This window comes from Tympanuchus pallidicinctus, unplaced genomic scaffold (genome assembly GCF_026119805.1).
Source record: "Tympanuchus pallidicinctus isolate F22 unplaced genomic scaffold, pur_lepc_1.0 scaffold20, whole genome shotgun sequence".
Classification (NCBI taxonomy): domain Eukaryota; kingdom Metazoa; phylum Chordata; class Aves; order Galliformes; family Phasianidae; genus Tympanuchus; species Tympanuchus pallidicinctus.
The window spans coordinates 7,770,054-8,340,373 of NW_026294722.1; the positions used below are offsets into that span (position 1 = coordinate 7,770,054).

Consider the following 570,320-nt stretch of genomic DNA (forward strand, 5'->3'; position numbering starts at 1 on the left):
GCTGGAATTTTACTTTTATCGATTGTTCTTCAAGATGCATTTTAAATGCAAATTAATTTTATTTCATTGTAAAACTTACTGTGGAAAACATCTTAAGAAAACATATTTGGAATTTCTAAAATACGTGCATAAAAGAATGATTCTTTATGGTTTCATGGTTATTGTCATACATATATTTTTTTCAATTTAGTCATTGTAAGTAAATATCTACCAGAATACAAAATGTAGCCATTATACAGAGACCTTTCTGCTCAATTTTCATAGTAGTGAGCAAAAGTTAGGAGGAAACAACATTAGGAGTTAGTTAGTTAGGTTAGTTAGAGGTTAGTTAGGAGTCTAGATGAAAATAAGTAATATTGAGTTATAATCAGAGTACTAAAACATTGCAGAAATCCAGAATACTGCTGATATTAAATTTCATAAATAATAACAGAACTGGTGTGAATGGTTTTACATTTCAGGATGCCAAGAGTCCAAATGGACCATAGGATTTATCTTGTACACACTACAGAAGAAGAACCTCCATGCTGAGATAATTAACTAAAAATCTCATGAAGCTGAACAGCAAACTGCTTCAAACGGGAAGATTTTGACTGTCACAATGCAAGCAAAGAATTCCAGGGACAAATGCTTATATTTATCAGCTGCTAATTACAACAACAGATTAAATGTTAACACAATCTCATTTATTGCCAATCCCTGTAAAAGTGGAGCTAGTGTAAATGAGAATCATTAAATCAAAGGAACAACTCACCAAGCAAAATTACTTGGTCACATCTCAGTGAAATGTATCTGAGACCCTTAATTGGAGACATCATTTTGCATGTTAATACTCAGAGAAAAGTCAGGGTTGTAGAAAAGTACTGCCAGAGTCATGAAGCCATTTTCCCCCAAAAAGTCAGTTTTACAATGATGTGGGAAATAATGAAATGAAGCAAAGCAGAAAAAGCAGAAAATGAAGGAAAGTTAATGAGTGCACTGGGCTTCTATTTCACAATCAACAACAAATACAGAAAGGGTCAACATTTATGAATTACAATTTGCAAAGATTACTTGAGGTAATCAAAGATCTGGGGAAGAATAAAATATCCAAGCATTAGACAACAAAATGAAGATGAAGACACATCCATGATAGGAAAGGCTAGGGTAGAAAAAAGATAAATGCACACTGCTTAAAAATCAGTAAAATAATTTCCTGGCATATAAAGAATGAGATATCAGTAAAAGAGAAAACTGAGAAAACTCTTTAGAGACAGTTTGAGTAATTTATTGAGACTACATGATTGTGCTAAAATAATTGCTTAGTCTTTTTTATCTACATTTGTAAAAATGATTTGTTGAAAAATGCCAAATAGATATCTCTACCAGAGAAACAAAATTGAATTATAAAAGAGATTGTCAAGAAAGATAGATCCCTATACTTACATTTGGCTGTAATGCACTGATTTAGAAACTGATGAGAGCTCCTTCAGTCTAAGATAGCATGGTGTCCAGGCAACAACATTTGCAATCCCCTACAGGAGAAGTTAAGAAGTCATTCTGACAATTGGTGTCAGAGTGCAGGATGTTCCATTTGCGTCTCTTCCTCTTTCTGCTTTGCTGACAGATAAAATTAGTGCAATTGACTCTTACCATTCCTCCATCTCTCATTTGCTATTTCTTCAAGCTGGTGGAACTCCCACAGGCCAGGGCAAGAAACTTGAGGCAGCTTCATCAGATTTTAACTGCTGCCTGATTGTGAAATTATGAGAAGTAATTGTCCAAGTCCAAATTCTAAAGGAAGTTACAAGGAGAGGGTGTACTAATTTTTATGCATTTACATATTAGACTTCTTTTCTTGAAGAAGACAAAGCATCAGTGTGGAGAATGAAAAAACATCTTTGCTGAAGGTGCAGCATCAGGGAGAAGTTCTCCACAGAGAGAGTGGTGAGGAGCTGGAACAGGCTGCCCAAAGAGGTTGTGGATGCCTTGTCCCTGGAGGTGTTCAGATTGGATGGGGCTCTGGGCAGCCTGGTCTAATTTCAGACTGGTAGTTGGTGGCCCTGCCTGTGGCAGGGGAGTTGGAGCTTGATGATCCTTGAGGTCCCTTCCAACCCAAGCCATTCTATGACTCTATGATTTTAAGAGACAGTCAGCCAGGATAAGACTGCTATCCAGGGTAAATGGCATTCCAGCACCAATGAAATAACAGAATCATTGTAGTTGGAAAAGACCTCTGAGATCACCTAGCTCAATACATGCATCACAAAATATCTTCCAGTTTTGTTGCAAGTTGGTAGTATAGCTAAGTAAATTATTACAAGCAGATATTATGACACCATTTTCTACATTTTTCTGCTCAAAAAGTGTATTTGGTTATCCATTTTAATAACTTATTTAGTTAGAAGTCATCTCATGGATTTAACTGCTATTTTCCTATCTTCCTTCCCTAACCCTTCAACCTTGGGGTTTGCTTCTCTGTGTGAAAAACCCAAACATTAAGAATTAGCCTTTACTTGTTATTTTTCATTTGTACTACCTTTCTGGGTTTCACAATTGCAAGTGGACATCACTGATTCACAATTATACCAACGGAGAACATCTTTTGTACTAAAATCCTGGGGAGCATTAATTTGGAGCAGAAGATGAAATGAAAATATGGTGCTTTTTGATTTCCAAGTTACAGAACCCAGCTACTAGACTGTATATTTTTAGTTTTAGTGACATTTTTATTTACTGTGGGCCAGAAGGCTTTCTCCTAACTTAACTCATGGCAGCACTTGCATACTTAACAGGCATTAGGAAGATTAGTTTGTCTGCATTTGTAAGGCACTTTGTGAAAAAAGAATGCAATGGTCAGTATGAGTGCCAAATGCTGCTGTTATTACTGTATTTGAATCTTATGACATAAACACGGAAATATCACAGGTTACCTTCTTTTGATTGCCTAAAAGATGCAAATTCAGGAAGGCATCAAGACTGTGCATCTGTTCTACTACAGTTCTAACACCTAACCTAGCATTTTATTTTTGCCTCTGGTATACATGAAATGCACCCTAAATATTTAATTAAAATAGTCATTCAATCATAACGATCTCCTTCATTCTAGTTAAAATGACTCCAGTCCTGGATAAGATATAACCCTGGAATAACACATGACCATAGCTTTAGATTGAGTGTTATGCAATTCTCATGCTGTTTTTTAACGAGGAGCACATTAATGGCATTGACTTCAAAGGAATTACATTGCTGTTAATAAAGTGTACATCAGCTCAAACAGGTCAGACCACCAGGTGGCAGATCACTAATAGTTTTAAGCCTATTTTGGGTGTCTCATTATTTGACTTTACAACGTCTTGTGAATGTTGAGAGCTAGGGTTTATTTGAAAAAACAACACTGGCTTTAAAAAGTAACAGTCTTGGAAAGAGAATGTTGAATTTCTGAAATAAATCTAAATGAAAAGGTGTCTCCTGACAGCAGTGTTTTCTATGCAATTCCTATGAGGTACATACAGTTTCACATCTGTCTGTAACTGCTCCTCATTAGCTGATTCTAGGGCATGCTACAACTACGATAAATTTGAAATGAGACTGAATTTGAAATGAGAAACAGGACCTAATAAAAAACTCTTTTTAATACTTTAGAGTGAAGAATTAAGCTGAGAGATACACAGTGACGAAACACATCCACTTGAATGAACTCTTTGGTACACGCAGGGTACATACAGGGAGGTGCATTCTCCCTGCTGTTTGTCATTAACAGACGCACAACTAGTTACACTTAACGTGTTGAGGTTCTTTCATTTCTGTACTACCTTGCTACTTTATTATTATTGGGCAAGATAGTTAACATATGTATACTGAAGTACCTTCATTCAACTTAACAGGGCTACCCTAACAAATGCAAGCCATATTTCCAGCTATTATCTGTCAAACAGATTAGGTCATTGCTTTTCTATAGCATACTGTGAAAAAAGCCTCAAGTAAAAAATTCTTCAACGTGGCAGCTAAAGTACCAGGCATAGTTGATCATGATCACACAGAACTTACAGCTTCTAATCAAACCTCATCTCCTAATAGCAACAGAGCTCCTAGGACTTTTGATGATCCTCAATTTTTAATTTAAGTAAGCAGAAAAATTTCCACAGTCCATAAATAAATGTTTTATTATTCCTGTTTCTCAAATTCCAATAATCATATCTCATTTTTGGATGTTTTAAACAGCTCAAAGAGGGCTTTAGCATGGCATTAAAAAAAAAGAAAACAACATGGTAGCACTCATATCTTACCTTTATTTCCATTCATAGGGGCAAGTTATGACAGACCTTGGTATCTACAACCTCCTTTTCAGCATTTTTTTCCAAAAAAACAGAGCTTCTATTCCATAAACTCATAACTACAGCCACTAGTTTAAGTGAGCCACTGCTCTTCTTGATCTGAGGCAGCAGCAGCAAGACTTACACAGCATGCATACCCATAAGCAGCACACTCACAGCCCAGGTAGAATCACTACAATCCTGTGAAGGCTCCCACCTGCAGCCTTCACCAATACACTCTTATTTTGAAATCATTAGTTAGTGCTTCTGAGTTTTGCACTTACCTCTGTCAGTGGCATGCCATATAAACACAGTGTTTCTTCCCTCTATGCTTCAGTTTCTCCACCTGTAACATAAGGATAATGCTTATCTACTTCACCCAGTACTACTGAAATGTCATCAGTCAGTATTTCACAGTATGCTAAAATTTCAAAGTGAAAGATATTAAAGCAATTCAAAGACTGCAATGCAGTATAATGGTATATTAATCTGAGTCACCCTGTAATGGCTGCAGACCTAATTTTCTCCGAAATCAAGAACAACTGGTGAGAAAACTGGTTATTTTATATCATTACTGTTTCTCTTTTCCTGCATTTCCCTTTCATCAATTGTCCAAAGAAGGAATGGATCATCTGAATCTACTCTAATTGATTGGGCTTGTAGGCGAGCTGGGTTTGTAACCACAATAGATTGTGCTCACACATACAGCAACTCCTCTGATCTTACTTATTAGAGATCAAAGTAAGTGAAATTTTAACAGCCTTCTCCAGAACTGATATTTCAAGCTTCACTTTCAGACTTCAAGCAAAATGCTTACAATGGTGCATCAGAAAAATAGTGAAGGTTTTTGCTCAACAGCTCAAAATAAAAAGACCATTAAGCAACCTTTCACTAATGCAGAACTTATTTTTTGTCTGGAAAACTTTTAAAACTTCTCCTTTGTAACTGAATCATACCTAATATTAGTTTTGTTTTGTGAGCTGTTGGGTTCATATAGGTATACATGAAATGGTATATGCAGCACACATAAACTTGCCATTGTAATGACATATTTCAAACCTAGAGATTAGAATGCAGGAAAAGCATGCATTCAATTAATGAGATATAATGAAAACTTTATTCCACTAGATTTTTCTTTACACTGAAAAAAAAAATTACTAGGCCTGGCTGAATGTTAGAATGTGTTTTTTATGCATTGACACATACATGCCGTGCAGCTCTGCTGCACAGCTTTCAAGACTTGCTCTCCCACTCCATTTGAACACCAGAACAGAAATAGCAGCAGAAGTGGATTACAAAACCCTGGCATGCCAGGCAATGAAGTAATCCTTTTTCTTGCTCCTTGGGGAAATCCAGTGGGATTAAAAGAAAAATAATTGTCCATGTTCTTTATTAGGTTGGCAGGCATAAATCTCTGGAACAGGATCAGACATTGGCTGTCAAGGCTTTTGTGACATTGTATGATACTCCAAAACTATACAGCCGTCTCCAGGAAAGAGAATGCAACATGAAACTGTTTTTCAAAGAAAAAAAAGCCATAATTTAAAATTAGGATTTGACATAAATCCAACAGGCTGCTGTTGGATATTATGTGATGGATAAAGCTGGCCCTGTTGCATTAACAGTAAATGGATTGCTCATTTTTAAAGCAGCCATCAGAATTTGGAGTGAAGAACACATGGGCCATAATTTTTAAATTCCAAAATAGTTAATATTGTGCCATTTGTGATAAAATTAAAAGCTTGATTTGGCTAATGTTTTGAGCTACGTGATTAATTATCACCCACTTAAAAATGGAAAACTGCTTTCAAAAACTAGTCTAGCTTCATTCAAATCTAAGTGGAGCTAATTATCACACAGGTTTTCAGTCATATCCAGTTTTATACACATTCCTTGTTAGAAATAAAGGAACAAGCAGCTTCCATGTCCTCAATAGCATTTTGCAAACCACAAAAACGCAGAGGAAGGTTGTTAGCATAGCGATATAACATATTCATTATATGCCAGCTGAAGTATTGCAAAGTTTGCATCTGTTGTCATGAAGATAGATTGATATTAGATACATAGGATTCATTACAATCTAGCCTTCATTGTGCCTGCTTTCATGCTAAGTAAAGAGCTATTTCCACAACAACTACGGAACAATTCATTTGTATCCTTTCAGAATACACAAGATCATTACCTCTGTGGCAAAACAGCCTTGTGATGGAAAGCCCTTCTAAATGATAAATTGCACATTTAAGAGATATAGTTTAGAAGGCTACAATTCCAAAATTATTCTCTCTTGTGTCCCTAGGTTGTATGTCTTGACAAACTGACGAGAGTTTTAGTAAGTATGTTTTACTGCTGTATGTATATGTTTGTTATGTAAACAGTTTCAATAGTGCACAGACACCATGTACGTTTAACTACAATGCACTAACCAGGCACATTTGAGTTCATATGCTTAGTTGTACCATAGTCAGGAACAATACAGATACAACTTAAATACATGCTTTTAAATTTTTTTGAAAATGCAGCCCAAATCTTGGCACATTCATGATTATTTGTAGGATATTTTAAAATATATTAATAAAAAAGAATAGCAAAGTTGTAGTCAATCTATGAGTGAAGCTCTACTAACATAGAAGTTAAGTCAGGTGTAGTACAAGGTCTAGACAGGTAAGACTCTTGGTTTCCCCAGGCAGCCATGCCAACAGTATACTTCAATAACAACCCCAAGCCATTATCCCCTTCGTGGTTTTCTGTAAAGGTTTATAATACAAAAGGAGTTCTACTATAAATAGACAATTTCCTTAGCAAAAAGAAAAAAATACAGGCTTCAGAAGAATTCTGGATCAATGTTAGCACTATGAACATCCAGTCTTGGAGGATAAAATATGTTCTCGAATTGCTATTGTAAATGAGCTACACCCGCACTCATGCTTTGGCAAGAAGTCACGTAACACTGACAGAAACACACAGTAGGATTAATGCACTGCCTGGTAACATTGTACTAGCAGTTTTAATGCACTTCTAATTCTTGATGCTCATGGAGATAGTCGTCTGTATCATGGAACCTGAGCAGATTCTCCATTAAAGCTTATACAACATACTAATAATATCAGTATTATCCAACATACTGCATTCTTCTTCACAGGGACAAGATCAGAAGAGCTTTTACGCAATGCAGTTTTCTTTTCTGTGCCAACACAGGACAAAGTTGTACTACCTGGCACAAGTATCCTAAGAATTTAAAAACAAAGAGCTATACAACCTGATGTACAGATGTCTTCCTTCAGCTAAAATGTCACCTGGTTTTGATGTGACTGTAGCCACTAAATGTGTCTTCACCAATGAAATATTCTGGCCTTGACCTTAAATGCAAATATAACCTCTGCAGATTTATTGCAACTTTAATCCCATTTCTTAGGATTTATGGTCAAATTCAGCCCTGACATCAGCTATCCAAACATATCAATAACAATCTTTAATATATAAGTACCTCAAACAGAAAATGAACTCTACAAGTGCCCTACACAAAATAATATTGTGTTAAAAACTGGTGTCTATAAGTCTTGGTATTGCTTGTGAACACATTTCTTCTGTGCTTACTTTTTCAGATTTTAATGATGCAGTATTTATAGATACTACACTAAAGTAAATACCCAGTGAAGCTTGACTTATTTGATTACCGTTAGATCTTAAATTTCTAAACAGACATAAAAAATTACTATTAGTTCCATGCTAATCATGTCACAAGTTAAATATTTAATAATACATAATATGCTGTAATTGCTGTAGAGCTCAATGGCATCCAGTAAGGCTGCTTCTTTAACATTTTTTTTTAAATTCAAATTCTTGCTAAATCATATGCAGATTACTGATGAATATCAGACAGAACTTAGTTTTTTTTTTAAACAACGTCTGCACAGAGAAAACTACAAAGTTTCTTGCTTTCTGGTGAGAACCGAATCTCTGTCGTTGCATTCACTTACGCTGTACTTGAACCATGTACTTGTACCATGAAAACTACATCTCAGTCCTGGGCTGTAGGCTGGGGATATCCTCTGGTGTACAAAGTGAGCCCTGGTCTCCAATGAGTGTCTACTCTAAAGTTTTCTTTGTTCTCCCTATATTTAGGAGCCAGACTCCAGTGCTTACTACAAAACGGCGCAATTAGTTTATAAATAATTATAATACATTGTACTTTGATAGATAACAGTTCCTTTAGGCGACAGAAAAAAAGCAACAGAAATTCCCAAGAGCAGCATCCTTCTGGTGATGCAGAAGCAGCCCTGCTAACAATACCATGTGGGAGGAAAGTGGCTCCAGCTGTAAATCAGCCCCTTGCTCCTCAGCAGTTCCTGCTGGAAATCTCTGAATATCTGCAGGGCAGAATTCCATAGCCTGCAGACTCCCAACTAACAGAAAGCTCTACAAGTAGCCAGTCTTCTCCTCTCCTTAATTCTCTTGGCAAGTTCATGATTTAAGCCACTCCAACTGAAATCATCCTCCAGGCAAGAAATTTCCAGGGAATTCCCACTTCCTAATGCAAACTTGGACTAAGCTAAAGGCTGCCAGACACAGACAAAAAGGAAACTTGGTGCTGCACCCCTGTCCCACAGGTGGTAGGGCTCAGCTTAGTATGGTTCCAGTGCTTTCAGCTTAAAGCAGTTCTGCTTTTAAAATGCAGCACTACTTACACTTGTTTCAGTACCTCAAATCATCCAACACTGGATAACCTAAAAACTCAGGCAAGCAAACACAGCCATCAAGATAGTTAAAAACTGCACAATTGGTTTTGAATACTAATTACAGCAATTAGACATTTGTGGAACTGCACGTTGCACATGTAGCTGAAGCTAGAGCATCTGATTAGCCATGCCCTTTCAAGTTTCAGATTTCCTGAACAGATACGCATTCCAAGATGAATTATCTAAATCTAATTAAAAATTCAAAAACCATACCTCAATTATTTAAGCCTCTCTATAGAGCAACAAATGGTGCTAAAATAGAAGTTCATCAACATTTCCATCAGGAATTATGTTGTTCAAATGTGTAAAGGTAATTAAACCCATTGAAAGTGCTTTAGTTATTTATTTGCATTTTTACTAGTCTCTAATAGAAGATACACCATTCAACAGCATAGGTGCCCTTTGCAGTCTTTTGAAGAAAGCAGTAAAAGATAATAATACCTAGCTCTTATACACTGTGCTTTCACCAGCAGACCTTGAAGTGTTTTGCAGAGGAACCAAGTCTCCTTATAGTCTTTAGCTGCAGCAAGTGAAAATCACATCTGTATACAGGTACATCCTTGTTTGGGCACAGTAATGATGTAGTAATCACATGTTTTAAGATTATTTTAGAGACAGTTTAAAAACAGATCTTACACCTATCTAATTTATTACACTCCTGAGAGTTTGTTTTCCTGAAGGCTGCAAGAAACAGTGAGAACTGTCTGAATGTTTCAGGTCTGTTAAGAGCAACGTGTGGTGCATTCACATTCCTGGGGGTGTATGAGAGTCAGCTAATATTCCCATGTTCAATCCCAGATTGCCATTTCTCTGTGCAAGGAAGGAAAACACAATGAGTTTCTTTTGCTTACAGTATAAAAATAATAAACCTCTCTAATGGATGCACTGTTGCAAAATTACAACACTTACGTAGTTCATCATTCTGATTTGTCAACTTACAGACCCTGTGGGTGAGATTTATGCACTAAATAAGAACTGTGATTACAACATAGTAACATCTTTTAAAACCTAAGCTAGCTTTGCAGAAGAGAAAAAAATTGCTTCAAACAGGACAAGATGTTCAGCAGTTTTCAGTCCAGCTGAATTTCAGTTTGAAAGAGAAAAAGCAAATACAATTTGGGTTCTAGCTTGCTTTTATTAATCTGTATTTTTGGCTCACCTCATTCAAATGTATACATAGTTTCACATAAATTTCCGTCTGTTCAAAAGTGTGGAATATTGAAAACAGTTTTTATGATGACCGAATAATTTAACTCAGATCTCAGCTAAAGACCATCATAATTATTCAGGAAACTCCAAGTTTCTCCAGGCACCTGTTAGGCTTTGATTCACCACACCTCCTTTAGGAGAGAATAGTTAATCATGAAATTCCCCTAGTCTTAGATCAGCCTGAGGGTCACAGGTATCCAACATATCTGTTAATCTCATAACCATCTGGAATTTTCTTCACAACAGTTTCATAATTAAATATCTTTTCTTCCAAGAAACAAATTATTACTTAGAAGAAAGCAAACAAATCTTACAGATAGTGTAACACCAGGCAGATTTTGCTTTCCTCTTATTCTCACCAGTCCACACACGCTGGGATAACCAGTTTCTTCGGGAGCTTCCACAGCCTGCCTTCCAGGAGGAGCACCCAGCAGGGCATTCCTGTGACACTTCCTTACATTTGACAGCCGTATCTCTTCTTAAGAAGAACTTAATTATTTATCATCCTTAGAACCTCTTGACTCCTGGAGAACCAGTTCTCAAAAAGCACAGGCACAGGTGACTGGCATATCTGGCAAGTCCTTTTTACCTCCCACGTGTTTTTCTTCATGAATCCAATGTAAGTTTTAAACAAGGAATATTCTATTCATGATTTTCTAGCACGGGCCCTGACTCCACAACCTTCCTGTGGCTAGTGTCAAGCATCTCACACACCCTGCTTCCCCCACGTTTAAGAGAACTTCCTACCTCTGCCATTTCTCAATTATCTGCCACCTTCCCTTCTCTCTAGAGACTTTTGAAATGTGCACAAATACTTCTCCTATCACTCTTCTAAAATAGCAAACTGAGCTTTTTTGTTTTCTCTCTCTGCTGCAGGATCCCCTTTACCACTCATTACCTCTTTTCAATTACCTTTGCTGTTCAGTGTCCCAGAATGCAGCAAAAGACCTAGCATGTACGAGATGACTGATCATACACCGACAAGCACAGCAGAGTCCGTGCTGTTTGGCTCGTTTCGAGCCTGTCATTTACATGAGGCAGCTGTGCTGGTGCAGCAGATGTATGTCTGCCACCTGGTCATTCAGCAGGAATTTCCATCCTGCTTTGTCAGACACTTGGTTGTGGCACTGTGTGTCAGTCCTCTGGTGAGTGACAAACGCAGGCTGCCTCTTGACAGTTGATATGCCAAAGAAATCAACCTACAAAGCACACACTGTGCAAGTCTGTCAGAGTCTCTCTCAATAACTAGGTGACATACCAATATTGCTTGATTTCTATACAGCATCATCTGTGGTGTTCATAACATTATTATATTTAGCTCGCCTTCTGTCATAATCATATAAGACATATTACATTCTACTGAAAAATACATACATGTACTTTGCTGAAAATGACAAATAGCTATTTCCATGAAGTTATGGAGCATATGTTTGTTTTTACTAATTTGTATAAATTGTTTTCCATTTTAGAAAACTCTGCTCAAAATAATTCTGCATTAACTGGATTTAAACCAGAATATAAAGTGTTTCAAGGTGGACTGCCTGGCAATGACATGCTGCCTGATCACAAATGATGGATTCAGATAGACCTGTGTTTCATCAATGGAGTAACTGCCTTCACATGTGAATATAAAAGCATGATATTTAGTTTCCCTGCCTGCACAAATGATGTGTTCACCTGTATTCATGTCTCACATGTATTCTGAAGTGATGTCATCAGTTTCTAGCCCTTTTCTATAGGTGTTAAAAATTATGAACCCACATTCAGATGATTAAAAAAATTGTTTGTACTGGAATATTATTGTGTTATGAAGAAATGTCACCACTTACAAAAATACGAGTGAAATGTGATTTCTACAAATAGATCTGCTAATATAAATAAAATATGCCTTACAGAAGGCTTAATAAAACTGCCTGGCACAATTAGCCACCAACACAGCAATAATGAAGGAATAAATATCTAGAAGAACTGAAGAGAACATAGCTAAATTATTTGACAAATATATTAAAATATGCATTTGAAACTGACTACAAGTTCTTTCACATGATGAGTCCATGTAAATTTATGAGCTAGATCCTCCATCCCTTTCGCTCCCGTGTTCTAAGGTGAGAGCTGCACTGGGAGGCACAGCAGGACAGGACACAGAGGGAAGGACAACCACCTCTATCTTCAGGGCTGACTTGTTTTCTCCATATCCCCCCGATGTCTCTCTCCCTTATTACATAACAGGACTTCATACAGATTTTTGCAACCAAAATATGCAACTCCAAAACCAAGGATTCCAGGCAGGTCTACAAAACTGCCTGTATAGAGTCCTTCGATCTCACCCTGTATTCCCCTAAACAGGAAGGAAAACTAGACCAAAAGTCAATTATTTGCAGGTGCTCTATTTCCACTGTTTTCTTCCATAGCTGGTATTACGTAGATGTTTACTGAGATCAACATTATTTCTACAGGTAATGAGTGTTTAAATTAACTGCCATGATTCACTTTAGCAATGTAATGGAAATCAACTTTCTCATCTACAAATCCCATCTTACCAAAAGAAAAGGATTACTGACATAAGAAGAATTGCCTACAAAGAAGAAATAGAAGAGAAATACTTGTGAAAGCAGTAAAGGGAACCATCCAATCGAGAGATCTTAGAGCATGTGGAGCACTGGAGCTGAGATTCTCACATGTATGGAAATACAACAGAAAAAGATACTCCTGGGGATATTGCTTTCAATCAATACATGGAAATGAACACGTAAAACACACTTTCCTGTAAAGGAGTTTGCTTTGGAATATGAACATACGTGCATTTGACGGAACAGAGTACACAACTTATTACAGGTAACAGAACAACATACAAATAGGAAACATGTCTTGCTTTATCAAATACCCACATGCAAAAAAAAAAAAAACCAACACCACCACCACAAAAAAACTACAGAAGCGTATTTACAGTAGCTCAGAACTGTTAATTCAGACTGCAAAAATAAAAATGTGTTTTAACAGCAACAGTAGACCTCCATCAAAAGCCAAAAAAAAAGAGCAACAGATATTGATTTTCTCTTTGAAGTTCTTAGAAGCCAAATGTTTCCAGGATTAATTAGCGATCATGCTAAATAAGGAGTCAAGTCACAGTATCATCAAGCTTGTAATGGTGGAAGACTTTTCAACCCTTCAACCTGTTTTAAATTTATGAGCTTGCTGACTTCTGTCCATACTCTTTGAGGAGCTTTGATCTCAGTACTGACCTCATGTTTAATTTGTTTTCCTTGCTCTGAAACAGTGAATTTGATCTTGCCATTCTACCTAAATGTTATGGCTGAGCAATCAATTAAAAATTCTTACACGTAAACATTTATCCCGCATTGAGACTCTCAGAAGAATGCATAAAAGGAAGCAAGATGAAAGTGAAACAGCATTTCAGTGAGTCAACTCTACTTTGAAAATAGCTTTAAATTCTTCCTGTTTACAACTCTGTGTTCCTTAAGACAAACTGAGGCACACAGAGTTCCACCCTAGGTCAGAGGAAATGGCAACTTTCTCTCTTCACCTATCAATAACAGTAAAAATTATCCTCAGAATCTACTTTGACACCAGGTCAGAAGCAAAAGTCGAAATGTAGACAAAACTCATCTTCAACATGCTTTTAACTTACCAATGCAAATGCACTTGGTGAAAAATTGTTTGAATCTGCTATGAAATGGGGTTTTTGGGCATGAGATATGAGACCATGTTTTTTGTTGTTGTTGTTGTTGTTTTTTGTTTTTGTAAATCTAACAGATTTGCCATCACATGGGATTTTAGCCTGGTTCAATCCAGTTTTCACTAATCTGAGTCACTGACATTCAGACAGATGCCTCAAAACCACGTATGTCCCTATAACCTTCATGAAACTGGAGAGCGTGGTTAGAAAACTCCTCTCTGCTCCCCTTGTTTTGGTTTGTAATTTCTCCAGCACCATGTGAGCACCGGCACACATCATTCAGTATCAGCACACGTTGCCTCCTGTGCAACAGAACCCTGACTGTGGGATGAGGGGCAGAGAAACAAGCGATGGACATGCAAGTGCTGTGGGGAAAAGTGCAATGTCACAGCAGAGAAAGCTGCAACACAATGTCATTAGGAACCACGCTTTATTAACTCCAGAGCCAATGTAAAAATGTTTTGCTGTTGTTTTTTAAGCAACACAATACAGATGCTATTGCAGAACACATGAATATGGAAGAGTATATTAATAGAGCATTCAAAATGTACCACTAGCAATGCAAAAATCTCATGTTGTTAATCTTGCCCATAGCAACCAGCTATCCTGTCTGAAGAAAGCTTGGAGGAATTTTTTGAAGAGGTAGGCTTTTGTCCTATAATCCTACCTCATAGCAGAAAAGATTGAAAGAACTTGGTTAATCTGAAAGAAGCAGCCTAATTGTAGTAAGCTCTACACTGAGAAACAATCCAAACACACACACTCTATATGCCTATTCAAGTAGCAGTAACAACACAAGAGATTCAAATCACAATCAACATAACCCAGTTACGGGTTGTTTGATCTCAGTTACGTAGAGAGAAAAAATATAAGGGAGAACAACTACGTGATGGACAACTTGTCATTTTCAGTATCCCAGATGTGTTGCTTTATTACAAGTTTATGTTGTGATGCCAATTTCTGATGTTCTGCTAGTCAATGCTCTTACAGAGAGTACACACCCATTCTGAAGTCAAATCCAGAACAAAAACCTTCAGAGACTTCATTTCTCTACAATTTAGTTTCAGAGCTGAAATTCTATTTCTTCATAAGGTTCTTTGCAGGACATTTCTCAATATATGCACATCTTTGCCGGGACTTTGTTTCACCACAGTGAGCCCATTTGTTCCAAGGAAAATACAATAAAACTTCCTACACATGAGATGAACATACTGAAATGCTCAAGTTTTCCTTTATAAGTCTCAGTCTTACACAGAAAATCAAGGAGAATTCTCCAAAATCAACAGAAGCTGCTCGATGAGAGTCAAGCACATTGCAGAAGGCTTCAGCTGAATCCCTGTTCATGTAAATGTCTGACATGACACATATGGATAGCACCTGTGCAACTTTACAAAGAATTTCAAGGTGATAAAGTTTCTATGGCATTTTTATAAGGACTCATGATCTATAGGTTATAAATGAGATACACAGAAGGAACACATATTGCCATAAAAACAATGTAAATACCGTCAACATACATGGAATATGTTGAATCTAGCTTGCCCCTTATCGTCTCCCTAATGAATACTTATTGAGATGAGAAAAGGAGGGACCTATAAGGCATAAACATCATACTACACTTCTTTAACCACTTCAAGGTAAAACAGAATGAGAAAAAATCAAGCAGGCGTGCTCAGGACAATGCTCAGTGAAATAGCTGCCATTGTGTAAAGAAAACTATACTGGGAAAATAAATCTGCTTTCTATTACATAGGGAAAACTATAAAATCTCATCTTAATCATGAAGTAAAGATAACACGAACATTTATGCTTTTTGAAAAGTAAGGTTTTCAGTGTTTTATTGCCAAAATCTTTGACCCAACCACCAAACCTTGCATTGCAAGTAACTCAGGGTTTGCACCCTCCAAGTCTGTACTATGCCTTGCTGGAATAATTACATGACAATCTTCCTGGAAAGCGAGCTCTAAAAGAACAACACGAGGCTGGCTTGCTGCCATAAGACTTTCAATACGTAATTGAAAATATTACTCTATCCTGATGCTGCCACCAATATAATTTCTGCACAACATATTACCTTTGTGTTCAATTGATAGTGAATGGAGAAGAATTATCATCTTATAAGGTTTTTACTTACCTGTTGTGATTTCATCGCAGTTCCTGTAAATAGAAAGAGGAAGTCATGCTTTTTAAAAAAACCTGACACATGATTGACAAGATTATAATTAAATGGCACTCTCCTGTAGACAGCAATCCTGACCAACAGCAGAAAAAAACCTCATTTCTTTTTGTTGAGAAAGATGTGAAAATCTATTCTACAAATGCTTTTACTTCTACAAATTATTTCCTGTAATATTTATTTATAGGATATAAGAAAAGATTCTAAACCCAAAGATAAATTAATCCTGTGTAACCTACGCATCTCCTTCTACCATATAATTTTTAAGATTAATATTTTCATGACTTAAATTTTTTTTTTTTAAACAACGTCAGAACAATTCTTCTTTACTTGAATTAAAATAGTTAAAGTTCACATCCAGATTCACCACTATAGTGATGAAAAGTGTCACTCTTCAAGGATGGAATGAAAGCATCCTAAGTACAGTGTGATTAGCAAATTCCTTGCTAAAGACTTAAATCTTGCAAAAGCACTTAAAAACACTGCTTTTATAGCATTTCCTTATCATTTTTAAAATATTTATACTGATGTCACAGACACTGTCAACAGATTTTTATTAAAAAAATAACATCAGGAACCATATCAGAAATAATAAAAAATGATTAAAAACAACTCCAAGAACCAGGTTTTCAAAAGGAGAAACACAAGATGGTTATGTACTTCCACAGTTCATAGCATAAATCGAGGAAGTATCTTACATGATCTTTTTCCAGCTCAGCCTATGAAAATTCAGGGATGAGCTTGGCAAACCAACACTTTAAAACACAGTGCCCTATAGTTGTGCATATGAAAACGTACAGTTTTTTTTTTTTTTACCCTGGTAAGCACAAAACAGTTGTTACACAGTCACAGAGACCTACTTGCAATGTTGTCCTTTAAGTTTTTTACTTTATGCTAAAAATAGGCCTAAGTCGCATTCCTAATTAGGAATTTGGAAGCTTTAATCCGATCAATCATCTTCCTCAGACCAAGCGGAGAGGACATATCATCGAAAAATAGGTAGAAAAGGTAAACATAACCTTAATCTTCTGTAGAGCTTGTACATAAAGAGAGCATGAGTTGACACACAATCTCTGCAAACACAGTTGTTTTTCAAGACAGAACAGACTGACCTGGGTAAGTAGAATGGCTTCACTGGAGATGTAGAAATAGGGATTATTATCCTACTTTTCTAAGCATCTCAAGTGGGTGGAAAGGAACGAATTATCTTGTGGGCATAAAGTAGTAATTCAAAGTCCCAAGGACTGATGGTCAGATCAATAATCCTGTCTACAACTGAAGCATACTAAATATTTCCTAGAACATTTTATCAGAGAGACAGTGGAATAACTTTAATCTTGGTTTGTAGCTATTCTCTATTGATTGTATTTAAACACCTTAATTGAGAGTATAAAAGTATTCTGATAAATAAGTATCCAAAGGAACTCAAATTATTCAAAACATTCACTCCTAACTTGTAAAGCAAATTGCTTTATGAAGCTTTCTTAGACGGTCCTTTCAGTGTCATTCACTGACAAGCAAATAAATCTAAATGCAGACAACCAAGCAACATATTTCACATCTGGAGCCCCAAATAATTCATGATAGTCATGATTTGATGTCTTATTTTATAGCTGTGAGTGGATTACTATAAGTGAAAATTTAATTGTATCCCACTTTTCCAGAGATGTTTGATATCAGTACATGAAGATTAGGTTGGTTCCTCGGTTTCTGTTGGCTCTCTTTTTTCCTTTCTCTAGGTATGCTTTACTATACAACCACTTAAGTCTCCTCTTGAGTAATGTTTGAGAATTGTCACTGGGATAGACAAGGCATCTAACATTTATGCTACTTGTACTGTTACCTGTGGCTCACACTACTCCCATCCCTGGTTGTTTACTGCCTTCCCCTTTCTCAGAATCTGTCTATGCTCCCAATCTGCTTAACATTCATCATTCCAGATCCTCTGCTGCTTTATATTTCATATATTTTAACTCCCTGACATCCACATCAATATCAGTGTTACACATTTCATACTTTTTTGGTGTTTATAATAGAGATCCCTTAAAAGATACCTTTTTCTTGGCAAATTTTCCTCTGTCTTTGAGTCATTCAGATGGAATTTGCTGTGAGCTTCTCTCATTTTGAAGTATTTTTAATTAGTAGAAAAACAACTTATTTTTTCCTCATCTTCTTATTCTGAATTCTTTAATTAGCAGTTAATTCTTCAGAAGATGAAATTCATTACGCTAAAATTAAGACGTATTAACCAACAGCATTAACATTCTCATGGTCTGTGGAGAAGAAGGGTGGAAAGAACCTTCTGATATGGAAACTTTAAATCTGGCACCAGGGGACACATGCATGCTCATTAGCATTTAATTAAAAATGTCATTGGAAAGCTGCTGAATAACTTCCATCTGAAACAACTAAGTTAAACTCCTAGTGACTCAGTCCCATCCAGATCATTCATTAGAAGGAGCTCTCACTGTCTATTATAATACACTCCTAGCATTAATGTCAGCTGGAAAATAATGTTCCAGGCACTCAGAGATACACAAGTTAAGCTATGCATCAGAAGACTACTAAAAAGCTCATTTTGTGGAAAGCACTTTATCTAGAACTGAAATGTAGTTATGTGGCTGGGCTGCCAAGGGGAAAGTGTACCTAATGAAAAGGTATTGACAAAAAAAAATTGAGGAGAAGGGTATATTAATAAAACAGCAATACAGGTGCTTAAAAAGATACAGGCTTCACTGTGCCTACATTATAAATCTGATCTATTTTGAATTCAGTTTCAGTACTTAGTGCTTCTGACACACATAATTTTTGGAAGCCACTAAGTCCATTTAGAACAGGAATACATTTAGCATTTAATAAGGAAACTTGAATCACTCATTGGTAGAGATGGGTAGATTGGTAGAGATAGGGTATAAAAGGAACAGGATAGGCATAACGTGAGCTCTGCCACAGAAGTGTTGCCTGATGCAGTCACTGCTCATAAGCAGGGACAAGACATGATATCAAGGATGGAACTGACTGACTGCCTTAAATGTGCAATGTGCAACTTGCTACAGTAATTAGAAATTGGGAATTAGCTTAGTCTTCTGTTTGAAACATTTTTATATTCATATTATCATATCACTACCATATATATATCATTATCATATCTGCATTGAGAAACATTTCTCTGAGATGAAATCTCATCCAGAGACTTGCAATTGTAACATGAATTACATGATTAACCCTCTTTTTCTCCATATTGTTCCTGAGATTGAATCACTGCTAAAAACCTATTTTATGAAACATTTTAAGACAATTTTTTAGTACACTGCACATTGTTGGAAAGTGACCTTGTATTACAAGGTGAAGTTTATGGCAATTATTTAAATTATTGAAACACATTTTTTGGTAGTTCATAGACTAAAGAGTTCAAAAAACCTTTTCTTTCTGCAATCCAAACCAATTTCTTCTCAGAAAGCAATTACATTTGAAAGCAACTGATGCACATGAAGGAACAGTAAATTAATTTTTACCATTCAGGAGCAAGGCCCACATGTCACTGTGGACAGTTAAGTAAAAAACTTCTGTTTAACACAGATGATTCATCAGAAAGATCAGAAGCTTTTAGAAATGCGTTAGGAATGCATTGAACAATAATCCTGGACCTTATAACATCCCTGTATCAGTAAACAGTATATTCTCATCTGGAGGCTTGCACTTGGGTATGTTTTCGCAATCTTAGAACAGATACACTAAGAAAAAATGGTTCTGAGAATGTTGAAGTGCTGTATGGAGGCATAATGAGATTCACATGGGAGACCAGATGAGATTAGGATTGCTTTGCTTCGAGGATTTCACAAAAGAGGGGGACGAGGAATTGCAAGAGCAGTGTGAGAGCACAGAGCCAAGCACCTCTGGAAAAGTCAAGTGTCGCTGGCTTCGCATGGTGCCAGAGAGCTGGGAGCCCACAAACGCTCCCAGTCTCTGGTGTCATTTGTCCATTATTTCTGGGCTCTTGAGCTGAGCACAGGGATATTCTCCCCACTGTTTACTTCAGATCTTGTTCTAGCTCACATTCCTCTTTCAGCTTGTTCATTACTGCTTTCATTTGATTGACTTAAGTGAGGCTTTTTTGTTCTTGACTTGGCTCCACAGGGCTATCCCATCTGCTAAGCTTTAACTTTAATGCCTACGCTAGGCCAAAAAAACCCAGCTCTAATAAAATACTTACAGTCTTAGCGTACGTGAATACAATAAATACATAATACTCTTCAAATGCAGTACATTTGTGAAAGAAAAAGCCCTCAAGAAACAGATTCTTGAATGGAAAATCCCCCAAAGGTGGTTTTATTTTCAGTCTCTTCACTGGGCCACTTTGTCAGCTGGTCAAGTACGTCCAAATCCATTTACTTAAATCTGTATTTTTACCCAGCACCAAAACATATAATCTTGTTCACAGCAAAATCCCATCAAATGCAGCTAGACCTAGCTATGTATGTCTCACAATAGACTTACGTTCAACAAAGGCAACACCTTGCCTGCACGCACCAACTTCTGTTACGCTGAAAGCTAGCACATAATTTAGAAACCACAAGCTAGAAAGGAATTCCAAGGGACTTTCTTTGCTTTCACAGTACAAATGAAGAAACAGTTCTATGTGCATAATTTCCTATCTTGCAATAATTCCATACAGAGACATACTATCACACCTAATTCTAGGGATGCTTAGAGTGCATACTAATGGCATATTACTGTGAGAAAATACTGTTGTTTTCACAAAACAATTTCCTCCTGATACTGCCATGATGAAAACCTGACTTTCAAAATTGCATCTACAACATTTCTGCAATTAACTACAACAGTTTCATTATTGTTTAGGAGATATCTTTTCCTATTTCTTTGCTTCTCAGATCATGAACATACACAATAATTCCTCTACTTCTTGGTCTGATGTTCAACCTTCCTCTCTACTCAGCCCTGGTGAGGCTGTATCTGGAGTGACAAGCCCAGTTCTGTCTCCCCCTGTACAAGATCCACTGAATATAGTGGATCTGCTTGGAAATGTACAGAAGCCTTTAGTGCTGGTCCTTGGCACCATGCACTAAATGCCCCTGCTCAGACCTCCAGAGGACTCTGCCAGCTCTCAACATTCTGTGGATCTGTAAAAATAGCAGACAATCAGACCACTCTATGGCATAGAAAGAGCATGGCCAACAGGTTCATTTAAAGTGTACAGAGTACACAATGCTTCAAATATGGTACTGTCTGAAACAGATTTTCCAAAATGAAATTCTGAAGATAATAAAATTCTGAAGATGAATAAATAGTAGACCACAGCTTTCATGTCAATTCCTGCTTTCTGACAAACCAATGAAGAATATGAAATCTGTTGCAAAAAGACTTAGATTTACACCCACTGCAACACTTATTTCAATAATAATTAAAACATAACAAGAAATATAAAATTTCTGTGCCTATCTGTGTAAGAGCAAGACAGAAGATTCATGAAGTTCTGGAAACAATTTTTGGGATTCTGATGCTTCATACACTGCCATACAATTGACACAACTCATCTTCATTGCTGAAAAGCTATGAAGATTGAACATAAGAACTTTCACCTACAGATGAAGACTGAGGATCCCTTGACCTAAGGATCCTAGGACTTAGATCCTATGACCTACCTTCACTTTCTGCATCTAATTAGCCCATCCTCAATGACACAAAACTTTAGGAATTAATTCTGCAGCACTTATCCTCCCAGAGAGCCTGTAAAAACTAGAATTTTGGATAGAAGAGTTCTTTACATTTTTTTTTTTTTAAAAAAAAAACAACACAATATAAACTTTACAAGAATAGAATAAAAAATTTAAAGTTTCACTGAAGGTGATTAGTGCTGGTTTTGTACAGTCCCTGTCACGCACTGGGAAGTTCTGGGTTGCCATGAGAACCAGTTAGTCCTGTCTTTAGCACTGGGAAAAGAATTGAGTGGAGGAAAGGTGCAGTGCAGAAGATGAATGAGATGCAAATAGGTGAGAAGAGAGAATGTCAAAAGTGAGCTAAAATCCCAAAGCATTCCTGGCGCTTTTTCAAGCAAGTTTATGGATTGACAGCAAGGTTAAATTTTAGATTTGAAATCAATGTACAGATGGTTGAGTTCCACTTAACCAACACCTGGCATGCCTGAACTACACCACTAAATTATGCAACAGGTTATTGTACTAATGAAAGCTGCCTTCTGTTGGCTTCCAGTTTTAATTTGACCCCTCAGAACCTGTCACAGTAAGAGTAAAACATAATTCTAAGCACAAAGCTTTGGGTATATGAGGTCACTTTATTCTGAATGTTAGTTCACCAGGTCATATGCAGCAGGCTTTTAAAAGATTTAATGGAGATGACCATAAGGATGTAGAACTAAGTGGTTTCAAACAGGCACAAAACAAACAAGGAACATGTCTTAATTGGGCAGGTTTGAAGAACTAAAAACAAAATTTTGATTTGTTCTTAACAGTCTGGTTCAATTGTCAGAACTACGAAATTGCCTCTGGCAGTTCAATATATGTACCACTAGCAATATAACATTCTCAGCTTATAGAAATGTCAATTTATTCTTATTCACTCTGGCATTCTTCAGATGATGATACTACATTGTGTATTGATACACTCTGCAAATACCCAAGATAAAGACTCCTTCATTTTTCAGCTCTCTGATTTGAGCTTTGGACAAAACAAAACAAATTTAAAGAAAAATGGCTACCTGATCATAATGTCCACCAACTAAAGCAGACAGGAAGTCAGCTTAGTGACTGTATCACATACTACCAGATCAGATCAGCCTAAGTGTTGCCATGCTAATGCAGAGTTCCTCAGCAAGTACATTTCTGAAGTGGTGTAGAGCCACATAACATTGAGGCCACTCTCTGTGAGATCTTTCAGGAGAGAAATCTGTCATATATCACAGCACATACACACACATGCAAGCACACGTTTCCCTTAAGAGTCCTAACAAAAGAGCATGTGGATAACGTCTACCTTCATGCAGATCACTAGACAGAACAAGGTCTGTATTTCAGATAGAACAGCACCTGTTTAATGATTACAAAGTATCTCCCTCACAAGTATTGATCATAGGTAGCACAGAGCAGAGAACAAAGTTATAGTTCAGATTAACCTTGGAAAATGGGAGAAATTAAGAAACAATGAAAACAGACCATAGTTGTACATGGTGTGCAGGACAAATCAGCTATACAAGAAAAGGCAAAGATAGGTCTACTTATGAATGATATAGCAGTCAACACATGTGAATGATGTCACCCCAATGCAAAAAAATATGATCTCAGTATCATTAGGTTGCTTATAGGCTAATACTAATTGCAAGACAAGCAAAATAATTATATAACATTTGATTTAAGGTGCTGCACTCTTTCTTTCTACTTTTTTAAGTAAAATGTGATACTTGTACAATCCCTTTCACAGACACCAGTAAAAATACAGATACTTTATACCAGTATGAAAACCCCTGTATCCCATAGGAAAACAGCTATAGAAGTGCCAAGCAACATAATACTAATAATGTAGCAGCAGGATTCTGCTGTTTTAATCTACATTAAATGCATAATATGTGTGTGTAAACAACTCTGGGTCTTTGGCAAGCTTGAAAGTTCCAACAAGATACATCTGATCATTGAATAGGAAGATGGTTTACAGTTCCAGTCCAGAACTGCATGGCATTGTCCAGAATTTTCCAAACCATCATCTCATGACTCAACAAATCCATCAGCTGCCTCTACTTCACAGCTACCTCATTTACATATAACACACTTAGCATTTTGAGATAACACCTGCACAGAGTAATAAGGTACGTGGAAAAATGTGAGAATTACAGTGAGAAAAATAGTCAACAGCCACAGTCTCTAGACCTATGGATGTAAACTGTATGATTATTTGACCATGGAGGCTTACAGGTGTTGCCTCAGCTGAAAATATGATCTACAGCACTTTGAGTTAAAATGTAATGGAATTTTTCATGAATCAGGGAGATTTCAAGATTGCCAGATTCTTTCAAGTCTTCTCAGGAAGACAGCTGAAGTTCTTCATAAGCATATAAATGAGGTTTATTTGTTACAACTGAAATAGGTCACTTACAGAAAATCAATACCCTTAGATTGGGAAAAATCTCTTGAGGCTGAAATTCTAAAATTAGATAGTTCTTTGAAATGCCCTTCTATTAACTGCTTTCCTCAGAGAAGTCTAAGAAGGCATTTTCATTAGCCTCAAATTGACCATGGTATGATTTCCATCATATAGCAGAATGTGGCAGTAGTGAAACTGCGATATGACAAAAAAAACATGCACAAAAAATTCAATTTTAAGAATTTTCAAGAAGGTAGCCTGCAAACCCGAAAACCTCATAAGCAAAGAGAAAAAGGATTACAGCTGCCAGTGCTTTCAATGACTTAATTTACGTGTGAAAGAGTTCAACTTTTACTTAATTACACTGCAGACACAACCAAGACAATCCAGGGTATGGATATTCATTCCTCATTAGAAAAGTCTTGCTTTTGTGTCTGCATATTTTTTCTTCAAAAGTTCTTCACCTCTTTGTTGTGCATAGATCTGCAAAAAAATACTGTAATAAAATATACCAATAAAAGTATGACAAACACTGGTATCAAAACTGCTTTGTATGTGTTCTATTAATTCTAAGACTATGTAAATAAATATTCTCTTATCTCTTCTGCTAGATTCTCCCATGAATCCCCAAAGCATACTAGCTGCTAATGAAAAACCCTTTAAATTCATAATTTACATAGAAATACGTTTAAAGAAAGGAGTGCATGACTTCTTGAATTCATATTCATTTCTATCTATTTCTCCCGTATCTATAATCATTCAAGTTATGTACATTGGAATTAAGTTCATATGCTCATACTCTACACCAGCAAGATGTCATGGCCTCCAAATGGCTGTGCTTTTCATTGATATTACCCTGGAACCATTCACTAAAGCAAGCAGTTTAAAATAGTCTTCTTTCTGCTTGTCTTTCTCCTCCTCTCCATCACATCACACCAGACATGCATACGGTGGTTTTATAGGCTTTTAAAGAGCATATTGGGAAATCAAACTTTACAAATCCAGATTTGTGGGAGTGTGTGTATTGTGTATAGATCTGGAAAAAAGGAAAGATGTTGTTCCTCTTGACTGACTACTAACTCCCTCCACAGCAAAAGCCTCATAAACACATTTCAGTTCTACTGCTGTGCTGGGCTAGCTGCAATTCTTTAGCAGCACAGCAGAAGTGTGAAGATGGTCACTGGCTGCTCCTTCAGGCTTTTTATATGAGCTGCCTGACTGTAGTCAACAAAGTCTGCAAGAACCTGCAGAAACTTCTGTTCTTTTTCCTTCCCCTAACAACTCTGAAAGACATATCACCAGTCAAAAAATATATGCCATTGGAAAAATCCAGACAGACAGGGGAATTGGCAATCTATTAGACTGTTTAATTTTATAGATTCTCCTCAGTATGATTGCATTTCAAGAAGTGATCACTAGTACAGAGCTACTAGAAGCCAACAGCGTGAAGCTTCAAAGTCCTTTTACCTTTCTGAAGCGCTGTGTAGATACCCACCACAAATAGGACAATTTGAGGAACCTACACTGCCAGTTGTGTCATGGGCTGCAGGATGAAAACCGCAGCAGAAAACCTGCTTGTACATTCCTATGGGAGCCCAATCTGTCTACATCATACCTCTCTCTGAAGGCAGCACCATAACCACTGAATGCAGACTCCAAGAATACAAATTTCTTTCGGATCACAATATGCAACTTCTCTCCCTGTCTTTTTTTTTCCCCTCATACAATAGAGCCAGAAGATGGGCTTGGTATATTCTCATACATCTCCACTGGCCAGTTTTCCCAGTGCTTAAAACTTCCTGGCTATTGCTCAAGAAGAGCTGTGCACATGTTGCTTTTTTTTTTTTTCTTCCAGTTTCCTTCCATACTTTATTTCTTTCCTGGATTTTTCTTTTATGGGATTCAATAGCAAAGCTATTAAACAGTCTATATTCAACTAGATGCATCAACTCGAGGCAAATCCATAACAAACCCCAGCTGAATTTAATAGCTCTGTAAAATAACAGAACTAAAATATTGTTCACTACTACACATCTCTGAAAATTACATATGCTTTTTCTGTTTATTCTCCTATGCATCCATATCTGCCTGTTCTCCATGCCAACTTAATAGCTTTTCCTACTACAAAATCAACTGAGCCACTGATCCAAGTTTATTGATACAAAGCATGGAGTCTAACACATTCTTTCTAGTTCTGTTCTATTCTTACCTGCTGCAGGAAGCTAGGACACGTAGATACATGTTTACCCTCAACCTTACATTTAAAGAGGAAGAACTTTGGCAGCTGCAAATTACTTAAAGTGCTATTTAACCTTTTCTGGTATTGACATCATTTCCTTTGGGAGTGAAACAGAGCTTGTCACAGGTTATAGCTTTTATTCAGCACAGCAGATCTCATCTAGTCTGGCAAAGGTTCTTCTTTGGCAATTAATTCCATGTTTTATTCATCCCAGAACTCTTCAAAGCTGCAAATCAAAATGCCACTCTGTGCATTGCTAACCACATTATGAAACATCAGTGTTGCTAATAAAGGTGCTTTCCGCATAGCAATCAGATTGCTTCTTTTCAGAGAAAATGAATTTAGCTCTGTATTTATCTCACTAATTGCATTCATAGCATTACAGACAAAATATCACCCACCTCAGCCTTGCATTATGCAAAACCTGATTTCAGTGAGTTACTAAACCCAAGTAAGACATACGTTTCCTCCTGAGATGCTGAAAACACATTGTTTGAACTGTCAATCCATGTGAATTAGATTTATAAGGAAAAAAGCTTAGATACCACAAATGATAAGAGAATAATCACCTCAGAACATGTGTATGCTGTAAATTCGCTGCTTAGGAGAAAAGCAGAGCAGCTGAGCAAGCACATGTTGCTGAATTTATGTCCCCCAATAATTATAAAAGCAAAGAGGTAGCGTCGTACTGGAGCTCAGTTAAATTCAAGAAATAATGTAACATTCAAATGGAAAGCAGCAGAGCTCTTATAGCTAACCCTCCCAGATGCCCCCAGGGCTCCATTAAGTTTATGGGTAAAGTCAGTCAGCTTTCATTGTCCCAGTGCAAGCCTGAAAAATGAAAATCTTCCATAAAGAGGTATATAAATGTCTGTCCTAACTAGCAGGAAAACTATGATATACCAAGAGTTACAATCCAGGGGCCAGAAACTGTTGTTCTTATTTAGGCACAACACTCATTGACATCAATGTGTTCTGTGCCTGAAGCTGGTCTGGGTGAAGACTATGAGGCTGAAGCTCAGATATGAATGCTGAATCTTAGAAAATTCTACCGAGTGCTTTATTTACAGGGGAGCTAAGGATTGCCAAGGGTTTTTAAGCACTGTTTTGTACTGTAATTAGTGTTCCATCTAGCACTCTATTAGCTCTATCGTGTAAAGCACTCTTCACAAATTTCTACAACAGAACAGATTTAGAGTGTACATTAGAGACAATGTTTTCATACACTGAATTCTCTTCCATTTTTAATTCTTCGTAAAGGTCCCTGCCCACTGGAATGACTCACAAAATTGGTGCATTATTATTCCATAGACTTCACCTCAAAGTGCCAGAGATTGAGACTTCTGAGATGAGGTCTTGTCACACTAGAAGCACTGCACATCACTTTTAATGCCTAGTTAGATCTTCCGGGATTGACACACTGGAATTGACCTGCATCTTTCTCATCATATTATGATACAAAAAAAGTGAGATTAGGATGAATAAGCAGATACCCACCTACACTTAAGACAAGGCAGCAAAACTGATCTGTGTTCACTCACAAAAAGAACATTAAAGCTAAGATCACAAAGCTAAAAAGAACATCAGAATGGCAACAGAGGTCAGACCGAAGGCTCAGCTTTCCCAGCTCCATGTCTCTCACTGTGGGCAGCAGTAAAGGTCAAGCAAATGTTCCTGGTACACCTTCTCAAAATATCACTTACCTTATTTGGACTTCCTGAGTGAGAACTGGTATCTTGATATTTAATGGCTTCCAGTAGATTATTCTCTCAATAATTTCTCCACTTATTTTTAAATCTAGAATAACTTTGCCTCAAAGCATCTTCAGCCAAGGAAGAATGATTACTCTATGTAGCTCACACAAATCAGAATTTTTCTGTGTAAACGCATAAACTTCTTACACAAAGGTTTAAAAATTTAACAACATCCATTATTTATTGCCATTGCAACCTTGGTTATTTTCCGTGGCATCCACAAAATGGAGAGCATCACAAGAATTTACTTCGAAACATCTTGAGTAGGTAGAAAACACCTTGCTTCTGTTTTTCAGAATAAGGAGATTATTTGCCTCAATATACCAAACGACCGCGTTCAGCAAATCCAGGAACAGAATTCTAGGTCATCACCTCCCCATTCTGTTCTCTGAAGTACAAGATAGGGAAGAACACACAAGAAACTACAGAATAAGAACAGATCAATACTGATGAGCTTTTAAAAGCTAAAGAATAAATTCAGGTCTGAACTGACCTAATGAAGCTGAAAGGAGCTCTGCCCATTCTCCTCACAGTTTCAGTATTTGTGCTCATTCTCACAGCTTTACAGGTGAAATATCTAAAATGGGAGGCACTCAGTGCCCCAGATTTATCTTTCTTGTCCTCTTCAATGCCTAACACTTCAGTGTTTAGCGAGTAATATATAATACTTAATAATAATTAAAAATGTATCTCTCCAACAGTGTCACAGTGTATCTCTTATAATTGTTTCCCATGAGACAACCAATAATAATAATCTCTCCCATGAGAGAGATTAATACTGAATTCAAGATCAGACATGAAGATGAAGAGGTGAGTTTTAGTGGGGAAGCCTTAACCAGAGAGGTACTCTTGATGTAATAGAATATAGTTTTACTACAGAAAGTAGCATTTACATTATAGTGGATCCAGGAGAAGTAAACAATTGGTATTATGCCTCTATTAAAATAATAAAAAACTTTGAACATTTTTTCAGTACTCAGAAATTAAATTAATTTTAAAATTAATTTCATTTTAAATATGAATCCTGCAGGGATAACTACAGTGATTAAAGAATCAATATAGCATAAGCTAGCCTGGGGGAACAAAGGCCTGCAAGGATACTTGAGGTTCAGAGCACACTCTGTAATGTGGCATGCAGCAGCGTAACAAATCTCAGGACAATGAGCAGAGGAAAACCAGATGTGGGAAGCAAAACAGGCTACAGCTATCCCAGAGACCACATTGCCACATAATATCAGCTACATGATATGCAACAGATATAAGAAAATCCTCAGTCAAAAATTGCAGTATGCACGTTTCTGTGCTAGAGCACCACAAACAATCACTGGGGAAAACCACTATTTCACTGCAAAATAATTCTGCCATCTCAATTGTGCTTTTGAGTCCTGAAAACAGACAAGGAAAAGAGGTATTCTGCAGCACTTGAGGAGTGAGGCTGTGAGGCTTTAAAGCCCCACACTCATCAACAGCCACTTGGGGAAGCTGGATATCCTGGTTGTAAAGCAATATATCTTGCTGAGAAATTTATGGTGGGGGAGGCACAAAGAATCAGAATGGTCTCTCACAGTTCTCCCCTCTTCTACTTTACAGTTTGAAAAAAATATTATTTTATCTAGCAAAACAGTAAGAGTGATACTTGCATCACCTGGCAAAGGTTTAGGTTGTTTTGAGTCCCTCATTTGGAGATACATAGCTAGTGTCAAAGGAATCTCAGAATTTACCTGTGTTCCAATATGCCTCAACAAACACAAAGAATAAAGAACTGAACAAATTCAGTCTCTTTTTTAAATCTCCTTTTTAAGCAAGATACACAATTGGAAAATTACTTACACCTCTATATCCTATCACATCAGAGAGAGGATTGACGTGCATCAGAAACTGCAGATCAACAAAGGATTTGTTTATCACTGATGAGGTAAAGCTTTTCTCTTCCTAACATCTAATGACAGAGATAACTTTCTCATCAGATGAGCACTTTCCCTGTAACTATGTTTCACTAAAGACAATCATTTGGATGACATGCATAACAAATTAGTCATTTCTGTCATGCATTTCCAGAGTTAATGGAGTGGCTCTAAATCCAGTGAGTGCCTTCCACAGATATCTATCCGGTTTCATGCAAGTTTTGCATTCTTGCAGTTAAAATGCAGACGCAGATGGTTTAATCAATAAGCACCTGCCAGGTGGATCCCACTCAGAAGACTGGGGAGGATGCCAGCATTCTTGACAGCATGAATTTTCTACCATTCCTATCTCTTGGCTTAAAGTTCATCAGAGGAGAGTGTGATCAGAATTACACTTGAAGTCTGCATGCAATCAGTTTTGGCAATGCACAACAGCTACAGGAAGAAGAGCCAGGCTGAAAGCTTGAATCATGATCTTGCTCTTTCCCCTTCTGCCTCACACTGCCAGCTCTTTCTTCATATCCTTTCAAAAACCTGGCATCGTAACAGAATCTTAAAAAAAAAAAGTGGAAAGAGTGATGTTCAGATTCCTTTGAATGTACTTCTCTGATTGACCCAGTCCATGGAGAACAAGAAGCTAGAAAACCTGCCTTTGGAGTTTGCAAGCAGGGAAACAGCCTCACATCATCTTATCTTTTATTTCTTTCTCTATTCTTATTGTTATTAATAACAAATAAAGGTGCAATTTTTCTTTAATTTTGGTACTTGAAGGGATTTGGATTATGAGAAATCAGAATCAGAGGAGTTTTATTTGCTGATTCAATTTAGCCCAACTTTCACAGCATCAGAGAGCATCATGAATTGAATGTAGTCATTGGAAGTAACCCTAATGGAGAGAAGGAGGACCAGTGAGAGAACGACTTAGCTTGCTTCAGAACAGATGAGAAACATCTCAGTTTCAAAGTCTCAGTTTTGGTGTAGTTTTGCCACTGCAATATATTCTTGCACTGCTCCAGGAGTATAGATGGAGCTTGGAAACACAGGATAAAGCTGAAATCCATATTGTTCAAATTGATTGTTCTCAGCAAAATTTTTATAAGACACTTGACACCTCATGGTCACGTCTATGAAGAGATGCTCTTTTTTTTTTTTTTTTTTTTGGTCACAGCACTACAGATAATATTAAAGCTAATTGTTAGCTTCTATTGTAAGCTCAGTAGAACCATCCAAACCCATACCTTGACAGATTAGGCAAAGTGCTTAGGACTCCCAAACAGATGAATAAAACTTAAAAATGTTTGTATAGAAGCTGCACTGTAATGAGTATTACCAGGGCATCATGACATATTTATCATTTTGCCAGAAATAATTTTTTTTTTCTTTGTCTTCTTCCTTCAGCTTTCCTCATGTGTAGCTACAGAATCTAAATGCTGCTTCTATTAAAGCTTAAGTTAGATGTAATTCATTAGCCATTCTGGTAGAGTAGGAACAACACAATTCATTGCAAGAACCTCAAATCCTCTAGAAGACAAAAGGCAAATAACAGATACTGCACTGATGATAAATTTGGTATTTTCAAATTGAGTCAGTAAAATAGACAAGACCAGGGGCCTGTATTTCTTCACTTTTTCCATTGTACAAAAGCATCCACAACTGGTAAGAATTACATACCCAGTTTAGACACTCAAGCCAAGAAGCTGGTCTCTCTGGAATTACAGAACAGTCAGTGAAGAAATAAATGGCTTATTGGAATTCAGAGGACAGAATACTGCATCCTCTGGAGATCTTCTGAAATAAGCTGAGTACAATCCAAAATTTCAGTATCGTTTCTATCACTTACTTATTTCTTTAAAAAGAAGAAACTACTCCCTCAAATAAGAGATCCATGAAACAACTCCACAGAAACAGTTCTACAGTTAGGAAAGGCTTTCAAACAATTATCCCACTTTCCTTCAGAGGATTTCTCTCTTGCTGGCAAATGTGGTCCACTGTAATTAATCTCATCACTCTCAAGCACACAAGAGAACAACAAAGAACAAATCTTGCAATTAGATTATTTTCTTGATCTGTAATAAACTATGTATGGTATGACTAAAACATTTGTTCATAATTTGCTGTGAGCAGATTAGAAATGTATGAAGTTGTTCATAATACAGAACTTGATTCATACATATATTACAGTCTAGTCTAGTCAAAAATTATTGCTTTTTAAATGATTTTTTCTATTTGGCACTTTGTGAAACTGCTATTGAGTTATGTGGCCAGTTATTTTTTTCTTCATGCTGTAAATAATTCACTAACCTCTTTTTCTTAACTACTAATACACCTACATGCAGCCTCACCAAGAAATGGGGATAAAGAAATACATATACATGAAAGCACAATTAAAAATGAAAATTGAAATCTAACTGCAGTTGAATTGATCATGTTTGAATACAGTTTTACACGATTTACTTGGCTTCACCTCTTGGCATTTTTTCCAAGGACTAACGAGAAGTCTGTGTTCTGAGCAAGGGACACCAGTTCTGCACTCATTTAGAAACTGTATCTTCCTCCTCCCACTTAGACTTCACAATAACTGCAAAAACTATGACTCCAAATTTCTCACTATAGCTCTAAAAGCAAAATTAAAGTAAGAAACATTCACTCTTCTTTATGGAGTGAATCTGAGCAGAGCCTGTGCTTGAACGCTGCTCGTGCCAGGCCTCCCAGAACAGACTCTCCAGCCAACACTGGCCATTTTGTTTCCACCAATAGGTACATATGCACTAGCATATCAGGATGTTCCATCCAGAAATTATGCTTTTGGCTTGAGTTGGCCCTTCATAAACATATTAGCTCCCTAATGTTTATGTATTTGCTTGACAACTCTCTAGGTATGAGGATGGCATTCTGCCAAACAAAATTTTATGTTTCACTCTTAATGTAAAGAGTCGCTCTGAAGTGCTCCAGGTTTATTAAATGAACAAATAACTTATTTATGTAAAATATTCAGGGAAAAATTCCACAACCCTTCACCATATAATTGCATCTTTCCTTCAGATTCATGCAGTACATCAACAGGTCTGTTTTTACAAAGGCTCTTCTGTGTAGTACAACCTCAGTACAATGTTTATTCTGAAAGATAAAACTGACTGAGTAGGAAAAACAGAGGAAAATAAAGCAAGCTGGCTTAAGCCAAAATGTTAATATCTAGATAGCTAAGTTTAAGCACCTAAAATCACACTGCATACCAGATGCATTATTTCTAGAAGTGACTAGTCTTATGGAGGCAGCAATCTCAGTTAACCCATCAGTGGGGTTTGGATGTGAAGAAAAAAAAGCTATTAAAAACTGAGAAGTTAACTTTCTAAATCTGAGGATGTCAGTAGCATAAAAAAGAGAACAAACTTCTCAGAATTTTGTGGGAATTTACTCTTTTGTTCAACTAAGATCCATCATCTTTCCAGGGCAGGTATTTTGCTGAAGCACTTAAATGTCCCCCTCCAACTTTCAATGAGAACATTAGCCAAATTCCTACTTAAGTGCAGTAAAGATGCTGGGTCCTCAGAGGGGGAGTCGGTGAAACACAAGCTTTCAGTTTGTCTTGGTCTTGAAGTGGCTTTCCTTACAAAAATTGTACTGCTAAATCAGTTTATCTTGCAGAACATAATATTGATTCTTAATAAGCAAGCAATAAAAATGGAGCAAATATCACAATGGAATATTCATACATGTCTTTCAAGTTTTTAGTCACACACAGCCAACATACTCAGGATATCAGATAGATTCTATCAGCGGACTGTTTCTTCTCATAAATATGCACATCTTCCAAAAACATTTTAAAACTCAAATATCACTAGACTGAACAAAATACTTGGTAAGCTAAGTCAGCTGCCTTTGAAGTCTTAAATGCAGAGGGATTCCTGTACAATTCTCACCTCCTAAGAGGATCACAAGTTCACCAAGTTTGTTTGCACACACTGCACAAAGGGAGAACTGGAAAATACATTTCCCTTCTGTCTGGCAGGTCAGGTTCCTGCCAAAACTGGAGCCTCTCCAAAATCTGGGAAAGAAGCCAATTGAGAGTCCAAAAACAGGCTCCTCTCAAGCAAAAGAAAAAGACGTTGGCAAGTGCACATACCTGCCAAAAGATCAACGTTTGTAAATTCTTCTACGGAAGAACATCCCACCAGCTCTCCCCTTCACCCTGCCTCATGCTGGGAGTGGTGTCACTGAGGTGCACAAGTTTATGGAATTAGGGCTGTTCAGCCTGGTGAAGAGGAGGGGAGACCTTATAGCTCTCTACAATCACCTGAAAGGAAGGTGTGGCAAGGTGGAGAGCTGGTCTTTGCTCCCATGTTACAGCAATGCGACAAGAGGGAATGGCCTCAAGTTGCAGCAGGGGAGGTTCAGGGTGAATTCCAGGAAAAATTTCTCAGAAGGAGCAATGATTCCATGGCACAAACTGCCCAGGGAGGTGGTGGGCTCACTGCCCCCAGAGGTGTTCAAGAACCATGAAGATGTGGCATTGAGGGATGTAGTTAGTGGGCATGGTGAGGATGGTTTAACAGCTGAACAAGGTCATCTTAAAAGTCTTTTCTAACCCTAATGATGTGAGATGATCATCAAGAACACAAGCATTCTGGTTCAAGGTGTGCTTACAAACTCCTTCAGCTCAAACTGAGGAGAGAACAGTAACTGCTGCTTTGTTGTTTGTTATTTTTTTAAACTTACTCTTCTACCAAAATATCAGTAACTGAACAGAACTGGAGACAGAATGTTCTTTCAGATACTAAATTTAGAAATCTCAGAATCATGTTTGTTACAACATTACTACATAATGATAAGTGGTTTGAATACATACATGTCAACAGCTAATTTTTTATTTCATCACTAATCTGGAAAACAATAAGTAAAGAAATCAGATGCACGCCAAGCCCTCAAAGCCTCTTTATTCTTTTCATTGTGAAGCGAGTTAATGTTTTTAGGAGACTTTAGAAATTACAATTTTTAATTCACTGAAATAAAAAGTGGTTTAGGATTTTCTGTGTTTTTGTCATTTAAAAAAAAAAAAAAAAGCTTTGTTTTTAGAAGAATCATAAACAATTTGGCAAGTGTCCACAAAGTTATCTGGTCCATCTGAATCTATATTTTGACAATCTGACTCACACAGTTCCAGTTTGGATAGATTCTCCATCTTAGGAAGAGATCTTTCTCCTTTCCACTATCATTAAGGGAAACACCAACTTATGTTTTTCTGATCTGCTAACCCTATAGATGAGCAGTTGTGAGTTGTTTTTTTTCCTCATGCATTCTTAACTCCTTTTGGTCATCTTTGTTTTCTCTTCCTTTTCTTCTAGTGAACCTGCTGTTTATTTTCCAACTTTGATACAATCTTTAAAGCCTTAAGAAACAAGTTACTCTGTGGTCAGTTTAAAAGATGTGATAGCAGGTCAATGAAACTACGTGGGTCCCAGTCTGCTCATTTCCATAATCACTAGTAAGAGACAATAGTCAGGAGATGCCCTCAGAACCACTACTCCCATTTACTGCTTCTTTCACTCCTTCAGTCACTGGCACCCTATCTTTCAGAGTTGGAAAAACTGAGTTTTCTTCACGGTGGAAACGCTTTCCAACATGTACCCAGAGTCCCCCTATCCACAGAACAAGAAGGACAACTCTGCAAACACGTTATTGTAACTTCCAGCTTAGTTCATTCCTCTTCTTACTTCTCATAATTGAATCACAGCCTACCTGGAGCACTTTAAGCTCCCAAGGACCTTCTCTGCTTTTGAAAAATGTCCAGACAAAAATCTGAGTCTCTAGCATATATCAATGACAAAAAATCTGGGGAAACGCTGGCACCTTTTATTAACTGAGGATGTGCCAAAGTGAAGATTAAATATGTACACAGTTCTGTAAGTGGCTGCCCAGCCAGTGTCAAAGCCAATGAGCTCCACTTCGGCTTGCAAAGATGAAGTCCAGCCTACAAAGGTCTTTCAGCCTTTTGTTAAGCCTATAAAATAAAGCACTCCATAACATAAATCAGAAGTAATTCAGAACTTCCCTCTCTCTCAAGCTGGTAATAAAATGTCCATTTCAGTTTAGCATTCTGTGCCAAAGCTAAACATGGCAAACCACCAAGAAAGGAGACGAAATCTTCTCTCCCTCTAAAGCTTTTATATTTTATATTATTAAAAATAATTCTTATTCCATATTCTCCTCACTCAGTTCCTTCAACTGGCCATATTCTGCCTTCATATCTGAAAGTCAGGCAGTAAGTTCCCATTCCCTCCTCTAAAGATTTAACTTCACCTCTACTAAGGCTTACGTTAAGTTCATCCGCACCCCTCAAAGCTGCAGTGCTGACTTCAGTTTATTCAGCTACTTATTTTTTTGATTCAAACTTCCCCCTCTCACTCCACCACAGCACTTTTTCACTGACTTTAACCTTCTCTGGTTGGGCTATAAACAAATTATTTAAATAACATGAAAAGTCAGTAAAGTAAAATCTTTTACATTCATTACTTGATACTGATCTGTTTGTACATAACTGAACCATTCTGTTCTGAGGGAAATGTTGTTTAGCTTTTCCTATGTGCAATTTCTTCCTCAACATTTATCCTTAAATGGATTAACCGTTTTTCTGTGCCCACAGTGAGTCTGTAAGGAAGGTGAATGCACAGCTCACCTTAACACATTTTCCCAGAAAAGTGAGTAATTCATCATTGCAAGAACTATAGCAGATCTAGGAGACGTTAATAGTTTGCCATCCAAGTGACCTACATATGGCAGGGTAAAGCTACAGTCAGTACAAGAAATGTATACAGAAAAGAAGCATGACTCCATCTGGTTTGAGTTGCCATCTTGCTTTTATCTCCTCTCGCAGAGAAATTTGACTGTTTCCTTGAGAATCTCTATGTTAGGTCCTAACAAGAGAGGAATTGTATACAGTACAACAGCAATCTCACACTGTTATGATTATATACTGGGGGGAGAAGCTCTAGAAAACCCCCAAGTGCATACAAACAGCAGTAAATTAGTTCCACCTACATTTCTTACATGGTAATTGTAAAAGGAATTGCACAAATGTACACCACTAAGCCAATCTACTCTTGAAAAAAACAGACTTCTGGATCTTTTAACATATCTATTACGACAGTAACCAATATCCTTGTCGTGTATCAATCACGACACATAACTACATATCGTGCAAATGCATTGCAACACCTCCGTGCGCACCTTCAGTCTCCTGCTCCAGACCTCTCTTGCCTCCGAGGAGCTCTCCCCATGGCTGCCATCACCAGGTGGCACCATCACACAGTCTTCCAAGTATTTTTCCCGGCGTGTGAGCAAGTGTGCATTCTTTGACAGACATATTGATTACACAGCTGCCGATTATACTTCTGCTTCGCGTTTAGTTGTGTCAAAAGTAGAAATAGTTTGTTCTCTGAAGGACACCAGTCCTTTCATCAGAAATTACTCCCTGCCAGTGAGGTTCTATAGAAGAAGGGTTTACCAGCCAGTAATTTGAGCCTGCTTCTGTTCCAGGATTGATGCTCATTTTATTTAAAAATATTTTTTAAATATTTAGATATATATAATATATATAAATTTAAAATACATTCACATTGTGAGTCTGATTTCCCCTCCACAGGGAATTCAACCTATCAAATCCCATATATGTCTACTACATTCAATGAAGGAAAACCACTGTTCTAAGTCAGAATCTATTTTGCGATGCCTTGCTGCTTCTAAGAGAATATATGGGAAACCAGCCATAATGATATGATAATATTATGACTAACAAAACCTGCACATACTTTTGTATAATAAGTCATCTTGTGCATTTTTTAGTGATTGTATCTGCATTACTGATGCATGCAGAAGAACTTGATTAACGGTCTGGAATGCTCAGAGGAAATCAGAAAACTCCCTTGTCTGCTAAGGGTTCAGCTCCAGCCTAGACTATTTCTACACCAAAATTGTTAACAGTGAATAGCTTTTGTCTGGCCTCTTGCCTTGGCAACTGGCAACACTGCTGACTGGCCTGTAGCCCATGTGTCTTCAAATCGTGTCAGGCTCAGCAAAGCAAACGCAGATTGAGAGCTGCAGTCTTCCAAGGCAGTAATGAGGCTATTGGGTCTTAACTGAGTAAGGATTTGCTCTGTAGGTATGAGCAATAAGCACTTTTACAGAAAGTTTGGCCTAGCAATTGTTCAAAATAGGAGATTCGTGACTAAAACGCACAGGAATTATTAATAGTATTACAGTACACTGCATACCTTACAGTTAAGATCAACTTTATACACAATGCTACATTCCTGCATTTCAACAAATAACACTAGTATCTTGCAAGCTATCATCTACACAACTGTGACAGCTTGTCTACCAGTGTAACAGTTTAATAATGGCTATAATGGTATTGTGATAGTTTCCTTGCATTATAATTTCACGAATTGGATTTCCTTTCTGGCTAGAAAGTTATAACCTTTAAAAGAAAGTAAGTTTAGGGAACAGTTAGCTATAGAGTGCTAAACTGATTGCAAAATTTTTCTTATTTCTAACCCCTTCAAAACATTGCCACAGCCACCCACTGATAGAAGGACTCCCTGGAGCAATCTGAAGCAACAATGTTCCACAAGGGTGGAACACAAGGGTGCCAAGTGGGACAAGGATTCCTGTGAGTGCTTGTAGTCACAGTACACAAAAGTCTTGTAATGACTGGTGAGCTGCAAGTCTGCTTTTATTTATAAAAGTCAAAGGAGTTCACTTGCCCTGCAAGGACAGTGCTTTCCATGCAAGTTGCTGAATTGACAGCTAAAACTATTAAGTTCTTCACCAGGAGAACTATTTAATTAGGAAGAGGGCTTTTTATGATTCCAGGTGTTCTGACACTACAGAACTCTCTTGTATCCCTTAACTGTGTGCTTTCACCCACAAGAAAGGTTAGATTTAGAGTTCAGCACCCAGGCAGCCACCGGGAGGTTTTGCCTATACACATCTAACGTCCTTCCTCCTCCACTACTTGGTTTGGATTACTTATCTCCTACAGCTTAGAGAGAGAAGACCAGGTGAGTGGGCTGCGTGACAGTGAGAAACGCCAGAGTGCTGCAGAAGGATCTAAAAAATAGCACGGATTTAATAAAGAACTGATATGTTACTATGAGTTGTAAATCAGATTGTGGCTGTTATCCAGCTGAATAGCTAGTCACAGCTAGCACAAACTGCAGGTCATACTGAATGGCAGACAGTCTGAGTCTAAAGCCCTGGGCAACTGGAGCAAGAAACATTTTTATGCTAGTGAAAGTCAGAACGGGATAAACACCTGGGTTCAGTATTGCTGCACTAAGGCTCAGTTCAATTTGATCAATGCTATTATGTTGTATGTTACAACTGAAGAAAAACACCAACAGATTCATTTATTTAGTAACTTTCCCATTTCTGTCTGAAAACTTACTAGAGATAGAAATTTCGGAAGTGACATTGAAGTGGAAGTGACACTGCTTCATATATTTCAAAAGGACTGATTTCAGTTACTGAATCCACAAGAATTTTCTTTTTCTGAATTGTTAATGCTTTCTATGAAAAAAATCAACATTTCATGGTCAGACACCATTTCACAAATATTCAAAAGTACACAAAGAACCTACAAAGATTTTGCAGTATAGGAATAATTTGATTTAGAGCCAGAACATCCTCCCAAATAATTCCCTGGAAGTAGAAAGGAAAAGAACTATTTCTATGAATGGTACTCAGACTAAAATGTCTTTCTCACTCTACGAACCTGCCACGTACAGATGAGTGCCAATGTGAGGCTCCATTATGCTAAATTCTGCCTTATGGACTGTATCCAGGTTTGTGACATCCTGAATATGAGACTATCAGGCCAAGCTTTCCATTTCTTATAATGATGCCAAGTGGAAATTATCCCATCAGAACGAGCCCAAAGAATGCCGTATGCATCATTAAGCCCTGAAACAGGGATTTAAAGTAGATTTAGGCCCACGTGTGTGTTCTCTGCAGTACTGAATTACATTTCCATACATAGACTCTCTTCTGTTTGCTTCATTATCAGCAAATGTGTTAGTGAATGGAATACTGTGTAAAGTTGTTAAAAAAAAAAAAAAAACACAACCTGATGTCTATTTTAATAATGAAATTTACTATAAATCTAAAGATTCCAGGATTGCCAGATTCAATTTTGAATTGGGGAAATGGAGATTTCTTAGAAGCATTTTGAAAAGCAATTTCAGATTGCCTTTGTGTATTGATTTGGCACTGGATTCCAAACTGCTCAGTGACTGTGCAGAGCAGACCTATATTTTATGAATGTGTGTGTGTGTGTGTGTATATATATATTTGTGTGTGTGTGTGTGTGTGTGTGTACACATGCACGCGATGTGTGTGCTGATCAGCAGTGCTCATACATCTCTGGCAAGTAGCCGGTAAAAACATTCTGATATTCCGTTATAGCAACCTGCTGACAACAGAATCCTTACGACAGGCTGTCTGTCCATGCTTACCACTGAACACTGGATTTCATTTCATTGCATCTATGCTGGGAAAGCAAAAACAGCAGGGAAAAAAAAAAACAAAACTTATGTTACAGTCTAAACTTGAATTACTTCATAAAAATAGAGCAGAGCTACTTGTTTGGTGTTTCAGTTCTCTGCAGGAATCTTAACAACTGGAAAAACAAAAGCTTCCCCAAATGATAAGAATGAAGTATTAAGTATACTTAAATCTACAGATTGAATTCTTTGTACAGTGTTTGCCAAAATATCAACAAAATCTTTTCCTAATCAAAGGAAATCTCCAGCACATTTACTAAAAGACAGTGAACGAAAGGAAAATAACGAAGGTCAGGATACAAAGGAAGCTAATGGCATCTGGGATCCTAAACTACCTAAACTCTTTTTATTTTTATTTTCATTTTAATGTGATGAGAGCATTTCTTAACATACGTAAATATGAATCAGAATCACTTCTCCTCTAATCTTATTGATTACAATGAAAATCTGTTTTCATACTTAACAGTATTATTTGCAGAGATAAAGACTCACACTGTGAACTAGCAAGAGTAGATTTGAGATCAATCTTCTCAGCATAGTTCTGGCTCTTCCTTATACCACAAGAAAACAACCTTTGGACAACTATTACTAGAGAAAGTGGAATAACTACTGCATAGAAGATACTCCCACTCAGGTATCCTTACACTGTTTGTCACTGTGTTGAACACACTGATATATAGTCAGAAATTTGGTTAACTAACTAAACATAAACAGAGAGGTTAAACATAGTTAAGATCAATGTGAAATTCTGGCCATCTTTTTCACAGAATCACAGAATTGTAGGGGTTGGAAGGGACCTCCAGAGATCATAGTGTCCAACCCCCCTGCCAAAGCAGGTTCCCTACAGCAGGTCACACAGGTAGGCATCCAGGCAGGTCTTGAACATCTCCAGAGAAGAAGACTGCACCAACTCCCTTTTTCAACTCAAGCAGGTTTTATCCAGAACATATCTGTGCTCTACAGACTCAAAAACAGCATGTCCACACCATAAAGATCTCATTGTGCATACTGTACGTAACATTAAGTATTGCAAGGAACTCATCTGCTACATGTATTGCTGTGCAGTCAGCCTAAGTCAGCTGAGCTGCTGGGTAAATTCTTAACAGTCATTGTGTATAAGCAATACTGCTACCTACCACTTTAGAACGGGACTGAGAGAGCCATTCAGAGCTGCAGACAAATTTTGGTTACTGCACAGGCATAGCTTTACTTATACCAACAATATCTCACTCAGTAAGTAGTCTTCAGTAAAATAATGAAACCATTTGTGCAGTAAAACATGGCCTGGTGGCTCTTATTATAGGAGAGCAGTAAGAACTAAAGTCACAGTAGTAGAAAAAGTACACAAAAAGTACACATCTCTAGGTGACCTGGAGATTCAGTAAATAGTACTCAAAAGCCTACAAGTGTCACACAAAGGTCCTCATGTAAAATGCATGAAAGGACAGAATGGAAAATACGGGTGATAGGAGATGTATAACAACAGACGTTTCTACAAAATAATACGAAGCAAATATGTTGAGAACAGACAAGCAGTTCTCCTCCTCCCCTTTCTTCCTTGAATACTAATTGTTAAATAGTAAATTTAAACTTCACATGTTGAAAGGCAAACTTTAATAGGAGATTAAGCGATCCCTAGAATACAAGAGAATATGGATAACTTCTTAGTTTTCAATTCTCCGGCTAGCTGTATCTGCTTATCTTCATACACAGAGTGCAAACTCACAGCCTGCATGAGGTCTGTTCCAAACACCACAGATAATAGCCTTGGTTAAAAGTTTCTTCATAGCTGTTGTTAGGTTACACTGAAATTCTCAAGTTTTTCATACTTCAATCTTTAGAAGTACATCTAATGTTTTTTCTGTGCAAACATCAGAAAAAAAGATATTGACATAGCATATTTAATAAACTGTGTCTCTGAGAACATACTGTTAATTAGAGTACCAGCTGCATCCAGATCCATCCTTTGAGTGTAATGAGAAAATCAGTTAGGCATTTAAAAATCTATTTCAACTTGATTTAAATGTTTTGATGGAGACAAGTGTGAATTTCAAAATGTTAATTTCATTAAACAATTGGCTAAAACTGGAAAAAGAATTACAGGCCATTATGTAACAACAAACAGATGCCATCACACTGTTGTGTTAGAGGGAGAAATAGCCAAGTTCAAGGAAACAGTAGATGGTAAGAGAAGTTAATAGCCTAGTTATGACAAGGCAAGTTTCACCATAAGTCAGTTTGGATTTTTGTGTTCATTTTTAAAAGAACTACTTTCCTGAAATCAGCAGAAATAAATATATATAGCTTCAATTTAATCTTGGTTAACCTTGAGACCTGCTCCCACGGTTGTCTTGGAACTGAGATGCCATAGATCGCTAGAGCCAATAAAGTGTAATCTGTTTTCTTTGGGTCTTTGTAGCCATGAGAATAAGACAAGCTGAAACTGTCTGTAGAAGTAATGGCCTCTCTGTAGGTCAGTTGTTCAAAATATATGTGTATCATTTACTTCCTGGGAAGAGTGAAAGTAAACCCCAACAGTTGCCGGTGAATTTCAAAGGCCATTGTTTAGGTGACTAAACCAGATAGAAGAATTACTTTCTTTTTGTTGTCAAATTTAAACTGATTTCATCTTTTCTCCACTATTTCCTGATAATGCTTTCTGTGTTAAATAACAAAATCCTTAGTAACTTGCTAAGTACCATATCTCAGCAATGCCCTAGCCCACACAAATGTCATTAGCGAGCAGCCAGAAGGAAAACAAAAAGAAGCAGTTAGTGTACTGAGACTGTCACTAAGTGCAGTTATGTCCATTGCTGTTAATGCAGAAGCAATCAACCATAGCCCATGGAATCATGGTAATCTGCTAAACAGCTAATTGCTATAAGGTAGGTGGCATATGGAACTGTACAGTTTCATTTGATGTCATACAGTTAATGACCAATTTTCCTCTCTTAAGGTAAGACCTTTTCTTCCTAACTTTATTAGAATTAGAACACTGTGCTCTCACATAACTATAGCTGAGATTCCCAATTTGACAAATAAAACTCATTAAAAAACCCAACAATCTCTTGTTTGAAAGTGAGGAGTATATAAACTGCAACAGTTGCAGTCAACCTGAAGTCTATTGTCAAAAATTCTTTCAGTTTGGCAGCACTAGCAGGGTTTATGCTTCTCCTTAATTTAAAAAAAGATTATTCCACAGAGTGCAGCCTTTTCCCCCTCCACCAATCTACCACCACCAGAACTGCATGCTTATACAGCTTCCTTGGTTGGTACGGATCACAGAACACTTAATTGACATGAGCTAGCTAAGGGGAGGTGCTCAATACTTTAATGAGATGCCTACAAGAACAAGAAAAAAGCAGCAGATTTTAGAAGCACTCCCAAGTAAGTACACGACCACATGTCATTGGAATAGTAAGCTGGTGTCCTATCACAACAGAAGTAAAACTCTTCTGGGGAGAGGAAGAATGCGTAAACCTCAGTATGTCATATTACTAAAGTTTCACAAAAGCTTTACAGCATTTTAGTAGATACCTTAACCTAAAACCTTTGTTGGCAAGTTGCAAAACTTAAGTCTGTTAGAGAGATTTTATAAATTCCAAATACTGATTTGTTCTGGATGGAAATGAGAATGAAGTTAGATGCCTAGAATCACATTTGCAGTAACATATTAACAGTTAAAGAACAAATGGTTCCCACTTAAGTAAAAATATCACACAGGAGGAAATCCTCTTCTTAGGAGTTAGCATACAAAGAAAAGCAAGTAAATCCTCTCTGAAAAGTTTTCTACTTATCAGGCTTACTCTGTGAGCTATGTATTAATGTAAACCAGTATATTCTTACCTTCCAGTCTTATCAATAAAAAAAAAATATAACCATGAGCATCTTTTCTCGCTTCTATCAGTTTAACACATTTTCATGCAAACAACAGTAGTAAACAGAGCAGCCTAACTTAGCTATGAATATATAACAAAATAAATCATCCACATCAATTTAAGATAAATTACTATGTTTGGGGGAAAAAAGATGACATCTATGAGGCAACTACTAGATTGGACTGGAGCAACTGATTTTTAATAGAAGAAAGAAACCTATGTCAGTCCCTGCAGTTCAAGACCTATCAGTGTGACATCCTTCAAGATCTTCTTGGGAACAATAACAGATTGTACAGTGCTGCATCCTCAGCTGTGCACTGGGTGCAGGCACTTTGAAGATCACTTCTCTAGTAACATCCAATTTTAGCTTTAAGTATTTCATCTAAAAATCAAAGCTAAGCTAGAAAGAACCGATTATAGCCTTTTTGTCTGAGCACAGGCCAAGTGTGGCACACAACAGAGTTCCCTAAGGCTTCTAGTATCTTACACTGTCTAGCACAAGAGTAATCACATTAGCTCACAGTTACTTGGTGAGAAGGTAGAACTCCCAGCTGCACCAAATCCTTTGGAAAGGCTTAGAAAAACTGAGCTATTCTCATTTTCAGATCACTCCCAACAGCTTTCAAAATTGAGGATCTCTTTCAAATGGGAGGCTTCCCTCATGTTCAGAAAGAACATACAAATCCTGATTCAGGAGCATCTAATAATAGAGGCCAGAAGGAAGGTTAACTGGAATTTTTTATTAAATAAGATGCTAGGCAGATGCTTAGGCAACCTAGCTAAACACGTCTGTAAAACCCTCTGCAGACACTGGAGTGTAAATCCTACTTGGCTAAGACACCAACTAAACATGAACAGACTCTGAAAAAGAAGCCACACAGGCATAACTAACAGAGGCCAAGCTTATTAATTAAAGCACTGTGTTGCAAGACAGCAAGTTCACGGTTAGAACTGGATTTCCACCTGGATATCTTACATCACAGACTGAGCTAGACAAATGGACATCCATGATCTTGCAGCTTCATCCATGAAGCCGCAGAGCTTGGAGTTTTAGCACCAACCATCCCTTTGTGATTTAACCTTGGTTTCCTCATCTATCCAAATATGATGATAATATTTACCTCCTATAGATATGGCTTGTAGGCTCATTGTGTATAAATTTGCAATGCTTTGCAAAAGTTTCCATTGTATTTCTCTCAATTTCTCCTTCCTCTATTCAATTAACAGTGTGTCTTTTTTTGTCAGACTTCCCACTATGTGTGCTCCCCTTTTTTCTCTAACCAGTCTTTTCCAAAAGCACTGTAGGCAAGAGTAGAACTTTCCAATGCACAGTGCTTGGAACAGTTCATAATTAGGCAAAATGTGTTCACTAACGCCCCTAGCTATTGCTCATTATGAAGAAGCCAAGAAAATAAATGAAGGAAAAAGAATCAGGGAGGTCACTAACTACTTGGCCATTTGAGACTTATAGACATAATGAACAGCCTTCTGAAACAAGAGAACTCTGCCACACAGACTGCCTTCTTTGGTGAACTGTTTAGACAGTTTATTTCTGTCATTTCTCCTGACCAATGCCAGGTAAAGTAATGGCTTTCAAAAGCTGGAAATACATCACATGTTTCACTTAAAATGATTACTTAAACATGAGATGGGTGGCCTGGGCACACTGTCAAGATGGGCACAGAAAGGATTTACCACTTGTAAACTTTCCTCCAACATGTTTCTACTTAAGCATGTATGCTTTCATGTGGGTTATGTGGTTTGTTTTCTAAGGACAAAGCCAAAATCTGGAGTGCAGAAAAGTTTCATATTGTGAAGTTAGGGAACCTTTTTAAGTGACCAACACATGACTTTCATTGCCTTCACTTTTTTCAGGAAGAAAGTGCAGGGAGTCTGAGCGAAGGGGAAAAGAATGGAAAAACCAAATGCAGCACCAGACTACAAACCTCACAGAAGTTTACATACTGGAAATAAAAATCTTGCATCAAAGCCAAGTTACTATAAAGCAATGCAAAATGAATTTATTTTAAGAAACATTTTGACATGCAGCTATTATTATCAGTATTTTACAGGGCAAGGGGGAAGGAAGGGTGGAACAAGGAGAGAAGATGCATCTTCGTATTGTATCTTCTCTTCTTAAATAAGTAAAAACTTTGCATCTTGTATTCTGTCAGGGCTCAGCCCTCCAGAACACTGTGCAACCTCACCACTCAGAAGGGGCCCTTCAGGGCTTTCAGCACCTTGAAGAACACAACACTATTGTATGGTATTTACCAACATAAACACTAGCTTTTTAAAATTGACGAATAACACAGTGGATGTGGGGGAGAGATGTAAAACATGCAGCCTGTGGAAACTGAACCTGATCTAAAAATAAACTGAATGATTCCTGTCTGTTTCCTGGGACTTAGATCAGACCTATGTGTGTTTTAAAAGATGCTGGACTAACAGCCCTGGAGCTCTTAAGAGCTGTTTATCCACATAACACAAGTTCCTGCCTGTGCTGTGCTTGTTATAACCCACGTGGAATCCCCTGCTAGAGGGCCTCAGTCGCTCCCCAAAAGTGCAGCTATTTCAGATGAGAAGGGAACTCACCCTGGGTAGCCCATTTAGCCCATTGCCTTTCTGCTGAAGCTGCCAATTATAGTCAAATGCTGGTGGCTTTCTCTTCCCCAAGACTACTGACACCCCTGATGGTGCAGATTTAATTAAAACACTTCTGTGGCAGGTTGAAAAGAGGATTTATAATTTACTCAGACACAGTTGCAGCTAACTGATTGGCTTGGCAGAATTACTCAATGTTATTTTATGAAATCAAACAGAAGCATCAACGAAGTTAAGAAAGTCCTGACTTTGAAGAGCCCACTTCTTAAGTTCCACTCAGCTGTATGTACAGTATGACAGTGAGAACAGCCACCACTGACATCCAACAAGCGACTGACTTTCGTACACAAGCAGTCATAAATTCCTCAGGAAAGGAACAGCTTACATCTGTATCCTGGCTGCTGTTAATTTCACACATCAAATATATTTCTTAAAGGAAATGCACGAAATAGGGTATTTCAAACATCAACGTAAAGTTCTGCTAATTTGATGTATTTATCCATTTAGGAATAATTTCACTTTCTTTTGCATGTATATTTTCACTCTGTGAGTTTCAGGCAAGACTCCTGTCATGGAACAAGTCCAAACAAACTAAGATTTACTTAAAGGTTACAGTTACATAGATGCAACTCTGAGAACTTGCAGGAATTTGATGTGAAATAGGAGCATATTGAATTATTTTATTTATTAAAAAAAAAAAAAAACAACTCCATTGTACAAAACACTCAAAAATAGGAGCATTGTTGAAAACAATTCTACAGCATTTCCCAAAAGGGCACAAAAAAACCATACAACTTTCTTCCAATTCTTTGCTTATCTGAACAAGCATTTGAAATAATAGCACTCCTGCTGAAGAACAAGTCTCTCCCACCTCCTCATCCATCCACCTCCAGGCAAGCTTCCACCTGCCCCATCCCTCAGGGCTGCAAAGTACCAGCTCAGAGGTGAGGAATGTGGCCTTGTCTGTGTAACCCACAAAAGAGCTGACAGAGCTCACATGAGCTGCAGGAGAGTCATGTTCACAGGCACTGCAAATGACTTTTAGGTAACTAGCATGATTATCAGCCCTGCACAAGGGTGCAAGTGGTTTCAAGAGAGGGTCTCTGGTAATTTTCAGGATGTCAACTAGCTCTCCAAACACTTACCTCATGCTATCCAACCTTTTACCACCTAGCCTTGACACAACACACACGCACAGAGCAAGCTTTGCAGCTCAAAAAATTCTTCAGCACATGCAGATGAAGTCAGTCTGAAGTTTCCCCCTTTCTCAACTCCATACAGGGCCAAGTTGTTCTCTCCTTAAAGAAAGTTACAGAAGAGAGAGAAATGCCCATTTGGAAAGCAAGGGAGGTGCAACAATGATTTAGTCCATTCACCCCTCATTTTATAGTCCTGTCAAGAATGAGAGCAAAGTCCAGAATTTCACAAGGTGCAAAGATCTGGTTCAGGACAGGATTCCTCCAGAAGCTTTCCCTGATCTCACTGATCCATTGGTAGCAGCGCTGCCACATCCTCTTCCTTCTTTCCACACTGGCTCAAGTAGTAGAGAAGAAGAGAACTTAACTCTGGCTAAAGCAGACTTGACACTTGAGCACAATACTGTTGACAAAAGCATTCACAATGCTAAAAAGGTCATAGTCATCTCTTCAGGTTTACAACAGATGAACACATCCACTTTCACAGCACTGAACAAAATATTAACAGCCTTCATTGTGTTTATCCCCAGTGCCTCCACACAGCAGGGCTTTCACTCTCATTTTACAGAAAGGAGGAAGAACACAGATTTGTGCCCAGCCCAGACAAAACTGTTTATGTGTCTGACCCCAGCTGAAATCAGAGGCATGTAACATCTACATCAAAAGTTATTCGTATTAATTCTCATGAGAGATCTGCTACAGACTCATAACTTTTGTTCTCTCCCATTCCTTGCCTCAGCCCCTACTTGCATGCCCCTTGATTTAAGAACTCTTTTATGCCCTGGGCCAGAATAATTTGTGTGGTTCTGAAAACAAATGGCATCATAATAGAAAAGATATTTCCTAAATCTTTCACATCTTTCCATTCCCCACATCTGCTTTTATTGCCCTCCGCTGGGAGATAAAGCTCTGTCGCAATCATCTCCATGGAAAATTCATTATACAAATATAGGGTTTTTTTTATTAATTTACTTTTAAAATGTTGAATGAATTTCCAAGCTAGCAAAAAAATAGGTCTGCAATGCTTGCTGAAATCCAAACTTAGTTTTCTTCGCTTGTGTGCACCACTGTGAAATTGTAATTACCATGCTGCAGGAGCACCCAACTGAAATCCAAATAGATCCCCCACTCTCCTCTCAGGGTACTCAAATTTTCCAGTATCCCCGACTAATTTAAGGATTAACAGATCTTTGGGATTGTAGCCCAGTAAATGGAGGGGACACAGCATCTAAACCAGGTGCAGCAGGCAGCTGTGAGTCACAGCCTAGAGCAGGGGGAACTCTAGCTGGCATTCCTCAGAGCTGATAGCTACTGGCCTGATGTTGCAGAACTGTAATTAGGACTCAGGGGAGGAGACTTTTTAACCCCATCCTGGAGACTGCATTGCTTTGACCTGAGGGAAAGGCAGAGCTTGAAAATCATCCTACTTGAGGGAGGCTAGCTGGCTAGCTATACAGGAAAAAAGCCAAAGAATCTGAGCCAAAAGCAGCACCTTTGTGCTCCCAGTGCCAAGTCATATGCAGTTTGTAAACAGCTGAAAGCAATAAGCTGCGACATCTAGGTAAGTATCACACATCTGTCATCAGGCTGGGAACCTCAGCAATCTCATGTACAAGTGTGCTGATCAAGCATAACTTCATCAAAATTAACGACATTACATTCTCTTTAAAAAAAAAAAAAAAAAAAAAAAAAACGGATATTGGAATAAGGCTCAGCACTCCTCAGGAAGAATGGGTTCCCTTTAAGATGACTGCCTTCAGCACAAGCACATTATTAGTACCAGGCAGTGCAGTAGGAATTATTTCTACTCATAGCTCACCCTCAGTTTGATAACTGCAGGTAGAGGAAACAAAGGTGTCCTTCTGATTTAGAATGAATATACTGATCAAGTCCCTCTTGATGTAGCAAATGTACACTTCTCTGGGCAACATGATGCAGTACCTCACCACCTTGCTTCTCTATGAAGACTGAACACAACCACTGCAAACCCTCATGCAGATCTGCAGTCCCTGTAACTTTGATTTTCATTCTTCAACTAGATGTCATTCATTAACTTACTTTCCAACAGGAAGCACTCTGCTACGGCATAGACACATGCAACATGCCTAGCAGTAAACTACAACATGAGACAGCAAGTGTGATACAGAAGTGATCTTTTGGTTCAATGAGATCCCATTAAGCTCAGTCATTAGAGAGGATTTAAATGAACAAGTAGAAGCCCAATATCTTCCATCCAATACAGACCTTTAAATGCAAGGACAAGTCAAAACATAGCAATGACATGGCTGCATTGGCACAAAACAGAATTCCAAGTGTTTCTGCATTGCCTCAGGATACAGCTCAATTAATACCCAGTCACTATCTTTTGCAACTGATCATCTCACTGCTTCACGTGATCCTTAAGCTACAGAAAGTCCCACTGCATACACCTGGACATTCACTCAAAACAACAAATGAAATCACAAAAATTGAGAAGTGTCTTTCGTGTCAAAAAGAATATTTGGATTGCACTTCAGCCTCTGATTTCTGGACTAAACAATAAGTCTACATATGTTAGTCATCATGAGCAAAAAAGAATTTCTTTTTTAAAAAACTTTTTCAGAGAATAAATTATGCAAGGTTCTGGACTCTCTGACCCTTCGTTTTGAATCCTTGTTTTCATCTCTCTCCCCAGATTCCACCTCATGGGAATCATTGTCAAATACAGCAGAGCAGCTCTCCACATGCCAGTGCTATTTTAATTATCTGAGAGCTCTATCATTTATTTAATGCAAGGACAGAATGTGCAAGCCTAGCACAGCAAAAAAAACATAGTTAAGGATACCTGTTTTAAAGTGACCCATCAGCGTGGGCTGTATTGTTTCTCCTTCCTGGAACAGTTGTTGGCCTTCAGTTCAACATAGGACAAGAAGTTCTAAGTGCTTAGTCTGCAGATGATTAAAATGGTGCTAGCGTTCTCTCCTGTTGTCCTTGTATTCTTGCTACGTACAAGTCTGAAATACTTTTGTAATAGCAGTTTCCAAGTTGTAGTCTACAGACAACTGTGTTGCTACCTTCCTCATTTCTTCAGAAGACACTGGAAGGAAACAAGACACCAGCTCATTTCTTGCAACGTAACAAGATGAGGAGATGAACCAGCTAGAAGCTTTCCCTAGAGATTAAACAAGAAATGAAAGTAAATTCAGCAAGCACCAGCTTGAGGTCTGAAGCTGCCAAGCAGAAACATGAAGTAAGAATGAAGAAAAAAACAACAGCCAACTGGCCGCTCACCAGGGCAAAGATAAATAAAGAACAAATCATCTCACACAATTTGTTTCCTCACTTCAGAGATCTGACTGTACAGAAACAAGACTATGACCGCCCAAAATGGCTGGAGGCATGCTCACAATTAATTGTAACGCAGTGTCCACATGGCTTTTAAGAATGGCTCACCCAGGAATCTCTGGATTGAGCTATAGAACAGAGATTTCAGAAAGGAGATGAACAAAATTAGAACTACAATGAGAATGAGAAAATACAACGTGGATTTAGCATGACTAGATCACTCAGACTAAAGCACTTTCTTCCCACTAAGGCAACAGATGTTCTAAGGAAAAGCAGCAGAAAATACAGGAGACTTAATTTAGCAAAACTTTGACAACATAATAAAAAGCCATTTCAGATACAACTATTACTGAATGCAGCTAAAATAGATTAATTAGCTTTCTAAAACGCCTGATTTGTGTTCACAATAGCTCTGGTTTTGGACTGGCCATTTAATATTTTCATTAACATTCACATCACAAGAGTGAGGAGTGAAACAATGGAACCTGCTGATGGCACAAAGCTGAAGTGCCTCATTAATAAGATGACTGGGCTACTGCACAGGAAGAAGTGGGTGAGCTGTGACTGGAATGACAGAAACAGGATGCAAGCTATTGTAAATTCATTACTTATTAGATCTGCCAGGAGTTTTTAGATAAACAAGTTTCTACTGGTGGATCTAAAAGAATGAACAATTACATAGGCAATTTTATTTATTTATTTATTTATTGCAGTTTCTCTGCCAGTTCAGTGCAGACCCAGTGAACAAAACATCTACAATTTTGCTTTATATTTTGTGATGCAGCACAAGATTTAATCTCACAGAGATACAACTTACATGATAATCGTATTTTCCTCTGCATGGCATAAACACAGCCATCCTAAAGCTTTACATTGATTCTAATTGGTATCAAATTCTAATAGGTAACTATTGCCCCTGTGTTTGTTAGATTCGCATTAGGGCTGAAGTACAGACTTGCCTTGAAAATGAAGCAAACATGAGTAGAACCAGCTTGTGAGACATCTAAGTTTAGGCTACAGCTCTGCTCTTTCACCCTTCAGGCACAACTGTAAGCTCTGAAATACAGTGAAGTAAGCATGCAACTCACACCTGCTTCTGGATTCTTTCCCCACCATCTGCTCTGTTTTCTGCTGTTCGCTTCCACTATGAGATTGCTCATCCAAGTCAGTGTTTTTGCTGTTATGCTGAATGACTTACTTTAAAACAAGAAAGCTAGTTATTTCAAGGTGGCTGAGTAAGGCTTCTGAACCAAACACATTGGCATGCATATGTGGAATATAAACCTAATCTAAAAACTTATTCCCATGTTTTATTTAATGATTTTCCCCCAGAAAGTCAACTTGCCATCACAGGATGGTTCCTCTATTTATGTCTTAATTTCATTTTAAAATATAATTCTGCTAAAATACAAAAAAAAAAAAAAAAAAAAAATCAAAAAATATTTGCCTACTAGGCAACAGTTTTTGGAACTATCATTAGTTTAGAGAATATATTCTTAAGTGATAGCTTGAAGGACACCCTATGAGTTGTAAAAATATATTTGGCAACTGAATAACATTAACCAGAGTATCTGTGCATGCTCAAACTTTGCTCTGTTACACATAAGAACTGCATCCCTTTATAAGGATGTATATATTCAGTTCTGAGTCACTTGTAAACAAATCACAGCCTTCGAGAAAGAACAGAAAAGGGAAGAAGCTTCTTCCTTTCTAGTTGCTATCAGTCTCAGAACATTCACACAACACCCTGTTGTATGCATGCTATAGCCAAACTGCAGCTGCTCTGAGAATCACTGTAGTGGATTGTAACAATTCACGAAAGCAGAGAAGCACAGGAGGACAAAATTTATGCTGGAGAAATATTTCCCAATTAATGCATAGGATAACCTAGTCAGTGAAACTCCAAAGAAGGAACTGAAGCAATGTCCTGTGGTTCTACTGCATCTCCTGAATGTTCCCAACTAACCACACGTGCTCACTGAATAAACTGAAATGACAAGTGTTTATGAGACAAAGAACAAAGTATTTTAGTGACTTGCCTGTTTGTCATTGCTTAAAAAAATTAATAAAAATAAGACCATTTTAATCTCACTGGATTTCTAGTAAAACTACAAACAGAGCATTCAGAAATCTTTGCTGATGGAGCGCAAAATTTTTCACTGAAAAGGCAATGGGGAAAAACAGCCTCTAGAGAATTCTGTCTAGTTTGCTTCAAATACTCTCCCTCTAATTTCCCATCTCTGGAAGACAAAGGAAGGGAAATCTCCCTGATGCCAGTGTGAATTTAGCCTGTGTCTTTGTGTCTCCATGGAGACAATGTAAACACATCTGTTTTCTTTTTGCACTCGGGATGGAAACATTCTACACAGAATTCATCATTGTAGGGAACAAAAAGGCCAGAAACAGGGAGAATTCTTTACCACAGTGACCCAAGCAGAGCTGGTCCTCTTCATTTCCATCAATGACCACTGTCACCAGAAGAGACCAGCGAGTGTAAAGTCACAGCCAAAAGCTCAGAACTTGTGCCTCTTGATATTTAATATTCAACTAAAGAAAGAATAATAAACCCCTGCAAGGAGAGAAATTCAAGGCTACTGTGTGAAATGCATCTTTCCTACAGTTCTAAAATGTTATGACATTATAATACGCCTGTGGCTCTTCCCTAAATTCTTCCCCTTTTGTGCAGCCACTGCAAATTAATACCTCCCAAGACCTCACAAGACTCTACGTATTTTATAAATACATTATTTGTAACTATCTTGCATTCCCCACAATATCTATTCATTATCAGTTAATGAAAGAGGAAAATGCATTGCAATGCAACTGTGTCCAGAATTGGCAAAGAGAATCCAAAGTTTAAAATAGTGTTGTTTCAATAGCTGCATATTCATTTAGTACCTGAAGTGTATTAAGCTGGGTTTTACCAGTTGTAAGGACATCTCATGTAATACGAGATCTTTTGATCTAGTGAACTTACATTCATAAGAGAATATCACTTTAGAGCTTTACTGAAAAAGGAAATACAAAAATCAATATACCCTACCAGAATTTGTGTGCTTTTAACAAAATTAAAACAATTTCTGAAAAGTGCACCATATGTACTACAACTACACTATATTTAATAGGCATTCTTAGCATCCCAGCATTTTTATTTAGAATTGTTACTTAGAAATCTTCAGCTTTCAATAGGAAGCAGTCCCACAGTACACTAATGAAGTTTTGGCTGTGATTCCAAGCCTAGAAATAAGTGCCTTTTCTTAAGCAGAACTGATTTCTCTGCCACACAAAGTTCTCACAATCATAAAGTAACAGAAATATTGTTTTAAAGATATATGGGAAACAGCAAATACCACACACTGACTAGTAAATAAAGCACTGGGCATTTGCTTTAGAAAAGTACTCACTGCATGCTTTGTGCTACTATCTTTTCCCAGAACTTTAGGGTTGAAAGAAATGTATTTATGCAGTACAGCATACTCACCCATTTATGGAAGTTTTATGCCCTTGCATTAAAAGCAGAAGTATATTTAAATAAATCATTCATTTGTCTATAACCAAATACTTGCTTCTCAAATAAACACAGCAGTATAAAAACAGAGCAGGCATCTGTCTATTCTGCATGAGCCTCTTTGTGAATGAAGAATTGTGTTTTACCACTTTTAACATTTGTTTCTAACAAACAGCACTTTCTATTTCAGCTTTATGCAAAATCTGTTGCAATTAGCAGCAAAAGATATTTGGCACCAGTGGACTCAGAATCAGTTTCCAAACTCTAAGCTAAGCATGGAAGTGATGTGGGAGCAGAATAAATACCTTAAAGCCAGGTGCAGGCAACCAGAATATCAAATGCATATAATTAGGCAGCACCAAGGCCAATGAGGATTACCCTTCTGTTCAAGTAAGAAAGAAGCATCAGACTCATTCTGATATTCTCACGTTTCTGAAATGAAACTTTTGCTTCAATTTGCTCTCAGTTTCCTTCAGAGAAGAATTTTAAAGCATTGTACAAAGTTTGGAAAAGAGCTTTTATGAGCAGAAGCCTGAACAGCATCTGACTTCTTTCTAATTAGTTCGGGGAAAAGTTAGGTGAGATTTTGCTTGTCCAACCTGAACAGACGCTGCCTTTCTTGGATGATAAAAGGCATGTGGTGAAGAGCTCCTGCTTCTATTTCTGTGTTGGGCTTATCCATTCAAATGTTTCACATTTAATAGCTTTGCTCCTGCCATTTATATTCTAGTTGAATATCTGAAGTCTCAATATTTATTTTAAAAAGGAGTAAGAACATCCAGGTTCCACAATAAGAATCTCCAAGACAGGATGAGATATTAGTATTCAAATGTAATAAAATGTTTAACTGCTAACTGGATATGCATGATGCCCCATAAACTCCAGAGACGTGTCACAGAAAAGACAGCGAGTCATGTTCTCCTAAAGGACAGGGCAGATGATGGAAGCTGAAGCCAGTAGTCATTTCACAGCTTGTTTGGCTATGCCTTGGTTTTTTATGCCTTTCAGGATACTTAGCTAAAGAATCTCATGACATGGCAATACTTAAGTGAAAAGGGCACAATAATTAGTTCAAGGCATGAAAGGAATCTGATTTTATAATATCAACTTTTTGAATACATAGTGCACAATAAAAGGAGCTTGAAAATTTTTGTTTAATAAAACCAGAAAACTATCTTTGGAGACGGTATGAAAAATTTCCCCAAAGTTTTTGCTGAGTAAGATAAAAGTCAAAGTGCCTGAGTCACTTTCCAATAAAATAAGTGCTTTATGGTCTCAAATACAAAGGCCTTTGCTTCTCCTCCCGCAGTAGCAGTCATTAGTCAGTACGTACTAATGATTTTTTATCTTCAGCCATGGCTGACCAGCCTGGGTGTGACAAAGCCCAGCTCTGGGCACACACCCAGCTGGCATTCTTGGATCACAGTAGCTCTTGTCCCTTTTTCAACTTAGCTGGCAAAGCATCAGCACAGATTCTAAGGATGAATTAATCTACTGTACAAATATATGCTGTGGAATCTTCCCTTGGGAACAGGATCTGTGTTCACAGAAGTGTCATTCCAATTTTAAGTCCCATTCACATGGGAAGCCATATTTAGTTACATTTTAAGACATTTATGTACTGTTACTCCACACATTTTTCAGAAGGCTGTGCACCAGGGTTGAATTCCAAATATCACCACAAAAAGAATACAGCATGCACTTGCCTTCAAATATTTAAAATGTACTTGAAGATTCCAATGTTTTTGCATTACATTCTTTGAAAAGATCAAGATGACATTAAATCAGAGGAAATCTTGGAATTAAAAATAAACATAAAAGAATCAAGAAAACTTGTGGGCTGTTAAATTTCTCCACTCCCTTGTTTTCAAGTGGAAGTGGAAGTAACAAGAAGTTCAATATTTAAAGACATTCAAAACACCAACAATCAAAGCAAACACAGAAAGACATTCCATTTCCCTACCCAGACAACTCTAACTTTCACAGTATCAGTACCTTTTTATATAAGTAGAAATAAAGAGAACTAGAGACAGAAAGTGAAAATACAGGAGGTTTAGAAAATAAACTCCTAGTTCTTAACCACTGTAGCTCAAAACTATTAGACTAAGTGGCACTGCTGCTGCTTGTTTTCAGGAATAAAGAATGGGGAGAAAAAAAAATCAGATTGGTCAAAGATATTTCGTTTTTGCTGTAGGATGAGTAGTTTTCTGGGCAGCACTGTGTATTCTATTCTGTCTAGAATGCTCTGTAATGCAGACAGTCAAGAGCTGCAAAATAGACTGTTTCATACTATAAGTTAATCTTATTTAAGGACATATAGTGAGGAGATCTTCATCCAGACTGGGAGAGGAAAGTATAAAAGATTGACAACTTCAACACAAAAATTGAACTTTATGTCAAGGCAGCCATTGTTTTCCCTGGTCAAGAGTATGAAATTAAAATTGTCCTTCAAGATGGATCAGTCTCTACATTTTTTAAAGCCTTCGGTACCTATTGCAATATTTCCAGGGGACAGGTAACTTAATAGAAGACGATAAGGTAACCCTCCAGTGCCAGTGCTCAAAAAGAACAGGACTGGTTATATCTGTGGTGATTCTAAAGTTACCAATACCCAGCATTGTCAAACATACTCTTCTGTTTTTGAGATTTAGAGAGAGGCTTTGTCCTTGTTGCTGTGCTTAACTTTTCTTCAGTCTCAGTGAAATCAGCCACTTATTATGCTCACTTAGGCTTTCAAGAAGCAAATGAAGGCACTGTGGGTATTGGACAGAGTGCTGTAATTCACATTACACGGAGAGTGTGCCTGTTCCATTCGAGGATGCTGACCAAAGTGCTGTATAGTCCCTATAAGCCCTGGTTAAGTCTGTTCTTAATTATGAAGGAATTGCATAGACACTGTGGAATTCAACGAATCCCTTTTATTAAATGCAAATTGCCAGGCTTAGATTCATGTACTTACTATCATGGCAGCAGGCATTTCAAATGCAAAAACACAGAAAATGTTGCAAGCCATAATCAAGTATTCTGGTAAGTTTTGTTACCATCAATTGGTCAGCTTAACCATCTATTGAAATCCCAGATAACAGAGTGCCCACAAGAAAAACAGTTACATTAACCGGTATTAAGCATTAACATTTCTTTACACTGCATTTCTGCTTCACCATTTTAGGTGAAAAGCACCATTGAACTGCTCTAGAGAAATAGAGCACAGTATTTCACTAAAACCTTTCTTTAATTCATAATGGTGACCAGCACTGAAATTAAAGCTCTTTCTGGTTAGCAGGGGATCAGGAGAAAAAGGAAATTGTATATGCTGATAAGAGTTTTTGATCACAGAGAAAAAGATTGTTGTTCCACTGGAAGTGGATTACTAATCTGCCTGTGATTTTATGATACTCAGTGACAAAAGAAATACTAGAGATATTTATGAGAATATAACTCCAGGGGAAGATGAGCTTTATTTCACTGTTTCGAGTCAGAATACACTCCTTTGCAATGATTCAGTATTAGAAGTTCTTGTATCTTCCTTTTACTCTGTGAAACACACCCACTTACATTATGGATATTTTATCATTTGGGCTTTCATTTTCCAATATCTTCTAGTGCATTTCTGACACTGAACAATGGCGTAGCAGAAATACGATATTTACAGCATCATAAGAGGTAAACATCTCACACCACCAATGATAGACTGCGCTGCTATTCTGTGTGACACAATGGGAAAACAAAAGAATCACAAAAGAAGCAAGAATCAGTCAAAACCTCTTTGTAAGGATATTTTGTTACCCAACCCTGCTCCCCTTCCAGCAACCCACATCTCACTATATTCACTGGAGATAATAAAAGAAATACATCTATTGAAAGCTGAAGGGATCCTCTCTGACTTTCTCTCCAACATAAGAAGATTAAAAATAACTTTGGTATATATAAATAATATTGCTGTGGCTCTCGTGGGAGGAGCGCACACAACAACTTTGAGAACTGCGCTGAAGAAATTGAGAATTTAATTCACAGCACAATGCCTACTTCAGGACAAGATGCCAGCCTCCTAAAAGCTTAAGCACTCTGCTCTGCTGCTGAAGGATTGCTACTCCTAGAAGAATTCAGCTCTGTAAGATAAAGTGTTAAGACATTATTTCTGTAGTCTCTAGGGCTTGAAGTTTGAATTTAATGTGAACTGAACAAAATCATTTGCTTTTTATCAGTAAGGTCCACGAACCATGGTTTGAGGCCAATATGTGACTCTAAGGAAAATGAGCTTTGCTGCCACTCTCTAATCCCTGGATAAGATCATAAAATTACTGCATATAACTCAGTACTGCATAGCAGAAAAGGACTGCCTCCATAGCACTACTAATAAAAAACTGAATTACAGTCATTTGCTCCTCAAAGACAATGGCTTGTGCAGGTTAAGGTACTTGATTGCATATAGAGAAGGACAGTGTAGTCAAAACTGAATAATAACATTAATTTCACATTAATGCTAGATTTCTGGAAAATGAGTTAGAAATCTGCTTTCAAAAAAAAGAGGAAACATCCTTCTGCACACAGTTTGTCTTGTTTAAATATAGGCACACAGATTTTGATGTCTAGCAATTCTATGTCAAACTCATGCTCTGCTGTAGCTGTAATTCCTGAAGAAACATGGATTAACTCCCAATTTGGATTGTTGTAATAACAAGTTTAATTACAATTTATTCATTTTATTCACATGGAAATACAAAAATTCAAATGTAGAAAGTCACTGAAAAAATAGGTGCTTTCCATAACAATTTTTTTTTTTTTTATGCTGGAGAAGAAAAAGATAGAAATACAACATCCAAAGTATTCTAGTTCATATAACTTGATTCTTATTTTGTGTTGGTCCAGTTATATTGATTAGATGAATTCTACTATAATAGAAAAGTATAAAAGTACAGCTAAGTTTCAACTCTGTACCACTTACATGGTGGACATTCCATGGAAGAGCCATGGTGGTATTTGTCCTTGCAGGGAGCAGAAACAAACCAATACAACCAGTCACCGCTAACTCTCCCATTGAATAGTAAAACCTAACCAAATGAAACACTTCTGACGATTTGATGGAATAACCCTGCATGATAGAAACCCCTAAGTGAAAACACAGAGGAAAAGTAGTCCAGGCACATTATTTCTTAACATTTCTTCTCCGAAGCCTATGAGGTCCCATAAGATTCCCTCCACAGTAAGAATGAACTCAGTAAAACATTCTCAACCTTTCTTTGAAGCAATCAAATATTTTTCATTCCGTCATATAAGCTTTTAAAATGGCTTTTTTTTCCTGGCTGTCAGTAGACTGTGCGCCAAACAGTTAATAGGGAGTTAAGACTTTAAAAACTGTGCATAAATAGACATAAGCAAAAAACTGATGGACCTCAGCATTGCTCAGATTTCTGGGGGCATAGAATTCAAGCAGCTACAGCAAGCAAATTCTACTCTGTACAACTCTCCCATACAATACCCAAAACCAGCAGACACATTCCAGTATTTAGACACTAACAAAGTAACTGTTTTAGCACAAGCAGAATTTATTTTGTTTGTTTATAGGAGAGTATAGGAGCCTAATTTAAAATTCACTGATGTTCAAACACAGGGACAGGATTCACTAGTTTGACCAGAGTCTAAGAACAATAATCCACACAATAGCAAACTAGGCTAGAGTGTGAACAGAGCTGTTGCACAACTATCAACATTACTGTGCATAGTGAAGTTAATTTGAATCATATTTAAATTAAACATGTTAATCAATGAAACAAAATTAAAGACTGTTTAAGCTAATCTACAGGTATGTGTAGGTTACAGTTTCTCCAATTATCTGACTTCTCCTCATTAAAAATACATTCAGCACAGAAATTTCAGCTAGAAGTGCAAGATTCTGACAAGGACATATTTAGGTCACCTCTGTGCCCACATCTGTTCTACACAGAACTGAGATATCAATCATTCTAAAAAAAAAAAAAAAGTAACAAAAAAAAAAAAACAAGTTAAATACAGTGAAAGCAAGAAATCTCAGTTATACAGTGACATTTTACTTTGCACCCTGGATTATACTCATCTGAAAGACTCATACTCAACATCTCATATAGAATCATAGAATAACATGGTTGGAAACGACCTACAAGATCATCTAGTCCAACCATCTCCTCATCAGCATTGCCTCCACTAGCACTAAGCCATACCACACAGCACGTCATCCAGACGCCTCTTGAACACTGCCAGAGACGGCGACTCCACCACCTCTCTGGGCAGCCATTGCAGTGCCTGACCCACCCTCTGAGAGAAACAGTTCTTCTATGATATCACTGAATTAAGTTTTCTTTCTGAACTGTTTACATGGGGTCCAGCTCAGATATTTTCAATGTCCTTTTTTTGCCACTCCTTTCTGACAAACAGAACTTGATCATCATTGCAAGAAACAATGCTAAATAAAGTAAGCAGCCAGAGTCTGCAGAACACATAGATAACAGCATCAGAGATCTTTTAGATGATGGGAGAAAGATAGCTTTAAAAATCAATTTTTCTTAGAGCAAAAATCCTTGTTTACACAAAACATATTGACTGACTTCAGTGTATCCATCAGTAAACAAGTACAGATAAGAAACACTGATGCATATGATCCTACACCTGAGCAAAGCCTCAAAGATTTGTGAATACATTGAACATTCATTTGAAAACTGTAGGTAAGCCCCTAAAGGGGTATTCCAGGTCAGAAAAAAAAAAAAACAAAAACATTTGTTGTACCCAGCAACATTTATAGAAGTTAAGTTCACCTCCTAAAATAGTTTTTTCTACAACTGTTTTGGAATAAGGAAGAGCGAGTGGAATTCTTTATTTGCTTGAGTGTTTACATAGCAAGAACTAACTTGGTCCTAGCTAAAAATTCTGCACTATCAAAATTTGGTCAGGAATATGATGTCTTTGGGATCCAAATATCTCAAGCAACAAAAAACAACTCCAAAGCATTACCTTCAAGCATGGCAGCAGGACACAAACTCCAGGGATTAAGGACTATTTCCTTTCAAATGCAGATTTACTGGCAGCACCTAGTCATGTCATCTGGTGTGATATCTCTCCTTCTACTTCCAGTAGTAAACAGGTAATTATCCTGCATTGCTTTTTGAACATTTTGAGTTTATATTCATAAGGACAAGCAAAGAATGCATCTTTGCTGACAAATAAGATTGGAAATATCAGCAAAACTATTATTAATCCTAGTCATTTTAATTGAGACACAAACAAAAAATGACAAAGTGTAACTTCAGTATTTTCCACAGACAAAAAGGTTGTGATCTGTGGAACACAGCCATTCTCCTGCCACAGTAAAACTGCACTGGTAGACAGGCAAAGTCTGGGAAAAGGACTCAAACCAACACAAATGAGAATTACTGACCAAAATTATCACATGGTAATATGGGACTGTTGTTATAATACCTAAAGAAGTCTTTATAGTGAAGTTAAAACAACAAAATATTTTATTGCAGAAATGTTTCTCCGCTCTGAAATGATTCCTTATAGGTACATGCCCAAAGTGGATTTAAGCTATAATACAACAGAAATTCAAGGAGACAGTTATGTACTGAAGATATGTAGAATCCTATAGGCTTTTACTGTAAGTGATAACATGAGTTTCAAGACAAATAACTGGGTTTGATGTGCACAGAGGCAAATCCATTGAAAACTCAAACATAACACCCTTGACATGAAGATATGTTTTGGTGACAGCCTAGGGCAAATATAAAGACAATCTTTTATCTTATTTTAATTCTGTGGCAAAACAGAGGATACTGAGTAACTGTAAAACACTGCAGGAAAAGAATTTAACATATTATCACTGTAGATTTACAAGAAGAGGTTAATTTACTATTAGGAATGACAATGCAGAGAATTTATCAGAGTTTGAAAGGAAGCAAAATGATTCATCTGATATTTTCTCCTTCTATTTTTAACAATCTGAAGCAACAAGAAGAAACTGGAAGTTGTCTCTCTTGATTAGGGTTAGGAGCTTGCATAACTATGAGTGATTGTGCAGACATCACAACCGTGATCAAAGCTATTTGATATAAATGGCCTCTGTAGATCCCTATGGCCCCTCACTGCAAGAAAGATATTGAGGCCCTGGAACATGTTCAAAGGAGGGCAACAAAGCTGGTGAGGGGTCTGGAACACAGGCAGTATGAGGAGAGGCTGAAGGAGCTGGGAATGTTCAGCCTGGAGAAGAGGAGGCTCAGGGGAGACCTCATTGCTCTCTATAACTTCCTGAAGGGAGGCTGTAGTGAGCTGGGGGTCGGCCTCTTCTCTCGGACCAGGGGGAATGGCTTCAAGCTACGGCAGGGGAGATTCAGGCTGGACATTAGGAAGTATTACTTTTCAGAAAGGGTGGTCAGGCACTGGAATGGATGCCCAGGGAGGTGGTGGAGTCACTGACCCTGGGGGTGTTCAAGGAAAGGCTGGATGTTGTGTTGAGGGACATGGTTTAGTAGGAGCTATTGGGAATAGGTGAACGGTTGGACTGGGTGATCTTTTAGGTCTTTTCCAACCTTGGTGATTCTATGATTCTATTTGATTTGCATATTTAAAAAATAAATATTCTCAACTCTGCTGGCATTTATTCATAAGCATCCAAGTTTAACAAGATTGCCCCCTAAAGCCACAGAAATACTCCTGTCTACAAAAAACAAACTTGACTGCATCATCATAGAAGCAAACAACAAATGTTTCTGAGCCTCTTCGGAATCAGGAACTGTAGAATGAATCCCATCAGTAAGAGGATACATATCAAACTCCTCTTTAACCAAATTGAAATGGAATCCTCATGAACCTTGACAACCTCTCTGTACATAGCTCTTACAAAATACACATCATGCTATGAACTTCAAGACATGACTGAATAGAATGTAATTTTTTTCAGTGCCCAGAGCCAGCTCTTACATTTTTGCCCTCTGCATCACTGATCCTGTTGCTGACTGATAAGCAAATTAATTTTGTCACAACTGCAATGTAAAATGTGTAATTAGCTTTCCAGTACACCAAATCGCCTCCAGCCCACTGCACTGGTTTCAGAGCTGGGAACACTCAGCGTATAAATCATGTTTTTTTTATACTGACTACTAACCATCCCTATGATGAAGATGCTACTTTGCTATTTCCTAGTAATGGTATAAAAGCCAGGTCATAGTTCAGAAGAATCCTAGTAAGCCACAGCTATGATGGGAAAACGAGGGAAAGGTGACTTACCCTTCACACAGCCAGCAGCTCTCCTGTAAATGAAGAGCAGTAAAAGAAATCCTGGTAAGTCAAAGATGTGAAATGACCTTGATTCTTTCCTCCCAATGATGGGTCATCCTGTTCAAACTGAACTATATTTTGCCTAGACAGAAGTTTCATTTTCATATAGAGAATATCAGCATGAGATTAAATAAATTACTAAGTTTGATATTATAGAGTGGTACATGTTAATGAAGCTCTGGTAAGCAACAAAACCACCATGTGTTTATTCATTAATTCCACTGATACATATTTAATGAACAGGTGATCAAGAATGACTTTTCAGAGCTGTTTTTCAATATCACCTTGCAATGCCTGCTGCTTATCGTTTCAGAAAAGATGAGGTAAAAGCAGCACAACTGGAGTGCTGCTGTAACTGAATCATTGAATAAATGTTTTGCAAATGTTCAGAGGGACCAGCTTGCATCAGAAAAGATTACAAAAAAATGTTAGACATTCACTAAAAAAAAAATAAATAAATAAACCCTGCAGGCCATCACCCTGTCTAAACTGCAGAAAAGAGATAGCCACAGTGGGAATGGCAGAAAAAAGGATGTACTAGCCAGAAAACTTTTTCTTTAAAGGAGAAAAACATAAATGCTTTCCCTCAGGGCCAAATAATAGTAGTAAGATCATATGCAGTAATAGTACACAGCTGTAGTTCATATGTAATATGTTAGCCACACCATTACTCACAGCCACAGGAAACTCAGAAGTCAGTTAAGCCCAGCTAGCATAGTGAACTATGGCAATGTTTGCTGATTACATTCGCAGTGCTGTTTGCTAGAAGGTAGTTAATGTCCCACATGAGAGTTCTGAAAGCTTATTAACTCAGCAACAGCATGCTGTGAACATACAAAAAAATTAGGCTTTATGCTGTGCCTCAGCTGGAATACCTTGGCAGGATCCAGAACCTGTGGAAGCATGATCCGAGATGCTCAATGACTCCACATGTCAGCACAGGCTTAAGACAAAAGACTCAAAGTGGTTCCGTGCCATAAGGTATGTAGGTTACTCCAAGAGTAAGCTTCCTATTTATTTGCACAGGGAATGGAACATGTGCAAAGAGCTCAACAACACTATTTGAAAGAGTAAATTCTCAGCTACAAAACACTGTTTTTTACTGTAGTCACCATCATTAGTCAGTTTGCATGGATGAGCTGATCAAGACATTCTTCATTGTGGTGTGACAGCTGTGCAGGCTGTCTTGAACATGGCTTCTCTTTTACACTGCTGTCACACTGCTGGAACATCACCCACCACCTCGTTGTACTAAAAAGCATCAATGAGTCTCAGTGGATACAATTTTTCCAGAAAGAGGAACTCAATTACACATTCCTCCCTCATACATACTTCCATGTCAGACTGCCATTTGTCACATGGCAACAACACGTAACAGAATACTGGTGAGAAGGTTCAACCTCTACTACCATAGCACCATCACCTCACCACATGCCTCTGATATCATGGGCCAATGTAAAAAAAAAAAAAGGAGGCATTGCTTTCAGTGCAGTCCCATACATTTACATTGCATTCCACGTCCCACCCTAAAAAGAGGCAGTAGCATCTGCAGCATCTCAGCTTGTCCATCAGTAGGGAGGTACTGTCCTCTTGTTATTTTACAGGTAAGAAGTTGAGTGTTTGCCGAAAAGAACACTTAATTGCCAAATCCAAATGTATTCAGTTATAGACTAATCCAAAAGCTCCTGAGGCTGAGTGGATCTTTTCTGATTTCACTTCAGAAGCATCCAAGGTTCCTTCAACTCCCACGGAACGCATTTATGGATAAAAATCTAAGCAGCACTTTCAGAATGAACTCCAGCTTAGATGGGGCAAAAAATCAACTCAGTAACTGCAGTATATTCTGCCCATGAGTTTGATGGCTTAGGCCCCTGCTGCTCCATAACAATATGTTAAAAGCAAATTACTAGACACACCACAGTGACAGTCGTCTGCTCATTAGCAAAGGTTGTGATTTTGCCAGGGAAGACAACCACTCACTTAAGCAGCATTCCTCATTCTGGATGACTGAGAACCACAGCAGCACAGTGCTTTCTTAGATCTTCAAATTAGTACAAATTTTTGTCATGCGAGGGTTCTACATCTGTTTAAATGTTGTAAACATTTATGAATATTAATTACCATTTGTTCCAGAAGAGCTGTAAATCGGTTAATTAGGAACCTGTCATCATATTTATATCATTTAAAGGAAAGCCCAATCCAGAGAAGAATATGAAATTAAGCTGAGGTTTAGTCTTCAATTGCCATTTTATAAATACACAGCTTGGTATTCTTATACCAGAACCTTCAAAAAGCATGGTGATAATATTTTTTTTTTGCTGATCACATTTTGGTCTAACAAATAAATCCAAGAATTGAAAAATATATGATTACATTCCATTAGCAAATTCCATTAGGTAAAGCACAGATCACATGGCCAGTGCCAGACTCTCAGCTCAATGGGTGTGCTAAATACAAAAGTTTGAGAATGAATGCTTGAAGTCAGCAATAAAGATAAATTACCCATAAATAAATGATATATTGACAAATAATAAAGGCTTAATTGGAAAATATTTAACATCAGAACTTTCCTATATTTCTTCTTTCAATATTTATTAAGCTAAATCATTTCAGTGTTTTATGAATACAAATTGCTTTTTCTCCCTACTTGGTTAATTTTGTTTCTAAGCAATGAAGCCGCTTCACTGATTCGCATCATTTCTATACTCTAACCAACAATACTTATTTACATTCTTTCCTCTTAATTTTGGAGAGAGAAAAACCAACATCTACAAGTTGCTGGCATAACTGTAACAAGAATGTCTCTGAGCCTTCTGTATACATCTGTGTTATGAAGACCTGCAGAAGAGTTCAGCTGTAGCCAAATGCTATTAATGTTAATGTTCTAAGATACAGAACTTTCAGGCATGTACCAGATTATTCCTACATTTTAACATTTCTCACTGAGGAAAGTGCACATAATCAGTGCGTGCAAAGAAATTAACAGTGCCTTTCCTGAATAACAGAGGACTCAGTTATGTTATTTCAGGGTACAGAAGAAAACAACTTACATGATACATACCTGTAACTGCATAACATTCAAAGAAAAGCTAATACGCAGCACACTGAAGGAGACAGAGTAAACAACCAAGAAATACACTTCACCTTCACTGGGAAGATTGAGGACTAACCTGATTGACTATCACTCAATCAATTTCTATTGATTTTCAGTTAAAACTTAAATGCTTTCTATTTCAACATTATCACAAAAGCTTTCCAAAGCATCCACACAGCTGACAGCTGTCAACTGCCTAAAATCTTAGGCACTACTTGCTGAAAAGTAGCTGCTTGCAAATTTTACATCACTTTTTCACTTCCATGCACATGAAATAAAACACGGCAAAAAGCTTTACTCATTCTCTAATATTAAACCATCTGCTATGACTATTATGACTTACATACAACAGCAAACAATTTTTGGGGTGTTTCCTTGTGGGCTAAAGATCAGTTGAAGCTAATGACTGCTACGCCTTCTTTGGCCCTCAAGTCTGCTCACTGGCCATCAGTTCCCAGGAAATGCCTGGTTTTTGAAATCACTGCCCAAATGAAAGGATAGCAACTAACAGTGGTAAACATACAGATTTCTAGTGGGAATGTATGAAGTACAGGCTCACACTGAGGAACTCTTTTCTTCCATTCTCCCAGATGAAGGGCTGAGAACGACCTGGGAGGGGAAATAAATCTGACGATACAAAGAGCTTCAGCAACAAATGAGCAGTTTAAAAACGAAATCCCCCCACAAATACCAAAAGCTTTTGTTTTTCTTCCTTTTTCTCACTTTTTTTTTTTTTAATCATTACTCACTCTGACAAGAATCCTAATTAAAATTTTACACAGTGTGTCTTTTAATTAGCCATGGCTGGAGTGGTGAAAGCTATCAATATTTAGCAGGATAATTGTATGAAATGACTTTTCAAAAATGAACAGCGGGCATGAATCCACTCAACAGCAGGGGGTTATTCAGACACACACTGTGCAAGATGGGGTGCCTCAGATAATGTGTGAGAGATAATAATGCACATAGGGAGTGACACATGCTGCCATATTTTGTGCTTCAGCGGTTTTCTGCAAGCAGCATTTGGCTCTTGTAGCTGGTATGAACCCTGATGTCCTGAGTGCAACAAGCTGGTGATTTTTATCTTTATGTTGATTTATTTTACCTTACAAGGGTGTGTGTTTAATAACAACTTACGCAAACAAAAGATAGAGACACAGCTCCACATATTACCTAGTTCGATTATATTTGCAGAGTCTAGTGGGGGAAACAGATCAAGAACAGGATTTATCTTTGCTTCTTGACTAAAAACAAGAATAAAGCTCTGCCCATCATAACAAAACCCAAAGCAGTAAATTAATTTATTTACTGCATGCATGGAGTAAACATACTCACTTATATTTTTCAATAGCTTTCTAACAATTCACTTCTTATCCCCCCACACAGGAGATAGGTCAGGCAAGTTACAGTTGTAAGATTCTTGCTATGGCACAGTAAAAAAGTGAGCAAAATCTGCAAGTGTTTTGCACACACACCAAAGAAATGTTCAGCAAAACCATGGCCCAAAAGCTTTTATTCACAATGCAAGTAGCTGGTATGACAAAATCCTTGAGGAACAGTGTGTTCCAGAGTAAGAACACAAATCCCAATGCACAAATTTCTAACACAGAGCCAGATGTAAAACCCAAATGAAAATAACAGTCTGCACATTCAGGTTAAATGTAAGCAAGAACAACTAAGCTCAATGGGACTTGAGGCCATTACAACTCAAGATATTCTATGGTTCTATGTTTACTCTTGTTGTAAATGAGCATGTTTCTATCAGTAGTCTGCAGAAGAGCTCTTACTTTCCCATCATACGAAGAGGATTCCCTTCACCCCAGGAGATTCTGCACAACCAGGTAGGTAGAGAATATCAGTGCACATCCAAAATTCTTAATGATACTAGAAATAAATGTGAAGGGATGAACTTGTACTGGAATACCTGCTCATCAGTACGATAGATTGACCCCAAACTGCATTGATTCTAAGCAAAATGATAGTACCTGTATTATTGCAGCACAACAAAACAATTATATAGATCCTTAAAACACACAGAAGTGGAGCATACCTTTGTCTTTTTTCTTTCATAATACACAATGAGTAGAATCAGTCTGTGCTCAAAATGCACTATTTCAGCAGAAATGTTAAGTATGGCACATGCAGCATCAACTGCATCCTAATTTTTTCAATAAATCTTTATAACCAAATCAGCTATAAAACCCAGAGACCAAGACATAGCTGCATTTTATATAATCTCAATGCACTGCATACCAGCAACATAACAACTATAAAGCTGCTAATTGAATCAGATTGTCAGAAACATAAGAGGTTTACAAAGTGAGACCAATAGGAAAGACTTGCCTTTTTTTTTTTTTCCAGTTAACACAGGTGCAAAGCACCAAAGTTAACAGCACAACAGCCATTTGCACTGCTATTCCAATGACATATCAGCCCTTCAGAAGCTCTGTTCTAAAACCCAGCAAAGCTACAGGAGTCCCTTTACTGAGTTCAATGACTACTAGAATAAGCTCCCAAATTAATATTGTATGCAAGTCTGGGAATCCAATATCTTGTTCTTAATGCTTGAAGGAATTTGAGTGACTTTAGCCAGCTGATTTCACCATTCTGCGGCTCAGTTTCAATTTACACTTGAGAACCCCAGTAGTTTTTACAATCACAATTTACTTACAGCTATAAATCTCTCTCAGAATCCTAGGAAGTGGTATGCTGGTGTTAAGTATCTCGAACCTGAAACTTGTTACCATGTACAAAATTGGCACTTAACAGTTAAACTGGAAAGAAGGAAGGCACAAAACACCCATGGAAGTGCAGACAACCCAAAGCACCCCAAAGTTAAAAAAAAATCACCAAGTAAAGCTAGAATCTAAGACAGCAAATTTACTCTACTTCAAAACAGTTTTATATAAATAACAGAATTTACCTTTACTGAAGAAAAGTTGAAATTTATTTTGTCAAAGACAGAAAGACTTAAGAACTTTGGTTATTTCAGTTAATTGTCCAAGTTATGTTATATAGCATAGTATTTCAATGAAAGCTGTTCCTGTTATCTTTATAAGAGATTGATCAGTACTTATTTTTAAACAAAGAGCAAAATTTGAGTGCTTATTTTATGCTGATGATACCACTTGCATAAAAACAGAACCCCTCAAAGCTAGACTGAATTACTACATTCCAGTTTAGAGACCATCTAACTTAAGCTGACAAAATCTGAAAATACGAAGGAAAACAATCCACCTGGAATCACAGAATGACTTGGGATGGAAGGGATCTTAAAGATTATCTCATTCCAATCCCCTGCAATGGGTCATCCAAAACTCCATCATCCCTAACTGTCCTTGAACACTTCTAGGGATGGGCTTTCCACAGTTCCCTGGGCAGCTGGTTCCAGTGCCTCACCACAAAAAAAAAAAAAAAAAATTCTTTCCAACACTTAATCTAAGTTCACAGTCTTTAGTTTAAATCCACTATCCCTTGTCATATCACTACACTCCCAGAAACAAGTTCCTCTCTAGCTTTCCTGCAGGCCCCCTTGAGGTACTGGAACGATGCTGTGAAGTCTCCCTGGAGCCTTCTTTTCACCAGATAAAAAACATCAGCTCTCTCAGCTTGTTTTCACAGGAGAGGTGCTCCAGGACTCTGAGAGTACAACAGCTGTAAGAACTACTTGAGTGGTTATTTACAGCATCAACACTGAGGAATGATCGAGTTTGTTATCATCAGTAGCCATATAATCTAAAGAGCTGAAGCGCCAGCTTAGCTACTGTGGTTGGAGCACTGGTGTCATAGACTTTCTCCTTCAGTTAACATAAGATAGCAAAAGAGCGAAGCTTTGTCTGTATGTTATATATATATATATATCTAGGGGCACAGCCTAAACTTCAGCAGTGAATGCAAACTTTAATCTCCCCGGAGTTCATATAACTTCATACATCACCCTGACTCTTCCATCACCCACAAAAATAAATTAGAAAAATAATTACATGCAATAGTCTATCGAGAGCCAGCAGCTGGATTGGGTGAGTAACCCCAGAGATATTGTTACAGATTTGCATCATTCACAATACATTAATCTTGCTGCCAGTAAAAATGCTTAAGAACTAACTTAGGTATTTAAAAAGACACCTTAACCTTCATGTAAATAAAAGCTGCCAGTAGCTGCTCATGCTCAGTCTTACAAAAGATACAGTAACTGAAGGGACATCTGAATTAAAGATGGAAATAGTGTTGAACCCTAAGGGAATGACTGCTATTAGTATAAGACACAAAGTATAACAGCACTTTCTAAACAGAGTATTTGTCTGCCTATGATGTTAAAAGGCAATGAACACCCAAATCTCTTAGATATTTTCCAAGAATTTCACTACATAAGGCCTTCATTCCAGACATTAAATATGCATCTCTAGTAATCCATGTCTATAACAGAGGGTTTATTAGAGATACCTCAATAGCAGAATCGCTAAAGTCTATTTTTCTTCTAAAGAAATTACTGGGCTACAATATGGCAATACACAAATCATTTAGGTGGGTATAGCAGCAGTTGAAACACTGGCAAGCTTTCTGCACCTTGCACAGTGCAGGACTTCCTATTCAGCTTCGCTTCCATCCAAAACTGGTTAATGGTATTGGTGTTATCAGTGAATTGTTTTCAGATTTATTTCACCTTTATCCCTCCCATTAAATATCAATATGCATAACCACCTCTGTCAGTCACCAGCATTTTGTCATATATGTATCCTCTGTGTTTTAATAAGTAAATTTGTTACAAATATTCCAAGAATATACAAACAATTAGTCTACAAAGCAAACAAACAAATGTGTATGTCAGTTCTGCTGATGGAACCAGGCTTGTTCAGCTTGGAGAAGAGAAGGCTGCAGGGAGACCTCATTGCGGCCTTCCAATACATGAAGGGAGTGTATAAACAGGAGGGGGAACGGCTGTCTACAAAGGTGGATAGTGACAGGACAAGGGGGAATGATTTTAAACTGAGATAGGGGAGTTTAATTTGGATATTAGGAGGAAGTTTTTTCCCCCAGAGGGTGGTGATGCACTGGAACAGGTTGCCTGAGGAGGCTGTGGATGCCCCATCCCTGCAGGCATTCAAGGCCAGGCTGGATGTGGCTCTGGGCAGCCTGGTCTGGTGGTTGGTGGCCTGCACACAGCAGGGGGTTGGAACTGGATGAGCATTGTGGTCCTTTTCAATCAAAGCCGTTCTGTGATTCTGCGATTCCCACCTGTTTGCCTAAGTGCTCAAAATGGCACTGCAGACCTGCTTCCAAGGGGAAAGGTGGTTGGACAGGCAGGCAGTAGTCTGTAAAGATAAACAAGAGATGGGAAAACCATCTGCAGGGTATTGCAAGGAGATGGAATCAGTGGTGTGTAAATAACTCTGAGGCATCCAATGGGGAACCAGGACCCACTATAGAAAAGCTGAGAACAAGAAAGCACTGAAGAAAACAGGATAATCTGAACAGGGCAAAAAATTAATATTTTGGAAATATTGAAAAAGAAAGCCTGCCTGCCATGAAGCTTTTGTTCTTTCTAGAAGTGCATAAGCCTCTTCTCTTGCCTTGATGCAGCCAATTCAGATCCTTCAGAGGTAAAGGCAAGGTAAATATGATAGCAACTGGCCCTCTCCAGTCTAGTGAACAAAAGGATCTGCAGTTCATTACACACAGTGCAGCTACCATTTAGGGAGAACATGTGGGACTTGCATACTTGAAGGACACACCATTGGAGGAAAATATCTGGATATACAGATACAGAAAACCTTTTTACCACTAGGAGAGTACATCCATAACCAATGCATTAGATCTCTTGCATCTCTGAAATCTAGCACCAGATTTTACTGCATGCCCTGTGACTCAACCCCATTTTATTACAGACTTCACCACTGCTAGGAAAGAACTAAATCACAGTGTTATTACCAGTTGGATATGTCAAACTCTGTTTTGATAACATGAATTTCTCAGTTTGACTAATATTCTGACATCAGATGTGTTCTGCATATCTGATGCAGATGTCTTGAATTGATGGTTTGTTGTAAAACTGAAAGTCAAATTTATCAGAAGTCTGTTTCTAGCTTGTAAGTCTGACTAATAAGCCTGGTCCTAGACTAAATAAATCCAGTCTGATTTACATCTTTATGTCAAAAAGAACTCAATTCCAAGTTTCATTTCACTGAAGACTTAGTTAAAGCCTGGTGGCTTTCCTAGAATTTTAACCTTCCAAATGGATATTCAAAGCAGAAAGAAAAATTCAATTGTAGAACTAAAAAAAAGTGGAAATGTTCCCAATTTCAGAGCTCTAACAACCAATCAAGGAGATGAAATTTACTGTGGCAATACTCCACCCAGAAACAAATCCACCCTCTCTTATGATTAAGAAAAATGATAAGAAAAACATGGGAAGAAGAGGTGAGATTCTTTTAGTTCATTTTATCTTGTTTTTTTTTTTTTTATGAATATACATTCAACACTGTCACCTCAGAAAAGATTCAGATCCATCATAAATTAGACAAAGAAATGTCAAGCTCTATTTTAAAAAGCAGACAAAGAAAATTGGTTAGCTAACATAAGACAGAAAACAATACAGTGCTTTGACAGAAGTTTATCTAAAAAACAAATAAACAGATACAAAGCAATCAGGAAATAAATGTGAAATGAAGTGAGGCATTTGGTCTAAACATGTAACATACAGCAAAGGAAAATTAGGAGCTAAGAAAACATTAACAGGTACACCGCATAGAAAGTTAGAAGTATTGATAGCAAATGAACAGAATTGAAGTGTTTGGTGTTTCTATCAATAGGAATAAGCAATGCTATCACTAAAACTGTACAGACTCAAATTCAGTGGAAAAAGAACACTATCCAATGCCTTCAGCATATTTATCTGGAGAACAAATATAACCTCTGCTAGCTGGGCATGAATACTGCAGATGCTTCAGTAACATTTGATGCTATTTCTTTAGGATTTACCTACAGAAATCCAAAATGACAGTCAAGGTCACAATGCAGTGAATCATCTTTTGGTTACTTCTGCCAGTTAATACTCTATATTCTTTATCAGGCATGCTTTATTCACTTCCCAAGTGATGCTACCTATTCTGGCTCTATAGCTCATTTTTGTAGGGGTGCATCCATTGAAACGCTTGCAGTGATGTGGTCAGAGCCATTACCACATTTCACACACATTCCACTTCCATCAATTGCACTATGCCAAGCTTTTTGTGTTTGTAATTTCAACACTACAGAGCCATCGTCTAAGTCAATAGCCTCCTCCTGTACAGCGACTCAGACATGAAATAATATTATGGGTTGTCATGCATTTGCAGAGCTGTAGTACTGACCCTGTATGTATTTTTAACCCAGAACAAACATGGGGCAATTTAGACTTGGTTTAGCATGAAATGAAAGAATTAAGGTAACCTGTGTGACTTTGAGATTGCTGTAGGCTAAGAGAATGCAAATGGACAATAACAGCTACTCAGCTGATGGTAGATAGCTCTTGTTTTAGATCTCAGCCAAACCACTTCCATTGTCTAGAGTCATAGCACTGTTTGATATTTTTAGCCCAGCTAAATCATGTTTGCCATTATCTCAAATTGCTGCCAAATAATCTTCCATGGGCCCAGGAAAGCCTGCACAATAAACAGTGCCTAGGGAGACAATAAGAATGAAAACCTGAAGAAGGTCATTGCACTTTCACAGATAAATATCTTTCAAACTCATCTCCATCAGTTCCTGCATTGATTGCAGACAAAAAGAGCACGTATATATTCATTAAAGCAGAAGAGCACACAAGGTGCTTCCTGCACCAAGCTTGGCAAAACCAAGACAATCTAAGGCCAGGCCTCCTGATAGGTGTGAAAAGTCCATCCTACAGACAGCAGGCATGACCACTTCCCTGCCACAGCCATGTAGCAGGCATGCTGCCAGCTCTGCTTAGGTGCAAGAGGACAGAGACTCTTTGACCTTCCGTCGGATGAGGCAGGTGTCATTTCCATTCTACCAGCCATACAGTGACTGGTCTGCACAGCCCATTCACTGCCAGATGCTGTTTAAACTGCATATTGTCAAGGGCTGCCCAAATTTTTATTTTATTTTACTTTTTTTTTTTTTTAAGTCAAAGAAGCTTGTGATAACTTTCCCAGAAGATTCTTAAACATAGAAAGTGGGTTTGGTATGCTTATGATTTGTTGTTCTGAAAATATTAAGAGCATAAAACAAAAACCTGGAAACAAAACCCTTGGATCTCTTCAATTGACCTGAAATATTACACATGTAGGTCATTCAGTTTGCATTATAGCAATCAATAGCTACACTCCTTTTTTCTTAAAGCATGCTCAAACCACCTGCGCTTTCACATTCTCTCCTCATTCTTTGCCTTCAATTGTGTTTTATTTATTTGAATAGAAACTGGGTGATCCCAGCTCTCACTCTGCTCAGGGGAGAGTTTAGAACATTGACCAAGAGCCAATGAACTTCAGTGAGATTAAATAATGCAGTTCAGTTACTCCTCTTTTTCTTTCCCTTGCACTGTCAGGTCACCAAAACTTGAGTGAACATCTCTAGAACTTCTTTCCTGAATCCCTATTCATCAGGCCCTGCCTTCTAGATCAGGTCAATTAAGCTCAGATGCCACACGGGGCAATAAAGGACATTTCAGTCAGACATTAAAAATTCACAGTGAACACTGGAAAGAGAAACCCCAAATTTCTACTCCTAGAGTTGCATGGAGCCAGATAATAATCTGTATCTGAACATCACAACAGTGACTGGACTTTATAATAGAAGTAAGCATAGATAAGGACAAATAGTATCACGCCAAGCCAAGGCACATGGACACCACATACTACAAGCACACTTGCAGATGCTCATATCTGGCTACTCCCAGCACAATCACTTCAGGAGCTTGGCATACAAATTGCTAAAAATGCCGCTTGCAAGCTATAACCAAATCTATATTCTAAATATATAGACTCTAAATATGATTTCTCTAATTTAAACTTTATGGAAAAATGTTTCATAACAAAAGCATCCCTCTCAAAATCCTCAAAGGATTCATTATTACAGTCCTTATTTATAGCTTGACATATGAAAAATTTTAAGAACATCTATTTTACTCTTGGATTAACTAAGGCACAGAGAACCAGTTAATATTAAATCAAAGTAAGTTAATGGAAGTCTCCTAAGTGACTTCTTGATGACCTAAGGGCTGTAACAAGCCATTAGTCCTCACTCCCCTCCCAGCAATAAATGATTCCTGAAAGGGTAAAAAGTTAACTTTAGGCTGCCACATCCCTGAGAAGGATAAAATCCTTTATGTAACCTCTTCAATTTGCCTCACGGTAACAAGAGTGCAATGTGCATCACTGAAGCCTTTAGAGAGCAGGAATTCACAGAAGGTCAAGACCTAAATGGCATATTTCTCTTCAGCCTGCAGATAAGTGAGAGCAAGTTTTCTCCATGTAAGCTTAGCAGTGAGCCCTTTAACATTTATCCTTCATGTCAAAGTCAATAACAATTTATAGATGGGACACAAAGATGAAAGCAAATTAAAAAATCTCTTGCATCTCCAGAAAAAAATATTCATCTTCAAAAGGGCTTTCTTTTTTCAGACAATTGCCATGAAAATTTAAGGCCATGGAGGAAAAAACATGAAATTATAAGAAATTAGATAAAACAAGATAATGAAAATGCAATATTTGACCAGGCACTTAATGCCAAGGCTTCAAAGACTTCCTAAAGATCAAATAGAATAAACTTTATGGAAAATGTTGCAAGAACTGAGCAAGTAGGTGACAACTGAAGTTCATAAAATAATTTTAATGCCTCCAGAGTTTTTTTATTTATAAATTGGTCCAGAATTTCCATCCTAAGAGTCCTGAGCAAACAAATTCAGTTTCTTCACTTACACATTTTCACTTAAAAAGAAAAAATCCTCTGGAGTGATAAGAACATGCAGAATGTTTCTCTTAGTTTTCACCATAACATTCATTATTTTGTTGGAGAGAAGCCCCAAGCCTTAATAATAAGCATTTTGTTTCTTAAAGTTAATAGCTTCTCAGCTTCCAAATTAACGTTAGAGCTTTAGAAACATGCTGCATTTTTAATTTGAAAGCTATGTTACGATTTAACCAAAAGCAGGATCAAAATTCCAGACTCCACTTAAGTGGCTTTACACAGATTAACACTAGGCTGCCTGCATAGCTCAGTTAGTAACCAGAACTACATAAAAATTATATTTCAGCCATATCAGCTGAAGCTCACTCAAGCAGACTTGAGTGACATCAGCCCTCTAGGCAGAGGCATCTTTAACCCGCTTACAAAGTCCCAGATAATTTGAAGCATGGTAGGTTTCATTTTTTCACTTCACAGTGATTGTAGCATTCAGAGAGCTTCTGGGCATTTGCTTAAAGCCACCTGCATCATGGAGCAGAAGCACTGTGGAGAAGCAACTAAGGATCTTCTGGAGATTCAACTCCAAAATTATAAAAGGCATAGATTTGAACAGCTCCCCTAGAGTTAAGCATGTGTTTGTGCTTATCTGAAACAGGTATGAAAAGAGGGCAAAAGATGTATTCTTCATAAGCAGTCTAAAACTTGTCCTTACGTAATAATTAAGCTTAACTATTTTTAACTGGATAGAAATAAAAAGAAATACATGAACAAGCAGCATAGAATTTGTTGTTCTTCTTGTACCCTCCAGTGACACTTGTTTGCCCACTTTTTCCCTGAAAGTTCTTCTACTAGTTTATCAGCATTGTTTTTCTTCCTAAATGAAACCTGCTGCTCATCTTCCTGGGAGCAATTAGTTGTTTTTTGTTTTTTTCTTTTGCTTTCTTTGTTCTTAAGCAATCAATTTTATTTTTAAGGTAATTTAAGGTGGGAATATCGTCCTTATTTGATAACTACCAGCCTCACATGCTTTGAGTAAAAAAATTTTATAGTTTCAATTTGTTGTTTTTGTCACCAAAATAACCAAGCAGCAGATACAACTCATGTAGTTGGATTTGTGGACCAAAAGTCATGTGAAGAGAGAAGTAACATTAATAATTCAGTAAAGCGTTACCCACGACACTACACTAGTAGAAGCTTGTCATTAAAATACACCCTAAAGGAGTGACAGTGGGGTAGCTGCATAAACTGAAGTACCTTAAATTTTCACAGGCCATATTTTCATTATGTGACACTGAGTTGTGCTACAGGTGCTGTCTCAAGGAGTCCACCTGAAAGACATGGTAACACTGCCATCAGCTGCTACATTGCTCAGAAATAAAAATAGCTTGTTTAGGCTGACCTTTTCAACTCCTGAAGTAAGTCATACCCAAAAACCAGACTGATACAGATTAGCTATCACTATGCAACTTTTAAATTCCATCTTTTCTACCAATTTACAAGTTTAAATGATCATATTTTCCCAGCAAGTGCTTCTACTGTCTGTGCCTGTCGATAAAGCACATTAAAATTACATTACCAATTCTGGGATATGTGTCTCAAACTGCCTGAAGCTTTCATATGTTGTGTAACGAAAATTAACCACTACCCCTATTCCAGATTTTCTTTTTTAAAGAGAAAAGTACCAGCTCTTTAGTCTATCTTAACACGACTCAAAGAGAAGGTTTCAAAGGGAGCAAAGTATAATCTCGTTGTTCTTGACACTGTAGCTTTGACTGAAACATTCCACTAGCATTTTTAAATGCCATACTCCTATTTTAAATATGAGCTACTGCTCTCATTTCAAGTCAGTCCTCAAACCATACAACTGACTCAGAGACTGAATGATGTTGCTTAGCTAAAAGTTATTGCATTGAAAGCTCCAAAGGAGAAGTATGAATGGCTCCCTTTTCCTTGTCCTCATGCCCTTAAACATTACCAACACAAGCTAGATTCCCCTGTCAATTGCTGTTTTCCATGTTGCCTGCATGTTACACTTCAGCAGGTTAACATCATACTTGATATTCTCAGTTCTTAGAATCATGCAATTATCAAAAGTCTCAGGCTTTTAACTACTGCGCTTATTATAGCATTGAAGCTAAAAGCATAATGAAGGAGATGCAAACAATTTCTAAAGAAATTAAAAATTCTATCCTTGTTTGCTTTTGAACTATCTTTCACAGAAAATACCCAAACTTCTGAAATTAAAGAGCATTATTTTGTAAGCTGCTGGCATCTGACATTGCAATCTAACCAGTTAGAAGCCCAAGAAAACGACAGCAATTAAATGCCTAAAGATGTTAGCTGAGAAACACAGCTGGCTACAAATAAAAATGAAATGAAAGATGATCCAACTTAATACAGAGGTATTTTGAGATTAGGGCAAAAAGCTACAGCTGCATTAAAATTCATTCCACCAACAAGCTCAGAAGGAAGTGACCTCCAAGGATTATGACATTTCTCCAGGTATTCATCAGAAGGTGAGCAAGTTACAAAACAAAATGAAGCAGACTTTATGGCATCTTCCTAAAAGAAAAAAAAAGGAAGAACTTGGTCTTTTCACAAAGAAGGGAAATGAAAGTAAGATTCAAAGCATATGAACAGCACAAATTCTAGGTGAAGGACAGAGTTTCAACAAAAGGAAATGCTCATAAGTGCTGTTATTTATCATGCCATTGGATCTCTAAATTGAGAAACAAGCTAGCTCTGCTGAATGTATCTGAATTGGAAGCAACAGATTCCACAGGGCAGTTTGTACAACCCTGGGCTTTGTAAAACACCATTCTTTGTCCGGATAGAAGCCTGCCTTTTTGTTCAAATGTTACCTCTAAGTACAGGTCCAGATAAGTCAAAGTGGGCATCTGGGACTGATTGAGACACCAACCACGGCATTTAGGGAGATGCAGTGTTTCAATCTACTAAAAACAAGTTGCATCTCAGGCATTATGAAGTAGTTGCTCATTTTATTGTCCTCTGATAAAAAACAACTGTGATAAAGTCTTGGCTATCACAAAGACTGATCTTCTCAACTTCACGTCATTATTCAACACCTTTCAGAAGAGTAAAATATTTGAAATGTTAGTAGATCTGTCCAAGCATGCCTTCTTTCAGTAGGAAATTCTCTCTCTTATCTTTTCTTCCTTGTATTTGATAACAGAAAAGCAGTAGGAATTTATAATCTTACATTAAAATTTTAAAACCATTTCAATAGCCAGCTTTGCATTAAAAAAAAATAATAAAAGGAACCTTCAGTAGGGTCACTGACATTTAATGAATTATGAAGTGGTTCTTTCAGAGCATCCCAATCTGGTTATCTAGCCTCATTAAGATTTTCCTATCTGGAATATAAACCCTTTGATAATATCTACTTTGTCTTGTTTTCCATCTGACAGCTGCCACAGAGGAATGAAAGGAATATTTAAAATTTTGACTGCAGAGGATTTTCTTCACATCACTTTGTTAACATTACAAGATAAGTTGGATAAATCCTCTGTTCACTAGATTCTTTAAGAGATACCCTCACAAACATAGTCACAGTGAGCATGCCATGAGTCAGTGTAATTACTCCAGAAGAGTCTAACATCATGGGCTGTATACTGTCCATCATAAGCAGAAAGCCAGATAAGCTCTGTCTACTAAGGTGCCAGAAAACAGTAGGGAACCACTCAGAGCATCTTACTGATGGAGTTTGACTTTGTCATTATCCTTATATGTAAATAAAACAAACTTCAGAATATAAATAGTAGCTGAATTCACACTGCACAGGAAGGATATTAAAACATCCTCCCTACAAAGACACCTACAGCAAATCAGACTTTGCTGTAAAGTACTGTTCAATCACCATCAAGAAGACCTAGAGATCTATATAACAATTTCAAGAAAATTACTGCAGTATTAATTTTCTAGAGGCAAGGCCATTAAGAATCAGTTACATCTTCGCAAGTCTTGACACCAGATGTATTTCATAAATTCAATCAATATCAAAGGATCTGTCTTTGTACGCGTACATACATAAAGGCGTTGCATATTTTCACAAATCCCAGACTCTCACTTTCTTGATAAAGTGCAACTGTCCTACCTGAAAACTCGAAGTCCAAATTAGATCAAAGGAGAACTGCAAGAATACACATCTACAAAGTTATTGTGGAGCTGGTGTGACAAATAGTTGAATGATATTGTTATTCCTTGGAAAAATGGGGAGAAACACTGTGTCAACCCAGAAAGCAGTGGAGAAGAATATAAAGACAACTGTGGATGGTGTCTTGCTTCCAGCACACAAGTTTCAACAGCAGAAAGAATTTGGCTTTAGAATGCATCTTCCTGTAAATTCTCCATAAATAAGAAATAATGACACAATGTAATGCTGATCTATCATGGAAACGGTACACAATGCTGGAATGAGAAACTGAGTTCCTTCAAATAATTTCAAGAAAGAATTATTAATGAGCAGAATGCCAGAAGAGCAATTCTTTTGAAAAGCTATACTTTGACAGCAAGACTTACAAAGTTGTTCAGCGCTGGCCTATCTTTGATTTTTAAAGTTACAGCTCAGATGAAATAAATTTAACAGGCCACTTCTTAACTTTTCAGAGTGTTGCTTACAATAGAGACAAATAGAAATTTGAAGAAAAATGAAAACATCAGTTCTGCCTTTCTCTGTTTTATTCACCTAACTTCCTTCAGCAGAGAGGAGAGAAGCAACATTACAGAAGAAAACTTACCCCATAAAGTCTAGCTAGGCATATTTCTTCATTTATACAAAACTATAAGCTCCCTCTACTGGTACAGTGGAATTACTAGACAGTGATGATGGTCCTCAATTGTTCTGCTTCAGCCCTAGCGTACACAACTATTCCTTCTGCATTGTCACAGACACCATTGACTTTCCTCTTGCATAGTATTCTTTTAATCCTAGAAATAAAAAAAAGCAGGAGGTACAAGGTCTTACATGTTAAGTCTACTTTCTAAAAAGATCCATCCACCTTCAACATTTGCACAAATTACAAGGATTTGTTTTGTTGGTGATGGTGGCAGTGGGTTCCTTCAGTTGTTCTGTTGCTGTTGTTTGCTGGTAGTGGTTTCAGTTTTTTTGCGAAATATTTATTCATGATTCTCCACAATGGTTTCTCAAATGCTAGTTTCAGATTTTATAAATAAAAACACTTGCCAAAGTAAGACAGGTATTGGTTATTAACAGTACTATTGAAAAAACAGAATCTCTGTACAATGTCTTTACAAGCCAGTGCTGGGTGAATTCTGAGTAGATTTCATTTCTATAAACCTTCAGGCAATGTCATTTTGACTTCACTGAGATCTCTGCACAGCTCCTGTCTGAGAGCCAATTAAATGGAGAGAAGTTCAAAACTCCATTCTCAAACTAGCAAAAGCACAATTAAATGTTTAACCTCAGGATGTGAAAGGCAAGGCTCCTACTTAGTAGCATGTGCTCTGTGATGAAATGCAAGTCTGGAAACACCACCAGAGGATATTTGAGATCTAAACAGGATCATTCTAACAGGTTTCATTCAAGCAAAATCTGTCAGTGAGAACTTTCCAAAGCAATGCAATTTCATCTGTGCAAAATGCCCTTAAGGTATCCCCTGTAGAGCACCAACCTAAGACGTTTATCAGGAGCACTGCAGCACAGGAAGCAGTAAGAACATTGACACTTTACATATCAATGAAAACAAATTGCACAAGATCTGAACATGATACCTGAAAAGCACTATTCATAGATGAAGCAAGAAGAAAGGAACTACACTGCTTGCACAAACAGTGACAAGTGAAAACTCATAAGCAATTAAGCAGAGTTGTTGGCACCAAATGAAGTGTTAGAGCTCTCCTCTGTAAACCTCTCCTAAGCAGCTCGCCTGGCATCTGAAGGCTCTACTCAGTACCTCAATAGAAAAAAAAAAAGAAGAATCTAAAAAAAAAATAAATCAGGAGACAGCAACAGATTTGGGTGGAAGACCTAATAATCACTTCAGATGCAGGACAGAACTCACTGTCAGTGCTCAAAACACTCAGCAGACCAGAAGCAAGGAGGAAATAAAGCAAAGCATTCTCGAGGAAAGCACAAGGAAGCATCCAGACCCTTCAACGTGAGCACATACGTATTTTGCTTCCTATGGCTTTATCACCCAGCCTGATTTTAGCAATGTTCCTTGCAACAGTGATCTCTACAGAGGCAGCAGAGAGAATAGTGTGATTGCCTGAAGGAAAAGATCAAATCAAAGTACACAAGCCAAGAAAGAAAAGGAGAAATCAAAATCTCAAAGTCTGCACGTGCAAGTTTTCCTGAGTCAGCTGTACATCCTGCTCTTCTTATTGATAATGACAGACAACACAAAATCTTATATCAAATTATCAACCTGAGTCTGTCACACTTGCACATTCTATCTTTGGGACATTTTTGCTTCATCTAGGCCTGCATGCTTCAAAGCAACTTCACATCAACTTCCAGTAAGAAACAGTTGCTGGTATTCATCAGTATCTCTACTCCTGTAACTTTCAGTCCCTTTGACACAACAGAATAAAGCTGCAGTATGAAGTATGGTTTTCTAGTATTACCCCCTGTTGTTTGATTTACCTATTGATTTAGAGATTGATCTTGCCCAACATTCTATACAAAGAACTGTCTATAAGCTTTACAATAAATGCAAATGTTAAAGACATTAAACTCAGCTGCAGATGGAAGAGATGTACATTTTTCATGATTTTTTTTGGTATAAGTTGCAATGCTATTCAACAGTATAACAGTAAAAAAAATTATCATGGATGGCACTCTATTTTGCCATAGCCAACAGGGAAACTCTGAAATAAGCAGCAAGGTGAAAGTTTGACTTCTTTTGCATAACAATCTGAAAGGTCAACACAGCAGAAGGGCAAAGCAGAGTGTAGTAGCAAGGAGACAACCACAAACAGGATGGTATTACAAAGGAAAAGTGCTCACCTATCTTCAAAGATTTAGGTTCATAAGGAAAACTCCAGAAGGGAGGGATCTCCAACTAGAGAACCTTCCCCACTGGCAGTCAGCCCTTAAATGAGGTCTAAGAGGCACAGCCAGGCTCCTCCCCTTCTGGCCACACAGCTAATTGCCTTCACCTGTGCTCCCAGGGCTGACCCAGTCCTTTCCCCAGGTGCTCTATCAATGGTTCAGGCCGTGACTCAACAGTTCCCATACACTTTGAAATTAAAAATTGAAGTATTAAGTGGGGAGCTGAACTGGAAGAGCCCTTGGATCCTACTGGCAAAGTATCCTACAAACAGAACGCAGAAGCATTCATGTGATATTGCTGGTGGGAGGATGTGGTAGAGAGAGGTTGCCCAGTGATTCAAGTTCAAAAAACAATATTTCTTCCATTTTAAGCAAAGCTACATCTTGCCACATCAGGTCTTTTGTTTTACAGTCTTCAGCCAAGATCCTGTAATTTTCTTGCCTTAAACTAGACTATCAATCTTGACTTCTACGCTTTGGACCAGTTACTGCTTCAAACAATATACCTCTGTTGAGGGTTTTGGATTTCGTTGCTGGAAGGTTACAATCCATGTTTTCTCTTCTCACAGAGAAAGAGATGTACAGATAAAACAAATAAAATTCATTATATTATTAAAACATTATCTAAGCAGAATGGTATGTAGTTGGTATTATGGTGGTTATTATACACAGCATATAGCAAGACCATTATTCACCCAAGAAGATAATTAAGTAGAAAAATTAACAGGATGGTTTGAGTATGTAACATACTCAGACATAGGGGCCAAAGTGGAAGATCCAATCATGCATTTCTTAAGTTTTTGTTTTCAAAAATACAAAGAATTGCCCTCCTGAGGTCTGACAGTTTATGTTACAACCTAGATTCCGAATAATGCCTACATTTGGGATAACTGTTGGAACATATCATCATAATTCTGGGGTGGATAGAAAATAAAGGTGTCAGTTGAGAGGGATTTGGTTTTAAGCTAACTGAAAGGAATAAGGAGTGAACAGCAGAAGTTTTTGTTCTTAAAAAAATGAGCTCAGAATAGTAACATTTCTCAGCAACATTGCTAAAGCTTTTTATTTTACTGTAGTCATAGTAATTTGTTCATGCTAGTAAAGTGTTAAATTTTAATTTAACGATATAAACTTAATTAGATCAGCCAGCACCAAAAACCCTCCTAAAGTATTCTTACAGAAAATTGATCCTTTGAAATAAATTCCAGAAGGTTTTCAAGCAGCATGACATCCTATCTGGCAATTTCTTTCTGGACATTTAACAATCTAGCCAATATGATTCAGATACTAACACTCCTTTTATGTTCAGAAACATGCTTACAGGCTCATCTTCCCTCAGTTAAACTGTCCTTTTTTAGATTTTGAAGTTAATTTCCAATCATAGCTTAATAAATGCTTTTACACTAACTCAGTAGAACAGCAACAACAAAGCCTACAATTAAACCTGTTCTTTATTCTGGAACTGCTAGCAAAACTCAGCACATTTTTAAGGGAACATGAAAAATCACAAATATAATTAAATAAACCTGAAATCTGTTCAACCTTTGTCATCTTCTCTATCCTTTGATGTTTCAAATACAGGTATGGAAGACTCATTTCTGATCTTTCCTAGCACAATATGTTGCCTATTCCTCTTGTAGCTCTTACTTTCACTTTATTAGCTGTGCAATATATTATTACGTTATGCAAAGTTTGGGACAGAATGTAGACATGCAAGACATAAAATCCAACGTTTTCTGTCATTATTATGAAGTTGGTGGATGATTTACATCAGATGGAGAAGCTGTGTATCTACCTTGGACCTGTCAGATAAACACTTATATCAAAGGAATTACAAATGCTTATAGATTTTTTCCTCAATCACAATTGACATTTTATCTGGAAATAAATATTCTTTGGTACCCTTCCTTACCAATCATACCAAATATGGTTTAATTGTGGATTTTGAAAATAAGTATTCATGTGCAGGAGCATTCCCTTCCCCTGCTTTATGGTTCTGCTACAAAATTATTCAAAATTATTCTAGACTGATATCTCTAAATGACTTTTATCCACTGCAGCTTCACAATCTGTTCCTTGGCTGTTTGAGTTTTGCTTAACATGTAATTTAGTGTAAGATGCCTCAGGTATTGGTAAGAGGTAAGGCAATTTTCCACCTCTGTTACCAGAATATATCGAAGCCCAAAACATAAGGAATAACATTACCAGCATCTGAAGTCTGGAGAGCTTACTGAGTCATAGCAGAGATGGAGCAACATCAACAAAAACAGCCAGTTAGAGGCAATCAAAAACTCTCGAAGGATTTCTCCAAGAAGATGAGAAGGATCCAGAAGACTGCAAGACTGAAGTTCAGGAGCACATATCTTTATGCATTACAATGTAACTGTTTCATACTTGGACAAGAAACCTCTAAGCTTCAAACTGCTGCACTGCAGTGAATCAGAATTTTAATAATGTTGAAAACTCTCACAAACTGATGGTGTGGGCAAATTGTGATTATTTAACTTTTTATCTTTTGCTGGAAAACTCAATTAAAAAAAAAAGTTGAGCCAAAACCTTTTACACAAAAATGATTACAGATTTTTAAACTTCAAAAAATAATCCAACATATTTATTGACAACAACAAAACTTCATTCAGTGATCTATGCTTACTCTACTTAACAACCTTGCTGAGACTGCTTCTTTCAAAGAGAATTTTAAAAGCTCTGTAGTAGAACCACCTGTCAAAGCATTTGTGCAACAGGACTCCTGAGAAAATTATTAATCCCTCAAAGGTTGAGATGGAATAGAAAAAAATAAAGTGGGTCTGGAAGTTATGTTGTGTAACTGAAATTACATCATCATTCAGGAGCCAAGGATCAGTCTCAAACTTCTCATGATGTAATATGCAACAACCTTTTTCCCCTTCACAGTAAACACAAAACAGCAAGCTTATCCATGTTATAATGCAGCAACATCATAAGATATTTATAGAACGTAACACACTAATATGTGAGTCCATTCTCAAGCAGTCTGGACAGACTGGCCTTCAGGGAGCATGAAGAAGTGTAATCAAACAGCTCAGCTGGGGATACTGAAAGATTAGTGGTAAACCTCTAACCTACAAACTAGGATGGAGTGTAGCAGTGCCACAGGCTCAACTCCAAAGGAAAAAGCTGATTATCTCCAGTTAAATTATTTGAACTGATTTTTAATTCTAACATTACTACAGCAATCAAATTCAGTTTTTGTGCCACCACCAACACTGCACCATTAGGAAAAGTCTCAGTACAGTACTCACACACTGGTACAGTCACTGCTGAACAGGCCCAAGGGGCAAAGCAACTACTGATAGGGCACCAGGATGGTGAGAAAAACCAGGAGGTAATAAAAAAACGTTCATCTGTTTTGAGGAGTGTATTGGCCTAGTAACAAATTGGGGTTTAGAAAAATCTCTTAATGAGCTTCTTTTAGTCACCACTTAAAACTGTTGAATTATCTTTCCTGCCTACACTGTAGGGACACAGGATAACACTGATGAAGGTGACATCTTTCCCAAGATCTACTGTTTGAAAACATCAACTTCTTGATGCCCTCAGAATCACAAGAACAAATACACACAAACATTTGAATTTCTCTCACTTGTTACTAGCACTCTCAGAACAGTTTGCCTGCACATTCCTCAGGTCCACTGAATGTAAGGTCTTTAGGAGAGTGCTCCACGTTTGTCAAGTTCAAAATATTTAAGAAGTCTTTAAACAAAATCATGTGTGTTGCACAAGAGCAAAGTGACTAAGACTTATGGTAGGAGAGAAAACTATTATAAGAGAGAAAAGACACTGTTACACAAGTGGTTTTTACCATGTTTAACACATCTATTGCAGGAATGAGTCTCTTTACACACAGAATAAACTCAAAGCCTTAATATGAGTTTAGCTTCATATGTTAATAATATAGGTGAAGCTTTAGTATTCATATTCCTCAAAGCACATTGTTGCACTTTTGGATTTTTTTTTTTTTTTAAGTCCTTCTGGATCATATATGTCACTCAAGAGCATTAAGATTTGTATTTTGCATCTGTCAGAGCTAAATACAATATAATGAGTTGAAAATAAATACATTTAAGTTTATCATTAAATCTTACTTTGAATACCAAAATAATCTACTTACCCTTAGTTGTGTCTGAATTAACAGTTTCTATCTACTGTTACCATGATAAAGCATTAAGACAGATAGAAAAGAAACTGTAAATAAGAGTCTACATACAATTAGAATGAGCTTCCTCACGTGGGGGTAGAAACAACTCTTCTTAAAAAAAAAAAAAAAAAAAAGTAGCTAAAGAAATTTAGCCCCTCAAACATCATAAATTCAGAACTCAGAAGAGTCCTTTCCTACACATAGCCCATCAACACATGCTTGCAACACACACAGGAAGAGGATGAGCCATGAAAATTCAGCTCTAGGTTTTAAAACAAAAGCAGTCTAAATCTTCACACTCAACTTTAAAAGCCAGTATGTTAGGCCTTCTATTCCTTTATACCAACTAGCACAAATAGAAACCAAGGTAACCATAAGCCAGCTCTACCTCAGCCCCTTGCAGGAGGGATCTCCACTACCAACTCAGGAAAGCTTTATAGATCTTCCCAGCACAAGGAAGGCACACACACAATCCAGAATTTAGCTTAATGTTTCTTTCTATACTAAGAAAAAAAATTACAGTAGTTATGCATCCATAAGATTGCTGGTCCTTAGTAGCAGTGAAACTGTTTCTGATAAGTTCTTTCTAACAATGAGCAAATATCATCAGGAATAGCAATAAAACAATAGCAATAAAGAAATAAAGACATGTAGGAAAAAGTTACCTTACCCTACTGGTGACAGAGTTTGTAACTATAAAATGTTCCCAGGGGTCTTCAACAAGTGAAGGCTCCTCTTAGAGAAGTGAGCCCTTAAATGATCCCAGGGAAGTCCAGTCTCATGGGAAGCGTAGGTGGATTGCTTACACCTGTGCTTCCTGGGCCAGCCACATCCTTCACAATGTGCTCAGTCACCAGTTCATACTGCGATGTAACAGTCCCCTTACAAAGACCCCTCTTTTAAAAATAAAAAAAAGGCTAGAAAAAGATGGATGGCTATATTCAACAATATATCTGGAGTTAAATATTCCACCACCAAGTCAAAGTAAAAGTACTATCATTTTAATTAGCTCTTTGTTCTCAGTTTGCAGTGATTTTGCATAAAAGCAGAGAAAAATGTTACACAGTGGGTGTAGCAGAAATGCTCAGTCAGCTTGAAACAGTGATTGAGCACCTGGTAGGTGACATAATGCACCTGAGTGACCAGAAGGGGTGGAGCCAGGATCCACCCTTCCCAGACCTCATTTAAGGGTGGTAGGGGGAGGTAAGAGGGGTTTGCTGGAGCTCTGTATGTATGGCCTTCTAGTGGTAAGTAGGTTTTTTTTTTTCTTCCTTATCTCTTTTGTTTTTTTTGTCTATGGCTGCTGCATTTGGGCTTATTATCACTCATGTAGCTTAGGACTTTACTGCCCTGTTATTATTGCTGTGCTTTTTATCACATTATAGTGTTAGAGAGTGAAGAATAAAGATTTGGTTTAAAAGCTTTATTTCTTTTTGTTAATTTTTTTTTTTTTTTAGTTTGGATTTGTTGGCTTTTTTTAGTTTAGCTATTTTTTCTTTCTATGTTTTTTTCCTAGCAGGCTTTCTATTGTATGCTTCTTTCTCCTTGTCTCAGCAATCAACAGCTACCTGTGAAGATTAGAATGAATGAATGAAATGGATTATACAGCATCCAAACAAGGCCTCTGTGAAACAGATTATGCCTACTCCAGGAAAAAAGTGCCTAAGCTGTTTTAAAGGTATCAGAAATCAATAAATTCAGGGAAGTCCTAAAGCAGACTGACAGCGGCCTTTAGCGATAAAAAAGAGAAAATTAACTTATATTAATGTCTCTGATTATAATCTTAGCCTATGTGTTTGCTGCTTATAGAGTTGCTTATACTGAGACTTCTACTGCTGTCAAAAGACTATATTCAGGAAAATATGTAAATCATAAAGCAGCATATAACAGTAAGTGGGAGATAAGACATGAACTTTAGAATGCAGAGAGCTTAAAGCCAGCAAGCAGTCAGCATATCTATCTCTGCTGCTCTTTTCTGAAATCTGAAATGTCATCTATCAAAACTTTAAGGTGATACTTCAAATGCATTACTCTATACAAACCAACATTAAAAGGGCATACTATATGTTGCACAGAAAGCAGGACTGACTTTTGTGTTGTATCAAACACAACCAGATGTAATGTATGTTTTCAGACGATAGCTCTTAGGGACTGCCTACAGTAACCTCACTTAATAAAGTGAGTAGTTGTTAAAAGTGGGAGTTGATTTCTGAGTTTTACGATCATAAGGAAATACTGATGATTTATTTATATGTAACTATTCTTTGTTGTCCACAGTAATTTTTGTAGGTTGCAAAAGCAGAGTGAGAAACACAACAAAGGATGTAATATGCTTTAACAATTCTCCTTCATATTCAGCTCTCTGATGCCTTGTGCTAAGATGTAGGTTAAGTAAACATACAACCACTTTGCTCAGGCAGTGGGGATGAAAGTTCAAATGATAACTACTTCTCAGCAGGAACAAAATACAAAATGGGTACGAAATTTCATTTTAATAATGTTTTCCTATATGCAATTTTCCTACAAAATTATCTGTCAAAAATGAAAATGTTTCATTTAGGGAGTATTTATTTATTTACGAAAAAAAAAAATAAATTCAAGAAAGCATCACAACTCAGAAAACTCAAAACCAGAAATAAATCCACCTGATCAATGGCAGAATACATCTGAATTTCTTTTCTAAATCCTTAGTGCAGTAGATAGTGTTACTGTGCCTTTGCACACCATATCCTTACTGTTTTCTATGTTTCAGAATACTGTGATTTATCTATTTTATGGCTGAACTTGAATCTGTGGACTCCTTGATGCATTTAGCTTACAAGAGTTCAGTTCCCATGCACATTTTACTCAGTTGCAAGCACCATGTGACAGTTGTCCTTTCAGTTCGGTTTGTTCTTAGTTGCACTATCAGAGAACATCAATAAATATTAGGAATAATTGTAACTATTTAAGCATACATTTCTCCTGAAAATGGAAGAAGACAAATTTTAGAAAATTGTGATCCTTGCAGCTGCTGTGCTAGGCATACCAAAGCAACTTTTGTAATGTAACTTCTGGGGACATAAGAACAGCATTTGGTATATTATATGATGTCATATACTGGAAAAGAACCCTATTTGGTAAAAGCTGATTAATACAAATGCCTCCAGCACCAGTGAATTTTCCATATGAAACTTTGATACTTAGCAAAAACCAAAGAAAATGCAAACCATGTTTTTCACTCTGGGAAACTTCAACTTTGGTAGGATTTCATTTCAGTGAGGAATGTGTTAAAAGCTAAACAATGGCCTGGGCATTTATCCCACAGTGTAGTTTCTTTCATAACAACCATATAATAGAAGCTTCTGGATGGTTTCTCATTTGCTGTTCCTGTTTCACAGAAGCTGCATAGCTCAGTTCCTACCCCCTCCATATGCTAATTTGGATTTCTCTACTCAGACAATACAAAATTAAAAGGCAAAACCTTAAGAGTCACGCAAGTAAGGGCTGTAGCATGTGATGGCCCAGTAGAGGGAGCAGAAATGTCTGTCACTGTGATTTCTTTACATAAGAAAACTAATAGTTTCTAAATTATTTCTATGTGCTTCATAGTAATTTGGCAAGTAGCATGAAGCACAGTGCTGGACTGTGGTTTTTTTCTACCTAAAGGAAGGGTATGTGTAAAAACGATGTGTTATTATAATGTCTTACACTTATTATAATGTTTTACACCTAGAAATCCAACTTACAGCTAAAGGTGTTTGACTTCAGCCCAACACTTGATCATCCTTTTAAAAAGGCATAATTTATACAGACAGTCTCAGGAAAATTGTTACCTATATACAAATTTACATATCTGCATACATAGACACATCAGTGTATATATCTGAGACCATTCAAATGCAAAAGAAGTTCTGCTTTTGCACATAATCTCCGGTCTCTAACACAAGCCTCTTCCAGTCAAAATGCCCTTGTGACTCTAAAGATTCAAATTTGTCTTCATACATATTGAAATGTATCTCACCCTTGCAGGTCCAGTTTGAGTCCAGATACAAAGTTGTGAAATGAAAACAACAGTTCTGCTAGAGTTGTACGTGGTAAAAGACCAGTAGCTAAATTCAGATCTGACTGTGGTTCAAATAGTGTGCTCCAAAGCCTGGGGAGTGTTGTAAGCTCAGTATACAAAAATTACATAGCATGAGAGTCTGCAAAATAATACGTGAGCTATTAGAACGGTTCCTTCTTTGCTTAATGTCTACAAACTTATGCTTGTGTGGCCTGGCCTGTAACTGCACTGTTTACTTCTTTGTGCCTGAGATATCTAATAAGAATCATTAGAAAAATATTTAAATCCAACCTGTGAGTCAACCTGTGTGACTGAAGACAGCAGCAGATTAATGCTTGCTTCAGGTGGGGACTTAAACTCAGAGCTGAGTGTTCTATTCTCCATTTACAAACTACAGATCCAATGATTAACACAAGTATGGACCTGCAGTAGCACTGCACATAAGAAATGCAACTTCCAGGTACTGTAAGAAAAAGTTCCCAGTGGTAACTGTTCAATTTTTAATTTTTTTCTAAGTAGAGAATTCCCATGAAGTTCTGCAGAAATTGCACTTTGTGTGACTTTAGAAACATTAAAGTACTGGGAAAGGTCTATGCACTTGTAACCAGAAAAGATACCATGTGCACATGCAACCCACAAAACAAAATATTAGATCAATGCATAAATGTGTATATGCAACACTGAGTAATTTCACAGTTAATGCAGCAGACTGTGCTCTTAGACTCATTTTAAATTTGCCTTGTTCAAAGTGAAATCATCAATCACAAGACCAGTAGCATACCTCATGGAATTACTAGATTTTTCCCATTAAAAATACAATTAAAACATGTCACTTCTCTGCACACATTGCATATGTATGCACAGGCGTGATCTATTGATACAAACACCACATTCTGACTTTGGTGAAATTGCAAAGGTTCATTAGAAAGGACTAGAGAGAGAGCGCTGGAAGATTTTAGATCTTAGAGGGTCATTTATTGTTGCAATAAATTTCATTTTTCCATCTGAAGTGTAGAGTCTAAGCACTGCAATAGAGCAATATTGAGGTATTTATTTTTTCTTTAGCTGAAATGCTAGCAAGGGAATGTTTTCCAGCTTGGCAGGCAGCCAGTCATCTCTCAGTAAATAATGTGAGCCCTGTCCTGCAGTGTATAGCTGTACATCTCTTCACAAAATGTTCAGTCCCCTGCTAGAGTCCGAGCAATCTTTGCTTACAAAGTGTATCTACAGAAACTTCTATAGCAAGCAACTTGGCAGAAACTTCTGAGCTACATGAAGTTCTTTCTTTCTCTGTCTCTTTTTCCCCACTGAAATGACTTCTTTTACTGCGTCTCCATAAGATGCTTTCCCTCAGCATAATGGAGATAGAGGAAAAAAAAACCCCAAACTTCTGAAGCTTAGCTAAGGTGCCCTAGACAGTCTTTCACTCAAATCCTGAAAAGTTCTGCTCTGTTAGCAGTGCTAGATGTACTACTGTATCAAAACAGATACACAATACTTGTAGTTGCTCAGATAGCATCACTGGCAGGTCTCCACTGTAACTTACACATGCTTGTAGAACGTGACTATTCTACGCATTTTAAATGAAGAAATTTGGTTTAGTTACCATTTGTAACTAATGTTGTAATTAGGCTTTAAAAGAGTAACTTCTGGATAAGTATAATCCAGATCACTCAAGGTATTTGCTAACAAAGGAAGGATCAGTGTCTTTAGGCAGAAGCTGTAGGAAGTAACAAAGCCAAAAAGTAAGAGTGGTCATTTTTAACTGAGATGAGGAATGGGTCCAGACTGTGTACCTTGAAAAGATATCACTACAGTACTTTCCTCAGCACGTGCTCACTCATCCAACCCCCAAAGCACAGTTCAGGCTTTAAAAGTCACAATAAAGCTCAACTGTCTAGTAGGATTGCATGTTTTCCCAGAACTGAACACTGAACAGCATAATTAATGTTTTCAGAGCCTTTAGAGATGGAAAAGCACTCTAGAAGCTACAGATTATTATTACTGAGCATTTCCCTATTAATACTGGAGTTATAATCCATTTCTCTTAATGTTTTATAAGTAAGAGAATGGAAAACATGAGATTGCAGATACCAGTTGCTGCAATTAACAAGGGATATGTGAAAAATCAAAATTTTGATAGCTGTCTTTTCAAGACTCATCTTGAAGTTAAATAGACAACTGTCTCACGTTCTGAAATCTAGACAGCTACATATTTCTAGTACTTTTGTTGTTATTGTTTCCTTTTTTTTTTCCTTTTTTTCCTTTCTTATAACAGATGGTGTTGTTGATTGCTAGCAGAAGATATGGTCCTATAGGGTGGGAACATCACATTTCACTTACTATCCACTGGCATTTGCAGTGGTTAGCCATGTCCACCAATGTTTTTGTTTTCTCAGTAGTATCAGTGCCTAAATGACAATCTGATTTCAGTTTTTGAGATGAATTTGTTTAGTAAATTTGCAATAGTATCTAAATCTAGGCTAGGTTTTGCAACATTTACAACAGCACGTTCCTTCTCCTACCAGTTCCTGAGTCATTACTAAGATACAACAGAAATATTGAATAAAACCTAGCTTTCAACAGTTTACAAAAAGTGGCAACATTGCCACAAATCTGTTTCGTCTTTATAACAAAGCAGCTTTTTCCTGACTATGGCTGCGTGGTATATTTCTAGTTTACTCAGTCTTGAGGGTTTTTTTTTCCAACTGTTAACATACATCACTTGGAAAAAATTGAAACCTCAGCTTTGCAGTCACATGCTGAGCACCACTCTTGTATTTTCAACTGTGTCACTTCAGAGAATGGCCTGCTGCAAGATCTCGAACTCCATCAGTGGCCCAAGTTTACGTTATTTGGGTCTTAGGGTTTGTTTTTGAGTTCCTGCAAGTATTTAATTACTGATGCTATTAAAGTAACTTGATATATCTTTATTTGGAAAAAAGGCAGATGGCAAGACCATTCAAAAGTGTTGGAATGATTAAGGCTAATGGATCTTCTAAGACATTAGGGATTTTAAAAATGTGATTATTGTACCTAATGGATATCAATATTTTTAACTCTACAGAAGCATCCTAATAGGTCATAGTTCTCCCCCTCTGCATAAACAATGTGGGGAGAAAGCTGAAGAGTAATTATATGTAAGCACACAGCCTCTTGTTGGAAGAGTCCTGAAAGCACTCTCTAAAGTCAGAATTTTTAGTAAAAGCATGTAGTGTGTGGATGGTGAGATGTTTTCTGAGCTTCATGTACTGATGAATATGAAAACCATGCCCAACAGTTTTCTGAAAAGGTTTTTTGTGGATATCAGACCTTAGTTTCTTTGAACTCCCATAATTGGGTACTGAGATCTCTTTTTCCATGAAGAATACACAGAACTCAAAGATACACAGTTCCTTACCGTGAAATCCTTTCAGCGTATAGAAGAGAAGGCTCAAGGGAAACCTGATAGTGGCCTTCCAATACCTAAAGGGAGCTTATGAACGGTAGATGGTGATAGGACAAGAGGAGAATGGCTTTAAATTGAAAGAGAGGAGATGTAGGTTGGATGTCAGGGGGCATTTTTACTGAGAAGATGGCGAGGTGCTGTAACAGGATGCCTAGAGAAGTTGTAGATGCCACATGCTTGGAGGTGTTCAAGGCCTGATTGGATGGGACTCTTTGCAACACAGTCTTTGTACCTGATTTAGTGATTGCCAACCCTGCCTATGGCAGGGAGTGTGGAAGCAGACAGTATAAGGTTCCTTCCAACCCAAGCTCTTCTGTGAAAACTGTCCATTCTTTTTGCATGTTCCTTGATCTCCTGAACTGTATTTCCAGCCTTACCTCTCCACATATTGTTAATATAACACAGACCAATTAGCAAAATTGGTGTGCTGTTTCCCTTAAACTTTCACACAGGATCTTTAGTGATTCTAAGATGTATATGATGATATTTGACAAACATACTGCCAAGTTTTTAAGCTCTGTGTTAAGCAATATAGACTGCTATATTTATACTGCTTAGAATGAAGCAGGAAAAAATATTATGATGAGTGGTTTGGATTCCTATATTTAAATATCTTATTTACTTACAGCAAATTAGCTAACAAATGCATTCACGAATTCTTACTACTATGAAAGTGTACTTCAAGTATCCCAGATTTCGCAGATGAGTGAATGATGCACAGGCAAATTCAACAAATTGCTTAAGGTTATACCAGCATAGCAGCAAGGGAAAATCAGAAGAAAATGCCTGAGTTGATGGCATGTTGCTGGTCTATTTGAATCTTGTCTTAATCACATCCATGATATACATGATACTGTATGCACACAGGAATTTTTCATGTTTATAATTGATCAAAATATGTAATAAAAACTGTGATGAACTGGGAGAAATAAGTTTTTGTTTGCATAAAAAATAAAAAATTGAGCAACTGCCTTTGCAACTGGCCACTAACATGACATTTTTCCTTTAAGATAAAAGAAGCATTATTTGGAGACATAAGGCGTAATTTCTATACTTACAGTGTTTTGTTTATTATATCAATGGACTGCACTTACCTCTACATGCTTTTGGGTTCTGTCAAGACTTGTACAACTGAACAAATGATTTGTATTTTAACTGTTTCAGGGGGCAGTTGCTTGTCTCCGGATCATTCCAGTCCTAGCCGTTCTTTCTCTGATGTCTATGTATGACAGCATGCAAAGTACTTGTGTGAAGAGCATCTCTTTTTACGTGCCTTTGGTACCTAGAACAATTGGTTTAAGATGTTAAATTGTTATGCAGTAATTAAATAACAGAAAAATTCTTAGAATAGTAGGACAAAATCTCATAGTAATGCTAAAAAACAGTATCTTAATGATGATGAGGCTTAGTAATAATACATATGGGGATAACTTAGCATTGAGAATAGTCTTAAGATTAATGGAAGATTCACTAGCTAATTCATCACCCTGATAATTCTAACTATATATAAACTGTTCTTTAAAAATATCTTGTAATGACGAATTCTCCCTTCAGACTTGCAGGCATCCCACATGCACACAAGGGTAAAATTTCATCCATCTGGAGGTTCATGAGAAAAAATCCAAAACATTTAAAGTAATTTTCAGAATTTCAAATAATTTCTGACATTTTTGAGACTTCTTTTTGTCATAAGAAATCTCAACTGTATTGAGATAATCTAATGCAAAAAGAAAGCCTTCTGTGTGGGTAAGAAACATCCTATTTTTGAAAACTGTCTATATGTAATAACGTGCCACTTACTGTGAGCCATTTTATAACAGCATGGAGTAGAATAAGAAATCATGTATCTTTTATAATAAAAGGAAAGGATTTATGATTAAGGCTATCCAGATCTGGATAACACACACGTTAATGAGAATTGATTACCTTAAGATTTGCATAATAGTGTCTCAAAATAGCAAAGAAAATGCAAGAAAGTAACATAAGAATACACAGAGCTACAGAACACATTTCATCCATGCTCTGGTTTCAAACTCCTAACTCTGCTTGGAAACTGCTCTAGTGGGAAACATCAATGAGACAGGTTGAAAAAAAAAGTCTAAATTTCATTTAGAACTTGATTTAACACATGCATTACATTTTTTTCATCCCACAGCAGGCGTCTTAAGACTGTTTTCTTAGTTTTAAGTTGGTGAAAGTTAAAAAGAATTTGCATTATTTTCTTGACACGTCGTCATAAAAATATTAGCCTGGGATCTGTATGGAATAAAATTAGCTTCTTACTCCTGAATTTTCAGTGGGAAATCTGCTGCAAATGTACAGAATGTGTTAGAAAGCACGATCAGAGAGCTTTATAGCAAGGAAATGATTAAATCTCTTCCTACGCATTTGTTTTCCTCCAAACTGTCAGTGTGTATCAAATCCATAAGGAGGTATGCAAAAGTGAGAAGTGAAACAGGAACTATGGGTCTGCTTTGGGTGGAGATTACGCGTCTGCTGCAAACATCCGAGCTACCATCGTGCGGAGAGATCTGCGTGAGCATGGATTGTCCACGTTTATGGAAAAACCTTCAACTTAGGGGCGTGAAAGGCTAAAACTCAAAACTATTTTAACAGCGAATGCGACTCTTGACCCTCCTGACGCAGCTTCACCACAGGAGACGCCTAAGAAGTCTCATCACGCACGGCTAAAGCGGAGCTTGCGCCGCGCCCTTCCAGCAGGACGGGACGCGCAGCTCCTGCCACCCCTGTGGAGAGCCGCGGTTATCGTGAAGCGGGACGTAAAGTTGTGTAGGCTCCGGGTTTTATTGCCCAGGAGCGCGGGACCCCACACAAAACTCCTTTTGGCCGCTCAGCCCGCTCCCCCTGAAACCTCCCCATCGCACCTCGCACCCGTTAAGCGGTGCCCCCGTAGAGATCTTCCCTCACCTCACAGCGAAAGCACGCAGGAGGGACCGCCCTGAAGCGAGCGGACGGCGGGAAGGGCGCCGAGGGGACGGGGGGATGGGAGCGCCGGGCGCGAGAAGCGCAAGGGAAGGGAGACGTGCAACAGCCGCGGCCCTCGAAGGCTCCGGGGGGGCAGAGAGCACCTTAGCGCGGCGTAAATCTCTCCCACGCTCCTCGCCTCCTCGGAGGGGTGCCTGGGCGGGAGCCCCCCGCAAGGGAGGCGGCAGCGCTAGGAGGAGGCGCTTCGCAACAGATGGTTAAAGCCGGCTCCTCGCTGCGGCCCGCATTGGCCGGCGGCGGCTCGAGCCGGGCGGGAGGAAGGGCGGGCGGGAGCCGGGCTCGCGCGAGGCGAGGCGAAGCGAAGCGAGCAGCGGCGGGGAGCGGCGTGCAGCGCCCCCAGCTCGCTACGCCGTCTCCTCGCGCGGCCGCTGAGCGGAGTGACTTCCCGCGGCCCGGGGCGGAGCGCGCGCCTCGCTCCTTGGCGGCTCCGGGCCACCTGTGAGTTTTCCGCCTGGCGGGTGCTGTAAGTAACGCCGCCTCCGTGCGCGGCCGGGCCGGGGCCGCCGGGAGGGCTGTGCCTGCGGGGCGCGGGGGTGGAGAGGCCCTGAGGGTTCGGCTCCGCGGGCTGCCGTGCGCGCTCGGGGCGGGAGATCCGGAGGTGCCGGCTCCTCTGGCTCGCCCTCCGGTTTAACCGGAACGGTATGGAAAAGGAAAGGGTGCGGGAATCGATCCTCTCCCAGACTCTAGCGACGTCGGGGAGATTTTTATCACCTGCGAGGAAAACAGAGAACACACGCCCGCTCCCCCCCTCCCCCCTCTCGTTCCGTCTCCCCTCCCTTTCCGTTCGGTTCCGGCGGTGCGGAGGCTCCGGGGCGAATAATTGCGGCTGTCAGGTGGCAGTGGAGCTGTGGGGGAGCGGCCCAAGGTCACGCCGTGAAGCGGTGGCCGAGCGGGAGCAGTACGCGCTGCGCCTCAACTTCTGCCTCCCGGCCCCGCGTTGCGGGAGGTTGTGGTGCTGCAGGTGGGGATCTCGGATCTCATCGCTCCTCTGTGTGTTCTCCTTTAGAGCATCGCGTCCGGATGTGAAGCTGCGCAGAGGTGCGGTGCCTGTGCCATCTCCCTCGCCTTCTCCACCGTGTAAGTGTGTAAATGAGTACGTGCGTGCTCTTGCTTTTCTGTTTCTTGCATTAAGTTCGATAGATGAAAGCAGAACTTTTTGGTGGAAGCATGATTGATTTCTTTTTTCCGAGTTTATGGTGACAGCAAGTAGTGTCTTTGCTATCAGTAGCCAGCTGTCTGTTTATGCTATCAGACAGGAGTTGCCAAAGCCCTTTGAGTGGTTCGGTCACCTGCATCCCAAAAGCAATCTGCAGTGCACAGGCATTTGTACTCAGTGAGCGCTGGGTGTCTTGTGGCCTGCTTTAAGAATTAGAGTGGATCTGAGGGTTCTCCAACGGATGCAGCTGGAGTAATTGTTCTGATGTTTGCTATAAGCAAAGCACTTCTCTCTTTCTTTCTCCTTATCTCCAAATATAGTTTTAATGAGTTTAGATAAGATACTGTGTTTTGCCCCTACTCATGTTTGGTGTTTCTCTAGGGTTTCTCATTATATAGAAATAAAACTGATGCTTGAAGAATGATTCTCCGATAAAATGTAGTAGTGCCTTCCTTGTGTAATTTGTCTCTGTGTTTCACACCAGGTGCAGCAGTAATGAAACTTAAAATGTTCAAATGTGCTATTCAAAAACTGAACCAATCTGCCTACTGTTTTTTCTCAATTTTACCTTAACTGTTCTACTTGTTTTGTTGTGGGTGAGGAGATGAAATATGAGATGTGTAGGAAAACACTCAAAATGTTAGTGTAAATGTGACAGGTTTGTTTGTAATCTGTATCAGACAATTCAGACAATACACTTCTGTGGTATAATAACAGACGTATTTTTTTAGAAGCTAGGAATAAAAATCACTGTAAACAGCTTTTTTTTCTTTTTTTTTTTTTTTTTTCCCCTCCAAATGAACTATTGCAAAAGTAATTCACAGGCTGGTAATCAGTACTTACTCTCTTCTTCATTGTGTTATTAAAAAGAAAATGGAAAAAGACGCATTTAGTATCTCAAAGATTTCTACAACTTGGAAAGAGTATGAACTTGTATTTCATTTTCCCTTCAAAATTGTTATTAAAATAACTAGTGTAAATTCCTGACTTCTTGCTTAGTAGATGGCCTGATTAGATAATTGAACCTCCTAAGAAACGCTTTTTTTTTTTTCTTTTCCTTTTGACATTCTTCCCTTAGACACCTATGAAACTCAGAATAGAGAAAAGTGAGCTCAAGAGCCACTTCCAACCCATCAGAGCATTTCGATTCAAGATGTTGGTGAGATGGTGCTTCTAGGAAGAATGCTCTGTGACCTTGCCAGTTCCCATCAAGTGTAGGACAGACCCGCCTTTCATTTTTTTTCCCTTGAATATTCGTGTAGAACAGCTTCTCATTTTTTTAATCAATACACTGAGCTAATTTTTCATGGTGGAGTGGGCATGTTGTAGAATGAGCTACAGGCTCACATTTCCTGCATAAAAATGGATGTTCCATTGGCTCATCATTTTTGAGAATATCTTAGGTTCACTCCAGTGCAAGCTGTGATCCAGTTTGTAATCTGAAAAGCTATCGTGAATGTTTTATATTGGGTTTTGTTTTTTTATTTGTGGAGGCGGTGTTGTTTTCTCCTCTCTGTTGATGGTCTTGAGTAGACTTGGATTTTATGTTCTACTCTCAGAAACTGTGTTTCTACTATTGTTTGTGACCGGTTACCTGCCTCTACGTTGTCCCTCTCAGCACTGCCCAAGTGTCATAAGTCAAAGTGAGAATGCAGCTTTGATGAGGGAGGATTTCAATTAGTGGTTGACTTCTGTGGAAGGGGAAAAGATTTGTAATATTTCCAGATATTAAAGATATTGAGAAATCATTCAAACAAGTAATTTCCAATCTGCTTGTAGTGTTCTAAAGTAAAGATAACATCTTTGTGGTGATGGAGGGCTCTGCTTGATTCAAAGAATATGACTACCAGGCTTAATAGATGAGGTCAGTGTACTTAGGAACTTAGAAGTTTTCTAGAAATACTTGAAAACGAAGACTGCAAATGACATCAGCTCCTTATCTATTTCAGCATCTTGATAGTGCTCAATCGAGAAACTGAACTGGGAGACCTTCTTGTAGGTTTTTGGTATTTCCAAGTCTTAATCAATTGACTTTTGCATAAATTTTCTTAAATGTGTTAAAAGAATCCAGAAGGAAAAGATGAAGTCTATCTTCAGTTGGAGTGCTAGAAATCTCATACTCTGAAGAAGGATGCAAAAAGAGCTTTATCTGCATGTTATTCCACAGCTGCTGCCCTTCAGTGGAGTGGAAGAATGTGGGTCAAAAAGATATTTACTTTCTTGAAGCAGAGGAGAAGGAGGGAGTTATAATAATAGTTGTTATAGTATAGTTTGCTTAGTGCACTAGGTTTCCATGTATTAATTTGTACTGTTTGGCTCACTAGTTTTGAACTGTGTCATTGTTGCTGTATTCACTCCAGTGCAGTTGAACAGTTATTGTCTATTGTCTTCTGAACAAATGTTTGTGTATGTTGCATAGTTGTATGGATTCCGCTCCCTTCCCACAGCAATGAATAACTTGAATTGCTTCAATTTCTTGCATATTTAAAAGAAAAAAAAAAAAAAAAAAAGCAACAACAAAACAAAAAAGTCTACTTGACTTACTGCTGTGGTTTCTGTTAGTAAATAGCATGTAATAGCATGTAATAGCACTAGCATGCTAGTAATAGCATGTAAATGATTGATGTACTGAGATAAATATGCCTAGTGTTGTTCTGGGTCATATTCTATTGTGTGTAAGATCTCCTCCATGCTGTCTATGAAATGTCCATATCGGACTTGTCCAATGATTATAGGACAAACTTTTGTGCTCTTCTACTGCCTTACACCTCCAATCCCCAGTGACTTTGTTGAGAACAGCTATAAAAAGCAGAAAATTTATAATTCAAGTAGTTTTAAAATTGGTATTTCAGTACATGACTGTGTAGCAGCCTGTCCCTTTCTAAACCATTTGGGTAAAAGCCCTTTTAAATAATCCTAAAATAATGTATATTTACTCTAGAAATGTCTAGTTCACATATCTGAACCTTAGCTAGGAAACAATATTATTGTATTTTGGAAAAAAGCTGCATGTTGGTTGGGGGAAATGGACTGCAGACTTCCAAATCTCTCTGTGCACAGTATGTGCTTTGAGGGTTGGTGTTGGGATGTATATGTTAAGGGATTCATTACTCTGGGAGAGATAAAGGTCTGTCTCAAAGGTGCATGATAAGGCACGTACAGAACTAGATAGGTTGCCTAATAGACTGTATGGTTTCTCTGGCTCAGACCTCAGTGTAGTGCATCTTCAAAATGCTGTCCAAGTCACCACTTTTGATGTTAGTGCTGTTTTCTTGGATTAAGAGCTCTCGCTGTGGTAACGGCGTTTTACAGAGATGTGAGCTGTATGGGTGTGCCTAGCTGAGCAAAACACTGCAATCTAATACAGTTTCTCTGTGCTGTAGAGAGACCTGGTTAGCTTGATCAAATTCATAAAAGCACTGTAAAGCAAACTCAATATTGTCATTGCTTAGTAATGCCTTCTTTCCAGAGCTGTTTTCTGTTATTTTTGCTTCTTCAGAGTTTCTTGGTTTCTTTTCCCTGATTTTGCTGTGCTGTCAAATTATTCACTGTTTTTTTCTGCAGTTTTTCAGCTGATGTACAGCTTATGCCTTTGGAAAGAGCAAAAAGCCAGCTGTGTCACTGACTGCAATATTTAGAATTATCAACTTCTTAATAAGTTTTGTGCATTTATTGTTAATCGGGATAAGGGAAATGATCTGTTATTGGTAACCACAGGATGAACATCAGGTGTACAATATTTATTGTTGTTGCAAGGGAACAGTATTGTGCTGCCTTTCTCCCACCTTTATTTTTGGTTACACTGCATACACACAGAGTTATTAACTTTAAAATAATTTAACTTTTAGTCCCTGTGTATGGGAACTGTTGAGTCACGGCCTGAACCATTGATAGAGCGCCTGGGGAAAGGACTGGGTCAGCCCTGGGAGCACAGGTGAAGGCAATTAGCTGTGTGGCCAGAAGGGGAGGAGCCTGGCTGTGCCTCTTAGACCCTGTTTGAAGTCTGAGTGCCAGTGGGGAAGGTGCTCTGCTTGGAGATCTCTCTCTTGTGGAATTTTTTCCGGTGAGCCCGGATCTTTGGAGACAGGTGAGCATTCTTTTCCTGTTTGTTCCTTTTGCCATTTCATCCTCGTACCGCCTTTCCACTGTGCTAATTTTTCCAACTGTAACACTCTGTCAATCTTCTTTGCCCCCTATGTTACAGTACCAGCAGTATGTGAAAGACTTCCAAAAGGATCTGTTCTGTGTCATTACACTGTTGGGGAAGTGTGTTACTTACAGCAACTTATGGGGGGAAAAAAAATATTGTTCTGCAGTTAGATAACTTCTTTTTGGTAGTTCTTACTTAACAAATACCTAACAAAGTGTAGCCCATTTGTGCATAGAGGAGGGTGAGCAGGCATAGTTGCATGTGAAGACAATGCTGCAATGTGGCTTCTGCTGCTTCGTTTGACACGTTTTTGGATCTTCCTCTATATCCAGTAATACTGTGTTGCAATGGTTTCTGTGACCCACCTGGATGATTTTCTGTTTTATCAGTGTTTTACCAGGATTTGAAGCAAAGTGGAGGCAGCTGTAAGAGTGCAGATAACTGAGTGCCAATTAGTGCATCTAAATCACTACTAAATGATCTGCACTTAGTCACACTTCTTGCTAATCTAGCTACAGGATCAAAGCAAGCTTTGTTGTTTTTTTCAATTTCCTTGAGTGTAATATTTGCATGGGTTCTCTTCTCCTCCATGCTGTCTGCTGAAGAACGGACTCACAACCAACAGAGCTTAACTATGATACAAGACACTGTAGGTTCTGTGGCTGTTCACAGTGTGACATTAATGGTGTTAAATTAGCAACATCAGCGATATTAACTAATTTCCTCATTCAGACTGTGACATTTGTTTGGTAAAAGGATCATTAAACATATGCAAACATCCTATGTGCAGTAAAAGGTCTTTGGGCCCTGACAAATGATAAATGAGAAAATTACTAGTTGTAGGAAAATGTAAATATCATTCTTTGGAAATCTGTCCTCTGGCAAGAGAAAAATGTTCGCCTCTAAGCAATGAAGGATTGATTATATTCTTTTCACATCTGTAAAGAAAGCTAAAGAATATTTTACATGCTTAGTGCATATCTTGATGCCTCTTATTTCAGCTTCTGCTGTTGAATTGGGATTTGTCCTGGTTTTGTTAAGTGAGTTTTTCAGCAGAGCATTGCAGAACGAAATGCTATAGCTTCAATTAAATCCTCCTGTAATATTAATTTTGTGTCCATTTTGTGTTTTTGTTATTAGCAACGTTTTTTTAATCAGTTGTTATGCAAGAGGTTTAATAGGGGCTCACGTGCTGCTTGTCTTTCTGTGAGATGACTTCCTAATTTCTATATATGCAATACAAACTGCTTATTAACTGGTGAATGCATTTATCATGCCTTCAGGGAAGGCTTAGTCTAGTTCCAGACTTGAGCAACTTTTTACATCTAATGTTTCCAGATAAAACAAAAAGCCTTCAAAAGTATGATGCATTTACAGTAATTCGTTACCTAGTCTGCTCTTGTTCTAAGTCATGACTGAGTACTGCGTTTCAGCTGCTGCTGTTTATCTCATTAAAGCTGTAACTTAAGTTGCTGTACTGTCCAAAATAAAACTAATCCAAATTCATCCTGCTTTTAGTTTGTAATGTTACTACAATTCAACAAGTTATTTCAAAATGAAAGGAATAGTTTTGGGAGACCTCAGAGATTTCTCCAATCTTTCCAAGAGTGGAATGAACTTCAAAATATCTGATAAAACCAACTTTTGATTAACAACAATTTTTTTTCCCTTCCCCAGAAGGAGGATTTGCCAATAGCAACCCTAGAAAATTGTTATAGGCTTATTTAAGATAATAAGAAGTAATTTTATTCATAATAATTAGTGGCCTTAAGTTGCACTGGGGGGATTCAGGTTGGATCTTAGGAAAAATTTTTCTCAGAAAGAATGGTCAGGTATTGTCACAGGCAATGTAGCTGTGACACTGAGGGACAGGGTTTGATGGCAAGGTGGGGTGCTAGATTGTTGAACTGGATGAGCTCTGTGGTCTTTTCCAACCTCAGCGATTCTGTGACTTCAAAAAAATATATTTAATTTCCCCAAAAGTGACCCACTCAATTCCATTGCTTAGGCTGTCTCCCTGTTTTTGAATCTGGGGTCTTGCTAGCATTTTGTTTGCTTGTTTTATGTTTTGTTTTTGTTCTTAGCATAGTATTTCCAGCTAGGGAGGTACGGAACTTTTTTGTATGCCAAGATTAACTAATAGCTGTGCACATTCTGATGTATTCGTGCCATTTCAGATGTCAGACATACCACTGTATACCAAACTCCAAGACTGATTCAGAAACATGTTTTTAGCACAGCAGAATCTTCCAAAGAGTAAATATTTTGACTTCTAAATAAACACTTGCAGAACTGTGGGAAGGAAGATGAGGAAGTGGGAATAGAGCCCGAATTTGGCAAGTTTTGTGCAGAATGGTGTCGCGTATGCCCTATGATGTTTTAGTGACAGGAGATGAACAGAGCACCTTAGCAAGAATAATGCTTAAAAGCTGAACCTAACATGAAAGCCTTTTCTCATTCAAGCCTTTAGCTATGTTTCTAGAGACCGAGGATCTGATTTTCATCCTATGTCAGATGTCAGCATTTTTACGTCTTCAGGAACTGTCATGACAATTCAGTGCAGGAACTGCTTAAGAGAAATAAGAATGAAATGAACAAAATTACTTGTTATCTAAAATATATATTAACCTATTTAGGGAGGGCTAGCTTAGTTTACTAAATTTATTATTCCCTAGATGATACAAGATTCTGACACAAACAGGTCAGCTTTGTGTCTGCTGTGATTAAAGCAAGATAGAGCAAAATTGCAGCAGGTGAGATTTTGGGTAGGCACTACATTTAACTAAAGAAAAACAAATAGGGTAAAAACTCAGGTCTGATTATGAAGTTATAAACTTGAGACTTTGTGAGAGGAACCTTGGGCATTTGACTGGATGAGAGAAGTTAGAAGAAAACTTGATTGCAGTTGGCAGACTGTTTTCATGAACTTTCTGTGATTTCATGCTGTTGGACTTGTTGTTTGCTGGGACTGGTTGTTGTTATTTGCTTTGTGTAATTCTGCTTCTGTTTGACTCTTCACCAGCCTATAACAGAGGTGAAATCTTGAGCCCTAGCATACAGGCAGAGCATTTGGATACGTGTTTAAAGGAAGAAGCTCTCATGCTCTCGCATAAATTGAGTGCCAGGTCTGAGATGGAGAACAGTATTTCCATGTCAGTCTGGGGATAAAAGGACACTATTACATGGAAATATCCATGTATGTAGGATTAGATGATGACCCAGAAAGAATCCCTGATTTCTTCAGGTGCTAAGACTTGAAGGAAGCCTGTGATTTCTCTTTTGCCCTGCTGTGAGATGGTGTATAGGGTGACTAGCTTTAGTGATCTGGAGTAAGGGCTCCTTATAATAAGCTTACAGTGTTTCATCATAGCTTGTGGTGTGAACAAGCTGTGTGTTTGCCTGTGTTTGTAAGGTGAACTTCATTTCCTACCACACTGCATTTCTAAGACCAGGAGTTGAATACCCAGGAAGTTGTGAAACCTCCTTACTAGAGGTTTAACAGGTTAGACAGACCTTAGAGAAGAGAGAGGAGCTCTGTATCTCCTATGGAGTAAAGGCATAGAGTTGATGAACTCCACTGATTTCTTATTTTCAATCCGCTGTCTCGGATCCAGTAGTACTTGATTGGATTGCTGAGATCTAAATATAATACCTCCCACGCTGTTATTTAGAAAGTATGGTTATTTAGTAGTATCACATATGTTGGAACATTAGTGTTAAGCACAGTTGTAGCAATGAGTTTTAAGCTGGGAAGAAATTATTTCTGTACTTGCTCTGTTAATCAAAGTTATCTGCTTAATGGAATTTCTGTACAGAATTCTCTGAAAACGTGTCTTTGTGACTGTTCTAAGCATTTCTGCTGGAGGTGCTAACAAAACTCCTTCACTTACGGGAGTCTTACAATAGCTGGTTTTTTACCAAATTACTTATTCCTGATTGTTCAGGTTTGGAGTTTCACTCTAAGGATGAGTTTACGCTATGGCAGCTGTTGTCTGTATGTCTTACAGAATGGAGATAAAGCAACTGTGGTAGCAAAGAGATTGATACAGCTGGTTGTAGTAAGAGCCTGACAATGAAATTTCTGGGTAGTTTGGTGAGCAGAAGCATTGTGGTGTCTTATGTCTTAGTTGTAAAGATGTCTTGAAAACGAGGCACTCAAAACATTCCTATTTCTCAACATGTATAAATACTTCTATGCCGAATTTTAGGTTTTTCCTTTGAAATTTTCCTTGTGTGACATTAGGGAAAGAAACTGTGTACAGAGGAACTCTGCTAAAATTTGCAGAGAGAATAATTGAAAGATAGATTTGCTACCCTAGATAAGTTTCTTTTGCAGATCATACTTTGCTTCCGTTAGACATTTTCTTCAGATGTATGTAAAAAGAAAAATGAACTGCTAAGGAGGAACAGTGGTTTGTTTTTCCATGAATTCCAAATTGTTCTTTAAACAATTCTTGTACATGAATTACTCATTTTCAAGTCATTCTTAAATCTGTAAGTGGAAGACTTCCTACTATCAATTGCACTAAGGGTAGAAATATAGTTTTTATTCTTGTTTTAATTACCAATAGATCAGCTTGTGAGGAAATAAAGTTTTCATGCTTGATAACTTTTCATCATGGCAGAATTGTTTAATGCATTTCCTGTGTGCTGAATTTTGCTGTTCTCCTACTCTCTGGGCGAAGGCCAACATTACCTCACTGGTATTTTTACTTTCATTAACCCTCCAGACGTGCACCCATATCATCTGCAGTGGCATACCTACTGAGTAAGGATGGGGTGCTAGAATATGGGGCTGATTTCATTAAAAGCTGTGATAATCAAAGTGTAAAACCCACTATCTGCTGCTTTTCTGTCACTCAGGTGTGACATCTCTGTATGAGGGGTAATTTTCAATTATTTTGAAGAGAAATTATCTGATGCTTTTTCAGTTATTGGGTAATTATTATTAGATGTTAAAGGAAGTACTGTGATTCCATATATCTGATATGCTGCTGCTGACAACAGTCTCATGGTTTGTCTCATGGTTTACCTGTAGGAAGAATTTCTGGTTCTTCTAGAGAGAAGATTTACAAATATTAACCATATCAGAAATGCGTTTTCTCTTGTTTTTCCAGGGGTTGATTTTAAAAAGGTTTCTATATAATAACATGCTTTTTCATTGCTTCTTAGCTTCATGTATTGTGATGGGAGATGGTGCATTCTGAAATGCAATATTCGTGGGCTGAAGCTGGTATAGTCCAATATGCAGATCACTGGTAAGATGCTGGAGTTTGGGAGTCTGACTTTATCTCTGTGGTGGCTATAATTTCTCTATTTATGAAGTGAGGGTTTTGTGCTGTCTTCCAGGTTATACATGCTGAATATCAAACTTTTGTGAGATACCTGTGTGTCTTCTGCAAGTACTTGGATCTCTGTTGATTGAAATAGTTATGTCTTTATACTTAAAGTATTTCAATAAGTTATTTTGTAGGCGTATTTGTTCTTAAATTAGCTTCATTAGTAACACGAGGAAGAATTCCAAATGGGTATTGTGGAGGCTTGATTTATGTTAGGAGTTCATCTGAGCTTTTTGTTTCAATTTTTTGCCCTTTAGTGAGAAGTAACCATTTTTACATTTTAAAATATTGAAGGGTTATTATGCACTGCAGCCTATAGATATCACTCTGTAGTTTACCTTCCATGCCTTTTTTAAGAGATGGTTAAGATTACAATACCTGCTGTTCTAAGCTCTGTTGAGCAGTCACTGCTGCTGGAGAGGCTTGCATTCATCCTGTCTCACGGTACCAATTGAGAATGCCCTCCCCAGATTTCTGTGAATTACTGAGTGAAAAGTCTGGGTTGTTTCTTGTTGTAATTCTGAGGGGGGATGGTGGGACGGGGATGGGTTGTGGCCGGTGTCTAATGTCAGTCGGAGCAGTGCTTGACTCTATACTAACAGTTCCCAACAATGCCAATTTCAAGTTGTCATCGAGGTCATGCTAAAATGTTTCTGCAAGAGCAGAAATGAGAACAGATGGGACTGAGTTCCAGTAACTCCTGAAATTCTCAGACACTCAGCATTGATTTTAAAAATACGTGCATTGATAATGAGGAGATGTGTGCATCGTGCATCCCAGGAAAAGCGCAGCTGTGGAGGCTGCCATGAAATTAGTGATCTTTGATCTTTGGCTTAGTCCTTTAGGGACTGAAATATCATGTTCATAAAGCAGACAAAACAAATGCTTCAGTATAGAAAATCCTAGAAACCTGCACTTAATAGGAAAACTTAATGTGTGCTTAAAGGCTCTGGTGAGTTTGTTCTCTGCTTTTATGAATACAGAATAGTTGCCAGGAAGATTACAGCTGGGCCAGGTACAAATCTTACAGAAGAGATGATGACTCTAATGTACATATGATGAAAAGCAGTTTAAATAATAAGCACCTGAAGGAGTACCGTGTTTGCATGGAGCTCTTTAATTCCTTCAGTCAAGTGTCAGATGGTTTTAGTATTGTTCATTTTCCAGCCCCTTCCTTATTCTAGTGGAAATCAATACTACCAAAAGCAAAGAAATGCCTCCAGATAACCTTTGGTCAAGTTTATTCCTTTGCGAGAATTCAGCACACTGCCAGTTTTCTGAGTTTCACCCGTGAGCTGTGATGGTAATATTTACACCTGGACAGTCAGCTATGTGATTTGCTGACAAGATGACTTCTGCCCATCAAATATCAATATGAATTCAGTTAGGAATGAGGACATCAGAGTTGTGGAGTTCTGGAGTAGGCCCTTGTAGATCTTTTCCTAAAATCTTCATTTCTACTCCCCTATAAGGCACATCAATTCTGAGCAGAGTGTCTTAAACCTCAAGCTGAGCAGTGGGGCTTTTTCTTCCTCTTCCTGTCACTGATGCTTTTATTTGGATTTGTTAGAGTTGGTTCAGAGCCAGCAGCAGAACTTGACTGAATTAAGAATGACAGCTGTCTGATTCTTAGATTTGCTATTATTCAAATGTTTCTAAAATAGTTACCTCTAGGGAAAATACTAAACTATTTCTAGTCCCCTGCCGTTCCTATTTTGCTCTAAGGCTAGAAACTAGGCATTCCCTTGCATAGAACAATCTTGAACATATATCTAATTCAACAATTGAAATCTTACTGAAGTTGTATTGATTTCACTTAAGGTGGAGTGCACTAGATTTGGACCAATTAGATGTGCAAATAGAATTTTAGGCTTAAGTCACTATCAGATTGTCTTCATTTTTTTTCTTTTCCCATTTACTAGTTTAACAAAATAACTCTGTAACAATACAGAAAGCATTTTGTAGTGTCTGTATACTGGACATTGCCTATACACTGTAGTCATTTTTTGAACTATGAATGAGTAGTCAAGCAGAAGCAAAGCTGAAACAACTCTAAATGACATCTCAAAGCAGAGAGGTTTTAATTGCCTGTGGAAGGTGAAAATGAAAATTTTTGTAGTCTATTCATAATATTAATTTCTGAAAGAGGTGTGTGAATGTGCATGTTAAATGCTTAAAGCTATTCAGAGGATCCAGGGAGAAAAGATGGAAAAGCTGAACATTCAAAGACTTGAGGTGTTTTCAACAACTGTTATGGTAGGTAAGTTAGGTTGCTTGCTTGCTTTAGTTATATATGGAAGAAATTTAATGAGCAATGCAGAAGAGCTCTGAATCAAATTATTAACACTGATTTTGAGGTCTTTCTATACATATTAGCATATGCTAAGTTTCTTTATCCTTCATCAGTTTGCATGTAATTAGAGGCTAACAAATAGCTCAGTATAGACTCTGTAGAGCAAGCTTGTTGGCGTGAAGCACTGCCACCTGTGCTATGTGTTTGTCTTCAGTTGAATTGGAGTTACCTTTTGAGGAAGGCTTTAAATGAGATCATAAGCTGCATCTTCCAGTTTACATCCATCAGAAAAGTATTTTTGTCAAGAATGAACTGAAAGTCAGGAAATGCGTGCAGTTGAAATGTTTATTTTGCATGGCACATATGTGACTGAGTTATTTAACATTTTCTGCTGAAATAAATAACTTAATTCAAGTAAGTTATTTTTTAAGTGAAAGCATTTCAAATTAGGGTATATTTCCTAAAGGAACAGTGAAATCCAACCAGAAATACTGCTAGAAGAATGTGACTTCTAAATGAGTGCAGTCTAGAAATGCCATCAGTGATGTGAGCAAAACCATTTCAGAAATGCTGTATTGAAATTAGTTATGTTGCCAATATGAAGGTCATCTGTTTTCATTTCTTTAGTGGCTTTGGGATGACAATAGCTACTCAAATGAATAGAAAGGACAGCAAAACTTTAATTCTGGTCACGAGTGGCCCTCTCTGCATTCATGCTGATGTGGTTTAAATAGCAAGAAGGCTCAAATGCTTTGGGAAATGTGAACCATGAGGAAAGACTAAAATCTGTGTTCTAATCTAGGAAAATCAAGACTAAGTAGACGTGAGTTTTCAAATATGTCATATTTTAATGTAAAGAAAGAATAATCTGTTTTCCTCAGTCATTGGAAGCAGGACAATAAAGGCTTCAAATTTCAGTAGTGATTAAGTTGATTAAAAACCTGTTGTAATATGGAGTCTGGACTTTGCTTAATGACTCTGTTTGCATTTGGTTTTTGATCACTTTATTCGTGTTTATTTTTCTGATGACTGTCATAGTTAGAATTAGCTAAACCAGTTTGCAGATCAGAATTTTAAAGTACTTAATGAACCACAATGTGCCACTTTCTGTGTTTTTTCTCTTCCCCATTTCTTCCTTAGGATAGAATTGTCTTGCTAGTTCTGATTTATTTTTCACAACACAAGCTAAGCTTGTTAAGTCTTAGGCAATTACAATGAAATGTTTGAGCATATGTCAGCCTCCCAGAAAATTGTATTGTGTAATCCAGCACTTTGCTATTCTGACAAGCTGAAGAAATGTTTCCAGTAGAGGAATCAATCAGAGGAAAGAAGTCATCATCTATGTAGAGAGGAAGGGGGGAGGAAAAAAACGTTCTAAAATATTGTCCTCTATGAGTTAGACTTAATTCTATTTACTACAGAGTGAACTTTGCCTGCCTCTAGAAAGCCATAACCTGGAATAGCCAATGACCTTGCAAAACAGCGTTCCAGGTTGTTTGTTGTGGCTGCCTTCTGACGCAGGGAAAGATCAGCTGAGGAAGTGACTTCCTTTGAACTTTTGATACCAGATTCTGTTGCTACTGCTGAATCTTGGCAGGGTTATTTCATGTTCTCCTCCAAGAGTTCCTCTTCCAAGAAACTTCCAAGTTTTCCTCTTAGAAAAACTGTCAGACTTCTCTTGTTGCGAAGGAAATAGTTTAAGCTTACTTGTAACAACAAATTATCCCTCCTTAAAGAGAAAAATAGGATGTTATCCTCTTCTCTTTATAAGCATTTCTTTGGATTGTGACTTTTTCACAGTGATTCCCGAAGTTTTCTTCTGAGTAATAGTTCCTACTTCTGAGCCCTTCGCTAAGTATGAGTAAATATGGAAAAAAGGGGATTATTTTAAAGACAGTAGGATAACTATGGCTAGATTAAGATTTTTTTATTATTTGAAAACAACATCAACATCAACTCCTGTGCAGAACAGATTGTTTGCCATCAGTGAAAATTGAAAGATCTTTCCAGTGAGGAAAATCTTTAGATTTCTCCTACTTCTGGGTTTTTTGTCATTTTTTGTTCTGATGTTTTTAATTTAAAGCTATATTCTGAATCCTGTGTAAACTTAGTATTTCAGAAGAATCAGCAATTAAAATTGCTCATCTTCTAATGGTCTGCAGACGTGTTTGGTATGTTACAAAGATGGTCTTGTTGAAATTGGTGCATGGAAAGGGTTCTCTGACTCTTAGTAGGCAGGGCTGTTCTTTCTCTCTTAGCAAATGGCATTTTGCTTTTTTGCCTTCCAGCATGCACATCTTGGTTATATTCATGGCCATACAAGACTTGAAATAGAGCCTGCCATTTGTGTGTCTCATGAATCATGCATTCATCTGCATGTGTGATACATTATTAATGTTTAATCTGAGGATTTAAGTGTTGTTGCTGAAAACCATTCTTCTGAGCCTATTTTAATATTACCGTGGCAGGAAAAAAAGACAATCTTTACTTATGCTTGTGTTTCCTATGCATGATTTAGATGAAGAAACATTTTGTTTATACATATGAAAGCATAAATACTAGGGTGCAGATAGAGAAAGAAAATTTAAAGAGGAAAATGTAGAATAGGTTGTACATTTGGTTGTACAATAGGTTGATTTTAGCTTTATTCCACCAGTACGAGCCACTTCCCTTTGGTTAAATCTCACGCACTCAGACCACAAAGTACACTTTTTTTCCTGTGTTTATCATAAGGAAAGCCAGTCTTAGAAGGAGAAAAAAAGCTGAGATTTTAGGAAGCTTCAATAGAGAACATTGTTACGGTGTACTGAACTATAATAGTGTCCAGTGAATTTAGCTAGACAATTGATAAGAGCAGAAGTATAGGAAAAGAAATGCCAGAATCTACAGAATGCTTATGGGTTTCCTAAGAAATGTTGTGTAACTCTGATCTTAAGGTCTGATAATGAGCCTAAAACAAGCAGGAACTACTTTGTTTCATTAAGTCATGCATGGGCAATTACAGTTTTTGTAAGCTGGTTCTAGGTTCAGTTAAATTATCATTCAGTGCATCTTTGTTTCTGCCTTTGTCTCAATGATTATAAGATGGAAAGAAAAAAAGGATTGCTGTTGTGATCTAAGAATCATATTATATGTGATTGGGAATATTTAGAAAGGAAATATGTCTGAATTAAAATCAGTAGTATGGTCAAATTTGGTATGATGCTAAGCTGCTTCTGTAATTGGTTGTAAATAATTGCAGCAAGAATTTGTTGAGATAGTTTGTTAAATTTTCAGGCAGAGGTTTGTGTTTTGTGAACTGATAAAGCAAGAAATTCTACTGAACAACACAATCAAGTTGAGACTTGATCACTGGCTAATAGCACTAAAAGTGGGATGGTGGTGTAGGGAAGATATTGTAGACCCTGGTGGTGTAGTCACTAATCAGACTGTTGGAGCCACTGATGCAAAACAATTACTGTGGGAGGTAAAGAACTAGAAAGTTTTGGTTTTGGCTTTATAAATGCTTCTGAAGTGTTGAAGGGGCAGCTCTTCTGAACAGAAGTGAAGTTTGAAGCTTCTGGTCTTTGCTGCCTGAATTATTCTCAGTGCACCTCAGTCTTGTCTGCTTGTCCTGTTTCTGATTCTGACCAGTATTTGAAGGATTTCTAACACATCAGTGTGTTTGAATAAGTGTTTGACGTGTCTGCGTATGTTGGATTCTTATATAGGGGAACTGGTGGTGAATTTCTAGGGGGAAAAAGTTCTAGTTGGCATAGAAAAAGCTGCTACCTGGGTTATTAAGCTGAAAAGATGCTGGCAGACTGTTTCCAGCTACATCAGCATAACTGAGGTTCTCTCCCCAGCTCCATTTAAATGTTTTTATTCTACAACTGCTTCCTGAGCAAGAGAGCATCTTATGTTTATGTATAGAAATACCCTCTGAACAAATGAACTGTTGCTTTCTCATACTGTAATTAAAATCTCAATCATATGCAGAAATAAAATTCAATTTAGATGAAGCTACTGTATTTAAGCGGGGTTGTTTAATTCTCAAATTCATTCATGAGAAAGAAATGCTTGCCTTGTGTTTCTTGATATACTTTCAGTTATTTGCTGGATGCTGTAGTTGCTGACCTGCATCAAAATACTGAACTGATTCTCAAGTCTTATTCCCTTTACTTATTATTTACGCTAACTGTGGATTTTAGCTTGAGTAGGAATTGAATCTTTATATCTGCTTGTTACTTTTAATAAAAGGTTGAATTTCAGATTAGAATGATCTGTTTGAAGTGCTGTAATGATTTCATCTCTACCCCAGAGTTCACTAGTGCTACATGTTAGCCTTGAAATTTTGATCCATACATCCCATCATTCAGCTGGTTTTGTTTGCTTTGTGTGTATTTAATAGCATGTCTTGTTTGCAGCTACTTCTGTTGTGCTCGTTTTTCTTACATAGTGACAAAGGAAGAACAAGTGTTATTAGCAACAGGAGACTAGCTGCAAATGTGAGTGGTCATGGAAATTAAGTCAGTTCTAGTGCTTGTAACAGATGAAGTTGGTAATCTCTGAAATCTAATGTAGCTCCAGCTTTCTTGAAAATTCAAGCTTTCTGAACCCTCTGATTCAGTGCAGGCTTTTCTGAAATGATGCAAACCCAATCTAATGGATAAAAAGCAGTTGTAAATGTTTAAGCTACTCAATATTGTCAATTCCTGTGAAGCTGAGACTTGCTTATCTATTGGTTTCCCTGTTAGAGCTATTAAGATGCTAGTGAGACAGACTTATTTGATAAGTGTTGTTTAGGTCAAACTCTCTTTAAAACGTAATATTTTGTTCTTTGGGTTGTTTTTTCCTTAACTCCATAGAAGTTGTTCTCTGGTTACAGATTTGTATCAGTTTCTTCCTTGTCAGCCATCATTTGGGAGGGAAAGTTTGCTTAAATACTTGATGGTATAAAAACCATAAAAGCAGACTGTATACAATGTTAACTATTTTGTATTTGCGTGTGTTTCATACTTGCCCTCAGAACCATTTAAACTGTGTCTGTGCTGTACTTAATTTCATCAAAATAATGTGAAGTTAGCTAAAGATGGTATGAATCATAAAGACAGACTTTTAGTGCCTTGGTATCCAAGATACGTCAGCATGCTGATAAGTTACTTGTTTTCCTGCTGTGAGAACTGGTTGCTGTGTTTGATTCTTTAGCTGAATACAAACTAAATTAAATCTGCAGTGACCTGTATTGTACTCTAGCTAATGACCCAGTTAACCTCTGGTTAATTTTTTGTCTCTTGGTGTCCTGGGAACAGCGACATGTTTACTTCAGTTGCCACAAACCTTTAGAAATGTGCCACTGGCGTTTATTATTCTAGTGCTGTGTGTTTTAATAGAAATTAGCTAATGGGCCATGGGGGTCTGTAGAAGTTGTAGAATGCCAATGAGGAGTTTCCTTTCGTTTTTCCTCCTCCCTGATTTACATGACTAAGCTTTTAGCTTTTCTTGGTTTTGTTTTTGTTTCTTGAGTATTGATCTGTCTCCTGTGGAGGAAACAAACTGCCTAATGTGCAGGATGTCATTGTGCTTGGCAGCTTCCCAGAGACTCCCCTCTTTTGCTTGCTTAAAATTGAACTAGAACAGATATTGACAGGAAATTTTATAACTAAGGACACTTCTAATTGCATAGCAACATTATGCAAATAAATATGAACATAGGCTTAAAATAATAAGATATTGTTCAAGAGTGAATTTGAATAACTCTAGTGGAAGTGCAGTTCTACAACTGGATGGACTGTTCCATGATGTGTACCTTGTTTTTCAGGAAGCTAAATTATATGGGTACAAAATCTGTCAGAGCAAGGCAGAATGACTGTCTGCACCCATTCACAGTAACAGGCCTTATGGTCACCTCTGGAGCATTTGTCATTGTCTGGGAACTGCTGAATCATGGCCTGAACCTCTGATCGATCACCTGAGGTGAGCAATGACTCGGCCATGGGAGCACAGGTGAAGGTAATTCATCTGTGCTGCCGAGAGGGCTGGAGCCTGGCTGCACCTCCTGGACTCATTTAAGAGCTGACTGCTGTGGGGAAGGATCTCTTCTGGAGATCCACTCTGCTGGAGTTTCATAAGCAAGCGCAGGATACAGGTAAGCATGCTATCTTTTCTGCTTTGGTGTAATAACTGCGTAGCCAAGCTCTCTGGTACATCTCATAACTATAACATCTGTACATTCATTGATTGTACAGTCATAACCTGTTTTTAAGCATAGTGACGTTCTTATTTTCCCTCTCCAAGGGAAGATAGCTATGTTGGTTTAGAAGACCTACAGTGAGAGTGGAACAGGCCAGAATGCAAACTGTGAAATCTGAAGCAGTCTTAGTTATTTAGTGGGGTCATATGTCTTCAGGGGCTGTAAGCAGCCAAGAGTAGGTGAAGAGCCAAGCGGGCAGCTATGTCTGCTGCTTCACAGCAGTGTGACCCTTCTCTGATCTGGAAGTGATCGTGTGAGATTCATTTCAGCATAGTAAGATAACTTAGTTTTATGTCATGGATTGGAGGAGGGGGACAGGACTCACAGGTGTGTGGTTACAGCCTCATTAGGTTGATTTTAATTGAGAGTGTGATACCACTGCTGTACCATCGCTGTGTATTTACAATACAGATTAATGAAGAGGGTATTTATCCCAAGTTTTTTCCTTCGACCAGTTCATCTGTTCCTGTTGAGAATTCTTGGCTTTTTCTGAGTAAATTCCTACTGTTGTACTTTTCCCTGTTTGCCAGCCATTTTTCCACTGTTACCTGGGCACCATAGGTTTGCATTTCTGGGTGGTCCTTGGAGAACAAAGTTACTTGCAGTGGTGGTTGGTCTATTAATCTCTGAAGTGTGTTCAGCATTACCTAAATATGCAATGAATGGTTCACTGCCATGTTGGAGTTTGCGTAGGGGTGCTTCATAGGGGTGAATGGAGTTGGAAGAGTCTTTGTGTCACCGATACCTGTTGCCCAGTTAATGACTGTTCAGCCTGACTATGGCCAGTTTTCTCCAGATGTGGAAGAATTGGGGACTTGCTCTTAAAATTGGTTTCTAGAGACTGGGTGGATTCAAACATTGTTAGCAGAACAAAGACTTGAAAGTTTGAATGTTTGCTTGTGGTTTTGTTGGCTTTGTTCTATTTCACTTTTTTAATAGCAAACCTGATATTGGTTTAGCCCAGACCTGAACAGACTTGTGAGGCACCAGGAGATTGTAATTAAAGATTTTTCAGTGCATCATTATTCTAATAGTTCTAACTGGAAGACTTTTTTTTTCCAGGACTGAACTTTTTCAGTCAGAAATCAGGGATGTTCTCAAACAGCAGTCAGTTTGTGCATGTTTAGTTCTGATTAAGCTACAGCTGAAAAATGATAACATTAGTATTAGTGCTCTTTAGGAAGCAAGAATACAAGTAAGTTCAGATCATTTTGTGGACAGAAGAGCAGTTAGTAACTGTGAATCATGATATGATGTAATTCTGGATAAGGAGATTTCCAATTACAGGCTGCAAGAGGATGGGAGGATATGCTAGGGGAAAACTCGCATAACCATCTCTATTCTCTTTTTTTGCTGTATGCAAAAAATAAAATAAAGATGGTACTCTGAGAATAATGGGATAGGTGAATCCTTTATCTTCTGTAGAAATCTCCCCATGTAGCCGTTATCTAAATAGACTGTTTTGTCCTTTTTCTCCAGGTAACTTACCATATAGTCTATGTCGGAGATTTGTTAAGTAATGCATAGTCCAGAATGACTTGAACTCTTTTTTGATGTGTAAATATCCACTGCTTACAGAGCGAGGCCTTGAGAAACAGCCACTCTAGTGCCGATTTCTTTTGCTCTGCTTATTCTCAGAAGTTTTTACCACAGATTTCCCTTGGGAATGGATTATTTCTTCATGCTAGTTTTGCTGATAGTGGCAACAACAGGTAGAAACAGCTTGCAGTTGTAGTATAGCTGCTTTGCAGTGCCTTATGTTGTAGTATAGCTGCTTTGCAGAGAACAGATGGGTTCTACAGCAATCATGAGTCCTCTGTCAGCCTCGTAAACAGATGGGTTTGGTAGGGGATGGAAGCTTAAGCTGTTTTGCCTAGATATAGACACTTTTTCAGAGACATGCTTGTTTTCTTTTGGGACTTTTTATGACCTAAGAATTACTGCTTGATGCTTATATGTTAAAAATACACAGTGCTGAGAGGGGGAAAAGATTATTTTGCAAACAGATTCTTGGGAAATTGCTCTGTTCACCCAGGTGGTTTAGAACACCACACAAAACAAACTGGCTGTGCTGCATACGTACTTGGGGTATGGTCTGCTGTGTTGTAGACAAGCTGCCTCCACCAGCTTAGTAAAACTAGCTTTCAGCCCTTAACTGTCCTCATTTCCTTGTTACCTGTTTGGTTGTGGTTTTTTTTGTTTTCTTTTTAGAAGCAGTTAAAAGACATTCCTGAGACAGGACTCAGATTTTTCACTTGCTCTGAAACCACTGAATCCAAACAGGACTTCACTTCTGTTCTACCTGTGGTTAAACCACTTTCTTCCTCTCTTCTGAGAGCCTGAAGAAAATGCCCTTTGTTTTCTCCTGGGTTTCTGTGTGTGGCAGAAGAAAAAGCAAAATATCAGCCTCTGTCTTGCTTTGCATTTCTTGAAAATTCTTCATAAACAAAAGGAATTTTACGAGATGTTAAATCCCTCTGCTTTACCAGCTGAAGCATCATGAAAATGAATCCTTTTCCTATCAGTCATTGGAAAGTACAGGGCATTCTGTGTGTGCAGAGGGAGCTACAGTGCTCCTCAGCTTAGTCCCTAGTCTTTTCTGTTTATGAGCTTATTCTGTCAGGGTCTGTTAGTTTTGGTATTGTTAGAGTTTTAACAGGATTTCAGACTTGCTGGTGGTCTCCATGGGTCCTTTTCCCATTTCACCTCTGAGTATTCCTACTGCTAGAGGAAAAAAGCAACTGTGACTGAGAAGATTGGAATTACACACAGTGTAATTCCCTTATTCATAAATTTATAAGGGAATTGCTTCTCCTGGTTGGTGGTTGAGGAGCCAAATCGCAAGCTTTTGTTAACGCGGGGAATATACTTTTCAGATACTTTAAATCCTTATCTCAGTGATACTTCTTGGTCTTTTTTTCAGTGTTCAAAAAGAAATCAATGAGAGAATAAATCCTTGTGTAGATGTACGTTATGTTTCAATTAATTTGTCTAAATCTGTAGTTAGTGTTATTTATTCACTATAAGGAGGAGAATTTATTCAGATTGAAGGCCTAGCCTGAGTTCCTTCCAAAGCAAGTAAGAAAACAGAGTATGTTGTATTGTGCTCTAAACAGGGCTGTCATGTGGTATGTGCCTGGATTTAGTCTGGAGTAAAACATTGTTTTGCCCTCTTGTTGAAGGGGCAATCTAACATGATGTATTCATCTATCACAAGTAGTTGTTGAATGCTTTACAGTGCAGCGCATCTTAGCACCATCAGCTTCCTAAGCAGATGAGGAAGGTGAAGGGAAAAGTCTTTCAGAAGTGCAGTTCACTGAATATGACTTTTTTATTGCACACCATTTGCGAAAGGGGGCAAGAAGATTTTTAAAAGAAATCAAATAACACAAGATGCTTCACGTAATAATGATCGTTGTAATAATTCCTTTTAAAGTGCTTGTCTCTATAGAAAAGAAGTTATCTTTTGTATGGTTCCTTATTTCAAGACTTTTTAGAGCTTATTCTTTTGGGTCTGATTACCTTTGACACCAACAATAAACTTAATTGAGACCATCTACAGTATGACCACTTATCAAGAATTTAGGTAATACTTCTGTCACAAAGGACTGAAAGCACTTTGCATGAGTGTTCTGTAGTTAAGTGTGATATAAGGAAGCTTATCTTAAATATTGTGCCTGGAAAATCATTCTTTTGAAGTATAAACACTGCAGTAGGAAAAAGAGGGGAAAAAAGAACAATACATTACTTTGAGACAAATGTGTAAAAACAGAATTGGGTTTTGATCTTGCAGGCATGACGTGTTTTGTTCAGGGCACTCATGAATTTGCTTGTTTAGCCCAATGGAAATAATTTCAAAAATGTTATTCCCAAAAGTTAAAATGTAAATTCGCTATTATATATTATATATTATATATATTATATATATATTATAATATATTATAATATTATATAATAAATAAAATATATTAAATATATACAATATATATATATTTAATATATATTATAATTTATATATTTATATATTTATAATATATATAATTATATATATAACATTATAATATAATTATATATATATATATATATATTATATTCCTTTCTTGGAGAAAGGAATTGCAGATTGTGACTGTGAGTTGTTCATGGATGTTTAATCCTTTACTTCCTACAAGAGTTAAATACATACTCTGGATATTGGAATCTATCCTATTACACTTTTCTTTTTTAAAAACATATCTAAAAACTCCAACAAAATACTGGAGCTTTTAACCTTTACATATTTTTTCGGTTGTCTCTTGCTGCTCTGTAAGTATTATGAGCCTAACAGCAGCTGATTTGCCAAGCAGTTCTCAACACAAGAGTGCTGGATGCAAGCTGTTTCCACAGAGCCGTGCTGCTTCCGGGCAGAACGTAACAACACACTGTGCCCTCTCCAGGTGGATCTGGTGCCCAAGGTAACAGTGATTAAGAAAATTTACCTCAAACTACATTGTGTGTTTTTGGTTTTTATTCACAGTAGTGTTAAAGTATGCCTTATTCACAATGTTTATAGAAGGAGCAAAGCATGACTTTATCAAATTGTCTTGAATTTTTTTTTGTCATTTCAGTCCTCAGATGTGAATAGAATAATTGATTTTTTTTTTTTCCTGTTCCAGTAACTCAGCCTGTAAGTGTCACTTCCCTATAACACCCAACTGTCAGAATAAAGCTCAGTGAATGGAGGTGATGATATATGAGAACACATTCTTGGTGTGGAAGGTGTGGGGAAGAGATAACAGTTAAATCCATGAATTCAATTCCAAATTTAATTTCTTATTTATGCTATATGCTATTCTTGTCTCAACATTAAGTTGGGTACAATTGACTTCAATACAATTTCACTAGTATCCCTCAGTATGAAGAGCAAATGCACATACTTCTTTGGACCATTTCTTTTCAAAGACTTATTTACCAATCAGAAAGATGCTTACAGAAAGAAAGAAAGATGCTTACATTTAGGCAATTATACTCTATTGCTTTTTTGTTGGTGCTTGTACCACAAGTAAGCTGTGTGAGTGTGTTTGAGGTGGGTTCTTTTGAAGTTTTCTTTGTCTATTTCACATCTATGAAAACTCAGAATATTGTAATAGAACAAAAAATGATTCCTTTTTAATTGCATCTGAGTAATGAATCATGATGATGGTGACTGTGCTGTGCATATCCAGCTATAGAGAGCTGCAGTGGCAGCCCCTTAAGTGACACATCCAAGTGTCCTGCTCCCTAGCTCTCGTACAGTGCTATCGTTTACCTTGTTCTTGGCTGCTGTGCAAATACATCCAATGAATTCTCTGAACAGCATAGGAAAGGAATGGCTAAGATCAAATCTAAATGGGAGGGCTGGAAGCCTTTGCTTTTAGTTCTGTAGCCACTAGATCAGGATACTTGACAGTTGTGAGTGTGTGTGTGTATATTCCTGACATTTGACAGAGGCATGCTCAGCAGTGGAGGCAGACTTGTCAGTCACTCAGTGTTGCTGTACCTGTGGTCAGTTGTGCAAAAGCTTCTTGAATTACTTTGTGATGACACACGTGTTACAGAAACTGGGGATCTGTGTTTTGAATTCATTGTGAGCTGTTATTAAGTGAATGTAAAAATGCTCTGAACAATTACAAAGTGTGTGCTGATCGTTCACTTTGCTCATGTTTCAAATTCAGCTTTTAATGCTACTCTTTTCATTCTGAAACTTTTTCTAATGTTGACTGTAAAACAGAGGTTAAAGAGAGTCACAGAATATTATTAAATTGTGAAATCCAAAATCATTTTTAGACTTGTGGCAGAAGGAACCTTTCTTCAGGTATGACCTGGCTGTGCCTAAGGTATTTAGATACACACCAACAGAGAGAGAAAAGATCTCCTTGTTCAATATAAATGTAATAATGCTTTATACTCTGCTGATTATCTGCCTTTGCTTGAGTAATTGCAGGAGCTTGCAAATATCAAGGATTTGGCAGAGACCAAAACTGCAAATCCTTTGCAGCAGCACTGCACTCAGATTAAGATCCTGTGAAATCTTTCCTCAGCCACTAATTTCGCACTCTAGAGGTGGAACTGTGAACAGTTTATAGCATATAAATCTTGTTTTAATAACAGCTTTCTTGGGCTTTACTGTATTTTGAGAGGAATTGTTTTTTTGTGTGTGTGAGAAAACAGTACATATTTGTAGTAAATATTGTAACTTGTTAAATATTTCATTTCTTAACTGTAATGTCTGTGACATTTTAGAGAGTGCTGGGTGAGTGAGTCCCAGTATGCAGTGCCATTGCAAACTCTTTTTACTCTGGCTTTTATGAGCAGAAAGAACAAAGTAGCTTATTAACATCTGCTTTATATTATTTGGAAAATAAAACTTGATTTTTGCGATGACATTCATCAGGAGAAGAATTAAAAGTGAGTCAGTCATTTTGTGAAAGCTAAAAGGTAAAGATGTTGAAAATGGAAAATTGGTATTTGTCATGCAAGTTTCTTTGTTGTTTTGTTTGCGAGGAGTGTTCTCAGCATAATGAATCCCAGAAAACAGGTAAGCACTGTTCTAGTCAGCCTGCAGTTGTAACAGGAAATGAAGGGAATAGAAGCAGGCTGTTTAATTCTGCAAGAGTGTGGTTGAACTCAGTCTTGATATTTTTCTTCCTTGACAGTGTGGTATAGTTTGGGATAGGAAAAAATCTTCCGGGGATATTGGGGGGAAAAAAAAAAGATTTGAGAAACCCAATGAGCTCAGTTTGGGTTGCTACATAAAGATCAACTGATACATCTTTGCAGTTTTGTTTGAAAGTGCTCCAGTATTTGTCAGGCACAGATAAAATCCAAGTTTTGCACAGTCTGTGTTTCTGTAAGTTTAAATCTTCAAGACTGTGGGCAGAGAATCACAGTATTGTTGGTTTTCTAATGAATGTACATATTTTATAAATCTACAAATATGTTTTTGGGAGAACTTTAAGAACAGCTCATGGGGAAACTAGATTTGTGTTTGTATTTGGTAAACAAAGGTAACAGATTTCATGCTTCCATCCTAAAAACATAGCAGCATGTTCTTTGTAATGTCAGAAAAATGTTCTGTCAGATGTCCAGTGTTGACCTTGACCTCAGTGGAAAATCCTGTTGTAAAAATCTGGTTTCTTCCTGCACTTGTAATATAAAGCAAGCAAATGCAGAACTGAGCATTTGTGTTGTGTGCTGGTTGCTGTATGGTCTGGTGGAGTAGTTCTATTGGTGTCTCTGTCTTGTACCTCCTGCTACCAGGGGTGGAGGTTTAATTTTGTGGAATACTTTGTGTGATTGCATTTTTTATTTTTAATACTGTCTTCAGTATATAAGAACAGATATATGGTTTTCATTATATGCTCATTGCTGAGTTGATCACTTAGAGGCAAATAAATAAATAAATAAAAATAATTACATTAACTATATAAAGATTGCCTTACTGCCTTTTCTTTGTATTAATAAGGAATTTGAAATACACTCAGTAAATTTAGAAATGCACTTCAGATGTTTGTCTCCTTGCATAACCTGTGCCTGTGTGTGTTTGGTTACAGAACAAAGGTGAAGCAGACAGAGAAATAGCAGTAAGCAACATCATGTGTTGTCATAGAAGCGGAATGTCCCGGCTGGATGTGGCTCTGGGCAGCCTGGTCTGGTGGTTGGAGACCCTGTCCAATGCAGGGGGGCTGAAACTGGGTGATCATTGTGGTCTTTTTCAACCCAGGCCATTCTGTGATTCTGTGAATTTCTTGACGCAGCTCTTTGGCAGAGGTGGTGATTGTGCATACTAAACTACTCATCATGCATGGGACCTCATAGAAAAGATGTGAGGATGATAAATGTATCTATTATTTGTTTGGTCATATTGCCACTGAATTGCCTCCTTAAAAAAAAAAAGAAAAAACCTTAAAAAAAAAATTACAAAAAAATGCAGCGTAATGTAAATGTGCAATGTATGACAGGTACTATAGATTGAAACACCCCAGATGTGGATAAGCATTAAAGACAATTATTTGTTTTTTCACACCTTCCCAATGTTTGGCACAGCTGAGACTATGAAAATCTGAATGGACTATATTTCAAATTTAAGGTACTTAATTAACGGCATAAAAAAGTAAGAGATCTGGTCTCAAGGAAAGCTTCTTAGTGTTCTTCTGAGTATTCTTGTAATGCTGTAGAAATTGTTTTAAAATCAGCAGCACTCATTTATGGTTGTTTTACAAAACATGGAGTGCGTTCTGACTTCTTGCGCCATGAAGTTCTCCACACAACAATTCTAGAGTTGCTGCAGATAGCGTGCACTCACTGATGCATGGGATGAAGACAGGAGGAAATGCAGTTTATGCAGACGTCTCTGCTGACACAGCTAATTGATTGTAACTGAATAGTGCCCTGCTCTTCTAGCGTTGTGACCTGTATAGCCTAACACAGCACAGAGTCGTTTCTACAAGTTCTTACCTAGCCTGGAAAGAGAATAAAAGGTGCACTGAATGCAGTGTAGGGTGCAGAGCAAGGGTGCTGTGAGCTCTTTGGTTTGTTATGGCTGGAGATTGGTCATTCCTGATGGAGGGGATCAAACTGAGCTGTCCTGTCATCTGTAGCTGGCAAGCAGTTGCTCAAGGTGGTGCTGGCTATTTACGTTTCAGTGGGAATGTTTTGACTAGGGTTACCTGAAGGCTGCTGGTTATTGTTTGTCCTTGTTTGAACTTCTGCGCTGCTTACTTGAGAGCTCTTGTTCTGTTCTGCTATAGTATCTTCAGCTTTTGCTGGGTTTGGTGAGAACCTGTTCTGTCTGGAACTTTGCTGTTGTTTAGCTAATTTATCCATTGAATGCTTTTTATCCTGTGGCTACAAGAAAAGCGTGATAGCAGAAAGTTGTTGGCAAGGATAAGAGATTGCTCTTCTTTCTGATATTTATGTAGAAGAGATGTGATGACTTGCAAGAAGCTTTATGCAGGAGCGGAATATCTCATATCTCTCTTATAGATTGTCCTTACTGATTCAGATGTATTGCCATAGATGGTGCTCTCTTACTTTGTATTTAATGAAAAGTTTTTTTTTTTACTGGAGAGAACTAAAATAGTAATTTTTAGAAAGCTGTAAGTGATGTATTTTGCTTGGTATTGGGATTATTGAAGCTTCAGTCCTTCATTTTTGTCTTTTTTTGCGTTTCTCTATTCAGTTTCTTGCTACCACATTTTACATTTGAAAAGTAGCTGACTTTTATTTGCAGCTCCTTGCAGACTGTATTTCATCTCTTTCTGTAATACTAGAAATTCCTAGTGATCCCTAAGATGTTTACCAGAATGTGGTTGATAGTGCAATACGTGACTGTCTTTTCCATCAGGAATGGTTTTAAAAGGATTGTTTTCTTACAGTGTTCCATTCCCTAGGCTGTGGGTAAAATAGCTCTGTAAAGAAATTACCAGGTTGTGGGGAGCTTTGTGCTGGCTCTTTGTTTTAATAGAAGCACCATTCCATTTTGGACTGAGACCTTCCAATAGTAAACTAACAACAAACACACTGTTCTATACAGAACGCCTCTATTTGGTCTGTTATGTAGGTTACTCTGAAAGTAATGCCTCCTGTTTATTTCCATGGAAACAGCACAACTATATAGAGTGTTGCTCTCATTTCAGTAGGCACAGAGTTGATATTTCTTTCATAGGGTCTGATATGATGCTGTGTTTTGGCTTTAGGAGGAAAGACAGAGATGATAACAGTGTTTTCACTTGTTGCTGAGCAGCGCTGCACAGAGCCAAGAACATTTCAGGTTCTCAGCTTCTTGTACAGGTCCCCAGTGAGGGGGATTTAAGGGTCGCAAGGAGCTGAGAGGAGACAGAACCGGAGCAGCTGACCTGAGCTGGCCGAAGGGTTATTCCATACCATATAACATCGTGGAGGGGGAGAGGGGTTCAGTTTAAGCACTTCATTTTTTTTCTGTTAAAGGATTTTCACACTACCACATTTCATAATATACAGTTGTATCAAAATCAATATGCAAAGAGTGTGATTAAAAGATGAGCACAGTTGGCATTTGAACATGTTTTAGCTGAGACTGTACCTACATTCTATACACTTGAAGGAAATTAATGGCAGTGTTTCAGTCTTTCAAGAAAAATTAATTATTCCTGCTGATTCCCACTTCCCGTGTTTCCTCTTAACCCTGTTTTCTGATAGCTCAGCAGGTTTGGAGAGCCACTGTTTACAGAATATTTCATTGCTTTGAGAGGAGGATGTGGGCATTTAAAAATTTACCAGCTGTTTCAGGTCACTTACAGCTTAAGCAGCTCTTTCTTTTTGAATGATTTATTTAGTTGGCCTCTGGTTGGGTTGTCAGCAGTTTGCAGAGACTGTATCTGTGTCAGGAAAAGATCCTAATTAATCAGCTCAAAAAGATGGGCATTGTTTGTAGTCACAGAGAAAATGGAATTAGTTCAGTGTGCGGGCATGGCGTATTGGCTCTCCCCACATGAAGCACTGAAAGAAAGGTGACTGGCAGCCAGGCATTTGTGATTAGATATTGAAAAGAGAAAAAGAAGGGATGAGCGTGTGAGGCTAAAGGGAGATAGAGATTGAAATAGGATATTTCCTCTGAAAGGCATGAAAGGATGTGCGTGTGTGCACATTATATGCCTTAAAGGGAGTTGTCAGAACCAAGAGCAGACACGAACAAGGAGCTGAGCTTTCCTCCAGTTTGAGAAGAAGATGGTATATGACACTAAAAAGAAATCACCACAGAACGTTAAATTAGGATACAGCTCTGAAGTACATAAAGTACGTACCTCCTGACTGACTGATCTGCTGTGGCAGTGCTTTGTCAGGGGAGGTTCGTCAGGCATGTGGAACATTTGCCATACTTGTTAGTAACTAGTAGAATTTTATGTGAGTGTAACAGCCACACTGAAGTAATTGAAGGCCAATCTCGTGCTACAGATGTAAACTGATAATTTCCAGAAGTAAAATAAACAAACAAAAAAACCGACCCCAAACTAGTTGTTGTCTTAGCAACTTGGTGTGTTTTGGCTATGCATGTTATCAGGATGAAAAAGGATTGTACCTTGTTCTGAAGCATCTTGTATCAAGAAAATAGGGCAAGCAATAGGGCAAAGAAAGGATGGAGTAGGATTAGAAATTCATGATCCCACTGACGTAAAGCTTTATTTAAATACCTGTGAAGAAACTGGTTACATTTTGAGTTAGTGATACTAGTCCCAATGGATTTCATTGGGTATTGTTGGTGTACCTGTAGAGCTTGATTTAAGCAATACTGTTTACACGTGTCTATAGTCACCATTTCTAAATGCTCCGTAATTATTAAACCAGTCAAAAATCTTTTCATAAACGTCTGCTTTTCTTGCATCTGTGAGTGCTTTATGTACGGTCAGTTTAGCTCTAACAGTGCAGACCATATTCTGGGAAAAAGTTGTGTTGACACCAGCCTGAAACTGGGAAGAAGCTGAGATTTCTGAACAGTTATCTTTGAAGTGTTTTGCAAGAACAACCTGAAGGTTAGGGCTCTTTTTCTGCAGACCTTCACTATGGCTTAAGGTCACAAAACTTGTGGGGTGTTTGTTGTGGATGTTATGTCCATGCAGATGTGCAGGTTCAGGTAAATTGTATCAGGAATCAGTCAGATGCAACTTGTGGGTGTGTATACACCTTTTTAAATAGCTTGACTTATTGTAACAGCTTAAAAGCAGGAGTTTAATGTGCTGTTTTTCTATAGATGTATTTGTCTTCCTCATAGATGCCTTTGTCTTTCTGTGCTAGTAGAATGTTAATCTCTACTAGTGGATGATTGCTGTGGACTATTGGTAACTTTATACTCAGTATTCGAGATGATGGGCTTTGAGTGATATCTACATAGACCTGTGTTTGTAGTCTATTAAGTAAGTGAATTGGTATTTATAAGAGCTTGGACTTGCTTTATGATTTTTAGTAATTAAAAAAAAAAAAAAAGCAGTGACTATAATTAATCTGGTAAGATTACTCTGCATTAAATGTGTCAGAACTGTGCTTTCAGTTGCTTTATCTAAACATGCTTTAGCTCCCTGCTATGTATTGTGGCTCAGTCTCTTCAGATGTCTGTGTTGTGTTCTGATTTTTCACTCTGTTCGATGCTTATTTTTATGACACAACAGCCCAGCATGAACACTGTATGCTTGCAAAATAGAAGAGGGTTTAAAAACAGAGAGGAGCTCTTCAGGCCAAAATTAAATGGTATTTTTGGCTTGTAACAAAGGCTTATAGAAAATGCTCTAATCTTGCAGTTACGTAGTAAATATGATGACTGTGTACAACTGCACTGTACTACTGCACCCATAACAATGACTGAAAGCTTATAATGATGTTTTGCTTTGCTTGTAGGTAGCACATAAGAGAGGCAGTCAGGACTGAGTGCATTGTGCATGCCTCTGAATATTTGCTGTCTTGGTAAATTAGAACAGGCTGACGTTGCACTGTATTTTGCTCTATAAGCTTATCATTTCTTACGTGATTCTAGATGATAATGCAAGAGACAATAAGATGAAACAAATTTTGCGAATTATGGGACTTGCTAGAAAATATAGAAATGATAGGGAAGGAGAAGTAAAGCAGTGTACAGAAAGATCAACTGAAAATACCAATTAAGTATGCTCTAATATTGAATGTTTTTTTTTTTAATTATCTTCAATGTAAGTGGTATTTGTTGCAGTTATTTTTAATTAGTATGACTAGACTTTGTTTCTTGAAAGAGCCAAAATACAGTGGGTGTAAATAGCTTTTGTCAGCGCTGCAATGACACAAGCTCAATTCAGATCTTTGTCAAATCTGAAAATATTTGTGATTTGTGACCACGCAAATAATTGTCTCATCACTGTTGCCTCTTAATACAAACTAGTTGCTTAAGATATGAAGGGAAGTATAAATTTAACTGCTTCTTTCAGCCAAGTCTTCTGTGACAGGCAGTAACGTCAGAATTCTTAACCAGTTGCTGGGAGGTGTTTGCTTATTTGTCAGAGAATCCCTGGTGGTACAAACAAATGAAAATGATTAAGAGTTCTGCCAGGAAAACAGAATTCCAGTTCTTTAGTCTTATGTCTGTTACTCTGGTGAGAAGACTTAATCAAACCTTACCAAGCTCATAGAAATTAGTAGCATTTTTCATCCTGATCATAAATGTGATCTGCTTTAGCAACTTCTAAAGCTCTGCACAGAATCTTTCCTTGAAATTTGTATGCTGTACAAAACAGTTCTGAGGCAATCAGCTACACCAATTCAATTACAGGTGGTTGAATTTTTTTGTATGCCCTCCAATGTCAGCTGTATTTATAAACTTTTTCTCAAATTCTTTGTATGACTTCCAACTGTGGGTATGCAGAATTTTATATCTTGGATTGTATCTGTTTGGTTCATGTGCAGCTTTCAGTTTCACAAAGTTCCAATCTTCAGAACTGTAAAAACATGGAGTGTTTTTCAATGCCAGATTAATCCTGATTTTCCAATGTTATATATTTTTCCAACAAAAAGATACGATTATTTTTTCTTTCAAAATGTTTTAGGCTGCAGTATTTTGACCAGACAGAGCTTTTAACTGTGTTGTTGTAGACAGTGAGAAATGGGATTCCTGAGATGCTTGCCTAGCTAACAACTTTAGGACATGGCAGAAATTAGGAGTAAGGAAGGAAGGGATGCCAATCAACCTGACTGGAAGACAGTGAAGTCTTGTGATTTTGAATGTTTTTGAGGTTGAACTATTTTGTCCCCAATCTGCTACAGCACTAAAGGGTTGTATACGTGCTGTGACTTTGGCAGGAGTGATCTAACCTAATGATCCTTAACAGACAGCATATTAGACATCATGAAGGGCTGTTCATGAAACAGTTCTTTTGTAACTCCTCTCCAACACCACTGTGGAGGTTGCAGAAAACAAGCAGGTAAAGAAATGCTGGTGGAGTCTCCAGGTATTGGATTGCTGGTTTTCATTTTTTAGTCTTTGTACAAGATTTTCATAAAATCTTTACGATTTTGTTTTACTTAGCTGACTACTTAATGTGAGATGGAACTGGGCAAGGTTAGTGCATTCTGATTATCTGTACTGGGACTAATCTTGAAGGTTGGTTGGAAGGACAAGTGCTCAGTGCTCCGTTTCAGCTAGAGAAATAGAGGAAATCGAGGTGTTCAGAATTCATAGCAACTGTTTTTGAGGTTCATTTTAGTGCAAGCTGTCAAACTGGAGAAATGGAGAAAATAAATTGTTGAACAAATACAGAATTGTAGCAAAGTGCTTGTATTTCAGTTCCTGTGATTACTCAAGGGTGAAGTACATCTCTTGCTATTAGATTACAATGATCCTATGCTGCAGTCAATAAAATGTGCAAGGATCTTAATCCACAGTAGTAACCATTTATCTGAACTTAAGAAAAATAGAGAAGATGGAAAGAATGAAAGCTTGGCTTTTTTTTTTTTTTTTTTTTTCTGTGTATATGTCTGTGTGCATTTAAACCAGGATGAATAATTGGGGTGTATTCATCTGTATGCATGTATTCAGATATCATATATCCATATGTATATTTAATTATTAAGGAGTCATCTTCTCATTTTCTTGCCGTGCTTATGAGAGGTTCTGGTATCTTACTACTTACAGGGACTGTTGTACACTCTTTTTTCAGTTCGAGAGTGGAATTTTAAGATCAGTGTGTCCCTGCTGGTCCATCTGTGACACCATTTCAGCACGCTCCCTTTCTGAGTGACGATTCAACTGTAAGTTCCTCAATATTTTTGGTGCCACACAGGATGACTTGGTGCCAGCTGATGGAAAGAAGACTTCTAAATGAAGAGTGTTCTTTGTCTTGTGCTCCTGGGCTCTGTTCCCTGGGTGCTTGAGGACCACTGAGTGAAACCTTCTAGTAACTGGAGGGAAAGAGCTGAATTCTCTGTTGTTTTTGTTTGTTTACTTTCAACTGCCAATAGAAAATAAACGAGAACTCCAAAATTGGAGTTCTGACAAGTTGGATTGTTTTCCAAACTTCATGGACTCTTAACCTACAGTTCCTATTTCTCAGTGTGCTTGTCACAGATTTCAGAGGTCAAGGCTAGATCCGTTTCTCTTGAATGTAATCTATGACTTTTCTCAAGACAGCTGATAAGAATGTATTTATGTGGCAGGTGGGGGGTGTGGAGTACAAGAAGGTACAGCACTGCTGACCCTGGATCAGAAAGTCATTTTCTTAGAAGCTGACTGTCTTGTGCTCTTTAACCTTACTGGTTTGTTCAACCGTAATGGTTAAAACTGGCAGCTTCCTCATCTTCGGTAGCTTTTTGATCATAATTCATCTGGGCTTTGTGTTATGATAATGGTAGTCAAAAAGCTTGTGGCTTATGCTGGATGAAACTATCTGTGTGTCTGAACTGCTTATCAGTGTATGTGAGGGGTTCATGGTTTAGTTCACCAATTTTAGATAACTTCTTGCCTGCTTTAATAATCTCTGTGAAAAAGTGGTGCGTACTGCCCTCCAGGAATCCTTACTGATAGAATGAAGCATGTAGTGAACTTAAGCCTTAGAAAATGGCTTCCAGGGCCATTCCAAAATAAATTGGGTGCTTCACCACTCCTATCAGTGCGGGAAAGTCAGTGATGTGTAGCTCTGTCAGTGGCTGATAGGAATTAGTTAGGGAGAATTTTCAAGCAATATTCTCCTTCAGCATTTTATCAGACCATGTCAGAAAAAGGCTACTACAAATACCCAGATGCCCGCACCATCAAAGAACTGTGGTTTTAAAGGTGACAATAACCTGTACTCCTTTAGTAGCTTTATGACCTGTCAGTGACTGGGGGGGTAAATAAATACAGTAAAATTAGGGATGTGGAGTCCAAGGAAACAAAGTGAGGGTGACGGAGCAGTGGAACAGGCTGCCCAGGGAGGTGGTGGAGTCTCCTTCTCTGGAGATGTCCAAGACCTGCCTGGATGCTGACCTGTGTGACCTGGTGTAGGGAACCTGCTTTGGCAGGGGGGTTGGACTCAATGATCTCCGGAGGTCCCTTCCAACCCTTACAATTCTGTGATTCTGTCAAAGTGAAACATTAGGAATTAATGGTAGCATCTACGGAATTTATTAGCTGTTGACAACAGACTGTATTTTCACTTTGCATAGAATATACTTGAACTGAAAGTTGGATCATATAATCATGTATCTAGACTGTAATGTTTTTTTCCCTATTTTAGTTTTGCTCCTAAATAAGAATTCCTGAACTACTTTCTGAAGAAACTCAGTTTTATTTCCTATATGCTTAATTCAGGATCCTATTTTGAATGTCTAAATAAAAGGTTTCATAACAAACACTTCCTCACACTTGTTAATATTGGATTCCTCACATTATTTTGTCTGGAGTTTACTTTGGACTCACTATCAATGTCAATCCAAAGTTGGTTTTGTTACACATTTTGCAGAATGCTAAAATATTTCAGATGTTAGTGATTGCACCATCACAAATGTAGCCTTCTTAGCTAAGGGAAGAAAAGACAAAACTCCAGATTTACTCTGCTTGTAGAAGAAGTATTCATGAACCATGGGAAACTATCCTAGCACTCTAATATGTATTATTTCTTTGCCTCATTAAGTGTGGCTGGGAATAGCATTTAGAATGAAATCACAGGGAGCTGAATGTTAAGTAGAAACCAGCTTAAAACAAACAAACAAAAAAAACCCATAAGTGCCTGAGAAATATGCTCAAAGACAGAATTTATTCTTGAATATCATAGATGTGCCCCATTTATGCACCTGCTGGATACTTACCTGCTAGTGTGTGTCAGGATCCGTATTTTTAATGGTCTGATTTGGGCAAGTTTTCTTCTTAAATGATTTCCCAGTCAAACTGGGACATGATAGCACCTTGGTAAGAGAGTAATGGTAGAGGTAGATACAGCACGGGTAAATTAGGTTATTAATGTCAAACATACTCTCTTGTTGAACTGTGACACTGATAATTTAAGATGTCTCTGCATCATTGGTGTAAATGTGAATAGTGTCTTTGCCAATGGAGAAAAAAATGATGATAACTGTTCTAATGACAAAAATGTAATGAAACTAGACCTGCTTTTAGTGGTGTGATGTTCTTATAGACTATTATTTCCAGATACTATCTGGAATGGAATAGAAGGAACTTCACCCATGAGTACTCATGAATATTAAGATGGACTAATAGTGAATGATAATTTAGTGACATTTGTTTTGGAATTCTGTAGCACCTGATCTCAAATTTAGGGAGAAGTGTATGCCTGTACTGCACTGCATAGCTTCTGTACATTTGGAGAGATGAAAAACGAGCGTTCAAAGGTTTGCCTCAAAGTCAAGACAGACAGACTGTTGTGGTAAATTGTCACCAGAGAAAAGGTAATCACTGAGAGAGGCACACAACAGATTTAAACGAGGAACGTTCTCTTTCAGTTAACCATAATATTGGCAGTTCTTTCATACAATAGTTTTTGAAGGCTTAGCATTTAAAATCTTTTATTGCAACAGCTTCTCTGTGATCCCTAAGAGAGAATATTATGATAGACCTACTGTTCTCTGTTGTACTCAGTGCTTGAAGGCAGCTACTTAAAGGGTGTTAGGAAAGAAATGGCAAGAAATAGTTTGTCTTTGGCTAAACCAAAGTGGAGGAGTAGCTACTTAGTACACTTCAAATGCTTTCATTGACTTTCTCTTGCAATCAAATATTTTAAATAATAAAACTTCTGTGCAGCAGTTTTTTCCAGTCTGTTATTAGATGTGCAATTATTCAGCTTTTTTAATCAAAATTCTTCACTGTATGAATCAATACTACTTGTGATCAGCTTAATGTATGGCAGGCTTATTTCTGATCACAGTCTGTCTTCTGTAACTTTTGGAAGTACAGCCTAAAAGCTTCAAGCATTTCACTTGAATACAAAAGCATGTTTTATGTGTCTTCAAAGATGGAAAAGAAAGCATCTCTCTGAAGACTCATGAAGTAAGAGGAGGCGTAGGACAACTTAATTACATTAACACTCTTTGGGTGTTAATAATTGCAGTCTTCAGAACTTACCCTGTGATGAAGACCTTTGCTTGTGAATAAAATCACAGGAATCCTCAGCTTTATTACAAGCAAACATCTTAAGAAATCAAATTGTTTAACTTCTGTATTTTAAATGCAAACTGAAATTTAGTTAATGAAATATTTGTTGTGTAAAACATTTTTCTATCTAATTTTCAATTATCATTACAAAAAATTTCTTATTGTTTGCTAGAATGATTCAGGCTCCTTGACTTCTATAAAATATATTTTTTGCAGTTTTTGTAGCTACATTTATTTTCCAAAGCAGCTATTAATCTAAGAAGACTATCCTTTTCCACCTTGTCCTGCACTGCTACAATTCCTGTAGATAGGACCAGTGAGGTGTGCTCAGCTTCATGGATCATTTGCAGCGTTTGCTCTCATCAGAGATGTCTTGGATGCAGGAATGACCAGATAGTCTTACTTGGAAATAAAACATCAAAAAGAAGAGTAGCATCCTATTTTGCTTTTTTTCATTTCTGAGTTCTTTTTTTCAGAGTTGAAGGATGTGTACACATCGTGCACTGCATTCCTCGGGTGTTTTACCCATGGGTTTCATAATTCACGTTTGTTTTGAAATTCTACAGAATTTGTTCTTCTTTATTCCATAGGTGAGCATTTCTCCAACGTGGAGTCTGAATACATCTTTTGTTGTAGCTATTGTTTTTGTTTTCTTAATATCTCTAATTGTGCCTACAATTAGAAGAAATCTAGCCTTTCAAGCCTTAGGGCTTAAGGTATGTCCCACGAAGAGTTCTAAATACCGTAACTCACGTACATGTCCTTATCTTTCAGTTTCTATACTGAGAGGTTTGGAAATAACATCTGTTGTAGGAGGAAGATTCTTGGATTTAGGAAGACCTTCAAATGTGATTTGAGACATGAGTTCTGTGTAACTTTGGAATAAAAATGATTGAGAAAGAAAGAAAATCTACATAGCCACCAGTTTTGTTGGCCATAACCTTTTTGAAGATTGCGAGATGGTTTGGTGCTAGTTGTTTTACTCCGTGGTAGAAGTAACTTTGTCTGAGGATTCTTCAGTTAGAGGGGACAATGGAAACTGTGAAAACAATGGTGAAGCTTGTGCTCTCTCCATGAGTGTAATGCACTGCCCAAGAAAATTCAAGTTTCAGACAACTGTTGGATTTTGCCAGTAGTGCCATTCCGTCTGCAAGAAGAGGAACATTATCTTAACCTTGCCAGTTCACAGTGACGTCCCTCTGCTCACACTCATTCTTGCACTATTGAAATGATTCCTTCGCTGTACATTGAGAATTACACACGTTGTATCATTCTCAGTCTGTGGGAGATTTTTGATTCTCAGAAGTATCTTAGTTCTGATGCTGAGGGATGAATGATAGCCTTGAGAATGTCCTGGGGAAACAAGATGAAAGGTTTATAGCTGCCCCTTGAAAACAGTGCGGCTCAAGTTATACATGAGTAACTGTAAAACCTGTTATATTTCTGAGGAGGGTTTTTTGTAACTATCTTCCATTCTCTATTTCCTGAATGTCATCTTGTGAGGGATGAAGGCTGACCTCTGCTGCTTGATTATTTTCTTCTGGACAGTTTTACATGTTACCTTTTAAATCTCTTCTGGATCTGAAATTTGGAATCCAGAGTTATAGCAGTATGATATACTGTGTACTAACTCTGTTTGCAAAGCGTACAGAAACTTGGAATGCTGCATGAATGTAGGCAAAAATTATTAGGATTTCTGAAACACGGGAAGTTTTAAAATAAGGTCATTGTAGGCAGGATTTCCTTGCTCTTATGTCTAGAAAAGAGAGCTGCTTGGAAGCAGCGTAGTTCTATCTCAAGGTACAGAAGAGGTTGTAATCTACTTTGGATGTTTACCCCATCCTCACCCAATAGTTATTTACACTTGGGCAGTAATTATAATGTGATATTAATGCAGTTCTGCTTATTGTATAAAATTAATAAACTAGTATTTTCATTGTCAAGTTATAAAACTTTTATTACAATTATTTTTTCCTGACTTACAGAACTAATGTATAGAAAACAGATGTCAGTGATTATCTGTGGCTTTTGTTACAGCATTGGCATAACAGGCTTATCACTTTAATTTCACAGTGATATTGGAACATTAACTACATTGTCTACTGCAGAGGTAAATCTTGCTCATTTTGAGACACAAGCTATTTTAATCTGAAATTTGAAAGCATTTAACAGTCTTTTTGAAGGACTTGTACTCTCACTCACTGTATATTTTTTTTATTTATATCCCAGCCTGGTAGCATGAGCTTTAGTTTCTCATTCTGTTCTTGTATGTTAAATCATATGGGAGTGAGTTATCATTTTACACGTGTAATTTTTCTCTTACCTGTGAATACCAACTGGAACCCCTGGCCAGTCTGTTATTTAGGTCAAGTGAAAATGGAGCTGGAAGGTGCATCGCAATGCCAGTGCAGTGCTAGAAGGTGTAGATGGGTGCTGAGCGAATTTCTTTGGTGAAGGAAGCAGCAAATCACATTGGCAGCTAAACTCCCTACCTCCCACCTTGCTTTTTTTTTTTTTTTTTTTTTTTTTTGGCACTGTATTCCTCCTTGTAAACAAATATTAATCATGAGCAGCTTCCTGCTTTGAGGAATTTAGAGGTTTATGTGATATAGAGCAAGACAATAGAAACACAGCGTATGCATGGAGCTTTGCTTGGATTCAGGGCTCGTTTCTGGTGCTAATATATCTGGGCTGCATTGCCATCTAAACTCACCAGCCCAGTCAGACAGCGTGTCACACCAACAAAGCAGACCTGTCGCTTAGCTCCTCCTAAGACGTTTTTGCTCTTGAGCATATAAATAAGAAGCAAACAAACAAAACCACAAGCATATAAGAGCCCTGCAGTTACAGGATATTATGAAGTTTGCCACATTTGCTGATCAGGGAATGATGAATCATAAGAAGCCTGAGTTTGCTCTTTGCTTTCCTTCTGGGACGACTCAGCAGCAGACTATCCCTGCCTTACACAGATCAGAGGGTAAAATTTCAATCAAATGTGTTGTCTTGTTTGCCTCCTGCAACGATTTACTATAGTAACAGCTGTATTAATAGTGAAAAATAGAATGTATTAGCTGGTCAATGAATTATGTATTCTTATTAGTATGAGAATGTAGCTGTGTACAATTCACCATATTGCTTATAAGATTCTCTAAGTACCCATATTAAAATAAAGAATAAAATGAAGACTGGGATTTGGCTGTGAAGTGGTTCTTATTCCTCTGAATGTTGAGGCAAGGTGCCTAGCACAATGTTTAATTATTGTGGTTTGTAGTTATGCTGGTCCATCTTGTGAGCTTGTCGAGGCATCAGAGCTATCGGTATAACACTGAGGTTGTAAGAGTGTTTGAGAGGTGAGGAGGATATCAGAGCTTATTGAGTGTCATGTGGTGTCTGTCACAAGGATAAGAGAAAAAGCTTGAAAGCTCAACAAAATTCAGTACAGTTTTCTCCTCTGAAACCGTTGTTTTTCTGTATTACTCTATTCATTGCAGTCATTAGTTTTGTACTTACTGATAGAAAATGTCTCCAAATTCTTTCAACTGATTAAGATCAAGTTTCTTGTGATTTTTTTTTTTTTTTGAGATTTTTTTCTCTCATATTGATGAGTTAATTGTGTATTTATTATTTTAATAGAAAGCAGAACTTGAGCTTAAAGATCCAGGCTGAGTAGTTGTTGTAGAGCTCATGCTCTGGAATGGAGGAGCAATGTCAGAGGATGACTGTGCAGGTGCAGCATGGCTTAATTGGGATGACAAAATGGAATTTAGACAGGAAGCATGCTATTTTTGGATACTTAAGTTGACATGAATCCCTTGTGAATTAAACCATTTAATATACGAAATTGAAAAAGTCCTTCTAATCTTCCTTTTGAATGAGCCGTGAAATAGGATCCGTGAAGTGCCTGAAGTGTGAAGAGGTTCCTATGGCTTGTTTCCAATATATTTTTATAAGATATTAGCAGATCTGCTCTAGCCAGGATCATAAATGGGAACTTGTGGTCTTCTATAAAATAACACAGTACTTACCTGAAAATTATAGAATCATTTTTAATGGAAAAGATCCGTAAGATCATCAAGTCCAAACCACATCAGAAAATGTAAAAGCTTTCACAACTCTTTTTGGACCCTTCCTAACAAATGTGTGATGTATTCAACTATAAGGTATTGGTTCCAGTAGAAAGTAGTTCAATAACTGTGTTCACTAACTGCAGTCCCACCTATTTATCAAGAAAAAGATTTCACTTGCATTTCGTGTCTGCTGTAATATGCACTGGAGTGAGATTTGTATGTAGTCACTTTGTTTAAAAACAAGCTAACTCAAATCAAGTAATTGACTGTACTTTATGACTTGTAACAGAGAATTCTCAGTTTATCATGCAAGCTTTAAGACTTGAATAGCTGGGATTTGTATTGTAATTAACTGTATTACATTTGCTTTCTTAGTGCCAATTTTTAAGCCTTCTGTCCCATCAAGCAGCATGTAATTTGTGCAACGTTAAACTTACTTCTGGAGTGTAAACTAACAACACTAGGGGAGTAGTGCCTTTTGGGACTTTTCTTAATGCTTGTTCAAAAATGTTAAATCTTAAAATCTCTTGAGTAACCCACCCTTATCATGACTTGATTTACGTTAAAAAGCCAAACCACAACAGGAATATTAGGAATATTGGCAAAACTTTCCTCGAGTAATCCCATTTCTTTGCTACAGTAGTTTTAGAAATAGGAAGTAGAATGGCAGTTTTTAGAGATCAGGAATATTAGGAATTTGTTTATTCTCTGACCATGTGTTTAATAGTCTGGGGTTTTGTTTTTGTGTTGGCTACCTAGAACTCTACTTTCCTGTCAGTGTGTTTGAGTTTTCAGTGCTTAAGAAAATGAGGCTGAGAATTTACTACAGTTGTAGTGTCTGTGTTTGGAGATACATTTGCAGCATCAGTGCCCTAATGGGGCTAAATTCTGCTTTCTTCAAGTCTATTTATGCAGTGCTTCAAGTAATAGCATTGCAATTAACTCCCTGTATTTTTTTTTCTATTGCTGTTGAGATAGAAGATTCCACCCCAATAACAAGTCTGCTGATTATTCTACTACCATGGAGTCATATGTATATTTAAAAAAAAATAAATGTGTTTGGAACAGACTTTCTGATGTAAAGAGTGTTTTATTGGCATGTGCCAGTGTTGCACAAAGCCTGTGGGACTGCACATGTCCAAAGGAGAGATTGCCAGCTGTCCTGGCAGGGGATACTTGTTGGTCTCTTGAAGCGTATTAGTAACAAGTTCAGCAAGATTTGAATTCTTTCTGGCATCTCCGAGCACCATGACAACTAAACATAGTGCCTGTTCAGCGCCAGTAGTAGAACAACTCGAAAGTGGGCAGTTTCTATCAGTTTCTGTTTAGTAGTAGTAGGGCAATTTTTTTGTGGAAAATGTGGCAGGACTAACATGTTCTGTGCATTGGTGGAGAGGGAACAGCACTTCAGTGTTTTCTAGGAGAAAAGAACTGCTGAGAGGCCGGAGTTGAAAGCAGCTTTTTCTACAACTACTGTAGCAAAGAAATAGGATTACTTGAGGAGAGCTTTGCCAGAATGGTGTGGTTTCTTTGGTGGTGGTGTTTGTTCTTTATCTTAGGCTTTTCTTCCCAAAGTCTGTCATATCAGCATTTAACCACTGCTGGTTGATGTTTGCAGGGAAGTCCTTCCCACAGTGTAGAGAGTGCTGTTAGTAAGCTTAATGGGTGGCATTTTTCAAGGCCTGAATAAATCTGTGCCTTAGATGGGGAAATGCACCAATGTTGTTATGCTGCCTCCTTGGAGGATACCTCAAATTACGATTTTTTTGCCTTCAGATGCTAAAATCTGATTTTTAAAACTTCTTATTTATGTTGAAAAGAGAAGATATATCTAGTTATGTCTAAATACAAGAAAAATGCTTCACCCTTGTGAATCACGTTCTGATTAGTTCATAGTAATATTTTACAGCTGCTGATACTCAAAAACTTGCTTACTCACCTCCTGCATTTCTCTGCAGAAGCCCAGTTCCTGACCTTGTGAGTATAAAACACTCTTGTGCAATGTTAATTAGCTAGTTTCCGTGGCACTTAATATTCAATTTGTTTATTCTGTGAGGAGATCTGTGGATTTGTTTAAAGATTGTGTACTGATGAGTAGCTCTGCATGAGGAATTGAGCTTGAAGTTTGTTTTGTGTGTGCAAAAAAGGTCTTTAAAAGGTCTTTAAAAGCTCTGAACATAGGTTATTGCTAATATGTAATTGTCTAACCATGTCACATTTGCCTTAAATTGAAGTAAGTCTATCCTTTCTGCATGGCATACTGAATCTTTTATATGTACTCTCTCTCTCCCCTCACCCTGTCTTTCCACCAGTGGCTCTAACTACTTCCCAATGTGATGCCAATGTAAAAGGACGTGATGAGCATGGATGTGTTTAAGATGGAGGGGAGTGACCAGCAGTGGGTGGAAGTAACTGTCTTGGAGGCTGTGCAATTGCTAGTGTGAAGATCTGGCAGATTCTTTTTCCTTACTGGAGGTCCAAGTTAAACATAAGCTATTTGAAAAACGTAGTTTGTCCCAACTGTGAGAATAACTGAAATGCACACAGAAGGACGCTCTGCAGGCAGCTATTTTCCAAATGTCTGGGACAGTACCTTTCTAAGCTGTAGCTCATGTCACGTGGGATGCAGACCTTTCAAAAGGTCCTATATGTGTCACTTTGTTCATTCCAGTTTGGTTGTTTCCTTGCCTTTATATTATTTTCCATTCATCATTTAGTGATATTTACCTTGAAGGCAGTTCAGTGATGAACCATTATCACATTCTTTGTATTTGTCTGTGAACCTGAATGCATCTTGGTACTTTATGTACCTTTTACATATTCAACAAGTTTAATCCTTGGAAACTTAAAAATGTGGTTCATCAGATTACTTGTCATGAGAGTATGATAGTTTTAACGTTTTGACTGATGCTGTGAGAATTGCTGGAATGCCTGATGGACCAGTTCTGAAAATTGTGCTTTTCGTTTTGCCAGAGTGATGTTTTCTGTTTGGGTGCTTCAATACAAAATGCAGTCTCTTACTGGTATTCGGCATAAACAGTTGTGGGTGTTTTGGTAGTTGGGTTTCTGTGGGTTTTTTTTCTCATTTATTTATGTTCTAACAAGAATCGTCATGTGGTCATAAAAATTGATTAACTCCCTCATTCTTCTATTTAATATTTAAAAAAAAAAAAAATCCATTGCAAGAAGTAGAAAACAGGGTAGCTTTAAGACAAGGTAACCTTGAAAGGTGAGGTACCACTCCAAACATTTAGGTTTTACTGTGACTGTTTTGTTCAACCTGAATTGTGATGTTGTAGCCCAAGAAAGTAATTGCGCAGCCTTTAAGCCTCCTTGTTCTTAAGAACATGGATAATGAGAAATGCTATTAAAAAAAAGCCAACTGTCTAATTAAAAGAAAAAAATTATAACATGAGCAGCTGCTACTAATAGAGACTACAAATTTCTTTATAGTTGTTCCAATATTAAGAATTTGGAGCATGTAGAAATTTTCTTTGCTATTGCTCATGATTTTGGCAGTATTGTAGAAGCTGTGCTTTATCTTTTAGAAGTTAAAGATAAAACAAAATACTTGGATTTAAGATGATTTTTAACTTATTTTTGCTTTTTCTTACATGAAGCAATGTGAAGCATTTTCTTTTGTTGAGACATTTTGTACTTTTTGTAGTATGATGGGGAGGGAAAGGAAGAAAACATTGCTTAGCAGTTCATGTTTGAGCTACTAGACAAACCTGTTATAAGCTTAATTCTAAATCATGAAGAGACACTGCTTTGCTGACCTTGCTATTGTGTGGGGCTTTCTGTAGAACTACATCTTTATCATGATTATTTCCTCCACTGCCCTAGGAATCTGGCTTCATCTCCCTTTTTGCAGGGAGTTTTAATGGGAAGCAGCAGTACATTTGGCTTCAATCCTTGACTTTTCTGCAGCCAATAATCTTGCAAGTAGGAGTTACTCCATTTAGAAATATGCTGTTCTTGCATGCTGAGATTCAATTTCATTGTAATTGTGTGTGCTCATTGACTCTGTTACGGCAGTATATGATTCTCAAAAGTCACAAATTTCTCTACTTGCTGGAAAGGTAAATTGCCCTGGAAGCTCAAAAGGATGGAGGAGTGAGAACTGTTAGAAAGTAAAGAGATTAGAATGTTTATGAGAGTCACAATTTTGAATTTGAGCTGATTGTGAATGAACATAAACTGTTTTAACAACTGAGGTTTTACTGTATTTATATACTTCAACGCACATCTTATAGTTAATCTTGTGCTTGTGAAGTTGAGTTGTTCTTTTACCTTTGTCCCTTGTGCAGGTACATTATCGTTGTGTGTGACCATGTTGTGAAGGTTTATTTTCCCTCTCTTGGTATGCAGGACAGATGGAGCTTACTGCATCAGATAACTGCAGTTGCTCACTGTCCTGATGTCTGTCTTTAATAGGTGCTATACAATAGTGAACCTGCATGCGGAATTACTAGCTGCTTTGCTTCTTTCATGGTGGTACTATCAATGTAATATCTAAATAGTTTGTGATTATTATTTCAAATCGTGTATCAGCATGGCCACCTTTCCAAAGCAGGGGAAGACGAGCACAACACAATTAAGATAAACATAAATAATTGTGATTAGCTTAGGAATCTGGGGGATTGATTTATCTAGATGACTTTGCGTGTTTATAGCATTTTACAGAACAGTTTTTGCATGTGCATCTCTGTGTGCATTTGCAGTTTAGAATGTGCGGTGCTTCTGAGGTACTCAGTTCAACATGGAAGAAATTGTGGCTGTTGTGATCTGTGAACCATGGAAAAGCTCTCATTGTGATTTCTCAGACATTCAACAGGAGTCATTAATAGTTAAATGCTAATGCAAACATTTACAGTTAAATATGCTTTTTGAGGTGGAGATCACTTTTGTTAGTGCTTGAGCTTTGTGGTTTGTTTTGTTTGCTGTTGCTGTCCTGTGGAAGACTACTGCAGGCCAGCCTGTGAAAAGAGTGATGGGAACTTCAGGTTCACATGGTGGTGTAATTAGTTGGTGCTCCATGAAGGGCTTGTTATCCAACCTATGAGGCAGCTGTTGAAAGCATAAAGGTGAGTCTTGACAGCAGCTTCCCTAGCTTTTTGCTGACAGAAAGGGGATGTCAGCAGCTGAGGACTTTGTTTTGAAGTTCCAGAGGGAAGTAAGCAGATGTAGTTGTTGAAGGACCACAAATTCTGTTCTGCCCCATGTGTTTAATTCACCCTTTCACCTTTTTGGCTTTTAGGAACAGAGCCTCAGTCCTGATAGGAGAAGAAGCAGGTTAAAGAAATGTGACACGTTGGATCAGTGCCTATGAATTTATGGAGCATTTTAGATGAGTTCTGAGGGTAAGGATATAGTTCACTGGAGACTAGTTGAAGATGTGTACTATTTTGAAAATTCATTAGTAGGCACTTGGAAGTTGGATGATGATAGATGCATTGCAAGCCACAGTAGAGCTTGCTTTTCATTCTGTTTTTGTTGGTTTAGTGATCCCATATATTATAAAACAATACTGTGACTAAGGAAAAGGGATTAACTGAAGAAGAGAGATAAAGAAGAGGTATTTGATTATTTAATATGGTGTGTGTTTGTTACATAAAAGTTACGGTTATGGCTGTGTTTGAGAGCAGTCATATTACAGAATACTGTAATTATATAAATAACACAAATGCCAAATTGAGTCCTGGTACTTCAGGACTGAATCCAGGCAGTTTTCAAGTAATCTGTGAGTAGTTAAGTGCAACCAAATACAGATTGCGGAGTGTCTTAATCGTTCTGTGCCCTTTAGATAGAGATGAACAATCTAGTGTACTTGAGGAGAATTACTAGGGAAACTGAAGTGTGCTGGGCTAGAAGATACTTGGAACAAAGTGGAAACAACTGGTACAAGAATGATTCTGATTTTGATGAGGTGTGCTGAAGATATTAAGCAGTGACATTAAAAAAAATTCGAACAGCAACAAGAACTCATCAGGGCTGTGGATCAAGCTTTAGTAAGTGAAATGCTGGAATGTGATTTGCCTAATACATCCCTAATACAGTCAGGGGGATGGACTAAGTAATCTGGTATAGTTAGATGCTCCACAGCTGTATTCTGGGTTGTTGGTAGAATTAAGTAGAAATTAGTTTGGTATTTAGTTTTCCTGCATCATGTAAGTTGTACGAATGCATGTTGCTAGTTTCAGTACAAGCTGATTATTTTTATATGCGTTGTCTTAGGCTGTAGGTGAGGAATTAAGAGTGTTTATGCCACAATCTAATACCACCCAGAAGATGTTAGTCGCAGAGACGCAGGAATGTCTCTGTAGCTGTACAGGTTTGTACCTGTGTGATCTGCAGAACCTCAATCTTGGCTAATTTGGGGTGGATTTTTCTCTGTAAAAGTATCTGGGTCTCTCTGTAAATCTGTCTGTTAAGCTGTAATTAATTGTCAAAGATCTGTGACAGTGAGGTCCACTCTGCTTCAGAACACAAAAAGGAGCTATTTGTTACCTGTAATGTTATGCCTTGTTTCCTTGAACAGTAATTGATGTCAATCGTAGGTGATGTCTATGAACTTGAAATTGTGTTGTTTATCTGCTAGGGACCTTGAGAGTGTGATCTTCAAACTCAGTCACAGTGGTATAGATTACATCTGTAGTGCTAGAATTGTCTGGAGACGTAAATTACAGCAATTAAAATTAGCTAGAGGAGATAGAATGATGCATTATTAATTGGCATAGTCATTAAGAGTCTGCAAAGAACCTAAAAGAGATGCAATGTCAATACCCAAGCACTGAAAGTGACAGACAGTGTGCAAAGACCAACGATTGTATTCAGAGCCTGAGGTCATTAAGACATGGGCAATTATGTTGAATTTTATGACTGCGGGTGAGGATCTCTCCAACATACTAAACAATATATTAAAATGGAAAGTTTTCAAGACTGTTAATATTCATGACTGCTCTGAAGGCTGAAGTAGTGCACTTTATTTCTTCTGAACAAATGTTAATGTTTTACTTTAAAGAAGTTGGAAACAAAAAAGAAGTAAAGAAATTCCCTTGACAATCTGAATTTAAGCATTAAAAAAAAAAAGCAAAACAAAAACCCCACAAATCAGCATTTCTCAGCATTGAATATAATCTGAGCTCATGAAGGGAAGGATAAATCTTGGTACACTGAAGAATGAAGATTTAATTAAGAGTCTTTTTATACTACAGAAACAAAGTCTTGCCTGTGTCATGCTGAGAAATATGGCAGTCTGAATAAGAGGCTCGTGGTACTGCAGCTGTATATCAGCTACTTAATTATTCACAAACCTTCCTGTCAGTGAATTTCAGTGATTTACCTATCTCAGTTAATTTACCTTATTGGAAATGCTGCTTGTTTTATAAAATAGTTCATTTATAGTGCTATGAATGTGCAAAGGAAGAGCCTTCACTGAGAGAGTTTTAATAACTGATTCGCAAAACAAAAACTTTAAATATCGGAGGTGTTAGGACAGAGATGTATTTGTTTTGACAACTAATGAAAGACTGTGTATACCAGGCAGAGATGTAGAAGTCCAAAGTAAGTATCTCAATTTTGCTTGTCGAAAGGATCCTTGGAAAGTTTTTCTTTTATTTTTTCAAAACCTACCAATGCTTTCCTATTCAACTTGCTAAGAATTCGGATTCCTAATTCATCTCACCCTTTACCCCAAAGTTTAAACACTGAATGTGATTAGCTTTGCTGTGCAGATGCTGTGTTGAATGGCCTCTGTTGATTCAGAGAAGCTGAGCAGTGTCAGAGTTCAGTTACTGTGCTTTCAGGAAGGCCTCCTGTTGCCAAAATGAGCTTTCTTTTTTTCCTTTTCCAATCTGCATGCCAGAGTCTGGATCAGCATGCAAGTGGTCTGAAGAAAAGCATGTATATATAGACACTGCAAAAACAGTACAAATATACAGCTACGTCGTCTTCAGCAGCAACCACCTACACATTAGTTGCTCCATTAGTATTTTATGAGACTGGGTAGCTGTTGGTGTAAATAAATGTTTTTGACCAGTTAGTATCCTTCTGGGCCCTGAGAAGCAGATATGCCATGCATTTGGCTATTTAGTCTTCAATCTGTAGTTAAAAACTGTTGTGTAAGTCAGCTGTTCTGCCATCTCTGTCTTACATCTGTGTTCGGCGTGCTAATAGAGTTTACTTGCTCCAAGGATAATCAACTGCACTGCCACTGAAGTGTGTCTGCTTTATTATATCCAGCACTCTATTATTTTGGCTTTAGATGCTTTGCTTATCTGTTATATTCTCAAAACTCTGTGCTGGTTTGAATTAACCGCTTGGTAGTCAGAGTGAGTACAGTGCAATGCTGTGCTTCATCAGTTTTGTTCTCTCTCGATGTTTCTATGATTCAGTGCACGATGCCAACCAGGAACTGTGGAATTCAAGGTCTCTGGGGTCTAAGTAACTAACAAGCTTCCATTATTCCATTCCTGGCTTCCATTAATTTTGCTGCTGCTCTTTTCAGACTATCAGGCTGTGCGAGGAACTTATTTGCTGGGAGCTATAATCATGCCAATCATTAGAATTGAACCAGAATGTTGAATATTCATGTTTAAGTCATATAACCTAATAGGTTTGGCTCTTGCTTTTAAAATTGTTTAATGTTGAGTGAAAGATATTAATTAGGTAAGCAAAAAGAAAACAAAGAATTAAGTCAGACAATGCTGAAGAAAGTTTGTCTGGAGCACAGCAGCTCTGGAGACTCAGTGAAGCACTGTTTGTGTTTCAGCCACTATGTAGAGATTGGCAGTGTAGTATAACAGTGTAATAAAGGTGACAGTAATGAGTTATTTTCCATAGGCCAACAAGCAACAGGCCATAAACTCAAGTGGTTGTTTTGCCTGAAGAAGCGTGCTGTAGTTGCTGTACATGAGGATCCCCACCTTTCCTTCTACAGGCAGTTGTGAGCCAACATGGAAATATTCAGGTATTGTCCTGGGATTTTTCATATCACTGAGAACAGAGTTACACATAACTGATACTTAGCAATGCTTTTAGCAGCGTGGATGCTGGGCAGGCTTTCTGTTCTGTGAGCCAAGCTACAGAGCAGTACTCTAAAGCAATCGTCAGAATCCTTGGCTGTGCTGAGGAGTCTAAGAGCTTTGTCCAAGATAGGTTCATAATTAGCATTTGGTGAGTCACAGATGTCCATCCTATGTGTCCCAGGGACAATAGTGGTGAAGTCTTGCAGAAACCAGTAACAAAAAAAAAGCCAATGATGGACGACTCAGGAAGGAAATGTGTACTCACCATCTCAGCTGTGCTTCAACCTGCTCCTTCAGCTTAGATCATCTGAAATACAACTTAAAATTGCAAAAAGGAGAACAGATGCTTTGTACCAAGAAGTAAGGTTTTTTGTACAAAATATCAGTTGAGTTTGAACTGGTTTTATTGAGGTTTGCTACTGCTGGTTATTGTAAGCACTGAGCATTTTGCGTAGGCTTACTTGAATTGTTACATATGATAGAAATGTATCAGTTCTGTTATTGCAGCATAGAGTAATCCACAAGATCTGACTGCAGTAAAGTGAAAAAAAAAAAAAAAAAAAAAAAGTGCTTTGATGCATACTATCAGGAAAGTGTTAGAAACAGTCTTAGTTTCCAAAGCTGAAAACCTAAATGAATGTTAACTGATAGGATTATTAAGATAAAAGGAAATGTCTAAATGTTGGAAATGTGCTATAGTGATCCATAAGAAACATTAATCTTTTTTTTTAAACTTGAGGAATAAAAAAATATGCAGAAATTTGTGTCTTCTCAATGTTTGGTGAACTGTATTCTTACATTCAAGCTGCAGAAGCTGTGGAGCCAATTGTCCCTGCTTTGGCACTTCTCAAAACTTTTGTATCAGAGTTGGTCACAGCATCACTGTGAGCCAGACACGATCTGAGAGAGCTCATTAAGTGACTTGATTGAAGTGAGGTTGAAAGGTAACGCTCAGCTTTCAGGATGCCTGTCAGAATGGTTGTCTTTCACAGATATTTGGCATCATGTTTCCATTTCGGTAAACAGGAGGCCCTACTGCTCACAGTTGATGTAAAAAATATTATCTAAGAAGAAAGAAGTGTCAAATAAGGTCTTTGTAAAAAGATATGTTTTAGCTGTAGTAAAGTTTCTGAGAAGATGATTCTGATAGCAGTTAAGAGACACTGATGGTTCTGTTGAAAACAGAAATGCTTTTACAGGAAGAACAATACTGCAAATGCTGCAAAGCTCTTCCAGGCTCAGACAGAGTTGGCAATATATTTTTGTTTCTTTGGAACTTTTCTGGTGGTTTGGCGTTGCTGAATTTTGTGGAAGACTAAAGAATTTTGCACATGCTGTCCTTGGAGTGATTGGATGTGATTTATCTCAGCAAAGGGGGCTCAGAATTATTGTGATCTGCCAGGGGACCTTCCGTTCCCATAAATACATACATTGTGCTGTGTTACTGTAGCTTTTGTGTTGAAAAGAAACCATGAAAAAATTTCTGAATTGACAAAGTGAATGTGCCATACTTGGATGCTTTCAGCATTTAGCACAGCTAGGAGTCTTCAGCTCATTTTTATAATTTCCATGTTCAAAGGGTTTTCATGCAACAGCTTGCAGATCCTATTGATGTTCATGGAACAGCAACACTAATTTTATTTTCCTATGTTATGAAGCTACTTCTTAATGCAACAGGTTGTGAGAAACTGGCAGTGCAGAGAACTTGCAAGTAGAACTGCAAGATTTTGAAAATCTGCTAGTAGATGGTATTCGGGTACAGCCTTGAAATCAATTCCACGTTTCTCCCAGCAGTCTCACTTCCTGAGGGTTTTTTTGACCAGATACCTGAAAAACCTGTGCTGTTTGCACGCATGCAGGCCTACGCATGCTATGTTTAAAGATTCATCGTTATTGATTTTCCTTTCCTGAGCTTCTTCTCATCTATCACATTTTAAAAGACTAACTTCAGTTTCATTAAGAGTTTATCTATGATCTCCATTCAATTAACATAGCTAGGAAACAATAGTTCCCCTCCAATAGTCTCACTATGCAGGAAGCTGCTTTTCCTGGATCCTCTGGGCCAGATTTCAGTCATGCAGTGTATGACACACCTTGCGTACTCCAATTTCAAATGATTAAATATATCCCACTTGAAAATTTGCAGTGCTCTTTGCCAAAATACTGTATTTTAATCTCCAGTGGGACATAGATCTCAGTGGCCACTGGTATGTGATCTGAACTTCTTCCTGCAGACTAACTATAGCTTAAGCAATCATTGACAGTTAGCTGATAGGGATGTAGACCTAATACATGACTTGGACTTCATGGCTGCAAAACAATGATTTGCACTTCTTGTCTGTGATATGAAGTAGCGCATTTTTTAGCCTTAGAAAAAGGCTAAATATATTTATCTCTTTGCTGAGATAATTTGCAAAACCCCCAGTGGAGAGGGGTAAAATAAGTGAAATAATTACTTAGGGGTAGTCACTGCTGCTTCTTTTCATTCTTCTTTACTGTGTTTTTGTTTTTGGTTTTTTTTAGTATATAACAAGTGGACAAAAGGGGGATCGGTGTATATTTAAAAAAAAAAAAGCCACTCTGTTTTGATAAGGCACAATATTCTAACGAAGATTAGAGGAATTGGGGAGGCATGATGTAGGACAAAAAGAATGATAATGTTATTGAGGGCCACAGAAACAGATGCCAAGTTCTTACACTATCTTTTCCTCCTCTGTAAGGAGACAACATATACATAACTGTGTTATACAAAAAGCTAAACAATATTAACAAACTTGTTACTCATTTTTTTTTTCACAGCTTTGTCTGAAATGTGAAACCAGCATTAGGAATGCTGTTAATTGGAAGATGATAACTATATATAGATGTATGTATATTTCATACGGTCATAGAATTGTATGGGTTGGAAGGGACCTCTAAGATCATCTCGTTTCAACCCCCTGCGACACGAAGGGACACCTCCCTCTACACCAGGCTGCTCACAGCCCCATCCAGCCTGGCCCTGAAGGCCTCCCACGTGGGGACATTCACAGCCTCACTGGGCAACCTGTGCCAATGCCTCACCAGCCTCACAGTAGGGAATTTCTTCCTAATAGCTGGTCTATACCACACACTCTTCCAGTTCAAAGCCATTTCTCCTCATCCTGTTGCTGCGTGACCCTGTAGAAAGTTTATAGCTTATTGCAAAAATTGCAGTATGTTGTAGCAAAAGTTAAGGCTTTATTTGCAAGGTTTTTTCAGGGCATGAAGAAACTTCTCTGACTTTGTCTTGGTTTTTGGTGTTTTTTTATTTGTTTTTGGTAAGCAGGAAATAAGCCAGCTATCAAAATATTTTACTGTGTGTTACGATGCATGTTTGCTAGTGGAGTGCTGAACAGACACTCTATTTGAGGAAAAAGGTTTATAAGCAACTCAGAGTATACTTCAACAAAATTGCTTTATCTGACGCACCTTTAACAGAGCCTGGCTCTGTATTTTTCTTTTTGTGGGAATTTGAAGTTGTAAATCATCCTGCTCAATCTTAGTCTTTTCTTTCCCAGAAATGTATTTTACTAGGCAGAGAAGTGCTTTGTACTCCATGGTCTCCTGGGGGTATCCACTTTAATTTTTAGTTTATTATAATTTGCTTTCTTTGACTCTTTATTTCATTTCATCGTAACTTGGCACGTTGTTTAGCTGCTGTTTCCCAAGGTCTGCAGCTCCCCTGCCCTGGTCGTGTCACTTTTGATTAAGCAGTCGAGAAGCCCTTTACCCAGCTTCTAAAGGGTAAAAGTCAAAAATCAATAATGTGCCAGTCCTCCCCAAGTGCAGTAGCAGTCAGAGGTAAATGAATGATTAAACATGATGAATAACAGTGTAATGGAAGACGTAAAGTAGGGAAAAGTGCTCACTTTAGCCTAAACTCAGAGATTTATTGCTGAGTACTACAAATAATGGAATCATCAATCTTCCAAGGACTAAAAAAAGGCATCCGCTGCAGTCAGTTTGAGATGCAGCAAAAGAAATCTTACCTCTTCATCCTTGCCTGTTGTGGTCTGCTTACTCTGTTGTATCAGAATAGATGCTATGTAAGGAAATCAACATTTAAACTTGAAATTTAAAACATTTAAACTAAATTTTGTAGTTAAATGTGGATGTTTTTCTACATCTCCATCATATGATGCTATTTTGGTGGACAAAGTGTTTTGTAGTTACAAATAAGTTGTTTTTTTCTCTATTTTTGTGGTAGATCATTTGCGTACATCAAGTTTTCAGTTTTTCCACATGAAATACGTTCATTTATTTGACAGCAATGGATTTGTGGTTGCTTTTTTTCCACTTGCAATAAACTCAAAGTAGGCAGCTGTTAAAATACAGTGCTTAATTTATAAAATAAACACCATACATGGGAGGAAATACCAATAATTCTGTAGAGCTCTGTCCTTTGCTCCAAGTCACTGGATATTGTAGTGTAGTTTGGATGATGTGGGCTGTCAGGAGAACAGCATAACTCATGAGTGAAAGATGTAATAAAGAAAGGAGGAAAAAAAAAACTAGAAAAATCTTGCTGTGGTACTTCACTCACATCTTTATATAACTCTGAAATATGTATTAGATTTTGATTCATAACTTTCTGATAGCAAGTACTGGCTGACAGTGAAACCAGGACTATCGTCTGTCTTGGCTGCACTACCATAAATTCAGAATTTGGCAAAGCAGTTGAAAGGCTTTATGGGTGTAGAAATTCAGTGTCTGAATTTGAAACAGTTTGACTGAGACTCATGCTTGTTTTCTTTTGAGACTCTGGATACTCTAATAAGATTGTGTTTTAAGATCCTAAATAACTCTGTGGATTTTGTCTTTTCCCAATAGTTGTCAGGTAGATGTGTAATGTAAAATGTTGTGCAGGAGGCTTCCATTTCTGTGGATAGAAATTCTAATTTACTGCTACTGCTTGTTCTAATTTAATAACTATATGGCAAAATAATGTAATGTCAGTCATGTTTTTGTCCTCTTTACAGATGAAGTCTCTACTAACTTCTGCCAATGCAGTTAGCTCAGATGTCAGTTCTGTGGACCTCACATAGCTCAGTTATGTTAGCAAAAGCCTATTGTAGAAGTAGCTTTGTATCCTGTACAAGAAACAAAATTCTGTTTTCTCTTTCTGTTTTATGAAACTAACTTATGTGGAGTTCTTAACCACATTTGTCTAATGTGGATATTTCTTAAATGGGGACCATTACAAACTTCTGTTTTAACCTGTTAAGACTTGGCAGAGAGGATTGCCTTAAGCAATCCTTAAGATTTGAAAGCGGAGACTTTTCGATGATAAAAGACAAAGATGATAATTTCAAAAGTTTGAGCTTGTAAGCAGTAGTGGGAATAATGTAGAAACACCAGACATTGTTGAGCTTCTAAGTTAATTCTTTGCTTGGCTATTTTCAAAAGAAGATTGAGTAGAGACAGCAGATTTCTTTGCCTTGCTCACCAGAGAGTGGGAAAACACAATGAAATGGAGCGTGTGTCAATATTCTGTGACTAGAAAGGCTTGTTTACTGTTTGTAGCTGTAGCTTCTCGAAGCTCAATGTACTCTATACTGGAGGAGAAAGAGTGTTTCCAAACAGTCCATCTCCTGCAGGAAGCAGTGATATGAATTTGGACTGAAATCCTGTAGTTTGAGAGTTTATTCATTACCAGGCCACAGATTTAAATGGCTGAGGTATCTTTGAGCCATCCCTGCATACTGAAGCAAGTGTGCATTGTAAAAAGTATGTGGGTGTGATGAAGCTTAGGGAAGCACAGAAATCTTTTTCCGGGGTGGACATGATAGCAGGAAGTTCCCAAGGATTGTGAACAGCAGCTCCATGGATCTGGTGATGCAGCCACCTCTTCCTGAGAAGAAATTTTTGCTGGCAAAACTGAAGGACATCAAAGGCTCTTTATTCAGTAGGAAAAATAGTGCAATGAAGAAGCTGTTTTTCTTCTGTTTTCTTTTTATCTTTGTATAAATTAAACTTTAATCTCTTAGTATGAGAAATCTTGGGTGACTTAAAAATATTTTGAATTCAGGAACTCAGTTATCCTAATTTCATTACTAATTTCTCATGTGCTTACTTTCTAGATGCACGCGTTCTTCCAGTGCTTCCTAATGGGACGCAGCATCACCGTTCCGGGTTTCACTATCAGTCATATCCCTTGTATGTGCCCCATGTATCATCTCTACAGAAAGTTGTTTAACTCTGAAATCTCTTCACTCCTTGTGTTTCCTGTGACCTATTAGCTCTTCAGAGAAATTTCTGCTCTTGTCTCTTGTACTCCCCTCACCCCAAGGATTTCTGTGGAATTCGCTCTACCTTTTACAGGTATCTTCTGCAAAATTCATGTCTTCTCTGTGGAACATCAGAGATGCTGTACATTTAAGTTAATCTAGCAGTTCTGGTGTTTAATTCTCTTTCACAGTGAGGTGAGGGAGGTGGTACAGAATGGCCTGCAGCCATTTTGGATCCCTAGGTTCTTTTCTCTGTGACATTTCCCAGAGGTCTAGCAGCAATCTCTTTTCATTTATTACACATACTATTAATTTGCCATGGGGCCTGGTATTGATCTTTCAGCCCTATGAGAGGCAGCTATCTTAATTCTAACCCTTTTTCTTGGAAGAATAGAACTTGTATCCTGAGGTGTTTCCCAATTACTGTCAAGTAGTTAATCCACCTCCTTTTTCTTTAATAATCTTAACTGAGCTACAGTGCAAGAAATACAAAGAAGCTGTCTTCTAAAGGTTGCAAAAGCACTGTCAGAAATGGTATCCTACTAGTGAAGAGAAGGAAGACAACACAAACAGAGGCTGTGACTAATTTGCTTCCTAATCCTGCTGAGTGGTGTGTTATCTGTGTTCCTGGGCTGTTCATTTCTGTTTGATATGATCAGTGAGGCTGCATCATTGGACTCCTAGGCCCGTTTGACTGCAAATGGTGCTGTTTTGGGTTTTATTACATACGGTCTATTGTTTCTTGTTTTATTTCATTTTGTGTGTGATTCTTTTTCCCCTTCCAGCTTTTGCTACCTTTTGGAGCGGTTTTAGAGGAAGAGTAGTAAACATGTTGATATATTTACTCCCTATTCACACAGCTTAGATTTATTTGATCCATCTGAATTATTTTTCTCTCTTTGCCAGTTTGGAACACAGCTGGTACAAAGATGTTTTGGCAGATACACTCTTGTGTCAGTGTTTTCTCAGTGAGCTGACCAGGGACACTTCTCATGTAAGATGAAAATAATCTTAGAAATTAAAATTAAATGTAGCTTCCTTATTTCAGAAACTAAGCCATATGTGTCCTGCTCCACTATAGCTTATTGATTTGTACTCATTAGTGTTGAATTTGGAGTGTTCTGCTATAGGCTTGGGGACTAAGGACCATGCTGCAGCTCAGGGCATGAAATTTTCTGCCTTCAGCAGTGAACTTCTCTCCAGCATTTTCTTAATTTCTCACCCCACTTTGTATTATTTATATGAGCTTTTAATGCTTTTCTTCTGAGGTAGTGACTGTAATAAGGTTCATGCTTTCCACGTCACTTGGAATGTCGTCTTTATACCTCACTTCAGCAGCAGAGGAGATAGGAGAGAATGGGTCTGAGTTGAAGAAGGCTCTGCATCATTTTTGGGATCCAATTTAGGGTAGTTTCTGCCTTGCTGTGAGCTGCTGCTGAAATGCACTGTTAAGGCACAGACTTCTGCTTGGACAGTTGTCACCTGAGAGCTTATTTCCATTGTCTGAGACTTAACCTGGTACTGGGGGTTATCACAGAATGAAGGTCTCCCAAAGCACAGGTGAGTCTTGTGACTTTGGGCCTGGCAAGGACAGATCAGTGCTGCCAAGCAATTGACGTCTAATTGGAAAACGACTTTTATGTCTTCCTATGTCAAGGAAAGTTTTCACAGCTCACAACAGTTCTCAGTGTTCTGTGTTACACTGTACCTTACTGTTGCTGTCTGTAATTGGGATATATGGCAGCAGTTTGTGCACTCAACAGACCTTTCCTTAGAAACTGACCAGGCAACAAGAAGGTGCCTGTCTTTCCTCTGGGCTTGCTGCATATTTAAAGTGTAGAGCTTCAGACAATCTGTGACCAAATGAAAGGCTTCTGAGCAATTCTTTCCCTATGCAGGTGAATCATTGTGAAACTAAGCATATAGGAAAATGTCCACATTTTGGAGTGATTGTCATTTATGGGGGCTCTGGTGAATAGCATAGTACTCTGTCTGAAAATAGTCAGGGAGAATCCTGCGCAATCCACAAGGATGGAATGCTGCTGCCCTCTTCTTCCTGAGGCTGACTGTGCCTGGCAAGGAACTCCTTAATATAGAATTGTCTCCCTTGAGCATTATGGAAGAGTCTCATACTAATTTACATTCAGTAGCTCATGATAGCTAATTGAGAATCTACTTTAAAAAAAAAAAGTATGAAATACAATTAATGATATTTTCCTTTCCAAATTGAAGAAATTGGGAAAATAAGCGTGGATTTTTTTTCCTGAAGTCACATGTTGATTCAATACAGTTTGTCCTTTCCCCTATAGACTTTGAATAACAATTGCTGCGTTACAGAATTAAGACAGAAGGAGAAGATGGTAAAGGACTTTCAGTCCTCTGACTCATTTCTGCTCTTTGGTGCTGGTATTTGTGTTTTTAGCATCACAGGTTGTCTTTAACCCTTTAAGTCTGATTATTTGATGGAAGTGGCTGGACAGAGCCTGTGATGCTCCACTGACAACAGTGTGTTCGCTGCTAACAGCTCCAGATTGTGGGGGCACGCATCTATTATACAACATTGTGCCCTGGAAGGTGGAGAGACTCTTTTCACCTCTATCCTGTGGCTGCCTTCATTGCTGCTTACACATCTGAATTGTGGGACACGGGGGGGGGAAGTACATGGAAATATGAGCTATAAATGCAGGCAGACTTAACTTAATGAAAGGCAGCTCAGTGTGTCGCTTATTCCTAATTGTGCTGAGAAGCGTTGTTGTGAAATTACCATTTAAAAAGTTGTCTGTCGATATCTAGCAGCTGTAGTAAATAGTAGCAACAACAATTGAGTCCTGTTAACTTTCTCTGTCATAAATAATTGGAGATTTAGATTTAAGCGTCTTAGAAATTTGAGCAGAGGCTTTCCTTGTGTTTCTTGGCAGACATGATTGCATCTCAGGAGTTAATAAGTTGACTTGCTTAACCACAGATAAAGCTGTGTAGAGTATTGTAATTATCATTACCTATTAAAGTAGGATTCAATTTTCTTTCCTTTGTGCACACCAGCTACGTTATATCATTTGTCTGAAAGCAGAAGTTGCTTCATAGCAACTTGTTCTGTCCTTAAGACAGGTTCTGTGCATGCTGGGAAATAGTTTCTACATCAGTTTGGAGAGTTTCCTGCTTATTTGGAAGGATTGGCTTCATGAAATCTCAAACAACTTGGTAAACCATGCCAGTCATATCGTGCTCATCTTGTTCATTTCCGTATGACTAACAGTCTCAAAACTGCTGCAAGGAAGATAATAAAATCACTCAGTAATTGGCATAGAGTGCATTCTAAAAATTGCTTATGAAGTACAAAAAAGTTTGAAGGAAAGTCTCCCACTGACATTTCTGAAAAAAGTGTGGTCTGGAAAGTAAGTTAAAATTTGTGCTGGCATCCTTTGTGTGGGAAGATACTACTGGCTCAATTCTGGCATCATTCTGAACAGTTCAACCATCTCTTCTTGTGTGAAATGTATTGTCATACGCAAGAGAAACTTCTAACAGAAAATGAGTTGAGTAGGGAATTTCTTTGAACTTGATCAGTTCAGCTGGCATAAAACTTCTGGAACTTGTAATTGCCTAAGCTTTGTATTAATGTACTTGTCTATCAAGCATAATGAGCATGTGGTCAGTTTACTCTGTTTTGTCTTCCTAGAAGATAATGTTACATTTAGTGGTAGTCTCATCTTACATAGAAGTCTCCATGTGTACTATTCACAGCCTACTTCATTGTAGTTTGTTATATTCCTTAATGCTATGTGTACACTGTCAGAACCAGGAAGAGTTACAGGTAAGCTAACTGCCTTTTGCTGTTTAATGTCAACTGCATCTTTGCTCCAGCAGTTCTATCTCCCAGGAACTGCTTCAGAAGCTTCTGGTGTTCAGTTGACTCTTACAGTGCTGACCTCAGCTGCATTAACAGTGTGTTGGAACAGACATTGTTTCAGAAATCCGTAATGATGACAGCAGCTTTTCACAAATGCAGCATCCATTAATCATGCATTGGACATCATTTCAACACCAAAGGCCAGAAGGTGGTTGGTGTGCATCTCCACTGTTGCTGATCTGTCAGTGTCAGTTCACCAGTATCAAAGGATTTTAATCAATGCACAACAGAAGGAACTGGCATCAGGAGAGGTGGAGTGTTCAGAGGGTTGTGAGTTACCCTGATGGTTATTCTCAAACTTAGGTTGTCAGGTCCTTTATTTTTTTAAATGGTAATAAAACTTGTTATTCTTTGAGTGTTATTTAATGATGTTCAGTTTATGTTGAGATTGTTTTATTTAATCGTCTGAAGCCTTAACTAAGAAAAATCATTTCAACATTCACCTATTGACTTTCCAACTACTACAAAATGACTAGAAAGAAATCATAAGAACAGTGTGATACTTCACGTACAGAAGTGTGCCTTGATGAAGGAGGAATGAAGGAGTTGATTCAGTTTGGATAGCAGCAGTACTGCTCAATATGACAGGTATGTGCATAAATGCAAGCCTGGCATATTATGGGCTCTAATAAATACTAATACATTTTGAGGCATTTCAAATGGGTTTCTTAGTTTTCAGGTATATTATACTTTATGGCTGTTAGAACTTCTGTATTATTTTATTTTCTAAATGATGAATCTGTGTATCAGTGAGGTCTAAAGGAGCTGTACCACAGAAAACAAAACAAAGATGGAACCTCTGCTCTCATTTCACTTGATAGCAATATGCGTAAGGCTGGAGGACTTACAATATTGGTTGAATTGCCTGATTTCTATATAGCTTTCTACATAAAACACCTTCCTAACAAGGCTTCCAGTATGTTTTCTTTCTTTTTAAGATAACAAGACTCCTTGTTACAGATGTACCAGGAAAATAGGGGAATCCAACCAATATATAAAGTGAATTTGCTCTCTAAGTCAGAGTAGGGGTAATAGCCAATCCTTTAGGGCTTCACATTTACCTCATAAGGCCAGTATGTGTACCGTGTTTACCTGCTCACAGCAATATGGTTGACAGGACTATAAACAAATTAGTATGTTCTCTGTAAAATGACTGGCATGTTTTTGCCATACAGATCCCTGGAGTACCTGATAAATATGCAGTGTCAGGCTCATTTCTTTAAAGAAACATTGGCACCTACTCTGCTGCTTAGAAATAAAAATCTTTCCTCTGTGAACTGCTTAAGAAAAAATCACTCCTGAAATTTTTTCTATGTCTATGTATTTCTAAGATACGTAAGCCTAACTGTTCTGTGATTTGCCCCTCTTGTTCTTTCTCTCCGTTTATTGGTTATCTAACAGAACAGTTCTGCTGAAGGATTCATTTCCTCAGTGTTGGAATTTTCCAAGCTAGAGTTCCGTAGAGTATCTTGCATATAGATGTTGACTCATTTATTGAACTTGTCAGGGCATATTTTCCTTTGGAAGTTCAAAACAGTCTTGCAGATGCTGTATTTTTCTCTGAGAGTGCAGTGTGTGATGACACTTGTCCCTGGAAGGGTTCACAGGACAAGCTATGATTCACTTTTTTTCCCCCCTCCTCTTATTTCATAAGAGGATTTCTTAACAGCCTGTTTTGCATCAGTTTGGATGTGCACACTTGTAGTCACATTAAACTGCTTAAGATGTAGCAAGTGCCCTTGCAACCCATGTGCATGTTTAGCCACCCACCTATCTGAAGAAACAACCTGGAACTCCACAAGTACAAGGCTGTATTTTGTGACCAAAGTGATCACCAGTACTAATTGAACCAGAGAGAAATGCTATAGATTCTTGGAGAGTGTGCTTCCCTGGTATTACTGCAGAAAGCTCAGTATGCATGGCATCTTATGCAGCTGAGGAACATCAGTGAAGGAAGGCAGTAAAATACTGCTTGTCAAGTATAACTCATTTAAAATGAAAATAAAACTCTGTCTAGTTGGTCACACTGTTCAGTTAGATTTGTCCTCGAAGTTGGCCTTTCTAAACCTTTTTTTATGTTTAGTGCATAAATGAAAAATACCTTTAATAGCATTGTATTTATAATATATTATTACAATTCATAATAACATAGTCATTATTGAGTTATATAAAGGAGATTGATGCATACGTGCATAAATGTTAGGGTGATTCCTGTTTTTAAACATCTGACATGTTTAGATGGGCAGATTCCTGACTGCAATCAAACTTTGTATGTTGAGCTCTGTGGGGCTCAGATTAAAATAGTAGTTGTAGCCTTACTGCTTGAATACACTGTACATTAGAAATACACTCAATTTTCTGTTAGTGCTCCATAGTGTTTAGAAGTTAAGTGGTTGGGCCTTCTTTTGAGTGCAGGTAGTATCAAAGGCTTGAAATGTGCTTTGTTTTATAGTAATGCAAATGAATGAGGAGGAAGTCTTGTATTCTAGGAATCAAGTTAAAAAATGTTTTAAACTCCTAAACCTTTAAAATTATTTTATATTCAAGCACAACTACAAAGAAAATATTTTTATAAACAGTGAAGGTCCTTGAATGGCATGCAGTTCTTCATGTTAGATGCACAAACAATTGAGAAACTGGAAGATAACGTTTCTTAGAATGCTGCAATTTGAATGAGGATCTGATTGAAAGAGTATGTGATAGTAAGATGTAATCATATGAAGTGTATTCTGTGCAGAAAACTTTTTTCTTCCTGTTTTCTAAGATGAAAGTTTATAGATTTAATATTCTCAGAGTACTTGCAGTGTACCGAATGTGGTGTACAGTAAAAGAAGAACAGAATTGAAGAATATGAATAGAGAGTAAAATGTGCAAGTACCTCCCTAAACATGGATAAATGCTTGGTAAGGCATTCTGATAAGACCTTTGCTTTGACAGGAAGATGAGAGCACATCAGAGGAAGTGGAATTGATATGAGATTTGTGCTGCTAACAGACACTGCACCAATTTTGTGTATACTGTAAATTTATGTCTTGTCTAGAAATCAAGAGCAAGTGCCTTGGAAAGATGAGATCATTTGTCTTATCCCAGAATACAGTGAGCCTGGTAGCCATTGGATTTACTGATCCTAGGGGGGCACAGGTCTTGGAGCGGCTTTTTTAGATGTTGAAGTTGTTCTCTTTCTGTTTGATTCTTATTCTGCTGGTGTCAGTGTAATGTTTCTGGATCTCACAGTATACCAAGCCACCATCTTCAACTCATACCAAGTTGCCATCTTCACCCTCAGGTTGGGTAGAGGAGTGCACATGCAATGCAATCCTTGGTTTCAGTGAATTTGTCTTTCTGTTTAAGTATGCACTGGATGGACTTTATTATTTAATAAATATTTTTTATATGAATTTCGTTTTTAATGGAGGTGAGGTTTGATTTTATTCTTTCTTTCCCAGAGAAATGTTATATCAGAAAAACAGTCAGGAATGCTTTAACTGCATGTATATCATTATTTGTGTGGGTATGTGTACAGAATGAAGTGAGCAGAATGAAGTGAGCAGCATTACATGCAGTATTTCATACCCTGTGGAGTACTTAACTACTCAAAGAAGAGGTCAAGTACTGCTGCTTTCTAACGCGTTCTACTGTGATTTTGAGCCTTTTTACACTGGTTCCATTGATAAAATGAAAGTAAGAGTGATTGGTCAAGAATGCTAGAATTGTTTAATATTTTACATGGCTAATAAATGGACAGAACTCTAGTTTATGAGATTGAATTTGAAATTCTCAAACTTGAAAGCTTCAGCCCCGTCACTGCTGCACATTTGCTTGTGTGTTCCAATGGCTTTGTTGGGGAGCAGAGCTTTACAGTTTTGAGACTCCATTGGTTGTTTTTTTCTTGTTTGCTCCTGAAGCTATTGATAAAGATACTGAATCTAATTTGCAGCTTCTAGACTGTAATAGTGCTGCTTTAAAAACTTTGCTGATAAAAGAGCTTGGTAAGTCTTTACTTGGATGGTAGTTTATGATACTGTTACATCAACAAGGTCGCACCAGCTGATTGGAGAGGAATTTTTCTGCTGTGGTTGAAGTGCATGAAGTGTATGGCAGCAACACCAGGAGATGTAAACCAAGGTCATGGCTTAGTATGCCATTAATTTTCTCTTACTGCATTTTATGCAGTCTAAAAACATTGAGTCTATTTCTGATGCTGTCTGTTCTCTCAGCCTTTTCCTTTCATTTTTAATTATGCATATTGATTTTTATTTCAACTAACTTAATTCAGGAAGAGTGCTAACTATAAAGAGGAAAATCATGCTACTGTTTCCTCTGTGTATGAGCTGGATTTAGCTGTCACATAGCTTTCTGCAACTTCCTGAGGATGGGAAATGTAGAGGGAGGTGCCAGTCTCTTCTCCCTGGCAACAGATGACAGAATGCATGGAAATGACATGAAAGTAGATGTAAAGAGGAAAAGTGTGAGCTAAATGGATGTTCCCGTTATAGTGACATCCACAAGGCTAATTTTCAAGGAAGCTTGTTGAGAGAGATTCAAGCAGATTGACTTTATTTTTACTAGCGACAATCAACCTTGAAACTGATGCTATTGTTATGCTGTGCAGATTTGCTCTTTGTTCTCTGTTACTTCTGACTGTGTTCTAAATAAATTTGAGGGATTCAAGAGATCAAGGTGCCTTTATCATATACATGTATAATAACTTAAAATTATGATGAACAAACACTTTCTGCTTGAGGATGCTCACTAAGACACCCACTTTGACTTCATCCAGTTCCTCAGAACTGGTTACTTAATGATCGACTTGATCTCTTGCTTAGATGTGGCAAGACTGTTCCCGTGTGTATTACTAAGTGACAAAAGGTTAAGAGAGGCATGAAGTTGTAGGTGTGTTGGAGAGGGCTTGCAAGGTTTTGAGGATGAATCACTTGATTTAGAGTTACTAAACTGTAGTAAATCTAAATGCATGGGAGTGTTGTCCAAAGCTTGAAAACCATTTCTTCACTGAGATCAAGATAGAATGAGACTGAGTGTTTGTCATGTAGTTTCAGGTGTACATTTAACATTAAGTGGTGGCATTGTCTGAGTATTATTATGTATAAAAGTACATGAAAATGTGAGCTTGAAACTATTCATGTTCTAATTGTACTTGAGGAATGTACAATAACGTATTTAATTTGTCTATTATAGTTCAGTCTCTTTAATTTAAGAGCTGCTGTGAAGCTATTCAAGGAAGTCAGCATTTATTTTTAGAGCTGTAGGTCAGCAGGAGAGCTTACAGCACTCTGTTATAGCTGTGTGTGGTATAGTTTCATTGTGGCTACCAGCATCTATTTCACATGCAGCTAATATGCCCCCAGAAATAGCCGTCGTCTGTGTAATCCTTAAACTTTATGCCAATGCTTCAGGATGAGAGCAAAGTATTTCAGTGATTAAAGAGTTCATCTTCATATAAATACAGGCATAGAACAACCTGTAAGAGTATTTATAAATGGGATACATTTCGGGTTGTAAAAATGCCACAGATTGGTTATTCTAATCTTATATAATGCTGCTAAACATTAAACTGCAATTTCACTTACATGGCCTGAGACAAGTGGACCGTTTATTAGTTACAGAATCAGAATGCTTTACTGCACTCCAGTAAAAGTGATGTGGGGAGGAAAGCACCAAGATTATTATCTTGGGTTTGGAATCACACAGCTGTTATAGGAGAGAATAATCAGGAACCGATATGTGTGAAAAGAAAAGCACCTACATCTTGCAGGGTTTAAAATCTGACTACAATTACTAGTATCCATATTCATGCAATAACTACTTGCAACAGCATTTGTTTCTTTCATTTCTTTCCATTAAACTGATCAAGCTACCAAGGAACTAATCTTCTAACTTACCTCATCTCTGTATTCACTGGGGCAGGTCTAATGAATGCTTTCACTAAATTCATTTTCTTTAGACTTAACAGTGAGAGGATAAAGAGATCAGCTTATTGCAAACTGAGGAAATACCTGCTATAAACTTGAAAAGGCTTGCTGTGAGATTACTACTGCAAAAAAGGTCTGAGGAGCCTTGGCTCTGTAACACAGCCTGCTAAATTGAGTGTTTCAGTCTAATCTTTTGCCTTGCATTAAGGTCTGATAGGCAAATGCTAGCATTCTGATTCTGTAACTAATAAAGCAAGGAGAATAATATTTTCATGCATAAGATTGTGTTTATGATCATTAAGATTAGATCTGTGCAGTACTGGATCATCTGGAAATGTAAATCTACATCTTTGTTGTTCATGATCTAGCACAGTCTCTTTAGATGAAGTTACTCCTACAACATTCAGAACTGTCAGAATGGCTTAAGGTTGGCCCTTCCGTTACGTGTTTGATCCATTCAGGCCATTGTAAAGTTTGGTAGAATATATGTGTGTATATGTATTTAGTAATGGTTCCCACAACAGAGTTTCCTGTCACTCTACTTGAGACTTCACTTCCTCATTTGTCAGAGATGTGCTCACATCTGAGGGTGTATGTGAAAAATAAGAACTTGCAGAGATTTTTGAGTAGTGTTAAAAATACACAGTTTCTACTAAAATTAGTGATAAAATTCTGCCAGTATTAAGTGATAGAGAATCAGATATCACAGGGCAGCTCTGAAATTCAGTGAAGAAAGAAAATAGGTGTTTAGAGGGACTATCAGGCTTAATTTGTTCTTTGCCAAAATGTAGTTGTAGCCAGCAAGGCTCCTAGAGTGATGATGAGTTACTTATTCTTTTAATGACAAATAGACTGCTGCCTGTGCATCTAGACAAAATACCATGTTATTTTCCTCAAATGAAAGGAGAAATCATGATTACAAATAATAATTCAAAAGGACAGTATTGAATAGCAAAGGGACTCAGATGGATTTCTGTAATATGCTCTACCCATGAAGAAAACATAGATATAAATGACTTGAAATGGGTACTTGTGGTATAGAAAGAAAATAAAAGGCTTAAACTAAGGTAATTGGGTAGAAGACCAGGATGCTGGTCAGGTTATCCTTTATCCGCTTATATAAGAAGATATGAAAGAGAAATCTAATTGCATAGAATCTGAACACAGAGAGTAGCTGAAGACTGATTTTTAGCACTTAGGTATAATCAGCCTGAAGTTTTTGAAACATGGAAAAAAAAAATCAGCTCATATTACACGAACATGTGAATATTGTGAAAGTTGCAGAGTGCATTTAGAGCATTACTGATCAGAGAAACTCTCCTGGTCATGGCAGGTGGACCAGTGAATGAGCACCATGCCAACTGCTGCTCAGTGAACATTTCTCACAAAGTAACCACTCTGTTTCTGATGGTTCAGTTCTGACCCTCAAGGAACGTCTGCAAAACGCCTTCAAAAGATAAGCTTCACTATTAAAATTCCTTACTCTCTTAAAAAGAGTTAATGATACTTGTTAGAGATACTGGTTTTGTGCATATTATACATTTCTAAACCCTTCTGGGACCCTTTACTAGTATTAAATGTACAGAAAAGAATGAAGGCAGTAGTTAGATGAAGTTGAGGCTTGCTGCTCTATCTTGTATCAGTTGATTTCTCATGTCTCTGTTGAAACACTTTCTAATCAGAAATACACACCTTTTTTGTTACATACTTCACTATTTCCTTACAAAATCTTACTGAAATAAGGACAATGGCTACTGACTTCTCTAGGAGTAGTTTTAGTAGAAGTGAATGTAAGCATTTGCTGAGGAAGGAGAGCAGTAGTCAGTAGTTAACTGAATGCATCTTTCTGATCCTTATCCCATTGCTTCATATCCGTATATTTTCAGCATTGGAGTAAGAGGCAGCTTTCATGCCATATGAAATGTTGAAAGCCTACCAAGGGAAATGAGATCAAGATGTTTTAAACAAAACATATCTGAATACTTTATGAATAGAAAAATTTATTAAAAACAATATTAAATCACTGTTGGCTTACAAACAACTGTTCTATGGTGAAAAAACAACCCTTCTTTTTCCATATTTATAAATTAATTTATAAATTAGGGAAAATTTAATAAAATAGGGAAAATTTTATAAATTAATTTATAAATTAATAGGGAAAAAGAAGGGTTGTTTTTTCACCATTTGTCATAGGAGCTGTGTGACCAACGGCAGTTCATACTTGTACTGATATTCAGATGCATCACTGAGGTTTATTAGTAATACTAATGCTCAATGCACGTTAATTTTATATGTGCAGTTCAGAATCATTCTAATAAATGTTTGCAATGAATTTCTGTTTAGATTATTGGAAGCTTTGTTTTGAGTTTGATGTCCATGTAGATGAACTATCAGTGCACCGGGATGTTACTTTTGTTATTGGTGCAACTTCCCAATCATCTTCACTGCTTTAATATTTCACTAAATAAGTTGCATCCACTGTCACGAGCTGTTTTTAAGATCATTTGATTTATCTTTGCCCAGAAATTATTTTCTCTTGACTTTATGAACTCACAGCCATAAATGAATCCTATCAGCATACTAAATCTGTATTTTCATGCTGAAGAGTGAGCTGAACAGATCCACTGCCTAGCAGTTGGAGCAATAGAACAAGGGGAAACTTTTCTTTCTCCTTGCTTTTGTTGGCTGTTACCCTTTTCCATTTTCATAACACCTTAAAGCATATTAACGATTTTATTCTGTAGCATGAGTGCTTATGTATAGGAAACATAACTTAACTTTGAAAGATAAGGGTGGAGCAGTCATCCACAAAATCATTTTGAGCTGCATCTGCAATATAAAATCTACACAGTGTATGGGATGATGATATTGAATATTGGGTCTCATATTGTGCCTTCTTGACAGTACTCTGAATGTTGTTGAAGGAATATGTGCATGTTTTATGCAACTGAAATGCTGTTGTTTAGAGAAATTATAATAACATAATATTCCTATCTGGAAAATATTTAGTTAGTATAACCTTGGAGTGATTAGAGTGGTATGATGCCCTGAGAAAATGAAGGTGAGGTCAGACTTGTATTCCATTGCTGTGTTTTTCGAAGTTTAAGATGAATCTGAGCACGTGCATCTGAATTGAAAAACAAGGAAAAAAAAGATCAAAATGACCAATGATTTGAGAAGTTTACGTATGATGAATAACTACAAAAATAAAGGGTAACAGGAAGAGTTGGAAAGCATTGAATGAAGTACTTAAAAGTGTGCAAGTGTTCTATCTGTTCTATCTTGTGGAACATGAGCAGGGAGCAATTTTTGAGCTCTGAAAGCACATTGTATTTGGCAACAGTGAAAAAGATGTCTCAAGCATGTTCTTTTTCTTCCATTTATGGGGTCGGCTGGTTTGGTGTTTAGTGGTGGTGGTTTTTTGTTTTTTTGTTTGGTTTTTTTTAGATGACTGAACTCTCTGTGACTATCCTGTCATTCCTGAGAGTTTCTAGATGTGCTCCTCCTTCTGTTCCCAAAGCTCTGTGATGGGGGTACAGTTGCCCATGCCTGCTTTCTCCACTGTTGGGTACAGGCTGTTGTCTCTGAGCTGATTAGAAGATAATGGTGTGGATCCCCCCCTATCTGCCAGCTGGGTCAAGATGGCTCCCTTTGGTTCCCAAATCCATAGAGCAGTAAACATTCCAACATGAGTTGTTCAGCGTATTTTTTTGTGCCATGCTACTTCAAAGTAAGGTGTGCAGGGAAACTGCAGGTTTAATTTTGACAGGGATTGTTGCCTAAGAATGTGGATAGATGTGATGGTACTCAACAAAATGCCTGCACATCTGTTTCCTCCTAATTTCAGTAGGTATATCCAGGGATTTTACAAACTAAGTATTTGTGTAATCGGCAATATTTGTTGTTTTGAGGTTCAATAAAATAATCCAATCTGTTAAATGACATGCTATGAGAGCTGAAATTTATTTGGTGTGCAGCGAGAAAACTGGGGGTGAAAGAAATGGTCTTCCTTCTTTATTTTAGCTTTTGGTCTCCTGATTGTTTTATTTTGTGTGTGTATGTGTGTGATGGTCTATATATACACAGAGTTCTTTTACAGTTAGTGAATGAAGAGAATTTATTTCATTTAAAAAGTATAAACCTACATCATTCCTTCTTCCTTGCACCAGCAGTCTTTCAGACCTTCTTGTTTTACCAGTAATTTCACATGGTTTTGTTGCTGGAGACTTCAAATAAACCACAGTGTTTTAAGTGTGCCTATACCCCTTGAGTTTTTGGCACTAGGAAAATGAGCTGAAATTGCTAAACTGCTGTAACTTTGGAAACTGTTCTCCAAGTACATATAATAGTTATCTATCCTGTTTGTAACAGTGCCAAAAGAAGTTATTTTGAAATGCATGAGCTGGAAACCCATTCTCTTCAAGAGGATGCACCTTTCACTTTGCAGGGTTGTCACAAACCAGGGGGTGTATTATCCTCTTAATGCACTTGCATAACTGCCATTAACATTAATGGAAATTACATGCACTGACTGCGAGGTGAATTTACCCTTTTGTTGAAATGAATGATCAGCTGTGACAGATTTTCCAGTGATGCTAAATCAAATTTAGATTGCTACACCACTGCCACTAATGCACATCTCAGTGTCTTTGTTGATTGTAGCTTGTCGAAGAAAGTTCGCAATGAAACTTTATTAGGTCATGTGTTCCTTATGATGGAAAATGCCTTTAAAAAGGGAGCGTGTATGCTTCCTTCTTTAGTGCAGTCCATGGACCACTGTGGCGTAGCAAACTTTGTGCAGCAAATTTCCTTCTGACTTGGTAGTAACTGTTTGCAGTCCTTCTAGAGCTGGTTCGTAGAATCTGTGCATTGCAGGCGCTGTTGGCCTGTGGTTGGGACAGAGGAATGCTGAGTTTCCTGGTTTCTGTTCCTGACCTTGCTGCTGAATGTCTTTTTGGCTCTGTATGACTCATCTGCCTTATCCAACTCAAGTTTGTGTCTAAAATATGTGGAAATAGAACACACCATAGCTCACAGGTGTGTTGTAAAACTTAATTGGCTGTGAATTGTTTTATCACGTGTTGGAAATCACTACTGAAAGGTCAAATGCTATCTTAGAAAGCAATATAACAATCTTATCAAAACGTCAGCAACACGTAGCCCCTGTTTTCCATCTACCACCTGCATTGGTGTGACTCGCTGTTCAGGAGTGGTGTGCTGCACTAACACCGTTGTGCCCTTGCAGCCCCTGGAGCGGATGCGGTTGTACTGACACAAAGTGCTGCTCTTGTGCTGCTGGTTCCTGAGCACAGCTGCCAGGTTCCCCTGCCGTGCTGCAGCTGTATGTGGGGGATCTGTGCTGCTTCAATTGAGCTGATCCAGGGTCACGCTCAATGTAGTGAAGAATGTGGCCTAATGAAAAAGGGTCAGGATGATTAGCCTTCTCCAGCAAAGTCAGAATTAGGTCATTGGAAGCAATGTTTGTTTTTAGGCAAAAATCCAAATAAATCATAAACTAAACGAGTAAATTTTCATTTTCTCTAATATATCCTGTGTGGCTTTTCAAAATATTTACTTGTTGAGCAATTATGGTTCTTCCTACACATCTGCCCTGTGCTGACTTTTTTTTTCTTCGAACTGCATTTGGCCATTTTCCTTAGGAGTTCTCAGGAACTGTCGTACTCCTGTGCTGCTTTGGACTTCAAGTAGCAAAAAGATGGGATCGTCTTTTTCTGCTCAGTCCCTTTCTGCTCTTCTTCCACTGGTTGTTCTTGCACAGAAAAGCTGTCCTGTCCATTCTTAACCACGTTTTTTGCTGTAGCATCATTTAATCGTAAAAATAATGGCATTAAAATTCTTTTTATTTTTAGTTGTATGTTTGGAACTTTATGGTAAAAAAGGTGGAAGCTCGGAGTCAAGGAATTTCTGATCTGTGTGCAATTCCATATTGGACATAGTAGTAAAGTGTGAGTAAGCTCAGTGTGGCATTGTCACCAGTGTAACTTGTGAAAAAAATCATGCTTTTTGTAAAGTACCAATAAATTAGTGTCTTTGAAAGCTGTTCTTAGACGTTCCCAAAGAATCCACGCGAGATTGTGTGTATTTAGATATTCATTTAAACATCATTGTTTTTCCGTGTATGATGGATGTTGTTTCGAGTCACCGTCTCAAGGAGCTCAGCGAAGCCTTTCTCAGTTACTAATAAGCCCTAGCACAAGGTGTAAGGGGCTGCTGTAGCAGGGCAGGGGCAGTGCTCGAGGTCGCCTCGGGCCGCTTACGAGCGGACCACGACCAACGAGGGGCCATTAATTCTCTCTCCCACCCCCTGGGAGGCTCTGCGCACCCTTCCCGCGGCGGGGTCCGGCCCCGGGGCGCAGCCACAGCTCGCGGAGCTGCCGCCAGGCTCGGGGCGAGCTGCGGCCGGAGGAACAGGTTTCCTCTGCGCGCCGCCGGGGCGTTGCGTCAACGCCGGGAGGAGGATCTTCGAGGTAAATGAACTTTTTAAAAGGGGAAAGGAGAAGGGAGAGGAAGAAGGACGGGGCGGGTGGAGCGGAGCACCCGCCCGAGCGCTTCCTCCGAGCGCTCGCTCGGAAGCGGGCTTTGGATGCTGCCAGAGGATGCCCTTCTCCGCCGCGGCGCTCCGCGGACGGCCTGGCAAAGCGGCGACACGGCGCGGCTGAGCCCCTGCTCCGCGGTGAGAGCGCGGCGGGGGAGGGGGCGGCGGCGCCCCGCGGCTGCGGCTCCGGAGGCCGAACCGGGCGGGGAGCCGGGGCGGAGGGGCTCGCGCCGCGTGGGGAGCGGCCGGGGCTGGAAGTTGTGCGGGGCGTTCGGAGAAAAAGGGCCAGGAAGGCAGACGGATGCGGCCGTGCCTTCGGAAGCTCCCCGCCTTGCTCCCCGCGGCGCCGCCCGCCCTTCAGCCCCGGCCCGCTGCGGCGCGGAGCGGAGGGCGCTCAGTGCAGACATCGGCAGCTCAGCACGCGGCGGGCGGTGGTCGGGAGAAGAGTTGGCACATAAGTGATGCTGTAGCACTTCGCTTCTCGTTTCATAAATCATCGGTGCATCCGGGGAATGCGTGCGGCTGAACGTCTGTATGTGTTAATGGGTGTATATACAGAGCAGGGTTTGTTTCTATATGTAGCTGCAAAAAATCTGCTTGCTTGATAGAACGTTTGTGTCAGTGACTGTTCTTGCCTACCTTTCTGTCTTAATGCTCTTGCATTCGTTCCCTTCTGGTAAGTCGGTGGTTATTGTTGTACATAGCACAAGTTAATATAATTATCTTTAGAATCAGAGTGTCTTTATGGTTTATAAAGACGTGAGGTAATAAGTGTAATAGAGGAGTAATTCTTAGTCTCTTAGAAGTTGTTGTTGGGCTGTTATCTGCACGTAGTGAAGAAAAACATGTTTGTTAGTGTGGGTTTGGGGGATCCAATTAGCAGTGAAACCTACCTGAAGGCTTATGAATGCTGTGACTTACAGGAAACCTGTAGCAAAATATGCAGGCGGTGAATAGGAAGGATAGTACGGAGATGCAAAGAGTATATTATGTATTTTAAAACATTTTTTTTAAATGAAGTCCTAAGAAAAACTATAACTGAACACTGAATTCAGTGTTAGTTAAAAGGAAGTTGCATAATAAGGAAGAGATTCCACAATGAATGTAGGCTTCCCTTTGATAAATATTTAGCTTTGGTATGGAATTCACCAGCATAAGGAAGGCAGTTCAGGAGAATTCATCCGCATGGTAATCCAGTGCCCTGATAAGTCTGGGAGTTCTCTTCCTGATTTCTGAATAAACGTTGGTTGCTTGTGAAGGAAAATAATTGAGCCACGGTTTAGATAGGTAAATCAGCACAGCTATCATCACTGAGAGCCACGCTTAGCTGTGCTTAAACTTCTGACTGGCTGTGGGGAAAAAAAGAAAGAAACAAGTAAGAGCCAAAGCAGAATATACAGCATGCTGTTAGATTATAGCATGAATGATAACTTCAGCCTTCTCCTGAGAACCTGGTTGGATTACCAACAGAAATCTTTCCAATTCGCAAATCAAGCTGTTTTTGTCTCTTACAAACAAAATGTGATGGTTTCAAATGATGGCTGACAGCTTCAGTGAAAATGGAATGTCATGACCAAACCCGATACGTATAGGAGCAAGTCGAGAGTTAAGAGAACAGCAGAGCGGCTGAATCCATTTAACTGGCAAAGTGGTTTTAATTGGGTTGGTTGCTAGGGAATGGATCCACCACCATGTATTTCAATGACTTTAAGCAGTGGACAAATGGCACACCTAAGTGTGCTTGAATAATGCACCTGGTATTGGCTCCAGCTGGATGTGGAGCAGGTGTGTGTCGCTTGTTGCTAACCTGCTTTCCCTTACTGTGCAGTTCCACTTCGTGGCTTTCATGCTGTTACCCTGTTCTGTTGTGGCTGCCTTACCAATTCTGTATTTAGTGTTTTGCATTGTACGTAAAAAAAAAAAAAAAGATAAGTTAGTGTAAGCAAAACTAGAAACAGCTTTGTAGAAAGTCTTAAAGTGGGATTAACTTACATTTGATTCATGAATTGATTTCGTATCTTTGTGCTTTTTCTGTTACAGGAGTACTCTGATTATATTGACACAACGTAATTTGTTTGACTTCAGTGAAGTTGCAGTAGGTTTGTGCACAGGACAGTTGTGTGGCTGGTATTAGCAAGGCTTGGAGCTGCACAGTGTGCCGTCTGCTGTCAGCTACTGGGTTGACACGTGGTGATGTTACATCTGTGCCAAGCAATACTAATCAATAGCTTGATAAAAAACACCATCTGGGGATAGAACTGACATCAGTCATCCTTGTGCATCCTGCCTGTGCTGCAGTGGAACTGATGATAATTACTGAGGGCAGTATTAAAAAGTTGTCCTTCCTTGGTGTAAATGTTACTTGGGAGTGGAACTTGTCTCTGATCTTTTATAAATAGAATAAATGCACTAAAATCTTCAACTTTTATAATGTGACTTAGTGTAATGTTCTGCGCTGCCACACAGGAGAACCGAGTTTGGCACTATTCTTATTCTCCATGCTAGCAGGAGTTAAGAACAAAAAAAGGCAGCTGTATCTAATTCAGGCTATGAAGGGAGTTGGGGACTTGTTAAACTTGACCGTAAACCATAGAAAATAAGAGGACCAGACTTTCTCTACTGCAGCCTGCTCTGAAGTTGTAGGCTTGATAAAGCTGAGCTAGGTGACCCAGCTGCAGAGTGTTTGATGCATTTCTGATAGCACTTCCCTAAATATAAAACAGTCATCAAGTTTGCACATGTAATCTGTGAGAAAATAAGAGGCGTACCTAATTCTCATGAGAGCCACTAGAGATCAAGCATCTTTAATATTGGAGGATGGCCTGCAGAGACACATAAAGCAGTGGACCATCTGTGCCACTCAGTGCAAAATGCATCGTTGGAGTGGGTGCTATATTAAAAGTGAAGGCAGACTGGGGCATTGCCTGCAGACTCTCTGTGCTACTGTTGAGTCACAGTTCAGCTTGTTGATAGAAATGGGGGAAGAATATTAATGCACTTTAAGTCATATTTCCCTCCCTGAAGTTCCTTGAAGGCAAAGGGTTAAAAATACCCATCTATATTTGTCCACTGGCAGTCCATGCAAGAGGCTCTTCTATTACTATTCTCAGAACTATTTAAAGCTGGCTTTTAGGTTTTACAGCAAATATGCTGTTAGTAGTGGCACGTCTTTCTTTTATGAATACACATTTCAAGAAATAGGTTATTTTCTAAAATTGCTTTAATTTTCTTACCTAGTTACTGGTGTGAGTTTTGCACATAATTACATGCTTTGAGCTGGTTCCTGGCAGCACTTACCTTGATAATAACAGGAACATAACTCATCAAAATAGTTGACAATTTTCTGTTGAGGAGGGGGATAGAAAGAGATAACAGGTTTTGGAAGGAAATGCCTCTTGTACTTTACATGAAGTTCTCTCCTCCATCCGCAGCGTCCTCTCAGAACTAATTCTTCTAACCATAAATGTACATGTTTGGTAAAGTAGCTGTGGAACAGCAGTTTAAGTTCATCTCTGAATGCGTTAAGTATTTCACAGATAGATAAGCAACACTCTGAGCTGGGGAAAACTTCTATTTTTAAATACAATGGAATGAGTGAGGGGCAATAAACTTTGACGAAAAGACAGACTGAGGGGAAAGAGGCCATAAGGTTATTTCCATGCATTTGTTCAAAAGAAGTGAGAAGAACACAAAGAAGGTGATCATATGCACAGCACTCTTCAGTGAGTGTAGTTAAGATACAGCAAAAAGGGACGGCCTTCCAAATGCTGCAAGAAATGACAGCAAATGCTGTTATTCAGGGAAGTGACTGGCTAATGTAGAACAGAAGAAAAAAGAAAACATTAAATTTTAGATTGTCAGAAAGATAGAAATAATAAAAGCATCTATATTACTCTTTTTTGTTTGCTTGTTTTTTGGTATAGAGTAATACATGTGGAACAATCTTTGAAGATCAGAAGCCATTTCTCTACCTCTTCCCCCTAGAAAGCCAGTGTTGAGGAATATATATATGTATGTATGTCTGCTAAAATTATGAATTTTTTTTCCGTCCTGTTTTGAAACAGATCCAGGTTTGCTTCTCAGGCTGCTTTTGACTTCTCTGGACAGTAGCAACACACTGAATCGGACATGATTCTTCCCAGCTCTACTGCTGCAGATGGAATTCTGACTACAAGGAATGAAAATTGATAGGACTTATCGGTGCTCATTCTGCTATAGCCTGGCAAGTCTCTGATCAGCAGCAAAGGTACTAAAACTGTATCTGGAATTTAGGAAGCTGGACTTTTCTCTTTCCCTACCCACTGAAATAAGTGGTAAGATATGTAAAAGTAATCTTTATTTTTTAGGAAGAAAGTTGATCTCACCTGCTAGTGAAACTCAATAGAGAGACTACAAAAAAAAAAACACCTATTAGCATACATTTTTGGAAAGCAGCCTTAGTAAACATTGCATCATACTGTAGTACATATCTGTTGACTTATATGAAAATTAAATACGTATTTCTTAAATAAGCATAGAATTTGAGTATAATTTTTCAGACCAGTGGTTTTGCTATTTCGTGAGAACTTTCTTAATAAAAATTTATCTCAACAGACACTGAGAGAGATGAAGTAATAATGTAGCTATGAAATAATCTGCTTGGGGAAAAATTGTTCTCCCAAGTGGCTATAGGAACAGAATAGCTGATGTATTTATTCGGGTGAAATATACTTGGCTAGATTCTTTCTACTCAGGCATTTCTGGTCTTTACAAAAAGCAGCGAGCCTCCCTTGTGTCATTATTAATTGATTTTATTATTTTTTTTTCACTGCATTGCAAGAGATCATTGGCAACAGTCCAGGAAGTAGTGAGCAGCAAGTAGGGAACCCATCAGAAACTGACTCATTGATCACTAAGTCTGATGAAATAATTGGTACTTGATATTTCTCTACAGTTTCATATATTTTGACTTCTGAAAGCAGGAGAAAATGCCTTTATAGCAGAAGAAGACTGAGTGTAACTGTGATTTCAAAAATGCTTCAGCACGCTCATTTATTTTTAGGAATCTCCTTGGAGGAATGGCCAGAGTGTCTTTTCTGGCTCACTGGAAGGAGCAGTATCAGTTTTACTCTGTTTTACAAACAAGGTGAACTGGGGAACTGTATTTATGGTGAAGTAAAGTCTAAGGCAGTGCAAAACATTTCAGTGGATTCACAGTCATTTGCAGTAGTGGTCTTCAATACTCAATAATACTTGAAAATCTTGGAAACCAACAGAAGTGTCAAAAGGAAATCACACCATTGACAAAGCTAGAGACTTCATGCAGTATCCTACAACAGTACCAGGGTCTGAACAGTTCTGTACTCTAATGAAATCTGTAAGTCAAAGCAGCGAAATAGAAATCTTCTAATTTGATGATCCTTTGTGAGTTTATAAACGTGTGGTAAACTCAGTAAGTTTTAATACTGCTTAAAAATATACATAGATGTGTTTTCAACATTTGCATTTTTGATGCAATAAGCAAAAATGTCATCTCAGTACATCCCAGAACATTAAATAAGGAGATTACTTTGTATGTGTCAAAGCAAGAGTAAGAGTTTGATGCACTACTGAGCCCTTGAAATTGCTGCTGAATTTGAGCATAGAGTGAAAACTGAATTCCATATGTAAGTAACAGCTTATGAACTGTGACTTTTTCAAGTTTCTGCTTCCAGTTGTTACTAAAAAAAGTACTTCATTGTTACTTTTTTTTTTTTTTTTTGGTATATCTACAATTATCTAACTCTTGCTTCTCACTTCTTTGGAGATAACTTTGTTGTTGTTCCTTTGAGCTGGGGGTGGTGAGGGAAAAGTATAAATAAATACATGTTTCTCTGTCTTTTATAGGATACCTGCAAACAAAAAAGAAGTGGAAGCCATTAACATACGTTGTTCAGAGAGAACACTAAATCAACACAATATGGCACAGCATAGTGTTGTCCTTGGATTATTCATGATGATGGTTTTATCACTGTTGGATGGAAGTTCAGCTTTCCTGTTAAATCAGCGTCTGAAAGGAAGATTTCAAAGAGATCGTAGAAACATCCGCCCAAACATCATCCTTGTTCTTACTGATGATCAGGATGTAGAACTTGGTAAGAAACCAACATAACATAAAGAGAAGTTTAGGTAATGAGTATAGTGCTGCTTTTCCTTGAAGCTAGATGCTTGTTTTCAAAAAAATTATAAAATATTGTCTGTGTGTAAGATACGGTAGAAGGAACAAGATAGCAAAAGTTGAAACTTGAAACTTAGCCTTATGTAGGTTTCCAGTTGCATGCAGTTGACGGTAATCTCTACTTAGAATGTCAAACTTCCTGTTTCTGTGGAAATATGAGATTCCTGTCTGTCTGTCTTCATCTACGTGTCTAAACTGTGCTTCTGGCAAATGCAAGTATAGCCTGGGAAGCTACATGCCTAAGCAGTAGGTTTCAATTCATAACTGATTATTGCAGCATGTAATTACCCAAATTTTTTGTGTAATTACAGGCATTCGTTACGTATACAATTTTAATTTTAATTACTTAAATCTTACCTAACATATTCATACTCAGTATTGTCCGTTTAGATGTGTAGTTAATTACTGACCAAAATTGCTTAGCGTGAAAAGGTTCTGCAGTGCTATTTATGCTATTTTCTATGTAGCTATTTAATGCTATGTTAATTGTTGAAGAAAGGAGATTAAACATGCTTTGCCTAATGATTTGGAACAATGAATTAACTGTCAGAATTTGGGTTTTCTTGTATTACCTGAGCTAGCTTATATGTACAAAATGTTGTCTGCACTTAGGAGAAGTGATTAACACAATCCAGTTTACATTTGTAATTTCACATTTAAGATACACTTTTATGTGGTTATGAAGCCCGAATCATCTGGAAGATGAGAGCTGCTATATGTGTGGTCTGGTGGGGTTTTTTGACAAGCTACTGTGCCAGCTTTCTAGTATCAAGCCTCAAAGAAGAAATGGAACACAAATAGTAAAGTTAATTAACTTGTATTACTTCTATACTTCTCTAGTTGAGAGGTTAATCACATCAACATGGCAGTGTTCTGATAGATGCTTCCTTTTTATCAGTATTACTGCATGTCTGTAATATTGTGGTTGGTTCTGGTGGTTGCTTTTTGTTTTGTTTTGCTGTTTTGATGTTGTCACTTTTTTAAGTGGTTATTTGGATCATAAAAAGCAGTTTTAATAATGCATACCTAAAAGAACCTACGTATTTTATCTTGCAGGCTCAGAAGGTGGTCCTAAAAAATTTATCATCTTCTATTTTATGCTAGCCTGCTTGTTTCTGATGCAATTGTCTAAGTCCTTTGGGCAGTATATTTCTCTTCTCCGATTACCTGATGCTTTCCAATTTCAAGTATAATGGGCGTGTGTCCACACAAATCAGCATCTAACTAAGGAAAATCCATCCAGTGAAGCTGAGATTAGGTATTTGTCATTTGTGACTAGTGGCTTTGTGAGACCCAGTATTTGTTTGAATTAATTTCTGTTTTGGTCTGTTGTCTACTGAGCTATCCAAATTAATCAAAATTGGTATTTGTGAAGATTGTGGTTAATGCATTTAAGAAACATTTAAGAAACAAGATGTGAACTACAAATAAAAAAAAACTAAGGAAAACTTGCGAGCTGTGACAACATAGCAGAGAAGGTTGTGCATAACAAAGATTTCAATTACTTGGAGTATTCTCCAACTGGTGGATGTTGTAGCTTTCATTTTTCTATTGTGGTTACATTTGAGTCAGAAAGGAGCACAGTGCATCTCAAGTGCTCCTAACAGCCTCTCTAAATTAAATAAATTTAAGGTAGTTTTAACATTAGCGGGCAGGGTTTGCCAGGAGATGTTGCCTTTTCAAGAAAGGAGTTCAACTTTTTTTTATTACTGCTGCTGCTAATCAAGAGTTTATTTAAGAAGCTAAAACCCAGCCTTCTATTGAAAAAAGGATGAGACTGGTGAAGCACTGATGAAAAAAGTGTAGAATCTCCATGTCGAAGGACAAGTGTAAATTGTAATGGGTACAGATGCAAGAAGGTGAATGAGCACCAAGATCCACTGAAACATACATGCTCAGTTGACTATCACTTTAATCAAGAGAGTTGTACTGAAAAGGTGAATAGAAAGAAGAGGAATATACTGATGAGGAGAAATAATTAATTGGAACCAAATTCTTTTTCCCCCATTAAGAGCCGTGTAAGTCCATGTTATTCCCCTGTCTCTCTACTGTAGTCAGGTTGCCCACTGAGTTGTTGTGGTTTAATAAACCAACTTATTATCTCATAGCTTATAGAGGATCTAATTATTTAGAAAATATTTCAGCCACATTACAGAAATCTGAGCCAGAGGTGATACATATGTTCCTACTCGTTCCAATGTGTGAAAAAAATAAAAGTATCATGGAGATAATGTTTCTTAGTTATCATACGTGGAGATAAGTGTCTTAGAGCTGTGTTAACATTAAAGATAAAAAAAAAAGGAAGTGAAGATGTGTGTGAAAAGGATGTCTAATGAGAATCGAATGGAAGGCTTTAGAGAAGTGTACGTTCTGGGATTGTGAACTTATTTGCATATAGATGCTGCTTTTCAAATTGCCCTGCAGAATTTACTGAGTCACTTGAGACTTGAAAGCTCTTAAACAAGTGAAATTTGCTAAAACTCCTGTAAATTACGACCTCTGACAGCAAAACATAGTTAATGAGAAAGTCAATGTTATTTCATGAACAACTGCTAAACTGATAAAGGATTTTTTTTAGCTAGCCCTGATTGCAGCCTTATTGAGTAGTTAATGAAAGATACTTGTATTTGTATATGTTGTTATATGCCAGTACAGGGTTTCCAATATAACATTCATTTGAAGAACACAATAGGATTAAGCACTTTGCTATATTGGATATTTTTTCTTTGTGGCATTTGTAAATGTAATTGGGTCTCCTGTATTATAGTGGTGTTGTTTTTTCCTAGCGTACTAAAAAGTGAAGTTAAATTCATATGTAGTGGTATGAATAGGTACCTAGATACCTTTTAGTTCACGTGAGCTTAACCTCAGTGCCAAGATTCCATTAAAATGCATACATTTTTAGTGTTCATTCTCCATTAATAGTAGTCAAAATATTAGCCTGATCCTTAAAATGAGCTGTGAAGGGACACTAAATGTAAGGTTTTGGACACTACACAAAATTCAAGTGTAATTTCAACCTAGATTTTTCTTTGATTTAAGTGAGAAGCTTGAATGCATCCAATTGATTTAATTGGCTATTTTCACAGTCTTGTAGATCTTTTGTTTTTGAAAGATAGCATAGAAATTCCACATTTAACTACCAAATCTTTTTTATGTATAATCAGTGCTTTTTGACAGGTCACAGACATTTTCTGTATAATATATTGACACTTTAAAGCATGATTTCTCTCGGTACATCAGCTAATGAAACCCCAAAAGATTTTCCAGCTCAAAAGGTGATTTGATGAGGTTCCAGCTGCTGATTAGCATGTAACTAATCTGCTATGGAAAGATCAACTTATACTTTTTTTCTGCAATTCTGTGTTTGTACTGGAGGCAAGCTGAAGAAAATAAGCTTTGGTTGGCTGGTTTCAGGCTGTTTAAAATATTTAAAGCTGGCCTATATAACACTGCAGAGAAGAGTATGCTGGAGTTTTACCTTCGACTGATCTGTCACTCTGTATTAGTTGTCAAGCTAGGGAAGCAGATTAGATCATAAGTTTTTGTATTAGAGACTGTTGATATATAGGACCTTGTAATTACAGCAGTTTTATTAAAGACAGTTAGTGTCCCCAAGGGGAGTCATAACATGTGCTGTTATTTATGCACAGATGTCTCTGTCATTTAAAGGAGTTGTTAAATTGTATTTTAATATTGGAATGGCAATACTTGTTCTTGGGCTAGTTCATAAGATGGCACAGAGGAAACATCCAGTTTTCAGAGACACGTGATGTATAACTGACTGTAAACTGTGTTAATGCCTTCGAAGAACTGGAGACTTCTCCCAAAATGCGTACTTTCTTTTCCCACAGTTATAGAAAGAAAAAAACAATAAAACAAAAAACCTCTTATTTTGTTCAGAACTTTTATTTCAAAATGTGGAGTTCAACAAGCTCTGAAGGGAGAGTCAATAACTCACCCTGGTTCTTGTGCCAAAGCGATGTGACAAGGATGTACTCTGATCTAAAAAATGCACAGATTTCTTTCTTTCTTTCTTATATTAATTCCAACAAAATGATCTCAAGAAAACTAATGCCATGGCAATTTTAAGATGAAATGACATACATTAGCAGTTAACCTCCATTCATGGTTGCAGATAGTCAGATTTCATATATGGCTTATATATGGCATATACGGCAACCATTTCCCCTTTAGGTTTTTACTCCTAGTTATATCAATGTTCTCTGTGTCAAATTGACTTTCTGTTGCAATTTCATAATGAAATCCCTTCTTAAAGAGCTTAGAAGAAACCTAAACCCATTATTGACATACAGTTTGTGCCAGATGGTTGCAGGATACATTGATTAAAGCTGAACTATGAATCCAACTCTACCTTGGGTAAGTTAGCACCAACTCTACTGCAACATAAACCCATACCTTCATCTCTGTGCTCTCTGTTGGCTTTCTTTGCTTGTAATTAGAAGGGAGTATTGGTGATGGAAAGGTTTACTCTCTTTTGCAAAGTTGTGCTGATGACAGGTATAAGTTCCTTGGGAAGTTGGAATTCTTCTTCAATCAAGCACTCTGATGTTTTAACCTGACATCAAACCTGATTATCAAACAGATAATGAAATCTAAAAGTCCTTTTTTTCCAATCTTTGATGATTTTATGTGTAAGAAGAACCTCTGATATGGATCCAAGCTTATCTAGGTTTATAGTTCTGGTAGAACTAATCTAAAGCCTTGTCTTAAACAGGTAATGGAACAGCCTTTTGCCAACAGTGTGTCTTTTAGTAACATCTGGCAAAAAGACTTTGACTCTCATTACCCCAAATCATCCAAGTCCCTACCAGTTAAACTTGCTTGTTTGTTTTTGGTTGTGTGTCCCAGCTACTCATCTAAAATCTGATTCTGCAAAACTAAGCCTTAGAGAATCTGTAGCATTTTAGCTAACACCTTTATCAAAATGGATCAAGAGGGTAGACAGAACTATGTGAGCTGATTATGGAAATTCTGAAGAGGGCTTTGTTCCATTGCTACCTCTTCTGGAAATCAATTCCTGCTAATATTTAATTTGAGAGAAGAGTGTGTTTTATGCAGTAGAAAACTCTACAAGACCGGCTTGAACAGTGGGTTTGGAGCCATCCCTTCCAGTGTGAACAGTTCTGTGATTACAACCCTCAGCTAGAAGTGTTCTGCAGAAACAGAAAGTTGGCACAAAAGGTAGTGCATCAGGTATCTTCAGAAACCAAGGATTAAATAATACAAACTATGGTCAGACTTGCTGCACAAAGTTAATTTCACCCTCAGGTTGTATTATCTCAGTCTAATTCACGTTGAGTCTTGCCTTCAGCTACTGGAACAGTACTAGTGGCTCCAGAAAGGCTGTGCAAGCACTCTAGGTTACAGTTGGAAATCTTGAGCTTAGAGAGAAATTAAAAAATGTTTATGATCTATGTCAACAGGTTTGAGTTCAATCTTAAGTTAGGACTTGAGTATTTCACCCTTCTCAAAACTATGGGAGAACTTCCTAAGTGGGGGGGAAGTCTTAGAATTTGGGTTCCCTCTGAAATCACAGAGCTGTTACTACATGTGGTTGATCCTGATGGAAACCATGAGCTCTTATCTCATGTGACTGAAGCAAGAAAATATTTCTGAGATAATTTTCTTTTTTCAGGTTCTATGCAAGTGATGAATAAAACAAGAAGGATCATGGAGCATGGAGGTGCTCATTTCATCAATGCCTTTGTGACAACACCAATGTGCTGCCCATCTCGCTCCTCCATTCTTACAGGGAAATATGTCCACAACCACAACACCTACACTAACAACGAGAACTGTTCTTCTCCATCCTGGCAGGCTCAGCATGAAATACGTACTTTTGCTGTGTACCTCAACAACACAGGATATAGGACAGGTAAGATCAAGACTGACCCTACTTGAAAGTTCCCTTAGACTTCTTAGTACAGAAGCTAACATATGTTTTAGTTTATTTTCATAATGGACTGCAACAGTGCAAAGTGCCATAGCTTCTATTGCGCATGTAGGTTGTAGTTTTAGCTTCCTTGTTCTTTTACTTGAAAAACTGTAAACCAAAAAAAAAAAGTGGAGGAGAAAAAAAACAACACAGAAAGAAGCCACTGCCATCAACCTTTACAAAGGAGTAAATATGCATGGTATAGGAACAGCATGTCTTGTTGCAGGACTAAACCCTAGGCACAGCAAATGTAAAATATGCCCTGCTAAATACAAGAGAAATGCCATGGAAATAATTTAATGATTTGAATTTTGCATGGAACAGATATATTAATCAAACTAAGAATGCAAGAGAAGGGTATTTCCCTTATGTGCTTTGAGGCAGAGCACTCAGCTGGATTGTTTTCTCTAGGCAGTCCATTCTCAGAGCAGTGTTCAAGGTAAAATATCTGAGGAACAATCAGCAAAATCACGTGTACACTTCAGAAACAAATATGCTTCCTGTACACTGTGCTTCTTAGGAAGAAAGATCCTGTAGAAAGGATTTCAGAAAATATGGAGCTCTTGTTTCACACTTGTTTCCTTCCTGCATTCTCTGTGCATGAGCTTTAGGTTCTTGCCAATTATAGGGTTTCTGTTGCATTTCCTGCTAAATAAATGCTTTCTGTCATGTCAGAAAATAGCCATGTTACTTGTAGTATATCTGTGCTAGTAGTACAGTTATTACTGGTAGTGCACATTCATGCTTTGAATTTATAATGTGTGAGGCTTGATCTTGATGGTGCTTCCAGAATATAAAATTTAAATATTAATTGAAACAAGATCCTTTTTTTGTTGTTTTTAACCATTCACGTGTGTTGTGCATGCCACTACTGTGAAGGGCTGGTGTTAAAACAAATAGGTAATTTCCCTGTTTTGTTTTTTAAAATAAAGACTTGAATTAATGTGGAAAGAAATAAATTAGGGGAAGTGCGCATACTTAGTTAATTGGTTGCTGTTTCCCTCCATTTATCATTCCTGGCACTAATTCTGGTGATTGTATGAATACCACACCAAGCGTTATTCTTCACAGGTCGTTTGTTTTGTGTTGCTGATATTTGTTTGTTGTAATAATTTTTTTATATGTAGCAGCTCTATTTTGAGCACCTGCAAGGTCTACCAACTTCTACAGCTGTTGCAGATATCCTCATGTTTAGGTATTATATTTTTATATTGATGTTTACATTTAGATTCAAGATTTATGTTGAATCTCCATTATCTTTTCTTTCTTTTTCTGTGAAGTTAAATGCATTGGAATATGAGAAATAGTTTTACAGTTACAAAGTGATCTTAAGGTGTAAATGAGATCTCCATTCACGTAGCTCAACATGTGATACATTATTACAAAAATTTGAATGAATACTACCATTCCTGAAGGCTGGTGTTAATTTCTGGTCTCTGAATAAAAACTTGTGGTAACCAATATGAGGGATCAGTCAGCATCAAGGAAGTGTTTATTTTCACCTGTTATTTCCAAAGATCTCAGCAGATATACCTGTGTGTTTGAGAAACAGCAGAAAACTGTACTTTTGAAATACAGTTTGCACAATTTTGAAAGTAATGTGCTAAGGAGAATATCTCTGGATGTTATGATCAACTTCTGTGACAGTGATATGGGGTGTCCTTGAACATGACTGCAGTAAGGGAAGATCAGGAAAGCACATGAGTTAATTTATAGATTTACTGAAATATTTAGAAGTGCATGGTGTTGCTGGCATAACCTGCAAATACACACTTTAGCTTCCTACTGCTTTTATTTATTTGTTTATTTTCTTGACGAGGGAAAAGCAGTCACAGTGAATATGATTTTTGCAGGTTTGTGTTTAATATGTAAGCTCACAACTCTGAAATGAGAGAGCTGTCATTTTGGTGGAGAGGTTGTTTTTCTGTTAATTCATAGGCCAAACCTCCCTGTGTTTCCCTTTTATGTTTTCCTTTTTATTTAAACTTGAAAGGAAAAACTGTACTCTCCTACTGCTTTTAAGCTTCTCTTAGTGTTGTGTTGTTTAGATCATTTTTTTCCCCTTTTCTGTCACTCATTTCCCATCTCCTTGCTCTTCTCTCTGTAATGCTCATCTCCCTGTGTTTTATTCTGTTGCAAAAGACAATTCTGGTCATCCTGCATTGTAGTATTTTTCCTGTGGCGTTTGTGGTTTGGATTCTTATAGACTTTTGATGCTGTGGGCACCTTTGGGAAACGTGCTGATGGTTTGCAGGCAGGAGGGATCAGTGTGGTGTGCGATTCTCCTCCACAAGTTTCAAATAAGATGTGTGAGAGGAGATTGAAAAGGTGGGACTTTCCATTAAGTGTTTCTTAGCTTCAGCCTTGGTTGCCACCTTTGTGTTATACAACTTTAATACTTTAAAAAGTTTTACTAACCGATGACTTAGCAGCATAGAGGTGAAGGTAAGATGATGAGCTCAAGGGAATTTCTGTCTCCACATGTAAGTCAGGATTTTGGCCCTCGTGTAAGATACACTGTTGCTGTATGTGAATCAATTAAATGTTGTGACAGTGCAATGACTGGCTTGTCTTCTGTGTTGGAAGCCTTTAAGGCAGTAGATGTTAAAGGTGTGTTTTTCTATGCGTTACCCTGTCTCCCAGTGTAAAAATTACCAGTGTCACAAACAGCAACTAAAAGGTCGTGTTCTTATTATATAGCCAGTACATGCAGACACCAGATCTCTAATCTCAATAAACAGTCACTCTAGAACATTGTCCCATTACATATTGCGGGGAGTTGGGCAAGAAAGGCATTTTGTTGAAACAAGCCAAGTCAATTAGTAAATTAATCTTTAGAAAAGGCTCTGTAAGCATCATCTGAATTATCAGAAAGTCAAACTAGTGGTCACTGGTACTTTAACTTAGAGCAACAGATGATTGTAATGGAAAAGAAAGAGATCCTGTGACAAATGTTTCTGAATGTCAGAGTATTTCTCTGCCAGAAGTTCCTGTGTAAACATTCACAGCAAAGAAAACATCCTGTTTTTGTCAATATACACATCTTTGTACGAGGCATCTTTCAAAATGCACAATACTTTGTTGCTTGCTTGATTCTAACGAGAAATAGCCTTATCAGAATACGTTTAAACTTCCCCTTAAACGTTAATTAATATAAAAGCTTCTCTTTTCCGTCCGTCTGTCTGTCTGAATGATTAGGTCTTAAAGCTGTTGACTGATTCCAGAATACTTTGTGAGTCTTATCTGCAGTCAGGAAATTAAAACACATGGTTTTTTTATTAAATTCAATAAAATTAGGGATGATGGGCCAAATTCAGCCTTGCTTTTGCTTCACTGATTCATGCAATTGCTTCAGTGATTTTTCTGCAAGAATTCTATTCATCTATGTTAGGGCTTAGTGTGGCACATTATGCAGCAAATATAGTATATATCTTGACTAACTTACCATCTTCATTCCTGTCGAGCAGCAGTACCCTGTAGTACAGCTAATTCTATTAAGTTGAATTAACCTATTAAAAAAGGAAAACACTACTTGTTGTGTGGTAATATGTCAGTATCTCACTCTGATGGAAGGTTGTACTTGAATTATGCAAAGAATTAATACATGTCATCCTGCAGCATTTATATATTCTGAACTTAGAGAGAAGTCATTGTTGGAGGTCCATCCCTGCCATTATAATAAATTTCTTGGGAATAAAAGTAATAATCATTCTTAGTGCTTTCACGGGGATTTACAGTAATTAACTAATGAATTCATTAAAATTCAGTGACAGTCTTCCATTTCCTCCTTCCTATATTAGGTGAAGATGACACAGTGGTTGACTGCATTCAAGTAGTAATTATTTTTCCACTGCACTGTCTAAGCCTTTGGCATTTTTAACTGATTTTAACGTTAAATTGTAAGATAGAGGAGAAAGGCCCTTGGTAAATGCTAAATGGTGAAAAGGAGGAATGAATGTGAGAAGTATGCAACCAGATTTTAATATCTTGATGCACATCCAGAAAATATACTCTTGTTTATCAGTTGACTGCTGCAGAATTCACTCTACATAATAGTTGGATTACAGAAATGCTTAAAAACTTAACTGAAGTTGATCTTTGTGTATAATTTTTTGGTAGGGAACAGTTGGTAAACTAAGGAGTCAAATTGTAGACAGAATAATGGAGTATTTTCTGCAAGGCTCAATACATGTAAAGAGAAATATTAAGAACAGTTATGTGCATATAAAGAAAACAGACTGAGAATGATGTCCTGTATGCAGGGCAGCTACTGTAGATCTGAAGGCCATCTTTTATTATGATAATTAAGTGGCTTAGGAGTCAGACTTGATTTTTAGATGTGATTTGCACAATTAGGAACTGCATTGTTAAGTTATTCACCTCCAAGACATGTGGGTGATGTTTGAAAACTGGGTATCAAGTTTCTGAATTATTTTACTCAAAAGTAAATTTGTTTCCTGAGATCTTTTTCTCTCTGTATAGAAAAATTACCCTATCTAGGGCTGCCAAATTGTATCTGTTACTTGGCTTGAGATCATTAGGATTTGAAAATGACATGAAAGAAAGCTTCAGCCTACTGGATATATCATGGCAGCAGTTATTGTAAAAGTAAACCAAGAACCTGTGCTGGAAAGGATGTAAGAAGTGTGCTGATGTTTAGCCTGAATACATGTCCGTGTTTCTACTTCTGGCAGACTTGGTCCATGGCAGAGAATAATTGAGATGGAATATCCTGCAAATATTTTGGAGAATTACCTTTTCACACAAAACATATTTCTGAATTTTCTGCTTTATGTATGTTAAAGACTTTTTTTTTTCCTAGCACTGACTTCACATCTATTCTTCAGTTGGTTTTGAATCAAGGACCCATGTGTCTTTTCCCTCTGTTCCTGTGAATTGAGCTCTGTGCCTCACTAATTTCACTTTAAGCTTATTATAATGTACGATAACTTGGTGTGAATGCACTAAGTTGAGTTATGTTCCAATGATTATGCAGAGATTGTAGAAATGAAACTCATCTATATAGCTGCTGTTTTATCGCCTGTCTTCTGCATGTAGCTTTATGTTATTTAATGCACATTTTAACCATCCCAGAGAGAGGAATATGTGCATTTCAGTGAGTAACTCACTGAGTAAAATCCACAAAATAGCCTGCAATCAAATAAAACCTTCCAGGAGTCTGAGATGAATGCATCCACAAGTACAGAAATAAGCCAGTGCCTGTGGCTCGCTTCTTTCCAGTCATATTTTATTTCCCTCTTGCCCTCTTTCTTATTTATTCCTCTAACCTATCTGTTTTCAACATAAAATGGTGTAGATTGTGAGAAGCTCCTCTTTTTTTTTCCCTACTGCATGTATTCTGCTGATAGGATGCCAATTTGAAGTGTATTGGCTTTGTTGTATTGATTCATCATTTCAAGCAAGAAGCAGCGATCACTATGTCATAGCATTCAAAATAGCAAAAAAACTAAAGGAGATGTTTTCACATTTGAGAAAAAAAGTTAAATCTTTGTTAATTTTGATCGTTAAAATGACTGCACTTTTAAGAAAAATCTGTTGGCTTTATCCTCTTCTGCAGTATCTTTTTGTGTTCTTTTGCTTTTGTAAAAGCCAGTTATTTTGTTTTCATTAAATTTAACTTAATAAACTTCTGCTTCCAGGTTCTAAAAGTAGAATTCCAATTTCTTTGAGTTGAAACATCTTCCTATCTTTCTGTATGCTTTAATAGCATGAGTACTACCCTGAGACCTGTGCCTCATTGTCCAAGTTATGAATAATAGCAATTCCCATCCTTGTGTATTTGTTATGCAGAGGGTGGGTATCTGTGTGTATGAGACGGGATGCATTTTAAGTGCTGTAAGAGGTGACTAGTCCTTTGGGAAAAAAAAATTGTTAGATTTCTTTTTTTGTGTGTGTGAAATATAAAAGGTAGATGTACAGAAAGTATACTACTGTATAATCTAGATTTCTTCTGTTTTGGTGGATATCTTGTTGAAAGGAATTCTGTGGTTATACTGAACCAGAGCTGGACTTTGAATTCGTAAGGCTTCATTATTTTTAACTGTGAACTCTTTTATTATTCTTCCAGTTACAATGCTAAGTGAAAGAAAACAGGCTTTGTTGAAATCTAGAAAGTACTTCTTCTTTCACAGCATATCCCAGTAGCTCCCTGGAACCTTGCAATCAATTGACAATATGATGAGGAGGAAAAATCTAACAGTTAGGATTCTCTGTGATCGTAATATATGGAAGGAAGGTGTGATAACTGATGGTGAGTCTTAAACAAGATATCTCATTGTCTTCATGATTTTGGAGATCTGAATGATCAGACTTAGCCACCAAGGAGCGAGCAGGCTGACTAGTGGTACTGCGCAGCACTCTGAGCCATGTGGCCAGTGCTCTCTTCTCTTGCACTGCCCAGTGCAGGAAATGATGCTGTTGCAACACACTGACTCATCTTGTACTGAATTGTTACAAAAGACTGATGAGTTGAAGATTGTTATTTCTAGAGTTTTTCCTTCAACTTTCAGAGTGTATGTGTGAGATAGCCGTTCTGAAAGGTATTTATGCTTTACAATTCTAGTTCTATTTGAACTTTTTAAGCTGTGCCTTTAGTGAGAGGCACCTTTTGCCAAGTGACTCCATTGGGAATTTGCTCACCTGAGAAAGTGGAGAGATTTGGCTCATTGTTAGCATTCTTCCATTTGATTCCTTGTTGACCGTTTCAAAATATTTGGCTTAAGCCCTTTTGTTTTATTTGGCTTCATCTGATCCTCTTCTGCCAATTCCTCTGATTCACTGCATAGATCTTGGCACTGGTCCTCGGCCGTGACTGTGGAATGTGCAGTGCAAATTCAGGAAGAGGGACAAAGGTATCATAAAGATTATTCTGTGTTCACTTTGTCCTACTACCATGGTAGTTCCCCAGCACAACAAGAAAACCTGTAGGATATTCTGATTGCAAAGGTTACCAGTCACTGTACAATGTTGTTCTTACAACTCTTACATTTAATGAATGAGTTTTGGGTCAGTTATTTTGATACCACACAAGAACTGAAGTTCCCAGAAAATCTCTCTTGTGGAACCAAATTTTATACTAAATTACAGAACTTTATTTCAGAACCTTGTATTACTTGTGCTGTAAATCCATTAATTCCACTGGGTGGATTCCATTGTACATTTTCAGTTTGAGTATATTTGGCCATGATGTGAATGTAGAATTGAATTGACCTTTGGGCTTAATGCTCATTATTTGTATTTAGCCAGGGTGAGGACGTTTTCAAGTTTGCCTTCCTTTGATTGTCTTTCAGAGAACAAAAAGTACTAAAAGTAATTTTTGCTAGATAAACAGCAAAAGAATAAGATCAGAAAGACTTTTTTCCCCTCAAAAAACTCAGCTCAGCTGTAACTAATTGTTCAACTCTGAGTTAGGAAAGACTAGTGTGAGATACAGAAGTAGAAGTCTTTTGAGGTGTGAAAAAAATCCCTCTGTGTAACTGTAGGACTTGCAACTCAAAGCCTTGCTACCTGGAAAGCTGTCTACTTAGCTGTATCAAAAGAACCATGATTTAAATGCTTCTTTGAAGTACTTAATACACAGCATTTGTGGTTAAAAGTAGAGGGTCAGTAGCTTTAAACAGGAGTTTAACTTCACAGTCACAGTGGAAAGTGCAGTTTAATGGTGTGCTGCCGAGTGCGTACAGCTGAGTGCTGGGAAAGATGTGAAGAGAGGACTCCCAGAGGATAGATGGATGATAGAACTTCTGAGCTTATAGTTCAGGAATAACAAAAAAATTAATTTTACTTTTTCTTGGCTTGATGACTTATTGTGAGAGCAGGAATATTTACAAATATCTTCCTAAATTCTAAAATCCTGAAATCTCACTGATTTGACTTAAGGTGGACCTGTTTACTCGTGTAGTCTGTCACAGGATAATTTAGGTTGGGAGGGTACTTGGGAGATCTCCTGTCCACCCACCTCTCCAAAGCCTGCATCAGGCCATATTGCTGAGCACTTCTTTCAGCCCAGACCTGAAAAACACCCGGAATGAAAACCGTGCTGTCATTTTGAGCAACTTATTTCAATTTCTGACCATTCTCTAAAGCTTTTCTTTCTATCCAGACTGAGCAGAAGACTGACTATGGTCAGTTAGATCTGAACAGCCAAATTAGGGAAACCAAATTAAAGACTAAAATCGTGTTTCTAATTCTGATCTTCTGGCAGTTCTGCAGTGCTGGATCTGTGACTTGCACTACGTTTTCATTGCTGCTATGGGAGCTGCAAAGTTCTGTTATATCCAGCTTACAGTGTTGGGTAGTCTGTATGGCATGAAAAGGATTGAGTGATTCCCCTGCACTGTTTTATTGATGCATTAAGAAGATGAATTATCTTAAAACTTGACATCAAACAGGAAATTATGAATATCCTTTGTAGAGGCCCTTAAGTTCTTTTGTGTATTTTGAAGCTAGAATCAGAAAAAGTAGCAGTGTGTTAGTGTGCTTGATTTTTTTTAAAAGAAAAGAAAGGTTGGGGAGGAGCAGGTGTGGAAACAAGCTTGCAGTTTGGTATAATGATATGTGGTAGAACTAGCCTGAATATTTTCAGTGAAGGTGACTGCTGTCTTTTGGAGCATATTTGAAACTGAGATGTCTGTTCTTTAGATAGGTGAGAGCTGCTTTTTAAGCAGGGAGCTGTGTGCCTAGTGTGTCTGCAATTGTGTTACGTTCAGAGCAGACCTTTGTGTTAACTGAGAGCAAAGGGCAAATTCTTATGTGCATGATTTTTTTTTTTTCTGTATAGGAAGAGGGTTGTTGTTTTTTTTTAAACTAAGAAACAAAACAACAACAACAAAAAAAAAAACAACAACGACAACACAAAACACTGAGGCCTCTTGTGAAAATTCCACTCTGTACCAAAGGATTTTCCAGGTGCTTATCATTGAAGACTGAGACCCTGAGAAAAGAACTGGGAAAGATTAGGAACCCTGCGGAAGTGGTAACAGTGTACAAAGGACTCAATTCTTCTATATCCTGTTTTGTTTGGTCTTAGGAGAAAATATGTTCTGTAGCGTTTAAAGCAAAGGGAAATCACACTTTTGATGCATTTATTAGAAACAATCACTTGGTGTTTTTTAGTGATCCTTTCATAGGTTGGATATGGGAACATGGCTGAGCGTATCAAAACAGCAGTCCTTGAAAATGTTTGTTAAGGAAATCTTGGAGCAGCTTGGAATTGGATGTTCCGAAGGCATATGTGCTCTACTGAGCAGCTGTCTCTCGTGGTGAACTAATCTGATGAGGGGAAAAATGTGTTAGAAAGAATCTTTACAATCTAAAATGAAAATCTTTCATCAGCATCAAGAGTGCTTTTTGTAACCCAATATTTTGTAGTACAGAGAAGTGATGTTTTAACAGTTTTTGAATAACAGGCCTTTAAAAGACTGAAAAGGAGGGAGGAGGGAAAAAAGAAAAAGAGGTGTAGTGGAACATTGGAAACAACAGAGAAAATTATTTAAAGCTCATTGACATCCATGAAACAGTATGAAGACATCCTGAATATACAATGCGGGGTATGCAGAAGGTGCTGGAAGGAACTTCTGTCAGACTTGCCTTTAAGGCCTCTGCAGAACAACAATACAGTAATTCATTACAGAATGCCTCTTTCCTGAATTCTTCAGGCATAGGTTTTAGGAACTGAGGGGTTTCATTGAGCAGAAATGCCAAATTCATCTGTTGGAATATAATTGAATGATAATATATTGAATGGGAGATGAGAAGCTTTGGACTGCTTTATGTTTACCTGCTACTGTAGGTAGTAGTCAGTGTTTCAGTCCTTATGTGTAACAAGGATGAGAGAAGAAAATGTTCACCTGCATACATTAATTACCCACTATCACTATGAGTTGCCTTTCACTCTTTAAAAATTTGAAGTTGTTCATAAAGCAGAAACATTTGAAAAAATATATACTGTACAAACAGTTCCTGAGAAATGTGATAGTTTTTATCTGTAGTGGGGCAGATATAGCATCAAGATGTAGGTGAGGACAGTGAAACAGAGATTCTTTTCTGTGTCATGTTTATCAGTCACCCAGCCCTTCTGTAAGTGGCTGGCTTGTACATAGCTTGCTCTGAAAGTAATGCCTTCTCCTTATTTCCATAGGAATTGTAACAGATCCAAAGAGTGCAAAAGCACTTTGATAGAGCAAATTCTCAGTGACAAAACACAGTTTTTCATTATGGTCACCACCATTAGCTATTCATGTGGATGAACTGATTGAGATACTCTTAATTTCATGGTGTGACAGCTGTGTGTGGCCATCTGGAACCTGGCTTGTCTTTCGTAGCACTGTTGCCACTGCTGAAACACGCCGTCCTCCGCCTTGCTGTGCTCGCATCCGCTGTGAGCTGGATCTGATGTGTATTTGGTGCACAGTATATTTGCTCCCTATAAATTGATTCCATTCTGTTCTGTCATGTATTACGATCCTGTGAATGTTTCCCATTTTTATAGAAAAGAGAATTGCTATCTAGTAATAACGTGGAGCTCTCTCATGTACTGTTGTGTAACATGATTTCTCACTAGATCTCTTGGACAGGTTCTTCCCCTACAAATGGCCACAGTTCCATTGACTACAGTGAGGCTGGCCCTTCTTACCTCACTGTCCATATGCACACTGTGCATACACTCCTTGTACAGAAATACAAGAAGATGTGATATCAGATGTTGTGGCTGAAAGCTTAAAAAACACTTCAAGAATCAGGAGCTGAGAACTGTATGCTCAAAACTCCTGGGTTTTGAGATAAGCTTTATTCTGAGACTGAGATCCATGCAAGGTGCAGCAGCATTACTGCTTCTGAATTGAAAATATTTGTAATGTCAAGGAGAACAAGTGAAGGTCTTCATGCTGGTCTTTGTGATAGTGCTAACCTGTATTGCCAGAGCATTCAGAACTTCACGTGTGAGCTCTGAAATGAAAATTCAGATGTTGAATCACATTGCAATCTCCAGGCCAAGAGCAGAATTTTGCCTGTAAGCTGTAAAAAGAAATAAAGCAACCAGAAGAGGGTTTGATTTGTCCTGCAGTGGCATAGTGATGATATATTGTAACATTCTTAACTGTTTTTTGGAGAATAATTTGTGTCTGTATGCTTGTGGTTCACAGAGCAAATCTAGCAATTACATAAGCTGGGAGGAGGGCTCAAGTGTCTGCATGACATTCTGTTAGAATCCTTGCGCTTAATCTGTACTTGTTCTGCTGCTGCTTCAGTTCTTTTATGCAGCAGTTTTAAAATTTGATTGTGTTTATGGTTCTCGTGTCATCGTTCCTCCTAAGCCAGCCTCCTATTGGTGACTTCACTGCTTCTGACAGTTCTTAGGTGGAGACCTCGAGTGGGTGTAACCACAATGAAAAACGTAGCTAAATTGGGTGATTCAGAGCAGGGTGAGATAATGTGACAACCGGTGCTATTTTAAACATTCTCTGTTTTGCTGGTAGCAGTCTCAAAATATCAGCCCGTAAAACAAATGTAACTGTGTTCCAGTGTGTGTCATATGTATTCAGAATGCAAATCAAAAAGAAACAGACAAACTCATAACTCACTTTAAGGAAAATGTTCCAGTTTCAAAAGAGAATTGAAAGAATATGACTAAACAGAGTATCTTTGAGATGTTTCTTACTATACTTCTGCTTTCTCTACCCTTAGCTTTCTTTGGAAAGTACCTTAATGAATATAATGGTTCCTATGTGCCTCCTGGTTGGAAAGAATGGGTTGGATTACTTAAAAATTCCCGATTTTACAACTACACACTCTGTAGAAATGGAGTGAAGGAGAAACATGGATTTGACTACTCCAGGGTAGGTCTTACGGATTTCTTTCAATTTCTTTAACGTTTGAATGTGACTGTGAGATGGCTGCAGTTTCAGTCTAATTAAAGAATTCCCATCATACTTGAAAGCTGCTCTGTGTAACATTAGCTACAATACAGAAGGCTCCATGTCTGGACTCTCTGTTACCTTCTGTTCAGTGAGGGTCATATTACTGAAAACATTGTTAACAGAAATAGAAACAAACAAAACATCCTGAGACTGCTGATGTGTATTATGAGCTGCAGATGTGAAAACGGATTTAAATGCTGCATGACAACTATTTCTCCTCTTTGTACTTTAATTATCTTGTGCTAAATCTGATTGCCATCTATTCCCCTGGTATAGAACTGATTTCAGCAGAGTTACACAAGCATAAATGAGATAAGAATCCAGTTCCCTCCAGCTAGACCCATCTTTTTATGTTAATTTAATTTACTTGTTTCACAGCTATAATATAATGGAGAATTCATAGAATCCTGCTGCTTTTTATGGTAATTCAGATTTTGCTGTCTAAGTGAATGGAAAAATGAACTGTTAAATGTATATCACTGTGTGTTGTTACAGGTGTGTATGTTCCTAATGTCCTTTCCAGGATATTATATATTCCATGGCCAAACTTATAAAATGCCTGCAAATTATTACTACAGCTCAGTCACCTGTTTGCAGTCAGGAGAGGATCTATTTCAGCCAAAAGTGTAAACTTCCCAAAGGAACTGGCTTTGCTCAAGTATAATTATAAATAAAATAATCAGTAAACTGCTGTAGTTCAAGTAGTGTGTAACTTCAAAGGCTAACTTAGCAGTGATACTGATTTTTAAGATGTATTTGCTTAGCAGGGATTCAGTTCACTTTCTTTTATTGAGCATCTGCCTCTGTTTTTTCATTTCAGTAATATGTTCACAGTTTTTTCTTTAAAAGTTTGAAGTCTATATGATTTCCTCCCTCCCATCACCCATTTATAATTTTTAATTGAATCTACATTGTACTGAAAGATAAAACTTGACAGGCTTCTAGTATTTCCTTTTCTATTACCAGCTGCTAAGGGTTACAGACAATTGATAGAATTATTTGTCTTTTATTTCCCTTCTGATCTATCAAAATCAAAGTTAATCCTTGTAGCCATGCTACCAAAAATGTTGTGGTGGAAATTAACCTTACATGAAACAATCTCAGGCAAGTGATGTCATAGGGCAGTGTTCCCTGTTTGTGTAACAAGAAGTCAATTTTACAGTTTTATTTTACATGCCAAGATCCTCGACTCAATTTTGTATATGTAACAATTTAAAACGTTTAGGTTTTCATTCTGTTTAGTTTTTCTGAGTTTGTTAATTGAAAGAACAGGTCTGAAAAGATAAATATTTTTACAATCTTGTTATTTTTTGCCTAATACTCAATATATTAAACAGTACATGGCAGTGTTAACACTGGGGTTCAAATGAACAAACACAAGCAGAAATACAAAATTGGTTCTCTGATCTTCCTACCATTTGTTTTGCTTGAAAACCTAGTTTTCCAGCAAATAACATGATAATGAGATTATATTTTGTCACTATCTACTTGACATAATTGATGTTAATTATGTGCCAGTTGAACTGAAAAAAATAACCATTACTGATTCTGTCCTCCAAAGTAACTGCTGAGCCCTTATCCTGTGAAAACCAAATCTTTGCAAATTCTTTCAGCTTCTCCAACAGGAATTACTCTACTCCATTTTTTCTTTTTCTTCCAACTTTGAAAGTTCAATTTCTAGTCCTGTTTGCATTCACAGCATTTCTCACAGTACAGTACAGACTGTCTGCAATGCATATAGTTCCAGCAGGTGCCAGAAGATGTGTACACTTACTAGAAAATATATTATCCATATCTTACAAAGGGAGTTTTCTAAATTATCAGTGATTAATTTGATAGAGGTGTATCTCTATCAGATTGTCATTGTACCTGTAATATAGAATGACATTTTCAGTCCAGTCACTCCAGCATCTTCTAGGTTTAGAGATTTCTGGTTCAGAGGAAGATGAAGGAAAATTAACATATATTTGCATTTGAAGAGCACGTTTGTGGTGTGAGGTTGGACTGCACACCTTCAAGAAAATTTCAACATCAAAAACCAAATAATTTAGCTTGTATTTTTCCTTTAATTTTTCATTTCTGTTTCATTAATACCTGGCCATTTTGTTTAGTATTGTGATCTTCATGGTGAGAAGAAAGAGTCCCATTTGAGCTTCTTCATTGTCCTTCATTTCTGTTGTTTTTCATTTTTCTAGACAGTGAAGAAAGAATTATTTGGTGTATGTTTTAATGTCTGCAATTTACCTCCTCCTCTTTCCCTTTTTGAGCTAAGTAGCTTCCTTTTTCCTGTTTTTTATGATACCTCCCCTTCACATTCCACCCCAACATGAAATTATTTTTGAAATATCTCATTATACCTTTCCTTCTACTTGCAGGATTATCTCACTGATCTGATAACCAATGACAGTATTACCTTCTTCAGAATATCAAAGAAGATGTATCCTCACAGGCCTGTTTTGATGGTTATAAGCCATGCAGCTCCTCATGGCCCTGAAGATTCAGCCCCTCAATATTCACATCTCTTTCCTAATGCTTCACAACACATGTAAGGAAAAATAAAACCCTGATATTTCAGGTTCAGGTGTATAAATTTTGGGTGATTTTTTATTTTTTGTTTTTTTATTTTATTTTTTTTAATACTCTTGGCATAACTTTGTCAAAAACATAAAGGAAGAGGTTTTGGAGATTTTCTGGGGAGGATCATTCATGTGGAATCCCTTGGACAGTATTTTGTAGCTATTACAAAAATCACATAGTATGCATTAATTATTACTTCTATTTTTATATCAAATGAGAGGCTGCCTGAGACTGGCAGTTTCTGAATGAGCTGATATGTCCATAAATGATGCTGTACAGTGTTTTGAAAACAACCGAAGTCATCAAACCAGTATTGTCTAGTTACCAAGTTAAAGTTTTAAGAAGCTCCAAAGCAGTATCATGGTGAGATAGTTCTTGTTCCTAGCTATGGAGGCTTTCTGCATGTACAGCTCTGTAATTCTTCAGTTGAGGATTTTTTCGTGCTGATAAATCAAATTATTCACCTCAATTACCTTTTAGCATAACTGCAAAAAATCAGTAATTTTCTAATTCATGTCTTTGTGCCTTCATTGATGTTCATCACTTGTAACTTTATTCCTTTTTTTGTTGTTGTTGTGGTTTTTTTTGTTTTTTTTTTCTTTTGAGGGGAATTCTGTTCTGTTTTGGATTTGTGAAGGAACTGGTAACTGATTGAAATAATCAGTTGGTAGCTAAAGCTGCTCAGGACTAATCCAAAGTCCAGAGAAATCCATTTGAGCCTTTTCACTTCATTTAAAATGGAGTCGAAGAGAAAAAACCTTTCCTTATTACTAGCTGCAGTGGAACTTAGAATTGTATTTCTTAATTCTGTGCTGTGCTAACAAAAACAGTTCTGAAGCATTGGTGGGTCAGTGCAAAGGAATAGAAGGAAGACCTGCAATTAAAAATATAAGCTACATCTATTTTTCATTTGTTTATGGTGTAACTTCATTTTTAGATAAACAAGGTTTATCTTTGTGATTATAAAATAGTTACATGAATCTATTTTTAATTGCAGGTGATTCTTCTTGCACTGATGACAATTATACTGGAAATATCACTTTTGTAGAAAAAAATAATATATTTACATACATATATACATATATGAACACCAAAGCATAGAATGGTATATGTTTTCTGTGCAAAGAAACTGCCGATCTGATTTTAAGCACTTTTCATTTAATTATTTAAAAATGATCGAAGAGATCTTCATCAGCTTGGTTTTAAGATTAAATTCAAAAATGCAGACTGTGCATCATTCCCTCACTGTATACATAGATCAGTTCTCTTGTTTCCATTCTTCCTTCTGTTCCCACATCCCAAGGGAATCTCAGTGACAGATAATTCTGCCAATGACAATGTATGCAGTTCTCACTGTTTTGTTGTCTTCTGGACCGAGCAGAGAAAGATCAGAACACTTTGTATGAATTGCCCTAAAGCAGTAACATGAACAAAGTCATTGCCCAGCCCTGAAACCAGAGGGCAATACACCACGTAGCATGGCTTCGTACCTCTGCTTGTGTCAGCACCACTGAAGTCTGCATGTGGATCCTTAAACTATAGCCACAGAGAGATGGTGCATCCAAAATGCAATGCTTATGCTGGGCACATTGCACTGTTTAGCATTGTTAAAATCCATGCTGCTAAATTTTTATATTGGCTTAGACTGACAATCAGTGTGTTCCTTTGCTTGAGATCCCCAGTACTTATTTCTGTTGCTAATTTATGCTGTTGTTCTCATGCTTCTATTGTTAGATATACTAGCTGGCATGAATATTGTACCCTACACTGCAGTCACTGTCCTTTTTCTGTACAACTCCTGTTTGTGTGCATTTCTGGTCTGATGTGAAATTTAGCCTCGTCAATCAGCATTCAGCAAGCAAATCTGTAGGCTGCATGGCCAGTTCTCATTTTTTACTGCTTGTACTGAGGGCTGCAGAGAATGCCACAGTTTGGCAGTTTGACAGCGATCAGAAATGTTATCTCTATAGAGGTTACACTTTACCACCCATCTTTTCCAAGGTCAAATGCAGTCAGGCTTGGATTTATCATCTGAGTACACTTGAAGAGGTTATCTTAACCAACTTCTAGGAATGTTACGTTTGTGTATTTTTCCTACAAGACAGACAAATCTGTTAAGTGTAAGAGAGTTACATTTGTAGTAATCAAAGAAAATCATGGGCTTTGGTTGGATTAAACAGCGGGAGGTTTCCAATCAGCCAGGAAATCACAAAGTAAGCTGAAAAGGAGTGTGCCAAGCATTTTTGATTCATTCTGGGCATCACATAGCAACAGTTTCCATAACTGTCAGCGTTTTCAAAGGAGCAATGTCATTATTTCAGCCACAATAACATTCTGAAATTCAAGAGGCTATTAACAGTACACAGAGAATAAACACCAGCCCTTTCCTCCCTATATGAAGAAGCTTCCATTTGCCACCTACGCACATTTTTCAGATAGCATCAAACAAAGGCTTTCTGCATAGAACATTTCACTGTCGGATTATTAATTTCATATTTATGTAAAAACTTAAGATTACCTGTCATATGCAAAGATACATTAGAAACACTAACTTCAAGGAGAAGTTTCAGCTTATGTTACTGTTGTTTATCTTAATAACTTACCCTGCTGCTTTGCTGCATACACAAAAACGACAGTGTAGGTATTTGCCAAGCAGGAGCTGAGTTTGTCAGGAAATTGTGTTTGGGAAGAAGAAAGTAGCTGAGTATCTGCTATTTTTTTCCTGTATTACTGTGTCACCTTCTTAGGTTGCACTTTTGCATAGAGTGAGTTTATTGTTTTGATTGAAAAAGAGAGACTCAGCAAATCATTTAGGAAAAGTAATTTCTAATATTTTAAACTCTACCCGAGATGTGTGTGAACCAGGACATGAAGAAACTAACAGATGTGGTTCTTAGTCTTAAACAGTAAAAAAAGCTTTTAAGGGATATTTATGGTAGATAAAAATAGTAGTTATTGTAAATATAAGCTACAAATATAACTTTGATCAAGTTGGTGATACAGAGTCAACACCATGATAATGATCTACCAAAGTAAGTCTTTTATTTAGATTTGGCTTATGTAGAATGATATAATTATGCAGGAAAGAGCAATTTCTGAAACAGCTAACTACGTGAGATGATGGACTATCAGTGCTATTTCTCCTCATCACTTTGGTGGTTACAAGATTATGAGTATTTGGAGGGGCTGTGAGATTCCAGGAGGATATTGATTCCAGCTCTTGGGATTTTTACAGGAAGTTGAATTAATCTGGTTTTAGTTTGAACTCACTGGAATTTGAAAGTTTCTTATGATTGCAAATGACTTAGTGGCTTGAAAGTATTGACAAAATACAGTCCTATTTCCCCTCACTCCTGCTTTTTTTGGCAGGTCTTTAAAATCTGGCTATATATCCATTTCTGCTTGCCATGAGCTCACATGCAGTTTGATACCACCAGGTAGGGTGCCTCTGCTGCTCTGGGTACATGAGTGCTGAAGTCTGAAAGTAGCCAGTCATGTTAAATTGAAAAAAGCTGATTTAAAAAAACATACTGGAAGCTTCTCAACATGTTCTGTAGTTATTGTTCAACAGCTTGCACTGCGCTAATGTGGGCAGAATGAAAGCAAAGTGATTAATTACATGAGTAGAAAATAAGCCGTAGTACATGCTTTTTGACCTGATAACATGTCCTAATACATCCTAGTTGTGAAGTTAGACTTCCGAGGGTGGTGTCTTGGCCTTGAAAAGTATCTGTGTTAGTCTGATGACACTGCAGAAACAATGTTTACTCTTTTAATAGGTTTTATTCCCCACGGAGTTTTCTCCTATCTCCTATTAGAACGTAAAGAACGAAACTCCTGAACTCAATATTTTCTTGTGTACCTCAGAGAGTAAGTCCTGTAGTATTGATGAAATAGTAGCTATTGTTACACATTATGTGTGTTTTTTTTCTGCACTGCTAAAATAGTTTACTTTTCTCTTTGCTTCTCAGCACTCCTAGCTATAACTATGCTCCAAACCCAGACAAGCACTGGATAATGAGGTATACGGGTCCCATGAAGCCTATACACATGGAGTTCACTAACATGTTACAGAGAAAGCGCCTTCAAACACTCATGTCTGTGGATGATTCTATGGAGATGGTAAGATTAACCATCACTTTTTGGGTCAATATGGGTTTGTTTCTTGAGTTAAGCTTCAAACTGTGATGCATATGCAGGTAAAAGAAAAAGGACTTTTCAGTTTTAAGTAGCTGGGTGTTCCAAGTCAGCTAATTTGTTGCTGTAGACACATTACTGAAAACAAAATGTTAATCTAAACTTTAAAAATATATGTTCTAATAGTGCAAAGCCATCCTACAGCCTGTTGAAGATATGTATGTGACAGTGGACCTATTTTGGTGCTGTAACACAGGGTTTCTGGGAGAACTCAGAAAATTAAAACAGGTTAAAAAAGGAACAATCCCATGGTAAATCACACCTAGGATGTTAAATGCTAAAAGAAAATAAGAATATAGGTAGATTTCTATTTTCTTTTAAATCTGCTTTATGTAACAGTGGGAACTTTGAACTGATATATCTGAATTAGCTAATAGCTACTGTGAGAAAGAGTGGGTTTGTTTCCAGTTGTAAGAAGGCAGATTTAAAGGCGTTGCAATTTTCTGCTTATCTCTTGGCATTCTTTATCAAAATGGTAGAGCATAAAATAAAAGTCCTGGAAGGCGAAGATGAGGTTATCTGGATGCCATTGCATGAACTTGTTAGTAATGACTTATAATTTCTGATTCAGGCAAGTGTGATCTCTACTCCAGATTAATGAACCTGCTTAGATACATCAGATATCAGTATTAGAGATTATCTATTTTACTGTAAAATGGTTTGACTTTGGATTAATTTCATATGCATATTTACTGCAGGAAAAATTGGTTGGGTTGTTTATAGTTGTAATCCCCAAATTGGTCTGATCTTTTCATCTGAATTGTATCTAACAGTCTTTCAGTATTAAAGAAAGTGAAAACAGCAGCAACAACAGGAAAGTAACAAAAAAGAGTGGGTTTTTTTCAGTGCTGTTTTGTCTTGAAATGTGTAAGACATGACTTAATGCTTCACCATTCTAGGACCTTGGCAAGTGAAAATAGTACATAAAAATTGATCTGTGGTGCTCATGTTGGTGTATTTCATGTGAAGATTCTCATATAAATCTATAGGAGCAACCACAAATAGAAAATGAAGAGAACATGCTATGTTAGTTCTCTAGTGAAACTGAGTGGTGTTTATCTGGAAGAGATTTTGCAGATATTCTACATAATGAGAACTCATTTGTCTGAAGGCAAGATTGTTAAGTGTTGCTTAAAGAAGTGTGAGATGCAAAATGCTGTCATTTTATTAGAATTGCTTGCTGACAGGAAAAGATAAAGGTGGAGAGAGAATTTCAGAAATGCTCATCACCTTGAAACTCTCATCTCTGTTATCAAAATAACATCAAATACAAAAATGTACTTAATGCTGTTTTGGCAGTTCTCATGCAAAATGCTGAACCCAAGCATTTTTGAAGCTATGAGATGTTAACGGGTTTACCTAAAAACAGAAAATGGGGATTTGCCTTGTAATATATAGCTGCAATATTCAATCAATACATTTTTTGTAGTTATAAGCTATTTGGAATAGATCAGTGTGATAAGTCAGTGACATCCAGGGTTGCTGTTATTTGTAGATTACACATAGATTGAAAATTATCTCCCATATCTCTATATAGTACATCTCAGTGAAACAAATACTGTGGGTTTTTTGCTTTTTTTTCAGATTTACAACACACTGGTTGAAACTGGTGAACTGGACAATACATATATAATATACACAGCAGATCATGGTTATCATATTGGTCAGTTTGGGCTGGTGAAGGGAAAATCGATGCCGTATGAGTTTGATATCAGAGTTCCTTTCTACGTCCGAGGGCCAAATGTGGAGGCTGGGTCCTTGTAAGTTTTCTCTATTGTGTGTGCATGTGAATATGTAGCTACCAGAAAAATTCTTTGTGCATATCTCTGGTCATACTGACCTGGCATACAAGTGGAGGCACAAAATTCTGCATGTTCTGACTGACTTCCTGCTCATCTGTGGCAGCAGAATAAGTCTGTCTTAGCTAGCAGAATTGAGAGCACATGCTGGTATAACAGGATCAAGCAGTTTTTACAGTTACCTTTTTGGTTGCATAGGTGTGCAGCACAAGGCTTTTGTGGCTGTAGTTGAAAAAGCCACTTGGAATTGGGTCTGTTGTAGAAAACATTTGTGAGTCTTCTTTTGAGGAATGCAAGTATTACACACATCTGTAATATTTTCAAGGTGAAACATGTATGGTATAATGTTAACTGCTACAGTAAATTATTGTTGCCAGACATTAATTAAATCTCCTGCTGAAGTCATTTGTTTCAACTTATGAAGAAGAATGTATGTAATAGTTTATCCACAATTATCATCCACAGACTCCCTCTGGTTCATCCTTTGAGATTACATGGTTAGTGTTGTTTGTCAGATTCACACAAGCATGCCGAATATGACTGTTAATTAAATTGGTAGCTTTGATCAGCTAAGAAATTATGTAAATACACTTTCTAAGCAATTATTTCAATATCAAATATTTGCACTTAAGTAATGATTTTGGACAGAGTGCCATAATTTGCTGCCTTTTATTTATATAAATGTGCATGTTTTAGCATAATTAACACACACAGTCTTCCACACACCGTTTTTTCATTACAGCAGAGGAATGTGTTCCAACACATCATCCAGTAGCAAATAGTTACGAATAAACCTTGTTCCATTTACTAGTTAAATTCACTGATTCAAATTATGAGTAGGGACAAAAATGTTAGATTCTGTAGATGTTGCAGTGTGTATATGTGCTTACTGACAATAGTTCTGCATGTGAAATAAGCAGTTCTCGTAGTTAAACTAAATGTTAAGCGTGATTTCATTTTTAGCACCAAGTGTTCAACTGCTGATTTCAGCTGAAGTTGTGAAGTACTGAAAATCTTTGGGGTTTTTATTATTTATTTGGTATTGTGTTCTTATGTTTTTTCCCTCCCCTCCGTTTAAGTTTACAGAACAACTTTGTGAAGCACAGAAGAATGTGAGTGAATAACGTTACTGGGGAAAGAGGAGGGAGTGCATTTTGTAGAGAAATAGGAGGTTGATCTAATGGAAGGTGACATAAGGGAGAACTCATGAGTTCGAGAGGAGAGTAAGGAGAATTTAGAACAGAGAAGACTAGGAAGAGAAAAAGACACAGGCAGGGGAGCAGGAGTGTTCTGAAGTACAAAGATCTGGGTGGCCAGTGAGTGCATCCAACGCTTTGTGACTGATTCCTGCCCTAATCCAGTACTCTGCCAAAAATAATGCTATAAAATTCTGTAAATTGGGTAAGAAACAGGTAAGGTTGAATCTTGTGAAAGTCTTGGTGTACTAGGATGACTTTCAGTAATGTTAAATGATAAGAAGAGTTGCACTGTCAAAGCTGCCTCATGGTTCCAAATTGGGTGAGGGGCTGCCTGCACAACACACTGGATTGTAGGGTAGATGGAATAAAACATACTCCTCCAGCCCTGAAGATTTGTCTGCAGTAGCAGAGACTTTCCAGAGAACTGGATTAGCCTTTTGCAAACTTGCTTTATTTCCCATCAACTGCAGGTTTTGGTCTCAATAAAGCAATAATGCTAGTATGGCCAAAGTGGAGTAAGCTGCAACCTGCAGTGCTTGGGGCCAGCCAGTGCTTGACTGCACTGGTCCAAAGATCTTCACACCTGGACTCATAAAACCTGTAAAATCTTCCCACTGAATTTTGTTTTTGAGTGACCTGTAAGGATGAAAATATATTTATTTTAGAATCTGAAGAGTTAGTCTGATAGAGTCTGGCAAAGCAGAGCCCATCACTGTACAACAAATGGGAAGAAAAGGATAAAATACCTTGGAGGGGAAAATATATCAGATAATAAATTGATCTTCCTTTACAGCCTGATTTTCTTTGAATTTTACAGCCTCAATCATTCGTGTTTTCTGTGAACTTTCTTTTCCCTGCAGAGTAATTGCCATGACTCCCTTTTGATACCAACAAAGATTTAATAGCATTCACTGTTGCAAGTCATTACTAAGTTCTCATTTGTATTACCAAATATGCTACACCACAATTATTAGTAATTAAAATCAAATTAGGTACATCAATTTAATTCATCATCTTGTCAGTGCCTGTTTGCTTGCTTGTTCAAAAATGCAGTAATTTTTAAATGGTGTCTCATTAATTAGTGTGAGTTTAGCAGCTTTCTTCTGTCTTGTACTTTCAGCTACAATTTTGCACTGACATACATGTGTAGCAATCCATCTGGTCCCAGTCCTTCTTTTGTGCCTGTGGTTCATAGCACGGTCATTCTTTATGTTCAGTGCTGTAGAAGATTGTCTCTATAGCAATATGTTCACCTTCTCTTTTTTCCAATTTTCAAAAATTACCTGCCAGCCTGTGTATTTGTTTTTAAAGAAATAGTATGCAGCTGATAAACCATGTGTAATGTTGTGAATAAGACAGCTTCTGCACAGAGGTATTTGAAATAAGCTTTTAAGGTGCAACATAGACCTTGAGCTTTTCAGCAGAACTCAACCTGTAATAAAAGCAGGTTGCGTGATAGAACGCTGGTCTGTACAGCTAGATGCTGGGACCCATGAACACACTCATATTTGGCTGTGGCATTTGAAGGGATTTGGAGATGGGAGCTGTCTGTACTGGTCCAGAGTTGATGCCAATACTGGAACTGAATTTTGAGTGAGTTTAGGTTCAAACAGTGCCCTGTTAACTGTGGTGGCTGAGAAGCACGTGCCACTGCTTTGCTAAAAAACAGGGCATGGAAATACGTTGAAATTTGGGGAGTCTGTGTTTGCAGACAGGATTCACAGGATAGCTGTGAGTCTGGGGAGACTATACTACAAAACAACGTCTTTAACTTAAATGTTCTCTTTTTTATGCTTGGTCCATAATTGCTTTCCCACTTTGTCACACACACCATATTAGCAGCAACTTTCAGTTATTTGCTGTACTATCTGGCAATGTATTTCTCCTCATGTTCTTATCAGAACATGCTTACTGTGATATGAGCTACAGTACTTACTTCCATGCCATTTTTGAAACAGATAAAGCATGTGTTAACTGCCAGATTTATTTTTTAATCAAGTAATCAGCATATTTGGCAGACTCTTTGATGCTGTAAAACAATGGTATCCAAAGCTCTCTCATGTTCTGAACAACTTTTGAACCTCTTTTGCAATAATTAACTGTGCCGTATGAACAACTTTACATTCTCAAAAATGCTCTGTGCTAAAGTTTTAAATCTTAGTATTAATCCCTTTTGAGGTTGCACAACTTATCTCTGTCTTGCATATTAATTCCTTACATGGAATTTCATAGCATTTGCATCACAAAATAAGCTTTTCTAGATCCATGGTTTGTGTGGAAGAGCTGTAGTTGCTTGGTGTCATTGCACATACTTTAAATCACGTTCCTATACATGTTTTACAGGAATCCTCACATTGTGTTGAATATTGATCTCGCACCTACGATTCTGGATATTGCTGGATTGGATATTCCATCTGATATGGATGGTAAATCTATTCTAAAACTTCTGGATTCTGAGAGACCAGTGAATAGGTAAGAGAAGAAAACATGCATGTAAAAATGTATGTGCTTGCATGGAAATTAGAAGAATTATTCATCAACATGCAGTGTATTTGAAGGAAAACTAGTAAAACTACTATCTGTGAGTGCAGTATTCATAGGAAAATCTAAAGATATTTTATGTTATACTTCTGACACTTTTCATTTTGACAGATTCTGTCAAATTTGCTGTATGGCACAGGTGGCATCTGGATGTAGTAAAAGTAAGTGTTAGCAGTGAGTGGGCCACTCAATGTCTTCACTTATTTGAATCATAGATTTAAAGTATTTCTGTGGCATCATTTGTAGCAGAGCCTTTCATTTTGAGTAAACTGTAGAGAATTGAGTTGAAAAGGTTGGTTGCATATCAGACTGCAAGGGCAGGCCAGCATTCAGAATTACATATTTGAGTCCTTCCAGCAGTACTTTCATTGGTAAAAGAGAAGGGAAGAGAGAATTGCATTGGATGGCTGCTAGAGAAAATCAGCAGCAGTATGAAAGAAAAAGGAAAAAAGGAGATTTGCTTTTGTAAGTAGTGGGATGGAGACAGGGGGAAGGGGGAGAAGGAGCCAGCTGCTTTAGAATAGGATACTTTGAGGGTGGTTAAGAGTCCAAACTGGGTTCAGGAAATCCTGACTTAATTTGGAATCCTTTGTGATCAAGGACAATTCAGTTAATCCCCTGTGCCTTAAAAGTGCTTACATTTAAATAGGTGTACTCTGTGAATCTGTTGTGGATTTTGTCCCTGTGAGAACAAATCTGTGCTGTGTTTGTTCATGATTTGCACTGGAGAAGCATATGTGCCTGCTTCATAAAGCTGCATGTCCCCTGAGAGGTTATTGTGCTTCTCCTCTGAACTGGGGGTGGGAGAGGAAACTGGGACATGATTTGATCACTGTTCTTTGTGGAAATAAATTGTTTCTTTCTCTCCTCATCTCCTACCAGGTTCCATTTAAAGAAGAAGATGAAAGTGTGGAGAGACTCATTTCTAGTGGAGAGAGGGTAAGGAAAGTGTTAATCACAAAGCTCAATCTTTTTAAATAGAAGGATACTGAGTAGCCAGAGCCAAAGCAGCACTCTACTGCAGACCTAAAGCCATTATCTCTGCCAGCAGGAACACGGCTGCATACGCTTAATGGTAGTGATTGTGTGCTAGGAGGGGATGTATGGCCTTTGCCTACAGCCAGCATAAATATGCTATGGAGTGGGGGGAGAGGAGGTTTAGTTGGACTGGGAGATGGGAAGACATCTCATTTTCCTAACTGCTATTCCCCCACCCTCCTCCTTAAATCATGGAAGGAAGAATAATCTTCTGTCTCTCCGTGTTCGTCAGCTGGCCATTCCCTCTGTGCTCTGCCTTTATAAGTAACATTTGGCATGAAGGTTTTGCAAAGTGCAGCCATGCAGTAGTGAGGAGGATATGATGGACTGTTGTTATTGCCTTGTCAGTTGGATGTGCAACAGTGTCCCAGTTCTGTGTGGTTTTGTATGCTCCCTGAGGATGACATAAATAATGAGTGTGTTATGAGAGATGATGCTAAGGACTAGTTTCTAGTGAGCTATTAAGTTTTGGCCACTAGCAATGCTTGGGTTCTGGCAGATAGGGTACTTCTCTGGGCCTTTTTTCAGTAAACTGTATGCATATCTTAGAGTTAATGCAAAAATAGTTGTGTTTTTTGTTGGTTTTTTTTTTCCCTCCAGTAAACTGCTGCATAAGAGGGAAAATGAGAAGGTAGATGCCCAAGAAGAAAACTTTCTACCCAAATACCAGCGTGTGAAAGACCTTTGTCAGAGAGCTGAGTATCAAACAGCTTGTGAACAGCTTGGCCAGGTAGGACAAGTGGCTGAAAGTGAGGACCTGGAGATGGGCGGAGCTTAGTATCTTCAGTGTGACATTGCCATTCACCTTGCTGCCAATGTCAGCTTTTAAATCAAATTGTTCATTTTGTGGCCTTTGCTCAAAACCATATTGCAGCACTTACGAGATTGGCAGTCAGGAAATTGCTGATTCAAGTGCCTCTTTATTGATTCCTGACTACTGCTAAGAGAACTGTCTCAGCTGTTTTAACATTATATTCCCCAAATAGAATGTGGTTGGGATTCATTAGCGATGAGAATCTACGAGGGCTGCTCCACGAATAATACCTCCTACTTTATTATGTTGGCCTATGTCATCAGAGACAGACAGTGCTATGGCAGTAGATGTAGAACCAGTATTCTGTTCTGTTTTGTTGCTGCAAGACAGATGGCAGCAGAGGGACAGTCTGACAAGTGACATCTGATGGAGTGAGTGATGGAAAGGTGTGTCATTAAAAATGGCACCCATTGGCATTCATCAATTCTTGCTGAATATTAGTGGAGACAGAAGATGGCTGTGAGCAGAGTGAAGCTGTGGGTGGTGCATTTCAGCAGTGGTCACAGTGACAGCAGTCACCTCTGCTGGTGCAGATTTGTATGAGCACTGCATGCAAGCTTTTGTCCATTGCTAATGATAATGCATAGCTAGTGGTGGGGTGACTGTGTTGAAAAATATAGTAGTGTTTTGTAGCTGAGGATTTGCTCTACCAAATAGTGTTGTTGTGCTCTTTGTATCTGTTGTAGTTTCTATGGAAATAAACAGGAGGAATTACTTTTGGAGTGACCTGTGTACAATGAACCTAACAAGTTGGCCTCTTCCAAAGCTTCCTTTACTTTGAATTTTTAAATTAACTCATTTTGTTAGTTGGAATTACATGTAATAACAGAAAGCTAACATTCTGTGCACTCAATATATTCTCACTGTTAATGAAAATATATATATTGTGAAAGCACGCATGCTAATAGTCTGTGTATATATGGGCACAAAACTGGCTGTTTGTGTAATTTCTTTTACACAACTTTTGTAGTCATACATTAAAATATATATTTTCGCTTTGCATCCTGGTTATGTAAAAGAGAATTTAGGAAAAGTAGTATCAGTACACGACCTCAGCCTGGGAAGTTTTGCAGCCTCACCAGAGAGCTGCAGAGGTACAGCAGAGCTGTCTCCAGCAACTCCACTTCTGTGAAAATTCCTGCACTCTTAGGTTAATTCTCATAATCTCGAAAACAGTGACATTTTCTCAGTGCCATTGCTTTGTCATCCAGGTACCAGTCGGAATAGCTCCTACCAAGGACCATAAGCACATCCTGCCTGTGGACTTGAGGACAAAGGGATGAGAGTAGGTGGGACAACATGCTGATAGTGTGTGAGCTATTAGACTGGCATTGCCTCCTTTCCTTGCAGCTCAGAGGGCTGTCAGAGTAACTCTGTGGAATATTACCATTCTTGCAGACACAAGCTGAATGTCTCAGTGAAACTGTTTGTCAGCAATATGCTATTTAGGTGACACTAGTTCAGTTTCTGCTGTTGGAGGGCCAACTTCCTCCTTCTGGCTCTCCAGATCATGTAGTTCAATGCACCAGTATAGTGAGTCCATTGTTCTTTAGGTGTTTGGATTCATTCTGTATCCACGAGCATTCTTCAGCAGCACTCGTTCTCCTAAGATTTCTTTGTCAGATTTAGGAGACCAGGTGTCACAATGGCCTGTTTTTGCTAAATGTCCTGAATGTAAAGAAGTACTTTGGTATTGTAGTTTGTTGTCATCAAACAGCTTGAGCTGAAATTGTAGGTGGCTGAGAGCAAACTTTTTTTTTTTTTTTTTTTGACTTGTCGACATTTGAGAAGCTTTGGGGAGAGGTCTTTGTTTCTGCTACAGTGTCATCTCATGAGCTGCTTGGGGGAAATGCAGCTCTTCCTTTTCCATCACTATGTGCCCTTTGAGAGATGTTTCAACTTGCTTTTGTCTTCATCTTCTCAATTATTTTGAACATTATTGTAAAAACAATGTGGAAGAGAGATTTCCAAGTCCATGTTGTTACTGAGACCATCTCTATGAATAAGAATTAAGCTACATTCAGGCTTTCTTACTGTAATTATCACTTGTCTCAGTTATGAAAAAAAAAAATAAGAGGACCATGTATTGTCTGTACTCATTCACGGCTTATGTTTTCTTCTATGGGTAATAAAATAACTTTGGTATTGCCAATCATCAATGGATTCCAAAGTGAAGGTGTGTTAATGAGAGATGTGTGTGCTGCATCTTCACTGTCAGGAGGCAGAGAGGAGAATTGTTTTGAACAGTTCAGTCAGACATAATTGGAAGTGATAGGATGAAATTGAGCAAAAAAGATATTTAAGTTGTACATCAGGAAAAATTGCCTAACAATCAAGTCAATTAGGGTCTGGGAAGGGCTCTCAAGGGAGTCTCAATCCATCTAACCACAGCATATGTCCCAGTACTGTGTCTAGGCAGCAGAAATAGCAGCAGATGAATATACTTATTTGAGGGTAAATTGCCCTAAATATAAGCGCACCCAAAAATTTTCAGAGTAATAAGAGTAACTTCTCAACTGACAAATGTTTGTTGTCTGTTTGCTGCTGCCTTTCACAGCTCTGCATAGCAAGTTGAGTGAGCACAAATGAGTAACATGCCATGGTCTTGGCTGAGTTTATGATACATACAGTGGTTGTATTACAAATGTCTCCTGATCCTATAGGATATTCACTGTTATGCAATTAACAGTATACAAAATGTTCCATACAAGAAGTAGATTTTCATATCCAGATGAAGAGAAGGCTGGGTCAGAATGTGGTGTGAGCTTGGTGGGATTCTTCCTCTTGACTCAAACAAGTTTTGGGGGTCTGCACAGTCTGTGCACTGAGAATTCTGAGCACAGAGAATCTGAAGTGCAAGTAGGGGATGAAACAAAGACTCAAGAGGGGATGAGTGATAAGGGACAAGGACAGAGAGGTAAGGAAAGCTTTGAACATGAGATGGAGAATTTGAAATTGCACTTTGTGAGCATGAAAGCTTGTGAATGCAGTTCTGTCTCCCCAAAAACGCTCTTCCTTCACAAATCTCTATGACCCTCCTTGACCTATAATCGTTTTGATAAGAAAGCACCAGGATTATGAAGACGAGGTATTCACACTGTTTAAAACCTTGTTTCAAAGTCCATTATGGGGGATTTTTTTTTTTTCTGGCAACACTAATGTATGTAAATTCTTCTGAGTGCAATGGGAATCAGCCTGTTGCCATGTTTTCTTTTTCAGTTAGTAGAGTTTGGGCTGTGTTAGTTGTTTGCATCCAACAAAGGGGACTGTAGGCTCAGATGAAAGAGCAGCTCAGCATTTATATTCAAGGATTTAAAAGAGATGAGTTCTTTCTTCCCACATGAAATAAAAAACGTTTATCCTGGTACCTAATGGCTTCCACACAAATTCTTTCTCTTCACTGTAGTTCGGCCTTTCATTCTAAACTGACTGGTAAGTGGAAGCTGACCCACTTTTATCTGGCAGCCTGCATTAATGTGCTTTGTGGAAGCCAATTACGATACCAGCGTTGCTCTGCAGAGTATTCCCAGCAACTCCACAGTATCACAACAACAGCTGCACAAAATCCCTCTAAATCATGTGCTGCCTTTGTGCACGTTTGCTAAACCTGCCGTACCTGCGGCACTGCTGAGGATGAGTTTGTCTGTAGCAGGATGTCATGTAGTACAATAACAATGCTAATTCTGCGAGGAAAATTAGTTGTCTGGATTTACATTATTTCTTTTCAAATCCTTTTTTTTTTTTCCTTTCCCAAAATTCTATTTGTGTTTGTGTTTGATTAAAAAATAGGATTTTTCTTTACATAGCATTAAAAATCTTACTTTATGTGACAGTGTTCTTCAGGAGAAAATTCAAAGTATGCAAATTAGCACTTGGTTTCCTGCTTTATTCTGCAAATGAAAGGTCTGTTATGTAGGCTTCCTCTGATTGCTTTGTTCTGTACCAGGGTCATGAAAAAATGTTCTTTTCCTAAGTGATGTGCAGATGTCTTAAATGGTTGTTTCCCCCAGTTCTCTGACAAAGCGTGGAATAGCAGCAGTGCAAACTGTTGTGATCAATATGTGCCTTCCTACAGCAGTTCATAAAGTGGTGCCATAATTATCATTAGATTACCAGTTCTCTTTGCCCTGAGGTCTCCATAGCTTGAACTGAACTTTAGTCAAACTAGAAAACGAAGTCCGGTTTTATAAGGAATTTCTTTAAAATCCAGGAAGGTTTTTGACCTGTCTCTAGTTTCTCTCTTTTGTAGCTCGCAGGAATGTCCTGAGGTTACTAAAGAACTTTGGTTCTGTTGATAACAGTGAATCATATCAAGCCAGCTACAATGCTGATAGTTTTCATGGCTCGTTGGGTGGATCCTCAGAGTTCCTGAATTCCAGCATGAGTTGCACATGCTCAGCAACTTTCACCATCTGTTTCTTAATCTGTGATTACAACAAGAAATGACTTGCTGATAACTTCATACATTAAAAATTTTATCAACCCTCCAACTGATAACATTAGGAGGCAACTAGCTATGGAAATGAACATCATGATTTATTAAGGGATGTTATTCAAGGATTGTATTCCTTATCATGAAGTAACAAAACTGTTTTCCTCCTCTAGCTAGAAGTGGCCTATTATGATCTCCAGAGGCTATTTTACTTACGGATTTCTTTGCTTCATGTTGCTGTACAGGTCCAAGTGATTTGCATCTCTTGTTAACTGAGACTGTTAAAGCCCCTGTCATTGTATTATTGGATGGTGCAAGAAGCTTGCCAAAATCAATACTAACTTCTAATAAAAACAAACAAAGCCTTCAAATATCCTGGCCAGAGTAACAGTGTAGCTCAGTTCAAAAGGCAATGAGCTGGAGATGGGGAGAGGCTGATTTGGAGTTGCTGGGGGCTCAGTGTGGGACCTCAGACAAATCAGTTCCCCTTTCAGTGCTTGTTTGCTTGTTTGCTTTTTTTTCCCTCCACTGCTCATTGGATTTCTGTTTAGGCTGCACTCCTTAGACTCTTCACTACCTATCACAGCAGTGGGACTATTTGATACCACAGTCCAATTAATTATATAATTGTAATATTAAATTCAGCTGAATACCTGATTTTTCATTTATATGTTGTCCCAGCTGCCTCACTTCAACTACAGTTTGCAGCATAGAAAGTCCCCCAGACTTCCTGTTGATAAATTGTTCATTCATCTTGTAGTTTTTGGATTTCAGTGATATGTAGTGTTCAAGAACTGAAGTTGAGCTGAGAGCCCAAAGGTCCAAATCTCCAAATTGTGAGCTGGTGTAAAGAAATGATAACCAATTGGAATGAGAGCCAAGTAGTACTGAACTGGAATGTACAGGTTTGTGCAGAAAAAAGGTATCCTGGTACTCATAAATCAATTTAGGCTGGAAGTTAGAATATTTCTAGCTGTTAAGGCAGCTTGTTTTTACTTCAGCATCAAATGTGGCAACAAAAATGCGGTTCAGAAAACATCTGTGTAAACTGAAGATGTGTATTGCTGACGTGTTTTTGTAGGATTGCTGGCAGGGAGAGAGGACTTTGTTATCCTGTTGAAACCTTGAATTCTAGAGTCTGTGTGGGAGGGAGCCTTGCTGGCAGGTAACTGATCAGACAGTTTCACTTTTCGCTTCTCTGTGAAAGGGAATGGAATCTCTTCCTCTTAACAAAAAGAAGAACTGATGAGACACAGCATGATGATTTAGGCCTCAGCTGTGGATGCTGTATGTTTCTATGGGAATCTTTTCTTAGCAAGATTTGTGTGATTGGTCCTTTTCCCCAAAGAAAACAATGTCAGTTGAGAGAGATTCACTGAGGGAAACGAGTGAATGGTATGAAAAATCCAATGGGGAAAGGTCATGGCTATTTATTTCTGATTGGAGCCTCAGCTAATGACTTTGAATTAACATTTGTGATTGCTGTAGCAGTAAGGAGACTGTAATGCACACTAATGCAAAAACCATTTGATGATGACTGGGGCTGGGAAGGAAATAATGGATTTCTGACACACAGAAAAATGTAACGTGTCTTCTTCCACTAAGGGATCCTTTGTATGTTCAAGGTGAATAGTGTTAGCAGAGGGAAGCAGGATCTCTGCTCAAGCTGCAGCTGCTGTTAAGAGTCGTGTCTAGTAGGTGCTGAAGTCCTAATTTCCTCTTGTTGATGCATACAGCAGATAGTTTGTGCTGGAGGAGGGAATGTGTGTATGAGCTGTCTTCTCTTTGCTTTTGCACTGTGCCTTTGAACATGTCTTCTGTTCAGTAGTACTAATATTTCTGTTCTCTGATGTGCACACAAGTTGCAATCAGTAGCATGTATGTGAGAGTTTGGGTAGGATAGAGGATGGAGTAGAAATGTTAGAACAGGCCCAGCACAGTAGGTGGCAGAAAGAGCAAGCACAGCAGCTAACGTGGCGTGCCTGAAGATAGTGGGAAATCTCCAGCTAGAACAGATTCAATGATTAAACTAAAGGAATGTTTTGCACAATGTGAATTTGATGAATTTCAGTACATAAGTAGAAGCCACTTATTTGGTGGCTTGAGTAGCTGGTTCTGGAAGGCACTGGAGGAAAAAAGAAAGGTTCTTCCTTTGGATTTTTGATATTAGCTGGAATAAAGGTTGTGGGGGAGCTTGTATTTTCCACTGAGTTTTAGTTTGTGTTAACGCATGCTCCTTTTCAGGATCTAGCTTGTGTGAGATATTACATGCTGTAGAACTTGGAATGAGAACACGTCTTTCAATCTAATAAAGAAAAGACCTTTAAAGTTGGGGGTTGCCAACTAAGGGCGTTCTGTTTTCTTGTCTGGTTGAGTTAATCCACTGTTTATATGTAATTACATTTTACTGCTGGATGGTTATCATTTCACCTGTAGGCCAAAGTATCTCTGGCACTCCAGAGTTCCTCATATAGGAATTTAAGTATTTAAGTGATTACCTCTTAAAAAATATCTGCTGCCAGCTGACACGGGTTTCAGCATGATAGTGTGCTGTGCCCTAGAAACCAACGTTAAATGCCAGAATTCACAGTTTCATGTTTCTTGACTGTCAAGCAGAGATTTTCACAGTTCTCTTGCAACTACAGCTCCTTTCCCTAAGCTTCAAAGTATCTTGTGGAAATGGAGGTAAGTGATAGCCATGATGTTGCCTAGAGCATTTGTGTTTCTGCTTACAAGCAGACTGGGATAAGTTGTAAGACCTAGATATGTCTGCACACATGCCCATATCTGTTTTGTAAGAAAAAATAAGAGCTCTTTTTTTCTGTTTACTTGAATTTCCCAGCTGGGCTCAGTGTTTGCTTCCGAAGTCATTTTTGTAGTTGTGCACTGCAGTTGTTCAGCAGTGGGCCTGCTAATGCATCCAGCATGCCCTTCTGGTAAAGCCCTAAGATACTTTCACTGGGCGTACAGCTGCCTTGGAGAAATTCAAGCTTCACCACAAATAAAATGGATTCTTCCAGTTAACCTGAAGGGGAAACATAAGCATTGCTTTCTTGACAGGAGACTATAAATATTTTTGGGTTACACATCACAGCACTTATTTACTGTAGCTCCCATTGTGGCAGTTAACTTTCTCTCTGTTGAATCTTCGTTTTTGTGTATCAGACACCTCCAGCATAGAGCTCTGCTGAGCAGAAAATGCAGTTTGTTCGTGTATTTTCAAAAATAAGATTCAGATGATTTGTAATGGGGCACAGCAACAAACATTTTAATGTCTCATTTTACATTTTTTTTATTGGAAAGTTTATCATTATAGTAAAGTAACTTTTACTTCAACCTCAGTCTGTGCATCAGTCAGTGTCAGGCTTTTATAAAACAAATGTAAAAGATTCAGCAATTTATTCTTCAGATTTTAGTTCTACACTCCAGCTAGGTAAGTGTATCCTGCTTTACAGATAAAGACACTCATGCAAAGATGTCGGATTGAAAAGTTTGATCACCAGTGTCACATCAATTTCCTATGATTCCTTGTGCTGAAAGTTACGACAGGTTTGTCTGCATCACTGCAAGGCTTGGATCATACAGGAGTTTGGACATGATGTCTGCTGCTAAGAATTATAGCTCAGGGGACCTGACATCCAGTTTTTTAAGGAAATGAGTGGACATACCATAAGCCTCTTTTAAATGAGAATCTCTTTAGAATGTAGATAAATCCAGTGTAACTGGGCATTTCACTTCTGACTCCCATAAAGTTCTCTATAATGAAAGCACAGCGAAGATACTGTTTTCTTACTTAGCTGTCATGCAAACAATGCAGTGAATTTCAATGCAAAAAGGAAGGCTTTGTTCCCCAAGCCTGGGCACACCTCTCTGTGGGAAATGAAGTGACTGAATCTCCCTCATAGAGCTGTGGGCTGCTGTAAAATGTCATCTCTCTTGGGAGCTCTTGCTGTTTTTCATTCTGTTCTTTTATTTGGAAAAAATCTCAATATTCCAGTGAGTCCTGGAGGTCACAGCTTAGGATTTTATAATAGGAAAAAAAGAGAAACACTTCTCAGGGCTCTGCAGAAGGCTGTGGTGTTTCCAAAACTCTCTTTAACACAATAATAACTGCAATGTGATTTAAAAATAATAATAATAATAAATGAATATATATATATATATATGTATCTCAAATGCTAGCTGTGTAGCTAGTAGAATGTTGATGAATAAAGGTAAAACGCTTTGCCACATTAAAGGTGGCTAAATTCCCTTGCCCTTGGCACAGCTCTGACAGCAGCACAAAGGGATCTATAACCACTTTGCTTCAGGTTTTGAGTAACAAAAGGAATCAGATTAGATTAGAGATTAGATTTTCTCCAGTTTTCGTGGAAAAGGGAGGGGAATATCACTGTAGAGGCATCCAGTGCAGCTCACCATTGCTAATCAAGCCCAAGGGTGTTGAATGGGGAAAGATTAGTAATATAAATGCTGTAAGGAGGCTTACAGGAAAGGTTCTTTCTTTTGTAGAGTAGTAGGGGATGGATCTGAATTGTACACAGGTCTGGAGCTGGTGCTATTCTAATAGCTTGATAATGGTATAGATTCCTGCCAACCTGTCAAGCAAACTTGCAGATATGCAAGAATTCTTCTCAAACATATGGATAATATGACTTGGGCTTCCTTGTTAGAGAAGCATAATTGGAGAAATACGGCTTTTCAACTGACACCTCCCTGTGTTTAGCTGTAGCATCAGATTAGTTAAGAAATTCCCATTGCTCTGTCTCCAGGAAACAAAATCAGAGACACACAAAGTGTGTTCCAGAAAAGTTCTCTTTTTGGTTTTAAAATGTAAGATTACAAGAAGTCTGTTTTGCTAATAGGGGATGAGTCTTCCATATCGTGTAACTCTGACAGGTTGCTGGAACAATTAGACAATGCAGAGTTGAAACAATCTTTTAATAACCACATCTTCCTTCCAGAAATGGCAGTGTGTGGAAGATGCCAGTGGGAAGCTCAAATTGCACAAGTGCAAGGGAATGATGAACTTGGCTGGCAACAACAAAGGCACTTCCAATCTTTTGCCCAAGTACTACAGCAGGAATAGTGAAGACTGCAATTGTGAAGAGAATGAATACAAGCTGAGCCACACAGGACGGAGGAAGAAGCTCTTCTCCAAGAAGAGTAAGTGAACTCACTGTATTTTCTTTCTCTGCCTCACAAAACTATAAATGTTCACAAACACTCCCAGTTGTCCCGATTTTCATGGACGTTGATTTCTACAGATGTCATTGAAGACAAGCATATTTGCTGCGTATCTCAGTATGAAGCAGTGTGTTTTATATCAGACAATCAGATTTGAAAATGTCTCAGTCTATAGGAAGAGGAGTATGTTTCAAAACAGGGTGCTGTGTTTATTTCTTTCAGAAGCAGGAAATGCATTACACAACCTGAAGTGCTGAGGAGCTCATCCTTACGTAGGCCTTGAGAGCAGCAAGTACACCAATCCTCAATATGCTGCAGTGCTTGGGGCTGTTACTGCAGTAATTTATATTTAATAAGGATTTGTGTGCTTTGTTACAGAAGCTGCTTCTAACATCCCTTCCTTGTGCTGTCAGCAGAGCTGACTTTTAACCAGAGATCACATCCAAAGGAGATGTCTCTGATTCTGGTCTCCTTGGCACGGATCAGGCGCTGTCCATTCCACTGGCTCTGTTTTAAACCTTAGTCAGACTAACATCTATATTTGAAGTACCTAGTCTAATTATAGATTAAAGAGGCAAATGGCAGCACAGATTACCATTCACTTATAATGTTTCTTTCGTCTCACTCCACAAATACAGAGCCTTAATTATTTAGCAGATTAGTCTTTCTGTATAATGACATGGCACAAGCTTCAAACAGAGAGTTTAAATTGATTTTCTTCCATTATATTTGCCTAGCAAGCTGATTAGTACCTACTAAGCTAATTTTTAGTTGAAAAAAAATTATTGGTTCCAGGATGAAATTACTGAACAACACTTGCAGTTTAAACATGTGGCACAGCAGATAATCTTTAAATAACACCAGAACTTGCCGTTCAATTAACTTTTTTTTCCTAAGACACAGAAGAGGAAGTTCAGTCACAGGGAGTCAAATAACAGCAGATCGAAGATGCTTAAATGGGAAGAGGAAAACAATTTAAGTGAGGGCAACATCATGCTATCTGATAATACTTGACACTTATCTAAGTGCTTTTTATCTGCGTTGTGCTTACTAAACATGAACCAATTTTCGCAACGTCTTGGAGAGGTGGTTAAGTGTATAATTACCTTTAGTTCATGGATTAAGGAGATCGAGGCACAACTTCAGGGTTGCAAAGATAGCTTTAGTGGTGGGATCAGAACACTTGCTCAGTATGTTCTGCTTAGTGCTTTCACTGTCCCATTCATCTCACTTTTCTCATTGAACCATAAGGCACAAACTCCTGCCCACATCCAGGGTGTGCCGTACAACAGAAGAGGTTGGCATGGGCCTGTTGACACAGATTCTTGGGTTTGGTGTTGGCTGTTCTTTCACGTCTGCTTAATCTAACAAATGACACTGAAAACAAATGACCACAAAGCAATACAAGTTAACATACCAACATTTTTCTGTGCTTACTTAGAAAGCTGGCTCGCTGGATTGCAAATGACAACTTGAATACTGATGGTGTGCATTTGGATTTTTATGACCTGTTTCATGAGGCTTGGGATAAAGTGCAGTCTGTGCTGGGTTCTGAGGGCATCTTTGGAGTCTGCTGTTCTGAATTTGGTTAGTGCAAGGGGTTATACTGCAATATTACCTGAATGCCAGCAAGTGCTAACCATGAAACTGAACAGTAACTAAACAGAAAAAGGAAATCTCAGACAGGTTGTGCCCATGTCAGTGGTTTAGTTCATAGCAGTAGTGTAGTTTTGAAAGCATCCTATTGTGAACAGTAGAGGTGAATTTGTTATGTTCTAATCTACGTTGGCTGCAGAAAACTAAATTGGATGCCCTGCTTCTGGGTGCAACAAGACTGTTGCAAACTCGTAACAATACAAGGATTGTTTTTTGGAAAGATACAAACCAGCAATGCATGATGGATGTGTGGTCTGGAAGAATGGATTAAACTGCTGAGTGAGGGGCCAGAGCACCAAGCGTTCTGATAAAATGAATTTGCAGTGTATGCATGGCCTGTGCTCCTGTGCACCGTAATGTGCAGCAGGCATGGAGCACTCTGAATGGAGCACATTAATTGCAAAACAGGGCCATGCCATAGACATGCTGTTTGGGACAGTTACACAGCTCACCTACACAGCTTTGACGTGTTTTGCACAGCAGTGTTGTTCTCTTGGCTGTGTTATTATTTTTATAAAGTGATGAAATAAAGCTTTGTGACGGGAAGGAAGCTGAAAGTAACAGTGAGCTCTTAATAGACAACAAATAGCCAAATGTTTGTTTTTTCTTGCTGTAGATTTCGCCTCCTCCTCCTGTGATGAACAAGTCATCACATTAAAGGAGAGGAAGGATGATAGGCCACACAAATTTGTGCAGTGTGTACAAAGAAGCCAGTGCATTTTTATTCCTATTTTCATGTAATTTGTTTTGTTTTGAGGTAGTCTCAATACGACAGCAAAATGACTTTCTTTCTTACAAGTACCTGAACACCTGAACAGCCATTACTTTTAATGCATTTGAAACAATTTTTATGACAGTTTTGAGAAACTGAATGTAAGAAAGCTTTTGGAGGTTGTTTGGTTTAATTTTTGTCCCTCTTTGAGATATCCAAGAACACAGATTCCGAGTAAGATTTATAGAAACCCCTAGTTAATGATCAAGTGAAGCCACTGCTGTGCCTTTGTCCATGTTTCTGGACACTCGAGATATGCTCAGAGATTTGAGTCCAAATGCCTGATTTTACTTTGAACTTATCAAAGAAAAAAGTCTGTGCAGAATTTTGTGAAAATACGTAGACATAAGTGAGAATATAAAGCAGGAACCTGCGTGCCCAGTGCAGGACTTTTTCCTCATGGCCCATTGTTTCAATGCAGAGTTCTTGCAGAATTTTCACACCCTGCCTTATTCCACTGTCACTGTGCTGGTGACAATATTTTCATACACCAGATGCAAAACATCTACATAGAATAAATGGTAAAAGGGAAGCCCTGGAACTTTCTGTCTTCTGCTCACATTCCTGCTTAGCAGTTGTGTTCCTGCTTTGGAGAAGGTGCCTTTCGGGAGTTACAGTTGCTCACAGTTTTCTTAACCATCCCTCGTTTCCAAATGATGTCAGCATTAAATCATGAATTTGGCAGATGCAAAATAAGTAATAAGGCTCGAGTGGTGAGGTTGTGGGGAGAGTTAAATGCAATCCTGAAGGCTGATAATACAGCATAACCTCACTTCATTCAGTTGAACAATAAATTCAGACACTGCCGTTCATGTTTTCACCAGGTAGTGCTGAAACCTGAGATGTGACCAAGAATTAGCTGTAGAAAATCAAGGGTGCTTGAGTCCCTGGATTGTCTGGGGAAGTCTGGGCCAGAACAGAGCACGTCCCTTCAGGCTAGGATGAACACAGGTATGTTTGTCGAGTGACCCAGGAAGGCAGGGCAGGGTGAGCGTGGCACTGAGAGCAACTTAGTGAGACCAAACATCAATAATTTGAAAGAGGGTCATAGGCACATTGGGCCAAATATTTAACAGACTTAGATCTGCTTTCTTTGTGAGTTGTGTACACAGTTAAATGTAGGGTAAAGCATAACCCTGGGGGAAGATTAAGTGGTTAGAGGTTGGTAGCTCTGCCTGCAGGGGCACAGCACAGATGAATGTGGATCTTACTAAATATTTTAACTACTTACTCTGAAAATGATGGAGCTTGGTAGCAATGGCAGCATTGAGTCAGCGCTGCGGCTGTGGTGTGGTAACGAGGCAGCGAGCCTGTGAGGAGCTGTCTCACTGCAGAGCAATTTGTTCTTTGTGCAGCTGGGTCAGGACTGGCTGCAGGGCAGGAGGAAGCGGCTCCCAGTCCTTCAGGGGCATGTGCAGACAACAGCTCCCTGCAGCACCTGCTCAGGGCAACGTGCTGGATTGGTTTATTAGACTTGGAAGGAAGGTAAATTGTTGGTTGGAAGAGCTTAACAAGATGAAATGAGGGAACAATCAAAGAAATGGGAGTTTACGCTTTGAATGTAATTGTTAGGGTGTAGCTTTTTGGAACTTCCTCCTACTTCTGAAAAGATAGGAGTTACTTTCTTGTTTATTCAAGCATTTCCTGAATGGGTGCCTGGAATAGAGCTGATATTTTGGTTTTGGTGGTTATTTATTTATTTTTCCCTCCAGCTGTGACTCACCTCGCTCGCTGTCAGCTGTAAACTGTAACTACAGGTGGAAAATGTGCTGAACCGGGCAGTCCAGCTGGTGTTCTACTTCGTGTGTGTGGTACTAACAAGTGTTCAGAGCTGGATTGTAGTTACAGGTGGGAGGAGATGGTTTTTTCTCTTTCCATGTCTACAAAATGGCCATTGAGACCATGTGATCCATCTGGATTTCATGCAAGGCATCTTGAGCGAAGTTAATCTGTGTTGATGCCAAATATAAATATTGCTTTTGTCAGTTTTGGTTGTTCTACCTTCCATTCTTTTTTTGTCTGCTTGTTTTGCTGGGAAGTCTGTCCTTGAAACTGTCTCTTCCATGGAGTTTGGGATTACAGGAAATGCTGCTCTTCTCATTGGGCACATTGCTTGAGTTTTCCCCTTACCAGATTGCAGAAGAAAGAGTCAGTTCTGTTCTGCCGAGGTGTGCTGTGCTCCAGCTTTGTGTAAAGGGGAGGTGACCGGAGGAACCAATGCTTGCTTCCAGTAACATCTCAGATGATTCCAAACCATGAATACAGAGCACAGAGTCAGGCAGTGGGTAGGGAGAAGACAAGAGGCTCTGGTACCTTCCTGGGCTTTTTTCTGAAGGAGAGAGATGATTCTGCTTAATTTAATCTGATGAGTAATGAAATGAGTGGCGTGAGGGGTCACTTGCAACAAGCAGGAAACACAGCCAGATGTGGCCTGCATTGAAATACAGATGTGGATTAGACTCCATATATTCATGCCATTGCAGACCAAACAAATAGCAACTCTGGGACATTTGGGCCAGGACAGAGAGTTTTGGAAAGCAGTAAAAGGCAAAAAAAGATCAGGGGGAATCTCATACTGTGCAATGTCAATTCATAGCAAATGTTTCTTTTTGCTGCAAACGCAGAAGCAAAGCCTGAGGGAGTGCATAGCACAGGAGTGTGGTGTTTAGCATGGAAATTTGCTGTCTGGTCTGTACACGAGGAAAATAATTGCAAATAAAAGAATGAGATGCTGATAGAGGTAAACATTCAGATATTAATCCCTCCAATGAAAATCAAGAATCTTATCTTGAAGAAAGAGAATGGAATGGAGAAAAGGCTCAGGCTGACACAGGGAATTCTTCCTGCTGAAACGTGGGACAACAACCTGGGAAGTGCTGCAAGAATTCTGGCACTGAAGCATTTTGCAGTAGTTAACGGGAGGCTGACCTGAGACTCGCAGTCATGATGAGTTCTTAAGGTCTTACTGCCATCTAGCGACTTCTGGGGGGAAGAGCAGAGTTTCTTTGAACGAGCTCAGAAAGTGATGGTGAGATACATATTCTTTTCCCTCTGCCATCCTTGTGCATTATATCTGCCTCTCTCCTGCTTTAAGAAAACCCATCAATCCGTGCAAAAGGTGGTGAGGTGGCACCCAGAGGAAAGCTGCAACAAACAGCATTTGTCAGCAGGTTAATTCCAATGTCAAAATATAGGCAGATTTTTTTCCAAGAACCAAGAAGATCAAATTGTACCAGGCTGTTTCTTCCCCTCTTAATCTTCTTTCTTACTTCTCTCTTACTTCTTTCTCCATGCAGAATACAAACCAAGCTATGCCCGGAATCGCTCTACCCGCTCTGTATCCGTTGAGCTGAACGGGGCTGTTTTTAACTTGGGTTTAGAGGATGGATACCAACCTGTCTTACCAAGAAACATCACCAAGCGACACAAGATGCAGAGGGCTGCTCTTCGCGAGGAGGAAGACAAAGACATGGCTGAGTACAGTGGCACTGGAGGCATTGCAGAGTACGCAGCCCCAAACCTGATAAAAGTGACACACAGGTAAGCGCATGTGCTGTATTTCTATGTGCTTTTGCTCCTTCAGTGGTTGCTTTAAATAAGTGGATGTATTAACTTTTGATAAGCATACTGTGCCCCTTCGGGATACCTGGTCATAGTTTCCCATCGTTGGTTGCTTTGTATTTCAAATACAAAATCAGTCCTGAGGGTAGCAGCAGCTTCTCAGAGCTTCCTGTGCCCAGTGCTAGGAAAGGAAAATCTGTATTACTGATGAAGTTGGGTGAACCATGAGCCTTGGGAAATGGGATGCTGGATAGAGCCTATGGAATTATCTGGGTTTTAAAGACTCTCTAATAGCTAACAGTCTGTTTTTCAGTTTGCAGATCTAGGGGTTGATGATGCATCTCCAACTGTGCTTAGTTGAATTACCATTTCTGCTTCTGAATTATGAGAAAATCCATCAGTGACTACTGATTATGTGAATTAAATTCTGTGATGACTAACTTGCGTAAATCTGTGTGAGCAAGTTAGCTGTTGAAATCTGTGGTTTCCATTTGACTTCAGTTTACAAAGTTTTGAGAGACTTGTTGATATAAGGAAACGTAGCTGGGCTGACATCAGCAGAGTCCTCAGCTTTTTTGAATACGCAGGATTTATAAGACACTGTTTGTGTTTTTTCTTTTGGAACCTGTTGAGTCAATTCTTTGCTGCCTTGCTGGGTGAATCCCAAATCCATAAAAGGAGCTGGCAAGGAAATTCTATGTAATCCTGAGGGGTGCCCAGGAACACTTGCAGAAAAGAAGGCAGTGGGACAACATGTGTGAAGTGCTTTAAAGAAAATAAAGGAATATTGAATAAACCTGAGCTTCAACTTAAATAAGCAATCAGGGTGAAGGGCGTGGTATTTGTTATTCCCTAATAATCTAACCAAGTATTTTGCCTTTTTTTCCCCCTTAAATCTTAAAACCAGGACTGTACTAGAAATTACTGAAATGTAAGTCCTCAACATTGTCAGATGATATTTTGCCTTTGAAGTCAGGGAGGTTATTGGAAAAAGTTTATTCCTTTTGTAGAAAATCATTTTTTTTTCCTTTGCAGTATTACAGTAAGTCTTACAAAGAAGCACATTTTCCTTGTTCCTATCCCTGTACTGCTGAATTATGCATAGGGCAATTGCTCCTGAGTAATGCTTTCTGTACTTCCTAGTTAGTAGAGATGAGTTACGTTGACAGCCTAATGAATAAACAAGAATTCTGTGCAGCACAATTTACATTTAGAAATGAAGCAGTCAACAGGTTCTACTTGATAGGAATATTTTTGATTATTCTTTTTTCCTTCTCAAAAATTTCCATGGCAACTCCAACCCAAACTTCTTTCCTGCCTTGTGAGATATTCTCCTATTCTCTTGAATGAACATTATTTTGAATTCTGCATGTCATTTCCAATCTGACTTCTCATCTGTCCTGGAGCTGTGTAATTAAAACCAGCTGTCTGCACTGTGCATTTATCTGCTGTAGTAAACACTGTTTCTCCACGGCCAGGTGCTACATCCTGGAGAATGACACCGTTCAGTGTGACACTGATCTGTACAGGTCACTGCAAGCTTGGAAGGACCACAAACTTCACATCGACCACGAGGTCAGTGATGCTGTCGGTCACGCATTTTCAGTGTGTGATTTTTAGCCTGGTCTGTGGGCTGATAGGATCCTGCTGTGTGTGTGTCTGCCTGCCTCTGGGTGTCTTTGTCCCTCCCTGGAACCTTTTGAACTTAGTGGCTGATTTCCGAATAGAGATGCCATAGGTAATTAAGTTAACACAGGTGGGGCCTGCTGTAATCTCTTACCAAATCACATACATTCTCAGCAGTCCTACTTAAGAACTTGCTGGTCCCTTTCTGTGGTGCCTATTGACATATACTAAGGGAAATAAATTCTGAAAATCTGACTAGCTCTGCTAGAATTAGAAAAAGGCATCTCAGTATCACCATGATCTTCCAGTTCTTTTTTAGTTGTTTAGAAACTGTAAGCTAAGGGCCTGAGCATAGGTTAGAGTGCCAAAGAAGATGAGATCACTTTGGTCCCGTTGTGTTTCTGATTTAGGATCACAGGGCTGCATTCTTTGTCTGTTTTTCCTGACCTCTCTGTCATCTGTCTGTGCTTCTGCAGTCAGTTATGTACTCCCATCAGATTTATGGTCTCTGATGTCTGATGGTAGTTTTGCAGTGACTTCATTTCTCACACTGGAGGGCTTCTTTTTTCTGTTGTATGAGGAATTGAAGCAGAAGCCTGTAATACCTGCCTGCATGGAATCAGGCTGTGCTGTGTGAGAGCTGGGTGAACAAAAGCAGGAGTTTCACTTACTGAAGAATTAGGTGGTTAAAAATAAACCATGTGGGTGGTACAATTAAATTAACTGCTAGTGCATGTGCAGTGTGGCCAGCCATTGCCATTGCCAGTGCTGTGTGAAATGATGGAGACTTGATACTTTTCCAGACAGTCTGAAGAGGGGACCTACAGCACTCCCCATCCCCTGCTCAGGTTTGTAGCAGGCCGGGTAACCTTTCTCCTTTGCAAATGTCCTGATGACCTGAAGAGGGAAAATCACAGTGGATCACCTGTATCCTGAGGCTGTATGGCAGTCCCTTCTCCCTCCAGTGCCATGTTGTGCTTTCACCTTCTGTCTGCAGGTGAATTGTAACCAGAAAAGATTCCTCCTGGCTGCAGTTTGCTTTCAGAAATGTAGATAATCTGAAAATGGGAGGTGGGGAAACAGAAGCATTTGGTGGCATTGAGTTTGAAAGGATTAAAATAAAATTAACATGCTGTATTTTTATTTAACCTGTGTTTTCCATTTTTTAGATTGAAACTTTGCAAAATAAAATAAAAAACTTGAGGGAGGTAAGAGGACATCTGAAGAAGAAGAGACCCGAGGAGTGTGACTGTAATAAGATAAGGTATTTCTTGGGTACTTCTGAGTAGTTATCTGTACTGAGCAAGTGTAGCTGATCCATGCCTTCACAGGAGGGGTTAGAATCTGTTTTGCTAAGTTGCCTCCTGTACTGTTGCCTAATGCTCTCTGCAGCTGTCCCTGGTACAAGGCCCACCCTCTGCCAGCAGAAATTCAGTTGCTTTTGTGCCAAGTGATGATGATACAGAAGATCACATAAAATGCTTTTAAACCAATTAGGTGTGCAAGCAACTGAAGTTGCTTCTGTTAGATACTAGAGATCAGTATCTTAAGCTCTGCAGCCCATTTTCTGAAAACTTGCTTTCCACTTTCTGTGGACACATACTGCAATTCAGTAGTGGGCCACTAGGTGTCACAGTGCACAAATAACGTAAGGAAAAGAGACAAAATGCTTGATCCAGTCCAGCATGGCTGTCTTGCATTCACCACATATTCCTGTTAATAAATAGAAGGGAGAAGTGACACCATCTTAAATCTGCTTTGATTTAAAGTGAAAGTGTAGCATGAACAGGATCGGTTCTCCTGTTGTTTATCAACAATGTTTTTTTATTTTCCAGTTACCATTCAAAACACAAAAGCAAACTGAGGCACAAAGGATCTAATCTTCACCCTTTCAAGTAAGTGAAGGTTTTCTCCTTTGAAACAGGAAAAATGCGAGACAGTAACATTTGGTCTGTTCAACAAGCCAAAACTAAGCAGAAGTGATACTTCATTTATCCTATGCTAAGAAGAGTACAGGTATCTGGAAAAGGGAACCAAGCCCATGGTAGAATGTTTCTAAATGCACATCAGAGACTTCAGGCAAACCCGTTAAACCCCTTAGGCTACATTTTTTTCCCAGTATCGTGGAATTGCAAGGAATAATTTCCAGAGCCATTGGGAAGAGAAGCCATTCATTTAAGAAAAGAGCAGTTCTTTCTTTCCTTAAAGCAGCTCATTTTATTAGCTGCTTCATTTTTTTTTTTAGGTGTGTTCAAGTATAACAGAGTCAGCATGACCCTAATGTTTCATGTGTGCAGGAAAGCCCTACAGGAGAAAGACAGGCTGTGGCTGCTTCGAGAGCAAAGACGAAAGAAGAAACTGCGCAAACTGCTGAAGAGAATAAAAAACAACGACACGTGCAGCATGCCTGGCCTGACCTGCTTCACCCATGACAACCAGCACTGGCAAACCGCGCCCCTGTGGACACGTAAGGATACATCTGACTGGATGAGTTAGGAGTCTCACATCAGAGGCACACAGTTTTCCTCCTACTAAATGATCTGTTTCAGTGTTGGCAAGGGGGAAAAAACAGCAACCAGAAAACCCAGTAACTGTGTTTGAATACCTACAACTATTGCATGAATGAGACAGTACATACACAGTACAGTGTTGTTATCTCAGCAGCTGGAATGTATCCTAGCCAGTGAGGACAGGGGAAACAAATAGCCAGGCACTCAAATTAGCTGTATTCTGAAAGCTAGGTATGCATAGAACAAGAAGCTGATGGTGGGAGGCATTCTCTGCTTTAGAATTCAAGAATGACAGAGTAACTGCCTGTGAATAAAGCAGTGCCATAAACAAAAAAGTACTAAAATAAGCAGTGCTTAAAGCTGGCAACATGTAGCTTATGTCTTTGTGTTTTCATTTGCAGTGGGTCCTTTCTGTGCTTGTACCAGTGCCAACAACAACACATACTGGTGTTTGAGGACAATCAACGAGACCCACAACTTCCTCTTCTGTGAATTTGCTACTGGATTCTTGGAGTATTTTGATCTCAATACTGACCCGTATCAGGTACCTCATCACAGTATGGCTCTGGAAATGTATGAGTGTTCTTCACTGATGATGTGCTGAAATAGAACAGTATTGGTGCAAGATACTACGCATCAACTCATGTAATATGATCTAGCTTCTTTCCTGCTGGAAACAAATGACATATGTTCCATATATGCAGGCTACTGAACTACAAAGCAGTACCTGTTCTCTAACAAGAACCCCATGTATTGCAGCTCATCAATGCAGTGAATACACTAGATAGGAATGTTCTCAATCAACTGCACGTCCAGCTTATGGAACTAAGAAGCTGCAGAGGGTACAAACAGTGCAACCCAAGAACTAGGAACATAGATCTGGGTAAGTGCTTCTCCTGTTATGCTCAGAGATCAGCCAAATAAATGAATCTCTTGCTTAACTGCATGAAATTTTCATAAATCGGAAGGATTTTAGAATGTATTTATGCTACTCATGTTTTGTTAAACATGACTGCATGAACACATTTTTGTATGGTTTGTTCAATTTGTGTTATGTATCAGGTCCAGAAACTCAAAAGGTGTACTTGAATACTGAACTATGCAGCTGCTGAAATGCAGGGAGAAGAGAGGAGGAAAGAACAAAACTGATGACATGAGTGAAAGAATACCTAATAGCTGCTTCAAGTTTGCAGGCTCATGGGATAACCAAAGTTGGAAGGGATTTCTGGAGTTCAGCTCGTCCAACCTTGTGTTGGCTGCAGGGTCAGCTCTGAGGTCAGACCGTGTTAAGTTGTGGCTTTATGCATTTGGATCTTGAAAACCTCCAAGGACAGAGACTGCACAATCTGGGCAATCAGTCCAGCAGCTGAGTTTCAGCATTCCATGTGGAGATAAAATTTTTATAAATATTTATTTTAGAGACAATACAGTCCAGGCAGCCTTGTTAAAAAGTGGCTTAGCTTTAACCTCAGAATGAAGAAGAATACCTAAGCTGGTCAGATTTCCCCTGTGTTAGTGCAGGGTTTAAAATAACAGCAGATCTAGGAAGAGAGGCACCGAGGAATGCATTATGCTCCCAAAAGATGTGCTCTTCTAACTATGCCTTTATATTTCACAAAGAAGGAAATGAGTATTCTTTTTCTAGTCTCATCATTTCTTATTCCTGAAATCTTTCCTGGGTCTACAAAGAAATCATCTGGCTTATACTCTGTTGTTGTTGTTATTTTTTAAGTTTGGCAGCAAGATGAAAAGTGCAGGTAATAGCATTCTGTTTTTTAAACTGTGTATCTTGTCTACCTCTTAGTGCAATTAAGATGACTTAAGAAATGCAATTAAAAATAAATAAATGTGCAGCCATTAGAGCTTAAACTCCAAAGAACTCCAAAGTCACTCCAAAGAACAGCATTGTCAGCCTAAGTAAGTCCACAGAAATCCAGTGTTATTTCAGGTCTTATTTAGTACACGTATCAGCTAGGGCTGCAAGTTTGAAATAACAGGTTTTAGCATTTAAATAACCACTGCATTACATTTACAGAAAAGTTTCAAATTTACCTATCATCTCAATTTACAACCTATTTTTCTTAGAATAAGGGATTAAATATTAAAAATAAGAGTACTAATGAACATGTTAATATTCTTATGTTCTTCTTTAAATTGAGCTTTAACCTATATCTTATCTGTTGCAGGCTATAGTTAATAACGTGTTAATTTATTTTCATCTAGGACTTAAAGATGGAAGCTACGAGCAGTACAGGTACAGATTTTAAGATACATACAGTTAAATGATTGTTCCTACATCCCACCTTCATGCTAAAGAGTCAGGAATCCAGGATTGGGAACCATCTAAAATTGCATTTGCAGTTTTTCTATCAGTTAGCTTAAAACACTGAAGCTACTTCTGTTGGAGTGTTACAGCATGTTCTTCTAATATTTGCAGCCAAAATTCATGCTAAACTCTTCTCTTTCCTCATCTTTCTGACTGTAGTGCTGGTGGTTTTCTTGGTGATGGTTAACTTTTTTCTCCTTTTACTGCTTGAAAATTAGGCAGTTTCAGCGTCGAAAGTGGCCAGATGTGAAGAGACCATCATCTTCTAAGTCACTGTGAGTTGGGAGCAGTTCATGAGAAGCATGAGCTTTTACTTACCTTTTCTTCCTTTACTTCTTTTTGCCTGCAGCACCTTTTTAACACCACCTATTCTCAGGGAATGCTAAGTTGCAAGCCCTCTAAATTATACAAGTATTATGCTGACTACAGCTGTACAAAACCTGTTAGTGCATGTTTTATGGAATCTAGGAGCATTAAGGGTAAGGCAATTTCAAATTTGAGCACTTCTACAAGAATTAACAGATCCTTATGTTGGTTTTGTCTAACCTTAAACATGCAGCAGCTTCCTCGTGTTCTGTCATGCTGTCCAGAAATAAGAGGACTGATCCAACTCAGAAGTTGTGAGCAAAGCAAGCAAATTAGAGCAGACAGCAATCCTACTCGTACAAAAAAAAATCTGGAAATTTGGGGCTATTCTGACATTGACATTGTATTAAAATCCAGGATTGCTTGTTGCCTGTTTTTTTTTGAAACCTGAAGGTTAGTTCAGTACAGTACTATTAGTTCTCAACTTGCCACACCTGAAAGATAAGAATTTAAAGAAAAAAAAAAAGTTTAAAGGTTTCTGCCCTGTGTGGAACCATTGAAAACATATTCCAAGTACTTCTTCTCTGAAACATTATACACTAAATCATGTTTGTTTTATTTTAAAGAGGACAACTGTGGGAAGGATGGGAGGGCTAACTGCTTCAACTGCTGGACCTCAGCAAGGATATGAACTGGCCAGAACTTGAATTCGTGTACAGACTAAGCAAAAATGTGTATGATTTCAGAAGAATTTTAATGTTAGCCTGGAGGACTGGATGAACTTGGAGGCCAAAACAGTGTTTGCACTGGTGAGCGAATTAAATAGATGAAGTGAAATTACAGGAACCTGCTGCCAGGAATACAGGTCTCTTTCAGATCCACTCTTGTACCTGCTTTTTGCTTTGGATTATACCTCACCTGCTGCACAAGGCTTTTTTACTTCAAGAAGACACCACTAACTCTGTTCCAGGAATTGACAGAAGAGGAAATACAGCTGCATCCCAAAGAGGATTGCCATCCCAGTGGGCAAAGTGTCCTCAAAGACAGTGGTAGTAAACTGTGTTTCAGTGCAACTATGCCTTTGGATGTAAGGAGACAAATTTCAATGCCAAGTACGTCATGGACACTTCTGCTTCCAACAGGGGTAAAGTTAACAGTGGAAAGAAAGAGATTCAGGAATTCAAGTGAGCACCACTGAGAATTCTCAATACCGTGATCTCTCAAATTTCCTCCTCTGAGGATATGTTTTAGTTCCATGTCTACTTGTCCATCCTATTGACACCTCTAGGAAAATTAGAGAAAATCTCGACTAACAGGATGTCATATTTTTGGAGGGGTTATGTAAATATCCATCAGCATACTGTTTAAAGATAATTTCCTTCAGGTTGTGAAGAATTTTGTTAATAAAAGTGTGGAATGCCCACATACCATTTCTCAAAATGTTACTTAATGTTGCATAGCACATTTCAGAATTCATCCGGTTTTAGAAGTACAGAAGTTTCAGTAAATGTACATCCTACATTTTAATGACATCAAATTTGTATCAAGTTTTTTCGTGGGTAGTATTATATTGTGTGTTCAAGACCAAAACAATTTGTTTGAGAAAGGACCATTTGCTTCGTAGTGCAATTCTTAGACTTATTTTTTAAAAAAGGCTTCTCTGAGAAGTTCAAAATCACGACCAATAACTTATGACCTAGTTGTAGTTCAGTCTACAGTAGATGTTCTCAATGAAAGTTATTGCTTAAAAGCTTATAAAAGAAAAACATCCAACATTTTACTAAGGAAGCACAGTGTACAGAGTCTATTTGAGTATCTTAGTAATGATGCTGTTAAATACACCGTAGTACATGCAGCACTAGCAGTGCAACTTCTATCATTTTTTCCACATTAGTCTGCTAACTAACTGCTCCAGAGGCACATGCAATGGCAAGCTCGTGATAACAACCAACTGTGGCCTTGACTCTTAACAAAGAGAGGTATATTTCTGCAAAACACAAACTTGCACTTCTGGCAACAGTGTGGAGATACATCAAAGAAATGACTTTTGATACTCTGCATAGTAGGTCATTCAAGAGGAATTCCCTTATTTCACAGGGGATGCAGATCTGGCACCACACCCCTGTTCTTGAAAATATGCTTGAACCAACATGGGCCTATGTAGTAAAACTTGCTTGTATGTACTATACAGTAAAAATAGGTTTGATTTTGTATATGCATCACACATGAATGAGTCAAATACACTTCCAAATTTTTCTTGCAAAATATGACTGTCTGTCTTAATCTGGCATAATTGTGTCTGTAACATGCTAGAGATTTTTTGGATTATGAGGAAAAAAAGGAAAGTCTGGTATGTGATGAGAGCCTGGATCAATACAAGCAAGTAAAAAATAATGACTTTAAACTTACCAATAGAAAAACGTTTTTGCTGCTTTCAAGGGAAAAGCATTAGCTGGCTCCCCTTACCTGTCTGTATGCATAAAGAATACTAAGTTAGATGAAAAAAATTTCCCCTTACCTTTCTTTGCATTCAGCCTGTAATATTTGACAAGAGGATGAATCCTGCACGGCCAGAATTACTGCTCGGGGTGCACAGCAGTCAGAAGCTTGAAGTCACCGTGTCCCTTTATGCACATGCTAAAATTGAGCAGTGGAACATCTGCTGTAAGAAGTACCTGTTGTTTCTGAAAGGTAGGTTGTTGAAAGGCTCAGGAAAGCTACTGCTTCTCCTCTCAGCTCTGCTGGTGCTGTTTAAGTTGAAAAGGATAAATTCTAGTCGGTTTCATGCAGCTTTGCTAAACTGGCCTCACAGGCAGAGGGGCTGTCATTACTCCCTCAGCTTTTACAGATAGCTGGGAAAAAAAAATACGTATGTATTTGCTACTCCATAGCTTTCCTCAGTAACAGCTGCAGCTATTTCTTAATAGTAGCAGATTTTCTATGACCAGGATACAACCGTCAGCCTCAAAGTACTAGAAAGCTAATACACTTTGTCACCAACTTCTGATTTTAAATAGAAACCTTTATTTACATTATTATTAACATCCAAACACAAAAATCAGAAGAGCAGTAATACCTTACAACCAACTCTTTTATAACTCAGTTCCCAAGGTTTTCTGTTCTGCAACATAGATACAGATATTTCAAGCAATACTTAACGTAAACTAAACTTAAATGCAATTCTCAATACTGTATGCCTTCTCCTGAGAATTTTTAAAAATATTGCTCTCAACATAACATGGTTTTATACTTGCTGTATCATTCAATCACCTGGTAGTCTGCACATAAGTTCAAAAATAAAATCTGTGCTAATTGGTACAACATTCAAATAGTTCTGTTTTATAACTGAAAAGTGGTCCTGATTTCCTAAATTTAAAAGCAGAATTTTAAACCTAGATTGGATAAAGGTACTACATATGAATTTTATAACACGTAGTTTCTGCCATCAAAAGAACAAGAAAAACAAGCAGCAAAACTGTGCTCAGTGTGCAGCAGTGATCAGAGGTGGCTGTACCAGCTAACTGCCCTCGTACAGGTGAGCAATGTTACATGGTTGTTTCTGTTGCATAAAACAAACTAGAAAAATCTGCTGCTGCAGAACCAAATCAGAACTGGTGGAGACATAAATGCTGACTTGTTTCAAGGTAAGTTTCATCTGCTGCAGCTGGTAAGCTTTTTGAAGTAGATGTAGGATTTAGGATCAGTGTTGCCAAGAAAGATGTTATCAATTCATTATAAAAAAATGCTTCCTCCCTCTCCCCCCCCCCAGTCAAGTTTAAACTAAAAATCTTTGGATTCAGCAAACAAGTAGGTACTGTATGAGAAAGCTCCAACATTCAACATACAGATGAGAAATGATGATCCTTTATAACACTGGCCAAGTTCCAGTTACACACAGATGTATAAACAGAATCGCTCATAAAAACAAACAAAACAGGGCACAATGTATAAAGTAGGACACAGTCTAAGAGCTCACCTAATGAAAGCAACCAGGATTTGTAGTTTCCATCAATATAATGAATAACTACAAAATACAAGGACTGTTCCACTCCCATTTGACACAAAAAGCAAATGCCTGTTGCCTTTGGACTTCAGCAGGCAGCACTCACTCAACAAATAGATACGTCCTAAGAAATAAGATGATAAAAGTTCCTCAGCCTTTTAAGAGTTCTGCATTTAAAAAAACCACACAGGAATTGGACTGAAGGTTTCAAATAAATACTTCCCCCAAAACTATATATTCGGGTCTAATTGCAAAGACAGGGTTGCATAAAAATAGATGGAATCTACATTTTCTTTGGAACACAACTGGCTGTATGCTAAGGAGGAACATTCTAAAGTTTTTTTCTAGGTAAGTTATGTCTATTAAAATGGAAGATCACTGCCTATTCTTAAAAAATAAAACCACCTCACACTTACAGTACCAAGAAGCAATTGAAAATGTGTTTGTTTGTTTGTTTTTTCCTTGGGAAGTTAATTTTCCATTCTACAATGAACAACAGTGCAAAAGCACCATGTATCTTAAACATTTCTGGGTCGTCCCTTATGGAAATGTACAGGTTTGATGCACTGTAACTGCCTGAGACCAGAGAAACTGCAACAGGATCTTCATCTCAAGGAACCAAAACAGGAGGGGAAAAAAATAACTGTCAGCAAATAATACAAACAAATTTGTAACCAAACTTAAATACTAATACAAGAGAAGCCTGCTCAGAAAAATACATTCATCACTATTAGAACAATCCAATGAGGTGCAGACATTTGGTTAAAGTGTGGCTTAATATCCTGAAAGATTTACGGATGTCCCATAACAAATATTTTGCAACAGGGAGGCTTCTTTTGAAGAACGTGTAGAGTTCATTAAAATTGCCCAAAAAGACAGAATCTGCAGCCATCAGCTGAAAAGGCAAGGTAACAGAGCAAGACGTGACCGCCATGACATCGCAGAACGCAGAGCCTTTTTGTCCAACTGCCAAATGTAAAAATAAGCGTAACAAAGTGCTCACAGGTGGAGAAAGCATTGAACAACTGGTCTTTATAAAAAGCTACATGTTAAAGATGTAAAAATAAATGAAGTGTTGAAGACCAAAGACGGGAAAGGTGTGGGCCAAGGTCACCCAGCTTCAACGTCATTAATTAAAAAAAAGTATTCTATTTGGACCTCAACTACGCTGAGTTTACAGAAATCAATTTAGTTAAATATTTAGCTTCACAAACTCTGCAAAAATGAGTTAGTGACCTACAAAAGTCATATATATAATACATTATCTTAAAGAACATATTTACAAAATTTATTCACAAAGAGAAAGACTGCAAAATTCTGATTCAGACTGCAGTGCCTTGCCTTGAGTTTTCTGGAGTTATTTTCAAAATGATGAAAGATTATTGCTCTGATTTCCACACACAGAAAACACACTATGCAGTCTTTTCAAATAATTTTTAAGAGATTGTGTTTGAGAAGGAACACGAGTACACCCTACCTTCATATTAAGTCCTTATTAAAGATATTGCATTAATCCATTATATAGTCTTCTATAAAGTGCACTCAGCTGCACATCAATATGTAAATATTAGTCACAATTGCATTTAAATAATTTAAATTTATCATCCTCTCATTTTACCCCTTGGCATCAATTGACAGGATTTTGGAATAATATGTGCCAATTCATTTTGCACTGATAACTTTGCCTGGGAAATCCTGACTCTTGGGGGGTAGGGGATTAAAAGCAGCATTTATATTAAGGAATTCATATAAAAGAGTCAAGGCTAGGAACTACATTCTCTGTCAGATATTCTTATGAGAGAAATCAGAAAATTCTTATCGCTGTGATTTCTCCAGGCACTTTTGTCTGCCTGTAGATGAAGGGCTTTGGATAGCTACAGTAAATAGACAAGGTATTTCAGGGCTGGCTCTACCCATCATACTTACTTAAACGCCATTGCCAAATTCACATTTCTAGAGGCAGAGCGCCAAAAATATTTATGACCTTTTTTGTACAACACAATATACAGTAATACAGACTGCTTCTACTAAAAAAGTCTGTTTCTTCCTCAGTGAAATAACTTAGGACATCGCAGTGATTAGCAGGAAAAATCACTTCCATAAGGCCAGGACCGTTGCCACGAAGAATGCGGAACTCTCCTCTGTAACACCAGTGCATCTTTGTAATGCTCCGCGCACTCTTGGTTGGAGATCCAGCTGCAGGTGTCAGCAGTATTTCTGTTGAAGAAAGGAAAAGGGCTTCATCAGAGAAAATTAAAACAACCTTTGCTGGAAGAGCTGGCTAACGTGTTGCATTTTGAAAAGGAAAGTACTGATAGTCAGTTTTTAAGCAGAACAGTGTTATAGTTTTCCATTTTTTAAATAAATGTGTAGAAAAGAAATGCTGTCCCAGAACTCCCTACACACATTCTTTGCTTATCTTCACTGATATGACTGCTGTGATGTGGCTGTGGAAAATCCGACATTGCTCAGTCCTTTTCCCCTCTTTATAAGGGTAAGGCCTCTCATCCCTTATTTGTCTTGCAGAAGTCCTCAGGTTACTTCAGCCACTTCCCCAGGTACCTCATCACAAAATTTCACAAGGTCCTGGTGTAGCTTATCTTATATCTCAATCTTACATTGCCCATTCCTTGGTATTTTGTGGAAAAATTACAGCAAAAGTTTTTTTTTGTACTTCACCCTTCTTTTCAATATAAGCTCACTTTTCCATTAAATATGTGGCCTAAATTTTCCAGTGTCTTGCTATGCACACATAAAGTATTCTCAGGTAGTGTAAGAGTGAGCATCATCACAAGCAGCTTCTAGAAAATACTGTACTACCAGGGAGGGTTCTTAGTCCAACTCATCTTCATTCCTCAAGTTGCCTTTCACAATCCCTGTGTTCTGCTTTCTGGGTTTCTCCAGGCTCCCTTTGTTGCAGTCCTTTGTGCAGTTTAAACTTTGATCCTATCTGTGATACTTCAAAGATAACAACTTAGCACTGCTGCTTAGGTTTATCATGGATTTGATTACAATATCACAAGAAATAACATATTCCTTGGGACACACAACTTGCAAGTCCACAGACATAAAGGCAAACAGAACAGAATTGTGCCAGAGGAATGACTTCAGTATATCATTCTCAATTGGAAAAGAGTCAGCAGTTCATCACTCCTCCTTATGTACGACTTACCTGGTCCGGACCCATAGGCATCCCTGACATAGGCACAGTGCTGATGTTCATCTGCCCAATGTGGCCACTGCTGCCATTCATGTGCATCATACTGTATGTTGCAGGATTACCTTGATGGCTGAACTGCTGTTGTGGGAAAGAACTGAAACACAAAACGTCAACATTACATTTCAAGAAGTTTACTCATCGTTGTATTACAGTCCCTGCTCCAGCTGCCCACAAATGAAAGAACTGCTACCAACAGAAGCCTAAAACTATTGCTGTACTTCTTTCTGCTTAGTCTATTTAACATAGAAATACAAGTTCCCCTCCAAAGAGAAATTCCAAATTTTTAAATACATGCAGAAGTATGTGCACACATTTCCTCTTGCACCTTAAGGCTGTACTGTACACTCTTAACACTATTCTGTACCACCACATTTTCCACAAGTTATTTTTCCAGTATACAATGAATGAATGTTGTTTCCAGCTGCTGCAGAGATCCAATACAAACAAATGGAGCTGGATACATTTAATCTGTTGATTTCAAAAACCAGAGCAGGATCAAGGACAATACAGATGTTAGAAATACCATTATATTTCCCTCTTCTAGATCCTCTTCCTAAAACAATTTAACAATGTTTCTCTGGGCAAAATGAAAGACAGTTTTTGAGCAACAGCTGCACAGTTCACCTGCTCCTGGCCATGCTCCCCGACGGCCAGCCCTTCATCTCAGGAGACTGGTACATGGGTGCTGTCTGAGGATGCTGCATCATAGGATTCTGGGAAGGTCCAATTCTTGATGCTATCATTGGATTGGGAGGGCTTGATACTCTGCCATACGCAGGGTCAGGCTGTTGGCTTATTCCTAATAAGACAAAGAAAAATTCCCATCAATTACTTAGCACTCTCAGTGTATTTTCTTACAGGAGGGGAAAAAAAATAACCTATTTTGTAGAGTATTTTCAATTTTTCAGAATGATCAGAATTTAGTCAATTTGGATTAATAATAAAAGGGAAGAGAACACCAGACAGACATAAAAAAAAAATCTGTTATTAGTACTTGTACCATAATTAGGTGGATAGGAGAATTGCTGTGGAGGAACTTGAGCCATTGGAGGGCCAGTCAGACCACTATCTATGCTTCCTGAGGCAGTCACATTCGGTGGTGGACTGAAGGCCTGAGGTTGTTGCTGCTGCATCATCATTGCCATCCTCTGTTGTCTAAAATGATGACTTATTAGCTCCCTGTTACGCTGAGCCACCATTTGAGCATTAAGAAAACCTTGCTGCTAATGCCCAAAGAAAAGAAAAATCATATTAGAAATTTTTTTTCAAAACAAGTTGCAGTCAACCACTATGCTCACACTCTGAGACGTAGTGTAACTGTTACCAACGCAGAAAGTTAATAAATCCACTGCTAGTAAAAAATTATCAAAATATAAGACTAAGGCATTAAGTTGTTGTAAGTACTTAACAGGTGATGCAGTAGTCTGCTATTTCCTACATGGAAAAGACTAGCACACTGCACTGACAGCATGGAGCAATGAACAAACCCCTCAAGTCTCATGAATAAGAAAATGAGAGAACTCATCTTTTTTATCATTATAGATGGGAAGGAAAAAAAGAAAAAATAATGCTGTCATACCAAGAAAAGTAAGACCCATGCTCTGTGAAAGATGTGTCTGTACAAAAATGACTGTTGCAGAAATGGCCGGTGTAACACTTACTTACCTGTGTTCCCACCTGTGGCTGCATCACTGGTCTCATCACTGAGCTATTACTACTGCCCGCATTTTCCATTTTCATTTCAAGCGCTTGACGGGTTTGATTCATAAACTTAGAAAAAGATATTTTAGCAGTGTTAGTTTGAAAGCACCAGTACCTGCTCAAAATACTGGCAACCACTTTACCCACCTCTTGATTAAAGAACAGTGGTTAATTTTTCTTTGTTGGATACACATTAAACACCCAGCTATTTATTATTAAGCTCAAAACAGACATACAAAAAAACCCCATTCAAACAGTACAGCTCTTAGGGGCTTTATTTTTCTCTTCAAATTAGCACTTTTTAAGAACAAATATAAAGCACACCATCTCTTTGTTCCCAATCACATTATGGACAGAAGGTTAGTATTTTAAGCACAGCTGCTGGTATGTTTCTGTCTCCTTCCATCTCCCTCACAATACTGCAATTGCATGCAGCTTGAATTAGTGTAATGGAACAGTCAAGACAGAACACACTATTTCCCAAGGATTTAACCTTGCCATTCAATGTCACACAGCACTCTCTGTTCCCTGAGTTTTATTTATAAATTTTCCATTATCTAAACCTTCACCACATCCAAGAGCATTTCCCAATGGCCACAGTACTTCTTTCCATTCAGCAGTATATTCCATACTAAAATCATATTCAGGGAGTTTCAGAAGAAAAACTAAATTTTAGCATGGACATTGAGATCATCCAGATCTATGCACTACAAGATTACTGTTTTAATTAGCAAAAACTTGCTCTGCTGCCAGAATCAATTAAATCTGTAGTGAGGTGGATGAAAGATAAATACTTGTCCTAATAAAGGTTCTTTCACATCTACAGGTATTGGGCAGAAAATGTGAAAAGCACTGTTAAAATAAAAGTTCCATTCTTAGAATCACCTGCTGTTGTGCCAACTTCTATATTCCTGAAGCAATACAGGTTAGTGCACACCTCGTTCTGAAAGAAGACAGAAAAGTAGAAGCAGGAAAAGATTACCTGCTGCCCCTGAAGCCTCTGCTGGAGCTGCATGCGGAGCTGCTTTGGTGTATTGGTCCGAGGTCTCATTGCATTTGCTCTGGGATGCATACTTTGAAGTGGAAAATTGTTTTGTTGGCTCATCTGATTCATCACGGAATTAAAGGATGGCTGCTGTCCCTGGATGCTATTAAAGCCTCCTGGCAAGGCTGTGCCCTGCCCTTGGTAGGGCTGACCATACAAAGAAGGCTTTTGGTCAATCATCACTGCGGATTCCTGACCTTGAAATGAATCTTGCTTGGGTTCCAAAGTTTGCCCCTTTAAGAGAGATAAAACATATATTGCTATTGAAAACACTGTCAAAGTATGAATTGCTAAAGAAACAACGTAACTAATGCATCATACAAAACCCAGTCCTTTCTTGAGTAGAAAACAGCATAAGCAGATTGCTATCACATTTGTCTCTGGGCAAGTGAAAAGCACAAGTGACTATTAATAATTTACTTGAAAATCATTTCTGCTGATCAGTGCTTGCATAAGCAGATCAGTATCATTATAAAAGCCTTCTGCTCTTTTAAACTGCAGTTTAAATCATGATTTTGTGTTTTCCAGTGAATTCCAAAGTACTGAACAGAATTTCTTTTTTCCTATTTGCTAGTCATGCAAATTCAAGCTGAAATTGAAAGAGAGAGAAATATTCTATTTGTTAACTGCCAGTGAAACATTTCAGTCCCAGCTCAGTTATATTAAGGAAACCTAACTCATTCTCTGCTTACAGATTGCAATGGTTTACACTACCTGAAAACATTCTAAAAAACTATATACCAAGGCAAATGATAATGAACATAGATAAGAGGATACCATTTCATTTACTTATTTAACTCAAAAGAAGTTTAATCAGTACTGAAGTTCTCCAATGAGAAACATTACTCAGAAGAAACGTTTCCAAAGATTCAGAAAAATGGACACAAGAAAGTGAAGCCACACATGTAAATGAGGAGATGAGGAGGCTCTCTTCATTTCTTTCCCCCCCCCCCCTCCCCAAGAACCAAAATATCACAGGCTTTTGGAAAAGAGAAAAGTGACCAGGATCTCTTCCTTCTTACTTGGTTTACAAGATCAGGAATTCCTAGAGCTCTGTCAATTTCTTCCAGGCTTGTGACATCCGTATTGCTCAGCAATGTGTGCAGCTGATCCAAAAGAGCCCTTTCATCATTCTGGCCTTCCACACTGGGTGTTGCACTTAAGAGATCATCCAAAGAGTTTCTCGCTAATTGTCTATAAATATTTAAAAAAATGCAACCATGATGGACTGCAAAGGCATTTGCTTAGCTTTCATACAGTACATTATTTATGTACATATTGGCAATAAGTACTATAATCACCCAGAAGACTGAAGAACTTAGGGCCCAAATTTAGGTCCTGAAATGCCCAGGCAACTGCCAGCTAGCCTTGAATAGACATAAATTTTGTTTTCTCCTCGCATCTAAATATTAGCTTCTGCAGGTGCAAAGAAGACAATTTCAGATTTTCCCAACTCTTTTCTCCCTGCCTCTCAACTCAAGGATTGACTGATTTTGTTAGGACTGCCTTTTGTGCAGCTGGTTTAAACAATAACCATCCATTTGGTGATAGAGAAGAAGCAAAGCTGGAGACACATTTTGACTTTCTTTACCCCCTCTGTATATACTGCATTGATTTTTTTCCAGGTCTTAAGTGCTCTTGATAAACAGTGAACAGTCACAGTCAAACTTTTTAAAAACTTTCATTAATTCTACCTGTTTTGTAAACCCCGTGATGCTTGCTCCATGGACAGCATGTTGTCAGGCCACGATCCTGGCTGGCTGACTGGCCCTGGCTGTCCGTAAGGATTCCCCCCCATACCAATGTTAATCTCATTTGACCCTGTAATGTAAAACAGTTGTTTTTAAAGCAAAAGGTGCCACCTTGCTCTCCAGTGTTCACACAAAGCACTGTGGATGATCACACAAATAGTGAAGCAGCTTCAAGAGCCTTCCAGTAGCATATTTCAAAGTGCATACACATATATAAATTGACACTTAAGATGACTTCACAAATACGAGAGACCAAAGATTTGAATATGAGTACTTAAATGAGTACCTGAATTTCCAAAGTAGTTTCACATGAAATTTGGACAATCCATGTGAGATGAGTTTTGAAAATCTCAAGAAAAAGCTTTACAAAAAACAATCCTCATCACTAACAAGTTCATAGCAAAAAAACATTTCTGTTAAAGATTATTAAACTAACTAGGTAGTGCAATTAATTAATTTGATCAAAATACTAATATCTTCATCTAAATCACAAAAGGCATCTAGTTCTGGGACTTTATGAGAGAAGTACTACAATAAAGAAATTAAAAAAATAAATTATCCAAAAAAGATCTGTAAAATCAGCTTGAATAATCTCTATATGAAATTGAACACCAGAAAATAACACCAATGCCCCAGTTAGGGGAGACCCATAATCTTAACCTCAGTAAGTACAGTCTTCAGATGAGAAGCTACAACTGTATCAAAGCAAAAAGATTTTGATGATGAATGCCTTGCTAAAGAAACTGAGACAGTGCAAAGTATCCAGGAAAAAGTCAAGAACTTACTCATATGCATCATTTGCTGTTGTAGCATTGGTCTTGTCCCAGGGATGCTGTTAGAACGGATGGGCAGCCCAGGCATAGAGCCACCCACTGTGGGTCTGGGAAGGGATGCACTGAACTCAGCTCCTTGTCTCAACATGGAAGCAGAACTTGTAGGTTCCAATCTGTTAACCTTCGAGTTTGGCAAACCCCAGTCCCCTGATTGATGTTGATTCATAGATACACTCCTGTTGGGAGTACTTGCTATAATGAAAAGTGAAAAAAATGATGTTTTTTCACTGAGAATGTACAATGTGCTTTTGTTTTATAATTAACTGGATTTTATGCCTTTTTATGTTTGCTCCTTTTTTTTTTTTTTTGTTTTGTTTTGTTTTGTTTTACCAGCAAGGACACCTTTCAATGACAATGCAATTCACCTAACATCTACAAAAGCAATTAAAGCTTACCGTGCCGTGTTTAAAATAATCAAACCTTTATATTGATCTAAATATATTTTAAAATGTTAATGATTGACTGGCATTATTTTTCTTATTCTTGCTTTTATATATCAAAAGCATAAATTAAATTAAAAACTCATAATAGCCCAAAATCATTTAACTATTAAGTAACAGTAAAGTACTGGTAATGATATACAGATAATAAACAGCTGCATTATTACAATTTTAACTAGGGATAATATTGAGAAGTATTTATATGCTGATTAAGAAATATTCTTTAATGTTTCTTCTTCCAGATACTATAATCTTCTTCCTCATACTATAATCTTGTAATGTTCTTAACTTTAAAGCTTTTTCTTTTACAATACAAATTACTTGTATAGTCAACAAACCAATATTTGCTCCAAAGCTTTCCTGGTTTTCAGTCATCCTTGGACTTCCACCCATCAAGTTTTGCTTTTGTAACATGGAGAATGCATTGACATTCCTCACTGAAGCACCTGAGCCCACAGGGCTGTCTAAAGACATGGCTCTGTTGAAAGGCGGACGGGCTGTCTGCACAGACTGAGGACTCCTCATACCTGCTAAAGAATTATATATTTTGAACAGAAAGAACTATTAGCAACTTACATAAATTGTATCTACTTACAGGTATGTATTTTTGACCTTAAACAAGCCAAGAATAGCTATTCTGCTTATATTCTCATTGCCCATATCACTCTTTGAATACATACTTAAGATATTGTACAGGCAAAACCAAATGCAACTCCTTTTGGCCCTTGACATTAAAAAGTTCATTTTAATTTACTTTCCACAATGAATCATGTTTCTATCATTCTGAAATACACTAATATTACAGACACATTAATGCACATGAGTAGACTCGACCAGCCTTTGGATAACTGACATGGAGACAGAAACAAGGCAAACAGCTCCTTGTTTGAATCAGATGCAATCCAGAAGCAGTATGGCTTTGAGCTCTTCACACTATGTGGACTTATTAGTGAGATCAGTGTGCTCCACAGCCAGCAGTATCAGTGGCCCTAGATGTACTTACACTCGATTTCACATTTTTCATTATTTCACGATCCACCTCCTTCAGTTACCTCAAGCAAACTACGACCCCATATAATCAAGAGATGACCAATGTTAAAAAAGTAACTGACAACTGTAGTGATACTGGTCTCTCAGCAAGGTTAATCCACTCTATTATTCAGCTTCCTATTACAATGGATCATTCCTTTCAATGTCACAGATTACTGATTAAGATTTGCAGGTCACAAGATGTTTTCATATCGAATGAATGAGAAATCAAAGGCTTGCCATCAATCCCATATTATTTCCCTACATCTGCAGGGAACACAAACTCTATTTCAATTTACAATTGACAAAACATTTTTCCTGATGTCTTGCCTCTGAGAAATCCATTACACAATCCCTGAAAAAAAACCACATCATCAGGAACTGAAGTTACCTACAACATACACAGTGAATAAAGTTAAGTGCTGCTATTTTGCGTTCTGTTTGTCCATGAAGATACAGCAGATCAGAATGCATTCTCTAAGGAACTGAAGATGCATTATGTTTACATCAGGTAAGAAGAAAGCCCCAGTTTTAAAACAAAGTGATTTTAAATGAAATTCCTTACTCAGTGGAGCATTTCCTTGAAATAATGCTTGCTTTGTTCCAAAGTTACTTCCACTTGTAGACATAGCATTATTATAAAAGTCTGAACTAGTCAGATCCCCTAAAATTGCATCCAAATTATCCAAGTCTCCACTCATCTGAAAAAGAAGCAGTAAAATAACAAAGGTTATTTATTATTGCACAGATATCCTTCAGCTTTTATTTAGTTACTCACTCATCTTAAATGACTGTACAATCTTTTAATTCACTGGCACTACCTTAAGATTCCTCCCAATTTCCAAAGATCTTCTAATATCAATTAGCTTATTTTTTAGATTTTGTTCATTTATTTTTGACAACGAGAAGCAATTGGAAGCACAGATAAATAAGAACATTTTTGAATATAAAAACTGCAGTAAATATATTGAAACAAATACGTAGATATTTTTTAACTTATACTTATTTGAAACATTTTCTCTCATTTAAGGAAAAAAGTACTAGAACAAGTGAATGAACTGCAACCAACTTATTTCTATTTTAAGCATTACAAGCTTTTGTGCATTGCTTGCATTTTCAAACTGAAATTATGTAATGTCTGCTGGTTCTGCCTTTTGCTATTGCATTGCCAGCTAATTGTGGAGGCAGTTAACAGCTCCATTTCCTAATAAGCCATAAAGATAAGCACATGCAATGAGAATCTGCTAAAGATTTCATTTTACATAAGGATTTGTAAATGCATACTACCTTAATCGTACCATAACTTAAAGTTTACATTACTCCAGGACCACAGTACAGCACGTTTGCTACATATATATCCCATAGTTCTATCTGTGCTTTCTCAGTTACAATAAAACCTCAGCATGTCCTTTCCCACCATTTGCAAACACCTCTAATGGAAACGTTTACACATGCATACGTTGTCCTTTTACCATTCACTGCAATGTGAAAATACTGCCTTGTTCACATTACATTACACAGTACCTCTTCTGTTGGTTCTGATTTTATTTTCATCTCCTTTTCTTGACTGGAAGTAGGAATAGTAGAACTACTGCACTGTCCCATTTTATTATCCACATTTTCCACTTTTGGCTTTAACTCCTTGGAAAGCGGATCCTTAACATCATCTTTATCTAACAGGTATCTTAGTAAAGCATTGTTTTCTTTCTTCTTTGGGCTCAGTTGTTCCTGCTTGACTGTACCTTCTCCACACGGGACTGTATTACTGGTGTCATGATATGTGTCTTTACCAGTAGCTTCAGCTGTTATTTTGGCAACCTCTGCAGGGGAATTACCATTTTGCAACAATTTATGTAAAATCCTATGCTTCTCTTGCAGCAGTGACCCATGCACATTTGAGGAGGAAGACACCCCTCCAGATGTTGATGAGGAAACTCCTGAAGGACTGGTAACATTGGTAGAAGATTCCTTACAGTTAGAGTCCAAAGGTGAATTTGATGCTGCAGAATGTCCTCTTTCATCTGAAGAGCATGTGAGTAGCTGAAGCAGCTTTTTATGCCCTTTGCTTTCAGATTGTCCTCTCTGACTTTCAGACGCATCCAGACTTCCCTCTTTACTATCTTTTTCACTAAGGACATCCCTGCTGTTTGATTGGCAGATGGAACTTTCCACTTGACTTTGTTCACAATACAAGCCTGAAGGGCTTTTGGAGTCCTGGTTATTTACTTTATTTTGCTGAGCTATGCTCACATTTGGAGAACTATCCAATTTTGGACCTGGTGAAGAAAGCGTTGATAGAAGGGAAGTTCCAACCCCCTCACTAATGGCTTGAAGAGCACTAAGAGAACTGCTAGAGAAAGTGCTGTTGCTGGTGTTGCTGGCAGATCCCATTGGAGAGTGCATACCTGTATCACAAGATAGAGATCAAACTTATTAGATTACAGCACTTTTTGTATCTACCTTTACTTCAGTATTATGTGTGACTGCCACACTGGGTTAAGTTCTTAAAAATAAATTTTTACCACAAAATTAGCTATACTAAATCTATGTAACGTGTCACAGAATTGTTAAAAAGGATGACAAATGGAATGCACATAAAAGTGAGAAAAGAAAGCTTTAAAAAATTATTTATAGTAAAAATAAAATACCTGTAACTGGAGAAAATTGGTGTGAATTCATTTTTGGACTCCCGCGATTCCTAGTAGATATCATTAGATTCTGTTGGTTGGAAGTTAAACCAGGACTACCATGTGGTGGGCTACTTATATTCAACCCATAACTGTTGCTCTGATAAGCAGAAGATTGCATTCCTGGTGCAGAGTTCACTGGTCCCATATTACCAGGGCCTCCATATCGAGAGCTACTCAGCTGACCCACTGTACTGGGATCTCCCATGCCGTAGTTCCTGTTCTGCATTGGCATGCCTTGACCAGGTGACATGTTCATAAGACCAACAGAATTTGTATTTCCAGCCACTGTTGTTCTGATGTTTTGCCCAACTGCATTAGGATTTGGTCGATATCCATTTTGCTCTCTGTAAATTCAAAAACATCCCCAGAGGCCCCAAGAAAATGAAGTCAAATCTTATTCAGAATCAAGTGCTTCAAAGAAAGAATAACAGGATAATTTTTTTTCCTATAAGACCAATGAGAATTCAAGCATCTCCACAAAAACACAACTAAACTATGTCACTCATTCGTTCATTACACCTTCATATGGAGTTAGTTACAAGCATATACAGTATCATCACCGCAGCGTAAAAGCATTCTGTTTCTTCATCAGCCATTAGTTAGATTTATCAGTTAAAACACCTTTTTTTACTCAGCCTTTCTGAGTCAACGCACGACACTATTCTGTGCACGCTAATGATACCCTGAAGAGTCTCAACTACTCATTTTTCAGCATCTGAAGGTATTTTACTGCCAGAAGCAGAGAAACTCCCCCCAGAGAGTGGCATTTCAGTTACTCTTGCAATCAACAAGAAAAGGTCACAGGAAGCGCTATTTAAGGTACATATGAATCATCAGTAATGCATCTGATGGGGTGGGCTGAGTTTTCAACTGGAGTGCAATTAAAAACAGAAAGATAAAGCATGTAACTAAGCATTTCTATTTCCCCTTAATCGTTATATATGTTAACTCCCAAAAATAATGAACTCAACCACAAGCTTCACAGAGAAACAGGGGAAAAAACCTCTCTTTTGACTGGGACTGTCATTCTGTCACACAGGTAAGTTCAGAGGCTGTTGAACAAAATCTTAGATTGACACATTTATTTGCAACTCTTGCTTCCCAAACATTCTTTTTCAGTTTGAGTTGTAATTAAAATATTTTGGCTCAGTCTTTTTCCAGGTATCTTCAACATCAGTTGTATTTTTAAAAGCTATGACATTTAGATGACAAACAGACACCAATGATTTCACCTTTGAAGAAAGTGGGTGGAGACAAATCCATGGCGGTCATTAGTTACTGGATTTCTAAACACTTTACTCTTTGTTTGTGCTGTCACTATAGTCCCATCCGCTAAGGAAAAGCGATACAATGGTGTTTCAGCATGGCCTTGTGTATAAGCTGTGAAGGGAATACAGAGAATCATTCATATTTAAAAGCACAAAAATTGCTAATATGCACTACATAGATTTTCAATGAAGTACCAGGAAAACTATCAACACAGGCACATTAGAAAACCAGAAACAGAGTAACTTCTGTCAGAATTCCTGTTTCTCAGGAAGTCATCCTTCTTCAGGCTGCACATAGGTGTTCACAACAAAAAGGGTAACTAAAAATATGGAAAAAAAATGGAGATAGGCAGAATTTTAGACTTTTTGTTTTTCAGAAAAAACAAAACAAAAAAACAAAAACAAAAACAAAATGCAGCCACTGAGAGAAGCAGTAAGGACAAACACTGCAGATTTTCACCTTCATGATAGTGGCGTTTGTTGGACCATGACTGTCCATCATTATGGCATAAGAACCTCTGAATACACCGGCGAATTGTATCCTCAAAGCCAGGTCTCATGGAAGATCGTAATGAGTTTGTGTCAATGTTGACAAGTTTGCCTGTTGCAGAAAAGAAAATATGCAATATGAAATCTTTATGACTACACCAATCATTTTGTATAAAGGCTCCAATGTCACCATTTGAATTTCTCAGCCTAACACCAAACTTTGAGTATAAAAACGTTACACTTATGAATAATCTGCTATACGAGAGTATACTGCTGCTTGTTAAAATATCAGTGTTCAAGGGGATTAAGATAACGATAAGAGAGGAAGTTCAAACATCTGGTTAATGTCAGAGCTTCTAGAAAACATACAGCAACTTTGTCTCTGGTTACAGGCAGCCAAGGGATGCCCAGACTGTAAAATTCTCAAAAATACTAACCAGCTACATGCACAAACAAACACCTTAAAAGTAAATCTAAAATCTGAAAAATCCCCATATAGATGATCCAAGTACATCAATGTAAACACCATAAACATTAGCTCACCAACTGCAGAAACATACAAACACTCTAAACAACACTCATTACTTTCAATTATGATCTTAAATATTTCTTATGTGTGAATAAAAGCATAACAAAAACACTTCAAAATGCTGCCAAGTAAAGAAACAAGTAATGTTTTATACCAACTTGCCAAACAAAGCCATACTAGCATATAGAAAAAAATGTGTCCCACTTCTGTCATTGCACTTCACTGCCAACAACAGTATATTGCACAAAACAGCTAGGAATCTTGTTATGAATTCTGCTAATTACTACAGATAAACAAGTAGTTTACATACTTCATTTATACAAACCAAGAGCACATGGACAAAAAAGTTACCTTAATACCTTCATCTTGAACACATTTCTCACCTGAAAGATCATGTCTGGTAATGAAGCTCTCTGGATTTGTTGAAAACACTCTTTCTGCAGTTGCGATGCGACGTGCCACACAAATCATACAGGACTGTAAATCTGTATTTAAAAAGAATTTTTTTTTTCCATTTTCTCTCCTGTTTTATTCTGTAATATAACCTTATGAAATAGCTGAAGAAGCTTGCACTGTTTAATAGAGGTACATAAACAATGAGAATTTAGCTTCTTGCATTGTTTCTAATTCATTCAAAAAAGGGACTGCATAAACTACATATTTCATCATAGCACCAAGTAACAAAAAGCTCTACTCAGAGATTTCATTTCTGCACAGCAATTGCACAAAATTTCCTACCTTCCCCCTCTTCCATTATAGCTCTTGGCTGAGATAAAGCAAAGCACTGCATTGTTTCATATCTCTGGCGTGTATCCTGGTGGCTGCCTACATCTTCCAAAAGATCATGGGGAGTTTTCACCATCATCCGACAATTAAACGTATGACTCTTCTGTCTAGGTGTGTCATTGGTCCAAGCGACTCCATTAACTTGGAAGAACACAGTAAGAATTCATAATGATTTTCAGATAAAATTCATAACCAATTTGTCTTAATTTAGGTAACTTGCTGCTAGATTAGAGATGTTAAAGAATTGTAAGATGCTTTCTGAGTATACAATCAGTTCTATAAGTTGGGAATAGTAGGAGTGCACATCAAGTTAAATTCATTTCCTAACATGATGATTGCAGTATTACTTAAAGGAAGGCTGAAAAGTCATTTCTTAAGAAGCCATATTTAAAAAACAAGCAGTTCCCTCAGCTAGTCATGTAGTTTTACAGAACACGTTCCTTTAGAACCCTTGTTTGAAGGTACACGTAAACAAACTGCAAAGGCTAAAGTACAGTGTTAATTTCCAGCACATTTATTTCTAGTGGTGTGCTTTAGTGAGAGCATACTGTACTTCTCAAGATTAATACACTTCTGAAGTCAAATTTCCTTTGTAAAAGTAATTTGTTTTGTAAGGTCATCCATCACAAATTGGTTTGGTGTTCTTCCTCTTCTGACTGTTTGCAAACAGCTTGATAACAGGCAGTATGTCAACTTTCATTACCTGAAGATTTAGGTAAGTTTTTAAGGAAGTCCTTCCGGTCCTCTTCATGCAAGATAGCATAGACACTTGTATTAACCAAATCTTCCTGTTTATATTGCAAATACTGTGTGACATTTTCTGACACAAATACTATGTTCCCATCTCGATTGACAACGAACAGGAAACCGTCCAATGCCTAAATAGCAACACAGCATATGAGACTGCATAATTCTGAATATAATTTAGTTTAAAAACTTCGTGGGTGCTAAATGCCAAGTCATAATACATGCTTTTATTTTCAAAAGTAGAAATGAGTTGTCACACTTTTCTGCACAGAAAATGGAATGTGTTAAGGAATGATTTCAATATCCCAAATCTGCTCATTTGTTATTCAACTGAGATTTGTCACAGTGATAACCAGCCTTCTTATTTTATTCCTTCTTTATCTGGAAACAAGATAATGAATTGATAACATTGTTTGTATAGCTGGCAAATTGAAATAAGAAGAAATGTAGTAGAACAAGTGGTGAAAATAGTGTATTTTCTTAAATGAAAGAAAATTCCAGTTTTATTTTTTAAAAGTTTCAAAAGTGTCTTTTAGATGCACTTCATGGGACTGACTTTTTTGGCAAAAGGAAAAAAATATCTGCTATGTTTAAATATTTATTTATTTATTTTGCTTTTTGTCAGTTATTAGATTAGCTTACTTGATAGCAGTGGGTGAATGTGCTCCATGTTTCAGAAATAAAAGCAGCAATACACATCGCAGATCCCTACTCCTCATAAAATCTCATTGATTTATTTAGACAGCTAACTCTCAAAGCAAAGAAAACAATATTCCTCATATTGCTAAGCACATCTTTAGTAGTAATTTACTAATGACTGCTAGAGAAAGTAAAGAACTAGAATATGAGAAAAAGCCAAAGGCTATTCTATTCTTCCCTTCCACAGACCATTTCAGTGAAATTAAGAAAACAAAATGGATTTTAATTCTGATCCTTTCAAATTGTTATACAAAACTATGTCTGAAAGGGTCAGAGATAAAATGTTCTTTTATACTATTTCACTATAGGATTGCAGGCTCTATTGTAGTAGTTTCAGCTGCTCTAAGTATTTATTTTCCCTTGGGATTTACTAAGTTCTAATTTGCACTTGCCTGTAGTAAAAGAGGTCCCAAGGAGTCCTTATCAATAACTCCTTGACCTGTGGAAGACACATCAGCTTTCTGAACATCATCATCATTGGAAACCGCTTTTCCTGAAACCCAGAAGATGTATTTCAGTAAAGCAACGTTTCATACAAAGCCTACATTTTATTATTAGAAGGTAGATTCTGGGAACTATGTGAATTAAGGGCAAAAAGAGAGGCAGTAATGAGAGAGAAGATCTCATATTAGTAGCTCCTTATGAGCAGATTAAAGGACATGACTACATAATACCAAACTTTAGTGATCATCTGACTGATGGATGAGTTTTTCAATGGCCATTAAACTCACTTCTTAGCACATCTCTTCTTGCTGGTTTTAATTTGATTATCTCATCATCACTGGTCACAGTCAACAGGACAGTGCCATCACCACTGTTCTACAAACTGCCTTTGGCTCATATTAATGTGTATATGTGCACATACATATATATGTGTGTGTGCATATGTATGCTTGTATGTACATACATACAAACATATATATATATATACAAGCAAAGTTACATTTTAAGAATCAAAACATCCTAAATAAATAGCATTACTGCAGGAAAAGGTGCAACAATCATCCACATCAGGCAGTAGAATTACAGAAAAGAAACAGTAAACTTTGTTCTGTGGATTGTGTACTAAAATATAATAATTATTACACTAATTATTACACTAGGTTACATTAGAAATACCTTAAGAACAGAAGACATCTTTTCAGAATTGTCTTAACTTGTCTCTAAAACTGGCAAATAATCACTCGATATCAAACAATATCTTACTGCCCAAAGGAAATATGTACACATGACAACTTAGTCATTTGAAATACAGGTACAGAAATATATGTAGTCATTTGAAATATATACATATTCTATCAGTATGCATTTTATTTTTTTCTGTATACTTTTCATATCATACCACTTAGGTTTACCCTCACCAAAAGAAATCAATGAAACTTGATGTATTGGAATTTGTTTATTTAATTGTCCCTTAACGTGACAGGCAACTGTATTTGGTATTCTGTACCATGAGATGGCACAATACCATCAATACCTAGTTTCACTGTGGGCCAGCACAGGCTTAACTAGTATTTTCAGGGAACTTGTAAGAAAGGCCACACACAATTTTAAAGCACTGATTTCCAATAAGGAAAAGTAATGGCAAACAGTGGCTTACTTTTAAACAGCACGTTATTGAAAGCACGTTAAAGGTTTGGTTCAAATAAAAATCTGAAGTATTTTTCAGTTATGTGCTATTATTAAAACAATACTGGATTTCCCGTGTTACTACTGCTTTGAAAAAGGAATCACAAGAAAAAGAACTTATTTGTTTTGGTTTAACAGGAAATTATACCTTGCTCCTTTATCTGTCGAATCTGTCTCACAGTTTCTTTTAAAATAGCACATTTGTCTGGTTTGACATTGAAATTGTCAATGTCGCTCAGATTAGCAGATATCAGTTCAGCCAGTTCTTCAATGTATTTGCTTTCCTGCTCACGTCGACGCTTTTCACCACTGCAGGTCAGACTGCAAACCAAAAACATTATACATATACTTATATTCCATCATATACAAAAGCTGTGTTCACACCATGAACTTCAAAATCTCTCTCCTAACACCTGTCTATTAAACCTAGCTGGTAGCCATTCTAGCAAGAGGAAATCTGAAGGGCACTTTGTGTACGTTTTACACTGTTATTTGTTTTTTGTAGTCCAGTGTTTCCTTATGTTGTGATTTTGTTTTCTAAGAATCTTAAGTACCAGCTTATCTAAAGAGGGTATGAGAAGGACATTCAGCTAAAAAAATCCTCCTGTTGAGTACTCCTTTTCACATAACTGTAGAAAGCAATGCAGTCTCTTGTCAGCCTCCTTTTCTGCAGACTAAACAGTCCCAGCTCCCTCAGTAGCTCCTCACAATTCCTGTTAAACCAAGACTGAGCCCCAGGGAATACTGCCAGTGACTGGCTGCCAACTGGACTGAATTCCATTCACCAGGCCTCTTTGAGCCCGGCCAGCCAGTTCTTCAACCAGCAAACTATGCACCTCTCCCCAAACCACGAGCAGCCAGCTTCTCCAGAATACTGCAGGAAACAATGTCAAACACTTTACCAAAACCCGAACATCCACAGACCTTCCCCCATCTACTAAGTGGATCATCTTATCATAGAAGGAGACCAGGTTGGTCATGGACGACCTGCCTTTCATAAACCCATGCAGGCCGGATCTGATCACTCAACTGTACATGCCATGTAATGACATTGAAGATTATTTGCTCCATAGCCTTCTCTGCTGCTAAGGTCAGAATGACAGGCCTGTAATTCCCTGGATCCTCCTTCCTGCCCTTAGTCACATTTGCTCACCTTCAGTCAGCTGGGAAGTGGCTGACTGAAAGTGGCTTGATGAACACTTCCGTCAGCTCCTTCAGCACACATGGATGAACTCCATCCAGCCCCACAGACTTACAAATGTTCAAATGATGTACAGGAGAGGCTACTTAAATTTCCCCATTGGATTATAGGATCTTCATCTTGCTCCCTGCCACCATCTTGTGGGACTGGCCCCTGAGAACTGGTCTTACTAATAAGGACTGAGACAAAAAATGGCATTAAGTACCTCAGTCTTACCCTCATCTTTCATCACGATATTTCCTATCACATTCACTAAAGGATGGAGATTCTCCTTAATCCCCCTTTTGCTGCTGATGTACTGATAAAAGCAGTTTTGTTGTCCTTTACTGCACTAGTCAAACGAAGTTCCAGTTAGGCTTCAGCCCTTCCAACTGTCTCTGTGCACAACTTGACAACAGCACCGGAGTCATCCTGAATTGTCTGCTACTTCTGTTGGAGCTCATAAACTCTCCTTTTCTTCTTGAGTTCCTGAAGAAGCTCTGGGTTAGCCAATTTCTTACACGATGGAGGAAATTGGCAAGGAACAGCAGCTAAGTATATAAAAGGGAGAAATACTGGTACATGTCTGGTATTTTGATGAAATTGGGGACTGGTTTAAGAGGTTTTACTGTATGGGAACAAGAATACAGAAGACTAACAGAACTGTTATGTGTAACAGAAAGAAAAGAAGTGAGAGGGAGATTGAAAACCCAGTCCCTCAGATAAGTGAATTTCTGACATATTTCAAAGAGGAGAAAGAAGGCAGCATGGAATACCAAAACTCAAGATAAGACTGCAGAGAACAAGTCTGGAGAAATGAAAGTCAAAAAAGCAGTGAACTTATTCCAATATTCTGTGGTGACTATAACTTCCAAAATGAGACATGTCAAGTCAATTATCAGATGTAAGACACTGACTTTGTAATTTATGTGAAGCAACACGCTTTTCTTCCTTAGTCTTGTAATCACAGCTTCAAACAGTGAGTTCTTATACATTCACTCCATTAAGATTTATGTAAGTCTATTTAACTGTTCGTAAGCTTTGCAGATCTGCAAATTACAGTACACTTGGCATTTTCACAATCAAATTCAGCTTAAAGAATTTTTCAATTAAACAAAATGATTAGTTAGAACTCACACTAAATTGTTATGAAAAATATTTTTAAAAATCCATAATTCAAAAAGCAGAGAAGACTGAATAAACCTACCTTGCACCTGGAGTATCACAGGGCAACGGCTTGCGTTTCCTTGACTCACTGGTCAAGCTATCCAAGGAGTTTTCTCCTAATCCACTCATCCTGACCATACATCAGCAACTAAAAGTAATAAAATAAGAATTCATTTACTATTTCTCCAGGGTAAAAGCTCCTAAGTACAGTTAAAGCAGCAGTTACCTCGTTTGAGGTTGAGGGAAAACATCCTGCTACACCACTAGGTGACAGTATATCGCCAGATAACGGCAGGAATAACGTTTTCTTCAACCAAGCAGCTGGATGAGGAGGTATTCATTCGAACAGTTTCAAAAACACGTTACATAAACAAACTATGATCATGCAGAAAGCAGTTAATTATCTGAAGCTGACGTCTGACAAGAACTTATGACTCACAAGGTCTTATGCCTACAGACATCATGCTGAGGCTGAGTCCAGAGCTGGTGACAAACATCCCCCTCACACTGGGGCTTTCCCCCCACCCCACAGCTGCATTCCCAGTCCCAGAATAACGCTGCAGTGCTGAGAGCTATTGCGGAAAGAGAGCTCAAAATGATAAGGCTTGAGGATGGCTCAGGAAGGGTATGGACACAGGAAATGTCAGAAGGCAAGCGTAAGGAAGAAAGATATGTTAAGTAGTTGAAAAATACATTGAAATAAATAAAACATTTTAAGTAGTTGAAAAATTCAGCTTGGCTGCCTCAACTTTCAGCATTTTTGTGGAATGCAATTTGGCTTGCATTAAATGATTTAGAATGGGAATGCCACTTCTTGTGTAATATTTGCCTGTATTGACAGGTTCTGAACTCACAATAGAATCAAATAGAACACAAAGTTATTACATTTTGTCTGTGGAACATGATAGACATCACAGCAGTTCTACTCAAGAAAAGCTTTTGGTGCATACATACCAAAGAGTGCAGGAAGAAGGAAAATGTGTTAATTGATGTAGCTTCTTTTCCTTCTATTGCACTCAAGTAGGCTATGGGAGCTTTCTCCATCTTGAAACTGCACATACACATTTTCCTTCCCCTCTCCCTAAAAATCATTTTCTCTCTATAAGCACCTTTACAAGTTGAAAAGGCACATAATGTCTAGAACAACTACAACTGCTTAGCTAAGGAAATTCTAGAAGCTTATTTGCACTACATATAGATTTACAATATAAGTTGTTAACAGGCAAACCGATTCTCCTGCTGCAGGAAACCTTAGCAAAAGAAGCCATTACTAAGTTAATAATGAAATAAATCATCAGTTAGAAGGCATCAGATGTAATGATCATCTGTTGAATATGAACCTGTAATTTCTAATGCACTAAAGGGTTTTTCCCAAAAGATATCCAGCCTTTAGGATGATTATTTGTGGGTGGGTGAGTGGGGGGTAGATGTTACTCAAGTTTGGAAGAAAGCTCTGAAATGCAGCATTTAGAAGTTAATGTTTTGATGCTGTTTTATCACTAAAAGCATTTTTTTTTAAATGAACAAAGCATTATTTCTGGCCTGTACACCTGTAATATTAGCTAGATAGCTGGTGATAGAAAGACTCCTTTACTAGTTATGTTGCACAGTCTCTTTGACCTAAGGAAAGTATTTTCTTTAAAAAAAAACATACAGAGAAATCTTTCTCACTTGCTTAATGAAAATACATGTATAAGCTAGCTTAATCTGAGTCAGTTATTACATAAAACTAGGAAAATGTAAGATGTACAAGTTTGGATAAGTATTAATTACCCAAAACATAGATACTATGATCTTTTGTCATACAGTATTACTCAGAATATCTGAAAGTTAGATATGACTTAATGACTGTCATGAAAAATTTGACAACCATTCTGCTATTCTTCTACCAAGTTGCAGGTAAAACTCAAAGTGTGGATGGTGAACCTAATACATAAAAAGATAATTAACAGTGGGACTGAATTAGGAATCTGAGCTCCAAGTATCAGTATGGTGTTACGTATCACTACGTGGTGTGATGTGCTTTTTGGTGAAACCTGTATGTGGGTTTGTGCTTAAGTTGCAATAAGCCAGAACAGACGATTATATGTGAGGAAAGAACACTGAATATCAGTTCAGTGACAACCAACTAGATTTTTCTAAAATGTATCTGTCCCTGGTTTATATAACTTATAGACAGAATTACTCAGGAATGCCTAATTTTAAAGCCAGGTATTTAATGACCAATAATTCATATATGTATGTATGTATGTGTATACATATAGCAGATATACATATCTGCTATTCCAAGTTACCAGAACCAGCATCTATTTATAATTTCTACAAACACCCATTACTACACTGGAATACTTTACTTATTTCCATGAAACATTTTGTAAAATAAAGATTACACTCTATTTAGCTCTTCAAAACAGTTGGTAATAAGCCATACCTTGTTCTGTCCAATATGAATTTTTCAAAAGAAATTTGGAAACACAGTCCTAGCTCTCACCAAATAATTTAAAAGACAGGCATTTGTATGAAATGGAATGTTAAAATTGAATGGAAGAAAACACAACCAGAGCACTCCTAAGTTTACACTTAACACAAATGTGAGAAAAACCAAGATTTCATCAGCAGTTAAAAGCCTTCAAAGTGAAAGACATTAAATCCATTGCTTGCAGCAGTACTGAACTACTACATACTGATCCTACATCCAACACGAGAGTGTAACCAGAAGCAGCAACGTCTGGATCAGCTGGTCCTCACTTCCACGACTATTTGCAAATAACACTGGCAATAGTGTGCAATACTACCAGATTTACCTTTGCAAACGAAGACTTAAATTTTCTGTAATTTTTCTCATACAGCAAAAAGAAACAAGAAAAAGAATAATAAAGGTCTTCTTGATCATCAATAACTGTGTTTGCCTCTATCAACTTTTTGCTATAATAAATATACGTATTCATGGCATGCAGCACACTTGGAAGCTCTTATGTCTGAGCTGATTTCTTATTTGAAGAATTCACTAGGGAAAAAGCATGAATTGCCTCTTAGCATTCCCTAGAATAAGCCAATTATGAAGAACTAAATCAAACCAGTCCTTTTCAATGAATCATGAAGATGATCTGAAATTTGTTTTTAATTATATATAATTTTTAAATATTAAATATAATAATCTTAGACATAATTCAGATGACTTTTTAAGACACCAATTTTAATAAAATGACTTACTCAGAGGAAAGCCCTAGATATTTAAATGTAATTTGCTGTAAATAAAACTAAAGGCGTTTCATTCAGCAGTTTCCTATTCTCAGTGAAAAAAACATTTCTTACTTACCTGACCTTAACAAACATTCAAGCACAGGATGCTTTTCATAGGGTCCCCAGAATCAAAAACCATTTTAAGTCACATCCTGAAAAACAAAAAAGGCTCTACATGAAAAAAAAAAAAAAAAAAAAGAAGGAAAAGAAAAAAAAGCTGCATTCCCATTTTTTCTTTTAATCTAATATTAACAATCTCACCAGAAAAGAAAATAAACACTGTTCATTTACTGTAGCATGAAAGAAATTTAAAACTCATTTGTATTAACTGTAAATGTCACCTCTGGTATGTGCCAAACAGCTAACAGTCTGAACTGCAACATCATAGATACCTCCAAGATAGATGTCCTTTCATATAGGAATAGAAAATGTACTTTTTCCTTTAGAGGAAATCTAAAGAAAAAGTTGATGTTTGATCTTGGTAACTTAGAAATCAAAGTAAAAAAAAGACTGCAGCCCTGAATTAATTATTTTGTGATGATTGCCATGCAAAAAGCTCAGTGCTCATCCATTCTGTGCCAGCTTGGGCACACTGTACATAACTGGCACGTGAGAATAACAAACTCCTTTCACAGCTATATACACTTGGTTTTCTGTTACCCTGTTTTCCTATGAAATTCTGGGACTGATTAATCTATATTGCCATGCATCTTATAGAAGGTATGATTAAGTGTACTAATTAGTGAGATTCTGGGTCTCTACAGAGAATTACGGGAACTTAGGAAAAGTTTCAAACAACAGCTGTGTGATTGAATTGATTTACTGAAAATTGCTTAAAGCACTAGGTAAAGCAGAGGCTGTTCAAGCTAATTAGAAAAATAAATTGCTCCTGGGAAATATTTATGAGACACTCACATGTAAGCACACACCATAGGCCCATACGAATCAAGAGTTTCAAAATGGATCCTTCCAGTCTGACTACTTAACAGCTAATCACCAGTAGGCAGGTAAAGGAGTTTTATTCAAGTACCTCATTTCTTAAGAAAGCAAACTGAAGCTTTTCATATCAACTGGTTGCATTCACATTCATCTGCTGCTCTAACCATCCCTCTGACAATGCTGACTGTAGCTTTGTTTGGATGTACTAGAATTACCAATGAGAAGGCTGATTAAGAATATGGTCACATAAGAGTAAGTAAGCATCAAGAGTAAATTGTCTACTCATTAAATACTTCACCAGCACCATTTCAAGCTCTATCAACCTCTGCTAATCACAGAAACCTCAACAAAACCATGCACACAAAAAAGGAAAATCAAACAAAATCCTAAGATGCAGTGTCAGAAACATTTGTTTGGACAAATGAGTGAGAGGAAATTAAATCCTTCGGCTGTTGATTCCCACAAAAATGCTGACCAGTTGTACACCACACCCAGCTACAGCTTGCCATCCAGCTTTCACAGGGATGCTATTACACCAGCATGGGCTACTCACTGATGTTTCTAATGGACTGAGTTTATGGAATTAGAACACCTCCATCACATTGACAGTGTTGAGTATGATGTGAAGCAGAAGAACAAAGACCTCAAGGATTCTGTATGACTGGAAGTGCAAGGGGAAAGGGGGGAACTCTGAGAAAGTATGCTGAAAACCCCACAAGGACACCTCTCAAGTAAACATTCACTATACGGATGCAAATATTTGAGGTGCTTTAAAAGAAGATGAAATACAACTTCTCAAAAAGCACTGTGGTACAGTAACTGAAGGAAGCTTCTGAAGAAGCCTACAGAAGGGCCCTGGAAGGATTTAAGGGCATCTAGAGCAGTATGTGCTCTGGTCACACACTGCAAAGGGCCATCATTTGGGAACTGTCACCTAGCAGGGCAGATCCCAGCATTCCCAATTCCATTCTGTGGGCCAGCAATGAACTAAAGCTAGTTGAAACACAGAAAAGAAAATCTTACCTTAGTGTAAACAAAATTTACAACAAATTTTGCCATAGATCAAAAGTAAATCTCAGACCACAAGTTACTACCACTATAGAAGGAAACAGGATATTAAAATACTGTAAGTCATTACATTATCATCTACAAGACTTAAATGTAAAAACTTAAAATTTTTGAAATTTAAAACACATCCTTCTTTTTCAACAATACATCTCCTGCTCGTGAAAGCCCAAACTCTTAACACAGTGCAGCTGACCATTCAACACTTCTGTACTTCAAACCTACTGCTTTTGAGTACAGAGATTACAGACAATTTTCTAACATTTTAAGTAAAGAACATTTTATTTCAACAGGGTTGTCTGTTCTGCTTCAACCAAACCAGCACAGCTTACTGGAAGCAGAGCAATGCAGCAGGTGAATGCCAGTCTCAGTGTTGCTCTGCTGAGCATGGCACTGGGGCTCAGCAGAACACTTCCCACCGGCTCTGCCCATACCAGTACCACTGCCAACACGTGAGCACACCATTTCCTGTCTATAAGCTGTTCGACTAAAAAGTAAGGCTGTTCAAACAAAAACATCCTTCGGTGTATTTCAATGTCAACAAGCTCGACATGCCGACCTTTGGCTCATTTCCCCACTTGCAGGATGAACTCCAGAGATACTCAGCTTACCCATGCAGAGATGGGGCACACAGCACAGCCCAGCTATCAAATGTGAGTGTACAAGAGGTCAATCCAATTTTTAAAACACATCACAGGAAGATCACATCAGACTTTGGATGGAATGACTAGACAATAAGCTGTGTTAGTGTACGTGGCACAGAAGTAACAATATGACATATTCAGAGCTGAATGTGCTAGACACAGCAAACACATTGGCTACCTTTAGAAAGAGGATTTAAAGAGGATTATGTCTTCCACCCTCCTTAAATGTTTCAGAGAATATACATATGCTTGTTTTAAAAGGAAATCAAACATACTACACTTGAAATCACAGTACATTAAAAAAACATCTTTTTAAATCTCATGGGGGGAAAATGAAGCAGACTGAAAAAATGCAGTGGAACCTTAACAACTTAGCTATGTGAATCTGACAGCATAGTAACAAACCACAGGAACAGATAATAAGACTGAAGTATGCAGAGTTAACAGAGGTTGTGCTGGTGTACTGCAACTATTTCATACTATTCTCCTGTCTATTCAGACTAAAGCAGCTGTGCTTACTTTATGAAGTAAAAAGCAAATCATGTTTTTAATTGTATTAATACATCATTGTCCCAATCTAGCACTTCCAGCAGAACAATAACCAATAACAAAATACTATTCCCAATCACATGCATTTCACAATTGTCCACTTTCCCTCTCCCCCACCTTCTCAGCTTCTATTTTCTCAATAATAAATAACTGACTCAGACCCAGACTTAATGAACCCGTGTCGTCAGTTAAAAAAAAAAATCAAAAGGTGCTACCTATAACCTGGCAATCAGTGAAGCACACTTTGCTGCAACACATTAAATAACCTTAACTCAGCACCCATCCTTGCTATACTATATGCTCCATCTTTGGGAGCCTATAATTTTTCAGGCCTTGTCAGGTTTCATTTACCAATTTCCCTACTGTGTTTAGTTAGCACTGTGCACTTGCTGCTATTTTTCAGACATGACAATTAACTTGAGCCATGTTCACTTTGCATATATTAAAATGACAGGGCATTTTCAGTTAAAGGATGGTCAGAGGTGGAAGGAACACACTCATAGTACTTCTCCTGTTCCTTTGATAAATAATGCTTGTTCTCTATTTTTGGAATGTCATTACTGGTTAATTTGTTTCCTATAGGTCCTTGTTTGCTTGCCACTGTAATAGTTACAATACCCTGTTACAATAAAAAGAAAAAAGGAAGAAGTGGCTCCAGTGAACTCACTACCATAAAAAAGGCCAGTCTGTCTTTATGCCTTGACCACATGCTGCAGAATACTCGTAAAAACTTCTCACCTGTCAGCTTCTGCACAAAACACTGCAGTAAAGAGGTTAACGTGTCTCAGTGCAAGTCCAAAGACACGTGAGCTATGCTCTACAGTCAGAATAAATGCTGCCCTCATAACCCAGCTATGAGCTTGCTAGTGAACTTACTTGGCCAGCTGTGTTTGTCAGGTCACAGTCCTTGTAAGATGCAGTCACACCACCTACTTGCACAACACCAGCAACTAGAGTTGGTATGCTTCAGCAACGGGCCGAGAGATACTGGAGGCGGCCTTAATCCTGACTAATTTCCAAGCCACTGTACTGGAGGTGGTAACGTGGGCTTCTGGTATAGCTGCTGGCATCAGTCAAGATCATCATCCTAGAACATATTTAGAACGTTTTTAATATAGGTAACCAACTTGTAACTGGAAGGGATCTGGGATCTTGGAACATTTACATCCTGTGAGATTACAGAACTAGATAATGGTCACAGCAGTAAGGAGTCAGAACAGCTTACTTCCACAAAGCTATCCGGAACTGAATCTACACAGGACAGAAAGTTCATTATTTTCCTTCATCCCCTCCAGCTTAATAGGTCAAAAATATTTAAGTCCACATTAGAGAAAGAATTTTAATGAATATTTTTTCTCTTTGCCCAGTTCAGAGTAAATCCTAAAAAGTTCCAAATTCGGCCACTTCTTTAGTATTTCAGCTTCACATGCACGCTTATTTTGTTACTGTATCATAACTGGAAATAAGATCTTAAGCTGAAAAAACCCTTGAAATTCTCAAGAGACAAAGCTGTTCAGAGCAGCCATAGGCCTCACGGGTAATGGGGGTGGGGGAACTGATGTTAATTTCAGGCTTTTGTTCTCTTTGTGCCTGCGTGCTCCTGTGCATGCGAGTGCACATGAATATTCTTTCTTAACATATGAACCACCTCTCTCTTATTCAAACATCCAAACAACCGCATCATTTTAAAAATGCAAAACATTTTTATAATATCTTTCTCATTATTTTAATATGCACTGATACATCCTTCTGATTACTATATAGAACTGTAAGATGAAGCACATAAACACTGAATAAAATCCTTAAAGCACACCTTGGGTTTACTAGGAAAAATGTAATGCATTTGATCTCAATTTCTTTCTATGCATCCAAGCACAATGTTTGCACATCTCTCAGAACTCAATGGTAGGGACAACCTAGAAGCAAAACCTAGTTTGCAAAGTCCTGTCAGTGTTTTTGCTCTTATTCTGGAAACAATTTCAAGTCACATACAACAATCCAATTTTATTTATCCATGCAACCCATACCTTTGGTAAGTATACCTAGAAGCACCAAATGCTTACTATATTAATTAAACAGCTCCTGTAAGGCAACTGGGTGGCAAAGACATTTTCTTTCACAAGCTGGTAAAGACACAAGACTCCTTGCTTTAATTTAACAATGATTAGGAATTAGTTTTCCCTCAAACAGGGAAACTCTATTTCACCAGAGTTAGAACTCAATCTGCAACAGTTACCATTTTCTGGGAGCTATGCACTACTCTGACATTTCAGAAACAGAATGTACTTTTGATATTCTGATGAAAGCAGGAAATGCAATCAAGTGCATGGATTTTATTTTTTCCCAAGACATCAACAAGTCCATTCCCTTTCTTGAAGCTCCAAATCAGTCATCAGCAAGTGCATTCTCCTTTCTGGGACGCTGGGTTCAAATACATTTTTATTTATTACATGCAAGCAATGGTTCTGTTATGCCATTCTAATCCACAAGCATCTCAAGGCAGAAAAGACTGTATTCTGGATTTCTGGAGACAAGTTGCAAATAAACTAGCATCACAGTATTACAGCTAGCACCTGACTTGTCAGTCAAACTGACCAAGTGAGACTTCCTACCATCAGCACAGAGACCTCCAAAGTGAAAACTCTTACACAGTTTCAGGAATCTTTTATTTCAGTATCTAAAAAAAAAAACAAAAACAAACAAACAAAAAAAAAAAACCAGCATTTTGCTGTTTGGTTTGCCAAGAAAGATGTTGATATTAGGAGCAGAGCTCTGCACACAGTAATGGAGAGAACAAGCCTTGCCAGGGTGCTCTAGCTCCACAGGAGAGCAACTGAAATACAAACCACCCAAAAATGCTCACAGGAATTTCTTTCTCTCTTCCTAAACACTGAAAGCCAGTTCCACAAAACACACTTCGCACTACCAAGCCCCCAGCACCGGACAGGAGCATTAATTATCCTCTTAAGAAAAGCAGGTCATAAATCGTGTGGCCTGCTGTCATGAATTACCAGCCAGCTGCAATATCCACCACCTCCAAGGGCACAGATATCCAACAGCAGCATTCTGCTGTTAGCAAACAACAAAACAACGGCAACGAGAAGCAGCTTCTGTAACTTTGCTAACATGTTCATATTTGATCAGAGGATCCTGTAAAACAACCAGAAATTATGATGTATTCATGGAATATTTATCTTTTTATGCTTTTAAGTCTAAAAGTAGGGCTAGATAGCACACAAAAGCAGGCTACAGAAGTGATGAAGACTGTGGCAAAAGTACGCTTCAAACACAGTGCTACCTTTAAATGGAAGGTCAAGTAACCAGCCATAAAGGGAAGCTGCTATGGGAGAGTCCAGAGATGTAATACAGAACAAAACATTTTCCCTTTTGCTTTTTCTACACATGAAGGGTGTACCTGAGAACATGCAAAAAAGCAATTTGCTTACGGAAAAGTAATTCTGAATAAATGACCTCTGCTACTGCCTGCTCAACTCAACCATCCGAGTGTAAGAGTGAACAACAGGCCCAGGAGCAAGCCTTGATTACTTTCCATTACACCTCAGGGAAAGGAGCCAAGAGGTCTAACACACACGTGGGGTTCCCAGGTGCTTCAAAGAAAGCTACACCCATGCTTGGACCTTAAATTTGCTGGCCTGACAGACTGGGAATCTGGTATCAAGGATACTCCAGGAGCTTCTCTCAAAGCAGAAAAACAAAGTTAAACATTCATTTTGAAATGAAACTACATACAATTATTTAATTAAAATTTGTTGTTGTTAATAATCTCAGCTGTGTTAACAATACAGATGAACACACCTCGTTTTAATCCCCAGAGAGAAATCATAAATACAGGTTTAAAGCTCTTCCAATTGCACACATACTTCATACTAAAACCGTGCATTAATTTGATGATTGTGTTGATATGATGATGTAAGATTGCAAAATGGTATTTGTTGGATGAAATTCCTTTTGCCAGGTTTTGCCATGAATTTACTGTATGTACAAATAACATACTCAGCTAAATCTTCCTCCCACTCAAGCAGAATGAAGATATTCGTGACCTAAATTTCTTTTTGTACAGCCTATGCCAATTTGCCTGAGAAAGGAATCAAAAGAGGAGCGGTCATTAGAGCTGCAAGAGAGAAAAGAGCTCAGAAGAGCACCCACATCTGTGACATCTCAGCGTGAATGGAGACAATAGGCTCCTTCTGGGGCTGTAACCTGGGGTGTGGGGGATGAAGGGCAGCAGGCTGCGTTTGTCTGTGATCTGAAGATGTGAAGAATCCACTAGAACGCAGTTGGGAAGCATTACGCGCCAAAAATAAAATGATCTTATTTCTTGCTTTTTAGTTTAGTTGTGTTTTGTTTTTTAACTGAATTTAGTTCTTTAAAAAAATAGTCATGAAACAGACTCCAGGACAGTGAAACAGGAAAAGAACACGCCACTCTTCTCAAAAGAAGTCATCAGGTAGGGGTGATGGACACATTGCATAAAAGCAACAAAACACAAGGCTGTATCCATAGAACAAATAAAGCCTAGCATTTGTAAGGACCTCAGGAAGATTACTGCCTGGCCATCATAAAAACTGGACAGAACCATACAGAAATACCAAGGAAAAAACAGCACAAAACAAAAATAATCGAATTCTTACTAGAACTCGCCAGATATTCATAAATTAAAAGCAGAAGACTTCGTAAATTTAATTCCAGATTTGAAATAGTTTTTAGGGAATCTTTGTAGGCTCATCAAGAGTGCTCCTTAAAATTGAATTATCAGATCTGAATAGAGCTACTGTAAGTACACAAAGGCCTTTCACATTTTAAGCTTCAATTCTGTTATGACTTTTCCATGAGGCTCACCAACTGACCCACTAAAAATACTCAATATTACAATCGCTGCAAATCCCCAGCTATGTAGAATTTACAGCTTTAAGTAATGAGTTGTGCTATGTGAAATGAACGAGGATTTGATTTTCAACACTGTGTAAAATCCTGCCAGAACATTTCTTCACGTTAAACAAAAGCACAGAGACCCCAGGAAACATGTATCATAAATTTCTATCATATTACAATACTGTATTTATTTCTTCACTATATCATGATGATCTGTAGCTCCAGTTCAAACTATTAAAGCCAAATACTTTAAATAGGCTAAAGGGGGAAAAATAAAAAGGAAAAGGAAGTTGGCATACTAATCAGTTAATGCTTGTGGACACAAATTCTCAAAGCTGGTATCACCTTCCTCTGAAATCAGTTGTGTTTAACAAACACTGTGCAGTTTAGCAGCAGCGTGGAAGGTTAATTTACACATCTCCTGCGATACGTGGGGACATCAGTGCACACCTCAGCCCTCAAGATGGAAAGCGATTACCCTGTCACCCTATGACTGTATTATGATGACAACAGCGAGACGGGGAGTGAGACAAAAATGATGCTGGCTCTCAAATGAATCCTGGCTATCAGCCGCTACAGCTACACAGCTTTTGCAGCAGAGAGCAGAACAACAAAACACCCTCCCCATATGGCTCTGTAAGAAAGTTAAGGGGGCTGCTGCAGGGGGAAGGTCAGCATTAGCAAGCAGGAAGCATGTCCACCTCGAAGGAACCAAAATGCCCGTAAAATATGGTATATGAAACGCAAACAGGAAATGCTGGGCTAAAAAAAGAACATGAAGAGGGCCTTGCACCAAACTCCAATAGTAAAAAGATGTTGAAGCACGTCAGAAACAGGAAGCGAGCTCAGCAGACCTCTCCATGGCAGAGGCATAAAGCAGGCACCTGGGGGGGTAAAGCCACAGCCCAGAGAATCGCTGCACTGCGCCCACCACTGGATGTGAGGGAGATTCCCACAGCCAGCGCGCTCCTCGCAGCACCTGGTTGGAGGAGCAAGATGTTCGACACTGTAACGAATAGGAGAGAAAGTTCTAAAGCAAACAGACACACATGGTGTCAACCAGCCAGCAGGACACCCCTCAGCTGAGAAAGGGCTCGCATGTGGATGCGCTGAGCTGCCAGACAAACTGCACAATGTGCCAGTGCAAATCACTGCTGTGCACAGGACTAGCAGGTGACCGGTGTGACTCCTACAACAAAAGGAATCAGCATGGATACTTCAGAGCTGTGGATCAGTGAATTTGATGCTCATCCATTGACTGACTTCCACCCATAATAAAATGCTCCTGGAGAATATAACGGCCGAGCACACTCACAAACAAAAGCAGTAGAAAAGCAGCTCACTTGGCATGAGCTCTGAAAAGGGAAGCCTTGTTTTGAGAATCACAGAATCACTGTGAGCTGTATGATCCCCAGATTGATCTTCCTAATATTTCTTGTCATCTGGCATTTGGTAAAACTGCTGAAAAGAAAATGATTATATTTGAGTTGTTTTTGTGCAGTGGCAAAAACGTATTTTCCCAAATAGCCCATTTTATTCAGGAAAGTGGTGCAGAAGCTCCTTTGCCAGTTAGAAAGGTGATTTTATGAAGAGGTTTGTTGATAGAGCTTCACTGGGAAGCCTCCCTGGTAAGAGATTAAGCCTACAAAAACTGCTAGGACAAACACAGTGTTTCTTCCATTCTGAACATCTAATACTTTCTGAAAGTCAAAGATCTGAGCATTTATCAGCCAGAGGTCAATGAGGGAGGAGAAAAACAGTTCAGTGAAACCTTGAAATCTCCAGGTCAGTTTTCTGGTGTACTTGCTGGTTGTAGGTTTTTTTGGTTGGGTGGATGGGTGGCTCTTTTTGTGTTGGTTTGCTTTTAATTTCCCCTTTACAAGTATTCACAGTTCTCTCTGTATTTAAAAAACAAAAAACAAGAAACAAAAACAAAAAAACAAGAAACAACATGTGACTTCTTTGCTTTTCCATTTACTTCAGTCAAACTTTTATGTAAACTGTTGACATTTTCAAATTTCCTATTACAGTGTTGAGGGAATGGAAACCCTTTTTCTTTCTAAATGGAAAGTGCTTTGCTAGTTGTGCTGCTGTCACTGTTGGGATTTGAAGAGAAGTAACAAATGTAATAAGATCTGGAAAGAAAAAAAAAAGAGACAATACCACAGCCTGCAAACAGACATACAAACGTGAAGAAATTTAACAATTGCTTTCCTTCATATATTAACTGAGAAGTATTTCAGTATGGAAAATATTAAGAAATACAACATTAGCTGTAACTTTCAATTGTCAACATTTCTTTCTGGAAAAAAATAATGTCAATTATTTAAATCATGGACAAACAAAAATAAATAATGAACAAGAAAAAATGCACTTCAGAGGAACAAACGAAGGGTTTGATCATCAGTGCATCATGAGAAACTATGCACAGAAAGGATCTGTTGGACTCAAAACTACAGGCTGATTTACATGCTAAGACTTACTGGCATTATTATACAAATAAAACACCATGCCTACATTACAGCTACCTCCAGTAATTGGAACTAAAACACCTAATATTATATGAATTATTTGGAGGAAAAGTTCAGCATGAAATCCACGTTCATTATAATGACAAAGGTAAAGTGGAAACATTTTGCCATTTAGGTGAACACAAACACTGCAACAACAGGCATACCCGTTCATTAGCTAGGGAAATACACACTATGCTGTAAGGCATCAGAAATGACCCACATGCTGGCAAGTTCCTGCCATTGCTGGACACATTCTAAGAGATCTCATACATACCTACGGAATATTGGAATTGCAATACTCTAAGGTAACCAAGTAAGCCATGGGAGAACAAGCTGCAAATATGGTAGCTATACTGCTGTGTACTTTTAAAACTTCCACTCTATTGTACAACAAGTTTTGCACACAATCACTGCAGCAATATTCCAGCACAAAAATGGATCTCATTACAGAATACTAATTTTGCTATGCTCCCTATAATTGCCCTTCGATATCAGTGAAGAGCACTGATAAAAACAAAGCTGCTCATCCATTCTTTTTACTACAAAATGCTTTCTAAAACAAAGGATCTACACGTACCTTTAGCCACTCCTATCAGTTGCAGTTTTATGTAATACATAAAGCTATTTCCTGAGGATAATTAAAAAAAAAAAAAAAAAATTCAATCAACAAAATTTATTCAGAAATACACCTCCTTACCATCATGTGCACCTTACCATCCATTCAAGTGTGTATAGAATTAAGTATGCCAAAATCTAAGTCAGAAAGAGTCTCTCTTCTGAGACCATCACACTTTTGCAAAGCACTTAACTGCTGTTGACCACAGAACATACACACATACGTGGGACCACTAATTTAGCAGCAGAACTGCACAAAAAACCCAGATAGAGAGGAAATAGCAACTATTCAAGCCCCTCAGCACTGAACAGGAGCACCACTCACTAACACTTCCTTCTTGCTGTTCTAAGGGCAGTGTCACACCACTCTCAGTACCAAAGCACTCACAGTACCCTCCTCCTTGCCTCCTCCCGCAGTCCCACCTCGGCAGCTGGTGTTACAGCTGTGAAACAAAGAACCTCTCCCACAGAGAGCCGAGAAAGGACCGGCACTGACTACTGATACTGCAAAAGGAAGAGATCCTTGTGGCACAGCATTGTCAGAGCTTTTGTTACCAATTGATAACATTTAGATACGTGTATCAACCAGGAGGTTTTCTTCTATCTCAGCAGTAGTGCGCAGCTAAAAAATCCAAGGCTGTCTCTGTGGACGAAAAGACACAGGAAAATACATATCTTGTCTATTGTCAAGAGAAGATTTCACGCCGTTGAAAAGTAGGACAGATGCTAATGAGTCATTAACAATAGTGGAGGAAAAAATCAATATTACTTGTTTAAATGTCCTCAAATTCTACTTTTTTATAATGATTTCATAGTGATTTATGAAAACAAGTGAAAAGTCCATTGTTTTGAATTGTACAGTTACATTAACAGAAGAAATAACAGTGAAATCAGGAGATCACTGTAAGACTATACAGGAAACTTACAAAAAGAGAAACAGCAATATAAAATTACAAGTATTCTTCTCAACCATACCCAGCCATTCCATCTTTAGGAGTCACCTACAGCTCTGAGTTACCTGGTGTCAGAGCAACACGACTCATTCAGCAATACACTGAGTCACTGAAGTAACAGGAGTGTAAAAACAGCCCAAACTATTTAGACTTGCAGAAAATTTGCTAAATACGAAAATAATTATTTCTTTCAGACAACCCTCTAAGAGGATTATTAGGCAAGAGCAATTACATGCACAGTTTTGAACATTTCAAGACAACCACGTCATTCTTTACGACATCTGAAGCAAGTAGAACAAGTTTTTTGTTATTTGGCTAAGGTGCACAAACTGTTTAAACACTTAAAAAGAGATCAAAATGGCTACCAAACACTTTGTTCATCACTGAGCACAGAACGCTTTTTTAAAGTTCCTAAAGAGAAGTTTTTCAGTCTAATGAGAAATAGCATTTTTAGAGTATTCAATTGCATGACTCCTAGCAAATGCGTTCATCTGAAACAATGCAGTGCATTGAAGGTAGATTCTCTTCCGGTCTGAAGTTTATTAATGCAGTTAATAAGGACAGTGTATTTTTACGTTTTATTTAAGCATTAACATTTCATATTACTGTTTTACTTCACAGTGCCAGGTGACAAAACGTTAACACTGACTAAATTTGATGTATGAAAAATCATTATGAGTTTACAGTCTGGACTCTCATTTTAATGAGAGTTAACATCTTTAGAACAAAATGTTCAAAGCTGCAAGACATATGCTGAACATGTGTATACATGTAAAAGCTTTGAAAGCTGCTTAAAAATGTGAGAACGAGTAAAGCTCGTGTTACCCTTGATAAATGTCAGCTGTCAGGCAATACAGCCCAATACACACTGTACTTTCCACAACCTAGAGCCCAGAAAAATGCAATTTTTACCTCGCTCACTGGATACTTTATACATTTAGCCAAGGTCAAAAGTTTAGTGTTTTCAAATTTTAACTTCCAAAGCAGCGCACTGTTACACAGGCAGTATCACCACACTGAAATTAATGGAGTACCCTGTAATATACACATCCTACCCAAGGGGACACCATTCAGCATCAAACCTAGTCAAAAAGAATTTGAAAATCAAAATCAGAGAAAATTGCTGTTAGCTGTGTGTTGTTCAATACTGCATTCAGAAATGTCGAAAGCAAACTAACCTTAAAAACCAAAACTTGCTGTTGTTTAATTGGTTAAATTTCAGTGAAGGACTCATTCAGTACATGAATGTGAACATTTCCTGCTGTAGTAAATCACTCACTACAGAATTCTAAAAGTATCTTGCAGAATTAGTCCAGGTACAAAGAACTGAGCAGATGTGGAACACTAGCTGTATTGTACAGAGTGGGCTGGGGATCAGATTGTCAGAACTTTCCATTAAGAAATAATACTTTCTAATGTGATAAAACTAGGCCAAGCAGCTCCAGCTTGGGAAAGCGCAGTCCACTTAAAAGCTGTTCGTTCGCCAGCTCCTCCATTTGAAACTAGATATAATTTATACTTTTGTGTATATGAGAAGTTATTACTGCATTATCATCATTAAGTCAAATAGTGAAACGTCCTGTGATTACCATGTTAACAAGCAGGTTTCTTCCTCTGCAGCTGAGTCTGAAGCACTCTGACAGTCTTTAGTGAACTTTTATTACAAGCGTTAGCCACCTTTCCTGAGCAAGTTAAAAGCTCGGTGTGCTGAAAGATCACAACACACTCGTGTCATGGCAGTCAGTGCTCCTGCTTCTCTCTGCTGCAAAAGTATTGTGATCTATTCTCAGTTCATATACTTCCACCAGGATTTTCAAAAGCATTTAGCACTGGTGTAAGTTTATTTTTGTTAATTCAACGAGAATTCTACCATCAGCTTCAGTGGAATTACTAAAGCTGAAAGTAGTATTGCTTTCCAAGCTTTTTTCTTCAGCAACAAGTTCTTGTTAAGCTAAAATGGAAAGAAACAGTAAATGTGCCTAAATGAGTCAAAAGATTCAGAAGACCTAACTTTTATTTACAACTGATTATTTGCCAGTCTATTTAGAAACACTGGTGCACACTGCACACAGAGCCAAGAAAACCAGATCAAAGTACCCTTGTTTGCTCAACAAACAACTTAAGCATCTTCTACTATTATGATCTAGATTAAACCTGGTGTCTCAGTTGGAATAATGTCTATCTAAAATAATTGCCCAGTCTCCTTCATGTTTTCTGACGCCTAATATAATTACATCTTTCCTACAACATTTTAGAAAGCTACAGAAAACTGTCCAGTACTTACAGTTACAGCAAGTGATCCAAATGATCTTCCACTAACCATATTCAACAACAGTGCTGCAAAAGCATTACAATTGCAGAAAATAATGGCATCTCAAGTGCTACACTTACTGTCTGTAAACAGTACCTGCAGCAACGTAAACACGAAAGCAACATCCTCAGCTAAGGTAATGCTCACCTGAGCAAACTGTCAAGTTTCAGTAGAATAGGAAACTTCAAATCTTTTGCAGCAGGGAAGTAAGACAAAGTCTCCTCGCACATTACTTAACAGCATAGAGACATGTTTGTAAATATAACCCATATTTGCATAACGATCAAACAGAACAACAAAGGAGAGGCTATAATGAATGACAAAAACTGTCCAATGAAGTACTACAGTGTACCTGCTACTGACCAGGAGAAACGTCCTGTGAAGAGGAAAGCAGTTCCTTGGGGTCACTCAGCTGGTCAAGGCTGAAGTTTTAAAGTGTAACAGAAGACATACAATTCCGCACTGAGAAATTCCAACAACTGTCCTTGGCCTTTAAATGATATTTTCTAATTTTCCTTTTGTCTTCACAGCTGTTAGGAAGACTGCTAGGTGATTTGGGGGTTGGACTCGATGAGGGGGTTGGACTCGATGATCTCTGGAGGTCCCTTCCAACCCCTACGATTCTGTGATTCTGTGATTTCACTCATTCTTCAGTGAAGTCTCTTAGTGGGACAGTTTCAGCGCTCTTAGAACCAAAGTGAAGTTTAGACTGGATGAGAGGTAAACTTCATCTGTCATGAAAGAGTTAAATTCACTCCACTGTCTGTGATGAGGAAAGAGTCAGAACTCTGCAACTTTGGAATAAACACCAAACAAGTATTTTTACTGCTTTAGAAAACCCACATCTTTTCCAGCTCTAAATGCTCTTTACAATTCCAGGTCTTTGAAAACTCTGAACGATGAGCAGGGATTTCTTATTTCTGTCTTTGGGCATGTGAAGACTCTGCCCTGCTATTCTGCATGCCCAGCAACCTCTGACAAACTAGCCATTATTAGCCACTAAAACGTCACACACCACAGCACAGCATTTTAAACAAAATGGAACTGATCCCTTAAAACACTATTCTGCAAACTGCAGTGGTTCAAGACTGACAAATAACTGTCATAAAGAACAAGCAGGGCAGAACTTCTTCAGCTTCTCATCAGAGATTGTAAGGCACTACTAAAATACTATTAGTTCTGCTAGTTCATAGGACAGAAAAAAGAAAATATCTTCAAAAGCACCTCTAAAAAGGCTGGGATTTTTTTTATGGCTGCACTTCAAAGACACTGAATTAAGTGTCTGAAAGCAAAGACCAGTTTTGATTTTACAGCCAAGCAAGCCAACATTTTCCTAAATTCTGAGCCAACGAAGGACTTGCAGCCTTCAAAGTTTCTGAGAGGCTACCCTGAAACTTTATGAAACCTTCAAGTGAAGAACGCCATGCATGCATGAATGGTAGACTACTTAACATAGTTCCATTGAACAGTATTAATCTTGCTCTGACAGACAGGAAAAGCAAGCTATGAAGAGAATTACGACTATAACTTGCTATACTTTACAAATATCAGAAATGTCTTTTGTACACCTAAAGAGACATAATTAACATTTATATTATATACTTGTGAAATAGCAGGAAAGGAAAAGAGGAATGCTATTTCCTTCATGTCACGACAGTTTTTACAGCTGTAGTGCGTTCAGTATCAGTATTTTTGATAAAAACAAATCACTGGATGAAATTCTATGCAAGAAGCTGGAAAAGGATAAAGTTATTAACACATTTGCTATTAGTTACTTAATAGAATCAAATAAAACAAATCTAAAACTAATGTTATGGGAAATGCCACTAACTATAGGAGTATTTCTTTTTCAATATAAACTTATAGAACAATTAAAACAAGTACAGTGGCCATCAGAGCTTGCAATTCCCCTCCTCCTTCATTTGCATATCCAGGATAATTCACTTCTACCCTCTCAATTCAGAATTATATTAAACAGGCATTGAATAAGGAGCATAATTATTTCTCCTACTGGAAGACACAAGAAGATCCTCCTGTAAATAAAACAAATTCATTTCTGCAATCTTCCACATTCAGCACATGTGGTCCTTTTTTCCTCCCTAGGAAAGGCAAAGCTTAGCCCTGAAAAAAAATTAGATAGGAATTGCTTACTTTGCAATTCACTGTCACAGTGCAACCTTGAATTTTATTATGAAAGAATGTTTACTTTTCTCTGTTTCCCCACTGGACACGAGGATGAATTTAAGCAGTAGCTCCCAAGCAAAAAACACCCATTCACTGCCTTCAAAGCATCATTACCAAAATATGACAATAGCACGTGGAGCCAAATAGACAAAAGACAAATCATTTTTGCTGGCATAACACTTTTGTTCTGAATCCATTTGTACTTCCCCGATCCCTGACTTAGCAGAACACTCCCTCTTTATGCTCTGAGAACAAAAACTGATGATTGTAAGGATTACAGTAATATTATTAAGGGTTATTGTATTGTAAGAGTTTTTAATTTAATTAATCTTGAAGAAATCTGTGCATTTCTATTTCTGATTGGAGAGAGTGAACAATGGGCAACGTGCAGTGATATATCACGAAGAAATCTCAATACAACAAATCGTAAAGTTGGCCTCTTTTATTGTCTTAGCCATCCAGATACAGACATCAATAGACTACTGGAAGAAATACCACACACCGCAAATGGGTGAATTCAGCAGTAAAGGAGCACTTCAGCCAGCTGTCTGCTTTCCTTCCTTCATCTGCCCGGGATGCAGTCTATTATTTAAATTCCATTTAGTTTGAGAAACAATCAGGCAGATCATACTGATTATCATCCTAAAAGACAAGCACTGTTTGCTTAATAAACATCAGAATGAAAGTTTAGAGAAATCAGATCTAACGATGACTCAGGGTAGATAAGAAGAGCTTCTCAGGACACACAAAGGGAAGAAGAATGTGAATGACAGAGAGGGCTCTGCATTAACATGTGGAATTTCTTTGAACAATCCTCTCCAGTCCAACCCCCATGCTCAAGACCCCAAGAACAGCCAACTCAGAAACCGGTTTTAAACTAGGCTGGGAATAAAGCTGACTCCTCTAAGAAGACTGCAGAACAAGTATTCCAGTCTGCTCCCTCAGCAGAAATCAGTAAGCCAAGAGACTAGCTACTGCCCTTGCTGTCCAAGACTACTTCAACCTACAACAGAAGCTACTAGGGCACATCAACCCACAGACAAACAGGAGTGACAGCTATATAGATAATGCAACCCACAGATGATAAAAACATAAAGCCTTTTCAACTACAGCAACTAATCTCTGTACTGCATTTTTCAGGAAAGTGTGGTAAGCTACACCAGAACTCACAGCAGGAGGTCTGCTTCGCCAACAGTGAGAAGTGGAGTGATATCTGAAAAACACCATCATTTCTGCATATTCTTTTGTAAATCAAAAGAAAAAGAAGTACTTCTTAGACACTGACTCCTTAATTTTGTGCCAGAGAAACAAGATTGTGGGTGTATACACACACATGCTTTCAGTAACCAATATGTCTGCAGCTTAAGTTTTTTTGTACCTCTTCGCTTTACTGATGGCATGAGAGAGAGTATTAAAAAAAATGATGCTGGCAGAGAAGGTGAGAGAAAGAATATGCTGATTTTATTTATTGCCCAAGGGGGTTGTGGATGCCCCATCCCTGCAGGCATTCAAGGTTCAGGCTGGATGTGGCTCTGGGCAGCCTGGTCTGGTGGCTGGTGGCCCTGCATACAGCAGGGGGTTGGAACTGGATGACCAATGTGGTCCTTTTCAACACAGGCCGCTCTGTGATTCTATAAGAAGTTGATACTATCAATGCACTCCAAGGAGAAAGAAAAACTGGACTTGAAAGTCAATTTAAAGTGCTTTGAGGACCACTAGACCTAATTACTGTATATCTTAAAAAAGGAATCCTTCCATATGTAACACATCTCTTCCAAGAGGGATTCATATTCCAGAAACTCAAACTATTATTGTTGCAGAAGATCAATAGTTCACTCATCACTGGAGATCTGCAGCAAGACTGCCAACAACACTGCCTACATGTACTTTCTGAGGAAGAGCTAGGGAAAAAAATGCTTACTGCATCCCATGAGGCAAATCTTGAACAATAGATATTAAGTTTTACCAGTTTTACCACCAACCAAAATGGAAATACAAGCAGAGAAGACAGAGATACAACAACACTTTAAAAACAAAGTTCCAAATTCCTACTTGGAAGTTCTGTTGCTTTTCAGTATAACTTACGCCAGCACTAAGAGTTTGGGGCAGGTCTGGGTGGAAGTGCCAAGTTCTAGCACAACATCCCCAAGTCCAGTTCACCATGCCACTCCATGACCAAACCTGGGAAACTTGAGGAGATGAACAAGTGGAAATTTCAAGTCAGATGCATAAGTATTCATATCAAGTTCTGGAATATAAAATAATTTTTCTATTTGAAGAGGTGCTCTAGAATCTCTATAAATCATCTTCTCTTCCTCCATTAAAACAAGACAACAGGAACCGGTTAATCTAGATAACAAAGGACAGATGAAAACACCTTGAGGTGATCTCCTCCTCAAATCTTGCATTCACAGTTTGGAAATGTTGAAAAAATTAAAAGGCAACTCCAAAGCCATTAGAAATTCACTTCTGAGAAACCAGAGAGATGTAACCAACCTCAAAATCCACCCTGGATAAACACACAGAACATAATAGCATAGAACTCAGCATTTTCAGTTTGAGAGTTCACGGTCACTGCTTTCAGGTTACAAAATGCATGGACAATACTTCCAGTATCCCTCTTCCTGGCCGTTCTTATTAGAAGTAAGAGTTACATAAGTGATTTGCTTATATTCAGCACTTAGCTACCACTAATAAACTTCAAAAGTCACATATCAGCCTATTAATGCTTTCCTCAAAAGAAGATATTTGGAAGTTACAGTATTCACAAATCAGGTGAGACTTGTTTCTTTAATTTGAGGTGGTTGTGTTTTTTTCCCTGTAGCAACGTTTTTAGAGATCCCTTGTTTCTAATACCAGAAGGCATGTGCACCCAACGCTACCACAATACAGTAATGCAACTGTTCAAGAGAAACCTTTCAGATAGGAACACTTAAAAAAATGACACTTCAAAAATAGAGTTCAGAAGTGTTTCTGAGCTCCTGACAGTTGTTACTCACTCATTTTTCTTTGAGAAGAGCATTTATTCCATTTTGCTGTGATACGTGATATGATTTGCAGCTTCAGTGCAGCTCCATTGTGAAGGCAGATGAACTGCCATGAAACAGACAATGAGAAGCAGACAAGATGCACACAGACACAGCAAGGGCAGAACAAAGAATCACAGGGAGTGGGAGAAAATAAACCTTATAATAGCTGCTGCTTGGGAACACTAGCTGGAACAAACAGGGAGGCCACCAACTATCATTACAAGCGCATGTTTCTTTTGCTGCTGCAAGGAGAACTGCACACAAGAGGGGGCAGGGGATCTGCTATTAATCATATTATATTCATTGTTCCCTCGCCGCTGCTGGCAGTGCTTCGGGAGACTCCCTCAATTCCCAGATAAAACCATAGCGAGAACAACAGCACTCAGAAGCTCACATCAAACCATACCTCTCTTGTCCTACTATGCTAACACTGCCCTAAACTAAACACTTCTTCACCACCTAACTATTCAGTGTACTGAGTTAAAATAAATACATACATCCAGATCTCAGCAATCGAGGACACCCCCCCTCAGCCCTAATTTCTCATTAGAGAGATGAACACATGCATAAATCTGGTGATAGCATTCGCAGGAGCAAGCCATCATAGCAGTGAAGACATCAACCTGAAGTGGCTAGGAATCAAGTTTCTTTGTTGAGAAGGAATTCTGAATGTTATCTCTAGGTTAGGTGCCGAGTGACTCCTTGATTAAGCAGCACTCAGCATTCAGCAAGTTGAACGTTCAGGCAAGAACAGCAGGCCGGTACCTGCGCAGGGAGCGGGGGAGGGAGAAAACGGCAGCTGATGTAGGAAAGTAACCGAGTCAGCTTTTCTTTTGTCAGGGAGAAGACAGACATGTTGAAGGGGAAAGAAACGTGGATTAACTAAATCTCATATTCATACTTCATTGCAAACGTAATGCTGCTCTAATTTGTCTGGCTTGGCAAACCTACAGATGGAAGGTGAATTTATTTGACCACAGATATGTGATATTTTTTGGTGACAAAACCTACATAGCATGAAAGTGACACGCTCTAATTAGGTCCAGAACTTGTTAGTCACTCTACCCAAATAAAAACATGCAACGCTGCTACCCTCGGGCCTCTGACACGTTGGCAGTGATGCTGAGCAGGCACCGCTTGTTTCCCAGGCTGAAAAATACCCATTATTTTGTTTAAAGACGACACAGAAGAAGAGAAAAGCAAGTATTTAGGTAAATGGGTGTTTAGCACATCAACTTGTGAACTAAGGAGACGTTTTTACATTACATTTCAGTAAGAAACCACTTCATTTTTAGTAAATAAATTAAAAGCACGTTTATTAAGCAGTAGAGCTCCCTGCAGCCAGCATGCCACCATGCCTGGTGACTCAGCCTCCCTTCCCTCACTTCTAGCTAACTGTGATAGCATCGATTCGAATTATTTTTTTTTTCTTTCAAACCACACAAAAACTACCCTGGAAGCTCGGCCGCCGATGGGGCGCTGGAGCAGCTGGCAGCAGGAGCCCGGCTCCCCGCTCCCGGGACACGCAGGCGACTTGCTCGCGCTTGTCCTCCCCCTCCCTAGGCGAGGCTGCATGCGGCACGGCACGATCACAGCGAATAAATACAGGAAAAAGGGGGGAAAAAAGCCCTCCGCTCTTGGCAAGGGGAAGGCGTTCCACAAGAACTGCTACAGGGTCAAAAGTTTACCGTGGTTTCAATTTCACCTTTCCGCAGCCAATGGCAGCGGCTGCTGACAGAACCGCGGGCGGCAGCGCGGCCCTCCGCTCCTTAACCCCTTACGGCCCGGAACGCCGCTCCACGTCCGAGCAGGGAACGCGCGGAGCTCTCCGGCAGCCTCCTGCGGGCTGAGCCCCTCTTAGTACGGAGATAAACGGGTACGGGAGCCGTGCGGACGCGGTCCGCCGGCGAGGCAGAATTCAGGAGCTGTACAAGTAGGTACCCAGCTCCCCGTTCTGTTGCGAACCAGGTCGGTAATTCGAAGGTGCAGCAGTGGCACAGGGCAGCGCAAAACCGAGCGAGTGACAGCAGCACGACTGTACCGGCAAACAGGAAGGTGTGACCTTGATAAAGGGGAGCGCGGAACCGCCGGAAGCACTCCAGCCGCACAGCCCAGATCGGGGCTGCTTCACCCCCAGCTCCGCCGCGCTCCGCACGGCCGCTCGTCCAGCCAGAAGTCGCCGCTGCCCCAGAGTGACTTCTCTCTACAAGTCGCCCTCCGGGTAACCACAAGAGAGCACGGTGCAGGGGTGGCTCCTTCTCACGTCTCCAGCCTTGCACACCGAGATGCTCACAAACGAACGCTAGAGCCTATTCTTGGAAGCAAATAAGGGAACCTTCTGCAGTTAATGTAGCATCCCATTGAACGTGAACCCGAGTCCTGCTTATGTGTAACATCGTTTTGCTGCCCAGAATAAGTTTTAGTGACTATTAAAAGTTGTGATATGACTCAGCGTGAATACAAACTCCTGTCCTACAGCACCTACACCATTTAGATATGTCAGTTCTCACTCATAAGCAAGTGCCTAGAGCTCTCGTTTTGGCTGGATGGAGTTAATTGTTGAAGTTGTTGAGGGTTAACTCACACCTAGCCCCAGAAGCAGAAATGAATCTGAATTGTCCAGACGGGAGGCAGATTATACGTTTCCTTGTTTTGGCAGGTAAAAAGACTATAAGCATCCTAGCCTCCAATCACTTTAGGATTAGGGAGCTAGAGAAGAATGTAGGGCAGCCTTTTTGTTTCACTGTCTGCACCCAATCTGTGTCAGTGCTTCTAGTTGGTCAGAATTCTTCTAATCAGAATTTCAGGCTTCAATTTTCAATGGATTGAAAGTCAGAATATCCTCACTAGCAATGCAGCTTTGTCATAGGAACTACTGGCTCAGTGCATTGGTTTGTGATGGGATATAAAAAAAAAATCTACTGAGATCAATGTTTTCATCAATTGCCATGAGATTAAAACTGAAGATGGCAAATATTGAACAGCCTGGGAATAGCAATCTACAATTGTATTTTGCAGTCCACTTCAACTTGGAAAGTCAGCACCAGCTACACTTAAGCAAAGAGCAACAGATGTATCACCCCTTCGCCTTGCATACTATGGGAAAGGGCTAAAAGCATTCCAAAGGGAGATACACACGAAGAGTTCTCAGTCCAGAGCGTTAATAGAAAATAATAAAAGCATGCAAAACATGCCGTAAAATCTGTTAAGGTTGAGTAACCTAAGACTACATTCAAAAAATTCAGAAAGGGGTAGGGTTACGTAGAGATCTAAGTAAATGATTGGCAACTCTGACTTGATAGCAACTAAAATGTTAAGTCAATGGCAGATGTTTGCAAGGAAGACAATGAGGAATTAAGTTATCCAAAGCAAGCAGCTAACAGTGAGGCCAGAAGACACATGAGAACAAGTATGTTAGCACACTCTGATTCTCAATGCTGAAGATAGATTAACAAAATCAGAATACAATATGAACAGGTAAAATGAGTAAATAATCCACCAGCATACAGAAGAGGTTTATGCTGAAAATAGCCGATAAGACAGAACTCAAGTTTTTCAAACACTAAGATCAGATAGTAGATTGTTCAAGATAATGCTCATGACAACCAGGGGGAGGAAGAAAAAAAAACAACAGTAGTCAGGGGCAGCTGTTACTAATTGTCCAGAAAGCTGCAGTTTGAAAATTGGTAAATTATCTTACTCATGAACCTTCAGACTTTCACAGCACTTCATAATGACAAAGGATATTCTGGTCTCAGCCCCCTGCATAGGTTCCAAAGAAGGATAAAGGCATAACAGACACTCCTACAAACAGTCTTCCATTTTAACATGCACAATAGTTTGGGGTGTGTGAAAGAAATCGCACACTCTTCAAAGCTGTGTCAGGAATACAACAGGATTTCTTGAACAGGCACAGATTCTTAATCTATGCAAATAGGCACAACAGCTCGAGGCAGCAACCACGAGGTTGTTTGAGAGCTGCTAACAAAAGATACAGTAAGTGATTAGAATGCATCAAGTCAGAAAGTTAAATGCATCATGAGAATCTTAGCTGATTAAGATCATGCCCCACTACAGACCTTTTCTACGCTAATTCAAAAAAGACAAGAGACCAATGAAAAATAGCTAACAAATAGCACTATTTTCATAGCTTATCTGGGCTAAAATACAGTTTTGCCAAGAGCAATTTAAGACTTATTACATATATAAAAAGGTATTTTCCTCTCAGTAAAAACAGGAGTATATTTTTGTTATTTTAGTTTCTGTAAATACCAAGTATTTTCGGGAAAGTCATTTAAATTGAGGTATCAGAAATAAGCTCCCTTTTTATAAGATGGCCTCATTTTTAAAGAAAATGGATGCTATAAAATTTTACATCAAGTCAGCATGTTACCAAGAAGCTTTTCTGTGTGTTCTGAATTTGATTAATACAAGCCAAGGTCACTTCCTGAAAGATGCCTACCACTGCAGCTGCAAGCAAACTAGACTCCTCTGAGCTTGAGAGCTGGGGGATGGGAAGATACTGGCAATTTCTGACACAGTCTCCAAAAATACATTAATTACAAAACTTGAGTAATATTTAGAAATGTTTACTAGATCTCCACATAAGCAATCAGTTAACTAAAGCCATGTATAATCATGTTTTCAAGCAAAAAGATACAAAATGATGCACCAGCATGCCTGTAATTATGAACAATTCTGAGGACCCTTTACTAAACTTTACACATAATTGCCATTAATATCTATTTTTTTTTTAATTCCATACATTTCATTATACAGCTGATGAAGCTAATAAGAGATTGCCCTTGAATTAACAGCATGTCTCAATCCTACTGAGACTCTGAGGCTCCACCCAGTCCACACTGTATTATTCTGACTCCATTTAGGAAAAGCACATTTGAGAAAAGCATGCAAGCTTTTCCTGTAAGTCAGCAGCATATGCTTGTTTCTAGTTTCTGAGGACTATACCTGCTGTTCATAAACTCAATTAGAAATTAGCTGTGTTCACCTATAATATTAAAGGTATTTAAGAAGTTATTTTAAAACTATGCCACAATTGCATTATGCACAAAGGCAAACAGATGTAATTTCTTCAACTTCCAGACACAAAGCAAACAGGTCATGAAAATAAGACCTGCACCAAAAGTGCATGTTATTTTTGCTTTTTGTGCACGAATAAGATTTTACAATCGCTGTTAGCAAACAGAGGGTGAGGGAGAGAAAGGATTGCTGGTAAATGTTTAAAACCACACACCAACAGACATTCTCCACAAGGGCATTTAGGAAATGGGCCCCACTGACTGTATTTATGAACATGCACAACTTAACATGCTTTATGATTAAAACAGTCTTGATATACTCAGCATTGCAACTGAAGTTTCATACTAGGCTAAAATTAGGAGGATCTGCTGAATGGAAGCTAATTTCAACAAACTGATGTAGTAGAAAGAATGAACATTGTTGGTTTTGGGTAGGCATCTTTGCCTGAAATAGGAAAATATACTGAAGCATATCATTACCTATGCAGACACTGTGGTTAAGGATGCCTAACATTTTCCATCACAGAAGCCTGTTCTAATTCTTTAACAATCATCTCTCACACACACCCCTCAAAATTACTTTTGGTGAAAGACTTGTATAAAGTTGATTCAGACATTTTAAAATAGAGGATAATTACACTGAAGAAAATATAACTATTCAGTCTGAGAAGTTAAAGGTTTTAGAAGAGAAACTGATCAAACCTCAAAACAAGCTAAACTTCATCCTGCTGCTTTGATGTTCCATCTGCACAGATGTAAGAGCCTTCAAGCCTCTGCACATGCTCAGTTTTGCTTAAAGTCATTTGCCAAGATCCTCAAGTATTTTATCCAAGCAAGCAAGCTTTGTCACTGCACAGCTCCTCCACGCTGACAGGACAGAACATGCTTTATCATCATATAATGAAGACCAAGAGCAGCTTGCCTATAAGCCTGCCAGATATGCAGCAGCTGAAGTACCTGGCAGCACAGCAGCCAGTGAGATGGGACATTTTTTCAGGTTAATTTGCCCCTCCCATATGCAGCACCCACAGAATAGGAGGCATCAGTCAGTTGAAGGGCTTAGCAATGGCTGCAGCCCCATTCCTGTTCCCAGCTGAGACAGGAGATGGGTCAAACAGTGCAACTAAGCATTACTTTCCTTCCCCTCTAATGGCTAGCTGATGTAGAAAGCAAACAATCCAGTGGCCAAAGTGGCATTAATAGCTCTGTGGAATTCCATACGACAACCTTGTTGGCAAACAGAGCAGATATATTCTCAGAATCTCATAATGGCAAACTCCAGTAATTTTTCCATGCACTTTTTAAAGCCATACAAAAAGTTAAGCTGAAAATATTAAGTTTGATATAATTCAGAAGACTTAAAATACTACCATGAACTCCAACTCTCAACTCTTCTTCCTTCAACCACACATAATTCAACATGTTGCTGTGCAGCTGCCTGTTAGACTCTATGGGACTGTTACTTATCAATTCACAGACATTTTTCTTGCTATTTTATTTGCTCATGCCTCATATCATCTCCAAGGTGCATTACTACTTGTACAATCACGTTTGCTTTCTCACAGTGACTGGTTATGGTCTCTCATAATGGAGAGCTTACTTCTGTCAAGGACCTGTATCCTAACTTTGCCTTCACCCAACTTGAGTACATAGGGAATTTCGATTCCATTCAAAGTATTTCTTTTCCTATGAGGAGTAAACAAGACAGATCTACGCAGTCTTGGTTATCACAGATCATAGCTTGCAATTAAGACTGCTCATTCACAGCAGATTTTAAAATGGCATTTAATCACTGATTTAACTTCTGGAAATATTTACACCAGCCAACAGGGGGGTAGCAACACATGAGTTGGAAAGAAATACAGTCTATAAATCACACTGACTTGCCTTAGGCACATTTTGCTACTCAGCAGATGCAGAACTTATGGACATTTATTCATGTATTTGCATGGGAACTAAGCTACAGAATCAACGTCAGTTAATGTATTATTTAACACTGTAGAACAACTCAATTTAGTCAAAGCTTTGGATATATTCTCATTTTCAAACATGAAGTACCAAGTTTGTTTAAAACCAAACCAGAACACCACAAATCTGTGGATGAGAAATACACAACCAAACAAGGAAAAAAAAAAGATTTAATTCCAAAAGTATTTGGCTGCTGTGGGCAAAAGGCCAGGAGGGAAGACAGCCACCCATGAGAGATTTTCAGGTTAGGTATGCATGGACTCACAAACTGGCTTCAATGGGAGTGAAATGTCTGATGTGTTAAGAGTGCTTTTGAGGATGAAAAGAACAGCCGCACAACACATTCCCCTTGCTTTTAATATTCAGTTGTTACTGTCTAATCTCATAATGTTGTTAACGATTTGCTATAACTTTTTGTTATAACTGAAATTTGAAGAGGTGCTACAAGATTAGAGAATGAAAACAAAGGAAGTCACGGAACAGATGAAATCAAAAAAGTTTAGTTTTCCATGCACAGTATCAGTGCTTACATGATATTTTTGCTTCGCTGTAAAGAGTGAGAAGTAGAACTCCTTAATGCAAAAATGACATTTCTAAAACAATTTGACCTGGAAACATGGAGGTATTTCTAACTCAGTGCTGTAATTAACATCCCTAACTAAATTTGAGTGTACTCAGACACAGTACATTTGGTATGGTAGCAAGAGGCCTTCATTTAGCTCAACGTTAATGCTCAGCATTCAGAATTTGAAGCGACAGTTATGTGCCCATGGTATAACAAATCTGGCTGTTTCATTAAAAATAGCCTTTCCTCTGCTTGTTTTCAGGTATCTTACAATATTTCCATTTTCACAGAGATCAAAGCTTAGTAGAGTACCTTCAACTGTACCACAAATTAAGAACATAACAGAATCATAATCAAGTTAGAGATTTGTTTCTCCACTGCACAGCCAGGTCATCTTACTGTATTTCAAATATCACCCATCATCCATACACCAACAACTGTAATACAAGTTACAGCTTAAACTGCTAAAACTTACTGCAAAACATGAAAACTGTTTTACGTATCACTGCTAGCCTAAAATGTTACACTTCAGGGATTATTTAAGAATTGAGCTGAGAAGGGTCAGTGTCTTTCTTTAATACTATACAACATGGAAAAACTGCACTCAACGAGGTGCTACAGACTCACCTCTGAGTCCTACAGAAGAAGGACAAGATGCAAGATTCACTACCTGCAACAAGGTAAATACCCATTTTCAAAGAGCTCAAAATTCTCAAAACAGCCTCTGCATTGTTAGAAAGCTTTGGATTGATCTAGCATCATGTCTGCAATTACCAGTAAAACATTATCATCAGACAATTATATACTGCAGCCCAGTGAGAAACAGATACCACTATAATGGGTTACTAGGACAAAGAGCTTTGCAATTAATCTCACTTTGCCTTAATTCCAAGGATTGTTACCACATTCTTCTTGCTATTGCTTTAATCACAAGATGTTTTCAGTAATCTTCTCCATCTTTAGATTTTGCCTAAATCCATTAACATTCTCATCACACAAAAGATGTTCATAAATATAGTAGTTGTTAGGGATACAACTCCATTGTATAAAAAGATCCTGATTCTATTTTTCCCCCATATTCTGCCAAAAATATTTAACTTTAAGAAGATATTTTACAATAAATCTCTCATTACCCTCTCAAGGATTCCTACAGCAAGTATTTTTGCAATAGCTGCTTACCAATCAAAAAAAATCAGCTATGTTCCTTACTGTTTATACAAATGGCACTTAAACACTGATGTTTACCTGCAGCACTCTCCAAAATAACGCTTCATCATTAGCACAGAAATTCCAAGTAATTTTAGGAAGATCCGCAGCCATTTTGGAAGTTAATACAAGAGCTCAGTGACTGCCAAAAACGGAAGACCAGATCACATCCTTCCCCCTTAAGTGCCAAAAACATTTGCAATGCTTTGTTACAGATCCATTTGCTTCCTTCTTTATAGATAAATGGCCAAATAGTTGAGTAGTTTCACAACATTAGGAAGCAATTTTATATATTTTTATACAGTGCACTAGAAGAAACACCAGGACAGAGCTATTTCTTAACTGCACTGCATCTTTAGTTCCCACACCAGACCAACGCAATCATGTTTTACATTCAATAAAACCCTTACACCTCTCTTGAGCATGTTTGCTAATAGGACATCCGAAATGTATCCACCATAATTCAAACATGTTCTCTTCTAGCAAGTTTTCATGTGTTTTGCAGACAATCCGAAGCTTGATTTGATGCTAAGCTTTAAAACCATTCTCACACACCCAGATACAGGGAGGTTTTTATTAGTCTGCTAAGCATATCAACAGCTAAGTGATTAGCATCAGTCATATATTTATGCCATAAACTGGAATACATCACCTATCAAGTACAGTCGATAATGTTTTCTTGCCACTAAACACTACACTGACTGCATTTCTATGATAGTACAGCATGCTGACATGCAACTCAAAAGAAAGGAGTTGTTTATGTACAGAGTCAGAATTTTGTATCCCCAAGCCCCATTAAAAAATAGATTTTAATAGAAAAGCCACTATTACTATCTCCAGGCTTGGTATAGCTTTAATATTTTCTGTTTAAAGACAGCTAAATGTTTTTGGCATACATAAACATACATTAAAAAATTCAAAACCTTACCAACACTTTGGCTTCCACCACATTCTGACATAGGTGAAGGCTGTAACTGACAGCATGTATACAGTAACAGGATAAACAGTATAGCATGGAGGGAACTGAAGAACATATAAAACTTAAATCTAATGTCAGTGATTCTGTCTGAATATCAATACCATAATTTAGGCTTTTTCATTGTAGGCAGATTTATGTCAGACAGCATGCTTAGACATGTCTCCATCCAGCCAAGAGCAAAAGTTACCTATCTCTTCTCTCCACCACATACTACTTACCTCAGTGTGGCATTTGTCTGTAAATCATTACTTAAGAACATTTTAACGAGTGCAGCTACCTGAAACAAAACAGTTTTCTGTGCTTAGAGGAGAGGCAATGCAACAGAGAACATTCTCCAAAAGGTTTTCCCTTTACTGTCTCTTTTCATTTTCTTCATTTTGCTCTGACTTTCCCTTACTCTAACCAAGTCAAGGTCACTAAACATTATCACAGGGCACCCTGCTAAACTGCAGAGAGAAGAGGCTGAACTTATTACAAGATACTACCATGAAGAAGGTGCTTCCTTTTCAAGGAGCAAAATTTCACTGAATAGGATATCAACACATGCTATCAGTTTCACTAATCAACAACAACAAGTACAAACTTAACACTCTAATCTCCTGGAGTACTGAAGGCTAAATGGGTTAACACTCCTAGCTATGACCAAGAAACCAAAACCACACCCTGATGATATGCAACACAATGCTCTGGGCCCAAACAGTTTGAGCTACAAATTTCATTTCATCACCACTGTTTCAGAATAACTGTTCTGAGAAAAGAATTTACATCATTGCCTCTTTAAGAAGAAAATGCTGGCATCAGTGACATGAAATTAAGAACTAAAAGCAAATATATACACAGAAGGATGCTAGCACTTCATCCCACTATAACATTCTATAAAATGCAACAACATTCTTTCATGGCCCAGATATCCCCACAATTACGTTAGCCTTAGATCCTACTGAACATAAACACAAAGTCATACCAGACATTTCCTCAAATTTAGTTTAGAGGAGGTGTAAGAGAGCACACCATACAGATAGCTTAAAAAAAAAAGCCGTAAGTCTTATTTTTCTAAGAGAACTGTAATTATCTTCCCTCCTCCAAATTCCCTAAACATCAGCGTTTTCTCTTGGTCACTTCTCACAAATCAAAGTAGCCCAGAGAGTCAAGTCAAACACAAGACTTACCTAGCAGTCTCCTCTCTCCAACAGAAGCTGGTAGGAATGCCTAAAAAGAACAAGGTAAGCATGTCACTGTTTGTGCATACTCTCAAACTTCCCCAGTTTACAAATTTCCTGGTTCTGAAGGACTGCGTTTCCCAGGAGCTGGATTTCTCCTTTATGAGCAAATGAATTTCTTTTTGAACCCATGAGAATCAATACAATATTCAGTGGCAGCAAGTTCTGCAGTTAAGCTCTACACTAACTGAAAATTCCTTTCTTTTATTTTCAACTTTACCACCAGATAATGAAGAGGAAAAAATGAAACGAGTGAAGAGCAAAACACTTTTTTCTTGTTGCTCTTCCATGATACACAGTGTTACACTATATGGGTGTCTTGTAATCTTAAGCAAAAAAAAAAAAAAAGACAACTGAAGTGCTTATGAATCATTTTTAATTCAGAAATTGTTCCACAGAGTTGATGTTAATCTTTGTACTTCTAAGTCCATTATACTTCTTTTATATGGCAAATCTTTATGCAGTAGCTTCGCAAAATTGTTTCAGCGCAGCATATCTGTAAATTAATTAATAAATTGGCAGTTAAATCAGTAAATGAATTTGTACAATGCAAAATAAAGATCCACGCAAAACCAAGCTCAAACACAGAAACAACTTTGAGACCCTACTAACAAACACCTTGCAGTGAAATAGCTGATCTACCGCACCACTTTTATCCAATGCACAAGTAAACATTTGTTTTAGACATTCATAATAAAGACATTTCAGTTGTCTTCAACAATGTATTCTGCCTTTAAAAATCAATTCTTAATACAACTTAGAAATCCTGCATCCACATTTGAACTTGCCATCAAATTTATAAAGAAGCATTTAGATAAAGTATTCAGAATGTAAACAAAGCAATGGCAGAGGCTTTATTTCATAATACACTGTTTATTTCAATACTTTCAATCACTGAGAAACCAACAATACACAATTCACAGTACAATCCTTGTAAAAGCTGGAAAAGATATTAAGGTTCACGTCAAGTTCAATGTGCTCTATTTTTAACTTTAGTCAAGTCCTTGCTCATTAGCAGTAACTTAATAAATAAGTTGCTATAGCAAGTCAGCTTCCTAGCTGCAGCTAGGAATTTATGTGCTTACAAAACACATTTTTTAGCTCAACAAACAAAACAGTTAGTTAGACCCAGAGAGCCAAATCTCCCACTGCCACAGTATATCAAATAAACAGTTATTAATCGCTTCACGAAGCAGTACTTAATTGCTTGATATTTTTCATAATCACTGAGTGCTTAAGTTTCATTACAAAACTTTAAAACAACAACAACAAAAGAACTCTGTACCTCACAGAGAAAGGTAGCCTTACATTCCCATAGTCTGACAGTAGTGGAACAACCCCGTTTGGTGTAATTTTGTAACAGCGAAGTTCCGCACACTGCAGTAGGACTTGCTGTGGGACTTGCTGTAGATGCTTTTTAAAAGCATTTCACAAGGCGGAGGCAACTCATACAGTCTTGTGATTGATTTATTAGGAAAAAATAAAGTTTACATAATAATGATCTGAAAGGAAGACAACACCTTTGAGAACAACATCCTAAGACACATCTGCGTTTCAAATATACTAAGAAATAGGGAAGAAGCATGAGAATGTGCTTATCTTTGAAAGGCAACAAAGTGGTTTTGTGCACTCCTGCACATGGAAGTACCTGATCCACACCATATACAACCTTGTCTGACGGCCAGAACTCATTCAAGAATTGACACACATGGCAAGAAAACATTGGATCCCAAAGAACACTAACAAAACCCAGCATCTTTTTAGCTGCTAAGAGAAAACTGAAGTGCTCAAAATGAGGTGCCAAACTCAGACAGGACTTGTAACAATGACAATAAAAATAACCAAATTTGGCAAGTGGTTACAACACTAAGAACCTGTTTCTCAGCTATTGCTTTCTGAGTCAGATCTAGCACCACATTTAGGATCATTTTCCAGCACCACCTCTACAAACTAAAAATGATTTCTGGAATTACTTCTCTATCCATTTCTATCTTCACGTCTAAAATCATCACATAGAATCAACATGCTCCTAGGACTTTGTGGGCAGACTTCCAGGAGCCTTTCTAGATACACGCCAATAACCACATCTATAAGTTTTTCTACAACAGCCTCTGAAGTTCCTCACGGGACTGAGCCCACCAGTGACATCACTTCCAGGAGCAGTGCCAGGAATGCCCCCAGGAACTCCTGCTTCAGCCACGTCTGGAAGGTATGCTGGGACCAATTCTAGATTCAAAGTTGAATGCAGAAGCACATTTAGAGTCAAAGCCAGACTCTGGCTAAGAGTGGTGAAAACTTGCCATGTGCTTGCTTCAGTCCTTAATCACTTCCATGACAGTGTACCTGCAGTGCTGACTATGCTTTGCTTTAGCTAGTTCTGTAAATCAGTTTTCTTTTTTTCCCTACAGATGTGCTATAGAGGATGTCTGACCTAAAATTCTGGTTTATGAAATACCTGTTTTTCCTAGAGACACAGTGAGCACTGGTAGAAATCACTGCACACTCATACGCTTATGCCAGATACAGAAGGCTTTCAGACCAACAGCAATTGCTGACCTCCTGTACATTTAGTAAGCAGTAACTTTTCTCTGAGGGGGTTAAACAAACTTCTGCTCTGGAGCAGTAAACACTAATCCTGAACTTCACATTTCTAACAGGGCAGCAGTAACTTCATAGACAGAGAAACTGAAAAGTGTGGCAGTTAACTTTTGCATGGAGCAACTTTAGTCACATCTGGAAGTGAGGGAGCAAGAAGAGAATATACAAGTTATCCCAAATGGAAGAAAAAGAAAATATCTAAATTCGAAACAAGAAAAAATACAGCTTCTAAAGGTATTTAAGCACTTCTGTATTCTTTGCTTTATTTGACACTTCATCTGTGTTTTGGCCTTTTATTTCTCTAGCTTCGGCAGGTAGAGGTAGAATCATAGAATCATAGAATCATAGAATCACCAAGGTTGGAAAAGACCTAAAAGATCACCCAGTCCAACCGTTCACCTATTCCCAATAGCTCCCACTAAACCATGTCCCTCAACACAACATCCAGCCTTTCCTTGAACACCCCCAGGCTCGGTGACTCCACCACCTCCCTGGGCATCCATTCCAGTGCCAGGTACATTCTATGACTGAAAGCATTCACATATGGAGTCCCATACTAGGTGGCATTCTAGCAGACTTTTCAGTGAGCTTCTCTTACAGTCAGAATAAGACAAAGCCTGCTAGGTTGGAGACAAATAGATTAGGGAAAAAAAAAGGGAGCCATTTGTACATTTTTTTTTCCCCTATTACAAAGTATTTTTGCTAAGCTCAATTGGTGAATAGTCTTATAAGAGCTGAATGTGTCACATCACATTCTATACAATTTATGTAATGAGTCTTAATACAAATTCTTTCACCTATAAAATACTAGCTAAGACTGTTTGTGGCTAGAATTCTAGTAAGAACTTAAGTAATTACCTAGATCTATCCCAGGGCCCCCCTCTGGTTCTTGAATATAAGGCTGAAATGTACGAGGACCTTCTCTGCACACATACAGAGAAAAGCCAAAGAAGTTTGTGGAATCTCAGCTCTAGAGGTGAAGTCTTTGATTTACAGTGAATATGCTAGAAATGCACTAACACACGAAACAAGTTAGAACAAACCATTTTTCAGTTGTGTTCATTCTTTTTGGTACTGGTCTGTGGAGGGAGGGCTTACTTTTCCTATTTGGTTTCCTATCTATACCTTTGTTTCAGCTGACTTTGCCAGGATCTCACAGGGCTTTCAGTTACTTACATTATTCCGTCGACACTATAAAGCCAGAGTAACTACAGAAGAGAAATACTCCAGTTCATCCAAGTAATAAAATGGCAGTGAGTTTGGTTTTTTTGGTCCATAGTGTTTTGGGGTTTTTGTTTGTTTGATGGAGTGAGTTTCTTTTTAAAAACAAACAAAAAAAACCACCAGTATATTGGAGCTTGTTCTAAATGAATCGGTTTTCGTATGCAATGCTACAGAAATACCTCACTTTATTTGGTGAGGAAGAAAAGCCTGGAAGATTTGCAAGTTTTTTATTATTTAAGAAAAAAAAGTCCAGACTGAATTGGAACTATTAAATAGCAAAGATCCATAACAAGTAACTTTCAGAGGAATTAGTATGACTATAGGAAAGCATCCAAGGTTTTGCTTAAAGTATTAATTTAGAAAGTTGAAACAGCTTTGCTACTGCAAAGTTTTTAGTGACTGAAGCAATTAGCATAGCTAAACTTGAGCCTTTTGCCTAATGCAAGTACATACACTTGAACAAAACATTGTCACTATCCGCCATCTTAGCACATCTAATCTTGTTAAATGATAAGAACTACTTGCATTCTCAAAAAAAGCTCTAATAGCTGTAGAGGCTGCTTCTCTGTTGAACTCTTGGAGAGTTGTTAAACAGGAGCAATATACTGTAACAAACCACGAAGAAAAAACAGTTTTTTAACAGAGCTGACTCACGGCTCTAACCTATCCACTTTCAGGAAGCCCCCACATTAAGTGAAATACAATTGTGACTTTCTCCTCTTAAGCACATTAAGATATGCATTCTATGATGGTTTCTTGTACTGAAATTTGCCTGAATACATCCAAGGCAGCTTTGGAGTTACCTTCTACCAGCCCCGACGTTGCATTCAGCAATAATCTAGTTCAACAATCTGGACAGATTTACCCTGGTACTCAGCACAGGCTAACAAAGCAGACCCAGAGACCCATGCTGTGGTGGCTCAGCTACAGGACTGCACTGAGAGCTTTGGGGTGGTAAGCCTGGAGCTCACATTGTCCTGGTAATTAGTAATGCAAACACCAACCCCAATCTCACAGTAAATACTTCTCTATGTGTAATTTCTCAGTTGTCAGCAAGGACTGCTTATTTTGTAGTCAAGGAACTAAGTGCTTATATATGCCATCACTTTGTATCATGTAGAAAAGACTTTTCTATCACATTCTGGAAGCTTCTATTACAAGGCACAGGTGAAAACACTTCGTTTCTTACTATCACCTCACATTATGATGATACGCTAGTATTTTCATGATATAATGTGTAAAAATTGAATGCTTTGGAGAAGAAAATGAAGACTCTTAGGAAAATATCTTTTACAGACCATCTATAATAGCAGAGATTTCTTAAAAATCTTCTACCACTAATTTGTACATAACCCACACCCTATCCACCCCCTACTGGAGTTTAGGCTTGTTTTACTGTAGGAGGACAGCAATTGTTTGGACTACTGTTATTTTCAGGTCTTACATTTTTATTCCCTCCTTAGAGGTATGCATACCCTGCTAACCATGAAATGGAAGTATCAGCTCACCTGGCTTTTCTGAGCAGCACCAGCAGTACTCCAAGGACACTGGATCTAAAGGCTTTGTTTTCATGGAATAAGGCAGTAGCACAGCAGCAAATGGTGCAAGAAGAAAGAAGAAATCCAAGTTCAAATCAAAAAAGGACAGGGAAGAAAGCACAAAGTAAAAGACCAAATACTGTTCATTTACTCATCAGGTAACCATCCAAAGACAAGGAAACTGAACTTTTTCATTCAAATGAAATGTTAGCTTACTTGATTCAATTTTTTGTATGCGTATGATGCCTTGTAACTTCAGACACAGGATCAAGTTCACAATCAACTCCTTATTTCTGAATTGCTCTGCATTAGACTGAAAATACCTCTAGGGTATTTGAAATTCTTAAATTATACCGAGCAGGACTTGGATGCAAGAATGAATCTGAATGTCCTGTAGCAGAAGCCCTTAAACATAAGCAGCTCTGAATTCTTAGCATAAGAGTTTTCATCACCTCATCTACATTTCCACCAGTGTAGGCAGTTGTTCTGGCACCACAAGCTTTAGGGTTGGTCACCAACTTCCATCCACGTTTTTCAGTTTCTATCAATTCTGTGTTGTTTTGCATTCAAGTAAGACAATTTTTACACGTAATTGATGTCAACAGCTTACATTTCAACTACACTCTGCTTATTCTTTGAGTCTCAAAATATCTGATGGATTAAAACACACATTAAAGAGAACCTCAAACCCAAAATAAAATACTGCTTTGCATCACCACTGCTGCTTTTGCAAAGCACTGATCATTTCCTGAATTACGCTTGGTGTAGATGTTTTACTTAAGCAGCAAGCACTCCAGGCTACAACTGCTGAGTGACCTTGAGACAGCTCACAGAGGTAGTTGCCATGGTAACACCACCAAAGCCTCCATCCTCAGCTGACACCAGGCAGGCACATCCATCCTGCACTGCACTCTCAAAATTGAAGGAAGGAGTCAGACTTTTTATCTTAAGAATTTTTTCAAAAAGATAAAACCAAACTGTGCTGTGGTAGACGCTGCATACTCCATATGAATACATTTAACTGGGGCTATGCAAGTCCACACAGTGCAAGAGTTGAAGTACGCTAACGTAACACACTGCTGAAAGTTGGTTCTACTCTGTGTTAATCCAAAGAAGTCCTGAGGTTGGCAAATGAGTGAAGAAAATCTGCACTATCACAACCTGTTAATTTTTTTCTAAATTCTCTAATACAAATAAATTTTATGGTGCCTTGCTGTGTCCAACTTGGAACAAAAGGGGAAGACAAAATGGATATTTTGCACACTTGGAATATTCCCAGTTTCACCTGAGCAACCTCATCAGCTTGATGCAAGTTTGAAACCAACCTGGAATTAGTTAACAATGTTTCCCAAAAGAGTTTTTCTCCACCTCCTCATGGAGGTCTGGCAGAGCCAGGTGATGTCTCGGATGTAAATAAATATGAAACAGACAGAACTGAAGAGCGCTAGTTAACGGAAATAGTAGAATCACTCCCGTTCAAAGATGATTAACATTAAACGATTAATGAGCATATTTAAGTAGTTAATTACAGAAATCTAGCATTCAGACATAAAAGTTTACTTTAAAACTAAGCTGCACTTGCAAGACCCATCTTTTCCCCTAAACTCCAACAGAAGGGGCCGATCAGATAAGTTTCACAGATTGCTGAGATAGAATCCAAGAGATCCTACCATAAGCAAAACATTCCTGTATTATAATTAGAAACAAGGGTTAGGAGTGTTCTGCCTCAGAGAAAGTCAGCCAACGTCATGGGTTTGCACTTACCATAAAGGAAAACATTTGTGCAGCCTCTGTACCAGTGGTATTGCTACCAGTGAGGACATACACTTTAGAACAGGCTTTTGAACACTAATCTCAAGAGAGTGGTTCATAGTTAATTCAGTCAAGCATCTGCCCTGAAACCTGGATGAGCTCCTCTATCCCTAACCTGCAACCTAAAGGAATTAACCTACAGACCCTGCTAAGCTTTCTTAACTCTCTAGATCTTTGCTCAGAAGAAAGAGAAGGACAAAGGTGAAAAAAGATCTCCATGAAGCCTGCAATACTATATATGCTCTACAAGAGACGACACTTCAATAAAGAACACAACTTACCAAGTGTTAGTGCAGTAAAAGGACTTTTTTTTTTTTAAGATAGCTTGAAAGAAAGTAGCAAGAATTTGCAAAAAAGAAAACAAGTAATGTTTTTCTGTAATTTCAAGGGGGGAAGAATACAAAATTTCATCCACATGTCATCTCCATTCAAACGACACACCTTACTAATTGTGAAGTTCATGATGTAGCTTGTGTTTAGGCAAATTTACAGGGGAAATTCAAAGGAAACACCTTCTACACAATATACACTATTGTAGGGTGCTTCAGTTTAAGAAAGTCTAAATAGAGAATGCTTTGGAAGCACAGAAAGTAAGGAATTACAAGCTGTCTCTGAGCATGCTCCTTTGCTGAAATGCTTCCCTAAAACATATCTCAATCTAATTCACAGCCACTCAGTAAGACTTTTCATACTTATCTGTCAACACTCCACTCAAACTCACACAGATCTCATTTTATTACCTAAAAAAATGATACTGAGTTAACACACAATTAGCATTAAATATCTTTTTTTTTTTTTTTTTGGTCCTGTTCAAAACAAGTTTAAAACAAAGTTGAGGAAAGAATAAAAGCACACTGTCCCCCTGCCAGAAGAGCTGCACACCATTTAATTTTGAACTACCTAGAAATATCTGCGTCTCCCTTTCACATATTCTCTCACTTTCAGAGATCTCAACACCTGTAGAATTTGTATCTTCAGATATGGTGCTCTGCGGTGTGTTTGGTTTTTTTACATAGGCAGTGAAATCCAGAAGTCTGATGCCTGATTGAACCTTTTCATATAGTTCGGAGTTCACGCATCTTCCAGTGCTACAGACAGTAAGGTACAAGCTCACACTACAGCACCTGTCAGCATACCCACTAACAGGAGCTCCCTTCTATCTGGCCATGTATTTCTAAGAAACTGCATCACGGTGTTTTGGTTTGCTGAACTCAATACCTGAGGTTTCTAATCACTGAAATTTGAGCAGCGTTGCCCACTGTGGTAAGAAGAGCAGACAATGCAATCACCGAGAGAGCAGAGCTAACAGTGCAATTAAGATACAAGAGGTTTGGTTTTACTCTGAAGTTACATGAGTAGTAGTTTTTAGCTCCCTGGAATGAAGTAGCATCTGTTATGTATATGCAAATATAGCTCAAAGAAAGTACAAAAGAGAGGACTTCAATATTACTCTGTCCCTGCACAAGTTAATTACTTTATCAGAAAGGATCACACATTGTACTACTGCTTTATTGCTGCAGTATCACATAAACTAAAGAAAATACAGAACCCTATATTTCACCCTCAAAAGAACTGATAAAAGTTAACATGCAACTGAAAAAGAAAAAAAATATGGATAGAACACAAGAAGGAAGTTCCCAGACAACATTAATACAACATTCCACAATGCCCTCAACCCAAAGGAACACCAGCTATTTTGGTGACAGGTAACAACAAAAAGGCCTCAGCTAAGTTTCTTTTGGTGGCCTGCAAACACTGCTACCCTGGCTCAGACAAGTATTACTTGAGATTGATCACCTTATGAATTCTCATTAATGTGTCACCAAGATGGTTGTAGTCTAAAATAGACCTGAGTCCCATCACTCTGCATACAAGCATAGACAGACTCATTTAGAGAAGGGCTCATAAGAACACTGGGTATGTATCTATTTAACAGTAGCTTCTTAGCAGAAACGTATTTGTAACAGCCCTCAGCTTTGCGCGTAGTTATTTACTGTACCTAGCTGCACAGCTTAACTTTGGAAGCAGCTTAAACCTAGACATGAAAAGCACTCCTACTATAAGGTAAGATACATCCATACACAAACTTTGTTCTGTACTGTCTTGTTGACCTTCTTTCTCATTTTGTTTCCATCTCCACAAAACAAATTTTCAGACTTAAAACACAATTTTAATTTTATAGACGTGAAAGCTGCATCTGAAATGACAGCTCAACAAGAGATAAAGTTCTGATGCTACAGTTCATTTAGAAACAAGCATCACCAACTATGAGAGATATTTATAGTTCTTAGAGTTCTACATTGAGGTTAAAGACATGAAATCTTTACCACCTACAAAGAATCAGTCAACTTCAACAGCACAGGAGAAACAAACAAGAGAAAGCTTTTCACAACAAATAGTAACAGAATATATTCTAATCCTACTGACCTGTTAAGCCTTTCAACACTAGGCTCTATGAGATGAAGATACTCATTTTCTGAATCTCTAAAGAAGTGATCTGATAGATTAGTTCTACCTCAAAAGAGCATTATAGCAGTACTTACCCTTTCAGTAGATCAATAATTCAGTAATATCTATACACACCACACTGGCAACAAATCCATATCAAGTGTTTGCAAGTTTCTCAACATCAGCTTCCAGAACAGCACTGAATTTATCTACTGAATACCTCCTGACTTGAATGAAAATGATTTTCCAATTCTGACACCATAGATCAAAAACTGTCAGAAATAATGTGTAATTATTAAAACTACCAACTCTTCCTGGTAAAAAATCCAAGACAGATGAATGGTGTTGAACTTCTACCTCCAGGTATCTCTTGTATCTCTCCTTTTTATAACACAGTTTCAGAGACAGCATCTTACAGGACCTCCATTTGGTTTTCACTTTACTAGACTGTGGCTACTGGAGTCTCACCCCCTCTATTCCCTTGCACTGGAAATTATATCTGTGAATTGGAGGGTAAACAGAAAGCCACACCATAGCTGGGTGGGTTTTGTTGAGTTCAGGGACTTGGGGGCATTTTTCTTTCCCCTATTTCCTGTTACTTCCTTAGGAGGGACAGTAACAGCAATCTTCAGAGATCTGATTCAATGGAATCAGTTTGCTGACTACAAAAGCACCAGTCTTAGAGCAAGAGGACAGGTATGAGAAAGGAGTCACAATAGCCCTGACTGGCCTGAGGTGCTGTGGAAGTGCAGTGCACAGCATCAGGAAGACAGCATTGCACAGGAATGCATTTAAAGGCTTCTCATTTTGTATTTTCAATTAGTATTGCAAAGAAGTCCGTTTGTTGCGATGTTACTTGCTTTTTTCACAATACATCACCTTAGCTCTCACTCCACTATTTAAGCACAGCACAAAAAAAAAAACCAAAAACATAAGGGATTCTTTATGCTCTAACACAAAACAACACAGGTCAACAACGCATATCTGCTGCGACAGAAAGACAAGGCACATTCAACATACAGAGTTGTCTAGTTCTTGCAGAAAGGTCAGGAAGCCTTTTTGTAAACAAGAATTTAACTGAGAAGAGCTTCAAAGTAGAAAAAAAGACTGAAATTGTAAAGCCCTTTAGTTTCACTTCCACCAATGCATATGAAGCTACAGTAATTTTACAAATAGCCAGTAAACAGGTTTAAAAGTTAGCTGTTTTAAAGAAGAATGTGATTAGTGCAGGATATTTTTGTTAGCACCTTGGTTCCTTCAGTAGATCAAAGATAATGACAATTAAGATCTCTAGTAACAGGCAGTCCTTACTCAAATTAAAACTGGAAGCAAGAAACACCTGACAGCGATCAGCCAGTAATAGAAACAGTTACACTGTAAAACAAGAAATTGAAGGCAAGATTAACATAATCAATCACTGGCATCCAGCACATGTTTGGGTTACACACATCCTTACGCATCAGATTATTATTTTTTTTTTTTTTTAATGAAAATACATTTGCAGGGAGCATTCACTCAAGAAGTAGCTTGAAGTTTTAGTCAGAATGAAACTCCTAACTGAAATTCCAGCAACATAAGTAGGCCTGCATGTTATTAAAGGAAATAGTGGAAAATTTCACAGGCTGACATCCAAAATGTCTGCGGTTCCTGTTCATATTTCTCTCTACTTGCAAAGCAGCTATTAGAATAGAGTTTTGTGTGAGCATGTGTGTGTGCATGCTCGTCCTGGAAATTTCCACAGCTTTAAATAACCTTTAAAAAGCTTTCTTAAACATACAGCTAAAACAATGCTAAGATTCCTGCCTAGACAGAAGCCTTAAAATAAGTACAAGTTTAATTGACAAAAAGCACTGCTAACACTGGAAAAAAATGGAAAACTTTTCTCATACACCAATAGCATTGCTTGGCCCATCTGTAGCATCACACTACATATTCACCTCTTTATGGAGGTCATTTGAGGTCCAGCTACAAACAGACAGGCAAGGGAAGATGAAGCAGTTCACAATAATGCAACAGAGGATGACATCACAAGTTGTCCTGTCCCTAACCAATGACAGCTCTCTTTGCATTTCCTCAAATCTCCACTTACACCTCACAGGATCCGAGTCTTTCCCCCTACTGCCTTTGTATGATCTCTAATATGGCCAATATCAATCTGGCAAGTTAGCTTGTGCTGGCTCTATATCTCACCTCCACAAGTCTTAATTAAGAGCTACAGATATGCATCATCAGAAGATAAAGAGCTTCAAGAGAAAACCCACAGGTGTAATGTCTTCAAAAGCTACTCCAGCCTATGCAGATGCTTTCTTTTGTCAGATCAAACGAGCCTTCCTCTTAAGAGGGAGGGGTGAAATGGACATCCAAGGTTTAAGAGGCACTGTGTAATGAAGAGGACAATTTGCAGATAAAGTACTGTTTTGTTGCATTTAGAGCTCTTATTAAATATATACTTTAAATGTCAATTAGGCAAGTAGTTAAAACAGATTCTCTCTCTTAGTTATAACTAGCCAAACAATTGGTATAACTACTGGCTAAAAGGATCTATCTATAAATACCTAACAGCATTACCTGAAATGTGGTCCTCTAGTAGGCTATGTGCACAGGTCTGTCCATTGAGCCACACTTCCCCATTGTGACCATCAGGAAAGCTTCCACAGAAGACGAAGAAAGCAGAAGAGAGAGTATTACAGCAGAGTATGCTGCTATGTGTGCTTCAGTACAGTGCAGATGGAAAGAGCATGAAAGGAGTGGAACAAGGGCCACAATTCTCTGGTTTTGTTCAACCAACTTTATGTAAAAAGTTACGACATGAACAGACAAGGTCTTTGGCACTGGTGAAAAAAAAAACTTTGTTTTAGATCTTTCCTTCAGGATGGAGCTGATAAGAATGCTAAGAATGGACAACCATTTTAAAGCCACCATCGTGAATAAGAGGAAGAAATGACTTTAAACTTTCATTTCCTCTTCCATAAGCTTCCAAGAAACAAGAAATACAGCATTTCCATGTACTAATTGTGTGCACACATACACATTCAACAGTTGTCTACAAGGAAGTTTCAGAAAAGTTAATCCACATAGACTGCATTACCTGATGCCTACACACACAGACGGTTCAAAGCAGCTCTTAAGTGCCCCTCTTCCAGGACTTGCCTGAAGCAAATGTGGTGAAAGCAACTCAGATATTTGACAAAAACAGAACGTTAACTACTTGATCCATTCCATAGGACAATCAGCACAATGCTAGAATTACAAATGCAGAAGCAAAAACAGCGCTGTCTCTGCTTTAGGTTTTAGTTCTTTCAAGTGATGCAGAATAACAAAAAAAAAAAAAAAAGTAACAAAACTTATCTTGACAGACTATTTTGAACCAGTAAGTTTCCTCAAAACACTGGAGTATGGAGAATATGTACATCGCATTTTAGGTTGGTTTTCTTTGGCACACAAATAGTTTACTTCTGCATTCTGCTTAACTTCTCTGTGATTAGATAAAGCAGCAAACCATCCCTCCCCCTCTTTCTACTCACTGCTGTATTGCCTCCCTGGTTCAATCACTCTGGGATGTTTCAGGGAGACAGTGCTGTTATTAGATGTAAGGTAGCCATAGAGAAAATATAGAGCAACACAGTCTAATTGCTGTATTTGAGTTCTTAAGTGTGCATGGTTTCTATCACTTAAAGCAAATTCTAACTGGCTTACTAGGTGCTTCCCAGAACAGCTTTCTCAGATTCATGCAAACTCAGAAAGCATTTGAAAAACTTTACTGATTACACATCACTCATTCAGAAGTGAAACAGAAGTTGGTTGGATTACACTGATCAAGTTCTACATGCAATTGACTGAACTTATCAGTATTTGACTAAAAAGACATTGAAAATCCACGCAGCATTCGGGTCCTCTCTACTTTTATTCAAAAACAAATTAAAAAACCACTGAGGTCTAATGACCAAAGTGAGCCATTGCTCACATAGGTCACAAAGGAAGACAGTCTATAGAGCAGAGAAACTTTGTCCTCATACAATTTCACACGCTACAATTCACTCATGCATCACCGTAAGTAAACAATAAATTAGAATCCTTAGAGCTTACCACTCGTTTGCAAATGCAAAGCAGGGATAGCTGATTTGTCTCATTATGCTCCAACATTTCATATCTCATGCTCCAGCTAAAGCTCAGAGCAGTGACAGACCTGATATAGAATAACAAGAATTTAGAGGGGAAAAAGTTGGGAAAAAAAAAACCCCAAACCTACGTTTCCACTGTAAGCTTCCACTGCTTAGGCATTCTCTGACTTAGTGTCTATCTTCAGAAACGAAACATTTTCTTGTGTTTCTCCCCAAGATTATTTCCTCATTTTAAGTCTTCATTAAAAATGAGACTCCAAAAACATCTCCAAATAAGACTGCAACAGTAGTCTTGCAGTGGTTGGTGCTAATGAGTCACCATTTGTGTTGGCCTTGCATAATAAGTACAAGTATTTACCTACCCACGTGTGCAGCTCAGAAAAGCATGCAGTAAAGAGACAGCTTGATTTTATCATGGAACCATTGGTACTAAGTTTCAGCACTGCATCATCTGGTAGTCTTCTTTAAGGAAAAAAGTCCAGAACATAACTTGCAAGTTACATCTTTAAAATACATATACAGACACTAATTTTCAAGTTTGTCACAACAGTTAAAAGAGTCCAGGTTTCTAGAAAAACAAGACAGTTTAAGTCTCCACAGTGATACATAATTCAAAATAATGGACTTAACAAGCTAACTTTTAACAGCACTAACCATCAGCAGAGGACATTCCACACTTCATACTTACTGCCTTTGCCCTTTGCATATATGCACCACCCAAAGTGATTCTCGGAGTTACTGAAAACTATGAGCTCTGTTAGGGAAGAAAAACCTTAGAGCTTGATAAAGCAACTGATTTTCAAGAATAACAGAGGCAAAAGTTGAGTTGCCTAAGATATCCTTACTGGGACAAACTCTTTAACCTTCAGAACGTTTCTGGAAGGCTGGAAATCGGCTCATGTTCACCATTTTACAACTCCATGAGTTTCTTCTAAACTGCAGAGGGAGGCAGAACCTACATGGTGTTTCCTGCCTAATCAAGAGAAAAAGCTAAAACAGAAGAGCTACATGATAAACAAGTAGTAGGTAATAGTTAATAATTTTGTATTTACAGAACAATAAACCAACAGCATAATATTTGCATATTTCTCCATTTTGTAAAGATCTGCAGGACTAAGTCTTTAATTTATTCCCAGGAAAATGAAAAGCTTTCCTAAAGTGGCTCATGATTACATCTTACATCAGCCTTTAAACCATACACTTTCAAAACACAATATTAGCAAAGAGATTATCCAATAATCTACCCCATGTGTTTTTTTTCCAACTGGCACGCAAAAAGAAACTTTCAAATATCAAAGCCAACAGTCTCCTGATATAGCAAAGAGCAGGAAGCACTTCTTACTCTACAGGAGCAACAGTCTGAGGTTACCAAACCTTCTAAGCTTTCACTGTAATAGAAAGTAGTCTGATGAGAGCCCAAGCAGGATTTCCTCTGACCAAATTTCTAGCTGTTTAGGCACAACAACATCAGAAACAGAGAATCTGCAGCCTACATTAACTCAACTAAATGCTCTTGATAGAGAGCACTGAGGTTTAGTTCTCCCAGCCCTGGCTAGAAAGTCTCAACAATCCCATGGCTCAGAGAGAAAACTACAGTAAAATCATGGGCTGAAGAAAAAAATAAAAGGGATTTCCGCTGGGAAAAAATAATGGTATTTGTTGAACGGAACACAGTCCATTCTTAATACTTGGATATCTGTTTGTCATTGAGAAATATCTGTATGGCCTGTTGAATAAAATCAGGCCATAAAAGAAATATCATTTGTACTGTCTATTTTGCTGAGAGAAAGCTTTTGGGGACTACAAAAACCACTATCTCATCCTGTTCATACGTAGTCCTATGGAGATACTACCCAAACAGAGCAAATCCCCACCAGCCAGTCTCTTCTGTAGTCAAAAGATCCCTACAGACTGAGAACAGGAGAAAAAAGGTACTTCTGCCTTTTCTTTCTGCCCTATCCCACCCAGTTCCCCTACTATCACTAGCAATGAAAAGAAACAGCACTTGTAACTACCTGAGAGACAGGTGAAATGCACTGGATTGATAACATTTTCAGCCATGCAACCTGTTTCAGTGTTCACTTCTTAGAAGTAGACGACATTTTCTCATTTCCAGGCAACAAAGAAGAAAAAAATCCTCATAACTCAGAACAACCCATGCAATTGTATATATACATAAAAATATATATAAACTTGCCATGAAAATAAGTCTCTAAAACACCATCTAAGCGTACCTGTTGTATCGAATTATCACACTCCATGGCTCTGACACATCCCAACATGCATGGAAGTGTAGAAACAGTACAAAGTATAGGCTTTGTGACAAAATCTCATGCTCAGCTGAGGCCAATGCAGGTGCTAGTCATTATGGCCAGCAATATAAGAGTTATATTGTTCCTCTCCTCCCTCTCCCCCACTTTCAGGTGCAACTGATAAATCAGGGCAGAACTGTTACGTAATTTAGCCACATGTATAACAACTTTGACGAAAAAATTGCTTGCCCTGACCTAACAATTATGAGATTTTCTGGAAAATTTTCACTGTTTCAGGTTTCCAGAATATTCTTGGTCACAAAATGTAATTATAATGGTGTTAGGCTTGAAGTCATGACACTATCCATGCCTGTAGCCTTTAAAAAAAAAAAAAGCAACAACCCATAACTTGATGACTGGAAAGTCTTTAAAGTTTCCAACAGGGCAATGATCCATAACCTAGCAAAGAACATTCAGCAAACAGCTGAAGCACACCTGACAAGAACTTACATTTAACAGAGAAGGTGACAAAGGTGGAAAAAAATAAACAAACCCACAACGTGCACACAAAGTCAGGGAACAAAAAGATTTAAAGGCAGAGAGATAGCCACAAAGCTGGCCTTACCACCTCCATCCTAAGCTGTCTGCACTAAGAAGCCTGAGTCCCCAGCATAAGAAAAAATGGGCAACAAAATCTCTGGTGGTCCTTCTTTCTTAAGTAGAATGCTGCATTAAGCAACTGTCCTTTTCTTAACTCCATATAACGTCAGAAATGGAGGTGGCTGTACATCACAAAGAAAAAAAATCTGCATCTACATCTTAGAAGCACAGAACCTCACCAACAGCGATTCCACATACTTCATGCAAAAAACTGAAATTCCCTTGTGAGATTGAGTTAGGAGGCAAGTTAATTTTGTTCCGATTCAAGGACAATTAGCTTACTGATAACTGCCAGCTAAAAATAAAAGTCACCCATTAAATTAAAAGCATTAAAGTAACAGAGTGTAAGTACATCTCCAATTTTCATGGGATGAAAAGGAATTTGATGTACCTTCTCCTAACTAAATGTAACATTAAAACTACTACGGAATGTTTGTCCTGTGATTTTAATCAGTAAGTTACATTTCTTCTCAGCTGACTCTTCCTACACTACATTTAGAAATGTCAATAGATCTAGTTGCAGAAAAAAAGCACACAGACATATTGCCATTTCAATTTAGGTATTCTTCACCATCCTCCCATATCCTAGGCAATTCTTCCCCTCCTCCCGTCTTTCAGTATTAAGAAGGAAAACAATATTTAAGATATTCCAAACAGTCACCACTGCCAAGCTTCCACGAACACAATGCAGAATATCCTATATCATACAGTTATTCGAGATCACATCTTCAAGGGAGGCTCATTTAAATGCAGGAGTTGAAGCAACCTCCAGTGTCAGACTAAAGCATCCAAGATCATTTTACATGCTATCAATGGCTTGATTTCACAGACAAATATAACCGAGATGCCCTTTTTTTTTTTTTTTTTTTTTTATCAGAGGTAGGGTTCTTCTGTTTATTTCAGCTTTTTTGTTTGTTTCTTTTGTTGTTTTAAATAAAACAAACCTCTTCTATGCAGCTTTAACACAGAATTTAATCATGAGGGTATCGACTAGGATTTCTTGTTTGGTATTTGTGGGAAAAACAAACCACAGCCAAAAGATAGCACTGTATTGTAGAATGCATTTTTATCTCAGCTACACATTAGTCTGAATGATACTGTGCAAAAAAATAAGCTGACAATGCAAACTTCTAAATTAATAAATCCAAAACCAGAATGAACTAGGGTTTCAAAAGAATTAAAGAAATCAACTCAGATGCCCACATAAAAGCAGATTGGAAATAGTATGCTGTCATCAGGGAAGGCACTTAAAGCAAAGCAGAATACTGGGTTTATTCTGCCTGCCATAACTTCCCTTACCTATCATCTCCCAGCCTCTAGCATGACAGCAGCAAATCCACTGTTATGAAATTAAAAGGTATACAAGTAATAATAACAGACCTGCATGAAATTCACTGCAAGTGTCAGAAAAGAAAAAGCCTGTTACAACAACTGCTAACAGCAAATAAAATGACTATACGTTATGCAATGTATAGCTATTAAATAAAAAAAAAAAGCAATTTGGTCAGTTTCCTTTAAATTCAGACTCTTATGCTAGGACTTTCAAGCAGATATTGCTTGTGACTATGAAGTAATCTTGTATTTTTATTCAGAACACACACATCTTCATCTCCTGTATAGCAACTCACTACTATACATATTTTTTTAATAGTGGTGACTGATTTAAAATTTTCCTTTTAACTATTTTATAGAGATTCTATAGATACTTTCACACTTCCAAACATGCTTCAGTCTTGTCTCATTATTCCAGATAAAAATTAAACATATCTTTTATCTGTAAGTCAAGAGGAAACATTAAAGGATGAAAAAGATATTTTTTCCCCCTTAACAGGTATAGGAGGAAGGAGACACTACCTGAATTAAAGAGACAGAGTTGAAGCTACTCACTAGATGAGCTGACAAAGCAAGCAGCTTCTCTTTTAAAAGAAAACCTCAGACCATGCACAAAACTGGGAGCAGAAACCACAAACAGAACCAACTTTAGAACCAAGGAGGACTCTGGGAACTATGTCAACCTCAGACATCCCCACCCATATTCACCCCACTTATGCCACAGAATCACCAACACCTCGTTCAGACAGCAGACCGTGATATCACACAATTTTTTAAAAAAAGTTTTCTCATCTCCATTTATCAACATCAGCTGCAGAGCAGAAATGAATAAAGAGGCCATAGAAATCAACCTTTCATTTCCAGCATTTCTCATCCTTTTCGTTATTACTTGAGACAAGAGAAGTCACCTCTGAAACTTACCCAGGCTACAGGACGATCAGAAGCAGAATGCAGATAACAAGGTCTCTGGAACCGCCTCTGTGTCAGACAAACCCAGCTGAATGGCAGACGGGGCCATTCCAACCCAGGTACGACACCCAAACACACCTCCTGCCCAGGCTGAGGAGCGCAGGGTCACACGCTTCTCAACATAAGTCTCGGGAATCTAAAGCGATCCCGATTCTCTCGGCGTTACGCGAGGAACCTCCACCCAAACTCACCTCGCTCAGATACGCATCGCACAGCGCTACGGGAAGGCTCCCGCCCAGCACAGCAGCCTCCGACCGCTGCCTCAGGAAAGCCTCCGAACTACACGCAGCGCCGAAGTTACAATGGTTGTAAAGAGGCAGAGGCATTCGCGCGCCGCCTTGGGAATGCTCTCAGCCCCCGACCTCAGCAGGGATGGCTCCCTCACACAGCCCGGCTGCGCGCCCCGTCCTCCTCCCCTCGGGGAGACACCTCCACGCTGGGGAGGGGGAGAGGGAGGAGAGCCGCCCCTCAGGGCCAGCCCCGAGCCGCTCCTTCCCCGGCGAGGGGCAGCCCGCCTTCCGCAGCCCGGTCCCACCCCGGCACTGGGAGCAGAAGAACGAGAACCAGAACTCTCCTCCCTCCGCTCGTCGCTCCCTCCCTCCAAACCCCGCTCACCTGGGAAAGGAGCCAAGGCGCAGCTCCGTCCCCGTCTCCCCCTCGCTCAACCTCTCGCCGCCATTTTCCTCGCTGCCTAGATTTAAATAGGAACCAGCCTCCCCGAGCGGAGCCACCGGGCGGCGCGGAGCACTGTGGGATCTGTAGTGCCCACGAAGCCCGCCCCTCCGCGCGCTGCATCCCGGTACTCGTAGTGCCGCTGCGTGCCGGCGGCTGGGCGGGGGCTGCCTCGCAGCGCCGGCCGCGGGAGCGCCCCGTGCCGCCGTGGGCCCGGCCCTGCCGCCTTTGCCCTTGCTGTGCACAAGGGTTGTGCACACAGCCCCTGCTGCGCTGCGGCTGTGAGGGGACTATGGGAAGTCGCACCGAGGCGGGATTTAATAGAAGTATTTTTTATGCTGAAGGATTAAAATACGATAAGGTGCCGGTCCTGCACGCAGCTCTCAGTCACAGCTATGGCATGTTTGTGGAGGACTTGCGATACCAAGCACAATCTGCTCGGTTTCAACAGGGAAAAAAACAACGTCTGTTGAAGCAAATGTTCAATGTAATGCAAACAGATTGGAATGAAGTTAAAATGAACATAAATAGCATCAGTTTTTACTTCAGCTATATGGAGGCACAGTTCTGAAGCTAAATGACAGCACTGCTTGCTGGGCACCTATAAGGCAGAACACAAGGAGATGGGACAGGGACCCACAAAGCATCACCTCCAACCCGACTGCAGGAGTCTTACATTCAATACTTTTTTTAGAACCAGAATTTAAAACATTCCAGACCAAAATGAGCTGTGTGGAGAACATGGGATACGTGTCAGCTACTCAAAGCAGCCATATGAAAAGGCCCTTATCAAGTTGAAGTTTATAGTGTGAAATAATGGAACTGGCTTAAGTCCTGCCATCTCCTCATACAGAGTTCACTACAGGCACAACTGGTATTCAAGATGGAAAAACAAATAAAGCAATTAAGTATGCCTTCCCATAATTCCTAAATCAATACATTAAACTAGCGTTGGGCACCTATGAGTAAGTTGCTATTATGTGAGACTTCAGCTATCTCTAAAACAAATATTAGAAAACCAAGCAAATCTAGAGATGAAACAAATCAGAATATGCTCAAATTCTGAAGAAAAAAAAACAAAACAAATTTGACCTTAGATTTTACTTCGTCATTGAATTACACAAGAGCTTCAAAATTTTAAGTGTGTGCTTCTAATTGCGAATTCAATTTTAACCAACTGGTAGAGATTCCTTATCACAATATCAACAAATAAGGAAATAATTCATGTTGTTAGGGTACCTTAAATGAAGTGAGGTCCTGTTGCATCTCCTGAGAGCACAAGATCTGCTACTTAACAATTCTATTTCTTTCAAGTAATGTTTCCTGCAGGGTTCTCTCCTTCCACTGTGAATTACAAGAGAGCATTCATCAGGGCAAGAACAAGAAGTGAGCAGGGTGTGATAAGTTAATGATAGTATGCAATAACACTGGAATTTACTTCTGCTGGTTTTTCATTTGGGCAGACTGCATATTCTTCATATTTCTTACATATAGATCATAAGGTCTTTGAATTACACTTACTGCATTTGACATCTTGGACTCAGCACTAATCAGAACTTCACGTGTCAATACAGTACAAATACTGTGGGTTTTTCTCCCTTTTAATTTTCAATTTCTGTTGCTCCAATTATAAACAGAAACAAAATCAAAGTTACCTCTCACTTTATATAATGGATAGAGTAATAAAATACCTTCACTTTTCATTAAAATGTGATCTCTACAAAAATTAATAAACCCCTTGAAATTCTTGTACTTATCTTAAAAGATCATCTTAATAAATGTAGCTGTAGAACAGTAGCATAGCATTTTTATCTATTTGCTCCACCTGCTGGTGCACTTTCTTTTTAAAGCAGTCTTTGGAATCCTAAATGTATTAAACATTTGTCAAAAATATACTTATATGCATTAAGGTTAATTTATGTAATAATTTAATTAAACCCAATTCCAATAATTTCTCAGTTAAGAAAAGCCTAATGGATGTACACACTTAGACAAATATGCAGGCTTACATTTTAGACACTGCCATAACTCACTTGGTCATCATTTTCCATCATCTATTATTCTTCTCCAAAAAATGTTCTCTCTTTCAGATGGGAGTCACTCTACAAAACTGATTCGTCTTCTTAAATTTTCAAGAAAACAGCTCATGCTATTGATTTCATGTTAAAAAGACAAAAAAAAAAAGTCTTATCTGAGACATACACTGTAGTGCTTCAGCAATGTGATTGTACTTTCTAAACAAATTTTAAATAAAGCATAAGTTTAGCTTATACAACAACTAATGGAGTTATGTTTTCATGATTTCTTAAATAAAAATGCATTTTAACACTCCAATTGGTTAACAAGGAAAAGAACAGACAAATCAACTGAAATAAAAACAGCAGTTTAATAGGAATTAAAACCCACTATATTTGTTGCAATCAGCTACTCGCACATTAATCAAAATGAACCGGTTTCAAAGTGGAGCAGCTCTGCATGTTAGGGAATAACTGTACTAAAAGAAAATGTTACAACAACACTATTTGTAAACAAGACTCTCTTGTTCTGGTCAGTAAATTCACAATGTGTGTTCCAGCTAGTAGGGCTTAGAGCTAAACATCTAACATCATCTTCTTGACAATATCAGTGCTCTTTCACCCATTTCTCTTACTGTTAGAACCTTTCGTGGTGAAAGTCAACGTTCAGGTGGCACAAGAAAGGCAACAGATTGTGCTTTCAATTGAAGTTGATGGAGCAGCCCATTCTAATAATAAGGAACAAGTACAGATGAAATATTCCTTCCTTCACCCCAACTTATTGGTCTAAAACATAATGAAATTAATTACTTACATAATTACACAGCTTTCCACAGTACTGAGTGTTTAGAAATTGCTGCGAATTCCGACTCCTAAACAACATTTTGTATTTTTAGAAGTTACTCTGAATGCTTTCAGTGGACTTACCATGCTGTATGGATTCCAGACATACCTCTTGCTTCATTTAAGATGAATGCAATAATTAAAAAAAAAAAACCTCTGAGACAGGTGCAGGGGTAACAAACAGACATTGATTGTAGGAACTTTCTGTCGCAGAATATCAATTTTGTAAAAACATAAAAACAAGCAGCTTAGACTCTGACAGCATACCGAAGTGGCTGCAATACAGGTATTACAGAAATGGAACAAATTCTGACCACAGAGAAGTTCAAATTATTTTCTTGCCCATTTTCATTGTTAAACTTAAGTGAAATTTGAACATGACTACTGGGTTAATCTAGATCAAAGAGGACCTATAACAAATTTAGGATTATTAAGAACAATGTTTTTAAAATATAAACTGATGGCACCCACCTAAATAATTAAACAAATGAAAATAACAGCTTTGCAGCGTCAATTTTTGTAACTATCTTTTGTCAAATGTTTGTTGATACTAGCTTTGTTGATACTGGTTTTGATTTTCTTATTCAAAGTTATGTTCTATTTTATAATTTTGCTGCTCCATTGACAGTGATAGCTGTAATTATAAATAAAGAAAATTAAAATGCAGTAAGCAGAAATATAATTCAGCTTCCCATGAAAAAAAAAAAACCACAGGAATTAGACCAAAGGAAAACAATAAATAAATAAAAGCCCAAGTATTTTCTTCGGCTGAAACTTACTTAAAGTTAGGAATCTAAAACTTTTAAGAACTTTGACTGTACAAAGCTCAGTAGAAGCAATTTTTTGTTTGATTCCTGTTTTTAAGTCTACTCTCCCTTTCTCCAGCAGTCAGATGCTTAATGAGGAATATCAAAACTGTAGCAAACAAAGAGAAGTCCTACCAACATAACTTCTCTCAGGTTCCAGAAAACTTCAGGAACTTCCTGAGGTCTAAGTTGCATTTAGCCCGTTATTAGCCACTTCAGTGCTTTATTGGCCACTCACAGACTAAACCCTCAGGAATTAAATCTCTTAGGCTATACTTTCACAAACTTTTGTGGAAATAACTTCTAGAAAGTCTCTACATTTTATATTTTTTGTTTGTTTTAAGCATGAAAAGAATCTGTAGTGGAACAGATGAAACAACACAGCGTATAAACAAGTTACAGTACACTTCTCCTAGTTCACTTTTTGCCAATTAAATCTGAAATTGACTACCAGCTACATAAGTCTCCATTCTCCATGGCCTGAAGTCTATATTCTTTTCCTATTTTGTTGTGAACCTAAGCACATCATGCAGAACCACTCACATACATTAACTACACATGAATATGGATTCTCATCTTAAAAAAGTAAGGGGTACAAGAGGAGTCTATTCACCTTTAAGCTGGCTAGAAAAATGACTTAGAGCTAAAGCTACAGCAGAACTAGAGGTTTAGTGAACCCATGAACTCCTTTAAAGCCTTTTTACAGCTGTGAGAACTTCTGCATTTAAAAATAGGTGATTAACATGTAGAACATCTTCCCACCTCTGCAATGAGAGCCATGTGCTGTTCTTTATTCTGCTCAGCTGAAGCAAAGTCAAACTACAATATCATATCTGCCATTTCAGATTATAGTACTCTTGGAAACTTAAGAACTGTACTAATTTCTATACTCTAATGCAGAAAAAGCAATGAAATTATTCACTGAGAGAAAACAGTTTCCAAGTCTAAAGAATAAAAACAAATGCATCTGCAGAAAGGCTGCTCTGTAATGATAAGGAAAAACAATGTTACAGCCTAAAATCTTCCAGCTGATTTCACATAGTGCTGACTCAGCTGGTAATCCAAGCATAAGAGATTTAACCTTTCTTGGTAGAAACTAACTCACACAGATTCATTTCAAAAAGGTATAACAGACATATGCTGACACTGTATTCAATATATATACATATATATGCTAACAGAAATAGGAAATTTCATAGAACTTTCCTAACTCCCAAGTGACAAAATACTGGGATTTGAAAGTCATATACTGTCATTTATTAAAAATACTTTTTCCACTAATTGTCCTTTGCCAGTAATTGAGATGTTCCTTCAGAGTTCTTTTTCAGTAAATCTGACATTCTTTATATAACATCTTTATTGAGAAGAACAAGCAAACAAACTGAATTTTAATGGTCTGAAACATATTAGAATAGATGAGATACAGAAGGGAGAAGATACAGATGACAGTCTTCTTATGAAATCAGTTTTGAGGCATTATAAAAGACAGATTTCAAATAGAAAAAAAAACAAACATTAAATCCGTTCCAGGAAATATTTCTCACATTTAGATAAATACAGAGTTCAGTGACAACACTAATCCCAAGGATCACCAAAGGTAACACTAACCATGGCTGGCTCTGTGTGCCATCCTGTTAGCAAGTAGAGAAGAACATGTCATAATTTTGAAGAAGCTATTATGTACATATCATAGAATGGCTCGGGTTGGAAGCCTAAACATATCTAAGAATATCAGAAGACAGATACGTTTGTGCTTTCACAGAAAGACATCTCAGATGAAAACATTTAGACTGGAAAGAACTTAAAAATATATCATTTCAGTAAATATTTATTATGCCACCAACTTCTGCTCACTTCCTTTTTGGTTGGTTTATTCTTATTTTTTCCTTTCTTAATATGCTATCTCCATTTCTTCAGCTGAAAATTTATAGATCGCCACCTCATCCAGGCCTGTGTTAGGCAAACAGCACCCAGACAGGTAATCCTAATGAGGTTTAGGATTGCATAGATAATTACATAAAAGTTTCAGTTATTCATTAATGGACTGCAAATCTGTACCTGCATTTTCCCCATAAATCTGTTATTAAAACAATTTAAATCTTCATACCACAGGAAACAGATGCAACAGAAAGCTTTACCCAAGGCAAAGGCACACAGTAAATGAATGGGAATTGTATGCAAGCATACTGATAAAAACAGTCATGCTTATCAAGGAGTCTTGACCATAGCTTTCAACAGCTGATAGGAAATCGTGCTACTAAAGTCCTTCTGCCAAGCAATCTATGGATGAAAAGTCACATAGATTCAAAATCCCTCACACATATAGGCAGTAAGTATTAAGGGTGAGTGTTAACTGATGAGCTCATGATGAAAAAGTAATAAGATTTCTAGCTGCTTTCAAACATTATCTTAAAATTAATCAGTCTTGTGCTAGAAGATGAGTTTTCAAGCTTTCATTGCCTTCATCTGAATTACTGTTTAGTTTTCAGGTTAAATTCTTCTATATTTGCCAGGATAGCATATTGGCTCTGTGTACTGCCAGAACAGTACTTTTAGAAGGTCCAAAAGGTATGGAGTGAAGCTGTCCATACACTTAATTAAATATACATACATTCTTTTCAAGTTATTCATATTAATATTTTTGTCCATATTTTACCAGTGAACAAGCAATTGCATATCAAATGCTATTCCTGCCTGCACTACTTCTCAAGAGAAATACTCACTAGTAACATGTTTGCAAGTGAAAACCTCAGAAATTTCTGGTCCAAAACTCAACCAAACCTTCTTTTAATACTAAAGGAATCTATATCCTGATTACAGCATTTGTATGCAGCCATACACAAAACCAAACCCTATGAAGAGGTCACACCAGAAACAAGTTGGTACCTACAAAAGGATTTTACTTCTGTCACTGCTACAGGAGATTTTACCTGACGCTGCTCCAAAATTGGTAAGGTATTTGTACTACAAACGTGAAGTTCTGAGAAGGGGAAAAAAGGTAACTTTTAAATAGTTGAGCTTTCCTATTACACAAAAGCAGAACAGATTTTACTGAATCTCACCAATAGCATAGGTGACACTGTACTGCACAGCAATAAAGATGACGACGTACTTTGCTGTGGCCTGAAAATTTAAAAGGAAACAAGAAAAAGGTATCAGATTCTTCAAACAAGACAATTATGCCATCAATAAACGTCCTCCCTCACATAGTCTATATCAAAGCGGTCCCAAAACTGTTATTCATCTCCAACAAATGTGGAGGTTCACCTTGTTGCAGTTCCTTTAACACTTGCTACATAGGGTCAGGATTTGAATTATGTCCTTTTAGCTAAGGATCAAATTACTCATTGTTCTACTAAACAATATTTGAAAGTGTTTAGAAGTGTCAGTGGGTTTTATTTATTTCAAAAGTTATGAGATTGCATTAATTCAGATGAAAAGTTTCACCTTGCAAGACAGCCAGTACATCACTTTTTTGGCTAAGTGTCCATATAAACAAATTGAATATTCAAACTATCACCATAGAACTCGCTCATGAATTTTTATCTGGTAAATCAAGCAAGAAAAATCAACTACCTTCTAAGATAAAAAGTAACCAATCCAAAGTAACTAACAGTACACCTTTACATTATTTTTCTTCAGTGGCAAAACTGGTTTAAAAAAAAAAAACAAACACAAAATACTCATCACTTTCAGCCATCCCCACGTTCCTGATAATTTCTGCCCATTCCCATACTGCAGCATATCTAGCCCTTAGCTGTGGCAGTAGATCTGTTAACAATCTGGACTACTGTGTGACCTACAAGTGAGTGATAAGATGTAAACGTGTTTGCTTAGTTTAACTGAAAATAATTAATTATCCAACTTGCACAACTTGAAAAACAAACACTTGTGCTGCTCTAACTGATAAAGTAGTAAGCTATAACACAGGTACATCATAGAATCACAGCATCGCTCAGGTTGGAAAAGACCTTCAAGATCATCCAGTCCAACCACCCTCCCATTCCTATTAGTACCACAAGCACTAAACCATCTCTCGTAGCTCCTCATCCAGATGCCTCTTGAACACTACCAGGGACGGTGAGTCCACCACCTCCCTGGGCAGCCATTCCAGTGCCTGACCACCCTTTGAGAGAAAAAGTTTCTCCTAATATCCAACCTAAACCTCCTCCGGTATAACGTCTGGCCATTTCCTTGGGTCCTACTATTTGCCTGGGAGAAGAGGCCAGACCCTTTTGCACCACAGCTTCCCTTCAGGAAGTTGTACAGTGCAATGAGGTCTCCCCTGAGCCTCCTCTTCTCCACACCGAACGATCCCAGCTCCCTCAGCCGCTCCTCATAAGACTTGTGCTCCAGACCCCTCACCAGTTTCATTGCCCTTCTCTGGACACGCTCCAGGGCCTCAATGTCTTTCTTGTAGTGAGGGGCTCAAAACTGAACAGAGTACTCGAGGTGCGGCCTCACCAGTGCTGAGTAGAGGGGGATGATCACCTCCCTGCTCCTGCTGGCCAGGATGCCGTTGGCCCTCTTGGCCACCTGGGCACACTGTTGGCTCATTTTCAGCCGAGCATCAACCAACACCCCCAGGTCCCTTTCCTCTTCACACTCATCCAACCACTCATCCCCAAACCTGTAATGCTGCACGGGGTTGTTGTGGCCAAAGTGCAGAACCTGACACTTGGCCTTGTTGAACCTCATCCCATTCACCTCAGCCCAGCGATCCAGCTTATCTAGATCCCTCTGCAGGGCCTCCCTGCCCTCAGGCAGATCGACACCACCTCCCAACTTGGTGTCATCTGCAAACTTACTCAGGGTACACTCAATCCCTTCATCTAATCCCTTCATCTAACCATACTACCCTAACAGCCCTCCACTCAATCATGTCCCTGAGCACCACATCCAAACAGTTTTTAAACACATCCAGGGACGGTGACTCAACCACCTCCTTGAGGAACCTATTCCACTGCTTAACAACCCTTTCTGTAAAGAAGTTTTTCCTGATATCCAACCTGAACTTACCCTGGCACAACTTAAGGCCATTTCCCCTCGTCCTGTCACCACCGAGAAGTAAGCATTTTTCACATATTGGAAGAGAGCAATAAGGTCTCCCCTCAGTCTCCTTTTCCCCAGCCTGAACAGTCCCAGTTCCTTCAATCTCTCCTCACTGGCCATATTCTCCAAGCCCTTCACCAGCCTTGTTGCCCTTCTTTGGACCTGCTCCAGCATCTCAATGTCCTTTCTATACTGAGGTGCCCAAAAGTACAGGGCAGGATAACTTCCCTAGTCCTGCTCACCACTCCATTCCCAATATAGGCCAGGATGCCGTTGGCCTTCTTGGCCACCTGGGCACACTGCTGGCTCATATTCAGCCCACTGTCCATGAGTACACCAAGGTCCCTTTCTGTCAGGCAGCTTTCCAGCCACTCTTCCCCAAACCCGTAGGGTCACCTGGGGTTGTGGTGACCAAAATACTGGGCCCTATTGAAACTCACACAGTTAACATTGGCCCATCAAGCCAGTCTATCCAGGCCCTCTGTAGTGCCTTTCTCCCCTCAGGCAGATCAATACTGCTTCCCAACTTGGTGTCATCTGCAAACTTACTGAGGGTGCACTCAATCCCTTCAATGTCATTAATGTTAAGTATAAAGTACATAAGTAAAAGAGGAAAAAAAGTAACTTGCTCTTTTGCTGCAAGAAATATGAAATTATATCTCACACGGCCAATAGCAAATGCATTTATTACATTTACAAGCAGTCAGTTATCTAGGTTATAAATCAGAGAAGGAGAACAGGAATCATCTGAAAACTGTTGTAAAGAAAAGGAATGGTTATTGTGTCTTTATGTTTTCACTTACGCTGATCCTCATAAATGCGAATTGAACAAGTATAAACAACAAAAAAACCTATTTTCATCAGGTGTTACATAACTTAGTTTCTAAAAGCGTAATGAAAAACACTCAGGAGTATACAGAGCATTCATTTAATCAACTACTAAAGAAATGAAAGGCACAACAATGCAAAAAGTCCTCTGTAGCAAAGACTGAGGTGGCATATCACTTCAGCATACTGGGAATGCACCCATGAAATTAAGGAGGAGTTACAATCATTAAGAGTGCTTTGAAAATTAATTCTCATACAGGAAAAAAAAAGTATACATCCTCTTTTCTGGCATACAAAAATCAACTGCAGTACAAGTCAGCATCACCATCAAAAGCAGCATTCCTGCCTCTATTTACTGCCAGATGCCTCTTATCAGCGTATCTCACTTGGAAAAGTAGCTGTTTGGTGAATTGGAAATTATACAAGGCAAAACTGACACAGCCAAATGGGGGAGGAAAAATCCCTATTAACTACAACGGTTGAATTTCCTAACATGCTGTGCTGCTCAGCTATACAAGTAGTTTCATGTGTTTTGTGGTGACAACAGCCCAGAGCATCGATGCCAACTTAAAGTGTCCATGGAATGAGACTCACTGCTATCTTCATTGAACAAAGGCATTCTGACAGCACTGCTTCACTCCTTAATTTGGGAGCATGCTTCTTCCCCACTGTTTTCCATGCCAAAAGGACAACAGTGAAGTGGTCAATGGTTCTGGCTTCACTGTGCTGCCTTCCATGACTGGGGATGCCTGCAGGCTGATACAGAATCTGGAGCTGTTTCTGTTCTCTTTGCAATTTGAGCCATCTACAAACAGATGTACTGGTTACAACTCTTAACTGTGAAGCTTGTACTTCATATTTAACAAAGTACATAAAATACCTTCTGCATAATTACTTAATTACCATAATTCTTGTTACTCCCACATGTTCACTGTAACCTCATTTCATTCAAAAATGGGACAAATCATATGCTTCCTTTGGTGGAATCCACACAAACATGATAACATTCTAAAGGAATGCTTAGAAGCTAGCTTTCCTATGAATAAGCTGTTTTTAATGGTCTTTAGGAGAAGACGGCAATAAGCACCTTTGCTAGAAGCCAGCAGGTTAGCTTTTCTGTTTACCTACAAAGTATAGGACACAATGCAACAAACGTTGCACTCTGCTGCAAGTATGGGAGCCCACCCAAGTGGTATTCTGTGGCAGGATAGCCAAGGGTACAAGCATGATGTAAATTTCTCTAGGAGGAAGAAAGAAATCATATAAAACCTTCTATGAAATGACACCAAGGGCTTAAAAAGAAGTATATACTAAAAGAAACATTTATTCAGAAGACAAGAATTAGTGCTGTCAAAAAGGAGCAGTATTGGGCACACAGAAAATTATAACGTTTCTCAGAGAAGAAAAAATTAACATGTTAACTTCTAATTTCTAACTGCCTCTTTTCCATTCTCTATAACCAGTGAATCTTCTTACACACATCAACAGATCTTATAATATTCAGCAGCACTAAGGCAAGACAGATAAACAGTCCTATGTTTAAGAGTTTCCCTTAAAGAAATTCTTACAGTTCCGTTTACAGCATTATAATGGTCATTTCTAACTGCAATACACCTATTGGCTTTTTTCACATAGCCTCGAGAATAGGAACAAATGAAAGCCATCCTGAGAGGAAACCCTGCATTTAACATAGTACTAAGCACGAACAGATCATTTCACAGTGAAAAGTTTCGGTTACGCTTCCTTTAGCTTACTAGCATACAATGCCTGCAGTTTGGAAGCCTGTCATTTGCTCTCAGAACTTAATGCTACTTTTAGTTCCGAACGATGCGACTGCTAACCTTACTCAACTAACGGGGCACGCCGCGCGATACCTCGAACACGAGCCCCAACAGGAGGCCCAGTGCCAGGCCGGACACGGCGTCTGCATGGTTCTGGATGACGAACTCGCAGCTTAGAACAGCCGAGCAGCTATTTTTTCTGAGAAGACCCGAGCCGGCCGGCTAAAACAAACAGCACTTCTTCCCGCCTCCCCAGCCGGCTTCATCTTGAACGCTGTAAACATAACCAGCCCAACACTCGCCCTCTTTCGAGTTCTAACCAATCAAGCTGAAGAATAAAATGATTGACAGCAACAGGAGCGAATCGTTAGGCGGACTGGAAGAGCGGGCTCGGAGGGGGTGGGCGTTTCACAGGCAGTTGGGCAGGCGGGGTTGGAGGTGGGCTTGGTGTAAGTGATGCGGGGTCTCCCAGCCGCGGTGGGTGGGGCTCGCTCTGAAGCCTGCCGCTGAGCGCCGTTAGCGAGCGCGGGCTGTGCGTGAGGCGGGGTGAGTGCTGTGGCGGCTTCGTGCTGTGGAGGCCGCGCTTGAGGCGGTTGTGGTCTTGGGAAGTGTGCGAGGTGCGCTGGGCCGTCAGTTCACCTCACTAGTTCTAGAATCAGTAGAATTTTTTGTTTTATAGAGAGCGGGTTTGGAGCGCTCTGAGGTCTTATGAACATGGAGATGGGTCATCTGCTGGAATATGGCAGGGGAAAATGAATTGTTTTATATATAAGGAAAAAAAGCATGCTATTCTCTAAAACTTGAGTAGCTTTCTGTTGCTATTTGCTATAGCTGCAGATTGACAAGTGGCCTTGATCCCCAGCAGCACTTCTCTTTTCTCCTGCCATGCCCTCAAAAGGGGTAGGGAACGGTCAAGAGACAGGAGAGCCCAAAACCACGGACTGACACCGTGCTTTCATAGCCCAGAGTACACTAACCTGAGACATTTTTAAGCCTCAGCAAGCAAGCTAGTTTGAATGCTTTTCTTACATAGGGATATAGTTTTTTTTCCCTAAGAATCCTTACATGTAGGGCTTTAAAAGCTCTTATTTCATGTAGCGTTGACATAGGTAGATTTTAGGTAGTTTTATTGCACAAATTTCAGCTCTTATACTTGTAGAAGCTCCAAATAAGCAATATTGTTTGAATTTTCATTTTGAAGCAAAGCTAAAGCAATTTAGGAGCAGATAACATCAATTACTTAATCTCTTACATAGAGGCATGTTTTCCTTTAGGAAAAGGTAAGATTTTTTTTTAATATGTTAATTAAGTTTAAAATTTGTAATTAACCTCAAAATTACGTTATTTTAGCACAATGAATTTTAAGGCAGACTTAGACCACGAGGTGATCAGATACGATAATTTACAGTAATGTTGAACTAGTATTTGTGCCTCAAGAGCTGTCTGGTGACTTCTGTACGTATTAGCTAGCTTAAGTTTTTTTTTTTACATAGACGTATGCTGTATGCTTAAGAGGAGATCATTGTTGTTTAAAATGATTATTTCAATTGACAAAAACCTTGAACCTATGGGTTTTTTTTCTGTAAAACATTGTGTTGGAGGCAAGAAGAATAAAGACATGATGCAGACCTCTGTTTTACTTCTTAAGAACCCTTTGGCACAGCTTTCTTTTTCTCCTCTGATATTTGATGACAGAGTCGTGTTAAAATAGTGAGGTGATTGCTTCTGTCTATTATAACATTTTCAGCACTCTTGAGATTGATTGAACTCTGACAAATGAGTAAATCCTGTTTCTTAAAGCACTGTACGTATGTTTAAGAAAGATCAGCGAAACCCCATGTTTCTGTTGCTTACAGTTATTTTTCTGAGGTATCTTCTCAGAATTTATGTTACTTAACATTTGGAAAGTGAGATAATTAGATGGGTCTGCATAAGGACAGTATATTTATTTTTCTGACTACTAACTTCTTTGCTTGGTTTATAGTTCTGTGTTTTTGTTATTTAACCTCTGAGTCCTGGATTTAATGACCCAAGTTTTTTTTTACCTCTTTGATTCCACATCTTCTACATTATATGTGGACTCGTACAACCTACACCCCGTATGGTCATTTTGATAGTCCTATCTCTTAAATAAATGAGCTTAGCAAACATAGGCATTCTTAATGGCAAAAAAAGCCCCACATCTAAATGAATAAACAAGCAAAATAATTAGCCTCCTTATAAGAAATCATTATTGTGCTAACATTTCCGCTTTTCTGTCAATACATCCCTTTTATTTATTCAGTAAAGGAATGAAACTGAAAATTAAGTTAAGCCAGCAAGGTCGAGAACAACTGCATAATGCTTAATACTTATTCAACTCGTTAGTTTTGTTAATTGTTCTTCCAGTATCTAGAAAGCGAAGTGAAATCGGTATCTTTTGCAGAACTGTAGAAATCAACCTGAAATCTGCTTACCTACTTGGAAGTAACTGAGAATGACTCCTTTATTTTATGCTTCAGTTAAACAAGATGGATTAATTCAGAGTTTGAGTAAATCTGGTGAAGAAAAAACTCATTGTCATGGGGTAAGTAATTCCAGTCTAAAAATCATGATCATTTATTAGTACTCATATCTGTTTACCTGTGGGAGACTGAGAGCCTGAAGGATTGCAGGGCTTTTAACAGAACCAAAAACGTGTGTTACTTGCTATTAAGACCTAAAAAGAAACTCTGGAAGCAAAATCTGTCATGTATCCAAGATAAGCACCATCCAACTTGGCTCATGAATCTTTGTTAGAAGATTTGTTATGTTGATTGTTAGTTGTTTGTAGAACAATTTTGGCTTTATTTCCACATAAGTCTTTGTCCAGTCTTTATGCAGTTTGATTTTTATGTGTACGGAATGTATGGCTACACGCTCTCATGCTAATAGCACTGCAAAAACAGCATATCTCACTTGTTGACAGAGCTGTCCTTAAAACTGAAGCCTTGCTTTTGTTCCTGATCCTGCTCAAGCCCATTAACTTCTGATACCTGATGTTATCTAAGTTTGTCATTTTGGCCTGAATGTAGCATACAGTTTAAATAAGGAGTGAAGAGGCTTGTGTTTTTTGAAGTCTTTTTCGTGCATTTTGTGATTCATAAGGAGGCAAAAAAGAATTTCAGTATGCTTTTGGATGTTTATGCTCAAAAGGGAGAGAGAATGCACATGCTTTTCTTTGAACCTTTTCTCCTCTTTTATATTCCAAATAGATCACTCAAGTCTGAGTAACACTAAATTTACCTTGTCATTTATGAGGGAAAAGTATTTTATTCTCCCTTCCATGTCTTTAGCATTTATTAAATGGACAGAGTAAAAAGGTATTGAGGATTGCAAAATAGTAATAGCAATACAAGAAAACAGACTAATCAACACTAAATATGAAACTGCTGATTGGAAAAACATTTCTGGTTCCCTGTAGTATTTCTGTCAACGTAACATTTCTATTAATTGTTACTGTTCACTACTTACTCAATAGACACAAGAAGGGCTTAGATACATTAATAATTTTTAATTTGCCTAGAACAGATTTTATTGTCCTTGAAAGACTGTAATTTCCATGCATTATAAAAACAGATGAATGTTCTGGGTGAAACTGTGGCATCACCAGAGATAATAGGACCTGGATTTCACCCTAGAGTTTTATGTAACAGCTATTAAACTGACATTTCAATAGATGACCCTACAATGCAAAGACTAATATTTCATTAATACATTGGTAAGTTAAGTAGTCTGTCAAGAAAAAACTAATGACTAGAAATAATTGGAATTTAAATTAAACTCTTTTTTTTCAGCCAGATTTTTTTTATCTGGTTGGAAAAACACTCTTATTTTTTCTAGATTTCTGAAGATTCTTCTCACCAAATTGATGCTTATAAGTATATATTATGTTTTCTTGCAAATCTGCTGAGCTGATGTCTATGAAGTAGTGTGTCAACATCTTACACTGGCACTGCTTAGATGTGGAATGACCTAGCAGCAAGTATCCCAAAATGGGTTAGAAATAAAGGTGTAATCCATTGTTGATCCTTCTCACTTCTGAAGTGCAATAAACCACAACGTTTTGAAGAAAAATTTTGAGATTTAGAGTATTAGGTTGAAACCCTGAATTAGGACGTAGAAACTACGTGGAATCAATGTTCTTGTAAATAAAGTTTGTGTAACCCAAACAGGAAAGAAAAAAAAAAAGCTTTCTGTTCTTTACATTTTGTCCAAAACCAACTATCTTGCCACTGTCACTGTGTCAGAGAGCAAAACTGAGCAGTATAATCTTAAGTTTCTTATTTAAGTTCTGTTGCTTTATTTTTTCCGCATAAAAATTATGAAATTGGCTTATCCCAGCTTAATCACCTGCTCTGCTCTGTACAACAGCCAGGGAGATATTAATGCTGGGAAGAAATATTTCTAATGAGATCAAAGAGGCATCAATAAAGATTTGTTTATGTAGGACTGAATATTTGACTATAGCTTACATGGCAACAACATGTATGGAATGATGTTTAGCCATGATTTCAAATACTTGATGTGGCCAGCAGAAGAGTATGCCCTAGAGTAACAAGAGGTATGCAAGTTCTTCCATCACAGTACAGGACAGATTGTTCCATGCTTACCTCACTAAGAAACAATTGAACATAGCTACCAGGTTTGTTTTGGAGGCTCAGAGCAGCCACTGCTGATGGAAGAATCAGGCAAGTCGGTGTAGGATGTCTGCCTTGGTCTTGGTTTTGTTACCATATGGGTTTTAACATGCTTTACCTCGCTTCATGCTGCTTCAGAGCAATTGGTATCTCTGCTGCGTGAGGAAACTTTACCCTCAGACTTTCTGTGATTATCAGGAAAGCCAATGAAGTATTTTTGCCAAAATCTTGAACTGAATACTGAGTGCTATTACAAAAAATATTTTTAATAGCATTTTGTACATCTGTGATTATTTGAATGTACTTTTTTTTTTTCTTTTCAGTGAAATAAATGAACACTAGGGGATGCTGCATTTCTACCAAAGTTAGAAAACAATGTAGGAAAAAATGCCAAATATCTGAAATTTTACCATTTCCTTTGACATAAAAGGTGAGGGGAAATAACTTTGGTCGATTGATGTAGTAGCAGTATTTTATTGCTGCATATCAAGTAAGTAGAAATAGATTACTTTTGAATCATTTACTGAAAGTTTGGGGCAGATGTCATTTTAATTTATGCATAAAAAGGTTTATTTTAAAGTATTTTTCTTACAGAAATATCCAGATCAGCTTTGGGATCCCATCTGAATAGGTTACATACAAAAGTAGGCAAAGTATATAGCGCGTCTGAAATGTTCAAAACTATAGAGATATTGAGTCTGGAACTCTATTTTGGAAACTATCTTTAGACAACAAATACAGCACAGCACATAGGTTTGAGGTTTAAGTTGTTTCAGGACAAGCCTGGTTGTTTTGTACAAGGATTTGTGCAAAAAGGAGAGAAGCAAGGAGTCGGTCTCGGTGATCCTTACTGGCTCCTTCCAACTTGGACGTTCTGTGATCCTAGGCCAAGTACTGAAAGGCTTACGTACAGGAACACGAAGAACTAAGTGCACATAGAACTGTAGATGAATGGCAGGTGCTGCGTGGGGAGATTTTTAGCACTGAGGAGTCAAAGCAGGGAAAGTCCAAATTTGTCAAATATTTGTGTGTAATTTTCTTTTTATAGCTGTGTCTTTGGGGAAGAAAGAGGGCAGTACAGACAGTGTGATTTAACAGCCCCTAGCCGTTGAAAAGGGCACTCGCTCGCTCTCCCTCTCTCCCTCCCTCCCTCCCTCTGCTGTTTGTTGCTGCTGAGTCTAACCGTGCTGTTGCATGCGGTTTTCTGCAGCAAACAAGTAGAACTGGCTCCCTGAAATTCTAAGGAAATAATAAATCCATTGCAATGGAAGGAGTGGGAATATGTGTGTGGGAATGGGGCTGGGAATTGCAGAACCCTTTCAATGGCAATAAGCTCTTATAAATTTAATGATCCTGTTTACTTACATTCTAAGACATTACTTGAGAGCTGAGCCCCAGGCATGTATACTGATAATATCTATGGTTTGATACAACTGTAGTTTAGAAAACATATTATTGTTTGTGAATTAGTTTTTTCCTGCTAGGTTAGGCTTACAAATATGGAACTACCTGAGCAATCAAGGAACAGATAATGTGTTCCTTTAGATTGTTTTGCTGGGCTAGTTTCAAATGCTTCTTCTGTCAGTCTTTAGACCATGTGATTTGATTTGTACCTTAGACTTAAAATTGCTGGTAGAGGTTTTCCTTACATATTTTAGATTTTTCTTCTACCATCACATGAAGAAAAACACAAATGCAATGAAAATCAGGATTTAATTATAGCAACTACAGTTTTTTTTCCCTAGATAATGTTCTTCTGTTGTGTTAAAGTGTTTGCACCGTGCTAATGTCCAGAACTGGTTGTTTTTCCAAAACATTCTAGTTACCTTTGAAAGAAGAATCAGAATGCCCAGAAGACATTAAAAACCTGTCAGATACAAGACTGCAATCTAAGATTTTTTTTAAGAGAAGTACAGTAAAACAAGGGGCACAATACTAATTTTGTCCTCCAACAGCGTGTGAACAGGCGTTGTATAATGTTGCTTAAGAACATTTTTAGAATTCTCTTTTTCTTCCACTGAACTGTTTTGGTATTTCCTGAATGAGTAGTGACACTGAGATGTATCATCACATCTTGCAGTGCGGGAATGTTATGTTCCAGCAGAAGTTTAAAAGCAAGGATTAAGCATGACTGTTATATAAGAAGTCGGAATACTGCTTCTCAAAGGGGCGAACTGACATTTTTCATGTGTTCTTCTTGGACCTGTGGTAACTTACTCATAGAAATACATTCATTCCCTATATACTTCTGTTTGTTTGCATACAATCTCAATTTTGAATTACTGACATTTTCCATTCATAAGGATGTTGTGGCTTTGTAGTAATGGTGTGTAGCAAAGTTCATTTAATAGATAAATTGCAGAGCAGTCTTGCTGTGTTTACCTAATTTATAAGTGCTGCTCCAAAAGTAATGCATTCTATTTTATGATGTTGGCCCACAACATAATGTGATGTTGGTGGCAATAGAGGCTGAACCTTCCCACCAGTATTCCGTTACCTTTTGTTGCTGTGTGACAGATGGCAGCAGAGAGACAGTCTGACAAAATGACATCTGGCATGGAAGTGTGTATGAAATGGGTGTGGAACTGCATTCCTCCCTGTTAAAAAAAACGGCACTCATTGACATTCATGGAGACGCTTGCTGAATGTTCATGGAGACCAAACAGTGGCTGTGAGCAATGAGGTGGTGGGTGGTGCATTTCAGCAGTGGTGGCAATAACATGAAAGACAAGGCACATTCTAAATGGCTGTGCATTTTTTTATGAGCACAGCGTGCAGGCTCTTGTTCATGGCTAGTGAAAATGCACAGCTAATTGTAGTGACTGTGTTGAAAAAGAGCATTTTGTAGCTAAGAATTTACTCTATCTAATAGTGTTATTGTGTTCTTTGTAGCTGCTGTAGTTTCCATGGAAATAAATAGAAGCGTTACTTCCAGAGCAACCTACGTACATACTTGTATCTCATTGTGTTATTGGCAAGGTGGTTTAATGCAGCATGATTTCTTCTGCTCTTCCAGCAGTATGTTATTTGATGTGGATGTAGATTTCTCTACAGTAAACCTCCCTTTTTGAAACAATTTTACAGTGGCATGGTTTCAGTCAAGTCCCCATTCCTGTCACCTTATAAGGAGGGCTCATGGAGCGTTGTCTGCAAGTCTAACAGTGCATGAAAAATAATAACTTGTAAAGGTGCCAAAATGAATTCAACTATTTATGGAGATGTTAGATAATGTGAGTGAAATGCAAGTCTTTTACGTGGCTTCACAGACAGTGCCACAACTGTAACGTGTGTTTCTTCTCTTTAGAGATGTGGTTATATTTTAAAGATTTTTTTCTTCATGCCCTTTCACAAGGCTGGGGAGATGAGGGCAGATCTGTAGTGTCATTTAGGTACGAACATAACATTGTTAATGAGGCAAATCCTGTAAAAATGTCAATCCAGTGCTTGAGCTTGTAGTTCCACAAAATTTTCTTCTAGTTAGAGTGATCCCTTAGGTTATCGTGGGCTGCCTTTTCCTGCCCTGTTAGCTATGCCACTACAAGTGTTGCTGCAGCAGCGTTGTGAACTATTGTGACTGGGTGCTTTTCCAGAGTTAAAGTTAGTATTCAGTTCACTGATCCTGTTCTCTGTGGAACTTTACAGACAGGTCTGCAAGAAGTGTGATTGAGCAGACTGCTATGGCTGGAAGGAATGGGAAATGCTGGTGAAACTATGGGTTAAGCCTTTGTGGAAGTGATTGTATTGCACGTTTGTGGTGGAAAGAGAAACTCTTTACTGCTGAAAAGCAAACTGGAAAAGTGAGATTAATCTAGCAATTGGAAAAGCAGGTAGGAATGGGAAAGGTGCATGAGAATGCAGTCTTAAAGCTGAATTCAGTGGATGGAGTAGCAGGATAGAAGTAGAGAGTGATACAGTTTAGATCTGTGGTGGGATGTGGCGAAATGTAAGTCTAGCTGAGAGAAAAATCACTGTACTATGTTTGTAATTCCATCATTTTACATATTTAGTGTGAGCTGTAGCTGATAGACTCTGTGGGATAATCAGCTTTTATGTAAAAAGAAAAAACAAACCAAAAACAACAAACCATCAACATCAACGACAACCAAAACAACAAGGAAATCCTCCTATCTCATGATAGAAGGAAAAAAGGTCAGTCTTACTGATTTAAAATATTAACCAAGTGATTCCTGAATGTGACAAAAACAACAACAACAACAAAAAACCAACAAACAAAACAAAACAAAAAACCCACAGTAGTGGGACTACAATTTAGCGTTATCTAGACTACTACCATAGTAAATACTTACTCCCTAACAGCTGCGCCTTTATCTTGTTAGGAAGGATGTGATGTCAGACTAATGCAGTGTGTGGGATGTCCAGCACTTGAGCAATAGAATTCCTGGTGAAACACAGACTTCTTTCAGAATTTTGTACCTAATTCTTTTTACATCCCCATACTCACAAACCTGGCATGTGCAATGAGTGCATTGGACTCACTACCATCTTAGAACAGAGTAGGAATGGTAAGTCTGCTTGTTGCTCAGGTGCAATTCAAGTGGTCCATATTCCTCAGTCTGATATACAGTGTATCTGCATGTGTCCTACAGCTGCTTTCCTGCTAACTGAAGAAAGTATGCAGCTTCAGATCAAATAGAAAATAAATTATATCTGTTAGGATTTCCTACAGAACACTTAATTTAAATATATGGTGACAAAAATCCTGTTTTATACAGGATATCCAACAGCCATGCTTCCAGCTGTGAAGTCTTTGAGAGTGTTTCAAACTCCAGAGGTGAAAGAGATGAAATATATGGGCTTATGCCTTAAGATAACATGGGCTGTAGCACCTCTTGAAAAGCTACAGCTGCTATAAAGCACAGGACTCAAGGGTGGGTTTTTTTTGCCATTTTTTTTTTTTTAGGTATTTTTGGCAGATAATTAAACATGAATAAAGATTTCCTTTGGAAGGAAATGTACGTGAGGCAGTTTCACAGCATACTAAAAAAGGCTGTGAAGAGAAACTTTCATAATGCATCAGATATTCAGTGTGCATAAAAACAAAATCAGATTTTTATCTATAGACAGCAAGTGATCAGAGTGATCCAGAACCAGGAACCTAAAATGAAAGTGTACAAATGTATTGTTCTTCAGGATAAATGCCTGCATCTGGCCACAAAGCCCTTTGACCTTACAGACACGTCAGCTACCTGCTTGGCATAAATGCATTCTCCAGCAGTTGCTGATAGTTCACAGGTTACCGGCCTTGTTAGGCAGGTTAGTAAATCTAGCATCCAACAGGTTCCTAAAAATTCAGGAAGATATTTCCTAGGTATTTGTTGTTGGGTTCTGTCTGTTTTGTTGATGGAGGTCTTGTCTTCCCGTCTTTAAGAAGTTACTGATACTCAGGTAGATTTAAAGTAAAGGTGAGTAGCTGGGAGAAACAACCAAAAGAAGAATGCAAAACCTCCGTGTCTTTCAAGGAAAGACATGGAACAACAGTGTTTTCTGTTTCTAACCTTGAAATTAGCATTTGCAATCAAGGACTTGGAAATGCAGGACCGAGCTGTGAGACCTTAAATGCAACTTCTATCTCCTATGTCTTGCTTATCCTTGGAGAATGTATTTTCCATTTCTTTTTGTGTATCTGTTCCAAATATTATTTTTAAAGCTCTATCTTTTGTTCTACTGTTCTCTCTCTGCCACTGATATTTTCACCCCATGGTACTTATTTTTTGAGGACTGTGAATAATCTGCTGCTTCCTAAATAAGTGCATATGTCTCAAAACCATTGCTTCTGTCACACAGACAAATATCTTCCTTCCTTAGTGGCATTTATTTATATTTTGAGGCTTTCCAGTATGTATTGAATTGTATAATTCCTTACAGCACTGTTTTCTGCTTGTCCTTCTTGGCAGTGGTACTTCCTGAAAAGAACATTCTACACAGTGGGCACTGTTCTACGCAAAGAACCCATTAAGTATAGTAGGTTACACTTGTAACATTGTTGTCTTTTAGTTTCCTTTTGATTGTATTCCTACTTCCTGTCTTTCCTTTTTTCCTTTTTTCACTTCTATTTTGCCTTTATTTCTTTCCTGCATCATCGTCCTATTTCCTCTTAACTTCTTTAAGGCACTGAAAAGGACAAATACTACCTATTCTAATCTCCCTGCCCTCTTTTCTGATTTAACAAAGCTTCTAGCTTTCCCTGTCTCTATCCTTTGTTTTCCTTTCCTTCCCATCCCCCTCCAAAAAATTCACTACTCCTCTGTAAAAGAATTGGTCAAGCTGCATCAAGGCATGGGTTCATCATGATTTGACAGAATCTTCTGAGTTCTCAAGATGTAGCTGTGTGGTGATTATTGGGCCTGTATCTCTGGCTATAAATGATATAGATGGACAAGAAAAATGAAGAGCAAGAAGTATTTCCTTTTAATTTCTGGCCGAATTATGATGGTAATTTTAGCAGTGTGCTGATACGTTTTCATCCATGCACCTGCTAATGACTGAATTGTAAATTTTGCTTTTGGGCCACCATTTTCCTGAGTCAAGAGAATAGGACTTTAGCCCTTTTCTAAGGCTGCTTCTGTCTCCTGCATGCCGATTCTCTGATCAGTCCATGTGTGTCACTTTGGCAGTGTTCCCAGTCACCATCAGCACAACTGCATTCCTGGATCACGTCTTGGGTAGCACAAAGCTTTGACAAGTTCAGTGTATTTAGTTTTATTTCCCTGCTGTACTTCACTGGCATTATTATTATTTTAATAGAATAATACTGGAATAGAGTGGTCAGTAAGTATAAATATAAATGTCTGATAATCCTTGCTTAGAATTACTGCATGGATCAAAATATGGGTATTTATGTATTTGCAGTTGGTGTCTCTGAGTGGCATTGAGCTTTAAGTATGCATTCAAAAAGAAACCAATCTGGAGTGGTCTGAACTGTTAAAACTGATGTAAGTGTTCACTTGAATATCATGCATTTCCAGTGAGTTCTCGCTGCTGCAGTGGGCTGTACGATTCCCTTTATAGCAGCACTGTCATTTCTGCTACATTCCTAAAACGGAACCAACTGCCAGCGTAATCCATGAGCCTTCCTGCTCCTTGCCCTGAAAAATGCTGCCAAAGCTAAAAAGGGAAAATGCTTCCAGCAGGGACTCCAGAATTACTTATGAGATGAGAATTTAGACTGTGGGCTGTTAATCCTCTGTTGCAGCCTAAAGCATGGGAACGCAAAGAATGTAAGCACGGCGATAGGATGGTGGTTTTCCTTTGACAATGATATCTCAAGAAATAATCTGAATTCAATACAGAGTAACGCAGAGTAGTAGTATTAATCTTACTGAGTAGCATAGTTATGAGTCATGTCAGCTCTCAAGTGCAGAGATTTGAGTGGTAACGTAGTTGTACCGTGAGAGAAGCTGGTCGAAGCTGGCTGGGGGGAAAAGGGGGGATAATCTTTATTCATGGTGATCGTTTTCGGGGTAATTAGCACTGGGGTTATGTTAGTGAAGTGTATGTTCTGTTTGCAGCTAGCCTTGATTAATGGCAGAGGGGTTTCTATAATTTTTGCACAATCCTAAATCTGGTGTTAGAAGAACCTTTATTTTGCTTTGTTTGTTTTAGCTCAATATTTAATAATTACTGTTTTAATACTGAATTTGTCCCTCCGTAACTCCCTTAGTTTTTGTTTTTGCAGGAGTAACTCTCTGATAATATGCAGTATGCTTCAGAATCACCTTCTCATCTATGATTTCCTTTGTAATTTGTCGATGGCAGCAGAATTTTAAAGCCTACCTACCCAGTACAGACACACAATCCTGAACAAAAACACGAAGCCTTGCTGCAGCGTTTCTAAAGAGATGACCTTTGAAATACTAATCTGCATTTGACACTTCCTTCCTCGCTGGCACAGTGATAAATCCTCCCTCTTTTGCTGTATTAGGAAAGAGAGTCAAACTACAGAATTTTAGGGAAAGGACTTAAAGCATTTTTGAATACGGTGTTTGGGCATTGGCCACATGGGCCGCTTACGTGCTCTTTTCTCATTTTATTGCACACAAGATAAAAGGCAAAGAAAGCAAAAACGAATCCAACAAGCTGCATTAATCCATTTTTGTGAAAGCAGACTGATAATTTGCCACGTGGAGGTTCTGCTGCTTTTCAGGGCCTGCCTGGTGCCTTAAAAAGCACAGAGTGCGACAGGGTTAATGGCCAGGAAGCGGCGGCGGCGGCCGGTAGCAGGGCAGCCCTGCAGGCCGCGGGGTGGGGGCCGGGGTGGCCGGGCTGCGGGTGTGCATCGCTGCCATCCCTGCCATCCGCATAGTTTGGGTCGTTCTCTGCAGCATTTTTATAGTCAGGAAAAGGTGTGCACTGAATGCCAGCAGCCCTCTTTGATAATGTAATTCTAGTTGTGTATTACTCGCTGCAGAAGTCAGCCATCAGGCTTCTCCCATGTAGGGTTTGGCTCACATTGTCTGAAAAAAAAAATAAATCCCACTGTCAGTGTATGGTTGCTGCAGCCGGTGTTAATGTGTTTACATTCTGGAATTGAAGGATTCTGTCTGAATTTTCAGTTTTTAATGTCCGTCTCTCCCATGCATGTGCACTTTCAGTTTATTTTGTTCCCTTTCTGTACCTTTGCTATCACTGTGTGAAACACAGTGGAGAACACCAGAAAAGCGAATTTAGCTTTTTGTTTCTAAAGAATCATTTTTGTGACCTGGGTGAACTCGTCCTTCTTGAGGTTTAAAATAGCCAAATGCCTTCAGCAGGGACACGTTGAGACACGTTTGCTCAGGCAGGCAGTTTGTGATCGCTTTCCTCTGCTTGAAAATCTACGTATTTCATAGGGGAAGTCGCCTTTTGGGAGTTCTTTTCGAGTTTTTTTGCTGAAACGGGCCTAGCTTAGCCTGTCTTCTCTGTGCACAGGATGGCTCCTGCTTGCCAGAGCTGCACAAAGATAATCGCTCAGGAAGTGTTTCAGCCAATCCCCTGAAGCTTTACATTCAGATTTACCAAAGTAGCCAATCCTGGATTAGCTTTTATTAGGAAGACAGATCATCAAGCTGAAGTGCCAAGCCCTTTCTGTCTGAGTACTGAGAGCCTGTCCTCCATGTTTTATAAGTATTGACATAACACTGTGTTAACAATGCATCCACAGAGGTAAGCCTTACTTTTTACATTTTTTTTTCTCTAAGACCTATGAGTTGTGGGTTGAGAGTGTGATTCTCTGTGATTTGTCGTGCAAAACTCACACCACAGCACTTTATTAAGTTGAAACTGTTTAAATTTGCTTTCTTGGGTCACATGGTTAGTAGCCATTAGCCACAGCTTTATTTTGCAGACTGGCAAAACCTTGGCATACCTACTTCTTCACAGGAGGCTGGTGTATTTAGAATTTAACAAGATCCTGGTATTCCAAAGAAGCTTTCTGTCTCTGAGCAGTTTGCCAGCACTATTGTCTGTTGTGTCACATGCCTGCTGAAGAGAAAATGGAAGCTAGGGAGCAGATGCATTTAACTGCCCTACAGGGAGTCAAGCAGGGATAATGGCAGACAGAAGAACAGGCAAGTTTACCTTTCTAAACAGTGAATGGAATAGCTAAGATAAGTTATCTCTGAAAAAATATGGGATTTAAAAAAACCTAGACATCAGCAAAAACTGCTAATGGCTGATTGTAGATATTGGGCCTAGGTGGTGGTGTGCTGTTGCATCATGTTTTTTATGCAGCTTATCTTAGCTTAAAATGATTATTGAACTCTTTTTCTTGCAGGGATAATTAATACAATGTGTTTCTCTTTCCGAGGGACACTGTATGGTTAATATTTTGTTCCTTTAAAAGGGAGTTTTTATGCTGCAGATTTTGGAAATGGGTTGCTGCTCAATAAAATGCAGCAGTACATCAGTTTGCAAATCTGATTCTTTATGGAAAATGTTTTTTAACTATTAGCTTTCTTCTTTTACATATTTTGAGTAAACTAATGTACCTTTTATCTGTGCCTTTTTGTTTTACACTGTATCAGCCACAGTTCTGTGTTGTGGAGTCCAGAGGATATAAAATCATCTGTGGTTCATGACAGTAGTACATGTTGTTCGTTCTTGTTTTTTGTCTTTTTTTTTTTTTTTTTTTTTTTAACTTTTGGTTTAATGCTACGTAATTATTTCAAGAAATTCCTTTTTGATCAATTCCCAAATCTGCCAGCCTGTTGTATCTTCTTAACTGGAAAAATGAGATGGGTGCTTGAACAGTTGGTAAGTAAGCAGCATGCTACTCTAAACATTTTTAATAGTTTTCCAAACATTTTATTTTTACTGGGTCAGTTAGTGCAGTAGATGAGGTGATTTCAGAGGTTAGCCATGTAAAAAATCCAATTTGTTTAGCGTCCATTTTAAGGGGCTTTTATGTGTAAACTGTTCCAATTTGAATGCACTGCTTTTTTTTTTTTTTTTTTCTTTTTTTTTGATAATTTGCTTCTAAAGTTTGAAACTTATACTTGTTGTTTTCCTCAGACCAGTGACAAATGTTCTACTTGCTGTTTGTTTGTAGCTCCTTAATTACCACACTCGTGAGGGTAAAGCGCAGTTTGGTTGTTAGGCTTGTAAGGTGTGATGAGAGTGCTAGTACTCAGCTATGAAGTGACCTTACAAAGTAAAGTAAGTAGTACTTAATGAGCATATGTTTTTGAAAGTATGCAAGGTATAATATCAGATAATGTTGCTCAATTTGTGACTGTTTTAGAGCATTCTGTGCTCTTTATTAAGATTTCAATTGTAACCTTTGTGTGCTTGTTTTAACAAGCTGTTTTTCAGTGATCACCAATATCATTACAAAAGCAGTGGAAAGATGCTCTTTTGAGCTTCAGCATCATTTTTTGTCCTGCTTTTAGCAGTTTGCACGCTTTCATGATTTTAGGAAGCTTTGAGCTCGGGTAGCTTTAAAAATGGCAGCACCTAGGTACACTTGCATGTTAAATTCTGTTGCCAAGATGGGATTCTGTAACATAGCCATTTTCTTGTGGTTACTTGTTTCTGGATGTGAGTATCTTATTGTAAGTACCTAGCTTTGCTTAACTTCCTCCTCCCTCCCCCCCTGAAAAAAAAATTACATTGTAAGTGTCTATAGTTCAATTTGCAACCTGAAACACTGCTGTGCTGTACCACTGAGTTTCATGTAATAGCAGTTTTGTGTGCAACTTGAATGCATTTTTCAGCATACGCAAAGATGCTAACGCAGCTAAGATGTTACTTCGTTTTTTTGTTCTTCGTTTGCTAAAAACAGAAATTACACTGGGAGATAATTTTCCTAACAGTAGGTTGTGCACATTAGCAGTTTACTCTTGGTCTCAGGAATTGCACAACATAATATTTGTTTAATATGAGGAAGCAGGAGTAAGTGATCTGCAATCAAAAAGCTTGTATTAAAATGGCTCCCACAGGTTTTGTTAAACTAGAATCTGTTTCAAATCTGCACCTCCAGACACGTTGCTGACAGTGAGGCATATTTGTATAAGCTGTCCTTGTGCATGGAATGAAACGTAGCATCGTGAGTCTGCTGAAGTTCCCTATTTTTAATCACTCGAACATAATTCTTTTATACTTCACAAAAAAATAAATGTCTGCATTGCAGCAAGATGTCTGAGGCAAGGTAGAGACAGCAGTGTTGTTTTACAGATCAGCCCAATCACGCTGCTCCATGGAGTGCTTGAGCCAATAGAAGCAGAGGGTAGGTTAAAGATTGACAATTGCAGTGGCAAGGCTGAGAAAGGCCTTCTGGAAATTTCTACCATCTTTGTTCCATCTAAGTTAAGCAATTTCAGCCAAGCTGAAGAATTTCATGTATTTTTGGTGCTTTGTCAAGGTATGATGTTATCACTCACTTTCATAGATTGCATAATAAGAAGCACTGTGCAGTTTTTCTGCAGTTCAGGACAGATGAAATATGGGGTTTTGTTAACGTGGTCGTCATGGGGAGTGTGGGGGGGAAGCACCTATTCTTTCTACCCAAGATCTTACAGGACTGGATCTTGTTAATATCACAATTAGAGCATACATGAAGCAATTTAGCTGAGTTTTATTCAGCTTGCACTAAATAGCCACTATTCTAATGTATCTAGCAGTTAATTTTATAATTGCACTTTAAACTTTCAGGCTACTAACGAGTAGATTGAATTGCCCAGGATGAACACGATTAGCCATTATTATTTTGTGCCAACATCCTGTTACTTTTATAATTAGCTGGACAAAGAATGCAGTGGGAGAAAAACAAAGGAGTGATCTGGACTATAAACTATGATGAAAACAGTAGCTTTTTAAAAGCTCCATGCTTCCTTCATTCTTCCCAGGCAAACTGTTTTAGTTGGAAGCTAAATAGCGCTAGGGAAAAATGAATGATTTCTTTAAACAAATGACGCTGCTTAACAGTGAGAGTGAAAAAAAGCAGAATATAAACCACTCTGAATGTGATGTTTTCCCCTCTCTCTTCAGGCAGGAGTTTTGAAATTTAGGGGAAGACCTGCAATTGTACTGAGGGAGCATGTACTGAAAGGGACTTCAAGCCCAAAAATTAGAAACAGGCCAACTGAATTAGAAATTTAGCTCTTGATATCAGTGTTCATGGACTTCAATTGGCTGTACTTGCTGACCTGTCTTCCATTTTGTGATATCATTTCTGCTTTGTTGTTGCTGTTTGGCTTTTTTTTTCTTCTTTTTGCTTTGTTTCCAATTGGTCATGTGGGTCCAGTAGCTGAAAAGTGATTGGTGATAATCAATTTTCCATAATAACGGTGCCAGTTCAGCACTACTGGTTTAAGGGTTATAAATTTTAGTAAAAGTTCCCCTCTTCTTTGTCTGGAATTCAGGATATTAGCTTGAATCACCTAATACTGTGAAAGTTAATCATAACATTTTCCCATAAATACATGAATCCCTTTGTAGTAGATTTAAGCCAAATAGAACAGGATTGATTTACTTAATTGCTGTTTGTAACCCCCTTCGAAGTAGTACACTGGCTGTGAGGGGTCTGCAAACCACAAACTGAAAGCCATTGTAGTAGGCCTTTGAAATTGTGTTCAAAAAGCATGTTTTAAATGTGTTTTTCAACAAACATGTCTTGTATTCGTGGGTTAATGTCTAATTTAGAAATGGCTGCACAGAAACTGGATTTTACTTATTTGATGCTTATTTGTCATTTTCGGGTTAACCCTTCAGGTGTTGTGGCATCTGTGGTTTATATTGATGAATATTGTGTTGCAGCAGTATGTTAATGTTCAGAATACAGCCACTATAAATATTTATTTTCAAATTTGATTCTTGAATTATGCTTTTAGCTTCTGAAATCTGTAGCTATGAATGTTGCCATGCTTGGGCCTCAGCTCAGCTATAGTGTTTGTGGTCTTCAGAGGACTGCATGACACCAAGGGTCTCCCTCCCAGCCCTGATTTTCTCTTTTGTGGCACTGTTCTGAATATACACTGAACAGCAGGAAGATTTTGAAAATAATGTAAATGTTCTTGAAATATCTGTGTTTTGGCTTTGCACGATAGCTGAGGTAACTGGCTTAAGCTGCTGTGTGTAGATAGCTGAGAAAACACTTTGTGTATCTTAATTGCACAGTAGAAATGTAGCATTTTGCAGGAGATTCTGCAGGAGGATACATAAAATATGAGAGGCTCAAAGTGGAGAGCGAATCTAAAATGGAGTGATTTCCTTAGTAACCTGTGACTTCACAAAGCCCCGTCTTGTGCCTTTTCAGTTAACATTTGGATGTCAGGTGTCCTTCTGTCATACTTTACCATTTCTGATCTTTAGATGCTTGCTTCGAATATAGCACTGCTGTTTAAACAAGAGATACTGTTATTACTGTTTATTGAATAAACTGCTACCATTTTAACTACAGTACAGGAATGAGGCAGTGCAGTGCTGTCAGACGCCATTTTAAGAATCCTGCATAAATAGCATAGCTACCGATGAGTAAGAGACTGTTATAGGTGAGTGCTTATACAAAGCTGCTATTTATTCAGCAATGGCATGCAAATATTTTTTTCTCAAATTTTTATTGAATGCAGTTTTTTGAAATCATTATTTAGGTATGCTGCTCACGGATGTGATATGGGAGAGACAGGAATTACCTTAAGGATGAAATTCAGTTTTAGTGCTTACAGTCTTAAATCAGTGTGATCTTTTTTTTTTTTTTTTTTTTGGTTGATTTTCTGTTGATTAAAAGGGAAAAGGAATTCCATAAGTATATAATTCTTTAATTAATGTGTTTATTCCCTAATGTAGATCTAGACTGTAAATGTGGGCATTGGCTGTTCTGAGTGGTTTTCCATATCTGTCAGTTTTTCTTGGTTAAATGTCAAGGTGCAGTAGTTCATCTGCAACTTTTAATTGCTCTTGGTAGTTTATATAGATTAGAACAGCTTGAAAATTTTTTGTGTATGTACTTCTTTTTTCCAAATAACAACTACTGCTGGAGGAATCATTTTCCTAAACAGAAAAGTCAGTATTTTATTTGTTTGTCTGAAATTTGAAAAACTGGATTTAATTTAGATTTGAAAAAAAAAAAAAAAAAAAAAACAACAAAACCTCTTCAGGCTAGTGTAGAATATTTGAAGATGGTGCAGCTAAGTTCTTCTTGTGTTTTTACTGAACTAACACTAAATCCTGTGTATTTGCAACCTTTATTTTTTTCTTTCTGTCCTCAGCTATCCCCGAAGGAAAAACCTCCACCCCTTCTCCCCTCTCAGACATGTTAACATAATTTGCATGAAACAAATTAGCTTAACATTTTAGGAGGTTTTTTTAGAGTAAGTTTTGTCAATACAAGTGGGGAAGCTTTAAATGATTAATTGCTGTTCTGGTCAATTGACAGTGAAACTGGCAAAGCTTAAATTTCAATTGTGTTCTTAAAATACACTCCTCTGTGTTCCTTCCGTGTTCACTCACCTAAATAAGAAGCAAGAGTAGCTTCCAGAAGAATACAAGGTATTTATTGTACTCACCTAGTTACTTTATTGCATACATATAAGTATCATTTCTGATCCGCGACCTGAGAATGTTGCATCCCTAATATACGTACATGATAGCAATGCATGCTGGCTGAAAGAACAGCTCTAAGCCCTGCAAAAATGAAATCTTTTAAAATATAGCTGTGTAGGGTGGTCTGCTTGATCACACAGTTATTGTTTATGTAGAAATAGATGCTTGTTTGTACTTATTTTGATGTTGCTTTTAATTTTCATTTTATTTTCACTATGGGTAATAAAATACCTATTTCATGAGTTACTGCATTTGATTGGCTGATGAGTTTCTGTGTCTGAAAGTACTGCTTACAGCATTTTCAGCATAATTCTGATGTTAATGGCAGGTGCAAAGGTGAAAAAATCTGTCAGCTTTAGAAAAGTTACTGTAAACTTGCTGTGAATTTTTGCATGTATTTACAAACTTATATTTGAAAGATTACTGTTTCAGCCATCACTACCCCCATTCAGTGTCATGTTGGGCAAGTTATAAAAATGGCATCAAGTCAAACAATGGGATGTGCTGCTGAGGAGCTGAGTTTAGGTATCTTTTATAGCTATGTGTAACACATTTATTTAAATCCTCTTCTCTGATGCTTCAGTTGGTGTTTTTTTTTTCAAAATAACCTCAGTAATTTTCTGATGCTCTTAAACAAGAGAGTGGCTAAATGTAGTAGAGAAAAAGGACATACAGTCTGTTTCTCTAAGGGTCAGTTGTCATACTGTAGTATACATGAGACCTGCTCTGAAAGTAATGCCTCCTTTTTTATGATGTTAGAGGCTTGACATTGGTGGCATGGCAGTAGAGGCTGAACCTTCCCACCAATATTCCATTGCATTTTGTTGCTGTGTGATAGATGGCAGCAGAGAAACAGTCTGGCAAAATGATATCTGGCATGGAAGTGCATATGAAATGGGTGTGCACCTGGATTCCTCTGTGCAGAAAAAGTGGCACCCATTGATGTTCATCAATGTCTGCTGATCCTTCATGGACACCAAGCAGTGGATGTGAGCACAGTGAGGTGGTGCATTTCAGCAGTGGTAACAACAAAATGGAAGACAAGCCATATTCTGGATGACTATGCAGATTATTATGAGTGCAGCATACAGGCTCTTGTTGGTGGCTGGTGAAAATGACTAGCTAAGGGTGATGGCTGTTGAGAAATAGTGTTTTGTAGCTGAGAGTTTGCTCTATCAAATAGTGTTATTGTGCTCTTTGTAGCTGTTGTACCTCCCATGGGAATAAATTGGAGGCATTACTTTTGGAGCAGTGAACGTATTTGCTGAATTTTATTTTAGTTCTGTTTGAAGGACAGTGGGTGCAGCTGTGTGGGTAGGATATATTCACCTCCACTGCTGAAACAAAGGTATAACTGTTGTGTCAAGTGCTGAGTGCATTTCTGATGGTACTTTTACATTTCAAACCTTTGGAGAAGCTTCAGACCCATCTTTTATAGGATGAACTAGAGATGTATCAAGTCAAGGCTCTTGGTTCATCTTGGGACTGCTTATGCAGATTATTTTTCCTGTGTCTTTAGATCTACTGAAAGAATTCTTTAAAAGGTGATCTGGCTGAATTTCCTGAAATATCCTCATGGGAAGAGACAGGTTTCAAGCTGAAGAAATCTTAGGAGTCTTGATCTATAACACCCTGTCATGATGTGAAGTTAATCACGTGACTGCAGTACTGGTTTGGGGCCTACAGGAGTAAAGAGTCTTCAATCAGCTGCAACTTGCCAAGCTGCTCTGGACAGGGATGTAGGGACAGTTCCTGCTCCTGTGCTATCTGCCCCGCTCATTTCTCAGATTGTATTCATGCACAACTCTGGGCTTTGTCATACTCACTTGTAGCAACTATTTTGTTACTCTTGTTGTGTTGTGTTGCCTGGAGTTGTGTGGTATGAACAAAACACACTTGATATGTTCAGATGAGTCTGGAATGTCTGGGCTGTGTTAACGTAATGTGTGAGGTACTGCAAAAAGGGGATGTCACTTTTCACTCCTTCCCCACATGCCATTCACTCTCATTTCCTCTCTCCAGCACACCCACCTGTGCAGGGAGCTAGACTATAGAACTGATTCAATGAAAATTAATGTGGTTTCTGTAACCACAAGTCAGGTGTTGCTGAGACCTTCCCTTTTAGTAGCCACTAGTGTAAGATGGTCTTTTAGACCTAAAGCTGAGTTGTTACAAGATTGTATGTCTGATTTGCTGAAACAGGATCTGTATTTTAAGAACAGGTAATGCATGCTGCCCTAACTACTTCACTTTTCACGGAGTTAGTGTGTGTTAATACATATTTACAAGGTGACTTTTTAAAAAAGTGTTCTTTTATTACAGTTTGGTGATATGAAAATAAGATTTTATAAAGGGGGAAGGGAAGAAAATAGAGTGCAGCATGGGAAGAGAACAATGAACTCATCCTGTGAGCCCATCCCTTCCCATTGCTTAGGAAAGAGAATGGGCAGAGGCAAGTGGTGCATGAAATGTTTTGGTGTCTGCAACACACTGCCAGCTCCTCTTTGCTGGAGGCCCTCTGGGAAAGGGTGTAACAAATGCACAGTATAATTGATTTGCCCATGCATAGTAAATTGGTGAGCATTGTATTATGGTCAACTATGCTATGCATTTAATCTGTCCATGCAAAATAAATCTGAGAAGCATTGTGCTGTGGTCAACTGTGCTGTACATTTACCATAATTCTGGTCACGTGGCTCCCTTTCTGTGCTGCTGGAATGAACAGCCAGTTAATAGAACTTGTGAATTATTGCTATATATGAACTACAAATATACAATAATGTTTTCTGGAATTGATGGATCTTCTCAGGTTTGGGTCTTCCATACGCTGAGCTCTGTTCATTTGTGTTTAAAATTTTTGCTGACACAATTATACTGTTTACGACTGTGGAAGGAATTCCAGCCCAACTCTCTGGTAGAGTTGATTAAAAGTGGTTTTGACAAATGCCAGACTAAAAAGTCCTGCTGGTACGTTTTGCTTTTTTTAGGAAACTGCTTCAACTCGGACTAGTAACAGAACTCCTGCTAATATAACTGTTTGTTAGCCTGAAGAGTTTTGCTGCTATAAATATAACCCAAGTTCTCTACGTAGTTTCAAAGCTCTGTTTAGCTGCCTTAGGCAGATTTAGCCATAGTGGCTAAAACAAAGGTCTTCAGCTGTCCTTCTGGTCTCTATGGCAGAAATAGATGTCCCTTAGCTAGGATAGCTGGTAGAATGCTCTGTACCAGCAGTAGTTCACTGTCTGCCATATCTGTGTAAACTGGTATCTGCAGCAGCTCATACTAACATGCCAGACAGTGAGTTGTTACTGCAGAGGGAGAGATTTACGCTGTGCTTGACTGTTGTGCTTTGGTTGTGTTAGTGGACAGCTGTGATACCTGCTTCAGGCACCGTAACTGCTTTTGTCAATGATCTTCAATTTGGTTGATTGCTTCAGTCAATGTCATATTTTTCTTTTTCATTCATCTGTAGTAGTCAGATCTCCTAAACTGCTGTGTAACTCCAACACTCCTTTTTTGTCTCTTCCACATTGCTTTCTCAGATGGCTTTCATTAGCAAGATCTATTGAGATATTTTCCTGCATGATATCAATATAAGAAAGTAGAATATCACCAAGTCATATATATATTTTGTCATCTAATTAATCATTTAATCCTACCTGGACTAAATTAGAAGTGTCTGTATAAGGATATGTGGTTGAACGATAGTAACAACTTGGTTCTGCTTACTCTGTATTATAGGTAATAATTCATGAAGTTCTATTCCCAGTAGTTTTCATTCTCTATAAATTTTCTTTTATAGAGAGTCATTTAACAACTAGTAAATAATTTCAAGGATTTTTAAAACTGTGCATTACTTTCTAATTTTGCAAACTTTTTTGTGTCGCTAAATTAGTTACTTCAGCAAATCTGTTCACTGTTGCAGGCAAGCATTTAAACATTAGCAGGAATCTGTTCACACAGCTTACAGAGGCTGTAGGTTAGGAGCTTCAAGGAATGCAATTCCTATTTGTTTGTTATGTGCAGTCGTATAGAAAGTGACATAATCCTCAGTACTTGTTACTAGATTGTCATTAGTGTGGAAGTGTTACCTTTGTAATAGGTAACGTGCAGCATGCATGTGTGTCAGGATTGTTTCTCTCCATGTTTTAGTCCATGTAAGCTCTGGCAAATAGCACTTTAAATTTTGTCAGAAATATTAACGTAGTTCTGTTTGACAGAGTCATGTTGAATTTCTGTATTTCAAGTCAGATATGAGAATAAGTCAGTCTAAACTATTCTAATTCACTTTTTTGATTCCTGCAGTTTGGCTGAAGAGGAAATAAAGGCAGAGCAGGAGGTGGTGGAGGGGATGGATATCTCCACTCGATCCAAAGGTGAGTAAGAAGGAATATTTCACATGTTCCATAACAGAGAAAAATATCTGTAAACTAGGAAACAAAACTGTGCCATCTATGGTGAAACTGCTCTTGAGAGAAGAGTCACTCTGTTTTTTTACAGTGACAGTTGGATCTTGGAATGTGTTTTGATTTTTGCTTAGTTTTCATTGTATGTCATACACACCCCCCACACTCCATTGTTATTTCTGATTTATGCACAAGTAAATTTAGGTCCTTGGAAAGAACATTGACCTTCTGTATCATCTTACTTGCCATGGCTTCCCTTGAAGATTTGCAATATAGGAGAAACTAATAATATGAAGGTGGTATTTCATACAGTGACCAATCCTAATTTTCCTAAGAATGAAGAACACTAATGTTTCTGTTTGCACAAAAATTGGTTCACTGAGCAGTGTGTCTCAAAAATGTTTATGCATGCATTCCATTATCCCCACCTGAAGTAAATTTGGTAGTATTGCAGGTGACTGGGAATTTCTGTCCCTCTGGTTTTTAACTTTTTTCTGTGAACGAATTACTACAGGCAAACGCTGTTGTCTCTAAGTATAAAGAAACTTAAAGATGTAAACATCTCTATTGGTTTAAATAATGCCACAGTCACTTGGACTGGAGCAACAAAAGTGCCCTGCAATGAAATACTTGCACGTGATTGCTTGCTACCGTTCAGTGTAGTTGAATGCCAGCTGCCTGTCCACACTCCTTTTGTACTTGCAGCAGACTTGGCTTTCAGGTAAGCCAAGCAATTTATGTTGCTTTTATGCATTGCATTTCTGTCATGTGTGTTCTTTCAGATAGTAATTTTCTTTCAGTTCTCTGGTAGGATTAGATGAGGAGGTATATTTCATCTCTGTCATCTGACAGCTCACAAGAGATTTGCTTACTCCTTTTGACTCCCTTTGCCCCCTTCTCCCCTTTGCTCATTGTCTTGCGCTTCAGCCTCCATCCTTGGACCGTTTTTGATGTTTACTTCTATATTTCAGTTGACAAAGCTAGGAGAAAGTCAACTTTTTTTTTTTTTTTTTTTTTTTCTCTCTTCAATGACTGTGGAAAGAGGATATCTCCTGGTCCTCTCTACTCCCAGCTTTGTGGTCCCACCACTTTATTCCTTTGTGGGGCTTGTCAGATCCCAGCTGATATAGGAGGCAAGGGGAGTTATTAGATGCATTTGGCTGCCCATGGCATAATTCACCTTCAGTTCACCTTAGTTCACCTTTGACCCAGATATTAATGATAATAATATAAATTTCACACACATCAAATGAGCTAAATTGTTTCTTTTGTCATTCTGAAATTCAGTATCTGGAAGATTTTTATGAGTTTAATAATATTTATGTGGATGTCTGCATTATCACACTGTCGCTTTACTTAGCACAGAAACAGATGTATGGTCCATACAGCAGGTTTCAGTTCCCTTACCTTAACTGGAGTGCTGATCTGACCTCAAGGTGTGTTGATTTAATGAATTAAGCCCACGAGGAACCTTTTGCTTTCCTTGTAGGGTTAAAATGAAATTAAGCTGATTAAATAACTCATGATTATTGAAAGGGATGGACTTTCATCTTCCAGTCTCATCTTTCATTCCCGTGATCTTGCAGCTCCCATTGCTTAGGCTTGGATCAGTTCAAAATAGAAAAACGAAGACTTGTTTTATACTGAGTTTCTATTGGTACAACTCCCTGAACAAGCTCGTGGGCAAGCTCCTGTAGTGATTGAAGGGAGAGTGGTTTGTAAAACAAAGACATTATTACCATAACACTAGTTTAGGTTGGCCCAACCTGTTACTGTGGCCAGAAGTCATTGTTCTGTATGCAGAAGGACTCTTAAATATCAGTGAGATTGATCTGAAAGGCCTTTGTTGTCCAAACATCACCGTAGGAAAGATAAAACTTGACGGAAGTTGAATTAATTGAGTAATAGTTAATGGATGTGATATTTATTTAACTAGTCACTCCTTTCATTTAGTTGGTTTGTTAAATGTGGACTGTAGGTTGGGCAAAAGCCATGTCAATGCTATTTTAAAGGGAAAAATAGCCATTGCCCACCTCTGGTCCCTTTCAGCTGTTTTATCAGGGAAGAAATGATGTGGGATGTAAAGAAATCTTAAGATTTGTCTGTAAGCCATCTTGCTCTATTGTATTTCCAGCTTAATTTATGAACTGGTGGTAGAACTATATAATAGTTGAATTTGTAAGTTTGCATAGAAAATAAGAGGGAGTGGATCTTAAGTGTCATCTGCTTAGTGCAAGAGCTGGCTATGTTACAAGCCTGCTGAAGTGAATCTTTCTTGGCTTCTGTTGTATGGATTGAAACAAGATCCTCTTAGTTTAGTGGAGCATTTCTGCAAAGGAGAAGTTGGAAAGCAGAATTTAAGAACTGCTTTTATACTTTGTGTAGGGTAGATATAATGCAGCAAGGTTTAATGGTGGTGTGATAGGGTAACAGTATTTCTGTAATCTTGTTCAGAATTTTGCTTTGTGTGTTTTTGAGAGGATGTATATGAGGAAATTGATCTTGGATTGATAAGCCCTTAAGGGAAGCACGGAGCCCTGCTTAATTTATTTATTATTATGCTCTGAGAAGCTGGAGTTGAATCCCAGGTGTTGTACAACTTCACTGCTGTCCTGAAGAAGCTGTTATGCTGCAAGTTTGTAGTTTAACTTGCTCTGCTACAGTGTGTTTGTATAGCTAACGTGAGGCTATGTGTAGGGGCAGTTGTGCCAAACTGAATTAAATTGCTTAAATTAAATTAATTAAAAAGATAGCTCAATGCAGACCTCATCATAAACATACTTTAGAATAAACAGTTCAGTTTTACTTGTTATAAATGAATTCTAGTTCAGCTTAAGCTAAACTGAAACATGCATTGTTTAATCTGAAAACAGGGAGTGTCAGCATAGCCTTTTGAATTGGTTTAAGTAAGGTGGTGATTTCAAGGCAGACTAAGCTTGGCAGACTGCTCAGTGCTGCAGTTTTACCCACTTGTTTCAATAGTTAAGCTGGCAGGAAACTAACTGAACCATAAAACATGCTTAGTTTTTTACTAGCTTAGTATGCTGCAATAGCTTGGTAGGCTGCCAGCACTGGTGTAAGAGAGAGGACAAGAATATACCAGTTGGGTGCAGGAAGTGTAGAGCTTGGCAGCCAGCTTTTAGGTAGGCTTAGGCTCTAAGAAAAATAGAGCTTAAAACTGTAGCTGAGACTTCTTATGCTTTAGAATGTGATACATAAAGGTGAGTCTCTAGAAGTGGTCAGAGCTATGCACTCTGACTCTCCATCTGCATTTTTCTACCCCTCTCCTTAGGCTAGCACTGGTGCTTATTTAGGCTAGCACTGTGCTATTGCACAGTGAGCAGTGTCAAGAAGTTTGTACTGTATTTTTTGGTCTAATCATGAACAGATTGATTTAATGATTACACGTAAGTGCCTCTCTGTGGGAAGGTGTAGAGGCAGACCTCTGGTGGAGTTGAAAAGGGAATGGGAGCAGACTTACTGTAGTAGTTTAACTGTTCTAATTTAGATATGCTAATAAGCTGTGGATGGGCAGCTTCAGTAAGGATAGGGTTTTAAAATACATTGCTGCCTTGATCAGAACAAGCATGTGTAAGACATCAGAGAACAGGAAATGGAAAATAATGGCTTCAAGAGAATAAAAGAAGTCCTAAAAAACAAACGAGCAAACAAAAAAACCAGAACAAATGCAGAAGCAGATTGCTATTTAGCAAGGGAAAAAGGCCATGGAATAGATTATTGTAATATTTTGTCCTCTGCGTATCATACATGAACATTTCTGACAGAAACATCTTGTTGTATTTCTGTTCCAGCCCTATGGACTACTTTTTAACTTTGTATATTAAATATTTCAAGATAGAGCTTTCAAGGCTTTCTGGAGGATTTCCTGAGTGTTTCCAGGTTGTGTTCCCAGAGCAGTGTAACCAGCTTAATTATTGTCTGATGTAGTTCTGTCTTTCCACGTGCTTGTTCTCTCTAAACAGCAGTAGGCTCTTCATTGGGCTTTTTTCTACTATTGACTTGAAGACTTTTCTTTTTAATTTCAGGCTGAGGTTATTTTTTTGCTTGATTTTTTGCTTACCCCCCAGTAGATGTTAGCTGTGGTGGCAGGTGGACTTCCATGAAGGTTTCGTGTATTTCAGCTAGTGCTCTTGTTTGCTTGAATAGTGACCAGTAAAAAGGAGCTCTTTAACTTCCTCCTTCCCATCATCAGTCATGTGTTCATTATGTTTCCTTTGCTTCTGTACTGGCACTTAGCCACTTCGATTCTAAGTCTGTTAAGGATTTGGATGTGGAAGTAATTTTCTACCTGCTTATCTCCCTGAACCAGATTACTAGGGAGTTGAATAGATGTCATTGCTAGGATCAGATGTGCCTGTCAATGCCAGCTCATCATTAGGTGGTCTTAGCTGTATAATAAAATCATATACTGAAACACTACTACACTTAACAGTAAGAATTCTTACTTGGACAGCTTTTGTAATGTGGCATGTTTGTATTTAAGGCTTGTCTCTTAAGGGCATCTCACAGCGGTAAAGATATTGTTCAGATATTGTGAGTATAAATACAAAATGAATAGTAAAACCAAATTTCTAGAAAACTTCTATTTTTAGTAGTAGTTTCATAATAGTATAATGTTTCAACTTTTGATGCAGTGACACCAAGAATGACGTTCTTGTCTCAATGTGAAATGTAATTTGAAACTTCTGCAGTGAAAAGTAGTACAGCCTGAGGCTTATTTCTCTAGTACTGAGGGTCTACAGGAGTGCCTTGAGGCAGCAGGTCCCCCTGCAGCCAGGCTGTAGCTCATAAGCTGCTTACCTCCCTTACATTGCCAGAGGTAGCCATGTATTTCTTGCTCTCTGTCTTCCAAAGCTCTAAACTGAAGAAACATGTAGCAGTCTCTTTTTGTACTTGCAATTGCAATGTAGGAGTTCATCAGGATTTACACAACCATGGCTAACCTCTGTTATTTATTACATTAAGCAACTGAATTGAGTTAATTGTACCAGTTGAAGTTCCTGGAATGTAAACAGGGCTTTAGTGGTTGATTGCAATTGCATCATATTTCAAAACCCTGGCATAAGATTAAAATGCCTCAGAGTTTGCATATAAGTCCGAAAAGAGTTATCCATTTTGTTAAGTGTTTTGTAGATAATTGAGCTTGATATAGGATAATAGTGGATTTGGGCAATCATAAATCTGTTAGCAACTGTTCAGGATAATAAAAAATATGTATAAATGAAAGTCTTCATACTTGTGGAAACCATATAAAGCAGTAATTGAGCCTTCTACCAAATCAGACTGTAAGGATGATGATTTGGAGTGATGTTGCTCCTTTTTCTCTCAGAATACTTGATTGATTTACCTCAACACCATTTAGAATACATGAATTCAGAGCTTTTGAAGAGGAAGAAGGAAGGGAGAAGAGATGGAGTGTTGAGAAGTCCAGTCTTCACCTGGCAGGAGCAATTGCTCATCCTGTAGTTGCATGGTGGCACAGTCAAACAATTATTTTTAAACCCTAGGTGAAGCTCAGGTTAGCTTCTTACTCCGTGATGGATGTTTTGCAAGAACATTCATAATTGCTTACGCTAATACTGGTAACACAGAAAAATTAATAATAAGCTAGTCATGAACGGATAGCTTTTAATTAGAATTTAAAGGGTTTTTTCAGGTATCCGTTTTCTCACTTGCACTAGCAGTGATATTTAAGTAATATTAAGACAAAATTACTTAATCAAAAATCAATAAGTAAGTGGAATACGATTGCTTGGCAAATTAATTCAATAGTACAATTAAATTTATCACAATTTTAATGAAATGTTAATTCATTATTTTTCTTTAATGCCCATCATTTAATATATGGAGCATTTTTTTCTGAGTGCTGAGTTACTGCCGTCTGATCCTTGCCTTTTCAAGTAGAAAAGATGGGTGCACAATTGATGCTCATTGATGAAAAGTTTGGTTTGAGTTGATGTGCTCAGTGTGTGACAGGGTTTCCTGGAAGAAGCAAGGAGAAGCCAGAGATATGTAGCAATTGGCAATGAACTGCAGTGGTGGGATGCACTCCAAAGTGAGGCCATTCTTGCAAAAATACAACACAGGGGCATTCTTTATAGTTTTCAATTCTAGTTAAAGTAACCCTATTTAAGTAGGTACTGACATTCTGTGTTATCTAAGCTGAATTAAAAACTGTTCATAGTATTAGTTCCCTTGCAGATTGGTAGATTTGCAACAGTGACAGTTAAAGGCCTTAGATTCTTCCACCAGCATGACTAAACCTGAAAGAAAACACCACCTTTGCATTGCTGTTGTCTTGTCTATTCTTTTTTTCTTTTTTTTTTTCCCCCCTCAGTTATATTGCCTTCAGAAAATCTCTGGCCATTTCAATAACTTGCCAGTTAAAAAAAAGTCAAATATGTAATTCAGGTCAGTTTGTGAGGTTTGAGTTCTCACTCATGTATATGCAAATCCCTGACATTCTCAGGCTTGAGCCACATGAGAAAGTTACACTGGTTTAATGTAAGTAGTTTTCAAAATCAGTTAACCTAACACGTGTTTTTGTGGAATCATGTTTAGTTTGGTTTAATCAGTATTGAATCAGTACCTCTTTCCAGTTAAAGTGTGGTTTGGATTTATGACTGAAAACTGAAATGCAGTTCAGTTCTCATTTAGTATACAGCAGTTTAACTCTTCCTGGCCCAAATGAGGCAGCTCAGGATAAAACATCATTTAAAAGTAAGAAATCATCACTTGATGGAAGCAAGCCTATAACGTAAACTTTACACTCAATTTTCCTTTTGCATTTCAGAGCTCGTGTACCACATTCAGTGTCACTGGCATCTTCTTTGTAATCCCCAAATAGATTGAATTGCTAAAAGCAAACTGGTGCACTCCTCTGGTGGCAGTTTTGTGCCTGAAAGTAAGAAATAGAAGCCAAAGGGCAGAAAGCTGTAATCTTCTGTTACTCTCCTGGTTTCAGCTGTGCCTGTGTACTTATGTAAATGGAAATAAATGCTGAAGACTGTTCAGTGAGCTATACTGAGGAAACTCGAGCTAATAGGTCCTTGCAAGTACTTTAAGGGTGTTGTTTGCAGTAGGGAGAGAGAATTCTACAGATGTCTGCGTTGGAAAAGGGTTAAAGTACAGTCAGCACTTCCCAGTGAGAGTAGTTTAGTCATGACTTCTTTCAGGAATGTGTGAAAAGGCCGTGTTAAGAAATGGAGGTTATAGAAGAGAAACAGAGATGTTGTGCAAGCTGTGTGGTGATAGCAGGATGAGAAGAGCGATGGCACGACGCAGTTTTTGCTGCTCACTCTGGGTGCAAACAGGTCCCGTGCTAAGTAAGCTCTATTTCACATAAATGAAAAGTTAGAATTCAGAACTTGTTTTTATATTAGCTTGGATTGCTTTGGTTAAACTGTGGGATTTGGTTTAGCTGACACTGCTGCAGTTTTTCTTCCATGATAGCTCTACTGGCTCAGCTCTCATGGGATAGATGAAGCGTATGCCAGCCATAGGAGTTCTTCTGCTACCTTCTGTGCATGATTAGCTAAACTGAAAAAAACTCCCACTAGTCTGTCAGCATAACTGTACCTGTATTATTATACATGTAGTATTTAGAGAAATGTGCCTAGGTTGTTAACCTTATCTTTATTTGTGCAAATCATTATTGGAGACAGTTTTATTTCTCTTTATGGACTATTTGACCTCTGCGTTTGCAGAAAATACAGAAATCATCTGGAAGTCTAATTCAGTTCTTCATTGTGTTACTGACCTTCTAAGACTTGTGCTATGTAACAAACTATATCACCTTTGAATGCGATTCAGCCTAACATCAATTACATGGGGCATTATTTTGAGTAGAGTTTTAAACCAAACTTTGTTTTCTTGGCTTACTGGGTCTGCTCAGCCTTAAGAAAAGAAGACTGAGAGGGGACCTGATCCAAGTCTATAAATATCTAAGGTGTGGGAGGCAGAATGGCGAGGCCAGACTGTTTTCAGTGGTGAGTGGAGACAGGACAAGAGGAAACGGCCGGAAACTGCAGCATAGGAAGTTCTGCACCAATGTGCGCAAGAACTTCTTTACAGTGAGGTGACGGAGCACTGGAACAGGCTGCCCAGGGAGGTGGTGGAGTCTCCTTCTCTGGAGATGTTCAAGATCTGCCTGGATGCTGACCTGTGCGACCTGCTGTAGGGAACCTGCTTTGGCAGGGGGGTTGGACTCGATGATCTCTGGAGGTCCCTTCCAACCCCTACAATTCTGTGATTCTGTGATTCTATGATTGGCTTTCTTTTAAGAATGTCTAATGAGAAAGTGTCAGCAGCCCATATTATTTGTGATACCTACAGCTTTGTTGTAGGAAGGAGTTGCATTTGACAGTTGACTGTAAATTCTCTTAAAAATCCTAGATATGTATTCAGTCCATATAACTTCTGTTTCCTCATTGAAGCACCTTAAGTCAGCAGCATGCATGACCTTACCTGCCTGTAGGAGGGAAGTCAACTGTGTTGTTTTCTGCAGATTTCAATCGATCTCTGTATGCAGTTTTCCTACTGTACAGATAGAGTAGCATGTGATCAAACTTGGGTACCTCTGTAAAGATGCCCGAATGCATTCAGGATTAGTACAGGCAATGGAAAGAAGATATGCTATCTGAGACAGGAAACTGGAAGGAGCTTGGACTCCTGACTAGCCTGTCCTGCTAAGTGAGAGCCTTTACAGGCAGTGGATTAAAGTCAGGTGCCTGTGCTGTTACCTCCTCAAGCCATCTGCCAGCTCCTCTGGTGAGCATTGTTGCTTCTAGTAGAGACATGAGTCACTTCTGAATGAGCATCTGAGGTACCTGTTTTCAGTCCAATTAATGTGATTGGCTGAAAATTGGAGCAGGTCCAGGACATGTGCCGCAGGCAGGGCAGATGACTGACAATGATAACTGCCTGAAATAGAATGGCTAAGCTGACATAAGTTTTATCCTGTCTTTAGTCTATGAACACTTTTGTGCATCTCTCTCACACAAGAATAAGTGGATTCCTAAAGCTGATGAGTTTAATATCATCTTTCATTTTGAGAAAGGAGATATGAAGTATTATGCATGTAAAGTAGTATTTAAATATGTTAGTTTTCATGGGAGATTTCAGATGAGGTCTTCCAGTAAATTCTGGTGGCTTGGCAACCCAATACAACTCAGCCCATCACCTAGTGAGACCTGGAAGGAAAGATGACAGATTCGTGAAGGAAGGGATTATTTCCCAGCAGTTGGATTTGACTTCATGTCGGGAGCTGTGGAAAACGCAAACACCCTTTAAGGTGGCATTAATGATAAAGCAGCATTGCTTTTTTCCTTCCTTTGTTCCTGTCCAGTATAACTGCTTTGCTGAAGGGGAAGCACTTGTCTGGCTGTGCAACAAGTGGGGCTACAGAAAGAAACTACTCAGCAAAAAGCGTTGTTTGGTTGGTTTTTTGTTTTTGTTTTTTTTTTTTAATTTTATTCCTCAACAGTTTTGTGGGTAGCTGCAAAAAAAGCTTGCTAGCACAAGTCAGTAGGGAATTGACTGCATGGGAATGACTTTGTGGAGGTTTCAGTTGTTTCTCTTCGGCAGTGATGACTTCTGACCCCTGGGGTTGTGTCTAACATTTTGTTTTGTTAAACATGCTAAAAGCTTAAGGAAAAAAAAAAAAAGTGTTGAACAGAATCTGTTGCATTTTCATTTGTATTTTGTCAAGGTTGTCTGCTGATCAGTGATTGTCTATTGCAGCTGATGGTACTTTTTGTTTTACATCAGTACTTTGTCTTTGAGCTAAGCTTTCCATATCTATTAGGAATGCTCTTTTTTTTTTTTTTTTTTACCTGGGGTATTTCTGATGAGCTTGTCAGTGCTTGTTGTTCTGTTTTTATAAAGTGTTAACAAAATGGAGCACCACTGTGAGAGTGAAACAGACTTGAGGATCAACAGCAGATTGGTAAAACTGGCTCTCAGTTTCTTCTCTGTCTCTTTTTAAGAATGTTTGCAGCTCATAGCACTCACCAGGGCTGCTGTGTCGGTTTAAGCTGCTTGATGAGCTTACACTAAGATACCAAATGATGATTTAAAGCAGTTGAGCCATGGGCACGTTTCCTTCTGCCATCTTTCTTGCCTGGAGTGATAACTTTGGGTCTAGAGGGATGCTGTGACTTAATAAACTGCTCTAGTCATTTGCTTGGAGAATGTTAGAGCTCTCCCTTTAAGAGGCATTGAAAAGTTATGTCACTTTCTCTTTTTATTCTATTTAGCTGTCAAATGTTAAGAAATGAGTGAGAGTCTTGTCTTTTTTTCTATTTTTTTTTTTTAATTTCAGTAGACACGTTTAAATATGGGAAATAGGAAGAAAGTCTGACCTCATCATTTGCCACAGATAGATAAGGAACGCTTCTGTTCCTTATCTTCCTAAATTACATCAGTGAAATCATAATTGTTTTTATTTTTGAGAGGAATTGAGGAAATAAGTTTGAAATGGATTTCTGCTAAACTACAGAATGTAATTGTTATTACACCTCAAAAAAGAATAATATTTGGAATGAGATGAGTGACCAGAATTCCAGGGGAAAAGAAACAAATGTTTAATGTAACCTAAAATAACGTATACTGAAATTTCATTTGACGGTGGTATTGTTTGTGCTTCCAGTTTTGTATGTGATTGCATAATGGGCAATTGAGAAACTGTTCAGTGAGGGAGTGTGTATGATAAAGCACAATGCTGGCTGAACACTTTTCACTGATGTGTGCTCTCTAACAGGTTTGTTTGTATCTGACGTAGATCCTGGCTCTGCCGAACGCACTGCACAAAAAAGGAAGTTTCCCAGCCCTCCACATTCCTCTAATGGCCACTCACCCCAAGATGCATCAACAAGTCCCATAAAAAAGAAAAAGAAACCTGGTCTATTGAACAGTAATAATAAAGAACAGGTAAGAGAAGTCCTGGTCTTGTTATGCTAGGATATGAACCAATGAAAGATGGATGTAGAGAGCTGAACAGGAGCCCCCTACTCTTTAGGAAGCTTAATTTTTGCACTAGAAAGTAGATATTCACTGAAGGTGCAGTGGGTGCAGGAATTGGCATTTTAAGGCAGATTTGAGTGCTTATAATTTTTTTTCTTAAGTTTTTTATTTTTAGTATGAGAGCTTTTGTTGTTGTTAAAACTATCAAGAGAGTAAATAAAATTAAAAGGAAATATAGAGGGATGTGATGTCCTAGGTTAAGAAAGATACCATAATATCTCTGGGAATCTGTCATCTGTTCCCAGTCCTCTTGCCAGTTGCTAACAACAGTCCTGCTGCTCCCATGGTACTTCACAGATTCTCTCCCCTTCCTTTAAACTGATGAGCCAGAAATATTGCTACCAAAGTTGATGACTCCAAGGATCGTGCTGGCAGTATTTTTCCGTCTTCATTTTCAGTGACTTCTGAATACTGAATTTATAGCATTTGTTGTAGCTCATGAAAGGACTTGATTCCAGAAGGCTGACAATTTCAGAGTCTTTGTATGATGCAAATGAAGGAATTGTATGAATTACATTGAATACCAAATGCTGTAAAGCAGCTCTATCATCCTGGAGGAGATTACATGAAAGCAATCTTTAGCTCCACTGAAATGATTTCTCATCTAGTTAGCAGATGAAGTGCCTGTGTTCTGTTCAGAGTGCTTTTGTGTGTTAATGTGTTCTACCACTATCTTATAAACACAGGATTAAGTTGTGTGGATTTGGAGCTTTTTTTCCCCTCATGTATTAGCATCTGCATTAAACATCATCATGGTACAATTGTACTGGTTTAGAAGGAAAATGAAATTGTTAATCGCTGCAGTTTATTTTGGAACAGAGACCTTGAATAAATGAGGCCAAAGAATGGTCTTTCAGTGCTAAATGTATTTTACTTAGGGTACTGGGGAGGTCTAGTAACAGCATGTGTAGGCATTGCTGATGTAGTTTAATGTTGTCAGTTTGGCTTTTTCTGAGTTCACTGTGGGCTCTGAGAATTCCTACATGTCTTGGACATTTGCAAGGAGATGATGTTGTGCTGCAGTTTGGGTTTTCTAACTGCGCTCTGTAGAGATAATGGTACAGACAGTGAGGCTGAATCTTAGAGGATTCCTTCCCACTGTTCATTCATGCATTTAAAAGTACACTGTGTGAAAAATAATTGTAGTTGTTGAACTCAATATGTCCGTTCCCCTCAGTAAATCATTTTCTGTTTTCCAGGTATTTCAAACCTGAAATACTGCAGGATAGAAAAGTTGTGTATCTAAAGAAGAAAAGCAAACTAGGCATGTTGCTTAGCTGTACATGTTATCAGTTAGCAAGGAAGTATCATTTGTTTTGGTTTGTTTTTGTTGGCTTTTTTTTGCTTTTGTAAGTTGTTTTTAATTTAATAAAACGTACCTGAAGATGATTGTTTCTATAAGGTGTATCAGTCTGCTCTACATAATGGCAGTTAATGTTAAAGATCCCTTAACTGCTGAAGAGATGTAAGCTAAGCACACAGTTACTTGTTTTGCTCCTAGTTTAGGTTTCAAGTATAATGTAGCTGACAGCTGTGATTCTGCTTGGCTGATAAATCCATTTTGAGGTCTGGCAACATCAGTGGAGCCTCCAGGTTGATATTCTTCACCATCGAGTGTTTGGTAGTGCTGGTGTGTATCAAGATACCCCCTCACTACAGCTATCATTGCACAAGGCTTTGTACTAAGATGCTACGGGTGTTCAGAATGGTGCCAACGGGTATTTAAAGTATTGACATACAAAAAATTACGGAGATAAAGAGTATAGCTAAAAGGTTAAAAAAAAATAATCAGGAATGTGCAACACTTGGTCAGCTACAATATATTTGAAGTAGCAGCTTTTTTCCAACCTAGCTTTAAAGTTAATTTAAACTGACTAGAAATAGTAATCTTTTTCTTGCATAAAAAGCACTACAGTACTCTTGTTTTTCCTTCAGTTTTATACGTATCTTACTAACATTACTGAAACTGTGAGGGCAAGCTGCCACTTGAGCTGGAACTGACTTTTGAAACTGTTGGGAGAACAAAGCTTTTCTTTCATGACTGTTAACATTTAAACTCTTAAACATGTTGCTCTGATTAGAACAAGTGAAAGGCTCCTTTGATGTCACTCGGGGGTTCGTTTTCCATCATTTAGTTCTGTTGTTTGAGTCTTTTTGAGTCTCATTCCTATCTTCTTTCTTTCCTGGCCCTCAGTCTTAGCTCAGACAAAACAAGGTGGTATTTATCTGAAAGATAGGAAAGTCCTCAGTCAGAGAATTAATTCCTTCCACCTTCTAGCAAAGAAGGACTATTTTATTTAGCTACAATAAGCTCATTTCTCTGTAATTGCTTACAGATTTTAAATTTCTTTTAGAACAGGAAGTCAGTGTGGATGCGCTGCCCATAGCTGCATCTCAACTACCAAGACTTCAGTTTCAGAATCTCTGAGTATTGAGATTTTGGTCTCAAGCTGTGGTGCATGTAACCACAAACAAAGCACACTTCTGCTGACAATTGTAACTTTCTCTTTTTCGCTCTGAGTTTACACGTGCACTTCTGTCCTGGTTTGAATGATTGGCATAGTAATATATTTGAAATGTAGGTAAAGCCTTTCCCTGCCCCTCTTATTCCCCAGGAGCACAAAGAACCTTCCTTGTAGAGGTCTGGTTGTATCTGTGTTTAACTGTATACAGAGAAAGTACAGAAGATAACGCTCAGTCCATGTCTGTGCTACCTTTCTAGTAGCTGCAATGTATGTAGAATAGGAAATGAAAACTGCCAAAAGAGACAGGAATGTAAGTGGAACTTTAGGTAGCAGAATGCTTATGAAGTTACAGTAAAATTTTATGGATAACATTCTTTCTTTGCATGAAATATTATACAGTAATTGATTATCAGAGGTAATATGTCTTCTGGTGTATCTGTTGAGATATTATATCTCCAGCTGGATTGTCATAGAACACCTCTTCTGCATCACCTAACTTTGTCATGGAAGGCCTCCTACTCATGAGGATAATTAGACCTTGTCCTTTGCTACTTTATAAATCTAGAAGGATCACAGTCTAAGCTGATGGTGGTTTGTGGTGTATAATGTATGTCCTGTGTGACCAGTTTTGTTCAGGGTGCCGCAGAGGTACCCAGCTTTTGCATATTGTCCCCCTGTTTAGCAATCAGGCAGGCATGTGACAGCCTAAGAACTTGTGAAGCTCTTTGTGATGTAGGAAGTGCACACGATTACACGAGAACCAAAGAGGTGCTGCAAACTACAAGCAGCTGGTTGGGTAGCCACAAATAGCATTACATCAAACAAAGAGTCACAGCAAATAGTAAAAAATTTGTGATTATTTATCTCCATCCCCTCCTCCTTTAATTAATAGCAAACAGGAAACTTAAATTCCCTTATCATTAATAAATATGTCTCAGTTTTCCAATAATTTTTTGCTTTTCTTCAAATCCAATCCAGGAAACACTGGGTATCTGTTGTCCAATTTTGGCTCTCTCAGGCTCTCCTGCTCTCATGTTTTGGTATCATCTGTGTCACCTTTAAGCAGTTTGAGGCGCAAGTGAAAGAGCAGTCTGTGCAGTTTATGAAATTCACATTATTTTCTAGTGCAAACTAGTGGAGATTGTGTCTTAAATTTTGATGCTCATGTAAATGGTGGGTTACATTTTTCCCCAGGCTCATGCTGCTGGGGTCACCTTATTAAAGTTGTGAATCTGCTTCTGTGCCATCCTACTTTGTTTTGCTTTATCAGTTAAAATCACCATTGACTTGCTTGGTTCTGAAAAGTTGTGAGTTACTGTAATTTAGGACAGGGTTGTGTGGTGCTCAGCTACTTTGTCAGGACTGATTAATTTCTTCAGTTGTGCCAGTTTAGCCACCACTACATCTCCCAGTATGATGTAGCTCCTTCAGCCCCATGGGATTCTGAGTTTGAGGATGTTGGATTGCACGACTTGCACTTGATGTCCTCATTTGCCACAAAAATTTATTTTCAGTGCTGAGTATAATATGCATCATTTGGCATCTGAATATGAAGTGAATCTCTTTATGAATGGCTTTGTGCAATAAATAAGATATTGTGTTTACATAAACGTTAATCAAACTCTGTAGATTGCTGTTTGATTTATATATAATGATATTTATTGCTATGAATGCTATTTTGTATGAAATGCAAATTTGTTTTGAAACCAAACCTGTTTTTCTTGCCTACATTTCAGTCAGAACTAAGACATGGTCCGTTTTACTATATGAAGCAGCCACTCACCACAGACCCTGTTGATGTTGTACCACAGGATGGACGGAATGATTTCTATTGCTGGGTTTGTCATCGGGAAGGCCAAGTCCTCTGCTGTGAACTCTGCCCTCGGGTTTATCACGCTAAGTGTCTGAAACTGACAGCGGAACCAGAGGGGGATTGGTTTTGCCCAGAATGTGAGGTTAGTTTGATAGAAGGAGCAGATTTCTTCTGTATATGAGTGATACAAACTGCTTTTTTTTACACTCCAATGTGTTTCTGTTCTACTCTTATGTACCAGAAAAAGTTGTGTGAAAAGGGAGCGTCTCTTGCTGCTTCCTTGCTTTTTCTCTGTGCGTTCACCTGGACTCTGTTGGGCATCTCACTGTGACTCTTCAACTTCTTACCATCTCTAGGGAAGGCGAATCCATTTCAAAGAGTGATCCCCACATCTTACCTTTAACTCTGAAAACAGTTCACAGTTTTGTCTAGCTTACTTCATGCTGCTGCATGGGGGCTGATCAGTTCTGCAGAGTGCTCAGAACATGTGCACTGTAGGGTCTACGTAAACAAGAGGATATTATTAGTACTATATTTTTCTGCAGGTCTGAGGAAGAATTTAACTATTCCTCTCCAACAACTTCTGGAGAGAGAATAATTAGCATCATTGTATCTACAATGAAAGTAAATTGGTTTATCAGATGTCTTTTTTTTTGGCATGTATTGCATTATATGGAGCCCAGATGACTTTTTTCCTCATTCGTGTTGCTGGAGCTTGCACTGTATTGGGAATTGTATGTATTCCAACATTCTCTTATTTGGGTGATCTAAAAAATGAATGTAGTTTCTAAACTTTTCCCTTTTTATATATTCACTTACTTATTTAGGCTAACATATCCAGAATTTAATAAAACAAGTATCTGAAGTATTTATGCTACTTCATAAAAAATATTTTGTTTCTTAGGAAGTAGTTATTATCTTCTGTTCAAATGCTGGGATTTTTTACTGGAGAAGAATTCACCTAGAAATGTTTGCTGACAATATTATTTTCATCCTAATTTTTAGAAAATCACAGTTGCAGAATGCATAGAAACACAGAGTAAAGCTATGACAATGCTCACCACTGAACAACTATCATATTTGCTGAAGTTTGCACTACAGAAAATGAAACAGCCAGGGGTAAGGAAGATTTTTTTTTTTTTTTTTTTTTAATGCCTGTTCTGTATGTTTGTCATAATATTGGGTTTTGCTTCCTCTTGTTGACCTGAGTCTAGCTCATTTTGTCAGATTTTCTGCTGTTTACCACCCGTGTATTGCAAACAGCTTCGTTCAGACTGTGTATGCTGTTCTGGAATGCATATAAAGCACCGTTCCTTGATGCAACTTCTGGAGGTAGTTTCAGTAGATGTAGTGAGGATGCAGCATAGCTTTCCAAAGGGAATTTGTATTTTCTCACTCACTGAAAGTGAACAATGCTGGTCTTATCTGAGGTGCAAGGGAAATGACAAGGTGTGGTTTCTTACCAACCCAGATATGTGGGCAAGGCTATAGGTGCAGGTAATGTTACATATTTGATTATAACCCTTAATTTGATTATAAGCCAGTCTTTTCTCTGTTAGTAGGAAATTGTTCTCGCCACAAGAAGTAGTTGTATCATATACTTGTAAAACTGAATTTTTTCTCAGTGTATTGGCAACCTGTGCCATCAACTTGCATATTGTAGGAATCTGCCATCCTATGAACTTTTATCATGGAGGGAAAATGTTGTTTCCTCTAACTTTTACCAATCTCCACGTCTGTCTGAGATTTAACCCTCAAAATCATCATTGCCTCCTGGAAGTTTCACACATTTCAGTCCCTCATTCTTTCTTCTAAATTTCTGGTTGCTCTTTTTTCACTATGCAAGCTTTGAGTAGTTTTCACATGTGGGAAGAAAAAAGTGTAGTAAGATGTTTTAATGGATTGCCATGGCTTATCTGAATTCCTGTTGCTACCTTGTCCCTGTAAATAGATTAGAGGAGTCTCTGTGCTTGCAAGCATACAGTAAAATATATTGGAAAAACCAGATGTATGGAAGGAATCATGGGTTCTTTACAGCTCTGGTGTCTCCATGATAAATATTTCAGCAGAAAAATAGTGACAGTTTCTAGGAAGGTTACTCTTTAGTATTGATAAACTTCAGCTCTTGGAGTATTTTAACTCTGGAGTGGTAGATAGTCTCCTTTTAGAAAGAGTCATTACCTTTTTTTTTTTTTTTTTTCAGAAGCAAAGTATCAGTGTGTGTTTGTGTTGAGATGACAAAATGTTCTCAATGTGCAGCTAGAAAGGCAATGCAGCAGATAACGTGCAGAGTCCCACTGATGGAAGTTTGAATTTATCTGCAAGTCGCCATTGTTCTGAAAGTTCTAAGACTGATAAAGTTATTTCTAATTCTAGATAATGGGAGTGTTTGTTCTCCAAAAAACGATTTGCTGAGCCTCAGCTAATACTCTGCTCAAAAAAGATCTGCTGTAAATAAGAACAGTCCATTTTACAAAAACCCAAAGGCTTGTAATTCATCACTTCCAACATATGAAAAATCAGTTATGTGAGGGCATTTATTTCCTCATTTTGCCAGCACTGCATTACTTCACAAATCTTTACTGTTTCTTTTAAATAATTTTCTCTGATACCGCAGTTGAAAGTAGTATTAGAAGAGTGACTATGGAGTTGTTGATGGAGCTGTTCAGTATTAAGAAGCTGTGTGATTTGTTTTCTCCTAACAGACAGAGCCATTTCAAAAGCCAGTTTCGCTGGATCAACACCCAGATTATGCAGAATATATCTTTCATCCAATGGACCTTTGTACATTAGAGAAGGTTGGTATGAGGCAAAGGTCCTTTGAGTTTGATTGCTGTGGTTAAGCTTTCTGGGTTGTTCGATGGGAGCGAGAGAGATTGCTTGAAATTATTTAATTGTTTTGATTACAGTTTTGTTATTGTAAAACCAACTGGAAGAGCCTCTGAATGTGTCTGTTATGCAGTCTGAGCTAATGGCAAGTGCTCAGCAAAAGCAGTATAAAAAAGACAAGTTTAATCCGTATAATTCTGGGAATCATCCTGTGGGGAGACTTCATTAGTAACATTTTATGTTTGATCACCATGTTTGTTAGCTATTAATGCATTGCTGATACGTTGATTCCCCTTGGGACCATTTGAGTGTGTGACCAGAGGTCATTCCAGGCTCATCTGCTGGTCAAACATTAGAACATATAAAATAGCAAATAGAAGAACATCCACTGCACCTGAGATGTGGGAGAAGAAAACAGTAAAGAAGTGGATTACAGGAGTTTGTCAGTTCAGTAATAAGTTCAATGTTTCAAATTACAAAGTTCTTCATTCTCTGTCGCTTTAATAATAGCGTAGCAATGCAGAGCTTTGTTGTGGTAGTGCCTGGGTGAGGAGTCCTTATTCTCTGGGCTCTGGGAGCAGAGGTCAATGTCTTTGTGGCATAAATGTATAACAAATCCATGTCACTGATTTGATTCACCCAGGTGGTAGGCTAGAATATCAAAAACTGGCTTATGGGGTGTAGTAAATAATTTTTTCCTGGGTCTTGTCAAAATTAAGAAATTAAAATGCCATGCAGCGATGATGATATGCCAGTGCAAAATCAGGGACTTAGTTTTCTGTAGAGACCTCAAGCAGAATTACTGCCTCAGGAAATGGACAGGTGCTTACTGGTGCCCCTCTGCAGCCCTTTGGAATTATTGAAGATGCTGATCTAAATAGTTCACTGTTGAGAATTGGTTTAGACATTTCATAAATATTTAGGGCAGTCAGAAAACACCTTGAACTTCGAAGGTTACTGAAGTATTTAGAATGAGTTGTAATATAAGGTTTTTGTTTTAGTAATTGTGTGTCTGACAGGCAGCAGTGTTTAGGAAGATGCGAGTTTTTACTCATATCTGTTTTCTGATACATTTTTAAATGTTTCTTTCCAGAATGTTAAAAAGAAAATGTACGGTTGCACTGAAGCATTTTTGGCTGATGCCAAATGGATTTTGCACAACTGCATTATTTACAATGGGGGTAAGCATAGAGATATACTTCCTAGAATATGAAGCTTCAGATTGGATTAAGCAATGCAGAAACTTGCTGCTGCTTGACAAATGGTGAAAGTATCTTCCTGCTAATGCCGTAGTTCTAAACGTGACTTTACAAAAACAAAGAATGACCTACATTTACACTAGGGACCAAATACTGCCTATGCTGTCTCTTTGCTCAGAAGGAGACCTACCTGAGGAGATGCCCGTTACTGAATGGTGTGTCAGTGGTGGGCAGGGACAAACAGGCACAAACAGGGAACATGTGAAGATTTTTTACTGCGCTTTGTTTGCTGGGAAGAGCCTGCCTGCTGCTTCCACAAGCACGTGTTGAATATATACCTGCTTTGCATTGTCTTTTCAGATGTTCTATGTTGTCTTCAACATAAACTTTTTATAACTAAAACCTGTTGATTTTTATCATCGTTTTATACTAACAGTTTTCTTGGTTAGAGCATTTTTCTTATTGTCTTCTCAGGAAATCACAAATTGACACAAACAGCAAAAGTCATCATCAAAATCTGTGAGCATGAGGTATGTGTACCCCAGTTAATTTGATTGTTCTATCTGTATATTTGAAGTATTCCATTGCTTGTATTTGTGATTGAAATAATGTTTTCTAATGTATGCATTACAAACTATAATTTGTGTAGGCTTTCTTATGTTTGGGGATGCATATCCATGGCTTATAGGAGGATTTTGACAAGGGCATTGCTAATAATATTTTCCTTAGGATATTCACCATATGTAATTAGGATGTCAGTGATGGGAGAGAAGATATATGGGATCTGCACAAAGACACCTGTCTTCTAAATGAATGCTTGGAGGTGGAAAAAGAAACAGATGTTCTGATTTGTAGACATATTTGAGGTGGTTCGTTTGATGTCACAGTATGAAAGCCCTGTGAATAAATGCCTGCATTTTAGTTGGTTGTTTGAAGTGATTTTATTTCACTGAGAATTCATAATGCTAATATTACAAAAATTTATTCTAAATGCAGCGTTTTTGAATGGTATTTCATTGATATGAATTATCTGATAATCTGACACTTCATATTTATGCAGAGTGCTTTTCCCACCCCTCTGCTGATGCAGCAATATCCATTATTCTAGTAAGTTTTGAGGATGTATCAATTGTTCAGAGAAAAAAAATTGTGTATGACCTGATTCTGACTTCCTAATTGGCTTATATAGTCTGAAAAAAGAACAACATATTTCCTTTTTGGTCTCCTAAATTATTATGGAACTAAGTGTTCAGAAACAAATGGTGGTCAGTAATTCTTTATCACTGCAATAAATGCAACACTAAAGACAGAATGTATTTTCATGACATGAGCAGTGTATGATCTGAAGAGAGGCTTAGAAATGTGTCTTGTTTAACTGGAAAGCCTGCTTCACAGGGGTAGGAAAACAGGGTTTACTTTCAAAGTAGCATTGAATTCTTGGCAGTTAAAGGTTGATTTATGACCACAGATTGGTGGGAAATATGATGTTATTATATTACAGTATTTACTAATCGCACCTTGAGCTGTGATAAGTTATTGAATAATTGTTTTCCTTTTCTTTTCAGATGAATGAAATTGAAGTGTGTCCGGAATGTTACTTAGCTGCTTGCCAAAAACGAGAGAATTGGTTTTGTGAGCCTTGTGTAAGTTAAGGATGATGGTAGTCTAGCTAGTGCATTGAAGTAAAGGCTCTCATTTAGCTCTTCTTGTCCTCCTGTTGTTTTCAACCTGTGGTGGTTACTGAGAGGTGTGAATTAAGGAGAACTGCTGGTTTTACAAAGCCACTTGTAGTTACACGTCACGCTCATCGCGCTTTGTGGAATCAGACCATCTCAAGGTGTTAGCTGTCAGACTCATGCTTTTGGAGAAGTGACTGTAAATTGCTAGCAACCAGTTTGCAGTCTCTGCCCTCAAATAAAAGGTGCCCACTGATGGGTCATTTGTGGTACTTGCACTAAGAGTAAAATTTCTGAAATGTGAACTTTTGAAAACGTGGTTTTGAGATTTCAGTATTAAGACTTGGCTTTCCTTTATTGCCTGTTAATAGGTTGTCTGACTTCTGCTTTTGTTTAATATTGCACCAAACCCTGAAAGACTTATTGAAGTTCTTAAGTAGAACTGTGTAATCCATCAAGTTCTCTCTTGAGCTTAAGTGGAAATTAAAGAATTTCAGAGGTCAACTGTAGTTTAGGATGTGCTGCATATTGGGAGAGAACAAGAAAAAAAATTATAGAATAGTAAGCCCTATTAAGATTTGTTCAAACGAGATAATATTTTATTTATTTATTTTTTTTAACTTTTTTCTTCCCATGATCTATTAGGTACCAAATATATAGTGAAATGGAATCTTGTGTTTGTCCAGGGTCTTGCACATTATTTAATCTAGGAAATAAATATAATTTTAAAAACTTAATGCTGTATAACAGATTTTGAAGGTAATACTGCTAGTTTTTTCTTACCGTATGTTCTACCATCTTTCTCTAGAGCAATCCTCACCCTTTGGTCTGGGCTAAACTCAAAGGCTTTCCGTTCTGGCCTGCTAAAGCACTGAGGGATAAAGATGGGCAAGTTGATGCCCGCTTCTTTGGCCAACACGACAGGTGGGAATTTAACCAAAGCTTATTTCTGGTTATAGTTAAAAAAATAAAAACCACCTCATTGTTATTTTGTGCTCTCCAAGCTTTGGAATCCTTTTTTTTTTTTAATATTGACCTGGATAAGCTATAATAACATTGTAGTGTATGCAATTTTAATTCCTTACATGATGTCTGTAGAGTGTGAGCCGTGCACTTGCAAGACTTGCACCTATATGACCTCACTGATCATCCAAGTTCATTCATGTGGCAATGAGTTTGCACTGGAAAAAAAAAAATAAAATTCTTACTAGTGGAAGGGGCCAGTACTGTTGTTTGAGCTGTCTGAACACCAAGGTAGTGAACACACAATTGTAGGATGTTCTTTGGAATTGTTTTTCTCACTTGCATTTTCATGTTTCTCTGCTACGACCAATGGAAAGATTGTTTTGTAAAGATCATCTTACAGTTCTATGGACTAGTTTGGTTAAGTATGTTTTGTCCTATTGATCAGTATTTAATCTTCTTTTATGTGTTGCTGGAGAAAAGTAAAATCAGCTAGAAATATCCTAATAGAAGCAGTTTACTTATTTACCAGGATTATTTAATGTGAAAAACCCTGTGCAGTGACCTTCTAAAAGAAGGTGAAGATCCTCGGAAATGATCTCAGGTGCACACATCTTTATGATGGCATAAAATCAGAGTTTGGGGAAAAAAATGTTTAAAACTGTACTGTGTCAGTTAACAGCGTAAACTGTCATATCTCTGTCTTTCTGTTTGATTTATAGGGCCTGGGTTCCAATAAATAATTGCTACCTCATGTCTAAAGAAATTCCTTTTTCTGTGAAAAAGACGAAAAGCATCTTCAATAGTGCAATGCAAGAAATGGAGGTTTATGTTGATAACATTCGTAGGAAGTTTGGAGTATTTAATTACGCACCTTTCCGGACACCGTATACTCCCAATAATCAGTACCAAATGTTGCTCGATCCTACAAACCCAACTGCCGGAACTGCAAAGACGGACAAGCAAGAGAAAATCAAACTGAACTTTGATATGACAGCGTCACCGAAGATTCTCATGAGCAAACCCATGCTGAGCAGTAGCACGGGTCGTAGGATTTCGCTGACAGATATGCCGCGGTCGCCAATGAGTACCAACTCATCAGTGCACACCGGGTCTGACGTTGAGCAGGATGCAGAGAAAAAGGCAACTTCCAGCCACTTCAGTGCAAGTGAAGAATCCATGGATTTTATTGAGAAAAATACAGGTAGAAAGGGGCTGTAAGACTCCGTATGGTTAATTCACTAGCTGGAATCGTTGTGATTAGGAGGCATTTCATTTAAAATTGGATAGCTCTTTTTCAAGGCTTTGCCTTTATTTATTTGCTTTCAATAAGACTTAAAATTTATTGGAAATAAACTTTTGCCAGTGCTGCCCATTTAGGTGGAGGTGGTGCTGTACAAAAGAGTTGTGGTATCATTTGTTCACCTTCTGTGGAACGGCACTGGTAAGGCACACGTTTCTTAATTGTGTGAATTAGTGGTGGGCACATTTGAAAGAGTCAGAACCAGCAGAAGTGACTTTGAGATTTGAGATAAATTTTGTTTATCAGGTCAGTATTGCAGCTGGAGAAATCGGTGCTAAATAACCACCCTCCCCTCTGCCCCTACATCTGTTTCAAGAAACTTAATGTAAAAAAAAAATCAACCAACAAGAGTCATATGTGACACTTACTCTGCAGTGTTTGTGCAGCCCAGTAGTTTCTCCAAAACAAGCAGGCAGGCATGTATGCCAAGTGGTCAGTAGATGTGATGCCATTTGGGTATCTTACTCCTCCTTAAAGCTGAGCTGTGAAACCACCTTTGGCTCCAAATTATCTCATGGAAATTGTGATAAAGTAACTGCATCAGTTTTAAGTGTTGAGAACACATAGATATATCAATAGAGAATAACATGTCAAAAGGATTAGTTCATTTTATACAGCAGTTATCAAGGATGTATTTGTGTGCAGTTTTCCTGCACAAGCTGTAGCTTACAGGTACTGTTTTCTGTCTTAAAACTTATTTACGTTATTATTTCTTTATAATAGTAGAGATTGTTACCAAAATCACATTAAAGCTGTCCTGTTAGAGAAAGGTAATAGGAGATATAGGATAATATTATCCTATTATTTTGCATTCTTGACCATCATAGCAATTCTGGGGAACTGTCACTTTCCTCACATCTTGCTGATCCTGTCTTAGTGCATAAAATGCCAGATTTGACTTAACAGCAGGCAGTTGGAATTGATGGAGGTCCCTTGCAACCGAGCTCCTCCACGTGCAGGCTGGATGTGGCTCTGGGCAGCCTGGTCTGCTGGTTGGCAACCCCACACACAGCAGGGGGTTGAAACTGGATGATCATTGTGGTCCTCTTCAACCCAGGCCATTCTATGATTCAATGATTAGCTGATTTTTATATTCTAAACTCATATGTTCCAATTTCCCACCTGGCGTTTCTTCCTGTATATTGTCACAAATGCTAATATATATTTTTTTTAATTTAGCTGTCGTGTTAATGGAATGTGTGATGTGATTAAAATGAGGATTAACTAACTTTGTTTATTGTAAAAGAAAATTCCAGGTAGGATGACTGCACTGTCTTTAGATAGGAATGCTTTTATTCAGATGGAATGGATGGTTCTGTTGTGCATTTGGAGTGATACGAAGGAAATAACTTGGAAATAACTTGCAACCTTGTCCTGGGATGTAGCAAATGAATTGTAGCTGTCAGATGCAGTGTTCAGCTATGACTTCAGGGTAACTTGTCAGAACGTTAAACAGGAGTTTAATGCACAGCACTTGCTGTCAGAAATCAGAGGTTTTTTTCAGGTTATGGCCTACGAAAGCTTCCTTCTGTAGACTGACTGGGAGCTTCCTGAAGTTCATGTTTGAAATGTGACTCTGGATGTTTTGGAGGATCAGAGCACAGACTTTTGCTTAACTGTGTAAAATTAGAATATCCTACTGCCTTATCTGAGGGATTTTTGTCACTGATCTCCAGCTGCACTGACTGACCTTAATATGATTTCTTTCAATTCTCTATTAACATCTCTACAAAATGGCTGGACTTTTTTGTTAATGTTTACCTGCATACATGCAGTAAAATAATGGCAATTCAGAGTCTAGAGTTCACATTTAAAATAACCAAATCTCGAAAGCTAGAATCTTGAAAACAGAGAGGTTTTCAGGGTAAACGTGCATTTGGTGTAATGAAATAAATCATGGTAGTGTGATTTTCCTTACAATTTCTTCTTTTATTAAACTAAAGTCTAAAGGTATTTGAAAGTTAGCAGTGGAGGTATAGAATAATATTTAAATGATTAAACAAAAACCTTTTCTCTGCTTTTATAAGTTGAAAAGCTGTTTTGGCGCAGCAAATATGGCTTTACTGTGATTTTTATTAAATCCATCCTTATTAATTTTGTACTTTTTTCAGCTTCCCCTGCACCAACGAGAACAGGTCAAGCAGGGAGCTTGTCAGGCAGTCCCAAACCCTTCTCTCCTCAATCGTCAACGCCAATTTCTGCTAAGCAAGAAAGAACTGCCACTCCAGGAAGCATTCTGAATCTGAACCTTGGTTAGTGTTGACTTTCAGAAGTCCCAGTATGTTATAGCTGGATAAATCATGGGGGTGCCAAAATAACGTGAACAAACTTACTTCTAGGTAGATTTAAATGAACAGAGAACTTTAAGTGTGGCTTTGTGTAATTGTTGTTTCATCAAATAAGATGTTTGATGTTTTGTAAGTGGAATTGAAAGTTCCTGTTGCTTTTTCTTCTTTTTGATCAAAATAAGTTTTTAATGGGTGATTTCATAGCTGAATTGTACAAATAAGTGTTTCTAAGCAGTAGGTAAGTTTGTAAAGCTTATAATTACATGAACTGCTGATGAAGTTTTCACTTGTCTTGTGGTCTTGCAAACTTCATGTCTCTTCTTCACTGACCATCTGTATCAAGGGAGATACTGAGATTAAGAGATGAATTAGGAAAGTACTGCTTTGGTAAGGCAGTTCTGAAAGCCAAACAGATGTAAATCAATTTCCCCAATCATATTTTGCTTCTACAGATATTCTGATTCAGTTCTGGTTATATTTTCCGTCCACTTGATGTTACATGGAGTGACAGAATTTTTCCCGGTCTTCACCAAATACTTCAGGAAGGCTGAGATCAAGTTCTGCATTCTTTTAGACATACCATACTTTTCAGTGTTAGTCTGTGCTTGTGATATAACCATGGAATTACTTGTGCTGCACCACAGCTGTTTGTCTTTTTTATCAGATGTAACAATGCATTATAAAAAAGAAAAACAAACACAAAAAGAAACATCATATGGGAACTGTTTGAGCCATGGATGGGAGGCATTAGCTTGAGCATAGAACATTCTGAATAAATGGGGTAGAACTGAAAAACCAATGTTATGGCTCGTGAGCAATACTGTAACAGAACAGAACTGTGCTTTCTGGTAGAATATCAATCATTTATTCAGCTTTAGGGGGATTTCTTTTCCTAAATATGCTGTTTGATGCTAGAAATGAAAGTGGCAGCTGCATTAAACATGATTCCATCTACAAAACCCGTGGATTTCAGACATGACTTGTGGTGTCTTATTTTCAAGCGCAGTGTGAAAAGGGATTCCCCTAAAAAGCAAAAGTGAAAATATGCAAAACAAAAACTTGTACCTTAAGCAGAGTACTAGAAGGGCTGTGATCCTCCAGTTCAGCAAGGAGGAAGGGGAAATAGTGAAAAGGAGCCACCAGCTGTTGCTGGTAGACTGGCTAAAGTGAAAAGTGGAAGTGTGAATGACCAAGCTACACACAGATTGCTTGGAAAAATATATGTGTACAGGGCCTGTCCTTGTGAAATGGAGACAGAAAAGACAGAAAACTTTCATGCGGTAAGGAATGAAATTCTTAAGATGGATGATAAGAAACAGTAAAGACTAGAGATGAGAATTTGAAGATTTCTCCTCAGGGGTTTGCCTGCCCTCTGGCTCTGTTTTCTTTCTGCAGCGTCAACAAGGCAAACTGGAAACTCAGATCTTCTCAGTGAGACCCCCCTCGTGGGCTGGGCAGATAAATTTGGATTGTGAGACTATTTCCATGTTAAGATTCAGGATGCCCTGGGGAGGTGTTGTAGTGTCTCTTGTCTCCGTTTTTCACACTTCGGATTGTCTGCACTGTTACTCAGTAAGGTTTGCCTCACATTCTTCTTTTTGTACATTTTTTTTTTTAATTCCTTTTCTAGATCGAAGCAAAGCTGAGATGGATCTGAAAGAGCTGAGTGAGTCAGTCCAACAGCAGTCCACTCCTGTGCCACTCATTTCACCAAAACGACAGATACGTAGTAGGTTCCAGCTTAATCTTGACAAGACAATAGAGAGTTGTAAAGCACAACTTGGTGAGTATCCCAAGAATGCAGTGGAAGCCTGGAGGATGAATTTGAGAAAATGTTGAGTTGGAGTCTAAAAACAAAAAAAGCATTTTCAAATATTGAAACTTTAATTTTTTTCATTAAAACAGGAGTAGAGGCTATTTGAGCTCTTAGAGGCAAATAGAACTGAACACGTCTAACTTAAACTCTGGCGAAAGCTGACATGTCTGATATTTGCCATAAAGCTTTCATCTTGTGATCTGTTTTTGCACCATTCTGACGTAGATGGTTTGGCAGAACTGTAGTCTTACTATTTGCTTTGTACACTGAAAAACCAAAGATCTGTGCCTGACTTTTATGTTTGCTGCACGGATGTGTATATCCAGTGATGAGGGCACTCCCTACTGTTGAAAAGCATTAACAATCCAGCAGTTAATTGAAGGTTAAAAAAGTACAGATTCTCCTTACAAAAGTTATGCAGTCTGAAACTGATTCTTCAAACATGCATAGAAATAACTGTGGTCAGTTGAATAGTGTTACTGATTTTAAGGTGGTTTCTTGTAGTTACTAATCATTCCTGTTAATATTTGCCAGTGTCGGCCCAACATTGAACAGATCTATAGCTTGCAGGTAGTGAAAAAATAGTGTGAAAGGAGGGCTGTTGAATCAAATAAAAATAAGGAGTATGGAAGGTAATTCTCACTCGTGATACTGCGATAGGGCTGTAAGAGAGATGCTTATAGCTTAAGGATTGACAGCTAAGGTAGTGGTACCTCTCTATTTTGTTCTACAAAGGGCCGGGTTTGGGGTTTTGTTTTTTTTCTTTTCTCTTTGGTAATACCAGCCAGTCTGATATTAGCATGGACTGTACTTTCCTCCCCACATTTAGGAATAAATGAAATATCTGAAGCTGTTTATACTGCAGTAGAACACAGTGACTCTGAAGATTCTGAAAAATCTGACACCAGTGACAGTGAATATAGTGATGAGGATCAGAAATCTAAGAATGATCAAGAAGATGGAGAGGATAAGGAAGGTACAAGAAGTGACAAAGAATCATTAAGCTTGAAAAAAAAACCTAAGCCCCCAGCACAGAATGAAGATAAGGAAGAACTTAAAAGCACAAGTCCAGAAGTGGAGAAAGCAGATGACCCAGTCAAAGAAAAGGCAATTACAGACACTGAAAAAGAGTTTTCTGAAAAGGGAAAAAGTTTGCAGCATCCTGCAAAAGAAAAACTGAAAGGTAAAGATGAGATGGACTCTCCAACAGTGCATCTGGGACTGGACTCTGATTCTGAGAGCGAACTTGTCATCGATCTGGGCGATGATCACTGCGGGCGTGAAGGACGGAAAAACAAGAAAGAGTCAAAAGAGCCTCCTCCTAAACAAGATGGTAGGATGAAATTCTTATTTGTCCTTTATCATTGTACTGTTGTTCAAGCCAAAGCTGTGAGCTCTATCTTTGCATTTAAGATGGTAAAAATATATGTACTAGAGCAATGTTTATGAATGATTTTTCATTCTTGATGAGTAAGCAATATTTTCAGTTCTATAATTTCTGCATTCAGTTTAAAAACAAAAAAAAATATTTCATTGAAATTACTTTCAGCAACATAAAATTATGAACGCACATTTGTTCTGTCACAAATTTAGAAATTTGGTTCTGCTTCAGCCACCAGTCAAACATAAATACATTTCCATGGATGTCCCAAAACCGCAGCTGTATAAGCACTAGAATTTTTCAGAGATACAAATTGCATGAGTTCCAATTAAATGCTTTAAGGAGGATGGGAGCTTTTTTGCTTTTGCAAGAGGGAGAAAGAGCTCTAAACCTTAAGGGGAGGAGGATTATCATCCCAGTGAAGACAGTTCCTTGATCAATGCTGATGTTTCACTGTCAGGCTGTATAGCGAGAGAATGGGATACACAGAACAGTCATCTATAAGCTCTGGGATGACAGGTATAACTGGTAACCTAGAAACATCGTAACAAATGGTAACTTCTTGTTCTTCCAGGGAAGTCTTTTTGTTTACAAGCAGCCAGGATGGGTTATGAAAGACTTGATTAACATGGTTTATGTCTGTGACATGATGGCTGCTTTGTAACTGAGGGAAGGGCTGTGGATGTTGTTCACTTAGGTTTTAGTAAAGTGCTTGACACTGCCTTCCCCAGTGCTGTCCCAGAGAAGCCGGCTGCTTGTGTCCTAGGGAGGTGCAGTTTGCTGGGTGAAGAGCTGGCTGGCTGGGGTCAGAGAGGCCTGGTGGGGGAAGCTCAGCCCAGCTGACAATCGATCACCAGTAAGTTGTGGACCATACCACATCAGGTGGGTCTGCTTGAGAGTGGGAAGGCTCTGCAGAAGGATCCCGATGGGCCGGACTGATGGGCCAAGCCCATGACATTCAACAAGTCTAAATGTCAGGTGCTGCACTTGGGTTACAACAGCACCACACGGTGCTACAGGCATGGGGAGAAATGCCTGGAAAGGTGCCAGGCAGAAAAGGACCTGACGATGCTGGCTGACAGCTGGCTGCACATGAGCCAGCAGCGTGCCCAGGTGATACTGGTGAGGGCCAGTGGCATCCTGGGCTGCATGAGAACTCGTATGGCCAGCAGGGCAAGGGACTTAGTGGTCCCCTTGTATTGATGAGACCATGCCCTGAACATTGTGTTTGGCTTTGGGACCCCCGCTATGAGGAGGATTTTGAGTTGTTCGAGTGTGTGCAGAGAAGAACAACAGCACTGGTAAGAGGAAACGACACAGAAAACAGGAGTTATGAGGAGTGGCTGAGGGAACTGGGATTGTTTCATCTAGGAAAGAGGAGGTGGCTCTCTGCCATTACCTGAAAGGAAATTGCAATGAGGAAGGTGTCAGTCTCTTTTCTCACTCCATAGGACTCAAGCAAACAGTCTCATTTTCAGCAGTGGAGATTCAGACTGGATGTAAGAAAGAATTTAATCGTGGGTGGGGGAGTGGTCAGGCATTGAAATGGGATTCCTGGGGAAGTGGTGGAGTCCACTGGAGTTCCATCACTTCACTGGTGATGGAACACAGTAGGTTGGGTTGGCGGTCGGACCTGGTGATCGTGAAGATCTTTTCCGACTGTGATGGATCTATGATTCTGTTCTAATTCGTGACAATTTCTGTTCTGGAAGGTGCACGTGACTTTTCAAAATTTGATGTGAAATTATGGATCAGATGTGGTGGTGAAAAGTTGACAATAAATTTTGTTTAGTTGTAGGTAAAACTCCACCTTCTTCCAGTGCAAGCACCCAGCCCCTGCCAGAAACCCCAGTTCTCACCCGCTCTGCGTCCCAGACTCCACCAGCTGGTGTGACTGCAACTACTAGTGCTACTTCTACTGTTAGTGCTCCATCTGCAGCCACTGGAAGCCCTGTGAAAAAGCAGCGGCCTCTGCTGCCTAAGGAAACTGCCCCTGCTGTGCAGCGAGTAGTGTGGAATTCTTCCAATAAATTTCAGACATCTTCTCAGAAATGGCACATGCAGAAGGTGCAGAGACAGCAGCAACAGCAGCAGAACCAGCAGTCTCAGTCACAGCAGCCTCAATCCTCTCAAGGGACAAGATATCAGACAAGACAAGCAGTTAAAGGTATACACTTTCTAACTCAATGTGCCCGTGATGCCATAATCCCCCAGTAGTGATGTCAGTGCTCCCAGGCTGCCTAACCAGGAATTTCTTCCATATAAACAAAATCTCAAAGTGTGGTTCTTCTTTTATAAATGACTGTGAAATACAGCAACTCACCATACCTGCTCTTTCTGGTGTGTATTTAGTCATGTCTCCTTATTTGAATGACAAACCATTTGTGTGTCTGTAAAATATCTTTGCCGTTCTTAGCCATCAGTTTTGAAAGACTAAACTGATTATTTTCTGCTTTACATGATGAAATCGTTAATTCTGTTTCAGTTGCATGATTACCATTGTTATCTCAACATCTACAATCTGGATCCAATTTTATTTGCCAAGAAGCTGATTTGTACAGGCTTTTTTTTTTTTTTCCCCCCCACAGGTTAAATCAACATTTTTACTATTGAGTGCATTGTAACAATGTTCTGTCATATGATATGCTAGAAATATCAGATGAAAACGCTCTAGAATATACAGATTTTCTTATATTCTGAATTGATGTTAAATAGTACAAAGTTAAATTTAAGAACTGTTTTATTTCAGTAATATTTCAGCCTTTAGAGGATACCATCAACTGAGATCTTTACAAAGTGAATTGTTAAAATTAAATTGAAAACTAAGGCAGGTAAGTCATTAGGGATGGAAAGGTGAAGCTCTTCATGTTTTGATTTGTACTCTTATTTTTGAATTACCAACTGTTTTAAGATTATTTGAAATATTGAGCACGTTTGACAAAGCCTTCCTGTTTACTGACTTTCATCCCACTTGAGTTAATTCTATAAATAAATTCTTTGCTTTAATGAGTTAACCTTGCATTACATTCCTTGCTCTCCATCCAGAGGCTGAGTTTGGGCTGGATGTATTACATTAAACATGTCGCAACACAAAACTAACAATAATTAGTAGCACTAATAGCAAACGAATGCAAATAACACCAGGAAGTACAACTAAAATTCTTACTAAAGCTCTCTTCAAAAGTAGCTCACTAAATCTTGTTTCTAAAGGAACAAAGTCAGTAATGTACTTTCAGATGGTGGCAAGTGAAAATGTTCAAGACAGGCTTGTGCTCGTACCTGTGGTGCTAGCTGGGGGCTGTCCAAGCGGAGAGGTTAGGAGATGGGATGGGAAAGTCCCAGAATGGGAAGAACGATGATCAGAGGGAGACTTTTGCACTGACCAGTCTAAACTTGCAGGTTTTGAAGGTCTTTGCTATCTTGTCTTGAAGCTGTGTAATTATATGTGAGTTCAGTGGCTGGTCACTGTACAATCAATTTGATGAATGGCACCTTTGTATAAGTAAGAAAAATCTTGAGATTGTTGAGGTGCACACATTTAGTGAACATTAAAGTTACGAGTTACCTATTCATCTTCATAATTACTTGTGATTAATGGTCTGCTGTGTGTTCTTTCCGTAGCTGTGCAGCAGAAAGAGATCACCCAGAGCACTTCCACATCAACTATAACTTTGGTTACAAGCACTCAACCTATCTCTATGGTTACAAGTTCTGGATCTGCAAATACACTTTCTTCCTCAGTTAATACAGACTTGCCAATCGCAACAGCCTCGGCTGACGTGGCTGCAGACATTGCTAAATACACTAGCAAAGTAAGTCCTTGAAAAAGATCTTCTTAAACTTATTTTTGTGATGAATTTTAAAGTTTTTTAAAATTTCAAATTCTGAAATAAAAGATCTTATGTAGAAAGTAACAAGCAGTAGGTAGAAGCAGTCAGACTGCTGGGATCTGAGCTATTGTTGTAGAAGCAGCTGAATGCTGTCATTCTAAGCCAGAGGCTAAGCACGGCAGGCACCCCCGCTTTGTCTCGCCCTTATTTCCCCATCACTTCTTTTGGTCACGTTGCATTGCGCTTTGGACAATTTTTGGTATCTCCTCACCATATATTTACAGTAAGCACTAATAATCATCACGTGCATTCGGTACAACGCACTCAGATGCAACTGTTTTAAAACTCTGCAAAGCTTCATCAGATTGTAACCTGTCCTAAGTGTGCATTCAAGTATTAAAACTGAAGCTTAGTTGTTAAACAGATGATGCAGTACTTGTAATATTATAAAGGTGATGGTGGAGTGAGGGAGATCAGCTTTTGGTATATTCTCTTAGGTCTTTGAATTAAGACAAACAAAAAAGAGAGTACTATAAATAAGTATGCAGACATTAAAAGCACTTGAAAACAACAGAATCCTGGCAGAAAGTGCTTTCTTGTACCTTCTAAAACAGTACTTCAAAAGGAGACTCGGATAAACGTGTGTATATGCACATAGATACTAATAGCAATACAGGCTCACATTGGAGTGACTGAAATGAAGTTAAAGTGGTTATCTGTTAAAAATAGGTATCTAAGACTTTTATTTGTCTTTCAGATGATGGATGCCATCAAAGGAACAATGACTGAAATATACAATGATCTTTCAAAAAATACCACTGGAAGTACAATAGCTGAGGTTAGTGCAAGATGGAGAGAAGCCTGCTTCACCTTCACAAGTTGTAAAAGAGTGTTTTATGCATAAAAATACCACATGCTGTCATAATGCAATCACATACTGCATCAGAGTTACATGATTATGACCATAGATGTAATACTTCTTTTTTAGTTTGCTGGTCATATTATCACTGTTTTTACTACAGAGCACCAATAAAAGTGTCTTCCTGCTAAATGTTGCATTCACTGTCAAGGCAGTACTTGGTGTCTTTTTAAAGTGTTTTCTTTAAAGCTGGCAAAACCAGATTAAACAAAGTAAACTATGAATGAATGTGAAACGTGAGCAAGAGAAAGCTCAGAGTTAAGTGTGAAATCTTTTGTTTGTTTGTGTTAAACATAAGAAGGAAGCTGCAGTTTAGAGCAGTGGTGTTCCTAGTGAATGAAAAACCCACTTTTGTAAGTCTGGGTGCGTTGAAATAAAAGAATCCATCAAGTGGCACGCAAACAAATACAAGCAAAACTGAGAAACAGATTTTTGTTGTGGTTGGAGAAATTGGAGACCTAACTAATTCTAGATGGAAGACCAAGTTTAATTGAAGTGGGTTTTGTTTTCAAACGATCTTGCACTTTTTATGATAGGAAAACCTACCAAGAAAACAGAATACCTATTGCCCATGTTATTGAAAAGGAGCCTTAATGTAAGTGATGATGAAGCTCTTTGTTAGAGCCTTGTATTTTTGTACATAGTTGTGCTATATACTGTACTCTGTCATCACAACTAAATATTAACATTTCAATATTTGTAATATCCAGATTCGACGTTTGAGGATTGAAATAGAAAAGCTTCAGTGGTTACATCAGCAGGAACTCTCAGAAATGAAGCATAATCTGGGTATGAAAATGGCAAATACAAAATCTAAATGCTTGTAGCATGCATTGTCTTCATGTTAGCTACCAGAGATTGTCCACATGAAGGGTAGAACACCTTGTAGAATGTGCTGCCAGTATCAGTGGGTACCATTTCAATCCGTACACAGATGACTTTTATGTGTGCATAGTAAGCAACAGGTTTCAGTCCTCTGAAAGAAATCCAGGCTACAGAGATTTTTGATTGAATGTAACTGGTTTTTTTTGTTTTTTTTTTTTATTAAATGCACCACTGGATAATCTCTTTGGGAGGTATTTTATGCTGATTACTTCATACTAATGGAGTATGTAGCTGGCAAATGTTGCTCCAGTTTTCAAGAAGGGTAAAAAAGAAGACCCTGGTAACTACAGGCCTGTTGGTCTGTCTTCGTTTCCTGATGAAGTTACATAGAAGGTTATTCTTGGAGTTGCTGAAAAACACTTTGAAAGGCAGTGCAGTTATTGGTTGTTGCCAGCATGGGTTCACACAATGGGAAAATCCTGCTTAAATTAATGTTGTTTTATGACAAGGTTACCCACGTGGTTGACCGAAGGAAGTTAGCAGGTAGGATACGCACAGAATCCAAAGGCAGGAACTGGGAGAATGTAGGGCATTACCCAGATTTGAGACCTTCTGAAATACCTGATGGCGCTCAGGGGACCTGGTGAGGTGCTTCTGGAGGTACTGAGGAAACTGGCAGATTAAGTTGCTAAGCCTCTGCCTGTATCATAGAGAAACTGTGGCAGGGAAGTTCTGATAGACTGCAAAAGGGAAAACACAACTGCCATTTATTTTTTTAAAAGGGAAAAAAGAAGAGCTGGATTGCTGCAGGCCAGTCATTTTCACCTCTGTGCCCAGCATCATGGAGTGTGGTAATGAGCAGCCTCTTTAAACTTAGAGAGGTTGGAAGACTGTCATTTGCTGAGAGGGTGTGAAGCAGATACACCTAAGTTTAGGGAATATTTTATTAGCTTTCATTTCACGGAGAGGCAAAATTTATTTATCTTTGTATTTTGAGTAGAACTGACAATGGCTGAAATGCGTCAGAGTCTAGAACAAGAACGGGATCGCTTGATTGCTGAAGTGAAGAAGCAGCTGGAAATGGAAAAGCAGCAAGCAGTGGATGAAACTAAAAAGAAGCAGTGGTGTGCCAACTGCAAGAAAGAGGCCATTTTTTATTGCTGTTGGAACACTAGCTACTGTGACTATCCCTGCCAACAAGCTCACTGGCCTGAGCATATGAAATCTTGCACGCAGTCAGGTAATCTTGCTCTGGGTTGCATGTTTCACAGCTAAGGGGAGCTGGGGTGGATGTAACACACAGAGATTCAGTGTTCTTCATTTGCACGTATGCAGATATGCCTGTTAAGATTGAAGACTGGTGCACAAGAGTAGTGGCTCTGCTTTCTTCTTTTTCTTTAGCTACTGCAACACAGCAAGAAGCCGATACTGAAATTAACACAGAAACATTAAATAAATCATCCCAGCCCAGTTCAAGTGTGCAGCCTACGCCCACGGAAACAGCCAGCACCCCCAAGGAAAAGGACGTTTCAACTGATAAAAGCAAAGAAAGCGTTACAGTGAGTATTGCTGTGGTCACTGCAAACCACTTCAAAACTAGAGTCCTCTGAAACCTACCCCTAAAGGCCTCCCTGGATCAGCTGGGAATTTATGGCCGTTTGTATATTTCAAAATGTGTGATTTGGGGAGTAAGAGAGTTGTGGCTCTTTGTTTGTTTTTTTCCCCCTTCATCTTGGGAAAAATCTCCTTCTGTCCTCTGGGAATACCCTTTCCCCTGCACTCATTCCCAATAAGACCTTGTGTTGGCTTGACTCATCCTTCCAGCCAAGGGGGACTGGACCTCTCTCTTTCTCTCTCTCCAGGACCCATCAGTGTAGCTTCTGGTCTGGATCTTTCGATACAAGTTGCCTTCTGATAAGCAATACTGACTGCAGCACTTCCAAGCCCTTCTTACCTGGGGGTTCAGAGGCCAAGCTCAAGACCTGCATTCAAATCAACTTACTTTATCACAACAGACTGCCACTAGGGTACCACAATGTTCCATAACACTGATACAGCAATCCACCTGGATCTACAGCTAACGAAGCAGTGTACAATTCTGAAATCCTCCATATCATCTACTCTGATAGTATTCAGTAGGCAAGGATGAGCAAACGCTCCAATAAAAGGGACTTAACATTGCATATATAGAAAATGTTTATAGAGAAGATTCTGCTTTATAGGTAGGGCTTGACTATTAGCAATTTCAGCACCATTTTTCTTCTGCCCATGCAAGATTTGTTAAATGAAAAATTTTATGGGGGGCTTCTCCTTCAGACCCTTTACTTGATCCTCTACATCAGTAGGAGCCTTGTTGTATTTTAAAATATTAAAAGCAAACTAATTTTGTAGTATTGTGATTCCAGCATGATGTCTCATTGAGATAGTTCTTCTAGAATTGGGAAGCATAGTATAATAGAGAGCTGTGTTCATTTCTTGACACTTTTGCTACTGTCTGGTGTTAGATCTCTGGGCTTGACATGTCATCTAAGGGAGTAACTTGGGAAACAGATTAAAAGAAGGGGTAAAGGATGTGCTGTCCCACCTGGATTCTGGGGGGAAGTTCTTTGAACTTCTTTGCTCAGTTGAAGCTCGTATGTATTGTCTGTGGCAGTGTGACCTTTGTACTACTGGGAGAAAAGGGGATCAGAGAAAATCAATTGCCTAAAACTTTGGCCAGGGAATATTCCAGTTATCCTAATCTGGAATTGCTTTCACATAGGTATTCTACCTGAAACATCATGCTGTGTACATTGATCATGTTCATAATTTGAATTTTGTTTTATAAACAAAGAATTAACCTGTGAATTCATTAAGATACAAATTTTTAGCACAAACAAAACATCCAACATAAATTTCATACAGTAATGGTAATGACTAGGTGGAATTCATGTAAAAGCTGAGACTTTTACTGAGGTTGCCTGTGCTGTCTCTGCAGATAGCAACAGGTGTGACAAGCAACCAGCCTATAAAACTGGTCCAGGTACCGCAGAGCACCACCTATATTCCAACTACTCAACCCTCAATTGTAAGTACGATGTCATCATTTAAAGTCTGCAGTAGTGCTGTTCCTGGCATTAAAATTGCACAGTATTTCTGGGGGATTGTCTCCATTTGCTGTTCTAATTAAGATATGAATTCACTGGTGTAGTTTCAGTTTGCAGTGCAAAATGTCCTATTTTGCTGTGCAACATTCCACCCTTCCATTTCATCACTGATTGTTACAAGGATTCAGGAGCCCTCCTTAAGAACAGCTAAGGCACTGAGGCTAGTCAGACTTCCATTTTACATTATTGTGTTAGTTATTTCTGTTTCATGTATATACTTGAACACAACGTCAATGTAAATATATAGAATTCATTTAAAGTATCTTTTAAATATCTTTTTTGTCTATGGTATTCTAAAGAGATTCAATGAGTTCTCAGCTATGCTTGATATTTCCGTGGCATCTCAGTAACTATGAAAGAAAAGTATGCATTCATCAGTAGTGTATCTCCCATGCAGTCTTGCACACTAGCGTGAAACTGAGAAATAGCATTGAATTCAGACCTGTTTTTTTCCATTGAAAACTTAACCAAGGACACTTGAATGCCCTTTTATCAGTCACTGGAGATGGGACGGCAGTGAGGTTTGTTTTCTTTATTTTGCATACCATAATATCACATTCTTTCAGTGTGATGTTCATTCATGTTCTGCAGTGTTCGCTTCACTGTCAGCGTGGCACCTGAGCTGACCTCTTACCAAAAAGAAAATTGCTGATGCTGCACTGGTAGCTGACCCGCATGCCTTGTCTCGAGCGGTGGGCTCAGCTGAGCAGCCCATGTTTAGGTCACTACAGTTAATTTTCTTACTGAAGCTAGATAATAGCAGTTCAGTTTTGATGTTGTGACTGTGAGGCCCAATCAGCTCAGTCACTGTCCTCCTTTTGCTTTGTTTACACACATGGACGTGCGTGCACCCCCACCAGCTGCAACGTTCACACACCTGTGTGCAGGAATGCATGCACCTCCACACACACTGCAGTGTTTCATAGCCATCACATTCGACAGAAAAAATGTACTGCTTGTAGTGGATATCATGACTTGTCACATTCCTAAGCATTTGTACTCAACTCGTTTGTCTCGACTGAGAGCACAGTGCACCTTTGCAGGATTGGCCCTAAGTCGTTTGAACTGAATTGTCGTAACAAGGCTTTGTGTGTTTGCAATCAAATAGCAAGCTTCAAAGAAGTTAGGCTCTCTCGTGCATAGTTGAGAGGTTCTAAGATCATAAGGTGGTTTCATGTAACATTCAGAATAACGGCAGTAACCTTCATCAGTTTTCTGTTATACAAAGTGTTGAGTAATGTGAAGCGTAAGTGGAACGTCTGAAGGTTTCAACCTTTATTTGTGCATGTTTGAAACGTTGTACACATTTGCATTAGCCTTGCACAGCTACAGACACCTCTGTACTCTAATGACTGCACGTGCAATTTAAATAATTTTAAACCTTAATGCATGTTTAATATGTATGCAAAATGTACAAATGTGAAAAGCTGGCAGAGGTGGAAGATTTACCTCTCAGGGAATGATCCTAACGCATTTAAGGAGTCTTGCACATTCCATATCCCGATCACTCTAATAACTGAAACTTAATTTTCTCATTTGTGTAAGTGTGTACATGTAAAAGACAGCTGTGGCAACCTTAATTTTCCTACCTGTAGTGCTAACAGTGATGTACACAGTGGCTTCTTTAGAGTTCAATTTGCACTTTGTTTCGCACTAGGCATTTCCTCCCTCTGCACAGCTTTCAGTGTATCTTCTGGGTGCCGTTTCCACTGAACCCTCTTTACACCTCTGAAACCATTATCAAATGACTTTAACCTTGAACTTATTCAGAGAACTGATTTCACATTTGGTTTTTATTCTTTCTGCAGTTGAAATGTCGTAAACATTTAAATTCATCATCTTTGCATTCCAGGGAATGGAATCAGTAGGCTTCTGGAAGGCACAGATTTTGTCACAAAGGAGCTGACCAACACTAGGCTGTAATCCATCTCAGCAGGGACACTCTCAGTCTTTCCTGAATACCATCAAGGCACTGATGTGGTTTCTTAAATTTATGGGGGGAAACACAGGGCTCCGGTGAAGTTGTGTGTTGTTCTTCCACGTTTGCTTTGGAAGCCTACAGTAACCTTAGGGGGAGTCCTGGGAGTCCCTTCCACATTTCTCAAATTCTCACTCCTTGTTTCTTCCACAAAACGTTGTGAGCTGAAATGGATGCATCTGTTGGGTCACCAGTTGGCCATCGCTGGCGTTGTATCAAAACACACTTGCAGTTTGTGTGGCATAAACGTTTCTAAGCTTTCTCACGTTTTTGTAGGAAGGTTAAGATACAGACTTAAGATTCAATAAATCCTTTTCCGGATGTTCCAGAGTGACGTGACGTTGACCAGATTGTTTAACATTCTTGTGCCTTTGTCTCTGCATCCGTAGAACCCATTTCTACCCATAGAGATGTCCTGAAACTTCATTTGTTAAGATTTATAGATCATAATCTGTATGATGGAAGTGAAAAGTTTATTCTATATTAGTATTTTTACAGGCAGTGTAAGACAATTCCCAGTAATGCTGGCGTTTTTGTTACCAATTTGTGCAAAAGTTTAAGAACCTTTTTGTTTAAATGGATGTTCTCTGTTCTCTTCTGTGTAGACTGAACGCATGGGGGAGTTCCTTTGAGGGGTGGGGGGGAAGACGTAAGGGATATGCTTATAAACAAGGGTATTTTTGTACTCCAGGTTGATTTGTTGGAACTTTTTCAAATGACAGAGGATTTTCTTAGCCCTTTTTCCTCTTCCTGTGAATTTATTTGGGGAAAATACATAACTGGATGTAGGAGCTTTGAAAACCTAATTCTCCAAGCATAGGTAGAGCATGCACGTTACCTATAGGAACAGCTGGTCCCAGTAATTATAAAGTAACAATTACAGAGAAAAAAAAAAACAAAAAACCCTCTTGGCTACAGGAAAGTAATATACTACTTTCTGCCTTGGTAATATTTTGGTAATTAAGGTATAAATCCTTGCACAAAATTGGAGCTTGTTCTGGATTTTCCCTGGACAATAAATCTCTGTTTCTGTGGTCATGCTGATATGACCTTTAACATAACAATATGTTTCTCTTGGTTTTAATCCACAGACCATTCCTGTAGTGGTAAGTCCTTCTGCTGGGACAGTGGCAATGAGAACTGGAGTTCAGTATGTTCAGACCACAATGCCAGTCCAAGTACGAAGAGTCTAACTGCTAACAAGAAGTCCATACAATTGTTGGAATATATAAATCTAATAGAAATGTGAAAAATAAACACAGTTCTTTGGATTAACCTCAAAGGTTCAGACTTAAGCTTTGTATAAATGCACAAAGCATTAACTACACTACATTAATGTAAAGCATTAGCGCTGGCTTAGAAAAGCTGAGGACAGGTAAGATCCGTGTCAAATCTCTGCCTCTTTTGTAAATAATGTACAATTTGTGGATGTCATTAAAGTTAGAGTACCATCTCCTTTTTATATTTGTATTGACTTTAACTTATAAAGAGTGTTTGAAGTTGGAAAGGAAAGGTTTAAAGCAGCCTTATCACAAGCTAACGCTGAAAACTGGTCTGAGAAAATGGCAGTAATGCATCAAATAATAAAACCTGAAGGATCTGAACAACTCCATTTGCTTTTGGATGGGAACAATTTCTGCACTTTGAAACTCTTGTAGAATTTCAACCAAATGATGAAGGCTATCTTTCTTTCTGTTAATTGCATTAGGCCAATTATGGCATTTCCCATCTGCGGACCTGAGATATATAAAGATTTACGTTGTTTTTTACAGTGACCAGACTGTTAAAATTGTTTACAAGAAACAAGTTAAAACTTTATTCAGATTGGTATCTGAACAGTTGCCAAGTGTAACACCGGCTTGTTGGGTAGGGCAGCATCGCTTCTTATCGTTGATAGCACAGATGAGGGTTGTTTTTCCTGTTCTTCACAGTTCAATTTTCTTCCTTTTTTTTTTTTTTAATTTGAATCCTCTGAAAAGGACTATGAAAAGCTTTTCACGTGGAACAAGAGCTAGGGGGTGGAGAAAAGCATGGATCAGGAAACATGGGCAAAGGACTTCTGATGCTGGGCCAGAGCATGTATTATTTATATGATGGAATTTATGTTTTTATGTAAGCATGAAACAGTATGAGAGAAAGTAACCCCTGAAAATGCTGTCTGTTACACTTATACTGTAGTACCATTTTGTATGTTGTGTAAAACGAAAGCATTGAACAAAGCAAAGGTGATGTATGTATATGAGAAAATTAATGTATGATATCATTCCAGTACATTCTGTTGTACATTTCAGTCATGTTGATTTTTCCCATTGTTTATAAAAGAATGCGGTCTGTACAGTCTCCAGCTAGAACCCGTATTAGAGGGAAAAGTATTAGAAGCAAAAGGCGAGAACAATATTCGTGAATTGCAGTTGTGTCAAAAATAGCCTAGCTGGCCTTATTTGTGAAGCATAATTGCTTTTAGCATATGGAAGTATTTTTTCACATTTTCTTTGTATAAAATTTGTATTAAACTTAAATATCTTTTTTGAAAATTGTGTTTCTTTGTGACTGAGAGTGGCACATGGTATGCTTTGGGTTTCTCCGGTGTTTCAAGAAACTGCACAGCTTTTTATTAAACAGTTTTAGAAAAGCGTTCTCTGTTCCTGGATTCCCAGTTGCATTCAGTCTGCAGTTTTGTACGTATGATTTTTGTTAGTGGAAGAGGCTCGTTGTGCAACACTGACTTGCCTTTGCATTGGGGCTGGATGGAAAGGACGGGTGTGCACAGCCTTGTTCAGCGCATCTGAGAGCTGAGATGGGGCTCCATGGCGAGCAGCGCTGTGATCCTCCGAGAGGGCACGAACTGTGGCAAGGCTGCTGTGTGTCTTAGGAGAAGAAGCAGGGAACGAACGAAATGTTCCTTGTAAGATCAAGCTGTGCGGCTCTCCTCAAGTTCCTACTCCTTTGGTACTTTGTTGCATGCATTTATAAAGCAGACGAAGTTAATGTTCTCAGTGCTACTGTTTAAAGAGAAGCACAAATATTGGAAGCTCGGAATGATGTTTTGAAATGGAGTTGGAATGCTGGACGAATAACCTTGTGAGCTCTATCACCGAAACGCATCACTGTGTTTGGAAGAAAAATGGAGATGAACAATTCAAAAAGAGTGATAGGAAACAGCAGTGCTTTCTGGAGCCTCTGTCAGTGATTTTTTTTCTTTTTAAATTTTAATAAGCATTGTTTTTTCCTTCACCTGGAGTAGAGGCTGACCAGATCCCAGCAACGAGTTGTTATCAGGCCAAGATCCAGGTGTCTCAGATATCTTGGTGACTGCATTTGTTTTTCCCATTTCAGCTGGTTATGGTGTGAAGTTTGTTGTTGTTTTGTTGTTGTTTTGGGGGGGGGGGGGGGGGGAGGGTTTGATTGTTTTTGTTTATCTATTTTCCCCTGAGGATTTTAACTGAAAGTGAAGGAAGAATATGCTTCTGGCTTGGACGTGGGGGGAGATGACACTGATGTGATATGAACGTAAAGGACAGGCTCCTACTTTAATGTAAGTTGAATTACCACGACCATCTCACTTGTATATAGAATAACCTCTGTCCTGTGGAGTGCATCCCTTCTGCTTGGGAGCTGAGCTTGGGAACAACCCGTGGGCTGGGAACGTTGCTTTGTTCTGACTGTACACTTCCTGATTTGCTGCTCAGTCCTGGACTGAAGACAGAATCCAGCCTTCAGGGGCTTTGCTTGGATTGTGGTGACTGCAGGGGGTGATGCTGATTTTTAGGTCTTCAGCTGCTGGGGGCAGGGTGCAGTGTGACTAATGAGAAGCCTCTGGGGTCTTGTGTTATCTTGGGAAAACTTCACCCATCAGCTGCAAGCTGTGGGTGCGCCTCGGGTTTTCTATCTTCTGCTATAACCTAAGAGGCACGTGTGTGCATTACTGCTGGTTTCTCTGGTTTGAGGGACAACATTTATCTTTTCTTAGAGCACGAGCTTAGAAATTTCTGTACTGTGATCTTCCATTCTCACTTGAGCCTTCACTCAAGAGGAGACTGATGCTGGTGTTACCAGTGCCAGTTGAATCCAAAACTTTACCAAGAGGTGGCAATATTTTCCTAGCTTTAATGCAGCTCCAGGAGTCCTCCGCTGTTCAGAAACTATGTGCTAATGCAGCATTCAGGATGCTGAGACTGTGCTTTCGTCCCCAAATGGCGTGGATGGAGCTTACCATAGCAGTCCTTCCAGAGTCCAAGGCTCTCATCCTCCTTGGCAGCGTTGGATCAGTTCACAAGGTGTGCTCAGTCTAGGCTAATTCACATCCTGCTAAATGTGCTTTTTTTGCTGTCCTTTACACAGAGACATGGAGCCATGCCACCAAAGTCCTTCTGAATGATTACTCTTGCTTTGTGTAAATTATAGAAGATAATTTTTAAAAGCAATCGTACGGCTGCACCTCCACTGGAGGTATTTTGGAAACTATGAGATTTCTGTTCTCCTTCCTTTTGTAAGTTATTGTTATACTGCCCTTGTGCTTGCTCATTGTCCAGTCTGTCAGCTCCACTATGTTTGCTCCATCTGTCCAGTCGTATCTCCTAAGGAAAATGGTGAAATGCTAAGCACTGTTTAGCTCACGCTGGGTAAGATGGCAGCGACTCCAGGGTTCTGAGATGGACTGCACCAAACCAGGGTTTGTTGCTCAGCTGCGTAGAGGAGGCTTATGGTGAAGCCCAGCTGCCCTCTTGTGGTTAAACGTGAGATCTTGCAAGGAAAAAATGCAGTACGGGAAACTGGTAAAATAATTACAACGTGCTCTTCCATCCCCAGCAGTGAAGTACATTTTTGCAACAATTTTCTTGGCAGTTCTGTGGTTATGTGACAAAATTGTATTCTGTTATTTCAGATCTGGTTAATGATGTGACTGAGCAAGGGCTTTATGCTGTGACTTTGTGTGCAAACACACTGAAACAGGTGAAAATGCTGAGCTAAGTGTGTGTGTTCTCAGGCCTTGTGTATTTCGTGAGTGAAAAGCTGTTAAGGAAGTGTTCACAGGGAGGTAACAATGCTGAGCAAAGCCTGTGTGTGTGTGTGTGTGTGTGTGTGTGTTTTCCACGTGTGTTCATGTGTAAAAAAGCCATTACAGATACCTTCCTGCCATCAGATTCTCTGCAACACTGAACCTTGATCCTGCTGCTTTAGAGACCAACACCTGCTGCTGGCACTGGCAGGGAGCGGCACGGCCTGACAAACAGGCACTCCTAATGCTGGCATGCAGGGCCCTGATCAGCTGTTAACTGTGGGTAAGTGAAAATCATTAGCTGGGAAAATACGGAGAACTCAGTTACAGTAATGGGAAGTGGAGCGCCAGCAGGCACTGAGAGCAAATCCTGCCAAGAAGTCTGGAGGTAGGAACAAGAGCATTTGACTGGAGAATCTCTAAATACATCCAGAAAGCAAAATCTATGAAGCCCCAGGGGGAAAAATCAGTGCTCTTGACACAAATAAGGCAGATGTTAGATTTGGAATATCAAGCAAGAGCGATTAGCTGATTGACAGGGTGCTAAAAGCTGATGTCTTGCTTTCTCACAAGTCTGCCATTCCTGGCATTTGTTTCTGAGGCTTTATTTGTTGGTGTGCTTGTCTTGCCAGCATCTGTCAGTTCTCCATTGAGTTTGATTCTTTTGACTTGTAATAGAACTTCCTACCTGGGACATTCATGCAGCTGGAAAAGCTCAAGGGAGAAATTCTGCTGGATTTCCCTCTTGGCAGGCACTGAGACAAGCAACAGCTTTGCTAGAGAAATCACCCTGTAATTTGCTTTGTGTTGTACTCAGCCTAAAGAGCATTTTTTGCAAATGCCTCCACAGCATGCACTTATAGGATGGTTTTGTTTGTGCCTGCTGCTGACAAACGTGGCTGATGTATTTTAAAGGTGCTGCATAGCTGCTAATTTTTGAGCCAAATCCTGAGGTGAGATTCTCTCTCTCAGTCCTGTGGAAAATCCCCTCAGATCTAGCAATCAATCAGCTTCCTGATGTAAGTGTTCGTAGAACTTAGGAGTCTCATCTCAGACTTGTGTAGCACTCACGTAGGTCTCTTAACTTGTATGATGCCTGTATGCTCGACCCCGATGCACGCGATAGGTAAGGAGGTTGTATTACCTCTGCTTCTCTCCCCCTAACATCTTGCTCCAATAAGGCTGTGATCCTTCTGAGGTTGTTTGGTGCAAGCAAGAGAGAGTAGTTTTGAATGCGAATCAGAGACCTAACCAAACCCAAAGAGCTGAAATATTCTGACAGCAGGAATTAACTGTGCAGTTCAGCAGAAGTCCTAAAGCTGAAGCTTGCTTGCAGATATATTCATTTACATAAAAATAAATACGCACACCTGCAATATTTGTTTACCCTGTATCTTCTTTTGCAAGACAAGTTGGTTCCGAATGTCTGTGTTCTCTCTCAGAGGACAGAGCCACTCTTTGCCCCACCAACAAGCAGGACAGGGCAGGCTGTGCTCAGAGCACTTCTAGTCCAACTCTGCCTTGAGACAGGGAGTGTGTATTCCATGCACCGCTAGATGTGCTGGAGAGAAGTGGCTGGAGAGAAGAGAAGCAGGTAATCTAGTCCCCCAAATGTGAACTTTTTGTTTTTTTATTTAATGCCTTTCACTCATCACAGGGTACTTTTTTCTCACCCAAACTGAGATGGCAGCATAAGGCACGATGTAGACACATGCACAATCCACAGACCATCCATGTCAGATTTAAAAATGCAGCTATGGTTCTTACCATCAGTCCCATGTGTCCTTTTTATAAATGTACACAATGTGATTTTCTCCAGATACTGTCCTGGAAGAATGAATTCTTAATTTAGAATGGCAGGACTTTCCCCACCCACCCACCCCAAAAAGCCAGATTAAAAACACAGGTACAGAGCTTAATACCAGAGTAATGAGATTAGTTCATAAATTAAAAGAAAATACAAACAGAACAAAAAATCAACAGTTTCACTCTTGTTTGCAGAAGGTCCAACGTGATATGATGTATTATGCGCAGAGTACGCTCACAGTCTTGAGTGTTTCCTCTTCCCCTTTCAAAAGCAAGAAAACTGACAAGCAGACCCAAGGCTTCTGGGGGCTCTCGTTGATGGCCACAGGCAGTTACAGCTCTATGCACCCAGCTTAAGCATGTAACTGCAGGATCCCCAGAGTTATCTGAAGGCTCTTCCTCTGTTCAAAGGAAGGACTCGATAGAATGTTCTTTGGCTGCAAGTTCTTAGAGGCTTCCACTGAAAGGGTTCTCCTTCAAAAAAAGAAAAACTGCAGTTGCTGTGGGATTTTTTTAACAAGAAAATGCTGAGGAATAGGTGGAACCGATGTAACAGTTTGAGTGAAGCCCTCACAGTGCTAAGATGTTGGGGTCTGCTACAAATATTCAAGTTCCAAGGCGTGCCGAAGAGCTTCCAGGTCAGCATGACAAGAGATTCTCCAGAATGGCATGTTGTGCTAGAGCAAAACCAAAAGAGGTTTTTTTGTTTGTTTGTTTTCTGTTTTGTTTAATTCTGAGATGAAAATAAGTTTCTTAGTTTGAGTTTGCACCCTCAGGAAGAGAGCTTTGGGCCACCAGGCTGCATGGTGTTACAGGCAAGGAGACTCACAGAGCAGGGAAGGGTGTAGGAAGTTTCTGTTGCTGATACACTTCTACTATGCAGAAAGGAAAGAGATCTGCCACAAACTGGGACATGATGCAGGTATGAGCAGACCATTAAATTTACCCTCTTTTTCTTCCTGTTTCTAGAATTTCAGTACTCCTAGAAGCAATTTTCTTGCCACTTCGTGAGGTTTGCCTACAGTATCAAGCTATACAATAACCCTTCTCTCTCCAGAAAGCATCATAATCCCGTCCTATAGCATGAGGCTCAAAGTTGTCCTATTTGCCACCAGTGAAAGCTGTTGCCAGCACTTTGCAGTCAAGTGAAGTAAAATCAAGTTATCAAGACTTACAGAAATGCAAGCAAAAATATAATAACATAGTGTCAAAATGCTTTCAAACAATTAATTCTTTTTCCAAATTAACTGGAACAATAGGTCATGCTGCTTTTCCTAGAAAGACAGGGACTGCTCACATCAATTGTGCATTTAGTGCATTGGGAAAAGATGCAATAGGCTTATATGACATTCTGTCCTCAAGAGGGTCTTTCAATTCCCATTTTTAAAGACTATCATTTCTACTTCTGCCTCTCTGTTTTACAGTTCATGTTAATGGTGATGAAAGTAAAGTCATTTATACAAATTTCCAAGGTCTACTCAGTGCCACGTGGCACCCTGGCATCTGGACAAAATGTGGGAACTGTGACCCACTGTATCTTCATTGTAATGTCTTGATTCACCTGTTGCAAACTGTGAATATGCTCCAGGAAAACAAAGCTTGCATCATAAGCGTTGTGAAACAAGGATCTAAGATGAAAACTGTAAGCTGGTAAAGTCCCAGTACTACTCTGAAACTATAGTTCAGGCAGCAATGTTCTGTAATCATTACCAATAGCTTCAATCCCTAGAACCTCAAAACAGTTAGACCTTGCTTTTAAATGTTAAATTCAATTTTTCTAGGTCAGCTTATGGTCTGAGGTATTTTGTTCCTTATCCAAAACAATTTGAACATTTTTACTTTAGGTCAAAAGCACACAGCTCCTACTTGCCCTTGGATTTTATAACAACGTTGTGATCTTCATAGCTTCCCAAAGCACCATTATCTGTGCAGTCAATAATAACTATGCAGTAGTAAAGGTACACAAAGGCCTAACTGGCAAAGCTTGTTATCAGCGTGGGAATAGCTTCTGAGTTTATCACTGTAATCATACTACTTCTGGATAGAAAACTTTGAAAAAGCTTTAGAGAACATGTCCTTCCTAGACAGATGATTCTGATGATGGGAGAAAATCCTTTTCCAAGTGTACCTACCAATGTTAAAAAAAAACCTCCAGTGTTCCCAGATGTTTATTTTACAGCATGTCTGCTGACGCTCCCTTGATGTTTAAATACAACTCAAGTTTCCCTCTGGTATTTTGCCTGTGAGTAAACCAGTGTTTCCTTCAAGCTATTCATCAGTGTGGGTAGAGACAGCGAGCAAACACAGACATCTGAAGTGACTGGAATCTACTGATCTGCAATTTCACGTTAAGGGGAAGAATTATTTCCTTCTTCTTTCCCTTCCTATGGTTGTTATTAAACCTCATCCATTAAATTATCTATTTTTTGTTCTTTAAAGAGAAGAAAACTTGGGCCTCTTGGCCAATCCTGTTGTTCAGTGTTTACAGGTTTATCACTCATCAGACAGGTGAGGAAAAATGACTCACCAAAGAGATATTATCAGTGCTGTCGGCAGAACAGTCAAAGACTCTCTGCATGCCCTCCTCCTGCCTCCCTTTCTTCTTTTTTTTGATAAAGCTCAGGTGTAGAAGCCTTAGCTAATGATTGTCATCAATCACAGGAGGTGACAGCCCAGCAAAGAATGTGCTCTGCAAATGGGAGAGCTGCTTAGACCAGGAGGCACAAGCAAGAGGGTCCTTGAAATCCTGCCTATACCAGACTGCTGAACCTTCCCCCATCTTCATATTACCAGAGAGCCCAGCAGCCTTTGATGCAGTCATGTTCACTGACCCACTACCTTTAAAGTATGGCACTGGGCTGTCAAAAGCAGCAGGCTACTATCACCAAACCCAAACCATTTATAGATCAAAAATTAACTCTACTTACTTGTCTGAAACCACATACTGGAGTTTTCCTTTTCATGTGTTTTAAAGTGATCTTTATTAAGCAAGAATGATTCCTGGAACATGTGATAGAGAAACTATCTGAAAAATTTCACTTACTGCCAAGATGAGGGAATTTACAGTAAGAAATTGCTCATAAGATGAAGTATTTTGCATGTTAAGAATTGAGTCTAATTCTGAACTGTTTCAAATGGAAGGAGCTTCATTAAATGTGTGAGCAGAGAAACAGTGATTGAAATGTAAGCTTGGAAGAATCCAAAATGGCATCCACAGACTGTACCTTTTTTGCTCCCTGTTCCTCTTCAACACCATCTCCTATTACAATGTACACAGCTTTCCTTCCAAACCTTTGCATTATTCTTTCAAAACAGCTCTCTTTTCCTGAGCAACAGAAGAGAAGACATATATTTTATCTGGATGCATAAAGTAATTGGGGCTGATATTCGCATTCTGGAACTGATGTCATAAACTACTTGCTGCATTCCCCACTTTTTTAAAGATCCCAACTGGATCTTCATCTCAGATGGATTCTCTCTTGAAAGCTATGAGACCTTTAACAGTTGGAGAATTCTAGGTGCTGCTAATTTTCCACGAGCTTTGTGACTTTGCAGGGCTTAGACTGGCAGTTGGTAGAGTGATGTAACACTCATTGTATCGAGTTGCCCTATTCTATTCGTTCTGGTTGCAGAAGTGAACGTGAAAATACAAACCTCAAAGATTCAAACCAAGTCATACCAGAAGGGACAGAAAACAAAAGCTCCAAGCCAACTCTGTCAATATTTATTCCTCTCACAGCTTTTCTAAAACTCACTCAGCACTTGACTCTGCAAGTAACAGGATCCAAACCGTGTTTCTGTAAGAGGTCCAACCACACTGTCCCCCTCCTAGCAAGGTGCAGCTGCACATTCGAAATGCTGCTCCATAAGGTGGGTATTTTTCAGGCTTACTTTCCCATAGAGACACGTGGCTTTTTTTTTTTCTGTACTTTTTTTTCTGTGGTCTGTACTAGCTTAAGTGTGGGTTGTTAGCATGCAAATCACAGGTGTGATGTAAACATGAATCTTAAGCTAAAGTTCATATTTGTTATTTTAGTTATTTGTTGCAGTTGGGTTGAGTGGATGTCCCTGAATTAGGGATAAAAGTTTAATCAGTCTTTTGCTGAAGCCTTAGTTACTTTGTTCTTACCTGTTTTTGTTGCACTGTAAATGTTCTCGATTGGGAAGACAGTGCCTAGTCCATAGAGAAGCACTTTTGCTAGAGCTGGTATCAGCTGAGTTGTGGTTACCAACACATTTACACAGTTAGGCCTAGGAAACAAAAGTCAGCAAAGGTGGCAATCTATTTCTTTTTCTTACCTCAAACTGAACAATGGCAAGAAGAACACACTTCTTGCAACTGGAAGTTTCCAAGCCACTGGGGGATTAAGTACCTAGAGGTTTGTAGCCTGAGTATTGATAACATTTCCTTATAAACTCAGTAGAATGAAAAAAGCCCAAACATAATCCAGCAGTAGTGATGCAGCCTTACTGTACACATGACAGGATCTATTTTGCAGGAACCTCAACACCATGTAGGCAATGTTCATGCTCTGCTTGAGTGTATGTCTTCAGGGATTAAAAGGCCCTTTCCTACTCTCTTGCAAATCTCTGCATGTGAAAGGTGTACTGCAGATGAGGTAGGCAAGGAAAGGTAAGAAAAAAGTGGTTGCTTTTTTGGTTTTTTTTTTCATCTCAGTTCATCATCTCAAGTGACCCCTAACCCTTAATAATACAAGTCTGACAAACATATGCACAGGCCTCCCACAGGTTTGGCCAGCAAAGTCCTGTATATGTGTCTCAATTTGTTTAGAAGAAGGGGAAAATGGAAAGTAAAGGAGATCCTGGATCAAGCCTGTAGGCAGTTGTGTTAGCTGCTCTTACCGGGAATGTATCAAATTCAGCGCCTTCAGAGCATGTGTGAGCCAGAGATCAGTCAGCGCTTCCAGTTCTGCTCTTAACTGCAGCCAGGTTTCCCTCTTAGGAGCTCCTATTAAACCTGTAAGCAGGGAAACATCTTTGCAGCAGCACAGAAAGGGAGCTGAGTGCTTTTGTATGTAAGTATGCCAAAGGGCCCCTCACTGTGTTCTGAATCCCGCCCCTTCCAGTGCCCTTCTCCTGTCACTGGTGCAGGTTGCTTTCCTTTGCCTCAAGGTACACAAGCCCTGATTGCAACACACTGCTGTGCAACTGGAGATCAGCTTCCTTCCTCTGTAAAGGAATGGTATCGGTCACCTGCACTCTGCAGGCCCATGTTAAAACATCCTTCTTGGAGTTAGCACAAAGCTCATATGGAAATGGGCAAGAGGACAAAAGAGTTCTGCGCAGGGGTTGGTGGCTTGAGCTAAGAGAAGCCTGAAGCCAAGAAGGTCCTTTTTCTTCCTGAAAAGCTGTGCCCCATTTCCAGTACATGCGGGTAGGGCATTTCTCCAAAAATGAAACAGGTCTGTGGTGATATTCTTAGATTTACTTCTTTCTCTTTCTACTCAGAGACCTGCCACTGAAGTTCTAAAATAGAAGCAAAGCAATCTCTTGGAAGAATTGCCTGGAACGAGCTGAGACGAAAAATCTGAGGGCATCATGGCATCTTCCGATATTGTTTTAGGGGAGATAGTAGGCATTCAAGAATGCCTTCAGATGAAACTCAGCCATACGTTCTTCTGTGGAAGAAAGCAGTCTACTGAGTTTTGAACTGTCTGCTTGCTTACTAGGCATTTTGGAAGATTTGAAAAGGTTGTTCTCTGCCAAACAAATGACCAAATACAGTTCCATATTCAGATTTGAGTCCTCCATTTACTAAACCAAGTATTTCAGCACAGCTCTTGCAAATCCCGTACAGAATAACTGCTGAAAGACTTGTTCAGCTCAGTATTGTTATCATTATGCTCTCTACTCCTCCTCTGCAGCATATTCCTAGCAGGGTCAGAAGGGTTTGAGAGGGTGAAAAGGCACACTTACTGCCTGGCAGCAGATACTTACCCCCAACATTGTTTTTGTAGGTGTTGTACATCTCTTTCACCCGGCGGTAGCGGAATGCTAATTTCCTCATCCAGTCAACTCCCCCATGAACGCCTGAGCCCAGACATAGATTTGCACTGGCAGCTGAACTGTGAAAGCCATCTGCAGAGAAGTTATACGTGCTAGAAGGAAGAAGGGAAGAGGAGAGGCCATTATAATTACAGTCTATGCAGCACCAGCAGTGAGTGGAAACAATTGGAAAGAAATATGGAGACGAGTAGCAGCACAGATGTACACAGGACAAGCTGTACAACAGTGGAATTCATCATTGCTGTCTGCTATCACTCAAGCCCCAGAAACGTGTGTGCCACCCTGCCTAATGCTACACTGCAATGTGTAATACTTGTGTCTGCAACTAGGATACCCAAAAGATCTAAAAGGGCATTTGTGGCCTGTTATTTTTATTTTACTTGAATGATTTATTTCCAGGCTAAAGAATCAAGCAGGCTGCCAGACCCATGATCCCATTCAGACATTAACATCTGAAAACAGGGCTACTTGCACAGATCAAAAAAAAAACCAAAACAATTCTTACTGTAAACACAGCATAGGTTCAGTGCTTCCTGCCAGTCCTGAGGTTCACTAGACTACAAAACATCTGACTGTCCTCAGGTCACTGAAAATCCTCAGCTGCCTCTTATCCAGGCAGCTAAGGTAACTGCAGAAATATTAAAATCTTAAGGGAACAAAATTCTGATGCTACCTTGCTGACTGCTTGGCTATATTGCTCTGAAAACATTAATCAAGGAATAAAAATATTAAGAAATTACCTAACTCTTAAATGCCTGCAACGTATAATGCTTTTTAAACAAATTAAAAAACAATACTTCAAAGCAACTCCTGAATAATTACGACAATGGATGGGGACCAGTGGCAGTTCCACAACCACTCTAAATATCTTGGAATGCAGTAATCCTCTGATCTGTGACAAGGCACTTGTTCCTGTCTTGAGTCTTCCTTGACGTGCCTTTCTTTGAATCAGTGTAAGCATTTCTTCAGCACTGAGGTGAATCAGGTGGATCAATTCCCTGAGAAAAGGACTGGGGGGACATGCAAAGAGGCAGTACTGGCTCTTGTTATTTTAAAATGTTTGCATTCAGCCTTGTATGAGTTCTGCATACCCTATTTTTGCACCAATGGCAAATTACTCTGCAAGCAACGCTAAGGTAAATGGAAATAGTTTTTATGGATATAGGTGATTTTATGGAACAGGTGATAATAATATTTGGTACAGTTCTGGTACGTGTTCATAACTGACGAGGATCTGGCCTAGCAAGGTCCACAGTCTTTACTAGAAAGCCCATTCATTCCGGTGGGGCAGTGGGAAACCTTTCAAACTGGTTTTGAAATGATTTGGGAACACCTGTGCCAGCTGGCTGGCTAAATCATATCAGAAACAGGTGCAGTTAGACTGAAGTTCAATCTGATTTTAAACATTCCCTAGAACGACTTGAAACTCAGCAAGGTCAGGGCTTTACAGTAGGTACAGGCATGTAAGCGTGTGAACAAGAACTCTGTGCTCTTCCTGTGTTTAACAATTGCAGACAGCGTGCAGCCAGGGAGCAGAGAAGATACATAACCAAGAAAGATTTCTCTATATCACTGTCCAACCTCCTGCTATTTTCAAACAGCTGAGGACTACCTGACCTGCAGCTTCCAGCCTGGAGATCCCATACCTTAGATCTTGTCCATTATCATCTGATGATACATCATCTATGTGGATCTGGTCACAGTCCTGAGGAGTAGATGAAAAAAAAGAAATAATCAGTAAATAAATGTTTTGGGAAAAAAATAAAATGTTTCATAGGATGAAAAATTACTTTAAGGATAACGCTAAGATAAAATCTTCCATGTTGCCAATACTGTCTAGCATAGCGTAGTCAGTTAATTGCTACAAGTGCTACACAGCACTTGTGTAAAAACTTACTGTGTGTGCGGTGTACGAGGCCAGCTCTTATCTAAAGACATAGAAGTTCTTGCATAGTATAGCAAGTGAACTCCTTCTTAAGCAGACAGAAGGGATAGAGGATGCTTGTGCTTTAGGCAGGAAAACTGTATTCCGTAAACTCTGTGTACATGATAAGTGCAGATTTGTCAGCCTGCCCCTCGTGAAAATATTCCTTTGGACAGGAGGCATATGCTCACTTAATTACAGGGAGAGAAGATCTGTCTCTCAGAAATTTCCAGATACGACTGTCCTGCTGGTGTTTTTCCAGTGCACACTGAGAGAGTTCAGCTTCCTTTGGTGCACAGGGAAGCTGTGCTGAAGCACTGAAGAAGGCACTCTTTCATAGCTCCATGCCACAAACACACTAAAGGAACGATGTGTCAAGAGGGAGGAAATCGATGCCCAGGAAATACAACCAGAATATATACTTGGAGCTCAGCCTGCATGAAATATGTATTCTGTATCTTCCAAAATTCTTCACTGTTTGAATTGTGCCTTAAAAACTTGTTATTTCTGTGATTTCTTTCCTAGTGTTAGCATCATCATTAGAGAGAAATCAGTAAGCTCCCTCCTGCCACCTTAATCTACTTTCTCTGTAATCCTTGTTGGTAAGGACAAAACAGAAAACCTTCAAGCTGGCAAACACTATGCTTTGTTCTGGTTGACTCAACCAGAAAAAGCAAAAGCATGGTTGATAAAAGGAACCTTCTTCAGAGTCAGAAAAACTGCAGGTAGAGTTATCCTTTCCAATGTCAGTATTTTGTAATATTTGTGTGCAAAGCTCACAGTATGTACTGTAATATCTTCCCACACAATTATGGGCTTTATGAATTATTTTAAACTAGCCCTTTCAAAAAGGACAAAATCCCCCAAACAAGTAACCAGTGTTGATTTCAGTGGTGAAATGTCATGGATGGCTCTTGTCCATAATAACGACAGCATTTACTCTAGGTAATTCTCCAAAACCCATCCACTTTTATCTTGTTCTGGTCTCTTTAGTTCCCTTCATCAGTGTATTGCTGAGGTGTGTGTTTTGTGTAAGCGGAGCCAAGCAGCTGAATAGCAGATTTCTGCTGGCACCTCTCTCTCCTTCATCCACTGTCAGTTTTTAACCTCCCCCTCCCTTTAGCTGTTGTGAGCCATGCTGGGATAATATTGATGCAGTCCACTCTGGTTCACTTGTGTGATACAGGGCATTAAGTCAGGGGAAAGGTATGTGTGGAGGGATCTGTTTTTCTCATTTGTGAATGAATTGTTCTGTACACTGAAGTGTGACAATAGTAGCTATCACATTTCTGACTTCATAAAATACCATGACACTTGGTGAGACGCTACCTCATAGTCCACTGGCTGAGCCTATCAAGTTACTGGGTAAAACATGGGGAAGCTGCTTAAAGCAAGAATGTGGACCATGTTTTACTACTTGGTTACAAGACTAATTTTTCATTCTTGCAGAATTTCCTTGAAATCTTAGTGAATGGGGAACCAGGGCAGGATATTTGGGCTGCTGAAAAGAAGGTCCAGGTTGTCTAAATGAAGTCTGCAATGGAAACTGGAAATCCCAGTTTCCACATCTGCTGGCTTTTAAAAATAATATTCTAGGATCTCAGAGGTACGTGATCTGTGGCATGTGCAGCCTGCAACTGAGCCAAATGTGTGATTCCTCAGCCACTCCTCCTAGCTTCTGGAATTGAACTGTTTTTTCTGCTGTGACATCTCTAGGCCGGCCTGTGATACATGACCTGTCTCCAGGTGGGATTAAAACCTTGAACGTGGGCTAACACAGCTCTAACATTGTACTGCAAGCTCAGAGAAAGCCTCTGCTGCCTCCTTGTGAAATACAAGCTGTTCCCAAGGATGCACGGAGAAACTCAGTTACCACTTATGAATGTTCTCAAGATATGTCTCTCAACACGGACGTTGTCCATCTGTGTATCAGAAGTGTGTTAGATAATCCTTAAAAAACAGCTAGTGGATTCATCTAGTGGATCTGTTAAGCTTGCATCCCTTTTTAAGATTGAGGGTGAGAGTTAACAGGTCCCAGAACATGAAACCTCCAGGGACGGCTCTGAAAGGCAGTAATCTGTAAACATGCTAACCACCTCACTTGTTAGTTCCTCATTCCTTTGTTGGTCCACCTTGTTTTTCACACCTGTTTTTTTCAGAGAGCTAGGCAATAATATCTCCAGAGGGACTGAGAGTGAAATGCACTATTTTTTAGCCAGTATTGCACTCTGAACAAAAGGAGTCTAGAGGGAAAAGATATAATGCTGAATGTCCATATTTTAGCTTCTCTCTGATCTGTAATCTTGGGCAGTTCCTATTCTCCATGATTTCTCAAAAGTGAACAAAGAGTGAGAGTACTGCCTTCCACATGAGTATTTGCCCATCCATTCTGCAGTGTGATCAGAGCCCTTTGTAGGCAACACTTTGCATGGCCTGTTTGTAGACCATAGGCATCTGTATGTCTGCACTGTTCCAACTGCAAGCAGAGGTGATGTGGCCAAAAAGCACCTAAGTGCGATGTGAGTAGGTGAATTAGTGCAGGAAAAACCCACATTTACAATTTGAAAACGTGGCTCAGCAAACGCAGGTTCTTGCTTGTCTGCATTGTGCTGCTAACAGTCTCCAGCATGGGACAACACTTGTGTAATAGCGTGCCTTAAGCACCCTTGTCAAAGTTTGCTGCCCTGATTCTCTGTTTCAAAGCAGCCACACCAACAAACTGGGCTTCAACAAGTATCAACCTTACCCCACCAACCTGAAACAGCTTGAAAGAAGTCCAGCTTCTCAATTCTGCTATTTGAGAGTTAACTCATAAACAATCTTTCTAGAAGAAGACCTGAAGTGTTCAGTAAGAGTCTAGACCTAGGGCTTCTCCATTCACCCACCTGCCCTGAGGATGGATGATCAGCCTCCTATTCAGCTGGCCTGAGGCCTGGAGTGAATCCTATAAGAAACTAGTGCCTCTCCTAGAGTGCAGCAACAAGACAGGGTGAGTTTAGCAGTTCATTTGAATGGATCTGCTGGTTCATCAAGATTCTTGTTCTCTGGCATAGCAGGCAAAATGCTTCTAGGCAAAGCATCCAGTTGCCTGAATCCTCACCAGGAAAACCCCGAGAGCACATAAACTCCTGACAGACAACAGAGTGCCAGGTAGTAGGATGGCACTGAGTGTGGATCACAATCATGGTAAGGGTGACAACAGGGCAGAGGTGCAGACTAAAAGCGGTCTGATTTCTTGCACCCATTGGCACAGTTTTAAAGAAGTAAGCTCTGAAAAAGCCTTCTATTTACTCTTCTGTCATCTGCTGAGTTGACGGTCTGCATCAGTGGGAATAACTCATCCTCTTGATTTTGTTTGTTTTCAAGGCAAGAACAGCAAAGCAAAGGGCAGCTTAGTATTTTGGACAAGACGATGGCGTGGTATTATAGAAGAAATCTGCTCCCTCCAGGCTTGCTGGGCCCTCCCAGAATGCCTGAAGTAGGCTATGGATTTATGTCAGAGAAATGTTTTGCTGAGGTTAACATTTCCTGACGAAGTAATCTTGTTTTATGCTTGAACAGTGTAACTATCCTACCGCTTTATCAGCCACAGCTTCTTGCACCTTGACCCAACCCAGAATACAGCCAGAAACAGTCTCAGCCCTCTGTGGCTGTAGCTTGTTTTGTACTGCACAGCTCAGTGTTATACCACATGATGGTGCTGATGTATATGGTAAGCCCTGTGGGTCTAGACCTGAATCAGCTTCTCTGCGTGTTCCTCTTCTTTTTCATCGTCTTTTTTTTTTAAAGTATCATTCACTGTGTCTTTTTCAAACCCAATACTTGTTAATGCACAGTCGTTAAATATCACTTTGTGAATACTCAAACTTGACTTTAGCTTACCATCCAACACTGAAAGAATTGGATGGCTGATGAACAGGGAGGGATGTCTGTTGCAAATTCTTCCAAACTTAAATGGCTTAATTTACTGGAAAGCATCATATGTAAAGAACATTCACTTCTCTTGAATTCTCCCTCATCTTCCATGTTCATTACTGAAAACATTCAGTTAAAACCAAAACACCTTGGTCTGGTTTTGGTTTGAAAAAATCTTTGGTTTGTTTCATGCATGTTGAAGAAAAAGCTGTCTCACAATGCTCTGTTCTCTCTTTGCTTGTTTCTGCTCTGGCTAACTGGAACCCTACTTGTTTTTGAAATTTCTAAAGTTTTTCATGGCTTTGAGCCATCCAAGTCCAGCTGCCAACTTTGTGTTTCTCAATTTTTTTTTAATAAAAGAAGGTAAGATGATAAGATAGCCCAAAAAAAATCAGCAAGATTTTTTTCTCTTAATGTAGCAAACAAATAGCACTAGGAAAATAAATGTTTTTACTTAGCATCTTTGTAGCCCAAGCTACTTAGAGGCAATCTTTCTAATATTTTGCTGAACAGGTATGTCTTGCAGCATCTATCTCTCTTCCTACATTGGAGATGAAGCCCAGATATTTTGTAGAAGGCTGACTTCTACTTGGAGAAGCCATGGTAAACTTCAGCTTTTTGCCAGACTAGCTCTTACTCAGTTATGTGGTCCTGCTGGAATGACAGAGTCCCATCTCTGAGTGATTTTTGTTTAGCTTTGGCTTCCTTAATATCTAGGAATTACAAATGAAAAAAAAAAGACTTCTTTTAAGTTAAAAACTTAGCTCTACTGTAATGGTTGAAGAACTTCAGAGGCCATCAAAGACAAATCTGACCTAAGGAGGCTGCTAGAAGCTGTTACTGACTGATGAAAGTGCAGAATTTAACTAAGGCTGGACAATTTGCTAGCTTGTTCCATGTTTTAGAGTGGTAAGATGTTAAGCAAGGGGAAAACTTGTCAAAAAGTTTTGCCAAGAGGGCAGAACTCTAGATGGACAGAGGGTTTCCATGTGGCTTTCTGCAAGATAAAGAGCTTTGTGACACCGTACGTTGAGATCTCATGGGTGAAAAATACTGGCTTTGAATGGAACAGGCTTCCCAGGGCAGTGGTCAAGCAACAAGCTGCCAGGGTTGACAAAGCATTTGGACAATGCTCTCAGAAACAAGGATTGATTTTCAAGGGGCCTGTGTGGATCTGGAATTGGACCCTTTGATCCTTGTGAAATCCATCCAACTTCAGACATTCTATGATTCTATTAAATATTATTGCTGCCTAAGCAGAACCTTTGACTTCCAAACAGCATGTCTCTATTCTTTTATCCTTGGAGACAGACTTCACTTTCCACTTCCTGCACCCTCTTCACAAACTCCTCTTTTTAAAAAAAGAGCTGAAAGAGGAAAAATCTGTCAATTCAGATAATTCTCAGTAAATGAAATCCCAGCTCATAGTAAAGTGGGTGCCAGGAAAGGATGCATCTCCCACAGCGTGCTGAGCACACAGTGCTGTCAGGCAGCTTGGAAATCAGAAGTCCCCATTGGACACACCAAGTACAGGAAAAGTTCTCCCATTTTATCCACCGCAGGAGAAAAAATGAACAAAATCTTCCTTTTTGAAGTAAAGACCACAGGAGCCTGCCAAGGGGTGCCAGATCTTTCTCCTCAGACTCCAAGGTACCTACAGCTCAAACCCACCCTACACACTTTGTAGATGACTCATTCAGACCATTTCTACTGATTCCAAATGCAAACAGCTTTTCACCAGCACTGTACAGCTGCTTCTCAGCTAGTGACAGAATTTTGCTTGCATGACTTTGGTTGGATTTTACTGTACATTCAAAAGGATTTTCACTTTTTATAAGACTTTATATTTGTATAAGACATGCTTAGTCAGATTTAACCATACTGCAGACAGGGAAGAGTTTTCCCTTTCAGTCTTTCATGTAGAAACTCATATAATTTCATCCTGCAGTATTCCTGTGCTTGAGCAGACCTCCTGCTCCACCTGTGTGTGCAGAACAGAGAACACGTTTAAAACCTCTGCATTGGATTGCAGCTAATTGCTAACTGCTCCATAGGATGTATGCTAATTTAGCTTAATAAAATTATTAGATAGCAAATTTCTAGAGAAGCAGCAGTAATGTCCTCTTTATTAGATTTAGTAAAACTGCCAAAAGCCATCATTGTTAGTATGTATTTAGAAAAAAAATCCTTAACAGAATGAAGATGTCAAAGGGACATAGTATAGTATGCTTTCAATATAACCATCTAAGGACCATTTCTTAGGGGTCAATATTGAAAGTTTCTTGGCCAGAAAAGCAAGTTTGTAGACCAGATGCAAATGATTAGAAAGAGAGATGCTAAATAAAATAAGCAGCTACATACCTCCAGGTCATTAAAGAACAGATGTGTATCTGCAAGGTTGAAGATCATTTCTTCCATCATAAGTCCTATCCGCACAGACGTTGTCGTGTCCTGTTGGAGGAGAATCACGTTTTTTTTTCCATTTACATCTATTTCTTTTCTGGGAGGTGGGAGATCTCAGACAAACACGAGATCTTTACATTCCTGTTTCTGAAGATATGTTCATTACAATAATTTCATTTCCCAACTGTATCTTAGCATGATTTTCCTGTCCTTTCTTTTGCTCTCCTATGTAATCAGATTCTATTCTTTTAAGGATGTATATGATTAATCTCACACTTTTCAGCCTGCACATGCAGGTGAGTTTAACAAGGACATTTAAACACTCAAGGCTGTTTAAGAACTGTTTCAGTAGGTTAGACCAAGAATTGGTTTCCAATAGCATCAGTGCTGAGTGGCAAGGGAATAGTTATGAGCAACAGAGCCTGCAAAGGGTGCCCCTTCCTTGACTCTGTCCCTCAAGCCATCCATAAGAGGCCAGCATTTTTCTTAACACATGAACACAGACTTCTAACATCAAGCAGCACCATGGTGAGCAGAATCTGAAACCAAAACTCAGGAGTTCAAACCTTAAGTCTTTTTCTCTAAAAGGTGCAATCAGACCAAGCCAACCAGACTGACTCCATTTGGCCAGTAAAGCTCTCGGTCCCGTCCCCTCTTGGATGGGGACAGCAGCCATGGGGCTCCTACAACTCTTGACTTACTGCTTCAAAGATGCTCAGTGGGCACTGGATACAGCCCTGGAGATTTGTCACTCTGAAATACAATCATGTGATCTGCTGTACCCAGCCTGCTGCACTACAATATTGCATGAGTCTCAGTCACTTTTCCACGTCTCTCCCCTGAACAACTGACCTTCTTCCTAAACTGATAGCAAAAGCATAGAAAAGTTCTGAGGCAAACTATATTTCTAGCAGAACATTTTCTTATTCATTAAACACTTCAAAAATTCAAGCAATAATGGTCTATGGCTAAGCATTTAGCTAAAAAGTATTGTGTCTGTTTAAACAACAGACAACTTGAAAAAACAGCATTCCCACAACAGGCTTTTATTTGTAATTCATCTTCATTAGGACAGGGATCTCTCATCTTTATGTTTATGTGGGTGGTTTTCTCCCATTGATGTTACAAGCCATGCTAAAACGGGGCAGATTTATATGTAGTCTTTGCTCTAATTTTCTGCAGATTTCTGTGGAGTAGTGCTATTGTAGGACAGGATAGTAATTAATTAGTGGAGGAGCTCTAGAGGCAGCAGAGTGTTTGGAGGATGAGGACATTTCAATCAACCTTTGCGGCAGATGCTGTTGACATGGATGGTGTATTACATGCTAACCTAATTATTACGCATTCCTGGTGTAGTTCTCTTTAATTAGAGCAGAGTGGCTGTGGTTTGAGCCATGCGTATGACTCACAAGCACTGTGCCCATCTAAAGAAAAGCCCAGTCACTCATGTTTAAACATGTTTCTTGCTGCCTTTGAAAGAAGGGCACTCTCACCTCTGGGCAAAAAGGAAACTGCAACAGCCTTACCTTGAACATGCCTAATTTTAAGCCCTCTCCGGCTCCTCTGACGAGGCACAGGGACAAGGCACAATTAGGGCATCTAACCCTATGTGGGTCCACGTGAACAGCACTGAATCAAATTTTACTACCCAGATGCAGTTACACAGGGGAACTGTTCTGAAGAAAATATGCTGCTAAAAAGAAATGATTTTGTAAAATAGTTTTTAATGAAGCAATTTATTTTTATACATTTCAGGGATCATTAGCCTTTAAACCTTTTTAAGGAAGTCCCATTTGTTGGTATCTGTCATTTATTCTTTATGTTTTGTCTTTAGATTTGTTGCTATTAATCACTATCAGAGAATAGGAAACATTTCCACAGTGTATGAAGTTACTTTCTCTTAAACTAAACAATATGGAAATTTAAGTGTAGATGAGAGGGGAAATATATATATATATCTATATCTTTCTCTTGAGATAGAGAATATAATGGAATGAAAATAAAACAGAAAAATGTACTTTACCACCCAGAGGGGAAGTCGTTTGGGGAAATTATTTGGCATCAGTGCTCTCACAGTATGGATATTTCCTCTATAACAAGGCATACTTCCAAGTCTCAGGCTGATAAAGTTAAAAGGCAAATCAGCACTCCAGTAAGACATAGGTGTCTAGAGGCACCAGGCTAGGGTTCCACTAGCAGTTATTCACTTGCATTACTGTTGCATCTAGAAGCAGTAGTTCCAGCTCTGAACCCCACTGTGCTTGAGTTTGTACCCACAAAGAGGAAAGGCACAGTCCCTTCCTTCAGCTTGCCATTTAAATGTGAATAAACAGGAGAATCAGATTGATGAGCAAGCACAAAAATGACAAAAATGTATCAATTAATGTGTTGTCAAAATTCTCTGTATGCTGCATGAAGATTTGAAAAGAGAATTAACGATTATTTCTTTTCTGAAGATGTTAATGAAGAACTCTTCCTGAGCGTAGAAACCCTGCAAGACTAACAAACATTGCTGTACTGCAGGGGATGCCCTTCCAGACTGCTAATGCCAGTATTAGAGCAGTGTGAGGTTAGCAGAGCAGTGTAAAATTGCTGCATCCTTATCGATGGCCCCTGCTAACAAGTCCTGCCATAAGAAAAGTGCACCCTGGAGCCCTGGGAACAAACTTCCTCAGTAACAGATGTAGCCAATGTTTTCTGAGGCATGAGAAGCCCAAGGACAAAAGAACTGCAGACAGCTTGAAATCAAATTTCCTCCAGGAACCACTTTTTACAGTGAAAACAGATTCATTTAAAAACTCAGCCCTGAGTACTTGGTCAGTAACATTAGAAGAGCAAAGCTCTACCCTTTGCTCATCTACGAGTCCTGCTTTCACAAACAAGGACAATGAGAGGCCAGGACAGAAAACAGGCAAAAGGCTCCTTTTGTAAATAAAACCTCCAGTAGCACAGTATTTCTGTGCGTGTCACCTCTGCAGTGCATGCTGCTGGAACTTCCTTCAGCACTGAAAATAAACAGCCCTACAGATTACATTTGGTGCTTCCCTCTGGTCCTCAGACATGACAAACCAGGCACTCCAGCAGAGCTCAGCTCCTGGCTTGACAACACACAGCCTTAATAGACTTCTTCCCACCAGCTGGCTGAAATAAGCATCACAGCAGCAGTATTCATTTCAAAGTATTTGTTCCCAAAGACCTTGGGATTTCTCTCCTCAACACACACTTTTAATGAACAAGGATAGCAGCTTCACAGTTGCCCATTTCTGTTCATCTTGAAGGAGATGAAGGGTAAAAAGCCCCTGACATCTTTTCATAAGTATCAAAATGTACAAAGAAGGTGACATGCTTTTTTTTTTTTAACCTTTCTGATCAAGTATGGTTGCCGTAAAGAACATCCTTGGACGTGTGTCCCTGTTTTGTCTGTCACAGATGTGACAGAGACTGGGGTGCTATTGTCCACCACTGACAACACTGTGAACAAGATAACTTCTACTGAAAGTGAGGCACAGCTGAAACCCAGCCCTGTATCTGCTTGCCTAGGAGACGTTTTTCTGCCCTTTCAACAGCTAGCCTTGCTAGAGGAAAACATGGAAAACAGACTGTGATACACTCCACAGGGGAAGGCAAAAATGTCCATTCATGTTTTCACAGAATTGTTGGGATTGGAAGGGACCTCTGGAGATCATCTGACCAATCTCTCAACTGTTTTCTTTCAATAGCATGAGCTGGTAATTTTTTTCTGAATATCATTTTTAACTTGGCTAGTTGCATGCACTGTTCCTCTCTGAACTACTTCAGAGATCTGCATTCCATGTTAAAATTGCAGTTTTATTTCACATATGTCTTACATACTAATCTCATCCTAAAGTTCATTTCAGTTTCTGCTTTAATTTTCTCTCCTCATTTTGAGTAACAATATGACACAGAAGGTGGCTGAAGGGAGCCTGATGAGCAGCCTTCAGTCTGTCCTTGCCTAAAGATGACTTCCACAAAGACTGGAGATGAGCATGGAACAAGCAGAGGATTGAAGTTGGAAGAAAGGACTGCTCATGGCATGTGAAACTCAGATTACCCTGTACTGCAGTAAAACAAAGGGAACACAGGATGTCTAGACCCATTCAAATTAGCTTTAATCTATCTAATGAGAGTACAAATAGCTGTAAACATTTTGCAGCATGCACTGTGTAGAGCCCTGGACACTTCTTACTCAAGGGCTAAACACAGAAGCCTGTATTACTATATTTTCAATACTACAGTAGCATTACCTACAAAAAGTCCATTAGCTACACTTCAAACTGCACTGTCAGCATCCTCTCGTATGGCTTGGTTTCAAGGCCTTCTTACCACTGCTCCTGAAACACTTAGCTGGATTTTTCATAAACTACTTATACTTGCCCTAAAGTACGCATTAAAAAGACGTATTTGTTAACACCTGCAGCTAGTACTAATCCATTGGCTGTATGTCCACAGCCAGCCCTCCCCTCTTGTAGAGCGTAATTTTGAGAGGAAGCGAGAGGCAGAATTATCTCTGGCAATCTCTCAACTGCAAGTCGCTCTCACCCCCAATCCTGGCTCCAAATCAGCCATTTTCAAGCCTCTGCCTTACAGGTACCGTGTTCAGACACTGTTCAGACTTGCAGGCCATTAGCAAAGGGGCAAAGCTCTTTCCTATGAGACAGATAACAAATCAGCTTGTTGTCTGAGTCTGCTCCTATTTAGTAACGTGCCAATTAAGCCGACACTCAAAATGCGAGGACAAAGTCATCCTGAACGCAGAACTTGAATTCAGGCCTCCCTTTCCCCACCCTAAAAAAAAAAAAACCAAAAAAAAAAAACCACCAACAAAACAAAGCCTTTCTATTTAAAACCAATCAGTCTCTTTAAATCCCTGCCAAATACCTGTTTATGCCATGAGCAAATAATTACTTTTCTACAAGGAAGAAAGTATTAATTAAGAGTATTCATCAGACTCCTATTCTGTAGGGTTTATCTGCCACAGGTGTCAGCCAGAGGTGAGAGACGGATTAGTATACAATCAAGGGCTTTTCTAAGTTAAATCTCATCCTTGTGGTTAGCTGTTAATAATGAAGTTGTCACCAAAAGAAAGAATTTAATAGTTTTAATTGAATTTAATTACTTGGAAACTCCCGAAAAATGGACCAGCATGGTTGTATAAAAATAATAACAATAAAAAAAAGCAAAGGAACAAGTGCCTGGGCCACATGTTTCAACAAAGAGAGCCTGCAAGAATAATCATACTTTGGCTGCAACATTTTATACCTTGATCAGAATTTGAGACGTGAACCAGGCTTTCCCATAAAACAGGAATATTAACCTTGTGCATCAGTTCTAGTTTAAGTCTACGGCTCTTTGAGGATAGGAACACATTTAGCTCTTTTACCAAACTTAACTAGCTTAGTTTTGTTTGTCTTTTATTTAATAAAAGCAGATTACTGCTGGACTCTGCTTTTCAGAGTTTTTCAAGTGAAAGAGCGTGTATTTGTGAGAACGGTTGTTTTAAGTACTCAAGCACTTCTGGAAGGGACAACACTTCAAACTTTTTGACAAAGGATGGTTCTTACCACCCAGTTTTCTAATTTTCAAGCTCTAAACGTTTTGGCCCCCAAAATGAAGACATATCCTATGACCTAAACTTTACCGTACCACGGTTTATCAGACAATCTTCCGAATTTACAGGAATAGTCTCTAGTCATCACAGTGCAATCTTGTGACAGATCCATGCTAGACAGAAAGCAAAAGTCAACTGGACTCCTTTCTTCAGGTACTTTTGCATATTCACCATTGCTGTTATTTGGGGGACACTTTCAAGGCATTGCTTACTATTTACTACAGGATTGTGCTTCTGCTGGCATATATCTGTTCTGAAATGGAGAGGTACTATTCCTTGGAAACTACTACAGTAAGCAAATGTGAATGTCAAGAATTAAATCCTCACATTCAAGAAGCACAAGGAGGTTGAAAAGGTTCTCTAAATGAACTATGCTTAGGGACAAGCAGTAATAACTACTCTAATTTATCCAGCATCTGAACCAATGAGTTCTGAAACTGAGTCCAGCCCTGTGGCAATGCAGTACTTAAATACATTTTAAAAGCTGGGTCGTAATGCTTGAAAACAAACTGAAGCTATTTTTATTTACTAATTGTACTGTTTGGGATGGAGTTAACTAGCAGCTGTTAGGGAAGGGGAGTGAGAATGTTGGTGTATGGTACTTAGCTGTCTATCAGTGTTAAAGCACAACAGTTACAGGGAACATTCACAAACAGAAGTCCACAAGTAATTTCTTTTTATCTAGTAGGGCATGAATGCCAAAAAAGGGGTGGAATTTACACCATACACATCTTCACTGCCTTGCTCTACTCACAGGAAAATCACTGTATTTCTATGTGAGCTCTTGATAGCTCTATGAAAAATACAAAACTCCTCAAAAGCGTGGTGCAAACATATGGTGGTGTGTAATCCTCACATGCAACTTCCTAATCCAAATTATGTCCCTTTGTGGGTTTTTTTTTTTGTTTGTTTTTTGGTGTTTTTTTTTTTAATATTCTTCACCTTTAAAATCGAAAGCCTGATTCAGTGATACTAGAAAGCAAGTTCCCTTTACTTGCACTTGCTTGACAATTTAACCCATAGATTTTATGTCAGAAATAATCCTTTAATACTTCCAAATGCTGCACATGCATTTTGCTTAGGAAGCCCTCGGTTCATCTAAGCTCTAGTACAAGAGGTTACATCCACATGAGCTCAGAGCATCTCTCATGCCCAGCATCTAAGCTGTCCTAGGTCTGGTTTTGCCATTTCTGCTGCTGCTTGAGCCAGTACAGATGATAAACACAGATGTTTGCTCCTGAAATACACATTTGAAACAATCAAATGGCTGGAATTATTTACTCCCTTCTCTCCAATAATGAAATAATAATTGATATAGCAGCATGTCTAAAGTATCAGACCTTTTTATTACCTGCAGTGATTGAACGCTTTTTTAATTTAACTTAAAAAGGCATTAAATACAAGTTTTAGCCTCCAGTGGGTAAAAAAATCTCCAACTTCCTCAGAAAATCCTTTCCAAATTGTATTCATCTTGACTTAATCCATGATCTACTGGGTGAATTAGGCTCTGTTTGTTTTGAAAATCTATTTTATGGAGTTCCAAGGACTGTGTTTTCCTTAGGAAGGGTTTGTTCTGCCTTTCTGACCAGGATGCCTGCTAGCAGCCCTCCATACAGGCCTCTGCAGGTTTTTAACATCCCTAGGTGCCCCACACACATGACTAACAAAATGTAAATAAACACAGCTGAGCCAGTAAGAAATTGGAAGGTTTTCTCATTAAAGAAATAAAATAAACAGATGTCCTTAAGCACTTTGGCTCATGTTTGTCAAAGGAATGGAAAACTCTCAGATGTTTGAACAGCAATAGTGATATAAGGCCACATCTCAAGTGAGAGAAGAAGAAAAAAAGCAACACCGTGGCACTTTGAATTAACTAATAGTTCTCAAGGGAGGGTGCTTTTGATTTGAACCTTAGCAACTTCTACAAATAGTTTTTAACGGCCGAGCAATAAAATGTAGTTTTATTCCTTCTCAGTTTGTAAAGTAGTAAAGGACAGATTTGGCCATTAGAAGCATGAATCACCATCAGATTTGATTAAATCCCTATGGTGTTTCAATCAGGTTCTGCCTTTATGGTCCTGTGAGAGAACAATGCAGGGAAAAGTACAGGCTACTTGAAGCAATCAGTGAAAGTAGGTAAAAAAGGAACAAATAAATAAATCAACTCTGTTTTTTAAAGCGCCTCAACAAGAGCCAAGCAATAACTTTTCAATGATATTTTTTTCTTTACATTGGTAATGATAATTCTCTTAAACGAACACTTTTTGTAAGAACAAGTAACTGCCTATGAAACTTTTGAAGGTTAAGGTTTCTTAGATCTACATCACATCTGTTCCTAAGGTTTCTTAAATCTACATTATGTCATGTTGAGAATGAGGCAGTCCAGTTCAGAGCACTGCAGATACGACGTTCATCTGAAATGGAAGAGCACTGTTCTTAGGTCCTGTGCTCAACTGGGCCAAGCAGCAACTTTTGTTACTCTATCCAGGTCTTCAGGCCCAACTGCTGCTGGAGGACTATTTCTTAGTCCTTAGCATACTCGTGCCACTGCAAATCCCTCGTCAGACAGGCAGAGCCTGTGTCTGTATGGCTGGAAACATCTACGTGTGCCCTGTCTCTACCACACTGAAACACCTCTACCACACTTTTCCATCTGGCTGCTTAGAACTTGGAAAAATCTATGGTTGCCACTTCTGCAGTGCAAATTAATGCTTAGACAAATGGCCTTTACATCAATCAAGTGTACAGCAACTCCAAGGCAAACAGCAGCTACTCTAGGCAAAGCAACCACACAGCTAGTCTCACAGGGAAACGGTATAATACAGCCAGTCCAAACACCTTCACTTAACTAAAATCTTGAACATGACTTTGCATTATTCTAAGCTAAAATTGGGACATAATGTGCTCTATTATTTCTTGTAGCAGGTTTTTCTTAATATGAGCCAATTCAATAATGAATAATCTCAAAAACTGTTATGCATCTTACAGGGAATTTTATAAATCTTAACTCCTGAGTGCTAGCAGACATAGTCAAAATCCTGGTAAAGATCCAGCAATTTAGCTATTTAGTCCTTCATATTTGTTCCATTTAGTTCCAGGATTTCAGGGTAACTATTGCATGAAAGGATGAATTTTAACTGTAGACTTGACTTCAACTGCATTTTGATACTAAAATCCTGGTGTCGTAATTTATCAAGGAGTGTGCCAGCTCAGAACAAGAAAGGCGCATCCTGGGATCAGTACAAAATACTGAAACTACTAGCCTCCCACATACCCCTCAGCTAGGAAACATGAAGCACCTCGTGCCTCTTTTCTTCTTCATACAAGTCCTGTGAAAAGCAAGAGAATTAATCTGCAATATCCTATTTAAATTTCTTTGAAAGTGATGCAAACATTTTTTAATGCTTTGTCAACACTGATTATAGAACTACCTTGTAAAGATCTTAATCAAGGAGAAGGGAATAGACTCACTTACTTGGCACAGGTGTGCTTGCAGTATCTTTCTATTGTGTCTGAATTAATTGTACCAAAAGAGTCCTTCTGTACTGTGTCTAGCTGCCCCAAACAAGAGATCAAAGCCCTTTGACATTTACCCAACTCATGTGATCCATTTTTTCCCCACTGTATTTCATTAGTGATATGTCAGGCAGATCTTTGCAGACACAGTAAAGACTGCAGCCACCTTCCTGCTGAGTAGGAACTCTATACATGTCTGGGGACTGAAAGGGCTGGGTAGATGGCACATTAAGGCATAATGATGGTTTATGTCTGTTGTGGTCTCCAGGTTCTTGGTAAATATTCAGCACCCATACAATGATCAGAAGCTGGCAGAACAGGTTTCTAAACCTTCCTGAACATAATATCCAGGGTTAATTGGCTATGGAAGTTTTTTTGCCCCTTTTCTTTCTCAGATGGCCTCCTGCTAAGAAAGGGGTGGAGAGATTTCCTCAGGTCTGACAGCCTGGCTGCCCCAATCAATTAGACAGTGACTCCATGTGTTTGTGCAGGTACGCACCGTGGGCAAGAAGGCAAAGGGAGATGTGAATTTGTAGGCCACTCTGACTACCACAATAAAGGCTACAGTGCAGTGCCCATATGGGAAAGACATTGAGACCAAATGTCTGATGACTTATCCATAGGATGGAGCAAAAGGTTTTGACAGAGGGCACTAAGAGGAGCAAAACAGACTGAGCCATTCATTCATGCTTCAACATGGAGAAATTTTTTTTGTGCCTTAACCTCTGTTTATGCAGTTTGCAAAGTATTTTCTAAACACCCGAGACCAACTGTTCATGCTCTGAAGGGCCTTTATCTATGGCATGGACCACAGAGATTTCACTAGCTGAGTTTTATACCAGACATTAAGAGAATTTTCACATGAAATCAAGTCAGAAAACTTGCAGTGGAGCATGAATAATTCTTTTATGGAATCTTCTCCTCACTTCCTTTTTATTCTTTCTTTTTTCTCAGAATCTTTTTTTTTTTTTTTTTTTTTGACAGCTCCCTACTGTCGCCACCAAGGAAGGAAGAACATGCAGAAGCATCCTGATTTTGTAGCTCAACAACACAGGAATTTAGTCCCAGATCTCTGCATCTAGGTTGATATTCTTCCTTCCATTTCTGTCCTCTCCCTGGAAAAATCACCCCGGAGTGAGGTGTTATTTTTCAACTTTAAAACACTGTACTCCAATTTTTGGAATGGCTGCACAGCAGTTACAGCAGCACAACCAACAGGATCATACTAAGACAGTGTTGGTCCGGGAATGGTGAATATCATAGAAGCCGGCACATTTTCTTGAGGAAGGCCATCAGGTGTGAGATTAAATTCAAAGCATGTGCATGTCTAACCACAGGCATGTGAATCTTTGATGGTCAATTATAGGTAAACATGGCAATTTTAGGCACTGATAATTTATTTTGAGATTAACATTTCCTACACTATTCATGCACAAGCTACTGAAACACAAGTAACTCCTGGCTCAGAGCTTCACTTCTACTTCACAGTTCACCTCACTAACATTTCTGAATTGTGATGCTATTTAATGATTCCCAGGACAGCCTGTCTGAGCATGCTCTATTTCCCACCTGGTTTAAGGTCTGTTCCAAAGCCCACTGAAGTCTCTACTTGTCTCTGGATCAAAACCATTAGCCCACAATACTTTTATAACAGAACCATTATCTTATAGAAAAGCTCTGTGGAATCTAATATGATGAAACAAATGAAGAACTATGAAAAAATCCTACTGTAGGCTCTCAAAGAGCTTGTTGTAGCTTAAAAGGTGATTCACTCATTAAAAAAAGAAAAAAAGAGAAGAAAAAAAGAAAAATCTGTTTGTACCTTTCTTTACATTTGTATAAAGGCAACAGCCAACACAGGTTTGTTGTTTTGTGGCCGTAGAGGCCTTTCTGAACAGAAGATCTCAATTTTCCATTTTCTTGTGCTTTTCTCTCCCAATTCTGTGTTGTAGGCTGCTGCCCACAAGTGCCCTGACTTTGCCTAATGTACTCTCATGGCCGGTGGGAACATCTCACACACTGCTAAGTGCTTTTGATAAATCTTCTCTGGCTCCACTCCCTGACCCCACTTCATCTCCAAATTGTTTGCTACAGAAATGAGCAGGAGCTCACAGGCACTGTGGTGGTGGCTTCTCACCTCTGCAAGTCTGCCACATCCCTTGGTCCATCGTCTACCCCCATGCAGAAGAAACCAACCCCACATTCCCTAAGCTAGAGCAGGAGCAGCTGATGAAGAGAACTGCTTCAGAGGTTTTATACTAGGACTGAACGTACTCCTACAGTTAAGGAATTCTCCGTATGCTATTTGCAGCCCTTACTCAATCCTAAGTATGACCACATAGCAGGTCTACACCACGTAAGTTTATATTTCCTGATCCTGCCTAATTCTTTCTATTTTTTGCAGGCAGTAGGTTTGAGCTTGCACATGTATACCTCAGACAGCCTCATTCATTACGTTCCCTGGGAAAAGTAACCGCTTCAATTACCTTGTACAACATGGGTCTGAATAAATCCCTGCTTGGAAACACGTACTTGGTTTTCAGAGGGTGCTGCTAGAAGTGTTAGCAGCATTCCAAGTGCTGCAGTAGACTTCCACACCACAAACACCATTTTATATCCTTTACAACTGTGCACATCTAACAGCAAACAATAAATCTATCTTGCTAATTACACATTCAGCTTGTTATAACTGTCGTAAAACAAGTACAGCTGGTAAAGCTATGAAATGATGTCAAATCATATTTCTGCTTTCTAGAGAGAAGCTGGGTTATTTTCCAGTCTCCTGATGAAGTTGACTGTTCAAAGCCATGTGTGGAAACAGCTGCCAACTAGGTCATCCACCTTTAATTAGGTAATGATATTGTCTTTTTTCCTGCTCATTTAAAAGTGTTTGACATTCTGTAATTCCAAGTGACTTAAGTGTTTATCATAAAAAGCTGCCTTAGGAAGAAATTGAAGCACATGGTACTAAATTAAAGACCAAGCATTTTCTTCTGAGCAGCCAAATTCAGTCTGTTCATACACAGAATGTTGCCTCAAAAAATGTAATTGCCAGTATTTCAAAGAGGGTATCTGAAGTTAGGATAGTTAAAGATATTGTTCCTAAAGCCTCTTAAAAATATGTGCTTCAGCAGCCGTGCAGGAAGAGGAGTCAATGTTCTCCATAGCAACCTAAACTGACTAACACAAGATGTTTCTTAAAAACAGTTACCTGAGATTCAAAAGAAAACACCAGTTTGACAGAAAACATTACTCATTCAGGCCAGTCACTGCCCTGTACCAGCTAGATAGGCTCTTCCTTGCAGAAGAAAGACAGTCAAAGCACATCCTGATGTCCTATTTAGCTGTAGCCAAACAATACAAGCCTTTAAAAACAAGGAGCTACTTGCAACATAAAAGGAAGGTAAATTAAATATTCCTTTTAGAAGAAAATACCACAGGACATATTTATACAAATGTATCTGAATAAAATCAGCAGCATTTGTTTGAAAATCTGTCTTGTTAACTGCCACCACAGTTCCTGATGCAATCTGGCTACACAAGAAGTAATGTTAAAAAAATTAGGTTTTACCTTCCCATATCTGGATGCAAAGGTTCCCGTGAGTAAGGAGTGAAAAATAATTATCGTCTCATCCAGATCCCACACAAATACACGCTGTGATGACAGACAGGGTGGAAAAGAGAAATACAGTTACACATTATGCAATTGCAAGAATTTGTTCAGTCAGGAAATACGTCCAAGTGGACTACAACTTTTTAAGATCTCACGCCCATGTAGCACAGTGATTGCAGATGCTTTGTGAAAGCAGGCAAAAAAACAGATCAAGAAATTTGAAACTATGTTTCTGCTGATCACCCAGAGAGTTTGTTTTCCTAACAACTACAGAAATTCCTCGTTGCATGTTAAGACGGATGATGCATTTTGTAAGCAGGCTTACAAAAAACAAGTTTTTTGCATATACACATACAAAGAAGAATCGGAGATGCTAATAATACAGAAACTGAGCAATTATTTTGACTACCCACAATAAAAGGCTCCAATTATATTGCTAATGCTATTCTGGCTCTTACAATTCACTAGTTTGCTGACGGGGTTTGCTGATAGATGCAACTGTTTCTCTTGCAGGATTTACTAAGGGAATGCAAGTTAATTTTATTACCTCAATCTCACTGTCAGCAGTGGGGGAAGGATCGTTGCTTCTTTTTGATCGGGCTCGTACCTTGCCATCCGACCCTCTGTGATGTCTGTCTGTTTCTATATCTTTTGCTGGGGTTGTTCCATATTCTCCTATTGGGAGAATCAAATATAAATTTAAAATTAAATTTTGCACTGTCTCATTATAACTAAAGCAGGAAGCTGCTTAGTGGAGAGCAGCAAGATTGCTATGAAAACAATTTCAGAAGATCTTAATTTTTTCATGTCAAAAGCTGACAAAGTTAGAAAAATAATTTAAAACTTCTAAGAGGTTGCAACAATTTCAGAAAACACCGAGCGTATATAGGAAAAAAATAGATGTGACAGTTCAAAAACATAATCCCATTTTTCATTAAAAAACCAAAACTTTTTAAAATTTATTCCCCTCTCCGCCCTTTGCTTGAGAAAAATTAGAAATGCAGGAGAAAGGTAAATTAAACATATGCAAAAATGTCTTTTTTTTTAAATTTGATAAATGCTCAAGATTGAAAAGATACTTTCAATATTACCTTATATTTATAAAATATATGTATAGTCTGTTTAGCCATATTCCATTTCACCAGCTTAGAAATAACTGAGCAGAGGCAGTCAAAGGTGAACTTCCCTGTATGATGTTTTTGTTTTGGATGGCTTGAGTTTCATAAACCTGCCCAGATTTCACTTACCTTACATTACAAATCCTTTTCAAACATATTTTTCTTTTCACCTTGCTAAGCTGTGGCCTCTCCAGCTTCCTTGAATAACCATATTCTTCTTCAGAGAAGCTTGGATTGTGCCTAACAAGCCTTTTATGAAATCACTTTCTCAAAAAAGCTGAGATAAGATCTAAGGAACAGAAAATCCTCCAACTGCTTTTAGAGCAATCTGTGACTGCTTCTTTTTAACAACCAGTATTAGTTTATTTTTCTTTCAGAGCAACCACAGATGTTCAGATTTGTTCCATAAGTCAGCAGACCTACAATGGGCGTATACTGTGATCATCCTCAAATTATGTGGCGTTCTATATAACTGTTATTGCATGCCAATGAAAACTTGAGTAGGGAAGTGATATTTGAAGATTTTTCTTGAACAGTGCATTGAAGGATCATAATCGGTCAGTAATTCCACAAACCATTTAAGCCATGAGACTTTAAGAATTAAGTGCTCAAAGAGAGGCCATCAATTCTTAAGTCTTTCTACACAGACTTTGTCTTGAACTTTTAACTTAGACAAACAGTTTGTGTTGATTTTTTTTAAGAGAAACTTTATGTACTTATTTATGAATGCATATATTATAGATTGTCAGAAGTGAACAGAAACTTTGATAGAGATGTGGGGTACTGAGGACACTGGGGCTTTTTCAGAGCATGGCCACTTGTTTTGAACTTACTTCTACACATATTAACACTAAGGATTGATCTGGCTTTTGCATGTAATTATTTTATCTTTCTGTACTACCTTTAGAAGGATCAAACTGTGCGTCCTCATGAAAACGACACAGGATAGTCTTACAGAGGCTGTGTTTTCTGATCTCTTCCCAAAACTGTCATGAGCAGAACTGTCACATGCTAGGAAATCTGATTTCTCAGTGTAAATATAGGTACTAAAAAAACATTCAAAACATCCAACAGTAAGGTTACAGTACTTATGTCTATGGAGGGCAGGCACTGCAAACTGAAAACAAAAGAAAAGCACTCACCAGACAGCGATTCTGTGCTCTGACTGGTGATGTTGTGAGAAGACTCCTGCAGAGAATAAGTGGAGGTTGGGATGGCTGAAGGGCTGATGCTGTTTGTGGACATGTAGGGAGAGTTGTAGGAGGAGCTGTAATACTGTGAATACTGGCTTTGAGGAAAGCTTGGGTATGATGAATATTCCTTGGAGGAAAAAAGAAACATGTAATTTCTGTGTATCAGCAGTTTTATCTTATAAATAAACGAGTAAGGCATCACACACACAGCAAGTCAATGTTAGCTACACAGGCAGCAAGCCCTGGCTCAGGAGTATTTCTGCTAAAGAACTATGTTTTGTTCACTTAAGAAATTACATTTATCCTTGTCCCAGATATATTCCTACTTTATTAAGATTGGCTGACCTCAACATGAGGTCAGATATCAGGCAATTTCTGCTTTTTCTATAGGATTTGATTTATCAGTGCTGACACATCTTGCATTGCAGGGCTCAACAATTCTATACAGAAATAAAGTAGGTTGCATTTTGCTGTGATCAGCAGCATTTTCTGATCAGCTTTTAGAATGGGATACGAAAAAAGAAATGAATCTAACAATTGCTTTGCAGAAATGCTCACACATGAGATTGTCCTACTGCCTCTGCAAGATCTAAATGCCAGAATGATATTCTCTGTCTGTAGAAAACTGTACTGAAATCACAAGGTGCAAGTGAACTTGGAAAGCTGGGATATGATGATACTCTTTGTCTTGATGTTAAGGATCCCAAACAAATTTGTAACACCCTGTCCATGTGTTCTTCTTTGTGGGAAGTAAGATATGGAAACAGATTAGAAGACTTATATCTGGGTAATTAAAATATAAAAAATTTCATTTGTTTCTTTTCATCATCAGAACTCCTGGTCTTGTTCACTTATTCGCTTTTTCAGGCATAGAACTGTATTCGTGCTCTGGGGATTGTCCTTCAACAAAAGGCTTTTGTTTCCCCAGAAATGGTAATTAGTATCTGGTCTTAAATAAAATTAAATAATAAATAGTATTTAGAAACACTAAAAGCCCTTTCCTTTTTAACTGCTTACATTTTTGTCTGTGGCACAGCTATTTCATTAGCTCTCAGTCACCAGGGAGCTCTCAAGAATAGAAATGACTCAAGTGATTAAAATAAATATTAAGCTGAAAAAGAAGTGAGAAATTCCATTGTTTTCTCCTTAAGAATATCACAAAATGATGAAAACAACACACTTATTTCTCCTTTTTGCAGGTAAGCTCTATACTTGAATCAAATGCGCTTATTTCAGCATTTATTGACCATTTTTTTAGCCAAAACTGAAGTAATAATGAAATTGCCCACTGTTGTCATTTGAAATATGAGACATAACAACCATCTTGTTGACAAGTAATTGAAATTATTACTCCATGGCTAACTGAAAACATTTTTGGGGATAGCGTACTCATTTGTTCGGTCCAATCAAGAAAAGTCATCTATTACTGCAAAAACATCTGTCTTGTGCATATATGCATGCTGTTTATTTATACACACACATTTCTCAAGGTATCTGAAGCATGAAGCCCACAGACAGGTGTACTCTCAAAGAAGGAAGCACAGAGAGAGCTCAGATGGCTCAGTATTCGGTGCCTGCCAACACCTCTTTCAATATGTTCCTATTTATTACACAGTGCCAAGATAGCAGAGGATAAGGTCCTAAAAGGGAAGTGTTCTGCTCTGGAAAACATATCTGAAAGTTGCAAGATGGCAGAGGAGTGATGAAACTCTCAGCATCGCTGTGCAGATGCACAGAGACTGCCAAGAGTCCTTCAAGGACTGCATTCTCTCTTTGTATTTTGACACACATGTTTTAAAGCTAATGAAGATACAACAGTTCAACAAATGGCCATACCACTCATGTACACCAAAATGGTGCTGGGTAAAACACACAGTAGAACTTTTCTTAATTATATGTAAACACCAGGATAATCTCTCTGATCTGCCAGTACTCTAGGTGTTTAAATTGGTTGACAAGGTTGCCAATAATAAATGCTGAGATATACCTGATGCACAGCACTGAATCCAGCAGAATTTGTCAGGCCATTGGCTCCCTGGTAAATCCCTGTTGTGCCTAAGGGAAAGAATATCACACTCATAACACACAGTAGTAATCAAAACAATAGAATATTGTTAAATGAAGATTTTCTAATAAAGTACCTAGAAAAAAAAGCATATCACAAACTATGGCTGACATAAGTGTTAAGACTGGGGTCTGCTTACTGAAAGACATTCAAAGACAACAATTAAATACACAGAAACAAACATTTATGGAGCTGGGAAACAAAGCTGGAAAACAAGGATTCAACTCAAGTTTAAAATTCAGTCAGGTTTCTATGCCACCGCAGAGAGCAAAAACATTGCTTCATCCTTGGATACTAGGAAGAGAAAGGATGGACAGGCAATTTTTTTTTACATAGTTACTTCCCAATGAAATATCTAATGTCCAGCCAAGATTACTTAGCTGGGTGAAGCATTACTACAAGAATTTTATGGGTGGAGAAGTAAAGGTTCAGAAAGGTTCTGTACGGACAGTCCGGCTTTGCCAGATTACTGAGATCTTCTTATCTGCTGGATCTCATTCCTCCAGCAAGTCCTAGCCCTGTTTTAACTCCAGTCTAGGCTATTTTCTATTTTAAAATTTCTCTCTTCTAATGGGTGGAAAACTTCCTTTTGAGATCAAGTGAGGCGATAACAACCTATACCAGAAGTCTTCTTCTGGTGTCTACAGTGCTGTTTGCTCCAGAAGACAAGCTATTCATGTACGAGAGGAGAAAGCTGGACAACGCTGTACTCCATCCTAATGCAAGGTCCTGGATACCAAAGGGTATTCACATCTTCCTGCTTCCACAGTTACCTAAATTCGGTGAAAGAGGTATGATTTTGTTGCTGTATGGCCACAATGAAGTCTTGTCTAGGCTTCATTTTGTCACTTTGAGGAAACATCAGAAAAAGCCCCAGTCAGGTACTGAGCCTTTTTTTCTTCTTACCCTAAAAATGATTTTGAGCAGCGCTGTGTTAGCCACATGTATCCCTCCATGTCTTCATGTGGCATCCTTTCTCTAGAGATCCACTTGCTTGTTTTTATTTTAAGACACCAGATTAGCTAGGGAATGGACAGCTGAACAAACTCCACTCTGCCAAGTGCAACTACAAAGCACATGCAGTAATAAATAAATCTCACACCAAAAAGAAACAGGAGGGAAGAAGACTGCCTTCCAAAACTAATTTGCTGCCACATGTAACCGAGAAGGAGAAAGAGGGTGCAGGTGACTGCTGGGTCCCTAAGGCCTCCTTTGCATACTGGCTGGGGAGAGCTGAGCCAGTGCAGGTGGGTTGGGGGCATACCATCCCGTGGCATTCAACCCTCAGAGGCAGCTCTGGGAGGAAAGCCAACACAGTGCCCAATCTTCCTCCTCCACACAGCCCATACGCTGAGAACACCCAGAGCGGCATCCTGACAACGGGATCACATCCAGCTACTGGCATTTCCCCACCTCCACTCATGCTTTGCTTTTCTGTATTTTGTAAAAAGCAACAAGCACACAGCAAGAGGAATATATTCCTGTGGTAGCTATGCATTTCTCGCCGCTGTGAAGGGGAGTAATAGAGCCCCAGCGCTTACAGGCAGAAACAACTTTCACAGAACACAGACAGCTCTTGTACACCAGCATTTAAAACAAAGCAGGGGGGGATTTTAGATCTTCCTAAACTGTCATTTAATAACAATCCATCATGCTTTATTAAAGCTGTCAAGAGAGGAAAGAGTTACCTCAAGGGACTCACGCTTTATGTGTAAATTGTGATGAGAACATGTTTATTGCTGTGCTACCTGCACATGATACCACAGCTTCCTGGAGTCCAAATGATTAGAGGGAATTATGAAAAGAAGGAGAGACCTGCACTGTAGGAATGAACTTGCTTTGAGCTTCCAGCAATGCAACCCAAGTGTGTCTCCACACACACAGGTGTGTGAGCAGAAAGAAAAGGGTAAAAAACACAGAGATGAAAGGATGGAGATTGACTCATGCTCCACAGCTTCTCACAGTGCACAGTGACTAGATCCTACATAGTGGATTTTGCACTCTGGTTTTGTGGAATACTTTTGAAAGTGTTTAAGCCTGACATTTTCCCAAAACCTTAAGTTCAGCTGGCCTGGGAACAGGTTTTAGCAAATCAGGTTTTTCACTTCTGTCCCCTGACATATCCTCACCAATCAGGAGTATCCATTCACTATCATTTGTCTGAACTGAGATCCAACAGTCCTGTTTTATTTTCTCCTCCTCCACCGCATTAGGAGAAGGCAATGTCCCCCTCTAATACCCCAGGAATACTCTGAGAGAGGCTAAGCTCAGTATTTCTTTGCAGCTCAGCCCTGTTATAGCAGAATAGGTACAGATAAATAACCTTGGGCAACCAGGAAAACAAAGCTGGTAAAAATTCAGAAGTTCTTCTTAGCTGAATAAGGATGAAAATTTAATGGGAAAAATCAATTATCGGCATGGAAAAAACCGTTCTTGAAAATTCAGGTTCAAAAATATTTCATTTTAACTGCACTCAACACCAATGCTTATGAGGACTAGAATCATCCGATAGGAATGATAGCTAAGTCTCTGCTTGACTTTACAGGCTAGACATTCTGGAGAGACGAGATTTTCAATGATGAAAAATCCATTCAGATGGAAAGAAAACAAACAACAGGCAATGAAGATAAGGATAAAACCTCCTTTATCATCTAGCAAAAGGCAGAGAATGAGACTCACCATTTAGTTACTGTGAAAAGCCTTCCAAATTTGAGCCATACATAACATACATACATCAAAACTGGCTCCAAGCTTTTGCTTTTTCCTCCCTAAATCGTTGATAAGAAATAAAAATTCCAGTAATAAAATGAGTCTGCTGCATGCAATTTCAGTTTTGCATCCGTAAAGTAGCACTGGAAAATTATCAACAAACCTTGCATCCTGATGTTAGCTATTATTCCTATTCCCCATTTAGCCATTTTTATAAAGTGCTAAAGACAGAATCTTTAGCAGGGTGTGTTGTGATTGGACAAGGGGAAATGCTTTCAAAATAAAAAAGGGGAGATTTAGATTGAACATAAGGAAGAGGTTTTTTAAAATTAGGGATATGAGGCACTCACACAAGTTGCCCAGAGATCTGGTGAATGACCTGGAGGCATTCAAAGTCAGGCTGGACCAGGCTTCGAGCAACTGATCTAGCTGTAGAAGTCCCACTGTTCCCTGCAGAGGAGTTGGACTAGATGATCTTTAAGGGTCCCTTCCAACTCAAATGATTCTATGATAATAGCACATGTAATGTTCAGAGATGTGCAGGAATAGCATCAGAAAAGTGTGGTTATTTGCAGTGGAGCACTTCTAGGAAGCCACTGAGTAAGCAATGTAATAAATGCCTTGCCCCTTCCCATTTCTGAATGCTTAGTTTCCATTATCACAGGACTTTCACTTCCAAATATATTGGCATTACATACATATATATATGGTATATATTTTCCTGACTTCTGAATAAGGCACACTGTTTCAAACTGCAGCTGATTTTACACTTGCAATACTGCAGATGTGCAAGCAAGCAACTTGTTTTTATCTATCTTGGTAGTTCAATATTGAGTAATTACATTTAAATTCCTGCTTGCAAATCGGAAACAAGCCTGCAATCTCTCCTTTTGGATCTTCTCCATATGGAATATGGTTCACATCTGCGTTCAATCACACCAGTTGCTAAATGTCACAATGCCCTCATTCACAGGTAGCTTAAAGAACATTTAGCTGGTAATAAAACAATCTGGATTCTGGAGAATAGCTCTTCAGATGTATGGTACTGAAAACGTTCCCTTTAAAGTATGGGTATCACAAACAGACTCGCATGAAAAAACACCACATAAAAGCCATGCATATGCTGTACATATTCAGTGCCATGGCTTCTCCTTGATAAGTAGATGTGGCCTTTCTCTATATCAGTGTCCAAGGGCAATATTTATAGAGAAACTCTTTGTGAGCTGATTGATGTTATATATTCATACACATGGATTTCATTTGCTATGTCTCCCTCCTTCCCATTTTAATTCAAGTATTTTAAAGTCCATAACATGGTCAAGAGTAATTCAATGATGTGTGCATTGCTCCTGCAACAATATTCACACCAGCTTCTCTGCTCAGTCTCTCCCCTTTGCTCTTTCCACCACTGCAGTTACAAGATGCATTTCTTTTTTCTCTTTCTTTCACGCAAGGATATGTAAAGAAAACAAGGGGATATTCAGTTATTTTTAGTATTTTCAGAACTATAGCTCTTGCATTGCTAAAAAATGTTTTATTTCAGCTTATGAATACACAGTACAACACAAGAATATCTGTGTCTTAGGAAGTTGTGATTACAGAGATAGAGTGGATCTGTGGTATAGTTCAGATCAATACCATGGCCAACTTTGAAAATTAGGTTTGTGTTCTTGCATTACACAGGTCAGAAGGCCCTGTCATCGGAAGGGTGAAATAGAACAACAACATTTAGATTGAAGTGCTTCCTCTAACTCAAAGATTTGCAGACACAGTGGTTTTAGGTAGCTCTCAAAGGATTATTTGATTATTGAGAACTAATAATATGAATGCTTACGGGGTTCAGTTGATTTGCATGATATTTCACAAGCCTGCCTATAATTGCTTGTATATTCTTAGGTTAGCAAGCTGTTTTCCTACAGGAAACAGTGTTGACTACAAATGATACAAGGAAAGGCCTTAGTCTAACTCCCAGAGGAGCATGCATTACTCTATGCTACAAAACACATCTGGATGAAGATTTGCATGGTCATTCAAAAAGGTTCTTTGCAGTACTTTACCTCTTTTGACAAGCTAATGTTTCCTGCAGTAAATACTGCATTCTCCAAGCTGCTACTTTTTTAGCCAGAGGTTAAGCACTCCTCAAAATTACCTCCCACCAGCTATACTCAAGTGCCTTGTAATGTTCCAAATCCAACAACATCTGCCTGCATTTATTGGGCAAGAAAGCTCATAAAATGTTGCACGGCTGTCAGCTGTGGAGGTATTTCAAGACTATCTGACCTGTTAAAGGAGAATAAAAACTCAACCCACATGTACTTTGCAGCATACTGCTCAACTGTTTGCCATTAGGCATAAGGAACCAAAAACGGTCTTGTATTTCTGTCTGAAAGGGCTCAGACAGTATAGGGAAGAGCACACTGTATTAACCTAGATGAAGGCATGGTTCTATCACATTATAGCACTTGACATCAGCAGTGTCTATTAAAGGATATTGCTCCCAGAAGCATAGACACCTTCTGCAGATATTACCCCCTGACATGCAACCCATTTAAAATACGTCCATTTGTCTCCCACTACAATCCCATTCACTCCTGCTAGTCTGACCAGGTGTTCATGGGCACTTTCAGTGGTGATACAAAACATACTGCACAGTACAGGTTTTCCGAGTCAAAGCTCTTTCCCTGCTCCCTGCTTCTGGGAGTGTTCAACCCCCAGAGCCTCAAAGAACTTTAACAAGTGAAAACCAGGCCAGTTGAACAGGCCTGGCTTTTACCATACTTTTGAGCCTGGTCACCTGTTGGGATCAATCCAGCTCAACAACAGTGTTGAAAGTGCTGGGATGGTTTATACTCACTCTCAGGATCTGAGGCCTGGGAAAGCAACTCAATTTTATTATTTTTGAAGAAAGTGTTCCTTTCAATCACTCTAATCAAATGATGATGCAGCTACAGAAGGAAATCACATTGGATTGTCCTCAAAAGCAAATCACAGGGAAACATTTTGGGAGTAAGAAAAAATCCTTGAAACAATGATATTGTTTCTGAAAAAACACTTGTTTAAAAAAAAAAAGCCACAGCAAAATAACCAAGAAGACTGACTTTATCCCGGGGATTCCAGGGCCACCAAAGATTAAAGCTTCGTTCTTATGCAGTCTGATCCAGGGCATAACACTGCTTCAAACCCACTGACAGATAACTGGGCAAGATGAAAAAGGAAAGTCCTACATGTCACAGTACTGTAGAACAGAAGTTTCAGTATTTGAGCCCTGCCAATGTAAATAGAAAATTTATCCAAACTGAGTATCAAAAAAAAAACCCACAAAAACATGCAAGAGGGTTATTTGATGCCAGCACAGCAGCTAAGAAACTCCTAATTTGCAAAGCCTGTGCTAACTGCAGCAGTCAGACTTATTTGTCCACAAACATCATCATGCTCTTTGATTTTATGACTGCATTCTATTTTTTCATTTGCAGCATTATCTTACACAGTGTTTGGAAATGAGATACACCAAAAAGCAGTACAATTGCTGCACAAGTACCAGGAATCACATCTTTCCCAACTTTCAAGTGTTTGACTATGCAAGTATGATTTTTCTTGATGCAAATTTTTCTATGTAATTTTATATTAGCTCTTCTATTGCCTTTTACATATTTTCAAGAAAATACCAAATCAATTCTTCAGTGAAGCTTCTATAACACTTTTGCATGTTCTATGCCAACTGCACCATACATGAATAATCAAGGCCAAGTTTGTAATTTCCCAAGCTGTTGGCATCTTACAAATTTTCTTTTAACCTACAAAAATGAACAAAATGCAATCCATAAACAGAAGTCTTCACAGCATCCAAGAATCTCTTTAATGTGACTACTTCTATGTTGATGTTGCATCTATATGAAAGAGAACAATAGAATTCTGAAATTATAGAATTATTTTAAATTTTAAATGTTCACTGTAAATATATGCCTCTACATTGTGAAAAAATGTTCCCCTTTTCTCATCTGCTATTATCCATATAGTTCTATCACTCGAGATGTCAAACTGTGATTTAAAATCTCATATAGCAAAGATGCATTGTTTCCTTTAAAATGTATGCATGCATCTGGCTTATCAATGAAGTCTCAACAGAATCTTAGCATCGTCTCATGTAAAGGTATTTCAGTGTATTGTTTGGCTGTAGTGTTTTTGTGATTCTATGATTCTATGATTCTGTGATCAACCATTTTGAGTATTTGAAATTACCTCCACAAATGTTGCCAAAATAGTAAAAAAAACAGGCTAGGAAAACATGATTGGTTCCTTTATTCTCTATTAATTCCCAGTTCCTCATCATCGCAAGCTGTACTTTTCTCCATCCAGTCCCACCATTACTCTCCCCTACCTTATTTAGTCCTCTCCTAAAAAAACAAACAGAACTCTCAGGATTTCCTCCCACACTGCTCTTCACATTGAGGAAAAAGTTATTCCTAAATATTTTCAAAGCTGGTATTTCAAAATACTCCTTTTCTGTTATTCCTCTGAAACTCCCATATCCCCTTGCCAAGTCCTTCTTTACTTAATAAGGACCTATGAATATATTTTAATGTCAGTGACAATAAGTTTTCCAAATAGAAGCACCAAAAAAGCAGGAAATGGGAAAAGCTAAAGCAGGGTTCTCTCCTTGGATAGCAGTAGCACAGATCCTTGCAGCTTGTAGTGCATCACTGTCAACACCTTTGCTTCTCCCTATGAGTTCCCTCTCCTGTAAGATGGTTGGTTTTAAAACAAAGTAAATGTAGCGTGGTCAGCCCCTCGTGTTTAGAAATCTTTGAAAGGGTGACTGTGCTGTTATTCTGGGAAAACTTGTATTTACACTGTAAAAAGTGAGGTCTGACCTCTCTTGAAGAGAGGCCTCTCCCTGCTGAACTCACCATGGAGTGGTGGACAGCTTTTCTGCCACAGTTTTAGACTGCAACTAATGCAAACCATCTGTGAAGCAGAAGCTTTTGAACGAGGCCACTCATTTTCTACTGAGGTTTTAATTTTATGAACCTAAGACATTTAGTTACAGTTTGCTGAGAACATTCTCTCCCTGTCCTTTATTTTCTGTGACTTCAGATGGATTCACTATCTGCGTAACAAACCATAGTCCATATTTCTGAAGTGTAAGTTGAGATTTGCTTTTCTCATACATTTCATCACCAAATACTAAAAGAATCAGGCTTAAAATAAAACATGCCACTTCCTTTGCAAAATTCATGCACGTAGAGCTAACTATTCATGCCAAATAGACATTTATGGGCTCATATTTAAATATGTAACAAACTGGCACACAATTGCAAGAAATTCAGGCACCCCTTTGAAAACATTATCCAGATACTAACTAACAAGAGCCAAAATGTTTTCAGCATAATGGAACATTTCAATCAATTAAATAGCCTGATTTTACTTTGTCTCAAGCATAAGCAATTCATTCCACAAATGTAAGCAACACATATAGATAGCTCATTTCAAATCAGTATTGCACAAGATATGACACTTTCTATTCATTCATTATTTGACAGCTGATCAGAATGGACTCTACAAAGAAAACAAATGCTCAGCAGTAGCAAGGAATTTCACTGCGTAGGTCCTTGGCCCCAAATTTATGTCTGCACTGAACTCAATACTGCTTTGCAATTCCTTGGCAAAGGAAAGTTATCCCAGTTACGTAACTGAATTTTCCTTTGTAATGTAAAAAGTATTTTGTGGGTAGATGAATTTGGCTACAAAAAAAAATGGTCAAATCTTTTCCTGCCCAACAACAGTATCTGCATAGTTTTAACTGTTGTGCAATTTCATAGTTTCATTCCAGCTGTCATTTTAGCAATAATAACTGAAGAGCAAGGCATTGTCTAGGAATTAATGACAAGCTGAGAAGCGATGGCCTGATGTGCAATAAGGGGGTAACACAAGCTCATGTGACTGCAGGAAATACGCTATAAGCTGGCTGCCACTGCTCTCTCTACATAGCTTATGGTTCTCTATGTTAGCTAATGTGCCAGCACAGCTTTCTCTTAGTATTTCACATAGCTGATTAAATGATGTTTATTACATTCCACAGATTTCCTTATACATTTGACAGTGCATTTGCTCCTACACAGGATCAAAATCCATTGTGTTACACTAATGTGGAGTCCAAAGTATTTTTCCAAGTGAACAGAAGGTCATCAGTGCTAACATTCGCAGGACTATAACTTTAGTTTTCTCTTCATTCACAATCCAAGGGACAGATCCAAGGAAGATCAACACATCAGAAGAGAAACAGCAAGGAGAGGGATGAGGGATGATGCTAATTACCAGCAAGAATGGATGTAGCATCTACTGCCTGCACAAATCCAAAGCAACTGTTTGCAGTATCAAGAAACACGTCCAGTAACCAAGCAAAATAGAAGGAGTGTTGCAAAACTAGGTAATATGTAAAATGCACAGCAAAATACGATCTGATGTCTGGAGTGTGAATAGATAAACAAGATCTCTGAGGTTTAAAAGAAACAACAAGAACACTCCAAAAGAAAACAACAAGCCTTTCCCTCCCAAATCGACATATTTTAATTAAAACATTCATTTAATGCTCTGACTGCCTACTTGGATGGATGAAAAATTTTATAATTACTAATTATCATGAAATGTAGATGGTTTTACTGATCTTAATGAACTCTAATAGGCGTGGTATTGCAGACAAAGAGAAGCACATCAGAGACTCAATCTGAAATCTCTCAGATTGGAAGACAACCCGATTCTTCTTTGAGGAACGGAATCATTTGGGTATGACTATGCTTGGCAGAATTCAAGTGTAATTGCTTGCCCTGCTGCAACTCAAGTCTTGCAGAGAAGCCAGAAAACAGGGTGGCTTCATTAGCTTCTGAAGAGCCTTCCACAGCAAGAAGCAGTTTCCTCAATTGCCAGTTTAAATGGTAAGCTCCATGGGGCAGAGGTCGAATACAACCTTCGTGTCTCATATGCTATTTTTATGACTGAATAATAATTTTACCAAAACTCTGAACAGCTCACTAATCTGCTAAATTGCAAGAACATGTGAATGTTGAAAAATATATATGTTAAGAAGCAAATATATTTCTGATATGTAGACTATGGTGTTCTCTGGGGAGTCAGTACTGCAGTTGCATACTTGTATAAGGATCCGTTAGGAAACAGCACAGACCTGAAGCAGCTTTTTTTTTAACCCAGAGTATTACATTTTTTTTGCACCAAAGACAGAAAAGTAATGCAAGCTGTTACCTTCTCTTCCCATTCACAGCTCTAAAAATGAGTTGCCCCCCTGAACTGGTCACATGCATGTATCAAATATCTTCCTTACAACAAATTAATTTTGTAAATACAGTAATGACCTGAGTCAACACTGCATTCAGCACTGATTAAAAACAAGAGAATAAAGTCAGTCCTTCAGAATAAGTAATACTACATTTCAGTCTATTTGAATGTTACTCAGTTTGCCAAAATACTATCATATCCACTGTGTTACATGGAAATTAAAATCATTATTTCAATCTATAGTACCTTTGTGTTATAGTTTCATGTCTTTTCTGGCAGATATAGAACTTGCCAACCTCATTTTTTGTATTATATATGTGTGTGACATACTGCATTAGCTATTTGGCTTATAAGCCCTTCCACATTTAATTTATTTTCATGCTAGGAAAGCATGAAAATAGATTTCCCCTTCTGGCTGTCTGTAAAATAGTTTTGCTTTTTTTTTCTTTACCACTTAGTAACTGAAAGAATGTTTTATCCTCCTTATTGCTTTTCAGTGGATTCTGTTCTTGCTCAAGATCCAGAATACGGTTGGTAACTGCAGTTAAAAATGAAAAGCTGAACACTACCCCACTGCATCTGCAATATCTGTGTTGGTGGAGAAAATCAACAGACTTGAGGAAATCTGGCTTCAGAAGTGCCAAAAGAGCCATCAGGGAGGTGAGGCTTCAACCTAACACTTATATCCCAGCCAGAGCTTGTGTTGGTTCCAAAGAAATGTGAGAGCAAACCGAACAGCTCCAACTACCTGGGCATGTACTGAAGGAGAACATTTGTCCTAGAGCCTTATGAGACAAAATATTTGTCATCCAAAAGGTCATTATTCCTTGGTGATTGCCATAACACACGTATTTCCTGGCCATGTAATTCATAAGCTAGGGGACTGTGAGGATTTGCACAGTCTGCACAAGCTGCTCCAGACTCATGGCCTGACCACCCACGCCTGCCTGCAGTCAACTTCACTATGCTGCTTTGGGAGCTGATGTTCAAGAGAAGCCAACAGTAGTCCAAAGTTATTTTGGTTAAGTACTTGAGGTATTACAAACTTACAGTGCTCACAGAGCTAGCTCGAAAAAAACGTTTTTTTCTCTCACACTAAAATGCAAAACTAAGCAGCAGAAATTCATGGCGATGTCCTTCCTTGTTGACCCATTGCGCTTGTCAGACTTTTCAAGATCTCTATTTTGTGTAATAATTATTTTATCCTTGAAGTGAGGGTTAAGAGCTCAACTCTTAAAGTCCTCCTGAAATTTGATTTCATAAAAGTATTTAAATACAAATTTGCACCTTCAGCTATTTAATCTCATCAGCCAAAGTCCCTGCCTGGGGTCACTAATGGGGTGGACAACAAGACTGATGTGAACCTGACAGAAGTCCCAATAGTCCTGGAGCTTGGGTGGCACGGAGAGTTACTCGATTGGATTAAGATGGAAGAACTGCCTCCCTGCCCCCAGGTGCTGCAGCGTGGGAAAGCACAGAGTGCACATTCCTCAGTAGCACTCAGCACAGGAAGGCTCCCGGCTTCTCACTCAAACCTTTCACCAGCACTCAACAGGGTAAATAAACTGCATGGTCAGGGAGCTTCAGACTGTTCCCTTCATGAGCAAGAAGAAGAGTGGAAATATTTGTTTACAACAGGAAGATACATTTACTTCTGCTCCTTTTGCCTTGGAGTAAGCACCTGCCACATGCAGAAGCAGTTTTCCTTTTGTGTTGACAGCTTAGTGAGCTGGCTGAAATGATCTGTCTAGCATAAAAATCTGAATGAAAAGAAGCAAATTTATTCTAACACAGTAGCATCACCTTAGAAAACATTACCTGAAAGCACCTTGGACACATTCATGCTCATACACCTCTGCATAAAGTCTTTTCCGGCCTGTTTTGGTACAACATTCTAGATTGTCAGTATTCCTTACAAGTGTAACATTTTCAAGTGCTGATTAAACAAAACTTGTTTGTCTAAACCTCTTAATTGAACAAAGGGGCCATCTTAAAAACTTCAGTCCCAAATGAGTCAAGAGTTTGCCTTCCCAAATAGCTCAGATTCTTCTAAGCTAACACAAAGCACATGTGGGAGCTGCATTCTGGGAAAACACAAAGCAATAGAAACATAGATGGAATACACTGACCTTCCATGGCAGGAAAAGAAAACGCCAATGCTGAGTCAACAGTGGTGCAAAAATCATTAGCACCGAATCACACCGTGGTTAGTCAGGAGGCACAAGGTGGGCGCATACACAACACTTCAGCCCACTGACAAAGCAGCCAACAAGCCATCAAACTCCAGCATCTACCATTGCTGGTGATGCAAGCCAGTTTCACCAATGAGAGAGGACTTCCACTGCTGACAATGAAACACAATCTCAAGAGAAGACTGAGACGTTTGAGGAGTGAAACAGAAAGCAAAAACCAAAGTCCTATTTGAGCTAGGATGGGTGAAGTCTGTAGAAGTCAAGATGCAGAAAATCATAGCTCTGTGGGTTTTTTTTCTTGTGAATCAGCCTGTCAGAAAGATCACACTGCTGAGTCTGCATACATTTAGCCACAGCTGTAAAGGGCACGTTATAGCCTGTGTGATTGACCCTTCCCACTCAACAGTCCTAAGATGGACAATTTTTAACTTTCTAGAACATTCTTTCCTCTGAAGATACTCATTCATTTTGTGTGTGAAACGATTGATAAAGCTGAAATGGTTATCCTGTGGTTCCTCTCATCTGCCATCACTGCATTAGAGTTGGTCATCACTGCCTGAAGAATTTCCTGGACAGGTATTTTTATGTTGAGATTAACAGAGTATATACAGATTTTAACACTGCCCCTCCAATTCACACTTAATGACTCAGCAAGTTCCAGAAAGATAAATAAACAAACAAATAAATAAACGTAATTCGTGAAGGATCAGGAACAAGACATGATGGAGAAAATAGCATGTTATAACACTTAAGAAAACAAAACCTCTCTTTCTGACAAGCCACATTAAAATACTCAAAGAAATGCAATTCCATGCTAAAAAATGGGTTAAAAGGAATCACAAGTGAACTTCCAATATTTTGATTTACTTCCCAATTTTCTTTTTTTCAGCTTTAAATTCTTCCGTGACTTCTCTGGCAAATCAACACTGAGAGTCATAGAATCTGGTGATTTCAGCTTCTGAAATTGAATGACTGAAAATAAGCTTTACTTTTAGGAACCAAGTATATTTTGACCTTCTTGGTTGTGGAACAAAACAAAGTGTTACAAAGCTCCAAGCAGAAGGCAGTGTCACTGAAGACATAAGGAAATCCAGTTCACTATTATGTATCAGATAATATTTTGACAATAGTAAAACAGTTACTCTAAACTTTTTAATTCTTTACTCAGGAACCTCAGGGAAAAAGCAGCTGCTTTCAGCTCTACTTTTCAGAATTTTACTTCAGCTGGTAGCTGTTGTTCAGTGGTATTGGTACTTTATAAGTTAAAAAAGGTAAATGTATTAAACACAACAGTTTCTGCTTAAAGGCAAAGCTTAAAGTGCTCATATGCAAAGTTTTGCTAGGGTGCCTCAGTGCTAAATCCAGTACTTTTGCCAGAAATTAATTCCATGATAAGCACAACAGGCCTCTAAAATCTTACTTTCTCCTCTACCCTATCAGTCTATTAATAATCTTTTTATCGTAATTGCAAAAGAAGATCTGATCTAACAAGGAGTGTGTTATTCTGACCTCTCATGATGCAGCCCACAAAGCAGCAAGCTGTACTTACCATGCATCTGGTAGGTATATGGTGCTTGTCCAGCAGCTGGGGCACTGAAACTGGATCCATAACTAAGAAACCCACTCTGTCCTGGGGAATGGCTCAAGCTGTCCTCTGTTTTGATGCCTTTGAAGGAGCACAATGCAGGAACCAAGAGTAGAATGTGTATTTTGTCACGTAAAGTTATAAAAAAGAAAGATTAGGAATTCACAATATTTCAGCTAAATTTTAACCTACACTTTACAATTTTTTTTTTTAGATTATCCTCAAAGAGCTCTCAAGTAATACAAATCAAATGCATTCACCACAAATAGTATTTGAGTGAGCTGCATCCTGTATTCATTCATGTCCTGAATGAACTTTGCTTGAGATACAGAAGCAAACACAAATAACATTGTTTTCAAAAACTATTTATGGAGAACAGTTTTGTTTTGGTGTTAAACAAACTCATTGACTCAAGACCTTTCTGAACAGTTATCGGGTGCAAGCAATGATTATAACAAAGCAACAGGACCTGCAGCAAATGAACCTCAAGACTTCTGTTCTCAGTAGACGTATTTTTTACTTCCATTATAGTTTCAGGTTTGGTAATTAAGTATTTATTAGCAGGTCATACAGGAGGGTTATCATTTACTCACTTAGATATAACTTCCAGTTCAGAACAGTAAATATAAGTCCTGAAGCCACAAAATATTTTCATTACTAAAATCAGGCAATTAAACTGACAATTTACTGGAGCAGCACTTGCTGATTCAAGCTTTGATGAAACCCTTGCTGATAGTAAAAGGGGCTGATATTTTATTCAGAGATGCTGCCAAGATTCTACAGCTGTATTGTTAATATAAACAGCTGAAAGGTGCGTCTTATTATGAGCCCTTGGGTGTGATCCTCCTCCTTCTTTGCATACCTATTTGCACAAAACAAAAAAAAGCCATGGACACATCCTGAGTACGAGAGCACTAGAGCTAAACAAAGCCTGTTGACATTCTGGGCTTGCATTTATGCACTTGCCAGGCTGTTGCTGTCTGTTAGCACTTACAAACAAACTTGCCAAAAGACAAGTTCGAATTCATGTGCCTTTCACCAAACATGCTGTTTTCTAGCTTAATGACTCTTAGAAGCAGTAAGTCTGCATTTGCTCAGGTTGGGAATAGTTTCCCCCAGATAATATCTTCTCTAATAAAACTACTTCTTTAAGCTTTAGGTGAGAATAGCTGCAATACATTCTGACTACAAGTTAGCATCAATACGACAATGCTGTATTGTGAAATGCAGGAAGTTTGTTTGGACAGTGAGTGAACATGTGTTAGTGCAGGCGTCCGGGTCCATAACTGCTAGGGAAGTAAAGGGATTTGCGAGTGTGTGCAGAGAAGCCTCTTTTCATAACATCCCATGTTTTTCAATTACAGCAACACTCTGCATGCAAGCACTCCATCTACCCTAGCTACAATTAATCTTCAGCGAATGGGCCTTTTTGGAAGTCTAAAATTGTTGTCAGACAGTGAAATAACTTAGCACCAAATTAATTTCCACACAATGTTCTGTTTTGTCTAGAAACTGGCTGAGTTTTATTTTTGTGCCTAAAAACAATACTGCTTCATTGTTCTTGGTTGTCAGCCAGGTGGAGTTTTTCATATGCTGTGCTGAGTATCTTAGAGAGGGTGTATGGGATGGGGGAGGGAAACCACTGCTCAAGGATGCTAAGAGGTCATCCACAGGATTTATAAGCAGCATATGGGCCTGACACATGTATGCCCTAAAGACTCAAGGCAGTAGCAAATGGCTCTACTTTCACCTGCTCTAACAGGACAACTGTTCAGAGTTTGTCTTGGAAATCAGCCAGCTGATGCAAACACACAAGTAGCTCCAGGAAAGGGTCTCAAAACATTCCTCTCATCATCCTGGTAGACCTTCATCTCTGCCAAGACCATTTCCCTGACCTTCCAGACTATTGCATTGAATTTCCCTTCAGGAAAAGTGTTATCAAAGGCTGTATAAAATCTTGTTGGGAAAGGATACTGCGTTTGCCAAGCAAATGAAGGTGTTTAAGAGTGTGAGAGAAACCAGCAGCAGAAACAGAACTATGAAGCTGCAATACTCAGCACTCATGAGATCAGCTCGGAATAAGGAGCCTCAAAACTTTCTAAGCAAGAGCAGTATCCCTTTGGTCTTCAGGAGTGGAAAGAACTTCCTAATTGCCTCCACAGCATGCTATTTCCATGTACAGCTTGAAGACATTTAACACTTGGTTTGCCAGGCTTTCCACCATTAGGGGTACTGGTTTTTAGTTCTCTGCCCGAATCTTCCAGCTGCTCCCAGCCCAGCACCATCTCCCCACAGCTGCTTGTGAGGCTGGTGTAGGGAACAGAAGTTGACCAGGGTTAGAAATTCTCATGGCACTTATTGCTAACAACCATTCATTTATACACAAACAGTCTTCCAAAACCAAAGTACTCTGTAGCTTTTCACCAATGCCCTACTTTGCTTTGTGTCCCAGATTTTCTGTAATAGCATACAGAATTTTTTTCTTAAAGTAGCTTTTATTATGGAAACCCCAGGAGAAATCAAAGAAGGCAAAACGAACTTTACCTAAGTAGCATATTCACCGCATTGTACTGAGTCATGGCAACTGTCACAGTTCCTGCTCATAAGTGGAACATCCTACTGAACCTGAGTTTTTCATACTGTTTCCTATCCAATTACTCACCATCTTCAACCTTAAGTAGTTTGTAAGACCGTATCCCAGGATATAAGGAGTTGACAGCTCAAAGTAATCCTACCATTTTTAACAGCTTCTCCTTCAAGACTAAGAAGTGAACACTCCCAGTATAGAAATAACTTTTCATTCTAAACCTTAAGTCTTCAAATAAGTTTTTCTAGGAGCAAAAGGAAGAAGACACACTCAAAGGTAACATGACATCAGGGTACTTACTGTAGGAAGGTATGCCATAGGGCTGCGCTGGAGGAGGGTAGGAAGTGTATGCAGCAGCCTGTTGGATTCCTGCACTGTACTGAGTCTGTCCATATGTTGCCATTGTTGGGAAAGACTGGACTGTCACTATATGGGGATAATGTCTATTGAGAACAAGAAAACAGAAGGTCTAAGACAAAAGTTACTGCACAATCTTCTAGAGCACATGGAAAACATTTCTGGATATTTTGATAAAGCACCATCCAACTATGATGGTGAGTATTTTGAGAGCTCAGAATTTACTAGGCTGGGGCAAAAGTTTCTTTTAGTGTATAGCTCCTGATATAAATTATTAAGATTAAGGTGCCTACATGCATAGGAAATTTAGGGCAGTGCAAAATACGTGCAGGTTAAAAAAACCTCAATACTCTGATTATTGTGTTTCATTTTGAGTTTGCCAAACAACACATCATGAGAAACCTCTGACATTTTTATGTATTCCTCTTGATCACTAATAAACAAAGCAGCATTCAAAGTGATAATGTTTGGATTCCCACGGGTGCAAACATACAGCACATGGTACCTCGAAACTTTCATTCCATATTTAGCAAGATTAGGGACTATTTCTTCACTGGGCCTGAGACATACAGAGGAACAGGTGGATAGGCTTAAGACAAATGCTTTTTAAGGTGACAGAAGTCCACACAAAATGTCTGTTTTGCAAAATATGGTTTTTAAATGACAGCACTTGGCAGGAACACTCACTTTGTTGAGTAGAGATGGAGAGGACACTGTGGTGCTGCTTTGCTGTTGCCTGGAAAACAAAATTAAAGGGTCTTAGAGTTTCATCATGTTCATTTCTACAGCCAAGATGATACCACTGTTTTTACAATTGCTGGTTTGAGAAAAACAATTAGGAGTAATTTAGGAGATACTGTTCTGGAGTGAATCTCCAAAGAGATGAAGAAGATAAAGCTATTATATACTTAACAACAAATAAATACAATTTTATTTAACTGATGGTACTACTGATTTACTGAGTTGCTATTTTCTTCTTCTCATACAACTGATGTGAATCATGAAGTTGGGCTTTGGTAGGATGAATCATACATTAAAAGCTATAAAGGCAACTACAGTGATAACTACATTGATTTGACTTTTTTTGACACTGTCCTAAACTGTGACTCACTTTCTTTAAAATAATAAAATGCTAAAACATGCAAAGACAAACAAAATAAAGAAGTTTATCACTTTTAATTATCAGCCCTGATTTTTTGCATTAACTATAATCTACCTTACTGATTTAGCAATAATCAAAAACAGTAAATGAAACCAGTAGAAAATACATCAAACAAGTAAAATGTGCAAGATGCTTGCCAACGTATCAAACAGTCCTGCAACACCAGCAAAAAAAAAAGTGCCCCCTTTTTATCTGGAGAAATATTTATGCTTAATTTCATTAAAATAATCTAAATTAAAACCTGTAAGTTCCCTGCAAATTGTACTGAAAAGACTGCATTTAAATGCCACCATAAGTATTACGCAGATTGCCATCATTATGCCGTTCAATTTGTGATTCTCTGGCCCTGGTTGGAGTCAGTGTTATTACAGCAGTATAAATGCCAACACACCTTCATAATTATTAATAATGATATTAGGCACTGCACACCCAGCCTCTCTGTCTGCTGTCTGTATCAATCAGCATATCAGACTAATTGCATGCAGTTTCTCCAGGGAGAAGAACATCAACCATCCCATTCTCTGCTGACTGTAGCACCACCACCCTCCACATTTATCATGCAATTTGTTACATGCGATAGGAAATAATACCCAGCGTTGGGCAGATCTCTCCACCACAGGAGCACAGGCTGAGTGGAAAGGCAGAGTCCTGCAGCGTCCCCAGTGCTGCACATTGCCATCACCAGGCAGGAAACATCCACAGTGCTGTCCCATGCATCGTCATGGACACAGCCACCATGCTACAGATGCATCATCCTCAGTTCAAAGTTTTCAAAACAGAATCACTTCGTTTGTTCAGCAGTTTGTAAGTTGGCAAATTAAACATTTAAAGTGTGGTTTATTTAATGAAATATGCAAATATATGTAAGGTCTAAATAAATGCAAATAGTCCTATGGGTCTGAGTAACTTGTTATGCCATAAATCTGCAGAGAATTTCCAAAATGATTTGACTGCTTGAACATGAAATATTCATTCCTTCCGTTTTAACACTCTTTTATAAATGTTCTTTCTTCAACAACTCTTTTTTCACAATATTTTGCATGGCTTTATCATTCTACATCATAACACAACAATACCACTAATATATTTTTTAAGAGAGGTACTCAATCTGATATATTTTTTCAAAAAGTAATTTGTATTAAAAGTCTGTTTTCATCCTTGCTGACTTATGAGAGCAAATAAACGAAAAAACCCCTATGGAGGTACATGAGTCTTAACAGCAACAACAAACGAATTACAATAATTTTTTTTAGAATGTTAATTTGTATATTGTCTCCTGTATCTAATAATAATAGTGAAAAAAGAGCTGCATTTTATAAGAAACAATTGTGTTTCCTTAAAAGATTAAAATACCTAGAACACACACTTCCTTCAAAAAGGAGACCCTTTTGCCATGAACCTAGCTATCTTCAGAGCTAATTAACAAAATTTAAAAGAATATCATGTACTCCTTTCTCTCTTCTCTGGGATAACTGTAGTGTTTAATAACTACACTTTCGGTTAGAACAGATCAGAAATGTTATGCAGCACTGAGTTACTTTAGGAAAAATGGCTTTGGCAATAAAGGCACTGATGACCAGGGGAATACATTTCAGAGTGAGCTGGGAATGACTACACTCTGCTGCTGCTAAGGGAAAAATGTAACTCGAGTACATCTATCTGTGCTGCAAACAGACCTCATCTGTTCACAAGCCATTGTGCTGAACTGTAATGTCTTTCCTAGAACCATGCTGGATGCCTGCTTCACCCTCTTCTCCTTGGTGGGTATTAAAAACAAAAACTCATCCCAATACAGCCACTGTGATAAAATACACTTTTATCACCCCCTCTTTGCTCTCACTTCCCTGAAGTACTATTCTGTGCCATACCCTTCTTATTGTACCCATCTGCACAACAAATTCAAGCCTGGCTTTTCTGATCCCACTTCTCCCAAGCTGTTCCCCAGTTCCGCAAGAGCTCTCCCTCAGGCTGATCCCCAAAACCCTACAGAATGATAAGGATCACATCCACAGTCCCCTTGGGTCTTCTTCCAAGGCCCTCTGCACTACCTGCTCTGCACACCAATCCATTCACAGAGGAAGCTCAGGCACATCAGCTGCAAGGGCAAGAACTGTGAACCCTACCACCCCACCTCACTCTGTGGGCAGTGACTGGAACAAAGCCATAAAGAATTCTCTGTGCTCTTACATTCCAGAAAAACCTGACAAAACTAAAGCCCAGCAGCACCCCTGCCCTTGTTTCTTTAGAATGTGGCTAATACAAACCTATTTCCACAGCAAGAGGCAGATATTTTATATATAAAATATATATATATATATATAGAGTAAAGCAAAGGACCGTGTTATATAAATGCATATACATATACAAACACATATACAGGTACAGGAATAGCAGGTATAGAAAAAAAGACTGCTTTTAAACCCAAAGACAAGATTACCTGACTCACCTTGATACTCGCAATGAAAAGATTGCTTTGACTTACCTGAAAGAAAATTGTTTAGGCAACTAGATTTTTAGATTCTTAAAACAAAAACTATACAATTTCTATCAATCTGTCCCTTATTACCCAACAGAATTGTATTAGAGAAATACATACATGTATTAACATTTTAATTCATTCCATATTTGAAAAACAGAAGGGCAGTTAGAGCACAAGTTTAATGGCTTTTCTACTTAAAAAATACTGTATTTCAGATTACTTTTTCTTTTAGTTTTGAAACTGGTAAACACAGAATAAATAGCAAACAGGGATTCACTGAGTATGAGTATGCAGTATGCTGCACTCTCACTGTCAAAAGTACAGGTTAAAGCTGTTTGCTCCTACCCAAATGTGTAGAGCTACAGGCAGAATGTGTATTTGAAAGTTATAGAGATATAGTTGCAGATTTCATAAGATCCATTGACACGATGAAGTACACATCTGGCACTGCAACTACAGTTGCTAAAATTAAAACTATGTGTAATATGGTGCATATATTCATCTGCATTCATTGCACTAAGAGCTCAGGCAGTACGGACTGACAAAAACACAAGTATTTTCCTGTTCACCAAATTAACAAGAGGTATTTTCAATTAAAGGAACATAATTATGGCATAACAAGGGATAAACCTGTAAAACAAAAATCAAAAGTAATATTTTTGTAAGAAACTTATCAACATGAGCTGTCACTGGCATATTGGCGTTTTGTGGTACAGGTGCTCTGTTGGCTTATATTTATATTGCACAATATAAAAAACAGTTCCTGCACCAAGGCGTTTACAAAATGATGTATTTTAAAATCATTTCTAGCACTAATCTTTTCTGCAAACACATATGTTTAAAAGGATGTTTCCTTTAGATTGTTATCCCTTTGACTGCTCCTGTAAATAGGTAATCCTGATGTTTGTGTTTTAATCACACGATTTCTAATGCCTTAGCATACAGTCAAGCAAAACTTCTCCTTGGCTTTTAAGAGTCTATAAATTAAGGGTTAAACATACTACCACTACATAATAGTCAGTGCCTTTTGCTAACTCCCCTCCAACAGGAAGGCTGACAGATTCTGACCGCAGCAAACAATAGCTGGGATTGTACTAGCAAGAACTAGTTCAGCTGCATCACTTGCCAATAATTTTTTTAGCAGATTTAACATTCTTCTGTTTCCTTCTCTTAAACAGTATGATGGGGGGAAGGAAGAGGAGGAAGAGGAGAAGGACAGACAGATTTCCATCAGAGCTTCAACCACTGACAGAATTTATCCTTGGTACCTGCCAAATGTGAAACTTCAGACCAGACATCAGCAGGACAAACCATTTGGAGATGACAGCAATGATCTCAGAGTGATACAAACTGGGGCACAGGGCTGCTTTGGCAAAATATTTTTTGGCTACACAGTGTGCTGTTGGGCCTGGGAGCCCCTGTGAGCCACACTCCACAAGCAGTAGTACAGCCACCCCTGGGGCTGGGGCTCTAGTAGGATCTAAATCAAAAGTACCAGCCCTACACAAAGCACGTTTTATACTTGCACTTATTCCAGTGAACAGATCTACAAGTGTGTGCATATGTTTACACCCACAATACACAGATCTCTATTTATGTAAAACATTTCAACTCTGTTTGCATTCAAATTATTTTTGAAGGGTTCAGCCACAACTGGAGTGACTACAAATATTCTCAAACAAAAACCCCAATTGCTCACTATGCAGTAGAACTAACTGTTAGAAGCAGAAGCCCTGTGTGTGGCCATCTCCCTTATTTTATATACATACACATAATGCCAAAGCAAATAAGCAGTAAACAAAAGAAGTAGCCTACCTTCTATGTCATCTGGAGCCGTGGCATAAATGTTAGTAAGGTTAAGCTTCAGTCTGTCAGGGCACTCTCTATTTACAGTCAGGCTGGGTGATATCACTAGATCTAGCATTTCCTTATACCTAAAGGAAAACAAAGGAAAAATATAATTTATTCATTAATTATGCATGCTTACTAATGATTCAGGTTTTTTTCCCTAAGAGTATAAATATTAAAGTTGGTTACCTAAACCCAGGCTTCATATAAATTCCACATAATAACATTCAGTAAAGTTTTCATCAAAGGTAAATGCTGAATTGAAATGAGGTACTTGTTTCCTTGGAGATTACACCCCCCTGATTAATGCTTTCCCTTTCTTCCTGGATTTTGCCACCCAAAAATTAAACTTCCTTATCTCTTCCACGCTACCAGCACAAGGATTTATACACCAGCGTCCAGTGAGCCTCCAGAACACACTAAGAGCTGAAAAAGAAGCTGAGGGCAGTAAGCAGCGCTGTGTATTCTTACGAAATACTAAGAAGGTTAGTACTGGTGACAGGAGAGGTTCAGGTGTTTGGGCTAATCCTGGTACCTACTGGAAATGATTGTGTTTAGGCAATGAAGGCCTACACTCCACACATCACACAAACAGTTCAGAAAAAAGAGTGAATAAATTGTTATTTCATATCTTACACACAACATGAATATGTCTATTCGTACAAATACCTCAACTTTCAATAAACATGCCCAACTCCATCTGCCTGGCTTTTCAGAAAGGGGCTTCAAAGGAACCTGCTTAAAATAGAGCTGCTTGTTCCCCTTCAAGTGTTTAATGTTTTAGATGGGCACCAAGACCAGTCATTAAGATGTCTATGCATATGTTTGCAAGGTTGGGTAAAGACATCTACGTGAGCACAGTAAGGAAACTGTGAGCTCTGTCAGATACCTGAAGACAGTGTTTAAGCAAGGCAGCTTTCCTAAGCATATTTACTCCCACACTGTTGTACCCCTGTTCCCTAAGCAGCCAGTGACTGCAGATAAAACTATAAAGATTCACCAACCAAAGGAAATCTAAAGCTACAATTGCTAGTTTTCTTTCTTTTTTCTAAAAAACAAACAAAAGCAAACAGCCCCACACACTATGCTATAGAAACTTATCTGAATTTTCTAAGACTACACCAGAATACCAGCACAGCTTTTTGGTCAAGTCCTAAACAAATGACGAAAAGAAAAGGGTTTGAAAGTGCAATGTTCTTTTCACATTTCAGAGCCACATCAAACAGGTCCCCAGAAGCAGAACTGTGCTATTGGAGTAGTAAATGGGGGGGGTAATGGAAGAGAGAGGATATGGAGGTGAGAAACGTGAGGTGCCTGGCAGCAGCCTGCATGGACTGCCCTTTCTGTCAGCGCCGGACATGCCTGCACAAGGAGCTGCACACCTGGTCCTCAGGCAGGGGCATCGCTGAGCTGGTCCCTAAAGGCAGCAGGTGGCACAGCAACAGCCCAGAAGCAATACACAGCATATACTGCACAGCACACCCGAGGCGTCATTGCATTAAGGACAGCAGCATAGAAATCTGAATTCCTGACATTAGGCTTATGCAGTACTGATCTAGGCAGCTCTGTGAGAAGCAAGGACATTTGTCTTAGTTTTTCTCTTTTAATACTCACCTATGACTAACTACCACCTTTAAGAAACAGAACAAATTGCATCATTTTATCTGAATTTCTCCAATCACTTTTATAAAGACTACAGGTTTCTGTGACGAAGGGTAAGTATTGTTATCAATAGGCACAAATGAGGTGAAACGTTTCATCTGTAATTGAACAGCAAGGACCAAAGCTGAATTCATTTTCACTTTTCCACCTAAGAGCTGGGAAGACACTGCCTGGAAAAACACACATCCATCTGTTGGGAATTTGCAGAATTGCCAGAAAAGGAGAACACAGTGGCATAGCCATGAACAATGTGCACAGCCCCTGCCTTTCTCCAAACAGAGTCTGGACTCTCTCTGTCTACCTCCCTTAGAAGCCCATGTGGGCATATGCATTTTTGCCATTAGTGCAGCATCAAATCCAGAGGTTGTTCAGGGCTGCCTGATTACATGCCATGAAGGAGATCTGAAGTCAGTGGTGAATGAAACTGGGTAGGAATGCAGTACTCAGGATCTCTACTCCTTAATTGCTGTCCCCTATATTAGCTTAAAAACAGTGGTGCTTTGGTGGATCTTTGTTGCCAGAGGACTTCAAAGTGCTTCACCTTCAGATATGTCCTGTAAGCTTTGCAGATGCAGACACTAAGATTAAGTAAGACAGAAGTATGAATGCAGGTGCAAAGGGGACACCTGCAATCACTGTCCATGTTACCAAATGTATGAAAATGCAATGAGACTTTAGATTTGAACAAGGACACAAAAACAGTCCCCAGCTTTAAAAATACCATCCTAAGACGCAGCCTAATAGCAGAGCTAAAGCAGGAATTCAGGACTCCCCTCACCTAATCCTAAACAAAACACAGCCCGTCAGAAATTCTACTCAGTCCTAACAGCAGTGGAACAAGTGCAGGCAGGGACTTCACTGAAGCACATGTGAGTCCGATCTGCAGGTAGCCTCAAGCCAGGCTGACAGGCAATAAGAAATGGCTGCAGCCCTTCTGCACACTTTGCCTATGCCAGAGGAAAAGGAGATTTTCTCCTAAAATGGTTAATCTCTCTCTTTTGACTGCACAGCCAGGCTGCAAGAGAGAAAAGAGTCAGGAAGGATGTGGTGGTCCTCATTTCTCTAGAGGCAGGAACGAGCTGCTTGCTCCTCCAAGCAACTACGGTTCCTAAAATTCCGTTTTCACGGGGAAATTACTTTCTTCAAATCCTTTGGCACCAAAATTAAATTTTTGCTTGCACTGCTGAAAAAGCAGGGTTACATTTTATATTGGGTTTTCTTTTCCACTGTAAACAATGTCTAATTTTTTCTTTATTTCCTTAACACTGTTACCTGACAGGAGGAAAAGCACTGCCATCCCAAATCCTGTCAAGCGAGGGATGTTTCTACATTGTTTCTCAGATAACACGTGCCCTTCAACACAATCTCAAACCCCATCATTCATGACACTGACCAGACTGTTGCCAAGTGAATGGAAGCAGATGTTAAAAGGGAAATGATATTTTATAATGATTAATGCACTTTAATTACATCATTGTTCAGAGATTTCATTAGCTACTCTCTCGGTTTTGTTCTGTTCACTTTTGAACGCAAAGGCTCATTTGTTTTTTTAACATTTTCCTTTCTTTCTCTTTTCCCCCCTCTCAGCTCCCATTTTTCTTTAGAGCACGCATTAACTGCATGTACAAACGGGTAGCTCTCCACAGAAAATCCTGTCTGGCTGTGCATGTCATGTACGTGTTTGCTCTGTGAGTGGCTTTGCCTGTTCTGCATGCACCATTACCGATTTGTTGATATGTATTTCTTGCTTACGTACTTCTACACAGGAGTTCCCGAAATTCCGGTTTTAATGATGGCAATCAACTGAAAATCTTTAATAAAGTAATGGATCCTGGATAGGATTCAGCGTAATAAATGACATGCTGGAGCACAGCTGATGAAAATATCAGGTCTTTGTTTGCTTTTTAGAGCAAAAACATTTTCTGGCTAAAGTAATATACAGTAAATCAGTAGTAAATTTGCTGAATATGAGCTTTTATTAAAACCAGTGATGGCAGCATCTAGCAAGCTGGGCTGACAGACATCTGGAAGAGCTTTTGGCTTCTATAATTAAGAAGAACCTTGTGTGAATTTGATGCTCAGCTTTTCCATTAGAATCCCCTACTCAAAAAGCAGTATTTTGCCCTTAGAGTTGGCCCACAAACCTCTGCCAAGAACAGAGACTTTTCTCTTTAGTGATGTTTATGAATAAAAAAGAAAACCATTTTCCATCATTCTCAAGATAGAAATGCCAAATTAAACATTTCAAAGTTTCAATTTTTTGGTGAAGGTGCCGGGATAATTTACAAATCACACTTTCTTTTACAATGAAGTTCTGAAGGCAGTGATGCCAGTCCCCAGCTCAAGACCATCAAGCATGACCTGAAGATCAATACAGTGAGCAATCCCAGGGCTTTCCAGCACAGCACTCAAAGATAGGAGTAAATGCAACACCAAAGCAGAACCAGTGTGGAGACTGAGTCAGCAAGGCCCTCTGGGTGCTGATCGTGCTGAGAACCAGAAAGCAGCCTGATGGATTATCTTTTGAAAGGTTGAAACAGGTAACCACCATGGTGGTGTGGTTACTCCACAACAAACTCCTGCCCTTAGGAAAAACTTCTCTGATCCTACACTGGGAAAGATAAGATACTTAAAAGTTTTTTCACAAGGGGAGAAGCAAATCTAGAAATGATTCTCCCTGAAACAACCCGATGTGATGATCTCAATTTTTACTGATCTGGGTAGCGGCCAAATACAAGCTCAAACACTAAATCTTCCCAAACATATGTATGTGCCAGCACAGAGCCCAAGGCAGGACTGGTACAAGCCAAGCCCTCAGCGTTAGCTTTGTTGGAAAGAGAAGGGCTAGAGAAATACTTCAGCCTAATTACAAGAGTTGCCTTTTTGTCTTGCTTCCATGACTTTATCTGGTTTTCATTATTTGAACAACTGCTTTCACCTTTATTCTTAAAAAAAAAAAAAAAAAGTGCAGATGACTAAGCAGAAAGCTTCAACTTTACAACCCCAGTGCTTCTCATCATAAAAAAGTCTGATTTTCCACTTTGTTTCAGAGTGAATTACCAAAATGTAGCTGCAAAACAGTGAGATGCCATCTTCCTCATTCCCTCTGATTCAGAGAAACAAAAAAACAAAAACAGACAACAAAAAAAGTCCCAATCCTACAGGTTTGTCTACCTTTGATAAGAAGGTAAGAAGTACTATAAGATTCGTTGCTGATGGTTCCTTTTTCCTTGGGTCAAATTTTCAAAAGCAGCCACTATGCCTCATTAATTTTCTCTGGGAATTAAGTTTTACACTTTGAATAATTGCATTCCCTGTTTCATCCTGCTCTCACATACAAAAAACCAAATTATTCATAAGCAGGGAAAACATTATTACCTCACTGTCACCTTCCAGGTAGTACAACAAAGGGAATCTCCCGCACTGAAGATTTTGGCTACATCCACCCTTGTATTTCAGGGAAGCTACTTTCGTTTCTTCTGTCAGTGCATTCCTTCTCACACTGTTTGGAGCCTTCTCTCTATCTATAATTGATCCTTTGTTCCTCACACTTCAAGAACTCAAAAATGCTTCAGCAGGCAAAAACCACTACGCTGTTTACTCTTTCATGATGAATCTTAGCTCATTCACGAGTACAGCTGGTAGATGTATGCAGGAAAGGCTGAACAGACACAAAGTTAAACCTGAGTTGGCATTAATGCTTATGTACAAGACTGACAGTACAGTCCTGATGACAAGATATCCTTTCAAGGTGACCTGCAGGGCAGTGTGCCTCGGGCTGTTGATACTCCTGAGAGATACCTTTTGCTGCTATAATCAGACAATAAAAGCAGTAGTGATGTCTGGTTTTATCATTGCCCATTGCAGACACAAAAAATAAGACGACTTGCAGTAGAACAGCATCTGTGGGTGGGGATGCATAAGTACATTATTCACTAGCACTGAGTATCTCAGGGTATGAATTAAAACAAAAGGAACAGCAGAAAAACTTTTTGATAAGACAGGCAATGGACAAAACACATCTGAAATGAAAAATGAAGTGCAATGCTCTCCAGCTATGCTTGCTTACATCATTCATCACTGCTCTTCTGTACATACATCACTCCACCTCAAAATCTCACTGTTGGCCTTCTGAAATGTACCTTTTCTTTAGCCCAGCACTGGAGTAGCTCACCACACTCATAAAAGCTGAACTCTAATAAAGTATCAGAGATAAGCACGTATTGCTTCAGTTTAAGCAAGCAAACAAAAAAAAAACCAACCTTTTTGGGCTCCTGAAATAAAAGCCCAAGCACCCAAGTCCTATATAACTATTAGGCTTGTTAATTCAGTAATGAAATTAAGAAAAAAAATCACAATGAGAAACAGTCCTCCCACAAACAGCCCTTTTCCACAATAATTCCATGTATATCTAAAATTATTCACCCAAGAAAAATATTGGTTTGGATTAAAATTAAAATTTCCAAATTCCTTTTTTTTTATTATTATGTTAATTCTAAACAGTTTTAGTAGCTGAGAAAAAAAGATCACAAAGGAGACCATTTCTGTCACAGTTCTGAAATCATTGTTGTTTAAACATAACAAAGTATGCCAAGAGCTCTAAAATCTTTCTCCACTTTTTTATTTTTTAAGGCAACAAGTCTTTCTGAGTAAAATTTCACTTCCATTGGAAGTCTCTGGTCTTGCTCCAACTCACTGAGTAAAAAACTGATGAAAAACCCTATCACGTGAATTCTGAGTCAATTTCATCTGTTTTCAAAGGATGCCTGCCTTATGGTTTTTGAGTGCTTGAGACTGGCAAAAATAATTGCATGTCTCATTTCCCTGAATGTCCTGAATTTCAGGAAGTGTTGGCTTGCTTCACCAGGCTTCTTCACCTGCTATTATAGAGTGCTTTTCTATTACTACCTTTTTTCTTTTTGAAGACATGCTGTTTCTTGTCTCAGACCTGTTGATTTAAACAAAGCTTGCTGTCTTCATATCAATATATGTTCTTCCTACTCCTAGCAAGGCTTCTGTACTACTCCCTTCTGTGGGTGCTTTTTCCCCAGCCCCCAGGCTGCAGCCACAGAGCAGTGCTGAGAAGAAAGGGAGCAGGCAGGGCTGTGATCCCCCCGCACTTCCTGCAATTAACCCCGGGAAGATTGAAAGAAGATAGAGCAGGGGAAGCACCAGCATCTTCTGGTTGATCACTCCAAGGTAAATGTAGCTAGAAGCACTTGAAAGGGCATCAGAACACATGCAAACACACAAGGCTAGCTACCTTCACCACTGTTTCCTACGAAGGCACAGTCTGAAAAGTAACTTGAAAATTCAAAGTGATGGGGTTTGCACCACAGACTTTCAATTTGGCAGCCTAACCAGGAAATACATTATATAATTGCTGTGAGTCACTGTTATGGTTTTGTATTTTTTTAAAACAATAGCAGAATATTTTTTAACAATAATATTAATATTTTTATTATTTCATATATTTATATATAAATATATAAATAATATATTTATATATAAATATATAAAAATATATAAAATATAAAAATATTAAATATATATATAATATATAAATATAAAAATACATATTTACATATATTATATAATATTTTATTATTAATAATATTAATATTTTTAAACAATAGCAGAATATTTTTTTCAATAGCAGAATTTCACTCTGAATAAGTCAAAATGAGGAAGTCTAATTTTTCAGAATGCCTTTCTTGCCTAGAGAACCTGTTTGCTAAATGGAGCAACATCTGCAAAAGACCTCACTGTCTGCCAAAGAACAGCTCCACTCTCTTGTTGCAGACAATTAAATACCAAATATAAAAGCTAGGCAGGTAAAGAAACACTTCAAGATTATAACATGGAGTCACTTGAAAATTAAATTTGCTTGCATGTATATATGTACAGATATATGTAAATACACATAAACACAAGTGCATAAAATCCCTCCCAATTTCTACATTTCTCTTGGACATTCACAATTACAAAACGCCTCTTCCTACTCAGATACCACTGGCCACTGGTGCTGCTCATGGCTGCAGAAATCCATGCAGGCCGCTCCAGCTGCACACCCAAGACCCATCACACCAAAGGACTGCTTCATGGCTCCACAGACAGGTTGCAGCAGGGGCCTGGCTTCTTAGACTTATTTGTTACAACACAGGCGTCTCTTTTCACTCCAAAGAACTGTGCCTCTTACCACTTCTCTTCAGACTCTTAAGGGCTAAGAATGTACTTAAAACTAAATTATGAAAGTATGCTTTAGAGAAAAACAAGGAGATTTGGAATGAAATAACCGCTGATAACTTTGATATTCATGCTGAAACACGCTGTCTTCTGTTACAGAGTGCACAAGAATGTTTTTTGCTTTGGAGTCCTCTTGTTACTTTTATCCCTTATTCTTGTTACTTATCCTATTCCTACCTGTGACACCCTGGGTGCACCCACCTGGATCCCAGTGGCCAAATAACAGCACAGTCTAGGAGAAAGTATTGCCAGCTAATACTTTGTGTGAATACATACAGTCAGTGAATCAGGATGAGACAAAATAAAATAAAATAAAATAAAATGTTATCACAAGTCATAGAGGGCTCAGGAGGGAATGAGCTGTGAAAACAGCACACTAAAGCAGTAGCCAAACAGGCCTGAAATAGCAGAGAGCTGCTATGGCTGCTGGCTGAACACATCCATGAGTTACAGAGCAACATCTTCATTTGTACAGGCTTCTTACTGCAAACAACCCACTTTGAGCCATGTGCCCCACTCAGACCCTTCCACCCTATCTTGATGAGAACTGAACTTCAGTAGAAAACTCACTTTTTCTTCTGCTGCTTAAGGGAGGGTAGAGGGGAGCTGATAGCAGTCCCTGCACGCAGCAGCGCAGTGAGGCATGAGGGTGCACAGTGCCACATGGCTGGCTCTGACATCCACTAGGGAGAGATGTGCCGTTGTCGAAGGAGGATCTACGACTAACAGTTTGGACAAGATGCTCAGGACTGTATCATGGCTTTTGAAAGAGTGAGAAAGCTTTCATTCAAGCCCTTTTTAGGCACTGGAAAGTGCTTTAAAATTTTCAGGTAAAACTTGTTACATCATTGCAGTACCAGTACCCGTGCTGATGAATGACTATCCCAAACAGCCAAGAAAGAGGTGAGGCATGAGAGCTGTCCTTCAGGGCATGTTCTCTCACTCATTTTTGATCCAAAAATTCTCCATTCCCAGACTATGAGAATTTCTTCACCCTTTTGATTTACTCTTTAAATCTGTCAAAGTCCTGCACTGACTCCAACAACTCAGTGAGAAAGGTAAGGCTGCCCCTTTATAACAGGCTTGTGTCATCACCTCTATTGTCAGCCTATAAAAGAGTGACATTCAGGGAATAATAATTCAAAAAAAGCTATGGGAAAAAGAACTATGAAATGTACGTTAGCAAAGGGACCTTGGATGTGAGGAAAAACTCTAGCATAACAGTACAGGTGAGGCCGGAGTGAGAATGACGTACCTTCTCCTTGATTAAATCCCCCATGTCAACATTGCTCCAGAAGCAGAGACCAGAGAAGACATGAAGAGAAATGTCTGCTGCACACGTAAAAGGCTGAAAGCTCTTTCTCTGGGACTTTCTTACCCCTGGTTGGGAAAGGGAAGACTATCTTGTCTGTCTGCACATCATTCTCAAGGACTTACAAGCAAAAAATGCTTAAGTGTACAAAAGATTCAAGGTATATTTCCTCTATTTCTCGACTATCTTGATGAGGGAAAACACAAATGCCAGCCTCGTTGTTCCAGATGTAACTGATCTTCTACATATCAAAATAAAATGCAACAAAGTGTGTGGACTCTCTAGAACTCAGGACACTCTCTTAAGAAACTGGAAGTAGTGGAAAATGTAACAACGTGCCTGAAAACTTCGTTCTCTTTTGGCTTGGTCTCAAAGTCTGGAATCTGAGCAGCCACCCTTGGCTCCTTGTACTTAAAAATTAAAAAAAAAAATCATTGTGGTATCCCATTATTATGCATAAGAAATAAAGAAAATTAACACCCCACTTTGGCTTCTCTAGTTGCTTCTCTTTGCCTGATAGATTTCTGATTTAGGGTCAGGCAGAGGGAAGGGGATTTTTTTCTCTATGTTTAGGGTTTTTTTGAAGTAGTCCTCTCTAACGTATCAATAAATCAGAGTTTTAAGTTCCTGAGTAATTGCTGATTTAACATATCTGTGGTGGCAATGGGATGCAAGCTCTGTTAACTGGTCTAAGCACATTTTGCCTGCCAACGCAATGAATTCCCAAAGCTCAACATGGCATGAGTGGGAAGGACTCGAGTCCCAGTTCTGCAAAATTGGGACTGAACATTAAATAATGAAGTCAAGAGGCCTGTACATTCTCACTAAAGAAAAACATCCTTCAAACTCCAACCTTGCTCTCCCTATTGATGCAATGTGAATTATGGTCATTGGTGCAAGAGAATGATAGTCTTCTTCTCTGGCCTGATTCTGGAAGGTTGAGCCTTCAGCTTAGTCAGCATTCAATGCAGCAGTCAATTGAAGGTTTGTCCAGGTTTCAGGAAATCCTAAAAGATCACCTCTTTCCTATCCCAAAAGACAGCGCACATTACTTTACCCACTGAGGGCCCTGAATTCACGTCTCCACTGTATGGACTGCCGTTTTGATTCCAGCTCAGTGGTGGCACTATGGCTCATCACCAGCAATGCTGCAATTCAGGAAATTGTCATCGTCAGCCTTGTGTTGGCTCAGTAGGTCCTGACAAACTTGCACGTGGTGTTATTCTTGTTCCTATGTGAGCATTCGTGTGACCCACCTGGCACAAACTTTGCAACATTCCCACACTGCTACCATCGCTTCCAACGCACTGAAGCCAATACTCAGCTCCACACCCAGTTCCCTGGTTGTAATCCATCGATATGCATGGATGAGCTGATTGAGATGCTCTTCATTTTGTGGTGTGACAGCTGTGCAAGGCTGCCCAGAACATGGCCTGTCTTTCACATCGCTGCCACCGCTGCTGAAACGCACCACCCACCAGCTCCCTGTGCTCACACCCTCCGTTTGGTCTCCACAGACATTCAACAATGCCAGCGGGTGCCATTTTTTTCGCGTGGAGGAATCCAGTGGCACACCTTTGCTTCATACGTACTTCCAAGTCAGACACCATTTTGTCAGACTGCCGCTCTGCCCCATGTGTTACACAGCAACAAATTGAAATATTGGTGGAAAGGCCCAACCTCTACAGCCATACCACCATCATCGGCTTCTGACATCATGGGCCAATGCAAAATAGGAGGTATTCCTTCTGAATAGTCCTTGTAAGTGGTTATCCAGGACTACTTGACCCTGAAGCTGCAAGGCTTTAATTGCCCTTGAATTATGAACTCTACCTCTACTTGGATACACTTTACTTGTTCGGACTCGGAGCAGGTCTCATTACTGATTTGGATTTAGTAAATATTGTGTTGAAATAAATGTATAAACTTGTAACTTTCACTTAGTCACAATCCTATATCTTTGTTTAGAACGAGCAGAGGTGGTCTTGGAAGACAGAAGACACACTTGGAAGACACACTAAATTTTAAGAAAGGTTTATGCAGTCATTACTGGCAACTATTTATGCATATCAGATACAGATCTTTAGGAGCACTGAGCTCCTATGTTTTTAAAAACACAAGAAAATATTATTGTTTATATTAAGTTCTTCAGGAGTCTGTGTAGAAGTTTCTCTGCTGGTAAACACTTCTTTTTTGTAGTGGAAGTCAGTTACAAAAAATGACAAAAAATAAACAAATTGTAAATTTTGTATCTATATCACTAACCGGAACGTTGTAAAACACTTTTTTGAATTAGCAGACTGATGACAGTTTATAGATAAAAACCAAGAGACTTGTTTTAAAGAGCCACAGTACAACAGTAGTGAGTGAAGTAATGCAAGCTAACAGTTGCATATCTTGGGCATGTTAGAAAAAAAGACTCATAAAAAGCAACACTGGACTAAAAAACTTCACTTAAGTTTGTCACTCACACTCATTAACAGTGCAAAAACAGCTAAGCAGAGAAGAAACTTACTTGGAGCACATGTTCACAAGTGTTTTCCTTAATATTCATTCAATTAATAGCCTGCTTCTGTGGGTATTTGTGAGTCAGACTAAAATAATAGCCTAGAAATGGGACACTTTGAGGGTTCAGGTGGGCTAAGGTCTAATTTCACAAGTTCTGGTGTGACAATACATTAAAGTGAAAGCTAAGGTGGGTTCAAGATCAGAAAGCTGCTAGCATCAGGTTTATTTTCAAGATGAGACAGGTTTTTACAGAAATGACCACAGGTGATTATCAGCCAAGGAAGGGCTAAGGAGAACGTTTCAGTGATCCTGCCATTCGGTAACTGACAGACTGCAGGGCAGTATAGAAATGAAAACACCAAACGAGAAGTGCATCAGCCCAATGCCATTCACACAAACATCCTTGTTTTAATTTGCAGAGTCTGATCTGATAAAGAAAAGCACTTCCTGAAAGTGCCATTATATGATGCTAAGCAGGCTTCAAATGTCTTGCCAAAGTACAGAGGGACACTGACATTTGAACTGCAGGAGTTTTGTTTTCCGCTTTGTTTTTCCCCCTGTGACAATTGCATTTGAATAGCTGGAATTTTTAAAAATCCCTATTCCTCCTTTCACCATCATGTAATCCAACTGTTGAAGAAGCCTAACAATGTCAAACAGCTGTGACTAGAGCCAAGTCTGGCACCAGGAGAGACAAGAGTTGGCACCAAACACCATGATCTTTAAAAAAAACCTGGCAGAAACACTGAAAAGTTTTGCCTTCGCTGCCATAAACAGCATACAGAGCAGTAAGTGGAAAAGTGATGAAAAAGACCACAGTTTCACTGCTGGAACAAAGATGCCAATCAGCTAACCACTTACTTGATCTAGCACCTACTAAAGGTTTTTACAATGGCATGTCAAAATTAAGGGCAGTAGCAGGGGCCAAAGGTAATATAACAGTGCCTTTCATATGTCCATCACACCAAACTGAGTCCACAGAACCCATCAGGTACCTACTATCAAGGAGCACCTCTGCGCACAACTGCAAGTTATGCTGAATTTAAAAAAAAAATGCATTTTCCATACAAGAACACATCTGTCTCAACACACTTCTCTTTCCAGTACTTCTCAGTTACACTTTCCTAAGAAGAAATTTGCTCCTAATTGGTGAGGCTGGAGCAGTGCTCTGGAAAGAGATGTGTATGCATTTTTTTCTTTGTTCTTTTCTTTAATACAGATAGAATGGAGAAGAGAAATGCAAGTTTTCTTCTCCATTCCCTCTTCCACTCCCAGCTTGAACTGAAAGAGCACGGGCTGATTTCCTGTGCTCTGTATAAGGGTCTGATGAACTGCGATATGGCCATCTATCTGTCTGCAACTGAACAGATGCCACCATCTTATTTCACACAGGTGAAGAATAGACAGCCATGTAACAGCAGCATTTTTTCAACTGCTTCTAGTTAAGTTTTTAAACTCATCCCTATTAGCACACCCTACATCAAATTCTCCCAAATTTTAAAACTCTTCAAGCACCCTGTTCTCAAATAGCAGATTACTTGCTCCAGGCAGACAATCTCTAGTTAGAAGTCAGAACTGTGCGTGATGTATTAAGAGTTTTTGACAGTCTGGCTAGTACTAAAACCTAAAAGAACATTCAAAGCAGACAATAGTCTTCAAGCTACTTATCTGATCCTCAGTAGTAACAATGCACTTTTCATAAATAATACATACAAGCAGTCCTAATGCGATATCCATAGGGTTTGTATGAGGAGGTATAAAAGTTACAGCCTTGTGTTGCAACTCATTTGGCACAAATGAAAGGAAAGACTGGGTTTAAGGGTGAAAACTTGACCTTGCCCTTTTTTTCCTTCCCCTTCAAAAAACAAACTGAAAAAAAAATTAAAAAATGAGGATCTAATTGCTATTACCCAACCTTTTCCCAGGGGGCTGCAAGTTCTCCAAACAGAACTGTCAAATCTGAAATCTGAGGACAACATTAAATGACCACAGACCATGGTATCTTTTACAGGAAGATATTTACAGCTTCAGTGACAAAACTAGCACCTTAAAGTCGAGATTGCCTCAGCGAAGAGCAGTTCTCTTCCTACCATGTCACACACCACTCAACTCAGGATCACCACAGTCCAGCTCTAAGGGGAGCTGTTCTGCAGCTCAGCACCTCCGAAGCTGCTCAAGCACCAGGGCAAAACAGGGGACTGCCACAAACACAAGAGTGTCAGGATGATGGCTTCATTTTCAGGACTGCAAAGCAGCTCAGGAAAATTTCTTGCAAGTAGAGAACATGGCAGCTACCTTGAGTTCATGCACATAATCGCAGAAAATATTGTCATTACAGATTAGGAAATCCAGCTGCAATCAAAAGTCAACTTTTTCTTCTTGGATATTTGAGAAGACGCTTACGTATGACATTACGAAGGTGACAGCTGCCTTAGGCCTAAAACTCAGACTTGATCTGCAATATCCTTAGCTAGAAGGCAATATTCTCCCACACACACAAGACTTCAAAGGCCCTTGCCCTTTCACAGCCCAGAAGAGCAACTCGACAACCTAGTTCAATGCTGATGCATTTCCTGACACTGGATTAACTTCAGCTCATCGCCTGTGGCACAGTTTCTCTCTGACACTTTTATGGAATAATTTCTACAACCAACAAAAATTTCTTTCTTTGGGCTACTGCAGGATGACACAGATAAAACCAGTTGACTCATTAGCAATGTGCACAGATATACTTGCTGACCCTCACTGTTTGCAATGGCTACTGCAACATGAGCTACCAAAAATCAACTGCCGTGCAAAATATCTGTATGCAGTGCTTGGTTTTCCAAAAGAAATACAGTTGCCATCTCTATTCCTTCCACCCAGAAGAGCAGTCCTGTTAACTCCAGTGAAATGCAAGGAAACAGTAAAATATGTCTGATTTCAGGTTTTTTAATTTAATTTCTGCAAAACAAAAATTGGAGTAAAAGACTGTTCTTTCTTCTTTATCCCTCAAATTGCTTTGTCAGAAATGACCGATTTGATGCCATGACCCCATGGTTAGAGCTCTCATTAGGAAGACTCGCATTCAGCTTCAGTCAGTCACAGGTTTCCTGTTAGGAGAGTATTTTACAGAGATGATTTGTATTTAATCTGCCTACCTCTATTTACTTTTGTATAGGAGAGAATACTGCATTTTTCCACTTCTGAGCAAGCTGAGCTCAAAATCATGAAGATAACTGTCTACACTGTTAAATCAGCACAAAGAGGTAAAAGAGAAAGCTATATAGAAATCCAAGTCAGAAGATCAGTTGTACACCTACTAAAATGCCATGAAAGCAGAATATTTTTGACTTTTTCTGACCACTTGACAGCCTTTCTCCACTCTTCTAATGGAGAGTGCAGACACTGCCTGCAGTTGTCAGTACAGAACAGGAGCTTAAGTCTCACATTCCTATTTTCTCCTAGACCACATAGCATCTCTTTCCCACACCCAACTTCTGCATGCCTACATTCTCGCTTTAATTCACATTTGGCCTAAATTCTCTCTTTCATTCACATTTGGCTGCATAACTCTTCTCTCCCAGTCGTTTTACTCCAGTTGGTCTGTTTTAACCCTCAAGCAATAGGTGCTAGGTATGTTGTGCATCTTCTGTTAGCACATGTCTTGCCATGGTTCACTTTAAGCATAACCAATCTGCTAACCCCTGTACAGCTGCTGGTTTTACAGGCTGTCATCACAAAGAAAGTTTGTGTATTTCCTTGCTGGTTTTTAATTTTTAGGAGCCTAGAAACTGAATTTACTCAGTTTAGCTGCAATTTTAAGCATGGAATTTAAATGCCACAATTAGAGAACCAGCTTCCCTTCATTTGGCTTCTCTTCACAAAGTAGCATTGTGGATCACCTAATGTCTCAATATCCTGCATCTCTCACTTCTAAGGTGGTTCCTGAACTACTTTCTTTATCCATGCGGGTGAGTCAGGGCAGTGGAAGCTTAGAGACACAAAATCAGTGAGAAAACAGAAAAACAGAAGAACCTGAGAAAAAAGTCAAAAAAAATCTGAAGCATGGGCATGAGAAGAACCTATTGAAATGCTAAGGAACACTAACTGAAAAATAAAATCTCTATTCCTTTCTGTGAAATGGAGAACACAAAAATAAACAAACAAAAACCATACAAACAAAATGTGCTTCTGAAAGAATTACATTTCATCTATTTTCCTCTATCATGGGATTATGCAGAAGAACTCAAATTTCTGGCTCATCAGAGAAACAGTTAATAAAGCCTAATAAAAAAGGCAGCTATTTTCTAGTCTTGTCACATACCACTTTGCCAGTAAATGTATGGGACAAATATCTTGAAAAGTATGCACACGCAAAAAACTAAGTTTTTAGAGGAAGAGCCTGACCCTGAGAGCTCTAAGAGTCAAGGTTTTTCTCAAAAGCTGAGTATACATTTTTCCATACAAGCAGCTGAATCATGGATATTTTGAAAAGTAGTTTATAATTCAGCTCTCTATAATGTATCCAGTGCCATACAAAGCATTAAAAAGCATTTTAAATTGAAAGTTGCTGGCATCCACTGACATAGCAGAAGACCTTAGCAGACCAGTTTCACAGCTGGTTTGAAACACACACAGTTTACACAGTCAGTTTAGTTGCTAATGGCTGTTACCTGTCTTATGCTGCAATACCAAAACATAGTGGTGGTCTGTGGACTAATGCAATGTATGGCAAGATCTGAAGTACACCCTCCTGTCTCCTGGCTGCTGAAGTTAGCTGCAATGCTTCCTAGTGCATGCCAAGGAAAAAGCCAAAGAAAGGCTGTGCATAAACCAGTTATCAAATATCCAGCTGGTTCTGTTGGTCTTTTTGTATTGCTGTAGCACTAAATTTGCAGGTAACGTCCAGTGATTAAAAAGTGGCACAATTCAATAGCACTTGTTTGTGTTTGTTTTAACATGTGGTTTACGTTTGTTTGTTTTTTTGAAGGGGAAAGATTACATCAGAGAAGCAGTGGAATAAACATGATCCTTTGCTGTATGGCAACTTTTACCCAAGTAGGTATTGTAGAGTATAATTCACGGGAAAAGCTACCAAGGGAATTTGAATTCAGAATTCAAAACTGAAGTTCAGTGAATTCATGGGGAAAACAACGAACACTGGGTGTCTCTAAGAATAACTGAGTGTACAGATTAAATTCTAAACAGGCTGGCAAAATTATCTTCAGTTAAACCAAAACTTTTGTGTTTTTCTACCAAGAAAAGCACTACGGTTTTAGTTAAGAGTACACAAGTAGGCAGAACTTCAGGTTTAGATCTCACTCCATAATGAGATTTCCCTTTGGTCCATAAAAAAATTGCAACTCCTAGCATCCCCGTTCTTCCTTACATGACAGCAGTCTGGTGGGTGTTCGTACTTCAAGGCTGAGCCACAGCAGAGATGTTACAGACTTGGAAGGCAAACGAGTAAACTTTTGTGGATGCTCCTTGTCAAAACTAGAAATCATTTCTCCATCATATTCTGCCTATAGCATAAGTCAAGCTCCTAGACAAGATCTTCACTGTTATTTTGCTTAAATATTTTTAAAGACTGCTATCAGGGATAACACTGAGGTAATATGAAAGCTGTGCTTTGGCTTCTCCTCCCCACATTTCATCCCGCAGGTCCCACTTTCTGCAGTTTATTTGGCAGAAGGCATTGCATGGCTTCTCATCCAACGCTGCTATGGGAGTGTTCCTAAATATGATTAATTTGCTAATGATACAAATCTCCAAACAGCATGTTAGTAATGTTGATGATTTATGAAATGCCGGAGATGCTTCTTTCACCAGTGATAAGCTCTTGCAAGCCAGTGGTTTTGTAGAAAATCTCTTGCAATTGCTAAGAACGTTCTCATCTCTGCATCTTTCCCAGATGGTGCAGAGGCAGAGAGCTGCAGCAAGGATATCTTTAATAAATTGCAGGTTATGTATGCACACAAATAATATAGTGCCAGATTATGAATCTTGCATATGTTCATATGCAAAAAGCCCAGAGTTTGCTTTGGAACGGAAACAAGGCTCGGTGGTCAAACACCCTGCTAAGTCTTCTTTCCTCCCAGGATTCAAGCGTGCATTAGAAACTGCAAAAACTAGGGAACATATTTCCTTTTCTCAACTGCTCACAATATTGCCCTTGGCACCCCAGCAGCCCAAGACACATTAATAGAGATTCTAAAAATAGTCTCAGAAATATTAGCATTTTTTTCACATTTCCTATGCAGATATTCCCCACGTCGCACAATGTACCTGAGACCAACATATGACCACCACACACTGCCCCACCTGGTCCCAGCATCCTCTTGACCAGAAAACACTCCTACTACTAAATTGCACTCAGCTGTGATTAGATGACTTTGATCAATGACACACAGGGTATGGTTTTCTTCTTCAAGCAACATTTGCAGTCAGCTTGTGGTTTCCCTGTGTTTGTTCAAGTTTATGGAGACTATGAGTTATTTTTACCTATGTGGAATAATCACAGATAGCTGAAAATATTTGAGATGTGAGATCTTCACTGCAACCAGCCAAGTTGTTCTTTCTGTTCTGACAAGTTAGCCCTCACTTAACAAAAGTATTTCAGAACTGGAACAGCACAGAAAAGGACAGTTTTGGATCTTTTCCTGAAACATTTGGACTGACGTTATCTAGCAATTCCTATAAAACTAGGCTACTGCACCATACCTTTGCTGAGTGCCATTTGAGCTTGTTTTTCAGTTACTACTTTCCATAAGCACACTGATTTCTGAAATGTTTGGTTAGCTCTCTCCCTAATGTATTTACTTGTCTCTGACATGGGTGGCTGAGACACAGCTGGAGTTCTATCCAATTTCATTGTCTATAAAATAAACCATTAATTTGTAAGCATTAATAAGCACACCATCTATCAGGGAGTGCGTACTCATGGTGACCTGGGGGGGCTCTCCACCAGTGGTGCCTCTGAAGTCAGACATTTGTCCCACTTTTGCAAGAGCAACATCTTTATGGCTCTTCAGATTGCAACACTGCACTGAGACCATCTTGAGTCACCTTGAAGTTACTATGCCAAACCAGTAAGAAGTGCAAAAACTGAATTTAGAAAATGAATACAAAGAGAAGCAACAGACAGGAGGACACAAGACTTGTGACTTAGTAAAAAGATTCATTTCCTAACTAAAACTGACAATTCAGAATTGAACTGCATGTATTTTGTTAACTTGAGCACAGCTGATTAATGTGCGTGCAATTTAACTTTTACATACCATCAATTATAAAACTATAGTTGAATGTTTGACAGAACAAATGCTACAGACAAGCAATTTGTTTTGTAAATCAATACAATTCTAGTTGCATTTAATAGGCAAAGGAACAGTGCCTTACATATGCTTTTTTATATGTACATCTGTGCTCAAACAACCCTCAGTTTTGCTCATGGCTATTCTACAGTCTTGTCTAATAGCTGGTAAAGCCATTATTGCCAAAGAAATCTTGAAGAAGTAATTAAACAAATAATGCCCAAACCTACCTTCATTTTGCTAACACAGTCTTACTGAAAAATATGCATGCAAATAAACCACAATCATCTCTTAATACAAACAGCAACCTATGATACCACAGACTGTCTTCAAGTTAGACAGGGCATTAGGCTTTTAAAACCATTAAACATTTCTTCTAACTCCAAATGGGCTCCACCTTGGTGCTTTGCTTCCAGACTGAAATGATTTGCAACTATTCAGAGAAATGAGGCTCTAGGACCATTGCTGCACTCCTGGAAACAGAAATGTTTGAGAAAGGTGAGGAGGTCAGACAAGGGCAAAGTCCAAAGTAATTTTAAGTGGTTCAGCTAAGTAGGGAAAGCTAATGGGAAACCATTTTAATTTATTACAGTCATCCCTTGTGAATAAAAGGACAACGTTTTTCTTCAGGAGCTTGATTACATAGCAGTAAATCCCTCTGTGTATATAAAAGACCTATGGACAGTATAGATCAAATGTCAGAAATAGGTTTGCACTTTATGTTAGATGTGGGAGAAAATACTAGAGTTGGGAATAGTTTTAGATACTCAATCTTTTTAAAAAATATTTCCAAGATATATGAAAAAATGTATATTTTATTCTGCCATGCCCATCTACAAAGACATTAAGTAATGCTGTCTTTGCAATACACTTTTTTGGACCTTCCCTTTCCAAAAAAACCCAAGCCAGAAACATGTTTTTGAATATAAAAACATGTTCACATTCTCTTCTCTCCCCAGCACTTTCTGCTTCTTTTGCTGGTAATAAATGCTGCTTTAAATATTGGCTCTAATCTCTGCTTCATAGAATCCAGACAGAAGTAAACAAGCAAACAAAGCACAGTTCAAGGTGACAATAATGTTAGAAAAAGGCATCTTAAAGTAAGACTAATACCAGGAAAGGATTTTCTCTAATAGCATACAGGGCTTTTTTCAGCATTTCAAATTGTTTTGTTTTGTTTTGTTTTTCCCTAAATAATTGCTAATTCTGATGGATATATGTGCATAAGTGCAACTAATAATTATTTCATTGTACTGGTCTGAGACGGAACTGGAAAACATTTATGATGGTGAAAATTGCAGCCACTCAGCCCAAGATTCGTATTGAAAAAAAGATTTGTTTAATCAGAAGCAGGATTTCTAGGTTATGGAGTAGAATGTTTCAGCAGTGAGGAATTACGGAGCTGCCTCAAAGCAGGAAAAAAAAAAAATCTTTGGCTTACTTAGTAACACAATCATTACCTGTCCATGGCAATTTTGTATCTTGTGTGTACCCTGTTTTTCCACACACTTTCCTGAAGTCATGAGAAATGAATACTCCGAGACAGGCAGTGCTTCAGTTCCATACAGTATGGAGCTGGGCCCTTCTCTGCTGCTGCAGTACAGCAGCCACCAAATGCCGCCTGAAGCATGAAACAGCTTTCAAAGTAGTTTCAGTAAAGCTTGTTTTGTCCCCTCTAATTTTCAGAAACCTCGTCCTGGGTTTTGATGCCATCCTACAACACTGGAAACTACTGGGAGACCAATCCTGACAGTGCTCAGGGACTACATCATGTTACACAACATCTCAGCACATGCAACAATGGACAAGAGGCCTTTGCAGAGGTCTGGGGACAAAATTAACTTTACCAAAAGGTCAGTTACAGGGCAGTAATGCTTCTCGTGAGCATTATTCATCTACCTAAGGGCAAAATGTAGTCACTGTTGGCACCTTTACTACATATTGCATACTGCTTCATCAGACACTCATTTCCATACTTCTTGACTCCACTACCTTGAGCTAATGCTGCTGTTTGAACTCTTAGCCACATTTGGTAAAGATCAGAGTGCCTTCAACGAACCTTCCCATACAGTAGCAAACAGACACTGCTGCAAGTACAGTGTAATTGTTAAACATGTTGAATTTTTAACTTCCAATGCCTTTACCATCACTTAAGAACTTTATGGCAGTTTAGACAGGTTGATATTGACTCCTGCCAAAGCAGGCTCTAATGTTTGTGCTCTGTCTGCCCACAACACTTCCTGTCATTTCTATTGGCTAAAGATTCCTTTCTGTGGTTTTGCAAAGTGCCCTTCCCTGCTGAGGACTATACGACAATGGTTGAGTTTCATCTCATCTATGGTTTTTTTGAGCTCATGGGGAGCAAAGGGAGAGGAAGAACAACGAGGGATGGGACCCAAAGCTAAACAAAGCTTCTTTGATCCTTTTGGGATCAAGATGCTGTTAAAACACACGATTAGTAGAACTGTGAATTTATTGGGACGGAATTGGTTACTGTCACTGTACTTCAGCACGAACTTACATTATGATTGTAAGTACAAAGTGTTCATTCTGTTTGTGGCTACGAGAATTAATCTTTTCCATGTGCAGAGAGGCTGCGCGATAATTTAACTGAGATTCCTGTTGGTAGTTTGGGCAAGCACTCATCAGCTGCAGGGCTTTCAACAATACATGAGCAGCAGCTCCAAGAGAAAATGATGTAATTAATGCATCCGAGAGCTACCAAGCAGGACTGGTCTGCTCGTTTCAGGGTTTTCTTCCAAGTAAGTTGTCAAAAATCTTGAAACTAAAAGGTGAGTTTCTCCCAAAACACTTCAAATACTTAACTTTGGACAGGATCCAATAACTAATGGATTCTGAATGAAATTGTATGCTTCTAATATCTTACACTGGCCTCAATAATAAGAAAAGGTCTGATCCTCATTATTAAAAATGAAAAAGTAATTTGGAATGTTTACGCGGATGGCAGCTTTATATGCAGGATAGAAGTGCTCCAACTGCATTTTCAATCCAGCTGGAACTGAGTTTTCCTTTTTCTTTTTTTCATGAAATTTCATTTAATATGAGTACTATGTCTTAGTAAGGCAGCTGTTGGCAGCAAGCTGTGAAATTAAAGTTGAGCTGGTTATTATTAAGAGCCAAGACATAATATGCTTTTGTCAGAGAGAAGTTTTTCTTGTAGATATGTAACCTATATTCAGTAATTAAAGTAGCTAGTCAGTCAACCTCACTTGGTGGGAAAATTAATCCTAATTTAAAATATAATTTCCAAGTTGTATAAATTGCAACCAAAAATGGGATTGCTATAGCTCATTTCAGTGAGGTTTTTAAGCATCCAAAGCACCAGTGATTTCAGAAACACAGGAATTAAGGACTCCTAATTCTCACGGCTGTTCTACTAAGATGTGTGGGACTTTAAGGAAGGCACTTCTGATAAGATCCCAAACGGGAATGAAATCAGGATCCTTCTATTTACTATTATCCACTGAAAATTTTTCTCTCAGCCTGTGCCTGGAGGGAATCATACCTGTCTTCTTCCCGCTGCAGCAAATGCTTTTATAATTTCAAGATGTAAACATGACCTTCCTCCAGCTTCTCTTCAAAGAAAGCAGTGGTAACTTTCACATCTTGCTCAGAATCTCCTCTGGGATATGCCAAGATGCACATTTCAAAAACATCTGCCCAAAGGTGTTCTCAGGAAGAAGGAACAGAACAGGACTTCGTACATTAGAAATCCAAGCCGGGTAAGTAATGTAAGTTTATATATTAACATATTATTACATCATTATCTATATTTATTTATATACTAAAGCATCAAGCTGATTAATCCTTATCAGTCAAGCTGACTACACTTTGTAAATTCATTTATTTCCCAAACTGTTTGCCTTGAAGTTCAGTTATCAAGGGTAGCAGCGAAACTGCACTATCATTCATCTCAGCATTTGACCAGCTTCAAGTAACTGTAAAAACCAAAGATCTTGCGTCTGACCAAAGATACAACACTAGTTTCTCCTTTCTTCAGACACAGGCTCCTGCAGACTTCTGCAGCCGCATGAATCCATTGTCAGCCAGAAGAGCAGCTGGCTTTTTTCCTGGTTTTCTTTGCAGCTAGATCAGTGAGCTGCTCTGCCTCACAGCATGATCGGTACACCAGCACAGGGAAGGAGAAACAAACACAGCAAGGCTGAGGTCACCCCTTTTGATGTCATGGCAGCTCTCAACTTAATCCAGTCTTGATACCATACCTGCAGTCTACTAACACAACTGCTAATAGAGACAGCCTCACTGCTCACAAGGTGACCATTCTAATGCATTCTAATGGTCTAATGACCACTCAAGTAGGACACTGTAACTAAATCACTTCTCCACTTAAGTGATAGCTACTTTTACTTCCCTGGAAACATGCAGACTTTGAGTCAGCAATTCTTGAATCTATGTTGGGTATTTGTACCTCAGTCCTTTCTGCAGGGGGCCATAACTACTTTGCAGGTGTACTTCAGGTCATGCATTCATCTTAGCAGTTGACTAATGCACTTAGAGAGAGCCAAAAAGCTCTACTAGATATCAAGAAAATGAAACAGGAATTAGTGGGGATTGCTCAAGGGTGTTTAGTATCAGTGAACATAGTGGCTGGCTACAGAGTACATGTAAGCATCTCATCTTAGATGCTGCCAACAGCTAGACTTCCATCAGTTCAGCTGCTACATAGAAGGGTGGAGAAAAAGATTTCCTCATCAGGCAAGTGGCCATTGTCATCTTTATTTTAAAGAAGAAATCTTGGCAGGTTTTTTTCACCACACAGTTCTTTAACTGTAGAGCTTTTAATGGATAAGAATAGGGTTTTCCTCTTGTGAGATTACATGCATTGTTAAAGACAACTGGATCACATCTCTTCTGTATAAAAAAAAAAAACAAACTTACTTGTCAATATCTGTAGAGCTAAAATCCTCAGATCAAAAATATACTTAGGATGTCCGTGAAAGCTGAGAGCCATCATTCTACAAGTATTACCTTGAAATACAAACTCATAGCAATATAAAAACACAAGGCTGGCATGAAATTGGAATGAGAATAAAAGAATACATGAATCACACGCACAACTAATTAAACATGAAAACTGACTTTATAGCCACTTACCTTCACCATTGTACATTAACACTGAACAGAACAAATTTGAGCAGCATATTTTGGACATTTACAATCTGGAAGAAATATTTCTTTTAAACTCGTGTCAGGATAATACAGTTTCTTTTCCAAGGTCTCATGATTTCAGGCCTTCCTAACAGAAGTGAAAAGTGGTTAGGATTGAACACAAGGCTTGGTTGACAGCACTTAAATGAGCCTGGAAATCTTCAAATTTACAGTGTCAGGGATAGCTGAGTAACTTTTAGGCTAAGATCTCAGTGCAAAGCTTACCTGTATTCAGTAAACTTGCAAGTTAAAGCAGTCAAATTTTGGCTTCCCTTTTTCATACGCAAAAATCCAACCTCTTCATCAATCATTGTCAGGGACCATCTGAAAAATGCCTCCACAAGTCACATCTCTGTTATTTTTTCTTTAATAATATTTGATTTGTGGATTATAATACAAGCTGTACCTACTGAGGTCAGAGGTCATTAGAGTGTATAAACCATTTGAGGCACTACAAAAAAACAAAAACAAAAGACCAACCAGAAACAACTTAAGGCCTGATTTTCAGTAACTCTGAAAAAAAGCCCAATATGCATTACCCTTTAGGAGTAGATGCCAAGAAAAATCTCAGAAGTTCATGTTCCAGTGACCACAAGATTGCAAGTTCCATACTGTTTCTTCTGGTAATGGTATTTGCACCAAACACAGAAAGCATCCATTTGAGGAAGGACAGAGAGCATCGTGTTGGCACAACAAAACCCTTTCATTAAGGAGACATCTGTGGCCCTTAATAGCATGTCTGCCATGGGAGGCAGCACCTCGCTAGATTGGATTTCAAACCAAGTTCTGCTTGAGGTGTTGAGCAAAAGAGAATTGGCTGCAAGAAGGATAACACAAGACTAGCAGGTTTTGTTTACCGTAGAATTAAAGGCCCATTGCACAATTAACAAAAGACAACCAGTCTGTCTGTGGAATGGCAGACAATATTTTGGGCAAGAGTTTGGCTTGCCAGAATAAGTGTAAGAATGCTCACTTAAAGCTCTCTCCTGAACCCACTGCCATTCAAACAACTTTTCTAACTTACTTCCCTGGATGAAAGCGTGAATGTAAGGCTCTTGAGAAAAAGAGAGAAGACTCCAAAAATGTTAGTTTGCCAACACAGCAGCTGGGTCTCTTAACGCCTGCTGACACGGTAACACCACTTGGTCATCTTCACATGCTACAGGTTAAGCTTTCAGCAAGATCTCTCTCAACGTAACCCCTCTTCCTTTGCAAAGAGCAGGATCCTTGCCCTTCTCATTCACCTGGAAAAAGCACCCCTCGTAGAAACGGCACTTAAAGGATCCAGTCCCTACAGATCAGGAAAGCACAGGTCCAATTTTCTGTGCAGGACCACCGTGCCCACAGGATGTTTGGCATTAGCTCAGAGACTTCTGAGAAGGTGGGACCTAATTTTAGGTTCCGTATCTCTTACCTCAGGTGGGACACAGGAGAAGCAGAGCAGCCTCCTTTGTCAGCCTTCTCTTTCCCTCCCTGTCGCCACCTCAAACCAGCAGCAACCCCCTCAGGACGGGAGAAAAAGGGCGGGAAACAGCGCTGTGGTGAGCGCGGGAGGAGGAACGGCGCGGCGCTCCTGACAGGAGGCACCGCCCATGGACAGGGCCAGCGCCCACCCTAAGTACAGAAACGTTTCTTGGTCACCCGTGCCTTACTTCCTCGTGATCTGAGTGACGAATATATTAAAACTGGAAGAAACATAGCAAAATCAATCATTTCTTTCCAATAATCTGCTTCTGACAAAATACAAGTCTCCAAATAGTTGCAGAACAGCTACTATTAAAGCTCGATCTCCAGCAAGAAACAGAGAACTGTGTGAACACGGCGTGGGAGCTGCAGGACAGCAGGGCTTCCACTGCTGCTTGAACGCTGTTACCACAAAGTGGTCGTGAATATTGCTTCTTACACGTATGCCTCCTGGTGCAGCATTCACCACTGCTTCCTACGCCTAACTTGCTGCAGTCCTGACACTGAATTGCTGCTTCTGTCATAGACAATTGCCAAGCACAGAGCCAGCCCACAGCTCCCTGAGCGAGCTGTTCGTTTGGATTAAATGCAGGGGAAGAATAAAACAGAAAGCCTTAGAGAAGCAGAGCTGCTGCTGCATATGACAGCATCCAGTCCTGCAGTGGAAACCATACCGTTATTGCAACACTTGCCCTGGTAAAACACACACAGCAGAGCTCGCTGGCACAGCTGCACACTTCACTGCCTATGTCCTGTTTCTAAAGCTGGTTGTAAGTACATGTCTTCTATCCAACTTTCTCATTCTTGTTTTTCTGTGTCTGTTTTAACACAATGTGAGCACAGAGGAGCACTCTCTCCTAGTACTGCGGCTGCTCACAGTCCCCCTTCCTTACTTACACTGTCATGAAACCACAGTTCTGGAAGGATGGGAACTAAACCAAGGATTTGTTTTTGCAGCAGAGGGATGACACCAGACATGCAAATTTCTGGACACCAGAATTGTTCTCTGCTGGCAAAAGGAACTTGTTGAGACTGATGTAACTAAGAGATGCTTAGTCATTGGGGTTGAGCTGTCAGTAGATGCAGATATTCTCTAGCAGTATTCTTTTAAACTGTGCTACATCTTGGGTGCAAGTCATCGAACACCGTGACAAAGTATAAAAGACATCAGTAAGCAGTGCCTTTAAAAAAAGAAACTGAACAACACGACAATACAGTTCCTCCTCAGACAGAATGCAGTACGTGCGCTTTGGGGAGAACTGAACGTCAGTCAGGGCATTACTTCTTGCCAGGGCTCCTCCTCTGGAGCCATATCGAGTGACTTTCCTCCTTGAACATGTCCTAATGAATACCTCTGTAGCCTTCAGGTAAAATCCTTCCCCAATCGTTTTGCCCTGATTGATAGCTTTAGAGCCTTCCTTCACACAGCTTCAGCTGCTTTCCAGACCTTTATTTTTCTCCTTTTTCTAAGTGTCTGCTACAGGAAGTTGCACTCGGCTCTTTTACCGTATGTTTCTCTCAAAACTGACATCTTTGCGTTGTAATGAAGGAACCCCTGAGTATTAGTGACAAATTAGTCACCAGCTAAAGACTACTTTCTTTTTATTTCTATACCAGGTGGAAGATATTAAAATCTCAAGACGAATTTCTCCTACTGTGCTACAATAAATCATCCCCCAGTTTTTTAAGTGACTTAATTTTGCTAGCCTTAAAACTCAAAAATAAAAATCCCCAAACTCTGTTAATAAAGAAGTAAAATAGTGTTGCAGACTTCATCAAAGAGACACCATGTTGAAGTACCATCAGGAACATATTTTATTTCCTATATTTATATTAATGAATATTATCTTTTAAAGATGAATCTCCTTCCCAAGAACAAAATATCCTATTTGACATTAAAAAGTTAGCAAAAATCTTTTTCCTTTGTTGTTTAATTATCTAACTTAATACAGAACAATACTTTCAGTGTCTACAGAAGGTACTGTACAGTCTCTAAGGAAATGTGAAATGGTGATATTCTTTGTTGAGGAACTTGTGAAGAAGCAGCAAAAAAATAACCTTAGGTCATAGTTTGCTTAAGTCACAGCAATACAACAATAAATAAATAGTGAAAAACTAATGAAGACTGAAATTTGCCTTTTTTCTTTTTCTCTTTTTTTTCTACAAAGAGCTCACAGTAGTATTTTAATAGCTATGTGCTTACTAAGAAGGTGATACAATATTAACTTCATAACTGCAGACTGACACTGTTTCGTATTTTACAACACAGATAAACTTCTAAACTTCTATGATTTATAAATAATGTTATACATGAGTGGCTCACTCAGAACTTGTAATTCAATGGCTTCACAGTTACATGCTCTTAACCATCAGTAGCCTATTAAATAACCCAGGTAGTGAAAGAATTCCTTTTACAACTGAAAGCAGCACCAAGACCAAGATGTAAAATCAGCCCTGCCCCATCAGCAAGAGAAAGGAAGCAGCATCTATTAATAAATACAGAACACCAAGTCTACATGCAATTGTCTCTTCCACCATTTGCCAAAGAAAAAAATGAGGAGTGGAAGATCAATTAAAAAGCAGAAATATAAAACCAAAGCATTAAAGACGACGAGATATTTAAGATCCCACAGCGCTTCTTACAAGTGCGGTGCATCACTCCCCCGCTTCTCCCGGGGGAGTTCCAGCTCTGATAATTACTTTCTGCCTGCTCACAAAGTTCAAGTTCAAAATAATATTCGTTTTCCACTTCCTATCCTAAACCAGGGCACGATGCTTCTGTGCACTGTTAAGCAACCATCCCACTTTGCAAACAGATAAACTGCCGTTGTGATTGAATAATCCTGATTTGTGGCAGCAGGGATAGGGGGAAGAAGCAGTACTAGTATGTAGGAAGGAAAACACTCGATTCTAACATCAACGCATCCTACTTCCAGCAGTAGCATCCTTTATTACTTTCTATTCTAAACCATCGTCTCCACCCCTTACCCCCAACCTTGCAGGGGGATATAAGTGTTGTCTCAAATCCAGCTCATAAGTTTTACAAGATCTCAAATATTTCATAGAAAACTCAGTTTGTTTCCCTAGTCTCTCATCCCAGTCATTTCTCTTTCTCAAATTATCCGAATCTGTTGCAGCCAACAGGAGGGACGGTTGCCAAACAAACAAAATTAAATCATATGATAAAGGTAAATATGGATTTTTTCAAATTACTGCCTAAAATTTTCAGGTGCAGAAGCACTGAAGAGGGAAATTCATGTTAAGGAGAGACAGCAAACGTCTGTCAAAGTTTCTGAACAGAAGAGCCTTGCATTGCCTTGTACACATATTTGTAGCACTGCTGAAGGATGGTGCGTTTTAGGTCAGAAACCTAAGTTTGATTTTTATTCAAAGAGTACTGAATTTTATTACAAACTAGATTCCTCTAAAGTAGACATTTACACAACAGCCTACAAACATTAAACAGAATTAGAATCTTGCTTATTTTATAGCAGTAAATAAAAATAACTGGTGCCTGCCTTATTTTGCTGCTAAAGAGATAGCTCCACCAACACCCCCAGGAGCATTAGGTCATAGAAGATGTTGGATGGAATCAAATCACTGCAAAGGTCTCTGTGTGCAGGAGGTTCCATCTGCTGTTACGGCCAGGGCTGCGGCACCTCCTGCCTGGGGAGTTGTACGGCTTCCACTGGATCTGGATTTCTTCACTTTTGCTAACTGCTGCAAAAGACCTTTGCCAAGTTGCTAATAAGGCCTATGAGTGCAGATAGCACAGAGACATGGCAATTCCTGCTCCTGTTTTGCAAGGCTTGGACTCTAGAGAAGTCAGTCTGACTTGCACTGACAGCCTTTACAACTGGAAACTTTTTAAAAAAATACACTTATGCAACAGATACAGAAGATTTAAAAGTGTTCCCTCTCAATAGGGGACATTCCTTATTTAAATGAGATGACTGAAAACCAGGGAGATCAGGACCAGATCTAGCATATACGTGCCCACAGTTAAGCACAGTGAAAGAGATGATTTATTTTGCTACAAGCATTAAAGCTGACTCACTCCTAATTCTACATCTCAGTGGAGAGGTGGAGCATCAATTTGGCACTTTACAAAAGAGTTTAATAAATTAAAAAAAAAAAAAAAAGTTTTATAAAACCAAATAGTATATATTTTTAAAAAAGAAAAATTTGGACACAGCCAATAAAATGTTCAAAGGCTTTGCTTTCATAAGTATTACATGTCATCAAAAAAACCTGTGCTTTTTAGTTTGATAAAAGATGGATAAACAACATCTCTTTTCAAATAAAAACTATTGCTCAATTCTAAAATAAAATATTTCAGCCGTTTCAGCCACAAAAATTGAAAGAAAAATGCATTTGCATAGCAGTGCTTCAGCTGAAGTTAACATGATCAGTATTTACTGGAAGTGAAGCATTTTGTAAGTACATCTGGACTTCAATTAAAATCTTAAATTATCGTTAGGGAGTTACAATTAAACTCTAATGATGGCAATCCAGTACAGAGGCACAGTCACAAGGGGAATCAGAACTGGTGATACAGATCTATATTCAAAACTGATCAAAGTTATTTCAAAGCAGTTGTAGGACAATGAAACGGCAAAAAACTGAATCAAGCATTTCATCAAAAGATAGAACTTGCAATAGATGCGAAACTTGCCTTTAAGACAGCTGATGAGGATCTCTGCGTGGTGCACGGACTAAGCTGTAAATAACAGGGGCCCTGAGAACACTTTGCTTACTCAACCTACTTAAAAAACAAGAAATTTCAGATGCCTTGCTTCACTTTCCCCTCACTGTTTCTTGTGGATGCTTGAGTAATCCTAGAAGCATTTCCACTTTTTAAGGCATTTGCTGAGTTTAAGAAATTTTCCCCACGTCCTCTTGCCTTTGTTTAGAAATACAACTCTTTCCTACTCCGCTCGAGTTGGTCTGTGAAGTCGCTCTCTTCAGCACAGAGCGAGGCATTAGTTCTCTGTGGGTTAACTAATTACCATCTGGGCTGACTAGTCCCAAACTGTTCTTATTTAGCATTTTTATTTATTTGTTTAGCTGGGTGGTTTTCCTTCTGAAAAGCAAGGATGGCAAATGAGGATGTCTGCACCATAAGACCAAATGTCTGGAGTTAGGCATCAAAAAGTATAAAAATACCAGTTTTCTTAAAACCGTCTGTGCAGCTAAGGAGGCACAATTAAACTTGAGCTTTCTTTAATTACTGCAGCCCAGAAAAGTAGGAGCCCACAGGAAGAGCTAGCAGAGAGGAACCATTTCTGCAGAGCAACTTGGCTCTGACCAGGCTTGCAGTCTGTAGTGCTGGCTAATTTAAAAACAACCCCATAGAATTTTTTTGCTGTTGGAATAATGGAAGACTTCAGTTTTGCTGAATTATTAGCTCGTGTCACAGCAATGGCAAGTTGAGGTTCTACTATGCATCAATTTCCTCTCAAAAAAGCAGAGAGGAGATGAATGACACCGGTATTTCATGCAGCACTCACGCAAAGACATGGACATGAAAAGATCTTAGGTTTGTAATCAAATACCTTAAACTTTCATTTCCTTAAGAGAAAACCACTTGGGAATAAGTTAGAAATGGACTATCATCAAAGAAGTTTCTAACATCTGAAAAACAAACTTCTATAAATTCCTACCAGTCTCTGTCCATCAATAACAACCCTTCACCTGCTTTTCAAATTGCTGAGGCCCAAAGCACAGGCTGCCTCTCCCCGCCTCAATCCTGTTTTCGCTCTTTCTATTCAAACCTGGCAGCAACAAAAAAAACACAACACAACAGCAGTCTTTCAAACAACAAAATCCCACACCCCAGTGAAACACGCAATCTGCTTCTACAAAAAATGTCAGTCAACAAATAGGCACAAATTTCACAATGGCTGAGGTCATTCCCTTTAAGTCATTAGGGTTTGTGGGTGAGTTTTCCTGGTGGTTTTAACATTGGTTTCTGTGATTGCAGTTATGCTTATTTATGCATTTAGAGCGTATGATCTAATACACTTAGGTTTAACTACTTCATTCTTTTGACATTCTTTCCAAATTATAAAAAGGATTCTTGGTGTTTTCACTGCCTTGGTAAAGAAACAAAATTGCTGTCCACATAATTTCTTAAAAATACAGAACAGAGCAAGTACTCGTTGAATATAATTCAAGGAAAAAACCCTACACCAGACATTCCCCTCCTCAGTATAGCAGTTGTTTTTGTTTTCCCTCTAGCCATTCGAGAGCACCTACTACTCTTTAGAAATAGATGCTTTGGCTGGCTTTAAACAAAAACAAAACCAACAATATCAGACCGTCGATGTATTTCAGTAACAACTTATAACCAACACTGAAGTTCAGTTTAATTTTTTAATCTGTTTTTACGGTTCTGCTTTTGAAAAAAAAAAATTCATATTGCATCTTCTACAGCCACTTGGATCTATACATGCACTGTATGTCCATTTTATTTGATGCCTTTTGGTTATGATCTGCTAAGGGTCCTTATCTGATAAAAAATCATGGAATTCAATTTTCTGTTTTTCTAGCTGAAATTAAATGTACCATTTTTTCCCTCCAAAGCAAAAAAAAAAAATCCCAAGCAACCCCCATTCCATTTTAGGTGAGAAATTCACCTCAAACATTTTCAAAAAGCTCCAGTAAAAAATGCATACATGCACCTCTCCCCCAGCATACTGCGTGCAGTGCATGGCTGCTAGCATCTATACATAAGTAGCATTCAAGCAGTTGAAATAACCTTTTCAAACATGAAGCCGTGGCCGTTCCTATACAAGGTATTTCCAGTGTCTCCAGAACTGCTCTGCATTTCCAAGCACACTGTTAAGAGAAGCAGGAGCGGACAGCACCCAGCAAGTTTCAGAGGAGACAGAAAGGGCCCAGTCCTGCTCCGTCCCTGCAGCCGGGGGCAGCAGCTCACCTGTTGGTTCTCAGCTCAGCATCACCACCAGCTACAGCCATCTTCAGTCCGGATGCAACCCAACCACAACAACAGTGACAAAAAGTAATTCAACAGCACACAAAACATTCTGAATTTTTTAAGACACCAAACCAAACCCCCATCTCCCTGTTTCTATAAAATACAATTCATGGCTATGCTGCTTTTTGCCCCTACAACAACGTTCCAGGCTCCCCTCTCCCTTACGGCTCTTTTCCTTCTAGTGTTTTTCTTAATTCAACTCCATCTAAGCCAATCCTCCACAAATTACAACAAACTTTCCTTAAAATTCCCCATGAGCCTTACCATGCCTGGCAGCATACTTCTGGCTTTCTATGGAGCCTCTGCACTTAAACACGAGGGAAAACACCTTAACACAACTGCCCTAATGAAGCATTTCCCGGAGACAGCAGAGGTGACAAACAGAATGAGAGCAAAGCCAAGATGCCATCTCGACTTCAGGCAAACAACCTCTTCTGACCTCTGGCAGCTCCCACACTCTATTAAACAAAACGTATTCTCTCCATGTTAATGAACCATGTACAATCTAACAGATAACACTGATGCTAAATAAACATGTTTATAGGTGACTTCTAATGCTAGGACTTAAGCAGCTGCAGACAAACAATTTTAAATGGGAAGGATTATGCCCAAGTGTTCCTTTTCTTCTCATTTTAGGTACTTTTGAAGTAATTTAAATACAATTAAAGTCCTACCAGGAACAGCAACTGAAAACAAGTTTAATTAATTTAAATTAAATATTCATTCTGTGACACATTCACTGGAACTGTTGATGTGGTGACAGTCACTGTTTTGAATCCAATTTTCCTCTCCCTCTTTTTCAGCAGTAAATCAACTTCTTGCCAAAGAAGGAAATGGGGTCTGGTTTTGTACACTGTGATCAAAAATATTTTACAAGGTGACTGCACAGTCCTACATCCTTATTCCTGTTTTCTCATCTCTCCTGATTCAACACTTTGGCAGCACCAAATCTACTGGCAAATGGCAACACCTCCAGGCCCCAAAGACAAAACCAAGGTACGCAACTATTTGCTTCTAATTGAGGGGCTTATCCTCACTTGATTAAAACGGGCTGTTTGTTAAACATCCTTACTTGAGTTAAGATCTGCAAATAAGGATGAAGAATTGTTTTAAGAATTGGGCTGCCGTGAACAATTGTTTTTTGATGAGACCTCGTAAAAACAGCCCCAGTCAAGATGGTCTTTCTGGCTTTTCGTTAGAAAAGAGAAGGAAAGTTTTGCTCACTTCTACCTTTTCCTCTTTGGTGTAACTATTTTCTGTCCTGTGCAGTACAATGTGAAATGCAATGAAAAGAACTCGACTGTTGGTACAGCAATACCGCTGTTGCTGTGAATAATACTCGTGCATGCAGTAATGATCCATCAGAAAGGGCCGTACAAATTTTCCCACTTAATCTAGAAAATAAGCCCTCAACTTATGGGATATATCATGTTAAAACTGCAGAGTTCCATGGTTTATGAAAAGGATCTGAATTTGCAACTTAAGAGATCATCCCTAATAAAAGTTACTACAACGAGGCAAAGTTAACTCAAACATTTTCCTGGCATTCTAAGAACTTTTTTTTTAGGAACAAAATTTTAAAAGCATTTTTCACTGCACAAGTAATCTTAACAATCATTTCCACAGATTAAGTCTAACAACCTGTGAATTTATTACAGAAGAAATTTACTGCAAGGAATAATTAGTCTTCAGCACTGTTCTTGCTTGCTTTCCAGCTGAAGACACCTTAAAGCCATCTGGTTACTGCAAAATTTGGCACAGAAGAAACAAATCTTACTGACGAGAATTATAGCTGAATTCAGAATAGCTGCTTTACTACTACACGTCATAAATAACACTCGGGAAGACAGCAGAAAATTACTGACTTCTTTAATTGTTTTCTTTCTCAGCAGCGTGTACCTACACACACCGACACACAAACGCAGCCACAGTGACTTCAGCAGGGCACTTTACTGGCTTGAGTCTTAAGTACCACCAACATTTGCAGGATTCTCAGTTAAACTCTTTTCATTTTCAGAAAAAATCCATCACATTGGCCATCTATGGAACAACAGCAGAGGCACACGCAAGATTCTCGAATCGGCATTGGGAGGTCATGGTCTTCACATGAATACGTGAGTCAAATCCCTTTGTACAATCGAGCTCCGTCTGTACACTGAACATTGAACGTGGGACTTACTGATGAAGGGGGAATTACCAACAATATATTTATTTCTCCCTAATGAAGCTTTTCTAATGAAATTTAATACTGCCAAGGTTGTGAGATATTTGAAACAGGAGCTCGTTTCAAACCTTTCAGCCAAATGCTGGTGATACCATTAGCGAGGCGTGGGAATCGAGTCTGTACACAGTGCTGGACAGAAAGTGAGCTGAGGGGAGCAAGCTGAACAAAGCAAAGCAAAATAGAATGGTGGCCTCAAACCAAAAGACTACACACTTGTTATTAGGCCAAATGTTTTGACCTGCTGGTTGGGGACATAAAAGAGACAGAGATATGAGAATTGGCTGGATGATTTGACTCAAAAACTTAATTTAATTTTGCATCACACAGGAAGTTTTTTTCTTTCTTTCTTTCTTTTTTTTTTTTTGGTAAGATGCAAATTAGAATAAAATCAAGTTATTTGCTGTAGCATCATTGGAAGTGAATTTTCAACGTATATTTTTAAAGGTTTTGGAATGTTTCCAAAGCTGTAAGCACTAATTGTTTTCAGGGTATTTGTACAGTAAGCCTTTCCTATTTATGTATGTAATATTTGAGCCCACAATATTTGAGACTTACATTTCAAGACAGAAATAAGAATTCAGGTTTGCATAAGAAACAGTTTATTCAAAGCAAAATGGGCAAGGAGAAAAATTATCTCGTATGTAGTAACGTGTAACACAAACCACAATGCAACATGGGATGCATGAAAGAAGCTACAAAACAGCTTATACACAGAAGCTGTAAGTTAAGATACATCCCAGCTTTTAGGGACCAGATACCCCTAACGCAAGCAGATTGGGCAGAAAGCATTTTGCCGTGCTTTCCCAATGTTTTCGGGGAAAATCTCCCGGGAGAGAGCAGTGCAGACAGAGGAGCTCTCAGTAAATCCTGAAGTCCGCAAGAAGGATTAAACAACGCGATATTCCTGCAACTGCCCCAAACAAAGTCTAGGGATGCGTGAATTTGACACCGTGCTGAACAAAATTCCCGTTAATAAAATTGATTAAATGTTTATTGGTTAACCATACGCATTTAACAACTAAAATTTCACCCTGCAAAACACAGCACCGTTCGAAACGTCCAAAAACAGGAGTTGTGTCCCATCGCTAATTTCCGTTAGAGGCTGTTCGCTGCGCTCGGGCACAACTTAACGCTCCAAAAAGTGTACTTCAAGAGCATCAATCACCCGAGAAATTTCCCTCACAGTAGCAATTGCAAAAAAGGAGCATAACTAACTTTATTTAAACGCACATTTCAGTTCGCAATAGAATAGCTAACCGAAGCCGGTTTAAGCTAAGCCGGACGGTCCGCAGCGCATCAAATAACCGCACCAATTAACCCCGCCGCAGCCGCGCCCGTAGGACCCCGAGGCGGTGCCGCGTTTCGCCCCGCAGCGCACCCGCGGGAAGCGGCGGTGCCGGGACAGGCGCTGCGCTCCGCTCCGGGTCCCGCTCCGCTCCGTACCGGCCGGGGACGCGGGATCTCCGCGGGCAGCCGCGCACGGGACCCCGCCGCCTGCAGCCCCTCCGCGGGCGCGGGGAGGGCAGCGGACTGTCGTTACCCGCCCGTACTCACCGGAGCCGCAGCGCTGCGGAGTGTGCGCGCCCGCCGCGAGCGCAGTGAGCATGTGCGAGACAGGCGCGCATGCCCGCGCATAGGAGCGGAGCGGAGCGGGGCGGCGGCTCCGCACCCCGCGCTGCGCCCACCCCTCCCCGCTGCGCTTCCCCGCGGTGCGTGACCTCGCGACGGTCCGTCCCCAGCGAGCCCGACCTGTTGCTTCCCCGCAGCGAGCCCGCCTCAGGGCAGCCCCGCACCCCTCCGACGGCCCCGCATAGCTCCGCACAGCCCCGCACAGCCCCGCACGGCCCCGCAGGCGGCCGTCCCGCCCCGCACCTACCGCACGCGTGGGGCCGCGCCGCCTCGCAGCGTGCGCCCTCGGAGCTGTCCCGCCGCTCGCTACGGCCCGGCCCGGCGGAGGAGGAGCTTCCAGCGGCTCCCGCACGCCGCGGGGCCCGGCCGGAGAGCGGGGCAGCCTCTCGTTGTGGTCACCAAAGCGTCCCCCTGAGCGAGTCCGCTGCTGTGCCTGCTGTGCTCGGCGCTCCCCCGCGCTTTCTAACTTGCTGGTCCGTGCTTTCATTTAGTAGCAGGTACTCCCTCAACGTGCTTTCGGCTTTATCTGGATTAATGCTCTGAACCTACTTTTAGCTATGTTTTTAAGAGAGATTCTTGGTTTAAAACGTGGGTGTTTGAACACAACCTTATCTCCTGTGTCAATTTTTAAATGTCAGTTTTAAAAGAATATTTTGGAGAAGTTTATTTCTTTTACACACACTACCACAAGACACGCAGAGCTGCAGGAGCAGCCTCACTCACACAAGGCATCCCTCTGCTCTCACCAACTCGGGCATTGCACAGCTCCTGGTCCCCAGGGCTGAACCCCCACACCTCATGCCATCCTGCTTCTCCCTCCAACATCCCCGCGGAAGCCGGGCTGCATCCGTGGCCATATGGAGGCAGAAAAGCCGAAGAGCACAAAGTTTGTCTTTGTGCTTCGCCTCGTCCCAGCACACAGGTAGCACACATCCACCCCTGCCCACCAGCGTACCTGCTCGCTGGGGAAGCAGCCTGGCCACGGCGGCATCGGGGTGTTTTGCTTCTGCGCCCTGCTCTTCCTCTTTCCTCCCCCCTTTCCAGCAGTTTGGGGCTGCGTCTCTCCTGTTCTGGCTCTGCAGCGGACGAGAGCCTCCAGTCCTTGCCCTGACAGCTTTTATTACACCTAGCCCTTTCCTCAGGAAGGGGAGATCCCAGGAACCGTGGTGGAAAAGCCAAAGGAACACAAAGGGTGTTGAGTTCAGGGTTTGAACAAGCTGCAGCCCACTCATGGATTTAACTCAAAATTTTGACAATGGAACAAAAACATCATTGCAACGAGACAGCTGTTTTTACTATCAAAATCTCTCAGATCAGTTTGACTGCAAAGTGTGTTCCTGCAGTCCTGAGGAGACAAAGCTCCCAGCATCAATGTGGAGCTGGCAAGCTTCCTAGCATGAACTACCTCCTGCAGGCCTAGGAAAACCAAAGCTCTTTCAGTTGTTATTCCCCATCAGTTCTCAGCTGTAACCCTGTGATTTCCCCATGGCTTATCTGTAGCACTGAGCTTACACCGCTCTCACATTAAACTCTCAGGGTTCATGGGTTCAGCGGACCTCCTTGCTTCCTTTTTTCTAATCATGGTGCTGGTGAGGAGTCTCTGAGGCACAAGTAAGAATTTGGGTCTCTCAGGATCTGTCTTGAAAAAAAATCTCTTCCTTTTCCCCCAGCTCTGCCCAGAAAACTGATTGCCACATTAGCTTCTTTTGTAGCTGGTCTTAACAAGTTCCTATATACTAATCATTTAAAAATGCCTTGCATGCAAAATTCACTCAACCCCTGATTTCACAATATATTTAAATATATGCTTAGTTTTATGCATGTGAATAGTCCTGTAACAATCAATACAATTATTTACTTAAGTGCTTAAAGCCAGGCAGGTATTTAAGAATTAGTATTGTTTGTGGTAATGCCACAGAAAGGCAGAGACCAGGAGCTCATTGTTTGCACAGCACCCTGCACACAGAAAGACACTCCTTGTCCCTTTCAGCGTAAGTAATTTTTGCAACTTGTGAATTGATGCCAGAAACAGCTTTTCTGAGCCTGTGGGCAAACATTATTTGTCTACTCTAAAATCCTTTCTGTTTACCAAAAACATTGTATGCAATATTTAGAAAAACAGATAAGGGTGCAGTGGGAAAAGGGTGCGAAAAGGAAGATAAAGGATATACTTTCAATTAGGAATTCTAAGTATTTTCATCATTGCTAGTAACCAGCAAAATGCCTGTAGATCTTAAAGGTGATATAGAAAGGCAGGGAAACAAGCTGTTTTCTGCCCCATGGATGAGATTATGGGTTGGAGTCCCCCCAGTGCTTCTTCCCACGTGCCATATAATGAACGAATACAGAAACTGGAGAAAGGCCAGGTATTCACCAAATGGAAATGCTCCCAGTCAGCGGGCTGATTCTATACACAGTGTGTTCCTTGAGGAAGTTATTCCACTTTTTGCTGTCCACCTCATAGTAGGGAATGAACATGGTTACACCAGCACAAATCAAAAGCAGGTCAGTGTTTTGGCCTACAGCAGGCTCTCTGTCACTTGAGATTTCATGCCACTCTCTGACACAAACCTAGGTGAGGAGCCTTCAAAAAGGTATAAAGGGTTTACTGGGTACTGAATATTACTAACCTCCAGCCTAGAAACTCCCCAAGTCAGACCTGGAGCATCACAAAGTTCTTTTACCAAGTGTAAGATTTTAGAAGCAATGCATTCTGGGCTCTTGCTAATTATTCTCTGGTCCATGGGTTCATGTTTTCAATTTATCTTTGCACCCACAGTGCTGAATAACTCACTTGTCTTCTCAAACTGAGAGTCTTGCATCAAAACACGACGCCAGAGCTCAGTCTTTCTGAACACAAACCCTCACGCTTAAGAAGACTTTCAGCAAAATTGCTAAAGTTGGCAACCCCACTTCCTAACACATTATTTTGTGGACTGCAGGGAATTTTCATTCTCAGGGCTAATGGTTGCTTCCTTTCTGGTAAAGGCCCAGAACTTCTGCCACTGTTATTGTTAGAACATCATTAATTTATGCAGTGCTTTAAAAACAGAGAGGTACCTCGTCCTCACGTAAACAAGAGTGTGAATGACACAGGCTGGAGACTATTTTGAATCTTCTCTGTACAGATAAACAGAATGACTTTTAAAGAGCTATTTCATGTATTAGTGTCAAAATCCTGCAGTGTACTAATGCTCTGACTCTGGAAAGACTCGAATCATAATTTTAATACAGCTCAGTATGAGGAAGAGCTTAACTGGGGACTGGCTGCTTAACAGGAGCATTACGTGGGGAGGGGTAACAGTGCTCTTTTTGGTTGTGTTGGTGATACCAAAAGGTTCTGCACCTAGGAGGGTGGGTTCTTCTGGGGATGACACAAGAGCTGCATGAAGGATGCAGTGCTAACATCTTGTATTCTCTGCTGTGAGCCAGTGTAACATTTTTCCTGCTTTTTTTTTTTTCCTAAGAAATATTTGTTTGCAAAGTCATAGGCCATAATGTTAAACAAATTGCTAGTTGGGTCTTTAGTACTGGTGATGAACCAATATGCATTGTCTTACCTGCTTTATCAAAATTCAGAACATTTGTAAGCAATAAACAAAGTGCAAGTTAGCTATTATAGCTCAAAATTAGGCAGGCAGTAAAAAGTAATCCGAGAGGAGGACTGCAGCTACTGATACTATTGAAGCTGTTCTAAAACATATGGTTTCCAATCATTGACACGATGCACAAAAATATAACTCTGCAACTGAGGAGTGCCTGATCTTTTCACCGCTAAGTCATCAAATGCTCCTGTTAGTTTTCCAGTTTTATGTCCCCTTCCTCTTTCTGCTTTTTAAAAGTGGTAGCTTTCGTTAGCCGAAGATTTGGGCCTTTGTACCACCTACAGATGGGCTTTGTTAATTAATTTCCATTACTGACCTGAAATAATAAAAAAAAAACAACAGATTTTTTTACTTTTTTTCTAAACCATCCCACTATTTTGCTTGGAATTTCTCCTGTAGAAACAAAAGTTGTCTCCACTCTATCCTTCCTGCTTCGTCCCTACTTTAGCAGAAAAAAGATTAGTACTCTGAAGACAATGCACTGTTACAAATAGCACACCCACTACAAAACATATGATGTATTGCAGGGTGGGGGGCTGCCATTCCTTGCAGCGGACAGTCATCCCTGAAAACAGAAATGAAAACAGTATCATCTGTGATTACAATTAATTTGCATGACAAGGTATTGAAATTGAACATTTTGGTGAACATTTTGGTCTTTTTCTCCACAAGCTCTTTAAACAGCAGTGGGAGAGAAAATGTCAGAGTTGGGCTTCCTAACGAGCTGGGATTGGAGCATTATATGCAAGAACCGTTCGCTTCCTGCTGACTCACTGCAGCACATGCTGCTATGAGCCCTGTTCTGACTGTGGGAAAAGGCCATGGCTCTGCTGGCAGGAGTTATGGTCTGCAGCAGAAATCTGAAAACCTGACCTGGGACAGAGGTAGGGAAATATTTTTAAGATTTGATATGTTATTTCAATTACCAGTAATAAAAAATCACTAGGAGTTTAGACATTGATCCGCTGGGAGAGGAGCTACACCAGTGTATTTTTTGGTGCTAAAGCAGAGCTGGAAAATGGCCAGTTTTCAACTATAATCAATACATGCATTGTAAGTCAGATGAAGAAAATTTGTATTACTTTTTAACAAAAGAATGCTCCCTTTGAAAAATAGGATGTGTTCGTGGTCCAAAAGGAAGAAGCATGGCTGGTTGCCCTTTGAAAATGGAAGGTATTTCTGCAGTTCTCTCAGAGGCTGCTAACTTTGTTTTTAACATTTCGAAAGTTCGTTGATATCAGCTTCCTCCTCGGGGAGGACAGGTGAATTCCATGGACTGGCAAACCTACTCATACACTGTTGTCTGTTTCTGTATGATCAGAGCAGCACACATGAGGCAAAATCTAATTCTGGGACATCACGAGAATTACTTCTGACCCATATAATGTTTCACCTGCCTCCAGGTAGATGATATTACAGTAAGCCAAAAAATCAACGTTGAGAGGGCCCCAGGTTAGGCACTGGTTAACTTCTGATGCAAAAGCATCTGAGTCCCTCCCTGTGACAGCAGCACCACTGGTACAGAGGGGTCGACCAGCCTGCTGGCAGTCTTCCACTTCATGCTTTCTCTAGAATTGCCAAATATTTTGGGTTTTTTTGACTCATGAACCAAAAGCTATCTTGCTTCCAACTTTGCGTCTGATTCTGACTACAAGGAGGAGTTTCGTTTTAGTAATCTGAATGGAAGACTCTGGAACTTTCTTAATGTGCCTGCCTCTGCTTGGAATCAGACCATATTATTATGCAAGACCAATACTTTAATGTTTTATTTTAAACTTGGAGAACATTTACTTAAATTCAATCTACTGCTGTTCAAGAAGCTAACTTTTAAGTCACATTATACTTGATGGAAAAACTAGGGACAAATTCAGTTGTACTTTCAATGTAATTTAACTACAGCATAGAAACAGGCTTTCAGACCTTTCATCGAACTGATTTACGAGCGGAACTAAGGCTTGCTTAGTACAACATTTTCACAGTAAGAGTTACATTCCCACCAAAGGGAATGCTGTCAGGTAGAATGACCATGAGTCAATTCTGCCAAACTAATTGCTCTTGTTCAGATCGGCCAATCTGCCTGCCTCAAAACTTTCTAATTGAAATAATTAATGTTTAAATAATGCTCCAAAATTTGACTTAAATATTTTAAACTGAGAATAGGTGCAAAAGAGTTTTTGCTGCTTTCCCCACCAATAGCATTGATTGGACTTCTAGATTTGTTTAACAAACTAATGATACATGCTGAAGAACTAGAAAGTATGAAAGGAAATATTCTTCTAGCATACCACCTTACTACATTTACTGAATGCACATGATTGCAGAGTGTAAAGATCCACCCCAAGTTGAAAGAACAAAAGCTTTTTCCTAACTGTCATATAAATACACTGAAAATTAAGAAATTCACATCTAGTCTGATAGTGCAAGCAAATTGCCAACAGTCTACTCTCATGTTGCTGTTTTTTTTAGTGAAGAAGAAACACTATAGTTCATTTGCTGATTATGATTGAGATAATTTGCATCTTGCTAGTCCATGCTAAAGGCAGGACTGAGGCACATCCTTAGTCAGTAAGACTGAGGGCTCCATGCTCCCTTTTGATAACTCATTGGTCACCCTTTGGAAGTATAAAGCAAATAAATCAATATGATTTATAGTTTTGGGAGCAATTCTCTGCAGATCAATTTACCTAGAATAATTCTTTTAAAAACCGACTGTTAAAATGTTTCCTATTCATTTTGTGCTCAAGAAGATAATTAGACTAAAGTGTTCCCTTATGCTCAAAAAATGTGACCTTTTATGATCTAGCTTTTACTTTCAGTCTGTGTGAACCTTTTTCTCACTGTTGTGCAGTTGTGCAGTGGATGCTCAGGCAGGCAGTTGCCCTTTATGCCCATAGGCAGAGGACAGACAAGTGCTTGCTGTCTGTGGCACAGCCCAGCATTCACCTAGGAGGAGGTTTGCTCATCTGCTGTGTAATAAACAAAATAACTTGGGGCTTTCATACAGTTATTTCAGACTGTGGGAAGTAGTATGGTAAGATCTCCATCTGGCTTGTGGCAATTTGAGTACATCTACTGCCTTGTTTACATCACTTGAAAAATATAATGAATACAGTAAGCTGTCTCCAAAATAATATTGCATATAAGGCCAGTAAATTTAGAATAAGAGGTTTTGTAAGAGTTTAGCACATCACCTCTCTGTAAATTTTAATTAAGTGTTCCTTGTCGTGCTTTGCTGAGATTCTATTGCATACAACAATCAGATGGAGAAATGCAAGCAGTAGGGATGCCAAAGCAGCAGCAGAGATTCAATCCAGTGGTGATTCAATCCAGTTGTATTTTGTTGATGGCTTTCCACTTACCCCCACATGACTATGGCCCATGTATTTCAGGGATCAGTGAATGCCAACAACTTCCTAAGGACAGATGATCCAGGAACCAAGTGTTACCCAGCACAGGCAGTGACAGGTATTAGTAGTGGAGCCCATTGAAGTGTCCCAGACACCAGGGATGAGGAACCAGCTCCAGGGTACTTCCAGGGAGCCCTATCAGGAGCAAAACCAGAAGGGATCAGGGAGAAGACTGGAAATGATCTAGATCTATAGCTACCCAAGAGACAGGCTGGATAGGCATCCACAGTCTAGGAATTAGATGGGGGTTCTGGAGCTGAGTTGGGCCAGGGGGTTCCATATGGCTGCTCAGGGCAATTAAGGCTTCTTGGTAAATTCAGGTCTGTACCAATAGTTGGAAAAAGGTGACTTGCAACTTCTTCAGTTTGTTTGTTCGAGTTCAGTATGGAGCATGAGAAAACAAGCTGGGTCAAATGAGGAGCTCACTGACAACTTAGGTGTGAGTCCAACTCCTCAGAAAGGTTTGCACAACTGCAGCCTCTGAGCACAGAGCTGGGGATCAGGTGCGCAGCAGCTGGAGGCTGGCTTTGTGCAAACCAGACACCCTGCAGAACCTGTGCCATTGCCCACATCAGGTAACCAGTGTCTTGTCACCAGCATTTTATTGTGGTTCATTGGATACTGTAGTCTGAGTGAATCTACAGACTCTTGACATCAAGCAAACCAGCTCTAAGGGTCATACAGATGAGACTTTACTGAAAGGGGCAGAAGTATAGAGTAGTTCCTTTGAAGGGGATCTACAAAGATTGTCAAGTCCACATGAGAAAGCCCATGTGGAAAAACTCATTATATTAGGCTTCTAAGGCTCCCTGTGGTGTATGCAGTCTCTGAGAAGAACTGGCACCTCTCCACAAGTTGAGATCCTTTTTACAGCAAGTTCTCGTAATGAGCGAGATGGATCATCTGCTGGTTTGTGATATCTGTATTGCTCCCCTATTTTTCTAAATATCTATTTATATGTCACTTAATTTTTGCCTGTATGAACTGATAGAAAATAATGCCTCTGTTTGGATGAAAATGATTTTGCCATCAGAATTCATGGGCCTTCATTCATTTCAAGGGCTGCCAGTTTTAACATCAGCTTCCAGAGGCCCTGTATGCCCCTACAATACAGACCAGAAATACTGAGTACATTACAAGTAGCAGGTTACACTTCAAAACACTTGGTTCACAGTGTTCAAGGCTATTAATCATTTTTATTACACTAAAGGACTGAAAGGGCTTAGAAACTTTGCCTAGGAAACAGTATAGATTCTGAACAGCTGCACTATGACTCCTGCTCACATTAGATTTTGGACAGACCACTGATTTTCAGTAAATGTTCTTGGCGGCCAGGAAGTGCTGAAACTGGCAAACTTTCTTTGCTTCTGAAATGAAAAACATGCCGGTTATTCTGATTGAGATCATCAGTATGGCCCAGATTTACCACTACATCACACCATCATAAAACTGGAGTATCAGGGGAATTTACTTCCAGACCAGACACAATCAAATTAATTGCAGGGAGTGCATATAATCTTTTCTTGTTGTTTGCTTTTGAGGCTTTGTAAATTGGCACTGTATAAATAAACTTTTTTGTTTTGTTTTGTTTTGTTGTTACAATTGTTAGTAAGGAAATGGTGGAATTTGGATGTGAATTAGATTGTCAGAATTGCAAAACATTGCACTTGTCTGACAAATGAAAGGATCGGTGTCGTGTATGCAACTGTAGGTATGTTAAAATAACACTTAATGTCTGTATATGTTTCTGCGTATTTGGCTTGACAGACAAACACATCAAAAATTAAACTGTAGTTTGGACTTCTGAATGTGGGAATTACATGCATAGGAATATTTCAATTGTATAAAAAGAAAAGATTCCTTACCCCCAAATGGCATTCAAATCAGATATTTTCAACAAAGAGAGGGGGAAGATAAATACCATTTACATTCTCCAGGTAAAGCAATTTTATTATTAACATCCAGAAGGATCTGTTTTGTAATTTGACTTTTCCTAAAAAAAAGTTATTACAAAGACAATTGCATGTAAGTTTCCTCAAAAAGAGTAACACTGAAAAGTGCTTTATTGCAGAAAAGTACGACAGGCTGCTTAGTGAAGTGCTGCAGTCAGAGAAATAGAAACATTTTCTGTGTTTGGCATTTCCACTTCTACAGAGATCTTTATGTAGCAAATGCATGGGGAAAAGTAAATTCAAATGGAGCATTTGATGTGATTTTTCAAATGTTCAATATAAAAAGAGGCCCATTTCCTAGCTCTGTAAAAATAAATTTATTGTTTGTGGGTTTCTTTTTTGTTTCAGAAGAGAGGCTATTACACAAAAATCTGTTTTCTTTCTTTCCCTTTTCCCTCTTTTTTTTTAATGGTAGGGTAACTTTCCAGTTTCACTGCTTTTATAGCTCAGAATCCTCAGAACTCAGTGCGTATTGAGTAGAATTCTCAAATCTCTCAGCATTCATAACTTGAAAAATCACATGATTATTAAACTAATGTCACTGTTTTGCGATGAAGCAGAGGCCTACACTCTTGTGATTTATTGCACAGGCAGTTGACACAGCTGCAGGAGGGTATCAGACAGTAAGCTTCTCTGTCTCATTCGTAGAGACCCACATCTATGGTTGGTGTTTCTGTTTCAGTAGCTTTTGAGATTTCATTCTCCTGTATGCTCACATGAGAGAATAGTGCCTTCCCAAAGAGCTGAGATTTTAACAGACAGAAGTGGGAAGAGAAGAGCTTCTCTGTTCTCTGCTCAGGTTCCCAATGGTAAAATTCACGTGCATGGTGCCAAGTTCTTCTGATTTCTACTCCTTTCAGACAGCAGTACTTCGAGATAGTGCACAAAAACAATTCAGTCCACAGTGCCACTTTGAAAATAAGCTTGAGTCCTGACAATTTTCCACCAGAACATGTCCAGCTTCCCAAACTGCTTCCTTTTGTTGATTTTGGGATGAACTTGACTTTCATCACAGAGAGCCCTCTCCTTTGTTTTCTAAGGCTTTTTCTGCTGAGCAAATAAGTGTATTTCTCAAGCACAGCCCTCTGAAGGCACTGAAGCATGCTGAATACAGAAGAGTAATTTGTTCCCTCAGGCTGTATATGTCTTGCTCTAAAAATTACAAGATGAGAATCTATGGCAGTGCTGAGAGCACACACTGGATTTGTTGTATGGTGAGAAGAAAGCAGGTTATGGCTTATCTTGTTCATTCACTGCAGATAAGAGAGGCACTGCCCTTTTCACTCTTTTGTTTCTTTGGGTTGGGATCAAATCCCCATCTGTCCATCAATGTGAACAATCGTGTCTGAGTCAAGAGCACTTTGATTTAAAATGATATGGTTGGAAACACCCTCTTTGCTAAGATGAAATGAACAAGGAAATGGCCCTCATGTAAGCTTCTGGGGAGAGACTGTCTGCTCAGCTCACAGGCCAGTCAAAATATGCTTTCTGGCAGGGAGAGTAATTAATAGAGCAGCTTCAATAGATGGAGATTCAAGGGCAAGAGACTGGTGTTGTTCTACAATTCTTTTGGGTTGAAACTTAAATCCAATTTTAATGAGGTCATAGTAGAAAATTAATTTATTTTTTATCTTCCAAACAATATCTTCTTTGTTAAACAAAAAGATTGGAGAGTTATGTTTTTTTAATTTTATTTTTTAATTTAAATAATTATTGGTATATGCTTGAAAATGTGAAAAATTGGCCCCTTTCATTTCCTGAAGACAATCATGTGATAATCTTAAGTGGACCACATAAACATATTAATCTCATAACCCTGTGTGCTATGGAGAATTGAGAAATCTCCACACTTTGGTTTTCCTCCGGGTGGGATGTCAGGAATGATACGAAAGGAGTGGTTCTGTAGGGAAAATACAAAACTGCTGAGTAACAGCAACAGGAGTACACAGGGACCTGTTGTGCAGTGGTCTCCAGTGGATGTGGTGAAAACTCCGCTGCTCAAAACATCAAAAACTTATGAGTGCTGAGAGTCTCATAGCACCCAATGTTCTTCATAATCTCCAGCTTCTGGAACTGATAAACTGATCAGCGTTTCCACATACCTCACATAAACAAGCACGCTGGGAGTAACCAACTGTCCCTGTGCAGAAAACTTGGATGTGAGATTCTAAAAGATTCAAATATTAAGAAATATAAAGAAACAACAGTTCTAGTTTAGCAGATCTGGCAGCTATAAAATTTGAACCTGCAAGTTTGCCAGTAGTTCTGCAAATAAAAGCATTGGCCAGTGTGTCTGCAGTGAGGATGTGTCAGCTATGAGTGGTAGTGTGGGTGTCCTGGGATACTGACATCCTGTAAACATCCCCTGCTCCCCATCTGCCTGCATTCTTTGGCAGTGCCCAGGTATTTGGTGTATGTTTTTACAGATCCTGTGAGGCAGTGAGAGGTGCTGTCTGGGTGCCCAGTGAGTACCGAACTGCCCTGAGATCCCCATCAGGGGCTTGGCTTTGCATGTCACAGCTGGGGTATGAATATCACCATCGTTCTTAATTACCATCTTTCAGAGTGCTTTGTGTGCTCTATTTCTCGCATGAAGTGTGAGTCCTTCCTACCAGAACGAGTGTTTAACTACAATGGACTTGGCAATTGCCTGCATGGAGCAGACAGCTCTTGGGGGGGCAGGCACAGCTAGCCCAGAGCAGATATGGTACTAAGGAACATGGTTTAGTGGGCAACATTAGTGGTAGTGGATGGCTGGAGTAGATGGTCTTAGAGGTCTTTTCCAACCTTACTGATTTTATGTCTTTATGAACCGACAGGAATGGAAGCCCTTGAAGCAGCCCTTGCCTGATGACTTCTCACTGTGCACAGGCAGGTAACACTTTATCACGTACATGGGTCTCATATGGATTTTGGAAGGAAATGAACTAAGGGGAAGGCAGATATTTGGATTAAGAGTGACATGATGGAAGTGCTAGAGTAACAACAATGCATTAAATTATTCTACTGTGGTCAGGAAACAGTCTCTGTATTCAGCAGTTTCAGATAAATCTCAGTGTGTGTCATTGCTTCAGACTCTATAGTGACTGATAATTTCCAGGAAAGGGAGAAACACGTTCTGCAGCTCTGTTACTACGAGTGCTTTTCAAGTGGCTGCAGAGATGCCTGGAGTTCATTTACACACACCCTTCTACAAAATCCATGCAGGATCTTGTGCCAGCAACCTCATGGCCAGGGCACCATTAACTCTGATGCTTGTGCAAATTGCTGCTGTTGCACTGACAGCAAAAGGTGCATCCTTCTGGAGCACTTCATGCAAATAAAAATGCACTTCTAAGCAGACTGCTAAAATTTGATTTCCCAAAGGACTGAGGCAGTCCTGCTGGGTTATGAAGCTGACCAGGTTTCAAACCTGCTGTTTAGTTACTTAAGTCATCACATGGCAGTTGATGCCTGCACTAAATGGAAAAGTGTATTCTTGACATGCACATGCAGTTTAATGTCTTTGCCAAACTTTTTTCACCTCCTCTGCTACTCTAAGCCATCACCTGCTAGTGCTTGTGGCGTGCAAATTGGAGAGTTTTCTTTATGAGTTGCACATAAAATCCACACCTCTGGTCATGCATGAGAAACTGCTGAAAGAGCCCAATACAGTCCTGAAACTTGTTCCATGTTTTATGGACAAGACCTTAAGGTTGTTTGCTTTTCAGAAATGCACCATGTGTCATGCCTGACCCTGTTGGCACTCACAGATACTAAATGACACACTCTTGGCAAGGAACCCAGCTGGCTAATTATGCATGCAGTTTACCTACATACTGGCTTTAAAAGGAGCTCAATTAAATGATCCAAGGGGTCAGCAGGAAAATGAAGGCATTACTAGAGCAATGAAACCTTTTCTGCCTACCCAGGCAAAGCCAACTATAGTCACAGTGTTCAGGAAAAAATAAAAGAGCAGATGTTTTTCCTTTAAAAAGAAGCATACTTTGCTCATTATTGGCATTGAACATTATCAATCTTGACATTCATTTTTATTGTTGCCGAAGAGATTTTCATATTATTTGGGTATTATTTTACTGCTTATACTTTTCTCATTCATTAGCTGTCAGTTTCCAGGGGGCCATTTTTAGAGAAGTGCTGGTTTAGTTGAGCAAAAATAACAGAATCTCTCTCTTCTCTGCCTTTGTAGTTCACAGTTTTCCTAGCTGGACTGGTATAACATTAGCATTATTTGTGGAATACAATGGGCTTTTCAAATAAACCTGTCTCTTAATTAAACAGATATATCCAAATGAAAGCTATTTGTCTAACAGAAGAACATAAAACTAAGAATACTTATTACAATTTTTGTCAATTATGGGGGATCTTTCAGAGTTTCTGGAAGACTCACCAAGGGGCTTTGCCCGGGCTACTGCCAAACAGGCGATACTGAAAGAAGAACTGGTGCCCCACTGCAGTGCCCCATGCTTTGTAAATGCCCGAGCAAGGGCTGTGGCCAGAAGCCACCAGGAAGCCCAGGAGGAAGGAGTGTGGGGACATTTCCAGCATTAAAGCATTTGGCATCTTACTTTTGCTTCCCAGCAGTGATGAGTTTTCTCTGGAGGTTTGCCCGGCCCTATTGGGGAATATACCTCTTGCAGAAGAGGGCATGAACTTGAATTTCTCTGGTTAAATCTTGTGGCATGCAGGCTTTGAGAGCTACCCAGCAAATGCCTCCTGCATTTGACAATGGGAACTCAAAGACAGATCACACTGCTGCTGTCTATTTGAAGAATTTTTGCTTCTAGTACCTATAAAATAACAGGGAGTGGAAGGTTTTTAAAGTGAGACGAATTCCCAAAGTCATTACGCTTGGTTAGTGTCTTTCACAACACTGCTAAGTTCTAGGTAATGGTATGCATAACCCTGAAAAGCAGAAACAGAAAGACAGGAAATTATGGCTGAACTTGTGTTTTTCTTAGGGTGTGTGTGTGCTCACTGTTGGAGCAGTCAGTGCCAAGTATTGTGAAACACAGTGAGAAGCCCCTTTGCAGCTAAGTTTCTGTTTAAAACTCAGCCAGATTGTAGCGAGATATGGAAATCTCCAGAAGAGGTATCCTGTAAGGGCAGGCAGCAGCCTTGAGAAGTGCCACTTGCACCTCTGGGAGTCTCATTTACACCCCAGCTGCAGCTCCAGCATCGTAAGGAGGATCCTTGTATATAAGAAAACGTGAGCTGGTGTCTGAAGCAGCACTGATGTGCTCTTTCAGCCTTTAAGGGTTTAGATCATCCTACTAACTGTCATTTTCAGTATACTTGTATTTCAAATTAGATCATATCTCATCATCTACTGACACGATATTAAAAGTGTTTCTTTAAGGAGAACTTCAGATGTCACAACACTTGGGCAAAAACACTGCATATTCCAGCAGATAGTTGGTCTCATCACTATCTGTCTTACAAATCCCTCTTCAAAAGTGGTTCATGCGCATGAAAGCTCACAGAAGTGTGAGTCTAACTGACAGACCTTGCTCCTACAAGTACAAATTCCTGCAAGTCCAGGACACACAGAAGGTCTGATGCCCCTGGCTCACACTGCTGCCCGATGTACTCGGTGCTCTTGTAAATTGTGGTCCTGAGCCTTTCCTCATTCATTCTGAAGTGGCCTGAAGTCAGGCTAAGTCACCTGCCATCGGTTATCTGCAGGAAATAAAGCACAATGGGGTGATATTTGCTGAAAGCTGTGTTAGGTGCAAGATGGATGAGCTACTGATCTTCCTCTCTCTCTCAGCACCCTGTGTCCTTTCCTCTTCCGGGTATCTCCATGCAGCCTCTCCCTGCCTGAAATATGGCTGTCTGTGTGACTGGTCAGCCAACCCCTGCTTTTTACAGATTATTTGGGGCAGGGTAACAGCTCTTGCTTTGGATAGGAAGGATAGGGGAAGCAGCAGCAGCAGACTTCCAGCGCTTAAACCTTCACAAACTGTGAAAAAATGAGAAGCAGTGCTGGGCAGCCACGTGAAAGGGTTAGATGAAAAGACAGTAAATTGTCTGAAGTACACACTGACAAATACAAGCTCTAACCACTCTCAATTAGATGTAGCTTCTTCCAGATTCCAGCAGAGAAATGGTGGAGCCTTACCATACCATTTGGCTCCAATTGGTTTGTAAGATCCTAATGTAGCAGCCAAATCTTTTTGTTACAAAACAGATGAGTCCTGAGTGGCCTTGGGAGCTGACGAATACCTGACATAAAGTTTAGTGAGCACCATAAGGAACAGATCAAACCTTGTTCACGCGTGTTGTTCATTTACACCTTGCATCACAAGCAGCCCCACGTCTTCATCTCAGCTTTGTATTAAATCTAGACAGTGAGCTTAATTCACCACCACATTCCTTTATTTTTACTTCAGGATAATTCCATTTAAACCAGAGTATGGACTGGACTAACGCAGTGTTTTTTGTGCCAAAGAAATCAATGCTGCAAGCCTTTGAGCTTCCTGACCTGCTGTTTTGCTTTAGCCTTCACTTTGGGTTTTTTTAAACCTACTTGGGGATCTTGATGGGTTCATATTTGTCAGAGGCTCCTCTGCTGTCTCAGGAGAGCCACTTAGGTGCTAGAATTAAATACCAAATGACAGATTTTTCATAGCATGGGAAGAGCAAAACAAAACAGCTGTCTGCTTAAACCTGAAGGAGCAGGAACTGGGCTGCCCTTTAAAAATAAACCTGGCATTGGAGATGGTGACTGAGATAAAGTCATAGCCAAAAATGCTGAATATTTAGGATGCTCAAAAATATTCTTATGTTAGTGGTTTGCAAATGTGGAAACAATATATTCAAGCTTTATTTTCTTTAGCATGTTCTTTGGCTGAAAGTGAAGTTCAACATTCAAAATGACCATGTAATAATGGAACTCTTTTAGTCAATCCACTGTTTTCCTGTATTCGGTCAGATCCACTGCTTCTCATGCCAAAAATAAGTTTTTACTGAGTTTTACTTCTGTTAGCCTGAACGAGTCAAAACAATGGAGAATGAACAAACTGAAGATTCTGCTCTTCATATCCAAGGTCACTAAATTCACCTGCTTAAACTTGTTAAGAGAGTGGGGTATTGCGATATTGATAAGGTCTGACTTAAACCTACAGAACCTACAGTGAGATGAAGATACAGGTCTGAAATAACTCACATACAATACACAACAAACAAGTTACCAACTGGACTCTAATTAAACTGTATTTACTTCTAACATGCATACATTTTGATATATGAAAGGATTCTAAGAGAGACTAAATACTCCAGGAAGGCCTTATCCCAAATCAGACTGACAATCTTTCTGCAGACAGTTTTGATTTCTGGTGCACTGCGGTGTTAATTCCATATTGGAGATGATTTGAGAAAGACACCATTTACTGTTCTGTATTTCATTTCTCAAGGTCTTCTAAGAGTGTTTTCCAATTCTTGTATGAGAGGGTGTCTACTCTGATTATCACTCAGCTGCAGAATACAAGGCCCAAATCCATAGGTTAAGCTTGGCTTAAATTGTCATAACCAAATCACTGTGTGTCTAAACTGTCCCAGCCTTTGCTCAGTGGTGCAACACAAGAATGGACCATAGGTACACAAATCTTTCTGCAGAGTGATCTTGGAGGCCATGACAGAAGATGAAACCAGATTAGTTTCATACACTATCAAGTTTGCCTGCATGCATTTTATATGAGCGCATTTAAACCATGGAAGCTGAGTAAAACTCGAGAGCTGTTCAATGTGAATTTTGAAGCAGAGCCGAGGCCTAAAGGTGTTTCTCAAAACCACTGCTGTTGCAAGAAATGGATGCATGTTTTTCCCTGCATTTCACATGTACCTCCACTTTCTCTGATGTGTTCTAATATAGCTTTGATAAAAGTTTTAGGATAACAGACACTATCTAGTAGTACCTGCATGCACGTTCACTTAAGTTATTAAAGTACGCACAAAACTTAATTTACACTTCACAAATTATGTTGAAATAGTTAATTAAGAAGAACTCAGAAAATGCAACAGTGGAGAGTAAAGATTGTAAGTTTAATTGAACCCTCTTTTTTATTTACTTGATTCACTTAAATCATAATTGTATTACACTGTAATGCCTCATGCACTGCATGCTCACTGGCTATTCAGAATTGTTATATCCCTTTTTAATATGAGGTCCCAAATGTTTTGTACTGCACATTATTCAAATGCTGCTGGAATATAAACTTAATTTACTTGTGTACATTTCCGCAGTGGCAGCACCATCATATCTGAATGCTTCCTAAAGTCAATTACATCATCTTTGCATTAATGCTGCAATAGTCAATCATGTTATTAGCTCCCTTTTACAACTAAATAGAGAAGATAGCTGCTCAGCTTCCTCAAGTCTCCAGTGACTATTTGCAGACTAGCATTATTGAATTTCATGAGTTAGAGCTAAGCAAAATATAGAGCTGGGCAAAAGACCCAGACAGAACTGAGCTTCATTTTCTTACTAAGAAAGGGATGGGGCAAGAACTTCTCAGTGAAAGATGTGTGAGACTGCTATCTCCACCATATTCCTAAGCTTCAGAGCCATCACCTATGTTGGTGAGGATGTTGGGATCTAAGTGGCAATGCTTTTTGATCTGCCTAATGCAATGAAGAACTTTCACAGACCATAGTCCTGTGACCAGAAGAGCCTCAATTTCCTCTTGAACTTGAACTGAAAGAACAGGTGGAATTTATTCCAATACATCTTCTTCTCCAAACATAAAAGCAAGCACTGGAGGATTCTCCAGCTGGTATTACTGTAGATGATGCCCCGTCTTTTCTTGTTGTAGATGAAAATGTGCAGATCAGTGCTTTCTGCAGCTCTAGGGAGGAGGCACTCTGGATTTCTCGACTATTTTTTGGAGCTATTTTCACTGCTCCAAGCAGAGTGTATTGCTTCTTGGGTAGCAGCCAGTTATGTAGCACATCTGCAAAATTTGGGGGATGTGTCATTTGAAGCAGTGTCACTGCTATATCATGTCCAAACTATTTGTGAATGGGAGCTGATGGTGGTACTTTCAAGGAAGAAATACTTTCTCTGAAGCTGCATGCTATAGCTAGACTTGTAGATGTCCAGAGGCTATTTAAGATTTTCAGCGTATATGTGACTTCATATAACGTAGAATCAGAATGGCTTGGATTGGAAGGAACCTCAAAGATCATCTTGTTTAAACCTCTTAACAAAAGAGAGATTTCTGACTTTTTTAGTAATACTAGTGTTATGCTATAGCATCCAAGTTGCTTATAGATTAGCTACAATAACTTACAAAAAGTATTAAGAAGCCTGTTAGATTGTGTTCTTTTGTCAGTATCTAATTGTATCAAATAATGCTTTCTCCTATGTGATGGCTTGCTTCTACCCATGATTAGTATTAGCATCCTAATCAAGCATTAACATTAATCAAAGAAATATCCAGTCCTACTCCAAACATATCTAGATGACAGAGGAGCCAAGCTGCTGACATGTATACCCATGATTTGTAAAGGCATCCTTGTTAGTAGATCTTACACCAATCGCAGCAATGAGGAAAGGATTTTAGGAAAATAAGTTTAAAATAAGCAAAGTTCAATAGGCCTGAGCAAAATGGACTGACAGCCATCAGACAGAGATGAATACGCTGTTATGAAGTTGAGCTTCTGCTTTTGGTAACTCAGATCACCGGTTTATTGTAAGATCCTATTAGATATCTATTTTCCCCTTTTTTGCCTCTGTGCCCCTTCATGGCTGATACGAATTTTGAGACACATTTAAGAGTTGCTGACACTGTGATGCTGAAGGCACAGGCTGTATTTTATCAGCAAACCCTACAAAGTGCCCTCCCAGCTTACAGGTTTCTCAAGCACCTATAGCTTGGCTGATAGAAAAAGGAACATGTTATTTTTAACTGAACTGCCATGAATATAATAAAGTCTGCAATAAATTAAATGAGAAGGAAGGACACCTGTGCTACCCCCTTGTTTGCTACAGGGCAGTGTTGGGATGTGAGAGCAGGCATGGGGGAACATTTACGGTGCAGGAACAAAGACTCTGCTGACCCCTGACATCATTTAAAGCTACTTGATGCCAAGGACTTCCTCACTTTATACGGATATTGAAACAAATAAGTCATGGAAATGATGACTGACCCCAGCCATATGGGAACAGAGAGATTAGCTGCTAATATGGAAAGTTACCTGGCCAGCACTGAGATCAGTCCCAAGGGAAGGGGGAAGATCACAGGACGGGCTGCCGAAGCCGTGAGGTAATGTGGCCTCTGGTGAAGAGGAGCTGTAGCTTGAGGCAGCCGAAAGACAAGAGGCAAAGGGTTTGCTCTGCTGCAGCCAACAGTGTACGTAATAATGTGGCTGAATGACAGAGCTGCATTCTCTAAGATGAGCTTGATACTGTGGGAACAGCAAGCACGAGTTGTTACTGAAGTAAAACTGTGAAGTGCATGAGAGAAAAAGCAGTGAAATCAAAAACCAGCACAAGGCTGGAAAGTCAGTCCTTAGTGAAACAGAAGCAGAAGTCTTCCAGGAGAGCTGGAGCAGCATGGTGCAAGGATTTGTCTGCTGCTCTTCAGATAACAGCCAGCGGAGACCAGAGCAAAGAAAAACACTGATCCAATTAAACCCTGCAAATAAATACAGCCACTTGATTGTATGAATTAAACAGGTGGTACCACTCTTTTCAAACACATATCCCACAGAAACCCAACAGGCAAACTGCACAATGTTCTCTCTGATGTAAGGAGTCACAGCATGCAGGGAGTTGATTTGGTCTCACTGGAGGCTATTTTGATCTAGGATCTTGTTTCTTTGAGCATGAGATTCAAACCCTCTAAATGCTGAAATTGATTACATATCTGATATATGAAGAACTACTACTATGATTAAACTACAAAGAGAGGACAGGTTTTAAACTAGATTATAGACATTTTCTTGTAAGATAGTTGGCCAGACAATATCAGAAATATGTAGATTTTAAATTTAGCAAACGAATATTGGTATGAATCACCTTGGAAAATAGTAAAATACAGTTGTAAGGAGGATCAAAGCATTAGAGATCTATAATACTGGAAAACTGACAGAAACTTGTGAAAAAGAGAAAATAAAAAGCAAATCTAAGGTCAGTTCTCTACCTCTCACACTTGGGATAGCCATGATGTAACCCCACTAAAGATTCAACAAGTTTTCTGCTGACAAGGAACGAATGAAATATGTGCATGCTGGTGAAGGGTGGTGGCACACAAACCCAAATCCAGGAAGTGAGGAATAGCATGGAGCCAGTCATGTGAACGATCAGAAGAGACGTGTGGAATAATATGCTGCAAGGGATTATTCCTACTCTTGATACGAATTATTTTAAGACATAAAGAGACTATGTCTATGTTTCTATCTGTCTCTCTACACAGTGGGACTTCTGGTGAAACAAAAGTCAGCTGCTGTATTCTTTTAGATAGTAAGCTTAGATGGATCTGTAATCTCTTCTCAAAAACATAATGAAAATTATTGTTTTTGGTAGAATGAATCTTTGCCTTAGGGCTGCTTCAAAGCCATTGTGTAGATCGCTGGGCTGCAAACTAGCTAGATCTGTACAGCACATCTGCAGAGCAAAACTGTAAAGAACCAAAGTACTACTAAGACCCTTCCTCTTTGCTGTTTTTCTTGTTTGTTTGCTATTCAATTTTGGTGATTCATGATTGTTTTCAGTTGTTTTCTTTCTGAGCACTGACTTCCACAGCACATTCTTTGTGCGTTATGTTAGCGTAAGTTTTTGGTAATTACAGAAATCTGTCACATTCAGAATTGCCTTCTGCTTCTGTTCTTGTCTCTGACTTTGGTGGCTGAAATTTTTTTTCAGTGTCATAAAATTTAGGGTTGTAAAATTCATATTGTAACTTTAATAGCCACATCTGTTTTAAACATTTTTGTTTTAAGAACTCAATGTGAATTTAATGACAAGGCAATAAAAGTAAAAGTTGAAGGAAATTATCACAGATTTGTAAAGCCATAAGATATGTTTCTGTACTTCTGTGAGACTTTGAGCTACAAAGAAATAACCCAAGTGCTTTTATTGTAGCAATTCTGCTCTGAAACCATTTTGTAGCTTAATCTCTCAACAAGAATTAATGTTTCATTTACATTAGTATTAATAATGGCAATTATACCCAGATGAAGGTTATTGTCATTAGCATACAGACACCCATAGCATGCTTAGAATGGAAATTCTTCTCTATCGTGCTGTCACTGTGTTTAATTGTTAGGAACAACTGATAATTTATCAATGTATTTTCAGTACCATCACGTAGATCTGGAGACTCAAGAATGTAACAAAAAGCACTTCTATCTTCTGCCTTCAGTGTCTTGCTACAGTCCATCCTTTCAGATGGAATAAGTCAAAGTAATATGGCTACTTGCTGCTGCTGAGACCCCAACTGTATGACAGAATCATGAGATTGTGAGGTTGAAAGGGATGTCAGGGGATTGTTTAGCTCAGACCCTGCTCAGAGCGGGCCTGCCCAAAGCAGGTTGCCCAAGGCCACATCCAGTTGAGTTTTGAGCATCTTTAAGGATGGAAGACTCACAGTTCTCTCTGGGAAAGCTGGGTCAGTGTCTGGCCACTCCCCCCAGGAGTCTTCTTTTCACCATGACAAGCAGCCCCAGCTCTCAGTCTCTTTTAATTAGTGAGATGCTCCACTCCCTCAATCATATTTACTGCCCTTTGCCAGACTTGTTCCAGTTTTCCCATGTCTGTTGTACTGGGAAGCAGAGAAACCTTCAAGAACAGCCTATCAGAAATTATAAACTTGATCTGATGCTCAGTACTTCTGACCTTGGATCTCCTGATCCTTCACTGCCTCTCCTGGGCTTCTGTCTGATCTCTGACTCTGCTGATAAATGAGGAGCAAATGGAAATTTGTAAAAATCTTTCCTATGAATCCTTCTGCATTTCATGTAATGTTTATCAAATTGGAGTCATATAAACTCATATGTAAGTCAATTAAGAGCAAGGGGGCAGCATTCAGGATTGCTTTTGATATCACTTTCATACCTAAAACATTTCTAGGCAGACCTGGTTAACACAGTCAATATGTTAGAAGCTGTTTCAGTGCCATCTTTTATGCTTATTTGCAAAACTCATTATGGCAGAGGAAGCAAAGGGGTTTTAGAGGAGAAATGCAATGGCTAGAAGCATTGCAGCAACCCATACTGTCAAACAGAATTGCATCAGTGGCCTGGCACCCAATGTCTGTGGCCCGTCAGTTTGGAGGACTCTCCATTTTCTACGGTATTTAATAAAGCCATTATAAAGACCTCTTTCTTAGATAAGATTTTGCAGAGAAACACGGCCTCTAACTCACTGACAGCTATTTCAGATAAAGTGATTTACTAGGTATTTACTGGCGAGTTGTTGTTCCTGCTTTTCAGAGCTCACCACCAGTTCAATAGCTAAAATGTTTTGAAACTAAGCTTGCTTGGGACAGATTTTAAATTACTTTATGCTGTAGATCAAAGATAAGAAAATCAGTAGCAGTGCAGGTTTAAAGTGTATTATCGGGAATATAATCCCCATTTTTAGTCTTTAATTTATACAAAACTGTGGGTCAAGGCTTGCCCAATAGCAGGTCACAGACTGTGGGAAAAAAATGATTTTAGAAAGTCTGGGATAATGCCCGCTGTATTTTAGGAGTGAGAAAGTGAAAATCTGAATCATGATGAAGTCGGGGCATTCAAAATAAGTATTTTTGGTTTATTTCATTGTTAAAGGAATACTCCAACAGCCACTCTTTCTGTTGCTGACACTTGTATTTACCTCCTGAATTCAGCAGGTTTTATTACAGTTTGAAACCAAGAAAAAATTTATCTTAATTGAAAAAAAAGGAAAATTGCAGAAAGAAAAGAAAAACTCTGTGACACGTGTTCAGTTTTTAGCAGTGGCAGTAGGATTCATGCAGTATTAATGAGAAAGGAATTTGGATCTAAAAATACAATTTGGTTTCTTATTTCTCTCTTCTGTCACTTCCACTGAAGAAGCGGGCTTACAGCGCGTCTTTGCTTAATGCTATTGCTGATTGCCCAGCTGGGACTCTGAGAGACCATTAAGTGTCTATTGATTGTAATCAGCTTGCCTATGACAGATGAAGTTGGCTCTAGTAAGTTTTCCTCTTTGTTTTAACCCTTTCTAGTGCCACAAGCCAGGGTCTTCCTGCTTTTATCTACAGAATTACCACTGATTAATCCAGTTTGGTTCTTAGCTAAATGTCAGTTTGAAAATGTTCATCACAGTTCCTGTTCATGTTTTTCCTGGAAAAATACATTGCTTTCTCCTCACCCCTGGGGAAGGATACAAGGTCTGCTCAGCCTCCCTTCAGGTGGAAACCTAAGACTTTGAGCAATATTAGCTACATTCTCCAACAGCCAAAGAAGGAGCTGTGTTACAATAAAAACAGAAGCATAAAGAATAGAAAAGGATAGAAGACTAGAAAATAGAGAAGAATTAACTTTAAGTAAGTTAAAATGGAGAAAATTTTCCTCTGGAGATGAAAACCGAGGCAGTAACAAACCCATCTGCAAAGAAGGAAATCTGGAGTGACAAAATGAGTAAAAATAGGTGTGCTGGCAGGCTGTTTGGGACCAGAGCCTTTGCGATGGGGCTTTGTCTGGAGGAAGGCAAGGATGGGGGCTCAGTAGCACATATGAAGACACGTGGTCTGCAGTGTGACACCTGCAGTAGATGTGAAATCTCCACAACCAGCAAACGTGTCCTGCTATCATTGTGCTCTGACTACTGCTGGTCAACAAACCAGCATCATGTTTGTTGCCGCTCCCCATTCACAACTGTTACTTTTGATCTTTTCCAAATGGTCTTTTCATATAATAGCTTGAAGATGCTGAACACGCCCTGTGTAAACCTCATCCTTTTCTAGCTATTTCCTCAGGAGAGACGACTGCTTGCCCTGAAGCCCCTTGTTTTCAATGCAGTTGAAAAATTGTTGTAACACATTGAGCTTTGAGATCAGATTTCGTTCCAGTTCAGGGGCTGCACGGGCTCTCATGAGATGCCTTATTGATTCAAAGCACTTACAGTGACCTGCCGGACTCTGTGTAATGTAAGGTCTGTCTGTGTCAAGGAAATGTTCCATCTGTGTGTGCAGCCCTGGAAACATCTCGATTGTGTCAAGGTCAATGGCAGCGGCTCAGCCTGCAAAGCTATCACTCATGGGTGTTCATGTCACTCTGTAGGCTTCCTGGGGATGCGTGCAGATTGGGCACAACCAGCAGCTGAGTGACAACAGAATTTGGAGAGGAATCTGAATCCTTATAGGTGTGATTCACACTTGGCTCTCAAGGACCTTATCTTCACAGTGGCAGCAACTTACAGCTGAATCTGGTCTGAGATGCTCAGTAGAGCCCAAGCACTGCACTGGAAATACGGTACATAAAAATAAAGGCCAGTGCTCCGTGTGTACCTGACTGACCTGTGTGAGAATTTGTGCATCAGTCAGTTCTGAGCCACAGGCGTTCTGACTCCTGATGGAGGACACCTTTTCCAGAGCAAAGTGCAATGGGTCCCATTGGCTGCTGAGGGATTTAGAGCAGGGCACGGGGCTCTGCCTCTTTCAGTGAGCTGCCCTGCTGGCCCATCTCCTGAAGGGATTCCCAGGATCAGATACGAACAGTAACATCGTGTTCTCCTCCTCCTCCAAGCCCTCACAATATCCCAAAGGGCAGGAGCGCATCAGCCATCTGCCCAGCACAAGTGTGGGTCCCCATGTCGGCACCCCACACAACCCGGCACCCTCACACACTGCCCTAATTGTTCCTCGGGCAGCCCCACTGCAATGCACAGCTGTGGGACCATGGCCATTTGTACGAGGAGGAGTGGCTGTGCATGCCATGGGCAGACCTCAGGCTTAAGTAGCAGCCATTCAAAAGCTGACACGAACTAATTTATGAGAAATTGCTTTTAGCAGGTGCTAACCTGTCTCGACTATGGATAATAGGGTGGTTGCTAGTGGGAATTAAACCAGAGAGCCATAAAAGCTTAATATTGTGCAGTTTGCCAGGCAGCACAGCTGTTGCACTGTCTTTATTTCTGTCCATCGAAGACACAGCAATTGCTGATGAACTCCAGCCAGCCAAATGCCAGGAATTAGAGCCATGCAATTGCAGAACAGCACTTGCCACTTCAATATTATTCAATTATGTGTGTGTGTGTGTGCTTGTCTGGCTACTGCATTGCTGCATGCTCCTGACACCCACTGCAAATCTGTCCCTTGGTTACCCATTTACTTCTATTTCTTTGCTAGAGCTAAAACAAGAAGTGAGCATTTTTCCCCTTCAATCTCACTATATATGTCAGTAATAAGACTTTTCAAAACTTTGTCAGCCACCTTCTATAACAGCCTGAGGAATACTGTAGGGACATCTCTAGTAGCTGGATACAGGATATTGTATTTCTTAGTTTGTCCAGTTGAGTAATTGCTTGCAGTAGCACTGTGGGCTTGTGCAACAGTTACTTGGAAGGAAGAGAAAAGCCAGCTGGGGAATCTAAATATTTCTAGGGTGACTTACAGAAGAATCAGGTTAAAATCAACAGGTCAGGGTTTGATTGAACATCATAAATTAGATCCTTGGAGGGAATTTCTTGGGAGAAACAGTGTTCAGCATTTTGAGTTCATTTCCACAAACGCTGAATATTGATGCACCGTTTTTCACTATTAAAATCAAGCACTGCTCTTGCTTTTTGCATTTCTTACATTCTACCTGCAAGGTGCTGTTGAAGAAAAGGTTGAGAATCAAAACTACGAAGCCCTCCCCTGGTTTTCTCAGTTATTCTAGAGAAGGCATTCCTGGAAGTGATACACTTTGACAGCCTTGTAGTGTTGGATCAGTGAGCTCGATTTTCAGCCTGGAAATCATCTGTCTGCGTGTAGGAACAGCAGAGAGCTGAGCCTGGGAGAAGTTTGCTTGGGCAGAAGTCTGTGCTGTGAGTGCTGTGCTCTGCTCGTCAGTCTGGTATCTTTCACTAACACCAAATTTTCTTAAAGGATAAAAAAATGAAGCTTGAATGTGGCTGAGAGTGAACATATGTTGGAAGTTCAGCTTAGGTAATGCAGTAAGCTCTTCTAGAGAGTGTTCTCTTTCTTCTCAATGTAAATAAATACCCATCATAGCCCCAGACATATTCATTTTCTTGTTGTTCTCCCCCTTCTTATCAGAGGTGGAGTCCTGTGTATTATTGACCTGAGCTCGTTTGTGAGATTGTTCTTGTGTCCATATGAGCAAATCACTTAATAAGATGAGAAGCAATGTGTAAAATAACAATGTTGATGTAAAGTTCTCAAGTGGCCAGCACTGGGATTAATAGTTAATGACCTATTGACACAGAATATTTATTGATGAGCAACATAAGAATGCCAGTATGGGGTTGTTTAGGAAGGCTGCACGCCTTTTTCTGAAAAGAACAAAGAATGAAAAAGAAATAAGAAAAAAATCATCATTTGTTTGGAAAAATTCATATTATTGTGTCTGCTACGAAATCTCTTTCTATGGGTTTGGGGAAGTGTTCACTTTGAAGGAAACAATCTGAACTAATGAAAGAGCTTCTATAACCATAGCAGATTTTTGAGTCTTGATGAGATCGTTACAGCTAATAACTCCTTTAGAATTGCTTGATGAGATCATTACAAGGAAAGTCAAATTTTGTGCTTTGGGGTATAAACTGTTCAACAAAAAATGTTTCCCATGCACATGTGTCTAGTTAAGTATTCAAAATGCAAATGCATGAGCATGGGAATTAGTGTGATTTCCCTGTTCTTGGAAGCATTGGTAGCAGCCAGCAGGAGCAGAGTGGACCAATGCCAACCCTGTGTGGTGTCAACAGAGACAGGAGCACCTGGACCCAGAAAGTGGAGCAACACCAGGCTGGGCTAAAGCTGTGCTGGCTGCCCAGAGGAGGCGTAGGGATCCCTTGTGCCCAGGTTCCTCCTGCTCAATCTGAATCTGGTTACTGGCATCATGCAGTGATCCAGTGCATGTCCTGTGGGTCTTGATTTCTTTCTTGGAATAGCTGGAAAGTGACTCAAAGTCAGAATTTGACCCTTGTGAAATGAAGTCAGCACCAAGCATTTCTCCACTGTCTTATTTCTTGGTCCCCAAACTAGCTACTGTAAGAGCATAATTTTCAACAGAAGAAGCAGACTTCCAGCAGCTTGAGAATCTCTGCCCTAAGATGTAGGAGACCTTAAAATGGGATAAATCTGGTTCTTCTGAAAGCCTAAATTCAGGTATGGACTACCCATTGTTTTGCTCAGGAAATGAAAATGAAAAACTCTTTACCTCTACAGCACAACATTTGCTCTGCTGTGGCTGGTGGCATCCCACTGGTGTGTGCTCCCTGGCCCTGCAGCTCTTCTGGGTACCAACACCACCATCATCAGGACATCATGTGAGTTAGCAACAATTGAGCATTATCTCCACTCCCAAAATGGAGATTAAACTAACTGTGTTTCTGTGGTGACTGAGAAAATTTGCCCCAGCCTTGATGAAATGAGCTGGAGCAAATGGGTGAAGTTTTAGAGTAACTCTTCCAAACTCAGCAGTTTCTTTGGGAAACCATTCTCTAGACTGGCTTTTTAAAGCAGTACACTTTACAAAAGTCTTTATGGCAAAATGCTCCCAGTACAGGTATTCAACAGAGCTGCTGATTCCAAAAACTGCATCCAGGTGACTGAGAGGGCAGGTTGAAAACCAAGGCTTAGTGCTCTGTAGGCGGCAGAGGGCTGATAGTGGCTGAGATGGGAAATGCAGTGAAAAGTCAGCTCCCCTTTCTCAAATTACTGTGGGAAGGCTGGTGAAGACTGCAGCAATGTGTATTTGTACTACTCTCTTCATCACTTACATAGACACAAATTAATTATCTTTAAAGCATACATGTATATTTCCTGACCAATTCCTACAGGATATATGCGCTACTGTTTTAAGCAAAAGCAGAAAAGGACTACGAGAAAAGACTGACTCCTTTACTGCAGTTAGAAGGGAGTGCTGGCACACTGAGGTGGGCAGGAATTAAAAGGCTGCATGGAGGTAAAAGCACCTGATAGGTGCAGGTACACGAATGCTAACAGAAACACACCTATACACAGATTTTACAAGTCTACAAATATCTACATGAACCTATGTGCCCCTCTGCATTAAAAAAGTGATATATACATATTCTTGCTCACAGACATGTACTCAGGCCCTAGCACATGTGTGCACAAACAGATGCCATGTGTAATTTTAGAACACCCAGCATATGCACACACACATCTGTTGGTAAGCTCTGAGCAAAGCAGGTATCAGCAAGCTGACCCCTGAGGCTGGGCAACTGTGCTGAAACCCAGCAAGGCTGGGGCTTTTAGTGAAGTGAGTGAGTGAGAAATGAAAAGAAAAAAAAAAAGAGCTTGAAAGTGCCTGGTGCTGTGATACATAATTGATGAGACTCCAAGCAGGGCTTTGGTGTCTAATAAATTATTAAACACTGACTCATTAGGGAAAGATTTCATTATAGGATAATTTAATTAAACGATAGGCAAAAAGAGGAAAGAGCTTTCAGGGACTTAAAGTCTTTCTGTTTTCCACCGTGACATCGATGATTTAAAGAGAGAGGAAGCAAGAAATGATTTTGGAGGTGGGAAAGTATTTACTGTGGTTGTGAGCACAAGAGGTCTGATCCTCAGTTTCCTCAACATTTCCATTTTTATTCATGGGATGTGAATGTTGGTTTTTCTTGCTCTGGTTTAAAGGCATTTTACACTTCCTGGTGCAAAGGACTGAGCTCACAGTAGAGCAGCAAGTACTGTTGTCCCTGCTAGGGACAGAAACAAGTAAGTCAAGTCCTTAATATCACTGTCAAGTACATCTGGAAGGCAGTGTGCAAGACAAGGACCACACGTGGTGTTGCTCAGATTGTGTCACACAGAGAGAATAGCAGAAGGAGCGGGCAGGTCTGCAGTGCTCAGGTGTGTTTGCATCCAGTGGACTTTTGTGTCTCTCATAACTGAAACGGAATGAAGATAGCCTCTAGATCTCTGCAGGCAGACTGAAGGGACAGTGAGCCCTCCACTGAACAATGGGCATTTATCCCCAATGGGCTCTTTTCTTTCTTCTTATTTAAACAAGGTCTGAAACAAACACATCTCCAAACCTGTTGTGTTATTTCATTGCTTCACTCCGGACTGAGAGGGACAGTTGCCCAGCTGCTGTCCCCACACAAGGAGGTTTTAATGATGGAACAGACAAGGTCAGGTGCATCCAAACTGATAAATAAAACAAGAACTTCCAATATGACAAGCATAGCAGAAGCAGAAAATTCTCATTTCCAAGCAGCTACATTCAGTATCTGTTTTACTTTGGATGGATGCACACAGCTGTCCAACATTTGCTCAAGCTCTCAATTTTGGGCTCCACTTCAATTCCATCAGGCTTTCCTAGAACCAGTATGTCTGCAAAGCAAGCTAAACTAAACTTACAATTTTGCAAAAAGCTGTTAGGTTACTGAAAAACTGTAACAGCCTTATTCTTTTTGGTGCAACAGAAGATAAAGATTTTTGATTGAAGGAATTTGTTCATTTATTCACAGAGAGAACATGATGAGAGAAGGAAAGATGAATACAGAGGTGATGGGGCTGCATTAATAACATGGCAGCTGTCAAGTTGCAGAAAGTGATTATTTTGCTCTGCTCCATGCCTCCTGGCCCCCCAGCTCAAACCGCTGGAGTGCACAGACTAAAGGACCCCCAAGGTGGGCAGGAAGCTGGAGCAAGCGGCCTGGGGAGAGCTGTGTAAGGCTAATGGGCATCTTCATTGCTTCCAATGGCCAAGCTCCTGACAGGGTCTGGAATAGGCAAATTTATCCTTCCAAGGATATTTCAGGCAATCAGGCTGTAATAAAATGCTCAGTTAGATGTAGTTCTTGAGTGTATGCTAAGTGGAAAAATACCTTTGTTCTTTTATCATAAGAAGAGATAAATATAAACTTATTCTTAACTGCATTCATTCCCAAGTGGACTACCCACAGCTCTTCCCTAGAAATGCTGATCTTCTGGGGGTGTTTGTTTGCTAGTTGTGGCAGAAAAACAGGAAATGGCTGGGATTTAGTGCTGGAATGTGACCCTGCGGTGAGCGTGGTCAGAAATTTGGGAAGTCACGTAGAAATACCAGCTTTTGATTATTATTCAGAAAAGAGAAAGCCAAGGGGAAAAAAAAAAGCCTGTCAGACAAAGGAGAAATCTGACAACATCTGTCTCTTTAAAATCACCTATAATTGCCTGAGAGAAAGGAAACCAGTCCAAAAAGCACTTACGTGCACTGTGAGAAGAGATTATTCTGTCTGAGACTGACTATGTCAGCTTCGGTTCAGAGTCTCATTAGATCCTGGCACAAAGCTGAGAATACATATGAAAGAAAAAAGATTTAGAAAGGGTCTTTTCTGCAGAGAAAGTCAAAACCAGGCTATTTCATCTTAAAAAAATTCAAGAGATGATAGAAAGTATGAGCTGTTGGCTGTCTGGCAGAGCCTGCTCAGGTTAGTATGGAAGCTGCTGCTCTGCAGGGTGGGGAGGCTCCAGGATGCTTGCAGCGGCCAGGAAGGCTGTGCAGTGTGAAACATGAGGTTCTGCAATCATACCCAAACCTGTCTTAATGATGGTTAAAAACTAAGGAACCTACTCACAACCCCAGAAAATCCCTCTAACTGGAGGCATGGGAAATGAAGCTGGGATGCTTTAGTTCGACCAGCAAGTAAGAAACAATTAAACAAAAAGAAGGTGAACAGATAAAGTATATCACTAAATTAAATCAGCGTGTTTTTGAACTGCCTTGTAGCAGCCTTACGGTTACAGTTCCTTCTGTCACTTGTGAGTGCAATGGTGAACAGGTGAGATGGCTGAGCTTGGCACTAGGTGCTTTGCACAGGAACTTCACATCATGTTTTCTTCACAAACTCTTCCTGAATGAATTCAAAATTCTCTTTCTTCGAAGGTTCCTTGTGGGATATTTCCCCTCAAGTGTTTCTTGCCACTGTGTACAAAATACCTACGATAGGAATGTGGATAGGTGCTATGGGCCACATCTTCCTCTTGAAAACAATAAGCATCAACCTCCTAATTTCAGAAAGGAGGTCAGATGCTCACCTCCCAATTGATGTCAGAAGAACTGCTTTTCTTATTACTTTTACTAACTCTCAACAATAGTTTTGAAAGAAGACAGTCAGCGAAGCTCAAGAAAACTGCCTTAATAATGCAAATTGGTATTTTTGCATGGCTGCCCAAGTGCAGCATTTGTTCACCCTAGGAATTCAGTTACAGAGCTACAAAGAGCTCCTTGAATCCCCCAGTTCTATGCTGTGATTTTTAAACTGCCAACGAGGTTTGACTCAGATGTTTGACTCAGTCTGCATAGATGCTTGGAAGAAGATGCTCTCTTCGGACTGCAGAGGGAGCAGAAAAATTTCTGAGGAAAATGTTTCTGAGAAGAGTTTGAATTGGCACATGGATTTCATCTAATGGGGATGAAGAAGAAAAAAGAGATATTTTAAGGTTAAGGAGGGGAGAGGAGGAAACTGTCCCTACTGCTCAGGCTTTGCAAACACTTAGACTGCATGTGCACAAGATAATTTTTTTTCTTATTTACATCAGAGTGACTCTGGAAGTGTTCACAGTGAACTCCTTGCCTCCAAACCTCTTTGATTTTTTTTTTTTACTTTCTCATCAGCTCCATCCTCACAGAGCCTCGCACCACAGCTCATCTAGGCCTAATTACATCTTCCTACAGAAGAGAGAACATTCATTCTGGCACTCTTTTCTAGGGCTCATCACTGCAGTAACATAACAGCTTGTGGTATTAATAGGAATGGGAGGGTGGTTGGACTAGATGATCTTGCAGGTTGTTTCCAGCCTTGCGATTCTGTGATTCTGTGATTCTGTGAACATTGGCATTACATCTTACAGACCACATTTTTCCTGGCAATCTTGATGACAGGGGATTACACAACTGAGCTGGACATGGCACGAGCTCTGGAGATGGACAGGAGTGCTGTGGTGGCACCCGGTCCTGGCATGGGACAGCCCCACAACGCCTGCTGCTTTGTCGCTGAAGACTGTTTGGCATCTCTGCTCCTTGATAAGCAGGGCTTAAATGCCTTTTTCTACCTTCTGGAGTATTAGGATGTTCCTCAGACCTTAATGGAAAAGGACTAGGAGGGACATTCAGCTGATAGAAGAAGCCATTTGAAGAGGTTTGGTTAGCTGAGCCTCATTCTCGGCACTCCCTCAGTTTCACTGAGTGAACTTCAGAAAGCGTATCTCCACTTCCTGCCTCAGTTTCTCCAAATTTAAGATAGAGAAGTTTCTCCGACATGCTGTGAAGTTCACTGATTGTCTAAACCTTGCCTAAAAATGGGAATTCTGCCCTTTGCCTCATGCTCCAGCCGGGGAGGCCTCACAGAGGTTGCATCCCACTGCAGTGATCAACCATGTTGGGAGTGGTAGTGGTGTTCCCCCCAGAGCTGAGATCTGATAAACTCCACAAAGCCTTGAGAAACTTTCTGGGTGGAAGTCACAGTGGCAGAGTAGTCTTTAATGTTATTATTCTTCATTGTCATAATGATTGTTTTGAAAGTTTGGGCTTGTTGTTTTTCAAAGAGATTTTCTCTCCGATATGCAGCCAGCCTGAGGGGGAGGAAGAGCCCTCCCGGTGACAGGCTCTCCGGCACAGCCCAGAGCAGGGACAATCCTGCTTTTATTTTGCCAGCCTACCTGCTATGTGGGCTGATGGCTCAGAGGGATTTAAAACCTCCCTATCTCTCCATTTCAGAGGTGAAACGTTGGGCTTTTTCTCTCACTGTGACCTCCAGGAAGCTTGGCACATTCCTTAAGTAAAATTGACCCCAAGTTCCTTTTTCTGCTGTTTTTGGATTAAGCCAGACTTGGCACTCACGTGGGCTGCGATACAGTCAGCATTCCCCAGCTGCAGCACTTTGTCATGGGTCAACACAAGTGAAAGTCTGCTCAGCAGAAGGTCGTGGTGCTTCAGCAGATTAATGCTGAAATGTGTCAAAGAAAGAGAGGGGAGGCTGAAACCCTGTGGGTTCTGTGACACTTAAACACACCCCGAAGTACATTAAGCACTGGTTTATGAACACAGTACCCTGTGAGTATTTCTGGCACCCTCACAGCCTGCACAGCCCCACTGCTGCCTCATGCTGCATTGAGAGGTGCATCTCTGTGACACAGATGGAGCTTCCAAAGGTGCTGATCCCATCTGCACACCTGCTGTTAATCACCTCACTTCTCTCCTTGCTAGCTGTGCCTTTATTTCTGCCTGAATTCAGACAAGGAAAGCTGTAAGTGCAGGAATAAATGCAGCCAGCAGTACAGCAGGAGGCACTGCTGTTTTGCTATGGGATGAGCAGAGGTGAAGGATCTCATCCCCACATTGGTAAGCCAGGTGTGGGGTCACAAGACCTCCCCCTCCCAAGGAACACTGCACCATAGGTAGATAGCAACCCTAGATCTGTGGATCTTAAATCTTCCTTGAACAGCGTTTGATTGTGCTTACATGTGTGTATGTCACAGCACTGGTACATTCGTGGCATTTTGCACTCCAGCTGACAGAGGTTGGCTTCTGCAGGTTGTAAAACCAGCTCAATGGCTGGCTTTATTTATTTATTTATTTTTCTGCCCCTTTTTACTGTTGATTATGAAGCTGCAAGAATTTTCAGGTTTAATTTGTTTTCTGTCTGTTGCTATTTCTAAATTAAGCAACACAAAACAGTGATGTGAACAATCCTTTGTGGCTCAATGGGTAGTTTTGTAAATAGTTGTGGTTTTTTTTTAATATATGTAACTTATACAACTTGAAGTCCTTACATCTTATTTGAGCAGTGGGAATTGCTGGATCTCTTTCTTCATTTACCACTGGAATTACTGCCATTTTGAGTTTAGAAATTCTGGGTAAGAGTCTCATTTATGATATAGTTTCACTCTCCTTTTGTTGTAGCCTCTTCTTTCTGCACTCTTCCAGCACCTCCCATCCCAAAAGCACCTCAAAAGTGGAGGTACATATATTGGTGACTGAAGAGCTATGCTGACCTGCTCTCATCAGAGCTTTATGCAAAAGGGGAAGTGCTTCTGGACCAGTTAATGCTTCAAGTGTAACTGCTGATACTAGAAAATATGAGACTGGCACAGATACAGCACCCTAAACTCACCCCTAAGCAAAATTGAGAGCTCCAAACAGCAACTAAGGACTTGAGAACTGAATTTATTTTGCTATAGGCTCCCTGTGGCCAACGGCAGCTGTTCAAGAAAGCACAAGTTCTATATGGGATGGCTGAAAGGGTCTGTGGCACTGAGACAGAATCTTTCTGTCCTCTGCAGAGACAGTTTGGGCAAAGGGCTGTCAGCACCAGGTGTGGTGACTCTGAAACAGTTTGGGTGAGGAAGGGCCTGCTAGAAGAGGTGGAACAAAGAAATGAGTTCAGATGCCTGTGAGCTGAGGGCTGGATATCAGTAAATGGAACAATACGAAAACATGCAAAATGCGGCATGCAGAGAAACTTAAATACTCATTTGCTGTGACCAGAGCTAGGGTTAGCTACCTCTGGGTGATCCTGCTCTCCCAGGAGCCCTTCCTTTGCAGGCAGTGGGTTGACATCATCAGTAGCTCTCTTGCTGGGGCTCAACTGTTGCAAAGTGCCTTTTCTAACTTTTGATTGTTGTAAAATAATTCTTAACATGAAAGAAACAGAGCAAAAGGAGTGGAATCAGTGAAATAGATCAGGAAGAGAGCTCTAGAACTCCAGGGATTTTTCCGTTATTTTTAACTGTCTTAAATGGCACAAGAAATAACTGTCAAAAGCCCAGTTTTTCAGCCCTCACTAAGTATTCCAGTCCAGCTGTATTTATTGATGGTGATTCTGCAGCTGAGTAAAATTTCACTGTTTGTATCTCTTGGGTAGGTCAGTGAAAGAATAAATGCAAAGCTAAGGCTGGTAGGCAGTGCAGCCCATAGCCAAGAAAGCTGCATTTCTGGCTCTAAATAACATTTTCCAACCCCTTCCACAGTCAGAGTCTTGCCAGATCCCCATTTAGCTTCTTAAATTATTGTATGCAACACCTGAAATCAAACGTAGACATGACTTTGTCTTTAAGCAGGGAGTCAGGTTTAAAATTATGGCACCTAGGAGCCAAGGGAAATTTTCTAGGTGCTAAGTTTGGCTCCAGAGCTGCCATTTCCCAGCACAGCAGAATAGCTCGCCCCAGTCCAGGAGGTCACAGTAAAGTATGAATGAAGGTGTTAATGTAAAACCCCAAATCCACAGACTTCTTGATTTATGGAGCTGACTTTGCTTTCTAGGAACTAAGAACAAGATTTGTTAGAGATGAGGGTGGAAGAATAGCTTTCATGTTTTTCATGCCACAAGGCTTAGATGTGCCACTTGTTGCTGTCACCACTGGCTCTGGACCCTGCAGGTGAGATGTTCTGTGGTGCTTCATGGAGGCTCCATGGGCTGTGGCCCAGGCAGGGCTGGAGGGGTTCTGGTGGGCACGGAACAAGGAGAAAGAGGGAATAACAAGACTGTGAATGTGTATGCACACATGGATCAAGGCCTGCATTTAAATGGTGGGAGAGCAGGTAAATAGGATGCTGAGGCATGCTTGCTATGGCACAGGCATGGGTCCCTCTGCACAGGTCTCCCCAGATGGAACCATGATGCTGAAATCTCCTGAGCTTCTGACATCAGCAACAACAGGAAAAAAAGCCTCCAAAAAGAATTTTCCTGCCATAGATCCTCTTCTGCCCTTGGTATCTGCAAACTATGGTGGCTGACCGCAGTGTGAAGGTAAACCTTGCGCTGACGTGGAGAGTGATGAATAGTTCCTATCCTGAAATGCAATCTCTGAAATTGATTGCACCATCACAGTAAATCCATTACTGGAGCAACCCATTTTACCATACCACATTTCAATAATTTATTTTAGAATAAAAGGCTTTTTAAAGTATCAGATGAAATTAAGACCAGTTCTTTGATATCTGTAAATACTGGAAGCCTTGCTTCAGATGGAGGTGTCATAGATACTTCCTGAAAGTAGAATTATATTTAATATGGCCAACAGAGGCTAGAAGAGGAGGTCATCTAGGTGAAAGGGGAGGAATCTCATTAAATGGGGAGGTCTAGATTGGATATTAGAAAAAAAAATCTCTGAAATAGCAGTGATGCAGTGGCACAGCTGCCCACAGAGGTGGGGGAGTCACTGTCCCTGGAGATGTTCAAGAACCACGGGGATGTGGCACTGAGGAACACTGGTTATGGTACATGGAGAAGGGTTGATGGATGGACTAGGTGATGTTAGTGGGCTTTCCAGCCTTAATGGTTCTATAATTCTATGAAATGTTAGCAAGGATAACTGGGATTTGTCTGAGCTTCCTGATTCTCCTTGTTAAAATTTTTGGTTTGCAACTATCTGTAGAACTGTTTACTTAGCTCACATGTAATCTGTGGACAGCCCTTTGTAGTCTTATGTATTTCTCAAAAATGCCATCTACTGATCCACTAGATTTGCGCAATCCAAACGTTACTTTCTGATCCTGCATATGTGTATGTTTGTTGGCCTGGGTGGAGAAACATATCTGCCTCAGTTTTGAACAGCATCGGTGAGCCCACAGATCAGAGGCAAGAAGGCAGGGCATCTGTCCTCACTGTGGGTAGAGAACGGTGTCGTGCTGTCCTCCAGGGCTTTGTGCTTATGTGAACACTCTCTGTTAGATGATAAAACAAGGATTTGTAGGGTTATGCATCTTTTCCTGTAAGATTTACTTTGAGATAATAAAGCAATCTGGAAGAAGCTGCAGCACCTTGCCTATACGCAAGCTTCCTCTCTGCAAACACCATTACAAACCAAATTTGCACTCTGCTGAGGACACTCCTACTGCTGAGCCTGTCCTTTTGGCACCGTTGGTCTCTGGTTACACACTGACCTAAGGCTGTGTTGATAACTGTGGCCATTCCCTGTGCTATGATACAACTCCTCCAAGTAGAGCAGCACTGACCTGCTGTACTGAACTAAATCACTGTGTGATGCTCTGCAACTGTCAGGATACTGAGTAATGGGATCTGGGTGTAGGAAGTTGCAAGAAGGGAGAATGTAAATTCTCATATATAATAAATACATAACATTTTATCCTCAACCTTCTGCCTGTTTACAAACTAAATGAGTCCTTAGTGTGACATTCCTTGCATTTTTACATCAGCTTAACCCTGGAAAAGCTTAATCCCGGTTTAATGGTCTTTTAATAGAAGTGGTCAGTAGTTCAGTGAATGTTTAAGTGACAGCTTGACAGACGTGGAGCTGACACGTTAATCCTGGCTGCAGGCCAGGCGCTACCAAGCAGGTTCACCTCAGAGCTGAGCGGGGCGAACGTTTCCGCTCAGCCTCGGCTGGGAGGAGGTGGCTGAGGCAGAAGGGTTTGCTCTGAGTGCTTACAGGTGGAAAACGGCTCTTGTCCCGGGCTGCCAAGAGGTACCTTTGGGTAGCGTGAGGCATTTCTATTCCCAGCCTTTGACGGACAATTTCCTTTTCCTCTGCAGAGTATAATAACATTATTACAGGCAGTTTTGAGCACTCTATAGAGATTGTCTTTCTCTTGAACCCTACAGACTTTCTCTGTAGGTGATTGCTATAACATCAAGCAGAGCACTACATGGAAATCTCTCAGAAGGATCAGGAACTTAAAGATGTCATGCAGAACAGCATCTCCATCCACTGAGCATCCTGAACACAGTTCTCACAAAACCAAGCACGCATTTAGAACAGTGCCTTTTGGCAAAGCCTGAGCTGCACAGCCCTTGTCACCCTGCCGGGCTCCTGTCCCAACGCTACCCCTCTGCATTCACGTCCCCATGTCACCCATTTCCCCAGCCAGCCCCTGCCCCTTTCCCACACATTCCTCCTCACCAGGCTCTGCCAGCAGCACACAGCACATCTCGGGCAGCAGAGAACCAAAGTGAGGTGAGTTAGATGAGACTGGTGCCCCAGCTGCCTTCACACCCAGTTCTGGGCAGAGCCATCAAGCCTTTTCCCCTCTGCCCCACTACCTCGGTGCCCATGGGAATGCTGCAGCAGAGCTGTAACTACTGGCATGCTGTCACTTGATTTAATGCAGTTCTTAAGTCAGTAGTGCTCGGAGAAGGACTGAAATAATTTATTTTATGCTCCAGACCATATTTTTTTAGGTCGACCTGTTTAACGGTAAGTTGTAATTTTATGGGAACAGTCTCTCTGCTTTTGGGGGGAAGAGGTTCAATAGATCCATTGCTTGCTACTGGCTTACGTGGGAAGCAGACAGCTTGAGTATATTTCAACTGCTAGAAGGAACTTTGTACTTTTGAAATTTACACACCATATTTTTTAGTGATGCTTTATTTTCCCCTTCATTTTGGAATTTACACTGCTGTGATTTTTGTTATTTGTTCAGCATATGTGTGTGTGTTTTAATATATGTGTGTATATAAAGTATACGCAGCTTGGAATGACCTACTCGCAGAGGGACAGCTTTGAAAAAAGTTTCTCCCCGTGATTGACAGCTGCACTCAGACCGTGGGGATTATGGGGGATCAATGAGGATTATCTCATTTACTTTCATTAACCCTTGAGTTTACTTTGCCGGGTTTCCTCCACATGCCACTCACTGAATGTTAACGGTTTCTTTCAGCAGTTGACTCTGCTGCCAAATCTGAAGGGTCTTTTTTTAAGGAGTTTTAAAGACCGTCTAAAGTGGTTACAGATAAAGAGATATTCAATGTTAAATGCCAGTAAACATTGATGCACTGCACTGCTATTAAGAATCCATTTCAGAATGTAACCATTTTACCTAATTAACACAACTCAGTGGAAACAGAATTTTAACTCCTGTAAGCTTGTTTCTTTTTCTCCCTAACAGCCCATACTGTCTTTGTAGGAACTTTTGCCATAAAATTGAACTGAAAATGTGATTCTCCAACCCTGCAGCAAACAGTTTGACATTTGCCTGGTTAAATTTGGTACTTTCATCCTAAAAAATTCCTGTTGTTGTTCAAGCTATGCATCCAATTTCTACTGGTGAGCACTGAGAGGAAAAAGCCAAGCAGAGGGGATGGTCCTCAGAGGACCCATGTCCCATCCTTGTGAGGCTGTTGGTGGGAGCCAGGTGTACCCACAGGGTAACTTTGTGTTGACATCTATCCCACATCAACAGCAGAAGAACCCTCCATAGTATCACCACTACCAAAGCCAAATCCACTTCTGGCAGCACGGAACCAGAGGCCTGTGGAAGGAGCTGGTCCTGCACTTGGGGTCCTGCTGGCAAGAGATACTCCTCCACACTGCTTTGAAGGATGAAGACTTAGCAAAATGTTCTGATTCCAATTGTATGGAGTTCAAATAACTTCCCACTTCTTTTCCATCCTTTGTCTCCCAAGAACAAAATCAAGGCAATACATGAAATGTGAAACTTTCTAGTGTCTCAGAAGAAATGAATTGCTTTGCTGAAGATTGTGCAGCACAGTTGCACATGTGACTGCATATTACATATATATAATACTAATAACAAAACACTGAGAGAAAGCTTCTTAATCCCACTTCTGCTCCCATGTGATGCTGCTGGGGGAACATCCAGTTTTGGAATAAGTGGAACTAAATGCGGGATGGATAAGTATATCCACAGAGGCTGAGCTCAGCCCAGAATCCCCTGGATTAAAGGCTGGATATAATTTTCATTGTTCATGCTCTGCACAACCGTCTACTGTATTTTAAATCCTGAGTTATTCACTTGTAGATGCTGAACGAAAGATACGGCTGGATGTGTCTGGACAGATGCTGCACTGTACAGTGCTCCACTGAGAAAATGGCTTTGCACTACAAAAACCATTTGTATGCAAGTCAGCAGGAGCTTAGATTTTGGTGTGCAAAATAGTTCTAAAATGCTCTTATAAAGTACAAACAATGTGTACTTATTAAAATTCATGTTGGTATGTTATTTGATAAAATGATTACAGATGGTAATCTAAAATGATAAGGAGTATGGATAGGCTTTTTTTTTTTATTTATTTTCAGAATTTAATTAACTTTCAGGAATGTCTTTCACAGAACGTCTTTTTATGCGCTAAGTGCATGGTAGCTCCTGCAGCCAACGAGACGTCTTTGAAGTTAAGTGATGTTGAGTAATGTGTGCAGAATCACAGCACTGACAGCTGTCCTGGTAGAACAGAGGAGATCCTTCCAGGCACATAGTTGCTTTGTAATATTGCATAGGATTGTTTCTAAAACATCAGCCTGTTAAATATGCCTAAAAATAATGTCACTGGAAAATCCTGGTTAGTTACCTTGTGTATCATCAGCCCATGCAGAGCTGTGCAGGCAGACATGGAATTTCCAGGCTGCAGGAATTCAGGTGCACCAGATGAATCTTGCTTTCTAAATCAACTTTGTATTTCCAAACTCATCTCCAGTCTTCTGATTTATTTTTTTTTTATGTTTTTTTTTTTAAATTATATTTGAAAGCGGTTACTTCTTTTGGTGCTCTTTGGTGTTTCACGTGTTTCCAACTGGAATTTGCAGCTACCTTTATCTAAGAACCTTGCTGCCATCTGCTAGGGCATGTCCTCTGGTTAAACAAATAAACCCAGGGATGTTTATGAGTGAAGGAACACCGGCTGTCAGCTCCAGAGGAACTTTCAATGCAGTGCTTGGAAAAGGAGGTGCCTGGCTGCTGGAAGGGGGTCAGCAGCGCTCCTGATGAGCGCAGGTGCCTGCAGTGCCTCTGCGGTTAGAAAATTGAGAAACACAACAAAGCTGAACCATTTTCTGCCTTAGGAACTCATCCCGAGTGCAAGAAGTAGAGATTTCCTTCAGGTTACACAGTTACTTTACTCTCCAGTCAACCAATTAGTGCCAGACAAGGCAGTGACATCTGGAGTTGGTTAGCAGAGCATTAGCTGTTCATTGGGATGTTTTGACTGGACTCTTCAATGGGATTTATTGTACTTTATAGTTGTTTATTTTCCAATCAGAGTCAGCCTTTAAGTCAAGATTGCTGCTTCAGCCCCTTCTGAGCAAAAAGAAACATAAAGAAAGAGTCTCCTCTGACTGTTAGGTAGAGAAGTTTCCTCAGCAATTAAACACGGACTTAAAACACAATAGTGCAGACAAATTAAACGGAGCGTACTTGCTGTGTGCTGATTAGCAAAGCGGGGGGATTGGGAAGGCGAGGCACGGTCACGGCCAGGCAGGTATGTCTGAAAATACAGCTGGCACTTCTTGCTTCAAAACAAAGGTTATTCATCTGAAGCTGGAAAAAATAAATACAAGAAATACTCTGAGCTTAGGAGCAGCAGAAGCAAGCACAGTGCGCTCGCACCTCTCTGCCCTGCAAACCCCACATGAGGGATAGTGTCTGCAAACTGCCCGGCTCTCCTCTGCACAGTGGCTGCCAGGGAGGTGTGCTGTGCTGGTGACACGGTGCTTCCATGGTAGTGTCACCTCTTTGAGATTGCAGTGAATTCCGAGAAGGCTTTTTGCTGGTTGAGGCTGGTGAGCCAGCAGCACCTGCAATGACCGCGTACGCAATGACCGTGCACTGACTGAACACTGACCACATTCACCCGTCACTGGCACTTGTTTTGATAACTCAACCTGCAGCCAAAAGCACGCAGTCCCAGATTCACCATAGCTACCTATAGTCCACCTGGCTCTCAACTTGTTTATGACTCAGCTCCACATATTCTGTCATTTTTTTCGTATTATCTGGACCAAAGTTCATCAAAATGCATGTTTCTCTGCTGACCTCATTCCTAATCCTCATAGTACAGAAAACTTTTTCCTGTCTTCTTTTTCCTTTTCCTTTATCCATGCTTCCTTTGGGTTTATGTTAAGTTAGTTTGGTGATATCCAGATGGGATCGAGTGTTTTGCACCTAACTTTATTTCTCCTACATCTTTTCCTATTGGACTCAAACTGTACTTTAACTGTACTTCAACAACTTCACTGTCCTTTTTCTGTGTCCACTCTGAAATGAAAGCTACTTTAGTGTCACAGAGGGCGAAGCCCAACCGCATCTGAGAGCAGGTACTAAGACTTGACACATTACCAAATACATTACAAAAAATAACTGAGGGCTGAGAGTCCTGAGGGCATCGTACTGGTACTCTAAATTGGGTAATAGATAGGGCGTTTGTTGTTCACTCACCGCTGTGCTGGTAATTGTTGGTTCTATACCACAAATTTGATCGTGCGGAGCACACAGGGTTTGACCTCTCCCTTTCCTTGCTTCCAACCACTTGCACATGCTGCTCCAGTGTGCTGGCACTGAGGGCTGATGTTAAGAGAGACCACATGGAGTGTTTTGGATTATAGGCAGCAGAGGTGATCCTAATTCATTCTGATGTGCTTGTGCTTTCTATGTGTGTCTGCAATGTCATCAAGAGCTTCTGAGGGAAACTGCTAACCTTGCAACCTGTCATTTTTAATGGAGGGAATAACGAGTAAAATCACCTAATTTGCTATGAATGTGAAATGGCAAATTAAAAATGCCTGTGTCATCACATTTGTCTGGAGGTATTTCCTGACCAAATAAAGACCCAAATAAAGAAGTGTATTCCAGATTTTTCCTAAATAATGTGGGTTGTTACATAATAAAGTCTCACTGCTTCTGGCCCCATTAGACCCTATTGGGAAACCTCTGGAGCTCAACTGTTTGGAACAGCAGAAACTACCTGGGCCTATTAGGCCACCATGCAGTGGAGGGACTCTATATATGGTGTAAGTTTTATGGATTTGTTTTGGCCAGGTTTATGCAGTGGCTTTGTCTTGCTCATGGCTGCCAAGGGTTGGAAATCAGTGCAGTGCATGCTACGAGGAAAAATTTTGTCCCCCTTAGATTCCTCCCCTCCATCCACATAGAAGCTGAAAGTCCTTGCATTTGAAATATCTAAATGCTCTGTTATTCAGACGGATGAGAACATGATCCTGGGCCTGAGCTGTGGAATTAATGTCAATACACTGGAATATTTCAACTGACCTAATGTGTGTTCATTGGGATTATGCCAATTGTCAGGTATGTTTGCACATGCAAGAAAATTCTTTGCTTTCACCAGAGTGGCTTGGAAATCCGCTGTTAAGACTACTGAGAGCTTTAGCTCTGAGCCTCTGGTGGAGGGGGAAGACTTGGTGTTCAGCTGCACTTTGAGGATGCATTGGATATCCTTTGTCATATCTTCCACGCTATTGATTATCAAAACATTGTAAACACAAGTTGTAAAAACATTATCCCAAAATAATTTGTGCTATTTGGTTATCTTTGCTTCTTATTTTCATTTCTGGACAGCACCATCAACAGTTAGCTTCTATTGATATATTTAAGAAATAAAAGTATCAGAGAACCCTAATGTGCCCACATTTACTTTGGATGAAATAACATATATATCAGCTTGAGGTTTCTGACATTTGCACTCAGAGCTCACATGAAGAATGAAGAGAGAAGCTGAAGCCATGAAAATAAGGTGCATGGATTTGTTGGCTGGTGGGCCCTTCTACTTAGGTACAGGGGGGTTGGTAACCCTGTAAAAATCCCAAGGAGAAAAAGGTGTTAAGAAATTAGCACTTTGGTGCACAGTGATGGGAACATGTGGAAAACATTGCAACTCAGCAAGTGCTTCAAAGCCTTGGTATGGAAGGAGGTTCATCATGTACAGCCTGGGGATCAGAACTCTCTGTGCTCTGTGAGGGTAACACCATTGACTTGAGCAGCAATGGCTGCTGAGCGGCTGTGTGCAAATGGGGGCTTGAAAGGAAGATCAGGAAGTTGTAAGAAATAAAATAAGGAAAAGAAAGGAAGAGAAAGAAAAGGAAGAAGGGAAGAGAAGAGAAGAGAAGAGAAGAGAAGAGAAGAGAAGAGAAGAGAAGAGAAGAGAAGAGAAGAGAAGAGAAGAGAAGAGAAGAGAAGAGAAGAGAAGAGAAGATGAAAAATGAGATGGTAAAAAATTGTAAAATACACAGAAGTTCTCACTGAAATTATCTGTGTCACTGGGGACTTCGGACTACGGGGAAGTTCATTCCAGGGCGTTCTGCACAGTGTGAGAGCTATTGCTAACAGCAGCTTCACAACCACTGGAGTTTATCCATTGCCATCTGTCTTCATTTTGCACATCGTACTCGGAGAGATGCCACAAATCAAGCTGACCCGGTGCGTCATTCATTCTGCTCCTCCCGCAGCCCGCGGGCTGTGTGGCTGGCAGCGCCCAGCGAGCCGCGCAGCCGGGAACGGGGCTTCCTGAGCGGGATGGAGCCTTGTTGCTGGCTCCACGTCAGCTCCGCGGCTATAAAGGTTACAGCGGATTGAGAATAGGAGCCCTGGTGAGTCAAGATGTTTAGACAGAATAGCTGGCTTGTGACTTTTTCTGATTTTTTTTCTGATTTTTTTTCTTTTTTTTTTTTCCTGTGGTCTGGCAATGCTTTCCCAACTGTGAACTTCAGAACTTCAGCTGCAGGTGTGCTGTCACACCTCCTATGAGCAGCTGGCAATGAGCCTTCCATCAATCTGGCTGAAAAAACTCTATTTCAAATGAGGGATCTCTGATGGCTGAAGGAATGTGGCATACATTTTTGCCTTTGAAAAATCACTTTTGTACATGAAGTTGCCAGCGTAAATCCTCTTAGTCAGCACTTCTCCTGCTAAACATTAACTTTACTCTTCGAGAGCATTGCTTTTCTTAAGATAACAAAATCAAAATGTTAAAAAATAGAAAGAAAAACAGAATAAGTTGGGGTGGAGATTGTGCCTAGAACAAGCAGATACAGTAGTAAAGAAATGGAATGCAGTCTGCTTTGAACTGTTTGCTTGACAGAAGTTTGCAGATTTAAGGCAAATGATTTTGGGGGTTTTCCTGCAGCAGCATTTCAGTAGTTTTATCAGGTTTATTCTATTATAATTTCAGTGTACCTTTCCAATCTAGCAAAGGGCACAAAGGTTCTGGTTTTCAGAGTCAGGAGGACTGACTGATGAGGTTGAGCTTGAACCTCACCTGGGAAATGCTGAGGAAGATGTTATTGATGATGAAACCTTAGCTTTGAAGCCAGCTGATGTGCATATATCTACACAGGCAGCAGCTATCCAGTCTCTTAAGTAATCTCTGTTCACTAGCAGGGGTTTGTCTTTTCTCTCAAGCATTAATTTTGTGAAACATAACTTGGGGAACAAACCCAATTGCTACATGCCAGCCCTTTTCTCCATCAAAAATGACAAAAAGACCTCCCAAAACTTGGAGGAATTCTTGTTCTGCTTCCTGGTTTCCTCTCCTGTGGGCAGCGGGGTGGGGAAAAAGTGCTTTTTCTTGTGTTGAAAACAGCACATAAAGAACGATTTGCAGCCAGGTCCCAACAGGGAAGAGAGAACATGATGTTGCTCTCCTGGCTACAGCAAAATGGCAAAATTGCAAATTCCAGGGCAGAAGCTGGGGGTGCCAGGCCAGACTGGGGAAAAGGCCAACCTGCAAACAATCCACAACCGCAGCCTGCGAGCACCCAGGGCCCCCAGCTGCACAGAATGTTCTGCTGGTGGGGAGGAGGCAGAGCGCAGCAGGGCAGCTCCAGATTGAGCCATGTGGCCGCCTGCACAGCTCCAGGTGAGGAGAAGTCCATGCCCCCCTTGGTGCCTGTCTTAATACATAGGAAATTAAGACATAAAGCAATTGTTTTTAGCAAAGCTGGAAATGTGAGCGGCTTAATAAATATCTCTCTTTCTTCCCTCCCAGATGTCTACTAAGCTTTTTAAAATGGTTTCCTGAGTAGCCTGGATAATAATTAAGGAATTCAGCATTATCACAAAGCTGACAATTGCTGGCTTGAGTTCCATTTTTTTCTTTTTTTTCTTGAGTCTTCTCACCTTCTTTTGTCCTGAGAGATCTGAGTGCAGGCAGTGACTGGGATTGCTGAGTGAAGAGGGGCAGAGAGACTTCTTGCTCTGTCTGAATCACCCCTGCTGTCCCCGGTTTGCAAATGTTCTGCCTTCGTTATTATTTCTAATTAGGCATCACAAACTGAAGCCTCTCAGACTAAGAACCTAGGAGAGTTTGTTGCCTACACGGGAACAAAAATATCCCTTCTGTCTTTGCAGTTGATGTTGCTCCCATTGAACAATGTTCAAGGCAGATGAGCAGCAGCCACCCTCCGGAGAAGAGGATCCCATGCTGACCTTCATCTCTTCCTTTGTATCCTGTGGCTCTTTTTCCCCTTACTCTTAAATTTTACATTAGTAGCAAAAAAAAGCACTTCTAAACCAAGCTTCCAAATATTTGATTTACAAGAAGCGAAAGCCTCAGCAAACTTCCTGAAGATGGGAGGAGCACTGATTGGTTGATATGTGCAGACACATGCATTGACACAAAGCAGAGAGAAAAATAAAAAGTACATAATGGCTGAGCCACATCTTCTGCTCTTACTGAAGACTATGTTCAGACGGAGGAGAGCATTACAGAATGGAGTAATTCTTCCCCAAAGTCAGTTTGTCGGCCTGGATTAGTCAGCACTGAAGTCAAAAACCTCCTAAATGTTCTTAGACAGGGAATAATACAGCAGTACCAGCCAAAGAGCCTCCAGTTTGGTCTGCTGCCATTCAAACATTATGAAAATAGAGCCAGCTCAAAATAATATTTCTAGCCCAGATTTAATTGTGCTGATTTGAAAACCACACGGGTCCCTCCTGGCTCTGCTGTCCCTGTGTCCTGCAGCTGTGTGGCACCAAGCAGGACCACACTGACCAACTTTCCTCTGGTTCTTGCACACAGAGGCTTTGCTGCAGGGGCCGTCCAGTTGCCTGCCCACAGGACACACTGCAGCACCCACGTTTGTACAGCCAGGACAAGCACAGATTGGGAAATCAAGAGTCAGAAAAAAAATGAAGAAAATCTGTAGGCCAGAGGAATGTTTTCCTTCTGAAAACTTGCCTTTCCCTAGCTGAACAGCAGGGACATTTTCCACCTGGATCAGTAAGGCAAGAGACCTTGCAGAGGAGTTCCTAAAGGTTTTCTCTCCCTGCCTATGGTTGCAGCACCCTGGGGACACCTCCTGGCCCTCTGTGGCACTAACCATGAGCTCTGGAAAGGTCTGCTCCTGAATCTCAGACAGGGAAGCTGAGTGCTCGAGTTAACACCTCAAATTTATTGAAGTCTTGCACAAATATGTATGGGGCCATTTACTCCCCCAGAGGCGGGCAGAGAGACAGCAAGCCTGCTAATTTATGGTATGGCATTTATTGATAGAAATGCGTAACTGTTGTACCTTTATAGGGAAAATTATGGGTGCTGTGGCATGGGGAAGGGATGCCCACACTGGGAGCTTGGTGAGAGAGGGGAGGAGAGAGGGGTCCTGCAGTCCTATGTTCTGCACTGTCCCTCCCCAGCAAGTAGCGCTGGACTGGGGAGCAGGGGCTGGGTTTGCCCTCTATATCCAGAAATGCAAATCCCATTAGATCTGTGCCAGAACAGTGCCAGCCCAGCGTCAAGATATGGGGTACAATGGAGCCAGGGTGACCAAAATCCACGTCTCCCTGATGTTGGCATGACCCAGCCAAAGCGCTGCCTTCTTGCATGTGTCCAACCACAGACAGAAAACAGTCACTGAAATGATGTGCCATAATTCTATTACACAGATGCAATAAAGTGAAAGTGTCCTTACAATGCCCCGGTTGAGGTGGATTCTTAACCAGCGTTGTTGCTGGCATGTAAAAAATAAAATAAAAAAGCACAAGCATTAATTTGAAGCTGAAATAATATTACAGTAACTCTGCGTAGAGCAAGAGTTTCAATTTTAATTTGAGTTCGTTATCTTTTCCCTTATTAAGAAAAGGTAAATCTGTTTTGCATTTTCATTATTTCATTAGCTCAAGGAACCTCATCAGTAACCATGAAATCTGCCAGCATCAATAGTGCAATTTTCATATGTGAGAAGGACTAATTTGTTTAACCACCTATTCAACAGAGGCTGGAGCTAACAATTAAAGAGAGCAGCAGGGCTCAAAAAGAAGTTACAATTGATTGTGTTTCAGTGGAAATGAAGTTTGGAATGCGCTAATTGGATTTCACATCCACATCGGAGCCGCAGTGAGCTGATGTGAGACGTGGGGCCCCTCCCGAAAGAAGACTCTTCTTAGGAAATGTACAGAAATGGTTTAATGCAATATCTACAATACAATTAAAGCAACATGCTAATGACACTCTCGCTTCTCAGAAGTGACTGCTGACATCTTCTGCTAAGATTTACTCCAAGGTGGAAAACTGAAGTACTCTGCAGGAGGAGATGCTGTGTGCCCTGAAAGAGCTTATGAACAGATTTTCTTCACAGTGAGTGGCTTAGAGCACTCGTAATTTTGGTACCTTTTTGGCCCTGATGTCCTGTTCCAACAGCATGGGTTAGGCCTTCTCCATCCCTGCCCTGTCCCCAGCAGGTGTGAGCTGTCACGGGCTGGCAGCTCTCCTCCTCCACAAGCTGTCATCCGCTCGCTTTTTTAGGCTTTTACAAAATATCTCTCATTATATTCTCTTTAACGTGTAATTATGGTCAGAAAAATGATACAGCACAGCCAGCTCCTGGGCCTGCAGGTGATCAGTGTGCTGGGGGTTGGCCAGAGGTGATCTATTTGGGCTGTTATGCTGCGCTTCTCAGGGGATTGGCAGAGCTTCAGCACCAAACTCTTTGTTACCCTTTGCACTACGTAGTGGCATAAAGATGTCCTTACTACAAAACAGCAGAACCTACTGCGTAACACAGGCAGTCAACCATCAGATACCAGCGTCTAGCTCGTGCAGCACACAGCTTGGTGCAGTAATTTATCCTTGGCTGCAATTTGCACCCTATGGCTGCGTTTTGCTGCTCCCCTCAACCTTGTGAGCAGCGCTGTCCTGTGGCCACAGGTCTCTCCTTGTCCCAGCCTTGTCACTTAACAGCTCCCAGATAGATGCTGAGAAGTGGCTCATCCCGAGGCTCACTTTTATCTCTTCACTTTCTCCAAAATGCTGAATTAATCTTAATGCACACATACACCATGACTCATCCCAGCAGCCTGTTAGCAAACTTGGTCCTTAATTCATGGGGCTGCTGCTGACTGCAGAATGGGTAACCCCTGAGAGAGGCTTGTAGGCTGGGGGGTAAAGTCCAGTCTCCCTGCAGCTGTGGGGAAGACACTGAGGGTACATTGATTACCCTCGTCTTGGATCCATGCCTCCATTTATGCAAACGGAAACCTGGTTTAAAAGATTCCCATCATTCCTCAGAGCCTTTTCCCTATCCTCATCCTTCACGTTCCTCTCCACTGCAGTGTGCATCATGCAGCTCTTCCTTGGCCCGTGCTATTTGTCAAGAGTGATGTGGTTCATGTTAAAATGAAACGGAGAAGTTCACTGTGAAATTTTGGGACCTTTTTGGAAGAAGGCTCTGCTTTATGTGCAGCGCTGGTGTGACAGCAGGCCACGTCCAACCTGCTCTGCACGTGTCCACAGAGCAAAGGAAAAGTCTTTCTGTTGCCTTCTCAACCCTATCCTGTCCTGCTCTAGTTTAGCTTCACCTGGAAAACTTAAAGTGATGTGAAAGCAGATGATGAGGTTGTTTCTTTCACTGCTTTATGCTAATAAAAAGCCATGAGTAGCTGCCTTTGGAGTGAAGATATTGTTGGGCTCATTGGACTGCACAGGGAATCTATAATCCATGGGCACGAATCCTGTGTGTGTTAACTCTTTTTTGTAGGCAGAGGACTCTGAGACCAAGGCAAGGAGGTGTTTGTAGCTAATAGCTGTATGTGAAGCACAGAAACCCATCTGCTACCCAGAGGACCACCCACAGATCATTGTTTTGGACATTTAAACTGCAATTTTCTTTTATAGATGTCCTACGGTACAGCCTCCACCAGGATTCTGGTCTCTGGCACATACATACGTATTGAGCACACTGACAGAAACCTAATGACTTACATGGCTCAGCTATTAAGAAAATATTTCAGAGGTTTTTAAAGGAGAAGTCCTGAATTGTTGGTGGAAACCTCCTTGGATCTCCTCTTCCAGGAATGCATTATTTATTGTGCTGGTACCACAAGGGGGAGGGAGGGCACACGCCCTGAAGAGGAGCCTGAGCTCCCCATTGTGCTCGCTGCCCTGCAAAGCACGAGGGCCTGGTTCTGATCTTATTCGTGTCCATGTAAATCACAGTCAGTATGGGCTGTGGACACGTGTCCTCTTCTTGTTTAAGCAGTGCCAGTGCTAAAGGACACAAGTCTTGTCTGGGCAGGTTGTAGCCTTCACTGGCATCCTCCAGAGATGAAGTGTTGGCAGCACACTGCCCAGTCACACGTTCTGTTCATGTGGGTTTGGATCATCCACAGGCAGGTTCATGCCCAGAGTTTGGACCTCAATGGCTCTGTGCTGGCAGTCGGAACATGGGGCCATGCACGAGTTGGTGCTGCTCTTACCAACCACCCTCTGGGGGCCAGAAGCCAAGCTCCAGCCTCACAAGCACTTTGAGGCTATGAACTGTCTGCTTTCTTCTCCTCACTGCTTTCTGGCTGCCTGGGTTATAAATCCAATGCAGGAATAATGGCGATCAGACTGCAAGGTATTTCAGTTGAGGGATCAGCTCACTTTTCCGGTCTTGCTGACCCAAGGACAGAGTGTCAGCAGGAGAGACAAACACTCGTAGTGCAGTTTATGGGGTGGATGTGAATTTGTAGGAAATCTTGACATCCTTCCACCATATGCATTCATTGGCATCGTGCAGATGTTGAGATTGGAAAGGTGACTGCCTAATGCCCATCATCACATGGCATGCTTTTCCAGTTGCCTAACTCAGCAGAAAGCTGAGGATCTAGTGTCTGTGACACTACAGAGTCGCGGAGACTGAAGAGCATTTGACTTCGTTGTTTTTTTTCTCGTGGCATTTTGTTTTTAAAATGTCACTGCTAACTCGGGGGCCCTGTTTCGTCACTACATTATTTCTTTTCTCTGCCAGTGTCACCTCGTTGGTTTCTGGATGTCAGGCCGGAGGGTTCAGTGCAGCATGGAAACTCTGAGGTTGGCTTTGAAATGAAATCTGGGATTCAGCTCATTTGTCGTCTTGGGGAGTTTCCAGGCTGTGGTCACTCTGTGTGTGTTCGCGTATGCAGGGAATGAAAATTCTGCCAGTTGGAGGTTTCTTCCTGGACCAGTGACAAATATCACTGCCGAGCCAAGGCCCCGTGGCTCATCTCATGTCAGGTGCCTTCAGCTTTAGCCAGGCCAGATGTGGGTTTGTTAGGAAAAATGACTGCTTGCATTGATATTACTTCCAAAATTCTGTTTTTCTCCTCAATGTTTTGTGAAAAAGAATAATTTCTGGCACCTCCTGCAGAAAACACAAAAATAAGGAGAATGGGTTTGAAATTACGGCTTTGGTTCTGATTTTGGTTGTTTTTGTCTCCTTTCTTTCCTGCTATCTTTCTCCTCTTCTTTCCTCTCTCTTGAGCACCGAAGAAGTGGGGGGGAGGCAGAGGAAAGGGCTGAGTACTTGCTGCACAAAGTAAAAACGGTACATTTTAACTTTGAAATAACCTGACTTTTTGTTAAAAAAATAAAAAATATTAGGAAAATGGCTTTCTCAGAAAGAAAAATTGAGAAAATTTCCCTACTGCTTAGCTGGAAATAAATGCTTGGAATACTGAACTCGCGGCATCATCAGGGTATGTTGCTCTGCTCTTTCCAAATTGCCGTCAGTGCTGTGTGAGGAACCACACACCTGGGATGAGGAGATCCCTCCTGCGGGGCTGCCTGGGTGGGAGGGCACGTTTGGCTTCCGCCAACTGAAGGGACAGGGACATGCTCTGTCTGGGGACTGCACTGTGCTTCCACTGCTAATGCTGAGTAGTCTGGTTAACCCCAATGGGGCCGTGATGTGGTCTGAATATCTTATGGCTCGGTACTGGGGACACTGGGATACTGGTAGCTCCCAGGAAAGGACCAGTAGAGAGGATAGGAAAATAACCTTCTTACTTTCAAACACATTTCTGAGCATGAACCACATGTGTGCCATATGTCTGTGCACTGCGCGAGTGCACGTTTGTGTGTAACCCCTGTGCTTGAATTCAGTCAGCATTAGTGAGCACTTGTGTACAGGGTGTGAATGTGCGGCGTTGCACACGTGGGGCTGTGCTGCAGCTGGGGGCTTGGGCTGTGTGCTTGAAGCCCTTGGTGTGAGTTCATGGCTTTGTGGCTGCGGTGAATAGATGGGAGTAAATGGATGGATGGGAGTGTGTGGATGGGAGGGGGGCAAAGCCTCGTTCTGGCTTCATCTTCCAAGTTTCATTGGGAAGTTATTCTTTATAACGTGCAGAGAAGGAAAAGAGGCACCAGCTAATCCACGTATCCCTGCAGTTCTTTTACCTGTTGTGCAAGAACTGTCTTGCTGGGAAAGTTTCCACCCCCAGTAGGTGAAGCATGTGCTGCTGTCTGAAGTTCACGAAGCTGAAGATGAAAGATAAAGGCTCTGAATTCAATTCAAAGTGTCGATATGTAACTTCGTAACAAATGAAACATTTTTCAATTAGTGGTAATATGAAACAAAAGAGTGGGAAATAGAAATGGCAACCTTTTTAGGTGACCTGAAGGCCATTTCCAAGAGGCACTGTGCATTAACAAAACAGTGAACATTTTTACATCACTATTTTCCCCTGTGCCCATAATAGCATAAAATAAAAAGATTTTAGATAAGATTTCATTCAGTGAATCAATTGTGAAACCACACAGAGCCTTAGTGGGCATTCAGTCCTCAATCTAATGGAAATTTTTACGAGGATGTCGATGCTAAGTTGATTCCTATAGCGGAAAGCACATACAAAGGATCCGATTACAGCTGGAAACCTTTTGCTTTCTAAGAGACGTTATTAACCCCTCAAGCACTGAATATGCAAAGGGTTAGTGAAAAGTTTGCTGATGAACTGGATGCTGGCTTATATTTCATCACTTCCCCCCTGCCTCTGTAAGCTCATTTTTCCTCTTTCCTTCTGTGAATAGAAAATAATACCTGACACTTGTGGTAATTAACAGCCATAGCGAAGCATGCAGCAAGCATATTGGATCCTAGAGGGAAGCCAGAAGTTCAACTAACTGTAGGAAGTGTCTATCTATATGTTTGTAATCTTAAAAAGGTATCGTGAAAATGGTCAGCAAAGATAAAGTATTTGTTAGGTCTTATTCCAGGGAGTCCTCAATGTCTGGGGAATTTGTAAGGTAGAAATAGAACCAGAAGCACAAAAATTCAGGGAGAGAAGGAAGGGTCATAGCATCACCTCCTGGAACATGTGCCAACGCACCACTGAGCACACTGGGTTCCTGAGGTCCACCCTCGAGGCCACATTCCAGGGTGGTTACTGCCAGGTCAGGGGTGTCCCTTGGTTACAGCTCTCCCCTCTGTTGTGTGAGCAGCAGAAAACTTCACTGTGGGTTTTAAAGCAACATGCTAGGAGCCTGGATGTGCAGGTTTAGAGTTCTACTGTTACAAGCCCATAGGCAGCTTTTCCTAATTTATATTAAAATGTTCATTACTTCTTTGACAGTACAGAAGCAGTCTGCCTGCTGAAGTCTCAGATGTGTGCCTCCTGTGAGTGACAAGCACAGCTCAGGAGCTCATCTCCAGCAAAGGGCTCACAAGAGAGACGACTGCGAGGTGTTCGTCCCAGGGCTGCACACACCATGTACGTAGATATGAGCCGCTGTCCCTAAACGTGTGTCTTACACAGAAATGAAAAAGTAAAAATGTGTGGCTGGTTCTATGAGCAAACTCAGGGCTATTCCCACCAGTGGTCACGTCTAACTTGATGTCGTAGCAGTGTATCTGATTCATGGCAGGGAGTGACCATGGCAGAAGTGTTTATGAACTTATCTCCTAACTGAGACCCAAGAGAAGGAAGACCAGCCACAGCTTCAGATCTGCATCTGGATTTCAAATGCTCCAAAGTTCAGGGAACATTTATTTTCTGAAAGAGTGGTGATGCAGTGGCACAGCTGCCCAGGGAGGTGGTGGGATCACCATCCCTGGAGGTGTTCAAGAACCATGGGGATGTGGCACTTGGGAACATGGTTGGTGGGTATGGTGGGATGGATTGAGTTTGGACTTGGTGATCCTAGAGGTCTTGTCCAACCTTAATGATTCTATGAAGAATTTCCTATGAACAATACATGCCTAGCCAAAACACAGCCCTATGGTTGGCTTTGTCCTCATCACCCGTGGTGCTGGAGAGGATGGAGGCTGGCATGTGATCTCGTTTTCTTCCATGGAGTTGCTGATCTCTTATTTCCCACCCCTGCATTTCTTTGCTTTGTCTGAGTCGTGCGTTTTGGGTCCACTTACGCTTCTGTCACTGAAATGTAAAACAATCTTCAGTGTAGCATGTACCTATGGACCTCATTTTTCTGTTCAGAATGGCTTGCTGAGATTTTATGTCAAGCCACTCTTCCAGCTTAATTTGGGCCAGCTTACATGGCCCAGCGTTGCTGTTTTAAGCTTTAACAGTGCTGTCCTTACTTGGGCGCACCAGCAGCATCAAAGTCTCTGTCAACACCCAATAAATAAGATAGCGCGCAGGCTGTAACTTTTAACGGTAAATGCTGCCCGTATCCTGTGATATGCTGTCTGGGGGGAGCGATGAAGCATATTGCCATTGTATCCAAGGTGTGACTATCCTGCAACTAAGAGCTGCTATATTTAGGAGGCAGACAACTGCAGCAGCCATGGGGAGTGCTGAGGTGGCTGTAACTGATACCCCAAAATGGAGGTCAGTAATTTGACCTTTCTGCTTGGCAGCCAAACAGCTGAGCCTTGTTGTTGTCTTCTTAGACTAATTGCAAGAGCAGAAGAGGTGATACTTGCTTAGAAGTGTGCTAATCAAATTGCTATAAATTACTTGTTTTAAGGAAGAAGTATTGATAACAAAAATGCTGTGTTCCTCATGTGCGAGACAGACCTCAGTGTTTCTGCTGAGGGGTCATGCATGGCTGTTACTTTCTTCGTGTTTTTACTGTGGGGAAATGCTAAAAATGGAGATTTCCAAGTAAATATTGTCTTTCAGATATTCTTTGAATATCCTCGGTAACACCATGAAACAATCTACTTGAATTGAAATGTGTTTTATGAAGTCAAATGGCTTTGATTTTTCTGCCCAGTTTTAGATTGAGACACATTTGTTAGAATTTGGATTTTTCAAGTGAAACATCAAAAGTAGTTCTGGTAATAATCATAATAAATAACAGGAAAATATATTTTTGACATTGCCCAGTCCCAAAACTTCTTCAAGTGATTGGAAGGGTGTTTGGGATCACAACAGACATAAGAAGCAGTTAAACATCCCTAGCAAGCTCCTAATGAAGATGGTCTGCAGCTGTGCACCCTGGGGCTGCAGCTTATGGCAGCAAAGACAAAATGGGAGAGCAGCTTGCTCGTTGTTTAGGTGGCCTGGTCACTCCTTTGGTGTTCTTGAAAGAGGTGGTGGGGATATTTCTCAATATTTTGCTTTTATATGCATCTGAATGAATACACTGCTGAAGTTTTCATCACTTAATTTCAGTAGGGTCCTAGATATGATTTTGAGAACGAGAGAATCTCATACTTAGCTTTTCTACCCTGCACCATCCTCAGTCTTGAACGTGATTCAGGTGCATGGACACGAGTAAGCAGAAATCACTGCTTATCCAAACAGCAAAACCCAGGAGTGACAGGTGTGCAAGGATCACACATGCAATTTCAGAAGAAATATCTGCTCTGCTTCCATCACATGTTTGGAACATAGACTTTTCACATTGCTGGATTTCTTGTTGGACTTGTCTGTCCTGTGCTTTGAACAAACTTTGGCTCTAATGTTGTACAGTGCACCTTGTGCTGCAGCTTCACTGTCATTAATTGTTCTGCATCAGCGTTGCTTTGTTGAGCTGCCAAGGTATGTAGAATATAACACGCTGAGCTTGTTTTCTTTTCCTACTCTCCTGGCCCTGAGCCAAAGAAATGCCTTCACCTCATCACCTGCAGCTCTCCCTTCCAATATCTCTCATTTTAAATTAACCCTCACATTTTCTCTCTCAGTCATGGCAGGAATTTTACAGCTCTAGCACTTCAGAGAGATGGTTTGTCAGTGCTAGGCAAGGACTTGTCCCTCCAGACTCAGTGGTCTCTTAGCTTCCTTTCTGCAGCACGTGCATAGGTGAAAAGCTGATTCCCAATGGGTTTTACAGGGACAAATATTGGGCTAGGAGAAACTACACAGAATAGCAGCCCAAGTGATGTCTAGGTGCAGGGGTGAGGAGGGTCATGCATCCGCTATACAATTACAACATGTCTTCAGCATGATCTGACAAACACTATTTAAAGAGAACTGCATTAACGGGTGGAACCTGTCCCATCCATTTAGGGCCAACATTCTGCCATGGGACAGCTGAGCAAAGCTCACAAGGACTCCCTTCTCTTGTCAGACTCAGGTTGCATAGAGGTGGTATCAGAGATACACAGACCAAAAGTGAGAGAACCCACAACTCGTGGATGGTAGACACAATCAAGGATTTAATCTCAGCAGCAGCACGTTCTGTCGGTGCCTGGATTCCTGTCCCATAGAGTGGATCAGATGCTAAGAGCCGGGCTTCAACAGGATATTGCTAGCACAGAGCATGCTCTGCCCCATCCTTGGGATATTTCCATCTGGTTCCAGGATTGTTGTGAGCATGGGGTGGGCACAAATGGAGCTGGAGCTCAATGTATCTCCTGTATATACATGCTAGCACTTCATCTTCCTACTTGATAATCCTGGCAAAAGTCTTGCAGTGAATGGAGAGCGCACTACTAGTGTCTATGCTGAGTTAGAATTTTAATGCAGGCATCCAGAGCTGGCTGGATTGAACGTGGGTTTGGAAAGTTTTTCTGTACCATGCTGGGCAGATACATGTTTGGATTCTCTTCTTGTTTATGTATTTTTCTTGGCCCCTGCAATCGCGTCTGCATTGTGATTAAAAAGTATTTAATTAACATACAAAAATAAAATTAAAAAGTGTAATAGTTATTGTAAAAATAAAACTGTACCAAACCACTCAGGCAAACAGCACCCTGGGGAGTTGGTAAGCTTGGAAAAGCTGGAAAAATACAACTACAACTGTAACAAGTTCTCCTGAGAGGGGTACAACGGGCTAGAAAAATACAAGCCACCATCTAGTGCAGCCAACAGCCACAGCCAGGGCACAGCGGCAGGGAAAATGAACCACACACCCAGTGCTAAAGCAAGAGAAGTGCCTTCCCCCTGCATGCCACCAAGCCTATGAGCACAACCAGCCAGCAAAGCCAACTGGGGTCATGATGACAGGGGATGTGGCCTTTCTGCTCTTTTTCTTGCTCACCCAAGTGCCAGAAGAGCATAGTGGGCCCAGGATGCAGACCACAGTTCCTACATTCCAGTAGCTCTTCACTGCATTCCTGTATTCTTTAGCTTTCTTTTTTTTTATTTTTTTTTTTATTTTTTTTAACATAAATAGTAGAAGTTCTTTCTTTTCTGTCCTGGCAGAAGGTGGGATTAAAATACTTTGAACAGAATTAGTAAGTGAGTATGAGAAACAGAGAAGGGCTTAGAGCAGGAAGCCCAGGTCAGGGAGATGGGCTTTGCAATTAGTCCTGCATGCTGTGGGGCCGGGCCCTGTCATTATCTCTCAAAGACCACAGTCTTATCTTGAGCTCTTTGAAAGCCCATCTCAGGAGGAGCTGGGCCATGAGGTGGGGGCTGCGCATGGGTCAGGGACCCCTTCTGAGGGCAGAAAAATCAGAGAATCCCTGAGGTTGGAAAAGATCTTTAAGATCATCTAGCCCAACTGTCCCCCTACTCCCCATGCTGCCCACTGACCTTGTGCCTAAGTGCCACATCACAGAACTCTGCTGTGCCCAGAAATGCTGCTGTCGTGTGATGTCTTCTGGCCCTTCGTGGTGCCTCCAGGTTCACTCATGCACCAGCCTATCTTTCTCAATGGAGTGATTTAAACCTCTCTAAGTCCTGAATACATAAACTCTTCTAAATTGCTATAGTCACATTTTTACTCCCCTTAAAAAGCAAGTGTAAATTCCTCGTGGCCAGCCACTTTTTATGGATCCCTTCAGTGCTTTTCTGAGTTGCAAGGTCCTTGGGCCCCAGCCATGAATATCAGGTTTGCAGCAACTGAATTATTTTCATGATTAAAGATAGTAAAGGGTTTACAGGCTCTTTTTCATAGAATTCTCTCTTGGTTGCAGTTGTTTTGAGCTCTGTTGTATTTCACAGAAAATGAGATGGGAGTTCATGCCAAAGCTAAAGGTTCATTTCGAAACCACAGTAGAATTGTGAATATTATGATATAAATTAGGCTTTGTTTTCTGCTGGTAGCTCTGGTAGCGGAGTGCCTCTCCCACACCTGGGAGCAGACTGTAACATGAACAATTTGTCTTCCAGAAGAACTAAATTTAATGAGTCTTTTCTCTTCAAAAAGAGACATCACTTATCCATGCCCACTCATCCCCACCATGTGCACTGGAGATTGTTATATGCCGAGTACAGAACAAATAAGAATGGATGAATCAGTTGTTGTGACAGAAACTCTTGGTGGTTAATGTCCCTGACAGTATTTATCCCTGCAGTGCTGGGTGTTTGCTGGTTCTGTTCCAGACTGGAAGCTGGTCTAACAGACGCTCGAGAGGAAATAGCCAAAGTCCTGTCGTCCTGTGGGGTTTCCCCCTTGGCATCTCTCTTATGGGCACTGAGCTAGTTATGGAAGCCCTGGAAAATCATCCTCCAGACGGAGCTGCATCCTCTCCAGACAGGTGCTATATTTGGCCTTCCTACTCCATGCTACTAGAAAGCAGAGATTTATGAGCCAACTCAGTGATATATGGCGCTTGGTTCTGGTCCTGATGGCATGTGGGATCCTGGACCTCAGATTGTTTCTGATCCTTTGGCCTAGCAATGCTGCGCTGGCATGGCTCCAGGGCAGAATTTAGCAAGTTCTGCAGCTCAGGTCAGTAGAACTTTTTAACTACTGACAAATGTGATCTTCCTCTGCTCCTTACCCTTGAGCTGTCTCCATTTATTTTCCTGTCGCTGAAATCCATCATTACTCCTGGTTCAAGCTGTTCACAAACCTTGCTAAATTTCTGCAGCCATTTCTTTTCTTCAGGCTGAAACTTTGGTCTGGCCTTATAATTATAGCATTATTAATGTATTTTTATCATTGTTAATTATTTTTACATGCTGAAATTGATTCAATATGCCTGGAGCTGCCATGCTAGAACATGCCTTGATTCTCTTCCAAGCTGGAGCCTTTGCACACCGAACGTGGAGAGTTCCAATGGCTTTAAATCATTCCAAACCTCACCAAGTGATTTAAGTTATTGGAGTGCATTCAAGTTTTTATAAGCCCTCGAATGTGAACCCTGCTTGGATTCTGGGTATGTACAGTGCAGCGGGATCTAAAATGATTTGAGTGCCTGACATATTTTCTAAGCCCTGTATGGCTGGGGAATAATCAAGCTAGTTGGGCAGTGCACTGTGCAGGGACCTCGTATGATGGTAACTCACATTTTAAAGATGCTTCTAATTCTTTCAAATTCAAACATTCCTACTTCATTCAAGGGACTTTGATTAGAGCACGCTGTGTGGCTTGGAGGATCAGCAGTACAATGCATTTCACCCCTGGGCCGATGAATTGACTCCTGCTGAATGTGGACATCAAGGCAAGGCTGTGGTCACAGGCCAGCAGTTGTGCCAGGAGCCAGGATGCCGAGCAGTGGGCTGAACCCCCTCGAATCTCCAGATGAGGTCTTCAGCCTAAATCAGATGGTGTCAATCTTGCTCTTCCTGCAATATCATAGAATTGTTAAGATTGGAAAAGACCTCTAAGATCCCCATGTCCAAACCCAGCCCAGCCCACCATACCCTCTAGCCATGTCTTTCCTTGCTACATCCCCTCGGTTCTTGAACACCTCCAAGGACAGTGACTCCACCACCTCTCTGGGCAGCTGTGCCAGTGCCTGACCACTCTCTGAGAGAAGAAAATTTTCCTAACGTTCAACCTGAACCTCTCCTGGTGCAGCTTTAAGCCATCACCTCTTGTCTTTTCACTGCTATGTGGGAGAAGAAACTGACCTCCACCTTGCCACAACCTCTCTTGAGGTCATTGTAGCAAACAATAAGGTCTCCCCCGAGTCTCCTCTTCTCCAGGCTGAACCTTCCCTATTCCCTCAGCCACTCCTCATAACACCCACAAGGGTTTGTGTTTCAGACCCCTCACAGCTCCGTTACCCTTCTTTGGACACTCAAGGGCCTCAGTGTCTTTCTTGCAGAGCCAAACGCACCATGTCCATGCATCAGACCAAGCAGCCTTTGGGGGATATTTTCTCAGCAGGAGAACTGCAGGGACAGCAGAGACCAACAACTGGGCATGCTGAACCTTCAGATTATTTTTGTTTTAAAATTTCCTAGGTCAGAAAGAAGGTGTAAGAAAGTAGGAAGGAGACCAACGTAAGTCTCTGAAAGTTAGGTAGACAAACTGAAAAGAATGCTGCTGGAGTAAAGGAATCACTGCAGAGTGGTTTGGGCTGCAGTACCAAGATGCTGACTGCAAGACTGGGTAACAGCAGAACACAGAGCCCTGCAAAATATTCACTTGTTTCGGATTTTGTTTTTTATGGACAACTGCAAAGCATCCCCAATATGATTCCTTCACCTTGCAATCAAATAGCAAGCTTTTTATACTCACAAAGGCAGCTGTTGAGCACATTGCTGTAGATTGGTTCTTGCCTTGATGAATTGTTTCATTTAGTTTGATATCATTAGGTGCACAGCATCTATATATGAACCTGTGCAGTAAAACATCTAAGGTTTGTACCCCTAAGACTAATTTCTGCTGCTCTTATGACAGCCTTGAGACCTGTGAGTGCTGAGGACCTTAGAAAATTCAGATGCTTTCAGTTATGTGCCTATGCAAGGCTTTAATGATCTCATTTTATTTAAAAGGTAGTTTTTAATCCTAATGAACTCAAATCTGCCCCGATAAAATAAATGCAAACCCAAAATAATTTTGAGTAAAACAAAAAATCTGAGCTTAGCCACCTATCAAGGAGGGCAGAATTTGGCCTGTTATCTTTCCCAAGTCCCACTTCAGCAGCAGGACACAATATTACCCGTCATCTTAGCAGTGACAGTGCTAAACACTGACTGCTGTACATTCAAGGAACAGGTTCTTATATTTTAAACAACACGTAATTCTCCTTAAAACCTTCTTTTATTAAAAAGTTTTAAAAATAATATTAAATACATAAACAGCCATGTTAATTAGATTATATAGTTAATGTACATTGGAACTATGACTTATTGCAGAGTTACTGACCATGAAAGCACATTTTGATCATTCCAGTCTGTAATCCCCACTTAATCCATCCCCAGCCTGTCAATCAGTGCAATACAATCAGGATATTTATGATCGCATCAGACCAGAGATCTGGAAGAATTTAGCAACTTTGCAGAGCTGAATCCAGAAAAGAAGGAGGGGGAAAAAATGTTTCCACTGGCAAAATGAACCGTTGCCAGGAAAAACATTATTGTTGACTTGGCCCATGTAATTGAATTTTCTACTCAGAAGTAACTTACAAACCAGCAACTAGGAGAAATTATCAATACTGGGAACTCTCATAATAACAAAGCAGAGAGTTTTACCTGGCACAGCACTTTTTTATATCACGTTTTTCTTTTTTACTTTTCTCTCTTTTTTTAAATGTAGTGCTGTGGTTTTTTTCCCTTCTTAGGTTTTGCCATCATGAAATAATTCAAATCACTGGAGCAGAAGGAAAAAGCATCCCTTTCTCAGGCCCCCTGCCTCACTCCATCCACCACAGCCCCCGTTTCAGTCACTGAGCATCTCCCATCATGAGCTGTATCCCTGGGCACAGGGAAGATTTCTGGGTGTCGCTGGGGTGTCCAGTTCCGTGCCCAGGATGGGGAAACCTTCAGGATCCATACTGCTTTTAAACAATTGATTCATGTCTCAATATTTCTGAAAGAGATTTGAAACGTAACAGCAAAGATATACAGCAGTAGGGATAGCATAGTACAGGTCTGCATAGAGGTTTAAGGATGGTCTCTTTTCAGGGGCTGGAATTGCTATCCTGAGGGTTATTTCATTGCAAGAATCACAGGAAAAGATCTCTAAGGTCACCAAACCCAACCCCGACCCACCCCACCATGCCCACTGCCCACGTCCCTCAGTGCAACATCCCCACGGTTCCTGAACACCTCCAGGGACAGTGAACCCACCACCCCCTGGGCAGCTGTGCCACTGCATCACCATGCTTTCGGAGAAGTTTGTCCTAATATTCAATCTGAACCTCCTCTGGCACAGCTTCAGGCCACCACCTCTCATCCTGTCACTTGCTACATGGGAGAAGAGACCAACATTTGGACACATCCCAGGGCATTGCCATGTTGCTTTGCTTTGAGTATCCTTCCTTCCTTCCTTCCTTCCTTCCTTCCTTCCTTCCTTCCTTCCTTCCTTCCTTCCTTCCTTCCTTCCTTCCTTCCTTCCTTCCTTCCTTCCATGGAATCAAATGCAGAAGCAGAAAATTTTAGGAAGAAAGATTTAAGATAAGTGAGAAAGCAGCTGCCTAGGCACCTGCACTATTCAGTTTGGGGTGCAGGAAGATCAAAGGAGCTTTAGAAACAGTCTAGAAGTGTGTTCTCTCCATTAAAGAATAATGCTTGCATATCAGTCTATGATCCTGCCTCTCTCTGATGGGATGCAATAAATTATCTTTGTAATGGACATGTTATTCTCCTACATTCAAACAATGGAAGAAACAGAGACAGGAGGATGAGCTGTCCTCCTCCTCGTGCCTGTACGTGGGGTATGTCTTCTGTTTAGACATACAAATCTGAGATTTGGTTGCTCAGAACAGCCTACAGCAACTTGATTCTGCACTGAGTACTGTGAAGCAACAATGTTGTAAAGGCTTTTATCTCCTCTCTGATGAGCGTACACTGTGATCAAGGTCAATTAGTGCCTTTTCCCTCTAAGGCTGAACGAATACAAGCATGTTTCACACTTGTCATTTGGTCATGATTTGGTCTCTTGCCTGGATGGCAAACGGCTGGATTCCTAAAAATGTTTCTTCTGCACACACCGATGATGGGATCTGTGCTGAGCTTGGGCAGGCAATCCTCTGCTGAACTTTCCAAGTTCCCATTGGCTTTTTAACAAACTCCCCATCTTTATGCTCTGGGCCATTGGAGCCTGTGCTCAAAGAACGGGCTTGCTGGGCTCTTGATGTTGACTCTTCCAAGGCACGTTTCTCTCAGTTGCTACTTCATCGCCTGTCACTTAGAACAATCTAAGGAGATTCTCAATATGAAAATGGGCACAAATTTCTTAGGTTCTTTAACTGTTTAAGAAAAACACAAAATAGAAAACAGCAGGATAATCAATAATCCCTATGGTTCACCAGGATCCATGTGATAAAGGGATCCAGACAGCACCCTTTCCCTGCTCTGATAGCGACAAAGCCCTTGAAATGGAGCACTGTCATGGGATGAGTCTTCAGCCTGTAAAAGAAATGCCTTAGCAGCTAGCAGCATGATGCCATCATCCTGCTGACAGTGCTCTGTGTCACTGATACTGTCTGACACAGCTTCTGTTCAGCCATGGTTTGTTTTCATTAAGCCATTATCCAAACTACCCCTTTCTAGGATGTCTTCCTCTATTTCTTTACAGGTGCTAGGGCACCTCTTTAACTGTATAAGTCACAGCTGCATGGAGGGTCTTCAATTCTAATCGAGCATTAAAAAGAAAAACATCAGTTGCCACCAGCTCTGGACCCTGTGCTGCCTGTAGTCCAACATGGCTGCTGCCTTTAGAACACAAAACATGTCAGTTGTAGTTTGTTTCTATCACAGTAATGTGGTTGTATATATGCCACTTTCCCAGGAATGTAAATGCTTCGTTAGTTCTGTCCCTGTCCTGAAAAATCTAATATGGCACAAATAAAGTGCGGTAAATGGCTTCATGGAAAGCAGATGTGAGTGGAAGCCTAAACTCCTACCAAGGCTTTAGGGGACTTCAAAGACTGAAAGAAAGAGCTGAACAAAATATTCAACTGTGCCAAATTTTCACTGTTCTTGATGAAAGAGCAAAAGTGAGGAGGGGAAAAAAAAAAGAATCTGGCTCCTTGTTTTAATTTTCTAGTAGCCTAAGGCAAGACTTTTTGAAGGAATAAATTACAAGCAAGCAGGGAGAGAGACTGAATGGAGCAACTGACTGCTAGCCCTGAACAAAGGGCATTCTTGGAAGGATCTGGCTTTAGAGAACCTCGAAGTTGTCAGCTCGGTTATCAGGAGGCTGTCCCCCTCCCTGCTGCTTTTGAGCAATGCCACATCTCCGTGTGAGCCGACTGCATGCAAATCCCATCCCTGCACGGCGGTCCTGAATGCTTGGAAAGTGTCCTCTGCTGAAGCGTTTTGTAGGGCAGCCAAGGGGAGAATGCTTTGAAAGCTTGGCACCAGATGGGAACGCGACATAAATGATTGCAAGCTTTAAAGTTGTTTTCCAGAGCAAGGCATTTGGGCTGGACTTGGAAATGGTGTAGAATATAAATGATGGCATTCAAAAGGCTAAAACATGCCAACTCTTAAGAAGGAAAAAAAAGATAATTAATTCCTGTTGTTTTGGGTGTCATGTAGTATATAAGGATGAAAAAAGCACACACAGAACAATCAGATTCTTTCTCTCTCAGATTCTGTGTGGGAGCAAAGGTTGTGGCTTAACAAAAGCTGGTAAGAAAATGGAGGGAAATATAATAGAAATGGAGCTACATTGCTTGTGTCCATTTTTTTTGTGTTGCAGTCTTCAAAGCCTTGCTTCACCACAGATCTCCTCTACCTCAATCCCTTCCAAACTGTCCCTGTAGGTTCTATCCAGGGTGAAGATATGACTGGCACAGCTTCACAGTAGGTTCTGTCTGAAAAATGAATCTGTTACAGAGGTTCCTCTGGTGTTCAGCACCCAACATCTGGAGGATGTGGCTCAGTGCGTACCAGTGGTCTCCTTGCCCCTGTGCAGGACCTTGATCATAAATGCCAGACCATCCTGGTATGGGCACAAAGTTCTCAGTGGTCCCTGCATGGGGAACCCCTTTACCATGGCTGCTCCTTAGGCACAGGGCTGCCTTTCACCTTCCAGACCCAGCATCCTACCTGGAAGAATCTGATCATTTCTTCTGTAGTCCCAAGCACAGGGAAACCCTTTCTGGGAAGGAGATGCCAGGCAGTGCCAGACCTCAGCTCCCAGAATCACAACATTTCTGTACTACCTGCGATAAACAGTGTCCTCCCCACTCCTGCTTCCTCATTCTTCCCTCTCCACCTCCTAAAGGCAGATAATTTTTCAGCGGTGTTAACCCCCTCTTAGTTGCACAATACAAAGCGTAATTCATGCAGATGCTTATTGTGACTGAATATGACAATGAGATAATGGTTTGCAGAAACCCTTCTGCAGATGGACACGCGGTTGTAAATTAGCTGCAGGACCTCAAGACAGATTTACCAAACACAATTGTGCTGCCGCGTCTGAAAATAATTATGTTTGCTTGAGTTTGGGCCAGGCTGCTTAAAGATCCCCCGCAGTGCAATGAGCTGTTGGTGACTTGACCTGTGCTTTTAGGTGCAATTCTGGATTTTTTCTAAACGTCAATGGCATTTTTCACGGTGGTTATGTAGCACGTTGAGGGGGGAACAGAAAAGAAAACAGGGCAGCAGAAATGAGCAGAGGTAAAGAAGAAGGAAAACCCAGTAGGTGCCAACAGCGTCGCTGATTTCCCACTCGTTTTCCTGCAGTAGCCCAAATACCAGGCTGTATTTGTTCGCTGCTGAAGCCTTCGACCTCAGCCTGCCCTTCTCTCCCCCAGAGTTGACAGTAAGTGAAGAAATGCTGAATTCATTCATCTGCCCGAGATGCCTTTGAAGTCCACCACTAAAAGCTCTATTGTTTTATTAGCTGTTAATGCGGCACGGGGGAATTGCGCTGCGCGCAGCGGAGCTGGGGTGCGGGGGGAGCCTTTCCTGGTAATTTGTCACTCTTCAGAAGTGTGACACGCTCTGCTCTGCAGGCACGCCGGGAAGCTGAGCGCGGGGCTGAGGCTGGAGCTGCTCCGTGCAGAGCTCCACTGCAGCCAGTGGGATCTCTGGAGCTGAGGAACTGGTGCAGCTGAGGGCTCACCTCCATAGCCTCTGTTGGACCCCGCGCTGGCCAAGGCCACTGGATTACTGGATCGTGGATTATGGACAATGCTGGTGCAGGCTGTGAGGTTGATTCTCGGTGGGGAAATGGGGGCAGAAATGGAAGAGGTGGCAGCTGGAGCCCAGGAGTGGCTGCAGATGGTGGGGTCAGGGGTACACTGCCTCTTCCTACATTAAGGTGGTTTGCTAATGAGTGCTTGAAGGCAGACCACCTAAATCCCTCTGCTGCCCTTTCCCTGTTGTGCTGCTCCTTTCTGGGGCTGCACAGTGAGTGGAGCTGCGGCGTGCTGCTGCCTTCTGCAGGCTCCTGAGCACCTTCAGCACTTGTCATGGACTAGGGAAATAAGCTGCAGGCTTCGAGAGGTGCTGCTCTCTGCTCGTTAGCACGACTTCCCAACCAAGTTCAAGATGTGCTGGGAGTCTGCTGAGCTGCAAGGCAAGGCCATTCCCACACATGCATCTTTTGCAGCAAAATGGTCAGCGATCAACAGTAATTGAAGAACCATTGCCTTCTCCTATTGGCTTTCATCTCTTTGCATCTCACCTCTCACCTGGGTTGAGGGAGCTGCCTGGTGTATACAGGCACACTCTGCAGCTACAGGCTGGCTCGTTACTGCAGTAATAAGGTGAATACTGAGACCTTTACCAGTGCTTTGAGTGACTGCCTAACTACGCTGCAAGATACTGTTTTTACCATGAGGCTCATGAGGTGGACGTTAAGATGATTTCTTTTTGTGATTTAGAGCTGCTGCTGTTTGTTGGAAATGAGTCTCCCAGCATTTTCCCATGGCAGAGAGGGGAAGGGTCACAAGGAGCTTGTTCACTAACATCCATAGCACGGTGTGTGCAATCGATTTGGTCTGCTGTGCTCCCACCTCTGGGCTCAGGCAGAGGCAGGCAGGGTGGTGGTGGAGCAGAAGGGGACAAGGGCTTATCAGTAAAGAGGTCAGAATTCATTTTTAGGAGGGTCACATAAAACTCAGTGCTTTACAGAGCAACCATGCAGCAGTAGAAAATAACTCCCACTCCAAGGCCCAGATCCGGCAAGGTTTGTTTGTGTGTTGTGCACTAAGCGTCCCTCGCTGAACTGAAGCCATTGGGTTTGGAATGCGTATCTGCATTGAAGCATTTTAAGATTTATTGTTGCTCTTCTCAGTTTGGCTGAGAGGTATCCTTGTGAGGTGGGAGTTATAGAACTGAACCCAATACATAGCATAAGTTAAGCTGCTCCTGAATGGTTTAAAAGTTGGTGGCCTTTGTAGGTTTTCCCCTAGAGACACTTTGGTGTTGTTATCAATGTCTTTGCAACAAATCTGGTCCAAGGTAAATATTTGTAAACAGCAGAAGGAAGGAAGGAAGGAAGGAAGGAAGGAAGGAAGGAAGGAAGGAAGGAAGGAAGGAAGGAAGGAAGGAAGGAAGGAAGGAAGGAAGGAAGGAAGGAAGGAAGGAAGGAAGGAAGGAAGGAAGGAAGGAAGGAAGGAAGGAAGGAAGGAAGGAAGGAAGGAAGGAAGGAAGGAAGGAAGGAAGGAAGGAAGGAAGGAAGGAAGGAAGGAAGGAAGGAAGGAAGGAAGGAAGGAAGGGAGGCCCAATGTTTATATGGGAATTTGGGGGTCGACAAGTTCCTACACTCCCCAGTTGCCCAACAGGGAAGATACTCTTCTATGTGGAACAAATCCCTGCAGGCAGCACTCACATACAATTCAGATGGCCCTGGGGGGTTTCCGGCTCATTATCAGGGCAAGTCCAGGTCTCTGCTCCCTATCAGTGGGGGATTTGCTCCCCAGCAGCCCCAGCTCAGAGCCCTCAAGCCATGAACCGGAGCCTCTCTACAGCAGCTCATTATATTGCTTCCTCACCACTTGTTGTCCAGAAGTTTGAGAGACATTTGAACCCGATCCCAAATTTCCCTGCTATAATGCTTGGAAAATGCATTTAAAGGAGGCATTTACTCAAAATGCTACTCTACAGAAATGGTTCTTTCATCATGTTCCCATTAACCTTAGATTGCTTTTAAGCACTTTCTCTTCCGTGGGAATGAAGCTGAGGAATATTTCCAGCTACTCCAAAAATTTTATTTCAGCTCATGGGAATTAGTCAAACCCAGGCTATCAAATAGAATCCAAACCTGGCTGGCTCTTTGTCTTCCAAAAACGCTCTCAGCTCCATTGTTATGTCTCTGAATTCAGAGCCCTTCTGAGCCTAGCTGAGCATAAAGTAAGGATTTGGGGAACCTCTTCAGCACTTATCGGGCCAGGAGGGAGCCTGCTCCTGGGGTGCTGCATTGTGTTGTTCCTCCTACAGGACAAGGCCCTAAAGCTGGATAAGGAGGGGATGTGGGATCCATGCCATCTGTTGGGGGCATTCATGAAGGATACGTGCTGCATATTGCATATCCCTCCTGGGCAGGGGGAGCTCGCTGCCAAACCCCTGTCTGATGGCAGCACCGCTCTCCCAGCTCCAACGGGAATTGTCACAAGTTGAAGCCAAGCAGGGGCTTTTCCATCTCCAGATCCTCGCAAACGCCTGAAGCTGTCACAGCCATCCGTGTTTCCAGATGGGTAAAATTCCAGGGGGGGATGATGGATTTGATGCATCTCAGATGATGACAGCGGAGGTGCTGACTCCCCCTTTAATTCCTTCCCTTAACAGACAAGGTCCCTGAACCTGACCCACACCGCCGACATGTGCAGTGCTTGTTTCTCTTTGCAGCCTGTCTGCTTGGCTCTGCTTCCTCCCCCTGCTCCCAGCTCCCCGCTTCTTTCCTGCGGGAAAGATTAGGAAGAATAGGAAGTCATCTGTGCAGAAGGCACCCCTGGCCAAAGTAAATACAGGTCACAAGATTAGGCTTCATCAGAACTTTAAGCCTGGCCCAAGCTAAACAAATGAGCTGTCATGGTCTGGTAAAAGATCCAGTATGAGCAAACTGGCATGACTGTGAAAATGGTAAAGCAGCTAATAGGTTTTGCAATATGGAAGTTTTAAGTTTTGTTTTTAATGCCGCATTCCTGAGAGTCAAGTCTTGCACCAAGCTTCAAATGCCAGTAATTCTGTGTGCTGGCCCCACTTGCTACCAGGAAAACACCTCCCAAAGCACAGCAACAGCCACAGAACTGCCTTGGGAGGCTGCTCCCTCCCTTCCAGCAGGGGGATGAGTGGGATGGGGAAAAGCAGCCATCTGAGCTCCAGCCCTGGGCTCTTTGCTGTTGTTGCTGTGAACCTGAAGCTCTCCATGAATTAGGGGGGAAGCTCTCCATGAATGGGAGAAAAAAGCACACAAAGTGAAACCAACAGCCCTCGAGCAATTCAGACATCTAACTCTTTGATGCCTGTGTATCTACATAAAAACCACCAATGCTGTGATGGCAATGGGCACTACAGGGATCAAAAAAAAAAAAAAGAAAAGGTAATCTAAATGGGAAATGTTGTAATCTCCATTTGCACCAACAGAAATACTTGCAATGAGTAGAACCTGTGCACACAGGCCTCAGTCATTGCTCTGCAGTGCAGTCCTGGGCACGTGAATTTCCCCTGGAGCATTTTTGGCCCTGACTCCTGCATGGCAGGGCCACTCGTGGAGGGCTGGTGCTGTAACATGCACTGAGCTGTAGAAATCTGCTGCACTGAGCTACGTTCAGTACTCACTAGTCGTAACCATTGCAAGAAAAAAAGCAACAAGCATTAAATGTCTTGATGGAACAAAAGCCAGGCTTTTAATTTTGTTTTAATGTAGTTGACAAAGCTTCAGCATAGAGCCAAGCCAATCTCCTGTAAGTGTGCAAAGGCTGAGACAATTTAAAAACCAAAATATTTATCCCAATAGAGACCTTGCAGCTTATCAGGTAACTGCAGACCGTGTTTAGGCCATTTTTAACTGGGCATTAAAAGTCTTTTTGACACATGCTTTATTCCCCTACAATAGACCCTAACAGCCCCTCCGAGGCCTTCTACAGCCTTATGTGTAAAATGTAATGGGGATTGGTTTAAAGAGTGGAATTTGACCCGAGAGAGAGGTGAGTATTTGGGGACTACTTAGTCCTCAGTAGTACTTGGGGACTCTTTAGTTTGTGGGGCACTTTATTAGTCATTAGTGCTTGGGGATGCTGTGCTGTACTCGTTAGCATGCAGCACGGGCTGTCTGGTGGCTTTCTCCATTTAAAAATCTCTGTGGTGTGGTACAACTTGTAGACCTTCCTCCTCCTCCAGGAAGGAGCTGCAGGACCAGGGGCTGCTCAGGGCAGTCAGGGCATCCCCAGAAGTGTTGGCAGCAGAAAAGAACAAGTCCTGTTGGACACCAACATGACGCTGTGGTGCATGGAAGCCTCTGTGTTTGTACAACTGAGTACACACAGAAAGGAGAGTGAAGCACACCTGCAGGGGAACTACTCGTGCTGGGGGATGACTATGTCACTCCAGGTACCAGTGTGGACTGGGAAATCCTTCCTTCAGCCCTGGCCTTCTACAGAGGGTAGTGCCATGCTGCTGGCAGACCACCTGTGATTTGCAGCATCTGGGCAAAGAAACCACCAAAAGTCTTAGAATAGTGGAATCATTAGGGCTGGAAAAGACCTCTAAGATCACCAGGTCCAGCCAACAAACCATCACCAGCACTGCCCACTGAGCTATGTGCCCAAGTGCCTCCTCTTCTTGTTTGATGAACACTGCCTTCCTGGGCAGACTGTGCCAATGCATCACCAGTCTGAGGAGAAATGTTTCCTGGTACCCAACCTGAGCCTCCCGTGGTGCAGCTTGAGGCCATCACCTCTCGTCCTATCACTGTTACCTGGGAGCAGGTGCTGACCCCCACCTCTCCACAACTCTTTTCAGAGCACTGTAGGAAGCAAACAGGGTGGCTCAGGCTGGTGGCAGTTTTTCTCACTTTCACTTTTCTCATTAGCTTAAATGATTCCCAGACTTGTGAACTCAGCAAACAGGGATCGAGTTTTCTCCAGCAGGCAAGGTTTACTCCAGGTCTGGAATAGTGCCCGAGCTTCCCAGCGGTCAGGAAAAAACTTGTGGGGAACAGATGAGCGGCTCCTTTCGTATTTTCCATCCATCGGGAAAAGCTGCATCTGAAAAAATAATAGCTGAACTGGAAAATAAAATTAGACAAGTCTGAAAGAATATGGAAACCATCTCTGACCTGGTATTGGAAAAGAGTCTCAAGTATTAGAAAGGAGAGAAGCTGAGAGAGGGAATGGACAAGTTTTGGTCTCTACTGGGAATATGGAAGGAATTATTTCATTCTTTTTCCCCATCTATTTGTTCCCTCTATGGCACTCTGTGTGGCTTGCCCTCTGTCTCTGTCATAAATATGTGGCAGAGACAAGTTTTTCAGCGGTCCCCACCAAGCCATCTGTTTTGCATCTGTGGTTATGCATATGTAAATATTATTATTAATAGTAGCAGAAGCAATCATAATGACAGCAGGAATAGAAACACTATTAATAGTGCGAGCGCTGACGCTGGTGTTTGCGCTGCTGCTGGCGGCCGAGCTGCGTGCCGGGACGGCTCTGCGTCTGGGGAGGACCAGGAGGAGGATGCTGCCATATGGAGCCACCGGTGGGCACAGCCACAGCTGTGTCACGATGGGGCTGTGCTGCCATGGTTCCCTGCAGACCCTCACCAAGGACCTTCCTGAGGGAAATGGCTCCGTGCTGCTCCTGCTCCTCTAATGAGGGGAGAAGGATTCACAGTGGGGGGAGCACATCCCAGCAGCTCCGAAGCACCTGGACACAGCTGGAAGAGCTGCATGGAAAAGGTAATTGCATCATTCCTGCTTATTCAGGGGCTGATTGGGTCCCATTCAGGTTGGGGCATAGAACTGTTTTCTGCACAGCCCAGTGCTGTACCCCGGGTCTAACTCCCAGCCCAAAGAAACTCATCCCTGTGAGGACTGTGGGATTTTGGGGTGTGCAGCCTGTGCTGGGAGAGGCACAAGCCAATGAACCACAGCTCAGCACACTGTTTTCCTTCCAGATTCTCCCTGGATCGAGGCAGTACCTTTGTTCTAATGGGAGGAACGTTATTTTGTTCAGCTCCGGTTGTTTTGCTGAATCTGTAGCACATTACACAGCCCAACTTCTGGTTTGTATTTTTTCCAGTTATCGTGTTTCATGCATTCTGGCCCCTCTCATCCAGCCCTGCATCCCCCCAAGCAGACAGAGTGGGATGTGGGCCCTGAGTTCACTGCCCTCAGGTGCACAGAGCACTGAGGGATGCTGCTGCCCTGCATTCCCTGCTCAGACACCCGCATCCCATTACCATGGCCAGGAGCAGGGCTCTGGGGCAGTGCTGCTGCCGCTCACACTTCACATCATCAAGTTTCTGAAATCCGGCTGGAACCCACCATTTTTGGAATGGGAACAACCCATTTTTGGCCATGGCAGATCGCAGAAGCACAGACAAGGGTGGGGGCAGCTGCCATTGTTTTTGTAGAAGCCCACTCTTTGGCAGAGCATCATAGCTTCTCCCAAACCTCCTGCAGCAGTGTTGTGCTGAATGCCCCTGTGCCCATCTGCCTGCAGGAGCTGGGGCAGATGGAGTCCTCCCCTCTCTTGGATATCTTCATCCACAGGCTTTTAAAACACAAGAAAACCGCCTGTGAACTTCAGGAATGCATTCCTCCACTTGCTCTATCTGCCCTCCTGTAATGACAACAACTTCCCAGGGTGCAAAGACACCCTTGGGTAAATTCAGGATTTGCTTCTGGCTGTATCCCAGATGTCTTCAGCTGCTCAGCAGTGTCATTCCCCTTACGTTGGCCAGTCTGAGAGTGGCTTCCATGTGAGCAGGTTGACTCATGAGGTGCACAGCTCTGAGTCCTCTTTCATAATCTCACAGTCAGTGGAATTACCAATCCTCACCCATACGCTGCGTTTATTTGAGGTTTGCTCTGCTCAGCAGCACAGCCCCTGTCCTCATTGCCCACAGAGCAGTGGGTGCCCCATTCCTGGCGGTGTGCAAGGCCAGGCTGCACGGGGTCCTGGGCAGTTTGAGCCAGCAGAGTGCAGCCAGCCCACAGCAGGGGGATGGAGCTCCATGATCTTTAAGATCCCTTCCAACCCAATCACTCTGTGTTTCTCCGATTTTGAGGAGCAAGCGGTGTCTGTGGGTGGGCTGGCAGATCAGCACTATTCCTCAGCAGCTCCTCCGAGGGCAGGGAAGCCCCTTTCCCATCCGTCCTCACACTGGATGGGAGCCTGCATCATTTCAGCACAGCTTGGTGCTCACGCAATGCGCCCACCTCACAAAAGAGGCACCTCATGGCACAGGCATCTGTCACTGAAATCTGCCTGCACGAACGGCCGTCTGCACCACCGGGGGGAAAGAAAGGCATGACAGCACAATTAGTGAGAGCAAATGAAAGGTCGTTTGAAGAGGAGGGGGGAGGAAAGGGGAGAGCTGCATAAATCCCTGGTGGGGTTTTGGGCTTGACATCAAAACCCCTTAACAGTGTATTACTTCAGCCCCCAATGTGGACAGATGTTGAGCTGTGGCTCAAAGGAAGTCAGAAATCTTTCCTTAGAAAAAATTTGGCTAGGAAACTAAAGAAAATATTGTGAAAGAAAAGGAAATAAAAGCTCACTAAAGGAGATTTATCACTGCCCCAAGCATTTCTGTATCCTCCAGTCTTATGAGGTCTCAGCCTCAGGGGAGGGAAGAGGAGAAGGTGGGCTGCTGCTGCTCTAATGGGCCGCTCATTTAGAGCAGGCACATTTTTGTCCAGTTTAGTGATGGAGGAGGCTCACCCAGCCCAGAGGCTCCTCCAGCCCACCCTGAGATCTCACCCAGCAGCCTCTGCACCAGCCCACAGCCCTCCATGGCACATCCATCTCACATGGCCTGCCCCTCTGGCACTGACCTGGCTCTCGCTGGGTGTAGACAACACTACATGTGGTGGTGATGCCTCCCAGGTCTCTTCCTGAACTGCAACCACCATCCCGAGGTCTGCACCAGGTGTGCAAGGTTTGGATGCTGCCATATGTTTGTGTTTGTCTACACTTCAAGCTCCTCAACCACATTTTTTGCCCACTCAATTTTGCCACGTTCTTCTGGTAAAACATTTCCCAAAAGAGCTTGGTATTACCCACAAACCTGGAGGTTTTGATGTCCATTCCCTTTCCAGTGCCACAAATGATGATGCCGAACAAAACCAGACCCAAGGATCCTTTGGGAAACTATTGCTGAAAAGGAAGCCCTCCTTTGTCCTCAAAAAAATGTCCATTAAACCCAGCACAGGAGCCTGCAGTACAGGAACAGCTCTCATCAATGTTTTGATCCATGGGAATGAGGATCTCCCACTCACCCCAGCACTGAAGACCCCCACAAAGTGCCTGAGCTCCTCATCCTCATCCTGTCCTCCCAGGTCCCCTGCATTTGTCTCTGCCATTAAACGATCTTCCCATCCAGGTTCTTGGCTTCGGTTAATGCATTCCCTGCACTGAGATCCCCATTCCCTTTTTTAGCTCTTTTAATTTTCTGTCTACACTTTACTTGCTGTGTTTGATGGTTTTTCCTGTTCTCCTCATGTGGGAAACCTTTCCACTTTTTAAATGCTGACCTTCTCCCCGTGAAACCTCCTTAACCTTCCCAGTGAGGCGGGCAGCATGTTTTTTAGGACCTCTTAGTTCTCTTTGAGCCGTGGCACATGTTTTACTTGGGCTTTAATAGAGTATTTTTTAATCGCCGCCAGACTGCTCGCAGGCTCCTTGCTCTCTGTCTGCTCTTTCAAGCTCTGTTGTTGCTATTGACTTATCACCTTATTTCTTCATAGTTCCTTTTCTTGAAATTGCAGAGCCGCTCGCTGGGTTTATTTGCTGTGCTCCCTCCCGCTCCAGCACTAAATCGGCAGTGCTGTGGTTACCAGCAGGGAGCAGCCCTCCCACGAACACCTTGTGAGCAGGTCCTGTGCGCAGCCCCTGCCCAGACACAGAGCAGCAGCTTCCAGCACTGCTGGATCCCGGAGCCTCGTTACTGTATCCAGAAGTACTTTTCCCAATGGATCCCTGAGGAAACCCGTGCACAGATAGCTGGAATCTCCCACTATTACCACCTGACCTGAATTTCAGCTCTCTAATCTCATTTCATGTTTTCTGATCGCTGCACTTATCCCAGTCAGGGTCAGTAACACAGGCCTTGCTCTATCTACATTGTTGGAATCTGGGATCTATCATCTCAAGAGCTCTGTACTGACACCCACTGACTGTTCAGTAGGCAGCTCATAGAATCATGGAAGCATTCAGGTTGGAAAGGACCCTTAGAAATCAGCTGGTCCAACTCCCCTGCAACGAACAGGTACATCTACAGCTTGATCAGGGGGCTCAGGTCATCAACATCCCTGTTACGCTGCAGCAATTAGAAAACCTGCCATCATTTTATGCTGGGATAGATTTGGGAACGCCTCTCAGTTTTACCTTGGCTTTGTGGCTGAATTGTGCTCCCGTGGTTCTGCCGGCAGCACCTGTGACGGTCCCACCTTTTTGACTGCAGCTGCCCCACAGATTTCCCCGCTGGTCTCACTGTGCTTTGGCCGCATCCTCCAGAGGGGCGCAGGCCTGCATTTCTGCACCCTCTCACTTCCCTCCCGCTTCTCATTCCAGCACTCCCGTGCTTTTGCCGCTTCCAATGCCACCAGCATTGCGACCGAGCGGCAGCTTCTGGTCCGCTTCCCAGCTGCGAGCATCTCCGCACGCCGAGGCTCCGGCAGCAGCCGGCGGTGCAGGCAGTGCCGCCCGGCTCGGCCCGGCTCGTTCCGCGGGTTTGGGATGGCCCCTGGCGGCGGCGGGCCGCGCTGCAGCGGCGGCAGTGGGAGCCCGGAGCAGCCGGCACAGCCCGCTGCAGCTCCTAGGGCAGCGCTGCCTCTGGCTCCCGATAAACCGGGGTTATCGCTGATAGAGCTCGGTATCCGTGGGGTTTTGAATGCAGTAAGAGGAAGAGAGCGTGTGTTTTATGTTTTGCAAGTATCCCTGTGTGCCTTGTGGTGACAGCACACTCCATGCACGGGGACTTCAGAAGCACCAAGGCCACTGCACGATGTTCCACTGAGCCCCTGTGGCCGGCTGCAGAGGCCAAGGACTGAGCTACAGCTGAGGGCAGAGGGTCATCTTCCAGTGCCACGGTGAGTTCTCTTTGAGGCAGTTTGAGAGATACAACCACGTGGCACTGGACAGCCTAAGACCCATCCTGTGAGTCACCACTGTGCCAACTGCCCAGCACAGTGGTTGCTGGTCCCCAAGGAGATACATTTTCAGGGGAGCATGCTAAGCTTTGGGATGTGGTTCCCAAGGGGTTCCGAAGAGGCAGAGCTGGCTGGTCAGCAGGATGGAGGCACCTGTTCAGCAAGGTGCCACTTCTCTCACAAGCTTTTGGGAGTGAGTGGGGTAATATATATGTGTGAGGAGGAGAGGTGACAGGCCTTACAAGATGTATCAAAGAATGTACAATTGTAGGAGATAGAAAAATTGTACAAGGTATCAGAATATTGCAGTATTTTGTACATGCAAACCTTGGTTGTGAATGCAGAGCATCCTCTGTGCACAGAAGAGAGCATCATAATATTCACAATGTGCTTCTATGTGTCTAGAAACAGTGACCACGTGAGACAAGGTGGGTGAGCTGCTGGGGCTGTGGGTGTTTAGCTGCATCAGCCCCTTCTCAGAGTGCAGGCTTCTGCACAGACATTATAAAGGGTGGTGGCATGAATGTATGCCGTTGAGTGCCTGATGCGTTTCCCCTGCAATCCTGACCCCTCTGGAAAGCACCAAGTACTTCAAAGCAGTGGAATATAATATATCTTGCTTGGAAATGAACGGCATGGGTGGAAAGTGGTGTCAGCAAAAGTTGTGTTTTATTCCTGCATACAAAACCATTCATCTCTTAAATGATAGCAGACACAAAGCGTGGACAATAAAAGATGCCAGAGGAAGGACACGCTCCCTGCATGGGACCAGAGACTCTCCAAGGATACAAGGGACGGCCGTGAGCGTGTCCCAAGATCTAAGGCACTGCAGGGAGAGCCATCTCTGCAAGAAGCAATGTCCCCAGGTCAGTTCCCCTCTGCAGGACGACACTGCAGTCCCACTGTCAGGCACTGTTGGCACGCTCCACTCTCTGGTACTGCCCATGTGCACAGCTAGCTCCTCTTGCACGCCGCTGCTTGCAGCTGTTTCCTTCCCGCAGCCTGGGGGCAATGCTGGGGGTCAGCTGGGGGTGCAGCTGCTCACACCAGGCTGAGACAGGCCTGGACTCAGAGCCACTCCTCCCAGCCACCTTCTTACCACAGCTGCACAACCTCCCTCAGTCTTACACTGAAAGATGTCTCTTCCCCATAGGAGAAAGAGGGGTCCAGGATCCCAGAGGAAAGGACCAGAGCGTTGTTCCCTCCTGCAGTCTGGCCCTGCCTATCCCATGCTCTGTCCTGCTCTCCCCTGACCCACAAACCTTGCTTTCAGCCCTTTTCCTCCCAGCACCACTAGCAGCATCAATCTGTTGTGATGTTCTCAATAGCACTGACCAGGCTGGGGCTGCCCGGTGCTGTGGACCTTGGGTACTGCTGGTGAGAAACACCCAAAGACAGGGTGGCACAATAGCACACATACCATTTCCTGGAGAACTGCTGGTCTATCTCCTCTAAGGACTGTCCTTTTGTTTCCGGAACAAAAAAATAAATGAATATGACAGCCATCACTCCCATCAGCCCATAGAGAAGAAACATCCATGAGAAACCAATGGCATCTGCAGAAAGATTCAAATGAAGGGTCTGTCAAAGGGAAGTCATATCCTGGGATAAGAATGAAGCTGGTGGCTTACTGTGGGGTGGTCACTGTCAAGAGCCCTTCCAAGGGCAGGGAAATCCCCTTGTCTGCTAGGAGAAGAACTGGGGAGCAGCGAGGGAGGACTCAGAGCTGCCTTTCCAGCAGCACCACAGAAGGAAGGTGAAAGTGGCTGAGCTTCAGCATCCAGCAGTGCCAACTGAATCCCTCAAATGACAGTTCTGCCAGCAAGAAACATTGCAAAGCTACTGGTGTGAAAGCTGCAAACTCACGGTTTTCTGACAGCCCAGTGTTGTGGCACAGCCCTGTGCACGAAGGATGGTTTTTACAAAACAGGTGATGGAAGGGCCCAGAAAAGTATCAATGGTGCTTGTTTGCTCTCAGAGGCAGTAGGGTCACAGTCAGGACCCCAGGTTTCAGCACCACTTACTCTCCCATCAGCTCGTGGCAGCCACCTGCACTAAGCCACCTGTGGGACGTGGAGGGATGGGGATGGACACTTACCAATGAGATCCAGGAAGGAGAGGCTGATCAGTAAATTGGCTGCCCAGTTAAAGCTGTTGCAGAAGGCAAAGGCTCTTCCTCGTATTCTAGCTGGATAGATCTCACTGAGGACCAGCCAGGTCACTGCACAGATTAGAGGATAGAAAAAAGTTGTATGGTTTAAGAAATGTATTTGGGAAATGGGGAAGGAAGATTTCAGCAAGGTTTTTGACACTGTGGCTTCACCTGAAGCTCCCATGTCAGCACTGTGTGGAGGATGAGATAGCAATGGGCAGGTCCAGTGTGCAGAAAGTAGAGTGGGTAATTGGCCACTGAGCAGATAGGGGGAAAATGACATATCTGCCATCAGGACACGCTCCGTGTAAAGAATGGAGAAAGAGAGATTGTTGCATTTGGGCGAAAATCAGAGCTGAAAGCAGTATGTAACTTAGAGCAATCTTTCCTATCCTAGGGTTATTTTGCTTGAAATGATTTATGGAGTCACTGCCAAACTCATGGGACTTGCTGTGCACTGATGTTTTTCCTGTGGTTAGATACTGTTCTCTCCCATCAATGCATTTAAAACAACATGTGCCGGAAAACACTAGAACTCACGTGGAAGCAAGAACTAATCTCCATTCTCATCTGATGCAAAATGATTTCAGAAAAAGACCAACTGATACCAAGAAACTTTCTAGGAGATTCCACTTCCAGCTCTGCTGCTCTTTCTGGACAAGGCCCTCTGTGTTCCTCCTCACAGGGTGCTGTGAGCATTAGGCAGTGCTCGTGGGATGCTCTGATTTTGCAATGAGCAGGAAAAAGAGAACATTACAAGCGTAGTAATAGTATGGAAGAGAAGGTGATTATGATGCTGTCCCAGCCACACAGCAGACAGAGCTGCAAGACCAGGAAATGATTCAGTAGGCTGACAAGGATAAATTTCCAGTTTCCAGACACTCAGCTGCCTGGTAAAGCCGATGCATAATGAATGTTTCAAGCAGACTATAAAGATCAGCCCCAGTTTTATTCTCTGGGTTAGTTGCAAGGATATATAAACACCATACTTACTTGGTCCAAATCCAATTGAGAAAGCGCTCACAAAAGCCATCATGCTCAGCAGCGTAATCCAATTTAAAACCATATGTTCTGTCAGGGGAGCGCTGCCGAAAGGAGGGTCTGTGCTCTCCACTGTCTCCTTGTCGGACTGCCCTGCCAAGCCCATTTTCTGAGTGTGGGAAGAACGAGTAACAACCTCACTGCTCTGAGCACTGGCAACAGCTTTTGTAAGGCTTTTGGTAGCAGCAGAACCGAGGCCTGCCTGCCCGTTGCCTTCTCCTAAGCCTGGTGGGATGTGGGAGGGCGGGGGTCCCAGGGGGTGCTGGGGGAGGCTGTGGGACACGTTGGGGTCTGCAGCGGCTGTGCAGTCCCTGGCCATGGCCAATGGGGTGATGCAGCTGGTGAGGCCGATGGTGGTGACGGAGATGGCCATCACCACACCGCCAGCCAGGAGCAGTGCTCTGCGGCCAGCTTTGTCCGCAAAGGCCATCGCCACCAGTGTGGCCACCACCTTGATTGCCCCCAGCCCGACAGAGGCCAGGATGGCAGAGGAGTTGCTCTGGAATCCCACAGAGTGGAAGATTTTGGAGGCATAGCCCAGCACGTTGGGCTGCCCAGTGAACTGCTGGAAGAGCACCAGGCCCAGCCCCACCAGAGTTCGTCTACTCATGTTGTCTCTGGTCCTGAAAAGATCAAGAAATGAGTAGTGCTTCTCCTTACAGGGCTCCCGCTTTGCTGCCTCTCTGTCCTCAGCAGTCTGCAATTGAATGAGACCCTTCTGGCAGTCCGAGTCCCAGATGTTTAGTTTAACAGGGTTCACTGGGAGAAAGAGGATGCTGAGGAACTGCATGGCTGCTGGGGCCATGGCCAGCCCAAACATGTACCTCCATCCCTCCTGCGTATCTGCAAAGGCGTAATTCAGTGCGTAGGACAACAGGATGCCTACAGTGATGCCCGCTTCATACAGAGACACCAGCAGCCCTCGCTGATGTGCAGCCACCATTTCGGAGACATAGATGCAGCAGGCCATGGATGAGACAGAGATGGCAAAGCCCACCGTCATGCGTCCAATGAGCAGCCCAATAAACGACCTGGTCAGTGTGAGAATTAGGCTGCCAAACAACAGGACCACATTGCTGACCAGAATCGCCTTCCTCCGTCCATGGCGGTCAATGAGGATTCCTCCGACCAGAGAGGCAAGGAGGGCTCCAACCAGGAGGGAGCTCACAAGAGCCTCCTGCTTGAAGCAGCCAAGGCTGAAGTCTGCCTGCAGCTGCAGCAGTGCTCCAGAGATGATCCCCAGCTCGTATCCAAATATCAGCCCGCCCAGAAGAGAGACTGTTGCAGACAACAGGAGGACCAGCAGTGCACGACCTGGAAAACAAGTAAGCAAAGTGAGGTTCAGTTTTCTGGCTCTAGCAGAAAGCTATCAGCACACACAATCTGCAAAAAGCTCTTCCAGGACACCCAAAGTTTTCTATCTGCAAAGCTACAATAAGGAATTCCCCCCATTCATAGGTCATGTGCAAAGGCATGTGCACACACTCTCACTATTCACCAGCCCTGCACACGTTGCCATGGAATGCAGTGACACTTTTTGGGTTCAGAACTATGAAGATAGGGCTGTGTTGACAGCTTTGTTGTTAAGACTTGTATTTAAGTCTCGGACAGTGGTTTGCTTCTCTGGTGTTGTACATGCGACCCTCTGAGTTCTCTATTTCTTGGTTCTAGTTACTAGAACTGTCCAGGGCAGGGAATGCAGCTTCTACTTGCTCTGCATTAACATTATAAAGTTTCAGTCCATGATTTACAGCTTAGAACACCTATAGGACAAGAAGCACCCCTCACCAGCAGGGAATTCCACAGGTCACTCACTGGGACAGAACTGCCCTGGCCTAGTCCCATTCTTACTGGTCATTCTTATTTATCCTCCAATTTCATACCTAATTCATCCTTCAAGCTCTGCACAATTCTTGTTTCTGAACAGTACAGGTGCCACTGCCCAGTGCCCCTCATGCAATGCATTTTTCCCCTGAGCTCACCCAAGAAGGCCCTGCTCTTTGCCAAGCAGTCCCTGGACATCCTACATTCACCCACAGAAGCTGTTGCTTCTGAACTTTACTTTTATTGTCACTGAGCATTTATCACAAAATACAAAGTTACTGAACAACCTGAGGATCCACAGGGGATGGCACTATACTTAAGGCTTTGTGAACCACCATCTTCTTTTCCATTCCCCTGCCAGAGCCCAGGCAAAGAGAGAAATGGTTGGCCAAGTTGGTAAGTTGTTAACAACATTTCATCTCTTTTCCTTCCTCTGTGTCTTTCAGATAATTCATGAATGGAAGCAACCAAGGCAGAAGTTTTCCCTTTAACATCTCCTCATCAGTGAAGCAGTATTCGAGAGGTAGGGCTCTATTTATTATGTGATTATGTGGCAGGAAGAACTACCCCAGTGTGCAGATTCCCTCAGAACTGCAGCCCAAAAACAACTCTAGGCTCTAATATCTCACTAAAAATAAAATCTTCAGACCTCAGGACTGCAAGGTAAAGAGCAGGAATGCAAAGCCTGCAGTGAGACCTGATGAATGCCACATGCACTTCAACCTAAGTTGAAAATTTAAGGAAATTAAAAAAAAAGAAAAAGATTTTTTGGTAAAGAAAATAGCAGCATTAACTACTTCACTGCTTGGCAATTTAGTGGGAGATTGATGGCTGCTCTTCACAGCTCAGGGACGAACAAATGCTGGGATGAGACAGGGGGAGGTAGGGACTCTTTGTCAAACTTTGCTAAGGTGATGATGGGAATTTAATTTATATTTCTTGTTGTGTAAGAGGGAAACAACAGAGAGAAAGCCTTCTGCTGCCAGGAGCACAACCCTCAGCTCCTGCCTGGCCCCTAAGTTCTATGTGTGCCCTCAGCATGAGCGAGTGAATTTAGGCAGCTTTGGTGGAGTTGAGAGAATCCAAAAGAGTAAGGGAAAAAATCTGACTTGTAGGAAATAAGTAAGGGTGAATGATTAATGTAGCTGAAAGTGCTGCTCACAAGAGTTTTTCTCCTATCAAATCTTGCACTCCTGGCATTACTTTGTGGCATGGCCCTGATTTCTTCACCTCTCCTTCTCCGGGGCTCGGTGCACACGATCCCCAACCAGGCAAACTTTCTCAGTCTGATCCAGGTCTGCAGGATGTCTTCACAACCCTGTTGTCTGCCCCAAACAAAAGGAACGATTCCTTGACCTTGCCTTTCTCATACAGCTGAGCATGCAACTTTCCTAAGTATTTCAGCTTACTTAAAATAAGAAAAAACAGCAGCACAAGCAAACCAAACCAAACCCAAAGCGACCAACCCGCCCCAAACAACCCTACAAAAACAAGGTGCTTGCTGCACACACATCTCACCCTGCAGAGAGGATGAAAGGGCAAACATGTGCGAGCCGTGAGTCACATTGCTCAGCATGGCAGGGGGGAGCGCACACAGAGCCCCTGCTGCCATGGGGATCCTGGGGCACAAGCAGTGACAGTGACCTCTTTCTCCCCACCCAGTTTTGAAGGCACAGGTAGGGTACATTGACGTGCAAGTTTGTGCTGTTATACACTGGTTTCCAGCACGTAATACTATCTGTATTCACACATTGGCTTTGTTTAATTAGAAATATTCACTACTTCAGCAAACCGTGTGTGGAAAGAATGTGGACACATCCACCAGCCCATGGAAAACTTCCCTCACTATTGCCTATGGGCTTTTTCCCCCCTCACAAGCTGTGTTTAATAGGAAGTGTCTCTATTCAGCACACAGTCACAGCCAATGATAAAGGTTATTTCTCTGGGATGGCCATGTTTGTATTGGTATTTGTTCCATATGCCTCTGTTTCCTTTGTGTTCCTTATGGCCCTGCAGCCCCCGCCAGTCCCTCCCGCTATGCTGTGTGACTACCTGCCCTGTTTGCATTGCTCCTTGTACGCATATCACATAGATTACCAGAAAAAATATTTGCTCACTGAGAACAGAAGTCTTTGCATGAAGTGGGCAAGCCACTCGTTCCAAGCCACCAGCTTGCTTGGATCCATTCAGCCTGCTGTAAATACCAGCGCTGATTCAATCAGACGCCGCTGCTAACTCAGTGGGCAGGCCACGAACGCTGGTCGGGATCCAACTTTGTACGGTCTGCTCTGAAGCCGTCGAGGTACCCGGGGTTCAGAGCTCGTCAGGACAGAAAGTTCAGCGGGTGCCGCACGGGGCCGGGCCGGGCGATGCCCTGCGCTGCAGGACGGGGCGGTGCGCGGTGCCGGGCTGAGCCCGAGCCGCCCCCGGAGCGCCGCGGCCGCACTGCGATGCCCGTGGACGCGCTCCGTCGCCCCGCCGCCGCACGGCCTCCTCCGCCCCGCCAGCGCTCCCGGCACGGCTTTAGGGGCCGTGTCACAGGAAACCGGGGCTGGAAGCGCTAAAAAGGAGACGGGAAACTTGGGCGGGAGAGAGAGAGAGGGAGGGAGAGGCAGCCCGAGCCTTCGGGAGAAGTCTCAAAGCTGAGAACTTCCCCTCCTCCCGGGGCACGGCCGCCGCTCGCCGCGGGGCCCTCCGCCCGCCGCCCCCTCCCCAGCGCGGCCCCGGACCACTCACCCATGGCGCGGCGGCCGAGCCCCGGGCGCTCCGCGGCGGCGGCGAGCGCGGAGCGGGGCGGAGCGGAGCGGGGTCCGGCGGCCGGAGCGGAGCCGAGCAGCGCCACGTCGCTCCTGCCCTGCCCCCGGCCGGGCCTTGGGGAGGACCGGGGGGTCCCGGCGCGGCCGTTAAGCTCCTTCTCCCTGGTCGGTGCGGCTGGGGATCTTTTACCGAAGCGAGCTGCGTGCGGGTGTTGCTGAGCGGTCTAAAACCGGGACACGGCGCTGTCCCGGTCCCGCTGTCCCTGTCTCGGTCGCGCTGCAGCAGGAGCAGGGATCTCGTGTCCACGCTCTGCCTGCAGAGCTTTGCTCCTCCGCACTAGAAGGCCTTTAGACAGCCCTCGGGAGATGGGGATTTTGATAAGAGTTTTTAGGTTTCTGGGTTGGAAAGCCAAAGAAAGGCTGCTAGGAAAGGATGGGCCATTTCGAAGCAAAAAAAGAGCAGCACGGCTGACTTTGAACTCTTACCTTTCTCTTCTGTTGAAAAGAAAGGCTGCGTTTCCTGAGGTTGTCTCCTTCCAGCAGCACGGTGCTCCATTAGGCAAAATGTTCTGGTGTTCAACTTTCCTTGCAATTAACGTCCTCTTTCTGCTCAGTGGAACAGAACCCTTCCTGCTGCATGCAAGGCACTGGGACTTGTGCTTGGAGGCAGGGTTTGTTTTCTGAATCTGAGGCTAAATCCATATAACACAAATTGCAGTTTGTAAAACGAGGACTTTACAAAGCTTTATACGCCTAGAAGAGTGAACCTCTTTAACGCAATGGAAACATTCTCCCTTGGTGCTGTTCATACAAACCATAGTCACTGGGCGTGTTGTGATGTGGTGAAGTATGTGTGTGTGCTGTGATGTGCATGCAACGCTCATAAGCCTGCTGTCACCTAATGAGCGTGGGGAGCAGAACAGGGCAATGTGCTGTCAGGACTCTGAGACCTCACGGAGTCACACAGCAGCGACTGTGCTGGAGGATGAGTGGGAATGGCCACAAGCCTGCGTTGTGAGCTGGTTTGTGACCGCAGGGAACGATTGGTTTCGTCACACGGTTCTAATGCCACTGGCACGCTGTGAGCCAAAGCTTTTTGCACAGTACCAGCTCAGCTGCATCGGCCATCACTGCACCTGTGGATGCAGTGCAGGCACAGCCCTCTGACACAGCCAGAAGCAAACAGGTCAGGTAAGGAGTGAAAAACACGTGGTGTCGTTAAAAGAGCTTTACAGTGGTCATTCCACATACTAACTTCATGAGGAATTTAGAAAAACATTTTAGGAATCTTTGTTCTACGTTGTGGAGGGACTGCATGCCATGTCTCTGTCCTGGAAACCCACAGTACTCTTTTTTTTCATGGTTTTGAGATGCGTGAGATGGGCCATATTGGATCATGTCACCCCGGTCTGTCAGTATGGGCAGCAGTTGATCAATGGCTCAGCTCTCATTTCTTCTCAAAGCCATAGTGAATATTAAAAGTGCTTCAAATCATCTGTGTTTATAAAGAAATGCTTCCCATTCATATACTCTAATTGCAGTGGGAATACAGTATGCAGAAATACCTCATCTGCAATGGTGTGTCTCGTGCAGTCTGACAGCTGCATGGGGATCATACAATCGGTGAAGAATGGCTTCAAACACAAACACCAGCCTCCAGAAACCAGTGGTGTTCACAGAAGAGACTCCACAATGAGATTTGCAATTCCTATTAAAGTAGCTGAAATAGCTCTGAAATCATGGCCAGCTCTCACGACACTCAGATGGAGACCTGCAGTTTTCTCTCTTCCCGCAGACCCTGCAGTCCTCAGCATCCGCTGGGTTAACACATCCATGATCTACAACCTGCCTGAACAACTGCTGTATGTTTAACTGCAACTCCTCCAATGAACTCAGCGTGAGAAGGAAGAAATTACATTTTCTCCTCGGTCACTCAGCATTTGTTTATCTGCCAGCATAAAGCCACCCCTGACATTTTCTGGAGGCTTCCTGTTCTCTGGCAGGGCAATAAACATTACTAGCAAAGGCAGCAGGGAGGTGAGGTCCTGGGGAGCACAGCAGAGCTTTATGGTATGTTTGCAAAAGGCGGCCAAAAAGATTACATCAGTATGTGCAGAAATCCAGCTGCAGCATCGGCACTGTGCGTGGCTGTGGGTTATGGTGCTCTGAAACCACACCATGAAAAACTGCTGTGATGTATAGCGAGGATAACTTTGGAAAAAATCTTTCCTTGTGGGTTTTAAAATAACGTGCTTCTCATTGTAACGCTTGGAGTTTGTGGGCATTGAGGGCCTGCTGAGGGCTGCTGCTCTGGTTCTGGAGCTGTGTGTGAGGGGCTGGGAGGGGTTGGATCCAGGGGGCTCAGCACGCCCTTGGCCACACGGCAGCTCCTGCCTCATGTTTCCAGCTTTGCTCTCTGCTGAGATGCTCTCTTCCTCATCTCGAGGTTGTGTGTCTTGGCAGTGCCATATCTCCATCTGATCCTTATCATGCTCTTGGCTGCTGGATGTCAGGGCAGCAAGGGTGCATTCTTGCTTTGCAGCTGAATAACAAAACACCCGGCCTGAGTCACAAGAATGTGCTGCCTGATGTGCCTGGTGCTGCTGACAGC

The 570,320-nt window shown here is 39.5% G+C and overlaps 5 protein-coding genes and 2 long non-coding RNA genes across 57 annotated transcripts; 3 read left to right on the forward strand and 4 right to left on the reverse strand.

Moving 5' to 3' along the window:
• Positions 1–1,431: 1,431 nt before the first annotated feature.
• Positions 1,432–97,482, reverse strand: LOC128081003 (uncharacterized). Its single transcript, XR_008206944.1, has 3 exons — positions 97,286–97,482; positions 4,580–4,641; positions 1,432–1,514 (listed from the first exon to the last, which is right to left on the reverse strand). It is a non-coding gene; the product is annotated as an uncharacterized LOC128081003 (long non-coding RNA).
• A 1,998-nt stretch (positions 97,483–99,480) lies between these two features.
• Positions 99,481–235,095, forward strand: SULF2 (sulfatase 2). Of its 14 annotated transcripts, XM_052684306.1 has the most exons (25): positions 99,482–99,660; positions 100,204–100,274; positions 142,438–142,505; positions 145,789–145,891; positions 176,266–176,447; positions 178,067–178,314; positions 184,057–184,296; positions 196,060–196,211; positions 198,668–198,837; positions 202,841–202,991; positions 204,651–204,826; positions 208,408–208,536; positions 209,488–209,544; positions 210,244–210,373; positions 219,851–220,052; positions 225,798–226,041; positions 227,541–227,637; positions 228,858–228,952; positions 229,524–229,583; positions 229,986–230,155; positions 230,600–230,742; positions 230,958–231,081; positions 232,422–232,452; positions 232,743–232,799; positions 233,457–235,095. In XM_052684306.1, exons 6-25 carry the CDS (start codon positions 178,140–178,142, stop codon positions 233,485–233,487), a joined length of 2,634 nt encoding a protein of 877 aa, XP_052540266.1. In that variant the 5' UTR covers positions 99,482–99,660; positions 100,204–100,274; positions 142,438–142,505; positions 145,789–145,891; positions 176,266–176,447; positions 178,067–178,139; the 3' UTR covers positions 233,488–235,095. The 14 variants fall into 14 exon arrangements, with proteins under 14 accessions (XP_052540272.1, XP_052540275.1, XP_052540266.1 ...); XM_052684312.1 differs by lacking the exon at positions 145,789–145,891 and having other exon boundaries at positions 99,481–99,660; positions 176,266–176,514; XM_052684303.1 differs by lacking the exon at positions 145,789–145,891.
• Positions 235,096–235,831: 736 nt separating this feature from the next.
• On the reverse strand, positions 235,832–311,650 carry NCOA3 (nuclear receptor coactivator 3). 13 transcript variants are annotated; one of them, XM_052684292.1, is made up of 25 exons: positions 311,521–311,650; positions 291,901–291,940; positions 265,353–265,563; positions 261,356–261,431; positions 258,077–258,184; positions 255,838–256,010; positions 254,453–254,553; positions 253,318–253,492; positions 252,567–252,755; positions 252,212–252,313; positions 251,271–251,411; positions 250,775–250,922; positions 249,501–249,886; positions 248,377–249,257; positions 247,418–247,553; positions 246,162–246,353; positions 245,336–245,575; positions 244,494–244,620; positions 243,822–243,993; positions 242,737–243,033; positions 241,719–241,823; positions 241,054–241,276; positions 240,678–240,852; positions 240,006–240,147; positions 235,832–239,050 (listed from the first exon to the last, which is right to left on the reverse strand). In XM_052684292.1, exons 5-25 carry the CDS (start codon positions 258,172–258,174, stop codon positions 239,039–239,041), a joined length of 4,215 nt encoding a protein of 1,404 aa, XP_052540252.1. In that variant the 5' UTR covers positions 258,175–258,184; positions 261,356–261,431; positions 265,353–265,563; positions 291,901–291,940; positions 311,521–311,650; the 3' UTR covers positions 235,832–239,038. The 13 variants fall into 13 exon arrangements, with proteins under 13 accessions (XP_052540252.1, XP_052540254.1, XP_052540255.1 ...); XM_052684294.1 differs by lacking the exon at positions 311,521–311,650 and adding an exon at positions 311,097–311,445; XM_052684295.1 differs by lacking the exon at positions 311,521–311,650 and adding an exon at positions 297,282–297,361.
• Positions 311,651–323,345: 11,695 nt separating this feature from the next.
• ZMYND8 (zinc finger MYND-type containing 8) lies at positions 323,346–389,111 on the forward strand. Of its 16 annotated transcripts, XR_008206899.1 has the most exons (23): positions 336,598–336,722; positions 346,902–346,972; positions 357,783–357,952; positions 362,247–362,465; positions 363,329–363,442; positions 365,029–365,121; positions 366,246–366,333; positions 366,826–366,881; positions 367,917–367,994; positions 368,836–368,951; positions 369,713–370,194; positions 372,405–372,545; positions 374,212–374,364; positions 375,227–375,730; positions 377,571–377,945; positions 379,400–379,590; positions 380,366–380,446; positions 381,238–381,316; positions 382,353–382,592; positions 382,754–382,911; positions 383,215–383,574; positions 384,330–384,419; positions 387,568–387,751. XR_008206899.1 is itself a non-coding variant. In XM_052683455.1 (22 exons), the coding sequence occupies exons 2-22, from the start codon at positions 325,464–325,466 to the stop codon at positions 387,667–387,669; spliced, it is 3,516 nt and encodes a 1,171-aa protein (XP_052539415.1). In that variant the 5' UTR covers positions 323,346–323,448; positions 325,328–325,463; the 3' UTR covers positions 387,670–389,111. The 16 variants fall into 16 exon arrangements, 14 of the variants coding, with proteins under 14 accessions (XP_052539415.1, XP_052539416.1, XP_052539418.1 ...); XM_052683455.1 differs by lacking the exons at positions 336,598–336,722; positions 383,215–383,574; positions 384,330–384,419 and adding exons at positions 323,346–323,448; positions 325,328–325,468 and having other exon boundaries at positions 387,568–389,111; XM_052683456.1 differs by lacking the exons at positions 336,598–336,722; positions 383,215–383,574; positions 384,330–384,419 and adding exons at positions 324,130–324,182; positions 325,328–325,468 and having other exon boundaries at positions 387,568–389,111.
• Positions 389,112–393,368: 4,257 nt separating this feature from the next.
• EYA2 (EYA transcriptional coactivator and phosphatase 2) lies at positions 393,369–484,491 on the reverse strand. Of its 8 annotated transcripts, none has more exons than XM_052683474.1 (16): positions 484,379–484,491; positions 446,861–446,979; positions 442,092–442,140; positions 441,348–441,490; positions 438,425–438,541; positions 424,607–424,674; positions 422,569–422,746; positions 420,856–420,983; positions 420,267–420,350; positions 407,509–407,598; positions 400,955–401,013; positions 399,240–399,400; positions 398,145–398,259; positions 397,411–397,532; positions 396,506–396,606; positions 393,369–393,958 (listed from the first exon to the last, which is right to left on the reverse strand). In XM_052683474.1, exons 2-16 carry the CDS (start codon positions 446,967–446,969, stop codon positions 393,878–393,880), a joined length of 1,605 nt encoding a protein of 534 aa, XP_052539434.1. In that variant the 5' UTR covers positions 446,970–446,979; positions 484,379–484,491; the 3' UTR covers positions 393,369–393,877. The 8 variants fall into 8 exon arrangements, with proteins under 8 accessions (XP_052539434.1, XP_052539432.1, XP_052539435.1 ...); XM_052683472.1 differs by lacking the exon at positions 484,379–484,491 and adding an exon at positions 483,671–483,792; XM_052683475.1 differs by lacking the exon at positions 484,379–484,491 and adding an exon at positions 483,544–483,629.
• A 75,185-nt stretch (positions 484,492–559,676) lies between these two features.
• Positions 559,677–566,941, forward strand: LOC128080873 (uncharacterized). Of its 2 annotated transcripts, none has more exons than XR_008206912.1 (3): positions 559,677–559,876; positions 560,646–560,802; positions 565,400–566,941. It is a non-coding gene; the product is annotated as an uncharacterized LOC128080873 (long non-coding RNA). The 2 variants fall into 2 exon arrangements; XR_008206911.1 differs by lacking the exon at positions 565,400–566,941 and adding an exon at positions 561,090–561,210.
• SLC2A10 (solute carrier family 2 member 10) lies at positions 560,584–568,289 on the reverse strand. 3 transcript variants are annotated; one of them, XM_052683637.1, is made up of 5 exons: positions 568,196–568,289; positions 563,082–564,443; positions 562,035–562,157; positions 561,357–561,492; positions 560,584–560,780 (listed from the first exon to the last, which is right to left on the reverse strand). In XM_052683637.1, coding segments are annotated over exons 1-5 (1,692 nt in total). In that variant the 5' UTR covers positions 568,266–568,289; the 3' UTR covers positions 560,584–560,779. The 3 variants fall into 3 exon arrangements, with proteins under 3 accessions (XP_052539597.1, XP_052539595.1, XP_052539596.1); XM_052683635.1 differs by having other exon boundaries at positions 560,584–560,938; XM_052683636.1 differs by lacking the exon at positions 568,196–568,289 and adding an exon at positions 567,690–567,760 and having other exon boundaries at positions 560,584–560,938.
• Positions 568,290–570,320: the final 2,031 nt, after the last annotated feature.

What these genes read in the sequence shown, in the direction of transcription:
- SULF2 (XM_052684317.1), top strand. Translation starts at nt 177,259, where the DNA reads ATGGCCAGAGTGTCTTTTCTGGCTCACTGGAAGGAGCAGTATCAGTTT. An exon ending in GAAGCTCTTCTCCAAGAAGA is followed by an intron (nt 220,053 to 225,797) that starts GTAAGTGAACTC and finishes TTCTCCATGCAG; the next exon opens with AATACAAACCAAGCTATGCC. An exon ending in CTGATAAAAGTGACACACAG is followed by an intron (nt 226,042 to 227,540) that starts GTAAGCGCATGT and finishes CTCCACGGCCAG; the next exon opens with GTGCTACATCCTGGAGAATG.
- SLC2A10 (XM_052683635.1), bottom strand. Translation starts at nt 568,265, where the DNA reads ATGGAGCACCGTGCTGCTGGAAGGAGACAACCTCAGGAAACGCAGCCT. An exon ending in CTTTTCAACAGAAGAGAAAG is followed by an intron (nt 564,444 to 568,195) that starts GTAAGAGTTCAA and finishes CTTGTTTTCCAG; the next exon opens with GTCGTGCACTGCTGGTCCTC. An exon ending in CAGCAGTTCTCCAGGAAATG is followed by an intron (nt 560,939 to 561,356) that starts GTATGTGTGCTA and finishes CATTGCCCCCAG; the next exon opens with GCTGCGGGAAGGAAACAGCT.
- NCOA3 (XM_052684290.1), bottom strand. Translation starts at nt 258,174, where the DNA reads ATGGTCAGGATGAGTGGATTAGGAGAAAACTCCTTGGATAGCTTGACC. An exon ending in TACCAGACATGATCTTTCAG is followed by an intron (nt 251,412 to 252,211) that starts GTGAGAAATGTG and finishes TTTCTGCAACAG; the next exon opens with GCAAACTTGTCAACATTGAC. An exon ending in AAGCTTTGGAGCAAATATTG is followed by an intron (nt 245,576 to 246,161) that starts GTTTGTTGACTA and finishes TTTTCATTATAG; the next exon opens with CAAGTACTCCCAACAGGAGT.
- ZMYND8 (XM_052683454.1), top strand. An exon ending in TATCTCCACTCGATCCAAAG is followed by an intron (nt 346,973 to 357,782) that starts GTGAGTAAGAAG and finishes GCTCTCTAACAG; the next exon opens with GTTTGTTTGTATCTGACGTA. An exon ending in TTGCTAAATACACTAGCAAA is followed by an intron (nt 379,591 to 380,365) that starts GTAAGTCCTTGA and finishes TTTGTCTTTCAG; the next exon opens with ATGATGGATGCCATCAAAGG.
- EYA2 (XM_052683469.1), bottom strand. Translation starts at nt 483,419, where the DNA reads ATGCGCGCCTGTCTCGCACATGCTCACTGCGCTCGCGGCGGGCGCGCA. An exon ending in CTGCTGACAGTGAGATTGAG is followed by an intron (nt 420,351 to 420,855) that starts GTAATAAAATTA and finishes CTGTCATCACAG; the next exon opens with CGTGTATTTGTGTGGGATCT. An exon ending in CTACAAAAACAATGTTGGGG is followed by an intron (nt 398,260 to 399,239) that starts GTAAGTATCTGC and finishes CCCTGCTTACAG; the next exon opens with GTTTAATAGGAGCTCCTAAG.